Below are 539,401 nucleotides of genomic sequence, written 5' to 3'. Positions count from 1 at the left end.
CCTGTGGACTGACAGAGAAAGGTTTCTTAATTTATATATAATGAAAGGAATGTGTTAACTGTATAAAGATGATTATAGTACTTTGCCCCGGCCGATATCACCATCCCCAACCCCCCGCCCGCCCCTCCATATGTGCAAGAGTTTAGAAGTTCTCTATGAAATAATATAAAATGTGAATTAAATGCGCTAAAAGAAAGTAAGATGGAATAGCATATAATAAAAGTGGTTATTTTATAGTGAAACATGTCGGTGTTTTACGTGAATTTTTTATAGAAGCGAAGAACTACCTGTAAAAAATATATAGTGTTGATTGTCTTAAAGCATAGACTCAGTAAGACTGAGGTTAATAATTATTTGTGTTGCTTTAATGTAAATTTTAAAGGGATATTTTTAGTTTTTGGAAAAAGAAAAGAAATTTATTGTATGTAAGATTGTTTTTAACTACTTTTCTTAATGTCTTTGTATATTAACAGGGAAGCGCTATTAAAATCGGAAGACATTTCTTTGCCGTGCATGTTTCGAATCTTGACTTTTTTTTTGCATGAATGATTGTAAGGAGATCATTATTTTATTTTGCATTTATGTGGCTAGGAGAGAAACGTATGCACTCTTCAACTTCCATGTAAACGTTAGCGAAACTACAACGCTATAGTGTAAGTCCAGCTCATTCTTAAAAAAAAATCCTTTTTTATTGCTCCTCCTCCGGAAAGCAAGTGTACTTTACAGTGTTGGTGTTGGCAAATCTGAACATTATTGTGAACAAATTGATGTCGAATCTTTGTCTCATAAGCTCTTTGTCTGTGTGCCTTGCAGTCGTCTGATTGCTTCAGTCCTTTAGCGTTCCGCTTGTCTGTACTGAATTTGGATAAATATTGTACAATTATACAAGCTTTTCCCCGTCCCCTGTCTGGTGTACTTTGTTATTCCATTCGTGCCTGGCTTCCTTATTCCCACGCCTAATCAGAGGTCTTTGTATTGTTTAGGGTTTTTTTTGTCCTGGTGTTTCTACCAAACCACTTGGGCTAAGCATTCACTGATGTTACGATGAATAATTCATTTCTGGAAATGCCTTCCCACTCGTCCGTCCTTGTTATCTAAAGTCAATTTGGAGCAGCTGAACACCCTTTATTTGATTTGAACTAAATAACATTTTTAACTGCATTTACTTGTTTTAATACATTAAATATTTTCTGTCGGATGATATTTTGAGAGGTACGAAACATGCGATGAAATGTTCAACCGTGAATTTATTCCATCGTAAATTTTAAGCCTCGTGTTAAAATCGTGTTTCTACATAGAAATACGATATTATATTGGTGTGTTTGATGTCTGGTGTCATGCCAATATGCAAACCCATTTCCAAAGCAACTGCATGAAAATTAAAAAGGTATACATGATACGAAAATATACAGATAGTAGCGTTGTTATATTACATTCTGAAAATTGATAAAAGCTACAGTCTATTTTATTCAATCATGCTGAAAATTATTAACGTAGCCGAATAGTGCAGATGCAATATTTTTGCAGACAATTCTAATTTGTATTTGCCATTAATGTCAACAAATAATGCCTCCAGCGGCGGGAATATAAAGCGACTACGTGGTATGCAAACATTGGCAATGTTGTGTATCGTGTGCTAACAAACTGTTGTACAGCCTACATGTCATTACTTCTGCAACAAAATTATAAAATGCGTTAGCTTACGTAATGTGTATTTAGATAAATACATTTGGAAACATTATTTTTTCAATTGCTGGCAGTTTTTGGAAAGGTCAACACTGGCATTTTCTGTAACCATTACAACGTATACGAATATGTGTAGTTGTCAAAACGTATGTTTACTGTATACAACGGCGATTGTGCCAATTCCATAATTAGCCTGCGTGCACTGTTATGAATACCGGCCGACGCTGTAGTTATTTTCTTTTGGGGGAGAATTCCGTCGGGTTTCAGGTAAAAGGTTAAGTGGGAGGCAGGTCAGTAATTAGGCCGGGGTTTTTTTTTATTCGCATTGCTGCAGATCATAATAAGCATTCTCGCAGGAGCTGCGTTGCCAGTCTGCCCTCGCTGCCAGGAAGAAGAAGCGGTGGGCGAGCCCGTTGGCGGAACGCGCTCTTATGTGATCCGACTGCGAAGCCATCGCACTCCAAGCCCATCCTTGGCGCCATCGCACAGTGCTGCCATTAATCACGTTGGCTTAATCGCTTGGGCACATCATAGCCTCCCTCACAACCGGCGGCCAAACCCCGCAAGCGTACAAAGGGGCGAAATAAATAAAAGCGGAAATTCACTTGCACCCTCAGTATATATATTCACACTCTATATCATCGCGTCTGTGTGTGTGTGTGCACACACGATGGTATATACACATCCACGCGTTTTTAGCATTGGCCACCGAGAGAGTTTGCAAACACATCATAGTATATAATTATATCCAGCTTGTTGTCCATTGTAAAGCGGACATTAAATAGCTTGACATATTCTTGGTTGTTTCGGTAAAGTCACGTAGAAGGGAAACAATAAAATAATAAAAATATAAAACAATAAAATTCTCACGACGTTTCCCTTCTACGTGATTTTACCGAAAGAACCAAGAATATGAATTCCTGCAGTCACGAAAGCTTTAAATCAAAGCTTGTGACATATTTACTACAAGGGTGTACCAGTGACATGGATCAGATTTTTTAAAATTATTAATTTGCCCACGATCAAATAAAAAAAACTTACCTTTGAGAGATGGACATTCATGAAAATAGATGCAACATATGTGTACTGTCTGGCACACATAAGGGTACCCATTTGAAATCATAGTACTATCGCACAAAATAAAGGCAACGGTTTAAAATAATGTGCTTTTGTGGTTTGCATGTTCCCATTTTGTTATGTATGGGTATTGTGTTATTGTTTTCGTGAAAATGGTTACATGCAGTAGACAGGCACATTTGATTTAATTTGCCTTGTTTTAGGATTTATAAATATGGCATCAGAGGAGGAGTGGTGCGTCAATGAGCGCACTGTGCTCTGAGCCCAGCGATCTCAGTTCGATATCAGCCCAAAAGGCAACATCAGTGGCGGGTGACATCAAAACTGAGTGGGGACTCAATCCGTATCTTGATGAAACGGTAAAGAAAAAATCCATCGCCGTTGATCATGTTGTCCTCGTTGTTGGTGATGGAGACATTTTCACCAGGAGCCTGATGAAAAGAAACACCTGCCAAATAGAGTTTTTGTACGCCGTATTCCACGCGCACATTTGATATGCATACCGGCAGGCATATGCTAATTAGGGTTATAGGCAGTGAATGCAGTGATGATGACCGTTTAAACTAGCACATTTGCTATAATGCATTAACATGTGCTCTAAGTTGCTGAAAAAACGTTTCCAATGCAATCTTAACATGGTAGAATTTTATTTTTGGTGAATGTATGCGGTACAATACGACACGTATGGAAATGTAGTTGAAACGAATATAAACTGCTTCTTTTCCTGGTGTAACACTTTTTTAACAGATTTATAGAAACTGTATTCTGGAAAATTCAATTTAACATATATAAATAAAAAAGTATAAGAAAGCAATTTAACTTTCAATTAAAACCCGCCCTTCAAGACCTTTAAAATTGATTTGGTGATGTAATAAATGTTGAAAAATTCAGGGAGAATTAAAGATGTTATCTGAGAATAGAACCATTTTATTTTTTGCATGTTTCAGTGTTCCACTCCTTTCAGGAAGGAAGTACATTTTGAGCCGACCTTATCCAAGCACAGTGATTCACAGCAATGCCATGACTCATGTCCTCCCCTCTGTTCTCTTTGGACTAGTGGCCGTGTTAAATTATTCAGCATCGAGATTATCCTCTTGTAGGCTGTGATATGATCCATTTGCTTTATTTACATCTCAAGGATGCCACCGATCTTGTCAGTGAACAGGTTAACTGGTGCTTGGGTTAATTATTCATCGCGATCAACAACAGACCGACGAAGAAATATACAGTGTGGTATTTGTGGATCGCTTATGTGGGCTGATGGTTGTCTATTTTATATGGCAATAAAGCACATGCGCTATGTTCTCATGTTGGAAAGAAGTAAATTAATACAATAACTTTCACGAGATTACGTTCATCAAATCAGCTTTTATCGTTTCTGGCATTGTACTTAAAATGTAGAGAACGGGGAGCAATATGCTTAAATTTATACAAGTGCAGCATACTAAATTCATCAATGTGCACATTAATGTAGCCTTCTAATTTTGAAAACAAAATTGGAGGTGAGCAGTTGAACATATTTAAGAAGATTTAAGAGTTAAAAAAACACGTAAAACTGGCATTGCTGTATGTATTTTGAGCTTCTTTCGCACGGTAAGTAGCCAACCGTGCAAATCGGAGATGCAGACCTCGCCAGAGTTCACAATGAGCCCTGTAGACAGAATCGCCGAATTACACAGCGCCTGTAATATAGCTTGGCAAGCACACACGTATGACCAACAGCTTGAAATATAAGTTCACGTGCAAAAACCACACCTCCAAGACGAACTCGGAGTCATAATGTAATGAACAACTAAAAAGTAGAAATACAATGAGCAATAAATGGCACCTTAACATTGAAAAGCCAGTGAATAGTGTATCATCTGATTGCAATTTTAACAATTACAACTCGAATACAGTACGTTTAGGTTACAGACCATAGCCTACACCGTGCTGTACTGTTTATTCACGTTCGCGGCGAGTTCAGGCGACCAGCAGCCGCTTCTATCACTAATAGAGCAGCAATCCTAGTAACTTTCTGATTGATTTACTGTCATTCTCCACGAATTACTTGGCTCGCTGGTCATGGTGAGCTTATATTGTTAAGTGTTTAGCAGGGCGGCTGAGAAGAATGTAGACTTTAGGCTGACCCTGGCCCAATGAGTGAAAGCAATCAAGCTCCATCTGGGCTGAAATCGCTTGAATCTTAAAATGCAACATTTGGGTTTGCAGATTTTTCTAATAATAATAATCAGCATAGACTCGGATACATTTGGGCCAAACCGCCAGCTTTTTATCGCTTCTGGAATATCATTAGGATTTGCAGAGGTCAGTCACAGTCACGATCGATGGGAATGTATCGATTTAATAAATAAGTAAGCGTATCTAAAGATAATGAATGTTTACAATTATATTTTATAGCCACTTGCCAATTGGCTGCAGGATGAAAGTCTCCCTGTGTTACGTTGGTCACTGGAGGTTGCTCTGACCATATGAGCACCTACGAAGTCCAACACCACAGCACACGAGGGCGTGGGTGGCCAGCACAGTGCCCTGGCTGCCTTTGTCTCCCCAGTGATATTTAAACAATGCACAATGTATACTAATAGGGGTTTTCCCCTTTTTTCTGGCAACAAAACTGACACCTTTTGCAAGGAATCATGCTTACATTAACCACAATACTTGCAGTCAAATACAAACAAAAATCAATACTCTGATAATTTATGCATTGTCTTTGAAACTGATTGGTCCACACGAGAGACAGCTTTCTTTAGAGCCTAGTCTCAGATGGTGTTCGACCAGATGACGCCAAAAGGCGCACGATACATGCACAAGGTACTCATCTAATGCTGAGTCGGCCTTGGGGAGGCCCAGAAAAATTCAGATATCCGTCACCGATGTTGGCCGTGAGTGGGAATCCAACTCAGGTTGAAGGGTCCGTAGCGCAGTCCGCTAACAACTACGCGACCTCTCACTAACAAAGCTTGCCGCAAGGCGACAGGGCAGTGGTTTTGATACCCTGGGGTGCACGCACCTGCTGGGGGTGCGAGATGCCCTCTCTAGGGGTGCGAGACATGCCACATTTGTTTAGAAGGTAAATAATCGAAACACAAACACGGTCGCGTAAGTACAACGACTTTGTTTCATCAAACCGATGTATTTGTTAACATTACACATTTTTTTTAATGATTGAAAACCAAAGCGGTTTCTAGGCTGGAGTAAAGGTTAAAAACCACTGCTATCGGGGGACTCTTTGTCTTTGACCAACGTATCCACGCTGGTCGGTGTGGTGTTGGTGAAGTTAGGCTACGCAGTGGTTTTATGCTAAAATGCTTGAATATTTAAAAAAAAATGTAAAAAAAATGTGGCATATATCTACCGTGTGGCCTATAACCCATGAACAAGTGTTGTATACGATACAAATGCTGTTCATGTGGAGCCTCAATATGACGATCATCCCTTTAACCCACTTCCTGCACCTTGGCCACGTACGGTGAGAAAGAAGTTCAGCATACATTCACTTACCCCGGTGGATGTTGTGCCTTCTCGAGCCAATTTGTGATCGTCGGTACATTTAAGACGACTGCAATCCCACCGACATAAACACAACTCATTCATTCCATGCAATATCGAACACTCACTCGGGTCTAATGAAAGGTCGGGGTGCCGCGACACGATTCGTGGTGTATGAGCTCACGTTCCTAGCCGCCCTGTGCGTGTACATCAGCTGTACACAACTTAACATCCCTTTGTTAATTCACTGCTGGATGGAAGGTCTACGAAGGTTGTTTCACAATACTTCACCAACATGGTGTCAATCAATGCCGGTGGGTGAAAAGGGAGTTTGGTGGGTTAGCTGTGGCCAGGGATTGATTTCAGGTAATCAGACTCAAGAGTGCAGTGTCCTAAACCACTTCGCCACCGCTCCAACCGCAGCATCAGTTGTATGAACACCGATTCAGTGAATGACTGCAGGTTGGTGAACGTGCGGATCGCTGTCACAGAGGAACCGGTTTGTCCGAGGCAGCCAATAAATATCATTGTCGTCACTGTACACGGACACGTGTTACCCTAACCGCGTGGTGTCAGATTAACAGCAGGCGCTTCAGTTAAATGTTGAATCTGGAAGCATTTCACGTGAACGTTAATTAGCATGTCCTTAACATGAATAGAATCAGTAACTTTCTTTTTTTTTATTGGAGAAAACACAGCCGGAAATCGAGCCCTTCTTTGGCCCATGTGCGTCCTGGGGTAAACCTGGGATAAACCTGGGATACACCTGGGATATTTAAATCAACGTTAGAGTTAAGATCCAGAGGCATAAAGTCTCGACATTTTCCGGAACACTGCCCAAGACTGGCTGGGAGAGGAGATTATCGGCGTAATGCACTACTACTACTACCGCGGAAGTACAAGGTACGCATAATGCATAATCTGATACATATATATTCCTATACGCCCGTGAACAGGTATTAATGGGCAAATAAGGCGCGATGGATGCTTGTGGTGTGGCCAAAATAATTCCGGGAACAGCGTTCCGAATTGTTCTGGCAAAAATTACGAGCTGATCAGACCTGACGTGTACGTGAAAGATCCCAAGCCAAACAAGGTCACCGTGACACGTTTCATTCGGATTTGTTCTCCAGATGATGAGGCACGTTTTGAATAACACCCCTTGCAACAACACAACGGTTCTACTTGCCAATGTGTTTCAAGAAACCTGGTGGCACAAACAAAAGTAAGTGTTTGCAGAGAAGACGAATTCTATTTTATATCGGATGCTTTGGAGCGAACAAAATACATAGGCTTTAGATTACAAGTCATGGAAGGTGGTTTGGATAGAGTTAGCAAGAGGGTTTAGTGTTAGGGTCGTTCCAAAACTATATCTACGGAGGGTTCCATATTTTTCTCCACATAATAGTAATAATTATTTTTCAAAAACGTTGTCTTCCTAACAATGCTATACAGCAGCACGTGATGAGTTTTATTTGTCGGCAATTTCGGCTCAAAAGGAAGTTATGTTGAACTTTGAACTTCTTTCGCACCGTACGTAGCCAGCCGTGCTAATCGGAGGTGAGGCCAGGAGACAGCCGACGCATCTCTGAGTGGGGCCTTGTGAAAACCGGAAGAAGAGAATGAAACAACGAGACAACGGAGAGAAGATGCGTAAACAAAGTTACGGAGACACAGATATTGCAGATACGCAGAGTGAGATAGATATTTGGAGTAAGACAAAGAAATGGGGACGAGGAAGAGAAAGACAGAATACGGGCAGCAAGACGGAGACGAGGACAAGGCATGCATCATGACACAAATAAACAGATGTGGAGAGAAACAGAAACGCAGATTTAGAACATTTTGAAACCGGGGACAATCCTCGTTTTCACAAAAGCTTCGAGGCACCAGGACAACCTTTTCCGAAACCGGGACTTTGCTAGCTTAAACCATAACGTCTGATAGTCTCATTTAAGTAACAACAGCAGTCTTCATTAAAAAAGAGAATCATAATAATAGTAATTTCAACACGTCATACTGTAATGACATTTTTTGTCACCGTTTCCCATTTAGCTCCCGCTGGTCTTGCCAGGCAAGAGGTTGCATTTCCACGGATTGTATTATGATAATAATTACAGCCTCTTTGTTAAATCACGACTGGATCAAGGTCTCCCAGTGCCGTATCGGTCCTGGTGGGTTGACCATATTTCACCACGCTGGTCACAGTGGGGGGGTTGCTAAAGATTGGTGGGAGGGCGGGGGGGTGCCGAGTACCGGATCAGATCTCTCACTCGCCACTAATGTTAGCAGTAGCAGGGAGTTGAACTCAAGTCGTGCGGGGTTGTTTGCGCAAGTGCGCGAACCACTGCGCCACCGATCCGCCCTAAGCCTGAATTTTTACAGGTGTATTACGAATTGAATCTTTAATGTGACACACATGGCAGTTTGTAAGCCACTAAATCATGGTGCAGTTGCTTTGTTGTGCCGTGCAAAATACAACCATAGTACTGTTACAATTCGGCTGTTGAGGAGGCACTGAAGTTTGTTTTTTGTCAAATCTTGCTTTAAAAAAAAAGAAAAGTCCGTGCGAACACACGCCGTGTGTGTGGTTTGTGTAATCAGAAATGGTGGGAGTGACCATAGGAAGTAAGACCCCCCCCCCCTAAAAAAAGCACAGAATCAACCAGTAGATTAAACAGTTGATATTTTAGTTCACACTGCCTGCTAGGGAAGCTTGTTAAATCTAGCCGGTAGCTAACGCACGCAGCAGAGTCTGCTAATGGGCCAGTTGTTCATCTTCATGCTCATTAACACTGGAACGGCGGTGTGCAGGCCAATTCCAGGGATTGGGCGCGTGCGGGGCTGGGGCCATCTGCCTGACAGCTTGATAAATTGGGAGAGACGCCTCTCGGAGTGGGGTCTCTTGCCTTGCCCCAGTCCACAAAAGCCCACTTCTCCCTCTACACCACCCCTATGCGCCCCCTCCTCCTCCGCCCCCCCTTCCCCCCCCCGTTGCCTGTGCTAATGAGAGCGTTGAGCCTTGCACACGGCCAGCCGTGATTGGACCGACATGTTAATAGCAGCTACGGGACGCCAAGGTGGTGGGCTGCGGTAACACTGCAAACACTTACCGAAATGACTAGCTGGCACGGTATCCCGCAAAAGGACAGGTGAAGGAGTCACGCAAGCTGATTCATTTATGGGATGCACTGGCAACTCGGCTGTAAAAAAAAAAGGCCGAGGACATTCCCCCCCCCTCCCCCTTCCCATAATGTATTGCGCTGCAAGTAAGCGAGCAGTGTGTACTTGCTTTTGAAGGCACAAGATAAATATGCAAGCAGCACTTTGTTCCTACAACGGTGTTCATCCTTCATGTGTCACACTCTGCACAAAGTTCCATTGTTCTGGCGTGCAATGTGCGCGCTTTCACTGGCTGTTTATGTTTGCGGTGCAGTTTTATAAACTTAATTTTATTGCGCAGTACCATATCGCATCGTTTGTGAAACGATTTAGCATTCAAGGTGTTATTCACGATGTACTTTAAATGCACAAATTTGCTTAAGATGTTTTCTTTTAAGAAGGGTGAATTTATAAAATGGTTAGAGGGACACAACTGGAAAATCTGCAGCTGTGTGTGGGTCTAGACATGATGGGAGGTGGTTCAACATGAAACTTGTGAAATACAGCCGAGTGAGAGCGAGGTGTGGTGTTTTTTGAAAAATGAAATGATGAATGAAAAGCAACATACAAAATGCAAATAAGGAAGTGTGTGCTACCTGCCTCGACACATCAAAGCCATGGGCTCTGACAAAGAACATTGAAGAAAAGCTTAAAAGAACTCAAAGAAGGTTGCGGAGATGCCTTCTTAGAATTGCAACGAAAGACAGGAAGAGGAACCAGTAAACAAATGGAAATATGATACATCACATCGTTTCCTGACAATAAAAACGTGTAATTTGTCTACTATTGCTGTACACGATCTTCAGAGGCACTTGTTGTAGTTAGGAAATGTAAGTGGGCCTGGGCTGCAAACATCGCTCTAAACTATTTAACCTAAACTATTAAAATGATAATTGGTTCTTTACCCTTCTATCTGGCAACAAAACTGACACCTTTTTTTTTTTGTTGCCAGATAGAAGGGTAAAGAACCAATTATCATATTTTTACTGGCAAATGAGGTTCCCATAGTCTAAACTATTAAACTTTTTTTTATTTTACCAGGTAAGGCCCATAGAGCTGTTATAGCTGTTATAGCTGTTTTTTCGGAGCGACCTGGCCACAAATGATGGCTAAACGAAGTGGCTTGTAGAAATGTATAGCAGCCAAACACTTTAAATGTGGAGGGGAAAAACTGGAGGACCTGGAGAAAAATCCACGCGACCACGGGGAAAACATGCAAACTCCGAATTTGCAGTAGGTGTCAGGGTCGGCATCGAACTCACGACCTCCTGTATACCAGGCGAAGTACTAAACACCTCGCCACCACGGCACCCCTCAGGGATATTATAGCTGATGGACGAGACTGGTAACAGAATGACACTCAAAGGAGTGAACACACCCAAGAGGTCAACCACCCTGGAGATGGATCAATGCGAGCGGTTCAAGTGCAGGAGCTACATGGATTGTGGCATCGCACGACCATGAGGGCTGGTGATGACGTGTAGAGAGACCTTAATAGATCATATGCCTCATCAGGATGAAACTGATGCCACATGATGTGTGAGACTACTTTTGGTTCAAGTAACGAGGGAAACTTTTTTAGCTTGTGCGTCAATACATCTCATTGCCTATCAGTTATGTGATCCGCAAAATAATTTCCAGTTTATGAGACGTTATAAATTCTGAGGACAAACTCGGTTGTTTTTCACCAGATGTAAGACTTTGTAATAACTCTTGCTAACACAACGTGTTGTTAGTTTCAAATTAGTAGGCTTTTAATTAGTGCATAATAAATAAAAGCCTGGACAAATATATAAAGCTACATCATGTGGTTATATATTGTAAGTTAATAATCATTGTAACGGTTGATTCTAAAACACAAGCACCAAAGGTCATGTTTGAACCGATGACTCAAACTACAACACCAAGAGATTGAAACGAACTATAATATTACGTCAACAAGAAAACCAGCAAATAAAACAACGCGTGTACAGCTCCGTGTGCTGCTCTGCAGCTCAATAAGCGGCTGCTTGTGGTTGTTATTGGTAGCCCACAGCACACAATGTGGAGTTCAATACCTTGTAAGACGAACAAATATGAAACCACACAATTGGCATCTTGCAGTTACACTTTGTTTCACCCTTGTTTTGAGTTGTTTACTACTGTGGAGGTCCCTTGCTTGCCTCCTCTAAAATGTGACTCATAACAATGACTATATATCTTTATAACTGGAGTTTCTGCCATCACTTGATCATGCCCGGAAACATTCATTGTGCGAGGTTGCTTAGCCTGATTGAGTGATAGCGCGGTTGATTGATCTTAGGAGCTGAGAGTCAAATTTAAATTCACTATAGCAATGCCTAAAAAGTTATTACCAATCCTGTGCCCTGCAGGGCCACGCGCTGACTAATTTCTCATTTCCACTTCAAAAGGGCCAACTTTGTGAGTGGAGTGTTTTTTATTAAGCACATCAATTAATGCAGTTGCATTTTTTTGTTTGAATTGTGTGATGCGAGTTTGTCAAACTGGCTCACCAAACGGTAGCAAACGTTCCCGTAAAAAGTGTCATATTTTATAATTAATACCTGCCCCACACCTGTGCAGCCTTTCCCAGCACAGGTGTGAGTTATTAATGAGAAGGACATTGCGGGAGTGTGCCGGGTTTTATAGGGATATTTTGCGCTCTGTCCCTTGAGATGAAACCTAGATTGAGCTTCAATCGATTCTCTTGATTGAGGAAGGCCTTAAATGGGCATATTTATTTATTTACTTGCTTCAGTCTTCCACGAATAAACATGGGGCAGAGGAGGGGATTACATGGCTATGCCAAGGCAGCGATCAGCACCGTGGATTTCCCTGTCACCCAGGCAGAATGGTGCCACATTTTTTCACATCACTCAAACAGCATAACCGTATTTTAAACTGTTTCACAAATTAGAATGTTGATGAAAATGTGGGGGGATTTTTTTTTTGCCATGGCAGTTGGGAAGAGTTGCAAGAGCACATGAATGTATTAAGTCCTGCGTTAATCACCGGTGCAATCAAATAATTGGACATGTCACTTTCCAGCGTTATTATTATTATTACACGCTATAATTTGCCCAGAGTTTGGTCCGAGTGGGCTTGGAAATCATACACCGCTTTGTAATGTGCGTCGTTTTTTGCAAATCCATTTGGCAGCATGATTTTATTACCACTGGAGGTTTTAACGACGTTGAATTAAAAAGCTTTGGCAGCAGCTGAAAAAAAAACTTGTGTAGCTTGTAAAATTGATGGGTGGCATGGGCTGAGGAGAGTTCGGCTACATCCATCATTTCACAGTCAGTCACACCATTATTCACACACTCGGGCTAACGCATTCATTTTAATAATTCTTGCAAACACACATTGTTTTCCTGATTAATTTCATTCATTTGTGAAATCATCAAAGTCAAATGAAGATCATCCGTTATGCAGCCCTCGAGCAATCATTGTAAAACAACTTCCTTAAGACTTGAATGCCTTCAGAAGCAATTTGACATTGCGTTGGGGGTCACCTGTACAGAGTGCATTGCATGATAGACCTTAGCACTGAATTCTTACGTATCAAAATAACACAACATAAATGGCTGACCCAAAAATATTGCTGTGCCTAAGCTATGGCATAATGGTGTAGATTATGCTGCAAAGATGTTATTGAAATTAACATAATACGCACCCTTGGAAAAAAACGAACACGATGCCATTTGTAGTCATTTGAAATGAAACTCGTGTTGCCACCGGAAAGTTGCTTTCAGGGAACTAACTTTGTTTACACCTGAACACGGTCCCAGCGAGTTTGGCGACAATCTGCAACCCCGCAATAAGATATTTGTCAGCGTCCAAAGCATGTAAAATATTTCGACTTGCGGTAGACACTTTATATTCATTTGCCTCTTTAAAAAGTGTGATACCATACTTTCTTCATTTATCTATTTATTTTCTTATGAATTGTGCCACATTTCTCACTCGGATGGCACCATGATCTGTCATGATATTGTCACCCCAATTTTGCAATATGGGGGGAAAGTCGTTTGGATCCACGGTTTTATGATTGTGTCACAGGCGCTTATAATTACACTGTGGCTGCTTGGTTTGGACCCTGGCTGCCATCCATCTAAGTAATGGTCAGGCCCACTGATGCCTGCATGGTGTAATGGGCTGTGAAAAAAGAACAAGTGGTAGATCTGCTATTACGTCTCGCCGGCCACAGGTAATATATTTCACTGTGTGCATCTCGGATGCTTGGACACTACATGGGTCAGTGAACACCTGCAGAACGATAAAGCAGGCACAATGCTGCATATGTAAGCCCATTGTACAGTGTACAGGCAAGGAATTGCCTGCTTTGCATTTGTTTTGCAATGGTTAAAATACGTTGAATAACCACTTGTATGTAACATTTGAAAGGTATATGAGGTAAAGATGCAGCCCAGCAATTGCTTGTTCATGCTACTGCTGGTGGCAGGGCCTCTGCTAGAGGGAGACCATCGAGAGCAGTGATTCTTAACCTTTACTGCAGCCTTGCACCCATTTGGTTCTAGTAAAAAAAAATACAATGTAAATAAGTACATAGGTTTGAAACACATTTCTCTTTGGTTATTTCGGTAAAGCCACGTAGAAAGAAATTACATTTAATAATAATAGAATACGACGTTTCGATTGCAACACAAGCAATCGTCATCATTAATTACATTTCTTTCTGCGTGACTTTACCGAAATAACCAACGAGTAATTCCTGCAGTCACGAAAGCTTTGAGTCTAGTTTGAAACAAATTAGTTGTACTTACGTGTCCGTGCTTAATTTGTATTTCGATAATTTACCTTCTAAAAAAATATCTGGCACGTCTCACATGCCCAGGGGGTGTGTGCACTCCAGGTTAAGAATCACTGCTCTATAGGGAGCTCTCAGAGAGCCCCTCCTAGAGGGTGTTGTCGCCTTCTGTTTCACGCCTGGAAGAGCTGGAAGTACCCACACTTTACCCCACCACACGGAATAATCCCATTGACTAACTATGGTTTACCCATTTATTCTGCTGGGTTGATGGAGGTTGAAGAAACTTGCACTATTGTTTCAACTCCTGTTCTGGGATATCGAATTGAACCGGTGACCTCTGTATTGGGTGCCGTGGTGGCGAGATGGTAACTACCGCGCCTCGTATACAGGAGGTCGTGGATTCAATACCGACCCTGACGCCTGTTGTATATTTGGAGTTTGCATGTTCTCCCCGTGGCCACGTGGATTTTTTTCTGGGTCCTCCGATTTTTCCCTCCACATTTAGCATCAGCATGCGTTCGAAGTATTTGGTAAGCCACTTCGTTGAGCTATTAATTACTTGTTTCCAGATCGCTTCTGAAAAAGCGATGTAGCTCAGTAGGGCCTTACCTGATAATAAAATAATGAAAGCTTTTAGTTTCATCTTGACTTAAAGCTTTCGTGACTGCAGGAATTCATATTGTCTGGGTCTTTCGGTAAATTCGCAATCACTTGTGTTGGGATCGAAACGTCGTAGCTTTTTGTTATTTTTTGGTAATTTTCTTTGGTCCTATCTACGTGGCTTTTAGTTTCGTTTATTGCAAATCCACTGTGATTACTATCACGAATTACACCATGGCAGCATCTCCTTGCAAGTATACATATGTGTGAATGAATATAATCCAGGACTAATGTTTGCATGTACAATTAATTGCAGGTTTAGTTCAGCGTGTCAGAAATCCTTCAGCATATTGTGCTCTGCCATGCAGTTGAATGAGGATATTTCATTCTTGTGCAACGTCTCCTGGAGTTTCTCCAAAAAACTTAGCACCGAAATATTATTTTTGAGTATTTCCTTTCAATGCTATATTGCAAGTTCCAACCTTTTAATGCTGTAAGAAAAATACAGCCACAACTTCATAATGTTTTTGTGTGGCTGATGTGAGTGACGGCAAGGAACGGGGGTTTATTTTCCTTTATTTTAGGGTTTGCATTTTATTTCAAAATGTAATTATTTTGAGGGATAGGCTGGTAAATTGCTTGTTTTCTTCTTTTCTATATTTATGCATTTATCTACATGTTTATTTAATAATTTAAGGCTCATTCCTACAAAGTGATGCCAGGATGAATGATCAGGCTTTGGCATGCAAATACCATTGATTCCTTTTTCTTTATTTCTTTTTGCATTATCCCAGGGCTCTAGCTTCATTCTTTCCCTTTAAAATGGCCCTGTCGTTCCTATTAGGCAGTCAGACAGATAGTTAGCGGAGGGTCCAGACAGCACAGACCTGTAGGGATGGCAAATCAGCGCCGCTAAACCGACTGTCACTCACCCATCGGCGACCGAAATAAAACTCAACAAACTTTGCGTTTGGTGCAGTGCGAGCTGGGTCAGAAAATAAATGAAATTTGCGTTGTGCGGAGGGGCGGCGTGGTGGATATATGCTGACAATGTAAGGATTACAGTGGGGGATTTATAGGCGCGCGCCTTTATCTTGCAGAGTTGGAAGTAAATCTGCGTCTCCTTGCCCACAATTTGGTTTGATGCATATGCACTTTATTTATAATGCCCAATTGCAGTTTTTGTGCTCTTCAGCACATTCAAGGATTTTAAGCCATTAGACCAATAGAGCTTATAAGTCATAGGCACAGAGCAGCTTTAATGTGTTTTGCAAATTGGATATGCATTTTGTGGACCTTAGAATAGGGCCAGTGATTCTTATGAAAGTAGTTCAAGAAAAAACTTGCACATTTGCTGCCTGGGCTGTCAAAATAGTCAATTGAATGGGAGGAACTATAAACGTGAATATTTTTTTTTATGTTCCACTTTTAAGTGTTAATTTTATTCTCTGTATAATTGCATTACATATTAACGGATGCATCTCTGATCTTTCAAAAGTGTTTCCGTTAGTGCCGCCAGTTGCGTTATGGCCAAGTTAACCTACAGGTCCTTGTAGGATGATTTAATACAGACAAGTATTGACTTATTGGAAAAGCCTAAATCAAATGAAATGGCCAACGATGACTTTTCACGAACTCGTGGAATTGGACCCGTAATGCACAAATGTGTGTTTCTTACACTTTTCAATTTTCAGGGCAAAAAAAAGGCAAGACCACATTTCCAACTGTCAAATAAAAATTTGATTTAGGGAAATGAGAAAAAAAGCATAATTCAGACCATCAAATCACTGTCTTGAACAGTTAAACAGAATTTGCTCAAAGTTGTTCATACAATCTTACACTCGTAGCCAGAGCCAGTTATACAGTTTCACAGTTGGCAGGGGTTATATATGCAACACTTTCTTGTTCCGCATGGCGTGTTGGAATTTATGTAGATGTAAAACAATATAATATTTCTATTTTCATTGATTCTATTTTATAGAATTTAGGCGAATAATTTTATTATTTTACTGGTTGGATGCATTGTGCTCTGGTTTAGAAAATGTGCAATATTTTACATGAATTATTTTATGTTTTTCCATTTGTAGTAGAAATAAGCAAATCGGTAGCAAAAATACACACACACACACAGACATTTTCAGTGCCGGTTTTATCAACCTAATCGGCAGCTTTTTTGCAGTCCTTTAACAAACAACCCTCATGCCTGTAAATGCATACAATAATGTGGTGTGGCAGTTAAGATTATGGTAATGCGTTACAAATTCCAAACCTAAACTGCTTTGAAATAAAACACTGATAATAATAGACGCTTACGGGAGCCTCCTCCTGAAGGTAGACTCTGTCATATTTATCTCAGAAGATGGAGAGAGAGAGAGTGTCTGGGGTGTTTCCTCGTCCATATGGGTTTCAGGTTGTGTATTTGACTATTCCCGCTTGGCGGAATGGCACGAGGAACACGGATTCACACAGAGAAGCATTCTCCGGATATGATTAATGAGGCCTAATTAATGGGGCCAGATGGTAGCAAGGCAATTGTATTAATTCTCTCCGGCTTTATAAGTAGGGTTAGATGAGCACTTGTGCCAGGGAGAGAAGCGGAATGCATGCGTATCACCCAGATGATAACTTCATTACGCATCTTCTAACCTGCCGCTCAAGCTTTTGTGTGGGGGTGATGCTCACCCTTGAATTGTTTACGCAATAACACTGGCCCAATTGGTAACTTTAAAAAAAAGAAATCGTCTGGTTTTTTGTGTGTGTGTCGTTTCAACTGAAGGGTTTGTAGTTTTCCCCAGCGAAGCGGAGTTACATTTTTAAACTCCGAGGTGTGTAGTAAAATGAATCGGCCTCGGGTTTCCAAAGTGCTTGTGTCAGGTATGTTCAATACACTTAACTGAATGATTGATAGTTTTGCATGTAATGCAAATTAAATCTATTGGCCATACCTGATATTGACACCGGGTAAACAGCTTTGCCTATTTTACTGCACCGTGTGAACATTAAATAGCTCTGGTATAGCACAGATTTCATAAGCAACTACGCATGTTTCTCATCAAGTAATTTTAAGTGGTTTGCGTCTTTCAATTTTAAGTTGAAAACATTTTAAAATGTTTTAAGTACAACTCTTCTTACTGAAATGAAAAAAAATGTAAGTGTATATATTTTACAAATGCCCACACGTTTATAGAGTGTAGCTTTATGCATTTTGGTTATTTATTATCTGCAATATTCTAAACAAATGTAGTACCCGTTTAACAAAAAAAATTGGTTTTAGCAATTCCTGGAAAACATTTATTTTGCTCGAGCGCAACGTGTCATTGGATGCGTTTAGGATGGGAAAATATGTCCGGGAAAGTAATTTTGAACGTAATTCGGACGTTATTTGATGTGATACTATTATAAAACTCTTTACATTGAAAACATTTATTGCAAAACATCAGACTCCAATATTATTATTCTGGCAGCATAAATACAAACATGTTGCACAAAAAAAGCATGGCAAGTATTTTTTTTTATGCAAGTCTTATAAACCAACGACGAAATGTATTTCTTTGGCTTTTTATCTCCCATGTTGAATATGAATTTTAGTTGGATTTACACAAAGAATAAGTTTTCCAATAACTCTAATCAGTGGGTCCATTGAATAACTCAAGTAGTAAGCACAAATGAAACAAACATTAAACCACTTTCTATTTTTTTTTACTTGGCCCACATAACACATTTACAGTTACTCTATCCACTGCCTTCAACTCACCTCAACACTGTGCAACTGGCTCTTTACTCCACTCAAATTGACACGCATCATACATGCGTGCACACACACACACAAATTAAATTGTATTCAGTATTTCAGACATTTAGCGAAGCAGCAACCTCTTAGCCTACTTAATTATTTCTAAATAGCGCTAAATGGGCGCCACTTGTCTGTTCCTTTGTGTGGCTGCCCGCTTATCTGAGAGAAGCCACCCATCATACCAGAGCTGTCTCCTTTCTCTAGAGCGACTGAGAGGCCCGCTGGCCGCTATCTCCTGCTCGTGATTTATAACGGCAATTTACAGTAACTGCACTGCAGTGTATGCATCACTCCTTTGCTGTTTCTGCTTCAGCTGACCCACGGTGGGCTCTGATTAACCCTTTGGTGACCACTCCATATGTGACAAAAAATGTTGGAGGGGGGGGTGGGGGGAGATTTTGTGGGAAGGGATTGTGGCCAGGGTTCAGCATTGGGTCTGTTCAGTAGTTCTATTCCATTTTTAAGGGCAGTCTTTCCGATGTATGGGGTACAGTGATAGACATGTACATCTTACTACGGGCCATGATAGATAATATGCATTTGTTTATTTGTAATTATTACATGTTGGCAAGCAAACAAAATGATGGTAGATCTAATACAAATTTAACGGGCTAAATTTACTTGTGTACCACTCTGTTTGTGTCGCTGTGAACTGTTCGAGGGAAGGACAAGTAGAATGTATATTACACGCAGGCACTGATGATCCCTTCTAGGCCAAGACTTAGGAATCAAATATAATTAATTGTTATGTTGGGCCATGTTAAAAATAATCGTAGCTATATTTAACCTGGAATGCTGCCATGGGGCAATGGTAACCACACTGGACTTGCAATCCAGGAGTCATTTGAAACAATTGTCAAGTTTAAATTTCGATTTAAAGCTTTCGTGACTGCAGGGATTCATCTTCTTGGTTCTTTTGGTAAAGTCACGTAGAAGGGAAATAATAAAATAATAAAAATAAAACATAATAAAATTATTCTCACGACGTTTCGGCCACAACGCAAGCAGCCGTCCTCAGGTGAAGAACAGGTCTGTCTTCTACGTGACTTTACCGAAAGAACCAAGACGAATTGTCAAGTTTCTTAATCCACTGTCCTGCAAGTAGTTTAAGTGGGTGTATACCAGTTGCTCGATTGGTAGAGCACGTGTGTTGGCGTAAAGTACGGTTTCTCCCACCTCTTCTTCCAAGATATCTGGTCCTTGCAGAAGAGTAAGCCCAAATATCCCCCCCGAGAGGGCTTCTCCTAGAAACTTCTTGAAGTTGTAGACCCTTTTGCCAGCAGTGACGTGAGCAAGCAAATTGAAAGGCTGCACCGCCTTCAGCAGTGGCAACTACAAAGCAAACTATTTGTGCTTCATCGGAGAAGGTAAAGGTTTGTGAGTTCAAAGAGGAGCTTTCTAAGACGGGCACATCGCAACAAAGTCTGGCAGTGCCTTATCAATTGATATTTTTTACAAAACTACTATATGGCAGGTACATACCTCTGCAGATGAGTGCATGAGTCACATGCCTCCAATCAATTACTGGGCATGTGATGATCCACTGCTTCTTCACTTCCCCATACCCCCGAACAGTACGAGTAATATATTTAAAAAAATTCGGGATTGTGATTTCATTGGATAATCGAGTTGGTTAGATTTTGCCATCTTGCTTTTTAGCTTTTTTCCAAACTCGTTTGTAGAGTTTGTTTGCCCAACCAGCCGAAATGTAACACGAGCATATAATTGCCACGTGACTTGTATGTTTTTTTAATGGCCGATTCCTAATTGCACAACTCGAATCGTGCATCATGAGTAACAGCAACCGACTTTCGTCAAATTGATTCACTGTTACATATCTATCACCTCAGGACTTGATCATCAGCCATGCTATTTTCACTGCTTAGATGGAGGCCTCCCAAGCCGTTTCCTTCTCTCGCGGTAGCTGGTTTCATCTCTTCATGTACGTGGTGGATGTACTCTCAGGCATGCTTTTCACCTTTTGGCTGGTAAGCCATCCATTAGTCTCGACCACTGGCATTCAAGGCTGTCCAGTGGCACGTCCTGCTCAAGCCCACTTCTATTTCTCAAGTCAAATATAATGTCTCTAACTAAACAATTGTATTATTTTACCAGGTACGGCGCACTGAGCCATACAGCTCTGTTTAAGAAGTGATTTGGCCGAAAATGAGAGCTAAACAAATTGGTTTATCACGTGGGAATTTATAGCAACCAAATACTATAAACGCGTGTTTATAAACGTAGAGGGGAAAACCGGAGGACCCGGAGTAAAATCCATCTGACCACGCGGAGAACATGCAAACTCCAAATATACTGGCATCAGGGTTGAGATCGAACCCACGACCTGTATATCAGGCGAGATGGTTAACATCTCGAAAGAGTGGCGCCCTTTATCTTGTGTGTTCTCCGATCCATGAGCTCCTTGCTCTGTCTCGGTATAATTCCACGTATGCACATTTCCATACCTCTTTGCACTCCTTTAAAAATGTTGGTCCATTTTCTTTGTCAGTGTCCACGTTTCTAGTCCATATGTCATTGCAGGTAATATACACCTATTTAAAAACATTCTTCATTGGGCACATTGGGGTGTTACTTTTTATCCGCAAGTTCTGATTGCTGTTCAAATAACTTAAATTAACAATTTCATTCCCTTTATCGTGACTGGCCTGAGACCTTCAAATTATCTATGCATGAGAACATGTTTAGTCTGAGTGATTGCTAAAATTTTGAAACCAAGAAAGAGTCTCAGAGGTGCTGCTCAGTCATCATAAGTAACTAAAATTCCCCGTTAGGTCTTCATTAGAAATTCAGCACTCGAGTGAGAGGCCTCCTTAGCAATATTGTGTGCTGTGCTAGTTATGAAGTTTGCAGAAAACATGCCGCCACTTGAAAATTGATACTGGAAACGTGGCAAAATAATTTTAGGCGATGAGGCTTAAATAACACCACGATTTTATTTTAAGATTGGGAAGCAATATATTTTAAATGTTAGTCATTCAATCGCAATCCAATCGCAGATCAGCTACAAGTTTGGAATTATCGCTTTCAAAAACCTCTAACCCCTTTAAACCTACAATTTCTCTTAATGACCTATGGAGGCTCAGCTGAAGAACACGACTTGAGCAGGAGGCTCGTGCATTGGGATGTTTGAACAATTCCATTCAAACGTGTTTGGCATGTGGGAGGAAACCAGAGTTCCAGGATAAAACTCGCACATATGAGCTCTGCACCGATATTATTGAAGAATCCACGACTGTGCTGTCATGTATGTATGTACGTTAAACCTCTTTTGCACCATAATCGGAGATGTGGGGAAGGACAACAAACTAAAGACTAAACAGTTCTTGAGAAATCATATTAAAATCTAGATTTAAAAGTTCATAGCTCCAGTGGTTTCCTGATATCAGAATGAAGGGAATTCCAGACGGCTGCGAAAAGCACATCAGAACGCGTGCGGTGCGGTGACCGTCTTAGTTCGATGACTAGCCAAAAACCATGTCCTTGCCACCTAACCTGAGCTTACAACACCTGGTATTCCTAGACAGTCTCCTATCTAAGGCATAATCTGACTCAACCTTGATTTGCTTCTGAGGTATGACACGTCTGACATGCAACCAAAGACTCCTGTCAAAACGTTGCTCAACTTCCACTCAATGGGAAGTTGCTCCTCTCCTGCTTCACCTGGACCAGATGACTGGCAAATGAGGTACCAATGGTGTAAATGCTTACCCCGAGCTCTTGTACTCTGATGGTGCATTGTCTTTGAGTTGTGCGCCTTTTGGCGTCATCTGGTCCAACCCATGTGAGACTTGGCTCTAAGGAAAGCTGTCTCGGGTGTGGACCAATCAACTTCAAGGACAGTGCATATATTATCAGAGTTATGTTTTTTGTTTGCATTATGGCTGCAGGTATTGTGGTCTATGCAAACATGACTCCTTGTAAAAAAAGGTGTCAGTTTTGTTGCCAGATAAAAGGGTAAAAAAACAATTATCATAGTTTTTTACTGCCAAATGAGGTTCCAATGAGGTAAGTTAATGTTACGGGGGGGGGGGGGGGGGGTTAAAAAACTGGTGGGCAACGGACAGTGCTGAAATGCCAACATTACAGCCAGTTATGACTTAAACTGGTTGATAATGTCCTTCCAGTGATTGTTCAGTTTGTACCCATCTTCTCGGTTGGAATTGTCTATGTCTGTATATTTGGATGGCTTCATGAACAAATATTTGTTGATAGCCAGTCGGTTTGCAAAGTACCTTCGTTTTAGAGAAATCAATTTCGTGTGAGCCAACCATATTAAAACAATGATCATCCACGGCCGAGGTATTGGTCCTACCATTTTTCAGATCTGCCTTATGTTCACGAACACGGTCCGAGACATGTCGCTTAGTTTCCCCAATGTAACTACTGCCGCAGACACAGCGTAGTTTGTAGACGCCGGGGTATTTTATGTCAGGGATCACATCCTTCACAGATGGGATCAGATCACAAATTTTATGTACTGTGTTAAATCTAACTTGGATCTTGTGTTTGCTCATGATTTTGGAAATCTTTTTGGTGACCCCTGCTATGTATGGCAAGGTGATGGTTTTGATTGGGTCTTCAGATGGTTCTTTCCAAACGGTTGGGGTGATATCTTTACGGATTGTGTAGTCTGAATATCCATTCTTCTTGAGAGTTCGGTGTACGTGTTCCAGTTCACTGGCTAGGTGATGAAGGTTGGAAATACATCGAGCTCTATGGTGTAGAGTTTTGATGAGGGAATTCTTCTGGGATGAATGGTGGTGGGAGTCAGGTGTTAGATAGGCATCCGTATGGGTGGCTTTCCTGTAGACAGAATGGCCCATTGAGCCATCTGGTCAATTTTCGATTAAAACATCCAAGAATGGTAGCTTGCCATCCTTTTGCACCTCCATGATGAACTTGATGGCTGGATGTATGGAATTGATGTGGTTGAGGAATTAGTTCAGAGCTGGTCAGCCATGTGGCCAGATGACGAACGTGTCATCTACGTACCGCTTCCACAAGGACGGACGTAGAGTGGATGCCTGGATGGCGTCTGTCTCAAAATTTTCTATGAAAACATTGGCTTCAACCAGAGATAAGGGAGTACCCATTGGGGTACTTGCAACTTGTTTAGAAAGTTCCATTCCAGGTGAAGTAAGTAATGGTGAGGCATTGTCTCACCAGGGTCGGTACATCAGCATTCAGTCCTGGTTGGACCAAATCTTCAATGATTGCAATGGTGTCAGGCACAGGAACTTTGGTAAACAAAGAGACTACATCGAAACTAACGGGCAAATCACCTGTAGATAGTGAGATGTGCTTAAATAGCTATACCAACCGAGCTAAATTAGGCACAGCTGAGGCGGTCTTACCAGTGAATGGTTGCAAGGTCTCAGACAGATATTGGGCCAGTTTGTAGGTGGGTAAGTCAATGGTGGAGATGATAGGAAGCAGGGGTGTACCTTCTTTATGGATTTTTGGTAAGCCATACAATCTGGGTGGTCTCCCCGTCGAGGTGGTTTTCTTTGAACCTATCTATGTGACTTTACCGAAAGACCCAAATAATATGTAGTGAGCCTCCTCCAAAGGATGTTGGGTCAATGCTTCCATGCTGGCCGATACACATTGGAAGAAGATGGGAATACCCAAACCTGTCCCCACCCCACACAACTTATTACAACTTTTATTTTGCCAGGTAATGCCCCCTGACCTATATAGATCTTTTTCAGAAGCGACCTGGCCACAAATGGAAGCCCAACGAAGTGACTTATCACGTGGAAATTCGTAGCGGAATCGACGCATGTTGATTATAAATGTGGAGGGAAAAAAACGGAGGACCCGGAGGAAAAAAAAATCACGCCACCAAGGGGAGAGACGTGCAAACTGCAAATATACAGACGTCAGGGTTGGGATCGAACCCCAGACCTCCTGCATACCATGCGAGGTAGTTAATATCTCGCCACTGTGGCGCCCTCTCTCCCACCTGCCGATCGACTAATTGTAGTATACCCATTAATACTTCTCGGTCGACGGAGGTAGAAAGTATTCAGAAACTTGTGTATTATAATGAACACTTTTTGACCATTTAAAAGATGCATTCATATATGAATAATGTGCTGTGGCTGTCATAATGATAATAATTTTATTTTATATAGCGTCATTTATGCAATTGCATCCCACAATGCTGCACATCAATTAGCCATTACCTTACACAGATAATACAAAAACAAACCGCATTACTTAGCAAATAAAAAAAAACTAAAAGATGAATACATAAATAACGAAAAAAATTTAACAACAATAAAATGATCATCACAGAGAAAATAAATTAAAATAAATAAATCCGTTCGGTCTCCATACCCCAGGCCACAATCTCATTCTTTTACCAAATTTAGGAGAACCTTCACAGAGGGGGGGGGGGGGGGGAGTGGTGTAGAGGCCTTGCTGCACAGTATTCAGGCCCTTCCAGGAGTAGGCACCCTTTGGATGAAACAACAGCCATGTGTAGTGTGCTGCCGAGCAGTAAGCCGAACATGAATGCGTGAATCTTTTGTTGATACGGTCTTACTCGGTGAATTTGTGGAATCTGCAATGGGCCCTGCTGTCATCATCATAGAAATGCTCGAAATGCGTATCCCTTTATTCATGCAATGTGGTCATATTTATATGCTTTATAAATTCTAATTGTATTTAGTTTTTGGAAGAAGTTAAATGTATGCATGTGCCGTTAGATAATATTGCGTTGATCATGGAAGCGCTGTATAACCCATTTTTAATATGGAGGAATTCCCAGTTGTAGGTAGATGTCTTATTATTATTAATTATACATGAGTGGAAGTGTGTAACTATAATCTGCACAAAGCCTTGCACTCCCATTGGTCAATTCAGAACGTCGTGGGGCCGGATCGGTTACATTACGAGAGAGGAGAAGGTGACGAGGCCTGGTGCAAATCATATCATCCCTTTGTATCTCTGACATTATGCCCTTAATAAGTGTTCTGCAACAATATTTGTTCAAGTCACCACTGCCTGAAAAATTATGGCGCTTTGTACTTGGCGAATTACATATTCATAGAATAATATGTCATCACGGACAATGCCACTGTTGCCACCAATCCTCTGCATTGCTTAATTTTTTCTGGCTGTTCACATAACTTCCAGATATATTGGTATGCACAATAATAATAATACATTACAGCCCTTTGTAAAATGTATTACTAGGTGAAAACTTTCCCAATTCGTGTTGATCATAAATATTGACATCATGTTGGCCGAAAAAACCAAGGTGTATCATAGTAATAGGCTTTTACCCTTTCAACTGGTACAAAAACTGACACCTTTATACAAGGCATCATGTGTGCAATAACCACAACACAAGCAGTCAAAATGCAAACAAAAAGGAACAACTCTGATGATGATAATGATATGCACTGTCCTTGAAGTTGATTGGTCCACACCCGAGACAGCTTTTCTTAGAGCCTAGTCTCCATTGGTGTTGGACCAGATGACGCCAAAAGGCGTACAACTCAAAGACAGCGCACTATCAGAGTATTGAGAGCTCGGGGTAAGCATTTACACTGAGATCTCCTTTACCAGTGGCAAAATATAGTAATAGGTTTTTACCCTTTCAACTGGTACAAGGAGTATCATGTTGGCTATTGTGGTTTGGCAAACGGTTGATGGCCAGGATCGGTTCTGATATCATTTGCCACTGATGATAGCTGTGGCCGGGGATTGAACTCTGAACTCTGGTGAATAGTGCAGAATGTGAACCTCAACACCCTATCCTACGTGTCTAAATGGTGCATAATTACATTTCGCTTCTGCATGTGTGTTTTATAAGAGAAAACTAGAACGTTTTCATACACATTTTCAGAGTTTTAAAATGGTTGCATACTAGATCTACAAGGTTGATAGAATACAATGGGTTTTTTTAATGTGCGCTCAGCACAATTTATGTTTTTTTTGTGTCGGAGTGGATAATGAAGCCCGTTAAAACATTTTAAACCCTAAACTGCGAAAGGTTATGAGCAAGTTCTCATTTGTTCTGTCTGTGGCAGAATTGAAAATGAGGAGCAGAAAGGTACGTAATTTAGCCCGTCTAGCATGTTATTACAAAATGTCAAATATATAACGTTCCACCATCAGATTTCAAGAAAAATCCTTGTTGATCGCTTGAGCAGCGATTCGAAAGAAGCCAAGAAAAACGCCCGCCAAGAATGTTTACATTTTTGGGGGAAATTGCTGCTGTGCGCTTTGATTAATATATATTCCAGTGATTCCAGAAAATTTACATCTACGTTTCAGCCGACATGAACGCAGCAATTTATGTCAGAGGCAGAATAAGTGCTCGGTCCACTTTAATTGTTCCTTTAAATTGAGCAAAGCATCAGTCACAAGCGTGCACCCATCGCTGACTGATGCTCCACCCAATATTGATCGCGCCAAAGAATGGAGCCCTTAATACAACTTTGTGTTCAATTCGAATGGCTTGCTGAGGATCATAGCAAAGCGAGAGGCCAATACGTTACCCGAGGAATGCAACACTCAATAGTCAATTGTCACATCTCCCTGGTTGCTTGCAAACCTGTCTTCCCACTTAGGACTTCATAAATCATTTTTTTTTCTCTCAAACAAACGAGGCTCCTCCTCCACATACCTTGATGGCTTCGGTCACCTTTGGAGCAAATCGATTGGTTTGAAATAGCGTTTAATTTAAATCTAGAGGGCAAGCTCTGCGGTTGCGTTTTTAGTTGGAGTTTGAGCTGTGCGGCGGGGATTTTGCGGGAGGGGAAGAGGGAAAGAAAGGGATGGACGTGATGAGAGAAGGGAAAATGTTGTGCTTTTCTGAGTAATGGCTAAATTGCGTGTTGCCCAATGCAAAGTTGTCGTGGCAATACGGAAGCTTTTGTTTACACGTGAATTTTAGACAAATCACAGTATTTCTGCAAAAGTATCATCCCAATTTTTATATATACGATTTTTTCTTTTTTTTTTCTTTTCCCGGGCACTTATAGTTCCAAAATCAAATCAATATACCAATTTCTATACGAAAAAAATTGTAATTTATTGTGAAGTTATTTTTTTCTCGTGCTTGCGCTGTAGAAGAAGAAGCCCATTTTGAAAATGCTGCGTATTTGATTACTCGTTTTAGGAATCCTGCCAGGATCACATTCACTCTGAGTCTTCCGTGCTGACAAATGTCATAAATGCAAAGTTGCTGCATACATCAGAAATGGAATGCAAAGAATCTGGACGTGACTGCTCCAGCTTGTTTTGCCTAATATGTAATTTCCTTGAATTTCACATCCAATTTCTCAACAACAAAAAACCTCGCATTTATTGACATTTGTCAGCATTCGTTATCGTCGGGAAATTGGAGATATTGATACCGACGTTTTGAAATGTTTTACTTATAACAGTGGCTGTTATAAAGCGGTTGTGATGTATATACTCTGGTGGTTACCCCCCCCCACCACTTTCACCCCCCCCGCCCCTCCCCAGAATAACGAATCAGTTTACCTTGTCCTTTCAGAAAATAATAGTTCACAGGTATTATTCTGTTGCCATCGTTTGCATATCTGACGCAAGTTTAACTGATCGTAGCAATAGTGCATTTCCCCATGTCCTTTATATACAAAGAAACGCTTATACTTTAATTATGTTTTTTAAAAACAATGCACACTGCTAATAAATGTTTTTTTACGTTATTATGCGGCATCACAACCGACCCTTGGTTGCGCTTTTGTTTTAAGGCAGGAGGTACACTATTGCTTCTGAAGTCTGATCAATTAATTGGCACATGCATTAGCTTAGCTAATTATTTAATTGACTTCATTAGCGAACACCACCTGGCAGCTGTTAATCCAATTGAGGAATCGCACTGAAAACACTACCCTTAATTAGTTTTGTAGTACCACTGAAGTTCACTGGCAATTCATTGATGACCTTGATTCAAGAAAATTAGACGTAAAAAAAATGTTCATCAGGATTTTTAAATTGCCAGAGCATAGATGAGCGAGCTAAACAATGGTTTCGGCATACGTCCCGACTGCACCGAGGAGCTGTATGCTGTATGTGTACTGATTAATTAAATTTGGTTTGGCATATGTCAGCACGCTGGTAAAGGTGGGGAGCATAGACGTACCGCATAACAATGGCCGTTACTGCACTTACCTCTGCTGCCCACAAGCACCTATAATACCTGCTCCATGCATCCATGGTGATGAACCATGCAAGTATTATTCAGGTTCAAAAAACGACGTATGGAATCGGTGACTTTTAAAGACAATGGTAATTGCCGAAAACGTCACAAATTTTCATTTCCAGACAGTCCTCGGCTTACGAACGGCTTACGTTCCTGAGACCTGTAAGTTAATTTGTTCGTATGTCGAAATGTTATTGAATTGTATATACAAAAAAGGGAAGCATTGTTAAACCCATAAATAAGACATTGTACATTTGCATGTAGTAATTGCATCTCCGTTTGGCTACATACGTTTCCAAAGAAGTTCCACATGCATAATACTATCATAAATACTGCACAGTAAATACATCCTGAAATAAAGTGACGTGAAAATAAATATGAAATTTTTTTTTTCACTTATGCTGAGTCCTGTTGCGGGTTTTCTTGTCGGAAGGAGCGTTTCTAGAAGAATGCTGGGACTTCTTGCAGCTCGCAGAGGATCGCTCCGCCGAACAAAAATAGCTCCAGTTCAGTTCGGTTCGTTCGGAAGTGCGGATGTTTGTAAGTCGGGTGTTCGTGTCTCGGGGACTGGCTGTATCTATTTCGTTTTATTTTAAGACGTTGATCTTGGCGATTGTGAATTGCTCTTGTTAATTGGGCTTGTGTACCACTACCAACGCTGCAGCAGCATCACCAACATCTTTATTTGGATTCAGCTTTGCCTGGCTTCTGAGATCTGATGAGATGGCACGCATTACGGGTGATTTGCTTGTAGGCATAGTTTCGATCATAACAAACATAATCATACTTTAATAACAAGAGTGAAATCAAAGCAGTCTGTAATAAGCTTAGATTTGTATGAACACAAACTGATATTAAATTTAAACATCCATGGTTATTTAATATATACCGGTGGATATGTCACTTGAAGGCTGACCACATGGACTATTGTCCATCGGCAATTCACTTCAAATGAACAATGCAATATTTAAATTCCCAAACTTTTTAAATCCATGTTTAATGCCATTTATAAATAATCCTCGTTATTATTTTCATGCTTGTTGAAGTTACACGTGCAAACAAGTACATCGTTTTTTATCATGGCAATGTGAACCTCTGTTCAACCAGCAACCTAATGTCTGCACAGAGTATGTCACCGTTACGCTAAGTGCTCATGCGGTGTTGGTTCTGGTGTGTGCAAGCCCAGGCATCTAGAATGCAAAACAGTGATTGTAATTTTAAAGTTATGGTTTTAGTCTACTCTTAGTTTGTAAAAAAACAACAACCCTTCATAAATCCACTGCTGGATGAAAACCTTCCCATGCCATCTCGGTCATAGCAGTTGTTCAACCGTACTTTACCACTCTGATTAGGTGGGGATTCGTGACGTTCTTTACTGGTCATCTGTGAAAAAATTACTTTATAGCACATCGAATTTCTCCAGTATAAATACATATTCTTATTCTTACCATCCTCTACAAAATAAAACGTAGAAATAGCAGTCGGACTCTACTGCAGTTGCAATCTAGAGGTTGACGGTTTGATCATCCGGAGCGGAAGTTTAAACAATGGGCAAGTTTATTTCATCCTACCGAGTCTTCGCAACCGTCATCGCACTGCGATTACTGTTTGGACCAGGACAATCCGCTCGTGGTGGTTGAATGGCCGGTGGTCGAGACTTAATAATGTAGTGGTGGCCAAAGGATGGAAAATGCCGACGGACTGAGCAACGCTAAATCGGCTCATGTGCAACTGCTCAATAGATTGTTGCATCGCAGGACAGTGCAATATTGTGACAGCAGCAGATAGATCATGGCCGATGATATTGAGAGGCAGAGAAGCACTGCAGCGTGCCCATAAAAAAACCCCCGATAATTCCGTTAACTTCGCTTTGTGCCATATGCACACAAAATAAAAGAATCCCGTCCTGCCTTTTGGAAGGGTAGGCTTTACCAAGCCCAGCCGCCCTTCATTCCCTGTGGATCCACACCTGTGCAAAACACATGCGTGCCAGGAAAACAGGCGGCCACGCTGCCCTGGTTGGTCAAGCCCAGATGACAGGCAGATGGATGAGTATGAGGTTGCTCTTGGAGTGCCATGTATGGTGGCAGGGCACTGGAGTCATGCTCCCAGAGATCTCTTTTGGCATTGCGAGCTGGCAAAGCAGCCATGCATGCATTAAAGCTATGAGGGGCTCGGTGAACGTTATGTACCCTGGAGCGTGGGGGTGGCACGCCTGCAATGGATATTCGCAAATGAACAACCACAATGCTGTTATGGGAGAGAAATTGGCGGAGAAGTTGTGTGCAGATATTGTTACCTGTCGGCATTGATTCGTGCGTGCGCGGGTGTGGGCGATGCGATGGTGTGGTGCGCTGCCATGAACCCTGTCTCACCTGAGTTCGATTCCCACCCGTGGTGTAACATCGGTGGTGAATATATTAACTTGTTTTTAATTCAGCGAATGCTATTTCACGCAACTTCCCACAGTCAAAGCCCAAAATACATTTACAAAAGAGATACATAAATTCATGCTATATATGAACTGCCTTTTCTAGCACCGGGGTGACAAAGGCGACCAAGCATTGTTCTTCAATCGGCGCCACTCGCATGCGATGTTGCCGGCCTTAATAGTTGCTCACAAACGGCACTTGCCCCCAGCAGTCTTTGTGGGCTATACTGGGTGATCTTTGTCTTTGTGTGTGCCCTGTAGACAACTTGAGCTGTCAAAAAATGAGCCTCCACTAACTCAGCAACGATGGCAGGGGCTGGCAGAGATTTGAGAAGGGTATGGTAATGTGGCACTGTGCATCAGAGATGGGGATTGTCAAATCTCAAAAATCCACACAAGCGGACTGACTTTTATGAACAAAATAAATAAAGACGATTGGCACAACTTTGTCATATGTAAGCTTTTTTTTATTGTAAATAGTAAAAAATGAAATCCACGCACATGGCCTCCAAATCATAGGATTGTAAGCATGTGCTGCAATACCCCAAATGGTATGCAAACGGGTTTCCCCTTGGCATAGTCCTAAAACTCTTCCACTGACTGCAGGAGTGAGTACAAGTTGGCTTGTTTGCCGTATCTTAATTGCTTCACCAAGCAATGCATATAAAGTTATGTTCCGAAATAGACTGCTGTATATCATTGTGCCCTCGTGCCTTTTTGTTTGCATTTGCCTATTGTGGACACTTTTATACACAAACAGCCACACTTGTTTTCTTTCATCTGAAGTGTGCACTCTCTCACAAAGACAAAACTACAATCCCCCGCATAGCCTGCACAGGCTGTTGGGGCAAGTGCTGCTCGTTCACAAGCACTTATATATAAATGCTGTCCGAGCGCATGGGGCATCATGTGGCCAACACCACACGTCTGGCTGCCTTTGTCTCTCTGATGCTGATGGTTGCACAGCACACACCAGATAAATATTTTAAGGCCGAGTCAACATAGCAGAGGCCCAAGACCAGTTCAGATATGTTGTACTGATGTTGGTATTGAACAGGAATCGAACTCCGTTCACCAGGTTCATAGCGCAGTGTTGCTAATCACAACGCTACGGCTCTCTCCACGTACACGCATACACACAGGCACAGACATACGTACAATCAAGATTGAAAACAAACTCTCTTTACATAGCAGGTCAGCAGAGAATAATGCACCTCATTAAGATAATTTATAAGCACTGTTTATCGAGAGCACTGGAACTTTCTCTGGTTCTGCAGTTGCCAATACAGTAAAGTTAATTTACATTGCATTAGTCTGACCAAAACAAATAAATACAAGATGCTTCAAGAACACGTTTTTGCAATACGTTTTTTTTTATGCAGCCTGCACATAATTTTGTTTGCACGCACCGTGCTCTGGAGTAACTATGCCTATGTTCTTAGGCATCGACAACTTGATATTCATGGTGTTGGAGCTCGGCATTGATCAGAGCAATGAAATAATGTCAACGGTGCTTGGGGCTTGCCTTACTGTCAAGAACTTCCATCAATACTGCCAATAGCCATGCACTCTAGCTAAATAGATGATACAAGCCGCGATCAATGAAGCCCTTGAAAGGGGAGCCACACATCTATAAATATACAAAGTAGATGCATTGTTTCTAAATCTTTTGCCGTATATTTACTGCGTTATAGGATATTTATTTCTAGAATTTTGTAGAAACCCAAAGCTTTTGTTTATTTTAAGAGCCATATAATTAATTTGAAGTTGGTGTTAATGAGTGCAAAGATTTCGCATTGTACACCAGAATACCAGTCTGCTGAAACACATCACATTTTATTCGCATATGTATACAACTAAAACTACAATGGTCTTACGATGGTAATACAATGGGCATTCATTGATACAATTTTCACTTGGTATGCCAAACACTCGTTACAATTAATTGACCAACCATCCCAAAGCAGGGCCTAAATTCAAAACAAGACTGTGGGGGTTTCCTTGCTAAGCTAAGCAAATGGCATTATTGCTTGCTAAGCTAAGCAAATGGCATTATTATGATGACATACAAAGGGACACTTTACCTAATTGACTCTTATTGGGGCAATGTGAATTGTGATGTAGTGTATTACGCATATTATGAAAAACAAGCAGCTATATTTCTAAATCAAAATGCACACTTTTAAATGCATTATCCAGGCTAGTCAGTATGGGTTGGTGAAGAGGGGGGGGGGGTGCCCTGGATCGGTTCGGATATCACTCGCCACTGATGTTAGGCACGGTCGGGAATCGAACTCGGGTCACCAGGTGTGTAGCACAGTGCTACACACCACTGCTCCACCGTATATTTCGTATTGCTCCATAATAGCCCTGCTGTCCCAAGGGTTTTAACACCGGTCTAGTCTGAGAGCATCTGCCCAATGCTTTGGTCATGGCCTCATTCGCTTCTATCTATCAGGCCACGGGTTCATTTGGCTTGGCGGAAGTTGGTGGTCTGAAATTTTCTGGATGTGGCCTCGCCACCACATACAAGCTCCGCCTTTCACGTCTCCAGGGAACCATGGGGGTCAACTGAGCATGCTCCTGTGGAATTAGAAAAAAAAACATTTTAAAATGTCACTAATTAGTTTCAGTTATGGACAAACTTGTGCAACCAACGCCACCCCCACAAAAAAAACCCAATGAGGTTGCATTCTTTATAATAAAACAAATAAACCAGTATTTCATATTTATTGATTTAAGAGTAAATTAGTGTTTCATACTATACTTTTTAAGTACTGTACAATAGAACCATTTTATGCTGGGACCATTTACTGTGCAATTACGGTATAAATTAGTGCCTGCTAATGATTGCCTATTAATCTTTTCAGACATTTTTTGTTGCAGATACGTTAGAATGTGCAAACACTGAAAAAAGTAAGACCTCAATTTATAAATGCAGTAATTATTCCAGCACCATGGCTCGACTGGTGGCGTCTTGAATGAATGGATGGATTCCCGCTTATCAGCTCCACTTGTGCAAAAACATGCTCACTAATGATTGCAAATTGGGGAATTTCTGTCACTGCCTGCACTTTTTGTTTTAGAATATTGCAGCCCGGAGTCTTTTTTGTATCTAAAAGTGCTCTCAAAAGCATCAATGTTTTTTTTATGATAATGATGATAACATTTAATGGATCAGCTCAAATGGTACGGTGCTGCATGTGACATTTTATGATGATAATTTTAAAACAAGAATAGCTCATTCCATGAAATAGTTTTTTTAAAGAAACGTCTTTAGCATCTATCTGTTAACACATTCTTTCTTCTTATACATGAGTAGTCACTGATACAATCTTGTAAACTAAATACATTTCTCTCTTCTAGTGTTATTCAATGTTACTCCCTGGTCAATGGGACTGTGAGTGAAATTTAATTGGTGACGGTATAAATTGATATACTGTATACTCTTTCACGTTTCTTTTTAGTTTGGATTCCTATATCGGCTAACCTCTTCATATAACACAATAAAAGTATAATATTCCTGCCTGTAAAAATAAAAATGCAGTCTTGTGTAGCATTATTGAATATGTTACTTTAAGCTTCAGTGCATTCATCCCATGTCTGCCAAAGTTGTCATCTAATGGGGCGGTGGTTTTTTGGGGCATTGCAAAACATGAACAAGGCTGCATGTTAAATTTCAGTAATGGGCAAGTGTTGGAACATAATGCATTTAAAGCCCGTGTCAGTTCCTGCAGATGTGGTGTCCTTTGGGGAAAATGGACAGATGCCACTCTCCGAGTTCCATTTATCCAGCTGACCTTGAGTGGCTCAAACATAAAGAGCTATTAATTACTGGGAACCACCCGTCTAATTGTGTTTCCTTGTTCATTGCGGAGTTTGTTTGAAAGGCATGCAAGGGCGGGTGACCAAAAGATTACACTTTCTATTTAGATTGCACATTTCTTATCACTTTTACATGAATAAGCACAGTGTGAGTCGCGAAATGAGTTTAATATGTGCGCTTAATACCGTACATAATTTAATATGTTTTGGAGCACCACCTGCTGGCCAAAGTAACCCAATACCTTAATCAAGAATTGGATTCGCAATAATGTAATTCACTGCACAGTGAATTGCATTTTTTCCCGTTCCCTATTGCTTTTTTATATAATGGAAATGATAAGTACAGTGAGACAATTATTTTTATTGAAGAGAACAAAAATGATTTTTTTTAAGTGTACTGCAAATGATGAATCTGTCGGGTTAGTAACGTGATGATATTGCATTATCAGTCCATTATCATTATACATAATACATTATCACGCGATTTTAACTGCTAACGTGTTCGTCACGTTGGCGATCAATGCAGAGCGGTCGTGTGAGTAAAAAAAATGTTCAAACAAAATCTACAAACATGCCAGTTATAAATAGCACGGGGATTAATATGTGAATTCATTGTGTTTTTAAGATTCTGTAACTTTGCAATGAAGGAGCAGTATGGTGCTCTATGTGATAAAGTGTTGCGTGTGGGTGGGATGTGGCATGCAGTGAAAAGAACCCTACAAGACATTCTGTGCTGCCTGGTTATCACCACCAAAAAAACGTTAACCTTCAATTTGAGCTCCTGACATAAGCCATATATAAATAATTTCTAAAGGGATTTGTCTAAAGCTTTACATGCGACTACATTATTCAATTAATTTTCAATCTTAGAAACAGGCAGATAAAGCCTGAACAAGCCTAATTACCAGTCTTCTGAAAGTCACCACAGGGCAGACAATCTTTGCAGTGTTTGAACAGTCTGATTAACTGAGGGCCAACCGAACTGACAGATAACAAATATTCGTCATGTTTAATTTATAAGATGGATTTTTCTCTGAGGAGCACTAAAATTATGAAAATAAGGCCCATGCCTCCAATTTGAATAACAATTTGGGCGCAAGAAAATGTCCTTGACCTTCGTCGGAAATATCAGAATTAGTCCTTTACCATGGGAAATGGGGAAACTAAACCCTTTTTTTTTGGGGGGGGGGGGGGATATTTTTGGTCGAGAAAGGAAACTTTTGTTTCACAAACAAGAATGTAATAATTACGGCAAAAAATTGCATGAAGCTATACATTGTCAAATCCACTAACCATTTCAGAACACATTAACAGTGTGTTATTAAAATGTCACGCTGCTCTGGCTATGGTGCATATTATCGGGGGGGAAATGATTACTGTAATGAAACATAACAACATACTCTCACATTCAAGGTGAGCTGCAAAGAGGTTTTTTTGGTAAATTTCCTCTCCTGCACTTTGTAATCCGCCTTTCTGTCTCTCAGACAATCCCTGGTAGGATTATGACCTTGGCCTTTCGCCCTTGGACTTGAAAAGCAATCCTTTGCGAGGTGTTATAGTCATGGGCCATCCAAGAAAATTCCGAAAAGATTGGTGGAACAGCTCGAGAAATATTGTAGTTGTGTACACACTGACAGACGTATGATTACTTTTTCTTTCACTGTCAGGAAGAGCACAGAAAGATAAACTTTTGCTGAGATAAAAAAAAAATGCAAATACTGTGTAATTACATTTTATTTTTTCCTTGGTTAGCATTTCATCAAGTCTCGCTTTGAATATTCTCAGCTTGCTTAGTGGTCTGAGCTTGCCTGTGTTTTGAGCTTCTCTTGAGCTTCGAGCAGGAGTTGATAAACAATGGAGGCTGTTGCTACTTTTTGACCATCTTGTTTTCCACAATTCGCCCATCTAAATGCAGTCTTATCTGGTAAAGAACTGGTTTAAAGGTCACAAGTACTGCATTCCTGCTTGGAAATAATCACAAAGGTGAGGAGGTCTGGCAACAACACTCTCCGTTAAATTGAATGGCAGTCTCTATTATTGCTTGTTATTTCTGCCCACCGAAGTGGGCCCTGCGATACTTTTATATTAACTTATATATTTTTAAAAATGTCGTGATAAATACATTCTGCCTCCATGAATGTTATATTTGGGTTGGAATATGAATGCTTTATTTCCATCTTCTTGGTTCTTTTGGTAAAGTCACGTAGAAGGGAAATAATAAAATAATAAAAATAAAACATTATATTATAATATAATATTATGTTATTATATTATTATGTTTTATTTTTATTATTTTATTATTTCCCTTCTACGTGACTTTACCGAAAGAACCAAGAAGATGAATCCCTGCAGTCACGAAAGCTTTAAATCGAAACTTTATTTCCATGTTTGCTGTCGCTTTTGCACTGCAAGGTAATAACCACGGAAATATTCAACTCTGGGGTTTTTTCCAATTGATTATCACTTTCAGTTGTTCACGTTCCCAACAAACTAAAAAACCCAAATCATGTTTCACTTATAGGTTTGTCATTTATTATTTGTATTAAGCATGCAATGTACTGCTTGGCCCCCAAGAACGACATTAGAAGTATTTCATTCGTCCAATAAATGAACAGATGAGGATCAATTTCTCTTACACGTTTATTGGGCACTTGTAGGCCATTTGGAAAAAAAATAGCTGCCGTTTGAGACAACTACTATTTGAGAAGAGTTGGGACATTTCCTGCTGAAGTGTTGGCAAGTGGTAACCTTGACAGAAATCCATTGGAAACTGTTGGAGAAGTCGCATAATTTGGACAGGAGGTAATTAAGCGTGTGTAATTGAGTTAGATAAGGAGACCTTGGGCATTTTCTTGGTTGATGAAATGTCTTGTCCGGATAATGAGGGATTATCTCTCCATGTGGTCAAGGCTTGATGTTGTAACAGCAGCGACAAATCAGTTTACATGTGCATATGAGGTAAGCCAGACGCTGCACTATTTCACGAGGCGAGAATGTGCAGTTTCTAATTGGTAACGTCCTTCAGAATTTCTTACAAAGCAAACTTAAAAAAAGGCCCCGCGTGATGGATGCGCAATGGGTCACACCATCGCACTGTTGAATAATTGTGTTTGTTATTGTTTTATTTCATCATGCACACTTCTACTGTGTGATATTCAGTATCGTATTAACATTTTTTTACCCAGCCGGTTTTTGCAAAACGTAAAGATGAAATTACGGTGTTTTATATCAAATTTCTCAAGTAATGATTGCTTTAACCCTCCGTTTCGTGTAAAATTAATAATTGTCGCCGATATAATATTACTTTCCAGTGTTTCAAATGGGGAAAGTTACAAGTAATAGGAAGTAGCTCTTCGGTTCATTAACTGCATAACTTTGTAGTTTATTTCTCATTTTCTTTCCTTAATGCCACAGAGAAAATAAAAAAGCATTCCTATAAATGCATAACAGCTGAAAACCTGAGTTTCCCAAAGAGACAACAATATTCCCATGCATGGTAGACCGTGATAGTGACAGCCTCACCTTGACGGTGACAGTGGCTGGTTAAGGCGCTGCATTCCCATGTTGATGTCTAATGAAACGACGCTCTGCTTTATTGCTATTTGCTGGACATTGCCTATGTAAACTAAACTAAAACAGTTTTATTTTACCAGGTAAGAAACACTGAGCTGTACAGCCCTTTTGTAGAAGCGACCTTGCCACAAATGATAGCTTAACGAAGTGGCTTATCATGTGTAAATTTAAGCAGCCAAATATTCTGAATGCAGGTTTCTAAATGTGGAGGGAAAGCCAGAGGACCTGGAGAAAAATCCACGTGACCACGGGGAGAGAGAGAAAGAGAACATGCACACTGCAAATATACAGGCATCAGGGTCGGGATCGAACCCACGACCTCCTGCATACCAGGTGAGGGAGTTAACATCTCGCCATCGTGACGCCCTGTAATTGCCTCTGTCCGCTACGCACCAGTCTGTCTCGCCGTCCCCACTCGCTGTGACCTCCTCGCCTATTGGGATGTTGCGTGCAGCTGCTGTGACAAGGCAGTGACCTGCATCAGCCAGAACGCAGCCTGACGATGACCCAACCCATCTCTCCTCGGGCTCCATCAGCTCCAGTGAGGAGTGGATAAAGACATTGGACCGTGTATCTCTCTGCATCTCGCACGTGACTCGCCGAGCCGGTGTTTCCATGCTAAGCTGCGGGGCCACCAAGCCTCGCGTTCGCTCGCACAAATAACAAAAAACTCCACGTTACAGCCACTGTCCTAAAGTGGATAACAAAACATGTATACAATAGGTGACGTTTCAGGCAACGGGCCCTTCTTTATGCTAGATAGAACAAATGTGCACTATACTCTGTACACATTTTAAGTTTACGGCAATGTTGAGGTACAGCACAGCACCCGTGGGAATGTTTTTCAGGATAGCTTTTGGTCTTAGCAAAATATGCGTGTTAGTGTTCGACTCGAAAATTAAAAACGAAGGTTGTCAGAGCCAATATAATGATTCATATTTGTTTTTGGGTTTGGCCACGTAGTAGTTTAATGGGCAAACTTTGTTCGCTAACTCTCCACCACCTGACAGGATTGTAACGTAATCAAAGATTTCACTCGATTCCCAGGTGAACTATCTAAAGAAGGTCAAAGCAGTTTCGGTGAAACGTTGTATTTTGCCGTAAAATTTCAGTCATAAAAAGTATTCAGCCACCGATGGGGATCATTAGAACTTGATCAATACTGTATATTGGAAGATATAAATAAAGTATTTGTATTAATGACAATATTTTGTAGTGGAGGGTTAATGACAAGGATTTTAACATAAAACTACCACGTGGCCTCACCCAAAAACAAATATGGATTATTGCTCAATGTTTCTAATTTAGTACTTCCCATTGAATAGAATAGTTTGCATGGGTCACCCAAGTAATTTAGTGTTGTATGAATATATATCGAGGCGCACTTCTTCAATACAGTATCGAGATGCTCACCCTCTCTCGTAAACATATCCCCTCACCCTTATAAAACAGCATCGAACCCCGCAACAACAAAACACGTCATGGTATTGTTGTTATTATTGTGGCGAGCATTTTGAATTGAGCCATGCCTCGTGATGTGGTGCTGTGTCGTGGCTCTCCGAGTCCTGAGGCATTTGCGCAGAATCCTAAGAGTCCTAAGAATGAATGATCATCATCTTCTCCTTCAACTCAAACCTCTTCCCATATCTAGCGCGCCATCTCCCCCCTCCTTTCTTCACCCCCGCTCTGACCCACTCACTCACAAGTGAGAATTGCCAGGCTAATTTTAACGATCAATTTTCTATCCTTTCTTGCCTGGCTGCAATTATGGCCATGGTTTATTGTTGCATATGAGCCAAGCCAAACGTTGCATTTTGTGTTGTTATTGTAAGCCCAGAAGAAATGTACACAATGTGTGGTGTTTGATAATGGGTGGGGATAATGTGATTTGAATTGGAGCATATTCAGCACATATATTTTTGAATGAATAACTGTCGGTTATGAGGAATGGAATGTGTCCAACGGCAAGGCCACTGAGGAAATGAAGTAACGCAAACAATGCGCTGGCTCTCGGTGGATTATTGTCACAGGATCACGAGAAGTGGCAGCAGCTTGTGTAGGGGATTAACTATGGCAGTTTATAATAATGGGTGATTATAATCAGTGTTTCTCTTGGTCGGTTCTTGGAGGACTAGCGTACATTAGTTGGTGAGCTGGCGCACTAATCAAAGGGCAGTACCAAACCATAAGACCTCGGCACTCAAATAACAATTAGCACATTTACTATTAATGGGACCCAAAGCTAGCCCACATCACATTCCCATGGATGGAGTTTTGTGACCGAGCACAGTGACTTTAAATTCAGTGTGCCACTGGAATTTGGTGGTCTTCGGATTTGTAATGTAAATGCCGATTTGAGGGGGGCGGGGGGGACATGCATTGCCTTGCCAGCAAGAGAAGAATGTTGTGGTCTTGTTTTTAAACTTGGACGACCTGTTCAATTTACAACATTGCTGGGTCACACCCAGACGAGGTGTGAGGAAGCACACTGTTTTAACACCCTATCACACTCTATTTGTACATCGCGGGAGTTATTCTGATTCAATAGCGTTTCTTGTAATGGATTTTGGTGTCACATTTTAAAATGCACACTCCGTAAGATTAGATCAATTCTGAAGGAAAATTGTTGTTTATTTATTATCATTTCATTTTCCGGCTTATTTATTTGCGGCGCGAATTCATTGTATTGAGGGTATTGTTTTGTGGGGGAGGGGGGGGACTCCGTGCAAAGCAATAAAGCACATGTCTGTAAGTGTCCTATTGCAGGGAATCTAAATAGAACTAAGAGGTGACAAGATCTATTTCCTGACAAATTTATCAAAATTGAGGTGCGCTGCAAGCCATAGTACAGTGTGCTATTTTTCTGGAGCAATCTGCAACACCCTAAAATGAGATTTTTTTTCTTTCTACACCGAAGTGGTTAGTGCGGGAAAAATACCCACCCCCCCTCCTGCCCTCCATGTTATCTAAAATCACATTGTGGCAGTTGGAAAACATACTGGAAAATTGTGCAAATATGTATATGTATAAACTTGTGCAGGGCAATAACAATAAATGCATGGCATAGCGTGTATCATTATTGATTGTGACTGAAGGGAGAGAGACTGTCTTGCTGGTCGTGTGCAGCTTTTAACCCTTTCTCTCATAAGTGTCTCTGCTTTGTAACTTCTCCTGTGCTGTGAAAGGCTTCAGGATATTACAAAAAGTTATTCTGCCATGATTAAAGATAACATCTGTAAATAAGCAGTGCAAAGAATATGAAAAAAAATCTTAGAACATTGCTTTCGGATGCTCGTCAATTTTTATTACTATTATTCCAACACGTGCATATTTGCTTCGCTACTGCCTGCATGTGTACACAAATTTCTTCCGAGCTCACGAGGAACTCTCTTTAAAGGTAATTTCGCACAAACGCTTGCGCACGCTCGTTATCGTTTTTGGATGCTCAACACAAGTAGCGCGCACGGCACGCGCACGGCACGCGCACTCAAACGACACCACGCAGACATCCTTCCTGGCCCGAAGCAAACGTGGGTCCAGCCATAGCCAACGTGTGTGACCGAATTTTGTGGCTGGTACCTAAATACAAAAAAAAACCGAATAAAATGTTGGGGGTCGTGGGGGAAAAAGGGGGGGGGCGTTGCAGGAAAGGGGGGGGGGCAGGGAAGGGGGGCATGGGGGGGGGGGCGTGAAAGAAACGAAAGCAATGTTTTATTTACATCCCCATTCCAAATAGGCTCCATTCTGTGCGTGCAGGTAGAAGGCTGTTGACCCATTCTAGCAAAGCAGATAATCAAAGATCTCGGCAGGGTGCGGAGTAAGCGGCTGCAAATTCATTCCTTTTATCGCGGTCGGGAACAAACTGCCCAGGGAGACGGGGATTGATTTAGCTGTCAGAGGGGCTTTGTTTGAAAATTACCTTCAAATGAAGCGGTGGCTCCGATCGCCCGTCGCCAGCCACTGATGGGAGGTCAATGCACGGCGCTCGCAGCGCGCTATCTTGGACACTACCTGCGGGGCCCCAGGATGATGATATTGGTAATCTGGGAGATCTTTCCCCATCCTCGCGTGACGGATATTGTGTTACCCGAGGCGGCGGCGGCGGCGCTGCGTGGGGTGAACTCGAGCGGTCTGCCAAATGATTGCGCGGCTGCACGATCTGATGCATGGCCGCAGTGCACGCGGACACGCGCGCAGCGGAACGACGAACGAGCGATGCGACAACGTTGTTTGCCATGAGATGCTTTCGGTTTGATGAGTCTTTGATAGTTTTTATATAGTTAGTTTTATTTTTTGAACTGCTTGTTGTGTTGCGTTTGTTGTCCTTCTCCCGGCACTTCCGATTTGGCACGGTTGGCTGCGTGCGGTGCGAAAGGAGTACCGCATACATCTTCTTGGTTCTTTCGGTAAAGTCACGTAGAAGGGAAATAATAAAATAATAAAAATAAAACATAATATAATAATTCGGCTACAATTATTGTATTACGTTTTATTTTTATTATTTTATTATTTCCTTTCTACGTGATTTTACCGAAAGAACCAAGAAGATGAATCCCTGCAGTTCACGAAAGCTTTAAATCGAAATTTTACCGCATACATGTTAGACTTTTTTCGCACCGTACGTTGCCAACCGTGCTAATCGGAGGTGCAGGAATCTTTCCTGATGGGTTAACCCCCCTCCTCCCCCCCCCCCCCCCGTGTGTGTTTTAATATTCATTGGTGATGTCTATCCCACCCAATTAACACGGGTTACCAGGGACGGGTGGAGGCTGACCTGGACTCGCACCATTTAATGCCGATCTCAGACATCGTAATCTCGGCAGCCTGCGCTCGGCGTGGTGTCTGCCACGCTGCAGGGTCGCCTGCCGATGTATCGTGAGGACTGCCATGGCACGGCCGGCGCCTGCGACTGATTGGTCAGCACAAACAGCTTAAAATTTGATGTAGCAAAAAAAAAAGTTTCCAGATTGTCATCTTTGTGAACATTGGACACGCTGCCTCCCGAATGTAAACTCAAATCTACGGTGTCCAGAACTAATGCGTGTCACTTGATCGTGGTTTACATTTGTTTGTTACCTTGAACTTTGTTTTAAAATCCCCAAAACCAAGTGCGTTACAACCCAGGCCACGTGTCAATTGCTCACTGGATTTGATTGTTTATTATCTGTTTTATTTTGCCCGTCCTTTGCATATGGACCCAGACACACGTGAAGCTTGGGTATACGGGTCTGCACGCAAGATCTGGCATTAGGTTTCGTCTGTAAACAAGAAGCTGAAATGCGTGCGTGCGTGCGTGTGCGCGTGTGCGGATTTCTTCGTTGTTGCATGGCAACATCGGAATCCCTCCATGTGCGTGTCAAATGTCTGTACATCTTGAAGGCCGAGCTCGTCTCGATGCAGGGCATTTTGCATTCCGTCGCGATGACGTGGCCGCATATTTCTGATTCAAACGCAGCTGCACTTTGAAATTGGCGTGGCGGGGTCGGGCTTTGTAATTTGCCTCCCGAGATGTTTTATTCCAGACGAGAACGTCCACAAAGCGATAGATGCCAACGCGTTATACATTCTCCATCTTGGGGTAAGCTCGTAATCCAAGGAGGGCAAGAACATTGCTTGCTGGCCCTAAACAGAAAAAGTTGGGGGGGGGCGGGGTAAACGAGAACTTAAATCCTTCATTTTGTATACAAAGCAGCGTGCGTCTGTGTGTTTTGGCTATATATATAGAATGGTGTGTTCACTCTCTTAACGGTGATTCGAAAAAAATTAAGCGCATCTTATATTCAAATAAGAGTTAACATCTAAAATGATAAACAAATATGTGCATAACAGAGTGCCGTACACCTTGTGGCTTACGGCTTCTCACTGGTTGGTGTATTATGTTGAACTTCTTTCGCACCGTACGTAGCCAACCGCGCTCACGGGAGGTGTTAACGAGTTGCATGCGGCTCGATTCCACAGTTGCTTTAGAACCCGGAGCCACTTGCACACCATTCAGTGGATACAATGCGAACGATCACCCAATCAAAATAGAGCTCACCATCGCTGTCGTTTGCCCTGGCTTTCGCATTGCAAACTGGTTTGAAAATAAAGTTGAAAATAATGGAGTTTCGGTTGCAAACAGGAGTTTGGGTAATATATACCGCTTCATTGTTTGGGTTTTGCTTCTGTACATGTATTGCAATAAATGTTGCCGTGGTATAATTGTTAGCACAATGGACTTGTAAATGCAGAGATCGCTGGCTAGATTCATACTCCCCGTGCAGAAGTTGAGTACTGGTGCAAGTTTCTTAGATCACATCTGCCTCTGTCCACAGCCAGCAGTATTAATGGGTACATTAAAGTTCGTCGATCAGTAGGTCGCGCGCACTGGGTTGAGTGTGGAGTACTGCCACCTCTTCCCAAGACGTGTGGCCAGCATGAAGAATCATCCATTTACCCTCTCGACGGGCTCGTTCTAGTGGAAGGCCTCCTTTTGTTAGCAGTGGCATGAACAAGCATATTTTTACGTTATTTTAATTGCAATATATGTCTGTGCGTATGTATGTCTATTTTCCTCCTAATGATAATGCTGCAAATCAGCTGCTCCACAAACAGGTGCAAAAAGGTCCTAAACAATTTATAGAAAACTATTTTATAGGGGAAAACAAATCCCTGCCACTTCCAACAAAGACATAATATGATTACTGTGTTTGATGAGGAATCCTGCTGCATCGTATTGGCTTGGAGTACAACAGCTGTCATCAGCACGTCTCTCAGTAGGTGGTGAGGTAGGACATTTTTTTGCAACAGAAGCAGTTGCACCCAATAATTGTCCAGACAATATTTCACGGTATCCGATTTTGCACTGGGAGAAGAGGCTAGATCTCATAAGGGTAAATGTGTAGATACGTTTTTAATGGTCCCATTTAATTTATTCTTCATGATCTGGCTCTCTCCCAACAAAGTGATTTCTTTCAACCATCCATTTTCTTCCATTCTCTTTCTTGTCTGTCTTATCTTCTCCTCATCCCTCTCTCTTTTAATCTTTTCTCTGCTTTTTTTTTGCTCCCTAGACCGGAGCTGGGGAGCACGACGAATTTGTGTGTACCTGTTGCAAATGTTGAGGACGGGTACCTTGCCTATTTGGATCTGTATTGTTTTAGAAAATATAAAGACTAAAAAAACGTTAACAAATGTATAACTGTTGGCACCGGAGTGAATACTTTTCTAAACGCAAGCCCACTGGTGGGAAATTCTGTCTCGATGGTTGCTAGAGGGATGAGCTTAAAATGTGACCCATTCAACAATGGCAATTGAGGAAATGACAAGAACCGTATCTTAAAAAACAAAACAAGAAATGCAATATGAGCAATTCTACAAGGCGGTTTTGGAGTTTAAATTATTTCATGAATATTTCTAAAGTATACCTTCGAAGGATTTACTATTTTCATTGCTATTGCTGTAATGTGGTAAAAACAAACGTATTGAATGTCATGCCAAGTGCAGAAGGGTGAGAAAAACAATACAATTTATTTGCAGAAACATATCTAGGATAAATTGTTTTTTTATGAAATGAAAAAAAAATTGTATATATCCTGAATGAATTACCTGTTTATTATCACAGTTAAAAATATAAGCCCGAAAATATTACCTCTTGAATCATCTTGTACTTCACACCTTGAACAATTACATCTGACGACTATCGAGGCAACATCTGTTTGCTTGTTCCGTCCTTTCTTCTGGATATTTTGTTTTCACATCAATCAAATCCCTCTCACATTCCCACTTTGTTTTCAAGTTGCGAGAGTGTGTGCAATCCTCTCGCTAATTGCTGGCCAGAGCAGCAAAGACATGGAAAAAGGTTTGCACCACAGCGGAGAGGTAATTATAGGGCTCTGGCAGAGATGATGATGATGATGATGAAACCCAGGAGGTGGCTTTGAGGTGTCGGCATGCCACGCGGGTGCTATCTTCAATTATCAATCTCTGTCGGCGTTCCACTGTAATCAGCCCATCACATTTTTTTGCCAGATGTCAACCTGCGGTGGTTGCGAATGCAATTAATAATCAGCTAAAAAAGCTGTCCATATGCCCCCTGAGTTTGTCATGTATTTAATTGTCTTGTGTAGTTTAATTTGTCAACGAAATGCCATTGTGCATCAACTTTTTTTTTTCAACGTGTGCTCACGAATGCCTGTTAAAGAAAATATTTAATGTTTTGCATGTATATTCTTTAAAAATTTAAGAGAGAAATAGTCTGACTTCTTGTATAAGCTGCTTTTTTGTACTTTTCTTGTTATTGTTTTTTAAGTGTTTTGCCAGAACAAATTGTGGTAGAGGGGGGGAAAAAGCCCCTGTCATGGTTGATCACTGCTATTCAGGATAAATTTTATGTTGCAGTATATATTTGAGATTATACCTTTCACAACAACCTGAAAACAATGTTTTAGACCAATTGGTCCACAAGTTGTGGCAGCATTTGATGGATACTGTTGACATTTTCAATTGCTCGAGCGTAAAGATGTACGGCAGCTCATGTTTGGAAAAGAATAAAATTTACTTTGAAATCAAGGAAACTATACACTATACATGTTACGCACACACGCACACCTGCACACACACACAGACTGAGCAGGCAATATGCTATATTTTTCGTGATTCAAGTGATTTCTGACTTTGAAAGTGATTGTATATTTTGGCTCACTCAATTTGTACATGACCATTAAGGCTTTGGTTCAGATCTCTTGTGGCATTGATTTTACACAACTTCTCATCACTGTCCACTCTCGCAGACGGAATACAAAAAGAAGCCAGTTTAGTGATTGACAGCTGAAAATTAAACTTAAATATCGAATTATGTCGGCTTTCAGCCTACCAAGTCTGAATGCTTTGTGTAATGCCTTGGCCTGATAAAGCATGCGTTGGTGCGCAATGTGACAGTTTAATTAAGCTGTCTTGGATGGAGGCTTCATGAACCTTTTATGCAAACATTTTTTTGGTAAAAATGTGACAAGCTTTAAAACTCAGTGTAATTGTTTATTAGTTAAACAATCATGGTATCATGTTATTGCCCACTGGGGTTTCTGGCAAGCAAATTGTTTTTAAATAGTGGAATTTTATCCAGTGTTTTCAAATTATGAGAAGTAAAAATTTCTGGAGAGAGGGAAAAAAAATCACATTTCAACGGACTGGAAAGATTCTATGTATATTTTACTATTTTTGATAAGTTGGAAAACCATTGTTTTTATCCATCTGGAAAGTTATGTTATTGTTCCAGCTGTCATGCGCTATATATTTTTTTCAGTGATGCAAACTGAGAGGTTTTTTTATGCAATTTACCCATTTGTTTGTGCAAATGGCAAAAGGCCTGATGTGCAGTGTTTTTTTCCTTACATTTCAGATAGGTAAATGCGGTAGAAATCGGGAGCAATATCTTAGCACGACTTTTTTTCCTCTGAATGATCGTGACATTTTGGGGGGGGGGGCAAAATGTCTCTGTTTTAAGCTTGATATGTGATGGATTAATTACATCTAAATCTACGAACAAGCAGTGGCAAGAGATAATAAATAAAAGGACACATCAGCAGTTTTCAAAATGAAGTTTCGTGGGAATGGTGGAAGGATCCTTCATAAATCACTGATGTTCATATGCCACTGAGTCAGTCATATGTGGAACTTACAGAGGCACGTAATGCATCAAGAATTTGTTATATATAAATACACAATGGTATTGTTTACAAAAACGGCAATTTTGAAATTATTGAAGTGTGACATGACCCTCCCCCTCCATAATAAAAATATACTCAACCCAAAAAAGAAATAGCTTTTCACAAATTCTTATTTTCACACAAATAATGCAATTTAGCTGACAATTCATGTTAGTATTCATGCTTATTTTGCTGCTATATGGCATCTCGCGTATATATCACAAACAATTTTTATTTTGTTACCGCAAATGCTTATTAACAAATATGTATTAATTTTAGATTATAAAATGAACGCTTATATGAACCTTTGCTTATGCATAAAATGCCTGCTAATTTGTGTACACGCACGCATGTACGTACAAAGAAAAAAAAAACCGTGTAGCCTTCAACAGACTATGGGGGCAAGTGCATTGAGCGAGCAGCTATGAAGGCTGGCACGGCACACGAGGGGGTGGCTGGCCAGCACCACGCCAGGGTCACCTTCGTCTCCCCAGTGGCGATGTTTACACACCAAACCAGGTTGTCATTTGAGGCCGAGTTGGCCTAGGGGGAGGCCCAGGACCGGTTCAGAAAATCGTCACTGGTGTTGGCCGTGAGCGGGAATCGAACTCGGGCCGCCGGGTTCCGAGCGCGAGGCGCTAACCACTGCGTCACTACTCGTACACAATACAAGTAATTGCTTTTCAAATATTATACTAATCTTATCCAAGATTCATCAGAAAGGTGTGTCGAACGTGACAGATGCGTATCCGCACGTGACGATGTCGTAAATACGTTTCGCATATTTAAAAGGATTGCTATCGATAATCTCGCAGGCAAACAGAGACCCTTGCCTGCTAGCTGCGCTTCAGCTCTGCCAGTTATGTGGCAAGAAATGTTTCATCTTGGTTAATTTGGTCGATTAGTCCTCGGCACACGGAGGTGCCGCATCGAGCCCTGTCGACGCCAATGTCGGCACTTCTGTCCGGTGGGCCAGCAGGAGGTTTAAATCAAGCCGGAAAGCAGATTGTCCGTGGCAGCATGCCGTGATCGATAGAGGAAGATTGACTGGGGAACACTGGGGTCAGTAGGCCATTGCCTCCGTCTCCTTCTTACCTTTTTTTTCTTTTTCCGGAGCCCTTGTCAGCTGCTACGAGTTGCCAATCTCGATCCGCCTGCTCACTTTGACAATCTCGCCGACAGAGTTCAGTGTTTTAGTTTGAGTTTTAAAGCGAGGGCATGTTTCCTATATGTCAGTGGTATTTGTAGGACTGACGCAGGGAATTATATCAATTCCTTTTTTCGGAGCCTCCTCCACAACACGATGTCTGTGTAACCGCTTGTTTAATTTATCGCTTCGTTCCTAATTAGCACTTTCGTTAAAACCACGTGGTTAAATACCTTGTTAACTACATTTGATGATATGTAAAAATATAATATATTATATATTACACTCGTGGCACTGCAACAAACATGTTTAATTTGCTTTTCAAGATTTTTATATTTGAACAAAAATAAACCATTCACCATATAATAATGCAGCTGCTAAGTCACGCTTTGGTAATAAAGTGTTGCATTTTGTAGGGTGTTTTTTTAATACCATGAAATATTATAATCGCATTATAGTCCTTTTTACAAAATAAGCAACAATGACGCCATAGAGAAAGACTGGTTCCTTTGAGATAAACTCTTTAAAAGGGTCATCCAACATGAAAACAAAATAAATCAGCTTATAAAATAACCTCTTTTTATGACAATAATTCGCCACCAACAATTCTAGGAAAGGCTATGCTTGGCTATTCTTTAAAATACCCAATAACTGTGGTCGAATTAAATATTGACCTCAATGTGGCTGCATGTGCTTTAACATTGCGCGTGACCTTTTGTGATTGGATAAATGAAAGTCCCCGTTTTGCGTTTTGCAGATGATGCTAGCTGAGCATATGACAAAAATGCTGACAGGACCTCACGCTGCCTTAATGCCAAACACTCAAAACTGAAATTGAACAAACATCCCAATTTCAAGACTCCTGAAACCGAGTCTTAGGACACGGTGAAGCTTTCCTGGATACACATGCCATTATCATTATTGTTGTTAACCTATCACGACCCAACACAAAACGTGCATTGTCTAGAGGCTCTATCATTTAACAAATAACAATTAATCTATTGAAGTATTTACGAATTATGATCCTCCACAATTGCTGGCATTGACACTCTGAAATATTTTGGCATAAATACATTATATTTTGATTGAAAGTAACCAATACATGGTGATAATGGGTCCACCTACATACAGTACCCATGGGTTCTTCTTTGTTGCCCAATAGATATCGCAACCGCTGACGCACGTGACTGGTGGTGCGGGCTACTGCTGCCGACTTACCTAGATCATATCTGCACAGTATGCAAAGGAGCTTATAGAGACGCATGGCTGGCATTACACGAAGATAGAGAGTAGCATATGCTTCAGAGAACGTATAACACATTTGAGACATCGTGGTGACTTTAGTGCTTGAATGGGATGGTGTAGCTGGAAGGGAATGACGGCATTATTGATGAGACTGGTGATGGAATGGCAGCTAAAGGATGGAACCTGCCCAGAAGAATTACCGCCGTGGAGCTTGAGCAATGAGATCAGTTTATGTTGCAGCTCGGTGGATTATTGAATCGTGAAGCCAAGAAGGATGTTGACAACTTAGGGAGAACTTCATCCAGCTGTGGATAAATCATGGGGAGGATGAGGAGTAGGATGATGATGATCAGATGCTTTTTTAGCAATAGAACAGATATAATGGAATGGATAGCTCATGCTGACAAAGTCGGAGCTGTATTCATCAATCGTCCATAGTACATTAACACCAAAAGTGTGGTTCCTAATGATAAGTCATGGCTTATGGAAAACCGCCACAGTAAGCCCTGCTGTTATTTGTTCTGTGTGTGTGGGCTCGTGCAGATATAGAGTACAATATATAGAAAGAGTTATTTTTGTAAATGCTTTTTTTTTTACCCAAAACTAATAACCCTGCAGTGTTCCCACATGCTTGAAATGAAGGCACCCTCTATTGATTAAGGAGGGAATTAAGGTTGTAGAGTGATTAGATGTGATTCATTGGTTTGGGCTGAGGGGACAGAAGAGGAATTTCAAGAGGAACCCCATGCAAGTCATTCGGTCCGAGCTCAGCCAACTAAGCAGGCAGCTTGCTCGCTCACTCACCCGTGACGGGAATCAAATGCGTGTGATAATGACAAAATAAATATTTAATTTAACTTTACTGCTTGCATTTCTTATATCAGCCTGTTGTATAGGGAGAGCTCTACGATCCTGTTGGCGTAGTAGGTAATTGTTACCGCAGCATTCTCCGTGATTATTTCATGCAGATAGCAAACGACGTGCGGTTTGCAAGAGTGATTTATCTTGGCAATATATACATGCGAAACAGAAATAATTGTGGTTTGGAGACGTTTCGTTTATTTAAGCAGTGCTTGAGCATGACAAACGAATGAAAATCGTTTTCAATTGTTTTACAGCAGTTGTGCAAATAACAGCTGGATGAAGGCATACCCACACCATGCTGGTTGAGGGTTATATGACCACACTTCTCCATGTTGGTGAAGAGGGAGGCACAGGACTGATTCAAGTATCACCCACGACTGATGTTAGCTGTGGTCGGGAATTTAATTTGGGTTCACCAGGTTGATAGCACTCTGCGCTAATCACTGTGCCACCGCTCCACCCATATGGATTTCATCATGGAAATTGAAAACAGCAAGCATGGTCTTCGCTCATAATACATATGGAAAGTTAAATCCGCAATGAAACGTATTGTGCATAATTCAGAATGCTCATCCATTCCCTTAGTTCAGGGGTCGGCAACCTACGGCTCCGGAGCCGCATGCGGCTCTTTACAGGCTGCTTCTTGACAATATGTACGTATGTACTCAGATGCATTGCGGCTCTTGAAATACTGAATTTTGTACCGAATTGGAAAGAAATGGCTCTTCTTGTTATTTTGGTTGCCGACCCCTGTCTTAGTTCATGGAATGTTCTCGCTGAATGCCTTCCAAAGTTAATTATCATAGTTAATGGTAACAGAAGTTTTTATTACAGAATGAATCGTGTGTTTTTTTTGCGTAGCACTAGAAGGCCACAACCTGTTTTTTTTTCCTCCAATTTCTCTGAAGACAGTGGTCACGGAGCCTCAAGATGCTCTCATTATCGTACCCCGACTGTTTTTATTATTTTGGAGGTGATTGGGGTAGTGGTGGGGAATTCTACGGATATTTTTTTTCTGCGTTTCGCAGTTGTGCGCTCATTACGCCAACTTTCAGACGTGACGCAAACGACAAACTAATGTTCACAAACATTTGAAGATGGAAAAAAAGTCGATGTGAAAGCAATGCAAATTATCTCTAATGGACCCGCTCATTGGCCTTGTCCATGGGAAGCTTTTGGTTAACCCTCCTTCAGCTAAATACGACATGAATTCTGGCAAACGATAAGGAAATTAGCATTTAGGGAGCTTCGCATTTATTTCCTCGCACTTAACACACGTGCCCGTATAAAGCCGGGCGCCGTAGAAAATAAAAATCTACTCGCGTTCAAACAAAAAAAGGACCCTTTTGCTGACCATTTGGTGTCACGTGAACAAACGGCTGCCCGTGCGTTGGCTTATCCTCCAGCTTTTGGGCGTTTGCAACCTTGCCGCTGTGAGATAAAAAAAAACCCGCCGAGGGCGATGACGTTAATGCGTGGAGTGAATGTTGCGCCGCTATTGTGTATGCAAATTGTCCTAACAAGGTGGTGCAGATTTTTTCCCCCATTATCGGGATAACTTTGTAAAGGGGGGGGGGGTGTGCAAACAAAAGTGGAGGCGTGTCCACCCCCCCCCCCCCCGTTTTTATCTGCTTGATTAATAACAGCAATTTAAAAAAAGAACGACTTCGCAATCATCAGCCTCCTACAGCTTTATTTTGCCCACACAAAGCCCCCGTGATTAAGGGAATGATAGCTGTAAAGAGAGCAATCAGTTATACAAATTAGTATTGATTGTGTTACAGTTCCACTTGTTTAACCCCCAAGAAGATCGGGGTCCATTCACTCATAATGTTAGTGAAAATATGGCTATTCATCATCATAAACGAGGTGTCCTTATTTCGTATTCTCCAAGAACAATAAAAATATGGATTTTTATAATACTCTGTATTGGAATAGATTTTGGTGTGGTGATGGTTATCTATTTCGTTTAATGAGTCACATTAAAGCAGTTTATTGATGAAAAAATTTGAGGGCATATTTTCAAGCCGTGCCTCAATTTCATTTAGATTTAATTAGTGTAGTAATGTATTTATAACAAACCTAAGCCGTTGTTCTAAACGGCAAACTAGAAATAAACTTAAATGCGATGTTGAAAATTAATTTTACTACGTGTTTTTAAAAGAAACATGTTCACATTTTTTTAAAACAATCATTCTGAGTACTGATTGAAAATTACCTTAATTTTTTCAGCTGATTCACTAATAATAACTTACAGGTTTATCATTACGGTCATTTAAATGTTCACATCATAATTCCCGTGTGTCACAGGAGTTCAGGAAGTGGCACGTTTCCCGAGTCGCTTTGAGAGCTGTTCTGATTACATTACAAATGAGCCGCCTTGAGAAAATTGTTTTAACAATTTGCGGGGAAGGCAATTACATACGAGTCCATTTGTGAACTGCTCACTAAAAAATTCTGCACCCTAATGGCATGCAATCAACTGCTATATATGTTCATGTAATTAAAAAAATATATATTTCCTAACAAAGCTAAAACATTAATGATTTCACACATTTTTGCTGATAGCAGTTCATAATTTAGCAGCCAATTGCTATTCTCAGTTGTGAGATGGAGTTTTGCATCGCAAGACCACGAGAGATGGCAACAGCTTAGGGAGGCCGCCATCCAGCAGTGGATAGATCATGGCTGAGGATAATGACTTTGGATGTGAGTAGATATAATAAGGAATATGTGGAGTGTCTAAAACCTACAATGCGCCATTCATGCTTCGTACAATATGCATGCGACTAAAGTTGCACCAGATACAAAACATAAATTGAAACAATTACATGTAGAAATTTTTTTATTTCCGTATCGTTTGTTAATCCTAAATCCCACAATTTGCACCATGCAATCCTGCTTCCATTCGTATAAAGCACATTCATGGAAAATTAACCAAACAAATGTATATTTTCCCAAACCAAACTTCCCACAAATTAATGTGTGTTTTTTTCCTTTTTTTTAAATGTGCCTGTACATCTGGTTTAGTATCCAACGTAAGACAGCATTAATAGATGCAGAATGGATGTGCGAAAGTCAATTTGTTACTCTACAGAGCATGCAACGAATCGTGCATGTTGGAACTGATGTTCAGATATGTACCGTGAGGCTCATGGAGCAAACGCGACGGGACACAAAATAGACCCAAAATAATATCAGGGCATGGGTTTTCACAGTTGTGCCGTATAGCTCTCTCCAAAGTGTTTTCAGATTGTACACGATGTCTGACGTTTTCGGCACGTGGAGGGAAATGTCAAACACCGGTGCCAGCACGCTGTCGTCGCGAATGACACGTGGCGCGACACACCGAAGAGTTGCACGGAACAAGTGAGACGGCATCGTTGCAAAAGGAGACGATGGCACAAAAAAAGAAGAAGCGATCCTAGAATAGAATCGTCGTCACCCCGGATTTGTGACGTTGCATCGAATCGCCATGGGGGTTGTTTGGTTACACACATCTAGTCGGGTTTTGTCCAGTGCGTGAGGGTAAGACGAGGAATGGCAGCATGTTGGCCAAGCAAGCAGTGCTATTGCCACTCGTTGTCGCGATTCAAATTCTATTTATATAGCGTCTACGTAGCAGCCGCGTCTCGAAACCTTTCACCAAAAGTGAGATGTGCGTCACAGGGCCAAAAATGAGGCCTTCGAGTATTAAGGGAAATCTGCGATTTGAAATTGGTTTGTAGATAGCAGACAGTGTCGTTGGCAGAGGAGCCGAATGCCATGAGCGGCTGTACCGATGGTTGGGTTGGTTGTGGGGAAGGAGTTCCTGACTTTGGGGGGGGGGCAGAAGCAGAGAAAGAGAAACCTCCCATTCATATGTTATTAGCCATTTATCGACGTCAACTTTACAACAAATTCCTATATATCTCAAAGCACACAACTGGTAGGAACAATGTTGTGACCAGCCTCTAAATTGTAAAGCGAGGCTTATTGAATTATGTTGGGTACTCTTAGCATGCAGCATACAACTAATTGTATGTCAATAAACACTGCGGGGAAATGTTGTTAAATTGTTGAATGAATGTTGTTCGATTGTGGCGGCAATTCCTATTAAGAAGCACGTGGTTTGCCTAGCATGAATGACATAATGGCAAAAGTTAACAGTTTCATCATCACCATCTGACCTTTGTTCTATTCGTAATAGTATTGGTTTACAGCTACATGCAAATTGTTTCCAACTGGGCTAATCTAAGTGAAGGCCCAACATAAGGGCTGATTCTCATTCCACCAATGAGGTGCATGGGTAAGAATTGAACTGAGTTTTCTGAGGCCCATGCAATGTATTCACAAGCATCTCACTTGAACATAGTGGGTTAAACCCTTTCCTAACAAATTGTGAGCACTGCTAAAATATATGACGACTGTTTTTTTGCTATTAAAACATGTTAATTCATATTGTCTGCCCATAACATCTAGAATCCAGTGGTATTCGTTTAACCAGCTTGACTGTGCTGATGAGACCCAAAAGGTCAAAACTAGCCCAGAGCTTGCTTGTTTAAACACAATGCTGGACTAAAATATATTTGCATTCATATAGGTAAATACATAATGGAGTTCTTCTTAGGTTTGCTTTTACCCCTCATGTTCTACGGCAGTGGTTATGAACCTGGAGTGCATGCACCCTTGGGGGTGAGAGATGCCCTTTTTGAGAAGCAAAGGTGTCCCGGCTGTATGCAGTCAAGGTTAAGAACCACTGTTCTACGATGACACACCATCAGTTGTATTGTACTTAAATCACCAGCGCAAAGACGGTCACTGCATCGCGTGCTCTCAGATGTGCTTCTGCGGCCGTCTGGAATGCTCTTCCCTCCGATGTTCAGAAGGCACTGAAGCTATGCACTTTTAAATCTAAATTTAAAACTTGTTTCTTTAGAACTGCTTTTTGTGTTCAGTTTGTCCTTCCCCCGCTCCTGCAATGAGCACGGTCAGTCATGTGCTGTGCGAAAGAAGTTCTACATACATACAAACCTGCCATAATGAGGCCTATGCAGTTTTTTTAATATGCTATGCTTTTCATGCACGTATGGAGAGCTGCAAAATACAAAATCCCAACCACTATATATCAGAGGTGGGACAAAGTCATTGTTATGCAAGTCCAAGTCGAGTCGCAAGTCATCAAATTCATGACTCGAGTCTGACTCGAGTCCAAGTCACATGACTCGAGTCCACATCTCATAGGTGGGACAAAGTCATTGTTATGCAAGTCCAAGTCGAGTCGCAAGTCATCAAATTCATGACTCGAGTCTGACTCGAGTCCAAGTCACATGACTCGAGTCCACATCTCATAGGTGGGACAAAGTCATTGTTATGCAAGTCCAAGTCGAGTCGCAAGTCATCAAATTCATGACTCGAGTCTGACTCGAGTCCAAGTCACATGACTCGAGTCCACATCTCATAGGTGGGACAAAGTCATTGTTATGCAAGTCCAAGTCGAGTCGCAAGTCATCAAATTCATGACTCGAGTCTGACTCGAGTCCAAGTCACATGACTCGAGTCCACACCTCTGCTATATATTCTATTAAATGTAAACACAGAATCTTAATCTGGGGTATAATTTGCTAAAATAAATGGCTACATCCAGCCTCAGTAAAAACTTATAGAGCTCCTGCAATAACAGGTGTTGTAGGTTTGAAAGTGTCCAAGAGATGGCAATATAATAGTGGATTGGATCTATCTGTGTGGAGCTTACCCCCTTGTATGTCTGGGTTTCTTCCCAGTACCCCAGCTTCCTCCCACATGTTAAACACAATGTCATGGAATATGCCAAACATCTCAATAGCATTAATTCTAGATTTGAAGCTTTCGTGACTGCAAGGATTCATATTCTTAGGTTTTTTTTTCGGTAAAGTCACGTAGGTAAAACATTAAAAAGTAAAATAAAATAAAAAAATCACGACGTTTCGGAGGCAACACAAGCTTCCGTCTTCAGGTGGAACCGTCACAGCCACGACAGCTGTATCAAGTTGCCTCCGAAACGTCGTGATATTTTATTTTATTTAACTTTTTTAATGTTTTATCTCAATAGCAGGACTCTGCTGGAGCAGTCTTACGACTTGGCAAGGATTCCTTTGAAAACGAAAGAACGTTAAACATGATAATTGGTTTTTTACCCTTCTATCTGGCAACAAAACTGACACCTTTTTACAAGGAGTCATGTTTGCATAGACCGCACTGTGCACATTATCAGAGTTATGTCTTTTGTTTGTATTTATGACTGCAGGTATTGCGGTCTATGCAAACATGACTCCTTGTAAAAAGGTGTCAGTTTTGTTGCCAGATAGAAGGGTAAAAAACCAATTATCATATTTTTACTGGCAAATGAGGTTCCCATAGTGTAAACGTTAAACATATTACTATTATCATCATTAATCCTACACATTGACCAGAAGAGCGACCCTCGCACCGTACAGCGGGGAACTGATACACAAGCGAGCGTCTTCACTTCCCTGACGCAGTCTCGTGGACTATTGGCGAGAAAGCCATCGTGTGCCGGTGTCACGAACAAATTAACCACCTGCTACACGTGATGTATCGCCCGCTACTTAAAAGGGCGCTCTTCAAGCAGACGCTGCACAGCGCAAGATTCACTATTTCTTTACCATCCTGCATCCAGTGTTAACTAAATGAACGCACCATGTAAAAAAAAAACTCTTGGCGATTTCCTTCTTAGGCTCATTATCACCGCCGACTTGAGCAGCTCTCCCGCTTTCGAAAATCTTTCTCCTGCAGGGTGACTTTGTAGGCACAAGAGAGCCACAAGCAGCAATGCTCTGGGCTCGGGGCGACACAGTTAAAAAGCCAACCGAGGATCCGGCCGTGAGATCTTGCGTGAATCCCAAGAAATCCTTAAACCTTTTGGTGACCTTTCCTAAGAAATTGAACCATCTGATCGCGTTATAAAACACCGAGCTGGATTGTATCTCCGTGACCTTTATTTAACCAGTTGACCAATTGTTATTTAAAGAACACCCGCCCTTGCGCTGGTGGAAATGTGCTTCTTACGGGGGCATTTGATGGTCGCGTTAAGAATGCATGATCATTTGCGGGTAAGGTGTGAACAATGCACATTAGTGGTGCAAACAGTTAAAGATCGATGCATTAGGGGTGAACTAAATCAAGTGTGCATAGCAAATCGCGTGTTTATGAACTTGCCACCTGCAGGGTGTGTTTATCTCTAGAGCTCAGCAGTTCGCAATGTGTGCGAGGAACACTTTTTTGGTCTTGTGTTCGTTGTTTGCTATTCTGCTCCTAAATATACAGATTTTATGTGGTTAATGGGGGACTCGTGGCGCAGTGGTTAGCACAATAGGCTATGAACAATGAGAACTGAGTGAAATGCGCTGCCACGGCTTTGACATCTGTGGTGAGTGCTCTCGGGCACCGCGGTGAGGAGATGCGAACTCCCTCGTCTGATATACAGGAGGTCGTGGGTTAGATCCTGACCCTGACGCCTGTTTATTTGGAGTTTGCAAGTTCTCCCCGAGGTCGTGTGGATTTTTCACCGGGTCCTCCCATTTTCCCCTCCACAATTTTTAGAATCAACATGCTTTCAGAGTGTTTGGCTGCTATGCATTTCCACGTGATAAGCCACTTCGTTGAGTAATCATTCATGGCCAGGTCGCTTCTGAAAAAGATCTATGGAGCTCAGTGGACCTTACCTGGTAAAATAAAAATTAATTTATTGTTTGAACCGTTATTTCTTACCCCTTTCCCACTTCACCAACGTGGACTGACCAGCATGGCAAAGTACGGTCAAGCAAACCCCAGGACCCATACAGCAAGTCGAGACCTTCATACAGCAGTGGATTGACAAGCGGCCCATACATTGTTACGTCACTATTGACTGATACAATTTAATTCAAAAATATTGTATCTGCAGTCATCCATCATTGCCATCCAGTGTATTATCTTCCATCATCTTATTATAGCCTTAAGCTGCTGAAGCCAACAAGTCCTTTTAAACCTGATCATTTTATTTGTGGATTTACTTTCAAGGTCATTTAAAGATGAGCTGCATTTTTTAAGCTTCTATTTTTTTTTAAGCAAGACCCTCCCATTCGCTAAGACGTTCTGCCTGTTTGAGCATGCACCTCCTAAACACTGGTATTTCATTGTCAAAGAGTGTACCAAACATTCCTAATTGTCATGTATCCTTAGCTCGCTCTGTCTTCCTGCCTAACGCGACTCTGCAGGGGCCTCAACGCTCCATACCTCCCACATCCAGACTCCAGCTTTCCCCACGAGACTACCGTTGGTCTCCATTCGCATCTTGACTACTTCAACTTTCTCCTCCTATGGCCACCCCAAATCCCTCATCTCAACCCCGGATGATCTAAAACTGCCAGACTTTGGACTTTCACCTGTAAATGTGACCACGACACCCAAAAAAACTGATACCTTCACTGACTCTTAATCCGGTCCTGGATCAACTGCAAGGTCACCCTCGCCATCTTCAAGATATTCCATGGATTCACCGCCACCCCCAAATATCTCTCTTTCCATTATTCTACTCCATGCACTCCACATCAAACAAGGCTTTCTGGTCAAGGTCCTAATTAACCTTCACTCAATGGGATGTCACTCATCCTCTTCTGCTGGCCCCATCCATCCCTTGCTCTTGACTTGCTGCCCTCTATGCAGCTCCAAACTCAAGAAGTTCTTAATTCTCCGCTGCCTATGACTATATTTTTCAAGCTCCCTTTGTTTTTAGGGGGCCTTCCCGTCGTGCCGCGCGTTGTTTCGTCACGATGCTTGCCGCTCAGCTCCGCGTGCTGTTTGAAGCTTCAGCAAACACGTGTTCAGGTGCGGAAGTTCCCAAAAGAGTTCTCGCGCTACTTTTGAGTGATACGTCAGCCGTGATCGCGAGCAACACACTGCGCAACCCGGAAGTGTGGTTGGAGAGGGTCGTAAGCACAACCGCGAGAACCCTACCCGGTCGTGTCGTCACTTGTCGTGCATTACATAAATAAACAATACAAATTTCGATTTAAAGCTTTCGTGACTGCAGGGATTCATCTTCTTGGTTCTTTCGGTAAAGTCACGTAGAAGGGAAGTAATAAAATAATTAAAATATAATAATAAAAAAATGTATGTTTTATTTTTCTTATTTTATTATTTCCCTTCTACGTGACTTTACCGAAAGAACCAAGAAGATAAACAATACAAGTAAATACTCCTCTCCTCCAGAAAGTCCACGCCCCACTGTTTTGTACAGCATCTTGAGATCCGGTTGCAATTTAGACACTAATAAATCAAAATTGTATTGTATTTCCCCCCGCTTCTATTTTCTGACCTGGGAGATCCATATAGGGCAGGCATATTCTTGAGTCATGATCAAGCCAACACAGTTATTCTTCTTGAGTTATTACGTTAAGTGGTGGCTGTTCAGATTTATCATCGAAGCCATTATTTGATACATGATCCTGTCATTGAAAGTTAAGAAACCTCCGATAACAGAAACCTTTAAATATGTCCAGTTTTTGCTCTGCCTCTTTATGAATTGTCCAGGTTTCTGCACTATATCTCACAGTCACGACCAATTAATTACATATCGTTAACGTAACTTGCACAGTGATAATATATATCTTTTTTAGATATTGCATAGTCTATTAAATTGCTCTGGGTAGAAGATTTAGCCATATGCATTGCTCGTCCTGCTGCTCAGTGCCTCCATGTGGCCCCGAGAATGAGACAACTGTTTTCAGCAGTTGAACACTTAAAGTCACATTTAACATCACCAACCCGCACTCACCAGCATGGTAAAGTATGGTCAAAGCAACCTCCACGACAGACACATCATGTGGAAGCCTTCAGCCATGGGTGGATTTACAAATGGCTGCATATTTTGAAATAATTATACGGCATTCACTTTGGATGCCACCACGTGTTTATTATGCTTAGCACACTAGACTTGCATTCCGATTACCAAGTTCCTCTGCCTCTGTCCATGAGCACGCCACTGTTGATCGGCAGCTCGCACGTTGGCGGAGCCAAGCGTGGGTGTGCTGCACCTCTTCCAATGCAACTAGCCAGCATGAAAGACAAATAGTTCACTGCTTTAGCCCACCGGTGTGTTGAAGCGTGAAACCACAACATTTACAAGTCTCACGGGAGACACAGCAGAGCCTCACCATTCTGGCGAATTGCCCGATGATGCTGGATGCAATTACCAGCGAAACGTCGTACTACTCAAACATTGTAAATGTTGTGGTTTCACGCTTCAACACACCGGTGGGCTAAAGCAGTGAACTATTTGTCTTTTGTCAACGTGACACTTTTTTTTACTGATTGGCCGTGTCGGGTGGTGGAGGGTTACGACACATTTATAAGTAACGCGATCTAAACCCAAAAATCGTTGATTATGAACAATATTGGTCGCGAAAGCCTACGTGTTAAACAGCATGAAAGAGTTGGGCCAAAACCCTTTCGACGAACTCTCTAAAGCTCACTTGAATCAAAGGGCCCCTTCCACCAGCAATGGCTTTAGCGAGCAATTACAGGGCAGCACCTGTACCTTGCATATATTCGCTCAACAATTCGTGATACAGAAAAAAAAGTTCTCAACCTGCAGTTTGTGTCTCGTGGAATATGAAATATCCAGTTGTAGCAACCGCTGTGAGTGTGGTGCTATTGCTTTACTGTATACATATCCAAAGAGGGCTGCTCCAGAAGTGGCCACATATCAAGTGCAAAATCAATATCGGTGTGAGCCAAGTCCTGCTCACGCTGTAAACTCTCCCGTGATGAGACCATTGCTGCGTGCATGACATAGTCCATTGCCATGTGAAAAATAAAGGGTGATAAAACACTCTGGCAGGGCTCCCATTGAAACTTTAAATGATTCAGCGAATATTCTGTCGAGCCTGCCACCGGATTGGGTGTTCAAGCACATCCCCTCGAATCGCTTATCGTGACTCGTGTCTTGAGCCGAGACGCCCCACACTTGTGTAAAAAAAAGTAATGAAAAGTCCTTTCAATTGATTGAAAAAAGCTTGTTGAAATTCAATAAAATTGAGTGCCTTTTGTCTGCAGAATTATAAACACTTTCTTCCCTCAATTTGTATTGGAGAACATTCCTTTTGGCAATCTATTTTTGCGTGTTTCCAATATATTTTTGACTACGTTCAAAGTGATCACGGGTCGTCACTGAATTGTTTTCATCCCAATTATACATTTATTTGCCAGTTGCCCAATGGCGATTTGGAATCGCATGTAAAACAAATGATATTTTTAACTGGAATTTTTCGACAATTAAAACAAAACACATGCAATTCAAAAGGGAAAAGAATCCAGCTACTCTGTCCAGATAAAGTTTTTTGTCCTCGATAGTTTGTCTGCACAGGAAAGCAAATATTCCAGATTAGCAGCCCCTGAAATGAAATAAACCGCAGTGTTTTGATGTAAGCGGAGCCAAGTGGAGACTGTGTGGCTTCTCAGCCATTAGCACGCACGGAGATGGGGCCTCACCGTGGGAGCAGATGGCGGGAAAATTTGCAGGATGATCAAGAGCTGGCACATTTCCATATTCACTGAAATCAGATAGCCGCAGGGCATGGCTCTTTGTACTGTCAAGGTTCGGAGAGTGGGAGAAAAAAAAGGCGAAGTTGCCTGTAACTAGTGATATCTGGGGTGGCGGGGGGTGCGAGGGGGTGTGAGAGGGTGGGAGAGGGTGGGAGGCAGTGGTGAGAAGGTCGGGCAGGAGGGCCACATGCCTCCCTAGCTGAAACCAGGGGCCTTTTCATGTGGTGTGAGTGACTGCTCTCTATGCCCAACCCCTGTGGGTAGAATAGAGAAGAGGTGACCATTGCTGCCTTTGTATTGGTCTTCTGAGGTTGTTTTTTTTTGTACAACTATGCGGTATGTCTTCATATCTTTTGTACCTACTGCACAGTATAATAATATATATAAGCAGACCTTTCTGTGTCTGTACATATAACTAAAAATGTTTTGGTCCATCAACCTATGAGCTTTGCTGACCATTTTTAAGAAGATTTTGTTTTAGCAAGTCAACTCTGGACTGTTTTTACTTTCGATTTTCTGGGTCTCATCAGCAGGATCTTGATAATTAAATATATGCTGCTTAGTTACGAGACATTATTGGCAAGATTACCCTATATAAACTATTGAACTGTTCAGTATAATAAAAACAACAACATTAAAGGGATTCCTTTATGTGGCTACTCCGGTCATTCTTATGAAAGCTATTTTGGTAATTTAATGGTGTTAAATATGTAAATATGGTTTACATAGATATAATAGTCACCAGTTTTCAATTTTAAAGGTAGTTGCCCCTATATTTCAAAGTGATACTGTAACCTGAAAGGCAAAATTGCTTTAACTAAATATACTTTGACAAGATTTTATAACCTACATAAAACATTCAATGATATGTTTTTCTCCGTAGTCTGTTTGGTGGGAGTATTATACATGTACACTTATAAGTCACATGATAAAATATTGTCTTTCGAATATTAAATTTACCTTTCTTTGGTATGTGTACATGTTAATATATATTTAAACATGCACATTGTTAGATTAATTCATGTAAATGGTCTACATGTTATTCTGAAGAGGTCTTAACGTGATCTCAATCGTTCAAAGTTGTCATCTAGAGACACTTGTCTGTGGCTATTGTCGCCTTATCGACATTCGTTAGCATTGGAAGTGAATCTGTGCTCTGTATTATTCAGATGGAGAAAAAATCTAAACAAATGCAAAACCCACTCTCGATAACAAGCACTTGGCTCCAGTTTACAATAAACAGTCGCATTTCAGAGATGCCCATTGTTTTTTCTGATCTTATATATTGGAGATGCTGGATACAGTGGCAGCTACCCTAATAGAGGCCATCTAAAGCCATCTTCTGTGTTGTGTTTTAAAAAGAAAAGCGAGTGATAATGGGCCCGATTACTTTGGACTATTACATGCCAAAAGCCAACTGAAATCCCACTGTCAGGCTGATGAAAGATTTGTATTAAAAAAAAACATTGTCCGACAAAGTTGCACATCTAACAAAGGTATGTAGTGTGTGTAGACAGATGTAAGAGTTCTTATAATTCAGTGGGAATTGCCTGTGGCTTGGAATACCAACCACAAACTGAGAGAGAGAGAGAGCATCTTAATGAGAGCACATGACAACCGTGGAATAGCGAACACGAATAGGCACACGGCTGTGACGTAAGCTCTGCAGTTCCCTTTAACCTTGTATCGCTTTATAGACTGCATATCATTATCATACATGATCTGTTCACTGCCGAAATGAAGGCCTTACGAATCCGCCGCCATCTCTAATGCTATCGCGATGTAACACGAGCCGAAGACGTAGTCCTGTCTCCGTGGTGAAGTCCTCTCGGGCTTGGCTGCCACTCCTTCTTCGTGAGTCTCAATCTTACTGAGCGTCCTCCCTTCTAGCCACCTGTTCTTCCCAAGTGCACCTAACTTTTCTCTGAACAGTCAATGCAATGTCTCGAACCTACATGTGCTCTCTGATCCATATAAGGGAAATTGAAAGCATTGCACCTCCCAGCGTTTGCTCGATTTATTTGCCATTGTTCACGTTCATTTCTAAGCAAAAAATAAGAATGGATAAATATATTTTACCTTTAAGCACATTCGTATGTTGCCTTTAATTATTGAGTTCAGTTTTCCCAAAGCACGCCAACTTGCTTGCTTCCAACTTGATTGTCATCCAAGCTCTCACGAACCAAAGCCTAAATCAATGCAACAATAATAACTGTTTATTAATGCAACACTGATACTCAATGAAGATGAGTAAATTAAATATACTAATTCTTACTGTTTTTATTTTACAAGGTAAGGCCCATTGAGCTATTTCGCTCTTTCTCAGAAGTGACCTGGCGGCAAATGAAAGCTCAACGAAGTGGCCAATCATGCTGAGTTGTATAGCAGCCAAATACTTTGAACGCACATTTCTAACTTTGGAGGCAAAAACCGGACGACCCGGAGAAAAATCCACGAGAAAATGCAAACTCCAAATATACAGCAGCAGCAGGCGTCAGGGTCGGGATCGAACCCACGACCTCCTGTATACCAGGCGAGGTAGTTAACATCTCATAGCCACCGTGGCACCCCATATTGGAAGGACAGTCAGACAGGGAAACATTCTTTTGCTAATTATTCACAGCAGCATCTCAGATTTGCCAATGACTTGGTCATAGCAAGAAATTTAAATGAAGTACAGGAATGTATTGAAGAACATATAAGCAAAAAACAAAAGTCTTGTACAACAGGTTTGATAAACAATTTAAAATGTATGTCAAAGGAACACACCTGGAAACCACATCAGAGTGTGTATACCTGGGGAAGAACTTGCTTTGTATGCAACAATACAACATCCCACAACCATACAAGTAGCAAGTCTAATGTTACGAGGCATATTAGGATTCAACACCACCACGAGGAATGGTCACATGTATGGGCTTCGCTGCAATCCCCAAAAATATAACTGTTATCTCATTTTTACTGTCATCTGTATTGTTTCTAATTTTGCTGTCTTGTTTGTACAGTTTTAGTTTGCTGCATTAGCCTTAACATAACTTTAGCATTCAGTTTCAGGAATATTGAATAATGGATCTCATACGTGTGGTGAAACAATGCATCTTTCGTGAGCATAAGAATCGATTTTTAATCAATCAATATTCACACGCCTGCGGTTTACATGGCCCGTTTTTTTGTGTGATGGATATCACAATGTCGTGAACATTCACTCCACAGCACTTTAGTAATTCCCTGGCAGCATCGTCCAAAATGCCACGTGGTAGCTGAGGGATGTGTGTCCATGTGTGTTGACTCCCCCCCCCACACACAGTTAGTTGTCCATATTTACGCAACACACAGCTTCACCATACCCACCAGGCTGTGCATTACGTGATAATTATCATACTATCCGCGAAATGCGTCACACTCATTGTTTACAACTATAAAGCTCCAACCTTGCGCGGTGAAGATAAAACAAAAGTTTGTTTTGGAACAACCTTGAACTTTTGTTTCGTCTTAACCTGCGTACTTAATAACTCGTGTGGCATGCCAGACGGTTGTTTTTTTGTTGTTGAGAATTTTATGTTGGTCCTTAGTCTGTAGTGTGTCTCATTGTCCACAAACATGCCGCAGAAATAATGTGTACGAGTTCAAATGCCGAAACAATTTAATTAAAGGACAGCTGCACCAATGAGAACATGGCTGTCATGTTTATCAAATAAGTATTAGCAGCGTGCTGTCTGGTTTTAGAGCATATGCTTTTTGCATTTCAGATGAAGGACTTTTGTTTAAGCAAAACGATAGTTTCTAAATTATCTTGACTAGCACGTATAAGTGGTATTATGAAGGTCAAACAATCACACTGGAGCAAAAGAAATGTAAGTGTGCCATTCGTAATTTGTTTTTCACGGTGCCGTCTTATCTTTTGGATAGATTTTGTTCTTTTCTCCTTAGAAAGGTTATGCAATTTTCATGGGATTATGTCATCCCCGACTTTAAACCAGCGTGCAGGCACTCGCTTTATACTTTTTATAAGGGGGTTTGAACGGAAATGGCCTGAAATGATAAATGGAACATTCAGTGAGACAAATGAGGTGCTCCCAGAGCACAGATGTATGGTAATGACTGCAGAAAATTGATTTTCAGGGAAGAATATCGTTTCCATGGCCTCTTCTTCCATCCGGGAATTAGCTCGGCACGAAACTGGGTAGGTGAGCGAATTGTGAACTTTCATGAACGAAACCAATTTTCACTTGCCTAAAGGTCAAGCGTTTGTCTGCGTGTAAAAAGGTTACATTTTCGCGTTAAAGCCTTCACCGGGTTTTTTTTAATAGCTGTTTTTTGTATTTTTTATGCATCTAAATCCAAATAAATAAATAATATCTAAGTCGCCGTGATAAATTTCCATTCTTTTAAACTTTTCAAGTATATGTCTGCTTTTTATTCTGAAATTGCAATGGGGATAACAATTGTGAGGGATTACGTTTCCCTGCAACCCTGTTTAATTGTCCACCACTGGCTGATGACAACGTGAATGTGCAATTTGCAATTTATAAGGTCTATTAAAATATGTTAATTGTGAACAGATTTTTTTTTTCAATGGCAAAACACATTACTATTTTGCGCTCAAATGGCTCAAAATTCAGCCTGTCTAACTAATTTACATATTTAAAATTATGAAAGCTTTACATTAAATTTTCTAATTAAATGTTTCTTTTTAAAATATTATACTGGACATTTTAATTTACGTAAGATTCCAATACCAAAGTAAACATTAATAACAATTGACCGTTTTTCGATTGTTGTGCATAATATTTTTTGTGGTAATTAAAATCCACTTTATTTATTAAATATTTGTCAAGACAATTGCAGTGGAGAGAATTTGAAATCAATTAACATTTGTGTGTGAACAGGCGAGGTTTTGCCCCCCCCCCCCCTTCCGTGTACCGTACCGGCTTTCATAGGTGCTCACAAACAACACTTTCCCCAACAAATATGCTTGGCCGATAGGGGTGAAGGGGGGGGTCTTTGTCGTTTCATGCATATGCATACACACAATAAATACATTTAGAAGAGTTGAGCTTGTCATAGACAGGAATATGTTACAACGCACATTGTTTGTCACCGTAGACGATATATTTCCATGCCGCATGTTAAGTTAAAGCCTGTGCAAGTCTCAACATAAAAGAGCGGCTAAACATATTTGGCATGCAAAAAAATAGAGTTTTAGCAGCCTTGTAAATGTACAGACCGGAGGGGCTTTGCTCTGCCGTTTGTCCGCACAACGGGATGGAGGGGGGGGGAGGTCTCCGTTTTCTGGGTAGACTCGGAAAGCGAGTGCATTTGCATCCCTTGGGGGTGTCTTCTTGCTCTGGAAGGTAACCAAATTAAAGCTGAAGGTCTTTGTGAAGAGCCTCGTGGACTATGCAACGGCACAAGCGAGCGAGAATTAAAAAAGGCAGCGAGATGCTGCGGTTTGGGTCAGGCTTCGGGGAGCGTCTGCGGTGTAAATGAATGATTTAGCAGTGTGATGAGAGTCGCCGAGACTGACGGGAAATTGATTTTTTTTTTGCATGTTCTCCCAAACACGTAATTAGGTTGCGGTGAAGGGCTAGGTTAGAAGATGAATGTCAGCTTATTTATTGCTATGTCCTGTTGCGTATGTGTCAGCAATATAAACACTGCCTTTAATGATTAGTGAAGGTGTTGCCCACACAAAAAGCTGACATGATAGGTCACTAGCAAATTGCTTCACGCTGGAACAATGTGCCATGTCACTTGCAAACACATTAGACTTTATTCTAAAATGGCATTTGCATTGGCAGGCTTTTGTGCAAAAATGACAAAAAATATATATATTGTTTAATTTGTCATTTATATATATATTTTTCTAAATCCCCGTGCTATTTGGTTAACCACTTGGCCCCTTTGCAGGTGCTAGGTAGATTCAAACATCGTGGAATTGCAACAGATGGCGGCTGCTTGGGGCGGCTTTCATCCAGCAGTTGATTGATCATGGCTGATGATGATTTTCTTCACAGCCAACTTGGGGAAATATTCTCACCTTACATATATATATAAAACGCGTTATACAAACATGTTGTATAGAAACTGTTGCAATAGTCACGGAGAAGCATAAGATTTATAGTCAGGCCTGTTGATGATGAAAGTGTGTTGAGCATGATGGAGGATATGAAGGTGACCGTATGAAAAGAGGCTACGTCAGCTTAACTGACTTAGGGAACAAACGGCATACTTAAGATAACAATGTCAGATTCTGTTCCATTTTTTCCCGTTGTTTTTGTTGTTTTGCTCGGCGAGCATAGCGCGAGCAGGTGATGCAAAGCAGTTTAAGAGCTGGCAGGAGTTTAGGGGGAGGTTGGCAGCAGCAGGACTCTCTGGAGAGGTTCCCATAAATTATTCTGTCAGGCCAGCCTGCCCAAGAGACCTTCTCCGCAGATCATCTTACTTCATCGCCAATTCAGCGGCAGACACTAAACAAATGTCACCACACGAGCTCACCGCTACCTCCCACACTGCCTGGATTAACCCTTTGAAGGGACCTCTTCCTGCCCAAGATGTGCCAACGTAAACAGGAGCTAATACTCCACCACCGTTACCCTCTGACCGTGCACCTGATGATGCGCTTTCATTAAAACAAAAATGTTTCGCAAGTGCAATGATAATAATACAACTAATGACGATACAGACTGGCGAAATAAGCACGGTGTAAATTGAGGCCTCTGTTGGTCGTGGGCTCGCTCGTTACAAAGACGTAATGTGGTTATTTCGTTAATTGAAATATATCGGGGGATAGCGCTATTGTGTCGATACCCTTAACATAATTCTCAGCGATGAGTGTGATGTTTGAATATTTCTGAATTAATAGTTAATGGATTGTAATGTTTTAAAGGCAATGTTTTAAGATATGCTCATATTTCAAGGTAGGCCAGGCCAGTAGAAATTAAAAATGTCTTGATTGGAATTTAGCAAAATAAATGTTTATTTTTTCTGAAAGTTATTTTTTTCAAATAAGCAAAACAAATCCCACATTTATAACAACAGCTAATAATGAACCGTTGTTGAATGCGAAATACATAAATACATACATACAACACGAACGCAATCAAAGGGACGGGTTGAAGAATGTTCGTAATCGACATGGCAAGGGCCAACACATTATTGCGATTAATAAATGAACAGAATGTACGCCAAAGGAAACATGACTGGCTGTTGTCAGATGACTACTATGTGAATGGGTCATCTTGAAAAATCTGTTTAATTTATTCTCCCGCGTGGGGTTTTCGCGGTTGTGCTGCGTGGCTCTTGGGCGTGTGGTTCGGGTCGTGCCACGTGGTGTTCTTCGGCATGATGTCCGACGGTTTTTTTTTTGACGGATGCTTCTTCGGGAACTACATTTTCAAGCTCCCGTTGCATGGAGCACGATGTCGCAAGGCAGGGGACATCGACAATGGATCATAGCAGATTATAATTCGGTTTCTGAAGAAGCGCCCAGCACGTGTCATGAAGTGTAGAGCATCATGCCGACGGACACGTGGTGCAATGCCGAAAACAAGTTGGACAATCTTCGTGGTTCTTTCGGTAAAGTCACGTAGAATGGAAATAATAAAATAAAGCATAATAAAATAATTCTCACGACGTCAGACGCTGTCTCCCCGACAGAGCTGGTCTTCACCTGAGGACGGCTGCTTGTGTTGTGGCCGAAACGTCGTGAGAATTATTTTATTATGTTTTATTTTATCATTTCATTATTTCCATTCTACGTGACTTTACCGAAAGAACCAAGAAGATGAATCCCTGCAGTCACGAAAGCTTTAAATCGAAATTTAAGTTGGACAAATTAAAAAAATTATATCCTCCCAACAGAGGTGAACTCAACCCGTCGTACCCCTGGAGTCGATCAAACCAGTTGTATCCCTTTGTTGTAAGTCAAATTAGTCATCCTGTAGAGACTCTATGATGTCGTCCTCCGGGAAAGCCTCGCCGTTTCTCAAGGCTCATTTTCAGCAGGATCCGTCATTCGGATGTTTGGCCAAATAACATAAGTGAGTTATTTGAGTGTCGAAGGAAACCGGGATATGTGGAGAAACCCGCACGTATGTGAGGTGATAGCACGCAACGTTACACGCAGCTCGGTTAATTAATACATTTGCTGTACTGTCATCTCCTCGCCACCTCATAACCCAATGGGTTTGGGAGTTCCACAAATCTGTCACCCAACAACTGTTACCTCCAACGAGCTGGATCACAGGTATGCACCACCAAATCCTGGCTGTGCCCTTGCATAGGAATGTGGAATGTCTACAACTTGATAGAGACCATCGCCAATGGAAGTGAGACTTGATATTGAATTTGGATAGAGTATGCCGGCTCACAGTCAGCAAGTTCGAATCGTCAATAAAAAAAGAACTGTTCTGTGTGACATCAATAATTTTTTTTTTTCAAAGGAATGTGGAAAATTCCACCACCATGCTCAGGACTGTAAACGGCAAATGGTGTTCACCCCACACTGGAGCAGGACTCAACTTGTACGCAGCATCTATTACCATATTCATACTTCTTTATTTATGTAAACATAGTATATCGCTGAACGGACACGGCAACTGTAAAGCAGTTGCACGTACAGCACTTTGTTTTATCAATCCAATGCTAGGTGAGGGCCTCCCAACGCTTCGTGGATCGTGTGGATGATTCCACCCGATCTCCCCACGCTGCTAAGTGCAGATGGCAGAGAGCATGTATGCTCGAGCAGAGTACAGTGCAACAAAGTAGTTTTTTTTCACAGTTACCCTCTTGATAACGTAGCCCCGCAGCAGCCTACAACACCTTAATGCACGGTGGCCACCCATCCAAACACTTTCCAGGCCTAAATCTGCTTGGCATCCGAGATTTGATGGGAGTGGGCACATTGCGGGTAATTTGGTCATAGGTAAAACTATATGAAAGCACATTTTAAATATCTATGGGTGGCATGTAAACAGCTTAGTATGTAGTATTGTAGTATATTGGACCTCTGGCGTTAGAATGCCTTTGTTACAATTAACGCATGCTTTTAGACAGAAATGTGTTTGAGAGTAGGAAAAAAACCTCCTGGGATTTAGTAATTAGGTTCCATTACAAGGCGTAGCCTTCATTGAGGTTAAATATTAATTTGACGTGCGTTACTGCTCTCTGAAGGCACCACACAGTGCAGTTTCGAGCTGCATGAAAAGTTAAATATCTGCTCAAGACAAGATGCGACGAAAAGGAACAACAGTAAAGTGACGATCTGTGCCGTGGCAGAGATTACTCTGGTATTCTGCAAGCTTCAAGGTCCCTACTAAAATATTGATGGTGGCACAACACTCCAGACAGCAGGTTGCATGTACATGTTCAAATAGAGCATGTGTCTTCATGCTTTGTTGTGTTTTCCTGTATGCTTTACGTATATATATCAGCATTTTTTTTATGTATGTCATATCTTAGGCAAACATTCCAACTGCTTTATATGGAGTTTTTTTTTCTGTCCCTTGTTTATTGCATGCAAGCTTTGTGAGCTTTTAAGCCCGATTGTCAAATAGATTTAGAGCACATAAATAGTTCGGATGTGGTATTTTTAAAGGTGACACGATATTTCTTCATAGGTAAAATGACAGCGTGACAGTGTGTGTTAGCCTCTACTGGGGACGTCTGTTTTAAGCCAAGACTGGGTCTCATTGCTCTGAAATAACTCGTGGCACGATTGGCGCATTCTGCACTCTTCACGACGATCCCTCGGCTCCAGTCTGCACCAGTTAATTCTCTCTCCTTTGCATGTTAACACATCAACATATATTTGTTTCGCTGCCCGTGACACCAGTGACATCTCAGAACTCGCACGTGATATGCGTTTGTTGGTCACTCGGTAATCGCATGAATGTAAAGACTGAACTGATACAATTCAATCGTGATGATCATACCACGTTCTCACAACCGCTTAAAATCCACGCTCCAGCCGTCTTCCCCCCACTCCTAAAACAGAGGTTCATAGAAAGAGGGGCACAAGAAATCCCACAGTGGGGAAATGTTATAATAAACGCGTACGTATGTTGTATGTATGTTTGTTTAACTTCTTTCGCACCGTACATAGCCAGCCGTGCTAATCGGAGGTGCGCGGGGCGGACAACAAACTAAACACAAAAAAGCTGCTCTTAAGAAATGAGTTTCGATCTAGATAATTTCAAAGTGCGTAGCTCCAGGAACTTTCTAATATCGGAAGGAAGAACGTTCCAGACGGCCGCAGAATGGCCAGCCAAAAGCCGCTGCTGCTGCTGCGAGGATGAGTTCGGTTGTAAAGGCACCGGGCTGGAAGCCCAGGCCCGAGTACGCTGCAACCCTCACCCCACCTTAGCCCTGGTAAAGCCATTGTCTAAAGGCAACCGTAAACACGTGAACATCTGCTGCTGCATAATGACCAGTCAACGTCATCAACACAATCTTGTACGATAGCTGTTATGGTTATCAGCCGAGTATTTGATTGTCATGTTCAGGGTACGGTTGGGTACACTGACTTGCATACTTGCCGTAATTTATTTTGTCCTTTGTCTCAATGCCTGAGCTCATTAATATCTTGTTCCAAATACAGAGGTTTGAGAATAGGGGAATAGAGACTTGGAGTCGTCGCATTGGCCAGGTAAGTTTTTGATGGACTATATAAGCTACTTTGGATTGGTCACATTTAGTTCTAAAACATGGATGTTTGAGGCAAGATATGTCTGTGTGGCTGTATTGGCAAGCAACGAGGCGATAAGCGGTTAGCCTTTGAATACAGGTGCATGCAAAGGACAGTATTGTTTTATTTTACATATAGTATAAGCAACTTGGAGGTTTGGAACAGATCATTGGAACGTTGAAGTATTTGTAGATGTAATCATAAAGAAGATAGTGCAATGGGTTGGGCACATTTACAGGGCGGATGAGGCCCAGTTATTGATACACGCATGTGAGTGGCACCCAGAGGTTAGTGGCCAAGGAGAAGACCTTAAGCCAGATGGTGGGATAAGGTATGAGCAGATCTTTGAGGTCTGGTGTCGATTTAGCAACAACTATGGGATCTAACAGAAGGATGCAATTGCGAGGTGTGGTTGGTAGCAATGACATTGCCTGTGGTGACCAATTCACCTTGTGTTGACGTAATTGGATAGTTGATAATCCAGCATTATGAGTCAAAAAGGAGACGTTTGTTCTACAACAGGCCTTCAGTGCCCTTCCGTGCTGCAAGATGTGAAGTGTTTCTGGCCCGTGTGTGTGTGTTACTGTGTCTAAAGTGACACAGTAATACACACATGGGGAGCGGTAGTGTAGCGGTTAGCGCGCTGCGCTATTAACCCGGCGACCCGAGTTCGATTCCCGCTCACGGCCAACACCAGTGACGATTATCTGAACCGGTCCCGGGCCTCCCCTAGGTCGACTCAGCCTCAAATGAGTACCTGGTGCGGTGTGTAAACATCACCACTAGGGAGACAAAGGCGGTCGGGCGTGGTGCTGGCCATCCACCCCCTCGTGTACCGTTGCGGCCTTCATAGGTGCTCGCTAACAGCACTTGCCCCTACAGTCTGTTAAGGCTATACGGGGGATATTTGTCTTTGAAAGTGAAGACCCAAAAGATGACACTGCACGGTTATCTCATAGCTTTACTTGTGTGACTAAGGCGACCCACGTAGAAGAGACTTGAATTCTCTGGTTTCTTACCTGGAGGAATAGAAATGATGATCTTGATGACCAATTGTTAGAAAAGATAATATTAAGACGCAACCAAATTCCAAATTGTATTACTTAAAAAAATTTCGATTTAAAGCTTTCGTGACTGCAGGGATTCAGCTTCTTGGTTCTTTCGGTAAAGGCATGTAGAAGGGAAATAATAAAATAATAAAAATAAAACTTAATATAATAATATAATATTTATAATGTTTTATTTTTATTATTTTATTATTTCCCTTCCACGTACCTTTACTTAAAACAAGTTTAACTAAATGTATGTATAACCCTAACCCTCACCTTTCATAGTTTGAAATTACTAGATTTGGCTAATTATTCCGTTTTGTATTAAACTTGCAAAGTTATTCTGTTAATGTCATGTTTTTTTCACTTGGAGCACCGAATAATTTAACTTTGTTGCCCATGTTGTGAAATATCTTGTCGTATTTTCCTTACAGGGGAGGTTTGTTAACGTTTTATCACGCTGGGATATTGTATGGGGGTATTAATTTATTTATTTACATGTATATCAAAATTAGCATGCATGGCTATGGAAGACAAAACTATGCTACATTAACACTTTAACATATTCAGTTGTTTATTATTTGATCCGCAGCACCACTTTTGTTTAGATATTCATACACGTATCGATAATGAGGCGGCACTAGATTGCACTTAATCATTTTTTTGCACAAACGATGAACATTTTACTAAGTCGCAGCCGATAGTTGCAGAAAGGCAGGTTTTAGTGAGCACAAAACTACCGTTCCTTAATGTTTAATCTGTCCTCATTTTGTGGACTTTTTCGATAGCAGGGTTAATGCCTGCTTCCCGGTGACCTTTGCAAAGGGCATAAATATTAGATCTGTGGCTCTCTGTGGATCCCTCTTCAGGTCTGTGTCTACCCACATGGCCAAGAGCAAATAAGCCCCAAAATGGTATGTAAAAAAAACCTCTCTTCCCTTGTAACACCATGTATTATTACCATACAGTGCTACACCGAGGTCATCAGTACATGATGTGCATACTGTTACACGTTTTTTTTCTTTTCTGGAACATCTTCAGGTATTTATTTGCACATTAGTGTTAATATGGAATATCATGTGACTGTAATTGTGTTGTGGTGTTGAATATTTAGTGTGGTTCTATTAATTATGTTTTTTTTATTTGTAGCGTTTTAATATGCATATACTGTGTGGAAGGTGCATCTGTTTGCTCCTGTTTTCACACTTCACATTTTTACGAATGTTTTCTTTTTGTTACACCAAGCGAGAAACAATGGAGAGTCATTTATTCTTGTACAAGAAGCCATATTTAATCCCACGCTAATTTCTTCAACCAATGTGATAGTGCATAGCTTTGGCATACGCGGCAGAAACGCGGGCGCAGACAAAGAATGTGAAACAAACGCCGAGCAGTACGCAAAGAAGCGTGAAAGATGCACGCTTTGGAAATAAACTGAAAACGAAAAACACATTGTTCAGGAACCGAACACAAATCAGAGACGCCACCAATGGCGAGTAAGAAACGAAAAGGGGCTGATGGGCTGATTGCTGATGAACAACACTGGCAACAGAATGGTAGCCAGATGAGAGAACATGTCCAAGAGGATGCCCACCATGGAGATGGGACTTTGAGCGCGATCAGTTTATGTGCGTAAATTAAATGGATGGTAAGAGTCCTGAAATAGCTTAATCACGCCACTGTTGTCATCAGGGCCTCCACTTGAGGCCACTGTAGAAGCACCTCCGAGAGGGTGTTTTTGGCCTACTCTTCGACACTGCCCAGACAACTTGGAGGAGGTGGGAGGACTCACACTTTACCCCACCACACACGACCTGCCGATACACCTCCACTTATATTTCTGGGAGGCAAGGGAGGATTTAAGAAAGTTGTGCCCGTGCTTCATCTGCCACGTGCTGTGTGCCAAAAGATTGAAGCAGCGACTTCTGGATTGCAGGACCAGTTTGCAAACCATTCTTTGTCGTTGTAATAATATATATGTTTAATGTTGATACAATGTTACTTTTATCCTGTTTTTTTGTTGTTTGTAGAATGTGGTTTATATGCTTTTGCTTTCATCCTGCGTTGCAATTCTCCTGTTCAATGTGGCCGGGCAGCTGGGATATCCCATATGGATAAATTGTCAACTCTGGCAGCTGTTGCTTGAGTTGTGCTCGGACCACGGGGCAGGTGTCCTCCTGTCCTTGCAGGGGCCTCCAGATGTGGCAGATGTCAACATTCCACATCCCAGGGCAACTCTCTCAACCCTTTACCCTGCCGTGCCCACATTTAACGTTGCAACAATTGGGCCTTATCTCATACTCTTCTGATATGCCTGTTTTAAGTTGAACACACGTGCTTACTTTGAATAATTGTCAGTTGTTCATACTGGTGACATGCCTTGAGTCTCTTTCAAGCAGCTTAATCATACTGAAACTGAAAGACAACAAATATATATGCTATGTATTATGTGCTGAATTCATGAGGTTTGGCAATGAGACAAAATGGATAATTCTGCCAAGTCAATGAAAAAATAGGTTAACTGGATTATTTATCACAATAGACGGCTCTTTTTTTAGCGGTAATCACTCTTGAAACTCATAAATGCCCTGAAATCTCATAAGCACCTGAAGGGATGGCGAGAGGCATAATAACGCAGACGCTTTTTAACGTCAGCGCATATCATTATACACACCGCCTCAGTGTGTAAATGGTTCTTATGCAAATATTGTAACGCCTCATCCATTAATTGGATGTTTACCTGTAACTCAAAAGCAAAGACTGCTTGTTAATCACCATATGTTGTTTCTGTGCACAGCACCATACAATTGCGATTGCAAAAAAAACCCACACGCACTCTTTTATCTCACAAACCTGCCTAATGACAGGGCACAATTTTGCATATGTTTAGTGCAGATAATTTGATGCTGGTAAGGGAGCAGATGCAATCAATACGCATGTGTTAGTTTTGGCTGCTTACAAGACCCCAGCGCTATCATCTCGGTTGTGTGGATGATAATTATAGAGCAGCAACTGAAATCTATCCCGAATTCCAGTTACCTATTCTAAGGCAGTGATGGATAGAACCTTCGACCCAAAAGCAGATCAGATAGCCAGGTAAAGAATGGCAGAAAAAGTGTGGTGTCTGTTGTAAATAGAGGAATTTATCACGGGTTGTGAGACTGGAAAGTGGATGCTGTACCGAAGTTAACTTTAAGAGAATGATTTAAAATGTATCGATCTATCAGTCGGTTATGGCTTTTAGCAGTGTTTTGCAGTCAAGTGCATCATTTATTGAGGCGAACGTTAAGCTTGTGTAATAAGCGCTGTCTGTTGGGTATAGGCAGTTCCAGATCAAATGTGCTTCAGATGCAGGGCGGCTCCAGTATAGGAGCTAGGAGGACCTAGGTCCATTCCCGGACAATCCACCTCCCAGAGAACCAACAACGAATGCATTCTGTTTTGATCGTGTGTGCGCCTTTACATTGTATTAAATTATCCTTTAATTTAGCACAATACGACGCATTATCTCTGAAGGTCTACAGTCCTCAGCTAAGACTGAGGCCTAATGCATCAAAACCGTATGATGCAAGGCTGCCCTCTACAGAGGAAATTAGTAGAATATAATACCTGCTTTATAAGCTGTCTGCCATAACGCATTTGAATGTTCAGCGCAGCAGCAGCCTGCTGTATAATTTAAAAGCAATTGCAGTTGAGTTTGAATTAAATCACTACAGAGACGTGACCTCTGTTGGTGTAGGTATATGTTTTAGATACCAGTATTAGTTTCACAGTACAATAATTTGCACGCTTCATCCTTTCCTGCCAAATCATATTAGTATAAAAATATACGTATGCTCACGGTATTGCAGAAACACGCTGCATTTGCAGAGTGCATAGCAATGTGTCAAAGGTACGAATTACCACCCACAAAAATGCTGATGGTATTTTTTGCCATGAATAACTTTGCAAACAATTTGTAGAGTGTGTACGCAACTCCAGTTTCGGCTGAGTGGTGCAGAAAGTAAAGTGCGCGGCTCACAGACAGAAGGCTGTGAGTTCAAATCTCAGGCGAGGATGGACCCCCACCATAGAAATGTGGAGTTTCTACCACCGGCTAATGGCCATGAACAAGGATGAACGGTGACCCACAATCAATTCAACTTTTGGTTTACAAATTTTATTTTAACAGGCAAGGCCCACTGAGCTCTATAGCTCTGTCTCAGAAGCGACCTGCAAACAAATGATAGCTCAACGAAGTGGCTTATCGTGTGGAAATTTGTATAACAGCCAAACTAGTTAAACGCATGCTTCTAAATGTGCAGGGAAAAACCGGAAGACCCGGAGATAAAATCACTTGACCACAAGGAGATCATGCAAACTCCAAATATACAGCAGGCGTCAGGGTCGGGATCAAACCCACAACCTCCTGTATATCAGGCGAGGTAGTTAACATCTCGCCACCGTGGCGCCGATATTAGATGGGCAGTCAGGAAAACATCGTAACAAGCAATGGAAATGAAGTACAGGAACTGATTGAAGAACATTGGTAAAGAAGGCTACAAAGCTCGCCACCGCAGAACGACTGAATAAGAGCCCAGTTTGGTGTGTTTTTATTGCCCGATTCCAGCTAAATAAACAGGAACCATGAATATACAGGTTAACTAATTTTGAGTAAGTTTTAGCCGCAGTGTAAAGATGTTAAATACCTCTCCTGGTATACAGGAGGGTCGTGGGTTTGATCCCGACCCTGATGCCTGTATACTTGGAGTTTGCATGTCTCTTTAACCCCTGGTCGTGTAGATTTTCTCCGGGTCCTCTGTTTTTTTTCCATCCACATTTAAAATCACGCGTATCTGGCTAATCTAAATTTACACACGATAAGCCAATTCGTTGAGCTATCATTTGTGGCCAGATCGCTTCTGCAGAAGAGCTATATAGCTCAGTGGGCCCTACCTGGTAACAAGAATGTACATTCTAGATTTGAAGCTTTCGTGACTGCAAGGATTCATACTGTTAGGTTTTTTTCGGTAAAGTCACATAGGTAAAAAATAAAATTAAAATTAATAAAAGTAATAATAGAAATAAAATAAAATAATAAATCACGACGTTTCGGAGGCAACACAAGTCTCCGTCATCAGGTGGGACCGTCACAGCAAAAATTACTGCATCAACTTACTGCATCAACTTGATGCAGTAATTTTAGCTGTGACGGTCTCACCTGATGACGGAGACTTGTGTTGCCTCCGAAACGTCGTGATGTATTATTTTATTTTATTTCTATTATTACTTTTATTAATTTTAAATTTTAATTATATTTTTCACCTACGTGACTTTACCGAAAAAATTAAGAGTAAGAATGTATATATTTCGTTTGTTTGCTCCGTTTAAATATTTGGAGCACGATAGGTCATCGGTTTGTTCTCCCGGCGTGGCAGTTGAAACAACGACAGCAACGCAAGGGTCCCAAATCCCTCCCCACCACCACCACCTCTGTCCAGCCGGCAGTATAATTGGGTTCACCCCAATCGATCGCCAGGCAGGTCGTGTGCGTTTGAGTAAAGTGTGGCTACTCCCACCGCTTACAAGACATCTGTCCAGCATGGAAGAGTAGGCCAAAGGCTCTCTGGATTCGGCTCCCAAGTGCAGCTTTTATTAACCAGTCGTCTCGTGAGCAAGGAATTGCAGGGCTGCATTTTTTTCCACCATGCGTATAAAACACCTTATAATTGGTTATTCTAGAAACATCATTCATAGCACATGGTTAATGTTTAATTAAGCATTGTTCCCATAAGAACTTTAAGAATAGCTCATTGTAGAATTCTAAGCACACATAAACAATTATTGTAGAGGTGACTGTTGACAAAGGCCCTCTCAGTTGCTGCTCGTATACTGAATAACATTTATCTTCTTGGTTCTTTCGGTAAAGTCACGTAGAAGGGAAATAATAAAATAATAAAAATAAAACATAATAAAATAATTCTCACGACGTTTCGGCCACAACGCAAGCAGCCATCCTCAGGTGAAGACCAGGTCTGTCGGGAAGACAGTGTCTGAATGGGCACCATCAGGCTTGGCAGCGTATATTTAAGCTGGGTTGGAGGGGGGAAGGGGCGCCTTGACAAAGCTTTAAATCGAAATTTGAATTAAATTTGTGACTGAAAGCGGTGGATCCTGGCCCTGCAATGCCTCTCTCTGGCATGATCATCTTTTATTGTACTCGCTGCTGGCTGTAAGCTGATACTGCAGTTCAGACTCTGTTGACATGCTCTCTCTCTCTCTCTCATGCATGCAAGTCCTGCCACGAGCAGACACACCACTCTTACAGGCAAACTGCCGCAGGGGACCAAAAGTTGGGCCCTTTAATAAATTAACCATAAAATCACATTCTGTAGAACATTCAGTCCCCTGGTAGAAGTTTCTATTTACAAAGGACAATTACTACAAGAAGGTTCTGGCTTTGAGCCAACTAAAAAAGCTGGTATTGTTAGGAAATGTATGGATTCAACTTGGCACTTGAATTATAAGGCTTGAAAAAGGTAATACCTTAAAATATATTAGATTCAGTGGTCAAATGATTACATTTTTAACCTGTTAGCTGCTTGGTATATTTGGTTGATGATTTTTGTTTGTTATCAGCTGGATAACAATAATAATTAAAAAGGGTACTCAGTTTTGAGTGTGGATAACCAGATTAAATAAATAGATTAAAATAAGCCACCATAAAAGAATAAAAACGTTACGATTCACGATGGAAATGTGTGCTGTGTTTTGACTTTTAAGAGAAAAAAAATCTATGGGACACAAATACGATCTAAAAAAAAATGCCGTTCAATAGGGGAGACGTCAATGTAATGGTTATTTTAAACAAAAAATCATGTTCAATATTCTTTTCTGGATTTATGTGCTCTTTAGAGAAAATGGTTTTCTGTAAAAACAAGACAAGCATGCCGCACCAAGACTTGTGAACGTATGAGGATATAAATTCCTTCAAACATTAAGGGGCTGCACTTATAATTTGGAGGAACCCATGCAGACAAGCTTAGGCCATTTTTACGAGTGCAGATCCAAAGGTAATTTGCATCGGGAAATAGAATTGGGACCTGGGATGTGGGTAATTTTCTCCAAGACTGCTGCCCAGGGCCTGCCGCATGGCGAATCATGTGGCATTAAATTCAGGGGCAGCATGGCATGGCATAATGCTTGGGTGCTCACAGGTCCCCATGGACTGTGTGAGGTCACAGAAATTCCATAAAGCTTTGTTAAGTCGCTAAATTTACTGGTGTGCTCATTGGTTACTGTACCTTTTTTCAAAGCCGAATGTTGTATGCCCACCTATAAAATCCCTGTTTTATGTATTATTTTTGCAGCAACGAGACAACAGTGGACTGCGAGCTGTATATACAGTCTAAAGCGACAAGGACAAAGATCCCCTAGTAGCGAGCACCTATGAAGGCCGGACCGGCACATGGGGGGGTGGGTGGCCAGCATCACGCCCAGCCGCCTTTGTCTCCCTAGTGGCGATGTTTTTACATATCGCACCAGGTACTCAGTTGAGGTTGAGTCGACCTAGCGAAGGTCCAGGACCGGTTCAGATAATCGTCTCTGGTGTTGGCTGTGAGCGGGAATCAAATTCGGGTCGCCGGCTTCGTACCAAAGCACACTAACCGCTAGACTACCACTCCCCACTTGTATAGACAGTCTAAAGCTACACTAACTGACACACACACGCAGATAGCACAGCGTACAAACTGAATGCAATAATGGTTTTAAAAAGTAATTAAATAGGTTAGTCTGCTGTAATGATGCGTTCATTACAGTGAACATTTTCTAGAGTTCTTACTTGCATGTACAGTAATTAAAATTGAAGCAAAAGTTGAGCCAACATAATGGCCCTTTGGGAAATGGAGAGGGCAGTTAACCTAGCACATTTCCAGTCTGTTGGCTGCGTTTAAGTGCCTCTCAAGTGTGCAATATTTAACGGGCTGTCTGCTGGCTATAAGGGATGGAGAGCCAAGGCCTGGGTAGAAGCCAGGTGCTTGAATCACAAGCCCACAAAGCAATTTTAGCGCAAATAGGTGATGGGATGGACACCGCAGTGTCGAGTAACTGTCCGTAGATTGCCTGGGTCATTTCTGATAATGGTCGCGTGTGGGCTTCGCCTTCATGAATTAGCTCCGCGGTGTTTGCAACATCTTGAATTGCTCAAGGAGAGGCATTTCACAAAACAATGCGGGATTGGTCGGGTGGGCTCCTGCTCTTGGCTCGGCATTGTTTCCGTTGCTAAACTGACCCCATTATAAATCGCATTCGTAGCCATGCCATACTTTTCAGCGTAACAAGACATCTACAAGTATTTGCCAAATGTTCCGAATTCCTGTGCGTTCAGATGAAAGGCAGTGCATTCATCTCCACTACGTCCGCTGCATTGAGTGCGGCCTATTGTCTGGCTCACCTTGCGACCTCAAGTTGGATGCACGACTCTTTTGATTGATCCACTGCTGGATGAAGGCCTATCTATGCTGTGGAACTTGTCAGGTTTGTTTGACGATACTTCCCCATGCTGGTCAGTGCAGGTTGATGAAGTTGGAGGGATCCCCCCCAGGGCCGGTTCAGATGCCACTCACCACTGGTGTTAGCCATTGGCTGGGAATCAAACTTATGTTTGCCAGGTTCATAGTTTAAATTGTTTTATATATGGAATATTTGCCTTTTTTGCTTTCAAAAAATTACATGGTGAATTGATTGAAATTCAACAATCATGCAATAGTACACTTTGAACCGAATGATTCGTCACATATAAATTTTATACTGCTATATCCGCGATGCTACATACATACAAGCACAGCGTGATTCTAATAATTCGAAATGCGATTCTAATCCCACACCTCCAATTAGCGTGGTTGGTTACCTACGGTGCGAACGAAGTTCTACATACATAGCAATTGTGTGTGCCTTTCTTGCTAGACTGCTTGCTTGAAAAGTCATAGTTCTTTTTTGTATGCATATATAAGCAGTACGCATCATATATTTAGTTCTGTACTTCTGCAAAATTTGTTCCATATTGGTGTCAAGTTTGTGGCTTATTTTACAGGGGACGGATCTTTTTAAAAAACAATGTTGTGTCTGTTTGGGGAGCAGTGGCACTATAGTCAGCAGACCGCTATAATACGATCACTCTACCATTTAAAGTCCAAATGTGACCAAAAGTGAAGAAGGCGACCTTGGGACTGGACTTGAACAGTGGCAGGGAGTCAACAGCACGGTGAGCTGGGGCAGAGGTTTTGCAGACGTTGGGAGGACAGCAGTGGAGAGAAGTGAGTGTCCTCTTGCTGAACTAAGGTTGACTGGGAGTTTCCAGAGAACACCTTGGTTGTTGGAGCAGAGTAGAGTGATGTGAGAAGAGAGAGGTGGACAGGGGTGAGTCCATGGATGATGTTGCAGTTTTTTGAGTGCGATCTTAAGATTGATCTCGATTGGATTGGGAGCTAGAGAGAGAGGCATTGGAGGATTTCAGTGAAAGGGCTTCTTTCAAGGGTGCAGGAGGGAATCTTCGCAGGCTGCATGTTGGATTTTGTGGCAAAGGCATTTGGGAGTTGAGGGATTTTGGAACGCCGTCGCAGGGAGGGTTGCAATAGTTCAGTTGCTACACGATGAAGGCATGGATGAGGATCTAAGTGGCAGCTGGAATAGCGAAATGGTGGATGTGGAAGATATTGGCCAACGAGGCATGGTTTACACTATCCATGGAAAACGAAGCGTGTGGTTTTGCCCATGCACTACCACAGGAATCCCAGCAATCATCGTATTGGGAAAGTGATGTGCATCAGCAATAAAGGCTTAATCAGATGCTCTTCAACAGCAAAGCTAATGACATGTATTGCCATGTTTCTGTTCTCGGCACATTTCCTTCATTCAGACAAGTATTATGATCGCAAACACTTTAGTCTGATTGGTCGCACAACTCCATCCACAGAGAGCCCAATGATTTACTCATGAATGACTAAGGTCAAGCAGCAGCTGAAATCAGGAACGTTTGATTTCATGGTTGAGAGTCAACAAGTTGACGAGCAGATTATGGGAAATTGTAAATAGTGGATATGGTTGATGTGTCAAAGGTGACATCCCAAAGTTTTGTGTAGACCCAGACTTCATGGTATAAAACGCTGAGATGATTATTTTTAAATCGCCATAATTATACTTAAGGTTAGCGGCAACCTGATTTTTTGTCCTGGCCATAGCTGACGTAAGCGTTGAGGTGATATCTGAACTGGTACAAAGTGTATTTATATATTTTATATAGAAGTTTAAATTCAATCACATTAATAGCAATACATAACTTATACTGTGTACTGATTATACTACTGTGCACTCATGATAACCTGGGTTATAAGAGTTGCATGTTTATAAATGTACTTACTTTGTAGTTGATGTATTTGGAAATCGTGTTAAGGTGTGCCTGGATTTTAAACATTTTACATATCTTGAGCAATGATTGTCAAAAGCATATTGCGAGTGATATTGGTTTGTGTTGCTGCGTTTCGAATTGGGTTCTGCTGGGCTGCATAGCTGTGGCTGGAGAAGAATCCGTGGCGTTCTCAAACTCTGGTCATTCAATTACAACTTCTCAATGGCTCAGCGAGAGAACGATATTTTTAATTTTCATGAATATCAGAGCGGAGTTGCGATTTCATGCCTGAAAACCACTCTCATTACTGTTACCCAAAATGTGATGATTCACTTCATAATTTTAATCCATGTGCAGTCACTGTAGCCTCTACTCCTTCCTTTTTCGAAGTGCTTGCATACAAATTTTATGCCCGGGCATTGCAAAGTTGTTTTTTTTTACATTTTCCACCACTGACTATGGAATGTTTTAACACCCTTTTGGATGGTTTTGTTTTTTTAGCAATGAAAATGAGGTTGTTTTTTGTCGTCTTCTCAGATTTACTTGGCTGGATGCTGCTAATGTAAAAATGTCCATGATTGCAGCCACACTCACACAACTGAAAATTAGTTCCAAATAGTCAAACAATTTGCAGAATGCACGTGTCAATATATTTTGCAGCACGATCGTGCAGACACTGTGATTTTACAAATACACTTATGTTGTCGTGTAATAATTTAAACATGCATTGGTTGAGTAAAATTCATTTCATTGTTCGGTTAATGTATTTACATAATAAGATAGAGTTAAAGTTGCGACTGAAAGCAGGGCTAGTACTTTAGCACTGAAGGATTCTGTAATTTTACAAGACAGAAAGAGTGACACATGGATCGGAGTAATCGATTGAAGTGAGAGTCATGGTGTTGACTGTGAAAGAAAGCAAGTGGGATTGGGAATGATACATTACTCGAAGGGATGATAGCAAGTGGATGAGACTGATGACAGACTGGCAGCCAAAGAAGGGAACACACCTGAGATCAATGACGACTGCAGAGATGAAGCCAATGAGCTCCGCTCATGCACAGGGGCAAGATGGATCGTGGCATTCGCAGGACCGTGAGGAATGGCGGAAACGTTTACCCACAAGTAGACAGATTAAGGCTGATGGTAAAAAAAAAAACTTTTACGTAATATAATTTGTACGTAATGTTTTGATGGGCTAATCCATCTTGCACAACTAAACATGATTGCATTTAATAAGCACAATTAATGAAATACAAACGTGCTTTAAAAAATACATTTTCTTAAATACATTTTTTTCCCTTGTGATTATGTTGTGTACAATGTTGACGTAAACAAGCAATAATGTTCCGTATCACAAACTGTCGGCAGACAAATCGTGGCTGTACCGAGTTGAAAAGCATAATGTTTTTTTTCCCATGCTTCCCTGGCGCTGTTGGAAAAGTTTTTAAATATTTTGAAGATCGTCATGAAATTCCGAGCACTTCAGGCGGTTGTTTAGCAGAGAATTAACAGCATCGTGCTGACACCCAGGTACCATGCAAAAATAAGATGGGTTATTTAAGTTACACAAGGGTTAAAGTCAGCAAAAAAAATCATAAAAAGGGACGCATGCTTTCTGTGCGACTGAGCAGTAATATGCACCGCAATAAACACCTCCTGATTAAAATTTTGCCAAAGTAGATTGCAATACACATGTTGAAGTCTCTCCTTCACTGGGAGAGCAGTTGTATCAGAACACGAGAAGCAATCACATTCGCCGTGCATTTTTAATGACTCTGGGATATTGAATCTTGGCATCATTAACTCACACGTAATAATGAATTAGATTAGATAATTTTACCCCACGTATAAATGTTACAATATACAGTACTCATGCATGTAATGTTCTCACTTTCTGATACAACACAAAAAAACTTTGCCAAATATAAAAATAGTCATTTGTTATAGTATGCGTAGCACGCACTATTAATACATTGTATATGCAAAAACGGTTAATGTTTTGAATATGAAAAAGTCTAAACTCTCGAATGTTGCTCAATTAATTTACTTCCACTGATTTTATTTTGCCGCCACTAAAAGTCTGATGTGTCCTAAAACCACGAACATGGAATTTAATCAAAAACACCTTCAGACCACGGCGGTCTTCCATCCTGTTACCGGCAAGAGTAAACCTCGAGTTTGCACGCACAACCCTCGGTTGGTAAGAGCCCATCGCCGATGCTGGAAGTTATCCCTGCCACATGAATATTTTATTAAAATGGTGCACTATCTTGTGTAAACAGGGGTCATGTGTGAGCAGACCTTTTCCTCGCAATACGTGCAGTCAGCATTTGCTTTTTGGACCTCGAAACCGAGGTGCCTGCCGTCATTAATATTTGAAGACGCTGGTGATAGAGAAAATAATAGAGGGCTGGTCGAGGCTTACAGTGACATTTACCCAACATGTCATCAGCCCCTGGGTCCTGTGTAATGCACACGGCACCCACTCCACTGACTGTTTGGTTAGAGACGTGCACTTGCGATCGCATTGTTTCGATGAACTTGTATTTCAAACTTGAAACATGGAGAGAAAAAAATATATCAAACAAAGAATAAACAAACAAACAAACATACAAAGATCCCCTGTATAGCCTTAACATGCTGTTGGGGAAAGTTCCGTTAGCGAGCACCTATGAAAGCCGGAACGACACACGAGGGGGTGGGTGGCCAGCACCACACCCAAACCTCCTTTGTCTCCCTCGTGGCGATGTTTGTACACACCGCACCAGGTACTAATTTGAGGCCGAGTCGATCTAGGGGAGGATCAGAACCGGTTCAGATAATCGTCACTGTTGACCGTTTTGCAGGAATCGAACTCGGGTCGCCAGGTCATAATGCAGCACGCTAACCGCTGCGCTAACAGCGACACTACCGCCCCACACACACACACTTCATTGGTCGCGACCTCAAAGCGAAATTAACATGCGCAGGCACAAAAATAAACATCTTTCCCTGCCATCGGACCAAGCTTTACATTGGAAACTAATGCGTGATGAAAATATATTTATTATGAAATGCGCACTTGTGTGTGTGTGTTATGCAGACGGGGACTTGTGAAGGTTACAACGTTGATCTGCTACAGCGGCGTGTCTCTAATGCGGTGATTTTGCGCTGCCAGCTCTGATTTGGGATGCTTGCGCATTGTGTTGGTGCCTTGGGGGAGCTGCGGGGACGGGGCACGTGGATATGTCATCATCTCACCAACCCACAGGTGGCTGCCAGCACCGGCGTGAATACCACGACGCTGGGCCAAACGGGGGGGGGGGTGAGATGAAGTTGCAAGGACGGGGAAAGGTCGTCGTCAGGACTCGAAATTGATTATCCCTTTTGCAGGCTTGGCAGAAAGCAAATTTCCTTCTTTTCTGCTTGAGGAGGGAGGACGGGACGGTGGTGGTGGGTGGGGTGGTGAAGAATGCGCAGGAAAATGTTTGTGGTATTCGATTTAAAAAAAAAAATGCTCATCATCTCTTTGAACTAAGAAATGAACAACACTGAATGCATTTACATTTCATTGTTCACTCTGTGTGCCGTGTTATGTTAACGTGTGCCCACGTGGTTTAGTATTATTAGAAATGTAGAAGCGCAAGAGAGATGAATACGGATGGCAGGTGAACTCGATGCGCCGTAAACATTTCACTAACTATGTTGACAGCCGTGGAGCGGCACTGACTGAAAATGATTTACCGTCATCGTCATTGACAATCGTCATTAGCCTTATTAACAAACAAAAATGGGACGTTTGTTTTTAACTTTTGAAGGTAAGGAGCACTACAAAGTGTGTTATTCTGTGAATTCAGCAGTTTCTAGAACAAAGCAAAACACAACTAATTAATAAGTAATTCTCGAAACTTGAATGCCTGTCGTCAAGAGCTAGATATGAACCAAGAGGACAGTACAACGATTGTTTGGTGGCAGTGCCCTGAATGTTTGAAGTTTAATGATTCGAGCTGTCCTCTAGTTTATTTAATAAGCGAAATTACCATTTTGTTTTGCTATGGCTTTTTGACAAATGTCACAGCAACACAGACTGATGTATATTCACTTTTGTGTTTAATGTTCATTAACCTACCGCCCTTTGTGCTTTGTGAATTCACTGCTGGAAAAAGGTCTCCCCATGCTTTGTTACGGGAGTTGTTTGGCAATACTTCACCACACTGGTCAGTCCACGTTGGTCATCACATTTGGAGCGGGGGCGGCGGGGCGGGTGAGAGGTGGGCACATCTGGTTCTCATACCACTCATTACTGATGCTAGCAGCTTACCAGCAATCAAACTTAGGTCACTAGGTTCAGAGCAAAGTTCGCAAACGACTCCGCTGCTACTCCTCCGTAATCCTCTTTTTATTTTTAAATAACCACTGAAAATTTTAAGATATTGTCGTTAATGTGGATGATCGTTTCCCTATGGTGGCATCACTGGCAAGGTATAGCAACCGCTCGCCACGGAATCGCGCGCTTTCAAAAGTGCCTCTCCGACCGTCTGTGAAATGCTCTTCTTACCGATATTAGGAATCCGAACGGAGCTACTGACTTTTAAATCTAGATGGAAAACTCTATTCGTTAGAACTGCGTTTTTGTGTTTAGTTCGTTGTCCCCCCCCCCATGCATCCCCCGGGTTATCATGGTTGACTACGTACGGTGCGAAAGAAGTTCTACACACATACGCAAGGATGTGGGAAAACAGTGGAATGAGGTGGGAGGGGAGCCTCGTGAAAGTCACCCGCTAGGTTCACATTGACCTTATCACAGCAGGCCGTTTCAGTGGGGGGAAGGAACATCGTGTTTCCAATGTATAAGAGAGCCCCGGCTATTGAGATGATGAGCACATTGGATTTCCTTTTCTTTTCAACTTGTGCCGTGTATCGAACAAGCCACGTGTAGCGTATTTGCCCATCACCAATAACAAGATCAATCATCGAGTGGAAATTACCACCGTGTCTCTTTGTGCAGCGTTACGTTGGAAATGTTGTGTTCACGTCTTTGAAGGTGACGAATATTGTTGTTGGTTTCGTTCTTTAAAGAAGACGAAGACAACAATCGGTGGGGGGCTGGAATGCTACATTTTGCAATAAGTGCCAGTCGGCTCTGCGCAGCCTCATCACGATAGCAAGAACGCCGAAGAGGCACGCGTCCTGATAATTGCAGAACCTCGTTCCGAACGAATTGTCGGGAATTGCACGGAGGAGAAATTGCTCTTGCAATATGTTGCAATCAAAAGCTCCACTTATAATCCTGCTATCCATAGTAAACATCTGATGCAATCGTGTTTAAAAATTGCAATATATTTCATGCCATCAATGGTGGGTCCCGAACAATGCAATTTCTCCCGTTTGTCCTTGCGGCTTTTTTTTATTGACTCTAAGAAAAAAAATATATGGGCATATATTTTTTCAGCCTGCCCAGATAAGGCAAGTGGCTTCCGATAAAACAGATGTACAGTACTGCTTGTGGTTGTGAATGGCCCTTTTATCTTTCCAGAGATTTTAAGAGATTGTGCCCTAGTTGCAGTTTTTTTTCAACACTTCAGTCATTCCCTTTACATTCTTCAAGCTCTCCATCCACCTCTTTGCAACAACACCAACAAAGTGGCCCTTTTGTTTAAACCGAACAACAATAAAATGCTTGCAAATAATTCTGGATAGCGGCTTTGTTCCGAAATATGCGGTGAAAGTATTTTGAAAATTAAAGTCGCTCTGCTCTGCGTCTCAGCAGAGCCCCAAAACACTATGGGCAAGCAACACAGTGTAATAGATGGCAGTACAGATTAATGTAATTCATTGTTCTTTGGGCTAAATGGTCATAGCAGGAACACAGCTGCCAGGTACATGATAGAGAGAGAGATGTGTGCACATAAAGGCATCGTGATTGCCATTCTAGAAAATCTCTTTAAGTGAAACATGCTGATTAAGTGCATGGAAGAACAATTTTTTCTCATGTCAAGCAATCAAGCTCAAGTCACCGAGTTCATAGCATAGTGCGCTACCGACTCTGCCACCACTCACACTTTGCTTGATTTTGTCATGAAAACTTGAAATAAAAATTGCAGTCTTGCCTTAAATTTCAGTGCAATATGGCCTGTGTGTGTGTCTTCATGATAATTATAATCCGTCGGTCATTTGTGGGAGGACCGATGGCTGGCTTTTGCTTCAGGAACAGCCTATTTACCCACGAGAGATGGGACATTACACAGCAAAAATGTAATTATCTTGGTGCTTTTCTTTATAAACAGACAATTGAGACTGAATGGTAGGGAGGTACTAAGAAAAAGAGGGAAGCTTATTGGTTTGGATTGTTTAGAAGAGGCTCTCATAATTGAATATGGATTTTTTTGGATGTACATAATAAGAGCAAATTTACTTTGGGCTGTTTTGATTTGGCTATTGACTAGCTGGGCCTCCCCGATGGGTGAACAATCAAAGCTTTGTTGGAGAAAACGGTCAAATATTCCATCAAGGACATATGATTACTCAGTAAATCAAAGCCCCCCCCCCCCCCTGCATGCTGCTTCAAAGTATAACATCCCTCTTTGGAACAGATAGCCTCATGATTCAATAGCTGTCCTGCCAAGAAGCAAAATTTCTGCCATTTTTTTTTTGAAAGCCGAAATCCTGCTGTGGCTGATATTGGGTAAAAACACAATTATTGACATTATCAAACATCACCGCTGCTTTCTGTGTTTATGAAATAAATAACAGCATCCCTCCTAGGTTCCCCCACAGCCACCGCCTTGAGCAGATTCCTTGCTTGTGTTCTTTCTGGCCTTTTTTGATTAGCTATTTGCCGTATACAAACAGAACATTGTTAAAAACGTTCCTTTTGGAGATTTTTGTTGTCAAAAACATGGAAATAAGTTTTTATGTATTTTTTTTTAACTCTGATTTCTGGACAAAGAAGTTGCACACGTGTTATTTTTTTTTTACGGTAAAAATATAAATGACCAACATATTTGCACGTGTTTCGTTTTCCTAAAGGATGGGCGTGCATTTTTATATTCAAAACCAAGATACAAGTCACGTGATGCGGCTCTTCTGGAGGCCTCAGTAGTCGCGTTAGTGAGAGCACCATTTGCTACCCTGCCATAGGAGACCGGCATATGTCGAGGTTGTAACCAATGTGGTAGACTGAGTCTTACTCGGGCCAGATTAGTTTTGATGGGCGACATTGTATCTGTTATTGTTTTTTTTAGGGGAGGGGTGGCTAGGCTCTTTGTAAATTTAATTTCTTCCCTTTTACTCTTTTATCATCACCCATTGCCCGATGGCCAACACCCCACCATTACTTATTCTGTCCCAGTTTTTTTCCCATGCGATGTACGAATTGCAATGTGTCAAATCAAAGTCAAAAACTAACTAAACTTGTTTTCATTTCGGCACGTAACTGACACAGCAATGCCACGGCTTTAATTACCAAACTACATACTGTACCGAATTTGGGTTCATCACGATAGTGGTGGATGTTAACCACATTATAAACCATTGCGTGTTGTTGGGGGTGGGGGGGGCTAGTGCCGGATTATCCTAGTAGCAAAAGTAGCATATGCTACGTGCCCCGCACTTTCAAGGGCCCCTCGCTAAATGCTTTCAAGCTCTTAATTCCGGTGCAGTGATTCTGCACTTGCTCTATTACTATAGTACTATACCGCCTTCAACTTTTACGAACGACTGGGTGTTTAAGGTTAGCGATTGGTCGTATCATCTGGCTGTATAGCAAATGAAACAATACAATAACTTTACTATGCAAGCTAAACATGTATGTGTTTTAATATTTGCGATTTTTTTAAAATATATATTTAGGGCCCCTTCATAACATATGCTACAGGCTCCGCACTAGCTTAATCTGGCACTGGGTGGCCCTAAAAATGGGAGGTCACGATATAAATGACCTGCGTCGTCTAGATAACCCGAGCGTGCACTCGGGTCGGGGGAGGGTGGGTCATTCCGCCGACGTCGCCCCTGCGATGATGTAAAGTTGTGCCCCCTTCTGCACGCCACTGAGTGCTGATACGCACATGCCCTAGAAACTTCAGCCGCAGTCAAACACATTTGTACATCTTAATTCGGAGCACTCAATTATGCCCTTTCATCCGATGAATAAGGGGGGCGGGCGGGGGGGGGGGGGCGGAGAGCAAAAAAAAAACATTTACATTATCACCAGGTGACATTATTTAATAATGTCAAGTAAAAAGGCATGCTGCATGCATTAGCATAGGATATGAGGCAGCCGCACAGAAACCACGGAGGAGGTGGAGGCCCCCGTGGTGGCATTGTCGTGAGTGGCGCGATTGCACCACACACCTCACCGCGCCACCTCCACTCTCCCCGCTGTGACATCTGCCAATTCCTTATACGGAGATGCTTTGTTAACAGAACACAGGGTATTAGTGTTTTTATATATCTCACTACATCTGATCTCACACCTCTTTCTTTTTTTTTTGGACAAATTATTCGTCCCTCGATGTTTGTTCTGAGACTGTTCGCGTGCTGAGCCCAACCATGTTAACGTGAATATCCATGCAGCTGAGCCGTCTTTCAGGAAGGCCTCATTGACCGCGTAATTGTGTTGCATATGTATGTGAATTTCATGATGACATTTTATATATAATGAGTTTTAAATTGATTGTTCATTTCATAATCGGTCCGATAGCTCAGCGGTAGAGCAAGCGGCTCGCAATCGGAACGTTGCGAGCTCAAATCCATCGGTCCATCATTCCTCGAGTAGATTCAATGTGTGTACGACTTTGTAGATAAGTCAACAATGGTTGTCTTGTTGAGAGACTCGTGCCGTGCCAAAGGAATGTCGAATTTCCACCACTTTAGCTCAAGCCTGTAAATAAGAGATGAGCGCTAAATGACATACATTTGAGAAATCAACGACAACTTTTTGTATTAATTTGATCATATATATTACTACTATGAAATAATTGCCACGTGTGGCACCGTCCTATTGTTAGATAACAATAATACGAATTTAAACAATTCGAGTCTCGCGCAGCATTGAATGTACGGCAAAATATGAAGAGGCGTTGCTGGAAATGTGCTAAAAGATTTTGAAACACAGCAGTGTAAATCTTGCTTGTTCCTTCGGGGAGTTTATAACACATTTGTATGGAACTTATTCTTGTCTATGCTGTTACAAATTCCTGACGGAATCCCTACTCTAAAATTAACAGTGACTTTATAAGTATGAAAAGGGGAACCCTTTGGAAATCTATCAAAGAGTGACAGCTTGCTCCTAAATTTACAGAAACGGTGCTACAATGTACACACGACATAGGCTGCTCAGTAGGGGGTGCTGCGGCGATGTAATAGTTCCAACTAATCTCGAGGTCTCTGGTTCGATCTGCCAGGAGGGCAGCTGAAACAATTGGCAAGTTTCTTAAATCCCTCCGCGTCTGTCCACCGAACAGTATAAATTTGTACACCACAGTTTATTCGACAAGCAGGTTGCATGTGGTCGGATAAAGTATGGGTACTCCTACGGTCGAGACTTCTGGCCCGGATGAAAGAGTAGGCCAACATTTCCTCTCCCTCGAGCAATACATTGTAGTGATGCAACCTGCTCAATGTCGAGTAAGTGTCATGTATGCGTGTATGTTGGGCTGCTTTCGCACCGTACGTAGCCAACCGTGATAATCGGAGGTCCTCGCATGTGCGGCCATTCACCAACCCTTCCGTCCACGTTCGTGCTCACAATCTAAACGAACGGACAACAAACAACACACCCAGCCGCTGCAAGCAGAGACGTCGCTTACTCAGGTGCCACCCAAGCCAGCTGCCACTCGATGCAGCGCTGCAGGCCTGGGCCACTGAGTGACAGGACTGAGCCAAATTAATATGTAACAAGGCCCCCTTCATAGGGGCTGTGCTGTCAACCTGTCTTGAGCCACCCACCTCGGCCCCCCTGCCATGAGGCAAACGCAGATCAACTGTCAACGGAGCCTTTGGTCACTGTTGTTGCCGCTGATTGAATGCATATTCATGCAGCCGAGGAGTGCCCTGTTTTTGTTGAAATGTTCTAAGAGGAGAATTTATAACACTGTTGTTGTGTTTGTTGTCAATATTGTAAACAGAATACTGGATGAATTTTGTTAAAACAGAATTACATTAATACAGTTTATATTTATTACAACATGAAGAAATAGAAGCACTGCTAGTGGTTTTTATTGTCATTGTTTTTCCCCCACGTAAAATATCGTATTTATGTGATGGATCGGTCGTGAAGGGGTTAGCAGACTGCGCTGTGAACCTCGCGATTTCAGCTAAATTCCCGACCATGGCTCACATCAGCGGTGAGTCTTACCTGAATCAGCAATCTGCCCTCACCAGCATGGTGAAGTATGGTCTAACATGCCTTCAGGGAGGCCTTCATCCAGAAGTGAATTGACTAAAAGCTGTGTATTAATTAACTTGCATTCTCTTTAGCACTATAGTATACACACTGGTAAATCATATTTCAAATTATGAATACAACTAAAACACATTCACTGTTTATATAACTACTCTTTGAATCAAAAATAGCATAGTACTTAAGTTTAACATTTACAATATAAACCCAAAGACAAATCGTTTTTTTTTTTCAGAGCCTGTGTTATAGCATCTAGACTTAAGTCTCAGATGTGCACTTTGCTCATTATTGAGGCACATGATGTGCTTTATGGTCATGTTCGTGTCATTCTTCTGTAATTCATGCTCTTCTCCCCGCATTGTGAAATGGTGAATCACATCTCTATCAGCCTAATTAATGCGTGGTTGCAGAGCGCTATGCTAAACGGCAGCTGCATTTTATTTTATTTGTCCAGTGACTGTGAAATTACTGTGTTATTCTTGCGATAACTCATAAATAAGCTGGGGCCAATCTTATTTTAATGCTAATGAACAATCCTGCTGCTAATTCGATCGAACAAATTACGCCATTAAATTAAAAACAGACTTAATTTCACACACTATATTTAAACACAAAATTTGCATAGATATAAAGCCTACTTTGAATGTGTTTCTTAGGATCCTTAGAGCGGTGTTGGTGTAAATCGGAGATCCGAGTAAAGATGAAGATGATCTTTATAAAAACAAAAGAGACGAAATATGTTTGCCATTAGCAAAGGTTAAACAGATACGCTCTCACCAGTAGGCTATTGACAATGATGCATATATGTATGTTAAACTTCTTTTGCATTGTACGTAGCCAACCATGTGAATCGATGTCAGAAAATATTTTCTGAAAATAAGATTTGAGACATTACTAATATGGATAGTATTAATCATCTCAGATGTGATAATGGCATAGTCATCATAGCGATTAATGGCAATTAAACTTAAAGAAGACTGCAAAGTTGGGTTAAAAGATAGATACGAGTGAAAACAAAAGTTGTACGCAAGTTTGCTGAACAAAAAGAATACATCTTCTTGGTTCTTTCGGTAAAGTCACGTAGAAGGGAAGTAATACGTGACTTTACCGAAAGAACCAAGAAGATGAATCCCTGCAGTCACGAAAGCTTTTAATCGAAAAAGAATACATCTCTTAGAGCAGGGGTCGGCAACCAAAATAACAAGAAGAGCCATTTCTTTCCAATTCGGTACAAAATTCAGTATTTCAAGAGCCGCAATGCATCTATGTACATACGTACATATCGTCAAGAAGCAGCCCGCAAAGAGCCGCATGCGGCTCCGGAGCCGTAGGTTGCCGACCCCTGTCTTAGAGGAACTCGGCTTGAAAAAACACAATGTACTGTGTATATATCGGATAACTATTCATGGCAGACCAGGATTGAAAACAAATTACGAATGAAAGTGGCAAAGTGAGCTAAGTTTTCAGTGCTTTTAGGAAACTGCATTTGATAATGAAACATATCTGCCGTTGTGCGTGACTCTGAAGGTTTTCACCACGTGCGTGTTCACCGCTGTAGCATGCGGATTGGAATCACGGACACTGACGAAAATTAAACAAGCTGAAACGTAAACAAAGATACACGGAGAGGTGTATGCCGGGCATCACATTGAGAAACGGAAAGAAGAACACATGGGTCAGAGAGTAAAATACAAATGAGAGGCATCACATTGTTAAGGGGAAAAAATAATTATTTAGCAGGGTGCATCGCTGGAGAGGTTGATGATTAACGGATGATGATAGCATGGGGACAAATAACGGTGGATAAAAGTGGCTCCTAGTTATGATGATGAGAACAGGCCACCCATTGATGGCAGACGAAGCCAATCGACAATTATCCCAGCGTTGTTTAGCAAAGTGCTACTGGGAGACATTGATATGAAAGGCACATTTGTTTTATTTGAATTAAATTATTTTACCTGTTTACATAAAAAAAAAATGTGTTTTTACCTCCCATATTGCGACGTAAACGCACTGCTGTGCTCAGCAAAAGTAAAGCTGCAGTCCTGCAAGGACTTGCTCATGCCACTGACGGCAGGAGAGCGCCCATTTAGATCCTCTCCCGTGCCGTCCAGACGTCTCGGAGGAGGTGGAGGTACCCACACTTGACCCCACCACACACTTGACCCCACCACACACTTGACCCCACCACACACCACGTGACCTGCCCATTGACTGACTGTGGTGTCCCCGTTTATACTGCTGGGTGGACGGGAGGTCGGCGGAGACGATTTGAAGAAACTTGCATTGTTGTTTCAACAATGCCACGCCTGGAGATTGAACAAAATCGGCAAACTTTGATTTGCAATTACCATGCACTAACCTTTCAAAACCACAGCAGAGTGTCCCTGTGTGCACAGTATTCCTGTCCAAATGCATTCGGTCGTATGCCGCACGGAATGGTTGAGGCTAGGGAGCTGGCATGCAGCATTGACTTTTTTCCCCCCATCAATATTCAGTCCCATTCCACAGAGCCTTGTCACTTCCTTGACGCCGAGTAAGTTGTCCACAGTTAAGGCCAGTGACCTGCTCGATGGTCTGGGCACATTTTTCATGTTTTCATGCCTCTGAGCTTTCTTGATTTTTGAGCAGGGCTATGGACAATCAACAAGCAGGGGTAGCCCGCTGTGAAGCATGCTGCTCAAATTCCCCCCACTGCCACCGACATGCGAGTGTTCACTCGCCAGCAAAGCACTTGGCATCCCGCGTAACCTTTGCAGGACACCTTCCGTCGTCCGTCGGTGCGCCAACAGCTTAAAGTTTTCTCCGGCAGTGGCTTGCAACAACGTGAAAGCGAGTGGCACGCGTACGTGCGTGTGTGCGTGTGAAGGTGAATCCGTCGAGCGGCGGTTGTTTTTCAATTGCTTTTGTTGAGCAACGTGACTCATGTGACAGAGTGTATCCTCCAATTTGAAACATAATTGATTTTGCCTTCCGATTAAATAGGGTTTACTAAGCATTTTATTTCATAACGTTGCCTAAAAGAACGGTACAGTATATCACAATACAACGTCAACTCGATGTTCCGGCGTTAACCAAAATTGTTCCAGCTATGTAATAACGCTAACTTAAACGATGCCATTCTTACAACAATTCCATATGAATAGATTTCAATGGTTTTACAGTAGCTTCTCATTTCACTGCGGGATTAAGGCCATGCCGTGTCATTCAGAGGGGGTTGTATGACCTTGCTTCACCACACCGGTTGGTGAATTGGGGAGCCAGAGGGGGCTGGAGCAGTCGAGATGTCACTCGTCACTGATGATACTTGTGGCCGGGAGTCACACTCGGGTTGCCAGGTTCATAGCAGAGTTTGCGTTAACTCACCATGCCACCGCTGTCCGCATATACAGTATTGAATCAGGAAAAAATAAATAGACATGAATACGGTTATTAACAAGTGTGGACCAGGTATATCACCTATGAGCCAGCTGGGGTCCAGACATGAGTGGTACTGTGAGATATCAACGGTGCCACAGACCAACATATGTTTTGTACCAAATGATGAACATTTTTTTTCCCATGCCCCATTGTTGGTCAATATTATCAACCAGAGAAATATTGATTCAACAATACTACTACTACGAATGAATGTGAACTCTATAGACGGTTCTTTATTTTTATTGAATGCAAATATTTGTGGTCACTGCACAAATAATTATTAGCCAAAAAGGGAGGTTGGGGGGGAGGTGGGCAGCGGTTGAAAGCGGGGGGGGGGGACGTATTAAATCTTTACATTCGTCTTTTATGTTTGGGTGAGCGAAGGCTCAGGTGTGTGGAAGCTTTGGGCTCTGACAGGCAAACACACATCTCACTGGCATTGACATAACCGGGTAGTCCTTCGTTATTGTCAGATGTTAAAACCGCGGGGAGACTGAGCAGTCAAGACGAGGGTGGGGGGGGGCAATGGTTTGGATGAAATGAAATGTTTGCATTGCCTCGGTGGCACGGTACGCCTCTAATCCAGTGTCGATCCATGCTCAGTGTCAAGCCAACCGCTTACCCTTGAAAAGTCTTTGCTGCGCTCCATCAACTTAGCGTAATGTTTGGATTCTGCGATGCTTTGCAAAAGGTCATTGTTGGAACAGCCCTTGAATCGAAATGGGAGGCTTGTCTAAAGCTCCCCAGCCAGATGGATTGAGACAGTGGTATTTTTAGTTCACTGGCTCAGAAAGGTTTTTTTGTGGCACACGCCAGCTGGACACTGGTACCCAAATGGAAATCGCCACATCATTTAATTTTGTGCTACAAAGGCTCAGGGAGCATTGTGCGTGCTGTTACCCCCCCCCCTGCCCTCGCCTTTGCATTTGCTAGCCAACCTGAGAAAATAAACTTTTGTCCACATGGCTTTGACTGTCCGTTGAATTCAAATGGAAATTCGGTACGTTTTAAATGATTTCGATTCATGTTTTTGCGAGGGATCGTAGAACTGTGAGAGAAATCACTTGCATGTCGGGGGGGGGGGGGGGGTGTTCATCCAGCGGTGGATGGATCGTGGCTGCTGATGACCAATATGATTCTTTTTAAAGGGAAGTTCTCTCAGTGAAGGTGACTTACTGCAAGTGCCCAGCGCACGCATCTGTCTTCATCTGTACATCAGTGGACAACTTGTACAACCATGAAGCACAGGCAATAATTTATGCACCAAATACAAGCAAGCGTTAAAATATAATAGGACTACGATTGAGATATATATTTATTGGACTTGGAGGCAAATGGGTTGGGCAAGTTTGCGTTTTGAATAGAACAAAAATAAGTCAAGTGTACAATTGTGCTCTTGTATTCAGACAAAGGTAAAGGTGCAGCTCTGTAATTTCCTGCTCATCCCGATGCTCATGGAAGAACCTCCACTGGAGGGAGCTCTACAGAGCCCGTCTGGAGGGTATATAGGGCGCCATGGTGGCAAGATGTTAACTACCTCGCCTGGTATACAGGAGGTCATGAGTTCGATCCCAACGCTGACGCCTGTTGTATATTTGGAGTTTGCATGTTCTCCCCATGGTCGCGTGGATTTTTCTCCGTGTCCTCCGGTTTTTCCCTACACATTTAGAATCAACGTGCGTTTAGAGTATTTGGCTGCTATAAATTTCCACGTGATAAGCCACTTCGTTGAGCTATCATTTGTGGCCAGGTCGCTTCTGAAAACACCGACAGAGATCAATGGGCCTTACCTGGTGACCTGCCAATCGACTAATTGTAGTGAACCCATTTATACTGCTGGGTGGATGGATGTGTGGGGATTAATAAAGGTTTCCATTGCTTCAACTGCCGCGCCGAGAGAATGAGCATTACATGCTACCGTGGTGCAATGGTTAGCACACTCGACTTTGAGAGGTCACCATTGTATTCATTACAGGTTAAATCCGAATACAGTTTACATGCAGCGTCACTTGCTTGCAAGCATACAGAACAAAATATAAAGTGACAACCCATGAATTCAATAACAGAGGCAATGTATTTGTGAATTGGTTTCAAATTACGTACACATTAAGCTTAATAATGGAGGTAATTATGTCCAAAGCGATGTTGTTTTATGGTTCATTAAGTTATACTTAGTACATTTTTTTCACGCCTAAGACACACAAACCACAAAAAGCAGAGGTTTAGAAGCACAAAAATACATACTATATACAATAAATATACATAAATGCATAATAAATATACATAAATACATTATGAATAATATTCTATTATGAAAGATTGACGGGACAATTTTGACGGTACATTTGTAAATGTAGACTCTGACATGCATGTGCTGTGTTTTAATTATACAACGTGAGAATCATTATAATAATGATCATCCCTTTGTCAAACCACTGCTGGGTGAAGGCCTCCAAACACGGCGTCGGTTATGGATGTTATGGATATTTCTTTGCACTTTACCGCATTAGTCAGTACGGGTTGGTGAAGGACCCGTTTAGATTTCGATGTAAAGCTTTCGTGACTGCAGGGATTCATCTTCTTGATTCTTTCGGTAAAGTCACGTACAAGGGAGATAATGAAATAATAAAAATAAAACATGATAAAATATTATGTTTTTTTAAATAAAATATTACGTGTTATTTTTATTATTTCATTATTTCCCTTCTACGTGACTTTACCGGAAGAACCAAGAAGATGGACCCGTTCAGATATCGCTCGCCACTGATGTTAGCTCATGGCTGGGAATTTAACTCAGAACACCAGGTCTCTAGCACAGCGCACATACCACCGCATCACCAATCCCCCCTTTAGTTATTGCCATTCTTGGTAATTAACATTTATAACCGCATTGAATTCGACTTTTTTAATCCCACATCCATACCCACACAAGACAAAGATTCTACTAATACTGTAGCCTCAACAAACTGTTGTGGCAAGTGCTGTAAATGAGCACCTCTGAAGGTCCACACGGCACAAGAGGGGGTGGGTGGACAGCACCACGCCCTACCGCCTTTGTCTCCCCTGTGACTATTTTACACAGAGAACCAGGTGCTCATGTGAGGCTGAGTCGACCTAGGAGAGGCCCATGACTGGTTCAGATAATCGTCACTGGTGTTGGCCGTGAGCGGGAATTGAACCCTGGTCACTGCGTTCGTAGCGCGGCGTAGCGCAAACTGTTATTCTACCAGTTCCAACCGACACACATACCCACTTACACACACACACTTACACACACATGCGCGTACACTCACACACACACACTTGGTCCTTTTCCAGGACAAACCCAGGGTTGAGGTTGAGTCTGTATTAAATGCAGATTAAGAATTGAATACATTGATCATTCGCGTGTGCGATCCTGATACATGGCGTGGCAGGCCAAGTGGTGAATATATCTTCATTTATCAAGCGCTGTAACCTTCAGCCGACCTTGTTGGAATATGTTATGAGAGTTTAATGGCAAATGGCTATAGGAAGCCCCTTTTAAATGCGGGTGCTGACCGGCAGACAGCTGCCTTCGATTAGGCTTCAAGCCTCTGATAAATGTGAGCATTTTTTTTATAGAAGAGGAAAAAAAAGCAACCGTATTTAAAGGGTAAATAGCATACGGGCACACAGGCATGCAAACATGTTCTCATAGTGTGAACGATAGTAAGAATTGTCATGACGGCATGAATGTGAACGCTTGTGGGTTTTTATTTTAACGGTTCAATGTGTTTTTTGTTTTGTATATATAATAGTTAATTTCAGTGTTCAGAATCGTGCAACAAATTGCATGTAAAGTTCATTGGGAAAACCTAATTAGACTCTTTTCTAAAAGGTAAATATGCAGCCATGTGGAGGGTAATTTGGTCTACTCTTCCACGCTGACCAGATGTCTTGGAAGAGGTGGGAGGACCCACACTTTACCCACCCATAGAGGACCTGCCATGTCGACTAACTAGTTGTCGTACAAGTTTAAATAATGTATTCCAAACAATGCTAGATTTTGGCGAACATTGTAAGTTAACAAAAAAAGTTTTCCAATGTGCTCCTGAGTTTTTTTTATTTTCATATGTGCATACACACTTGTGACAAATGTTATCCCCCCCCCCCCGGTTTGAGAACAATACATCCAACTAAGGGCTTCGTTTTGCTGTGAGATATTGAGTACAAAGGATATTTACAGAAGCATGTGTTGTGTGGGAGACAAATGAAAATGTGATGAAAAGAGACATTGAAATCGGACAGCTTACAAGGCGAGTGGTGCTTGGCTGTGTTTTTTGGCGATGAACAGGGGTCAGTCAGGGCGATATTCTAACAGAGAGACTAAATGTCATTGAGATTATTTCTCATCTATAGCAGGTTAATTTTATTCCTCGGCGTCATTTTAAGATTTTTTTTTACACGTACTGAACAACGTTATTATCCCTACCAAAATGCATAAACAAAGTCTCTAATAGCAAGTCGGTGAGAAATTTTATATATTTCCACTTCCCAGTTCATATCTCCAAACTATTTGGTGAGGTTCAGCCATCGAAACAACAATATGTGAAGTATAATTTACTCAAGGTAGCCTTACTGAGTCTCAACACTTTTTTTCAGGTTGCTGCTGCCACATTTGGATATGTTGACAATGATTGAAAGCCTGGCTCCATGTAGGACGACATCAGAGTACCCAGAGAAATCCCACAATGCACAGCAGAGGGAACACTCCTCTCTCTTGGCCACATCACAGCCTCGTGCCTATAACACCTGGACAACTTTGGTGACCAACCCTCCAAATTCTAACTAGGTTTAACCTTGCTTAGCTTCCAAGATGCAATAACATTGGAAGCAGTTACAGTGATATCATCTTAGGCATTGTTTTGTTAACTTATACATTTTTTTTATTTTACGCTGCCCCCTACATTCTGACTACTGACCATTGTTATGTTAGTTATGTTATTATTTTCTACCATTGGCCACATACATACGATCAATAAGATTGTATAAAGGACAAATAACGTCTAAAATTATGCAAAGCAATTGTCGACGATGAAAAGGCATTTACTTTGGTGGGAACGATGGTCTTCAGCAACCCAAGGTTTTAATGCAAAAATATAGAAATTACCTAAATTAATTGTGGAGATTGAACGGCTCCACTGAGATTACGTAAAGAATGAAACAACTTGTATATCAGAAGAGGATTTGGGCAAGGGAATACATTTTCACCAAGGCTATTCACAGCGACAATCGCACAATCTTTTCCTAAAATTGGATTGGAGAAATAAAGGCATAACGCAAATGGTAGATGTGTTAACCGTATCAGTCCCTAACAGTCATAACAACCAATGGACATTAAGTACATGAACTGATTGAAGAATGTAATACAGAAGGCTGCAACATGGAGCTTAAGATAAATAAAACATGAGCAAAATAAGTCACAAGTAACAAAGTCTTCATAACAAATTGACCTCATCGCTGGAGGGACACAACAGTGAACACACAAGAACCTGTATAATCATAATCAACCTTGCTCTGCCCACTGCTGGGTGAAGGCCTTTGTAAAGTCGCGTTGCCATCCCTCGTATTCTCGTGATGGAACAATCCACGCAGCTCTGAAGCGTGAGTTAATGTCATCGCTCCATCTCCGATGTGCGGAGCAAGAGGCTGAAAAGAGCGCGAAGAAGTACTGCGAGGGAAAAACATGCATGCTGGGAATTACAATGAGAGCAATAAGAACGTGACATGGATAAAAGAAAACGCGCCAACAACAGAGACCATGTTTACTCTTCGTGAAAGTTAGTGGGCCTGGGCAGGACGCGTCGTTAGAAAGAACGACAGCAGATGGGTATCACCGGTGATGGAATGGCCAAAGGAGGAAATGTGCTCAAGAGGATGACCACCACGAGAAACGAGATCGGTGAGTTGACTATTGCCTCGCATGACACGTGACGATGGCGACCAGGTGGGGAGGCCTTCAGGCAGAGGTCAAGGAACATGGTTGATGATGATGGCGGCAATATACATGTTTTAATTATCAATCGATATTGTCCTTGTGTCGATGTGTGTGTCAATTTTTTTGGTAATATATGCATCACAACTGTTGAAACTAATCAGTAATAATCTACGCGTGGGCCGAAATGTTAAAATATAAAAGTGCTGTAAAAATTCATAAACTTTAATGAGTACAGAAATATTCCAGTTAATGAATATAGTGATTGCGTTAGAAAAGAACATTGGTTTTTGCAATGGATACTGTAGATAATTCATTATATTATAATAACTAATTTTAAAATGTAATTGGAGTGGAAAGTCTAATTAAGCATGCATAAACTAGTTATCGTACAATGGTGTGAAAACATTTCATAAAAAAGGTCCATTTACTGTTATCTTACACATTTGGCTGAGCTGTAATAAGTGATATAAAATCAGTGCATCTTAAGCGCTGGATGTACATTTTGGCATCTATTGAAGACAAATGCTTTAACAAGAAGGTTAAGTTCGGTTGTAGCTTTCATATTGATGTTAAAGGGCACTGCAGAGGCGGGGGGGACTAAATAAAAAAAAGTGTGGACACCCGCTCTCCTGATGCAATTAAATGTCTATTCATAACTGCATAGACTGCACAACAATTGGGATGACTTTTTCATGAGTATTGGATATGCCAGAAATTGTATTAAACTCTTAATTGCCAGGCAGATTCTTGATAGGATTTACAGACATTGAGGATAAAGTGTCCTTTAAGTGGTGGGCTCTGCTGGCTATCTTCAGGGAGTGAGGGCTTGTGGAATTAAATTGGCATTTTCGAGATATTAAATTGATGTCGCGGTTACATGGCCTACTATTTGTTTATTATAAACCTCATTGCAGTGTTGTTTTGTTTGAACGAGACTTGCTGGCCATATATTGTGTATGAAATAAACTGTAGCTACAGTGATGGTAATGGAAATAACATCAGTGGGTGGCCGTGATGGACTTTGGTCATCGCAACTCCTTCCTATTACTGTGGCTTTAAAAGCGATGATATTTTTTTTTACGATAATTCTTCCTGAATATCGACAACTAGGTTAAATTGTAATAGCTTCGAGTAACATTTTCCATTTAGTAGAAGCTGTTCATACATTCTTCAGCGTTGAGTTTTCGGTGAGAGACCTAACAAGCCCAAATATCAATTTCAAACTAGAAAGTTTATTTGGCGCAGGTGTAGAGTGCCACAGATCATCATCATCATCATCAGATATGATCAATCCACTCCTGGATGATGGAATCCCCAAGAAGTTACTATCTCCGATTATCCAGCGACACAAAAAATCCACATAACACCTGCGCATAATACCTCAGATATAAGTTTCGGCTGGCCCTGACTTGATTTTAAGACCGTGTTTTCCGAGGCAATGGTTTTCTTGGCCAATCTCCGGTGCCCATAAGAAAGGCGCTTACTAAGTGTTCTAGCCATTGTAAATATTTAAATGTACGTCCATCGGAATGGTCACCGTCTCCCAATGCCCTGGTCGTTCCAGAGATTACATGTGCGTGTGTGTGTATTGGAGTAATGAAATAGCAGCTGCCCTGGCTGTATATAACCCATCAAAAGCGATGCCTCTTCTCAGATTCACCCCCATCATTTAACACGGTCAGCTGCATGTCTGGGTGCTCTATGGGGGGAAAAGCCAAGGAGTAATATTTTTCAACCAGTGTATTGGTTTGATCAAAGGGAACATTGCTGAGATTGGAGTGCTGAGCACTCACCTGGCACCTCACCTACACAATGCCTGCCACAAACTGCCCTCATTTTCCAAGGAAGCCACACTCCAGATGTTGCCCTATCAACCGCATTGATTGAAGACAAAGAGATCCAAACTTTGTCTGACACGTTTGACCAGCCGTTGTTTACTTCTCAGCTTTCATCTTTTTTCATTGTAGGGAACAGCTCCATGATACAAAGAAGAACAAAAAAAACGCATTTCAAATGGAGGGAATTAATGAAATATAAATTAAGAAGCGGAGCATAACTTGAAAGCTGTCAAGTTCTTTTTCTTGTTACTTGATAATAGCAATCGCTATTAGGAATTCCAAAATGAAGGCATGGTGTGGTGGCCGTGTTAATTAAATGTTTGGCTTAGATTCAGTTTTATTCTCTGAAGATTTATTTCAAAAGCAGAGTTTCCAATTGTTGCAAAGTGCTTGACTGGAACTATGTTCAAGGTAGCTTTCAAGGTGACTTTCAATAAGGTAGTGGTGGCATATGCTTTTACTGCTGTGATTTCACGGAAAATTACTTTAAAAGTATGACTTCTCAAGTGTAGTACATTTTTGAATAATGTTATTGTGCTGCATTTATTGAAACAGATAATTCAGTGTTTAAAAAAAAAACATGAAGAATGCAATAAACAATGTTTAAAAAAACATAAGAAAATTCCATCCAGTATCTTATGCTGCACCATTCAGGCAAACTTAATAAAATGATGCCCCCACCAGTTCAAATACATGCCCTGCATTAAATCCGCTTAACGATAATACAATGCAGCAAATGAAACGCACTCCGACAATCTCTTCCTATTATGCATTTAATTATTTAGTTTCTCTTTCAGTTTTTTTTTTTGCAAATCCAAAATTGTACGTGCACCTGGAAGGATACGAAGCCAAAACTGGGAGTGCGCAAATCGTTCTGCCCACCTTACCTCCCAGCGGTCTGGCACCGCTGGTGTGTGGCTGCCCCATTGTGCGACAGTTGTTTATTAAAGTGTCGCAACATCTACCTTTTGTCCCACTATTTTGCGTCGCTTGCCCCTTGCTATGTACTGTTCGGGCCCGCTGTAAAGGGCAATTGTGTCTGATGTTCGTCACGCACATCTGACATGTGGATCTGGCATTTTATGGACTGTATCTTGCCACAAAGACTGATCGCTCTTAAATGTCATGTGGAAAGAGCAGACATTTTAATGTTTTTTTTTAATATTGCTGTTTTATTGAGAAGCGAACCCTTGCCATCTCAGGCCATACACCTTTTACAAGGTCTTTCTAGGCATATGAATGTGATATATTAATATGTTGTATATATTAAATTTTATCAAAATTACTCAAGTAGATTACAAACTACGTTTGTCCTTAAATACTGTCTGGGTACTTGTCGTTGAAACATCATTAAAAAATTCTAAAAAAAATGTTTGCCAATAATTAATATTTAAATATTGTGCGTATCAATATTGGTGAATATTTCACATTCCCATGACTAAAACTAAATGATAACCACTCTGGACTTTCAACAAATAGGTATTTATTTTGTCCACTTCAGAGGAATAAATCGCTGAGTTGGCCCCCAACTGAAATGTAAACACATAACCTGAATGTAGCTTAAATGTGCAATTTACAGAAATCATATTTGATTGTTAAGACATAAAGTGGTATTGGGCGGAAAAGGTCACAAGAAGCCAGTGTTCAAGACTAATCTAAAACGAAAAACGTTGTATTTTACCAGGTTAGTCCCACTGAGCTTACAGAGCTCTTTTATAGCAGTCACAAACTCTAAACGCTTGTTTCTAAATGTGGAGGGGAAATGGGAGGACCTGGAGAAAAATCCACGTAACCACGGGGAGAAAGAACAGGCAAACTCCAAATATACAGCAGCAGGCGTCAGGGCCGGGATTGAACCCACGACCTCCTGCATACCAGGCGATGTATTGCCAGCCAAATGAGGAAAACGTGATCGAGCGAACGTCAACTTAGGAGATGGAGCAATGAACTCGGCAAATGTTTTTGCTTTATAAATCCCCGAGCAGATGATGACGTGAATCGTCTCCCGGCCAGATTTTACCTCGCAAACATCCGATCCTGAGTCCGGGAGCTTTGGCACAGTGACACCCAGCCAGATTTGCTGATGTGATACGTCACTGCAAGAGGCTATGGCTGAGACAGACTTTCAGAGTCATTAATAACGAACAATGTATCCAGTTATCTGCAACTGTGTGCGTGTGTGTGTATATATGTTTCTGCAGTATAAATGCACGTGCTGTAGCTAAATCTATTTGCAGTCTCGTAATCTCGGCTAAGGTGTCAATATTTAATATCGAGCTGATAGGTCAATATACAACTTCTGCAAACAGTGTGCGCACACGCACGAAGTGTCTCCCACTGAGAGAGAAAACATCGGCCCCTCAATTAACATTGCATTTTTTAAAGTAAATTTACATCCTCGCCAGGAGCTGAAAGTAATCCGGCGTAGTTGTGCCCGTTGGGAAATTAGAAATGATTTTATTAAGGCCAGAATAAAATGGGAGACTACGCATAAAATAATGGAAGTATTTATATATATACTTATCTAAGTTTGCATCTAATCGCCCATATGTCCCTTTATACTCTCTCGTTGCATACCAGGTGTTATAGGCACATGACCGCAGGGGCTGTGAGATGCTAGGAGAGGGCAGAAGAACAATGGGTGTTGTCCACCGAATAGATTTGCTCCGCGAAGATTAAATCCGGTGTCGGTGGCTTTAGTCTAGATGTTCATGTTGTCCTCTACAATCATGGCTTTGCTCTGGGTACTGCGATTTCCTTCATGCAAAATCACAAAATCAGAACAGTTGCAACATCCTAATGTAAGGTCCACGTGAATAAGTGTTAACAATCGGTGAAGCTTTTCTGGTGAAATACATTGGATGTTATGAGTTCTTTTATATCACGAACTGGCGGTCATGATAGTAATGTGTTGGAGCAAATTCGTATTCTTTAAAATAAGAAAATGCCGCTTTCTAGATAACACTTTGAACTTTTTAAAACACATTAGTATATATTTTATTGCTACAGTCTGTACAAAGTTCAATGCCTACGACAGGATTGTTGAAATATGGTTATTCCATTACTCTCAAAATCGTATATATGCACGTCCTAAGGCCTAAGCTGAAGGCGGTAACGTTAAGTCACATTGCCACATGGCAAATAATTAGTCTGCAGATGATGTTTATTGACAACGTATTTGTGGAATGTGTCTACAATAATAATATATGCAAGACAATATCATGTCCGTTTTAAGATTATGTGGTAACGGCTGTTTCATTTCTCTGAGACTCAATTCACGTAGTATTATATTCATCCAGCAGAGAGCAGCACAGACCAGCACAGACATCCAAAACTAACTAAATTTGGCTTCCAAAGAAAAACACATGATGCGGTTAAATTTCGATTTAAAGCTTTCGTGACTGCAGGGATTCATAATAAAAATAAAACATAATAAAATAATTCTCACGACGAGAATTATTTTATTATGTTTTATTTTTATTATTTTATTATTTCCCTTCTACGTGACTTTACCGAAAGAACCAAGAACACGATGCGGTTGTTTGTGTTTCCTATTTAAAAATATACATTTGTAATGTTGCGTACACATCTCCAACGTTCCCATTATAATTTTAGAGCTCTCATTGTTGTTGTTTTTTTAAGGATGAGAAACCCCATTTTCCATCCACTGCTGGATGAAGGTCAACTTACAATCGTTGCTCGACTTCACTCTCAAGCTGCCCCGTGCGAACAGTGTTCTCGTTCACAATGTGATGACGTTGATAGCTTCTCGTGATAAGAAGTAGCGATGGGACAGAGTTTAATGGATATTTAATACGATTCAAAATTAAACCGGTTCTGCATCCGAGCTAATCTGTGCGTGCTCCACAAGCCCTGCTTTCAAATGTTACATTACAGAACCAAACCCCTACCGCGCACGTGCATCGTGTCCGAGCCATAATGCATTATACCCCAACAAACAACATTCCACCCTTTCATCAATTGAGTAATGTGTTTATTTAAAATGGCGAGAGAGGAGGAGGAGAAACAAACGATTTCTAAAGAGAAAAATCTAAAAACGCTACTGCAATTTATCGTTTCATTTTTTAAACATTGCCATCAGCCCCTCCTCGCACGCCCGTCCTCTGAAATGCCATCATTAGCCCCTTTGTTTTTTATTTTCAGGGATTGTAATGCTCAGCATCCTTCCTGGAATTGAAGAAAGCTTGTTTCCGAGTAAATCCTTCGGCTATTTTCACCCCTCTATACAAGAGGTGCATCGCATGTGATTGCTATGCTTGTGTGTGTGTGTTAATCCATTCTTTGAATGATGCATTAATGGCTCGAGACAGATGGATAATGCATCATTCCATACATTCAATGTTCGTGTTATTTCTGCATACCTATTTTAAAGCATCCCTCTGATTCCTTTACTCGTTTCAACACGCCTTACACAAACACGAAAATGTGTAACTTATTTCACGTGCACAAAAATAACCATCGCAACCACATTTTACATTACACGGCGAGTCCTGTTTTACGTATGTAAGTATCATTATTCCACATCCTGACGTTTGCACACTTAGTACATTCCTTAAAGTGACCCCCCTTGGTTAAAAAAAACACCCAAAATTTCCTGAACTTATTATGCTAACATTAACTCAATTAGCTCCAGAGTGCCTCTCGACTTGTCTGAGTTCACGTGAGTTAACAAAGACGTTGCTTTTTTAAATCTCGCTGCTCTCTTCCCTTCTGGTCGGATGTTCATTCGGTGTGGATTTGAGCGGCCGTTCATTTCCACCGGTCCTCTTGGTCTTTGGGAATCGCCACAAGTGGCATGGGAATTTAAACAAATCGACTTTGTGATGCCACTGTAAGCGGCTCACGGCAGCTGTGTCTCGTTAGTTCATGACCGGAGCCCAGAGCCGGCCAGCCACTAAGCGACCCTTGCAATTGTAAAGGGCCCCGTGGCCAGCAGAGGGCCCCCTAGAGTCACTGCTAGCTAGTGGGTGAAAAAAATCATACATCAAAGGGGCCTCCAACCAAATTTTGCTTAGGGCCCCCAAAGGTCTAGGGCCGGTTCTGCCGGAGCCGATACCCAGCATGCTGCCTACTGCTTGGGAGACGAATCGTTGGCCACTCGGACGTAGAGTCAATTTCCTTATTCACACTCAGGATGCTCTCAAAACAACTCTTTAATGAATGTGAAACTTCGATTTAAAGCTTTCGTGACTGCAGGGATTCATCTTCTTGGTTCTTTCCGTAAAGTCACGTAGAAAGGAAATAATAAAATAATAAAAATAAAACATAATAAAATAATTCTCACGACTTCCCGACAGACCTGTTCTTCACCTGAGGACGTCTGCTTGCGTTGTGGCCGAAACGTCGTGAGAATTATTTTATTATGTTTTATTTTTATTATTTTATTATTTCCCTTCTACGTGACTTTACCGAAAGAACCAAGAAGATGAATGTAAAACTCTTTTAATCACGCTACACATCAGAAGAACAACTCTACAACCGTAAAGCTTTTCCGCAGAACCTCATGACGCGGCTCTGGAGCTCTGCTCCAACGAGCACGATGACGCGTGTTTTACCCTGGTGTGTGCCGCAGCCAGAACCGGCCCTAGACCTTTGGGGGCCCTAAGTAAAATTTGGTTGGAGGCCCCTTTGATGTATGATTTTTTTCACCCACTAGCTAGCGGTGACTCTAGGGGGCCCTCTGCTGGCCACGGGGCCCTTTGCAATTGCAAGGGTCGCTTAGTGGCTGGGCTGGCTCTGGCCGCAGCGAAGCCCCCCCCCACCCCCACATTGTCGCCGCATCTCCCCCAATTAGGGGAATAAGTTGCTAAAGAAATACGGTAACGCAAGGGTAGCAGATCGTTTGGCTGTTAAACGCGCAAGGTTGTAGGCACCAGGTGTCGTGAGCCTCCCTATTACGGATTTGAAAGAATATGTATGTTGGCGTAGGTCCAATTTTCCAAAGAAATATAAAAATGGGAATTTATCACCGTATGTGCAACGTTCTCATGTTCTGTGTGGGTGCTTTTTTAAGAGCAGAAATATTATCGTCAATTATAAACTTCTTTGCCAACTCTGTGACAACTATCCATTTCGATTTCCTAAATGCAGGGAAATCATGTTTCGGTATAAATAATGCAGGGATGTGGTGAATAGGCGTGGCACATGGGGAGGCTGAATAGGCGATGGCCCATGATGATTTAATGCTAATGTGATGTTTGCACCAAACACAAACATTGTGGGGTTTTTTACACACCATGCCACGTCGAAATACCCTTCACGAAGATGATGGTAGACCATTAACTTATCACGTGCAATGGTGCAGTTGTTTATGCAGCCTCGGCTAAAAATGTGATACTAAGCCAATTACATTTATATATATACGAAAGTGCGTGAGTTTTAATTATAATTATAGTCTAAAGGAGCTAGAAAGCATAATTTTTCACAAATGTAGTTGAGCTTATAATGAGACAAACTGAAAAACAACAGTTTAGATGTTGGGCCGCCTACACATTTGGGAGAGGAGAGTGAAGTGGAGGTGCAGTGGTGAGCACACTGTTCTGCGAAGCCAGCAACATGGGTTTGATCCCAAGCCACTGCCAACATCTATGGCGAGTGATGTCTGAACTGGTGCTGCCCTGCCTTCACCAACCCGCGCTGGCCAGCAAAGTGACCGCTATGGCATAGAGAAGCCGTCATCAGAAGTGGACTGACAAAGGGCAATAACATACTATCAAAGTGTTCAAGCTAGAGGGTAAAGGTGTTGAACATTTCCAATTCTGAACCTTCGTCTTGCAAAAGTTTGTAGCTGGTGGTTTTGAACGCTTCTAAATACAAATGTGACGTTTTGTTTTCGACAACTGCATTTTTAGCTCCGACGTGTTAGCGGGTCGTGCACCGCGTGTTGTTTGTCAAAAATGTCCTGAAGTTTCGCCCCACGTGCTCGGAAGTTTTCCCTTAAAGAAGCTCTCTTTCATGAAGAAGCTCCAAGCGCGTGGATTGCAAAAACCTCAGACATAAAGCCAAAACAACAGGTGGTACAACCCAAGAAACACCCCCAAGAGCTACAGCTGCTCAACCACGAAAGCCCTGCATAGGTAATGTAACCACATTTTTGTTGTACTCTTTTTTTTTTTAAGGATCATGTCACTGAAGCAAACCGAGAGTGGACAAGTCCCCACTACTAGTGACTGGTATTAGTACAAAGACAGAGGGCCCAGCGAGAGCTGTGTGCTGTCCAGGAGGGTATGCAATGGTCGTATGGTTTTTAGGGGTAATGCCTTTGGGGGACTGACCCTGTTTACTTGCCATAAATCTGCCGGGCCCTAACGAGGCACAGAAGCAAGTCTGTCGTGGTAGTGCCGACCCTGAACCATTTCCAGATGTGAGAATACCGCAGGGTCATCTTAAATCGTGTGCACAAACCTTGCGCACAAAAGCAATTCTGTTGTAATGACATTACATTATTTTCTTGCAGTTTCCCCGCCATTGTTCTTTGACTTTTGACCAAAAAAAACAAAAGTACGTGGGGTTTTTTTTTCTCTCTATTTTGTTTTGTTGTTGTGTTTTGTACAGGGGAGGTTTCTTCATTAGGGCGATTGGGTGACGCACCACCAATCTCAGCCGTTATTGTGCCTCTGGATATAGTCCAATCAGCGTCATGTCACGTTATGTGGAGTAACACCTCTTTTTGGGCGATTTCACTCCGGCTGAGAATCGCCCCGAGTGGCCCCATAGACTTACATTCAAAGATGTTTTTTTTCGAAGGGCGGGCGCTGCAATGCATTCTCTATGGCTTCCGGGAGGGCTCGCACTAACGTGCTTACGTCATCATACGTGCTTACGTCATCATACGTAAGCACGTTTCATCCAACAATATAATTTGTCGCCACCTAGTGGAATCTTTAATAAAAGAAACTGAGTGGATTGTAATAATAGTGAGATAGAAACAAACAAGATGTATTGTAAGAGTCACTTTATTTTTCATTAATATTAAAGAAGTGAAGTTGCCTTTACATGCTTAAGCTGTTAATTTATCCATTGCATGGGTGGACCTTATCCTTATCAATCATCCAGACATTTGCCCCCCCTGAGAGATTTTGCAGGAGCCGCCACTGGTTTTGTACTCTAAGATAACTACTCATTGATGTTCAGTCTAATGCTGGATGAACATTCCCCTTGTGCGTGACAGTCATGGGGGTTGTTTGACCATTTTTCGCCACGATAGTACAGGTTTGTGAAGTGGGAGGGTGAGCAGGACCGGTTCAGATATTACTTGACACAGATGTGAACCATTGTGTAGAGATAATACAGTGATAATAGACAATGTATATCACGCACATATTTTGTGACTCCAACTTGAAGGCGCAAAGTCAGAGCTCGAAGTCCCCCTTACGCCATCCTGGACAGGTGAAGGCCTGGACAAGTGAAGGCCTAGACAGGTGAAGGCCTGGATAGGTGAGGGCCTGGACAGGTGAGAGACTGAGCAGGTGAAACTTGAGCATGAGAGAGTTTCAGACAGTTGCTGAAGCAGTGATGGAGAAACGCCACTCCAATCAGGACAGTCCTGGTTCTGGGTGTGATGAGCAGATTGTGAGACGTCCTCTGTAGAACGTGCTGGCTTTCCGTGGTTATTGGTGTGAGAAGGGTGGAGCGGTGTGGCAGGAGACCTTGCACAATATCTCGGTGCCACAGGATAGAGATTTTGTAATGTATCATCCTCGATTGATGGGGAGCCAGTGCAAGGTTTTTAGTGAAACCATGAGCTTCGTGTTTCCACGAAGCTCATGGTCCATCCTAAATCGCATCCGCACAAACCATTGCAGATGTGGATACCTGATGCACAAATGGAAAATTAAAAACTCAAGTGTGCGACTGTGGTCATCCAGAAAAGACCGTACAAAATATAAACGACGCAATGCCCAATCCACAAATACAAAGGCGACATTACAGTGATACACTCCGCTGCTCCTGACGCCATTGTCTGGCGTGACCACCTGAATGTGAAATTGTAGCCGTACGACGAGAAGAAGAAGTGAAGCCACGGAAGCCAAGTGGCCACGCATAATGCCCAGGACAGCAGACCCGACAAGTTGTTTTGGAGCCGCTGTCGTTTTTTTAGGCGGTTTTCCAAAGTCCTAGTCAGCGGTTAACGCCACACATGAAGTTACTTAAAATCTTCTCATTGTACTGCATAGACATACTTGCCAAGCAATCACGAGTCCCCAAAACCTCACCCATATCTAAACTATTTTGCCAAAGAAATGAGACAGCCGTTAATAAAAAAAATAATTGTCTACATTAAAGGCATTGTTATTGACTAACGCGTATCTATCTAGTCTCGTCTATCCCCCGCATAGATTTAACTCATAATGAGTACCCCCTCTTGTTCTGTTATTTATTGGTTTCATAAAACTGACTGACCCATACGACTTATGTGTGTAATTCTTAATAGACTTCGTGCCAGTCTTTGTACCGTTCGTCAGGTATTATTTAGTACTTACGTGTGCTCTGCTCGCGTGTTCAAGCCACGGATCAACATTGACATCATTTGGCATTATTTTGCATGAAAAAAAATCCATCACCGATATAATTACGCACTGAATAATTGCACAAAACCGCCAGCTTGTGCTTGCAAGACCCAAAAAAAAACAAAATGTCTTTGTGCTCGGTTTCTAAAAGGAGGCTGTACAACAAAACACTGGTTGGCACATTTCCAATAAATACGTGAAGGAAAATAATACTTTGGCTGTCCGTGACAAAGTAAATATTACTAAAACGCTTCGGTACATTGTACGTACCATAACACAGGTCTGGGACGGAGTGGTGGCGTAATGTTTGGCCGCGTTAAATTACGAACCCGGTGACCCGAGTTCGATTCGAGGTCACAAGCTGCCATAAGTGAAGGGTGATATCTGCACCATTCCAGAGGAAGCCACCCACATCACTCGCGCTCACTGAACAGCGCGGTGGTGAAGCATGGTCAAACTGTCCCCGTCAAACCAACTCGACGGCCACTTCCAACGGTGAATTGACACAGGAGGGTGGTGGGTGGGTATGGGCGGCACGCTGTCAATAATTGACACGTGTATGCACAGCGTGCAATGTTACGCACAGATGTTTTTGCAGGTCAGAACTGAGAGCAGCGATGAGTACCATGTAAACTGTGCAGGACACAAAACAGTTACGTACAAATACGCCTTTGTGTGTAAGGCCCATCTTTTTGTAGGCTTTCGTGCCGTTATATATTTTTTTGTCAACGCTTTCTGATTTTTTTAGAGCGGGTTTTGACCGTTTGATTGTTACAGACCGCGCGCATTCTTTTCGCCTCGTTGAGAAAACCTGGAGTGTGTTTTTTTAAGGTGGTCACGCTGCGCGCCCATCACAAAGCAGGATACACGGGTGGATGCTGCAAGCTGCACGTGTGGAGAGCGGTTTAATTGCTGTTCCCATGGAAATGCGTTTTTTGTTTACGTGAAAAACACTCTGGGAAGTGAATCTGGCAAGACGCAGCTGGAGAATCCATTATGTAGAGGGCTTTTTGATAAAATAGAGGAAGTGGCCCCTGCTGCCATCCATAACACAAACTTCATCATCTTGCAGCTTAACCAAATTGAATTCCTGCGTGTTAAGGCTAAATGCTCGCGGATTCAAGACTGTAACTTTTGCGTGGCATGTGTCCGTTTTAATTCATTGCTGATGGGGTTAACTGTGATGCTGATGTCTGCTGTGGTCGTTACGGAAGGTTTGAGCGCGGTTGGATAGATGCCTCAAGTGTTGTTTTTCTCCAAAACCGAGGCTGTATTTCACATACATTTAAACTGTTTCGCAATGAATGTAAAAAAAAATAGTATAGTCAAACAGTAAATCTCGCGATGTTAGCGCGCTATTATGTGAGGGGTTGACTTTTAAACGTTTGTATATTTACAAATCACATTTCATATCCAAAGCAGAATTGTTTCATAACAACTCTTCTCACAATTAAAATACAACGAAGGGCGTTTCACGTAAAAAACACACAAAGTGCACTTTTTCCATCCCTCTTGCATTTGCTTTGTTTACGCAATGTGTCACGGGGCATATTCACGATGCGATCGGGTCAACTTGGGACATAGCTGCGGAGCACTTCACGCGTGTGTAAATATAGGAACCATTTTGTTGATGTTCATACATCGCCCGACAGAGAACTTTGCTGGCTGAAACAAAAGACCTGTATGCGTCCACGCACACACGCGGGCAGACATCCACGTGCACACGCACACATTCCATTTCCAGCAGCGTTTCGGTCTCGTTTGGCAACTTGACACACATTAGCCTCACTGAAAATCCTGCCAAGGGGTTCTCTTTATTCTTCATCAAACCTCCTACAGCCCAAGCTCATTCGCAATAACAATGGCCATAACCCAGGAAAGCCTAAAGTGCCTTGCCTGCATCGCGTTGCATTTAAAAGCAAGCTGAATCACACACAAAAGCAAATAGCGCCTAGCCTGGATGCGTGTTCCTTGGACGTGTGTGCTAGGCTGCCTGACATGGGTGAGTGTAGTTATTGGCGCACTGCACTCTTAACCCAGTCACCCGAATAAAATTCCTGCTCACGACAATAAGAGTGGGGAATATTTTCACCGGTCCTGGGCCTCCCCTAGGTCCAATCAATCTTAAATGAGTACCTGGTATTGTGTGTAAACATCGGTACTGGGAAGACGCGGGTGGCCGGGCATGGTGTTGGCCACCCACTCTCTGTCGTGCGCCATGCCCGCCTTCATAGGTGCTCGCTGACAGCGCTTCCCCAAAGTATGTTAAAGGCTACACGTGGAATATTTGTCTTTAATTTTGACACGGGTTAGAATATTTGTTAATGATGAAGACTTCCGCAGTCACTGTCAGGCACATCATAGTGCTTTAGTGATGCTATTTTGGAATGTACGTGACAGCCTGAGACAGAATTTAAACGCTCATGTCGTAGTGATGTTACGAGAAACGGATGGTTGGAAACGACCTTAACTTGTGGTATCTGCGGGCGTACCTGCATTCCCAGGATTAGACTGTGCTCCCACTTGGCTGACCCTGCAACTCGTTTGGCTCTGTTTCTGGCTTCATATGCCGCGGCTATACGAGACTCCTCGATGTTACCATGCGACGTAGAATTTGGCAGGAAAGGCAACAAAGTGATGTTATTAAAGCGACATTGCTTCTGATGATGTCATGTTTTCAGATTCATCTGGAACTATTTTTTTTTCGGATTGTATGACATTTCGTATATTGACTAAATTGTTTTCAGATTCCTACAAATAGTGGGAAAACATGCAGACTAGGTATTTTATATATATGCAATATAACTTATTTTTAACGGAATCTTCATTTAAGTGTGACAAAATGACGGTATCGTTTTCATAATAATAATGATGCCCTTCATTTACCCAGGAAAGCTTCACTTTGCTCAATTCAGATAACATAGAAGGGAATTCAGAGTATGTGCAGAAAGCCATGCTTATGATGAACTGGCACAGACAGCTCTGCCCATATAGATTTAACTATCAGTCGCTTCAATGCCATCTCTCGATCACTTCTACAATTGGCCAGGCTCATGCCTGCTGAGATCTGACAATACGAGGCAGATTCAAGATGATTTAGTCGTCAGCTATTTATGACAATTGCTGAAAGAGTGCAGCACTGGTGCTCACGTTGATCTGCATGAGGATTTCCTCAGACTGTAATTACAATGGAGGACATCTCACCAAGCACTCGAGTGGAGCATTCCATATCTGACACGAAATAAAAACCCTTCCCATATTTTCACGAAAATATATATTTTAGTCGATGGGCTCATTGGCCGACGTGTTTTTTTAAGCATGAAAACTCAGGACTGGTTTCACCCTCCTGGCAGTCAAACCAATATTTTCAGTTCTCAGAGATGACATTTTACCAAATTAAGTGAAAGCCCAAATGTAGTATAATGAGGGTTTTTTTGTAGTCATGGTGACCGGGCTGAGACCATCAATCAACTCCCTACACTTGAGGAATCCGGTTTTTATCACAGGCAGCTGGAAGCCAGATTCAAACCAAGCACCTCAGTAGTGCCAGCACAGTGAACTCTGACCTCTGAGGCCACCGACCTCCTTGCAGGATGTCTTTAATACCGCATTGCACCTTCAGATTGAGAGGGCGAAATTGAATGTTCTTAACCTTCATTGGTATTGACGCTATATTTATTTCAGCAATCTTCCATTGAAACAACACTGCGTCGAAGACGAATTGCTTCCTAATTTAATTTACAAACTTAAACAAAAAAGTAGTATTTCCTCAAAAGATAAGGCTGTCCTAAACTAACTTGCTTAAAACTGACGGGAGGAACCCTTTGCAGTGTCTGTGTGTGTGTAAGTAAAGGACAGCGCATCGGCATATTGTAAGAGTCTAAGGATATTATAGGTAACAGATGTGTGACTACTCCTTCCCGGGTAGGCATAGAGCCACAGCAAACAACCCTCAGGTGTTGTTCTGCAAGTTAGTATTTTCCGTAAGTGTATTATTCCTGAAAAGCGGTAATGTGATTAGCTAGCCGGAGCTACGGTTTGGAAATCTTACGCAAGAGAATTTAAGCAAAATATATTTTAGTTTTTTAAGTATGCCAACTGTTGTTTATTTGTATAAATATGGACAATTATTTTAATATATACACAATATTGTGCTTTAGAAAATTATTTAAAGCATGTCTTAAGAAGTAAACACAATGTGGAGCACTTTCAGGCCTTGTTTTGAAAAATCCATAGTTCATTTGAATGGACCAAAATGTTAGTTTTAATATAAAAAAGAGCACATATAACCTTTTTGTGCTATAAACGACGTTAAAATGAAAACAAAAAATTGTTTCTTAAACACTTTCGCGAAAACTCATTAACAACTATCAATCTGCTTGCCATCGTTCTTTTAAAGATGTGCCATTTCCTGAAGCGAAAAATTATCTCACAGGTTTGTTTTTTGTTTTTGTAGGGCAACTTTCTGGTTATTTTAAACCTTCACACTTAAAAAAAATGTGAAAAAATACAAACAAGAACTTACGCCAGTGGTAAGCGCCTTATTACGATACATTTTTTTTCAAAGAACGGCATCATATTTACCAATAGTCGAACATTATTACATCCCCATAAAATGTTCACACTGTAAAAGTTAACGTAAATAATTGAATGTCCACAACCGCTAAATCTGTAAATGTTTTCTTGAAAGTAAGTAGTTTATTAATCTTCTGCTGGCAAATTACAAGCAAATAACTAATAAGAACAACAACAACAACAATAAACAACAACACAACGAACCCCCTACCATGCACTGCTAAGTGCCAAGGAATACATTTCACAACTTTCCATGTCACAGAAGTAAAAGGAAATACATTGAAAATAAAAATTACAAAACAAACACTCCAAATAAGACAGCTTAAAATTACTTGGGGAAAAAAACAATAACTCTCAGAAATTGATGAAATAATGTCTGGTATAAACATTTCTTTTTGTAAAAAAACAAATCATTAATATTTGCAAGTAAGTGTAACAAAACAAGCCGAGTTTATGTGTGTATGTGTTTTTTTCTCAATGGGAACTTGTGTTATGTCATTTGCACCTACACTACAAATTTAGGAAATCGGAAAATGTTAATAAATTAAAGCAAAAAACTAAATAATTTATGCGAGCTAAAATTACAGAAAAAAAATATATCTACAAGAGCACTGCTTACGCCATTAACTTTAAAAAAAAACTAGCATCTTCTGAAGGTAGAAAATGCAAACTAATCAAAACAAAGTGCCAAAACAACTTTAAAGCATTATTAATATGTTTATACTGTACATGCAAAACACCGCAAGTTCCTTTCGGACTTTTCCCACATCCAGTATCAGATTCTCTGTCAAAAATAAACTCATACTTAAAAATAACTTACCACTCCACCTTTCTCACCCTACATTGGCTACATCGCAATCTCAAAATTCATCAATTGACTCTGCGGACTCAGGGGTTCGCATTCCGAGTTCATGTTTCATTATCCAATAACAGCGCAATCAAGAAACAAAGTCATACTTGTGTATTCTAGTAGTTAGTAGAAAAAATGTGGAATGCCAGAACAGATGAATTGACCACAACAGACTAAAAGACAATACATTCAATTCTTACTCTCTTATATTTTAAAAAGTTTTTTTTAATGAATATCACGTAAAAAAAAGAGTTGCTACACAGTGAATTTGTGGTTATAAAAATGGAGAAGAAATTCTGTAAATACCTTCAATTTGTACGTCAATTGTTACACACAGTGAAATGAGGCCAAGAAATGCTATTTCAAATGAACTTGTTTTTTGAAATAGAAAACCATTACCATATTACAATGTGTTGCAAAAAATTGTATGTTTCCTTATTTTATATATACACATTTTACACTCACTTTTTTACAAATTCTAAAACAATCCAAATATCTGGAGCATATTTATTCCATGTAGGAGTGCCGTTCATACGTAGCAAATCACAATAAAAGACTTGTCGCAAGAAAAAAGGTGCATTAAGGATGGCACCAAAGGGCCCTTAAACGATGCCGAATGAAATCAATTTCACGCCCACAAGTGATGCGGAGCATTCACCCGAATGCTTTTCAACACGTAAAATATAAATGTCCATTGCCCGTCAGGCTGATAACGACCGGAGCGTTTGCACGCCGAGACTTTTAAGTGACCGATACGTTTACCTCCCGAAACTGGGCTTAAAACGAATGACTAACTTGAGTCACACGTGGAATTATAATTCACAGACCATCCCTCGCATTCTGCTCGGCTTATCGCTGGGTTTTATTTCTTTCGTAGCTTAAGGTCTAACAATGTAACTTTCTCATGAGGGTACTTCTATAAGCAGCAGGCACTTTAAGGAATACGGTTAATATTAACTGCACGGTTTTGTGCCGTAGTAAAAATAATAATAATGAGCAGGTCAACCTTAAAGATTATTCCGACAAACTTAAAAAAATCACAATCCTAGAATCTGAAATGAAAATAAAGAGTATTTCGACTACCAGCGTGTCATTGCGGGGTAGCAACTTGCCATGCGCGTGTGCAAGTGCATCAGTTCATTGCTGCAAGTTCTGTGCCGAGTGCCGGGCCCGGACGCTGGTGGCTGGCGGTTTAGACGTGTGCTGCGTTCGTCGCGACGACGGCGGCAGCGTTGACCATGCTGTAATAGCCACTGCAGCGAGGGTCAGGGTCGGCCAGCCTCGGAACCTTGCTCATGTTGTTCAGCGGAACTTTGATGCCATTCGCATTCTTCTCCACCTCGTTGTGCAGGTACACCGTCTGCAACAGAGCACGGGCATTTTAATAAAGCCCCATGAATTTCGCCACCAGCTTCAAAGTAAGATGACAAGAATACAATTGCTTCAACTTGGAACGCGCACCTTATTCGCTCGCTCTCGTAGAGAGAGAGAGATCGACTCACGAGGTGCCAGGAGGAATTGCGGACAAGTAGGAAGTCAGCCCCGCAATGAGTCGGTGCCAACAATTGTCCGAGCTCTGCGGACCTCTAAAAGGACGCCATCGGACAATTCATGAGTGATTACACGTGGGGGGAAACCAATGCGTGCGAGGGAGAAACACTGTATTACGCGCAGTCGAAACAAGTAGAGCCTACATTTGTGTTGTACCGCATTCTCCTGGCAAGTCGGGGTATGGCACCTCGACGCCCACAGGAAGGGAGTTTGGCAACATTTGTGCAATCCACCAACCCTCATCTGCATGTCGTTGGATTATAGGCGTGCGCCACCCCAGCCTGACGAGATCACGACAGTGCCCTATGTTTAGCCGGAAAACTTGTGATGAGTCTCAGGATTCTATTTTCATGAGGGTCCTGCATCGGAATGTTTGGCTTATTTAATTAATCGGAGCTTAGCATGTTCGAGGAAACGGGAGTACCCCGCACATATGAAGGGTTTACACGAAATATTCTATGCATGTATTTTAGTAGTGGCCTTCATTATGTGCAGAAGACAGCAGTGCAACAATTGTTGGGCTGTATTATGCTTCCACATCTGTGCTTCACCACACAGCACGCACCAGCGTGGTGAAGTATGGTGAAATAACCCACACGACCCACATGGGTTGGGGAGGTCGTCATCTAGCAAAAAGATTGACAAAAGGGCTGTACATGTACACTTAGTACAAATTAACGATCGTACCTTCTTATTTGGATAAGGGAGTCGTTTTTTCGGTAAGCGCAGCTGATTAAAACCTGGTATTCTCAACCTCAAAATGGGAATGTACTCAGAATTATCATTATCATTTCAAAATCAAAATGATAAGTCTGAGGCAGTCTCCACTCCAAGCACTAGCCCATTGGTAGGCGCTCAGCTTAAATTTTTTTTTCTTCCTTTGAATGGCGAACGAGGCAGCCATGTGAGATTCGACAACATACAATAATTGCAAAAAGAAATTCTCTCTTAGATGTCTGTTGCACGTGCAATTACGCCAGCATTATTTACAGAACATGGGTTTAATAACATTGACCTATAACCTGTTTTGTTACTGTTCCAAAACCCCAGTTGTTTTTCTCTACGACACGCCATACCAAAGAATGTGAATTTACAGTGCAAAGCCAAGGCGCCCTATAGAGAAAACATCAACGAGCGATGAGCGATGATGATGATGATCATAATGATGCATTAAAGGGCAGGGAGGACATTTTAAACTAAAACTTTTAAACTTTTAAATTTTACTAGGTATGGCCCACTGAGCTATATATAGCTCTTTTTCACAAGTCACATGGCCACAAATGATAGCTCAACGAGAAGTGGCTTATCCTGTTGCAATTTATCGCAGCCAAATACTCCAAACTCACGTTTCTAAAATGAGGGAAAAACCAAAGGACTAAGAAAAAAATCCACACGACCACGGGAAGAACATGCAGACTCTAAATGCGCAGGCGTCAGGGTCGGGATCGAAACCACGACCCTCCCGTATTAAAAAGGGCTGAAAGGATGGGGGGGGGCGCAGAAGACGCACACGTACCTTGACAGGCGTCTTGTAGAGCTGCAGGGGGATCCATTGGCGCCGGCGAGACATGGTGAGCACGAGCAGCACGACGGCGAGGCCCAGCGACAGCAGTGCGATCACCACCCACGTGATCGGCTGCAACAGCCACAGGTCGCCGGCCTCGTTGCGCCCGCCGTCGAGCCCTGACTCGTCACGGCTCGCCCCCAAGATGGAGTTGTTATCCAGGTCACCTGCCGCGAGGGGGAGAGCCAAGGCCGGGCTAAAGACATGCCCGACGTGCGATGCCAAGGGACTCTGCAGGCTGGCGGGCGGGTAAGGGGTTACTTCGTTCTCGTGAGGTCTCGTCTATTGGCTTGGAAAGATGCTTTGATACATAGCGTCGGTGCTGATGCTCACCAGAGAAGCATAGCAACGTTATTTTTAATAGGTAGAACTTGTTCTTGATTTACAGCACTTTTCAATCCCAGTTGGGTGTAGGCCGCAACGTCAAATGGCAGGCGGTTAGCCGCTCCAAAGGGACAACCATTGTTAACGTTTTGCAAAATGTTACGAATTGTATCGACGCCAAAGGGATACAGGTCTGAGCTGACCCCCGGCTGAAATGTTTACTCTTAACCTGATTGTAACTTGCTAACAAGTTATCGACGTAATGTTGACCAAAATGGAGATTTTTGGGTGAGATCGTGTAAAATGTACGTAGATTTTACACGATCTAAACCAATACCTAACACAAAAAACCTCTTATGGATAATATTTTTCGTGAAAACCTACGTGTTAAACTGTTAAAATGTACCTTCTCAAAAGTCTGTGGGCTGAGGCAAAAACATGTGACCGAAAGTAACGATGGCCAATGGTTGAGACTAACGACGGAGCACCAAGCAACGTGGCCAAGAGTACATTCACCAAGGAGATGGAGTGTGACCATGAGAGTTGGCAATGCCATCGGGGACACCTTATGGATCATGGCTGATGATGATGATGACGACGATGCTAATGAACCTGATTGTGAGTGCCAAGCACTCACAACTTCACCACACACCTGTCTTTAGTGCGACATCTGGCCAGGAGTGTAACTGAATTCTAGAGCGGCAAAGCTTACCGGTTGTTAGATGTTGAATTCAAATTGTGGCCAGCCAACGCCACTCGAGGGTTGATAAAAAACGAGCACTGCTTCGTGAGGCTGCCCCACTTTGCAGTCACGAGAAATTGTACCGAATGGCCCCTGCCATATGAATATGGATCTGCTAACAAAAAAAACTGCAAAGATGAGCGATGCCCAATTCTGATTTTGAGAGCATGGGGACACTTCGACGAGCTATGCTGATCGTTTGATAACACCACGTGCGACCACCTATGAATACATCGCCCAAAATGTACCCAATCTCTTCAGAGCTCAGAAGCTAAGCTGGATGGAAGCTGGATGGTGCTTTGATAGGCGAGACCAGCATGAACAAATAGGTTTTCATGGAGCTGGTAGGACTACGGTGGTGGGCAGCAGAGGGGAGTGCAGCGAAATCCTTTGTTGTTCTCTACTTCGATGCTTCTGTGTCTATGCTACACACATTTAACTCGCATTGACCAGCCGTGAAAGATTCTCAGTGGTGACCTGGTCAATAAACTCTCATGACCGGCACACAGGCACAAGAAGGCCCTTAACCGTGGGCGCTGTGGTGGCTAGATGTGAACTACCTCGCCTGGTGTATAGGTCGTGGGTTCGATCCCGAACCTGACGCCTGGAGTGAGCTTTCATATTCTCCCAGTGATCATCTAGATTTTTTTTCCGGCTCCTCCCGTTTTTCCATCCACATTGAGCCATCATTTGTGGCCAGCCAATCGGCTTAATGCACTGTCGGTTGGCTGTGGCCAAGAAACAAAGTTTGCCGGGGGGCCGCGTGACAGCCCCAAAAACGAGGAAAGAGGCCTTGTGCCATCGTCCAGCCCTTACGAGGCAACATGTTTCGCCTTAATACGAGGAACGCCACGGCTCGGCAGCGTGAACAGAGCAGGGAAAAATAAATAGTGTCAGCGGCGCCGCGCGTGGGGCTTTCCCACGGGTATTGGAGCATGGGGGGGCGGGGGGGGGGGCTTGTGGCGTGGTGCCGCTACGAGAGAGGGTGTCTGTCCAACGCGAGTGGCTAAACATAGGCGCCTCGTCGTCGTCGCAGAGTCCTCGCGCGTCACGGGCCCTCGCTGTTTGACGAGCGCAGCTGTTCAGCGAGAGTGGTCGGTTGGGGCGAAAAATGTTTCGCTTTGGGGTGGGGGGGGGCGGGGTGCTCACCTCGTGCGCGCGGAGGAGGCACGGTGGTGAGCTGGGCAGGAGGCATCATTCTGACCCTGCCGTCGTCTTCGTGTTTTTCCACTGGAACATTGGTCGGCTCGCCCGACAGCTCGTCGTCTGAAGACAAAGACAAAGATGCCTCTTGTAGCCACAACAGAGGTTTGGGGTGAGTGCCGTTAGCGACCGCGTATGAAGGGCAGTAACGGCACACGAGGGGATGGGTGGCCAGCACCACGCCTGTCCGCCTTTGTCTCCCTAGCGGCGAGGTTTGCGCATTGCACCAGGTACTCATTTGAGGCTGAATTTGGCCTGGGGGAAGCCCAGCATCGGTCGAGATAATCATGAGCGGGAATCGAACTCAGGTCACCGGGTTCATAGCGCAGCGTGCTACCACTGCACTACTGCTCCCCACACGCGTGCACATGCATATACAAGTGCATCGACAAAGATCTCCCTCCACCCCCTTGTATAACCTTTAACAGCCCGTTGGGGAAAGTGCCGTGGAGACATTCGACCTTGTGGAGACATTCACAAACCGATACAAGCACGTACGCATTTACGAGAAACAAATGTAACACGCAAGTGGCGATGCCAGCGACATAAAATGTGACCTCGCCAGGTTTACATTTGTAAGTTCGATCCCTGGATTTAAATGCTTTACCTACAGGAACTGAGAACATTTCAAATAGATTTCATACATCGCGCTTAGGGTTCAGTGTTCTCTATCATCATCGTCATCATCGATGGATGCTGCTCCTCCGAAGCCCTCGCCGTGCACTGAAAACCTGGGAAGAGTTTATGGACTGAGTGGCCGCAGCTGATCGACAAACTGAACTACGCCCGGCGAGCCACCACGGCCAAATGCAGGGAGCCGTTCCGTCCATGTCCCACATCACACTATCCCCTCCCCCAGCCCCATACCTGCCAGGCGAGCTGGCACCTAGAAGCGAACCCAAAGAACCGTTCCAGGCTGCTCATTTGAAAAGGCTGCGCCCAAAGACACGGAGATGAGCGCTCGGCCCAGACTACGGGCATACCGGGCCCCACGCCAGCCTCGCGCTTTGGGCCAACCACCCCATACTGTACGCTTCCTTCAATGCCCCCCCCCCCCACTCTTGTTGAACCCAATGGGTTTGCGGACAACAGTTTTTAACAACATGACTCCGGTCAAACAGAGAGTATGCTGGGATTTTGTTTCTGCCTTGTCTTCGTTATGGCTTGGCAGGGGGCGGGGTGGAGAGATGGCAGGATGCTCAGTGCCGAAGGTTCTCCACCCCGCCCCTCGCCCCCCTGCAAAGCCTCCCATGCATGTTAGGAGGGACGGTTTCGTACAAGAGTGTGGTGTGGGTGCATAGGTTGAGTCTAATTGGATTCAATAGTGTGGCTTGGATTGTTTTTGAAATGCGATTCTGAAATTAGTGATATCCGATCAATGATTTGGCAAGGAAAACCTGCAAAGTGGATAACATTCAATATGTCCACATGGATGGATTGGTCCGATTCACCGAACAGATTGAGATTAAAAAAACACGTTGATCCAACAACTCCAAACCAAATCGACAATACGATGTTACACCCCTCATTTCTTTAGAATTGCTTTTTGCGTTTAGTTTGTTGTCCTTCCCCGCACCTCCGATTAGTACGGTTGGCTACATTTGGTGCGAAAGAAGTTCAACGTACATGCGCCCATTCACGAGAAATCGCGCGTGAGACCACAACTTTGTGATCCGGGGGATAGCGGGGCATTGAATCCCGGTGAGTTGTTCTGCGCTGGTGGTACCTGGGCAAACCGGGCAGCAGGAGCCCTCGTGCAGGAGTGGCTGGCTGCAGGCGGGGACCAGGCAGTCCTCCACCGTGCACACGGCCTCGCCGTTACGGCAGTGGCAGTGGGTGCACGGGTCCAGGCTCCAGCGCTCGCCCTCGCCGTATATTTCATCCACAAAGAAGCAAACCTTCAGCGGCACGACCACCTCTGTGCGTGTGTGTGCGTGTGTGTGCATGTGTGCGTGCGTGTGCATGTGTGCGGGCGTGTGCATGTGTGCGTGTGTGTGCATGTGTGCGGGCGTGTGCATGTGTGCGGGCGTGTGCATGTGTGCGTGTGTGTGCATGTGTGCGTGTGTGTGCATGTGTGCGTGCGTGTGAAAGGGGAACGAGAGTAGGAGCATAGTGGTTAGCGCGCCGCACTACAAACCCGACGACCCGATTTCGATTGCCGCTCACGGTTGATATCGGTGACAATTATCTGAACCACTCCTGGGCCTCCCCGAGGGCGACGCAGCCTAAAAATGAGTACCTTGTGCGGTATGTTAACATCACCACGAGGGAGACAAAGATGGCCAGGCACGGTGCTGCCACCCACCCCCTAATGTTCCGTGGTGGCGTTTATAGGTGCTATGTTGAGGCTATATGGGGGATCTTTGTCTTGTGTGTGTGTAAGGGGAGCGGGGGCGTAGCAGTTAGCGCGCTGCGGTACGAACTTGGTTCCCGCTCACGGTCACGAACACCAGTGACGATAACCTGAACCGGTGCTGGGCCTCCTTTAGGTCGACTGAGCTGTAAATGAGTACCTGGCGCGGTGTGTAAACATTGCCACTGAGGAGACAAAGGCAGCCGGCCGTGAGGCCGTGCCAGCTTGCTCATAGTATTTGTCCCAAAAGTCTGTAAGGCTATAGGGATGATCTTTCTATTGGTGTAAGCAATAAGGGGAGCAGTGGCATAGTGGTTAACGTTCTGCGTTACAAACTCGACGATCTGAGTTTATATTCCCGGCCATCAGTAGGGAGTGATATCCCCCCTTTACTGACCAGCGTGGTGAAATGTGGTCATACAACCCCCATTACCGACACGACATGGGGAGGCATTCATCCAGTAATGTATTGAGAAAACGATTCAAATCATTTCGGACAATATACATGAAAATACGTTACTTAATATACATGCGTACAGGGTACGAGAGAAAAAGATCCTGCCGGAGGTCTTCTTGGCAGGGGTTTGGCATAGCGACGGCACGCGCATTCTCCCCGGCGTCGCTATATTTACCCAGGCAGTAGGGGCAGCACTGCCCCTTGCGCAGCACCGGGCGCTTGCATGCGACGGGCGGGCACGACTCGGTGTAGCACTGGACGAAGCCCTCCTGGCACACGCAGCTCGTGCACAAGTCGGGCTTCCAGGCCTCGCCCGCCAGGAACACATCGCCCTCCTTCGACACGCAGTACACGCTCTCGCTGCCGTTCCCTGGTTGCTGGGGGCTCTCCGCCACATCTGTTATGATAAAAAATGCAGCAGCAGCGGTTAAAAGGTGAGGGATGGGTTACGGTCCCCGGATTTTGCCTCGTTTTAAGAGGGGGGGGGCGCCACTTTCGCCGGTAAGGCGACATCAGTGTGAGGGCCGCCACACATTTGAAACCATTGGGGGATTGACAGCACGATGGGAGATGTTTTCACTCGTTGTGTATTGTCGGGGGCCGCAATTCAGAGGCCGCACTACAGGTCACCAGGGGCTGCCAGTGGACCGTGGGCCTTGGAATAAAGAGCACTCATCTAAATGCACGTTTCTTAATGTGGAGGGAAAAACTGGAGAAAAGTCCACGCGACCGCAGAGAGAAAGAGAGACACGCAAACTCCAAATATACAGCAGGCGTACCTGGGCAGGAGGGGCAGCAGGAGCCTTTGTTGCGGAGGGGCTCGGCACAGAGCAGCGGGGGGCACACCGCAGTGTCGCAGAGCACGCGGCCCGCGTGGCACGCGCAGCGCGTGCACGAGTCGGCGCTCCAGCTCTCGCCCTCCACGTAGTACTCCCCCCCGGACGCCTGGCACACGGCATGCGGCGCGCGCGCCTCCACGCGCTCGCCCGGCGCCTCGCCTGTGCCGCACGCGCAAACGCGAGAGTTTACTCGTGCGTTCGCTTGTAAGCGCGTGTGCGTGTGTGTGTACGGGCAGCGGTAGGTAGGGAGCGGTGCCGACTAGACTTTGATTCCTGTTCACGACTACCAACACCGCTGACGTTTTATCAGATCTGGTCCTAGGCCTCTCCTAGGTCGACTCAGCCTTAAATGAGTATCTGTACTGGTGAGAAAAAGGTGGCCGGGCGTGGGCACAGTGCTGCCTATCAAAGGTGCTCGCTAACAGGACAGTCAGTGTGGGCTATGGGGGATATTTGTCTTTGGAAATCCACATATAGACCTCTCCATGTAATTTCTAGGTTTGAAAGCACAGTGCATGGACCAATTCACCACCACTCGTGTGCTTGCATTCATACAAGGACTGCTTATTTATAAATCTACATGTTTGGCCAAAATACACATCCTCAAACTAAATAGCACTCGATCATGGCTCTGTATGCCATGTGAACATTTAAAAAAATAAAACCCCAATTTACATTGAGCCACACAGTAAGCCGTGTCAGGTGTTTGACTTTAGTTTGATTCAACAACACAGCCAACATTAATCTTTAATGAAATTACTGAGTTCTTCCAGGCCAGGATATATTTAGCATTACAATGACTGCCGTAGGACGTTCGTAGATTATAATTGAATGCAGTAAAACGATTGTGAAAAATTGTAGAAAACCGTGAAAGCAATCTTAGACAGCTTAATGTGGTTATTCATCAATATGGTTTTCTTTGAAGTAAAAATGGCTTCGCTCAGTGTCGTGTGTCATTAAAAAGGAAAAATTGAGAAATGCTCTTCATTCCAAGCATTCAAAATTCCCAGAAACATTCTTAAGCAACAGGGTAACATTTTCGTTTACAAACACCATGCGACAAAGTACAGCAATTGTACGCAACAATAAAAATGAACAAATTAATATAGTGGAGCGGTGCCACAGTGGTTAGCGCACTGAGTTATGAACCCAAGTAGCTGGGTGAGCCTAATTCCCGGTCATAGCTAAACATCATCGGTGAGTGATATCCCAAACCAGACCTGACCCTTCATCTTCAGTCACCTGCACAAACCAACGTGGTAAAGTACGGTCAATCAACCCCATTCACTGACACGGCATGAGGAGGGCATTCATTCGGGCATTGGATTGACAAATGGCCGAAAATTCTCACCATCATAATTTGGTCTGTGCGGGATTTTGATTGATGGCGATGGGTTCGGGGGGAAGACTTCATATCTCGGTGGATTTGATCGTGGCTGCCGATGACGACGGCGAAATGAGTGTGGCCCCAATAAAGTTTATGTCAAGATTATTTTTTTGTCATGCCAATCACCGGGCATAAAAAAACGGGGGGGGGGGGGGGGAGGAGCCAAACAGTGACCCCCAATTCATTTTTCAGCTCTCTGAGGCTAATGCTCACATTTTTTCAGCACTGGGAAGACTTTCAGATTAGAAGCCTTACACCCAAGGCAGCAAAAGGCGCATAAAGGACCCTGTTGTTTGCATGCCAAGAAAGTGACAGGACCCTGCAGAATGCGGCAAAAAAAGCACAACATCCCAGGCCAAGAGAGCACACCCAAAACATTCCAAATGAATAACGGACGCTCTGTTCAGGGACAGTCACTCGCGAGTAAGAACCGCTGTCCTTTAAAAAAATGTTTTCATAGGCTTGTGGCAGATTGAAAAGAGAGGGATGGTTTTTGTAAGTCCTCTGTGCTAACAAACAAGCAACCACATTGCTTTTGAAAGCAGATTACAGGAAGTAACACAGAAAGAGAATGACAGACGTTGGTTTATCCTGAACATTAATAATATTTTTGAAAATACATTTTCGGTACTGCATGACTTTGGGCAAACGTTTAGAAAACTTAAGAGCAATCCTGGAACTTTGAAGGCGAAATCTTTTTTTTTTCCCAGAACGCAGGCAAATATGCGACAAGGGCATTCCGTTTATATTGAGCGTTTGCCCATTGCTTTGTCTAGGCCAGATCAAAGTTGTGCTGCGGGTCAAGGAATTTTGAGTTTCGAACACCGCCGCTGAAAAGGACGTCGCCATGCCTTTCGTAGAGACAGAAAGTGTAATGCGCGTCTGAACCACGCTTCACGAATTGAAAATGTGCTGAACAAATTAAGTCGCCTTGTCTCTTGAATCACTCCTTCGTAATAGAGGGCCGTCCCTCAGGAGAGGTGGCTGCCAAATTTGCACACTGTGTGTTGCGAGGCGTGCACAAGGGGTGGCCACTACCCAAGACCTTCTATATTTACGGCCGCGTTTTTTTGTTGTTGTTTAAAATCCGCACTGCCAACTTAACTTTGGATGTGCATTTGAGAGCATGCCCCGGTTAATTCGCTTGTTTACTTGTTATGAATAGGGGGAAGAGGTTTGTGTGATGAGGAATAATGGGGCGGGCGAAGGCGGCGGATTGAGTGGGGGAGCGACCTGTTTTGGGTGTGGGGCGACGTGGGGCTTGGCAAGAGATCGCAAGAGGACGGTGATGTGATGGAAAGACAATGAGGGTGGCACACTCGAAGGGCAAGCCGCCGTGGTAACATCGTTGTTTGACACCGAAAAAGCTAATTAAGCACTCTTGCGGAGTGTTGCGGGCGTGCGTAACTAAACCGCAACATATGTACACACTTTTGTTCGTCTCTCCACAAGGCCATGGGCCGGGCTGTTTTAATTCACTATGTTGTGCTTGCTACTGTATTATTGTGGAGTCATTCGACATTAACTTGGGACACTTTTTAAACTTTTCTGTGTGACCAGCAGCTGAGAATTAAATAAGTGTTTTAGTTCATTGGCCGATTGGCCTTTTGCAAACGTCAATGGGCTTATTTTCTGTTTATTGTTTTGCAGTGTGCTGTCAACCCCGTTCAATTTCCAGCCACAGCTTTTTTGTAATTTGCTGACGCGCCACTACTGGACGTCTGTGAAAAAGAGCTTCACAGCTCATCGGATTCCTCCTCCAGCTGAAATAAATATCCAGTGTCGAGCGATATCTGAATCTATGCTCGATGCCTCTTCTTCTCAAACCCGCACTGACAACGTTTTTTCTTAAATATGCCGCAGTGTACAAACACATTTAATCTCGGTCCTTGTTCACGTTCTCACGTTACCTCTGTCAGGTCAGCCTTTACAACGCGCCTAAAAAGGGAGTAGCAAGGGGCCTTCTGGAGCTGTTGACGTGATCCGAGGCGACCAGAATAACGTGCGACTATCCACTGTACCTTCCCCGCAGCCCGGGCAGCACTGGCCCTGGCGCAGCTCCAGGATCGCGCAGCGCGGCACGGGGCAGGCGATGAGGGTGCACATCTCGCGCCCACCGTGGCAGTAACACTCTCGGCAGCCGTCGTGCCAGCTCTCCCGGTCCGCGTAGCGCCGCCCGTCCATGGACAGGCACCATCCTCCCGCGGGCGCCGCCACCACCGGCGGCGACTGCGGCGACGGTGGCGCCGTGGTGGCGACCGCTCCAGGCTTGGCGGCCTCTGGCAGATCACGAAAAACGAAAAAAAAACGTTGATGGTGTGCAAACAAAGACAAAGACCCCCGTGTAGCCTTAACGGACTGCAGGGGCAAGTGCTGTTCGCGAGCACCTATGAAGGCCAGAACGGCACGCGAGGGGGTGGGTGGCTAGCACCACGCCCGACCACCTTTGTCTCCCCAGTGGCGATGTTTTTACACAACGCACCAGATACTCATTTGAGGCTGAGTAGACCTAGGGGAGGCCCAGGATCGGTTCAGATAATCGCCACTGGTGGCCGTGAGTGAGAATCAAACTCGGATCGCCGGGTTCGTAGTGCACCGCCGCTTCACTACTGCTCCCCACATGGCGTACACGCGCACACGCACACACAAACACACAAACACAAACAAGATAGCATAAGAGGTACATGCTCCCGCTTTTTTGGATTAATTGGGAAAATCTGGGAATCGGGCCAGTGTGTGAAATTTCGGGTTATCCAAAAAAGATATATCTCTCCGAAGACAAGAGGTCACAGTCCAAAAATCCCCCAGAAAATGTCAGAAATTGTCTTTACAAACCATAAAAAAAACTCATCCCTAACCCCAACCTATACATTCTGCTAGCATGTTGAAGACCTTATAACAGAGGAAGATATTGGTTGGCATTAATACAGCGCATGCAAAAACGACTGTGCAATGCTCCAGTACTGTGAGTACTGCGAGTGAACATCTATTATTAGGGCCGTTGTCAGGGCAGCACATTGTGGATTGTATAACTGCATCTTACTGGATTTGTCTTCTCATTTCTGACGTTCACAAACTGCAACAGGTAGACCGTATAGGGGTGAGGTTACCCAGGAGAAACCTAGATGGGGTTTGTGTTGTCAGTTGTCAATGATGTTGCGCACGCATCGAACCCAGGCCACGGAGACGTGGCAATTCGATTGTAACTTACATCCACGACCACTCTCGACTAAGTTTACATATCATGGTGATGCTATGGGGGGAGGGGGGAGGAGGGAATCACCAACTCATCAAAGCCCCAACAAAATGACAAGCGTAGATTGTTGTAAGTAATCTTCTTCAGTTGTCATATTGGCCTGAAAATATTTACACTTGCGGTATATGTACACGATTTGTGCGTGTTTAGTTTGTTGTCCTTTGCCTGCACAACGAATAAGCACAGTTGGCTAAGCACGCTGCGAAAGAAGTTCAACATACATGCACACTATAACAATAGGTGTTACCCGATCTGGCGATAAAACAGTTTGTGTTAAGATGTTAAAACACCAAACAGAAATCTTTTGCAAGGAATCATGTCACTGCATCAGCCACACATACGTGTGGTGAACATGTAAACAAAAACATGCTCTGGTAATTATATATGCATTGTCTTTGAAACTGAATGGTCCACATCAGAGACAGCTGAACAGGCTTTTTGTGGACCAGTTCGGCTTTTTGTGGACCAATCAGTTTCAAAGACAATGCATATACTACCAGTGAATGTTTTTTGTTTGCATGTTCACCAAAAGTACGTGTGGTTAATGCAGACGGGATTTCTTGCAAAAGGTTTCTGTTTGGTGTTTTAACATCTTAACGCCTGGCTTATCACCAGAAAGGGTAAAACCTCTTCTTATATTTTGATACTGGAAAGAAGGGCCCCATGTTATACATGCACACACTGCCAGGTCAGTGTTGCATCATGGGAGGTCCTCTAAGTGTGGGTTTTTCACATTTGTCCTGTCAGATGGGGTTTGAATGGATCCATTGGTGCTTTACTATTGATGGATGCTCACAGGTCAAAATGTTAACCATGCCCAGACCTAGACTAGCCAGGTCATGACCTCTGCAGTGGAGGGCTACCTTCCCACTCTGAGCAGTCACATATTAGTCTTAGCCATCAGCCACAAATTAATGATCTGTGTGCTGATCCATTTTGCGAAGAAGCGAGAAGACGATGACTAATGTGGGGAAGTCACAACAGCACGATGAAATAGATGTGTGAACTTGTCAATTGCACCCGTTCCTGTCATCGCTCCTTTTCAGAAGTGTTTTGGATTTTTGTTTCTCCCTCGCAAATTGTAATCCAATCCAAGTGTTATCCATGTAAAAGTTATTTTAAAATTTGCAGCAAGTAGTTTGAACCACCATGTGCAAGATCATGACCCCAGAAGAGTATCTTACAGAACGACTAATGAAGTCGCTTGAATGGGAACACATTTTGCAAGCACTGAAAATGCTGTGTGTCCCCTATAATGCACCAAATTATTTTACAATAAAATTGCAGTAAGCTGACATTGGATAAGAATGTTTACTTTGTTTGTAGAATGGAGTCGATGGTGATCGGCCTGGTGGCACCATTAACTCGCCACGCTTGAGAAAGCAGTTCAATCATTGGTGGCGGCTTGGATTTGAACCAGCCACCTCCAAATATGGGCAAATATTATCCACGATATATGAGAATGTATCTCTTCAGAATATGTAATCTATGGCACAAAAATAAAAGTTTAAAGTTATATTGCAAGGCGAAGCATTGAGTCAATAAGGTGAATATTATGGATATGTAATGTTTTACTTTATCTTTATTTCAAAAGTTTCATAACCTTGCATTTATATTTTACAAGTTCGCAATTGTAAGTTTTAATTCTGCTTTGCAATCAGATTTGTTATAATGCCCTTTGTGCCAACGTAAAAAAGCTGCCTGGGACGTAACTCTTTTATTTTTAAAGGTTCCGATGCTGGCCAATTCCACGAATGAGTATTTGGCATCATCATCAGTCACAATCTATCCACTGTTGGATGACGATCTCCCAAGCTATGGCTATGCCTCATGGCCTTGCAAGTATTTGGCATGTGAGAGGAACCTGGAGTACCCTGGGAAAAAAAAAAAACACATAGCTTCGCACAGATAGTTTTAAAAATACATTGCTGTATTTCCATTTCTCACGGTTGAAATGCATTTTCAACCGTAAATGCATTTTAATTATCCCACAATTGCCTGTGATAACATCTGAAGGTCGGAATCCAAGGGCAGAGATGAGCATGGTAGTAAATTCCAAAGCACAAAAAAACAGCAATCGTGGGCTGCAAACATTTAAAGTAGTAATTGCATGTCACTATGTGTGTAATGTAGCAGTTAGCGCACTGTGCCACAAACCCGGCGACCCAAGTTCAAATCCCGCTCACGGCCAACACCAGTGACTATTATCTGAACCGGTCCTGGGCCCCCCCTAGGTCGACTTAGCCTCAAATGAGTACCCGGTGTGGTGTGTAAACATCACCACTGGGGAGACGAAGGTGGCCGTGCGTGGTGTTGGCCACACACCCCAGTTGCGTGCCGTCCCAGCATTCATAGGTACTTGCTAACAGCACTTGCCCCAAAAGTCTGTTAAGGCTATACGGGGGATCTCTGTCTTTGTTGCAGTTGAATAAGTTTCGGCCACTTAAATTATTACAACCACTCCAAAAAAAATGCCCCAACTCAACACCTGCATACGGACAATAAAATGTTAAGTTACAAATTTACTATAAGTCACGATAACGGTTAAGGGCTCTCTCGCTCTGCACGGCTGCACCGTAATGTTGTCAAGCAAAAAAAGGTAGTGTTTTATTGTGGCACAAAGCGAGTGACATTGTTTTGGGTCGTTTTATTGAACCCACATGTAGTGGCGTGAAGCCCTCGCTTCTATTTTTTTTTCCCTTCTTGAATTGTGGCCAGACGGTTGAGAAATGTAGCCGTTGTTCTTTATGGCTCTCCTGACCAAAAGGCTTTCCCAGAAAAGGAAATTATGAGTTGGAAATGTAAAGCGCAAAATGTTAACAGATAACGGTGGCACGGGCAGCTTGGTGGTGGTTTTCCCGAATTTTCTGAAACGCATTGAGAGGTTTGCAGTCCAGGAATATTGCTCAGTTATTTTTAAAAGCAATATTTAATATCAATGTTGGCCTCTTGAGAACGGTTATCAATATAAATATAATTGGTGTCTGTTAAGCGCATGAAGAAAACCAAGAGCAATTTTTTTTCTCTTTTACCACCGTTCATATGTATTAATGTTGGAGAACATGAACGATGTCAGTCCTACAGTAATGGGCTGATAATACTAACCCAGAGATGGCTTGTGCTAACAGATTAATTGACAATTGCGCAAATAGAAAAATGTTCAATGGGATTATAGCCAAACTAAGGAATGCAATTCTACATTTTGTAAATCTCCATAGTGAAATTACACAGTCGCACCACTATTGCTGGAATAAATATGTATTTATAGGTTTGGACTATCTCCTCTTGACACATAATCATGATGCCCTTTGTTTATCTAGGAAAACCTTACCACTGCTTAAAGCTCATTTACAGGAGGGTCCTACAATGGAATGTTTGACCAAGTCCATATGTGATTGCTTGGCATGTGGTAGAAAATCTGAGTACTCCATGCATATGAGGAGATCACTTCCCATTTTCTACACAAATGGATTCAATCCACTTGCTGTACTAATGTCGCACGGCCACATGGTAGGATTGAGAGTTTGGGAGCTTGGCAAATGTGTGTGATTCGCCAAGCAAGCCTTGCCTACTCAGCACTGGATTGCAGGTGTGTGCCCCCACAGCCAGCTGCCATTCTCAGTCACGTCAGGTGCTGCCTCTTAACCAGAGCAAAAGGCCTTAATCGCAGATGTTTTTGTGTTTATAGAAGAAGAATTAAACACTAGCGGTCTCGCATATTGTACCATGCAGCTGCTTCCTCAGTTAAACACATACGTCGAAAAGCCAGCTAACGAACGGTGTCTCGGGGTGCCAACATATGCCCACAAGTTTACAGCTGTGTTTAGAATAACGTTCCGTCGTATTCGAAGCCATTAATATACGGGCACTCGTTAATTAGTCCACCATTCAAACAGCCACGCTTGCGGGCATGCAATAACTCACACAGCTGGGCGCTAATGTTTACAAGACAGCTTGCTAACATGCCACTAAACTATTGCTTTCCATCCTCCAGGAACATTAGAATTCACTTTATTTACTTTCCCTGTAGGTTATATAGGATAAACAGTAAGGTGTCTAAGATTGAAGATTTGTGTTGCCAAGGTAGCGGTGTACATGGCATAGTCTAAATTACATGCGGTTTCGGTTGTTACTCAGCCGACAAGCCAAGCGTTTCTATCCAGCCATTAGACGGTCCGACCGACCGTCCGAGGACAATGCAAACGTTTTCTTGACAGCTACAACGTAAAATTCCTCGACCAACCACAACAAAACTTTGCCGCACAACTGCACAGATCTGTACCTGTTTTTTGTTGTTGTGAGATTGATGAATAGATATTTTATTGTTTAACACGTTTTTTTTATTTCAATTGAAAATATATGTCTCTACCGGCATTACTAACGCACGTGCCTTAGAATTAGTGTCTGTGCACCTCCACGTGTGTTGTGGACCTGAACAAAATAGATGCTCGCTACATTTGCTGGCTTTGCCGGCTTGTATTAATGTTCCATATGCTTTTGCATGCATGTTGGTGTGATACTGAGTTTCGCTAGCTTTTGTTCATTGTGCAAGCCAAAGTTTGTTTTCAACCAATGAAAACTGTAATAATGATTAAAAAAGTGAAGGTGCTTTTCACATATTTGAAATGGGTGGGGGGGGGCAGTGGCGGGGTGGGTGTGAAAATAAAAACGTGTGCCTGCACAATTTACTTTTATTACCTGTCGAATGCAAGGAAAGGAACATTAATATTACATGAATACATCCTCGGTCTTAAATTATGCTCAACAATGAATTGGGTACTGCCTTAAAAAGAAAAAATATATATATATGATTTATATTTGATTCCCAGAATCACACAGGAATTTACATTTAAAAAAATATTTCTTAATTAGAATGAATTAGGCTACAACGTGAATGGTCTAAAGTAGCGGGGTAACCCAACCTGCGGTCTGCGTACTACGGATTGTGCACAAGGCCGCCGTGGTGTGAGGCGCTCTGTGGAACTGTTGCAGATACGATTTTTTCCCACAAGGCCCTTGCCAAAATGGAAAAAAAGAAAAACATATGAACGTCAAAGATTTATCAAAAAACGCAACCTCTCGGTCACAATATTCCAAACTTAAGCGGCCAGAGGGTTGACTGACGGTGGTCTAGAAAGGTTGGGAACCAATGGTCTAAGATGGGGGTCAGCAACCACAATAACAAGATGAGCAAATTTTTTTCGAATTTGGTTAAAAAAAAAACTCTTTCAAAGAGGCGCAGTGCATGAGAGTACAAGACGGTGGTCCGTAACAAACAACGTAACGAAGTCGTCCTTGGAACCTATCTACGTAAAGTCACGTAGATAGGTTTCAAGAAAACAACAAAAAACTACGACGTTTCGATCGCAACACAAGCTTTCCCACCTGATGATAGACGCTTGTGTTGTGCCCGAAACGTCGTGATTTATTTTATTTCTACCTACGTGACTTTACCGAAAGACCCAAAGAATATGAATTCCTGCAGTCACGAAAGCTTTAAGTCAAGATTTCTACACAGGCTTTGTAGAAATTCGGGCTTGGCGAAAATTCCTTGGACGTGTGCAGGCACTGTGTGACAACATATGCATGGGGAGTGACCGCAAATGAGAATGCTCTGAAGGAGGCACTGCAGTCACCTTTGCACCTGCAGAGGTGACAGCCCTTGCTGTTCTCCGCGTAGCCGAAGGGACACTCTTTGTCACAGGAGAAGTCCGGGCATTTGGCGCATCGGCACACCTCGCAGCCATGCTTGTTCTTCCTGGAAAATGCACGGAAAGGACAAAAAAACAGCTCCGTGGAACGTTCCTAAAAAAAAGGGGAGACCTTTCCAAAATGGAAAAACATACAGACGTCAAGATTTATCGCAAACTACAACCTGTCACGGGGTTCCAAGTTTCAGCGGCCGGTCTGTCCACAGACAAAGCTTGCCAGAATAAGCAGCTACATTCTCTAACAGAAACAAATATGATTCACTTTGTAGGAAATGTTACATTCTTACACCGTGTTTAGTACAGCTCGTCGGATGGAATTTCCATGAGCTCGATACGTGTTCCCATCTATTATGACTCGGTGACACGGTTAATAGCGCACTACCCTATAAACCTGGTCACATGGGATCAATTCCTGGCCACAGCTAACATCAGCGGCGAGCAATATTTGAACAGATCCTGTGCACCCGTCTTCACCAACCGACAGTCACCAGTGTGGTGAAACATATATAAGCAGGGTATGTTTTAGTCCATTCTGCCTATTGGCTTTCCAGACCATTATTGTCCAAGAACATTCGTTTAAGCAAGCAAACTCTAGCAGAGTCAGGCCTGGTAAACAAATGCTGCTGGATTACCAAATGTTATTGGCAAGAATACTCCATAAAAACAAAGGGGCACTCTTCAACGCAACAAGTAAATATCGCATACACACTCATTAACCGGTGATGTGGAGCATTGTGGGTAAAAAAAAAACATAGCATCAGTCAAATGATTCCCGTGACCGAACGGCATGGAGGGACATTCATGCAGCAGTGGATTGTCTGCACAGCGTGACTGTGTGTTGCGAGCATGCCCACATGTAGCCGTGTGGGCAGGTCTTGTAGCAGGCCACCGGGCGGCACTTCTTTGGCCGGGGACGGCACTCGCAGAGCTCGCAGCCGCGTGCGTTGAGCACGTGGCCGTGAGGACACTCGAGCGAGCAGCCCGTCATGAGCGCCCTGCAGTGCTCTGCCTCTGTGGGGCAGCACCAATAGCACAGGGCGGGGTGGGGGGGGGAACGCACGCACGGATAAGCAGGGGAGCAGATGGATGGAGATACATCGACAGGCATGCACCAATGCGTCATCAATTAATTTATGAAAATCAGTGGCACTGATCGAGAACCACAAGTTAACTTGTGCATGAGAGAAATTGATGAATTAGGATTTACAATTTAATTCAATCATGGCACAAATCATATTCGGTTAGGTTGATGGGAGCAGACAAAAGGAGATGGAAGCTAACATCTGACCAAGTGAATCTTGAGTAACGGACCCTGAACCATGACAATGAATTGAATTTCTCGGAAGGGACTGAGGGAGTGTGTGTGGGGGGGGGGGGTGGGTGTGGATCACGACATAAGGATGCTTCCAATCATTTGTTCAAAGTATTTTCACAGAACTGTGGGTGGGCATCAAGGGTGAGTGCTATCTAAAGGACGTTTCGAGAAGCTTGTTCCAGGGACGTGCGTTGGTTGGCAGCCGCAGAAACGCACACACACAAGGTCATGCGTTGTACATGTGCTCCAGATTACGCGGCTGTGGGAATACAAACAGATGCCCCGTCTGTGCATATTTCCACCCCTAATCCTTTACTGGTATTCTCCCAGGTTTCAGGGAAGAAGAGAGGGGATAAAATATAATAGAAAAAAAATGCACTTTAATCCTATTAGATTAACTATGGGATGCTCGTCGTGGTACAATGGGTGATGGACTTGCAAACCCAAGGCACCACCAGTTGGAGCTCTCTTGGTGTGGCAGTCAAAACAATGGGGCAAGTTTCTTAAATCCCAACCTCCCTCTGCCAGCCCGACCTCCATCGGCAGGTCGTGTATGGTGGGGTAACCGAGCATTAACATCCTTAAGAGTTATGGTGGGGGTAACGTGTGGGAACCTCTTGCAAGACGTCCGGCAGGCGTGGAAGCGTAGATTAAATACACTCTAGAGCAGTGGTTCTTAACCCGGGGTGCTCGCGAGATGCCCTCTCTGGGGGTGTGAGACGTGGCCAGATTGTTTTGAGAAGGTAAATCATCGAAACACAAATCAAGCACAGGCACGCAAGTACAACTACTTTGTTTCATCAAACCTACGTACTTATTAACATATTTTTTTCTACGATTGAGGACAACAGGGGTGCAAGGCTGCAGTAGAGATGACTTTCGAGGGACTCTCTAGAGCTGTGCTTTCTGCCAGCAGTGAAATAAGAAAGCAATATCGGGGCCGCACCTTTACCTAGATTAACTATTCCACGCCGTTCTTTTAAGCAAGATATTCTCATACGATGATTTTTGTTTTGTATTAGCCAACCGAGCATTAACATCCTTCAAAGTTGTACGAATTGTGCGTCTGCGTCTCTCTCTCTCCGCGTTAAGCGTGTCCCAGCTGTGCTCCCCCGTGGCGGGTGGGAGGGGGGCCCAGGGTGGGCATGCGGGGCTCGCTCACTCGACTTGCAGAGGCAGGTGCGGCAGCCGCCCTTGTCCAGCTTGAAGCCAAAGAGGCAGTCGTCCTCGGTGAGCTCGCAGTGCGGCACCGGCTTGCATACGGGTGGCTGAATCGTGAACACCGTCGGCTCTGAGCACGTGGCAGAGGGGGGGGGCAATGGAAACAAAGGCAGAGGGGGGAGGCGGGGCAACTAAGGTGTCAACACGCTCCCCTGCTGTGACGGTGCGTGCGCGTCACGCCGACGGCCCTTTTGTTGATCTGAAACTAAAATGTGACTAAATGTAGTTTCATTTGACCAGGCGAGGTCCACTTGGTCACTGGGCCTTGTGTCGTGTACGCAACTGAAATGTCAACGCATAACCTGAATGTGACTTAGATGTGCAAGCTAGAGAAATTACATTTGACTGTAAAGACAAAGAAAGTGCTATTGGGCAGAGAATGTCACAAGAAGGATCGCTAAAATATATAACCAGTGGTCAAGACTAAACTAAAACTAATAACTATATCAACTATCTTCTTGGTTCTTTCGGTAAAGTCACGTAGAATGAAAATAATAAAATAATAAAAATAAACATAATAAAATAATTCTCACGACGTTTCGGCCACAACGCAAGCAGCCCTCCTCAGGCGAAGAACAGGTCTGTCTCCCCAACAGACGCTGTCTCCCCGACAGACCTATTCTTCACCTGAGGACGGCTGCTTGCGTTGTGGCCGAAACGTCGTGAGAATTATTTTATTATGTTTATTTTTATTATTTCATTATTTCCATTCTACGTGACTTTACCGAAAGAACCAAGAAGATGAATCCCTGCAGTCATGAAAGCTTTAAATCGAAATATATCAACTATTTTTATTTTAACAATGTAAGGCCCACTGAGCTATGCAGCTCTTTTTTTCAAAAGCGACCTGGCCACAAATGATAGCTCAACGAAGTGGCTTATCGTGTAGAAATGCATTGCAGCCAAATACTCTGGACGCATGTTTCTAAATTTGGAGGGAAAAACTACGCTTCCACGGGGAGAGAGAATATGCAGACTCTAAATATACAGGCATCGGGTCGGGATCGAACCCACAACCTCCTACATACTAGGTGAGGGAGTTAACATCTCGCCACCATGGCGAGATGTTAACTGCTGCATGAGGGCCTCCCCCATGCCACGCATGTTAAGAGGGCTGGTTGACCATACTTCACCACACTAGTCAGTGCGGGTTGGTGGAAGCTAAGAGAACAGACATTGACTCATTGAAGAACAGTACTCTCTCTCTCACTCTACGTGCCATGTCCTTTCTCAAATACATCAGCGATCGTGGCATTCCACTTTGCTTTCTTCGTGACATTGCTCATTAACTTGATAGTCAGATGCATCCGATTGTTCAAATTGCGTATTCACTCAATTCGCTGTTTTTCCCCGGCATCTTGTACCACTAACTTTCCCAGTCAAACATATTCAGTACAAAAATGGATTTGCCACGTAACCGTCGAATGACAACATTGACTTGTAGGAGTCTTTAACACGTTGCTTTATGTATGGCAGTAGCCAATCCGAATACTAACCAGGCTCAAACCTGCTTAGCTTCTAAGAGCTGATGGAGATTGGCGGTGATTTGCTCAAAGGCAAAGTTTAATGCTATGATGTTGGTTGTGTTTTACAATGTGTCCTTGAGAGCAAGATTGTGTCTGAGCGTGCCCGATTGTATTGCCACAGGCAATAACATTACTTGAATGTGTAATTTGATCGAACGTGCACGCGTGTTTCTGATCATGTGTATAAGAGGCTACGGTCATGCAGCCACCCTTGTTAGAGACACAACATTGGTAGCGCCATATCTTAAGCAGTGTAATACAGCAGGGTAAAGCGCATCGACAAAAACAACGCGAATGTTTCTTACAAAAGAAGGTTTTTCATTTTAACTCCCCCCCCCCACCCCCGCCCTGATGTCAATCAAAACCGTGGATGCAGCTGAAGAAGATGAACCAAAAATGGAAGATTGCACAAGATATGGTAAGATGCAGGCTTGGAATTGCGCTGGCAGATGACGAGAAGAGCTCGTGCACACGGGGACTAAGACAAATCAGAGGCAACATCATAACTTACAAAAAAGACCCAACGCAACACATTTTTTTTCCTGCTTTGATCTTCGACGAAGCTCATGGTCCACCCTAAACCACATGGCAGATGTGGATACCTGATGCACAAATGTAAAATTCTCCAGCATGCGACTGTGGTCATCCAGAACAGACCGTGCAACGTAAAACGACGCAATGCCCGGTCCACAAATACAAAGTAAGCATCACAGTGATGCACTCCTCTGCTCCTGACACAGTTGTCTGGCTTGACCACCAGAATGCGAAATTGTAACTGTTGCTCTGCATCTACATCAGTCATACGAAAGAAAAAGCAGAGTAAACAAAAGTATGTGGGCATTGGCAATATGCATCATCGAATGGCCAATGGGTGAGACTGATGACAGAATGCCCCGCGAGGACAACTACTGTGGAGATGGAGCGATGAGATCAGCTCATTCACATGAGAGCGAAAGATTGGGCCATCACACAGACCAGACCATCACGAGAGGTGGTGTGGGTATAGGTCGAGGCATTCACGCAGCAGTGGATAGGTCACACTTGAAAATAATGATGATGATGAAGACTATATATATGTGCAAGGGAGCAGCGGCTTTCTTGATTGAAAATATTTGGCACGTTCTAATAGGCAGTGAAATAAGACATTGTCCTGGGAGACAAAAATAAGACGGCTCCCGATGCGATGACCTCCAAAAAGTTAAATAAAATTTGGGTGGTCGGACAATTCCCATTGGGGAAGGCAAATTATATCAGCTTGCGTTCTTAGCATCAAACAGGAGAGCCCAGAGCATGCGTCTGGCAATGTACTCGCCGTGCTGCAAATTTCGAGAATGTTTTCTTATCTTCTTCTCTTCTCTTTGTAATCCCTGGACGTTTTGCATACCGCAATTCATCATGCAGCAATTGTGCCTGTCAAGGTGCCAAGGCAAACAACTTATGGGACTGCAAAGGGTCGTCATGCAACGCAACAAGCCTTCACAGAGACCCGCAGCTGCAAGTGCAAAATCCCACTGACGTCCCCACCCGCCATGGTGACTGACTGCTGCATCTGAAGGTGTTTTAGGGTCACGGTTATGCAGCAAAATTGCATCTTACAGTGGCTCATTATTCCAATGGCGTTTCATGTCGGACAAGAATACTTTTAGGCCATTAATTTACACACAGTTAATGTTACTTAAAAAAAATCAAATCCTGCCTCCAAGATGTGATTCATCCCAGGTTTAATTGTATCCCCACACATGTATGGGTCCTTCATGTCTCTCCTGCTTCGTTATATCGATAACCATTTCTGATGTTGTTTGCATGAAATTACTCTCAGTATATATTTTTTTCCAGTGACCGGCACTTGTATGCCAGTGAACTGTGCTCAACCAAGTTCTTAAAAACACATGACAAAATAACGCTAAAGCTAAGCAGATGTTGAGCCTAGCTAGTACTTGGATAGGTGACCACCATGGCTTGCTAGGTGCTGTAGGCCCAGAGCTGGGACGTGTGGACAGGAAGTGGCAGTGTTGAGTGGAACCTTTCATCATGTGTGTCGTGGGTTTTCTCTGAGGATATCCCATTCCCTCCACATGACAAACACTCAGCAATGATACCAGTTAAACATCCAACTGCAAGACCATCCCCCTGAAAAAAGTCTCTTGAGAACTAGTGAGACTTTAACAGGTAGATATGTGGCATTTTATTATTATTGTTACAATAAAAATGTTAGTTTTTTTTACCCTTGAGCAATCCATTGCAGATGTGATTGTACATCAGTAATAGGGGGTTGTTTGGCCTTACTTCACCACTATGGTCACTGAAGATTTATTAAGTGGAGGCCCTAGAACTAGTTGAGGTATTACTCTTCACTGATCTGAGCCATGACCAGAAATTGAACTCGGATTACTATGATCAGAGGGCAGTATGCTAACCACTGCGCCACCACTCCATTATTATCTTAATTTCCTTATAAGCAGGACACAATAGAAGTTGCAACGCTACCTCTAACACCTTTATTTAAATGTTATCCACGTCCTAACGTCAAATATATAGCACGTGCACAAGCCATTAAAGTGTGTGCCGCTCCGTAACACAAATAGCGCTTCCAAACGTAAGCCCCGTCGTATGCAGTGCCATTTGCACCTTGTTTTTGTTACAGAATGCCTTTTCACAAATTCTCACCTGGATTTAGGCGAAGAATCGATTCAAATCTGCTGTTTATCAGATCCCACTGGCTCTCTTAAGGTGGCTGTGAGAGTGTCGGTGCTCGTGGCGCACAGATTGTTTGTTTGTTTCTTTCTTTCTTGCTGTTGCTCTCGCACGTGGACAGGGGATAAGGCCGTGGGTTCGAGGCGAGCACGTGCACAGCCGCAAAAATGCTCCGGCGGAATTCCACATCTGCATAAAATCAATTCAGCCGCTCACTTTATCCAGACTCGGGAGCAATTGTTTGGCACAGTACGCCATACCACAAAAATAAATAATTAAAGCAATCCTTTTGCTTCTTCTTCTCGAAATATGCTGTTCTACGCAGTGTGCCCTTTTTAATGCCATGCTGGTAGCATCCTGAGATCTCGTATATGTGCGATGGAAAGTCAGGTTTTTCTTTTTTGTAGATACAAATGTACAAAATCAACAGCGACTTTGTATGAAAACGAATTTCTGCAAGTGGGAGCCGGTGTCAAATTTAAAACTGACAAATAAAAGCTAGTTTAAAATCGTTTTTTTAGGAACAAAAGTTCAAAGCCAATAGCCACCTCTGTTGAAAAGAGAAAATGGCAGGGTGATTCAAATGGGCAGTGTGTTAAGCAACAATACCTTTTCGGAAAAAAACCCAATGTGAATTCGCACACACACACACACACAGGCTTTGCTTGTTGGTTTTCACACCTAACGTTTAGCCCAAATGCGGCACACCCCTGGGCAGCCCTCACCAGGAAACGTCACCCGGCCTCGGAATCCTTTCATCCACACGGCAGCACTAAATCACGTCACTCGGTTCACTCGCCCAAACATTTTTTCGTGTCGGAAAAAAACCACAACGGTTAAAAAAATGTGCTCTCTACTTTTTTTTGCACGAATATTTAAATGAATAACAAGCATAGCGCTCTATTTGTGTTTTTGTCCGCACCTCCGATTAGCACGGTTGGCCACGTACGGTGCGATATAAGTTCACCGCGCATGCGCACGCGACTACTGAAGCTTTGTCACAAGGAACATCTGCGGCGCTCGCCGTCGCAGCGTGGACGCGAAGTCGCCGTCGCTCCATTGCAGACGACGCTTTTGTTTCGTCGCTATTGTCACGGCGAGCCGCGAGGGACCAGCCAGCGAGAGCGCCCATCGCTCGCCACCGCCATTTACTCGCTCTCCGCCGCGATCCGTCCACCTCTGGGAGACCTGCTCGTCACATGAAGAGCCCCCCCCCGCCCCCCAAACCCCGGCTACCACCCCCGCGTCCAAATCCCAAAACAAAAGGACAAGGAGTTATAAAGAAAAAAAAATGTACGGTGTGCACTTGGGTGAAAGTAGGCCATTTGGCAGGGAGCCAGCGAACAATGTACACAACGTAGGCACCAACGGGGAGAGAGAACGCGCGCGCCCTACCAGACGGAGCAGAAACTCCCCCCCGAGCGATTAGGGTTAAGGCAGGACAGCGCCTGGGCATTTCTCCCTCGCGCCGCAGCACACAAATCGCGTGCGCTCCGATGCGTACACGTGTAAGACGTTCGCGCTTACGTTCGTGGAAACGAGCGAGCATTCCTGCGTGGAGTGGCGAGGTTGCGGCGGGGCACGGCTTCCATCAAAGGCGGGCCTCTCCGCCTCGGCAAGATCCGCGATCGCAAATTTTTAAACGGCCACGGATTCCTCGTGCGCTCCGCAGGCACCCGAAATCCCACGCCGCGTCGCAACGAGCGTGCGTTCCACTGCAAGTCCCCCAGGTCCTTCTCTTAATTTATTGAGGTCTCAATCACTCTATATTTTTATTTTTTGCCGACGTGCATACGAGCGTGCAACCGAACACCCTTGTTAAGCGGTGCCATTTGGGTGTCAGAACGATTCTTTGTCGGAAAAAATGGTAAAGCCGTCACGTCCAACCCCAAAAATGGTATTGACGTGGGGTTACACTCGGAGTGACAGACATGGGTAAGGTTGGCTTAGTGCTGGTGACTTTTTCGTTTTCCGTACAGAATGGTTTTGACGGGATGTCTTCGCAGGTGAACTCGATGTGCGTGCTTACATTTATCTGAGCAGACAAGGCACTTTGCAGCTAATACACTCGTAATATTTTGGCACTTTCTCAGTAATGTTCATGGTTTTTTACCTCTCCCTTCACTTCATACTAATTGACAATTTTGAAAATATATCTCTTCTTTATATTCAATTAAATTTCTACTCATGAGTACCGCAATCAAAGTTTCTTACGTAATAATAGTGATAATATATGCATGCAGGCTTTCATGCCCATTATTATTAATGATACAAATTTATGTGAGTGAGGTCGCGTCAATGTAAAAGTGTCATACCAGCATCATCTGACAAAATGCCACGTGGTGCAGGTTGTAATCACCAGCAAAACGTCGTACTCAGATGTAAACGTGGTATGGGTTTTGCTCTCTAACACACAACCGGTGGTGCTGAAGTAGTAACACATTGGCACGTTCTGTTCACGTAACAAACCATACTAATTGGCTGTGTCGGGTAGAGGTTTGGTGTACACCACTTTAACATTCACGTGACCTCACCCAAAAAGCCTGAGCACGGTTGGCTACGTACGATGCGAAAGAAGTTCAACATACATTCGTTTATACGGTGCTTGACTGCCTGTGCAACTCAAAGCACCTTTCATCTCATTTCAACCATTTGAATGGACATCCCCAGTGGCAGTTACCTCTGTGCGGTACAAGGTGACTCAGAACTGGCTAGCAATTGGGCATTATTCTGCCAGCAGGGAGTGATGATTGCTGTAACAATGCTTGCTCACAAGATCTTACACCATGGGTGGCCTGCCCTTTTCACAACTATGCCCTCATTCTCTGGAACTCCCTCCCCAAGCAACTCAATGTAATTTATTGTATTATTTAGCCTATTGGTCTCTATGCAAGTCCATGGGCCTGCATGTTAGTCTATGGGTCTCCATGCAAGTCCAGTGGTCTCTGCACTAGTCTATGGGTGTCCACGTGAGTCCATAGGTCCATGTATGCACCGCATGTGCTTAAGTAAATAGGCACGTATGTTAGACATCATAACCTTCGAATAACATGATCAAATAATGTTCATACTTTTTTAATGGGAAGTTCGATTTTGAGGTGAATGCTATCCAAAACAATTTTGTCAGGTAGAAGAGTTGGGCGGGGGGGGGAGGTGGGGGGGGGTGACGGGGGCAGGGGTTGGGGGGTTGGGGGGAGCGTGCAGGTGGGGGGGGGGGGCCTGATCGCTCACCCTCACAGACGGGGCAGCACTCTCCGGGCACGGAGATGGGCTTGAGGCAGGACACCTGGCAGGAGGCGGCCGTGCAGTGCTGCTCGCCACTCACGCACTGGCAGAACGTGCAGTCGTCCTCGCGCCAGCGGTCGCCATTGGCGCGGATCTGGCCGTTGGCGAAGCACATCATCTGCAGCGTCGACGGCCTCGGGACCATCTCGGGCTCTGCGGAGTGGCGGAGAGAGACGCCTTCGCTCAGAACGCAGAGGGGCCATTAGACGGCCGTCGTCGTTGTTGAACGTTGTTTGCGGTTACTAGGGTTTGTGTCATGCGGAAGGATTACGGTTCGTGGTTATTAGGTCTGTAATAAATGTTTCATAGTTTACGGTCGAAATCTATTTTTTTTTATCAATTCAAAGCTGTAAATGAACTGTAAATAAAACATTTTATGTTGCTAGCTAATGCCCACTGAGCTTTATAGCTTTTTTTCAGACATGACCTGGCCACAAATGAAAGCTCAACGAAGTGACTTTACATGTGCAAATGTACAGCAGCCAAATCCATGCAACCACGTGGAGAAGATGCAAACTAGAAATAATCAGGTGTCAGGATCTGGATCAAACCCACAACCTTCTGCATACCAGGCGAGGTAATTAACATCTCATAACCATTGCAATGAAGAGAGAACAAAAAAACTGAATGAATGCAGAACATTACGCAATAAATAAAATTGAGTTGTAGAAAGTCTAAAGTGTAACTTAATTCTAGTGAAGTACCTTTTAAATGAGCAATAAGCTATGATACAGCAAGCACTTGTGTTCATACTGTCCAAGGTGTGAGTTGAACTGTCAATTAAACACTGTGTGGAAGGGAATGGTTTTTACATGTAAGGGAATTTTTTTGCACGTAGGAGCATAATCTTGATATTAAAAAACAATTTCAAAATTTATACCGATATTATCATAATCAGTAGCAGCAGGAGTGTCAATTGTCATCATTGTTATCAGCATAATCAGCAGCATCATTTTCATCATTAGCATCAGTTGCATCATCATCGGCAGCAGTGTCGTTATCAGCATCAGAATCATGAGCAGCAGGAACAGGAGAATCAATGCCATCACCATTGTCGTCATTATCAACGTCATTAAAAGCAGCATCATCACCATCGGCGTGATCGGCAGCTCACCCTCGCACACGGGGCAGCACTCCCCGTCGGGCACGTAGTGGCGCTGGCACGCGAGCGCGCCGCACTGCGCCGAGAAGCAGAAGGAGACGCCGTTGCGGCAGCGGCAGAAGCGGCACGCGTCCATGCGGTACATCTCCCCGTCGCCGTACTCCACGCCGTTGAAGGTGCACGTGGCCTTCGTCTCTGCAAGTCAGCCGCTCCTCGGTTAAGCGGGTCACGCCGGCGGCGGGCCGTGATGCCGAGCCTAGCCCGGCACGGCAGAGGAAGCGCCAGTTTGCTTTTTCCACTGCAAGAGCTGAACCGTTGTTGGGCAATGAATGACTACAAATGGACGAGTTCGGGAAGCGCGTAGATTGCATGGAGACGCTGTAATTGAGTTGCATTCTGGCTGGCGTCACACACAAGGAACTTAGTATTAGCCCCATACCTGGCCCTGCTTGACCCAGAGCCTGATTCGGATGCCTAGTGAGGCCAGCGTATCAGGGTTTGGTTTTATGGCCCAGCATGGCAAACAGCCAGTGGAAAATCACCCGCACCACAAAGACGCCACGCTGGCTCGGCTCAGATGCGCCAATGGAAAAACGGCTCTAGGAAACCAGAAGACCTGGCAGTTAAGTGCTGTAATCTAGAACTTTGCAGGCAAAGGTTGTGGGTCACATAGAGCTCCCAAACCCAGATGTCACTACAACAACTAGATTGTGGATCCATCTGTATGAACCTTGGTGTGTTATCCCACTATATACTCTCTCTGAGTACTCAGAGTTTTCCTCCCAGATACCAAATACTCGTTTAATTCAGAATCAGAATCTTTATTTATCCTGGAGGAATCCGATGAGCTATGAAGCTCTTTTTCACAGATGTCCAGTAGGGGCGGGTCAAAAAGTTACAAAACAACAAACATTACGTAAACACGAGAGGAGTGCAAAGTACGGGAAAGGTAAGCAAGTCACTAAAAATAAATATATGAAAATAAATAAAGTATATAAGTACAAATTGTCTTGGATACCCTCTTTAAGACGAGTCTTGAGACTGTTGATGCAAAATAAAGAACATTATTACGATTATACCTCCAAGCAAACCTGCCCAGGCACACAGCCCGAGCATCATCGCACAATCATCCATCAGAGAATGTGTGGAACGAGCTTTGGGCCCTTTTCCCATCTGGCTCATTCATCGATACATCTGCTTATAACAACGCTATTGACTTCTCCCTCTCTCACTCTCTCACACACACAAAATAAATTACTTTCAAACTCATTTATGTAATCATGAATTAACATTGATATTTTTTATCAACCCAATGTATGCTTTAGCAACCAATCATTACACATCTTTGGCAAACTGTACTTGATTTTGAGTAATATTTATTGTTTAACTGCACTGTAAACCCGACCTGAGTCCCGGGTATGGCTAACATTATTTGCTCGCGATGTCTCAAATGGCTCTGTGAACCCACTGCTGCCCCTTCAGCAACTCGTACTTACTAACGTGGTGAAGTATGGATAAACAACCCCCATGGCCAATACAGTGTCGGGAGGGCTTCATCCAGCAGTGGATTGACAATGGTTTGTACATTATTTTTAAATTTTACTATTAACACGATGGTTTTCCGCAAAATTATATTATGATTCGAAATTGATTTTTTTCAATAATCGAGTTTCTATTGTGGGGCGTTTGGACCAGAATGAGCAGAAATGAAAGACTGCTATCCTCAGACAATACCATGTAAATAATGACTTACACTACTGGTAGAATGTCATCAGCGCAAAACATAGATAACAACATCTGCGGTGATCAGTGCAGCTGTATTCTCTTTTTGTCTTCCCATGTTCTCGCTGGACGCAATCATCCACAGACAAGAAGCGTCGTCCAGAGCGAAGAGTTGCGGCACAAATAAAAAAACAAACAAAAAGAGGTTTCCAAAACAAACTTGGAATAGCACCGCCGCTAATTCGAGGTCAACTGTTTCTAAAGTGGCCAATTCAACAAAAAAACGGCCTTCTCTTCCGTTTGTCCACTTTACTACCAAATCGTCCATTATTCCCAGGAGCCAATTTTCCTTTCTGATTGAAAAATGAAGCCCATTAGGTGGCCTCTAACTGCTGCAGGCATTTGGCACTGGTTAACAGTCCCGCCTCCCTCCTCCACAATTTAGGACGATGCCAAGACTGGATTCTTGCCACGGCATGCCGTTTAATACGCTACGTTACCCAGTAACTTTCTCTTCATTAAGCTGTCAAGCATTTGTCTTGCAGTTTCAAACAATGTCGTGCCACTAACAAAGAAGGCCAAAGAGTCTGTAAGCGATCACCAGTCTTGTAATTGTGATGATGCGAAAGGCTTCATACTCACCGTAAAGTTATTTATAGTTCAACATTAATTTGTGTTTGTTACATCAAAAACAATGCATACGATTTTGGCGTCAATGTGGCGTTTACACTATTTAAAAGCACGTTTCCAAGTGCCGTATTGATTATACAATACAAACAATTTACAGCCCTTCTGTTAAGCCACTGCTTGACGAAGGCCACCTCCATCCTGTGCCGGCTGTGGGGGTTGTTTGTTTGTTTGTACTTCACCATGCTGGTCAGTGTCGTGGGTTTGTGAAGGGTAAGGGGTCGAAAGCCACTGATGTTAACTGTGGTCGGGGATCGAAATCAGGAAAAGCAGGTTCATGGCACCGGACACTAACCATTGTGCTGCTATTCAAACCCTGGACCCTTTATTCAATAATGCGGAGACATTTTTTTTCAAAAATATATATTAATGTACCCTTTAATATGTATGTTATATATGTGCAGTTTTTTTTATTTATTAATCTCATTGTACAAGTACTGTAGAAAAATATTAGTATTTTTTTTTACGTGCCTTTTGTCTAATATTTTGCAAGCTCATACACAGACAGGCACTTTTCTGTGTGTGTTGAGACACATCTAAAGCTGTTGGTGCATTCACACACGTGAATGTTAAAATACATCCTTCTTATCTCATTCACACCTATAGGTGCGTGAGATCATGCCTGTTCTTCCCGTGCGTGCATAGACAAGTTAAGGCTCCGTGTCCAATAAATCTATTTGAGTGGATATGATAGATATTGTATAGGGGTGTAATGATTTCACCCCCCCCCCACCCAAACTCCCTCCATCCCCACCAAAAACCCCGATGGAAGCAATACATCAGTTGTTAAATTGTGGGGATTGTAGCAGCCATTAGTAGTCTCGATCATATTTAAGGAATTGGGGTTGTCTGACCATACTTCTTCATCCTAGCTAATGCAGGATGGAGAAGAGGAGACCCACCATGACCGGTGCAGACATCACTTGCCACGGATGTTAGCCGTGGCCAGAAATTTAATTCAGGTCACCAGGATCATCATGCATTACGCGAGCACTTGACGCCTCTCTATCGGGAATACAGCACGGGGAATAAACTGAGACACATCCCCTGTTTACATGCACAGTTCAATGCACGTCTTATCCACTTAAGAATCGATGTTAACTAAATCAGAGCACGGGTACAACCGTATGTATGCTGTTCTACGTAATTATCTTCGGATTTAATTCGTTGATCAACAAGCAGTAAATGTTGTCAAAATTCTGTTAGTTTCCACCTATTGATTGTACTTTCAACGACTGGGTAACTGATCAATAGCCAATTAGTATGAAATAACTTTTTTCGTTCCATAATTTCTTAAAAACAGTCCGTAAGATGTGAATAAATTAATGCGGTATGAGCATTTTCTGTAAGCCATCCACACACAAATTTAACGAGGCACTAAAGGTTCTCAATCATACTATTTTAATCGATTAGTAATGCATTCATAATGATTAGTAATATCTGAACCAATCACGGGCTCCCCCTTCACTAAGCTGCACTGAACGGCATGGCTGACGCAGTGTGGGAAAGCCTTCACCTTGGCAGTCTGTTGACTAATTATTTTGTTGTTTCCATCATCATTCTCATCATCGTGTTCAATCCACTGCTGGATAAAGGCCTCCCCAATAACGGTGCTCCCTCCTGATCTTGCGATGCTATGATCCCCTTAGTTCCTAGACGCATACCAATGTCGATGCTCCATCTCCTCGGCGGACGTGCTTTAATTATTACTTTAATGAATCAACACGCACAGTACGTGTCGCCCTTCTACTTTTGCAATTTGGCACGGAGAAGGAAAATGTTTTTGCAAGCGTTGGTAACAGAGGTGTGGACTCGAGTCATGTGACTTGGACTCGAGTCAGACTCGAGTCATGAATTTGATGACTTGTGACTCGACTTGGACTTGCATAACAATGACTTTGTCCCACCTATGAGATGTGGACTCGAGTCATGTGACTTGGACTCGAGTCAGACTCGAGTCATGAATTTGATGACTTGCGACTCGACTTGGACTTGCATAACAATGACTTTGTCCCACCTCTGGTTGGTAACACCACAGGCAAACATACTAAAGGAGCATAAACCATTACGCGAGCTCTGGTCATCATCACAGCGGCTTTTGGCGAGCCACCCAACAAAGATGGTGACTGCATCGCGCGCTTTCAGATGCGATTCGGTGGCTTTCCGGAACGCTCTTCCGATATTAGGAAGCCACTCGTAATTTTAGAACTGCTTTTGGTGTTTAGTTTGTTGTCCTTCCGCCACACCTCTGATGAGCACGGTTGGCTACGTATCATGCGAAAGAAGTTCAACATACATGCATATATCTATACATGAAGAAACACTATTTTGTTTTCATCGTGCCACAGAGGCAACCAATGTAAACGTTTTTTTTAGCATTCCAAGGCCGCATCAAGGTGTTTGCTCTCTGTCACAAGCATCTGTATTTGGCATGGCAGGAACAGGACAGCTTTGATGGTCCAAAGAAATCAAGGTTTTTTTTCTCTCTCTCTCTTTTGGTGTTTGGTTTGTAGCAATGAAGCCTTAAATCCGCAGTGTAGAGAATCAAGTGAAATACGACAACATACATTTGCACATGTGCCCCTGCGCCGGTCATGCACTATCTACAACTGTGACACACACGCACGTCTGTGTTTCTTGGCGTGGCTTAAACTCGAACTCCAAAATGCCACTAATTTTGCTCTCCAGCTAAAAATGTCATCAACAACACAGAAGGGGTGGCTTTGCGAAACTTAAATCCACACATGCACTTACAACGTTGAGACTTTGATTTTGAAAATCAGTGGGTAAGTATGGGGATTTTGAGGAAAGGTTACGCCAATGTAGACATGACCCCCATTCATACCAACACGGCATGCCCAAAAGAGTAGGTGATCCAGAATTCCTCTAAAACCTGAGTCCAGACAATGTAACCTTAGTGTGTTAAAGGTCAAGGCGCAGCCCTACAATTGCTTGCCCACGCCACTGCTGGTGGAAGGGCCTCCACTCGGGGGAGCTCTAGAGGGCTCTTCTCGTCGAGGGTATTTGGCGTACATTCCCACGCTGGCCGGACGACATGGAAGAGGTGGGGGGGTAACTCACACGTTACCACACGTTACCACACGCTACCGCACCATCGAGCACTTTCAGATGCGCTTCTGTGGCCGTCTAGAATGCCCCTCCTCTTCCAATATTGGGAAGCCACTGGATTTATGCACTTTGAAATCTAAATTGAAAACTAATTTATTTAGAACTGCTTTTTCTATTTGGTTTGTTGGCCGTCCCCCGCATATCCAATTAGCACGGTTGGCTACGTAGGGTGCGAAAGAAGTTCAACCTACATACATACACCGCGTGCAACCAGCTGTTCGATGAACTGCGGCGTAACCATTCATACTGCTGGGTGAACAGAGTTGGGGCTGGTGGGGGTGGGGGGGTGGAATTGAATAAACTTGCCCCATTGTTTCAACCACTGGGGAGAACTGGCGAACATAAAAAAAAAAGAAACACCCCTTGTGAAACGCTTAATGCCAGACAATCTGCAATGATTACTGGACGTATGTGTGCTTCCACTGGCGATGCTGTCCAAATAGACCCTTTGCCACAGCTGACCACTCCAATTATAATCCCTCTCGCTTCCAAGAAACGTACAGCTCAGCGAAACTGCCAGTCAGAAAGGTGTTACGTTCAACCCCTTGTTTTTATCCCACAGAGGGAAAAGAGTAGGAGTGGCATTGCAGTCAAGGTGCACAGGAAATCAAACAATTCCGCGAAGGTGAAAAGGTTGGTTCGTGTGTGATGCGTGTTTCCAGTAGTGGTGCAAGGCAACGTAAGCAAATATTAGATGGAATACAGATCCTAATAAACATTTGAAAAAAACTCACAATTCACAAAACACTTGAGGTGCATTTTATTGTCTTCTGTCAATTAATAATTTGCGATATAAGTTGTGTATCCTGACGAGCTCTATTTTATTCGTATGGCTTGTGTAGAGCAACCATGAGAGACCAAGTTATACGTGATTTAGCCATGCAATTACTTTGACATTTGCTGGACTGCGAATACACCGCTGTCAAATTTATATTTTGGGGTGGAAGGTGCCACTGCCGTCCCGCGGTTCACGTTGTTACGTTGGAAAACCACACAACGGATGTAATCAAAACGGCGACTGCATGTCGATCATCAGCCTCCCAGTCAATCATCACACCTCCATTTAGCAAAGTTTCTGCTTAGGGCCTCCATTGGGTTACAGCACTGCCATTGCGTACTTCCCAGAAGATTCCATGTTTGTGCTGCGTACGTGGTGGCCAATAGCTCCCATGTATGTATGTTGAACTTATTTCGCACCATACATAGTCAACCCATGCGAGCATATCCCGTGTGAGTGTGTGTGTGTGTACTGCGTGCTGGCCATTGGCACCCATGCTGAACAGTACCCACCGTTCGTGCACTCGTACACGTCGCAGCAACTGCCGGGGTTGCCGTCGCCGGCCGTGATGAGACGAGGCTCACTCTCCGCCTCGCACCGAGGCAGCTCACAGACCCCCGGGCACTCGCACCTAGAGGCCGGGCCAGACACAGCGTAGCAGCAGCAGAAGCAGCGGCAGCAGCAGCAGCAGCAGCAGCACATCAGAGAGGCCTTTGAAGATGAGATTGTTGACTTGTTTTTTTTATTCCCTCAAAGTTGTTTTGCCAAAGAAGGCAACTTACGTCGTACACGCCAAGATTCTTTATTTGTGTAGGACTGGCAACGGGGGGAATATATTGCCGACAAGTTGCATTCTCTCAACGCGTTAGCCGCGTTCCAACTGCACGCGTCACCATGCCCTTAAATTATCCTTTTGTTGTCAACGGAATATTGTTTAATTCTGTGCCACCTACTGAGATCTAAGGAGAATCTCTCTGGCAAGAATATTCACCCACGTTCCGCAAGAAAGCATCCCTCCGTCCGTTGTGGGTTTTTTTCTGCTGAATTAAGTTGCTATTCGTACGTCTTTATGTATACTTACTTGTTTATTTCTTCTTCTTTCTCTATACACAGTGGAATCTGGATATATGCACACCCCCAGGGAGCAAGTCCCAAATGTGCTTATATACCAAAGTGTTCTCTTATCAGAACTTTACTTATTTACTTCCTCCCCCACCAGTGCATTGCAGAAAATAATTTGGTGACTCTGCTGCTGTACTGGCGTCGGTGCACAAGCACGAACAACAGCAGAAACTCAAACACGTCCGTCATAAACACAAATAACCATTGTCCGCTCTCTCTATCTCTCCAGCATCTCGATTCAAGTTATCTAAAGAAGGGCCATTGCCTGTATACACATACAGGAAATATAACACATTTTCTCACTTGTGTTTTTAAACGATCAATTACATCCCCAACGCAATTAACGTGAAACAAATCATTAAATAATACTCGCTGTAGAAACACCTTCGGAAATAAAGTGTCAACCTGTGGAGGTGACCGATTTCAGGGTGCCTTTACAAGGCACACTGGTTAGCGCACTGCGCTACGAATTTGGTAAATCCGAGTTCAATTCCCGGTCATAGCTAACAAAATCAGCGGCAAATCCTCGCAGCAATGTTTCGCTTCTGTTACCCAGGGAAGCCTCGCGGAGTCTCAAGATGCTTTTCTTTCAGGAGGGTCCTGCCACGTGTTTTGCGGCAGGGGGCGATGTTGTCGTCATGCCAACTGAGTCGGTTGCAGGCAATGTTTCAGCATTTGGGATGTTTGGCCGATGCCAGTTGCATTGTTTGTTTGGTTTTTTAGCTATCGGAGGAAACCGGAGAATCCGGAGGAAACCCATGCAAAACAGGGGGGGGGGAGAGAACACACAAACTCCACACGCAACGGCGCCCGAGGAAGGAATCTCACCTAGGCCCTTTTTAGCCGCGAGGCGCGCATGTTACCACTGCGCCACCCTGCCGCCGATACGGTGTAGCCCCTCCGCCAATCAAACTTGACCGGCGTGATGGAGTGTGATCGAGCAACGCCCATGGCTGATGCGGCATGGAGGCGGAGTCCACTGTCTGCAGTGGATTGACGAAATGGCTGTACGGGAAAGCACTTTTAAGAAGCGGCGGGGACAACTTGATGAAAACAGCACCGCAAGGCGCCTCTGCAGTGGGATGCACCGGCAGTGGGAAAGGCCAACTCTTGACGAAGGGCAGATAAGCCTGCGTTTTGGCCACTGTCCGAAACGTTCAGAGCAACTTTTACCATCTTTTCTCACCTCGGGCCGGCGTCTCCTACAGCAGAGGCGTCGTGCAGTTCTATTTTCATCAAATGGCCGTGCAGTTGTTATTCTCATTATTATTCCGTCGCATTGTGTACGACGCGTGGCCACCGACTGTCACCTGGATGGCTGCGGGCAGCACCCGTCTCCGCTCATCCCGCCACCGAAAACGGCGAAGCTGTCCGGCGGACAGGCCGTGTCCTGCTCGAGGGAGCACGTCTCCTGGCTGCAGTCGAGTCCCACAGCGGCTGGGACGGCAACAGAGCAAACAGCCAAGGGTCAAAGCCGCGTCCCGTGTGACTCCCGTTGATGTACCGCCTCGCTGCCAATGAGAACACGGTGGCATGGCGGCACGAGTGAAAGCGGAGTGGGTGGCCGTGGGACTAAAAAAATATATATACATTTATTTGCTTTATTTTTTAAAAACCACGATTAATCTTACCGCGTATGATGTCAACCGTACAAGCAAAACAGTGATCTGGCAAAAACATTAATAACCATTTTACAATTATTTCGCTTAATTCTGAAGAAGAAGAAAAACCTCTGTCGCCAAAAATGTCATTCATCTAAACTCTATAGGCAGGGACCCTACGAACCATGGGCCAAAAAACTTCATTTAATACAGCCCATGGCCACATGAGGCCTACCACTTTCAAGCAGACCGCAAATGGTATTTATCCATCACCGCCAGCATCTTAGCTGCCTTCATTTAGTACCAGAGGGGATTGATTGTTATCTGCAAACACTAAAGAAAGAGTCAAAGTGATTTTCTGCTCAAATGAGCATCGAGGCGGGGTGCATATCTTCCATTTACAGCCCTGAGCCACTGGTGGAAATTCATCATACCTATAATGGAGGGTGGGGGTCTATCCAAAGGCCAACCACTGTTGAGCGGTACCTAATTTATCGACCATACAGGGATAATGGGCTGATTCAACACCCAATCAGGATATGAACTCACAAACCTCCGATTATGAGCCATTTGCTCAAATGGCTGAGCCACCTAGAAAAAACCGTTTACAGTTTTTTCTCACTCTGTCAGTTCTGCCACTGCAAGAGACCCTTGCAGCAATAGAAGTCACTGAAAATGCGTGTGCTAATGTGCGGCCTGTCAAATGTATTTATAAGGCTCTATGCGGCCCATGGCAAAGAATTGCTCCCCATGGCAAAAAATGTCCCCCCACCACTGATCTAAGATGTTTACCAAATATCTTATTATATCATTTTAAACAGATGCGGGAGCTAAACATTCATCAATTCATGAATATACAAAGGACAAAATCTGGACCAAATAAAAAGCAGGTGCCTGTCACCATCTCCGGCAGCGCACTGGCTGGATCTGCACGTAGACACTTGTACTGGCTATTGAAGACGCCCACCTCGTGCAATTTACGATTCACATCAAGATGCATGTGAAAACCATGAAGAAAAAGAAAAACAACTCGTGACATCAAAAGCACATGAGCGATGCCATAAAATCACGTGAAGAATTTCCTTCGGCTCGTAAATGAAGGTGTCTTTGGGCACCCTCCCGAGGGGGCCTCCGTAAATTTCGCTGGGTTTGACGCATGACGCCACAAACCCAGGCCTCTCACCAGTCCCCCAGGAACTCTCGAGAATTCACAGAAACGTGAACCAGCTGTGCGCAGTTCAGTTCGAGCTCCCAAAGTCAGGTTTCATGATGGTTTTATTTGTTCTCTTTCTCCCCCCCCCCACCACCACCACTCCCCCGCTGCGTGGCTTTTATATCGAGCTTGGTCAGACTGCCGCAAGCCGAATTGTTGCTCATGGACAATGAATGGAAATTAGTGATTAGTTTCAATGGTTTTTTTACGACCGCCGGTGGCGAGATGCGAGCCAGATTTGAGTAGAAGAAAACATAAAACACTGACTTTCTCAATGTTTTTTTTGTAACTGACAGGGGGGGGGCAGTTATATGATGCAACATGAATGGAGAAATAAAACTAGATGGCCTCAATTAGCAGGATGTCTCATCTGCAATTAAATATACTCTATCGCAATATGAATTGTGACATTGTATTGTATGTCTGATATGTAAGTTGTGTATCTTATTTGTAGTGTCTGTTTGTTCAGGATTGTCTGTCTCATCTGTATCGTCTCGCTCATTTATAACGTGCGCCCAGCAAATTAACCCCATATAAACAATTTGCATAATGTGCTAAGCAATCCATTCTTATGCGCGCGCACACACATATTCATGCACGCGTCACATGCCAAAGAATCTATTTCAATTAAGCCTGAGATAGTGGGCAGTGTCGGAGGGGTGGGGGGGCGCCTTTATTTTGCATCTCCCCGTTTAAACGAAGAACACCGCTTCCATCCGCAGAGAATCCAGCGCGGAGCGACGCGCACGCCTCTCACCGGCAGTGCAGCCGTACTGGGGGCAGCAGTCCCCGGGCTGTCCCGTGGCGTGCGACAGCAGCACGCGGCGGTGTCCAGGCTGGCACACGGTGGGCACGCAGCGCTCCCGCTCACACTCGCAGCGCGAGGGACGTGGGCAGCACTCTCCCTCCGCCTGCTCGCCGCCCCGCAGCGCCGAGTCGGGCGGGCACAGCGGGGGCTTGGCCTCGGCGCAGCGAACGCCGCTGCAGCTGGGTGGCACGACTGCAAACGTAACGGCGAAAATCACGATCACGGTGCGCTCGCCGTTGCAACTGGGCGCTCGCCGTTCCAACTGGGCGGCACGAATTGCAAACGTAACGGCGAAAATCACGATCACGGTGCGCTCGGGGTACTGATTGCAATAGGGTTCTTACGGTCGCGATGTGCGTGTGCAAGTGTGCGTGTGCAAGGTCCGTGATTGTTTACAATATGCACGTAAATTGTGTATATATGGTAGATTTATTGTCGCATCTCTGGTGGCTTGTGAGAGATGGCGATGGTGGCTTTGGCGAGGCCTGCAGCCAGCAGTGGATATAATTATGATGCTCAGTGACGTAGCTATCCAGTGTGTCGCTTTTCATTCCTCAAGCCAAGGCCCATTTCAACCACACTGATGATGATTAATATGATATGTTACGTTTAGGCTAACGGAACTAGACTAAACAAACGGGACAGAGCATGTGTAACAAACAATAAATACGGAAACAAAATAATCGTATCAAAATCATGACCCCCATATTAAAACCAAGGAATCATACGAAGTGGGGTTGGATTCTTACATGCCTGGTGCATGCACTCGATTGTGAACACTGGGGCCTCATTGTGATCGTTAAGGAACACTGATGATGATGAAGGTAATGCACAATCATGAATGATTTTAAAGTTAAACAATGTATCCCTGGGCGACTCCGGTTCACAGCAATGAGCCGAGATTCTGAGTTCAAATTTAGATTTCGACCACCCGTGGTTAAGCGAGCTTCTCAAGTGGAGAAAGTCAGTCTCAGCCCGTTGTCCTAACTGTTACCAGAACGACAGCACCGCTTTCAATAACCCCACTCTTTATCTCAACGACTATCATCTTATGTACGATTTTATGATTGCTGTTCAGCGCCTTGGAATAAGGCGCGATATTTATCTACATAAGATAACAACACATGTTTACTTAAATTAGCTAAATGCAAACTCTTGACAATTAAAAATGTCAGTTGTACTGCCACAGAGTAAACATTTTCCGATGTAACAAGGCATGAAGACATCGCAGAAGAAATTCTACAAATGCTGATTCTTTCGGCCGTTCTATGCTATACCACGGGGGATTGAGCATGGATTGTTGGGCGTAAAGAATGGATCCTTCGTCTCCTGACATGACTCCAATAGCACAACTGTGATGAAACTGGGAATGCGTCATGAACAGTATTCACAGCGCTCATCTTGTTATGCGTCCGTGGCTAGGGGAGTGGGACGTGTCTGAGAGGACGTTCACTCGAGGAGATGGAGCAATACAGTGAGGCACCAGATGGATTATTGCGTACACAGGATTGTGAGAGGAGTCAACTTTTGGTGACCTTCATCTAGCAGTGGATTTACCACGGCTGATGACGACAATGAGTAATTGGAGAACTGTTTCCAAAGGAAAACTACCACTGACTTCTCGCCGATATTTGTCATTCGGCGGTGGCTCTTTGATTAACCAGCAGGCATCGATCCGGGCCAGGATTTGAACTCACGATCGCACACTTGAGTGTCTGCTGCTCCGACAATAGAGCTACTATCTGGCTCTAGAAAGAAAGAAAAAAACACGATCGATGATTGTGATGGATGACAATAAATAGCGAGTGTTATTCTTCATAATTGGTTCAGAAATTCCCAAATCCCATGGTGCCAAAAGAAAATTGTGAAAACTTCTCCAAGGCACGAGATGTAACATCTGTTACAATTAATGAACGGGGATATATGAGGCTTGGCAAGCCACGTGGGTACGGAGGGTAAGAAATAGAGGGAATCGTTTACAAAGTTCCTGTGGGGCAAGGTGATGACGGTCTCCCTTTCAGTATAAATACTGCGGCAGGGAAAGACGATAAAAAAATACTAAAACGAGTGAGATATAATACGAGCAAGAAATAGAAACGTTTTAGAATGTGCAGAAACGTTAATGAGACCGTAAGATATCGTGCAGCTCAGCAATCATGCTGCTGTTATTAATAATGGTGTGTACAAAGTAAGTTCACATTCAAGTACCACAGTATATGTGTATTTACTCTTTTCCTACATTAAACAAATACATTTTGCTGTTATGTTCAGCTTACACAATACAGCACACATATACAAACAATGCAATGCTTAATTGTCTGCTTATGGTACGAATAAACAAGACGGTTTTATATATTTAGCACAAGTGATTGCGGAGTACAATACATCTGAGGTCTGTTAGTGAAGGACGTGTAACTTGGTAATTGCCAAAATATTGGTTAAATAAATGTACAACTACCTTGGCAGTAATGCACAAGAGCCTATATATTTTTCTTTAAATCACACTCTTCATGAACACACCGCCTTATAAGAGAAGATAATTATTAAACTATATAGAACATGCCGGGTCTGACCGGGGGGGTGGGGGGGGAAGGCACAATGGTTAGCACAATGCACTATGAACCCAGCGGACCCGAATCGGATTTCTCACTCGGGCTAACATCACTGGCAGGCGATATCTGAACTGGTGCTGCTGTGAAACATTTGTTTTTGGAAGGCCCCTTGAAGGGTTTTTCAGAAAAGTTGCTTTGAAAATCACTTACGCGGCCATTCTCAGGCAGATAGGGCTACACTGCTCCGTGAGTTTTCCAAATAGATTCTGTATCTCGTTTAAAAACGTCGACGGGCGTGCCAGGAAAGAGACCAAAATAAGAATTTAAATAATTTCACGTTCACAACTCTTCATGTTTTAACAGTTCCCATCCGTGGATGGTATCACAACACAAAAGGTTGTGCAAAAAATATATATATTATCACTCCTCCATTGGCCCAGAAAACTGCCTGCCCTCCTAAAGCTAAACTTGTATGGCGCACGGAAGCGGGGCATTTCATTTTCTCTAAGGGGGTCTGTTTATAACCCCACCCCCCACCCCCACAGGTATGCATGCCCGCTTAATGGGAACAGCCAGGCTTCTGCACAAGCCATCACTGTAGAGCACAACTGATTAACAACGGGATACGCACACGGCATCTCCCAAGGAACCCACGTCATTGAAAGAAGCACATTGTGCTTTTTTTGTTGTTTTGATTAATGCTCAGCAGAATCTCGGTTGCTTGTAGTCGTTTTGGTTTTTTCTCCCCGCGACTGCACTGCCACTGGGAAGAGCATCGGGCTGCATGCACCGGAGATGCGGTATCGCGCCTGTCACCGAACGGCTGGGCAGTCACGCAGCAGCAAATTAAATGCTTACGGGCACGAAACTGCAAAAATAGGTAGCGCCTTGTCCTTTGGTCATATACTTTAACAGCTCCAGAAAATAGCAGTGTGCCAGACAGACCCTGAAATAGCCGTGCCAAAGGCAGCAGCCAAGATGACAGCTGCTACATGAGCAACGGTGCCGAAACATCGAGAGGATGGACCGACCTCGCGTTCACTGAATATCGTAAAAATCTCACAAATGGGGGAACATGCAAACACATTCCGGTTGAAACGTGTTCACATTGGACTGATGTGGTTCTTCAGGATTCCGATTGCTATCTGTTCGGTTTGACCATCGTGCCGTGCCGAAAATCTAATTTGCAGCCGTTTGCCCATCTACATGTCTGGTTCAAGAACTCCCCACACTGTGGTGGTGATGTGTTGTTCAGTAGGTGGTAAGATGGCATGCCCTACTGTGAGAAGAAGACTTGGGGAAGTGAAGGTAAACTATTTCACTAAACTTTTTTGTTTTACCAGGTAAGGCCCACTGAGCTATATAGCTCTTTTTCAGAAGCGATCTGGCCACAAATGATAGCTCAACGAAGTGGCTTATCGCGTGCAAATTTATAGCCACAAAATACTCTACACGCATGTTTCCAAATGTGGAGGGAAAAACCGGAGGGCCCGGAGAAAAATCCAAACGACCATGGGGAGAGAGACGTGCAAACTCCAAATTTGTAAGGTTTTAGGGTCGGGATCGAACCCAAGACCTGTTAACCAGGCGACGTAGTTAACGTCTCTCCAACGTGGCACCCCAGTGATGCAGTGGTCAACGCAATTCCGCGACGAGCCCAGCAACCTCAGTTCGACTCCTCGCTACAGCTCACGTAAGCGGTGAGCGATATCCGGTCCGGTTGTGGCCCCTCATCTTAACCAAACGGCACTGACCAGCATGGAGAAGTAGAGTCAAACAACCCCCGTGACCAACACGGCGTAGGGAAGCATTCCTCTCGCAGTGAACGTGCTGGAAATCATTTTAATTTAGATGAAAGATGTTTAAGCCACATGGTCTAAATCAGTGGTTCGGGGACCAGCAGATGGTCTGCGACGGTCCTCCAGGTGGTCAGCGGGCCTGTGATGCAAACGCAGGTTGATCTGGACAATGATGATCAACTTTTGATTTAAAGCTTTCGTGACTGCAGGGATTCATCTTCTTGGTTCTTTCGGTAAAGTCACGTAGAAGGGAAGTAATACAATAATAAAAATAAAATAAAACATAATAAAATAATTCGGCCACAACGCAAGCAGCCGTCCTCAAGGCGTCAGACGCCTTGAGGACGGCTGCTTGCGTTGTGGCCGAAACGTCGTGAGAATTATTTTATTATGTTTTATTTTTATTATTTTATTACTTCCCTTCTACGTGACTTTACCAAAAGAACCAAGAAAATGATGATCAACATTCATACCTTTGTTTCAGACATTAATTTATATTTGACTTACTTATTTTATTTTATTTCTACCTACGTGACTTTACCGAAAGAACCAAAGAGAATGGATTCCTGCAGTCACGAAAGCTTCAAATCAAGATTCTATTTTACTTATGATATTTTATTTAAGTTAGGTTCGGCAAACTACCCTGATTATACTACCCTAACCCTAAAATCGAAATGCCCCACGTAAAAAATGTAAACCTTATAGCTGCATAAAAATGTTTTTACGTTCCGGTAATATGAATCACTTTGTGTCACTGGTATTTAGAGAGGTAAATGAACGTGTTTTTTCACTCGGAGTAGGGTGCTGTGTGGTCCGTGGGCCAAAAGAGTTTGAGAAACACCGCTCGAAATGGATGCCTGAAAGCAAATCCTAATCAGTGATATTCAGCTTATTAACAATGACTGTGCTCTTAGTTATCACAGCTGCGGTTACTCTGAAGCCGTGATCATTACCTGTGCACTTACCACAGTAAGAGTGACTCTCATACTTTTGAGTGCAGCGTGGGGGGGCGGGGGGGGCGCTAGGGGGTGTTACGTTGCAAGACATTTTGGCGCTTCAACTCGATACGTACGTCCTGTAAAAGCATGCGAGCCCTTTTTGAAAAGAGAATCTCTCGTCGTGAGGCCATGAGATAAGGCGACCCGCCCCAGGTAGGTGGTCTGAAAAACGCACGCGTATCAATGGATCGCCTTCATGAAATCTCCCCACGAAGTGCCCCTCTGAGTGGAAACGCGTTTCGGGGTGCCAATGTGATCGCGCGCGTCCCACGGGGCCCAGACGAGACGGCGCGTCATTCTTCCATCTCTTGCCAAGTGACGTCACTGGCAGCGATCCATTTCGCTGGAGAGAGGGAAAAAAACCCGCCGCACACACACACACGCACGCGCACACGCACACACACGCACACGCGCACACACACGCACACGCGCACACACACACGCACACGCCCCTCCGTCTCTGTGCACAATTATATCGAGCGGAGATGCCGTGCCAGCTATGATGGGGGGTATCACTTGGGTTACTGTTGCAAAGGGAATCGTGTGCAGTGTGCATACGCGAAGCTCCAGGCCTCGTTTTCCATATCCTTGCAACTCACTCGCAGGAGCGGCTCATTCGGTAATGTGGTGGCACAGCGGTTAACGATGCTGCAGAATGAACCAGGAGGCCTGAGTTCAATTCCCGGCCAAGATTGCCAATCGTAGCTCTCTGTACGAACCTACACTGACGAGTGTGGTGAAGCATTGTCAAGTCTAGATTTGAAGCTTTCGTGACTGCAAGGATTCATAGTCTTAGCTTTTTTCGGTAAAGTCACGTAGGTAAAAGCATAGTCAAAACAACCCGCGTAACTAAATGGTGTGCGGAGACTTTCATCCAGCATTGTACTGACTGTGGGCTAGTATTATTGCATTATTTAGTTATTTATTTGCAGTAATGGCAAAACTTTGTGTGGCCGTGCATCAAACATGAATGTCACGTGTCACAAGCCGTGACTGTATCACCAATGTCTGAGCGATTGGCTCAGCTCATGTCTAGCGGCGGTTTCTGAGCCAGTGGTGCAGAGTCCGCATTGCTATGGAAGGGAACAATCTCTCTCTCTATCTCTTGAACTTCCCAGAAATGTACTTCGCAGAAAACAACGCGACTATAATCTTTTCCCACCCGAGAGAGAAGATTCTACCTCTGCCTGGGATATGAACTCAGGACCTATGAGCATGAGTCAGGCTCTGTGCCATAATGCTGTCCAGCTAGCTGTAAGTATAGTTCTGCACTTACCGAGACCACTGTGGTGGTCTATTTGTGTAACGTTCCCCTTTCATACCGCGAGTAGGTTGGCTGTCTTATTTTAAACTTTTTGTCAACATTTTGGCCGCTAGCACAAATTTTTCGAACTAATTTATTTTTGGCACGTGAACGTACGTTGCATTAGATTCCTCTGCGAACAAACTGTGTCTCGATGGGGCAGAATGTTGTTGAGAACGTTTTTTCTGCCAATGTAAAGCCAAGATTGCAACCTTATCAGACGCTGCAGATGAGCAGTACAGTAACCCTGGCAGTGTTTGTTGAGACGAGCTCTATCAGCTAGCGGCAGAAAGTGAAAAATGTCTGAAAATTCAGCATGGGAAAACATCAGAGAAAGTCAATAGGTCGTACCCTGTACCGGCACGTGAAAATAAATAATACAAATGCACTTAAACTTTTAAACCCACACGGGTGTAGGAGATAGGCCAATGAAAACCCAGGCCAGACATTTGTATTTTTTTAATAAACCATTAATAATTAACCGTGTCATATTATGACTAATTAACAAATGCACTTAAAATATGAATTACAAACTTGCTTCAAATGTAATGCTCATTATGGTGAAAAAAAATGCCCGAGCTTGTTTTACTCAATTGCACTAATGCTGCACTTCTGCGAACATAGGAGTTAACATGGGCTATAATTAAGCTGAAGAGCACATTGACAAGATTGTTGGGGGGGTCAATAATATTCATGAGCAGACGAGATCACTGGATTCACGCCCCCCCCTCGGAAACACAATAGCACTGACGCGACAATGCCGCCAGCCACTCTCAGGGGCGCTACGTTGGCCCAGGAATGACCCTGAGCGATTTGAGCAGCGGCAGCGTGGCCACGCGGAAGCCCCGTGGGCTCCTGGCCTCCCGCTGCCTCCACCGCCACTCCTCGTCCCCCCCTCCCTGGCCTCCCTGGCCCATTTAACGCAGGCTCGAGTCAGAGTTGGCATTTTAGGATGTTTTTTTTTAATTGCTCAATTTCATTTCGATTTAAAGCTTTCGTGACTGCAGGGATTCATCTTCTTGGTTCCTTCGGTGAAGTCACGTAGAAGGGAAATAATAAAATAAAAAAAAATAAAACAATAAAATAATTGTATTATGTTGTATTTTTATTAAAATAATAAAAATAAAATATAATAAAATAATTTTATTACGTTGTATTTTTATTATTTTACTAAATATTTTTATTATGTTTTATTTTTTTTATTTTATTATTTCCCTTCTACGTGACTTTACCGAAAGAACCAAGAAGATGCTCAATTTCATTTAAACAATAACACCGACCTGAGGTTAAACTAATCAAGGGGTGCCATTGACCATGCATCCCGATTACACGCTGACCCTGTGACCTCACGATAGGTTCCGAGTGCAGCCCAAGCGTGGGCCCTCCTTGTGAAGGTAATCTCACAAGCCCACTTCATGGCGGGATTCTGTCAGGGCAGACCTCGGAGGTCACGCGTCTACCGCGCAGCAGCTACGGCATCTCGCGGAGGGTAGAAAGCAATGATAGCGAGGTGCGGTAGCAGCAGTGGCTTTGGCCATGTTGACATTTTGGTCTTTGACCTTGCCCTATTGAGGCCGCTCGATACCAGTTTAGTCCAGCAAAGCTGCCGTGGCAACGCAGACTCAGCCCACTTGCACCGGCTCGCTTCCCAGCGGTCATGGAAACGCGCCCGAAATTTCACAATACAGTCACATCTGTAATTCAGTAGCTAGTATCTACGCTTATCTCGTGCTGCAGTATAAATACGGACAACAGCTCCATGACAATTGAGCCAAGCTGCCTCTAATCGCAGGGCACAGTTTTGTACACATTGTGCCCCTGCTGTGGGCTACACAAACCTTGCAGGCAATGCCAGACGTCCCCCACATTGATCAGGGAGGGCTCATCCACTTGCAGCCGTAGCAGTAGGCAATGGTGGCTATACCGTACTGATGATTCCTACCGAAGATGACACCGGTATGCAACTGTTTCATTGTGCTGCTGCTCTCTAAAAATAATAAGGCCAAAGTGTTTTGACCCTCCTGAGTTGGTGTTCAAAAGCAAGGCTGTGTGCTTTGTACACACAGAAAGGTGCGGCGTCACGTGACGTGCAAGGCATGAAGGGAATACCGCGAGGTCACGATTTTGCCGTTCGGCATCTAAAAAAAAAGATCACCGCCTTGCTTTATATTACTCTTAAATCCTGATGATGCAACCTGTGCAGTATTGTGAAGTACGATACAGTAGCGATGCTCAGGGACGAGGCAAGGGCATCCCTGGGCAGGTTAAGGATGGCATGGCTAGCTAGGTTAGACAGCTCTCTAAATCGGTATTTAAACCCACGTTTGATTCCATTACCAAAAGGCGGGCCTTTGGAGGCAGGAGGGAGTGGGTTGGAGGGGGGGAGGCAGTGGTCAAAGGGCTGCAGGAGGCCAGAGATGAACACTGAACTTAGTCAACCTGAGAGTTGAAACCGTACACCGTTGGGCTAAAAACACTGCAGGTTTTGTGCCCCACGGTGCGGGGCGCTCTAACTCCCAGACTAAGTTTACACGGGGCCCCTCGCACACTGGCCCCTTTTCAAGGCGCCCCGTGCGTGTACCTCTCTCTCGACGTGGACCACGTGCGCAACATCGACACCGGCGGGCGACGGTCTGCAACTCAATGCGCGCGCGTGCTTACGCGACGCACTCGATGGTGTTTTGCAACCTTCTCGGAAAGGTTATTTTGTGCGCGGTCTTGTCCAAAGCTTTTAACAGTTTTGCAAGGTAATTGGTAAAGATTTGTTTTTTTTAAGTATACACAGGACCAGCAGATATTATATACGCACCTGCGAGATGGTTAGAATCGTTTCGGAACTGTGCATTAGCTTCACGCACCGAGTCACGCTAACAGCACGAATGGTATATTTATGGTACATGCCTGCGTGGGTCATGAGGGTTATTTGACCATACGTCTCACCACCACGCCGGTCAAAGAATGTGGTGCAGGTTGGGATGTAGTTTCGCTGCATTGCCCCCACAGTAACCCCGCCAAGTCCTGTGATGACCCATGTGGGTGCGGTGATCACCCATCAAAGCACTATCCAGGCTCAAAACCTGATGAGGTTTTATCCCGGATAATCCGGGCAGCTAATTTATTACAGCATTTTAAGAGAAAGCTATATATATGTATTTCAACTCTTAACACCAGCACAATAATTCTAGAACAATTAAATTATTAAAACGTGAAGACGGAGCTTGTCGAAAGTTTACAATTTGCAGTGTTGGCATTTGATCGGAGCACGTCAGCGATGTCACAAGATTACTTGTCAATCGTTTAAGAGTTACATATTATAAAGATAGAAATAATTCAAAGAAATGGATCCACAATCAGTTCACCGATTTGTATCCTCGCTCACTCATTCCGTCTCATGCACAAATGCATATCTGTCAAGCACCTGCCCACCCAATCACTCACCCTGTTTACCACCCTCCGATGAGTAAACACAGATAATGTTGGACTAACAGCGTTATCGGAGTTGGGCCTAGGGTGCAGGCCCATTCGCCAAGGTCGAACATCCAACTCACACCCTGCGTGACCCCTACTCCCAGCAGGGGACATGTGCAAACAGATGCTGATGTGCGGTGTGAGAGTAAAGCACTTGCCCCAACAGTCTGTAAAAGGCTATTTGTAGGAATCTTTGTCTTGGTTTAGGGGGAGGGGGGTATGGGTAAACTGAACAAAAACTCCTGCCTTTAGCCAGCAGTCCCGTATACACAAGTAATGTCTCCATTAATAAAAAATATTATGTGTCTTTGTCAATACAAAGCTGAATGAGGGCCTCCCCACGCAGTACGGAATCATGGGGATTATCTGACCATACTTTGCAATGCTGGTCAGTGCAGGTTGGATAAGCACAGCCATTATAGCATATAACTAGAGTACTGTGTGACAATTGATTTTTCTGCCCTGCCCACATTGTAGCCCTGCGGCCTGTAACACCCTGTAACAGGCATGGCGGTCACCCATCAAGGCACAATCCGGGCTCAGTCGATTCTCAGCTTCCGGGATCCGATGAGACAAATTTTCCAGAGATTTGGTCATCAGCCACTGAATGTAATGAATAATCCAAGCCAGCTCTCGCCACTGCCTCACCCAGTTTGTGGACTCTATTAACCATGCTCGTGACACTACTTGTACCAGGGAAGGGTGAGTCCGGCCTCATGGTTTGGACATAGTCCATCTTTCCATGTAAAAAAACAACAACTCCCAAATCCATCCGTGCTTAAGTTGGAAAACACGTGTTAGGGTCAGCAGTCGATCGGCTGCCATGGGAAGACGCACCGTGCATTGGCCCACATGCCGGAGCTGTTGCCCACCACACACGACCTGCCTATCAATGAACTGCGGTCTATCAATTTGTACTGCTGGTTGAACAGAGCTTGGGGTGAGGTGGTGGATTAAAAAGAATTGTGCCAGAATATCGCATCGTAGCAGCCACCTCTGGATTGTAAGTCTTGGGCGATAACGATAACATCACGGGCAGGATCCAAATCCAGAGAGAGAGAAAGAAAAAAACTACTGCAGTGCAAGAAGCCATGGTCATGTTGTGAGTAGTCAGGAAAGGCTTATGCAACAGCAGCACTCTCTCAGATGTATGTGAAAGACGTCACGCTCATCTCGCGAGCACGACGGGCGAGCTCGTGCTCCGGGAAGGGAGGAGGCCAATGCCTTCCCGTGCCGACAGGTGCATTTCCATTGCTGGTGGTGGCAGCCGTGGTGGTGGTGGCGGCGACTATTTTAAGGGGTGTTTTGTAAGAGTGCAGGTGCAAGTTCCATGCATCCCCAAGGGGTGAGAGGGCTGTGCGCTGGGGGGGGGTAAGAAAGCAGCACTTACTGTGCATGGGGTTTGCCAGCCCCCCTCCGACCGAGTGACATAACGGCACTGATTGGTGGGCTTCGTACGCCTGTGGCCATTATAGCTGCAATGTTCCGTTGGGCGCGCGCTTGATCAAGGAAAGTGCAGTCCAAATAACGGACGGCTATCGTAGATGTGCACTTGTGCATTGTAACGATGCCATTGATTTACACATCAACGTTGATTATTGTGCTCACGATGAACGCGTGGAATAATCGTCTGCATCGGCAGAATCGTGTTGTTGTTGTTGTTGTTTACTGCTTGTGAAAAACGTTGCGCGCACACACGTGCCATTGAGGATGATGTAGCGGACACAATTGCTACACACACAACAGGGTGGGATGGGGGTGGAATAAACACACAAACGAGGCGGTCAGAGCAAGACAAACGAGAATGGATGCTAGAAAATGTGAATTAGTAGTGGCGGTGAATTGTTACACGCTTAGTGCCTCGACTGTCCACCTAAATTGTCTGACCGAAGCTGTCTAACGACAACTCTGAAGCTTCGTTCATTTGAAAACAGACTTTAAAGTCACGGTTAAAGGGTGGTTATAGTGTGCTCGATTCCGCGTGTATGTGCAAGCACATTGACTTATTTCCATGAATAACCCATACGGTTTACAACAATACTTATGCTTAAAATGACATCACATATGCATTATCATGATTATTATTATTTTAAAGACTGGAATGCGGTCTGTGAGGTTGCCCGATTTGTGTCAAGTGCCTTCAATCAAACCGAACGGACGTACGGTTGATCACAGCACAAGCACAGGCACCCGTGCATAACAAAAACAACAACGTACAATTGTAATTGTACGGGCATTTTTAGGCGTAAGTCTGCAAGTGCCTGGCATCTGTTGGCTGTCGCTACCATTGATTTCTTTGGCACAATGTTACTCCTGGGCAGTTACCCTTCGGGGGCGGGGGGGGCACCTGTGTATAGTGGCAATACTCTTGCCTTAGATGGGAGCCAGTTCAAGCAGATGGTATTTTGTTTTTATCGTTAAAAAGCACAACCACATATGTGGGTTTCTTTGCATATTAAAAAAAAAAGATTCCGCGATTGAATTACAAGCCAAATGCAATATTAATATACCTGCGTACCCAGAAGGCTGTACATTGAAGTGATAAATGATGGTTGGGCAATGCACATTTGGACGGAGTTCTAAGGGAAAAACAGGCAAGGGCAGGTTGCTTAGGAAAAACGTAATTTGGAAATAGAATAGTGAAAGTATGATTTTGTGTTGATTACAGTTTTAATAATTATTTACCCCTCCCCCCCGTACTCTCCACAATGTCCCCTCCCTGGCGAGTTGATGAAATGCCTTGGAGTCACCGCTGCCATTCGATTCCAAAAATCTATTCCATTTGTAAAACAACGGCGGTGAATGTAGCAGCAGCCTCTCGTGGCTGCAGGGGTCATGTGGACCCATCACCTACAACACACATGTAAAAACTACATTTCGATTCTTCTGCTCTCCATATGGTTACATGTGTCCCTAGCATGAGAATCAATTGAATCGATGCATAATTACGCATCCGGTGTGTACAGCGTCTTTTTTCTGTTACCGCTGCAAATATCAAACAAATGCTCTTGTTTCTCTGTTCAAATGGCTGAAAACGTTTAGGGCGTCCATTTTACCTGCACTGGACTACACTTACTGTAGTAGTTTTTTTTTCTCCGTTGTATTCCAATTGTGCTGTCAGAAGCATGTCATTCCAATCCAAAGTCTCTCAGACATCAGCGCGCCCCATTATACGCGTGTATGTTGAACTTGTTTCACACCGTACGTAGCCAACCGTGTTAGAGCACGGCCCACGCACTATCCCACAAACCACCACATCGTCACGCGAAGTTGTTGTTCGATTCAATTCTTAGTGCCGTAATTCAACCAAATCAAGTGCAAAAAAAACCCACAGTCCATCGCCTCCATCCGCTTGAGAACGCAGTTTTGTTACTCACGGAGCGGCTGCTCGGATTGAACCCCCCCCCCTTCCCCCGAAATAAAATTGTGGCGGTGGCAGTCGCTCGGTGGAAAACAAAAACATTTTCACGGCGGCGACGACGACGACGACGACCGTCGTCGACGAATTTCGCGGCCGCTTGCCACGGCCGGTCACCACACCGGTGGCCCGGCCGCGTGTTTAGCCTCTGGCTCGCGCCGGCGCATTCTTGGCCCGCGGGGGGCCGATTCAACATCGGCAAGTGAGCGCACGCGGCCGGCGTGCATCTGTTAGAACTTGCCACTCAGCCGGCAGGCCAGAGGGAACCGGCCCTCCCTCAGACCACAAGCGAAACCCCGCGCGGCGAAAAAGGCAGCTGCACGCATCACAACACCGCGGCCGCGGCTCGGGGGTTGGTTGCCACCTGTCCTGGTTATCTCCATGATTGTCCTCTTGTTGTTTTGAGGTAGCTTTCCCCAGAGGGATAGAAAATAGATAAACTTGCGAGGGCTTCCCAGAACATTCAACATCAAAAGTCCGTGTTTTGTCGTCGTTTTCCCCTGTTCGCCGGTACTGTTGTGCAAGATATCCTTTAACCCATGATTTGCCCTGGTTTTTGTTTATTGTCACCACGGAGGTAGCGACCATAACCACAGCTCAGCGCCAGCAGTCACCTGGGGCTAACGCCTCAAGCGGGATGAGTTGTTACACAATGCCCATGTCCAGGTGTCAATGTCAAACTGCGGTGCATTGACGAGTCGTCTGGTTTTGGTGCCCTAATTGGAGTGTGATGTGCCGTCTACGTTGCTCACAAAGCAATGTAAATGCAATCCCCTTCGAGCTTATCGAGCAATGCATTGGGCCTGCGGAAATGTTTCCCGTACGTGCTATTGTGCGAAACACCACCAATGTATTAGATCTAAAATGAGCCTTGGAAACTACTGGTTGTGTTAATTGCACTTAACATTCTCCAATGCTGAAGTTTAGCGCGCGTTTCATCATATTGCTGCTGCGTTAATTCTGATTCAAAATTGCCCAGTTGCGTTCGGCTCGTAAATACTATTAAGTGTGTGAACCGCACGCAGCTACTGACCACTCGCATAACAATGATAATAGACATAAGTTGCACTGCTACGTGCCGTAGAGGACATCTGCGCCGAGTTAACGCGCTGCGCAGCACCAAACTACTCGCTGGCCCAATCTGCGGTGACCTTCACAAGACGAGGCATTGAATTAACGTTATTTATGTTTCTACTACCACACACCGAAACGTAATTGTTTAAAACAATAAACCGACGGAACACTGTTTATGAGGCGAAAGTCTGCGGAAACAAAAACACTCCCCTATCACAAACTGCATGAATGACTGCCTGCACTCCCTTTAGTTGCAGTAACTCACACCATACTTAACCCGCATTCGACAAACGTTTGTGAAGATATCGGATAGATAGCGAAGTCTAATATGAATAACAATAATTTCAACTTGTAGCATGTGCAGAATTCGCTCACCCTCGAAGAGAGAGAGAGAGAACGACTCAGAGATGAGATGTTCACTACCTCGCCTGGGTTCGATCGCGAACTTGATGCCTGTATATTTGGAGTTTGCACGTTCTTTCCGTGGTCGCGTGGATTTTTCTCTGGGTCCTCCGGTTTTTCCCTCCACATTTAGAAACGACAACAACACGCGTTTAGAGTATTTGGCTGCTATAAATTTCCAACCGAGAAGCCACTTCATTGGGCTATCATTTGTGGCCAGATCGCTTCTGAAAAAACCTCAATATAGCTCAATGGGCCTTACCTGTTAAAATAAAAAATAGTTTTAGTTTAAATAGTAAATAGTTTAAAACCACAGAGAAGCAACAGGGGAGTCACGTGATCAGTCTGTGCCAACAATAATCTAAGCTCTGCGGGCGTCTATGTGTAAGATGTTTTCAGCCATTTGTGGAGCGTTTATACATCTGGGAGAAACCCCAAGCACCTGGAGAAACCCCACACAAGCGAGGGGGAAACCCTCTATTCCGTACAGATGGAACAGTCCGCAATTGCTGTACTGCCTTCTGGAAAGCCCGGGCACAGCACCTCCATGCCAACAGAAAGGGACTTTCACAACATTTGTGTAATCCACCAACCCTCGCCTCGATAGTGCTCGAACGTAGACCTCGTGCATAGCCACCACCGTCCGGCAATATCGCCACTGGTCTGGATCGACCAACACCTTTGTTCTAATCGGATGAGATCCCGTTTTTACAAATACCTAACAATACGGAACTTATCTTTGCCACAGTGATGTTGGGGGACAAGTATTATTTGTGATAAAAAGAAGAAAAGGTGTCACGGATGGTGTCACGGATAGTACTCTATTTGCTTTTTGCAGACCCTACAGCTTCCGCAGATAATAGAGGTCACGGGTAATAGCGTCACGGATAAGAAGAGCTCTCCTGTAGGTCTGTTTAGCAAGAGAATCTTGACAGAAGAGAATATGAAGGGGACACCAACTCTACTGCAAAGTGTGGGTGGGAATGATGAATCGATTAATATAAACACTTAGGCTCACAATACAAGCGTGGAATCACATGTTCAAGCATCAATACTTTTCAACTCCTATATGTTGTAGATGGTGGTGATAGGTTATGGAAGCCTTCATCCAGCAGTGGATATATCACTGATATTGATGATGATATTTTGTTATATATAATGGGTTTACGTGACCCTTTTCAGCTACTAAAGATGCTACCAGTCACCACAATTTAAAATAATCGATGCTTGAATCAAGTCACAATCCTGAATGCTGTAGTGATAATTCACCAATTCTCTGGGGGAGTGGGTGGGGAGGAGGAGGTGTGGGGGTGGTGGCATTGGTGAATCTTTCCACACCTTCTGCGCAAGTATTTCTGTCACACACCAGTGGCAGACAAGTTTTATGTTTCCCTTATCGCATAGTCACTCGATGGCCAACGCTTCCGAATGACATCACACGGTGTTTTTCGACGTCCACTTTCCAGCAATCTGAGCCCTTGCAGGGCACGGCAGGAGAAGACCACGTGGCCCTCAGTCACGGGCGGGCCGGGCCGCCCCACCGAGGCTGTGGTGCCACAGCGACGGGGCCGCTCGGCCGAGCCAGGGAGCCGCCCGGCTTCCACCGCCGCACTGCCCCCCATCACCCCCCCCACATAAACACGCACCCGCACCCACGTAGGGCCTCGTGGTCGGGTCACCTACCCTGAGTTTTCACCCGAGGGCCCCCTAGGGGGGTTACCCCACGGTTTCTCAGGGCCAGGGAATTGGACAGGACCCTTCCCAGGCCAAGTAACACTGCGGCGCCGTGGGCGGATTTGAGATCGCACGACCACGGCGAGCTCAGAGAGCCCCGCAGTTAGAAACGCATACAAACACAAACACGGGTCAGCAAGGCAGATAGCTGGGATCAGGAACCGGGACGACTGATTGGTCGAAAGTTCAAAGGCCGGCGGGATCGCAAAAGAGCGGGAAATCCTAGGCTCAGGATTGGTCGAGAGACCAAGGCGGTCGGGACGGGGGCGCCTAGCCTTTGATGTGAATAGTTTAAAAGAAAACGCAGGGGCAGTAGGGAACTCTCTTCTTCTGGAGTTTGGACACGGGGTCAGCGACGAAGGAGTCATCGGGCGAGCCGCTAGATTGTCTGCAGGACGATCTGAGCGCCGCAAGGTCACCAAGGACTACAGACGGTATCGTGTTGCGCGCCTTACAACACCTCAGAGCGGAGGGTAGGATCCGTAGGAGAGGGTTAGTTCGGGGTAAGGACGAGTAGGAAAGCGGTTTAGCAGAGAGCGCAGCATAGAATAGGGCTACACGGCACCAGAGTGTGGGTTAGAAGCGCCTTGCTGTCCCGCACACACACACGGGTGGCTCGGTTGGTTAGCAAGGGCTAATAAAATCTCGAGCGTAGTAACAAAACCGTGTTGTTGGGTGTTTTTGGAACGTGGTATTAGCGTGCACTGCATTCGCGAGTGTGTGGTCGTTGTACGCATAAAGGCCGTGGTCTCTGTACGATTGTGCGGGTACGGAGGTGTGTGCGTTAACGCCCGGGGAGAGCACTTTTGGTGTGTTGGCGTGACTACGCAGCCGTGTGAGAGGAGAATCGTCCTTGTACGATATTTGTGTTGACGTGCACGCGCGAGTGGGGGAGGGGACGAGTCGTCGTGTCGGCGTGTGCCCCGCTTGCGTGCGCTCGTTACTTGCGTAAGCTCTCGGCGTGCGTAATCGGCGTGCCCAAGGTGCGCGATCGTAACGTGGGCGGCCAGCGCGGCGCAGAGCGGCGCAGGAGTGGGTATCGCGTGTGGAGCTGTATGCGTGTGTGCGCGCACGTTCACGACGTGTGTAACACAGGTGCGCGATCCTAACGTGAGTGGTCAGGGTCGGGTGAGTGCCGTGCAGAGCTGTGTGTGGGTGTGCGCGTGCGTGGTTATCCATGCCTGCTACGCGGACCCGCGGTGGAGGGGAACCCTCGGGTGACGGCTCCCACACCCTGGGTGAGGAGCCTAGCGGCGGTTCGCTTAGCAGCGGGGGGGCGATTGATGATGTTAGTCCGGCCGTTAGTATGATCGAGGGAGGGATCTCGGGGGCTAGCGACCCCCACAAATTGGTGTCGGAAGCGGTACGGACCCCCGCGTTACCTCACGCTAAAATAAGACTGATATTTACCGGCCGGGGGGCCCCTTCGTGGAAGGCATTCGCCCGCAATCTCTTAGGGGCCAAGGAAATTAATGGATGGACGGACGCGCAGGCAGTACGTCAACTTAATATGAATCTTGATGGGCGGGCAGCCGATTTTGTAGAAGCGTTACCCGCGAGCGCACAGACACAGCTAGAGGAGCTGATGCGCCGACTCGATCAGCGTTTTGGCACGCGTGACGAGGAGGAAGCAAAATCGGCCTTAGAGGCGCGCCGTCGCCAACCTGGCGAAGATCTCCGTGATTACGCCGAGGATGTGCGCGAGTTAACAAAGATCGCACGCCCGGGGTACGCAACTGAGGTTATTGAGGAACTGGCTGCCGAGAAAATCCAGCGGTACCTGTCTCGCACGGCGTGGTGGCAGCCAGACATGAGCTGCCCACGTCTTCCCTTTAACACCCTTGTCGAGCGCGCACGTAAGTGTGAAAGAATTCACAGCGAACGCGCGCAGCTCCGGGGGCTGGGACGAGAGCGCGCCATTGCGAGCCTGCTCTCGGAAGACGAGGAGGAGGAACAGGAGCTCGCGAGGACGGTAAGGGGCCGGGAAAGAGAACCTCCAGTGTCCCGCGAGACAACCCCGGGATGGGTTGCCGGTATACAAACGGGTATAAAGGATGTCTCCGGCCAGGTAACCCAGGTAGGTGACAGGGTAACCCAGGTAGGTGACAGGGTAACCCAAGTAGACAACAAGGTAACCCAAGTACGGGCACACATGACTGCGCTGGAGACAATGGTAGAGACGGTCCAGGCCGAGGTAGGAGGATTAACTGGGAGGATAGCCCGACTAGAAGCAGAGTATGAGCAACAGCGCACGGGGGGAGGAGGGAGTGGGCAGAAAGTTCGCCACAGAGCCGCCACTCCTCCCAGGACGTGTTATGTGTGCGACCGTCGAGGGCATCTCATGAGGGACTGCCCTCAGCGCGCCCGTGCGAGGCCGATGCATAGGTCAAACACTAAGCCCCCCCTAGAGAGGGGACCACCAGGGGATGAAATCGACGTGGACCCGACCCAAACCAGCTGTAATAATAATGGCGAGCGAGTGATCCATAAACAGGTTACAACGACAACACCCAAGGGCGCATGGACCTCGGGCGATTGGCTGCGGGAGCTGGTGGCAGGGATAACGGGAGCCACGTCGCTGGTGGAAGGCCAGGTGAACGGGCAGCGCACCCGGATCCTGTTGGACACGGGCGCCGTGGCCTCTCTCATGAGCGCCGCGCACTGCAGCATGCTCGGGGTGGACGTGGGCTGCCTGCAGGCCCCGGATCGCGCGCTGCACACGGCAAGCGGAGCCGGGATGGGGTTGCTGGGGAAGGTCTCCCTCGAGGTCCGTCTAGGAAACCAGGTGTGCACACAGGAATTCTACGTTTCGAGTGTGTTGTGCCACGAGTGCATTGCAGGAACGGACCTCCTGGAAAAGTTGGGACTTAACGTACAGCCCCGGCAACGATGCGCTACGGTGGAGGGCAGCGGGGAGCGGATTCCGTTCCTAGGACAGGAGCCGAATCGCCCACGCTTCACACCCGTGGCCGCTACGCTGGTGTCGGCCGTCACCATCGGGCCTCTCGCCGAGATGCTGGTGCCAGTGGCAACCCTCTCCACCGACCCAACCCACCGACCATCGGGCGAGGTAATGCTGACTCCTCACCCGGAGTTGGCATCGCGATACGGGGTGGTAGGGTCAGCCACACTGGTAAACGCAGATGGGGGCCGGCTGTTTATACGTGTGTTTAACCCACACAGTACCCCGGCAATGATACGACGACGCACCCCGGTAGCCACCGTACACCCCCTGCACGCTCGCCACTCGAACGACTCGGTGTTCGCACTCTGGGCGGAGGACCCTGGCCGCCCCGAGGACAGCCAGGATCTGGCCTGGCGAGTCGGCCCGACCCCCCGAGCCGAGATTGTTCCCCTGCAGGATGCGCTACATGTGCCTTGGGCAGCCTTACCTAAGGGGGAGGCCGATCAGCTGCGCGGGATATTGCGGGAGTACGCCGACGTGTTCAGTGAGCACGATTCGGACGTGGGCCGGACCGACCTGGTCAAGCACCAAATTGACACAGGTGCAGCCCGACCCATCAAACTCCCCGCATACCGAGTGGGCGCGCCTGAACGGACCCAGATCAAAGAGGCAGTCACGGATATGCTACGCGATAACATAATCCAGCCCTCCGCGAGCCCTTGGTCTGCCCCGGTGGTACTGGTAACGAAAAAGGACGGATCGACTCGGTTCTGCGTTGATTACCGAAAATTGAACGCAGTCACCCTCGGCGACGCTTTTCCCATCCCACGCATCGACGACACCTTCGACAGTCTCGCAGGAGCGCGGTATTTTTCCACCCTCGATCTGGCGTCCGGTTACTGGCAGGTGGAGATGACGGAGGAGGATCGGCCAAAAACAGCATTCACCACCCCGATGGGCCTGTTTGAGTTTCGAGTGTTGCCGTTCGGACTCACTAACGCGCCCGCGACGTTCCAGCGGTTGATGGAGTTGGTGATGCGGGGCTTGCAGTGGGAACAGTGCCTGATTTACCTGGACGACGTAATAGTGTTCAGTAGGTCGCTGTCCGAACACTGGTCCAGGCTGCGGGAAGTATTCCAGCGACTGCGAGCAGCCCATCTCAAGCTCAAGCCACGTAAGTGTTACATTGCGCAACGCGAGGTGGGGTACCTCGGACACCGAGTCAGCGAGGCAGGGGTGAGCACCGATCCCGAGAAGGTGCGTGCCGTAGTGGATTGGCCGCGGCCGAGGAACCTGACGGAGATCAGGTCATTCTTGGGACTCGCCACTTATTACCGTCGATTTGTAAAGGGATTCAGTGAGATTGCACGCCCCCTCACCCAACTCACCTCCCCTAAGAACCCCTATCAGTGGTCGGAGGCCTGCCAGACGGCTTTCACCACACTCAAAGACCACCTCACCCACACCCCCACCTTGGCTTTCCCAGATTTCACCACCGATTTTATTTTGGACACTGACGCCTGCAGCAGTGGGCTGGGCGCGGTGCTGTCGCAAGTGCAGGGTGGGACGGAGCGGGTCATCGCGTACGCCAGTCGGACCCTGAGCGGGGCCGAACTGAACTATTGTGTAACCCGTCAGGAACTGTATGCTGTAATTTTCGCGTGTAAACAGTTCCGACCGTACTTGTACGGCAGGAAATGTCGTGTGCGCACCGATCATTATGCACTGCAGTTCCTCCTTACATTCAAGGAACCGCGGGGGCAGATGGCTCGATGGCTGGCGCAGCTGCAGGAGTACAACCTGCAGATCGAGTACCGAGCGGGGCGGACACACGCGAACGCGGACGCCTTGTCAAGACGGCCCGCGGTGCGCGCTGAGACGAGGGAGGGAGACGCCTGCCCGTGCTTCACGGGGGGACGCTGCCGCCAGGCAGCAGAACCCAAGGAGCGCGCGGAAACTAAACTCCCCCCCCCGAGAGAGAGTGCAGTGTGCGCCACAGAGACCCTCGCAGGTGGCACTGAGGATCCCGTCGACCGCCCGGCAAGCGCGGGACCCGCGGCTCGGGACCCGATCGGACGGACCCAGGAGGACGTCGGCTGTGCCTTCCCGGGCCTAAACGACGAGCAGCTGAGACAGACCCAGCAGCGAGATCCGGATCTGGCGGCAGTGGAGGCGGCACTGCGGGAGGAAAAGAGCGCCCTACCAGGACCCTGGAGCGGTTTGTATGCCCGGTTGTGTGTACAGAACGGAGTGGTACGGGAGTTAACCGAGGCCGGCCAGCCGGGGTGTATCTGTGTTCCTGCCCAGGTGCGACCCCAGCTGCTACGACTGGTACACGACCACCCGCTCGGGGGCCATGATGGGGAACGGCGCACCCGGGAGACTCTGCGTCGCCAGTATCTCTGGCCTAAATTGGCGCAAGATGTGGCCGCCTGGGTGCAGGGCTGCCGGGCCTGTCAGCAGTGTGGGCAAAAGCCGGCGAGGTACCAGGTACCCCTGAGGCCGTTCCGAGTCAGTCGGACGAATCAGTTGGTCGGAATCGACCTGCAAGGGCCCTTTCCACGATCCCACCGGGGCAACCGATATATTCTTGTAGCGGTGGAGTACTTCACCCGCTACCCCGTGGCGGTGGCTATCCCGGATAAAACAGCCCTCGTAGTGGCCCGGGCCTTCGTGGAAAACTACGTACTTAAGTGCGGGATCCCCGAACGAGTCATTACCGACCAGGGTAGTGAATTCGAGGCCGAACTATTCCAGGCGCTGTGCCGAGAGTTCGGGATCCAGAAGGACCGAACCACGGCATATCACCCCCAGGCGAACGGGATGGTAGAGAGGATGAACCAGACTCTGGCCGGGAAGCTTAAACGCATGGCGGCCGCGAATCAACAGGACTGGGACGAACACCTCCCCTATGCCCTGTTCGCCTACACCACCGCCGTTCACACATCTACAGGACAGACCCCGTTCCTAATGATGTTTGGTCGCGAGTCTCGCCTGCCCGCAGATCTGCTGTTCGGTGTCCCTCCGCCGCAACGGGAGGAAGGGAGCCACCCCGTGGAGCACTTGCTGGAGACCCTGCGAGGGGCCAGGGGCCGAGCCTACCCGCACGGAGAGGCCGCGCACCAGCGGCAAGAGCAGGGCGCCCGACCCCGTATGGAGCCCCCCTTCTACACTGCGGGCTCCGAGGTGTGGCTGTACACTCCCCGCGTCGGTGCCGGACAGGTGGGGAAGCTGACCACCTACTGGCGAGGACCCTGGATTGTGAGACGGCAGATCTCACCATGGACGGTGCTGATTCAGGGAGGAGAGAGGGGCCGGGAGATGGTGGTCAACATCCGCCGACTGAAGCCGTGGCGAGCAGCCCCCGAGGGGGGGAGCCCCGCCGTCCAAGTACCCCGAAACCCCGGGGTCCCCCTACCCCCCGTGCCCGGGGGCCTCGCGCAGTATATGGGCCCCACGGAGCCCCGGGCTCCGAGGGGCCCCGGGCGGGGCCGGGGGCGACGAGGACGGCGACCCTTAAACCCCACCGCCTCTGAGTTTGTTCCCCAGCCCGCAGGTGCCAGAGACCGAGGGGAGCCGTTGGAATGGAGGAGGAGACCACCGCCGGAGCCCCAGGAGACGGAGCCGCCACCCCCGAGGCCAGCCACAAGGGCCGGGCGAATCCCGCGGACCCCGCGGCGATACCTCGTGGGGGCAACCCAGGCGAGGTGCTCCAGTCAACCCGGGACGGGGACTGGCACCCCGGGGGGCTATGTGGTGCCACAGCGACGGGGCCGCTCGGCCGAGCCAGGGAGCCGCCCGGCTTCCACCGCCGCACTGCCCCCCATCACCCCCCCCACATAAACACGCACCCGCACCCACGTAGGGCCTCGTGGTCGGGTCACCTACCCTGAGTTTTCACCCGAGGGCCCCCTAGGGGGGTTACCCCACGGTTTCTCAGGGCCAGGGAATTGGACAGGACCCTTCCCAGGCCAAGTAACACTGCGGCGCCGTGGGCGGATTTGAGATCGCACGACCACGGCGAGCTCAGAGAGCCCCGCAGTTAGAAACGCATACAAACACAAACACGGGTCAGCAAGGCAGATAGCTGGGATCAGGAACCGGGACGACTGATTGGTCGAAAGTTCAAAGGCCGGCGGGATCGCAAAAGAGCGGGAAATCCTAGGCTCAGGATTGGTCGAGAGACCAAGGCGGTCGGGACGGGGGCGCCTAGCCTTTGATGTGAATAGTTTAAAAGAAAACGCAGGGGCAGTAGGGAACTCTCTTCTTCTGGAGTTTGGACACGGGGTCAGCGACGAAGGAGTCATCGGGCGAGCCGCTAGATTGTCTGCAGGACGATCTGAGCGCCGCAAGGTCACCAAGGACTACAGACGGTATCGTGTTGCGCGCCTTACAACACCTCAGAGCGGAGGGTAGGATCCGTAGGAGAGGGTTAGTTCGGGGTAAGGACGAGTAGGAAAGCGGTTTAGCAGAGAGCGCAGCATAGAATAGGGCTACACGGCACCAGAGTGTGGGTTAGAAGCGCCTTGCTGTCCCGCACACACACACGGGTGGCTCGGTTGGTTAGCAAGGGCTAATAAAATCTCGAGCGTAGTAACAAAACCGTGTTGTTGGGTGTTTTTGGAACGTGGTATTAGCGTGCACTGCATTCGCGAGTGTGTGGTCGTTGTACGCATAAAGGCCGTGGTCTCTGTACGATTGTGCGGGTACGGAGGTGTGTGCGTTAACGCCCGGGGAGAGCACTTTTGGTGTGTTGGCGTGACTACGCAGCCGTGTGAGAGGAGAATCGTCCTTGTACGATATTTGTGTTGACGTGCACGCGCGAGTGGGGGAGGGGACGAGTCGTCGTGTCGGCGTGTGCCCCGCTTGCGTGCGCTCGTTACTTGCGTAAGCTCTCGGCGTGCGTAATCGGCGTGCCCAAGGTGCGCGATCGTAACGTGGGCGGCCAGCGCGGCGCAGAGCGGCGCAGGAGTGGGTATCGCGTGTGGAGCTGTATGCGTGTGTGCGCGCACGTTCACGACGTGTGTAACACAGGTGCGCGATCCTAACGTGAGTGGTCAGGGTCGGGTGAGTGCCGTGCAGAGCTGTGTGTGGGTGTGCGCGTGCGTGGTTATCCATGCCTGCTACGCGGACCCGCGGTGGAGGGGAACCCTCGGGTGACGGCTCCCACACCCTGGGTGAGGAGCCTAGCGGCGGTTCGCTTAGCAGCGGGGGGGCGATTGATGATGTTAGTCCGGCCGTTAGTATGATCGAGGGAGGGATCTCGGGGGCTAGCGACCCCCACAAGGCACAGGCGAAGCTTTTCACGTGCACTCGTCGATTGAACTCGTGTCGACACAGTTAATTTGACGCGAAAAATAAATAGCAATCTCCACCGACTCACGGGAGAAAACAACTTAATGCGACTCGTTATGTCGACACGGCCTTTGGGTGGACATAACTCGTGTTGGCACACCTGAGTCGACAAAAATATCGCTCATGTGAAAAGGCCCACTGTTGTGTTTGGCAGGGTGAGGGCCAATGTCTGATTAGGGATGGGTGCAGGGAAGACGATACCGAGGGCACCTATTTTTCTCTCTGACTTTCCATCTATTTTTGTTGCCTTGATCCATGGACAGAGAGGGACAATAATGTACCCACAGAAGGCAAAAGAAAGCAGAATAAGATAGCGGAAGAGATGGTAGCGAGACAAAATCAATGAGATGCAAGACCACTGAATAGTGATGGGGGAAACTCAGGAAAGGAAGAAAGGGAAGAGAATTGGGGAGGCCTTTGGCCAGCAGTGGGAAGTTACAAGCTGACAACGAAAACAGGGAAGTGTCTTCTGCGTAAAGTGTGTGTGTGTCAAAGTGTACAGGGTGTAGGGTCACCCCCGAGTTAAATGGAGCCTTTCTGCCCACTCCTCTCACTCTGCCCACTCTCTGTACAGCTGAATCGGTCTTCGTTTGACTGATAACACTGTGTGACAACAACATAATTGTGCCTGGGTAGTCTTATTTACTAATTGCTTATGCCTCAAAAGTACAGAAAATGGTTATTATTCCCCACAAACGTTGCTTTTGTGACCAGGACAGTGATATTTTGAAATGTACCTATTTTCAATGAGTAAACGTGTGCATTTGTGTCTTTTGTTCACATAAAGTCCTGGTCACAAAAGCAAAGTTTGTGGGGAATCATATCCATTTTCTATACTTTTTAGGCACAAGCAATGAAAAATATATAACACTTAGTACCCAGGAACAAAAATTTTTACGTAGTGTAATCCAATGAAGCCTCACCAAAGCGAAACCACATCCAGACTCACACGAAAACCGGTCAGATGACTCACCACTCGTGTTGGAATCCCTCCATTTCGCCTGCTACGAAAGAAAATGTCTTGGCCGGTTATTCTGTGCGACAGAACCGATAGCTGCCTTCGGCAATTCTGATGCAATGTGAGTAATATATTTATATTTTGATTGCCAATCATAGTTTTGTTGTATCTTTTAATCCGTTTAAAGCTACCCCCTGTCCGTATGTATTTTAAATGTATATGCTGTAATATATGCAGGAAGCGGTTGCATTGTGCGACGTTTACTAACCGAGTTACGATTCTCGGCTGTGGCTGACATCAATGGAAAAGGAAGTTTCATCATACTTCAGCCACGCTGCAGAAGTCTGATTAAACAACGTCCTTGCCCGACATGGCATGGGAAGGCCTTCTATCAGCAGCGGAAATTACAAAAGGGGCTGACAATTATTCCTATTCTTTCAATTGTTATCATCAGGTGGCGAGAAAGTCGAATCCGCCTGATCACATTGCATTATGCTCGCGGTATAAAGAATGCGGGGCACACCCAGTGGTGACTCGCTCCAGTAAATACATAACGTGGGGTGATGGGAATACATTGACTACGGTGAATACATTCGGCTAGTAGCCGTGTAAAAGGCACCGATTCACCAACGTCTTCCGTTGGTTATTCAAGTCTTGCGTTGGTCTTTTTTGTATCATAACGTTTTATTGAATGAATGCATTATCACACCCCAAGTAGCTAGAATGCCACTAAAATACATATACAGTAGGATCGTATACTGTGTGTCTGTATTTAAATGGCTCATCTGAAAAGTTAACTGCGATTAGCCAAAAATACTTGTTTCAAGAATGTTGTAATACTATATGTTTTTTTTATTGGAAACTAAAATGTAACTATTTGCCTGCCAACTCTCAAGACACTAACAGTGTGCAGTATTATGCATCAGGTCGTCTTAAAGTAGGCGAGAAGTTTCAACATATGGAAGTTTAGCTCCCAAAGAAATCACACGTTAATGCCCTGAAATCCACGCTACTGGTTCTCATTCCTCCCTCTGTACTGTGACTACCTCTTTGACCCAGTGCATTTTGCAGTGCAGCAAAGGGTCGCCTGTTTGAGAACATTTTTTTACGAATATAATCCAGCTTTGGTGCGAAACAGCTGATTTATTCTCCTTGAATAACACACACAGCCACATGGCAATTATTATTTAATTATTTTCTTTAGTTTTTGTTTTTTTCATCTAGCATTAGCTGGCGTTATTCATTAAGCCCTTTGCTTCCTGAAGTCTCAACATGGCAGCTTATGTAGGTGCACATCACAGAAACTTTGCAAATTATCTGCCCCATAAATTTATAAACCCAGATCTCCATTTAAAATAAGACTGCTAGTCTCGTTGCATTGTTAATAATACAAATTATATATATTATTTACCTGGTTATAAATAACTATCTACATTACTAAACGTGCAAAAGGCGCATGACATATCTTCAATGTTACTACAGCAAAGAACACGATGTATATTTCATCTTTGTTAATTCAAATAAATAATTTGGAGCACGGATTAATTTCAGCCAGCTCTGTCAAAGTCAGCAACCCAGAAAATATTTCTGTACCTGACACACCACATCCAGGAGACCTCTCGCCGTGGCTGTGGCTATTAAGTCACATGCCACCTCCAATCTGCCAATGACCTGGAACATATTCCGTGAGTAATTAAACCCGAGTTTGGAGGATGGTGATTCATAATTACATGGCACTGATGTACAAAGGAAGTAAGACTCGGTCCATATCCCAAGTCGTAACCGATGGGAGGCTTTGCCTCATTTCTAGCGGCGTTAGCCCCATACCCTATGGGAGGCAACTTACTTGGTTCACTGATGATGGGGGGAGTAAATACACCTGTTGGTGTTCAACAGAAGACTTGAAGCAAAATGGAATTTCAAGATGACCCCGATCTACGAGTTAAACCAATCCACAGCCTTTTTGCGCTGGCAAAAAAATCATCGAAACATTTAGGTTTTGAGATTCTTAAAATTATATAATCATAGACTTGCAGTGAATCAGTGGCAAAGGTGGTTTGCATACTGTCCTTTGAACTCAGCAACCTGAGTTTGATTCTGGCCAAATCACATCCACGAGAGTGATATCTCAACTGGTCCGTTGGCCAACTCGTGTTGCTCGACACGGCGTGGTGAAACATCCCCACATGAACCACAGCACGTGGAGAGTGGACTGACGTGGGATTTCAAATGAAAGATGACGTATGGAGTGTAGGCTTGGGCACATTTGTGCAAAATTTAAGCCTACTAGCCCATCTGTGACATTCGAATTTACATCAGTCACAATTTGTCTTCATGTATTAGGTGTGAAAAGTGGGTTTCATTTTACGCGTGCGTTAGAAATTGGGCTAAACGCACAGGGAAAAAAAGAGTCAGCACTGTGAAACTCTGACATATGTAGGTCAGTTACAGACACCTTGAAATCGTGAACGCTGCAAACTAACCGCTTTACCACGTGCGATGGGAAATTTCGTGGTTCAAATGATTGCGCATCTATTTTTAAAACAACAAAAAAACTGCCAATTCCATTTCGAGAGTGGAAAGCCGAACACTGCCAACTGCATTGTTAGCGCGGCTCAAAACAGCCACGGTGCAAAGACAGGCGGAGCGAGAATGCGGTCGGCGCTTGCCTGTCCAGGCCTCAGCTGCGGGAAAGGCTCTCCCGGGCTACGGGATGTGGTTCGCTGCCGAAACACCACTCAGGGAGGGAAAGAAGAATGTGAGGAGGAGGAGGAGGGGGGGCAGAATGGGATAGAGGTGGGGGTGGGGGTCTGTTGAAAGCATGCCAAGAATTTGGGAGCAAAGCCAGCGTTTGGTGCAATAGGGCGGCACGCACGCTGCTCACAAACGTCGGTGCCTCCTGCAAGCGGTCAAGCACAAGCAAACAGCGTGACCTCCACACTCCCCACTCCCCACTCCCCCCCAGTGTTCCTTCTCCCTGTGCCGCCTCGCCACCCGTGAACTCACTGGCCCATTACCTGCCTGCGTACTTGCCGCCCTCGTGATGTAAGCCATACGCCAATTATTGTGTGAAGTTAGACATCTTGCGAAGTGCAGCAACGCTGGGAGGAATATGGGGGATTTCTCATACAATACTTAACAAGCATATTCTCGATGATTTTCATAGTTTGATTCTTAGTAGTGTACATTGTTTAGCAAAAGAAAGTAATTTTCGTAATGTCCATCAATGTCTGCCACGTGGTAATGAAAATTTCAAATATTACAAATGTCACGTTGCATGATTGTGAGAGATGGCTTGTGAGAGCATTCCTCCAGTGACTGATGATGATGACTAGGTCATGAAAATATTACCACTTTTCAATTACAAGCATGTTGTTGAAAGGCCTCTTTTAACAGCTATTACACTCCATCAGAAGTATCATAGAGCATTTGTGAAGTTACCGACAGTGACGTTTCCATACTTCCGATGACACCATTTGAGTGCTGTGAACACTTGTCACCCAATTCAGATCATCATAGACCAACCTATTGCAGCATTAATCAATTAATTAACTGTTAAAACACATTAAGCACAAGAAAGATAAAAAAGCATATACAAGCGTTATGAGTTTGATTAATGTATTAGCAACACCAATGTGACGCTTGAAATTAATTGTTGCAAATTTTACATTTATTTCAGCCGGGTTTAATGTATATATGTGAGCGCATGTAATTGGAAACTGGCTGCGGGAGAGCATCATCTTCCCAGGAAATTAACGTTCTGGCTTGGAAATAGTGTAACTTCACATCAGCGGCCCAGCATCACTCAGGGAAAGTGGGAATCTGGACGCCTGCCAGGACTTTTCAACGGCAAGGGCACTCGCAGTTGATGCACCTCGACGGCCGTGTATCAGTTGTGGGATTCTTAGAAGTCTTAACTTCAAACCAAAATATGTCCTCCCCACTGGGATGGGTTACCTTACGTGGGGAGTGAAACGACGATGAAGCGTTGCCATTGTGGAGGGCAGGATATAAAAAAAAGTGCGCAAACGCAAACCGCTGCTTCATTGTTAAATATTCCGGGGTAAGTTTGACCGCAATGTGCTATGAGATGAATACACAAAGTGAGAATAGGGATGGGCAGACAATAATAGTAATATTTTGTCCATAGAATATTTTGCATTTCTCAAAATTGCGTGTGACTTGCCCCATGTCAAATATGTTCCTTAAGTCGTCCATTGTGTAGAAAATATCCAGCCCTTGTCAATCCACGGCTCGATCATATGGCCTCCCCCATGCTGTCAGTCACAGGAATTGCTGGACCATACTTCACCATGCTGGTCAGCATGGGCTGGTGAAGTTGTGATTGTCTAATGTATCTACCTGTGTAAATTCCATTGCCGGCCCCAGCTTCAGGCTGGATACACTGTGACAAAGAGCTTCATAGCTCATCGGGTTCTTCCAGCTCAAATCAAATGTCTGTGTCTAAGAGGGGGTCCCAGGACCGTCTCATCTATCACTCTCCCCAGTTAGCCATGGACGGGAAACACACTCAGGTATCCAGGGCACTGGGTTGGCTAGGATATGTTAACTACCTCTCCTGGTATACAAGAGGTTGTGGGTTCGATCTCGACCCTGACGCCTGCTGTATATTTGTAGTTTGAGTGTTCTCCCCGTGGTTGCGTGGATTTTTCTCCGGGTCCTCAGGTTTTTCCCTCAACATTTAGAAACATGTATTTAGCATATTGGTATGTATGCTATACATTCCCACATGATAAGGCACTCAGTTCGGATGCCATTTGTGGCCAGCTCGCTTCTAAAAAAGAGATATATAGATCAGTGGGCCTTACCTGCCAAAATAAAAAATATATAGTTTAGTTGAGTTTAAAAAGCAGCATACTTACCGCTGAGCTCAGCATTCCCCCTCACGTATTTATTTAACAATTTACGATTCCAAAAAAAAAACCTCAGCACTTATTAATAGGGTGGCATTTCAGGCACTGTAGATGTGCAACTGATTTAGAGATGTAGAGTTGACTGATAAACTGGGGACCATGGTGTTAAGTATGATCTCGAAATCTAAGTCAATATATCTCTGCACTCTAATGGCCATCTAAAGAAGGGCTACTACCTGAAATGTCAACCAACTACATCAGATTTTTTGTTTCAGTTTGCGATTACATTATCTGCTGTGTAGGAGCTGGATCGATACTATAAGAGATGACTATGGCTTGTGAATGTCGACATCAAGTAGGGGATAGACCATGGCTGACAATGATGCTTTTGTAGCGATGCCATGGCAGCCCCTTAATGTTTGTACGTTTTATTATTATTATTCGTGTATTCAGGTGCCACCGTTCTCATTGGAAGCACTTTGGTAAACGTATTTTAACTTTGGAAACCATTGGCGATTTAAACTGCATCAGCAACCTTTGTGGGACATGGTATTCCGGGCCCTAAAGAATGTGGATTAAATCAGAACTGGCAGTGAATTGTAATGTTGTCTGGAATTTGCGCTCAGAGCTTGTGGCCAACAGTAAGTTTTTGCCTCTCATTCTATCCCCAACAAATTAGATTTAAGTTATTTTCGATTGTATTATACCATATTTATCATTCCTACCAACACAGTGTTAAACTGAATATAGAAATAAAAATAATTACAATTCACAGCCCATTGTAAATCCACTGCCGGATGATGGTATCCACAAACGGTGTCAGCCAATGGGGATTTGCTCAGCCAAAATTCACCAGACTGGTGAGTGCAGAGGTTGGTGTGAAGGGGATTGCCCAGGACCAGCTCAGAAATCATTCGCCAGTGATGTTGACCGTGGCCAAGACACACAATGTCAGATGGTCACGGTGCAATGTGTGTACCACTACCACTCCATCCTGAACACGTCTGAGTATGATGGAAAACAACTGCATCCCCAGTGCTTCTAATTAAAATCACAGTAGCATTCATTGCAAGCCAATTTCTCAACTGATGTGGGGGGGGGGATCTGAAGACAGGTTCAAAAAGTTGACAACCCCTAGCTGCCAAAGAGTCCAAGTGCATGAAATTAGGCCAAAGGTACATTCAGTGCGCTAAAGAATTCCCTTTAAGGAACATTTTAGCTTTGCAACTGGGATTTGTCAAACAACTACCTGATCGTTTTACAAGCTGTGAGCTCAAATATTGAGAAATGCGGGTGAATAGTTTATTGGCGAAAACTGTTGTGTTTTATTAAGTGCACCCTGTCTAGAACATCTCGTGAGGTTCGGTGACATTTTAAACCAACTCCACTTCACTGCTCTCTCGCATACTCTCCCACCTGTTTTCTGCAGGTATATACACACTTACTTAGCATGACCTCCCATTAGGCTAATACAAATAAACAGCCACACAAAGCATCATCATTATCATCATCATAACCATTCATAGCCCTTTGCCCATCCACTGCCGGATGGAGACTTCCCCACGCTGTGTCAGTCATCGTGGTAGTTTCACCATACTTCACCATACTTCACCATACTTCACCACACTGGTAACTGTGGATTGGTGAAAATGGAGTTGGCAAACCAGGACCGGTGCAGATATCAACATCCACTGATGTTAGTCGTGGGCAGGAATTAAACTCGGGTGTTGCCTGGTTCCTAGCATAATGCACCAGCCACAGAGCAACTACTCTATCACCTTCCACAAATGACCCATAATATGGTAAGTTCATGGTCTCCTACTTGCGCAGTGGGAATATACTCATGAGACTGGTCTCATGAGTATGATATCAGTTCTCACGAGATCACGTACGTTAATAGATATGCTTGGTAAACTGAAAATGTGATTTTCGAATTGCATAAGCGACTACCAGTTTATCTGGATCCATGTAGTCATGTCGTGGCGTCTGTCTGTTTCTCAGGCCACGAGTGGAGGCGGAGTGAGCAATGCGTATCTGGTACGGTGTGCAGATTTGAACTGCGCTCATTTGTAAAAATTAACCTGCTCTGGCTTGCACTCACAAACACCGCGGGGGGTTCCCACATTTCGTAGACCACAGTTGACAAGCACTGCCCCCCAGACAGCAATCCAGAGCAGCTCAGACTGCCACTGCTCTCAAAGGACACTTGGCAGCACTTTTGTCTAAGCCACGATAAGAAATAAACCTACGAGTTGGCGCTTCTGTACTTAAGATGTTCCAAGCTCGATAACGACATCGGTGCATCAGGTTGCTCAAAACAAACACAACGAATTGTTAATACGAACAATGCTACCACAGTGTTTTGTGTGTGGGTGGCACAATTTGGGCGAAACTGAAAAACACCCTCCCCCAATAAAAGATAGAGCAAAACAAAACGTGGATTCAACAAAAGTAAATCGCCTTCAGTTCTGCATCTTCATGTATTGGTCTATTATCCATAATGCTACACAACATCACATCATCAGTTTTTTTTGTAATAGACTTGGCATGAGATAAACCAACTTTGAAGTCCCCACCAGAGAAAACTTTGGCCTTGAATAAACACAAGGACAGTAAATGTAGGAGTAAAATCATATTTAGTCTTTTTTCTCTCCCAGTGATGTTACAATTCTCCTCTTGGCCTAATCTCATGACACGATAGAAGTTCCATTCAGAACTCTGCAGCGAGCACGGCATCACTCCATGCTCGGGGACAGCCCCGGGTAGGTGACATAACAGAACTGCTTATCAAGCTATTTTATTTCGGCATCTTCAAACTGAAAATATTTAACCTCAGAGTTCGTATACGCCACATTAAGCGACAATTTATCATTTATGATGGATTTTTCATGCGACCACTGGTAACTGGGCTCAGGTCATCAACTCGCTACATTTGAGAATCTGAATTCATCACGGGTGGCTGATATCTGGATTAGATGCCAGGACCTGAATGGTGCCAACCCGGCCATCCAGTCACCTCCATGAGCCATTTATTTAATCAAACCACAACTGCCAATTTTACAGTACGCCAATAAAGATGAAGCATTCCTGGTGTCTGAAAGGAACGGTTGCTGTGCTTAAGTTTCTAATTGTAACGTCGTGATAATCTATACAGGCTCCAGGCAATACATTGTGAGCAATATGATGGTACCACTGATAAGCCAGGGCCTTTGAACATTGCGATTGTGGTTTCAAAGTTCAAACGTTGACACCCACCCAAGGCCCTGCTACATTCTTCAAGGGCCTGCAACATTCTTAAATTAGCAGGCACATGCTAAAGTATGTGCGTAGCATGACATCCGCATGAGTATTTCAGTATGTTAATGGGACAAAGTGCCTGACATGTTGCATTTATACGTAGGCTTTCACAACCAATATCATGATTCATAATTTGTTCATTTGGGGTGGATCGTGTCGGTATAATGTCAGTTATTTCATCTATAACTTTCTGCCACTCGACAGAGCCAATAAAATCAAGTTGTCACGTGGACAAATGTACCCAATGAGTTGGTTTTTCAGCAAACCGGAATGTTGAAAAGCAAGCAATATGTGGCTAATTTTATTAAGTAGTCAAACTTTTTGACAATCTTGTAAAATACCTGAAAACCCACATCAAATGGTGTATTGCCCCACGTGACAGCTTGATTTGATTGGCTCTGTCGTGGGGGGGGGTGAGAGTTATCATAAACCATTGACATTATACACGCCACGATCTAACCCTAAATAAATCAACGATGAATGGTATGGGGATTTCCAAACAAATAAGAGCATGTGTTTTCTTCAGATGTGTAGATGCACCGACGGCAGTGCATGAGCTTAGATGTGTATGAGATCTTTCCATGTGTGTGCAATGTACACTAGCAGCTGCATGCATGTGCAGTGACGTATAAGGCCATGCGTGCCGAAGGTGCTTCTAGGCAGGTGTATATTCACACATGTGAATCCTGACGCGTGGAGTAATGTCCATGTGCGTGCATACAGGTTATTGAGTGCATGCAAAGGTGTAAGCATCGGTGCACACATGTGTGTAAAGGTGTGTCAGTGGGTGTGTCAGTGCATTGCACGTGGTGGTGCACACAGGTGTGTAAAGGTGTGTCTGTGTGCGTATTTGCGTCTGCAGTTTTGTCCAGGTGCACGGTGCGTGGAGGTGCATAGAGGCTGCATGTCAAGGTGTGCCAAGATGGGTCGATTCGCATGCAGGTGTGATCAGCACCTGTAGACAGTGCCTACAGGTGGTGTGCGTGTGCATTGTGTGTGTGCGTGCGTGTCCCGTGCTCTAAACATCGGTCAAGTCAACGTTATGTTTGCTTAGACACGTGGTGCATTTCTGGCACAATATCTGCCCCTCAAAGCGCCATCATATTTAAACAATAATCAGCAGCTCGGAGACAAGGGGGTGGCCGCGCGTGGTGCTGGCCACCCACCTGTGTGCCCCAAATGTCTGTCAAAGGCTATAGGGGAGATGGAGAGGGTTGTGTATGGATCTGTGGCTTTGTGTCCCCAGGTGTGAGTGGAATGGTCGTGTAATAATCAGCACCTGGGAGACAAGGGGGTGGCCGGGCGTGGTGCTGGCCACCCGTGTGCCCCAACAGTCTGTCAAAAGCGACACAGGGGGGAGGGGGGGGGTTGGTGTGTGTGGGGGGAGGTTTGTGAATCGTCGTCACGTCGTGTTCGCCAGGTGCGAGTGGCGCAGGTCGTATCACCCTACCCTGGCAGTAGCCCGGCTCGAAGCCGAACACGGCGCTCGGGGTGGCGGGCGCCACGCAGCGCAGCCCGCCGTCGCACGTGCCGTGCAGCGCGAACGTCCCGCCGCACGTCTCGCCGGCTTGCCGAGCGCACACGAGGCAGCAGCGGCACACGTCGAGAACGGCGCTGCCGCGGCAACCTCGAGGCTCGACGCAGCTCGCCCGGTTGCAGACGCACGTCAGCGCCGCCGTGCTGCGCGGGCCCTCGGACGCGAGCAGCAGCAGCTGCAGCAGGCAGCAGCAGCAGTACCAGGAGGAGGACGAGAGGGATGAGTGGGAGGCAGCCCGGTTGCGCGATTGAGTTGCCATTTGGTTGGCGGAGGATGTATTCGATCCTCGGTTCTCGTTGCTCAAGCCCGCAGAGTTCGCGGCGTTCCACGAAGCTCGTGCTTTGGCGGCTTCTCGGCGAATGGGAATCCCGTCTGGAAGTGGCGCGCAGAGATCGCAGCGGGCTGACGAAGAGTCGCCGTCACGCGCAGACACGGCGGTGTTGTGCCACGCGCGATAAGCGAGAGAGACAATAGGGCGGAGAGAAACAATAGGTTGGCGAGTCGAGACAATAGCGTGTCACGTGTAGTGGCAGTACTGGATCAAGGGAGACTGCACGTGGCACGTGCAGTGCTGCGCGCGCGTGCGTTCGAGTGTGTCAAACACAGGGTGCGAAGGGAGAATGGCGATAGAAGTCGTAGATTGATGTGTCGAGAGTGAATAGCGTGTCACGTGCAGTGACAATATTGGTTGTGCCGAGCACGGAGAGAGGACAAAAGATAGACAGTGAAGACGAGAGAGCTTTCACGTGCCGAAGCAAGCCCCCAAAGAAGTCACATGAGCGACAATAGCGTCGTTAATTCTGCAATGGTTCAATACCGTATGTGTACAGAAAAGGCGTATCAGCGCTCTCGGCTGATAAAACTCACCACTCTTTTTTTTCTCGCCTAGATTTTGTTTCTGGGCTTCGAAATCAATTCGTGTATGAAGTCGCCTGTGTTTTCAGCTCCCCCGCCCGCCCGCCCCGAGCCGAACAGCTGCAGCAAGGAGGAGGAGGAGATGATGAGAGGCTCAGATGAGCAAGGAGGAGCAGGAGGTGACGACGTTTACGGAGCTCTGCATGCAAGCCACGCACGGACGAGCTGAGCGGCAGCAGCAGCAGCAGCGCACGCAATGCCCCTGGCTGCCCTGGCTTTTTTACTTGGTCGCCGCCGCTGCTTCAAGGAACCCGACTAAGCAGGTCTGGGAAGTTTTCAAACCTTCCCCCCACCCACCCTTTATCCCTATGAACCACCACGCATTACCACAACCACTTGCGACTTCTAACCACCACGACCACAACTACCCTACCACCTCCTCCGTCTCTTCCTCTTCAAGCCGCTTAACTTTTTCTGACAGGCGTAACCACCTCCTCGCTCCTAGAATAATTCCGCCCACCTACCCACCCACCCCATACATGCACTCACCCACCCACCCACTCACCCACCCACTCACCCACCCACCCACGGTTAGCACCCACCCAGCCAGCCAAGCCCAAAGCTCACTTTCGTGGCCCAACCTCGCCTCTTCACTCCCCGCTTGTCCCACCGCTCCTCCCGCCCGCCCTCCCTCCCTGCCTTTCATGGAGTGCGTGCAGACTTGCCCCTCTGATTGGGCACGGTTTGAGACGGGCTTGCTGCAGCGGAGAGAGGGAGGTGGAGGAGGGGGGTCGGAACGGGAAGGAGGGAGGGAGGGGGGAGGCGGGGAGCGGCAGCAGGAGGAAGAAAGAGAAGGAGGGGAAAATGGACAGCCGTGTTTCCAAACAGTCGCCGTTGTAACATCCGAGATGGAGTTACCCGTGCTCTAGTTTGCTCTAGTTACAGCCGAAACGTGCGTGTAAGACGGTTTCATTACAGCAGAGCCCCTGAGCCCGCTTTGTATTTAAGCGACCGGTCATCGCTGCCGCTGGAGTCGTCAGTGGCGCGTCTCGGCTCCACACCGCTCATCGCATCTTACCGTGGGACACCAAAACAATCATTGTCGCGCATGACAATGCTTCGGCCTTCATCGTATTTGCAACACACGGCATGATGCATTCACCGTGTCATCATCAGCAGCAGCAGCCGCAGCCATGATCATTCTGCTGCTGGATTAAGACTCTGGAATGTAGTCGCCTTTCACTCATGGTGTTGCGATGCAATAATCCAACTCGCGCCCTGAGATGATTCACGCTCTATGTAATCTTTTCATATCGTCTATCTGATACCGTTTCTGATCGTTGATTTTATTTCTGCTGGCTGTGTTAACTCACTTTGTTGGTGAACCTCTGTCTAAGTTACGTTATTTTACTTTCACATTTCATGAAATGTCTTACAATTGTATTATTACCGTATCTGAACCTTGTAACCCGGGTCCTGTTTGAAAGAAAAAAGACTTCTCGACTCGGTAGGATGTCACCTGGTACACTAATGAAGTATATTTGGTCAGCCTTTATTCAAGGCGATTTCGTAGACAATCGTTCAGGACGTGTTGTGTTTAGTTTGTTGTCTTTACCCCCGCATCTCCGATTCGCACGGCTGGCCACGCACAATGCCAAATAAGTTCAACATGCACCGCGTTATTAAACTTTAAATTTTCATGAAATGTTGTGTTCAATTGTGGTATTACTTTATCTGACCTTGAATCTCCAGGTCCCGTAGGTTCTCACCTGGTTCAGGAATGAAGAATAACTGTCTGCGTTTATTCAAGGTGATTTCATACACAATCGTTCAGGACATTCGCTAAAGACTGTCTCCCAACGCTTAAAAATCCTCTCCGCCCCATCTTGGCGATATGTTCAGAAGCTAAGTGCCAATGCCGAGGTCTGCTAGCCACGACGAGAGGGCTTCAGGCGTTAGAGTTCGTGTGGTGTTGCTGTTCCTCCTTCTCCATTGAAGGAACGCAGACGACAGTGGCCTTACTGTGTGGTCCATATTTTGGGTTGCATGGCCACAAGTCGTACTACTGTGGCTTGCGTCTCTAAGTTTCCATTCATGAAGGGGGATGTGCGCATCGGTCTGTAGATTTTCTGATGCCGTTAAGTCGGTTTCTTTAGTTTATTGTCCACCGCCGATTAGCACTGTTGACTATGTACGGTGCGAACGAAGTCCAACACGCGTACATACGTCTTTCCTGCACACATGCCACTTAACACAAGGTGCTCACATCTGCGTGCCTATGCGGGCCCTTTGATCAGTAGAGTCTGCAAGTAGTTTCTGCCACAGGGTCTCTTTCCAGGGCAACTCGGTCAAAATTGTTTGTTTATCCGCAGCGCAGAGGGGGAAGACGTTGAGGTTAAATGTCAGTGGAAAATTGCTCACAGCAACCTGCGCGCCACTGAGCTAAAAGAAGGAGCCGTATTTAAAGTGTGACTGTTTCCAAGGAAGATTGCTGTCCGGGGTCAGGGCAGTGCAGTTACCGCACAAATCGGGACCCATTAAATGTGAGATGATTTCGCAACGCACGTTAATTATAATGCATGCAAAGCAACGGCATTGTAATCGTGTTTTAATCCTAATGTTATCCTGGGGTGGAGCAGTAGCACAGCGGTTCACATACTGCGGCATGAACCACGTGACCTGAGTTTGATTCGCGGCCACAGTTAATATCAGCGGCATATGGTATCTGAACCGGTTTTTGGCACTCCGTGTTCATCAACCCATCCTGAACAACATCAAGTACCGTCTAACAACCCACCCACTACGGAGAAGCCTTCATCCAGCAGTGGATTGACCAAGTGGCAGCATATTATCATCATAATTTACTTTACAAAAATTACATAGTTAATCAAGTTGACTTTGGAGCGATATGAAACAGGGCGTGCAGTTTTGGAATTGCTCATGAGCGTGTGCTTTTGAGAGGTTCAATGGGGAAGTGCACCCTATTTATAAGAGAGCAGAGTAACTGCACATTCCTCTTTAATTTGTATAATAAATAGAGCAAGTTCGTTAAGCTTGCACGGCTCCATATTTAGTCAGGGACAGGAGGACTTGTGGTGGATGCTCCATCGGGCATCTTTCCACTACAGTACACTCAATTTCACGAACGCGATCCCACAGGAAATGCTGCTGTATTTTTAAATGTTAAGTATATTTTTTTTGTTTCCTTTGCTTTGAGTTGTCTGTAGGCACAAGCTTTTTGCAAGGGTGTGTGCACACGCGGTCTTGGCAAGAAAATAAAATAACATTATTGTACAGTGAGCAATTGCCTACATTTCTATGCTGGGTTGGGGTTTTTTTTCATTCCCCTCTCATCCTACCCCCCAACGCTTGCACTGATGCTTTGGTCCAGCTTTAAACAACCTGACGAGGTGGGCGGTATGCATGTATGTGTGTTCAACTTCTTTCGCACCGTACGTAGCCAACCGTGCTAATCGTAGGCTGGTAACTCACTGAGTCGGCAGAGCAATGAGCCGGCACTGATGAGACCCTGAGTGTTAATGCAGGCAACAAACCGCGCTTTACAAAACGGGGGGTCACCAATTAATTAGCGGACACACACAAAAAAACCCCGTATAATTGCGTTTGTCTTTTAAAATAATTTGGCTTATTTTCTTTAGCTCGGAGAATGAAAATATACTATTTGGCATGCAAAGAACAGTTTTCAGGGCATACACAAGGTGTGCCCCGAGTATAGGTCAAGAGGTTTGTTGCAATGATGTCAGTGACAGCTTACAGAACCGCGCTCGTTCACACAGTGGTGCACTGCTAGCTAAACATTTTCGGCAGTTAACTTTTTCTCACGACATGATGCTGACAGCGCAATTGGAATATAAGTTGCCTTATCTACAATATCATGGCCATCATATTCTTAGGTTGTTTCGGTAAAGTCACGTAGGTAAAACATTAAAATTAATAAAAGTAAAATAAAATAAAAATCACGACGTTTCGGAGGCAACACAAGCCTCCGTCTTCAGGTGGAACCGTCACAGCCACGACAGCTGTATCAAGTTGCCTCCGAAACGTCGTGATTTTTATTTTATTTTACTTTTATTAATTTTAATGTTTTACCTACGTGACTTTACCGAAAAAACCTACGAATATGAATCCTTGCAGTCACGAAAGCTTCAAATCTAGAATCATGGCCATCGCTATAAGATATATAGAATTCCACATTTTTATTTCAACATTGGGTTTTAAACAGCTCTTCGTCACTGCACTCTGCTGGATGACAGCTCCCCACACCATGTCACGTGGGCTGTTTGACCATACCTCGCCACGTTGCTCAGTGCAGGTCGCTGACGGGGGTGGTGGGGGAAGGGCTGGAGTGGGAGCCAGACCAGGAGTCGGCACGTGACTCACAGCCACAGCCACACCGAGGGGTATACTGATGTGGTGTGCTGGGTGTGAATAAGTCATGTTAAAAAATGCTCCTTTTTTTAAACACGCTGTAATGAAATGTACCCTACTCGTGATGGCAGAACTCCACGACTCCAGGAAGTGGCCGCAAAGCTTGCCATAAGAGGCCGTGGTGATTTACAGCCAACGTCAAATGAGCTTGGACAATTAGACCCAAGCCGAAACATAACATATAAAAATGAATGTTTAAAAATACTTGTTTTATTTATTTTTTATAGAATATAGTATTGTCATCAGCATGACATAAGTATACCAAGTTTGCAGTCGATACCACATTGGGAAGTGGGTTAAAATTGAGTTACAAGATTTGAGGATACGACAACAACAACAGAGTGAGTTAAATAAAAGCGTGTAAAAACAAAGCGTTCTGGGTCACAATACCAGACAGACCTGGCTGACATTAAGCCATTGATGTAACTTGCAACGTGTTAGCCGTGACCGATTATCTAACTCGGTTTGTCGTGTCCGTAGCACAGTGCGCTAACCAATGCGCCACCACTCCCTAGTATACTTAATATGCTAACATGTTAAACGCTGCCTCATAATATAAAACAGTCAAAGGAGAAATTAAATAACGTTTACTCTGCAGATTCATCACTCAGGGTAAACTGCTTTTGTTTAAACCCAATTCACTACCGGGCACTAAATTCGGGCACTAAATACAGTCTTCTATTCCATAAACAAAGATTTATTTGTCGAAGTATAAAAAGTGGCAACAATGATATGCAATTAAATGCGCATTACCAATTACAAACCCGAGGTTGTTTTACACGTGTTCTGGCATTGCTCCCGAGAATTAAACTTGCGTGGGCACAATTATTCAATTGCACGAATGATGTAATTCCGTATTGCTCAGGGATTTGGTAAAAAACACAACAACATCACTCCCGTTTCTTCAGCACAACAATGAAGCGTGTGCATTGCGTCGATTATTTTCTTGCGTATGGCAGCAATAAGTTTAGGAACTAATCGCCAATGTTGAGGTCTGCTCGCAACAACGACGAGGGGGCTTCAGCAGAGAAGAGTTTGTGCAGTTTTGCTATTCCTCCGTTGAAGGAACGCAGACTGCAGTTGTTTACTATATGGCCCATAGTTTGCATTGCATCAACCGGACTGGTTAACGTTTAGCGGTGGTGCTACAGTGTTGCACATGTCGCACCTAATATGTATATTTCTCGGTAGATTCCCCTGTTGGTCGCATGCAGCACATTTTTCTGTTGACAGGAGAAGAGAGGTCATCGCCACATTTAGAGGGAGTGACTCAACGTTGGCAAGACAGAGGTATGGGGCAACCTGAAACAACTTTACAGATTAGCACGCGGGCTGCCTTTGGAGTTCTGTTCGGTTCTTCATTTTTTTATTTTAAAAAAAATTTCTAGAGGGCAGCCCATCATCATCCTGCTCACGTGATGCTCACCATGACCATCGTCAGACATTCACCACTCCCCAGCCTGATCCTCACCAGTCAGCAAGTCGCCTGATCCTCACCACTCACCACTCACCAATCAGCTCACCAAATCCTCACCACTCAGCAGTTAAATCAATACAGCAGAAAGCTCGTTTCAACACCTCTACTCACACGCTCACGCTCCCAGATGCCACATGCCTATACATTTAAAGAGTTTGAAACACGGCATAGCATTTGCTGGGCTATTCTAAATCGTAGAAAGGATAAGCAGCCAATGTATCACATGGAATCGCAACGTACGGATTTTCCTCGCTCTACGCGCGTTCGTTTTGTGCAACTTCGCGAAAATATGCGGCTCGCCAATTTCTACCCAACATTTTCTAAATGTGCAGTTTGAATTCACTCAGATGCAGCTATGCGGTTGGACGTACCACATCAGCACAGTGTGTGTGTGTCTGCTGTACGTGTTACCCAGTGTGTGTGTGCTGTGCGTGTTACCCAGTGTGTGTGCTGTGCGTGTTACCCAGGTGACAGCTGTCTCGTGCGGCTTCCATTTGTGCACACGTTTTGTTGTTTTGGAGCGCATCTACCGCATACAGCGATGGAATTCCAACGTCGTTTACATAAACTAAATACCACATGAGCCTTAAGATTAATACTTAGAAACATACGCGCAGCTGCTTATTATATCGATATAAAATGAGCAATACATTCCCTTTAATGACAAAGAGAATGCCAATAAATGAAACAGCCCAATGTTAAGCAAAAGTGATCAATTATATAAATGAGAGTGCATCCTTTTAATTCCCATTTATTTAACGTGCTCACCCCATTACCCTAAATGTAACATTACCATTTCGTGTACATGTAATATGCATAATCAACGCAATGCATGGTGAGTCTAAAAATCAATTCAGTCGATGCAGAGCTGCATGTGTATTTGCCATCCATTTGCGTGCCTCCGCCGCTTTCGCGATTCAAACTCTGGTCACAATTGTTGTGAAAACCCCGAGCTCTGAAAATGGAAATAACTCGCCAATAGAGCGCAACATTTAAATGGCAAGTTTCGCGCCACACAGAGGGCCCGTGACCTATGGTTTCTTTACAGAGAGCGTGGGAACCACATTTCATTGGCTTCGTAAATATGTTTTCATTCATTGCGCCACCTCTCCCCTCATTGGCAACATTTTCCCAGAGCGGTAGGCGGTGGGGGGTGGTTGAGCGAACACGATCAGCGAGAGTCACTGTAGTTGAAATGAAGTGTCATTACATCTTTATAGTGGGGAAGTGGTGGCACAGTTGTCAGGGCGAGCTGCAGGTGTAAGGGTGCAATGATTAATTCGTTTACATCTATTCTCAAGCTCGCTGTACACCCGTGGGAATTGTATGTGTGTGTGTAAGAATGGCTGGGTTTTCAATTGATAATTGTCGAATTTGGGGTTGAGCAAAGGCACAGCGGTTAGCTGCACTAATGAACCCAGGCAAGCAGAGTTTGCGAATCCCAGCGATTAGCGGCGAGTGATCAGTCCCAGGCACCCCTTCAGCCAACATACACCCATCAGCGTGGTGAAGCATAATCAAACACGATCGACATGGCCTGGAGAGACATTCATTCAGCAGTGGATTGACCAACGACTGTGAATTATAGTCACGTATAGTTCAAGCTTGCTCGTTGTGTTCCGATGGCCTCTAGGCCAGGTAGAAGTTGAATGGATCCAGAATGAAATGTTTGTCCGTAAATCAATTCCATGTGGTTTAGCATGACAAAGCACTGTACACCATGGACTTAACTTGTTGTTAATACTTCCATTGAGATACAAAGGGCAACCATTATTTTAAGAATGCTGTGTGCCGGTTTAACAAAAGAAAACAAGGGTCAGAGCAACCTCTGTTCGTTATGTCTTGTCCGTCGTTTGTTTTCATGACGAGAAATAATAGCGCGGAGCTGTGAATATGTGGAGGATGTGTAAGAGCAAAGGTCGTTTCCTGCATTCAGTTAATCCTGGAAATGTAAGCAACAGTCGTGAATGATTCAAGTCACCATATTACCACCAAGAATCAAACCGCTTATATATTTACACTCGGTGTAGAACGTGACACTCGTGGTGTAATGTAGGGGTGACTGCTGAGATGCGAAAGAGCAGGGGGTGCTCAGAATGGCTGGGTACCACCAACCAAGATGCCATCCATTGCCGGATTATCCGAGTAGCAAAAAGTATCTACATGTGAAGCTACGGGCCCCGCACTTTCAAGGGCCCCGCGCTAAATGCTTTCAAGCTATCAATTCCGGTTCAGTGATTCTGCACTTGCTCTATTACTATACTGCCTTCAACTTTTATGAACGACTGGGTGTTTAAGGTTAGCGATTTGTCATTATCCGGCTGTATAGCAAATGAAAAAATACAATTACTTTACGATGCAAGTTAAACATTTAGGTGTTTTTATATTTACGTGTTTTTTTTATTGAGGCTCCTTTTATAACATGTGCTACACAGGCCCCGCACGAGCTTAATCGGCACCGATGCCATCTAATGCATTTGCAGGAGATGGCAACAGCTCTGGATCGTGACGGAAAGTGATGGGGTGACATGGGGAGGCCTTCATCCAGCATTAGATAGGCAATGGCTGCTGCTGATGGTTATGATGTCGTAGGCGTGCAGTAGTGGGTGCAGTAGTGGGTGCAGTGGTTTGCACAGTCTAACAATGGATGCCCTGACCTGAGTTAAACTCTGGCGACGGCCACCGTTAATGTTGAGTGACACCTGAACAACTGAGCCTGTTTGACACGTCGGTTTCACGACCAATGTTATCCACAATAGAGGTTTGTTTGTTGTTAGATTGCGGAACTGAACTTGTGTCGCTCCATCAATCCACACTGACCAGTATGGTGAAGAATGGACAAACAACCACCATGACCAATATGGCATATGGAAGCATTAATCAAGCAGTGGATTAAGGATTGGAATAACCTAATGCAACTGAAATTGTAAAAAAAATACATATTTGGGCCTTCAACAATACATATGTATAATAGTTTAGCATCTTATTCCCAAAATTGTATTCAATATTCGCATTCATTCATGCACAGTCTGCCCATCAGTTCCCTTAATTGGGCTCCCTTAATTAAAGTTCAATCGTGTCTCTCACACTCCAGCCACGAGCAATGTGTAATGTTCTACACTGCAAGAGGATGTTATGCTACCACTATACATTCGTTCGGGATGTTGCCATTGTGTTAATGGCTTTGCACACTTGACTTGCGATCCAGAGATCGCTGGTTTAATCTCCTGGGCAGTTGAAAACAATGAGGCAGCTTTTATACATCCCCGCCGGCCCCCGCCTCTGCCCACCCAGTCGTAAAACAAGGGTACGGCCCAGTTAAGGAATTGTTCGGTAGCGTGTGATGGGGGGTAAAGTGAGGGTACTCCAACCTCGTCCAAGTCGTCTGGCCAGCATGGACGGGTAGGCCAAAGACCCTGCAGAAGGCCTCTCTGTAGATCCATTTAATCGAGGCCCTTCAGCAGTGGCATGAACAAGGAAATTCCAGGTTGTATCTTTACCGTCATATTTCATAGATTGTTCCGACAATGATAGTGTCACAGTTATGCCTTTCACAATAACAAGCCACGTTCTACCGGGTCATGGCTAACTTAACCTGCCGGTGGTCCATACGTACATATAGTACAGTATATATCCTCTGCTTTTCTAAAAGCCCCCATTATGTTGACATTTCCTAGTGGGAGCAAAGAGTGCCAGCAACAGTTTCCCATTGCCAAACGCCAACGAACGAACCACCCCAAAAAACTTTTTTATTTCTTTTATATTCACATCGAAATGTCTCCTGTGGCCAGAATATTGACTTTTAATTTATTTGTTATTAATGTTAATGCGCTCAATTTCTGCCGTGGTGTAGTGGTTAGCACGCAGAGCTTTACAATCCACAGGTCGCCTGTTGAATTTCCATCACCCGGGGTGGATGTTGAATAAGCTATGTGGCTGGTTTCTTAAATTCACCCGCTTCGGTCCATCCAGCACTTTCGATGCGTTACACCACGGCTCGTCGATTGGTGGGTTCACGTGAAAATTTTAAAAGTTCAAGATGCATGCGGCCCGAACATTCGCTGGCTAACGCCAACGCTGGCAGAAGAGCCTCTACGCTTCCGCACTGGACAAACGTCTTGCAAGAGGGCGGTGTGTCCACACTTGACCCCATCACACACGACCTTCCGATAACCCACTTCTTCCAAGACGCCAGGCAAGCAAGCATGGAAGAGTCGGCCAAACGCACCCTCTGGAGGGGGCTTTCTACAGCTCCCTCCCGAAGAGACCCTTCCCCCAACATTACGGCAAGTGTGTGTGTGTGTGTGATAAGTGCAGCGGTTAGCGCACTGCGCAATGAATCCAGTGAGCCGAGTTCGATTCCTGCTCGTGGCCAACACCAGTTACGAATATTTGAATCGGTCCTGGGCCTCCCGTAGGTCGACTTATCCACAAAATGAGAACTTGGTGCGGTGTGTACACATCACCACTGGGGAGACAAAGGCGGTCGGGCGTGGTGCTAGCCACCGACCCTCATAGGTGCTCTCTAACAGCACTTGCCCCCACAGTCTGTGAAGGCTATACGGCGGGGATCTTTGTATTTTGTTGTAAGTATCGTGCACACACTCACTCATGGCAAGGAGCTTTTGGCTCTCGTTTGGCAAATATACAATGGCGCAGTTCAGTTTACAGTGGAGCGTGACCCTGGTTGTGTGTGGAGCAGCAGACACAATCCACACGCATTTCACGTGGAAAAATAAAGGTGAGCCCCCCCCCCCCCCCGTGCCTCTTGCCTCCCTCATTTGGGACCACTTCTTATTTGGTTTCCTGCTTGGCAAACTCACCCGATGTGCAGTCATCCACACAGGTGGATTAGCGCACAGTCAACTTCGCTGTAATGTACGGGCACATCGGAAACGACTGCACACAACAAACTCGTTATGCGCTGTGGTGGAGGATTCTGGGTAATTAAATAATAAATTTACTTCAATCAATATCGTTTTTATTATGTCTATTGGACTGTTTGGCCTTATCGACTCGTACACCTTATTCCTTAGTCCCCCTTAGTTCTGCCATGGTGGCTAAATGTGAACTTCCTCGACTGGTATGCAGGGGATTCGATCCTGACCCTGACGCCCGTATATTTGGGGTTTGCATATTCTCTCTCTCCCCGTGGTCGCGTAGACTTTTCTCCAGGTCTTCCGGTTTCCACCTCCGCATTTAGAATCAACGTGCGTTTAGAGTCTTCGGCTACTATAAATGTCCGCGTGATAAGCCACTTCGTTGAGCTATCATGTGTGGCCCAGGCCACTTCTGAAAAAGAGCTGTATAGACTCAATGCGCCTTACCTAGTAAATATGTTTTATATATATGGCAGGTCGTTCGTTCAAACTCATTCCCTTCTCTCCGTTCTTGAGCTAATTTCTTCATTTCACGGTGCCCCCCCCCCCCCCCGTCTTCCTCAAGTCGTCAAGCAGCATTTTTATTGATCTGCTTCTTAGCCTCTATCACAACCTCCGTCCTTCTAGAAATGTCTTCCTTCATCGAATATTCACCTCCGAGAGACTTATATTAATCCGCGGCATTTGGTTAAGCAAACAAACTCTGGACTGGGTTTCACCCATTCTGGGTCTCACCAGCGGAGTGAAGTTTGCGAAACAAGCACTCGCTCTTACCAAATGTAATTTGTTGGAGGACTACCATCCGAATGATGGGGCCCTGTCTTTGCAAGAAGCGTGGTTTTGTATCTTATTTCGTGCTGTAGAGGAGCATTGGGATAATTATTTTTTGTTAAATGCTTATTATGAATGTTATTTAACTATATAAATATAACACTCTCGACTCCTATTTCATCTAAATTTATGTAATTTAGGCTACTGAAGATATTTATTGATTTGTTTTTTTCTTCCAACTGTATCACAATCCCAACATCGACATCAAGAAATGCTCATTTTGAACTCTTGCAGAGCAGTGCATCGCCCCATGTTAGTGACCAGTCCGCAGAAGGTGATACCACAGAACTACTTCTGAGATCCTTCAAATTGACCTCTATCCACACTAAGGGGCACTGCACTGTCCCATGTTTCCTGCTATAGGGATGTTTGTCACATGGCAGTTAAACTCATTTTATTTTCGTTGCAGATTTTACATTTTGTCATATTAAATTAAACCCCGCGTGTATTATTATTGGATTTGCGTGCACCGTTGACTGTGCTAAGACCATCAACTCGATTAGACCTGAGAATCAAATTCCACCACCGGTCTCTTAAGCCCAGATTCAAACCCTTGGTCTCAGTGGTGCGAGCACTGTGCTCTCTGACCCCGGAGCGACCTGGCCACACGGCACCTGCCTCTGCCCCATTGCTCACGTCACCTGCCTCTGCCCCATTGCTCATGTCAGGCCAGACAACGAGGTGCACCGTCAGTGCGTGCAACTCACGAGCGGAATTGTACGAGTTCAAATCCCCAGTCCGTGGTCCACTCAGCTCATCGTCCCTCCGAGGTCGATGAGAACCACATTGTGGGAAGTCAACGGCGGTTGTGATGTGAGTAAATTTGCCCCATCATAGATACGTGGAATTTCCACCCCTGGCTCAAGGCTGTTGATAAGGATATTAGCTCCATCTCATGCTCATTTGAGTGTGGAAATCGCTATCGCTTTTTATTGTTAAAATAATGATACGCTTTTTCCAGTTGTTTGCCATATTTAGAATTTTCTTCCTAAGTTGGAGTTAGTGAGGTATATGTGCATGTGGCAGCCACATCCTTCCTTAACGCCGGAATGTGCCCATCAAACAAAGATGTCTACTCTCAGTGCCACCTGGCACACCCCTAAATCAGCATAACTCTTAAAACCCTCGCTAAATCTCACATGAATACCAAAGATATTGCCCTACTCTTAAATGATGGCACAATATTTACATACTCCATGCTGATCCCCTTAAAAAAACATGGCATTTTCTTTCCAAGCAGGCATATTCTGCGGCCTACTGCGTGTCTATCATTTTTCATTTCTCTTCTCATTTTGTCTCCATTTTATACCAATTTCGCAATCTTGGTAATGTGATGAGATCAAGTATCGAATAACGTTTGCTTGCAGAGCAGTGTAAACGTGTGTGGGAAACAGCGGATATCACAAAAACTACTTCTGAGATTGGAGATTCCTTCGAGTGGCTTTTGTTCAGCACAGTAGGGGGATGCACTCCCACACCCACTCTGCCACTGGGAGTCATGTTGAGCACGTGACAGTTCAATAAAATGTTACATTTTCATGAATAGAATCGAGCCCAGTTAATGCAGAATTAGTTTATTGATTATCATGTTTGCGTGTGTAGTCGTTGTGGGGAGCGGTGGCGCAGTGGTTAGCTCACTGCACTTCAAACCCGACAACCCGAGTTAGATTTCCGCTCACGACGTGTAAACATCGCCACGAGGGAGACAAAGGCGGGCTGACGTGGTGTTGGCCACCCTCTCGCGTGCCGTACCGGCCCGGCCATCATAGGTGCTCGCTAACAGCACTTGCCCAAACTAGTCTGTTAAATCTTGATTTGAAGCTTTCGTGACTGCAGGTATCCATACTCACTGGCTCTTTCGGTAAAGTCACACCGAAGCGTCGTGTTTTATTTTATTTTATTATTTTTCTATCTCCGTGACTTTACCGAAAGAAAGGCTATGCAAGGGATCTTTGTCTCTGTGTCGTCCTTGGTGACTGGAGTGAAACTGTCAACTCACTATACTTGAGGACGGGTGGCTGCCTGGATTTAAAACCTCTGGCTCTCGGTAGCACCTTCAAATGTAAACATCATCTCCACTGTCTGTGCACGTCTTCCTGCAGACACCGGGTATGCGCTGAGCGGACTGCTCGTTTCAGCGCGGTCTGCAATTTTTGTTCCAACTTAAGCAGCCGTTACACAGACAAATCATTCATCCCGTTAAAAAAAAATGTCAAGTTTGCTCCAAGACTCAGCTCAAGATTACCTTGAAATACCTCTGTGAAACCACAATTACTGTCAGCTGTGGAATGATCCTTTCCCGAAATGACAACATATACTTGTGGCCCCCAAAAAAAAAACATGCGGCTTAGCGCTGCGAAGCCCTCTTTTTATTTTTAAGACTGAGTTCATTTACCGAGAGTATCTGTAGCAGAAAGTGTACCACGTCAAACACAAATTTAGCCACAAACACACAGTAGGGGGCAGTTTTTTTAATTGTTAAAAGCTTGGAAACATGATCGTTTCGCGACGTTCGACTCTTGATTTAATCTGTCGTTTACAAATTGAACAAGTAACTATTTTTTTTGCTTTTTTTTTGTTCAGCCGAAACCAAAAAAAAATGAGCTCGCAAGCTGCACAATATTATTAACGACAGCGATTGTTTTGTAACTTTGTCATCGTTTGCTCAGGATTATCCCGCACTAGCTGCTAATAATGGGTACATACCTGGGAGTCGATGCATTATTGTTCCTTTTGTCTGTGATGTCTGACTCCGGAAAGAGGCTGTCACACGGCCAAGCACATTACCAGCAACACAGCAACACAGCGAATATTTTTGGAAAATTATAAAATCTTAAAGATAATAATAGTTCACAGCCCGTTGTCAATCTGTTGAAGGCCTCTCTCACGCCATGTCGACCGAGGGGGTTGTTTGACCATACTTCACCAATGTGGTCGGTGCGGGTTGAGGAGTGCAAGCCCTAGACCGGTGAAGGTATCACTCGCCACTGATGTTATCCGTGAGCGGAAAGCGAACTCAAGTCACCGGGGATATAATGCGGTGTGCAAACTGCTGCACCACTACTTTACCCGGATATATAAAATAAATACGGGTTAATTTTGTTTTACTACCTTATAAAGAGTGTTTGTAGTGTCATTGACAAATTAATAATATTGACAAAAATACTTCCAATTAAATTTTCAAACGTTTAATGATATATTAAATATCTACCAATACGTGTATGTTAAATATTGACCCGGACACTAATCTTCTTGGTTCTTTCTGTAAAGTCACGTAGAATGGAAATAATAAAATAAGAAAAAATAAAACATAATAAAATAATTCTCACGACGTTTCGGCCACAACGCAAGCAGCCGTCCTCAGGTGGAGAACAGGTCTGTCGAGGAGACGGACACTAATGTTTATATGATTGCCCTTGTTCATCCAGCAGTGCCTCACTGAGTCTCGTGAGTCGTCTTCAGGAGGATCCTGCCAAGATTTTGAACTAGGGAGGCGATGGTTGCTCGCCGTGGCATAATTTAAAGTTCGTCATTTGCGGGGATTCAAGAGCCGAATGGCTCACATGGCTTTACCAAATAAATGAAACTGAAATGAAATTCTACGTCAGCAAATGCGGACCAGAGACAGGCATACAGTGGCCTGCTATGAAAAAAACTTACTCATAACTTACAAATATAGCAGGAAAAATGTACATGGCAATGAATTATTCATAAGAACCTTGGTCCCAGCAAATCAAAGTGATTTGTAGATTATAATTTGTACTTAATTGTTACTTACTAAGAACCTAATTTACTGGAATCCAGCTGGACATCCCATTCGCAGCAGTAACAGCTGGAACAACCAAATATCTGAAAACCCCATGTGACTGCCACTGGACATCCCGTATCCTCAGAATCAATACAGAAGATGCCATTCCATGAGTCTGGCTGAGACACTGCATCTCTGATTTCAAACGGAAGGGCTGTACGCAAGACGAATTGGAGGGGGGGGGGGAGTGGCAGGATGTGACTAAACGATAGAATTACAGGGGGCTCGGAAACTGTGGTCACATGTTCTAGGGACCCTAATCCGTCCACATTTTTTTTGACTCCACCACATTTGGAGTAAATCCGGCAAAATGCCTCCGAGTTCACTGGAAAATGGCAACAGGAGTAAAAACCCACACCACACTGATGCCCGAACGACTTGTGGTACCCTTTTCGACATTTGTAATTGATCGTGTAAAATATCCTTCACGACAGCAGTCGTGTTTGCGATGTGTTTGCAAATAATCATTGAGGTTACTTCATTGAATGGCATAACACTTCTTGCTGTAATATTTGTTGTTGTGTAGGTAAGTATGTAATAAACAATTGATTTAAATAATTTGTCATCCTTGCTATGTGAGCTTAAAATAATTAAAGAGTGCATCGATGATCTTCTCGGTCCTGTAAATTCGATGTCTTTAAAGATTTGCTCCCTCTCGTCATCTGATTCCTTGTCATAATTCACGTTTGCAATTTAACTCCAGAGTGAATACTTTGTTTGACCTGGTAGGAATATGAGCGCCTGTCTGCACGAGTGTAAGAATCGATTTTAATTAAGAGAATCGGTGCATCATCACTACCCCATTGTGCATCCAGTACAGGTATTATCCCTCGATGTACGAACGTTCGGTTTCCGAAATCTCGCGTGAATGCAATTAACAAATCATGGGGACTTTTCGATTGATGGAATCGAATTTCCGCGTTTACGAAATTTCACTACGGCAACGCACCACGACATCAAAGAAGAATCACCCGGTAGGCTACGTCATCCATCCACGACAGCTGTGCAACAGGAACGCCTTCACGTCACCTTTCTATTCATTCCAACGTACAGTTCTTTTGGTGGCTTCCCTGAAAATGTTAATTATTTTCGTATTCAATTAATAGTTATGTAATCTTATTCTTGGGTCTTTCGGTAAAGTCACGGAAATAGTTTCAAAGAAAATTACAAAAAAAACTACGACATTTCGATCGCAACACAAGCGGTCGTCATCAGGAAAAGGGGGGTTAGCCTGCCAAGGCAAACTGTTTATAAAGGTTTGAAATGGGCGTAGCCCAAATGTCAGCAGCCATTTTCTTTGAACCTATCTACGTGACTTTAAAGAAAGACCCAAAAATATGAATTCCCGCAGTCACGAAATCTTGGAGTCAAGAGTTATTTAATCGTTTTAATATTCACGTTCTTTACTATTATTTTTGTACTGCGAAAAGTAATATGGGTGTATATTTTTAAGGTTAGGAGTAGAGTTGGCATGACTGTCCGAAACACATCCCTAATGTTTAGTCTTAAATTAACGGAAAAGGCCACTTCAATTAACGAAATTTCGTTTTACGTAAATCGAGAGATACCTGTACTAAACATTACATGTCGGATTCACGGAGTGTGTAATGTACAGCCAGTATCAGTATATATTCTACATGCTCCACATGTACTACAGTTACAGCCCCATTATCCAATCCACTGCGAGATGAGGGCCAAAGTTGTTGGGTTATTTCACGATAAATTACCACACTGGTTAAGGTGGGGGGCATACACATGGCACCAGAGCAGTGCAGTGCAACTGTGGATTGTTGCTGCATCGCCTTGTGCTGCTCAAAACGTAGCCCCGCAGCGCCAAGGGAAACCCAAAAATAATAATGAATTGTCCATCCTTTAAGCACATCGTGACACCGAATCGTAACATTGAATCGTGACATTGTGTTGGAGCTGAGTCATCATTACACGCTTGTTTTAATGGACTACGTCTTTTAAACTGTTTTGGACCAAGACCATGTTGTCAATGTTAGCATGCATTGGACATGCTTGCGTAGATGATTTGTCCAAACACAAGTAAAGAAATGAGTTTTCAATCAATATTTAAAAGTGCGTAGCTGCAGTGGCTTCCTAATATCGGAAGGCAGAGCGTTCCAGACGGCCGCAGAAGCGCATGTGAAAGCGCGCAATGTGGTGCCCCTCTTTGTTCGATGGCTAGAGAGCTTCGCAAGACGGATCCCAACCCAGTTGAGTACCCTTGCTTGCTTGAGCACGTGTTCTCATGGTTGCTTTTATAAACATTACAACATATCCTCCATGGACTCCCAGCTGCCTACCTCTCGCCTCTCATCTCACTGCACTCCCCTCCGCGCACCCTGCGCCACAGGCTTTCTGTTGAAGCCCTCAGGCAACCTTCGCACAGTGGGAGGTCGCTCCTTCTCCTCTGCTGCCCCCTCTACGTCAGAAACTCCCGTTCGCCCGTCATCTTTACCCCTGTCGAAGTCCTTTCTATCCATTGGCTGTGACTGAATGCCTCTTTTGTCTCCACAAAATAAATATGTCCACTGTTGTTTCTGTGCAGCCCCTTAAGATGCAGTCACATTTATAAGCTAAAATACATCCAAATTTAATTGTATAACCTGTCAGGCCGTATGTAGGGACAGAATGTTGAACTTCTTTCGCACCGTACGTAGCCAACCATGGTCATCGGAGGTGCAAACTTTGGAAAGATATGCAGGCACAATGTAACAACACTGGGCCAGTAAGAGCCATGGTGCACGTGCTGTTGTTGTTCAGACCCATCACATAGTGGCCTCACACAGCGCACCAGGCACAGAGTCTCATTCTCCTACAACTCTTTATATTACGTCATTAGGCCAATTATGCACAATGCGTTTGCCACAGGGCATACGCGCGTAAGCATACGGTAATTGGCACTCCAAATTTAACAAGGCTAAATAATGAATGCAAAATGTTAACACATTGACGAACTGAGCAGCCAAATCTAAATTCATTAACTGCAGACCGAAATTGGCAATATTGCAGCTCTGGTCTGGTGACATTCCAGACCAATGAACAGAAGCCTCGTTATTGAATGATTGTGTGCACACATTTGTGAGTTACTTGTTATGTTGTCTTCACTCAGAAAGGAAACATGCTGCCATAACCGGGAAGGCGGTGCAAACACGTGGTATCATTCCCATCGTTGGCATATGTTGCTATCACAAATTAACTAAACCGCAAATTTATTCAAATGTTCTTGCGATACACAACATTAACAATATACACGACACCGTATGCTTTTTTGCCTCAAACATAACGGTCATAAAAAGAGCGTTTGCGTGAATTATGACCGTTTCGTACCAAGTAAATTAACATTGGCGAGGTTTTCACTTTCTTGAATCTCGGTGAAATGAGTAATACTGGCCTCCAGAGAAAATCTAATTGTATAGCGGTACCCACGCAACCATGAGCAATGAGCAAGCATTGCACATTTGGAAAACATGCAACTTCAACAGCATGCTGACGTACTGAAAAGGAGTGTGTCAAAGTTTCAAGCACACAATGATCCAATTGTTCCTTCGCTCGTTCCATTTAAAGGCGTTGCAAATTATAATAAAGGGGGCAACTTTCAGCGCGATGAGATGCCTCTTGTGATTTATCAGAAAACATAATAACCACTGCCATGACTAACTGTGCGCCACTGTGCGAGATGTTAACTACCTCGCCTGGTATACAGGAGGTCGTGGGTTCGAGTCTGTAAATTTGGAGTTTGCATGTTCTCGCATGGATTTTTCTATCGGTCTTCCGGTCTTTCCCTCCACATTTAGAAAGGTGCGTTTAGAGTATTTGGCTGCGATACATTTCCACGTGACAAGTCACTTCGTTGAGCAATTATTTGTGGCCAGGTCGCTGCTGAAAAAGAGTTATATAGCTTAAATAGCTGAATGGGCCTTACCTGATCAAATAAAAATAGCTTAGTTTTAGTTTACTTTAGACTGCCTCCATATATAATGTAAATACATGCGAACTGTTTCTCTGCAACAACTCAATATCGGGTTACATTTAGGGAGCACCCCATGGGCCTGCCACTTCACGGGTAGTCACAACCATTGGCCACCAATCCCTTCTCCCGACGGCTCCTGCTCGAAGCCCCACTTACTCCTCTTATCGTTCAAAGATGAAGCGTCGCTTAAATGTCCACTCTCGTCGCTTATAATGCAAATACCAGAAAATAATTATTGTAAAGGAGATCTTCTTGGTTCTTTCGGTAAAGTCACGTAGAAGGGAAATAATAAAATAAAACATAATAAAATAATTCTCACGACGTTTCGGCCACAACGCAAGCAGCCGTCCTCAGGTGAAGACCAGGTCTGTCGGGGAGGTCTGTCGGGGGAGACGCTTTATTTTATTATTTCCCTTCTACGTGACTTTACCGAAAGAACCAAGAAGATGAATGAATCCCTGCAGTCACGAAAGCTTTAAATCGAAATGTAAAGGAGATGTTAACTTTTGGAAGAAGGCGATCTCCATGCGCCAGCTATTTTCCTGGGAGAGAAAGTTGTTGGCTAGGATCCAACCGTCACTTAAAACGGTGGCAGCTGCTGTGGCGGGTGTCTTTCTAAAGCCTCTGAACGATGATGCCACCACACGTCGGCAAGGGTGGCACTGGCTGCGCGCACAACTCCGCGGTGTGCGAACGTGCAGCGTGCGTGAGGCTGTGTTCAAATCCCACACCTGTTGACGTTCGCTTTTTCCCATTTAAATTGTTCACCTCTTCGTTATGAAAATTCGCCAATAATGCACGAAGATGAAAAGCTAAGGAGGTACATCTTTTAAAAAAAGTATTTTCTATAAAGTGGAAAACGACTTTAGTTTAACAATCAGAATACTTGCCACCATGCTCAGTCCGTGGTGGTGTAATGGCTCACACGGCTGCCTTTGAAGCGACCCGTCATGGTTCAAAACCCAGTTATAAGCTTTTACCAAGTTTTATTTATGCATGCCCATAACGACGTTACTTCAACGTGATGAAATCAAACACACACGCTTGTCACTTGCGAAAATACATTTATTCATTCAGTGATTCCATAATTACTCACACTCTTAACCTCCACTGACTGCGTTGTGCACCGTTCAAGTCACTCCGGTAGGCCCACGATATCGCATCTCCTCAGTGGCCAAGTGGCCAACGGCACGAGGCTGCAACTCATTGAAGTTCTGGGTTCAGATCCAACATTTTAGTTTCGTTTTTTTGTTGCTCGTTTGAATGACGAATAGAACTAAATTAGAAACGCTGACGAGTTTTTTGTTTCAAAATAATTTAGTAAAAAATATATATACGTGAAATGTTTCAAACAATAATAAGATAACCGGAACAGTTGCATGCATGCCTAGAACGTTATGGCGAGGTGGATAAACTTTTGCTACTGAAGCTGATGACCTGGGTTCAAATCCCACTATATTTTACATATTTTTTTGGCTCAATTACTAGAGATAGAGAAAGTTAAACGTTTCACTTTTTTTTATTACATTTTGAAAAAATACACCTGAACCAACTTCTTAAACGTCGATGATTTAATAACCGGAACACTACTAGCAACTAGAAAGCCACTGTGGTGTAATGGATCACTTTGCTGCTTTATAAGTTGGCGACCTGGGTTCAAATCCCAGGTTAAATAGTTGCTAATTTACAAGACATGCAGTAGGTTTGCAGTCACTGGGGGCGCGCAGAGATGATTGTGAACACCCATATGTGTGGAACTCCTCTGAATAATACAGGACAAGTCGGCATACGGCGAAGTTGGAGATCGACCCCCCCCCCCCCCTCGTGACACGACTTGACGAATGTTGTTCACAAGGCTGGCAGACAGAGACCTGCAACCAGACATGAGAGAGAGAGCCTCCTGATGGGTGCAGGTGGAGAGGCGAACACAGGAATGAGGCGACCTGGAAGAGAGAAGGAAAAGGTGACATCTTTTTTTTTTCTGCCACTGAACACTTTTTGGCCACTAGAGGGCGCTGTTTCACCACTAGGGGGCGCCATTTCTCCCTAGGGGGCGCTGTTTCATTACATTACCCATTGGAAATGTGATTTTCTTGCAATTACACGGAATAAACTGGTTTTTTTTGCAAATTAGGCTAGAAGCTACCCGTTTTGTGCAAAATCACGACGAAATATGCCCCTGAAACAAAAAAAAACGACAAACACACTTACAACGGTGATTTAAAGACACGATTTGCTCTGCTTTCCTGTAATTCGGCATGCAAACTTGCTGTTTTCCCGCCGATAACGTATATTTAAAGCAAAAGTAACATTTATCTTAAACATACAATACCGTGAAATATCCAATAAACTAAATGTAGGTGCTTAAATCTTTAAAGCCTGTAAACGGACTGAGCGGTGTAGTGACTAATAGCTCATTAATAACCCCAATGACCAGCACAGACTAGTAGACACTCATCCAGCAGTGGATTGATTTAAAAGTGGTCGCCTACATACAACAACCAGTAAAAGCGATTCGAGCGAAGTGGAACAATACCACACATACTATATCCACACTGTACTTTTTATTACTCTAAAAAAATGCAGATTAAAAAGTTAGTGCTAACATTTTCACGGAAAAAACAAGACTAAAACCCATGATTCATTAACAAAGATGTCTAAAATGCAAGACGTCACGTAAAATATCAAATCTCCATTACAAAATCAGAGTGAGAAAACCACTTGAATAAACATCCATAAACCATTCTCTACCCTCTCCCCATCTCTCTCCCCTGCCAATGCTCTCCCGTCTCTTCCACTCTCAATGCTGCCCTCTCAACTCCCTCCTCTCGCCATGCTCTCCCATCTATCTCACGTCTCATCATCCTCCCCCTCGCAATGCTCTCACCATCTCCCTCCCCTCTCCATTCTCTCCCATCTCGCTCGATCCTCTCACCTCGCTCCACTTCCCATGCCTCTCCCGCTCCTCTGCACCCTCTGCTCCTCCTCCTGTGCAAATAACAGAAGTACTTTCTACGTGACTTTACCGAAAAAACCTAAGAAGATGATTCCTTGCAGTCACGAAAGCTTCAAATCTAGAACAGAAGCACCCCTTCACGATGTCTCTTGATAACCCTGCCGCCCTCTGCTTGTTGTTGATCCACGCACCTTGCTCCGCCGAGGATGTCGCTGCGAGTTTCGCCCTCTGGCGGCACGGCAGACGGCGGCAGGCTGCTGCTGCTGCTACAGAGCCGAGATGGAATCCCCCGGGGGGGCTTGCATCTGGTTGGTGGCACACGGAGGATCGGAATATTTATGAATCCTGGAGGAATTCGATGAGCTCCAGAGCTCTTTTTCACAGATGTCCAGTAGGCGCGGGTCAGCAAGTTACAACAATAAGCAATACGAACACACGATATGAGTGCAAAGTATAGGAAAAGTACGCAAATCACTATTATATGTTTATTTTACCAGCTAAGGCACACTGATCTATTATGAGATGCTACCTTGGTGTAATGGTTGGCACACTGATTCAAAGGTTGCTGATTCAAGTATTTTTTTAAAAGTGTATTCATTACAATGTTTTTTTAGCAGGTTAGCTCCACTGAGCTATGTAGCTGTTTTTCATGAAGCGATAGCTGAACGAAGTGGGTGGGTTATCATGTGGACATTTTTATCAGCCAAATAATCTAAATGCATTGTTCAACCGCCCGTGTCTCCCCGCCTTGAGAGTGGAAATAACCCCCTTGGATGTGCTCACTAGGGTCCGTTCGCCGCTCTCGCCTCGTTTTAAATAAAGAGACTCATTCGCTACAGACTCCGATTCGGGCACTGGCAGATCCAAACAGAATTCAATAAGATATAGGGGCTGTGATGTGAGATTACTCGCTAACGTTATTATTGTTGTTTTTAAAATATATGTTTACGGTTACAATATTGCCCCTGAACGAAATCACACAATCTGATCAGATTTAAAAAAGCTAAGCAGGCTTTGAGTTTTAAAAGTACTTGAATGGATCACTACCACGCATAACATGCATTAGAGGCTGCTTGGCTCTGATGGGTAGCAGCAAAGTCAATTCTGCAACCATGATGCTGCAACACGTCCATGCTTCCTGCCATCACCAGCCAACACCGACCAGTGCGGTGAAGTATGGTCAAACAATGCCCATAACCAACACGGAGTGGTTATTGCCCTCTAATCACCAGTAAATTAACAAAAATATCTGTACACGTACTGTATATGTTTAGGGGTAATTGTCTACATATTATGAATGATTCAAATCTGATTTTCGTGTGTTTTTCCATTACTGTCTGTAGCTATGTGTGATTGTTTGGCAACTGCAGTAGTCTCATTTTTCAGGCCTAGTCGGTCCTGCAAGGGATGCCATCGTCTCTGTGCGTCTTCTACAGGAGAGGTGGAGGGAATTTAAACGAGGCCTATATATCTGCATTATTGACTTGGTTTAAGGCCTTTGATACAATCAATAGGCCAGGGCGCTGGGTTGTTTTTCGTGCTTTCAGGGTCCCTGACTCTATTCTCACAATCGTTAAGGACCTTCATGATGGTGGGCAGGCCTGGGTAAAGTTACGTGGCCAGAAGTCAGAGCCATTCCCTGCACACGTTGGGATACAAAAGGGTTGTTCTCTGGCTCGGACATTATTTATTATCTTCGACCACGTAGTACGAGACGCTTTTCAAGGCTGCACCAGAGGAATTAATATCTGGTACAGACACAATGGGAGGCTGATCTATGCCCGGGTGCAGTCAAGGGATGGCACCCTATTGGTCAACCATGGTATGTATGCTGATGGTCCGGCAATTGCTCCTCGCTCTGATGAGTTTGAGGCGCTGCTGCTGAACCTGGAGTGTGCCACTACGAGGTGGGGACTTACCATTAGCACCACCAAACTAAACACCTGCCTGGATATTTTGTGTCATCCAATACCGTTTCAACTCCATACGAGTGATGGGGCAGGTGTGGAGAGTGGAGAAGTTTACTTACCTAAATCGTGTGATTATGACTAATTACGGTTTGGCAGCAGAGGTTTCACTCCAAATCAGCCGAGCGGCATTATCTTTTCAACAACTGCGTAACGCTGTGTGGAAGCTATCTGGTCTGCCACTCCACAGGAAGCTCCGGGTCTTCTCGGCCACAGTCATGCCCTCTCTTCTCTATGCTTGCAAAACGTGGACCCCTCTAATGGAACATCTGCGTCGGTTTAAAACATTCAGGCTGGCCTGTCTACGATCCATCCTGCGTTTAACCAGGCTGGATTGTGTGAGGAGCTCACAAATCCTTGAAAGATCTAGGATACATTCCTATCAGTGAGCTCCTCCGGCAGGCGAGGCTGCGTTGGCTGGGTCATGTAGCCCGCATGCCCAGCCACCGCATGCCCAAGCAGCTTCTGTTTTGGCCGTATAGAGGGGCATAAACGGGCACGACGCGGGCTGGAGAAGACATGGACTGATGCGGTACAGGAGGATGTGGAGCTGAGTGGACTTGCCGAAGACCGATACCAGCGGTGTCAAGATCGCCCTCTATGGAGGAGGTTCATGAATTACGCTACTGGGCAGTCGGACGCAGTCGCCCTCCAACAACAACGGAGGGGCAGAGAAGCGACCCTCACAACGAGCAGACCGCCAGGCGGCTACAATGCAGCGAGTTGGCGCAGTAGGGGGCACAGGTGGTGCATCTGCCAGTCATCTCAGTCAACCCGTGACACCTGGGTCCGTCCCGTTACCTCCTGTCAGTCAGCGCGCCTTCGACACTTCACGTGGCCTCGGAGTGTACCTTGCCTGGCACAAGCGCCATGGAGACGTCACCGCCACTTAGTGGCGAATTGCGGGTGTTGTACGAGTTAAATGTATGGACGCGAAGGTACGTGTTTAAGCCAGACTGCTTTACGAAGCACACTCCTTGTGTGTGTGTATCTATGAAAGTGATCCGTGTACTGCTGGTACACACACTCGTGCATTTTGTCCGTCTTTAGTATGTGGTAATTTCAAAATTCATTTCTCCAAACTCGTTACCCAGATCTCAATGATGACACAACCTTGAACCTCCCACGAGTATATAGGCGTTTCACATGCGTCAACATAGACACGGAAACGCCTCTATTAGCCGTTCACTGGGTCTAACTAGATTCATGTACCCTGGAGCTTAATGAGCTTCCATGGACTCAGAGAGCGCATTAATTGGGCGTTAAGCGGTTAACATCTGCCTGAATGAAGATTAACACCCGCACTGCTAGAGGCACATCTAGAAATGTTTCAAAGAGGAGGGCACCCCCACAATTACATTGCACAGAGGGCCCTACATTAACAATAATACATTAAATCCACCTTCTATGATACATATATACGTGTTTGAAATGCAATTGTTTGGGGTCTCCAGGAGGGGTCATCACCCAGCCCCCTCTACCCCCCCCATCCCACCCGCACCACCCCCCGTTGTTGGACACGCCACTGTGCTCGAGTGACGGGGCTTGGTCTTGACCGACACACTGGAAAGTTAGCACGTGTGCCCTCACCGCAGATCACGTGCCCTTGCACACGTGGATGGCCATTCAAGTTGACTCTTGGGATGCAACCGAGATGCCCTTTAATCCCTACGCTAGTCCACGTATGTTTGACCACCGTAGTTCGAGAAGTCTTTCATGGCTGTAACCAGTGGAATTTGCATCTGGTGCAGATGCAAAGGGAGACAAATCGATACCTGCGTACATACAAGGGATGACTTCCTACTAATAATTGCTACGTATTGGTCCTTATTCTGGTGACTTGCTGCTCATTCTGAGTAGGTGGAAACTCCTGCTCAACGTGAGCTTGCCACGTAATAAGAAATAGGCGCTGACCATCACATCCACCAAAACAAAGCAACTGCACCGGTAATCTGCCTAATCACGCACTCCATCCCCTCAGCCATCCACGAGTTATGGAGTGGTTGTGGAGGACTTTACGTACCTGAGCAGTGTTCAACATTGCCAGTTCCGGCTTGGCAGTAGAGGTCTCGCTCAGAATCAGATCAGCAGCAGCAGGATCTCATTATCTGTTGCATAACACTGGAAGTTGCCTGGCCGGTCGCTTCACACGAAGCCCCGCCCTCTTATTCATGCCTGCAAAATTAAAATCCCGAACCAAAAACACTCGTGCCAGCTTGAAGCTGTCAGACTGGTCTGCATATGATCCTTCCGAGGTTTAACCAGACTGGATTGTTTTTTTGTAGAGCTCACAGATACTTGAAAGATCTGGACATAGGCCCAACGGTAGACTCCTACAGCAGGAAATAATGCATTGGCTCGAATGCCAGACACCAGATGCCCGAGCAGCTTCTGTTTGGCTGGTTAAGTCGACTGAATGGGCACAGCACAGGCTCCATAATAGATGGGTGGATCTGGTACAGGAGGACTTGGAGCGGAGTGGACTCACAGATGATGGGTATCCGCGGTGTTCAGATCAGCCTCTGTGGAGGGGGCTCATGAACTACGCTACTGGGCAGTTGGAGGAAATCACCCTCCGAAAACAAGGAGGTGGAAGCGATACGCACACAACAACGAGTAAAGCACCGGGCAGCTGAAACACGTCCAGTTATGCGCAGTGGGGAGCACAGGCGGTGGACCTGCCAGTCATAGTAGTCACGTGACCTTGATGCTTCAACACGTCTCATGATCTTCATCGAGGTGAGCTTTTGACACTTCGCGTAGCCTCAAGGAGGACCAAGCCTGACACGCGCACCAACGTGACATCACCGCTACTTAGTGGTGAACGGAAGTCATGTGTATGCGAGATGGATATACATTAAATTGGCTAAAATTGATTTGAAGTGCTGATAAAGCAACATCGGAGTGCATATGTAGAGCGTTTAGTTCAGTATACTGGACTTGTGTGCGGGATGGGTTATGGCGCAGTGGGTAATGTACTGCACTGTGAACCCAGAGAACTGAGCTTGATTCCTGGCCACGACTATCATCACTGGAAAATGAAATATGTTACCAGTCCTGGGCCCTATTATCCCACCAATCAGCACTTACCAAAATGTTCAAGTTTGGTCAAACAACTCCCACAATTGACACGGCATGAAGAGCAGTTCATCCCGCTGTGGATTAGCAGAGGCGTATAAACTATGACTGCTGTTATCATGGCCGATGGTGACAGCCAAGAAATGGAATGCATCCAAGGGACCATCCATCGAGGAGATGGAGCGATGAAATCAGATCGCGTGCAGGTGCTGGGTGGATTGTTAAAGAGTGCAGAATCGTGAGAATTGGCGACGGCTTGGGGATGCCTTCATCCCACCGTGGATTGATCATTGCGGACAATCATGATGTCCGTCGCTGAGCCAACTTCGTTCATGCCCTGCACCCCAACGGGCAAGACGCAATCTTCACTCAGAGCGCAGCGACTTCACGCACCGCGAGGAATTTGACGACAATGCCAATGGCATCATGGTGACAGCATCACTGTCATCCCATCGGGGCTGATTGTGGGAATACAAATTCCTGACCCACGAATTGCCGACGCTCCTCTGAAAAATGTTTTTTTATAAAAAAAAACGGGAACACGTGCTGAGGCTGAGAGGCAAGAGATCAAAGGGCGCAGTAATGGCATCAATATGAAATAGAACAAAAGCAGTCTTCCCGATTCTCTGTCTTGTGCATTCGGCACGGACTTGAGTGGTATTCTGTTATCAAAGGATCAGTTAAGTCATGCAGAATCCTGATAATTAGTAAGCCACACCTAAAATTGTAACCTCACCAGCTCTCATGGACTGTACGCTCAGAAGACACGCACATATGTTATAGAAAAACGTTGTAATATTCTAGCTAGACAAGCTATAATAAGTTAAATATGTAGAACAAGTTAAAACATATCTAAGCTCATAAAATTGCAGTTCTACGTACATAATTTTCTCTCAAGCAATAATTATACCATTTTTGGCTTGTCTGCTTATTCAAGGCAAAAATAATATGTTGTACTGATAGTTTGGATTCATTTTGGAGTAATCCACCCTGAGGCATGTTTAAACATTTAGAGTAGTTAAATCTTCCTCTGCACTCACGTGTTTTTCAAATACTACAGCATTGTAAAAGTGGCAATATTTCCAGTGAAACATCCAAAACTCGTAATTTTTAAATTAGTTCAGCACATTTGTAAAAAAAAGCTTTTAGGGCCCATTCAAATACTGTAGAAAAAACATGATGTTGACCGGTAAACATGTTTTTTAAAGCATATTTTTATATAGCATGTCGGATACAGTAATGCAGGATGATCATCATATTTACCATCGTCTTTATCAGGCACAATTTATACAATAAAACACACATTTACGGTTGCATTGGTCATAAGCCAGTGAATGTAATTTACAAAAGAAAAATGAATTGTTGAACATAAAACCACTGAAAGAAAACACTGTTAAAACAATTTATGCAAAAAAGTATAAATTTTATGCTTCACATGAAAACATAAAATAAATTAACGAATTCATATGTATATGCAAAGCCATAAGTTCCCCACTATTCAACATAAATGTTTGAATGCATTCATACACTCGTCGATTCAAATTGATTCTCACCTCCATGACATAAGCATCAAAGTGTTGTACTATTAGCGAGCACCGGGTGCTCATTTAAGGCTGAGTCGACCTATGAGAGGCCCATGACCGGTCCAGATACCACTCTTCACTGATGTTAGCTGTGGCTGGAAATCAAACTCAGATCGCAGGATTTGCTGTGCAGTGTGCTAACCACGATGCCGTACTGCTCCCCACAATTCACATTGCTTTCATGTATTGCCATTGCAGATATATTTTTTTGTTTGAATTATCAACGTTAAGTATGCTGTTTATAATGGGTTTCCATGACCCCTGCAGCCACGAGAAGCACTACACTCATCCCAATACGATATTTAGAGAAAATATTACTATATTGAATTGTGATCTCAAATCAAGCCAACTGTTCCAATCGCATGGGGACAAATCATTACACGACTCGTATCCAATCGTTGTTTTTATAGTCAAAATAAACATTGACATGTTTTACTCTCATCGAGGCCGAAGTGCGTCTGTGCTTACACGTGGCTTGATACCCATCTCTGTTGATGGTTCTTAGCCAGTGGTGGACATTCTCCATTCCTATGGCAGGGGCCAGTATACAGAGAGGACAACGGTTGCCAATACGTTGAATGTACTGTCCATCGTAACCTTACCATGATGAACCAAATCGACTCTAGACCTTCCATTTGCGAAATGGAATACTCTGCCAAGATAAACAACCGAACATGTCCACCACTCCAGCCTGAATCAAGTTTCTTACACCCCCCGCGCCAGCCGACCCCTCCCCTCCCCCGCCGCCTCTGTCCACCCTGCAGGAGAATTGCCTCGACCTCCGTTGTTCTATCGGCGTGTGATAGGATACAACATGCAAACCCATCCCTGTTCAGATCGAGAGTCTAACGGTGCTGTGTTTCGTCAGCTTTGTTGTATGGTGCGGACGCCTGGACATTGCTTCAAGGTGATTTCGATCGGCTGCAGTCCTTCGGCATGCGATGCCAAAGACGACTTCTTGGCATCCGACGGTTGGACTTGTTCAGAAATGTCACCGTTGCATCCGCGACCGGCCTCCTAGCGATTGCGAGCTTAGTACGACGATGAAGACGGCCGTCACTTTGTGTGAACACGTCGCACGGGCCGTCTTGATGCGCAAACTCCGTTTTGAAAAAATGCGCGCTTCAGTTTGGATGTCGCCGTTCGAAGCGGACTGCGACCCTCGAATGAACAGTGCCACCCACGTGATCCGTGCATCAAACAAATCACTCGAGACACGCCAGGGTATGGCAGCATGAATGCTGTCGAAAGAGGTCACGCTTTTTGCACAACGGCCCTTCGCTATACGTGATGAATACAATTGTAAGATGTCTGCGCAGTGTGGAAGAGTAGGCCAAATACCCTCGAGAGAAGCCTCTAGTGGAGGTCCTGATGCCAGTGGTGGCAAGAGCGAGCAATTGCAGTGCTGCACCTTTGTCGGTACAGTTGGTGGCATGAGCAGCCTAAATCAAAGTGTCAAGTGATACAAATCAAAGGCCGCTCATGTCTTTCAAGATGTTCCAATGTTTCGTTTGAATCCTCTTGCACGATAAAGATTATGGACAGTTGTAGAGAAACATACTGCAGTAGTTCAGTAAAAAAACAATTAAAGTTATGAGTGGACGATTTATGTATTTCAGCTGACAAAAAAAAATCGCCTTAAAATTGCTGAGGCAGTCTTAATGAGATTTACAACATCTGTTTGGTTTTTTAAAACGGCTATGCACGTGGTAAAGGTCAGTGAGTTATTGACAATTTCCGAAGTCAAGATGCCATTATATGCCCAATTGACGCAGGAATGTCTAATATCCTTGCATTCTGAAACGGGAAAATGGCTTTAACGTGGCGTGCCTTTGTTCGAAAAGCTGAATTTAATTGTTTGCTTTTCAAATTATATTTGTTTCAGCGTGGCTATTGCTATATAAACAACATTTGGAGAGTTACGTTAATAAAAGAGTAATCGGGTTTTAAACGCAATGTATTGTAATTAAAATTGTAGTCCTTTCCAAGTAATACGATTACTCATGAAATCGTATTAATCCCCTCTCGCCTCTGTCCACCCAACAGTAAAAATGGGTTAACCGCAGTTAGTCGATTAGCAGGCCGCATGTGGTGGGGTAAAGTTTGGTTATTTCAACTCCTCTTTCAGCATGGAAGAATCGGCCAAACACTCTCTAGGGGGCAGTATAGATGGTGATGCTGGACTGAAATGACAACTCCTCTAGCGCCGACACATGGCAAGGCATGACGAAATGGACACAACGTGGTTTGTTGATTTGGCAGGTCGTGTGTGGTGGGGTAAAATGTGGGAACTCCTACACCTTCCAAGACATCTGGCCAGCATGGGAAAAAATTGAACGTTATATTTGTAGAGCGTTCGGCTTAATTTTAGAACTTTCGTGACTGCAGGAATTATTATTTGGTTCTTTCGGTTAAGTCACGTCTAAAGATAAAATAATAAATTAAATTAAATAATAGAATACGACGTTTCGATTGCAACACAAGCAATCATCATCAGGTATAATGAAATAGCGACATAATATCTAACCAGAAAACTATAGACAGACATATTAGCAGACAGATATCACCAAGATACATACATAGCGAGAGCAACACAGGTAACAGAGAGGGGTGATCGTCTCTGTGGGGTGGCCTTAAATAGGCAGAGGGGGGGGCGGAGGCAGAGAGAGGGAGGGGGGTTAGAGAAAAAATTAGCATATCAATGAGTGGTCAACAAAACGTGGTGCTGCAAGTACGATGACACGGCAAGCAAGCCTGAAAATCAGGAGAAAGACACACTAAAATTAAATAACCTAGTAAAATATCGAAATGTAATGTAATACAACACAGAGGGTCGGTCAACACACGCGTTCGGCTGTCCAGAGGGTGGCTGTCCAAAGCTTGTATGTGTGTGTATTGAACGTCTTTCACACCGTAAATAGCCAACCGTGATAATCGGAGGTGCAGGGGAAGGACAACAATATAAACACAAAAAGCAGTTCTAAACAAATTAGTTTTCAATCTAGATTCTTTAAAAGTGTGTAACTCCAGTGGCTTCCTAATATTGGAAGGAAGAGCGTTCCAGACAGCCGCAGAAGTGCATCTGAAAGCCCGCGATGCGGTGATCCTCTTTGTTTGATCGCTAGAGGGCTTCGCATGACAGATCCCACCCAGTTGAGTACCCTTGCTTGCTTCAGCACGTGTTGCCATGGCTGCTTTCGACTTTTATCAACATGAAATGAGTTTTCAATTTATCTTCCACTGCACAACTTCTCAACGCCCGCCCCCCTTTAGAAGTAACGGTGAAGGTAAAGTCGCAGCCCTGCAATTGCTTGCTCACAACACGGCTGGCAGAAAAGCCTCCGCAAAAGGGAGCAGTTGACAGTCCCTCTGCGGCTGTATTGGCCTACTTCTCCACGCTGGCCTGGAAGCTGTGGGAGAAACCCACTTTCACACCACCCGCGCACGGGACCATCCCCATCGACAAACTGCGGTGTAACCATTTTGTGATGACTTGCCAATATTATGGCGCTGGATGAGTTGTCAATATTATCGATTGATTGTAGACTGCTGGGCAGACAAAGAGGCGGGGAGAATTTAAGGAGCGTGCCACCTGTTTAAGTGCCACGCACTGCAGCGTGCTGACCATTCCACCAGGCCAGAATCCGTTTAAGAAATCAACCTGTAACGTGTGCAATGTTTTTTAAGTGCAGAGACACAAACTAAACGATGCTTATTCCATTTCCTCTGCACGTGGTTGCTTTCACATCAAAACAATTCGCGTTGCTACTCAGTCCGCAGACTTCGTGGCGACTGTTTGCTTTGACTCTTCATTGTTTTGATTTTGATTCTTTATTTCAAATTTGAAGTCATCATGAGAGATTTTTTTTTTAAGTTAAATTACTTTCACCTGGAAAATCCATTGGCATGGAACATCGCGTTTTTTCCAGTCCATGTGAAGCAACGTCAATCTGATTACACACATGCAAACGGAGTAAAACTATCACTATTGGATAATTGGCACCTAACTTTAGCAATTTGTCTAGAGAAAAACGTTGTCACGCCTCCCTTTCATAAATGTCATATCATGTTATATACACCGATTAAAAAACTTATTTTGGCACATTGGAATGTTGAGTTTCGTTATTAATTTAAGCTTTCAAAAAGAACTCCAACCTGCTACCATCATCTTTTGTCCTCATAATTTAGATTCTGGTCCACCTCTCATCACTTCCAATCTACACTTGGCCTACTTGTCCACACTCCAAATCATTCTTTCTGAATCGGCAACAAAATTAATCCTGAACAGTGTGGAAAGAAACGCGGAGAGACGCAGATTCCACTTCGAATCACAACGAGAGACAGGAAAAATAAAGATATGGATTACAGAACGCAAGTTATTATAAATATTTTTTGACCGTTCAGAAACGTGAGTGGACTTGGGCAGAACATGTCACGAGAATGGATGGTGGCCGGTGTTTGCGAATAACGGTGGAGTGGCAGCCAAAAGTGAGAAAATAAATGTGTGAGGCAGTCCACCACGGAGATGGAGCAATCAAGTTGACTCAAGTGCATGCAGGCACTCGCAAGAAGGTTGCTGTATCAAAGGACCGTGAAAGATGGAAACAGCTTGGAGAGGCTTTCATCCAGCAGTGGATATGTCACGGGCAATGATCCTGACTTTCAATATAATTTTCACTTCGCGTGAACCTTTTTTTTGCCCATGTTGCAACCCCTGGTAGTAAAAATAAAATAAAATAAATCACAGTGAATTCCCTGTACTCTAGGAACAGAACTACTGCGCTTTATCAGTGAGCTTCTATGTAATATCCACGCTGTGCCCACGTACACGGTGGAGTTGGGGAGCCGCTTATCGTGAAGCGCACGGCATTGAGTTGTAGGACATCAGCACCGCCCGGGGGTTCGCTCGGATAATGATCAGCCGGTGTCCTGCCACCACCAGGCCGAGTAGCAGCAGCCTCACTGCTCCTACACGCGCACACGCACAGCCCTTGTGTCAATCCACTGTTGGACGAGGGCCTCCCCATGCCTTGCGGGTCGTGGAGGTTTTTTGACCGTACATCGCCATATTGGTAAGTGCGGATTGGTGAAAAGAGGGAATCATAAATGCGGGAGCATAGAAGGAGAGTACAGTACAATAATGTATTTAGATGCACTGTCCTCTGCTGCTCCCTAAAAAACACACCGCGGCCCTCCACTGGCTGACTAGCCAGGCTCAAGCTTAGCTTGCGAGATTTTATGTGATCGTGCGAATTTCAGACGATTTTTATCAACCTCTTCCTACATCTACCGCATGTGAAATCGGAACAAAAGTTAAACTTTTGTACCGATGTTTCAATTCGATAAGCAAGACTTTCAACGTCTGAGGAACGAGTTGTGTGTTTTCCCAGATCCACTGCACTTCAGCCTGACCTAACGAATGAGTTGCTTGCTTTTGCTAAATCAGTTCTGAAATAAAATAAAAAAACAAATCAAAGGATGGAAAATAAATTAATGTAAAGAAATGGGTGGTGCAAGGTCAGGTCGAGGTGTGGGCGTTGTAGTTTCCTTTCTTAAAATAGGTTTCCACTGGACTGGCAAATGTGTTTTAATATCAACAATGACTCTCGAAATGGGGAAATGAGCACATGTGCACGTAGCAGTTATACTGTCACCTCGAGAAGGCTTCAATTCAGCAGTGGATACATTGTGGATGATTATGGCACTATAATGTATAAAGTTACGTTAAACTAAGAGAATTACACGTTTCATTTGGGCCCTTTTTTTTACTAATTGATTTTTTTTACACATAAATGGATATATATTAACTGGACTTTTCGGAATTCACTTCCAGCGCCTCTCGTTATTCCCACGAGTGCCATAAATGTCGCAGACTGCAATTACTCACGCTCATTAAATTGACAATTAAAACTCGACAAGTGCCTCCGTCAATTATCTTGACAAGGCAACTCACCGATTCAATCATTTCGTGCCGCGCCCATTCAATTAATTATGATCAAACAGCTCCCACGGCACGGGGAGGCTCTCATCCACTAGCGGATTGTCTCTGGCGGTCAACCGTCTGTCGTCCATCACCTGGACAGAGGCATCTCGTTGAGGGCACTTTACCCGATACGTCCATCACTCCCTTCGTCTCACGTGCCGGCATGGTGTTGTGCTGTGGCCCGGTGTACATGTGATAGATGGTTTACGTAGCAGTGGCATTTTATTGACTAGTTTCTAAATCGATTACGATTACATGCTAGTGCTGGAAATCATCTTGTTTCCTTTGCTTCTTCTTCTTCCCAGCATTTCCCCCACTCGTGTGACATCTGCAATCCTGGAAGTCTTTCCCCAATCATTCCACTCCAAGACTCCAAGGCCATCTCCTTCACAATCCATGTAAATAATTAAACTTGTTAATTTAAAATTACTCTGATAATCATTTTTTTTAAATACTAACATAATTAATGGAATACCCATTTACACAAAAAATATGAAAATGCATTCTCACTAGACCTGGCTCCCATCACATGTTTTACATATTTCAAAGTTATAGGATCACATGCAGGAAAGCAATTCTATGCCAACAATTAAGTGGCGCGTGCTATTAATGAGTGTTTGAGTAGTAAGACAATGCGTCCTTCTGGGCCAGGGTTAAAGCCGTGGAACCTCCATGGACCATGTATTTTGCACCTCAGGAGGACCATGCAGAAATTAGTATTTTTTCCAGTCATTGCTCTCTATGTCAGGCTACGGACATGTAATTACCCCTCATTAGGCAACATTCCACCGTTGTGTTATTCTAACAACTAAGCTTCAGAAATATTGTGCAAACGTCATCAATTAAACCCCACAACCTGCACAGCATGCGGAGACTCTACATCCAGCAGTGGATTAACAAAAGGGTCCGCTACATGTACACAGAAACAACTTCTACATGATACAAATGTCAACGCACAACTACGTCGCTGCACTTACATTGATGTGCACGTGCGTTCATCGCAAGTGAAGTTCAGACATTAATATAATCCACGTTTTGGCTCTCATCCTGATACCCTAAAATAACCAGCACGTGCAATGGCAAGAGATTATTCAACACCCATTTATTCAACATTGAGACCTTGTCTCTAATGCCAGGGGTGAGGAGGCCACGGGGACGGGTAGGGGGGGGGGTCTTGTTCCAATCAGTGCATAAAAGCAGCAGCACACCCTCGCCGACTCATTGACAATAGGTCTCCCCTTGCCAGGAAACTGAGCTTGGGAGGGGTGCAAGGAACAGCCGGAAAGCAAACAGACGCCAGTGAGATCATGTTTGGACTTTTGCAATGCAGGCCAATCGCAAGAGCACAAGGAAGAGTTGTTTCCCATGCACTCTTCACCGTGTTTAACAAAACATCGACATCTACAACCCCATAATAATGGGCAATGATAATCGTGCTCGAGTAATCTAAACGTCTGCCTGTACGTTGAATAAGATCAACTAAATGAGGAGTTAACAAAGCACATTATGAAATTGACACACAAACCACAATGACCCTTTTCAATCATTCCAGTCTACCCTGTACAAGGGCACACATCACAAACCGTGGTGCCATTGATGCGTCTCATCATGGGCTCGTGGTTATTACCAGCACAGGATTATCACTGGCAGGCACAGATTATAATAACCAATTTGTACCAACCCGATCCAGTGTTTGCTTGTAATGAACCACTCACTACGTGTATGCACTCCCAATAGACCATTGTAATGATGGGTTGTGTAAGAAATAGTTTAATTTCGATACGTGAAGGATGCATATTGTCTGCTTTATTTATATTATGCGATGTATATTCTCCTCAACGAGGCGCGTGATTATCTTGCGCAAATGTGTACCAAAGATATGTGGGGTTTTTTTGCATATCAGTGAGCTTCGAAAGAACTCAACTGAAATTCCAACGCTAAACTCGGGTGCTCGATAAATTTGTCGCGTGGCGCGCCCTGGTGTCAACGTGGTGCAATGCACATTCAATCAGCCAGCCGCGTGCGTTCGGGGACGAGTGAGAGAGACGAGCAGGGCTTTACCGCCTCCAAGAATACCGTCGTCCCCAAGACCGCAGCTCAGCTTGGTCTTCACCAACCACCCGTCTCGTCTCGCACCCAGAGCTCGACAGGAGGGTCCGATTGTCACCGCAGGCGCCACCTTTGCTCGCTTGCTGCACCCAGGAGGCCTGTTGAGCAGCTGTTAAAAAGAGCTTTATGGCTCATCGGATTCCTCCTGTATGAATTCCATCTTATTCTGATCCTGAGCAGAGGGCCCTTGCATTATTTAATTATTAAAACGTAATAAAATATTATTTTATTATGTTTGATTTTTATTATTTTATGATTTCCCTTCTACGTGACTTTACCGAAAGAACCAAGAAGATTAATCCCTGCAGACACGAAAGCTTTAAACCAATATATACCTGTGACAGAGAGTTCAATTGGGGTTGCAAGTGCGTGGACCTCAACGCAGAGTGATTCGCGTCGCATAGGTGCCCCACGAACATACTGTGCCGTTGTCATCGGGAGAAATTATATCAAGAGAAGAGGCACAGTTGAATTCAAAGCCTCTCTACATGCCTCCTCCCACCAAAACCGACACACTCATTACATCTGTTACCGGTCTCCTCTGTGAGACATGAAGCCACCCCGCTCACGATATTCAATCACCTGCTGAGAAGCATCTCGAAAGAGGGTCACCAGAAATCAGTGGGCTCACTGCACACGTGCCACCCTGTGGTTTACAGTGAATTGGCGTGGCTCTGGAATACATGCAGTCGATTAAAAGGCAGATGACACACGGCCAATCTTGCAATGTAACAAAAAAGAATAAATCGAGTCAATTGCTGCGGCTACAATTGTCAGACGCAGATTTACAAACGTTGACGGACGAAGGCTTCCCCACGCCGTGTTGGTGCTGCTGATTTGTTTTGACCATACTTCACCGCCCTGGTCAGTGCGGGGTGGTGGCCGATCACTCGCCACTGAAGTGAGTTAGCCTGAGCCGCCACACTCGGGAAATAGAACTCAGGTTCGCTAACCACTGCGTCACCACTCGCTCATTAATATAATTACTTACAGTATTAAAACAACATATATATAACTTTAGCCAAATAATACCTAACCGAAGACATCCAATTGATGTTAAAACATTAACTAACAGTGGTTTACATTCCGCTGTTACTGTAGTGACGCATTAAGACAATCTGCCAATGAAATGGGTGATCCGTTTATAGATACCCCATTGGTTTCTTACGGCCCTCTTACTTGCTTCGCGACAGATGCTTCACGACTGTATTGTGAACGCAAGGGCTCCATATTTTACACGGAGTGTTCCAATATGTATCAAGTATACTGTGTGTGTGCATATAGGTGAGAAACAGATGGAGGCTTTGAAATAAAATGTAACAATGTCTGCGTGCAATCCCCGCTGCCACTGTTTTAGTGGGGTGTCTATAAATGGATCGCCTGTATTTTAGCCAGTTACACATTGAGAATAGGTTTTCCCCTTTTTTTCTGGCAACAAAACAGGTGTTAAGATGTTAAAACAGCAAACTGAAACCTTTTACGAGGAATCATGTCTGCATTTAACACCGTTTGAGACTATGCTCGAAAGAAAGCTATCTCTGGTGTGGACCAATCAATTTCTAAGCCAATGCATCATATTACCAGAGTATGCTTTTTGTTTGTATTTTGACCACAAGTATTGTGGTTAATGGTACTGATGTAAATTAGACATTGATTTTGAAATTCTGTTTCGTAATCGGGTCGGCAGATGGCAGTACTGCATAGGGTAATTTGACGAATTCACATTTAACATCAGAGATTTATCGCCCTGCGCGGTGTTGTGAGGCGTGTAACCCCACCTCCTCTCTCCACTCCAATGACTCGATTCAATGATGAATTCCTATTGTCTCGTTTCACTCGCTCATTTATATTTCCTCGGCTTTTGTTTCTGTCCTTGAGTTCAGTCTCGTTCCCTAAAACTCAACTTTTTATTTTACCAGCTAAGGCCCACTGAGCTATAAAACGTTTTGTTGGTCAAAAATGAAAGCTCAATTAAGTGGTTTATCGGGTAGAAGCTTATAGCAGCCAAATACTCTAAAAGCATGTTGATTATAAATGTAGGGGGGGGAACCAGAGGACCCAAAGACAAATCCACACGAGCCACGGGGAGAGAGAGAGAACATTCAAACTCCAAAAACACAGCAGGCAGGATCGGACCCACGACCTCCTGCACACCGGGTGAGGTAGTGAACATCTCGCCATCGTGACGCCCGACTTATGTCAGCCCGGTGACCCAGCACTGTGGAGGCAAGGGGTTGGTGGGTCGCAAAAATGTTGAGAAACTCTCTCTGCTCGCGGGCATCGAGGAAGTTGTCATAACCCTGGTCCGCCAGGAGACGGCGGTACAGCTACAATGTGGACTCCATCTGCTCCAGATTTGAAGCTTTCGTGACTGCAAGGATTCATATTCTTAGGTTTTTTTCGGTGAAGTCACGTAGGTAAAAAATTAAAATTAATAAAAGTAAAATAAAAAATAAAATAAAAATCACGACGTTTCGGAGGCAACACAAGCTTCCGTCTTCAGGTGGAACAGTCACAGCACGATAGCTGTATCAATACAGCTATCGTGCTGTGACTGTATCAATACAGCTATCGTGCTGTGACTGTATCAATACAGCTATCGTGCTGTGACTGTATCAATACAGCTATCGTGCTGTGACTGTATCAATACAGCTATCGTGCTGTGACTGTTCCACCTGAAGACGGAAGCTTGTGTTGCCTCCGAAACGTCGTGATTTTTATTTTTATTTTACTTTTATTAATTTTTATTTTTTACCTACGTGACTTTACGGAAAAAACCTAAGAATATCCACCTGCTCCGTCTGTATGGGCTCGAGTGTTTCCCTCTCGCACGCGTGTGTGTTCTCCAGATGCTCCAGTTTCCGCCCACATGTGAAACACCCATTAAATGGCCGACAAACACCTTGATATATAGAGAAACACAGAACTTGGGCAAGTTTGGCAGCCTGCTCAACGCGTGGCTGCGTTCCTGCTTGTCTGTGATTCCTCACGTCTCCGAGTCGGTATCTCTGCGAGCAGGTGGATACTGTGTTGCGTTACAGGTTGAATTTAGCATGAGTAACATTGACTTATGAATATAATTTGCTGAAATTAAGAGCACTATCAGAATCTGATGCGCAGAATTTCATGCATGTATCGTGTCCGTTATATCTGTTGTAATCGATTCGTTAATTGATAATTATTGTGCATATTCACATGACTCCATCAGAGGCAAAGCTCTTCATTGGACGTAAATGTTCACGAAAATTTTTTTTTGGGATAGCTTGTTTCATAGTGATGGGTTGGACATTAACAGCAGTGTGCCCTGAGTTCAGTACAGTCATCATGTATAAATGACCATCTCACACGACCTCGTGGTCACACAATCCGTCCATCTGTCACACACCAGAGATGATTTCGTCACCCCCTCTCTGCGGTGTACGTCCTCTGGGTCGTGCGTGCCCTCTGCTTCGGTTGCCACTCCGTTGTCAGTCCTGACTGTTGTCCATCACCCCGTCGAGTTACGTGTCCTGCCCGATCACACTTCTCTTAAGTCAACAAGAGACCTCAAAGTTGCATTTGTTCTCTCATCCACGTGTTCCTCGCCTGTCTAACAGTCTAAATCCAAGCATTGACATGCATCCTTGCGTATTTGTCAGCTTTTCTTCCATTATTCTTGTCGATGTCCGTATTTCCAGCTGATTGCAACCTTTATCCTGTAGGCACATTAAGGTCTTTTGTCATTATCAAGTTCTATTTTCCAAAAGCACTCAACCCTGTTCTCACTCCAGCTTCATTTCATCCTTTGAACCCAGTCCGCCAGTAATTGCCCGAGGTATAGATACTAGGATGTGGCTTCCAGTGGTGTCACCGTTAACAACATGTGCCCATTTGGTTAGCGAACTTCTTACACCTGATGTTAATTTTACTTGTGTTTATCTTGAGCTGAACTTGCAGTTTCTTCATTACGTGTTTCAGTTTCTATAATTATATTTTCATTTGTAATCATAACGACGATGTCACCAGCAAAACTGAGATGGTTGATCATTCATATTTACCGTATTTCTTTTTTTTCAATCTGATTCCTTTTTCCGGACTCTCGCTCTGATATGTAATGTTACTTTAGGCAATCTTCGTGTTCCATTATATAAATCCATTTTGTCAAGCCTTTATAAAATATATTTTCTTTAAGAATCGGTTTGTGACAGCTCTGATTACTTCATCAATTTATACTCAATCAAATAAAGTCTCATAGTCTGATTGATAGTATATATGTGGGAAACATAACTTCGGCTTACTCACGTGGCTCATTGGCCAGTAAATTGCCCATTCATTGTTCCCAAATGATCTCCGTGAACAATTTATATAGGAGACGAGTGATTCTGTAATTGTTCAAGTTAGTTTACCTCCATTGTTGAAGAAGAATGGGAGATTATTACATGATTGAGATATTGCATTTATATCCCAACGTCTAGTAAATATGTCCGCAATTTTTTTTATCAAAAAGCTGGTCAATTCTTTGTTGGTGTCCACAGTTATTCCAAAATAGTCCAGGAGCTTTCATTTCTTATTACTACAAGGGGCAGTGTTACATTTTTCAAGCATTATCCCTCTGGTACATGTTTCTCTTCATCTGAAATGTAATTTGGTTTATGATTTTAAAACAAGTAACTTTACATTTCTTTTAAAATTTTAACTTCGCTAAACATAAGACATGAACAGAAACCAATTAAGATGTGTTAATTATCAAATGGGTTATGTTTAAATGAGATTGGACAAGCATCGTACAAGCTGTTATCGGTTTTATAGATAATGCCATCCTAAAAACCGTGGCAAATGTATTTGATGCTATTTAATTTACCTGTTGAGGAAAATTTAACACAATGACAATATGACAAAAAGAGTATTAAACAGTTAATTATAATCGCAAGGCAAATCTTTCTGCCGTCAAACGAGAACTAATATCATGGGAGATATCTTTGTACAACAAACCAATTCGTTTTCTGTAGCTTACTATTAAAAGACGCAGGGATTAACAGAGTGAAACACAGTTGTGCACCTACACAGTGCTCAGTTATTTGCCACCCGTGGTATGCGGCGTTGTACACCCGGAAAAAAACCCAGCAATTCTTGCCGGAATGTAACCGCAATCTGAAACTGCGTGTTTATTTTAGCATCTCACAAGCTGAGGCGGAGAGGGATGGCGGAGAGGGATGGGGGAGCAGACCAGCCCTGAAACCTTCCCGTGGGAATTGCAGCAGCTGTTCAATGACAACCCACACCAACCACCACGACTGCCCAACTACTGTAATAAACTGGCTGCCACATTGCTGAAGCTGAAGCTGCTAGTGCAGCTGCAGCTGCTATGCGTGTTGGGGCGACGGCGGGAGGGGGGGGGACGAGTGCGCTTTCGTTACAATACTTACGGTAAGATATGGCAAGCGGTGACAAGAGGAAATTGCCAGCAAGGCGGCCCTGATGCTCGAGTCGCACTGTATCAGCTGCAGATTTCTTTCCAGCCGTTTCGGCCGCCCGTAGTCGTGCGTCACAACGCAACGGGGCTGGCTCCCGAATAAACGGGGCCCGTCCGACCTGCTCGGAGTCCCGCCCACAGATTCAGCACCCCGGACAGCAGGCGCAACGGTGCCAGCCCGGGCGGAGGTGCCCCTCATGTTGAACGACAATGCCGCTGCCTTGGCGGCGGTGGCCTGCGTCTCAACTTGACGAGGAGCTCAGCCAGTTGTGGAAGCTTCGCGGACCCAGCAGTCTCGTCTAAGGTCAAGATTCGCGGAAATGAAAGGCGAAATATCCCTTTGAAGGTAACAACAACAACAACAACAAAAACACAAGCGGTGGTATGTATGTGCTGTACGGTAAATAACGTGGACGTGCCATGTGGCTAGATAGCATGCCGGGTACGCGCACGTCTGTGTCAAATGGATTTGTATTGTCCATTTGTCTTCTGCTGTGGCTTACACTCATCTGTACTGTATGTATGCCGTGTGGATGGCGTAGCAAATAACTTGCACTGAGACCGCTCGGTCCAGCATTATTCAATTGACGCTCAATGCACGCCTTGGCTCTGTGCGGATATACATGAACAGTCTTTAGGAATGTAATTGTTTTGCATTCTCAGTTAACTGCTAAATCTATCCAACTTTTAAACAGCTCATGAATACAAGTTAATTTCAATGCTATAGTTTTTTTTTTTATATATCTGTATTTAAAGACGAATATGCAATACTGTATGTAAAGTGAACAAAAGTCAATCGTTGTACTGTACTTATATGTCCTCGCCTCAATCCTCGCTCGCTGCCTTCTCCGCACTGCACTGACCAGCGTGGAGAGGTATGGCCAATCGACCCCGATGACCCACGTGGCGTAGGGTGGCTATCCTATAGCAGTGGGTTGACAAAGGGCTGCACGTGGACTGTACATTACATCTATGCAATTAAGCAATCTGCATTATTATATCGGCAGTACTTCATCTAGCGTGAAATAATTCATAATTATGGGATACGGCCCGAACTGCCACATCTCAAAACTGTCAAAACAGGTGCTATTATACAGTCTCATGGGGGAGCAATGCTATTCAAAAGGCTGCCAGCCGTGTAATGTGCAGTGAAACCATGTCAAAGTTCACCAACAACAAAGTTTTTTCTTTCTTTAAATTCTCACTTGCACAGGAGAGAGAATTGTGTGCGCGGAGAGGTCATCGGTGCAGCCCAGTATAGGTGCGGCAGGGGGGCATAAACCCGTGGCGCAAAGGGAATCGAGACATCTCAGAGTGGCGCTGCGAAACCCACCGATGAACGAGCGCGACGCCATGGGCTCTCGGCCCGCCGGCGAGCGGCCAGGCAAGGCCCCCACCTACACGGGCGACAAGAAAGCCAAGCTCGCCGCCAAGACGAACCGCAAGTGGGTGCGGCTGGCGACGGTTTTCGCCTACGTCCTCTCCGTCTCGTCGGCTGCGATCGTGCTGGCCGTTTACTACTGCATCTTCTGGAAGCCCGTCAACGTCCCGGCGGACGGGGCGGTCATCCCCAAAGTCACCGCGGCGGCACCGGTCGGCGTCGCGAGCACCGTCTTGCCGAGCGCGTCGGTCATCGACGGTCGCGGGGAGACGTCCCGCGTCGCGCCGCCGGTAGTCGGCCCGCCCAGCGTCGCAGAGACGTCCGCCGGGACTCGAACGGAGCGCCGGCACTTGCACGGCGAGGACACGGAAGCAAGGTCTGATCACTTCGGAAAGAGCACCCTCTTGGATTACTACACGTCTCCGTTGCCCTTGGAGGACGCGGCCGCAGAGCAGCGTTACAGCACGGAGCCGCATTGGTCAAGTGGGAAGAAGAACGACTATAATTAACCAACACACCTGGGCTAACACAAAGACTACCATTTGGCTTCTATCTTGGTTTGGGCCCATGCTTCGCGTTGCCTGTAGCTCAACGACAAAGCTAGAAATTTCGGCATGGTGTGCGCTACATTTAACACGGTGTTACCCATAAAGTCAGCGTACAACGATGCTTCGCTTGATTTTTTTTCCTGGTAAGCAAAAGGGCCCCCATCACATGGCTTTGGTGAGCCCGTGATCTCATATGTCACAGGTACAAACACGGCGCAGACACACGCCAGAGTGCGGGGGCCATCTGCGGCAACCGGGTTGTGGATGTGCTCTAAGCGCATGTGGAAGTGCTTTCTCAAGTAGAAACCCATAATCTGGGAATGGGCGCGGCAAAATGCGTGATCATTAAAAAGGGCAAAATATTTACTGTTACTTTTTTAAAATGTGTATGTCTAGAAAACAACCTGAAGAAAACATTTTCAATAACTTTAGTAGATGAATGTCACTCGTTTGTCCTTGCTTCCTTTACCAAGTAACAACGTGTTTCCCCTGTCTGCGTTTCACAAGTTTACCAAACAACACAACACTTTGAATGTCGATCATCGTGTTCGAGTTCTCCTGCCTGTCTCACAAGCCTCTCCAGAAAGCGACCCATGATAAACAGTCAAATCAAGATGTCATTGGTCATTGGGATATGGGAGCAAACATCTCGAAAATAACGTAAGGTTTTCTTCAATAAAATGTATGTAACAAAGATACACTTAAAACGTTTGTCCAAATATAAATATATAGAGTTGTGGTTGTGTGCAGTATATGACCTGGAATTCATTGTTATGGGACCTGAATTTTGTCAGAAAGCCATTAAAACTAAAAATAGCTTCAAGCCACAAGGAAGTGTGTTGAAGACATCTAAGCAAAGACCCGACTGGATGACGTAATGTAGCAAAACAGTGTTAATGATGGTAACCGGGTATATCCTTCAATAACAGGAAATAAAAGATGAACCACAGTGCGATTGTGGCCATGCAACCAAAACTACGGGCCATATAGAAACCCACAGTATTTACACCATTGGAACCTCATTTGCCAGTTAAAAAAATGATAATTGTTTTTTTACCCTTTTATCTGGCAACAAAACTAACACCTTTTTTTTACAAGGAGTCATGTTTGCATAGACCACAATACCTGCAGTCATAATGCAAACAAAAAACATAACTCTGATAATGTATGCACTGTCCTTGAAGTTGATTGGTCCACACCCGAGACAGCTTTCCTTAGAGCCTAAAGGCGTATTGCGCCTAGTGAGACTAGGCTCTAAGGAAAGCTGTCTCGGGTGTGGACCAATCAACTTCAGGGACAGTGCAGACATTATCAGAGTTATGTTTTTTGTTTGCATTATGCAGGCATTGTGGTTTATGCAAACATGACTCCTTGTAAAAAAAAAGGTGTCAGTTTTGTTGCCAGATAAAAGGGTAAAAAAACAATTATCAAACCCACAGTAGTCTGCGCGACTTCAACGGAGGAATAGCAAAACGACACGAACTCTTTCCTGAAGCCTTCTTGTCGTGGCGAGCAGACTTCGACATTTGGCATTTAGCTCCCAAACACAATGCCATGCGCAAGAACAGAATGGTGACTGGGTATTGCCGACGTAGTGCTCATTTTAAATATTGCTGAACTCCATATCTACAGAATGGTTCCTAAGTATTGTCCAGTATTTTAGTTCCTTCAGAATGTATTCCAGGTTCTTACTAACCTAGTATAATCCATGACATATTGTAATACTGTATTTGATTTCTCCTAACTCCATTCAACATTCATTTTAAAAAGCAGAATATCTGCATGTACTGACGTAAGTAAAATTACCAAGAATGTTGCAAATGTAGTATTTTTGTTGCATTTACGGATGTTTAAGAAATTGTAGCTTATTTCCATAGGGTGTTAATAGATTAAAACATGGTAAACAACATACGTCCACATTGGTTTATAATAACATTACATTCCATCAAATTAATAACAGAGTACATTAATCTGAATGGTATAAGTAGTGGAAGTATTAACATCACAAAGTGGACCTTTTCTGAGAAAGTATCTGACATTTTCCGCCTTTATAACTGTATCATCTGTGACCAACTGCATACATGTGCAGCCTGTCAAATCTAGTGACTGTTTCACACTTCGACACACTTTGACCCAACCAGTCTCAATTAAACCCAAGTGTATTTTGACAAATGGCAAACAAAAACTTTAGCCAATTTAAAGTTTATTTGCCAAAATAGCCATTCAGAATATTCGTCGTAAACAACACTAGCTCTTGAAATGAATAAAGAGTGAAATCTTACTTGTGACTTAGAGACAACTAGCATTGTCTTGCAAGGCCCTGTTGGAGATACGCTGGATTTCCATAAAAATAATCCGTAGAAATATCTCAGTTTATTCGAATTTTAAACTTGCTGTTTTTATTCAAATATGTTTTGCAAGATGGATGGATGTTTCACAGTTTAACACGTAGGCTTTCGCGACCAATATCATCCTCTAACAGAGGTTTTTGGCACGTTCTGTTTACGTGCCAACCCTTACTAGTTGGCTGTGTCGGGTGGTGGCGGGTTTTAACGACACATATATTTACGCCTTATGGATGGATGGATGTGTTTCTCCCAATCAGCCACTGCTTGTCTCGTGTACTGTACTGCAATTAATGATTTCTGTTTACATTAGCACCCTGATTATAACTGTCTATTATTGAATGGAATTTTGTCAAGTGTAGCCTATTTAAACTTCGAACTTATTCACTGCATCCCGAATGCATTTATTCGTTCATATATCGAGCACGTGTCCATGTTGTTTCCCGTTTGTGAGCTGGGTGGGTCTCTTCGGAAGAACACAATGAAAGGCAACGTTTATCTATGTATTTTATCACCCAAATGCAACCACATCTCGAGGTGCTGGACAGAACAAGTGGGTGTGTTTATTGTGTCGAGATAAAGAGGAAGTCAGTCATAGGCAGAGACAAAAAGAGGATGATTTTGAGCCTGGACTTGAACAGGGGTAGGAGGGAATCGATAGAACGGACGGCCTGGGAAAGAGAGTTGCAGACTATGGGGTTAGCGGAGGACAGTGAGCAACTTCCCACTGAGTGATGGTTCACGGGGGGATTTGACGGAACACATTGGTGACTGGAGCAGTGCGTGTGTGGAGGAGAGGGGAGTGAGACGCAACGGTCGAGGTAGGTAGGGAGCGAGCCCACAGAGATGTTGAGTGTGACCTTGAAATTGATCCAGTACTGCTTTAGGAGCCGGTGGGGTGATTAGAATATACGTGTGACGTCTCACTTGCAGATTATAGCGAGGAGCCTGGCAGTAATATTGTAGATCGTGTGGAGTTTGGAGATCAGTCACGTGACGGGGGTCGGGTCTCGGCGCTAGCTGGGTTAAGGAAATAAATAGTGGGTGCCGGAGAGGTGACGCAAATGGATGCGTGAGATCCTGGAGAGTTGAGATATGTGGAATGAGAATAATAGCAGCTCAGGATCTATAACAACTCCAAGGCTGTGCACTCTTTGCCAATTTAATGTCAAGGATTTGAGAGGTGCACACTAAAACTGGAGTCCACTGAAAGTGAACATTTTTGTCCGATGAGGAGGACATCAATTCGGCAGCGTTTATTTGGAGAACGTTAGAACATATTCAACACGAGACCATGTCAAAGCAGAATGTGAGAGTGGACAGTGAAGTCCGATACGTGGAGTTAGATGTACAGATTACAATTACCAATGCAAGGGAGGGCCGACATTAAAACTGGATATGATCTTGCCTGAAATGAGCAGGGGGCCTAGGATGGAGTCTTGCGTGGATGCATAAGCACAGGGATTTTAGAGAGGAAGACAGTTGATTTGAAGCTTTCGTGACTGCAGGAATCCATACTCTTTGGTTCTTTCGGTAAAGTCACGTAGGTAGAAAAATAATAGATCACGACGTTTCGATCAAAACACAAGCAATCGCCTACTTCAGCAGTTTTTTCTTGCTGTGGTTGTCCCACCTGATGACGATTGCTTGTGTTGCGATCGAAACGTCGTGATCTATTATTTTTCTACCTACGTGACTTTACCGAAGAAACCAAAGAGTAGGAAGACAGTATTCGTATGAAAATGTAAAAGTAGCCGTTTGAGAGGCGAGAATGGACCCAGGAGACGAAGTGTGTCAGAGATGCCTGCATTGTTGTGTGAAGACACTCAAGGAGGATGGAGCAGTCCATGATGTAAAAAGCAGAATAAAAAGACTAGCAGAGAGAATGATCCACGGTCCGAGGAGAGAAGACGTCCGCTTACCACATGTAGGAGAACAGTCTCTAGAGAATCGCCTTGGTGAAAGCAGAGTTCCCTGAGTCGTGGAGACCTCGGGAGGAGAAGTGTTTGGAGAGATATGAAAGAAAACCCTATCTGACACTTTTTTAAGAAAAGGCGGGTTTTGAGACGGGGTGGAAATTGGCAATGATGTTGGCATCCAGTGTGGTTTTATTTCAGGTTGGGAATAGCAGCAGCAGCAGGCTTGGGAGCTGGGGGAATATACACAGATGAGATGGAGGCATTGACAAAGCTGGTGATATACGGGGCCAGGGTGGGTGAGGGATGCGTTTGGTAGACACATTACTGAGGATGGATGAAGTTTTTTGTTGGGTTGTGTTTTTTTGTGTGATATTTATGATGAAATGTTGACAGATGTCAAGGGTATGTGCTTTCGAGACGGGAAAGGCACTAGGAGGAGCAGAGGCAGACACCACGATGCCATTCGTGATTTTTCTGACTTTGCCATGGAAACAGGGCCAGAGTTTTTCGTACTTGGCCACTGATGGAGTAAATGAGGAAACTGAGTTCCATGAAAGCCAGAGGGAGTTGACTGGAAATGAAGAGGGATTTAGGGTTTCCAGGACCATTTGCGATGACAGTAGAAATAAATAAATAAAACTTGTTTATCCTTAATTCTATATTTGAAGCTTTCGTGACTGCAAGGATTCATACTCTTAGGTTTTTTCGGTAAAGTCACGTAGGTCAAAATAAATACATAATAAACATAAATAATGCAACTGATAGAAATAATAATATAAATTAATTATTCAAGCAAAAGCTGCTTTATTATTTATTTATTCCTACGTGACTTTACCGAAAACAACCTAAGAGTATGTTTATCCTTCCTTATTGATTTTCTGAACAAGGTTAAAAAAATTTTTTTATTAACCAGCACGATTCTAATGAAAAAAAAATACCTGCTAAAATGAGGATAGGCTTGCTGCATGTGGCACAGATTACTCCAAAGTGGCGGCAATGCTTTCCTACTGTAAGTGCTTTAAGTTGCAATCGCTGCGGTAATCTCTTCTCGATTGTCACGCTCGACATCTCTAGAGGCAGAGCTTCTGAACTTGTTGGTAAAAGCTGATCGGCAAGCCACGTGCGATGCGTTGCCCGTTTGGACCACGTGGCAATGAGAGAGCCCCCATCGAAAACCCGGCGTCTGTAAAGCAGCTCTGCGCGGTTTCAAAGACTGGAACACGTGGCCGATTTTACGATTGTAAACTCGCAGCGGCATCGGATCGACTTTCACAGTGGAACGAGCGAAGAGAAAAAAAACTCCCAGAATTAATCGATCATTAACACTGCCTTAAAATTGCAAACACAACGCAGGCTGATGTTTTGGGCAAAGAAAGTTGTCCTCTGGAGCTCTGAGACAACCGATAACTATTTAATTATTTTTACAAAATTGATCAAACGAATGGTTTTTTAATTTTGACGAGTAGTTTTTTTTTATATCAGTGGACATTCAGGATCTCATTTCCCAGTTATAGATATTCGTAGGTACATGTAGTAGCTCAGGGCAACGCATGGTAAAAGTGTGATCTCCAACTGGGAGAAAAAAACCTCTGCATACTGTGCGTCTTCATGCCCTCTCCACATGCTCCGAAGACAGCTTACTCTATATACAGGGTGCTTCGACAAAAAGTCAACACTGACATGGGACTATCGTTTTAACATGATAACAAATGTGATGTTAATAGCTTCAAAAAGTTTAAAAGTCTCCACTTGTTCGCCATCATTGTCAACACGTTGCCTGGAATCTTCTCCAGATGGTCTCCAGAGCCCGGAGGCGACACATGTCTTGTGGTATTGTTGCAAATTCTCAGACGTGTCAACATTTTTTTGAAGCACCTTGTATTTTTGTTCAAGGACAGACAGTGTTAATGACGAATGTTGTGAGGGTGTTTTTTTGGTTATACCGTGCTTGTGTTGCACTATCCACACTCTGCCCCGAAATGTTTTGATTTAATGTTGAAACCATGCTCAAGCACTGTACTGCCACAATAGATTAAAGAGTGTGTTTGTCCTTCACTCAATTGGTTTAACTAACATTACTCAGGCAAGTGTAATGAGAAGCCGAAAGGGTTCACGTGGGTGCGTGTATTATACATCTCATCCGTCAGGCATGCTTAAGCTGTAAGTTGTACGAAGTAAGAGCCTTTTAGAATCGACTTTTGAACGATGAAGAAATAAACTAAACTACACTACTGACTAATCTCTTACGCATTATACTTTGGTTCCATATAAACGTAGCTATTTTCTAAAACTTTTTTTAAATTGTACCTTGAAAGGTAATTAACGGTATAGAGTAAGCAAGCATTTTGGACAAAATGGCATTGCAAAGTGTTTATTCTAATAACAAGTGAGTGGAAATGTGTGCTGCTGCAATAATAATAAAACATAATCTAAACTTAAAAGAAGTGTGGCATCCATTTTATAGTTCCGTATGCAAGGAATATCCAATTCATTGCCCCAAAACCAAAAACGTCGCACACATGTCTGAAGACACAACATGTCCACGGCCACAAAGCTTCCACACAAAAGCTTTTATCAAGGCCATCTCTGGAGTCTGTTCTGGCCCCTATGGACACCGCAATCATTATGGCCAGCCCTGGGACAATAACACGGTCAATAAGCCTCTTCTCTGCTCTAAAGCGACTGGTAGAGCGAGCACGATTTCACAGCAAAACCACTCCAGGCTTCCAGGGGAAACGTGTAAACTCGAAGGTCACCACACTGAGTGTGATCAGGTGCGGGGGCCTCCTGCCACCCAGTGTCCTCTGCTCATGAAACAAACCAGTCTCTGTTGCTAAAACAGTCTCTGCTGCTAAGTCGGGGTTAAAATGCAGAGATGGAGGCGTTGAAGAGGTTGCTCTTGTCAAGCTCTCTGGTGTATTTTCGAGTTGTACCGCGTGTTGTACGGCACGATGTCCGACGTTTCAGCTCAACGTGCCTGGGGCTTCTTAAGGAACTGAATTGTTCAGTTATTTGACAACACGTGGTACAACCAAAAGACACATCCGAGAGCGTATGTGCCAATTGACACCGTGGACACCCATACAAACGAGACCTTCCATCTCAAGCGATAATAATCAGGGTGAAAAAATATGGGAATAATATAAGAGACATTGGAGAGCCATGTGTGTGCTGTTCGCGCATGGGGGTAACGTGTGCCGAATGCAGACGCACTGGGGCACACGAGAAGAAGCTCCCGCACCTCCGTTTAGCACGGTTGGCTACATACGGTGCAATAGAAGTTCGAAATACACACGTGGAGCCAAACGTCACAAACATCGTGCTGCACATCGCGCGGCACAACCAGAAATTACATCCGATGGTTTCGCTTATATTCGCCAGATTTAATAGGACCAGCACAAGACCTTGACAGCTGAGGCCAGTGTTTTTCGTTGCAAGGCCTGCTGGCCACTGACGCACCCTCGTGGCCTTTAGTGCGGCCCCTGACGTTTGGCCCCCGACAATACACAAAGAGTGACACCTCCCGTCCCCCCCATCATCGTCGTCGTGCCCCTGTCAAACCCCACAATGGTTTCAAACGTGTGGCGGCCCCCACACTGATGACGTTTTGTCGGCTAAAGTGTCCCCCCCCTCTGAAAATTAGTAAAGAAAACTGGCTTAGGCTGATTCAGCAACCTGATTATGTAATTCCTTGCAATACAGTCTCAGCGTGGCTCCTACGACCGCAGCCAAATCTCGCTCGGCCCTCATCGGGGCTAGAGAGTTGCGCAAGTTTCATCCGGGAAGATCGAGTATACAGAAAAAAACACCACAAAGCAACTGCGCACGAAATGAAAGGAAGTGTCAAACAGCACTCCGATGCTGATGATGATAATAATGAATCGCAACAACAAGCTTCAACATCTTATCTAGCATCTGTGTGTTTTAACGGCGGTTATACAAAAGAACTATTGTGAACGTGGAGCAAATCTTCGCCACCGTTTTGTGAAACCGGCTGAGGCTGGGAACTTTAGATGGTGACACTCTTCGGGGGAGGCATGATGTCGGGGGGGGGGGGGGGTGTTTGCGATGTTTACCGTGGCCAGCACCGTGGGGAGTAACTAATCAGACTCCCTATCGACAAACTCATCTTCTCTCCCTCCCAAAACATAGTTGTAAACGCTAATCCAGAGCGTATACATTTACAAACATGCTGCTTATATCATCAGCAGTAGCAGCAGTGAGGCTGTATCCACTGCCAGATGAAGGCCTTCTCAAGTCACCTGTATTCCTTACATAATCATGATCCAACAAACCATCTAGCTCCTGCACATGTTCTTATCGCTCCATCTCCTTGGCAGTCGTCTTCTCGGGCGTGCCGTCCCCTTTGGCTTCCACTCCTTAACAATCCCTTCCAGTGCTGTGTCCTGTCCAAGCGCCGCTCACTTTCATCAACGATCAGTAACGTCTCCGGTTTGCGCCATCTCTCTCAGCCCCGCACTGTCACAGTCTATTTCACTACTCCCGTTGCATGAACTCATCTCATTGCTCCACGTTCGGCAGTGCTCTCTTTTGTTTGCAATTCCATCACAAGACTCCTTCATTGGCCAAGGACAATGCCCAAACCGACTTTCCTGAACAGTCAATCTGTCTGCAATTGGCATGTTTCTTTCTGTAATCCATGTGTTCCTCATTCTCTCACTGTAATTCCAAGCAAGCGGCTCTCCGTGCCTCTGTCCTCACCATTCAGCATTTGTTCCATTTCATTTGTCAGTGTCCCATGTTGCCAAAAGGTTGAAGAAGACCTTCATTGAGAAGGCTGCAAATTTTGCGTTCAAGATAAACATGAGTAAGACAAAAGTAACATGTACAGGTTCGCTATATTTATATATTTAAACAATATATTATTGAAGATGCACTACTGGAAATCACATCAGAGTGTGTATATCTATGGCAGTTATGAAGGGTGACCCGAAAACACAACGATACAATTAAGAGGCAAGCGAGAGCAGGTTAGAGTGCTTTCTGAAAGCCTAACTTAATAATGTTACGTACTATCCACGAACCATCAGTAAGCCTGGCCACTGGGTTGATGCATGATCAAGACACCGCTGAAAGGACAGAGGGGGGATCAGACAAAATCTGGCACTCGGTGAGAATCCAGCTGAGATCCGTGTCCTTGGCCACATTAGTCTAATTTCTACCTCATTAGTCATCTCCAGCTCCTAAGCAGGCTGGCAGACATCGAGCAGCATCTCAATTAACTACAACAGCGAAAATTCAGTTGCTGGGCCCGCAACCGAAGCACAACCCCCGACCGAGAACAATGTTCAATATCAGTCACCAAAGTGATCGCCATATCCTGCTGCTAGCTTCAACGACGCACAACGACTTGCACTGCTCGTACAACAACAAAACCTCTCAGCCTTTTGCAGACCCCCCCCCAAAAAAAACACAGCTTGTTTTGAACATCGTGTTGTTTTACACCAGCAACTCAAAAACAATTGGGAATTGCAGACTCCACGGGGTTCAGAGCCGAGAGCTTTAGTCCTCAAGCGCTCTTGTACGCACACGACGCATATCTTTGTGCGTTGTTAACGCAATTCTTTTTTTCGGCCTCCGCTAATTTTTCCCGTTGCGATGTTTTTTTTTTGTCCTCTCTCGCCCATTTACAGAAGTGTACTGTACCGCAGCGAGAGCGCAGGAGAAGACAATAAACATCAAACGTGACATAAAATATGACGTTGTCACGGCAAGTTAGCTCAAGTGCCCTTTCGAGATCGTGTTTTATCATCATTATTATCTTGCAACGACGGCAGCTTTTATAGTAATTACACGCAGGGCGATGTTTTGGAACAACAATGTGGGTGACAGCCATTGGGGGAAAAAAACTGGATCCATTTTATTTACGAAGCGAGACGTTTTGACGACAGCGCGAGGAGCCCCCAGTCATCATCAGTTTGAAAATCCGCCACAATCTCATTGGCCAGAGACACAAAACCTTTCGAGAATAGTGAGAGGTTTAGTACAGAGCTGGAAAGTTACATTTAAGCCTGTCACAATTGTGCGGGAACTGTCTTTTTTTAATGTTGCTCTGGCCTCTGCCAGCGAAGATTAAACTGTGACGAGAAGTCCTGTTGAAATAAGCGAAGGATGAACCGAGTGTGTGACGTGGAGCCAATGCAAGGGCTTCCAACATGAAAACAATAAACACTTCCAGCCAAAATATTAAACCGTCCATATAATTATCACAAACACGATATGAAATATAGTAGAATAAAATTAACGATACAATTGTTTCGATTCCATGGGACATGTGTATCTAAAGTGGATCATTGTTCGACCGTAGCATCAGAATACAGACAAAACGTAATCTGATGTATTAAAAATGACACGTTTGTAAACATTGGCACAGTGGCAGTCATTGTTCCAAGTAATTGTGCATTTAATTTCGGAATAATCTCCAGCCCTTTGTCAATCCAAAGCTGGATGAAGGCCTCCCCACGTCTATCAGTCATGGTGGGTTTGTGATCATACTTCACCACCCTGGTGAGCATACGTTGTTGTAAAATGGAGGGGAATGGGGGGGCATTGCTGGTTTAGATATTACTCGCCATCGATGGGAGCTGGAGCCATGGCCAGGAATCAGACTCAGGTCACCAATTAAAAACTCTTTTAAAAATCCATTAGCCACTTTCCCAATCAATGATATGCATCAAATTTAGTGAGCGCATACAAAATTGCATCAGAATGAACTCAAATTGGACACACCACTACTACCGCCACTAAACACGCCAACTGATAAATAATGCTTTCAAACCGCATTCATAAATTTGATGGAATAGTTTACCGAGCATCATGAAATGCCCAACATGGTAACTATTGAGCCGAGGACAGTTTAAAGTTCACCATCTGGCTATCCAGCCTATTTTGCATTATTCATGCTCTAACAACGCTGTAATAAACAGCAGGGAAGGGGGGATCAACAGATTTAGTGATGACAGCGGATAATCCTGCACTCTTTTATTTTATTGATAGTTAAGCTCCTCTCGCTCACGTCGATGTTGAGGGTACTATTGGTGTATCCTATGATATGTACGTAAACATTTGCAGAAATAACTCCTCATATCCGAACAAATTATTGGCGGATAACGGGATACAACGGGATATATGTTGCTGCGTAATTCCTCTTGTGCATCCCTCTTGTGGTAAAATATACACTGACACTAGGATAAATCTAGCACGTCTGGGTGAATCCTTAATAGTATTACATTCAGCATCATTGGCAATCACTTTCAGATTCCCTCTTCTCCGTGAATACACAGCAAAGAGCACGAATTCCCTGCACAACCCCCTCCAATCCATAATGATGCCACATTTCTGGCAACTTCAACCAGGACACATGGAGAGGTGACGGCCCTTTCCTCCGGCAGCCCCGCCCACCTTTACTGAGGCGTGCCCACTGCCATCACGAGCCCCGTCCACACAGTGAGTGGTCTTGCTGCTCTAGAACATTGGCCTCACCTAACGCTTGCCGTATTGGTCGACTCCACTGACAAACTCACCTACAACTCGGGTAGGCCCGCCGGTTTCACATATTAACTAAAACTAACCTTTTTTGTTGCTAACAGGTAAGGCCCACTGAGCTATACAGCTCTTTTTCAGAGGCGACCTGGGAAAAGTGATAACTCAACGAAGTGGCTTATCACGTGGACATTTGTAGCAATCAAATATACTAAACGCATGTTCATTCTAAATGTGGAAGGAAACCCCGGAGGACCTGGAGGAAAATCCACGTGACCATGGAGAGAGAGACATGCAAACTCCAAATATACAGCAGGCATCAGGGTCCGGGTCGAACCCACGACCTCCTGTATAACAGGCGAGGTAGTTAACATCTCCTAGCCACCTTGGTGAGTCCAGCACGAGGCCAAACATTTAGGAAATGCAAATTTAGGAAATGCAACACTGGGACGGCCTTTGCGGAACCAACAATTCCGTTCTGGCCAAACCGGGACATTTGGCAGCTTGACTCTGGCGCAATTGCATGAAACTGTGGATCAAGCCAAAGGCACCGTTCCTAAATGCGCGACACACAACAGACCATAAATGAGGTCACCGCCCCAACCCCTGGCCAAGTCGAGCAGAGTTAAAAATAGCCACGAAAATAGAGTTTGATTTATCTATTTTACGGCATGATTCAAAGGGGGGGGGGGGGTATAACCATCATCATTACCAGAAACACGTAGGCGACAGAGGCCCGTTGCACCAACCACAGTGCCCAAGTTAATCATCACCATGAAGCAGTCCCAACGATCGTGGAAATATTCGTACGAAGGAAACGGTCCAGCCGCTCTGCCAATGCAGAATGCGTTGCTGCGAGGGGATGTCCGTGTGGGCCAGTCAACGACATGCCACGGCACTCTCGCAGCAGACACAAACAACGAGCAGCATGGGCCGCTCCATCGGCCTTCGTTGGCATCCATTTCCTTCCCTCTGTTAATGTTAACAGCAGGCAGCTCTTTCACAACGAATGCACCAAAGCACGTGCGCTCAATGTGGCCCCAACACACACATTTACGTCCGCTGACGGCAGCTCCCACGAGGCTGCGCCAAATGCACTGTCCCCATGATTGCGTGATTGAAAAAGTGTTTTCTGTCAACAGAGGTCATTTGTACATATGCATGCGGCATGAAGGTTATTGTATTGTTCTTCCTTGAAGAGCACCGGTTGTCATAAAAAAAATACAAATTCCCGGCTTAGCTATAAAGATTAATATAGAGCAGATTGTCAATTGATAAACTGCATTAGGATTGTCTGTTGTCATGCACAAATTACACTGTCAGCTAATACGATTCAGACATTGCTGTAGGCTGCCACTAATATATACAAAAACTATTCTATTCAGGGAGGATTTGGTGGTACAGTGGTTGGCTCGATACACTACGAACCCAGAGACCCAAGCTCAATTCCCAGCCACGGCTAACATCAGCGGCCAGTGATATATAAGAACTGGTCTTGCCCTCGCACCGTTCACCAACCCGCGCTGACCAGCATGGTGAAGTATGGTCAAAACCCTGATCGCTGACATGGTGTGAATAGACCTTCCGCTGGTGGATTCATAACAGCTAGGATTTTATTTATTTATTTGAATTTTCTGTATATTCATAGAAACACTTATGTTCCTTTAATCTACACTAAAAATTTGGAGATTTATTTCATGTTTTTTAAAAACCGATATATTTGGTGAAACTACAGAAATGTCGACAATACATTTTTTTGACGTCTGTATTTATTAGCATACAATTACGCATCTGTTTAAGTTCTCATGTGCAATATCCCGAACGCAGTCTATGTATAATATAAACATTTGTGATTTGGTAGCTGGTCAAAATGTGTTTTTTGCGGCACAACAAAATTAATTAACAAAATCATTACCGTGCCCAGTGAGGCATCTGACCGGTGATCGATACCCGCTGATGACCTCAGCTGCCACCAAGTGCCAATTGCCGATCTTCTATTGCCTTAGCGACGAAAATTGCTGGCTGCCCGCATGTGAAAAACACATTGCCTCTGCTGTGGAAATGGTGCTTTTAACAATTAGCAGCGAAAAAAAAATACCAAGCCATTAAATAGGGCCAAGCTAGCAAAGAACACACAACAAGACAACGCAACGTGATACGGCATTAGAAATCCATCAGGGCTGTCCGGACACATTATTGCAACGGCGATAAGATGGGTCTAAAGTTCACCACTCTGGGATCGTTTTTCCTTCCTTTTTCATTCGCTTTGTATTTCCTTAACAGACGTTGTGGAGGGAGAGGGGGGGTTAGGCAATTTCCCTGCAATAACAGTTGTCTAGCAAAGGATGCGTGTTTAAGAGCAGAGTATTGAAAGAAAAAAAACAACGCACGCGTTTCAAGGCGTTTATTCAAAAACATGGTCTGAACAAGGAGGATTTAATATTTCCAGCGTTGATCACTGTACAACGCTTTGGAATAATACACCCACACAGCAACACATCAGGTGGCAAAAGTAGGTTACTTTGTGGTGTTCGTTACTACGCACAGGCAGTGCAGGAAATTGAACCCTTTTAAGTGCAAACCCACCATCATCATCATCCGCAGCAGCCATGCTCTATCCACTGCTAGGTGAAGGCCTTCCCACGACGTCACCATCTCTGACAGACCTGCGATATTGCGTTCTGGCTCGCTGTCATGCCCTGTCCAATCACCGGGGTTGGCATCACCTCGGGCATGCTCTCGCCTTTGGCTGCAATTCTGTCATCAGTCGAGTCCATCTGCTGTCACCCCTTATAGCAATGTCTCCTTCCCAAGCCCACACATTTCTTAACAGTCCGTATTATTCTTGATTTGAAGCTTTCGTGACTGCAGGAATCCATACTCTTTGGTTCTTTCGGTAAAGTCACGTCGGTAGAAATAAAACACAATTCGCGAATTTCACCTGAAGACGGGCGCTTGTGTTGCGTCCGAAACGTCGTGATTTATTTTGTTTTATTTCTATCTACACTGTACGTGACTTTACCAAAAGAGCCAAAGAGTATGGAGTCCATATTATGGCTGTACTGCAATGTGTTTGTTCTCTGCTCCATGCGTTCCACGTTCTGTCTCTCGGTGTAATTCCCAAAGCATCTCCACGTGCTTCGTTACATACTGTTCTGCTTTCTGACAGTTTTTACGTACTGTCAGTCGGATTCTAATGAAGACAAATGCATATCAAACACCATTACGATTGGCTTGTGTGATTCAGTGGCACCTGATGCGAGTCATTCCGCGTCCTCTCGAACCGAGGTCTTGATACAAGCAAATATATCCACGAATTAAAACAGAACGGACGTGGGGTGAATGAGAGATGACTTGCCCTTGACCCACTTTTTCAGGTGCGCAATCGTGAAGGGCTCGCTCCCAGCAGTGACTGGCTTTGAGCCCTTGTTTTGTTAATGTTTTTCAGCAGTCACCAGGCAACAGCTGCCCGCTGCCAAACACCTTCGACGATTCATTCGGTCTCTGCGTGCAAATGCTAAAGCGAAATATGACGTCACGCCCGCGAAGTACATTTTTTCAAAGTTGTTAAAATAGTTTGAACAAAGGATGTGCCAAAAGTGGCCAAGGTGGCTCAAGGTGGCTTGGTTGCGAGTTCAAATCCTGGTTGGAGGTTTACTCAGCCAATCATCCCCCCAGGGTCGATACAATTTGTACCACTTAGTGGGGAAGTCCTATGTAGAGACTCGCACCTCCATAATGATGTCGTATATTCACTCACCCCTGGGCCTCAGGGCTGTAAACGGGAGATGAGAGATGCTTATTTGACCAAGAAATCACTTTGACTTATTAAAACAATTTGTACACAAATATAACAAACCCATATGCGCTGGAAATGTTATCATGTTGTAGACTGGAGCAAAATCTTCCACGTAAGGATGAATGGTCCCAATTTGACACATTTGAAAAAAAATCAGCAAATTACTAAATTGGAATATGCGTGGTAGAAATTATCTACCCCTACCGTGAAAACTTGGCAGGACCCTCCTGAAAAAAAGTCATGAGGCTCACTAAGGCTTTCCTGGGTAAACAAGCAGCAGCAAAATAATGATAAACTTTCTCATATGTATAGACTGCCTTTCAATGTACAATTACTTACCTTCAAGCGGAACAACAGATGTTGGTGAAATTGGGGAGGGGGGAGGGCGGGGGTGACGACAGTTCATTATGCCTAGTGGTGCCTTTCACTGACAGTGTTAATTAATTAAACAACGGTAGTTATTGTGACCGAGAATGCATTGAACAGTGTATTTTGCATGTTTAATAGGCAACATTTTAATATTGAAAGTGCATCAAAATACACACACGCGCGCGCGCGCGCACACCCCATGAATAGTGTGGTTAATGGAGTGTGCGTGTGTGTTGTACTCAGTGTGTGGTTCACGTGGTGCCTGTGTGTGTGTTCACATGCAGTGTGTGAGTGTTCACGCGCAGTGTGTGAGTGTTGTCCACATGGATTGTGTTATTCCCACACACACACACCATGAGTAGTGCGGTTCACCCAGTGTGCGTGTGTGTTCACGTGCAGTGTGTGTGTTCACGTGCAGTGTGTGAGTGTTCACGTGCAGTGTGTGTGTACGAGTGTTGTCCACATGGGGTGTGTGCTACTCTAATGCATCCAGACTACACGAGTCGGGCGGTTCATGCTGCCATCTAGAGAGCAACATGTGCAATAGCGATAACCATATACTGCGTGCACGTGTTCAGTGCCATCCCTTTGTAACTCCACTGCTGGATGAGTGTCTCCCCTGCGTGCCGTGGAGGTTATTTGACCATACTTCACCGTGCTGGTGAGTGCGGGTTAGTGAACGCAGGGACGTCGGTGCATTGTACAGAACAACCTAGTGGTGTATACTCTTAGTTCTTTCGGTAAAGTCACGTAGGTAAAAAATGAAATTAAAATTAATAAACCTAGTGGTGTTTGCTTCAATGTCCTCTGAAGTAGCCTCCAAAACATGTTGAATAGATGGTGGACATTCATCCAACCACTACGCTGGTATTATTATCCAGGCTCAAAACTCGCTTAGCTTCTGAGAGAGGACTAATCGAGCACGCTCTAGATAATGCGGTGGTCATAGGCATATCCTGTATAGGCTAATGCAAGATAGCACGTTACCATGCCATGTAAAATTGTACAAGAAAGGTAACGTTTATGATTTTTGGAAATTTGCTAATTAAAACAATAAACAGGATCAATAATTTAAATAGATGCAGGTGTACGTGCTTATGATAAAATTACCCTCCATGCACAGAATTATGGTTGTATGTATGAATGTTGAATTTCTTTCGCACCCTACGTTGCCAACCGTGCTTATCGGAGGTGCCACCTGTTTGGGTTTGGAGCATTTTTTTTTCGAATTAGGCAAACCAAAACAAACCTCGATATTTCAAGATCGGCAATGCACGCACGTGGTGAATGACGGTCACGAAGCTGTCCTCAAAGAGCCGCGTGCGGCTCTGGGGGTGTCACACGTTGTGACCCCTGGTCTCGACGGTCTGCTGGGAATTGCTGCCATAATGTTTGGATGGCAGCAATTGATTGGTACTGATGCACGGTGGAATTGTGCCGAACTTTTGATAGAATACCGCAGAGTTTTGACAGACCTTGGCTTAGGTCTGTGAAAAAAAAGATGGCAAACCTTTTTGCTCCATCTTGTCAGATTTCGGAAGCAAATCAGGGTTGAGTACAGTTCGTTCTCGTGTAGTAGGTGAGTGACCACCGGGGCTTGCGAGGTGTTGTAGGTGTGGGGCTATGAGGTGGCCAGGAGAAAACAACGTTTAGTATTTTGTGTGTCAAATACTCAAGTTTCCTTGCACGTGAAGCTAAACGTATTTAATAATAATCGGTAGCGTTGGCGAAACATTACAATCTGAGAACCTCTTGAAAAAGAGTCTTAAGACTAAGTGAAGCTTTCATCATGATCATCATAATATTTATTTATGCTGGAGGAATCCGTTGAACCATGAAGCTCTTTTTCACAGATGGCCATCAATATACAACAGAGACATTCAACATGTGATATAATTAGCCATTTCGTAACAATGACCATCCTTAAAAGTGTTCAACTTTGTAGTGTGTTAAACAAAACTGAACGATATTACGAATGGGTTTATGTTCAAAATACGACTACTGTACAGTTTGACACGCGTATAGCTGACATACGCACCCGTGTCCAACCACAGCTCCAGTGTTGCGTGGTACTGAAGTCGTGTTAACCACAAATTCGATCACAGCCAAGGCAGTGAACCTGATCAGTTGAGTTGTGTAACGTACTGACGTTATTAAGCATCACAGCTTCAGGCCAAAGGTGCAGCCATGCAATTACTTGCTCAGATAAGTTATTGCGGGAGAACCTCCTCTCGAGTTCCCTCTGTAAGGAATGTTGCATGTAAAAATAGGTCGTGATATTTGTAGAGAGTTCAGCTATCCAGAGCTTATATTCAGAATATATATTTATCATGGAGGAATCCGATGAGCTATTAAGCTCTTTTTCACAGATGTCCAGTAGTGGCACGGGGTAAGAACGCCACAACAACGAACAATACACAAACACGATGGAAGTGTAAAGTACAAGAAAGGTAAACAAATCACCCAAACACAATAAACTAAACCATCCCCATCCTACCTGGCAAAGCTCACGGAGGTATTAACTTGTTACTCAAAAGCGACCTGGTCACAATTGATAGCTGAACAAAGTGGCTTATCATTTGGACATTTATAGCAGCAAAACAATCTAAATAGTCAGTTGAACACGACGGCTTTCGCAACCAATATTATCCATAAGAGGTTTTTTTAGTTAATCGCTAACCGGAGGTGCGGGGGAAGCCCAACTGAACACAAAAACTAGTGATTAAAACTTTCGTTTTCAATGTAGCTTCTACAAGTACTGGGAATGTAAAAGGCCCAGCCCTGCAATTGCTTGTTCACACCACTGCTGGCAGAAGAGCCTCCGCAAAAAGCGAGCTCTTGACAGGCCCTCTACGGCCACATCGGCCCACTTTCACACGCTCTAGATTTGAAGCTTTCGTGACTGCAATGATTCATATTCTTAGGTTTTTTCGGTAAAGTCACGTAGGTAAAAAAATAAAATTGATAAAAGTATCACTTGATACAGCTGTCGTGCTGTGATGGTTCCACCTGAAGACGGAAGCTTGTGTTTCCTCCGAAACGTCGTGATTTTTATTTTATTTTACTTTTATCAATTTAATTTTTTTACCTACGTGATTTTACCGAAAAAACCTAAGAATATTTCACACGCTCACCAGATGTCTCGGAAGAGATGGGAGTACTTTACCCCGCCACAAACAACCTCCCGATCGACTGTGGTATTCCCATGTATCATCCTGCATGGTACAGGGTGTTAAGGTTCAGGGTGTTAACCAACTTTCCCACCAATGTTTTCGACTGCCTCGCCGAAAAATCGAATCAAACGAGCAGCCCTCTAGATTCCAAGTTCCAGCGTGCTGACCATTACACACCCGGCATAATGTGGCGAAAAAAAGACACGAGTACATAATGCAGAGACGTGAACCCGTGTTTAAATCCTGTATTCAAAAGTTGTTTAGTTTAATCCCATTTTTTATTTTTTTAACGAACACATTGCGGGGAGGCTTAAGGACAAATCTGACTCGCCCCCACTCCCTTCCGTGTCAACCTGCACCGATTCGGAGAACTCATTAACAGGGTCGTCCATGGCCTCGGGTGCAGCCGTGCCAGGAACAAAAGCTTGCTTCGGCACTCCCGTACACACGCCACTCTGCCGAGGAGGCGTCACTTGAGTTGCAGCTGATGCTATCTCGGGGTCCTCACAGACACACGCACGCACACGCCAGCCAGCCAGCCGTGGCCGCGCCCGTTGTTTACGAGTAGACCGCCACAATGATGTCACCTCCCCTACCACCCCCCTCCACAACGTCCTGATCCCCCTCCTCCCTCCGTAGCCTTCCCCGCCTCCTCCTCCTCAATAACTCCTGCGACCCACCACCAACAACCGCCCGCCGCTACCAACAACACAGCCACTTGGTCCACCATTACCACCATCAGGACATCATGCCCATCACCCTCCTCCGCCATAGCCCCCTGCCTTAATGAACAGTGCCATTGGCAAGGAGGCGAGTTTCGCCACGCAGACGAACGTGTCTCCTTCTCAGCGACAGGCAGGACGTGTGAACGGTTACGGCGAAAATTAGAGAATCGTCAAAAATAAAACACGAACGCCACAATAACAAGAACACGGCAGATCAGAATGCCTCCATTGTTATAACATGATGAACATTTGAGGTTAGGGGGGAATGATTATTGCCATTGGCTGTAGGCTACTTCGCAACTTTATGTAAATATATAATCTCGCCTTTTATATATTATCGCCTCTTGTTTTGAAGGCAACGTGTCCCGCTCAATTGTATCTGGTCTAAAAATAGCATCTTCTCCCTTATACAGCCCTTGTGGTCACAGATGACTCATTGCGTCTCTGATGGACGGACGGGCAGAGGGAGATTTGAAATAACAACTCAAGTTTGCGTCAGCCTCTTCTGGAGATGTTTTCTGATACGGTGACTCATTCATGGGCATTACGAGCTTGCTCGGGCGAGACAATTGTAATAGCTGGAATACACAACACCTATCCTATGACAACCGTGATCGTGTATCAATGGAAAAATAATTTGGAAAAAATAGTCATTGATATTGCTTCATGAATATGCGACACAAATAGCCCTCTAAAACAGAGACAATGTCTAAGAAACTGACGTAGTAAACGGTTGTTTTTTTCTCAATAGTTTACAAAAAGCCACAGTTTGACAATTTAAAAGTGGCCTCCAAAAAACATACTGTACAATAAAACTACACTTATTTGAGTCCCTAATAGCCAAAACTATTATGATCGGAGCCTCAATCTACGGTTAATCCTACGGATGTTTTCTGTTATTCACATTTTTCTGCAGGTAATACGTCACCATCAAGTGGCTGTAAATTCACCCTATTACCTGCTTCTACCTGTCAATGAATCGCATGTCACTTGTCTCTTGGAGGTGCGTCACCCGTTCAAGGAAGACTTTGCACTCACGAGAAGTCGCATGGAAGTGGCAACAGATCCATGTTATTTTCCACGTATATCTGCAGATAACCGAGTGAATAAAGGAAGATAATATGATCCACGAATCGTGTCCCCCCAACATCACTCAGACCAGAGGAGTTTCATGGTACTATGTATGTGCATTTGATTTTCACCTTAATAACATCCAATAAACACCCTTTTGTTAATCCACCGCTGGATGAAGGCCTCACCACGCTGTGTCACGAGGGTTGTTTGTACCACACATCTACCACGGGTTGGTGACAGGGGGCCCAGAAACGGTTCAAAATATCACTTTGCACCGATGTTAGCTGTTGGCCAGATTTGATCTCAGGTAACGGGGTTCATAGCACAGTGGCTAACCACTGTGCTACAACTCCCCCTGCATTCTGTCCGAGCCAGGACCTTAATTTTGTTGGATATGCTTTGTTATTCTTTACCACCACACACATTATTACGCGTCTTCTTTCGGATGGCTGATGTAGATGCAGAGCAACAACTGCAATTTTACAATTCAGGTGGTCAAGCCAGACGACTGTGTCAGGGGCAGTGGAGTGTGCCGCTGTGACGTCTCCTTCGTCTTTGTGGATCGGGCATTGCGTCTGTTCTGGATGGCCACAGTCGCACACTGGAGAGTTTTACATTTGTGTATCTGCCATGGGTTTTTTTTTACCCAGGAAAACCTCACCGAGTCTCAAGAATCGTTTTCAGGAGGCTCCTGCCAAGTTTTCACAGCAGGTGTCAATGCTGCTATGTGCAATCCCAACTGATGAATTTGTAGGTAAGTTTTTCGACATTGAGTCGCTTGTTTTTTTATATATATGTGGAGAAACCGGAGGATGCAGAAGATACCCACGCAAAATAGAGAGAGAGCATTCAAACTCCACGTGGAAAGGCACCCGAGTCGGGAATTAAACAGAACACAACCAGACCCTTCTTCCTGTGTGGCACAAGTGTTACCACAGTGGCACCCGGCCACTCACTAAAATATATATATTTGCCCAATGTTGGCAGAATTTACATAGTTTACTTACGTACTTTGTACGCTTGGGTACATTAAGATTCATTTTAGGTGATCAACAGGGAAATAATAAGTGTCTGGAGTGAGTGATTGGACAGTGCCAATTGCAAACATTGACATCTAGTCGTGCCAATTGTTGGCATAGAGAACTGTGGCAAGTGTACCCTGCTGACTTTTGGGGGTAAAGTTGTGGGTTTTCCCACCTTGGTGCCGTCTAGCAATGGCCACACCTCACCGCACCTTTGAAGCACCACATGCTGTTGCTAGGCATGAAGCGGTGGAGCTGTGGCAAACGCAAAGCGCAAAAAAACGTTCAACTCCTGCCACGGCGATGCCTGAAATGGTCTTGGGCCCCTCATTTACCAATCCACAATTGACTATTACGGTGAAATACGGTGAAATAAAAACCTGATAACTCACGCGACATGTGGATGCATTCATCACTCATGGCTAGGCTTGTTACCTCTGAGGTACAAAAAACTAAAAAATCTAAACACCGGAAAAGATGAGCACTACAGCACATGCGTTGTCTTGAGTGCTAAATTGTTCTGCAACTACCACAAACCGGGACTTTTAATGTTCCGGGAAGACTAACAGATTTCCCATAACAGCTCCTTAAACAAGAGGGCAATCCTGATAAAACAGGTGGCAATCCTAGTGACGGCAACCACTGACATCGGTAGACAGCCATCGAAATCAGTCCCACGTGGCAGGCCGTCATCCGGCAGTGGATTGACAAAGGCCTGCACACTGACATCACTCACGCTGCATATACTGCGTTGTACACCACAGGCATTTAAACAAAAATGTTGATGGAAAATAGGCACAAACAAAACATACTTAATAGCTGACACCAAAAGTGATTTAAAAAAAAACTCTATATTGATGCTATACCTTTTGGAAGAACTTTCACATCCTTGTCAAATTTAAATGATCGACAACGCAAACATAAACCCGAAAGAATCACAATCTGCAGTCATAATAACAGCACTGCAGTGATAGGTCCCGCATATAGCAATCATTTAAATGTAAGCCGTTGTATATGACCGTATCAGTTTAGCTTTCCACAGTAGTTAAGCCCTTAACATTTTGTTGAGCTCAAGGCAGGCAAGATATATCAACAACTTACAACCCAAGTGACATGATGGACAACACCCCCCCCCCACCCCCCAAAAAGACAACTCATCTTGTAGATGCATTACTGGTTCGTTTCCTGGGCAGCCCAACACAAGTTGAAGCGTTTGTTAATATGAAAATAAAGACTTCAGCGACTTTTAAGGCATGCATACATACATACAACTATCACACGGCAGTGACCTATCACTACAGCGATGTATTAAAAGGCACGGCAGACGCACTAAATAGGCATCACTAGGCTACAATAGTGACACGTCTAAAGTAAAAAACAACTTTAAGCAATTTACAGCCGTTATTCAATCCAATGCTGGATAAAGGCCTCCCCATGGAGTGTGCGTGGGTCATGGAGGTTATTTGATCACACTGCTACAACAACAACAACACCACACACTGCACCATGCTGGCCAGTGTGTGTTGGTACAGGCAGAGAGCGCACGCACACGGTGTATAGCGGTACAAGTGGATGAATGTTACATCGTGGCCATCTGCTGCCCACCCAGGAGCATCTGCAGTGCCTATAGCAACCTGCTGTGTATCTCGTGTCACCCATCCAAGCAATATCCAATGTCAAAACTCCCTGGCTTCGGAGATCTGATGAGATTGGGCGCATTTCCAAGTGGTGTGGTCATAGGGCATAGGCGTTTTCTTTACACACACACACCTATAATTAACGTGGCAATTCTGCAGTGTGTACAGCAGCACATAACTTCAATATGGCATGACCTGAACTCTCTGCCAACTCAATAAAAGCCCCTTTAAAACTCGATGTAATGTTCGTAAGTTGCTTACTACACAGCAATAACACCAATAAAAACGTGAGCAGATGTGGTTATCGATGCACACGTTCAATCAATATATGTTCACCATCAGCCATGGTCTATCCACTGGAGGATGAACACTCTCTACTGTGTCGCACCATCCCTCACAGGCTGGCGATGCCACAATTCAGTAGTTTAGTAAAACATCGTCAGAGTGATTAACGCGTGGTTAAACCCTTATATACACACACACACAACTCTCTATTTGTGTCTCTATTAAAATATAGCTGCGAAGTGGTCAATCGATTTCACGAGCACCAAAGGAAGTTCTTAAAGGACGCCGTTCAAACTCGATAAGAGTAAAGAATCGTCCAGGCTTGCAGTGGGCGTGTGTGTTAGCACCCTGTGATTAATGATCAGGCAGAATTCTCTCTCTAGAGTTCAAGTTCAAGTTCATTTATTTGGTATAGCCCTGTGAGCCATTCGGCTCTTGAATCGGGTGCAACCGCAACAAACAAAAAAACATGAACAAAAAACATCTTAAAGTGAATATGTGACTAAGTGCAAACAGAAATCCAAGAAAAGACAGCAAAATATTGCAGAAAAAAATCACCGCACACCAACGCTGTGTGCAAAAATCCCAGTGGGATGCAAGTCAAACAACCAACAACAACCACAAGACAACTTAGATTAAGGCCATCAGTCTAACTCTGTACGACAACAAACAAACATGGCTAAATCAATATACTTTTCGAAATCACCAAAATAAAGCCATGAAAGCAATGAACCCCAACAACCCGAGTTTCACTCCCAGCCACCGTGAACATCAAGCAGCGAGTTCCACCACAGCATTCAACGGCACGGAGAATGATCAAACAACCCGATGACCAACGCGGGAAAGTCAAATGATTGAGATGAAAAGTTAATATTTTTGGTATCGATATGTCCACCTCGTTCACAATGACTATATACTCTTTCAAGAGTATTGGTGAATCAGTCTATTAGATACTGTACAGTAAGCGACAAGCAGAAAATATGACCTTTTGAATGTTCGTCCATTCCTATGAATGCAGGCATGCCGTAATGTGTGTGCACGTTTACTGCATATATGGGCATCGTTTTGTGAGGAAATTGGCGTATGGAAAGGCTCGTTCATACCAAAGGAATGTGGAATTTCCACCACTGACTGCCACCCCACATGCATATAATTGGGACAGTGTCTGTACACGTAACAGTATTCAAACACTACTGTACTGTATACAATACACACCGCAGTAGAGTACAGCATGCACATACTTACGATTGCACGGTCACATAGAACAAATACTGGAGGTAAATTCTGTACAGTAAATTACGTAACAATGCCCACATGTGGTGCATTACAGCATTGACCCAATGCAGCCGGTAAAAAGCAGAGCTCTTGTCGGAACAGTTGATAAACATATCGGACAGTGCATTCCATTACTTTACACTTATCCTGATACAAGTCAGAAGCATTACAATACAGAATCTATAGTAATTAGTCAATCAAAACTGGTCTGTAAAAATCTGTTTGGCAAATTAAAATCAAAATACACAGTGCAGCCTTCCAAACATGTATCCCACTCACAAGCAGGAAAACATGTATCCAGTAGTCCCTCGATTATTTTGTCAAATAAATGCATGTAGGACGGAGAGGAAACAATTTCAGTTTAAAATAAGCTATACACTACTTAACTGATTTCACCAATCACAGTGATTAATCAGGAGCATACTGTAAAAAAACAATACATTAAAATAAACAATGGCAGGCGTGGCAGTTTAAAGGGAACGATTGTTTCTTTGTGGAAACCAAAAGTGACTCACCTTACACAATTCATTTCGATATGAATACGCCGAGTTATTTATCCTAATTCTTAATGGAAACTCTGCGAGATGACATTCATAACAGTGAATGTAATGTCGACGAATCGAAGGACGACAATACACCTGACAATTAACGAAATGGGTTGCACAGGTGTGGGTGAGGTCAACATATTACACGTTATTAGCGTGATGCCAATTACTGGCGACGGGGCCCACAGCCTCCTGTCATCATTCTGTAGTCAGGCCAGATGCAGACCAGCAGCTGTATTTGTCTTGAGACAAAAAAGAGACTTTGGTGTGCCGGGGATACTGAGGACAGGACGAGATTGAGCGCAGGTGTCAACATTGCCCATATGTAGCCTTGACTGCCAATCTGCTGCTCTACGCTGGCTAATAGTACTGAGATAACAAAAGGCACCCACAATTGGGAGTCTAATTATTTAGCGCTACCTACCCCGACTAATTAGACGGATTATGATGAAGGGCTGTGATTGGTTATACTATTTATTATTTTTGTTTTGTTTCCACCGTCTGGTTTGTATTGTTTCTCTCTCAATTGTAACTGTTGCTGAATCCATGAGCCTAAATACGTATAACAATAGCATTACATTTTCATAATTGAATACATGCATCTCAGACTTGAGACTTAATAATCAATGTTAATAATTTGATGGTGAAACGTGACACCACCAACTGTTGATATATTGTTTTAAAACTTTTTTTGGATTTCCACAAACTTGTAAACTTTGGGCAGCGGAGGATTTATGGTCGGCTCAACTTGGTCTACCCTCCCCTATCTGTGGGGTTAAGTAGTTATTCCCTTTAATATTGTGTGGTGGGGGTTTTCTGGAATCCCTCCAAACATACACTGCCATGTAATAAACCAAACATTCTGACTAGGCTCCTGAATACGTCTCGAGCCTCGGTGAGGGTTGTTTTTAGGTGATGAAAATTTTAAAAAACGATATTGTTACTCAAAAAGTTCAAGTGGTTTCCAGCTAAAACGCACGTGGGGAGGTGTTCATCTCTTGTTTACAGCCCTCAGTCAGTGGTGGAAATTCCACATTCCTCTGGGATGACATCCATATTGCAATAATGTACAGCGTGGTCCAGATGTATTGTGACCTCCACATTTTTTCCCCCTTGGCATATTAATTTCTGTTTGAAACCCTCAGGGCTTAACGGGATATTCAGATTGCTTTCAGCGAATAACAAGTTATTAAGTTATCCAAGAGTAGAGCACCTTCGATTAGCACGGCTACGTACGGTGCGAAAGAAGTTCAACATACGTACACACGGAGCAATGCCAATCAGAATATATTGCCTTTATCTGTGGATGGATACTCAAATGAAGTTATGTTGGTGCTCAAAGCAGACATGAAGATTGCCCAATCATGCCTCCATGGTCAATGAGAACACCTGCAGTGGCTAGGTAAGATAAGATCAACAAAACACGTGGGTAGAGGCCACGTGCACGCCGGGACAATCGTTGAACGCAAACTCAATTTAAACTAATCTCCCATAACACCCAGTTCTCGCACTGTACAGGGGGTTCCAGATGTCTTGTGACTCCCCCCCCTCCCCCCCAATTAATTTACCCCTAACATTGTTTTTTCTTTGCATATTCATTTCTGTTTTAAATAAACCTTTCTTTAAAAAAATTGGGTGTTAGATAATTAAATGGGTGGTCACAGGACCAAGATAATATCACAGTTCTGCTTTGTGAGACTTTTGACACTGCTATGATCAATGTTCACGTATTGTCTCGTCAAGTTCTTGCACAAGGAAAATAACGTATGTCAAAGAAATGATAACTCACGTTAAAACAACTGCCTTAACATGATTTGATATATATTATCGGCGACGTTTCGAACAACGGCCCTTCATCATAGCACTAGGGCCACTGGCAAGAAAAAAAGTCACCGAATTTTTTTGACGAGTGCGTTGATGTTTCGCGTTCGTTAACTGTGCACCACTGCCAACACGCCAACAGCACCGCCAAATATTTTATTACTTAATATGAAAACAGATTCAATGGCGTCGTATCTTTCAACCCTCGCCCTGTACGGGACCGTCCATAAATGACGTCACGCACCTAGCGCGGGGGGGGGGGGGTCAGACATTTGTGACGATGTGTGACGACGGGGGGGGGTGTTAGAGAAATGTGACGTCACATCAAAATATGCAACTTTACATAAATATAGACAACACGTTCTACTTAATTAAATAGACGTTTTAATAAATGTTTCTCCTACAACATCAGAGTTCAGTGCCACATTAAATACGCACTACAATGACAATAGTTTAAAGCGATTTGAAGCATGTTTTTTTTATTTTTTTGAGGGGGGCAGAGCTTTGTGACGTCATATTTGAGGGGGGTTCTGACTTTTTTTTTGTGACTAAGGGGGGGGGGGTCAAAAATCGTCCAAAATCGCGTGACGTCATTTATGGACGCCCCCTACTACTAATAATTAAAAACTCTTTGTCACTCCGCTGCTGGACGAAGGCCTCTCCTACACCTCGTCGATCATTTCTGTGTGTCTCTGTGTGTCTCTCTCTGCTTGTGTGTCTGTCTGTGTGACTCCGTGTCTGTGTTTTGTCTCTCTCTCAAGTTTAGTTCTACCTGACGACGGTTGCTTGTGCTGCAATCGAAACGTCGTTTTCTATTATTACATTTATTTTCTTTCTACGTGACTTTACCGAAAGAACCAAAGAGCATAGATGGGTTGTTTAACTACACAGTTCTCTACTGGTCGGCACGGGTTGGTATGGTTTGATTCCGGCCTCGTTAAGATGTTGGAGGGAGTGCACAGGGCCTCTGCAGATATCACTCGCCGCAGATTCCGGCCATGGGTCAAAACACAAAGCGCCACTGCTCCAGATCTCTCTCGCCCCCACTCTTACCCACTTATTGTTTTATATTCATCAGCATGAGAAACATCGCACCGTTTCCCACCTGTGTACAACCAATAACGCGTGTCGTCGGACGCACGGTCGACATTGCTTGGCTTTCAAACTTGCAACCTCAATTACGTCAAGGAATGTGACCTTGATGAGCGATTGCCGGAGGCATGTTAATGTTTGACTGCTTCTCGTCCATATTTGTTTACTTTTCACGAATAGGGTGCACACGCCCGGGTAGCAAGTCTGCAACATCATCCACTTATGTGAATAAGAAGAGAAGTGACAATAGCCCCGGTATTGTCTGTGTGCTTGATATTTCCACGAACATGTAGGTTGTGTAACAGCAGCAATGCGGTAGACGTAATATGGCTTATGCAGCCGACTAAGAAACGGGATTCGGCCAGACATTATTTACATAAGCACGGATCAGCTTTCAGGCGACATGTGCAACAACAACTAAAAACAACCCAAAGACGACTCAGATTTTCCGAAGGGACTTTGCCAGGTGCGTCCGATGCAAGGTGAATTTTGATTATTTTCTACGTTACACACAGCACTTGCAAATATATGTTATCGTTATACAAGAACTGTTCGAGAATATGGACATAGCAGGCCGTACATTAAACAGGGTGCAAAGGTTTGCTGCTCACAAACAGCAGAACAGAGGACAACCATGGCAATGTTTTGCATGTCATGTGACCGCCACGTTGCAGGTACCAATGATCGCAGCCTTGTCGAGACCACCATCTCAAAATAAGAAGAGCTGAACGTGTGCCTGTGTCATTCTTTAGACCACTATCAAATCAAAAGAGTTGATAAAGACACCGCAACTGCTTGAACCTACTACCAGGGCGAAAATATTGCTTAGTTAACACTTTCCAAACTTGGGATTGAAATGAAACATGTTACCCGACAAACATGCCTGCCAATGTCAATCGTGCGTTCTTTTGTGAGCACGCCATTGTTCAACAGATGCAAACATGAGCGATGTCATGAGTGGTTAACTGCTATTCAACACTGCTGTCAAGATAATCCGACGTGGCACTGTATATAATCCTAGGGTATTACATGGGGATTATATGAGACGACGCGAATGTGATACCAATTTTTTTTTCGTATATCTTTGCACTGCCCTGATCAGTGCCTCTGATGGATTGCATAACAAGTGTTATATTGGGTTGAGTGGCAACAGATAACCATCGTGTTATTCGTATTCTTGTAGCGTTCCATATCTTGTAAACCGTAGCACGTGCACTACATGATTATCTCTGTGGTGCGTGTCCACGAGCTGCAATGTGTGTTGCACGCATGTGACATACATACGTGAGATGCACCGGGGTTAGAGTTCATGCTGAAGCTCTCTAATAACAGCGTGCTGCTACTGTCACACGAACGTTGTAAAACTATGCATTGTTCACGATACAAATGCTTTCACCCACTGGCATAAATAGTTTATAATCATCTACAAATGTAGGGTGGCGTGCCAATGCTAAATGTATTACATCACTAAATGGACGATCATACGTTGTTTTTCCAAAACACCCATAAACACACTCACGTAAGTTAACCATCGTTATATTTTTTTTTATCACAATTGCTGTTATTAAAGTTATCATTCACCAGTATACATATAGACGTATATGTGTATGTGTACTTTGGAGTTCTGGCATAATGCCTCGCCGTTTTGCCACCTGCACAAATGTCACGCTTAATCAACTTGAACTTCCTGGAAAAGAGCAAACAATTTGAACGTCGCATTTATTAACCGTTATGCAAGTGATTGATCACTTCACAGAGCAACCACGTGCATTATATTGATGACGTGTCGTGTCTAGTTCTGTGCATGGAAGGATACCCTGGTGGTGCCCCCTCTTTAAGAGGAGGGGACCGCACAGATTGTAACAACTATAGAGGCATCTCTCTTCTAAGTGTGCCGGGAGAGGTCCTGGCAAGGATTATTCAACATTGCCTTGCCAGGCACGCTAAGGAGAGGCTTGCAGAGCCCCAATGTGGGTTCAGACCAGGGCGGTTCTCTCACAGATACCATATTCTCTGTCTGTCTTCTACAGCAGAGATGTAGGGAATTCCAACAAGCTACGTGGCTAGGAGTCGGAGCCATTCCCTCTTCACCTTGGGGTGCGACAGGAATGTCCTCTGGCGCCCACATTATTTCACATCATCTTTGACCACGTAGTTCGAGAAGCTTTCCATGGCTGCACCGGTACATATACAACGAGAGGCTGTTCGATGCCCGGGTGCAGTCGAGGGATTGGTCCCTATTGGTCAACCATGTTATGTATGCTGATGATCTGATGGTTGCTGCTTACTCAGAGTTGGAGGCGCTTCTGCTGAACCTGGAGCGTATACCACTAAGAGGTGGGGTCTTACCATCAGCCCCACCAAAACTAAGCACCTGCCTGGATATTTTGTGCCACCAAACACTCCACCCCCTCAGCTCCTCATTGGTGATAGAGTAGTTGTGGAGAGAGGGGAGTTTCCCATACCTGGGCAGTGTGCTTATGACCAGCTCCGGTTTTACAGCAGAGGTCTCACTCCGAATCAGTCGGGCGGCATTATCTTTTCATCGGTTGCGCAATGCTGTGTGGAAGCTACCTGGTCTGTCGCTCTGCACGAAGCTACGGGTCTAAGCGGGCACGACATGGGCTGTAAAAGAGACGGGAGGATGTGGAGCTGAGTGGACTTGCCGACGACTGGTACCAGCGGTGTCAAAATCAATCTCTATGGAGGGGGCTCGTGAAGGATGATACTGGGCAGTTGGAGGCAGTCGCCCTCCAGCAACAACTGAGGGCGGAGGAGCGACGCTCACAGCAACGAGTGGAGCGCCGGGTGGAAAAAATGAAGCAAGTTAGCACAGTAGGGGGTACAGCTGGTGCATCTACCAGTCATCTCAGTATGCCAACCTATAGCACCTGGGTCTGTTCCGAGACCTCCTGCCAGCGAGCCTTCGACACTTCGCGTGGCCTCAGTGCACCTAGCCTGGCACATGCACCGTCACCATCACTTCGTGGCGAATGGCGCGTATTCATATTTGCAACTCACTACTGCTCGCGTGCAAAGCAATGTCGAAACAAAGCGGCAGTATTAACCGCCGTTTGTTACCAACTTTAAAGGGGGCTTCCCCTTTTTACTTGAACACGTCTCTTTTTTTTACATCAACACGAGGGGATCCCCAACATTTTACGAAACAACGCAAAGTTTAAATCTGGAACATTGTGTTCCCACCGCATTACCACTGGGTGTGGTTAGGTGGTTGTGCAAGTTGCAAAATAACCATAACCAAATATATATAAATACACACATCGCGAAAAGACCCTCGAGATATATGTTTGATGCTGCATTGCACTGCAATTGGTAATTAAATCGAATCGTTAAGCGCTGTTACACAGGCGGTATTCTGTACTGCGTTTTATCCATCCGATAATAACAATGTAAAGGTTCAATACCTACAATTATTTGCTATCACCGATGCTGCCTGAAGGCCCTCCACTAGAAGGACCTCTCGACAGTCCCTCCAGAGAGAATTTGGTCTACTCTTCCGCATTGGCTATACGTCTATGAAGGGGTGGGAATACGCACACTGTACTCCACCACACACAGGACCTGCCGATCGAGAATCTGCGGTGTGCCCATTTGTGGTGCTGGGTGGACAGTCGTGGCGATTTAAGAAACCTGCCCATTGCCTGGAGATTTAATCCAGTGGCCACTGGATTGCATAACCAATGTTCTCACCATGACATCATGGCAGAATTCCCATATATGCGCAGTTCAGCGTGTAACACTGTCTCAATAACCCACTTCAAGACGCCATTAAGAAGTGAACATTACAGACCCTGTGACAAGAGTTTCAAGAGTACACCTTTGTGTAGCACTGGTGTCATAGCCCAACCGGTGGAGCTGAAGAATGCACACAGATACAATTGTACAAAGTAAAAAGGCTGTTATATAACTGTGCTATCCATTTCAAACCACAACAACAACAATAATTGCAATAACCTGGTTAATGAGGAAATCACTCGATGTCACTAGATTAAAATAGGCTTCCCGTTGACTCATTTACCAACTCATACCTGCATTGTTTGCCTAAATGGGACCTACTTGGCCATGTGTCTTGTCTGATAACAGCGAATCCCTTATCTCGGTCAGTGATCTCAAAGAGCGACGAGTCAACAATAACATTGGGCTGTGTTTGTGTGATATTTCTAGAACTTGGCGTGCAAATGAGATAGACGCTGAGGTTGCACGTCCAGTGTTTTCAGCATCGTCTTGGAAAAACAACGTCGGGGATGCCACGACACTATTGGAGAGAAAGAACATTACCTCACTTTTGGTATACACAGCAGTTTCATTTTAAATCAAGGGAGTTTGTTTTTGTGGGTTGTTTATGTATATAAGATATTCAACTTTACTTGAAAAGGAAACAACATTCGGGTGGATTTGTTATAAAGCACAGGAGAGCACATCAAGACGCAATATCGTATTGCCAAGGGAGAGCTCAAGCTTAATTGAAATGCATGGCAGTGTTCTTTACTAATTTTCAGAGGGGAGGGGGGTGACTTTCGCCGATAAGACATCCCCAGTGTGATGAAGGCCGCCACACATTTGAAACTATTGGGGGGTTTGACAGCAGCACGATGATGATGATGATGAGATGGTGTTTTCACTCGTTGTGTATTTCCAGGGGCCGCAATACAGGCCATCCAGGGGCCGCCAGTGGCCCATGGGCCTTGCAATGAAGAACACTGATGTATGGGGGTTTATGCGTCAACTAGCACACCTTGAATATCTCAAGTCAAAGTTGAAAACCAGACAATGTGTTTCTTTATACTCGCTGTACTCTCCGAACAGAGAATGCTGACATGGCGGAATGGCTCACACACTGGACTTGCACTCCCGCAGTTGCGGGTTTGATCCCGAGGCCTCTGAATGAGTACGCTGCAGTCGATGGGCACATCACGTGTGGTGGAGTCAAGTGAAAGTATTCCCACCTCTTCCGATAGGTCTGGTTTTCGGCATGAAAAATTCGGCCAAATATCCTCCAGTGGCATCAACAAGCAATTTCAGGGGTGCACCTTAAGCCTTTAACTGTCAAAGCATACACGTGTCCAAATGCACCTCAAGTCACCGTGGTAGAGTACCCAATAGAGGGATGCGAGTCTATGCCAGAGGTCGCAACCGGGTACCCGATACCCGTACCCTACCCGATACCCGGCTACCCGTACCCGGCCGGATACGGGTAAGGGTAGGCCGTGAGTCACTGGTGAGTAACCGTTTGTCACTCATTTCGGGTAGGGTACCGTGGTGCGGCCGGGTACGGGTACGGGTAAGGAATCAAAACCCGTTTGCGACCTCTGGTCTATGCACAGAGACACCCACCCCCCGCAGCGCCCCTCTTACTGTTTCGGCAAAAGGAAGCGCCAAGGTTCGGGCACAGAGCCAGCGAGGAGGCGAACACACAAACAAGAGGCGGCGGCGGTGGGGGCGGCGCAGACAGGCGTCCTCTCACGTGAGACAAAACAGTAGATGCTAATCCTATTATGTCTGAGCGAGACACGTGAGCCAGACGGCCCTCGGGGTATACGACTGGCCCGCACGCGACAAAGCACACAGCCACCGGAGCACATCAACACGCGCAGACGGCAGCGCGCCGCTCTATGCTATGCCGCAATGCAATGTGTACACAAGGTTGAATACGCTGGGGTTTCTTCTTCTTGTTTTTTACAAATACTGTGCGGTGGTTTGATTCGTCGCATACGCTTTGGCATGTTTTTGTTTTATTGACAGTGTTTTTTTTTATGCGTGAATACATTCAATTATGCATATTACAAAAAAAAACACCCAATGGATATCGTCATTATACACCTGCGTTGTAAAGTGAATGTCAAACTAACTTGGAAGGCAGATATATTTATTTCTGCACAAGGAAAGAAAAAAAAACTACGCACGTCTATTTCAGTTGTTCTTAATTTATATCGCACACTTATCAAAGTTTGGGGCAAGTCGCCTAAATTAGCCAGGGCTAATTTTAAAACCAACAGGTCCAGGCACCTGCCGCGCGTGGCGTAAGAGAGGTGAGGTGAGGTTTTTTTTTCCAGGTAGGCGTTATAACGACCTTCGCTTGCTAGGCAGCGGCTCCCAGCTGTTTTTACGCGGTGCGAATGTATGTTCCAGCGGCCCTGTGGATACTGCAGGTTTGACACGAATAGCGAACGCGTAGCCTCCGTCGATTTCTCCGTTCCTCATATAGCGCCCGTTGGAAGGCATTGTTTATGCGGACATTGTTTGTGTTCCTCTTTGCTGTGGATGCGGTTTCATTTGACCTTTACATTTAAATAAACCCGCCATTCCCGGACTTCCAACAGGAATGGGAGCTTGGAAAATAAACAAGAGTTTATCAGACGTCCAGCTACACACCGTGGGTGGAGACGCATAAATGCGCATTTATAATCACATTTTGTATTTATGTTATCATCTTTGTGGTCAATAAACCGTAGGCTAATTAAGTAAATAAAGCTCATAGACTTTCACAACAACAGTATTAGGTAAACATATGGAGTTTGTGTGATTACTTTATTCAATCAACACAAGCATTTATTGCACTTTTTTCCAGAATTTAAATCATGTTCTGCTTTTGAGAAACCTTTTGCACAAATGGAGTCCACAAACTATTGTATATTTATCACAACTATTCAAATGAATTAAATATGCCACTTAAAAAGGTTAATTCATAACAATGAAGGCTACTGTATATTTATCACAACTATTCAAATGAATTAAATATGTCACTTGAAAAGTACCTTGGACTTTGGAGTCATGCATTTAATAATCTAAGACTTGATCATGAAATAAATATTAGTGGGCTTGCGCAGGACACAGAGTTAGCAGGGATTATGGGATACCGGTCCAGAACAATAATAAAGTGGCAGCCAAGGAATGGAACGTGTCAGAAAGGACTTGGACCGGGTGGATATGAAGGGATGAAATCAGTTTGAGTGCAGGTGTATGGGTGGATTGTTGCATTTGCAGGATCCTGCGTGGTGGTGGCGGCTTGGAGAGGGGTCTTCCCCTTTCGCGTACGGCTGATGTTGATGCAGAGCAACAACTATCAACTATAACCTTACACCGAGGTGGTGGCCGCGCCAGACAATTGCGTCAGGAATAGCGGAGCGTGTCGCTCGGAGGTCTTCACGTAGCAGTGGATTGACCACGTCTGACGACGACGACGGCGGCAGTGGTGATTATAATCAAGGACCGAACGCGAGCCTTAAGGTCACAGCCGAATGCAGGGTTCCCACTGTTGCCTGGGACGGGGCGACCGTGGTTGTGGGCGATGGTCGACTGTGGACGATGGTCGACTGTGGGCGTTTTTGTGGAAAACTCTGTGGGCGTGCAAACGAGCCGCGCGCGCGCGCGCTCTATCCGCAGAAAAGCATCGCCTATCGCGCCCACCGCCTGACCACACTCGCCCCCCCGCCTCCCCAAACCTCTTGAGCTGCACCTGCAGCAAGGTCACGAAACGGGCTGCTGCCACCAACTCCACCTCTTCCTCCACCTCCTCCTCCTCCACGTGCCCACGTGCCCTCTCGTGCCACCGCATGTGCGGCGTGCGCTGGCAGCGGTCCCATCTCGGTGGGCGCTGGCCACACGAAACGCAGCGCCACTTCAGGTTTCGTTTTTTGTTGTTGTTGTCGTTGGTCCAGCCGGTTACGACGGGGGTTTAAACTGGGTGAAGGAAGGAGTCGGCAAAACGCTGCGCGAGTCTTAAGGTCGTATGTCTTCTTGCCACGCGTCTATTTTACGCACCAAGGTATTTATTCATCATCGGCGACATCATGTCTTGATTCATCGGAATATGTTTTTACACTGGAGGAATCCGAGGAACCGTAAAGCTATTTTCGCCGATGTCCAATCCACTGCTGGATGCAGGCCTCTCCACACCATAGTGTTGCCATCTGACACGATACTCCGATAAAATCCACATAAAACACGTGCCCACGAGCAGATTTCATCGCTGTCTCTTTCGCGGATGTACTCTCTCGCGTTCCATTCCTTGGCTGTCACTCAGTCATTAGCCTTGACCATCGGAACTCATATCCCTTCGAGCGAAATGTCCTGCCCAAGCCCACGTGCTCTTCTGAACAGTTTAAGTGACGGCATTAACCAGCACGCGCCCTCTAGTCCACGTGCTCATCTTGCTGTCTCTCAATGCGGTATTAAATAACGTCAATAAAAAAAACAGAACGATGAAACCAGAGCTGAAATGTTTTGCTTTTGAATGATAGACCGATGCTGATCAATTGATAAAATATGACGACGTTACGATGTAGTGACATTCACTTTATGGCACGAGAGGGGAGTAATGTGATTTTAAATTGAGCCATCGATTTAAAATCACCCCCGCCCAACCCCAACCCAACCTATAACATGAAGAAAACTGAATACATCATTTTTATGTAGTCTGAAAAAAGGTATGTCGACGAGACGATGGTCAATAAGAAGAATGATGGAGCGGTAGCCCAATACTGGGTCTCCTGCGAGGGTACGCCCACCGAGAAGTGTGAACAATGAAGTCAGTTTGTGTGCAGGCGCGAGGTTGATTTCTACATATGACACAGCAGGCACACACAGATCAGTGTGCATGCATTTGCACACAATGTGTTATTTTTCTCTCCACACTGTACGTGCTGGCATGTTGCGTTAGAATAAGCATCGCATCCATTGCGCACATTTGCATACCACAGGTGCATGCACGCACTAACGTGGGGTTTCATGCATCAGTGTCGTGTGCTCATTAGGCCCATGCTATGTAGCCAAAGGGTATCTATCATACTCTTAGGTTTTTTCGGTAAAGTCACGTAGGTAAAAATAAATAATAATAATAATAATAAATAAAATAATATAAATAATAATAGAAATAAAATAATAAATCACAACGTTTCGGGCGCAACACAAGCGTCCGTCATCAGGTGGGACAACCACAGCAAGAAACAAATGCTGAAGAAGGCATCTATCATCATCAGTCGTGGTATGTCCACTGCTGGATGAAGGTCTCCACACATCTCTATCTCCCACGGTCCCAAGATGCCAGAAGCCATCCCATCTCCTATGCACGAGCTGATCTCTTCACGCCATCATCTCTGCAGCGATTAGCCGCTCCGATCTTGTTCCATCCTTTGGCTGCCAGTCCATCACGAGTCACGTCGATTGGAAATCGTCACTTTCGGTGACGTGTCCTGCACAAGCCCACTCACTTTTCTTGAGCAAGTGAATGTGAGGTTTTCAATTAGGCCCCCCCCCCCCCTGAGAGCGAAGTGCTTCTCTTTCGATCTTGGCGTATTTCCCAGCATACATCTCTTCTCAATTATCGGTCCACTTTTTAAGTTTTATTCCACGTCATTTTTATGATCCATATTGTGTAATGTGCCATTAGTACATTTTCTTCTTTAAGCACGTTGGCTTGTTGCTTTTCACTTAAAAATATATCCACAAGTACTACACACTGCACTTGTTCTCCTCCACTTCATGGTTGTTATTTAGATCTGCCATTAGTGATGTAATTACCCTCAAAATACATATCCCTTTGTGTTTTCCAGTTGTGTCCCGCCACATTGATTTCCTTTGTTCAGTAAACATGTTGTAAACGACTCGTAAGGCTCAAATTTATCTTAAGCCACTTTGCAGCCTCCTTTGTTAAGTTCTAAATCATTCCCTGTATGCATGTTATCGGCCAAATGAGTAAGAAAACCATTATTAATGGACCGACAACACATTCATATCTAGAGGACCTCAGAGCTAAGGCAATTGTTGGTGCCAGCTCATCCTGTTCGTGGTTCCTCGTGCCTGCGAGTTGTTCACTCGCGATGTTAGCGAGTGAATAGTCCGTGTTATTATAAATGTTATTATAGTTCATTGCCATTTGTTGTTATTATGCGTTCGTTTCTCGAACCCATTCCCCCCCCTCCCTAAATATATCTTCAAGTGTCGCTGTGAAAATCCTTGCTGAGAGCATGACTCCTTGTCCCAACTACACTGCCAGACGAAGGACTCCCCACTCCGCTACCATATATTTCGATACCTCGTGGTTCTGTGCGACCACAATCTATCTCACAACGAGGCGTGAATCGACATCACTGCTGCATCTTCACAGTGCTCATTCTCTGTGGTGCATTCTATCCTTTGGCTGCCATTTCACCACAAGCCTCGTTGAATGGCCACCATCACCACCATCATCATCCCTTCTGGCAATGTTTAATGCCAAAGCCCATTTTCCCAAACAGTCAATAGGATGTCTCCGATTTGCGTTTGTTCCCTGATCCATACGTTCCCCTTTCTGTATCTTTACTCAATTCTAAAAATGAATCTCTCCATGCTTCGTCACGTACTTTTTTTAGCTTTTGTTCCATTTTTTTTTAAAACAAGCCATACACACACATCCCTTGCGCATGTGCAAAAAAACATCAGTATTTGCGATTTAAAGCTTTCGTGACTGCAGGGATTCATCTTCTTGGTTCTTTCGGTAAAGTCACGTAGAAGGGAAATAATAAAATAATAAAAGTAAAACATTATAAAATACAATTCTCACGACGTTTCGGCCACAACGCAAGCAGCCGTCCTCATGTGAAGAACAGGGCTGTCGGAAAGACAGCATCTGTCTTTGTGGCCGAAACGCCGTGATAATTGTATTTTATTATGTTTTATTTTTATTATTTTATTATTTCCCTTCTACGTGACTTTACAGAAAGAACCAAGAAGATCAGCATTTGCCTCAAGTCCGTGTTTACTTATGCACAGATGGTGTGCACCATTTCCACTTTTTTGCGTCGTATTCAAAACCTACAGCATTCCAGCTAACACTTATGTTGCCATAATTGTTTTTTCTCACGTTTTTACAGATAACGTTACATTCTGTTATTTGACAGTGTACATGTGTCTTATCCATGTCACAAACCGCAATATATACGCATCTGTCTACCCATTTATATTGTTGCTTTTTAAATCATGGAAAGTGTGGTCAAATAACAGCCTTAACAAGACACACATTAACATAATTTCCACTGCTGCCATTGCCATGTATGAGAGAAACATTGTATTATTACCATTATTAAATTAATTTACTAACTATAAATCAACCTTTATTAGCCTTAATAACAATTAAATAACCCATCGCAAAATACCTGATTTAAGCAACTTGCAAATGGAAATTGCGTCGACACTGCGTAGGGCTATGCTAATTAGGTGTCTGAAACGGATCAATTGGGGCCATAAAAACGACGGATCGAACGCCTAAATAAAGTCACTCAGGCGCCGCCTGTGCGCGCGTGGTCGATCAACCGAGAAAAGCCGACGAAGGGGGGCGGGGGAACCGACCACCCGAGCTGTGACGTTGTCACCGCAGTGTCACTCGTCATCACGTCCACGGCCAATGGCAATGGTGGCTGCTTACCTAATGCAAGGTGGAGGAGGGGGGGGGACGTCACGTGCTATAAATAGAATGATTATTAAGGGAGGTTGTTGCTGAGCGAGCTCCTAGAGCCGTACGTGCTTACGCCACAGAGTCCACGGGGCTTGCGTCCCAGCCGAGCGATGCGCTTGTTTCCGCGTTGGGGGCAAAACTGCGAGATTATCTTGAAGGCCCCCACCACCACCACTATCATCCTCTAACAGAGCACCTGGGTGTCGAGGCAATGCGTCTTGAAGCGACGTGGCGGTAACCGCTCGGCGTAGAGTTATCGCCGAATGTTTATGTCCAACAAAACCTCGACGTGAACTGCGTGGCATGTTCCCTGTTGGTAGTGTTAGGCGCTGTCAGTCATTAACTACCAGGCACCACAACACGTGGCTGTGGGTAGTGTTAGTCACTGACAGACATTAACCCCCTAGACACAACACGTGGCTGTGGGTAGTGTTAGTCACCGCCAGTCATTAACCCCCTAGACACAACACGTGGCTATGGGTAGTGTTAGGCACTGCCAGTCATTAACTACCAGGCACAACACGTGGCTGTGGGTAGTGTTAGCCACTACTAGACATTAACTACCAGACACCACAACAGGTGCCTGTTGGCAGTGTGAGGCACTGCTAGACATTAACTACCAGACAACACGTGGCTGTGGGTAGTGTTAGTCACCGCCAGTCATTAACTACCAGACACAACACGTGGCTGTGGGTAGTGTTAGTCACCGCCAGTCATTAACTACCAGACACAACACGTGGCTGTGGGTAGTGTTAGCCACTGATAGTCATTAACCCCCTAGACACAACACGTGCCTGTTGGTAGTGTTAGTCACCGCCAGTCATTAACTACCAGGCACTACATGTGCCTGTTGGTAGTGTTAGGCACTGCCAGACATTAACCCCCTAGACACAACACGTGGCTGTGGGTAGTGTTAGCCACTGCCAGTCATTAACTACCAGACACCACAACACCTGCCTGTGGGTAGTGTTAGGCACTACAGTACTAGACATTAACCCCCTAGACACAACACGTGCAGTGGTGTCAGGCATATAGTTTAGTATTCACCGTGTATCAAAAATGAGCTGATCAGGAAGCGTGTGGCTTTCACGTTTTGTAAAACGCAATACCACCGTAAAAACACGTGGACACACGTACATCTTAGACTTGTGTCAACGATGCCACGCGTTTGCTGTCATCGACGTAACCGTCTGTAAAGGGGTCGGGAGTCGTTCACGACTCCTGTAGACCATCACTGACAGTACACGGCAAATGAAGCGGGCACGTGGAAAATTAATAAAATGGCGTTGGAACACACGGCGTGAATGTGGAACGAGTAACAAATCACACTGAATGCAGCTCGCACAATGCAACACCACAAGGAAATGGTTTTTTTCGTGCTTTTCCTTCAGAATTAGATACAGGACTTGCAGGATTTTACACGAAACGCACAGCCATTGAAAAAGCATACGATTTATAAAAGGACAACCATCACAAACATCTCTTCCACAGTAGATGTTTAAACAATTTAAGCTATATTCAAATACAAGTACTGTACAGTACATAGAATACTTAAACTTAGGGACAATGTTTAATGCTAATTGCTTAAATACTCTACTTGCAAGTGTAACAATGTGTTGTTACCGTTAGCTTACAATGCATTTGGGTCTGCATGACAGAAAAACGCACACAAACTTTGCCAAGATGCGGTGAGCGCCCAAGCCAAATGTCGTGTCGACCTCCGCTCTTAATCGCCACTTATTTAGGCAGCGCAGCGTGCCACACACAACTCGTCACTTTTCGGGTGGAGTTTGTATTTATGTTGAACTTCTATCGCACCGTACGTAGCCATACATACTAATCAGAGGTGTGTGGATTAGTGGTGACGCAGCAGCAGCAGCAACAGCAGCTAGGACATAGGTTCATTAACCCAGCGACCTCGGTTCAACTCGCAGCCACAGTGAACATCAGTGACGAGTGATATCTATAAACATAAAACTGGTCTCCAACCTGCTCTGCGCTTCACCAACCCAGCGTGGTGAAGTATGGTCCAGTGTGGTGAAGTATGGTCCAGTGTGGTGAAGTATGGTCCAGTGTGGTGAAGTATGGTCCAGTGTGGTGACGTATGGTCAAGCAACTCCCCATGCCTGACACGGTGTGGGGAGGTCTATGTCTCGCAGGAGATTGACAAAGATCTGTCACGGTTTTATTTATTATTATTCTTGATCAGTCCACAGCTGCACCGAATGCCATCGTATCTCATCATCCTGCGATGAAACAAGGTTATTATTATTATCAGTGAACTAAACAAAATTTAACAAAATGTATGGAAACATGCAATAAATTACTCACTTGGTAAATAGGCAAAAACAAATTACTACAATAGCTGTAAGCCCCACTGGCAATCCATTGCTGGATATCGGCATCTTCCCAAACGCTGCCAGTCACGCAGGTTGTTTGACCATACTTCAGCACGCTGGTCAGTGAGAGTAGGTGGTGAAGTGGGGGCGGGGGAGCCACGCATCGATTTGAGATGTTACTCGCCAACGATGGAAGCCGTGGCCTGGAACCAAACTTGGGTCGGCGATCTTCTTGGTTCTTTCGGTAAAGTCACGTAGAATGGAAATAATAAAATAATAAAAATAAAACATAATAAAACAATTCTCACGACGTTTCGGCCACAACGCAAGCAGCCGTCCTCAGGTGGAGAACAGGTCTGTCGAGAAGACAGTCTGAACGATGCCACGCGTTTGCGTGACCTGCTCTCCACCTGAGGACGGCTGCTTGCGTTGTGGCCGAAACGTCGTGAGAATTATTTGATTATGTTTTATTTTTATTATTTTATTATTTCCATTCTACGTGACTTTACCGAAAGAACCAAGAAGATGAATCCCTGCAGTCACGAAAGCTTTAAATCGAAATTTGGGTCGTCGAGTTCAGAGCGTAACTATGTGGGACCCTTTTGCCGGTATCTTACCAGAACATGCATGTTTGCATGTTTCGCCACAAGTATGTATGATTAAAGAAGATGAGAGATAAAAGGCGGTGGGTGTGGTTCGGTCTATGTGAAAAGAGACAATAGGAAAATTACGGGGGTCAGAAGGTGGAAGTTGAAAGAAAGAGATCAAGAGGAGCGGGACGAGAGATGGTGCAGGACAAGGCAGCGTGGAGAAGATTGGCAAGGACATGAGTAGGACAAACACGTGCAAGAAGATGGGTGATTAATGCAGACTTGATGCCTCGGAAAAAGTGATCGATTTTGGTGTTTGAACGTCTTAACACCCGTTTTTATTGCCAGAAAGGGTAAAAACCTATTCTTGTTTTTCATTGCGTGAGTTGGCTAACCGCTGGTGCCACCTCTCCTCAAAATTATACAGTCAATCCTCTTTGGTTCTTTCGGTAAAGTCTCGATTATTTCGGTAAATGACAGAAAGGGAGGGCCGGTCGACGGGGCAAGGGGGGATAGTGAGGAGCTTGGCTTTTGATAGAACAACAAAAAAACCCATCGAGAATACAGAACACATGTCAATGAAGCGATAACAAACGTGGGCATTGCTCACCTAAGAGGGAATGATGGAGCACGAAGATGTCGAAACGCGTCATCTGTGTTGTCGTTTCTGGTAATCGGTTCACTTGACGACATAGTTCAAGGTCACGCGGCCACCCAGACAGTGACCATTAAGGAGGTAAGAGCAGCTAATGATTAAACCAGTGTACACACACACACACACGTTGTTATTTATTCTCACGCGTGGTTAATCCGCATCCTGGATCAGCAGGCATTAACTGCATACGGCAAGTTTTGCTTAATGCCACCAAATTATGAAAGCGAGATTTTCACTCATCAAGCTTCCAGTTTTCGGCGATTACGAGATAACATTTGGACCTGTTTTTGGGCAACTCTGAAACGGATTGTATTTTCGTAAGCAAACTTAATTACGCGTCGCGTACACAAACAAAGATCCCCCGTAAAGCCTTAACAGACTGTTGGGGCAAGTGCTGTTAGCGAGCACCTATGAAGGCTGGAACGGGACACGAGGGGGTGGGCGGCCAACACCACGCCCGACCGCCTTTGTCTCCCCAGTGGCGATGTTTACACACCGCACCGGGTCCTCATTTGAGGCTGAGTCGACCTAGGGGAGGCCCGGGACCGGTTCAGATAATCGTCACTGGTGTTGGCCGTGAGCGGGAATCGAACCCGGGTCGCCGGGTTCGACACACACACACACACGCGCGCGCACACACCACCCTCCCACCCACACGCACGTGCATAACATTGTGTACATCTGCAACATGCTTTCCTGGGACTTTAACTGCTCGTGGGCGTTTTAGCTAAAATCTATTGGCGTCAAAGGCGACTCTTGCTGCAGGCCGCCCTTGAATCTCACGGCTGATGTTTTGTTTGTATTCTTCGGAGGGCGATGGACACAAAAAAAAACGAGACAGCATGTAAACGAGACACGGGGATTTAAACGAATAGATATGACATTAACATCTCGCACCGTTTTGGTCTTGCACAAATATATTTTTAGATGACATTTCTTTTTACCAACGTGATTGATCTGAACGTTTTGTTAGAGTGGTCCACATAATAACTGTTTGTTGAAATGTTCTTGAATTACTTTTCATCGCTGCTAGTAGTGGAACAATGCATCGATTTAAATAGCTTAACGTGGATTTGTATTCATCTTCTTGGTTCTTTCGGTAAAGTCACGTAGAAGGGAAGTAATAAAATAATAAAAATAAAACATAATAAAATAATTCTCACGACGTTTCGGCCACAACGCAAGCAGCCGTCCTCAGGTGAAAACCAGGTCTGTCGAGGCGACAGCGTCTGAATGAAACAGCACCATGCTTGGAGCATATAATTAAGCTGGGTTGGAAGGGGGGAAAAGGGCGCCTTGACAAAATAATTTGCATATCAAGAGAAATTTAGCATATTTATGGATTTGTATTGATAAGCTCACAACACGTGCATCCAATCGTGTGTGCGCACGCGTACGAATCAACGTTGTTTGATTCATTCACGCTGTAATTAGTTCGTGTAACCCTCTGGAGCCATCAGCGTTAACACTCAACCATTGAATCCAATCTCTAGCCTGAATCGCATCAATGTATTGATTCGTAAGGGAACTATTTTTTTTTATTTTACCAGGTAAGGCCCGCTGAGTTCTATCTTTCTTTTTCAAAGCGACCGAGCCACAAGTGAGAGCTCAATAAAGTGGCTCATCGAGTGGAAAACGTATAGCAGCCAGATCCTCTACACGCACATCTTTAAACGTAGAGGTAAAAACCGGAAGACCTGGAGAAAAATCCACGTGGGATCGAATTCACGACCTCCTGTAAACCAGGCGAGGTAGTTAACATCTTGCCAGTGGAAAGCGTGGGTGTGGTGGCGGTGATCTTTCCACCCTGAATCGCTACCACGTACAATATTTCTTTCTCAACACATAAGCCCCAAAAGATGTGGATAGGTATCAACTCTCTAATAACCAGACAGAGTGGCTGTTATTCATTTGCTCTATATGGACACACACACACACAAACCACGGCGTGTATGCACAGGATTAGGAATCAATACACAACAAGCTGCATTGAACACTTGCATTCAGGTGGCTTTTAAAAAATCCAAATGTCCTAACCCAATGACACCTCAGCGCTTCACCTAAAAGCAAGGAAATTCATTACTCATCGCGGCACACGCACAATTTTCCATTTGCATGCAGCAAACAGTCCTTGAATGGCCATAAAAATTGGCCGTAAAATAAATATCTCCAAAAAGTTCATCCGTGGGTGAGCCTTTCTTTCATGAATGTGCATTTATTGTCCACAGCACAGCGGCAAGATTTTTTTTTTATTGTGTTTGACTCTTGTGCAAATAGTGGAAAAGCATTAAATTGATTTGTTTTGGTGCCTTGCACTCGGGAATTCCCCCTTCTCGTGTATGGGTCATCGTGAATATTGACCATTGGGGCACAGCGGAAAAATCTAGGTCAAAGTTACAACGTGTCAGCATGCAAATGCAAGCAGGTGTATAACGTATTCATATCAAACGGAGTGACAATGACTCACCTCGACTTAAAATAAATACGTTCGTCGATGAGAGTTTGCGTTTTATATATATATACTGCAACCCAGGTAAATTGTCAAATCAGTTGTGACACCAGCGATACGATGCGCACGAAGACTGTCTTGTTTGAAAATATAATGTCCGTTTCGCATCTCAAATGCGTGCAACCAAAACACTCAAATCGTCGAATCGGGAAGAGCATTCTAACGCAAGATCTCTTCTTTAAAAAACAGCAAACTTAATCTTCATTGACGTTTTCTTGGATAACTAAACATGGTTTTTACAAAGGTTGTTAAACATAAGTGACACTCATCTGCTGGACATCTGTGATAACTACTGGACATGTGGAGAAAAAAAGCGTCTTCGCTCATTGGCTTTCTCCAGGATACAAATTCTGCTAAAGATGATCATTCTGTTTGATGTATGCATGCACACATATATTACTTTGCTGATTACTCCTCTTATTGTAGCTGGTAAGCGTGTCGTTCTGGACGAACGCTGGCGAACAGAGTGGACAAGGCATACGTCCAGAATAAATACCTCGTTCGAGACCCAATCATCGCATCTCCTGGCTTTGACATTCCTCCTCGAAGGATACTCGTGGAACCATCAACGGCATCAGAACATCAACAAACCGATGTACACATCTTCATAGATGGAAATTGAAAGACACGTCGCAGTGCGATTGTGGCCATGCAACTCACACTATGGACATTATAGTAAACGACTGTAGTCTGCGTTCCTTCAACGGAGGGGAAAATAGCAAAACTACACGCACTATCTCCTTAAGTCCTCTCGTGGCTAGCAGACCTCAACATTGGCATTTAGCTGCCGAACAAATTGTGATACGCATGAATATAATGCAACCGCAAATAGCAGTGATGTTATCCACCTAAACAATACAAGGAAATCAGATTTAAATAAACGCATTTAACATCACGTGGTGTTATTTTGGTGGTATCACTCAAAATAACACAAATCATGTGATCAAAATTAATGTCATGAAGTGTATAAAAAGCCACAGCTTGTGTGAAGTTCAAGAATTTCTTTTAGAGAATTTGTATTGCAAGTAAGAAAAAGCCTTCTCTGTCATGTTACTTTATGATGGAAAATTAGGACTGCGCAAATGTTTGACGAGGATACTTTATCTTATTAAATTTAATCGCTTTCTTTACTTCAATTATGTGAAAAAGTTCAACGTATGAGAATAGGGGGCTTCCTATTAGTCAACTGCAGATTGTGACAGTTTTAAAAGTGCGACTTTCTTCCACACACACACGCACACACTGCATGTGACTGAAAATATAGAAACTATAATCGTTTGTGCCAACTCCAGAAGATGAAATAAAACACGCATATAATATAGCGACGGCTGCCAAAACTCGAACATATCTTGCTTTTATAAACACCACTCATAAAACAACCTTCCAAACAGCAATCATCAATACTCTCTGCGTCTTCGATAAAGTCACGTAGATAGCAAACATAATAACAGAAAACACGACGTTTCGATCGCAACACAAGCGGCCGTCTTCAGGTGAGTAATCATCCACACACACACTCCGAACACATCACAGGAATACTAATTATGATGTGGTTCGCACAATTACTCATTTCGCTTAGGCGCTATGTTTTATTATGTTGTGTATATTGAAGGCAGAAGTTAGGGCAGGAGTTAAGCGTCTAAAGTTTGAATAATTTTGCATTCTCAATTCACCGATTCACAATCCCTCATTTAACATCAGTCGGAGCTTGAATATCATGCAGAAGAGCAACACTCGCTAGAACCCCGAATCGTCAGACGACAAACCTCTATACTGCACGGGGCATGATGTCTCATTCGATATTGTCCAGAACTCTGATATAAGGCTGGGCTTGGGAGTACAGGATCATCGACAAGGACAAGGCACCTCTAGACCCATAACACTCCGATATTATTGTACACCCTATAATGCTCACCACCGCGCTATTACGACGACAAAATGGGACGAGATGGATGTGGCGTGCCAACATAGTTCCCAATCAAACGGTCCGAGCCGTTCTGCATACATGTACACACAAAAAGATCCCCCGTATAGCCTTAACAGACTGTAGGGGCAAGTGCTGTTAGCGAGCACCTATGAAGGCCGGAACGGTACACGAGGGGGTGGGTGGCCAGCACCACGCCCGACCGCCTTTGTCGCCCCAGTGGCGATGTTTACACACCGCACCAGGTACTCATTTAAGGCTGAGTCGACCTAGGGGAGGCCCAGGACCGGTTCAGATAATCGTCACTGGTGTTAGCCGTGAGCGGGAATCGAACCCGGGTCGCCAGGTTCATAGCGCAGCGCGCTAACCGCTACACTACCGCTCCCCACATGTACACACACACACATGTACACACACACACATGTACACACACACACATGTACACACACACACATGTACACACACACATGTACACACACACACACGCGCGTATTTATAATGTGTGTGTGTGTTGCAAGCGGCTCGGTTTAGTTTCAAGGTAAAACATTGCGATTTTTAACCGCAATTCTCGGTTAACACGACCCGATGCGTAGGTAGCGACGCCGATAATCGGGCACGCAAAAGTGCGGCGGGCACGGCGCAGATTTCGCTTTTGCGCGTGAGTCACCGTAACCACAGAGGCGCGATGCGCGCTCGCCTCGCGTGGCCCTCCCGATCGCTGTCTGCACGCGAGAGCGCTTTGTGTGCGCGTGGCGTAGGACTCGCACGCACACACACGCGCACACAACACACACACACACACGCGCAAGCAAACACACGCACACACACACACACGCGCGCGCACACAACACAGGCGCCCACACGGAACGCACGCGCGCGCGCGCGCGCGCACACACACACGCGCGCGCACAGGTGGACAAAAAAACACACACAACACGCACACAACACACACACACGTGCACACACACACACACGCGCGCACACCGAACGCACGCGCGCGCGCACAGGTGGACAAAAAAAACACACACAACACGCGCGCACGCACACAACACACACGCGCGCGCGCGCAAATGAACGCACACGTAGAAGATAAAAAATAATAATCCCACGTGTAGCCTGAACAGACTGCTAGGGCAAGTGCTGTTAGCGAGCACTTATGAAGGCCAGCACGGAACACGAGGGGGTGGGTGGCCAGCACCACGCCCGGCCGCATTTGTCTCCCAAGTGGCGATATTTACGACACACTGCACCAGATATTCATTTGAGGCTGAGTCGGTCTAGGGGAGGCCCAGGACCGGCTCAGATAATCGTCACTGGTGTTGGCCGTGAGCGGGAATCGAACTCGGGTCGCCAGCTTCGTAGCGCAGTGCGCTAACGGCTACACTATCGATCCCCACGTACAATCGCACCAATGACATATACATACATAGACACGTGAACACACACGTACCACAAACGCACAAAACGTAGGGACACGCGCGCGTAGAAACACGCACACACACGGTGCGCACGTGTTAAACACGCACACGCACGTGTTAAACACGCACACACACGGTGCACACGTGTTAAACACGCACACACACGGACACACACGTGTTAAACACGCACACACACGGTGCACACGTGTTAAACACGCACACACACACGGTGCACACGTGTTAAACACGCACACACACGGTGCACACGTGTTAAACACGCACACACACGGACACACACGTGTTAAACACGCACACACACGGACACACACGTGTTAAACACGCGCACACACTGTGCACACACGTGTTAAACACGCACACACACGGTGCACACGTGTTAAACACGGACACACAAACGAGTACAGAGACAAAGATCCCCCCCCACCCCCGTATCGCTTAAACAGACTTTTGAGACAAGTACGACCAGCGAGCACCTACGAATTGCCGGCACAGGAAACGAGGAGGGATGATGGCAAGAACCACCCCAGGCCGCTTTTGTCTTCCCAGTGACGATTTTCCCACTACACCCACACACACACACACCCACACACACACACCCACACCCACACACACACATACACCCACACACACACATATACATATATAGACCAGAGCCATGGAAGGTGTCTGCAGACACCACAACCACCAACCTTAATAATACACTGCACGTGTCAAGCATGGGGTTGTGAGATCAGCCCATGTGGACCCCTGCACAGGCAGATCGCACCTGCGATTATCAGCACGGTTGGCTACGTACGGTACGAAAGAAGTTCGCCATACGTGCACTATTATACGGCAGCATTTTGGTGGAGGGTGGGGGAGGGGGGGTTCTCAATAATGATGAACTAACACAGGTATTTTTTTTACGTGGAGTGGCGCGCATGTGAGTCCAATTATTTTAAATGGGCAAACTCATAACGCTCACATTGGCGCCAGTTGACTTCGTAATATAATTGACACCGTGGCGCATATCAGCCGTGGAACACACACGCTTCCGTGACGCGCAGACACAAAACACGCACACCTACCTCTCTACACCTGTGACGGAATCACTCGACAATGCACTCATGCATGCAGGCAAGGACAGGTCCTGCACCGAAATCACAGCGGCAGATAATACTGGCCCCAACCCCGGAGCGAAACATATTTGAGGATTCGTCACAACGCATTTGCGTCTCATGGTTACTTACTTTGTGTTTTTTACTACAATGGGAAAAAACCCCGCTGCCGAACGAGTGATTAACGTACACGCATAGATTAGCTATTAGCGGTGAGCCTATGAGCAACGAATCTGGAATGCGCGTGTCCGAACTCGTGAGCTCAGCTCAGCTTGAGTCTGGATAGTGAGTGTATGCGCAGGGGGTTGTTATAGCCTGCGGTGCGCTGCGAGACCCGGCGACCCGAGGAGTTCGATTCCCACTCACGGCCAACACCGGTAACGATTGTTATGTGGCATGCCTCAAATCAATACCTGGTGCGGTGTGTAAACATCGCCACTGGGGAGACAAAGGCGGTCGGGCGTGGTGCTGGCCACCCACCCCCTCGTGCGCCGTTTCGGCCTTCAATAGGTGCTCGCTAACAGCGCTTGCCCTAACAGCCTGTTTAGGCTATACGGGGGATCTTTGTCTTTGCCTTATAGCTTGCCGGGCTGGCTGTATGGTGAACCACCATGCAGTTGGCGGTGCAGCAATTTTCACTATTGTACCGTACTCTCTGTGCTCCCACCGTGTATGCTCCCCGCGCTGACCAGCGTGGTGACGCGTGGTGAAATAACCCCAGCGACCTGTACGGCGTGGATCGACAACACGATTGTGCGTGCACAAAGAGCTGCCGATATATTGGGACGCATTCAGCTGCATGGCGGTCACACCTTCAGTAAACGCAACGGCAACGATCAAACGTTCCTGACGATGCCTCTGCGGAGTGATGACTCTATACGGGGACGTGTTGTACAAGCTTACATATCATCACGGTGATGCAAGTGTTATCCGCTGGCTTATTGTTACAATGAAACAACGATTTTAAAGGGGAAAAGCAGAGTTTGCATAAAACGCACACTTGTCACGCACGGTGCACTCAACACGACGACGATGTTTGCTACAAAAACTCAACGAACTCTGTGTCCTCTTTGTGTGCATCATCAGTCAACCCAACAGCGCGTTGTGTTCAACAAGCCCGACCCTGCTGATGAGTCTGAGAAAGTCGAAACCGGTGCACACATGCCTTGCTGAAACGCATGCTGCTGGAAACATTGCGTTGCAAGTCCCATAAACCGCTGGAATAATGTGCTATTTAATCCTAATTCTAGCCAAGATTGTTTATTTTTAAAACAGTGTATTATATATACTTAGAGATGTTTTTTCTCTCTCGCTCGTAAATATGCACTGTTATTTGTTTAGCAAATAGTGAGTGCATGCGAAGCAGTTTACAATCGTGTGTAGGAATGCCTAGTATATAGCGATGCGCATACATTTAGATGATTTGTCCGCTATAGATTTCCACCTGATAAGCCACTTCGCTGAGCTTTAATTTGTGGCCAGGTCGCTTCTGAAAAATAAGCTAATAGCTCAGTGGACGTTACCTGGTAAAATACAATAAAAGTAATTTTTTTTATGTTTAGTGATGTGTTTACCTCTCCTATACTTTCCACTCCTCCCGTGTTTGTGTGTACTGTTTGTTGTTTTGCATCCTTCTGACCCGCCTCTACTGGACATCAGTGAAAAATAGCTTCATAGCTAATCGGATTATAATCCGCATAAGTATACTGTTATTCAGAATTCCCAAAAGAAGTGAAAATCAGCAAACATTGTGGGATTTAAGAGTTGCGTGTTTGTTCAGATAGCGGTTGACTCGGAATAATCAAGGGTGCAACTTGCTAGATTTTTACTAATCTTGATTTGAAGCTTTCGTGACTGCAGGAATCCATACTCTTTGGTTCTTTCGGTAAAGTCACGTAGTTAGAAATAAAATAAATACATAAAAGAGCATATACTCTTCAGTATTGTCCATACTGTATGATCTCTAGTTGTACATCAAAACACCCTACTGACTTTAAGCCTTACGCCAACTGGAGTATATACACTCAACGTTCTGAACAAATTACGTAAAGCGTCTTGCAAAACGCTTCCGACTTTAAGAACTTCACGTTTTACTCGTGCAAATCTACGTCGGTCAGACACCCACGTATCTTGTCCGCAATAATCACAGTTCAGAGTCGAGCGGATTTTGTCGAGAATTATCTTGACACATTAGCTCTTGCCCCCCCCCCCCCCGCACAAAAACCTACAAACCAAAATTAACCCATTCAGGATTACACAAATATCATATTACGTCTTCTTAGGTTTTTTTCGGTAAAGTCACGTAGAAAGTAAAATAAAATAAAAACAAAAATCACGACGTTTCGGAGGCAACACAAGTCTCCGTCAAGTCTCCGTCATCAGGTGGGACCGTCACAGCCAGATTAGCTGTATCTTGATACAGCTAATCACTTGATACAGCTAATCTGGCTGTGACGGTCCCACCTGATGACGGAGACTTGTGTTGCCTCCGAAACGTCGTGATTTTTGTTTTTATTTTATTTTACTTTCTACGTGACTTTACCGAAAAAACCTAAGAAGATGATTCCTTGCAGTCACGAAAGCTTCAAATCTAGAATCATATTACGTGCGCATTTATACATCCGAAAGGGCACGTGCTCTCTGAACACGAACTTGAGACAAAATTCGTTCGACGCATTAACACCGAACCAACACGATTTTCCAAACACGAGACGCAGAAAAATGTGGTCAGAACGATTTAGTGCACATCCCACCCCCGCGGTCAATGTTCTACGGCACAACGAGGCGATGCACGATTTCGTTTTTTTTGCTGAGGAAGTTGCCATCGCCTCACGTCCGCCCGTGTCGGCGTGCTCGCGAAGTTTCCACAGTCGTGCGTCCCCTGCTGACGTCGCTTCCTCAAAATAAACGCAGCCCGACTCGCGAATGTCGTTCGAAGCACGCCGTTCGTGAAATGTTCACACGAAACGAGGCACGCGACGGCTCACGGACATGCGTTCACACAAAGCACGTGACCTCTCATGGACAACGGTCACACAAAGCACGTGACCTCTCATGGACAACGGTCACACAAAGCACGTGACCTCTCATGGACAACGGTCACACAAAGCACGTGACCTCCCATGGACATGCGTTCACGCGAAGCACGTGACCTCTCATGGACAAACGTCACAAGTGGCGCATACTCTTTATTTTTACAAGGACCATGTTACGCATTCAGCTCATGAATAAGTACCCATAAGAACCACGCGATGCGGGCTGCTCACGAACAAACACACACACACGTTAACGCGAAACACCTGGATCCCGCGACGCTACGCAGTTCATGAACAGCATATTAACACACACACACACAACAAAACGTTCACACCCAAACGAAGCCACGCGGAACGTGACCCGAACACGGCTCGTGTTCATTCACATGACCCACGTGACGCGCGCGGTTCATGTAAATAACACTCGCAAACTCCCCCCTCCCCCCCAAACAAAATGTTCACTTGGATCACGCGAGAAACGGCTCAAGTCGTTCACACGTGGGATGCGTGCGGCGCAGGCAGCAGCGTGCGCGCGGGTTCATTGACCCACAGAGGGCAGGGCCCGTCCCGAGGTGGGATGGGGGGGTGGGTGACGTGGGTCTTGTCGTGTCCACAACGCGATTCCGAGAAAAGTTCCAAGCGCCCGTGCGCGGCGCGATGCGGAATGGGACGCTCTCTGCGCGTGGCTACGGGATGGGTCTCAGTGTTTATACTTTCAGGTGCGCTCCCCTATTGTTGTATCAAACGCTTCGGCAGCGAGTGTGACATTATATAACCGGGCGATTATGCAAGGGGGGTGGCGGCTGGCGAGATAGAGACTAGCTTGCTAGACAATTCCCAGAGTCATCTTGATATCGTATCACCTGTCAATATTACTAGAAAACAAAGATCCCCTGTACACGTTTCGCCTTAACAGACGCCTGGGGCAAGTGTTGTTAGCGAACACCTATGAAGGCCGGTAGGGCACACGAAGGGGTTGGGTGGCCAGCACCTTGCCCGGCCTCCTTTGTATCCCTAGTAACGATGTTTAAACACCGCGCCAGATACTCATTTGAGGCTGAGTCAACCTAGGGGAGGTCCAACACCGGTTCGGACAATCGTCACTTGTGTTGGCCGTAAATGAGAATCGAACTCGGGTCACGGGTTCATAGCGCAACGCGCTAACCGCTCGCTACTCTATCGCTCCCCTACACATATAAACTGTACATTAGATCCCCGTATAGCCTGAACAGACTGTAGGGGCAAGTGCTGTTAGCGAGCACCTATGAAGGCCGGAACGGTACACGAGGGGGTGAGTGGCCAGCACCATACTGTACATTACACACACACATACAGGTACACATACGTAAGGATGTGCGGTTTTGCGTAAACATCAAGCGCAACATTTTATGGTCAACAGTAACGTTACGAGTCGCTTAATATCCGAAAGAGTATGACCTATAGCACACGTTACTCCGTTTGTATATGATGATCACCACACCTTGTGAGAGAGATTCAGCCCTACAAGGCAATGTTGTGCATCTAAGCGACACAGAAATGTCACGGCTGAGATGGGGTTTCCCCTCGTTTACAAAGCCGAGGTCAGTGATGACAAGTCCACATTACTATCGCGGGTGCCGAGTCCATCCCGCAGGACAGCCGCTGTTGACTTTCCTACCAAGTGGGACTCAACAAACACTCGACTAAATTGGAGCCACGAGTCCAAGTGATCGCCAATTCTGACACAAACAATATTTTTCGAACCAGGTAAGAACCCATCGAGACCGGGTTGTTTTTCCTCTTTGATTGGAAACTCGGGATAACAATTGACGCAACAGGACCCACGGTGTGGTGGACATACACGAGGCAGAACTGTTTAAAGATTCTGGTTCAAGAGGACATCAGTGTCAAAATAACTTCTCAATTTGTGAGCAGGAATCTCGTCCACCATCTACAAAAACAGATCTCAAGCACTTTGAACTGTTCTCTCTCTCTCTGACGCTATCATCACCCAGTATACGTACACGTGTTTAAAACATCGTTAGGTAATACGCGTCAACAAGGACGTACCCTAATATTGTAAACACTCGAGGAGAGATAGCGGTAAGGTTACACTGCATGCGTTGTTCAAAGCCCCCTTCGTCAGCCCACGGCGATCGCGCAAACTACTTTAAACTACAAACGGGAACAGTTACACGCGCAACACGATGACACGGACGTGAATTCGGCACACAGACACAAACAAAACACCAAGACGACGGCTCAAACCATACAAAGACAAAGATCCCCCGTATAGCCTTGGGGCAAGTGCTGTTAGTGAGCACCTATGAAGGTCGGCGAGGCACACGAGGGGGTGGTGGGTGGCCAACACCACGCCCGGCCGCCTCTCTCACCAATGTTGATGTTTACACACCGCAGCGAGTCACTCATTTGAGGCCGAATCGACCTAGGGGTGGCCCAGGACTAGTTCAGATTGTCGTCGCTGTTTTTTTTTTTGGGTCGTGAGCGGGAAACGAACTCGTGTCACCGGGTTCTTCGCTCAGTACGCCAGTCACGAACACCACCGCTCCCCCAAACCACAATAGACCCCCCCCCGCACTGTTAAGAAGGTGCGACGTTTAATAATATCGGGCACAGGATGTCCCATTATTGTGCATACTTCTGAACTCGAGTTACCTGTCCAGGTACGGGGGCACGCGGGTGGGAGGGAAGAGTTGTGGGTGGGTTGGGGGGTCGAGGGGAGGAGCTGCTACGTTGGAAGTCAGAAGGCGATTGGCTGGTGGCGTCTTGTTGTTGGTGGTGGTGGGGGGGGAGCTGCGTGGGAGACGTCAACATCGTCGCGGACGCCGGGACAACCACAGCGAGGAGAGAGAGAGAGGAGTGGAGCGGCGTGGCGCGTGTGTGGGTGACAGCTCACGGTCTCGTCCGGCACCCACGCGTTCGGGGTAAGTGACCGGAGCCTCCTCCTCCACCTCCATCCCTACGCCTCTCACGCCGCCTCCTTCCGCGTCTCTCCCTCCCCTCCATCGCCCCCCCCCCACCACTGCCGCTCCATCCGCGATCAAAACTACAAAGAGCGGGGTCTGTCCCGCGCAGTGCCTCAATGACACGGCTGGCGAGAATGGAATAGGCAGTCGAGGTCTTTGCCTGCTGCGGACGTAAAGCGTTCATCCCTGGTAGCGGCGACGCCTGCCTGCAAACCGTGATCGCCTTACCACCACCACCACCACCACCACCCATCCACCACCACTTTTTCAAGAGCCGTGGAAGAGCGTAATCGCCCGAAACGTCGGCTTTTAACCGCGTCGTCGCTGCGTGTGCCGGCGCTTCGCGGCCACGGCTGAGGCCGCAACTCGCGAGCGCGGAGGGCGACGCGGGGTTCCTCTGCGCGGGGTTTCAGAGGGGACTGGGCGGTGCTGCTGTACCCACATCGACAGCTTCTGGTATGTGTGTGTGTGGTGTGGGGGGTATGTCTGTGTGTGTGTGGGGGTATTTATTTATACCCGAGAGCGCGCGCTTGTTGCTGAGACGAGCGAAGCGCTGTTCGTGATGCCGGCGACCTGGGGTCGCATCAGTAGCACGCGTTTGGCTTCAGCGTGTCCCTGGCGCTTCCCCGAGGTCGACTTGAATGAGAAGGCTTCCCGGGGTGTGTGAACAAGCTGTGAACCACTAGGGGAAGACAAAGGCCGCCGGGCGAGGTGCTGGCCATGCTGGCTCCCATTACATGCGCGCCGTTCCAGACTACGCGCTCGCAAACAGCAGTGAAGGGCAGCGTGCCTGTGTGTGTCTGTGTGTGTATCTGTGTGTCTGTGTGTGTGTGCCTGTGTGTATGCCTGTGTGTGTATGTGTGTGTCTGTGTGTGTGTCTGTGTGTGTCTGTGTGTCTGTCTGTGTGTGTCTGTATATCTCTGTGTGAGCTCACAAATCCTTGAAAGATCTGGGCAAAGTCCCATCGGTGAGCTCCTCCGGCAGGCAAGGCTGCGGTGGCTGGGTCATGTAGCCCGCATGCCCAGCCACCGCATGGCCAAGCAGCTTTTGTTCGGCCGGATCGAGGGGGCTAAACGGGCGCGGCACGGGCTAGAGAAGAGATGGAGTGATGTGGTACAGGAGGACGTGGAGCTGAGTGGACTTGCTGATGACTGGTACCAGCGGTGTCAAGATCGACCTCAGTGGAGGAGGCTCGTGAAGGACGCTACTGGGCAGTTGGAGGCAGTCGCCCTCCAGCAACAACGGAGCGCGGAGGAGCGACGCTCACAACAACGAGCGGAGTGCCGGGTGGCTAAAGCACAGAAAGTTGGCACAGTAGGGGGCACAGGTGGTGCATCAGCCAGTAATCTCAGTCATCTCAGTCAGTTGACCCGTGGCACCTGCTGGGTATGCCCCGTGACCTCCTGCCAGCGGGCGTTCGACACTTCACGTGGCCTCAAGGTGCACATGGCCTGGCACAAGCGTCGTGGTGACGTCACCGCCACTTAGTGGCGAATGGCGGTTGTTGTTGTTGTTTGTCTGTGTGGTTATTACAGCGCTCACAATGTTTGTGAAGTTTAGTTTCGTCATCATCATAATCAGCAGCAGTCATGGTAAATCCACTGCTGGATGAAGGCCTCCACGAGCCTGCGCCAACGATCCATGTTTTGTAAGAGTAGAAGTTTAGTTTCAAGTCTTCTCCGAAGCGCTCGACAGACATGTGGGTGGGTGGGGGTGGGGGGGCTTTCAGGCGATGCCCATCGGAGCCGGCGTGCTGAGTAACCGACTCGCGCACGGTGGCGCGCCGCCGTTGTGCTGTTGACAAAGTTCGTGGTGGTTTAAAAAACAAAACGTGGACCAGCGTTCCCATGCGGTGATACAATAGACGCGACAAGGATGAGTAAGTATGTGGGTCTCGCCGATATATATATTCACCGGCGGCGGCGCGGTTAGCGAACACTGCGCCATACACCCGGCGGAGCAGAGTTCGATTCCCGGCCACGGCTAACATCAGAAGCATTTTAACCGGTCCTGGAGAAGAACCGCTTTTCACCCAAACCGCATTGGCTACAGTGGTGAAGTATGGCCAACTCCCCCCACCCCCCATCCTCGTCTCCACAGGCCCAGGGCAGACACGGCATGGTTTCGGCTTTCATCCGGCATCGTTTGACATTTGCACAGGATGGATGTGCAATGTGCGCCCCTCCGATTAGCGCGGTGGACACGGCACGGCGCGCGCGAAAGACGTTGAACTCGTAACGAACGGAACGGGTTCGCTCCCATGCGGCGCCCATCCACGCGCACCTTTGACGCGCACTTTGACGCACCTTTGACGCACATTCAGACGCGATGCTGCTGCGGCCAGATAACGGCGAGCGATCTCGCAACACGTGGTGGACCCCTTCCACCTCTATGGCAGCACTCCCGTAAGCTGCCGACACGAATTTCTCACCGATAACGCCCACTTTCTGGTGGGGGTTGCGGCGTTGTGGTTTGCGCACCGCGTCATGAACTCGGCCACACACCGCTCAAGTTCGATTCCAGGCCACGGCGAACACTCAGCGGGCGAGCGGGTAATCGTGAACCAACACAGCGCCCCCACCCCACTCCCTTTCACCGATACGCACTGACCGGCGTGGTGAAGTATGGTCAAACAACTCCCTACGTCCGACGCGGCGTGGGGAAGGCCTTCGTGCGGCAGTAAATTGATGGGAGGACTGCACGGTGCCCTCTTGTGATGGCACGGCAGCTCCGCGCGTGTTATGAAGGTGCAGCGGCACGACACCACGGCGATGATCCGTTCTCGCTCCGGGGTAACGTCAGCGCATGACTCAACTACGACAGGATGCAGAACGTCAGTCTCTGCGTCAACGGGACCGCACCGCATCTATAAACCCAAGCACAGTGAAGCCGCTTGCTGTAAATCATTGCGCGGTGACGTCGGAGATTGTGTTTCCATAACCATTACAATGGGCAGCATACTTAAGCATGTGCGTAAATGTACAACTCATATAACGCCTCGGCCGGTCAACAGCAAGTCCCGCCGACCGCAACTCGGCCATGCTTATTGAAGATGCGAGTCCAGAGTCAATGAGAGTGGCTTCGCTACTCGCCACGTGCGCGCGTACACACACAGAGGGCGGCGGTGTTGCCGAGTGACTAACTCCTCCTCCTCCATCCTCCCGAGTCCAATGAGCCTCGGCCGCTTACAGTCGAGGACTTAACCTCGCTCGCCTCGCCGCATTTCAATCGCGCCCCAAGCGCCTCCCCCCGCCCTCTCCGCCAAATGCCTGAGTCTCTCGACTCTTCGAATGATCAGACACGGGATGGCCGAGTTTTATTGACGTCCTGTGGCGTTCTCCGAGTGTACATACAGGTGGTGGCCCGCGCGCGATGCTACATTGTGCCCCTCTCGCTGTTGTTCCAGTCACCCATCACGTTTCCTGAGTGTCGGGAGGACGCGAATCCGGGTCAAATAATCGTCGTCAGCGTCGTCGTCATCCTAATCAAGTGCGTGGCAGCGGTCACACGCAGCGCACCGAGCACGCCGGCCCTAATGACAGGTGAGTCACGATGCACTGGCTCGGGTCTTGGGCGTCTCGGCTTTCATCGCCTTCTGCGCCGAGTCAGCGGCTCGTGTCACGCGCGTTGCGCTGCGGGGAGGGCGTGCGCCCAAACCACCCCGGCGCAGAGCTCCGCCACCCTAACCCCGACTCACTCGGTGTTTCGCAATTCTAGGCAAGCGCCTATTTCGGAGACGCGCACACTGCCTAGACAGTACGTCTGTGCATATCTGTATATAATAGATATGCGTATATGATGTGTACCGGTGGCACTCACTGACGCGTCCCGAGAGGAGCCTTCCACCAAACGAGACGGAGCGATGAAATCCGCCGATCTGCGCGCAGGCGCGAGCTTGATCGTGAATATCGAACTATCGTGAGAGGTCGTAACGGATTGGCGATGTCTCCACATCCAGCGGTCAACTGATCATAGCGGACGGGGGATGATTATCTATACTCGCGCGCGAGGACACCCACGGACAGACGTATACAGACGGAGATGATGTTGGAGCGAGTCACCCACTCGGGATAGCACACCAACAAGTGGCGTTGTGGCCTGAAACCAGACTCGACTGCCGTTGTCTCCCGAGTGTTCGATTTGTGTACCGCACCAGATGTAGGCAACTCGTTTCTAAGGGCCGAGTTTACCTAGGGGGAAGCCCAGAGCAGGTTTATTATGATACCACTTGCCACACTGACGCGAGTGGTCGACGGATTCGTATCGCAAGAGCGGAGCGAACCAGCCAAGCGCTTACGTCTCTACAACAGGAAAGTCCCCGAGCGTGGGAGCCCAGCCAAACTGCGTCCACACACACGCGCGCACGTGAATATTCACTGCGCGCACACGATACACGCAAGCACATATGTATATATACAAAGTGCGCACACGTACACACACACACACGCCGGAGATGCGCGCCACTCACTTGCGCGTGGTCGGTGGGAGCTTTCAGTCCGGCGAGCACGTTTCATGTCGACACTGTAGGCTGCTTTAAAAAACAATGAGTTAATGATAACGAGCCGAAGCAAAGGAGCAAACACAAAACAGTGTCCCGTGGCAGCGAGCGAGGGAGGCTTTTTTAGCAAGTGAACGAACCGTTGCCGCGTTGGCGTGGGGCAGTTACACCACCACCTCCACACACGCACTCGCGCACACAAGCCTCGCTTGCGCATTCTAGTTTGGGCAAGTCGCGCGTTATCCAGCCGCCTTCAGGATTGCGCTTCCCTTGCGAAAACGCAACTCGCGGGGGCCCTTGCGCAAGTGTCGACGTCTCTGGGTCTCGTGCGCAGACGGGGAGGAAGTTCGCGGGGCACTGGAAACAAGGAGGCCGGGTGGGCGGCGAGTATCAGAACCCCCACTGCACGTTGGAACGCGCGCGCATTAAACAATTGACTGCAGACAATTACGCGCGCGCGCGTTCTCAAGCTGTGAAGTGGTGACACGTTCCGAACACGTGTGCGGAGGCTGAAGCGGCAGCATGAGCACAGCGCGTGTCTGTGTGCGTGTGCATCGACTCAGCCCGATATAATCAATACTCGTTATCACCACCGCGACGCAAGATCGACAATTCATCGTCGTCATGAGCACCAAATATCACATCAGCGCAGTTTATTTCTTCATATCTGTACCGACTCATCCACCATCACCGTGAAAATATCGACTCTAAAGTCACGATAAAGCGAGTACTCTATCACCACGTTGTGTGTGAGGAGCCATTCTAGTATCTGGACATACTTGCCCCTGTGAAATGAGCGTGAAATTACCACCATTGTTAGCGTTCATGCCCCAGCACCCCATGTGCGTGTGTGTTGGGGGGAGCGGTAGTGTAGCGGTTAGCACGCAGCGCTACAAACCCATTCGATTCAATTCTCGCTCACGGCCAACACCAGTGACAATTATCTGAACCGGTCCTGGGCCTCGCCTAGGTTGCCTCAGCTTCAAAATAGCACCTGGTTTGTAGTGTAAAATCATCGCCACTGGGGGAGACAAAGGCAGTCGGGCGTGGTGCTGGTCACCCACGTGTGCCGTGCCGGCCTTCATAGGTGCTCACTCACAGCACTTGCCCCAACAGTCTGTGAAGGCTACACGGGTAACCTGATCACATCGGTGAGTTCACTCAGGTGACGTGTGACGATTACAAGCTCTGCGTGTTTAGAGCCGCGTTATCGCAAGTTGCGCAAGGGGTTATCACGTTAAGTCAGGAGCGGTGACACGATCATTTAACTGGCACGTAGCACTCATTGCTGCATCGGGGCTGGCATTCATGAGCATTGTCAAGGCGTAATCGAGGCAGGATTTTAGGGCTCATTGCTTTGGTGTGGTGTGGTGTGAAAGTGCAAATACGTGGGAATGGCGTTCATCACATTTCTTAGAACTCAAACGCCACAACACCGCGCGCGCGCGTGTGTGTGTGTGTGCCTCAGGGATTGCCGCCGCGTGAGCGGTGTTGCCACTGCAGTGATGCGGTTCCCGACAGGTTTTGTGGCAATTGGCAATCCCCAGCAACGCGCTTCGCATTAACATAAACTACTCATGAGCACGCGCTCATTCATGCGAAGAGGTAACCGCGATTTTCTTGAAGTCAGGAACGCACACGGCCGAGGTTATGGCTGAAAACAAAAGAACACACACGCACGCACAAAACTCAACAAGACGACTGCGGAAAATGTGTAATCTTTCAGCCACGTTCAATCCATTGTTGTGCGAAGTTCTCCCAAAGTTGCCGACGCCACCATCGCTCACGATCTTTAAAATGTCAGAGAATCCACCAAGAGTGGGCAATCGGGTTTCGGCCACCACAATCTCCTTCAACAGGGTGGTCCAGATGGCTTGTGACTCCCTAATCGACCCCCCCCCCAACATTTCTCTTTTAACTAAACCTTACTTTAAAACAAATATACGTTTCAGAGGATCAAATGGAGTGGGGGGGGGTAACAAGACATCTGGACCATCCTGTGTAGACTTTGACGCGACCTGCCCAAGCCCCGCTTTATCCCAACAAGTTTTGCACGATGCCACGGACCCGCGTATGGCCACTTATAGTCCACGCGTGGCCACAAATCAAGTCTGTCCCTCGTCTGTCGTGGAACTGTCACCATCGGCGATACAAAACAAAAGTGCGTTGCGTGTTGCCAGCCACACGCGCTCTGCGGCAGGGGCCTCTTCTTTCCAGGCTCGATGGTAATTAACGAGACGCGCCTCGTCCGCCTCTCGGTACAAGTCCGGGCAAGCCCCCAGAACAATGCGAGCACTGTACACTCTGCGAGCCAACATCGGCGTTCTTGCGAGGGGGAAAACACACACACACGCGCGCGCGCGCGCGCGCAACACGACTTTTCCGATTATAAAACGAACTGCTACGCTACGACGGGCCGTGTTGACTTGCCTACTCCGACGCCCCCGTTTGGTGGAGGTTACACACGCGCACACACTCGCACACACACACACACTCGCGCACACACACACTCGCACACACACACTCGCATTATTAGAAAGGGCGATGGATCATTGTACATGATGGTCTCGAGGTGTCGTGACCCTCCTTTAATTTTCTAAAACTTAATATTTTTGTAATGTTTTTTTTTACATAAATGAATATGCAAAGGATAAACATGTTCGGGGTTAATTAATTGGGGGGGGTCACAAAACGTCTGGACCACCCTGTACAATCTTCATAACCAACGTGGAAGAGTAGGCCAAATACCCTGCCCTGTATTGAGGCAATGAGGTTCTATCCTGTCGAGGCCTTTCTGCTTGCAGTGTCGTGAGCAAGCAATTGCAGGGCCGCACCTTTACCAAAATGCTACCAACATCACCCAAAATGTTCGACAGATCTCGGAATCTTAAGCATTTTCACCCGAGTTAGGACTTCCATTGGTGATCAACAGGGCTTGCCAGGTGCTGTAGGTGCGGGGATGAGAGGTGTGGCCAGGTGATGGCAGTGCGAAGCGTCACCCCCCCTCCAAAGCGTGGTGGCTTTTCCTCCGGGTTTCTCTCGTACCAAGACAAACGAGACGTCCCAACGTTGCGGGGCCCTCGTGACGACGAGTCTTGTTGGTGCGCGGCGCAGGCTTTATACAATGGATAAACAATTATCACGGCTATTGCCATTACAGTCCAACCGTTACATTGAAATAAATGAAGGACACCCGTTTTGGGCCGTTGCACACTCGGGTTACGTTGGGAGCGCGTGGCGGCCCTGACTGGCAGTGTTGTTTTTGTGGGTTAACATTTAACTTTGTGGTCGGCGAGGTGGAGTGGAGGGGAGGGTGAACTTGTCACCGACACCTGCCCGGCTGCCTCTTGTGTGATACAAGGCCGCTTGCTGCTGCTGCTGCCAGAGCCGGGTGACACAGATGATAGCGCAGTTGACTTGTGTCGGATTCAGTAGATTAATCGCAGCCGCTCGAAGGCCAACGAGACACGCAGACATTACAGAGCGTGTAGATTGGAGAGCCCGTCGTTCTGAAAACACTTTTGAATGAAAGTCTCCCACACGCCAAATCGTCCAATGGGAGATTGTTCCGACCACACTTTACCACGCCGTTTGGCTGCGGATTGTAGAAAGGAGTAATTAAACTCAGGGTAGCCGTGTTGTTTTATGCAGCGTATGTACGTATACATGCATGTATGCTGAACTTCTTTCGCACCGTACGTAGCCAACCGTGCCAATCTGAGGTTCGGGGTTAACACTATTAACTCTAACCAGTGTGTCCACCTCTCCACCCCAAACCTAACAATAACACGCGTGCCCTATAGAATTGATTAAACGGTTATTAAGAATGCAGGTGTATGCAACATTTGGGCGGGGAGTTAATCCCGTCACGGCGAAGTGCGTGTCATGTAGACTTTTTGTCATGTAGTTCATCGCATTTTTAATGAGGGCCCCGTACACAATGCAGCTCAACCTTCTAGCGCTCCGTTTGGCTTGGGCGTGCACTGCGCAGTCGTTTAATGCCTGCGGATTTCTCAGCGTTCTGCTCGACAGAGCTGCGAAAACAAGTTTGAGTGTTCGATCCCGAAAAACGCGAACTGGATTCATCCATCCGTTCAAAGCACTCTTTTCTTTCTTGTTGTTGTTATTGATAAACGTAACGTCTTAACATCTCACAGGTCATACAAAAATCGCACCCATTTGTCAAACGCGGAACATTCAAAATGCGGCTTGAATGTATCTACACAGAGTAGATAACCCCACGAAATTGTGGGGTTTCTCCCCACAATTCGAAACACTTGTAAGAGTGGATTTGTTTCCTAGAGACATGAACTTAAGGAAATTTTTGCGTCTGTCAATATCAGTCACATTTGCGCATTTTGTTGAATTCTGTGGGAGCTTGTATAGCAGCATATATATATAAAACCCCACACCACACAAAATACAAAGACACACACACACAAACACGCGAGAGCCCAGGCTGTGTGCACGAGATGAGATTGTCTCTGCTTCCCAGCCTGTGTTCTCCGCGGTTTTGGGTGGGAGTGTTGGTATTTGACGCGTTTCATGATTTGGTCGCAGTCGTGCGCTCTCGGCTGCGAGATTTCATCAGCCACCTGCTCCGTGCTGCCAAACTCGAACCGCTTCCGTCTCGTGTAGCTCTGGGAACGGCTAACAATTCCAGTGTTTGTAAACAACCGTTCGTTCTTCCACCCCCCACCACCACCACCGCCACCAAAACCCAGTGCAGCCAGGCCGTTCCACTGTGCCAAACTTACTACTCCGGCCAAAACCTCACCCCGGGAAGGAGAGACCCCCCCCCCACCGCTGCCCCATACCACCAACTCCCTTGGAGCCCCAGGCCTCTCTCACCAACACGAACTTTACACAGAGGTCTGGCTGCTGGCCAGTCTATAACGTCCCTTCAACAGCATTGCCCCAGACCACATCGGCTAACGTGCAGAGACGTCGATTGTTTTCACAATAGGCTACCGCTGCGTGTACGCGCGGCGCGTAACACTCGCGCATGCAGCATGCCGACGCATTCAAAATAACATCTTGCATTTGTCCAGCTGTGTAAAACAAAATGCCTGCTTTAAATGTTGACATTAAAACGTATTCTTACAAAATAATAAGCATACCCTTGTGGGTTTCGGGTTTGGCAGGCTACCAGAGTGGAGAGGGACGTTCTCAAAAGGTTAGGATGACCTCGCTTCCAGTCTAATTATAAGCCTTTGCAGCTGGGATCGTGCCATTACTTTACGGAGTGTTTACATTTATTAAAATAAAGATTATGCCTTTATTTCTGTTTGTTCTAGACTTATATTGTTATTTCTGCAGGGCTCGAGCAGATCAAATGCAATGAAATTGCCACAGCTTCAATTGAAACGAATCAAATAAATTCCTGCCTTAATTGGCTGGCTCATGCTGGAAAGTTCTCTCAAATTGTGCCACCGTACAACGCATGCACTTCTCCAAACCGAGGAACACAGTGTGCCACCACAATCGCTCTGTGATCTCGGTGAACAATCCTGCTTGATAAGTTATGTGAAACGATGTCAGATTAAGAGGCCCCACCACCCACCCACTGCTGGTCTTAACCTCCCCCTTCCCCATTATGTAACCACAGGCCCCTCAAGGGACGCCCCTTGGTTAAGTGGGTTGTTGCTGATCAACACAATCGTAGACTTAACAAAAAAAAGGGGTCCAATACAGTCCAAGGGCTTTCCCCCCCCGCCGCCCCCCTTGAAGAACTGCAGTGTGGTCCTCTTGACCTAGGTCACCATCAAAATAAATGTAGGGAAATGAGACTCCCTGAAAGGTGGCACTAAGACAAACTGTAGACTTGATTCAACCTTATTAGGACTCATCATTAGTCACCAATGCTCAGGGTTGGACATTGGTGAATATAATTGAGGGTTTAACAAAAGTTATAGTTTGATAGCATCTACTTAGACGCACACACTGCATGTTGCTTTTCACATGGGGGGGGGGGGGGCCTCCAAGTCGCATTAAGCACGTTGCAGATAACGTGCAGCAACATTTACCCCACGTGGCATGTCAACCTGTAACACATTCACGTGCGTAGCTTGACACTCAGGTTCACCTTTTATTATCCTGGTGGATCACATTGGTTGCGAATCAATATCGATCCATGTGGAGAACCTTAATTATGCACAATGCCAACACACCTGGGGTTGCACACAAAAAGTGGCGCCAAGCAGTTCTTAGACAAATCCACACCAAAGTACAAAACTTCAATGGATCCCGCTTAGATTAACGGATCATATTAAACCCTTGCAGGTGGGGGTACACGTTAAAGAAAGATGTAATTTTAACCAGTATCTGTAAACCTGTTATATAGATATTCACTATCTAGGCTGTGTATTCTGAGCATTTGTACATGGTTTACAGCTTGATAAAGAACTTTTTTTTAAAACGATGGTCATTCACGCAGGCATGGTTATTTAAGTGATACCACTGCTTTAACTATCACGAGCGATACGATGGAATGACTGGTCTTAACTTTGAAATATATTTAAGATAAAAGCTATAATGGCATGTCAGACAACCTGTAACACATAGCGCAAGTACGTATCTACAAAGACTTTGTGTTTTGGGTTTCTGTATCACTGTATACATTGTTATATCACTATCCGTCAAACATTACAAAACAAGTTTGCATGGACATTTTATATCATTGCAAGTGGTTCCTGTGTGCAGCGTGGTTATCGCACTCCGCTATGAACTTGACCCGAGTTCTATTCGTAACTATGGCTAACATCAGTAGCAATTCATGTGAACAGATCCAGGGCCTGAACTGTAATCCTTGTCACCAACCCAATAACAAGTGCGGTAGTGCAGTCGGACAAAACCCCTTGACTGGCAGTGTGGAAGGCCTACATCCAGTAGCGGTTGATAAAAGGGCTGTTATGCTACACTTCATACAGTGATCTAAAACACGGTTCATCCAATGTTGCTTTGACACAACTACATGCATCCTTGTGTCCCCATGCCATAGTGCAGTGTTCTTCATTGCGAGGCCTAGGGGCCACTGGCAGCCAAAGGCAGCCCCTGGTGGGGCCTTTAATGCAGCCCCTGACGTGCAGCTCCCGACAGTACACAAATGTGAAAATGCCCCATCATGTTGTAAAACACAACGGTTTCAAATGTGTGGCGGCTCTCACACCGATACGATGTCTTATCGTTGAAAGTGCCCCCCCCCCCCCCACCTCTGAAAATTAGTGAAGAACGCTGCCACAGTGCAAAACCGAGTCTCCTGAAACAGAGTTTCAACGAAGACAAATCTGGCGAAACAAAGTTGGGGAAAAACATGCAGGCGGCTCCGCCAAGCGCTTATTATAGCTTCGACGACCCGTCACTTTTTCAGGGACACTCACACCGAGGTTGCGGCAATCTTCGGCAGGTCCAGGGCGGGAGGCGGCGGTGGTGGCGGCGGCGGCGGAGGCGGAGAGGCAGGGCGGTGCGGCGTGCCACTGGCCCGAGGCCGAGGCTCAGCCTCGCGAGCGCTCGCAATCGGACGCTTCCATGCTGGTGGGACGCGAGCTGCGCCGGCTTAGCGACCAGTTCCACATCGAGCATCAAGCTCAGGTGAAACCCGACTCTCTCTCTCTCTCTCCGGCTGCGCTCGTGTTGTTCCTCGTTGGGGGGTTGTTGCCGTGACGGTGGCGAGTGCGGCTACTGCTGTCAAAAACGTTTATCGTGAGCAACTGTCGGCGTCGTGCGAATGTCGAGGGCAGCGTAATGCTGTGTGTAAGAGTATGATGCACTTGCGTAAAGCAAATGGCTATTAAACCGACAAGTTTTATTGTCTGAATATTGTAAATGAAACTGCATCTCAAGAAAATGCAAGAACATATCAGCATTGAGATCATAGAAAAGAGGGATTTCTGCTTTTAAGAACAGGTAACTTAGTATACAGAGGAAAGATGACTTGTATTGAAGAAAACCTTTGGATATAAATGGAAATGCTCACTTGCAGATGACAAGGTCTTAATCCTGTACATGAAGAAGCTGTGGGTTGTTAAGGAGTATTGGTATAGAAATCCACTTTTCAGTGATATTCACTACCAATGACTTAACCTGGCACATTCTGAATGCTTGTAAGGATAAGACTCCTCTCGTCCAAAGTTCTGCAAGCAAATGCACAGATGACTATCTTCTGATGTGCATCAGATGGCATACAGCAGTGGCATATCTACTCTTAGGAGGCTATAAGCACAAAAATAATAGCACTACAAACTAAACTAAAAAACTAAACTATTTTAAAAAATTAAGGTAAGGCCCACTGAGCTATGTAGCTCTTTTTCAGAAGAGACCTTTGCCACAAATAATAGCTCAAAGAAGTGGCTTATCACGTGGACATTTATGGCAGCCAAATACTCTAAACGCATGTTGATGTTGATTCTAAACGTGGAGGGAAAATCCGGAGGACCCGGAGAAACATCCACACAACCACGGGAAGAGAGACATGCAAACTCCAAATAAACAGCAAGCGTTAGGGTCGGGATTGCATCCACAACCTTGTGTATACCAGGCGAGGTAGTTAACATCGCACCACCGTGGTGCCCACATGCACATCTGGATAAAACAGCCGAAATATGTCACTTTGGAAATTTTACCCACTGCTTGTTATGGAGACAAAGACGCATTTTCTCCAAAGCTCACAATGAACATTGAACAGCATGCGAATCAGGACCATCATGTTTTGAACAACAACGTCTCATTTCAAATTTGGACAATCGGGTGTTTTGTGGGCTCGGCAGTGTATCGTTCAGTTAAAGCGTGTGGGTAATCTCGTGAATTGTGCCCTTTCAACAATATATTTTTGTAAAATAGCTGTTGGCTCTGATTCGAAGAACTGACAGCTGATGAATGGGTCTGGAACTTGTAAGAAATAAATGGATATTAGCTGTGTTCTGCTTTCATTGGAAAGAGGCCAATGCAAAGATGCAACACGAAAAACAGGATGGGTCACCAGCGGAGTCCTGCAGTGCACGTTTCTGAAGAGACAAGATGATTAAAAAAAAACACAACAAATTATACATGCCGACACTTTGGTTATTAGCACCCCAATGTGACCATGCATCATCTCCTAATGTGCATGAAGTCATGTCAAAATCAGAGATCTGGCAGCAATAAGGCCAGTGGCTTTCGTTTATGGTTGTGGGGAGGGGGCAAAACTGGAACATGTGTGGGGTGGCGAAGACCATCAGATAGGTTTACACCACAGCTGGGAAAATTCCAACCATTACCGCTGTAAGCTGCTCCGATTTCAAGATGGTTTTTTTCCTATCAACCAATAATGAAAACATTTCCACGCATTTCACTTTTTTTAAAGTGCACATTTAATCAGAGATAATGTTCAATAACCAATTTTTGTCAAGACTTGCAGACCATTTTGAATAGGGCACTTTAAATGCCAGCCTTTATTAAGGCTGACAAAGTTGTTTATGCTACGTTTAGTTTCTCAAAACGCCACGCATATTCATTATGTATTTTGAACTTCTTTTGCACCGTACATAGCCAACCATGCTAATCGGAGGTGCTGGGGAAAGATAAGAGTGAACACGAGTAGATTAAGTACAAGGAATCATTTACTTACCCAGAAAAATAAGTGAAAAAGCACTTTATACTGTTATACTTGTGTAAGTTGTGTTGAACCCCCAGCAACAGAAGGTGCCAGCATCACACAATGGGCATTGTGAGAGCTCAAATATTACATCAGCGGTTAAGTGTATTCGACTGACATTGACCTGTGATCTTCTCTGCACATCACAGATTCTAAGAAATCAAAGGCGCCGCAGCAACTCGACAAGCAATGCACGAGAGAACGAGCGTGGCGTCGAGAGACGGAGTTGGATCCATCGGTCCCTGAGCTACTTGGGTCTAATTGACACCACCCCGGAAGAATACAGACCATGATGATCAGATGCCTGCTCACTCTTATCTTGTTGGTCAATGGCGAGGAACATTTAGCATTGCGTAAGATGTCTCTTCTAGAACACTGGCGAAAATGTTTAGCAAAAGGTTCAAGCCATTAACTGAGATCACCATTCCTTCATCGTTTTAAACTGAATTTATAATTCACCTACAGTACCTCAAGTCAGGCGAGTTACTCTGACGCCACAACAGCTATTTAACAATTGTATTACATTCCTAGGTTTCTTCCAATCAAATAAGGTTTGGTACACCAACCACGAAACTGTATATACTGTACATTGACCAAATAATACAATGAAATTCCTTTTGTAAGCACAATCGAGGCTAGTTGGGGACGGTATATGCTTTGAGAGGGGTTTGTCTTCAAAGTTTGTGCAGTGCACTAAATCTGAGCCAGCTAACATTACCTTGCTGCCTTACAAAGCATTAATTGAAGGCAAATGTGAATTGACTCTAATGGTGGCATGGGCGGAGTTTATATGTTCAAATTTGATACTTTTCTTTGCAAACTGTGCACTTTGTAGGTTAAAAAATATATATGAATCTGTTTTATATTGTCAGTCAGTGTACTATACATTCCTTAAACATGTTTGAAAATAGTTCTTGATGGTGGTATACTGTTTTCCTTGTAATTAAAAAAATGTAGCCTTTAGTTTAGACTGGGAAGTAATTATTTTTTTAATTAGGGTTTTCTTAAATTTGATGTCGTTTGAATTTTTTTTCCATCAGTAATGAAATGTCTCAGGACATTGATGTAAAACTTTTTTTGTAATTGCATTTTAAAGTAGCTGCCTGTAAATAAACTGTGTGCGCATGTACAGATTTAAATGATTTAGTCAGTGTTGGTAACAAATGGCGATAGCAGGAGGCGAGGCTCTCTTCAGGTTGCACGATTGTCGGCCGGTTTGCGTTGAGCGACTTTTCTTCCCCATCGATGTGTTATCCTGGGTCCAAAGTCCACTTTGCCAATGTTGCTGGTTACACAAGTGCAGCAGACCCAACATTGAGCACTTATCATCACCGCTAGTTGGCAATGCTCTTTTAGCTCACCAATCTGTGCAGTAATCAGTTGGCGAGGAGGAAGAGGTGGCAGGATAAAAAAAAAGACCTTTTACAAAATGACAAACAAAAGTTTGTAATATTACACTTGTTGGATTTTAAGTACAAACAAAATCAACCCGCAAAGACAATTTAATTGCTGAAATTAAATAATTATATCCACTGTCCAGTAGAATCTGCTGGTCGATGTATCTCAGCAATATTTTAAAGAGTAAGACAATGGGCTGGCTTTGAATTCAAAGGTTCATCGGCAGGGCATTTGTGAGTAACTGTGCAAGCTGGCACTTTGAATTTCATGGATTGTGGTTCAGTGTTGAAAATGTACCCGGAGTTATTTCAGAAAGCTTGGTTTTCATTGAAAGCTTGCGAAATATTTATTTTTTTGCAAAACTAAAAAAAAAGAGTGGATCAGAGAGAGGGATGCTTGAGCGAGTGAGAGGTATGTGGTTGTGTGCTAAAGTTTATTGATGTTGCATTTAATTGCAACATGCCCGTTTGTATGATACGTATTTAACTAACACCCGCCATTTCTTATGATCATGTCAGGAACACAATTGTTGTTCTAAATGCACTTTTTTAAATGTTAAAAAAGTACCTAACACGTTATTTAAGTAAAAAAAAGGTCTGATTAAATGTTAACAGACATTTACATAAGCAGGTAATGTTGAAATATTGTTGCATTGTCAACTAGTGGTGAATACCGTAAATATCCTTAGTCAAAATGCAGTTTTGGTTTACACTTTACAGAATAAAGCCGTACAAATATTTTTGGACTAGTTGTAGAAAAAAACGACTCAATGTTTCCCAGCAAACGAATAACCTGTCATAAAATTGCACTGTTTGTACCCAGATTGCATGTAGCATCTCTTCCAAACCCAAAATTTCTTGCACATCTTTTTTTGTAGTACATATGTGAAATGCTTATTTAATGTTTTTGCCAGTGGCAACTAGACATGCGGACATTTTCGATTGAGCGTTAATTTTTGTACTGAATGTGTAAATACTTTTTAAATAAACTTTTGAGTGCCTTGTGTTTCGTCGACTTGTGCGTTACTCTTGGTCAAGTGCCACTCGTCACTGCTGCCTGATAAGTCATCACCGCATGTGTGACTCAGTCAATGTCCGAGTTATTATCCGGAACTTAGCATGCAAGACTGCCTCCACACACCCACATTGTTGTAATCTCAAGAAAGGGAGCTTTAAAAAGAAATCCCTCGCAATCATCCGAACCTCAACCCAAGTTAGTGGAAAGGGATGAGGCAGCAGGAAATGTCAGCAAAGAAATAAAAAGAAATTAAATGACGCTACAAAAGAGAAATTAAAATGTGGTCAACACTTGCGTAGAAATTGTGTTTTGAAATCGAGATTGAAAACTCATTTGTTTGGAACTGCTTTTTTGTGTTTATTGTCCTTACCACACACCCCTGATTTGCACCGTTGGGTAAGTACGGTGTGAAAGAAGCTCAACATACATACCTACATTTGACAATACAATTTAAATAGTTTTCCCTACGATACAATATTTACTATCATCTGTAGGTATGGAATAATCCACCCAGCGATTGGATAAATTGTCGTGATGCGATGTCGCCATTCGATAAAAACAACAGTTTGTTTAACTCGTCGGGTCTCATGTTAATCATCACCGTTGTTTTGCTTGTTCCATTAACCTAATAAACAATTTGCATATGCTTTGTGTAAATCATGAGTACTAAATTCTGTCACATTATTTGATGTGTCACGTGCACCATAGACTTTCATGTTTTAAAATCAATGTTGTGGCCGGTAACAATCGGTAGAATTAAGATTGCAAGAAATAATAGTTTATACATCTCGTAAATTGAGCAAGTCCATAAGAACTGGGGTGGAAAAAAAGAAACAATGCAAAGCAATACAGTCGATCGCCGCGAGGGAATGAGCAAAATTAAACTTAAACCAAACATTTTATTTTACCAGGTCAGGCCCACTGAGTGATATAGCTGGTGGCTCATCGTGTGGAAAGTTTTTGCAGTCAAATACTCGAAACGCATGTTTCTAAATGTGTGGAGGGAAAACTCGGGAGGGCCCGGAGAAAAATCCTCACGACCACGGGGAGACCATGCACACTCCAAATATAAAAGGCGTCAGTCAGGGTCAGGATTGAACCCACGACGTGCATACGAGGCGAGGTATTTAAAATATCGCCACTGTGGCACCCCAGAATGAGAACGGTTGTGACCTGCAGTGTGGTAGTTGAGCATAGTATGGATGAGACGAAACAGTCCGGGTGCGGGAAGCTACGAGTTAAGTTCATGGGTATAGTAAGCAAGCTCATAACAAGAGTGATAAGGAGGTGATTGACGACCATGGAGGGAATGGCTGGATGACATCAGTAAGTACTGCGTTGACAGTTATGCATCCTCGCATGCCTAGTGCAGAACAATCAATCATATTGTAGCATATAGAAGAGGATGTCAATCAGTGTGCAGTTATTGGGCCTAAAACGTCACAAGGTTGCCCCTACCCGCCCCTTACCATCAGATTTAAATAACCTTTACAAAGACAAAGGGGGTGTTCATGCTGGAATACAACACACCATTCTACACCAATGGCAATGATCATCGTTGCATGGGCGAATTTACATCTATGCAATATTACTCAATGGGGGGTCCCCCCATGGGATTTAAAGAGCAAGGAAGAAAAATGATGCACACGAATTGCGAGATGACGTCATGCCCAATAACTTAACCGAGTGCTGAGGTGAGCGCATTACGTGTGACATCGTGACGTGATGTCCAATGCAACTGCGTCAATGGGGAACGCTTTGATCAATTTGGCCAGTTTTCTAAAGGGCGAATCCTCAATTGTAATGAGCCCATGTTACAGAAAGACGGACAGAGATCGTCCATTCACACGTTACACCCCAGTTGAAAGCGTTAAGGTTGAAAACCCGTGCTACTTCCACAAAACATGCGAATTGTTCTATCGATTTCCTACAACCTATATGTTTATGTTGGATGCATGTTGACCTTCTTTCGCACCGTACAAAGCCAACCGTGCTCATCGGAGGTTAGCCCAGAATGTTTTGAGCCAGCTGGCCAGGATTGAGCACTTCTCAACCAGAGAGCAGACTTGACCTATCGCTAAAACAATTACTTTTATTTAAGAACAAATAAAAAAAACATAACCATGAAGAATGAAATAAAAAAATTACACTTAAAATCTTATCAATGATTCTCATTATCTGGGGACACGAGCAGAACCTATCAGGTGTATGTATTTAATTTACAGGTCGACGTTTATTATGCAACCGACCACGTGCACGCATGTGTGCTTGGACGACAGCTCTGTTGTCTAAACTAAACAAGCTTTAACAAGGCTGTGATGGTAAACTGTCAAACGCAACATGCTAAAGGGCGTTATGCCAGACTTTATTTTTCCAGCCTGAGTGTAAAACTAATTTTAAAAGTCATATGACTTGTTTGCACACTGATAGACACGTACATGCAAACAATCCAGTTATCTTTTTTTGATAACCTTTGTTTTGTTATGTCCCATGAACGACGGGACTACTATCTTGCGAATACCACCGAGATTGTTTCACTTGGGACAACAGAACAAGAGGCAAAGGAGACGGGTACACACACGCACAGTAAATCTGTGTCCCTTTAAAGAATTATAGTTACTACAACAATGATCTTTCAGGAAAGCTGTGAGCTTTGGTTTGTGCTCTAGCATGCATTGTTTTATGAACGTTACAATATTCATTATTGCAAACTGCATTCTAAATAGTTTAACAAATGCTCTACTAAATGACCAGGAACTTTGGACATGCCAAACCTTGACTCTTGCATGTCAACCCATTACTTAATGCAAGCCTAAAAACGTACCCACTATGCCAGTATCAGTGGTAACATAAGCATCCATTTACCCTTGGGTGCAATATTCAATTCATACTTTGAAAGGGCTTGCGGAAATGGAAAGGAGACATTAAAAAGGTACAGCAGCAGCAGCAGCAGCAGAGAAAACAAGTTACGCGAGGTGTAAGTAAATGAGGCACAGACGGTGTTACTAACTTCAATTTGCCGACAGAAGCTTGGCAGCCCAAGTGAGAGGCAGATGTTGACGAGGTGGTTTAAGGGGAATTGGACGGGTATCCTTGTTGGATGGTGAACTTCTTTCGCACCGTGTGCAGTCAACCGCGCTAATCGGAGGTGCGGGGGAAGGGCGACAAAACTAAACACAAAAGCAATTCTGAAGAGACGAGTTGTCAATCCAGATGATTTAAAAAGCGCATCGCTCCAGGGGCTTCCTAATATCTGAAGGAAGAGCGTTCCAGATGGCCGCAGAAATGCACCTGAAAGTGCGCGATGAAGTGACCGTCTTTGTTCGATGGCAAGTCAAGAAAGTTGCACTGGCCAAGATAACGAATACACTCCAACAGTCACATTGGTCCTATATATACTTGAATTACTGGTGGTCAGACTTCCTTTGATATTGAATGAGCAATGATAATGACTTTCATACATGCATTGCTGATGGCACAATGAAAAAAAGAATGTCCAGACAGGACCTTTAAAGAAGATAGTTTAATGTAAGTACAAACAGTATAAATTGTTGCTGTCCAGCTGAATGCATTACAAAACACAAATTGATAACTGTCCATTATTTATATAACTCCAAGATTATCCAAACCGAACCCACTTTTCAAATATGAAATATTGAACTTCAAGTTAAGCACCACACAGACAAAACACATGTAAAATATCTCTTTAAAGCAGTTACTGCTGGTTTCGGTGACTGAATATTTTTCGATGTTGTTTAAACAACAGTTTACAAGCACGAATCCCCCAAGGCTGTTTGATGTTCACTACTTTGCACATCCTTTCAAAGTAACATTAAAAACATTACTTAGATATTATTGAAAAAATTTACAAATACTAACCATGGGAAATGGCTAAGACTGCAGTTAGTGAAACGCTTTTTTTCTTCTTAAAATATTCGTTTTTGAGGTATTAATGACACATCAATTAATAAAGAAGGCTTGCATAGTATGCAAATACCCTAGAGACATCATAAAACTCCACACCTGTGAGATCAAGAATTAGCTACTATAGCCAAAAATCGAAAGAAACTACTGGGAATGCAAATTACACCACTTCGATTTATATACAGGGAAAAAAAGTCTACATTACTGACAATTCCTAAAGACACACATGTTGTATATTACTTACCACTTAAATAGTATTTTTTCTTTAAATGGCAGTGAATACATCCCATGACATTTAGTCAGCAACAGTGGCATGTCTTAAGAGTGGAAATTTCGTTTCCATAGACAACGCAAGGATGGTCACTGTTTTATTAGGCTTTAGTATATTGAATCGATCAACTTCTCGATATAATGATGGCCCAAAGCTGTCGATGCCATCACACCTCGAAAAGGATATTATTCAACCTTCTGCCAGATGCCATGGATGCTGCACAGCTGACGCGTGGCCTTAAAGATTTGCCCTCGCAGTAACTGTCCTTATGAACAGGCTGAAAAAGAATGTTGTACACAAAATGGTGCTTTTCGTGGGTACAGCCACAGTGTGTGTGTGGGAAGATGACGTTTATCTCGAGCAAGGGTACTCGGGCTGCTTGAGCTGCGAGTGGGAGTGGAACCCAATTGCTGAAAATGTGGCCTTCCAAAATGTTTTCTCACGTAAACCAGCACATTTTTTTTGGTTGATCATTTACGTTTGTAAGGCAGCACACACAGAGGTCTAATTTAGTGAGTATAAACTCCCATACGTTATTTGTTTATTATTTTTTGCTTGCGTGTGCATGCGGTTGCGATTTTGCACGAAGCCACAATAAAGAACGCCAATTTTAGCATCTCCACACCCTTCCCCTGGGTTTAAATGTGCCGTTGGCTCCGCACTGCCATTAGTTGTGGAGGCATGGTAAACATAATTGCTTTTTAAAATATTTGTTAGGCATAGTTCACGTATTTATATATATAAACACACCCAGGATTAACACTTAAAGAAAAATTTACACTATGATTTACTTATACCATGAACGGTAATTAACTTGTCAATTTAATTTGAAAAAAGTATTTGACATCGCACCTACGATTAGCACGGTTGGTGACATGCGGTGCGCAAAAGAAGTTCAACATACACAAATCTAGATGGTAAAATTGATTCTAAAAACTATTTGGAAAAAAGTTTTCTATTTATATTTTAGTATCAATTAATATAAGCGATGTTTATAAGTGGTTTGGACATTACATTACAGTATATGAAAGGATTTAAATGAGCATTGAAAACTGAGAAGTAATATTCAAGTTCACCTAAAATGGGACAGTTCTTCTAAGGTGAAAAAAGGCAAAAAACAAAACAATTGTCGCAAACTTATTTAAACTCCTGTGGATGTTTTTGGACACTTTTAAACATAACCACAATACTTCATCAGTTAACTCAAAAGACAAAGAACACCAACGAAGTATCACAATCGAGACGAGTCATGATATTTTCAGAAAAGTGACCGCTCATTTTCCGATGCCGACGCACAGCGGCAAAATCTGTGGCAGGTACAAAACATAAATTAAAGTGTTTTTTTTGGAATAAACGACGTGACCAAGCCTTCTTCTGACACGTGCCTTACCACTTACTCCTTCCCAATACAATCCACCATTCCATTTCCAGCCAGTCCATCGAAGAAGAAAAAATTATTGCTTGGCTCATCCCTTCCAGAAAGTGCCTATGGAGTACAAAGACAACCACACAGCCATGTATAATACAGAGTATGCCAATATATTGAAGTGTAAAACATTCCAATGGTCAGATTACCACTGACCTGCTCACCAACCACTCAGAATGCACCCCCCATCCCATCAGATAACTTGGATAGTATATGGATGGGTGACTACCATGCATACAAAACAGATTATATAAGGATGTTGTGGGGTTACTTTGCGAGCAGCAGAGGACAAGGCAGCCAAATACATTGTTCTTGATTATGCTTCCAAGCATAGTCTGTTTTATTCCGGACCAACCAGTGTGGTGTAAAGATGTCAATTTAACCTCCACTAACCCCACAGCATGACGAGACTCACATCCAGGAGCGGATTCATAAAAGGGCTGTTCAAAAGGTGTACGAAAGTTTCTAAATTGCAAAAAATTCACAGAAATGTTACCGTTGACATAATAAACGTGCAAATGTTTTTCCTAATGGTAAAACAACAATCACAACCACCACCAGGACTCTTAATTTTTGAGTTGATTCCTGGTGCAGGAATCACATGCCCCCCCCTCGCCCCCCCCTGTACAAATTCCACCCTTTTACGCAACTCGACGTGGGCATGGGTCCCCCCCTGGCCTCTGGACCACCCCGTGCAATTGCAAATTCCGGCACACTTGATAGCCAAGCCACGAGGTGTTATCACCTTTGGCTGTTTGTTGTTTTTCCACTGCTGCGTATCTTTAAAACACTACATGTTAACACGTTAGTGAAGCTTAACATTTAATGTTTGACGAGTTATTGAAATCTTAAATTGTATTGTTAAGCTCTTCGTAAGAAAAAGTTCATGAAGTAATAACACGTAATAACACTCGTCTAAACGTGAAGAAAATTACAACAATGGATGGATAGCACTAACCTAATTATATGCACACACAACTGTACCCATTTGTTTTTATAGGCAACAAATACGATATGTATTGCAATTTTAACTACTTGCAATCCAGATTATTAACCATTTGGATTATAACCAGTGAAAAAAAAACTTTTAACAACTACATTTTCAAACAGCCTGCAACCCAGGCAAGCTAATTTTTCATCATTCCCTGTTGTTTACCTTAAGGGTGTGTGCTGTAACTAACATGCTACAGATAAAATCATGCCTGTTTGAACTGTGATAGAAGGCGCCCGAGCCATAGCCACCAACCTAACCATAACCATTAACACGTCACACACACACTGCTGTAGGACAACACAATTTCCAAAAAGGACCGTTATATATTGCAGTTGGAAAGACCCTCCATTTAGTTACTTTAGTATTATCATACAGCATGTGTAATAGGAAAAAGAAGCCAAACAGTGCTAACTGAAAATAAGAAACAATATATCACTGGTCTTTTTCGAAGCCCAATTTGTTCATAAATAAAGTCATAATGTTATAAACACAAATCATTATATTTACATGCATGAATGTATTTCAAGTTTAGGTGCGATTTCTTGAACACTTTAATTACCCTCTTTTCAGATCGTTTTGACGCCATATTGTGTGTTGATACATGGTACATGCTATGTTTTTTTTCTTTAAGTAAGAAACTTTAAAAACAACAAAAAATTTAACATTTGTCACCTTCACTATCTCTTGACCGAGGACACCACCCACCACTGCACAAATTGGGCTCAGCTCCGAGAAACAGGAACTATAAAAACAAAACCGCAAACATAATTAAATAATCACACATGGGGGATACACATTTACAATTCTATACTATTTTCATTACGACACAGATACCGTTTTTTTACGTTGCCTTTGAAGATGCACGCACAATTCAGCACATTATGCTATTTTGCTATCTCCTGGACGGAGACATCTGCAGAAAAACATCCCACGTCATCTCGAGATGCTGAGCTCCTCCACAGATGTCGAGTGCCTGCACCGGGCCGAATCTACGCTTGAGCAGCCTTCAAGCGACACATTAACTCGGCCAAATCTCTGCCGAAGCACCCACATGGCGGCACTCGGTTATTATGGTGCCTCTGCAAGCGTCTTGACCCCCGCCACAACAGCATGTGAACCCAGAAGCCACATTGTTTAAGCGACCACAAGGTTTGCTGGAACAATTTAAATCTGTTTAAAAACAGCACCGTTCACAATTGGCCAAAGACGCGACACAGACCATCCGAAATATTTTTTTTATCAGCTACTTTCACACACCAACATGTGTTTTGACTTAAGGGAAAGCGATTTGCTTCGATGCATACAGTGACAGCAAGGGGGGGGGGCACAGACAATAACGAGCAACGAGCGCAATTCAAAAATAACTTTTGTGCTGTGTACGATTACTCAGAAACAGCCCAAGGGAGTCAACATTTTGCGACGCTGCTCACTCGTGTGGGAAAATATCCCCCCAAGCTTAAAAAACAGGAAGAAGCCATTTCCAGCTTTTCACTGTTGAGGAATCCATCCCCGGCGATGAGAGCAGGGGGGGGGGCAACCGCTCTCCGCCACTCCCCGCCGCTCTCGGCTCACCTCGCGAATCCGTCGGGAATCATGTCGCCACCGGCGCCGCTCTCCTCAATCACGGCGTCGCGAAGCTGCCGCAGCAGCTCCGTGTCCTCCGTCTGGGTTTGTGGCGCCGGGTCACGGCCCTGCTCCATTCGGAACCGCAGCAACACTGCGGGACGAGGCGCAGTGGAGTGAAGATGTGATAACTTTGTAGAAATGTAACAATTCATCCCTCCCTCCCCCCCACCCACCCCCGATGACTCACAATGGATGAATTGTTGAGATTCAGGGCAGCGTTTTGATACAAAAAAATGCTTTGTTTTTTCGTCCTGTACCTTAAGGCCTTGTTCATATTATTTCCTGTTTTGTGTGTGTCTCGGCACACTAGCTCAATTTTAAGGCTGGGATATTGCCTGCACATAATTCATAAGCATTGAAAAACCAACATTAACACGTGATTTTATGCATGTATCGAGCCTTAAGAACCTATTAGTACACACACAATGCATGGAAGGGTATTCTCATTAAAATCTATTCTTACACTCACAATACCCGCATCAAAGTATGTGAGAACAGAGTTTTGCAATTAATTCGCTGCTACGTATATGCTAATGATGTCAACAAAACTGTACAAGACAAAAAACAATAACACCACAAACGAGACAGTTGAGGATACAACGCAAACAAAAAATAATATTCGTATGAAGAAGATCATAATGCTCAAATTTCTGGGAGGGGGGAATGAATCGTGGTATGATTTATGATTGATTCTATCGTGAAAATACATTGCTATTTCCATCATATATAAAACATGCTGGTAAGAGTCAAATGTGCAAGTCAATGATCCTTGAAATACATCTTAATCAGAGTTGGGAGGTGGCAGGCAGAAGGCTGCAACATACTGTAGCTAGAGACAAATTTATATTAAGTGAATTATTATTTATGTATTTTTCAGGCGCAACAGACTCACACACAAAGGGATTCAGAGCGCCGTACAGTAAAAAAACATACTTTATCTAACATACCATAGGAAATAACCAAGTTTTTAGCTTCTTTACAAATGGGAGAATCTCAGTGGTCATGTGCAGTTCTTCAGGCAGAGTTCCAAATCTGAGGGGCAAGGACATAAAAAGCCCGCGCTCCGAAACTTTTTTTTGCCGAAAGCGTGGCAGACAGAGAAACAACAATTTACATCCCGGGGCATCGATCCGTGCGGGGATTCTTGAGCAAGGTTTTCCCATCGGCATTTTATAAGGACAACTTTCTACATTCTTGAGTTCCATCGGTAAAGTGTTTGCTTTGTACCAATATTACACTTAATACAGTTTTAGATACTGTTTTGTATTTCCCTATTTTCTGTCTATAACTTTGACTGTTGTTATTGCTCATAATGCAATAATTTTGCATGTTAGTTTGAGAATATAGCAAGTCATGCTTTACTTGCAGTGTTCTGCAACATCATATTTATTGGTTAATAAATTGCTTTACTCCAAAGTAACATTATTTCCTAACATAGCAAAACGGACCATAATCGCGACAAATATCGGTATAATGATCCAAAACCGTTTTGATCTTTTTACTTGAAGGGATTAAAGAGCATAATTAAAACCGTGAATGTTTGGGGAAAACTCAGCTTTCTAAGAATCAAACGCAACTTAAATTTCACTTTTAAGTGCAATTGATGTTGTCACATTTTAAAGTGTAATATGAATAAACATTACCAAAACACGTACTTTAAAAGTAAGAATATCAGCGAGGGAGCATTATCATTTTCACAAGGTCTCGCTGCCTTTACAGCCTAAACAATGTATTTAAAACATTCATATAATCATAGATGGCTCCACACTTTTGAAGCCTGTACGATTATGCTAAGATAAAGTCGTAATGACTCAACATGTGTTCGAGTGGGCAATATTCACATAACAAGCTGGGAATGGCGGCACTGGAAGACATAATAACGCAACTCTTTGGTCTTGGTAATGAAACATAATAGATACGCGCTAACAAATTGTGCACTCCCACAGAAAGCTAGAACCAAATACATCCGCATCATTCATTAGCGTGCATAGGTTTTGTGCGGCCTTGTATAACTCACGAAAAACTTCTTTAAAATGGTAACACTTTTGATAGTGACACTTGAGTGTTTACTTAAACAAATTAACCACACACAATACCTTGCCGATCTCGTCGAGGAGCATAAACCAGTCATCCTCGCAGGGGCTTTTGGCTGGCCATAAAACAAAGACGGTGACTGCATCGTGCGCTTTTAGAAGCGCTTCTGCGGCTGTCTGGAACGCTCTTCCTTCTGATATTCGGAAGCCACTGGAGCAACGCACGTTTAAATAGAAATTGAAAACTCCTTTCTGTATAACTGCTTGTTTGTTGTCCTTCCCACGTACCTCCGATTAGCACGGTTGGCTAGATAAAGAGCGAAATAAGTTCAACATACATACGTGTCGCTCTGCAAGGGAAGCTAAATGAGCTCCATCCACTTCGCGATAATCAATCACAAAATAAACACGTTGTGAAATTGTGAGAGGCCCAATATTAATAATGAAAGCTCATGTAACGTCTTCTTTAATACATTTACTTTAAGCCGGAATAATGCATTACGCTGTCCAGACCACAAAAATTCACATGGCTGTTTATATTTTTTTTAAACAACAATAATGACGTGAAAACATTTATGAGTTTAAGTAATGCAGCGATACACAGCTTTAAAATGTTCACATTAACAACTCTTAGCAGTGCTGGTGAGAAATTTTATATTAACAATTGCACATTTGTTCAGGATGGTAAAACTTTGACAACAAACTAATTATTAATGTCCAACAGGAAACAATATATTATAAATCCATCACAAAATCGAAATTTTGATTGTGGAAATGACAAGCACAAACAAATTCAAAAAGTAACACATTTTATCCTACGATTTGAAAAACTACAAGGCTTAACCTGAACCATATCTTTCATCTTGCAGTGTAATATATGACTTCATGCAAATGATGTCCCAACAGGATATAGGATGAATCATCTATGAGTCATCTAGCCGGAGATGCAAGTGTGTGTGAAAGTTGTTCACAATTTCTGTATTCAAAAGAAACACACTGCATCATGCTTACGTAATGTTTGTGCTGGTGTACATAGCCCGAATAAAACAAAACACACAAATATGCCCTTACATGGATTTATGTACATTATAAGACACTTTCTTTGACAGTTTGTTAGTCAGTCCATAAGTGACAACACTTACTTGGATAGTTTGTTGTACAAAATCAGGGTTTTTTTTAACTGTATAAAAAACGCGACTGAAAGTGTGGATCTGTCCTAATTTTAGGATTTGGAATCTTCCAAAATCTTCCAAATGTTGTTTTTCAGTTGATTGTAACGGTTTTGTAAAAAAAAAAAATCCAAGGAACGAGTGGGGGAGAATTTGAGTATTTCGAGGTTGGAGGAGATACAATGTAAACCATGAAATTTCATCGGAATTTTCTAATTTAAAGAATGGCAACTTTCTTTCAATCCACCCGCCTGTCCATCCAGCAGAATAAGTGAGGACACCATGGTCAGACGATTGCGTATGGTGGTGCAATGTGTGGGTTCTCCCACCTCTTCCAAGATGTCAGGTCAGCATGGAAGAGTAGGACAATATTCATCTACAGGGGCTCTTCAGAGCTTTCCTCTAGTGAAGGACATTCCACCAGCAGAGCCATGAAAGAGTAATTGCAGGGCTGCACCATTACGTTTTCCAGTATTTAAATATTACAGTTCATTGCAGACAAGCTAAAAAAATATTTCCCACCACCTTTACACTGAAATAACTTGAACAAAAATATAATTACTGCTGCCCTGTATTTGCAGATGTAAATATACACTGGCGTTCCAAGGCTCAAAGGAAACAACAAATAGGCCACTGATTAAATGTGGCCCACTCAATACATAGGTAGACAGCTTCAAAGGCTATTTGTGACATCGATTGACACTAAAACGCAAAGGCCAATAAGCAAGCACGTAATGTGAAAACATTAGAACCCTTATCTAAAAGCAATAGAGTAGCACAACGGAATGATGTGACCAAGGCTACGGAAACATTTATCTTATTCAAGCATCCATCATCCTGCTACACTAAAATACCAAATAACGTTGTTTTTATCACTGCAGAGTTTAGGTCATAAAAATGCACAACTATTAACTACCCTGTGACGTCTTAACCCATTCATGACTAATTGTGCAATCATTGTTTTCATTCTCATTTATTTCATTCAGAGGGTTATTGTTCATGTTCATTACACTTCCATGTGTTTACACGTAGTCAAATGTTTCACTGGATTTGAGCATGTTGCATAGAAACTATATTATGCTTCACTGGATTTGAACATGTTGCACTGAACTAAAATTATCGATTGAGGCTAGGTTCCGCTTCATAAGATTATCCGGTTAAGAGAATCAAAACATCCTGAACTGAAACGACTTGGCTTTGTGTCAGGACCCAGTCGTGCAAATAATTTCAGAGCTCTATTTTTCCCATTCAATGACAGCGGTGTATAAGTCACATACACAAACACAGAACCAGCGCTGTAACATGGACAACTGTAGAAATGTTTCATTGCAGACGCATCGATGGGTTTATATGATATACCATTCTTTATTTTAAATGCTAATTTAGTTATCTCTATATTACAATACAGTTAATAAGTAAAATACTTGTTTACATAGGAAAGCTTCACTTAAGTCTCAAGACTCTTATTCAGAAGAGGGCTGTTAACGTTATACCATATGGCCAATTCCCTATAGTTATTTGTCTGTATACTAAAAGGAGCGGTGGTACAGTGATTTACAATACTCTGCTAAGAACCTGGCACAACCCAAGTTCGATTTGAGGCCACCAGGGCTAACATTAATGGCGAGTACAAGGCATGCCGGAACTGACCTTTGACACCTCCCTCCTGCATCCTTCACCAGCATGCACTGACAAGCTGGAAGGATGGTGTGGCATTAAACAACTCCCATGACTGGCAATGTGCAGGGCTTCAATTTATTAAAAACTACGAACGCTACATTATAACACTAACAATATTGCATTTCACTGACAAAGCAATTAAAATCATGTTATGACTAGACCAAACAGATCGTCCGATCACAAAAATCCAACTTGGTTTAATCTACAAAATGTGTGAAACGACTACAAAAACTAAACATTTAGGAATTAAAATAACTCCATGTCCGCATAGCGTCCCTCTCACCCTCCCCCTCCAAAAAAAAAATCTCGCACCACAAGACACACAGCGCGCGCATGCAGATACGGGGAAATCGTGGCACACATCTAACCAGCAACTGTTCCAGTGAGGCATGCAGCCCGCTACTCCAGCGGAGGTCAGCCACAGATGCCTCGATAATGCTCGTGGCCAAGTCACACGACACAACCGGAAGAGAAGGACAGGTGTATACCGAGAGAGTGCACGCAAGAGTGCGTCACACCACGGGCAGCCAGCTCCCTTCCCAGACATCGACTGATGACAACATGCAAATTAACTGGAATTCAGGCGAAACTATTACTTTCGTTTTTTTTATGTATTTCCCACAGGCCCTTTCCACCACCACCGCTCCTTACCGAGAGGCGTAGTAAACAAAGCGATGCATTGGTTTAACTTATTCTGGATTTGAAACTAACTCGCACATTTTGTCCTCACCTCATAGCAAGCCTAATTTAAAAACAATCCCAGAGATGTTACGTGTATGCAAATCAATTTAATTTATTTTTCAGTTTTCCAGGCAGGGGGGCAGGGCTTTTACTTCAAACGCTCAAACTAATGGAGGTGGTTTATAGAATAGAAAATGCTACGTGGCAGTGGAAGAAAGCACAGGAAGGGTGGCTTTCCATGGATAAAGAATTACAAGGCAGAGAAGAGATCGCAAGGAGGAAGAAGAAGAAACGTACAATGAGAGGGAAATTGAAAGGGCCTTGGAGAGGAAGCAACACGAGGCGGCACGTGTGGTCCCTGCATGTGGCCTTTATGAGTCCGAGTTATAAACAGCTCCCGTTACTGGTCAAACTGCAGCCCAATGCCCTTTACACAGTCTCCATCGTAGCAACATCTAACACTGTGGCTTTTCCACAATGGTATAGTGCCCGATCTGAGATCTATTGTGCAAAAACAAAATGTTTTTTTTTATATTCATATCGGGTAATAAAGAACTGGTGACTTGGTTGGTACAAATGGTTCCACAACAAGGTTAACTGGACAATAACCAATAAAAAAACGTGTGGATTGCTGCTACATATGAAACAGATTATTTACCTTATTTGTTAACTACGCTCCGGCACACAAATGTCAGTCAACAGGATGTGGTGTAAGAGAAAAATTCGACGGCAAGGTAAACAAAAAATGCTCATAAATTTAGAACATGACCATTTGAGTAAAATTTACCATATTGTTTACTCACGAACAGCCACAGTGAATAATCCACAATGAACTATTTTTATTTTACAAAACAGAGGCAGGCCTATTAAAGTGAAATATGCCTGTTTGTGATTCAGAACTTGAAGCAATAATTTGAAAAATACAACAAAGACATGCATATAATTTAACGCTGAGGCAGGAATAATACAACTAAAAGGCACTTCACTAATTAAACCCAGGCTGAATTACACCTGCCAGAAATTGGTTTACACACTACGGTATGCTTAACAATTGTGCATACGGCTTACTTCTCAGAAGCTTGAATCTGAGAGATTTTAAAAGGCGTGCAATCAGTAACGACGAAGAGCATTAACCTGTCACATCAGATCAACTAAAATAGATCAACTTAATCTAATTAAATACACACCCTGCAATCTCAAGAGCAGGAAATGTGGTGCATTTCTCTTAATCGTTTACAGTTTGACAATTATCACTTAAAACTCATTTCTCATAACTACTCTACAATGTGGTCTAACAAGTCTAATTACATAAAAAACCCAAGTACTATTTTCAGAATGCAACAATTAGTATAACTTCTGCGAGCTTCCAATAAAGATGTTACAACCTTTGTAACCAAAGCTATCGCAGCACGTGACGGTGCATGTGACGGTGCATGTGACAGTGCGAGTTCAAAAGGACGCTTGATTCATGAGGCCTCTTTTGCTTTATTTTTACGTCACGCATGACATTTTTTTCCACAAATGCTTGCTTTACTTTTGGCCAATGATGAATTTTGAGGTAAGAAGCAGTGTAGTTTGGACTAAAAGTCATTGTCATGAATAGCAAAATAACAACGATCATTTTCAGCACTGTCAATCTACTGCTGGATGATGACTTCCCATGCATGTTGTTTGACTGCAAGTCAATGGGGGGGCTCAGGTCCAGATCAGAAATTGTCACAGATGCTTGCCATTACCGGGAATTGAGCTTGCGACTCTGGGTTCATAGCGCAGTGCACGAACCACTACTCCACTCAACCATCTGTAGAGCGTCCACACCTAAATACATGTAAACATCACCCTACTGCCACCTATACCTGTTACAGAAGAGGTGTAACGACTGCAATGTTATAGCTGGAAAATGCCTTTAGCATAGATCATATACACATGCACATCGCGCCCAGCCGATGACCAAATCATGTGGAACGTGCCCAATCTCATCAGAACTCGGAAGATAAACGTGGTTGAGCTTGGATGGGTGACCAGTATTCAAGCTGCGGGTTTAAATTGTACATAGCAGAGGGCAGTGCAGCCCTGTCAATTGTTGTCATGTACTGTGCTCACCCACGTCTATGCTGTCTTCACCAACACGCACTGACCAGTGGTGAATTATGGCCAAATAATTCCTGTGACTTGCATGGTATGGGAAGGTCTTCATAAAGCAATGGAATAAGGAAGTGTGCGTATATATATGAACACTTACACCATTTCAAAGGACATCATCGTATTACTTCTAGGGACTGTGTACCATAATAAGCAGTTGTTTTAGGGAAAATATAGCACTCTTCATGCTACATTTAAATGTAAAAATAGTACCACGTTTTTTTAAGTTACATTATAATTACTGTACATGAGCAAATAACAAATGAACCACACAAAAAAAACAATGTGTTGATTGTGTTAAATTAACCATTCAATAATTATACGCAAGTGTTGTAAAAATCTATTTGTTTTATGAGCTGCAATTACACTGTTAACATGCACTACATAGCAAGTCTGACATTTTAAAGATCTTTTATAAAATGTTTTTAAATTGAATATACTTTTTAAACAAAAAAAATCCCACCATTAGGAAATGACATCATTAGAAAAGTATAAAAATAATTAAACTCATTAAACGTTTGGGGACTTTTTCTCGCCGTTCTTTAAGGTCATTTGTCACGTTATTGCTTTATACACGGGGTTTTTACGGGAAAATTAGGCTCAGCCTGCATCTCCCACTCTGGCGTGACCACAAACACCGGCTCCATGTGAATCAGCAAGGGCATGTTTTTAGATTTTTAAGCTCCATGACTGCGGTGGTCAGTGTCAGCAGTTTTTTTAAAGGCTCACTTCTGAGAATTTAGTCAATCATATGCCACGGCCACCCCTGTCCATTGCAGTCACTAATACAGCACAGTTAAAGGGGACTGCTGTGATTCTCGTTCTCTGCTTAGCCTGTGACAATACACATTGTTAACGAAACAGAAAAACGTTAGAAAAACGTTAAAACGTTTTCCAACGTTTTTCTAAGACAATGTTTCTTCTGCTAGCAAGCTATTTAACACTGAATTAATGTTTACAATAAGAAAATTAGCACGAACGTTCATGTAAAAACTAATAATACATTTCAATCAGCAGCTGCATTTGAGGTTGGCATCGGAGGTATGCTTATAATTTTAATTTCTCACGCAAAATTCTCGCTATGCGAGATGAGATGCATAATCAAATGAGGCCGACCCCAGGCAATGATCAGATGCACCGCTAATTTGGCCAGCTCGTTATCACAGAAAAGCAGTGGCAAGTGGAAATTCCCCAGTGCGGACGAGCGACACCCTAACACTCGCTCAGCGGCTCTCTTGCACAGCCCTCATGCGAGATAAGGAGAGAAGGCAACGGACGGAGTAAACAACACCGCCAACACGGCGGAAGGGAAGGAAGGTGAAATGCCACTAACTTGTCGTCTCGCAGACAGCCTGTACCGAATGCCCTGTTGTTGTTCCGACTAGTTTTAGCGCACACCTTGTTCCATTTGTAACTTTCCAAAATTATCAAACGCATGCAGGCAAACATTTTCAGTTGAAGGGCTTATTTCTACAAGTGAATTAGAAAAGTGAAAAAGGTCTGCCACGTCTCTTCTCTCGTGATATATTTTGTTCAAGGAAATTCATTTTTACTATTTGGTTCTTTCGGTTAAGTCACGTCTAAAGACGTGACTTAACCGAAAGAACCAAATAATAATTCCTGCAGTCACGAAAGTTCTAAAATTAAGATTCATTTTTACATTACAAAGCAGTTATAGGAAGTCCAGTAATAAAATAACAGCTAAATATTGTTTGTTTTAAATGTATGTTTTCTGTAGTCCATAATTACTATATCAGCCTAAAATATAATTGCTATGTAACCTTGATATAAACGAAAGAAAAAGATTTAAAGATATTGAAATAAACTATGAAAACGTTGAATTATAGTACTGTACAAATAAATGTTCAAACGATCATTTGAAATACGCCCAAAATTTAAGTTGCAAACACCTCGCATTTATTATGAAAAGTGACAACCAAGTGAATACAAGCGGCGCAAATGTATAAAATAAACGCGGAAAACGTTATTTCGTTGTCATATAAAAACTCCGAATCATGGTACGATTACTCAGTATTAACATTTGTACTTTCCTTGAAAAGTTGACGAAATAATTATACCACGTTTCCCCTAGACGTTAAATACGTTCCCACTGTTACAAACGCGCATGGGTGTATTTAAACAGACGGCATCATGTTAACTCATGGGGGTTTTATTTTTTACGGCCGAATTCCCAGAAAGGTTTGCATAAGCTCGGCCGCAGGCATGCGACACCGTATCGTAGTCCTCCCCGTCCCGGGTGACATCATGCCCATGAGGTCACCCGTGTTGCCGTACGAGGGCTCACCGTCTGAGTGAAAATGTCACCCGTTACTCAGCGGCAGTCCCCTCTAAAGATCACCACCCCTGATCATGTGCTCTACGCTGCACCGTCTAAAGCATGCTTATGTGAAAATCCGTATACGGTTTTCTCCATATGTAAGCTTTTAGAAATTTCGTTCAAAATACTTTAACTGCAACGTATAATACGTATCTAAAATGTATATATATACATATACGTATGTTTGTCAACTCGAAATATGTTCAACTACAGTGTATAATATAAAGGAATAATTACGTTACTGAATAATTGCTTTTGTATTTAATACTTAAAGAAATAACATTAGCAGGTCAAATAATGTGCAAGTTCAGAACTTGAAAAGAATTGCCCCATAAAATATATCAGCCTATCACACATCCCAATTATTAGTAAATACATAATTTTCTGAAACTATTTAAAAATGAAACATCAAAAATAAAAGGAGCATAACAAAGAAAAAAACCCCATCAAAAATCAACATCATATATTTCATACATTTGAACTCTTTTTTTTATAGTTTAGAACATTATTCTGCCTAACCACACTAATTTTGGGCCCTGCGTGGGACTGAGCCGTGGAAAGTTTGACTAACTGATGACTAATTGCCTACCGCACTATTGGTAACAAAAAAAAGAAGTCACCCCTCTCTTTTTGTACACTATCGCTGCTGCAAAGCCTACCCCACCATTTCCCCATTTCATTAGATCAGATTCCCAGTGCAATAAGTACCGATGTGCAAGACTTTCGCAACACATACAAACAGCATCCAAAATGTTGGCTTTCTCACACCGTTGCATGCTCTTTTGCAGGCCATCTTGGGGAAAATAATTGTTGGCAAAAACTATGGCACAACATTTGAGAAATTGATAAGTGTAAGGAGATTTTTTTTTTTTTAAAACACGTTCTTTGCAAAGCAAAAGAAAAACTTAGCACATGGATACGTTATTCTATTCATTTTGAAGAATGCAACAGATTAATTTGTAACAGTCCACTGTGTACTGTGATATTATATTGTATTTAATAACAATAATTTTATTACGAATTCAAACAAGTGCTATTTATGGTTTATTTTCTTAACTTAGCATCACTCACAATAGAATATCCCAGATAGCCAAAAGCCAAACACCTTGGACAAGCATACTACACACAGCCATAGAAAATGTCACCACATCTGGTACTATAAAAGAATGCCTGTTCTTGCATATGACAAAGGTAATATGATCCAAGCTTGTAAAGGTTCAACATTCTGTCCAGAATCACCCAGCTACAAAGTTTTTTAAGAAAACATAAATGTTTTTTTAAACTCCCAATTTGAAGTTTTTGCACTGCCTTGACCTAAATAACAATCGACCGCCGAGCCCCTGAACGCCTCTTTGTTGAAACCAAAAATAACAGGATAACAGCTCATGGGGGTATAACCCTGGCATGCGGCTGGGATGATGGCATTTAGAAAGGGGGGGGGGGGGAGCACACATTTTCACACAAATAGCAGACGCCCACCGACCTTGCGGTCGGCTGTGCGATCACAAAGCGGATACAGCAGCCTACCTTCTCCATCCTACAAGGTGCTCTCAGACCGCCACACACTGCGATCTTCAGTCCACAGCATAGGCGGCAAATGTCAAAAACTCCAGCCGTTTTTATCAAGGAAGCAATGAGCCCAATGAGTCACTCCCGCCTCAAAGTTGCTAAGTGCCCTTTATCGCCAAGGCTACTATTTCACTACATATTTGGGGCGACGATAAACCTACGCATAATGACATGACATGCCAGTAAACCACACAAGCCATGTCAGAGTACAAGCTGCTGGATGTTCGGGACAAGCTGGGGCATATTGGATACATTTCTCACGAATTAACTGCGATAGTTTTTGTTTCCTGGTAAAGTTATTGAATAAAGAAGTTGTCAATGCTCTACAGATACTAAAAAAACACGCACGTTAATTGTTCACTTAAAAAAAAAGATGCTATGAGGTACATACCTTTTGTAAGAAAGTAGCCAGCAGGTGTTTTTTTAATGATTTTCTTAGCTTGGTCCGTTGTCCAGTCTGCATCAAGTGCTTCCGCCAAGGTGCAAAACTCTACAGTCTAAAATTAAGAATATAATACATGATATGAAAATGACCTCAAAAGCAACTTTTTTTCTCTAAAAGAACATGCATCGAAAAAATAATGCTTATATTTTTAGGATTTGGCAAAAATAAGTGTTAACATTAAACCATAATACCACCTTTGCAAATAACATTATATACCAAACAAAATACATTATTTAAAACCAATTTTCCAGAATATAACGCAATAGATTGCAATTAATAATTACAACATATAACATTCTACATAAATATATTTAATTTAGGCAATGTATTTGAATGTTGTCCACAGATTAATACAAATTAATTGATTAGACTTTCCAAAACATTTTTACAGAAATTCCTAACACAAAAATTACACATCAAAGATTAAAGATTGCATACAAATAACTGTGCATGGTTATAAATTACACATTATTTTATAATACTTGTAACATATCTTAAATATTAATTAAAAAAAAACTACAATTCCAGATTTAAAAAAAATATACAAAAGCATTATCAATAATACACTTTATATACATTGAATGTTTAAAAAAATTGAAACAACATTTTAGGATTTGCCGAAAATAAGCGTTATCATTAATCTATACCACTTTTGAAAATAACATTATATACAAAGCACAATACATAATTTTAAACCAATTTTGCAGAATATAATGTAACAAATGACAATTACTGCTGAATAAAAACAAGAAAATAATAATCTCATGCTGTTAAATATTAGCTGTAAACACAAATCGTTCTATATAAAGCAGTATTATTACCGTGCACAAGATATTTTCCGTTAACTGCAGGCAAAGTCTCATTGTAAAGAAGCCATTCTTTCGCGTTAAACGGCAAGGGCTGCAGCTATTACTGAACTAAGGCAGTGCGACAAATGCACTCCTTGGGCTTTTACAAAAAATTGCTGATTAATGCTGATGCATAGTTACGTGATTTATAAAGCCACAATATTCAGGAACTCACACTTTTGTTAAGAACCAAACCGACCTCCCACTACTCATTCATGCTACATAAAACTCAAGTAATCTTTTATTACATCATTTAGCCAAGTATTACATTTGATGACATTGCCTTCTGAATATAATATACCAATTTAGGTCTCCACTATTATTATTAGACAATCATACCATAATATTAAACATAATTCTTATTTAAAACGTGTCCGCATGTAATGCATAGATTCCTCTCTGGACAGCAGGCACGGGGGAATCTATGACCTGGAGACACATGAGACTGGCCACTTCAACAAGGCCCACAGGCAATGTTGATCCATCATTGCAAGCACCTTACCCACACTAATCAAAGGGGAACACATTTTCCCTGCCAACACTGCTTCTAAGTTCAGCAAGCTCACTCACTTCTTTCACTGCATGGGTCTATTTGATACTTGGTCAACACCCACATTCTCTTTCGTGTTATTAATCATCACATCGCGCCAAGGTGCGTGTGCTAATGTGTAGCCCACAAAGTATTTTAAAGTCCAATTTAGTCATTAGTAAGGAAAAGGTTTCCCCCACTCCCTGATGTAGAGTATAAACCTATATTTACACAACCATTGATATTGAGTTAATATTTACAGTGACTAACAGATGGACACCATACCAATGCTCATTATAACACAAATACGTTACATTTTATTCTGACGATAATGTATACTGTATACAATCCAGTCCATTGCATTGCAAAAGTTTGCCAATAATCCTAAAACCGATGTATACATTAATGGGTTTTATCATATAATTCAGTAGTGCACATCATTTATGTTATTTAAACATATTCCAAACTATTACACTAAATTCCGTAAACTTTAAATCCTAATACGGTTAAGAATTAACAATATCTAGCAAGCAAATTGTAAGCATCCCAAAAGTAAATTTGAAGCATTGCTTTTTCAAATGGAATATTTTTTGTAAACTTTTTTGTTAGGACAACTGCAAACAGTGAACGGTAACTTACTGAAACACTAGTAATCCTGTTTTGTGCAGTTTAAATAACTGTATTTCAATATGCGCGCATCGTATATGATGCATTCGCCAGCACTGTGAAAGCACTTACATGGCTAAGATGACAACCCCTATAATTTAATATAAGGGAATTGTGTGCTTGCCAAGAAATGTGTGCCAACACGATGTGCCTAAATAAGGCAAATTAAGAAAATGTGGGGTTTTTTTTTTTAGCCCAAGGACATGGAGGGCTTACAATGCACAAGGGCGGTACACGATTGCAATGTAGGCGATACAGGATTTGACCGACTCAGCGACTGAGGTAATTCCTCCCGTTCACCTTCTTGACCATGGTCGATTCCGACGAGATTACTTTGCGCTTCTTTGCCGCAGGGCCGTCCTCCGCACTCTCCACCTCCACCTTCTTGGGTTTTTCCCTTCAAAAGCACAACGACAGCAAATAGCCGCACACGCTTTAGCCCGCAGAGCATGAGGCAAGCAACATGCCCGCCCACTCTTAACGGCAACATTTGGGACATTTTCATTAAGAAATAACTTGAGCATAAAAAAACTGAAAATTCTGCAAGTGCTTAAAATTGTGTTTCTCTAACAGGATGTAAAAGTTATTTTAATATTACAGTGCAGAACATCCAGATGTCATTCAGAATGTACATGCCCGTGTTTAAAGGCAATGCTGAATGATGGCCTCCCACATCGTACAGGTCCTTAAAGTTAACGGACCATTCGTCACCAAGCTGATGCGTGCGGATACATGAAGGGAGAGAGCATCCCTCTGCTGCCCAAAAAGTAGCACACCCCCAAAGTAGTCTACAACACCCTGGGTGTGCATGGTGATCGCACATCCAAGCACTATCTAGGCTCAACCATAGTTAGCTTCCAAGATGTGGCTCCATCGAGCTTATCTCAGCTCATTTGGTCATTATTATTGACTGTACTAAATGTGATTCTAGTACCTTTAATCTTGGTTCTTTCGGAAAAGTCACGAAAGAAACAAGAATATGAATCCCTGCAGTCACGAAAGCTTTAAATCGAAATCTAGTACCCTTGTTTAAAATGCAGACGAGTGTATAAACTATACCCACATGTTATAGAAACACAACTAACTACATCATAACCAATAAATATCCATTGCAAAATATTCCGTTCTTTAAATTATAGTATTTCTGAATGAACTTGTCATCTATTTTCTGAGAATATGTTCAAAAATATAGATTTTTTTAACCAATGCAAATATTATGAATCATAGAAGCATTTACACAATCAACAGGTTCACAGCGACTTACTCCACATAGTCATGAATCCCCAAATCGGCAAACATGTAGCCGTGATAACCAAACACATCTCCTGCAAAGAACTTGATCTTACGCTCGTGACAGATGCTATTAATCTTAATCATGACATCCTGAGGGCACCCGGTCAGGCATATCTGCACGGACAGAAACAAAAAAACAAGACAAATGTTAAATTACAGTACATCTAGCTTATGTCATGCAAAATGTAATTTCTATATTCTTTGGGTTTTTTGGTAAAGCAGCGTAGATAGAAAAAATAATCTAAATAATAACAATATCACGACGTTTCGATCGCAACACAAGCAATCGTCTTGTGTTACGTCTAATTTCATTTTATTATACTTGGAACATTTAGAAATTAGTTGTATAATTAAAAAAATTATGTTAAAAACATATTATACGCACGTTACTCTAACATTATCCTCAAGTCAGCTTATACAACAGCTTTCGGTCTAAGACTGGAAGGTTTTAATCAACAGTGTATACATGCTGCTGCCCTCCTGTGGTTACCATTAACATGGATAGCAACTGCACGGCATGTTCTATACTAAACACACTTCTTATTCCTCATATTCTTACCTGAAATGATATTTGGTAACTGAAATGGGCATCGGTGGCATTTACAGTGCTAATTATCTGAATATTTCTCAATGTATTGATGCAATGCAGATATAACAAGAGGATTACGGCTGTAAAAAATTTAGATAGCATGGCTAGCAATAATACTAAAGCACCTCCCCAGTAATATTCCCCATAAATAAAACAAATTACCAGTTTGGTTGTTTAAACATTGCTTGTTAAGTTTATTAATGTGATTTAACGTTACCTTTTTGGGGAGCAAATCAGACCGTTGTCTTATATTTGTACATCACTTTATTAATTCACCACTGAATTATGGCTTTCCACCATGCGAGTTGTGAGGATTATGGTGAGAAGAGGAGCATAAATATGATAGCGCTGCCCACCACATAGCATAACAGCAGCCTACACTAAGCTGGTGTGCATGGTGGTCAACGATCGATGCACGATCCAGACTCAACCGTGCTGAGCTTCCGAGATCTCGTGAGATCGGACACATTCCTGGTGACTTGGTCATTTAACATTTAACCCAGTTGCGCTTGTGATGACCAAAACAATACGAAACATCAACAAGCTCTGTTCGGTGACTTTTTTCTTTGAGTTAACAGGTAGGAACGTAGAAATCACCGAGTCAAACTGGGTGAAGAACTCTTCGGGCTTGCTAGCGATGTCACTCTTGTCCGTCCGCACATCAACCATTGGGTTGAGGTTCTGGGCCCGCTCCAACGAGGCTTCAGCCAAGTTCTCTCCAAGCCGGCTCTGTGGAACCAGAAACTGAGCGCGGGTGCTCTCTTCTGTTGCCTACACAGACAGTGGACACATAATTAAATTTTCAACATGCAAACAAGGAAACCTACTCCTAGGCAGTTCCACGATTTGGGATATAGTTTACTGATACTTTAAAGATTTAGGCAATTCTTATCATAACCATGAAGTAGCAATTTACTTGGGCATAGTATGTCAACCAATTAGTAGAGATCGATATTGTCTGTAACTTTCTTGGGAAGAGAGAAATGTTCCTAAAATACCGCACAGGATTGTGTACGTTTAAATTCCATGCTGAAATGGTGATGTTGCATTGAGTCTTGTGTATGTGTCATAACATTGACCTGTTAAATAATAAAGCCACTTTCATACCAATTTGCATGAATTTGAGAGAGGTTGCCGAATTTGTGGACTTGTCCATTTGTAAAGTGACAAACGATTCTAAAAACATTCAACCTCCAGTAATGCACTGGCAATGAATGCTTAGAAAAGGGCACAAAAACCTGTTTACATACAAAATAAGTCGCGTGTAATTTAATGCCGGTTCCACATATATGACCAACACAGCCAGAGTATTACACAAAGTGTGACTCCACAACATAACATTTAACAACACGTAAACGTGTGCATGTATTTTACAAAAGCTCCGAGGCCTTATCCAGACCACCGAGAAGAACTGAGTGTGTGCACATATAGCAGTTATAATGAAAAATATTTGTAAGTAGTGCTTGGAATAAAGCTTTATTTTGGTACCATACCTTGTTGTGATCTAAAAACGTCACGGACTTCACTCCAGCCAGAATGAGGTTCTTCGCAACCTCAGCTCCAAGCCCTTTCATCCCCACGATCAGCAGCTTGGAAGCCCTCAGCCTGCAGAAGACGATTTACTACTCTTGTATATATGCCTTCATGCATGACATTTTTGTGTATTTTCCTCTGCATGAAAGTTATTTGTAAACGGCTTAATGTACCATTAAGTGTTTTGCCAATGTAGTGACCAGTAAATAGTAAAACGTAACGCATGCATCACATGTGGCTGGCTGTAACTACTTTTGTGTGGTTGTGAACTAAGGCTGAATCACGTGGCAGACCAAAAAGGTCATTGTTGATGTAAAATTGAGTCACATAACTGGCACACAAACCGAAATAGGGACACCAAATAAATCTGACTAGAGCAGACTTCAAGGGCCTTAACACGAGTTATGTCAATTAAAAGTTTAAGCTGTATGTGTATATATAGATGCTGAAAGTTTATCTGAAATAATGCAAGTGTCTACCTGTTTAAACATGTGTTGTTTATACACCAGACTAATATAAACAAACATCAGCTAACGCCATCAACTAACTGGATATCCACCCATTCATTCATTCATTCCTCTGCGCACAGCAGTAGCAATGTTTGCAAAAGGCCCTTTAGATCAGGTCCAAGCAAAGATAGTCACAAACATCTCAAGGCCACCTAAAAAACCATGAGATGTTGGCACAATAAGTTGAATTTGGTCCTAAACCGTGGGATTTTGGCCGCAATCTGCAGAATTCTTTCAATGTGGTATTTTTGGTCAAAAGCTCTGGGCAAGCGAGACCAGAACCGTGATGTTTTGACGATCAGAATGTGGGACTTTGATAAAAGGGCATTGTATTTCGGCTCCAAGAATTGTGCTACATGCCCCCCCCCCACCCAAAAACGTGGCATTTTGCCAACAAGCCTCAGAAGTTGGTCACGAAACGTGGAATTTTCACCGTATGAATGAGAGCGCTGCCTCGAAGCGTGGAAAATCTAGCCACCACCAACACGCGTTGCTTGCGTTTCAGCCGCTCGCAAAGAAAAAAAGACGTGGGACTTTTGTGGCCAAACCCAGTGGAAGTCCTCGTCCTCGTCCCCCACCCCAGGCCCCTTGTGAGGTCCACCGCTCACCTCTTCTGGGCCTCGAGACCCCAAAGGCGAATCTGGCGGTCGTACTGAGCCGCCTCCTCCTCGCTGATGGCCGTCTCGTTCTCCACCATGGTCGCCGCGAGGTTGAGGGTTATCTCAACAAAAGACAAGAAGAGAATGAATGGTGGTGGTGGCCCGACGCGGCTTTATCACCGCTGCTTGTGCCACACAACAAGAAGATTTTTTTCCTCCTTTCCCGCCGGCGAACACGCGATCTCGCCACAAATTCCGTACAGCGCATAAGGCGGCGGCCGAGGGGGGGAGGGAGGGGGGGGGGTTGCCCGTGCCGCGGTGATCGCCGCGCGCGATTGGTCCGCCGGAGAGCACGTGGTGGACCGTTCCGATTTGGTGGTCCGTTTTGTCTCTTTTTGTGTTGCAGGCGTGGCGCGTCACGTCCGGCGTCGTCGTGACGTCGCCGGTTGGGGAGGGCGCGAGTTGTAATTGGGGCGGACATGTTGGGTAGGGAGTGATGTGTAGGTGGGGGGGGTGTAGGTGGGGGAGGTGTAGGTGGGGGTGTAGGTGGGAGGGTGTAGGTGGGGGGGTGTAGGTGGGGGGGGTGTTGGTGGGGGGGTGTTGGTGAGGGGGTGTAGGTGGGGGGGGTGTAGGTGGGGGGGGTGTTGGTGGGGGGGTGTTGGTGAGGGGGGTGTAGGTGGGGGGGGAGTCGCGAGCCCCGGCTCTGTGGGTTGGTGGTGGGGGCTGCGAGAACGCGTGACAATGACGTCATGAGGCGTTCACGTTTGCATGAAAGACGTGGGGGTGGGGAGAGAGGGGGTCACCCTTCACCTTAGTAAGATGGCCGCCGTGCGACTCACGTTCCACGCCGGATGTTGGGGATGCTAACTTACAGGCGGCGGTGCGTGTTGCGTTACTCGAATACGAACGACTCGAGGTGGTGGTCAACGTGGACTTGCCGCTGTTGTCACGCTAAAGCAGAAATAGCGAGCTCCGAGGGGGGAGAGAGTCCTTGCGTTCGTTTAGACAGTGCGTCAAGTCGCCGCGGGGACCATGGTTCTTCTGGAGAACGACGTGGTAAATGCGATCTGCTGTGACTGCTTACGTGGCCTTAGAATGGCTTAACTTGAGCGCGTGAAGCCGGCGATTCGTTGCAATGGACGACCTTTGTTTGGTTCCGTGTGGTGTGCTTACAACTCGGCCTCAGCAGCGGCCTTAAACAATCCACTGCTGGATGGAGCCCCCCCCCCCCGCCACACCAAAGCTGTTGCCATATCCGTTGTTAATCGCTTGTATTGTACCATACTGGACCACACGGGTCACTGGGAATTGAACCTGGGAAACATTTGGTTCCGTGTGCTTTTACCACCTTCGTTTTAAAACAAGAGTTAAACTGTGTAATGGCTCGCTCCGGACGTAACAGCGTGGATTTACCACCCACGTGTCTGGCGTGAAGAGGGATTTTAGCGCCGCTCGACGTGAGTTTAAAGAGGAAGCCACGAACTTTTTTGTTGCCTTTCGACGAAATGTCGTCCTCTCGTCAGATCTCCGAAACTAAGCAGAGTTGAGCCCGGATAGTCCTTCGATGGGAGACCGGCCATGCTTCAAAGATGTGCAATAGGTCGCACCAAAAGCAACATTGTTGTTGGGCAGCAAAGAGAAGTAGAGCCACATCGTTTGTTGCTGTGCTACGTGATAACATCTGTACTTGCCGCATTCACAAACCCCGCCCTTAGCAGTTTGGTGAAGTATGGTCAGTTCGGTGAAGTATGACCAGTTTGGTGAAGTATGACCAGTTTGGTGAAGTATGGTCAGTTTGGTGAAGTGTGACCAGTTTGGTGAGGTGTGGTCAGTTTGGTGAAGTGTGGCCTGTTTGGTGAAGTGTGGTCAGTGTGGTGAAGTATGACCAGTTTGGTGAAGTGTGGTCAGTTTGGTGAAGTGTGGTCAGTTTGGTGAAGTGTGGTCAGTTTGGTGAAGTATGGTCAGATATCCTCCCCTGCGTGGGCAAGCTATCGTCGAGCAGTGGATTGACATAAATGCCATAAATTGGGACAGAACGTAAAACGTGACATTAAAAATGCGAAGTAATCTGTCGACTGAAAATGCGTGTTCTCCTCTTTTTACATACTCCGTGCTTCTTTCGGCAAAGTCACATAGAAAAATAATCATAGATCACGACGTTTCGAGGTCCTCTCCCACCTGAGGACGGCCGCTTGTGTGGCGATCGAAACGTCGTGATCTATTATTCTTTTCTCCTCCGTGACTTTACCGAAAGAACCAAAGATTATGAATTCCTGCAGTGACGAAAACTTCAAATGCTCTTGTTACAGTTTCTTAACGAGCTCACCAGGCTGTTCCAAAAGTGCCGTTCGTCTGGCAGCGTCTACATGACCATGAAGAAATGTGAGTGGCTTTGTGATCTCCTTTGAAGTCCAAAATTAACGTGGCAATGGAGTTTGGGGCGCTGTCGGTCACCTTTGTTGGGATTTAACTCGGGTTGACAGAGCATTTGCACGTCTCGCTGGCTACAGCCACACTTTGCATCACGGGTCCCAGTACTGGCAACTGGCAAGTAACGTTTATGTTCTTTCTCCTGCAAAAGCGATACAAATTAGGCCAAAGTTGGAATACTATTGCCATATCTGGGGTAGAACACCCAGTTCCTACTTCACTGAAGAATCGAATTCAACCTAAAGCAGGTTTATCTTCTTTGTTCTTTCGGTAAAGTCACGTAGAAGGGAAGTAATAAAATAATAAAAATAAAACATAATAAAATTATTCTCACGACGTTTCGGCCACAACGCAAGTAGCCGTCCTCAGGTGAAAACCAGGTCTGTCGAGGCGACAGCGTCTGAATGAAAACTAAAGCAGGTTGGTTGATGAACCAGCACTTGTTGATTTATATGTCATTTACTGGTGGTCATTTGCCTCCTAAATAATATTCTGTTCCTTCTGCTCTGGTTACTGTTCCCATGAACCTCACTCCTGGATTCCATCAACTCTATTGAGGACTCGGGTTTTCTGCCTAAGTAGAGCATTGCAAAGTACTCCGTGCTGTTCACCACATATACGCCTCTATATAAGGAATGAAACAGTTAGACTTCTCCACAAATCTGGCTGTCGCCTGATGAAGCAAGTTGTAATGTACTGGCGAAACGTCGTACTCAGATTGTAAATATTGTGGTTTGGCTCTCCAACACAACCGGTGTGCTGTACTAGTGACGAATTGGCACGTTCTGTTTACGTGACAACCCTTACTAGTTGGCTGTGTCGGGTGGTGGCGGGTTGTAACGACACATTTATATATTGACGCGATCTAACCCAAAAAAAACGATTATGGATGATATTGGTCGTGAAAGTCTACGAGTTAAACTGTTCAATTTCATACTTTAATTTTGTGATATTGACCCTCTTCACCTCGGTAAACCGTGCCCCTTCATCTTCTTTACCTCTTTTCCTCAACGTCTTTCTTGAGCTTCCTTCTGCAAGCATTGATCTCTTACAATATGCCCCATCTAGATCGTTTTATTCTCCCAGTTTCAATTAAGACTTTTCTCCTCCTGGACTTCACCATTACTCTTGCGTTCCATACAACTGCTTAGGTTATTAGTAACTAAATTGGCAGCAACCAAGTAAGTCTTTGTCTCCAAAATCTTGTACTCGAGGACTTTGACGAGAGTGCATTTGATATATGTAATTTAAACAGCCACATATGCCCTATTACAACCAACTTCAAGCCGCTCAGTTTAGTGATGCTCTTGTGTTCACCGACCCAATGCAGTCACCCATTAATTATCATTCATTTTCTTCTTTGTCACTTGCTCATAGAAACTACCACAGTCATTGTTTCCATAAACTTCACAAATTGATTACTCTGGCCCTGTCGAGGACTTGTTAAACTAAATGTAATGTAATGTCATACCGTTTCGACCATTCCACTGCAGGATACATTCATATTTCTCCTTTCCTCACACTGCTTGAATTTGAAGCTCCCATCGCCTGTTTCCCAATTTGCAATAACCTTGCTCAATTCAAGAAACATATCCTCTTATACTATTATTTGTGCCCTTAGTCTTTGGCTACTTGGGTGGTTATATAGGCTGTTGGGCCTGTGCTCAGCATCTGTGATTTTTAAATGGAGTAGTTGCAAAGCATCACAAGTCCTTGTACTGGTAGCAATTGTGTTCTCTTGGTAAGTGCCAGTTGCTTTGCTTAAACACCACCATATCCTTTGTCCACAGATGACGGCAGGACCAAGCCCATTCCCAAAAAGGGCACACTCGATTCTGTACAAGAACCGGCAGAAAACAAGTGTCTCCTTCGAGCATCGGATGGAAAGAAGAAAATCAGCACAGTGGTGAGAAATGTGGTGCAGTATAAAATGTAATTTTAAAATGACTAGGAGTTGCTCCTAGGTCCGTTGCAAAGTAATCTTATGTAAAACTTATCCAGCCCACATTTGTAATGTCTTTGCAGCAAAGCGTCATACGGAGAATAATCCAGAGTGGTTTGAACTTGTAGCTTTGTGTACGAGTGTATAGTTTACCATGATGTGTTTGAAAAGAGCTGAAGTAGGTTGACTTAAATCTGTCAAATGTGTGGATTGTTTTTACCAAAAGCACATGGGAACATGTATGTCAAATGACAATTCAAACGGAGCCTTTGAGAAAAATTGGAGATTTTAAGAAAGTTGACAAATGAGTCAATCTTTCTACCACCTTCCCTGAAGGAGGACCAATACCTGAGAAGTTGGCTGGCTATGCAGTTGAAGGCAGTTATAGTGACATTCGTGATTTTATGTTAAAGTGAAAAATGAAGTAGTTAATATTTTCATTGAGATACACTGAGAATCTTAAGTAATCTCATTTCATTTGTTTCTAGATAAGCTCCAAAGAAGTCAACAAATTCCAAATGGTAAGTCAAGACTTTAATTGCTTTCAACAGAATTTCAGTCTTTGTAAAGCTTGTTCTGGTTGGTTGTATGTATGTGCTATTCAATTATAATTGTAGATCAACTATCAAGTCATTCACTGTAATTTTAGTATATGACAAAGACTTTCATTTACCAGATGCAAGATCAAATTGATGTCAGTTGTGATGCATATGGAACACTGCTCTGAATAAACAGTCCAGGGAATGCATATATTGCCTGATAAAGTGCTTTGAGTTTAATCTGTATTGATGTTATACTATTTCAGGCATACTCCAGCCTTCTACGTGCCAACATGGATGGACTCAAGAAGAAAGACAAAAAGAACAAAACCAAAAAGACGAAGGCAACTTAGTTGTATAAGTTTACAAACTCGACTGTTATCCGAACAATTATTTGCTTGTTTTCAAATCGGTTAAAGCTTTTGTTGGTGTCAATACAGTTTGAAGCTGTTTTATGCTCAACTTACAGCTTTTTCCATTAATCCCATGCATTGTATACATACAAACCTTTTGTTGGCAAACTTTTCCGTCTTACCTCTGCTCAATACTTTCATTTTAAAGTAGAGGTCTGAATTGGAAATGTGCCCCCTCTGATGCATCCATTGTATTAATTTTGCGTATACAATTAAGTTAACATTTTAAAAGCAATTTTAAGTTTAAAATTTTGTCTTGTTGTATAAAGTAATTATCACATGTACTGTCATTTGTATTTGTTTTCTTTGCCCCATGTTCACAAATACATTATAATCAAAAGTAGTACTTCGTGAATTGTGTTTTTATTCATGATGCTCAAAATTGCACCTGATATTGCCAAGAGGTTATTTATACTTATCGACCACAGAACTTTTGACACCAATCTTCAATTCTTTGCACCCACTCATCACGGATAAGCACTACAGTAATGTATTAACAAAGAGTAAAATAAGGTCAGCTTATAAAAGGCTATCGCGGTAAGGCAAAATGTTAAGGTTGTGTTTTGAGGGCCTGGTAAATTTGTGCATTTTTTGTATTTTGGAGACGAGATGTGAAAGGGAGACAGTTTCTGGACAACATGAAAGTGGTTTGGTTCGCACAGTGTTGCTGTATTACAAAACAAGGTATTGGAAGAGGATGGAGATGAAAAAGTTTTTTTCTCATTTGGGGATGAATGGAAACAAGATGAGTGAATCAACTAGATTAACATCACAGATACGACCTCCGGTAGCTCTAACTTATTTCAGTATGAAGACCCTATGCAAGGATGCATTTCATTGAACCGACGTCAAAGCCCAAACCCATACTGTGCATTCCTTGCGCTAAATATGTCGTCACATGTTTACAGACCAGCACTACTTGAATAAAATTGTCAGAAGCTGTTCCAAACATGCCTTGCAGTTGCTGTATCAGCATTGTCCCAATAACAGAAAAGGGGAATCAATATTTGCTGACAAACCGGAAGGTGAATGTTTTAATTCCTCTTTGTTATCTGGCATAACCATGCTGTTCCTGGAATGAGGATATCCACACGCCCTCTGGTGGTTACAAATGCAAGTTCTAACAACACGGCCCTTTGCAGTATAGTATCGTCTTTTATACGTGTTAATATATTCGTATTGGTCTTATTTTAATAACTTTCACAACCCTGTTTTGCCGCTGACTTGTGACGGGTATTCAGTGACACATTTGAAGGGTTTGCTTGTGTGCTAAAAGTACCTTATAATGGGCTACAGCATGATCACAATTCGATTTAACGTTGAAAGACAGGCTGGGAAACCCAGATAATTTCATGTTCTCTCCATGGCAGGGTAATTGCAGCAATTAGCTATTGCTTGGTTATATGCCTTGTATAAGCGAATGTCAAAAAGAACAAATGGTAAATGTTTGCAAGGGGATTGTTTTCTATTTTAAGAGCAAGCTCTGTACTTCAAGGACTTCAAGTGGTCATGACTGCATTTACTTATAGATTGTGTTAGAGGGTTTGGTTTATTTTTTTTTGTCCGAGCTGTGGGACGTTGAAATTGGAGAACACCAGCGGCAAGTGTGCCTGGTCATGAAGCACATGACATCTTGACGACTTTTTTCATTTTAGCAGGTAGGGCCCACTGAGCTGTTAAAGCTCTTTTTCAAAAGCGACCTAGCCACATGATAGCTCAACGAAGTGACGACTTATGGAAATTTATAGTAGCCATATACTCTAAACGCATGTTTATAATGTCTCTGCAGGTCTCGAATATTACTGTTTGACGTATTTGCTCCAACGTGATCTCACTCTCTGGGTTTAACAAGGTTTGATAAAATGAACAAAATGGTCGTCTTTTGTCTCGTGCCTCTCACCCTGTGCCAAGGTGAGACAATAACGGAGAGAAATGTGCTTTCATCATTAGAATAAAATGTGTAAGACCTTGAGTCGCTTTCCCTGAAAGTATGCATCTGTTCAAACAAAGCAGCTTGAAATTTCACTTGAATGATGTCTTGTAATATTGCAACAGTCTCAATGATAAGGACACCGTTATTAATGCGTTGGTATTGGTTGTGTTATCGCCAGATACATTCCCAGTCTGACTAGAAAAGCCGAGTTATGAATTTTGTCTAGATATTATGTTAATGGCTATAGCTTATTGAACTTGTTATTGTTTAAGTGAGGTTAAACTCATTAAATACATCCTTTATAGTCTTCACACTGTGATAAGGCATGACAAGTTAATATGCGTGCCTCCGGCAGACACTTAAAATCATATTGTGTCGTAGAGAAATTGGCACTTCCATAAGTGGCAGTGTGCACCCATTGAAAGGTTAATGTGTGACAAGATTAGAATACAGCACTGAAATTTTAAATGTAAGTCTGCATTGCAAACTGCTATGCTACAACTTTCAATTTTTATACAAATCACATTTAAAATTGGATTGTATAAATTTCAATTACGAGTGGTTTTGGGCAATTGTATTTACATTTTGTAACTGGACTTTGTGTACAACTACACGATCAGAAACATCATTAGCAAGACTTTTAAAATGTCACAATATTTAGGAGGTACTCTATAATGCCACAATAACACACCAAACATTTCTTTGGTAATTGTTCAACAAAATTAATCGTGCAAAAAATTCACTTGAATAAGCAGGGCAATCATTGCAAAAAGAACATTGCATTGATTAAACATCAGCAAGAAAAATAACAATGTCCTTATCTAGTGCACACACGGGCTTTTAAAATGTGTTCTCTTTGTGTGCACTGATGCATGTTCCTTTTGGTTTGACGTATAGCCTACTTGCGAATTTTAATAAGACATCCATTTTATCACACGTGACAGTAACTATAGAGGGAGCAAAACTCAATTGTGACCGTTTCCTTTGAAATAAATGTGAGTCGATTGTAATATTTCACGGTAATGTGAGGTTGTTCTCCAATGCACTCGAAGTTTGGCACTCCGAGAAGCTCCAGAAATCACATCGCACATCTAAGGGGCACTTGGTTGCTACAGCGGCAGCCTCTGCTATGGGAACTCTCACTTTTTCCAGAGAAGCCTTAATGTGTGGATTTATTGTGGCGGCCGGAGGTGCCATGCCTGTAGTCCAGTCATAAGGGAGCGAGGGTTGGGTGGATAGGACAAATTCCATGCCGTGCGAGACTCCCTATCTGTTGGTATCGAAGTACAATACCGTGGCTTGCCGGCAGAATGCAGCACAGCAAAATGTGGACTGATATCATCTGTGCCTTGTGTATGGGATAGAGTGTTGTCGCCCTTACATCAGTGCCGGATTATCCTCGTAGCAAAAGTAGCTACACATGCTTCGGGCCCCGCACTTTCAAGGGCCCAGCGCTAAATGCTTTCAAGCTCTCAATTCCGGTTCAGTGATTCTGCAATTGCTCTATTACTATAGTACTATACCGCCTTCAACTTGTATGAACGACTAGTGTTTAAGGTTAGCGATTTGTCGTATTATCTGGCTCTATAGCAAATTAAAAAATACAATTACTTTACTATGCAAGTAAACAATCTGTGTTTTAATGGGGTTTTTTTTTCATTTAGGGCCCCTTTATAACATATGCTACAGGCCCCGCACGAGCTTAACCCGCCACTGCCTTGCATGTGTGGGGTTTTTCCAGGTGCTCCGGTTTACGCCGACATTTATAATAGACAGTAATTGGCTACAAACATCTCAATATATAAAGAACTGCAGCGCACTTGTTGGGGCCGCCGAAGCAGATTTTCAGCTCGCATGTTGCTCCTTTGGCAATTATGATGACATTTTCACGAATGACGCCATAAAAAAATTAATCATTCAATGATAATTTTGTTTTCAAATGAGCATTGAGGCGGTGGTCATCACGTTCTCAGTCCTGCCCGAGCCAGCAGTGAACATTCCACATCCATATGGCAGAGGTATGTTTGTCCGTCGAATAAACAACTGTTGACTTCCCCACAAAATGGTACTCGTTTTATTGACCCCGGAGAGATGATGGACTCAAGTCAAGCCTCCTCCAGGATGTGCACTAGCCGCTCGCTTTACCAGAGCCACCTCCAGATATTTTGAATTTGGTGTGGCCTGATTTACCTACACTGGAACTCCAGTGTGGTGAATGCTTGGTTATCTGTCATGTCGGTGCAGGTGGACACAACCCATAACCTCGATATTCGCTTTTTAATAGAACTCGGAGAGAACCCATCGGTCTGCAATGGAAAATAAGAGACATCTGTCCTTTTTATACTCTTCTCACAACCCTGTACTTCGGAGCACTAAAAGTAATCTATGCAATAAAATGCCAACAATATATATTGTGAGGTTTTTCATACCGCACAAGAATTACATTAAGAGCAATTTTAAATGAGCCGTGTCAGTCTTCGGTATTTGTTACCAGAGGTGGGACAAAGTCATTGTTATGCAAGTCCAAGTCGAGTCGCAAGTCATCAAATTCATGACTCGAGTCTGACTCGAGTCCAAGTCACATGACTCGAGTCCACATCTCATAGGTGGGACAAAGTCATTGTTATGCAAGTCCAAGTCGAGTCGCAAGTCATCAAATTCATGACTCGAGTCTGACTCGAGTCCAAGTCACATGACTCGAGTCCACACCTCTGTTTGTTACTCTCACTTCTTCGGTGTCACTTTATTGTTTTCCAAACTTTTCTTACGTTTTGGTGGCAACGGCTGGCAGCCACTAACAGAGTTATTGGTGGGGTGGAGAGGAAACCAGCCAGCAGCCAGCCATGAAACTGGAGGCATACATAATTGTTTCATGTGTAATTTATTTTCTTTCTGTGACTTTACCGAAATAACCAAAGAGTAATTCCTGCAGTCACGAAAGCTTCAAATCTAGTTTGTTTCATATGTAGTCCGATGTATTTCCCCCAATTTCATTCCAGTTGTGTTTTCATTATAGTTTCACAAGGCAACGTATCCATTCAGAATTCTCTCGGGTTAGTGCATTACATCTTCCTATTATGTTACAGAAGGGCCCACAGGAAGATATACAACACAAGCACTTATCAGAAGTGACCTGTTTATTTTTAATCCGGACTCAGGGGGGAACACTTTCTCACACACTCATCAGAAATGGAACCACATTCAAAGAGCTAATGAGATGTTTGTTTCGTGTGCAGTCATCTGTGGCCGCACCGGGACCACCACTTTGCCTCACTCGAGAACCCAGTTCAACCGCTGGTGGCTAAAACCCATTGGGTGAAAAAAAAACGATTTTTCCAGCGGCAGGCATCGGGGTTTTTCTTTAATACAATTAAACCCGATTTCGGGGAATTAAAACCTGGTTTAATGAATACGAAACTCTGATCCAAGGCTTAGGCTGCTTCCTCGTCGGTGCTGCTATCATCGTACTCGGGGCCGTCGGGCACGGGGTAGTCGTAGAATGCGGCGGGCAGGTTGGTCGTGATGAACACGAGGAGCTTCTCCTCCACAATCGTGGGCGCCAGTGAGTTCCTTCGCTTGGAATGGATGAAGCCCATCGTTGAGAAGTGCGGTTCTGCAATTAGAACCAATTAAACCGGATTTCTCCCAATCTCAGATGATCGGGTTTAATATAAAAAGACAATTAAACCCGATTGTAAAAAACCCGACTGTGCCACCCCTTGCTAAAACCTGGATTTGTACCCAGGATCTCAGTGGTGGTGGCTCGGTGCAGCCACTCCCCGATGCATTGGCCTCTTCCGTGTCTTTTATTCTGAGAGCTCATTCTGTTCTTCATATCTTATGCATTACCAGTTTGCAGCCCTACCTACCGCAAGGGTGACATAAGACACACATGATGCCAACCACCAGTCAACTCACCTGTTCCTCACCAGTGTAGACAATGCTGTGTAGAGAGTTCGGCGCGCCAGTCGAGATGAAACGGCTCCCACCTCACCCACCGGCACATGCCTATCCATTGTGTTATTTTAAAATGAGGATGTGGGGTAGTGGGGGTATTATTTTAATTGATGGGTCAGATACGCCGCAACAGGGCCGATAAGCAGAATTATCGGGTAAAATGTAAAAAATCAGACGAAGATGCATATCAAACACACCTTGATACATTTCATCTGCTTATTATATTACGTATATGATTGTCTCATCCTATTTACAGTGTGATAAAACAAGACATCGCATGTAAAATACAACCTTCCATGCATTTCTGGAAGGTAGAACGTGGTTCGTACTTTTTTTTCGCTGCATTCGATAATAATGCAAATTCGAATGGAACTGCCACAAAGAGAGCGACCAATTTGTCAAACAAAAATGGGGTAGAGAGAATGAAATGGAGCGCGATAAGGGACGTCTAAATGATGTCGATTCTGGCCACTTAATGCCACCTAATTCATATGCAGGAATCGCTCTCATTTGATTGATCCTTTAAAAAGGGCTGGTTATGAACCAATGTGCCTTCGATCATGTGCAATAAAAGTTCGGTGAGCCTAGGCAAACAAAAAATAACGAGACAAAGGAGTTTGGCAATCGAGCAGCGAGGAATATTTTTTGAGTTGGGTTACGTCCCACAGCGAGTCAAACAGTAGAACAATAACGATAATAAAAGCCATAACCTTGATTTTATATTAAATAATTCATTCATATTGAGACGCTATTATTACAATGTAGCATTTAACCTGTATAGCCGTTTTGTTAATGTACTGCTGGTTGAGTGCCCCCCCCCCCCACACCTGCATGGATTGCGAAGGTTATTTGACCATACTTCACCACGCTGGTCAGTGCGGATTGAAAAATGTGGGGGAGCATATACAGTACCTGGATTTTTTTTATTGCACGGTGAAACAATGCATTGTGTTATTGCAGAGTTCAACAATTGCATTTGTTATTGCACAGTGCAACAATGGATTGTGTTATTGCACAGTGCAACAATGGATTGTGTTATTGCAAAGTTCAACAATTGTATTTGTTATTGCAGAGTGCAACAATGGATTTTGTTCTTGCAACAATGCATTGTGTTATTATATACATTGCAGCAATGGATTTTGTTATTGCACAGTGCAACAATGGATTGTGTTATTGCACAGTGCAACAATGGATTGTGTTATTGCAGAGTTCAACAATTGCATTTGTTATTGCACAGTGCAACAATGGATTTTGTTCTTGCAACAATGCATTGTGTTATTATATACATTGCAGCAATGGATTTTGTTATTGCACAGTTCAGCAATTGATTGTGTTATTGCACAGTGCAACAATGGATTTTGTTCTTGCAACAATGCATTGTGTTATTATATACATTGCAGCAATGGATTTTGTTATTGCACAGTTCAGCAATTGATTGTGTTATTGCACAGTGCAACAATGGAATTTGTTATTGCACAGTTCAACAACTGATTGTGTTATTGCACGGTGCAACAATGGAATTTGTTATTGCACAGTGTAACAATTGATTGTGTTATTGCACAGTTCAACAATGGATTTTGTTATTGCACGGTGCAACAATGGAATTTGTTATTGCACAGTTCAACAACTGATTGTGTTATTGCACGGTGCAACAATGGAATTTGTTATTGCACAGTGTAACAATTGATTGTGTTATTGCACAGTTCAACAATTGATTGTGTTATTGCACAGTTCAACAATGGATTTTGTTATTGCACGGTGCAACAATGGAATTTGTTATTGCACAGTTCAACAACTGATTGTGTTATTGCACGGTGCAACAATGGAATTTGTTATTGCACAGTGCAACAATTGATTGTGTTATTGCACAGTTCAACAATTGATTGTGTTATTGCACAGTTCAACAATTGATTGTGTTATTGCACGGTGTAACAATGGATTTTGTTATTGCACAGTGCAACAATGGGATTCATGTTTGCACAGTGGGCCTTACCTGGTAAACGTAAAAATAGTTTAGTTTAGTTTTACAATCGCAAGCTTGGTGACGTGTTTTATTTGGTGGATAAGCACTATCCAGGCTCAAGTCCTGCTTAGCTTCCAAGATCTGACGAAATCCGTTGAATTCTGGGTGATCTTGTCATTACACTATACATACATTAATATTTTACAGAGTATTTCATTTCCAGAATTTCAGAAATTTTGCAGGGACAGACGTAACTTAATTATTTTCTGCATGAAAGCTCAGCACAAATTCACTCGGCACAATGACGTTTTCCATTTAAAGGACATTGTATTACATCTAACATAAAAATACAAAGGCTCAAGGGTAAGTTTCAACAAATCACAGTCATTCTGAAGATGACATTCAGATTCTTAACATAAAAGCGAACACAAGAACAAATGTACACATCTGTTTTCAATTGAACTCAAGGGGAAAAAACATACACGTGCATGCACATATTACACATTTGACTTTGTACAATATTTGTATGTTTTTTTTACATTAGCATAGCACTAAAATAGGCCACCAAGAGTTTGTATCTATTGAAATCTGCTTACCGGTTCTCATTAAAGCTGAAACAATGCACGGAGTTTGTATTGGTGTAATGGCAGGAAAATAGGGTTAATCAACTAGCCCTCCCGTTAATGCTCCCTTATTAAAATCACACACGCGGTGGTGGAGTGTGTTAGTGTGCGCACTATTTACATTCTGCAACAGTAATACACTGGATACCACCACTCACCAATGTTAGAAAGTGTATATGATTACATGATTTATTTTCTTTCCCAAAATATAGTTTTGAATAATACCTTGTTTTTTACACGCAAATGTAACGATTAACTAAAAAGCAATTTGTTACATGACAACATTTCTATAATATATTTATAGAATGAAATTAGATCATTGGCTCATTTGCGCCTTTACTCTGAAACTAATGCCGTTTAGCAAATGACAAATTACTTAATAAACTCAGGAATGAAGGTTGTCCATTTAATATGTTGTATGCCCATAACTCAGTTGCCTGGTCAGGTCTTGGAATATCACGAAAGTAACCAAAGTTCAGACAGCAAGCCTAAATGTAAGGCACTTGAAAAATGGCAGGCATCCTAAGACAGCACAAATGGACGGCACCAAACAAAAGAAATAATTCTCCAAACATCACACGATTTTTTGCGAGTGTAATTTTTCATTGCTAGGGCAGTACTTGTTGACAGAGATTACATGCAACTTGAGGTTTGTATTTATTTATTCAGAGCATATTAGCTTTCCCAGCAACAATTAGCTTATAGTGATTTTATTTTTTATTTCAGAGCGACTCAAAGGCACGTTTCGCCCAAACGGGGCACCGACCCAAACACCATTGAGTCATGACCTCGAGTTCAGAGACTCACGCCGGGGTCACTAACCTTGAGGGGGGCCTGGGGGAATAGGGAGGCTGTGAGATTCCGCTGTTGTGAGCCAACAAAAAGACTACGTGGGCACCAGGTGTTGTGGTGGAGCGAGAGCAGATGCCTGCAGCAAAGTATGTGCAGTCACTCGAATCGGTGCGAACGATAAATAACGCGGACAGGGAAAATAGCAGCACAACAAAGTACACGTGCATGCATGAGTCGGCAGCCGTAACAACAAAACAACACCGATTTAGCAAAATACAAACCAAATGGTTAAATCGTTTTACCAAACCAAACAGAAAATGGAAAACTAATAAAGCAACGAATTCTAAACGCATTAATCGAGCTGAAATGTTAAAGAACTCAATAACCAAGAACGGCGTGCAGATGCGCGTTAAGAACACGCTCTCTTTACACGTGCAATTAGTCGCGCCTGAGATATTGACTTATTTCGCGCACAATGCACCAGCGCGGCTAATGTTACGGGAGGTATAATAGTGGCTTGTGGCACGAGCACCTCATCAGCGTCTCCCGGTGTCATGCGAGCAGCAGGAGATGAAAGTGGGTGGACACAATGGATTCACTTAGGCCAACTCAAAATGCTTTTGGAATGTACTATTATCGCAGGCTTGCACATCAAAGTGCATTTTTTTTGTTCCAAAAAAATTAATGGCATGAAGCTCTTTCATGCGCGTGCTCAGATTTCTGTTCAGTCATTAAAGCAATATGACTTGTTGCTCTTGCGTTTCAGATGAATCTCCCAACACTTTTATACAGATGAGACCCCCGCACCGAAGTGATTTACCAGCTCAGACCATCACAGGAACCGTACCAACAATATTGTGTTTTATTTACCACTTAATAAACTGACATTTAAGCCGGTAAAAAAACACAAGTGGTGTGTGTATTGTAACCAGACGTTTAAAGATGCATTGATTCGTAAAAAAAACAATCCGATTTGGAAGCTACGTGCATTCAATCGCGCCCATAGGAATGTCTATTTTTCAGTTTATATGTGTTGCATGTAATGGTTTCAAATGACCCCTGCAGCTACTAGTGGCGTTACCGTTCATTGCAAAACAATTATGGTTATTGAATAGAATTGCGAGCATGAATCGGGATAATTCAACAAATCACTGGGGGTAGAGGGTGAATCGTTACACCACTAATCGTTTACGACTGTGTGCAGATTTGTTGGAATAAACAAAAACTGTACACTGCAGTAGACAACACAAGGCAAAGCAATGCATAAAAACCAAAAATAGTATGCTAAAATATGTTTTTTTTCTATCCAATGGAAAACAGACGCTTTTATGAATTGGTAGCTTGATGTGTTGAAAAAACAATTATACAGCTATACATTCAATCTTAAGTAAAGAAAAGTTGTTTTATTTTTACAAAGCAGAAAAATTTAGCTATGACAGAGGGCGGCCGTGAAATGAAGCCAAACAGCTTATTGGGCCATTCCTGGTGAAATAAAAATAAAAAAGGAGCTTGTTACAGACACGTGCGGGGAAAAAAACACGAAAAACCATCATCTGGATCGTTTAACGGCTCCATTAAATACATTACGTTTGCTCAATTGCGAAAAAGAACGTGCCTTTTTTGTTTTTAATTAAACCCTAAACGCCCATGCGTTTAGGATTTAATTAAATATTAATATGACATTTGTAAAATCACATATCACAGATGTTGAATAAACTTTAGATGGAAGCATGGATACACACCATTTCATTTTGTACACCTTTATACTACATTAGAAGAAGAAAAAAAGTTTTGCTGGCTGGCGTGCTCACGGGCGGGCAAATTACGCGGTGGTGACCTCACCGTGCACATCGACGCGATGACGTCATCCGCATCCCACAGCGTTGGGCCAGGTTCGTGCGTCCCGACGTCACGCTTCCACCCCACCCACCCTCCACCCCGCTATCACACAAACTACGTTAGAATAACGTTGACTGGCGGGTGGGAGTTAGCGAGGGATGGGTGGACACGTCCGAAGGTCGTGCCGGCTGCTAGTTGTCTAAAAAAAAAACCCATAAATTGTGTTGAGTAGAGTTCTGCTGAGACCTAAGTAGAACTTAATGGAATGCAGGATTTCCCAGGGCACTTTCAACCCCCGGGTGGGTAGCTCCTGTAACAGTGGAAGTAAAGTGATTTGCAAACAGCAAGTGCAATACAAGTGTCCACACTTCAAAAGGGGACACATTGTTGCTTTGCATTTGCTCGCATGGCCCAATTCCACTGAAATGTAATTTACTGCTGACACACTGTGACACGTTGCAGTGGTAAACATGGGCATTGGGTGTCTGCTACGAGAGGCTGAGCGAAGTCGTCCATGCCCGAAACATTTCTTGGCGAAACACTTACGTTTGTCACCTGTCCAAATCATAGAAAATAATTGACATTCACAATTATGTAAGCTCGTCGATACACTCAATAGACATACAATGAGCTGGTTCATCATCCAGTAGACGGGTCTCTCACTTTATATTATATGTTAAAATAAGATGTTAACGAATGCCATTTCCCTACTATTGACCTCAATTGAACCTTCGCACAAGTGTATTAACGGTTTTCTGAAGGAAATCAATCGGCTACAATCCTGAAGAATTAATTTCGCCGCAAATAGGCACGAAAACAAGAAATCATTTGATAAACAACCACAGCATTCTCCAGAGGAGATCACTTTCAGGCCAATTTTCTCTTCTACATCAATCGCGTGAGAACGCTAATTATGTCTGTACAGCACACGTGAGTGGTATCGTAATCAGTCATGGGCCCTCCACCTTCACCAACCAGCACAGACCACGATGGTCAAATTTGCTGAAACAACCTCCACATGACGAGCACGGCACGTGGGTGGGTTTCATCGGGTGGTGCATCGACAAAGGGCCGACGTCACTATTATTCTTGGTTAACGTAAGCATCATTGTGCAGTTGACAAGAAAAAACAAAGGGTGGATATGCTTCGTTTCCATTCCATCCACTCGTGGACTGCACCCCTTTGCAAATTGCAAAGCTAATTAATTGTTAGATATGATCGAGTGCCGCTGGAGGTTGTCAACACCGGTTGTGATTAGCAAGAGGTGCGTGTTGCCAAACACACCTGAAGACTCGTGTTTAGCGCTGTGGATGGATTACATTTGTAGTGACATCAAGAAAGTCACTCTATGGTGCCAGCCCTAGAGGTGCATGGCGTGCGATGTACATCACGGATGCGGCAGCATCGTGCATGTCACCGAGTATTGCCGGCTCCAGCAAGGCACGGAGTGCGATGCACCGTCATCGCGGACACCCCGTGGGTGGGTGTCGTACCAGCCCTGGCGAGGGCTTGGTGAGCGCTGGGATACAGCAGTGGCACCACGCGTGACACGCAGTGCGGGCTCCCACCGGAGGGAGCGGGAGAGTGTCAGCCCAGGGACAGGGTTGTTACCCTGGGCCATGGCACTCTGGTTGACCCCGAAGGCACGTGACCGGTAAAGTCTACAGGGGGGCCCCCAGGTGGGGGCGAAGGGGTGGTCACGTGTCCGGGAAAGTTGTCTCAAGAAGAGTCGAGAGAGAGCGCCAGAGCTCTCTCTCGAAGGTGGGCGGGGCCAAGGGCGGGGCCAAGGGCGGGGCCAAGGGCGGGGCCAAGGGCGGGGCCGGCCCAGGAGCATATAAGCGGGGTCCCCAGCAGGGACTGGGGTTCTGCGTTGCTACCATCATCTGAAGATCTACGTTCTACGTAGAGAAGAGTCTCCAACACGTGGTCCCGGACCCGAGCCAGGGTCTGGTCCCAGTGTGTTGGTGTAGTGAGCCGGGTGGCCCACCACCCTAGGCTGTGATCTGGTAAAGGGGCAGCTACCCCTTTGTGTATTCGTGTTGGTGTAATAAATGTGTTGCCTCGAAGAAGTACGTCTGCGACTCGTCGGGCCCACTAAACATTGTTAGATGCATTTAGTACTCGTATACATAATCTCGCGATGCGCAATGATACACAACCGTGAGTGGGGATTCAGGACTAATATTTACAGCTTTGCTGCTGATAATAATAAAGTACATGTATAAAGCACCTTCCTACAAGATACACAAGGCGCTGTACATGACACATAAATAAATAACGTGTTGGCAAAGGGGGGAGAGCAAACTTAAGAAGTAGAGGAGCTAATTGTGAGAGCCGAAAGCAAAGAGAGAATAGAATTGCGTCTCGAGGTGGGCTTCCAAACACCGCGATTGACCACCCTGGGGCAATGTGCTCGTTCCACAGCCGGGGAGCATCGCAAGGGACAAGGCTCATGAAGCACCCGGTGTGCGGAGGAGCCGCGTCCGGGCAATGCTCCACTGGCACCGCTGGCCACCGAAGAGACGAACGAAGCCTTCGGGATGGCCACAGACACTGGGGTCAGCCAATCTGATGAGACTCAGAAAGTCAACGCTGGTAACACGTTTGTTGCTGTAACAACATTGCTGTTGGAAAACATTGGCGTGGAAAACCTATAGGCCACTGGAAGTGAGAAAAAAAATGTGTTTATTTGTACATGTAAATATTGGGGTGTTTTCTCCTTCTACTTAATGTTCTAGTACTTGTTTACATTAGACACACACCACATATATAGATACTGCAGCAGGTAGGACTCACCCAGTGTGGTAATTGAAAGCTCCAATACACATTCTGTGATCATTTATATTATCAGGACTGAAGATCATTATGCACTTTTAATCAGCGCCCTTTGTTCATGAGCCAATAACGATTGCAACCGTTTTGCCAGCTGAGCGGAGCAGCGTGGGGCTAGCACGTGGTAAAGGTCAATTATTGTTGTCGTCAGCGGCTGTGAGCACTTTTTAACTACGAGGGCTGCACTGGATGAAAATCCTTCACTGGAATGGTCGTTGTTCATGATGTTATAACTCACTAGAGCAGTGTTCTTCAATGCAAGGGCCGCAGGCCACCAATGGTTTCAAATGCGTGGCGGCCCTCACATGTCTTATCGGTGAAAGTGGCCTCCCCTCTGAAAATTAGTGATGAACTCCTGCGGTAGTTTCCTATACACGCGCGTGCACGATGTGGTATTGTACAAAATGCGCATTGAGCACACAAGATAATTTGTGGGCAAAGCTGTAATGAATGTGCTCGGGTGTATTCACACTTACAGTGAATGCTATCGGTTTCTTCTCATCCAAGTCTCACCAAACAAATGGAGTTATCTCAGCCTGGAAGCCAACTGAACTTAAACTTTGGTTGGAGTGTTTTTTGTTCTTCACATTCAGATATATGGCTAATTGATTTTTGGGTAGAGCAGTGGTACAGTGGTGAGCACACTGCTTTATAAACCCAGTAGACCTGGGTTGAATTCCTGACCACGGAGAGCATCAGTGGTGGGCGAGATCAGAACTGTTCTAGGCCTCTGCTCACCAAGACTTGACCTACATGCACTTACCAGCATGCTTCAGTCGAGTCGTACAATCCCCACGACCCACGTGGTATTGGAAAGCCTTCGTCCAGCAGTGGATTGACAAAAAACGATGTATTATTTTATTCGTAGGATTGAAATGATTCGTTTAGAGTTTATGCTGTATATACATAAGTGTACGTTTGATGCCCAACAAAACTAACTTTCACACAAGAGTACACTTGGCAGATCCCGTCGACGTATCGCGACGTTTAAATATGCAGGAAGGGCACAGTTGTAAGCGACGTTTTAAATGTCGCACAGCAGCAGTTCCTTCCTGCTGATCTCCACAACATCCGCCGGCATTGCAGAACGAGAGTCACACCGTGATTATTGTTAATTGATAAATGCAGAAACACAAGCCAGACCACCCACCCTGGGTTACATTTCATGACCAATAATGGAGGTGGTCAGGTAGCTTGGAGGTCAGAGCAACGAGACAGCATCACTAAGATCCTGGGTTGGAAATCAGGTTTCAGTCGCCCATGGTTGATTCAGGGTTTTTCTTTTTTGGGTTAGAGCACGTAAATATGAATGTGTCGTTCAACCCGCAATCACCCAGACACAGCCAATGAGTAAGATTTGTCACGTAAACAACACATTTACGTAAACAAAACTGCCTATGTGACAAAACCTTACAAATTGGCTGTGTCGGGTGGTGGCGGGTGTAACGAAACATTTATATTTAGGTGATATAACCCAAAATAATTATTTTAGATAATATTGATCGTGAAAGCCGATGTGTTAAACTGATCAAATCAGGTTCTCCAGTGTAATAAGGTTTGTAGGCTTACCCTGGTCACCAATCACTGCACAAGATGGAATCAAATTAAATCAGGTTCAAATATAATGTATCAAAATTTCAGCTGTGAAATAAAAACAATATATAGATTTGACTTCCACGTGACAAACAGGCCATGTGGGAAAGAGCAGCACCAACTCGCGTGTGGCGAAAACTAAACTATTTTATTTAGCAGGTACAACTCACCGAGATATTGTCAAAGGTGACCTGGCCTTACATGACAGTTCAGCTAAGTGGCTTATATCATCATCATAATCAAATGTGGAAATTTATAGAAACAGCCAAACAATCTAAGTACCTGTTTCTAAATGTGGAGTGAAAAACCGGAGAAAAATCCACGCAACTTCATGGAGAACATGAAAACTCCAAATATATTGTACAGGCATTGTCAGGGTCGGGGTCGAACCCACGGCCTCCTGCATAGCAGGCGATGGAGGTAATCATTTACATTTATAAGGCGCAATTCATCCAGGGATCTCAGTGTGCCAGTTAACATATCGCGTCTCGCCACCGCTTGATGGGATCTCATTTGCGAATCTCCTCCTGCATGCCGTTCTCTCGCACGCGGTGCCCTGCTCTGCGAGAATTCCAGAAGCAGGGGACATGACACCGATAACGCAATTGGGGGGGGGGGAGGGGGTGTAAAAACAAAACAACTTGGGAGAAAACGATCAAAATTTTTTAAATCTGAAACTCCACTCAATTGTTGATAGGAGGACGAATTGGAGTCTCATCACAGCGGCATCTTCAGCCGTCAAGAAGAAGAAGAAGCAGCAGCAGCTCACGAGTCACATTGCGGTGGCCCCATGGTTTCCCTGGCCACGGTCGTAGTTGGCGGTGTTCACTCCATTGCTGGCCGCCTCTTCCTCCAGGTAGCCTCGTTTCATTACGGCCGCAATGTAGCGGAAGAGACACTGACAAGGACCACATGGAGGCACACGCACACAAACACATAACTCATACCGTCCTCAAAGACGATAACTGCAACACCCGACTGTAAATCGGACAACATCTCGTTCGAAACCAATCCCCCTGTTTAATAAGTGGCCACAAAATAGGATTTCTCATAGCCTGTGGATTTTGACAATGTAAAAAAAACAGATTCACTTGTATGGATCCCTTTCCACGGAAATCCAATTGGAAACACTCTCCACTGTGGGAGGCTGTCAGGAGCCATGTGAAACACTCTCAACCCCAAGCTTTCGGGGGGAATCCCCTGCTAGGATTGGAAAACTGGATCATAAAACGAATCTCACGTCACTTTATATATAAATCCTTATTCTCTGGGGTGCCTATACAAATTAAAGGCCAAATACGCTTGTTGTTTTGTTGGTCTGGGATTTGCGGGTTCAAATCAGGCCTCAGCCCTCTTAGTTCCTGCTCCCACGGCGTGGCGTAAAGGGAACAACGACATTACGAGAGAACAGGACGGTGCTATCCACTGTTAAAGCTTAATGCTGCCTATATAATCAGAATTTGTATTTAAACTGAAGAAATCCGATGAGCTATGAAGCTCTTTTTCACAAATGTCCAGTCAGGACAACATCGACGGAAATTAATTAACTGGCTTTTTCATGGACGTTCACAACATCGTAGCACGATGGCAATTTCAGCCAAGGAATTCCAATGGTGAAACCAGGCATCTAACATGCGAAATATCAGGATAACCAAAATATAATCAAGAGATTTATTTTGGTTCATGAGAGAAATGTTTTAGGTTTTGTTCACTTGCACGAAAAAGACAAAGATCCTACGTTTAGCATGAATGACCACAGGGGAAGGTGATGTACATGAGTGCCTATTAAGGCCCTTTTAGAACAGTTGTACGTGGCTAGCACAACTGTTCCTAGCATTGTCTCCACAATGTTGATGTTTGCACATCACACCAGGCACACATTCTATGTTTGGTTGACATAGGGAAGGTCAAAGGCAGGTTCAGCTATTGATTGTTACTGATATGAGCCATGGTTAGTAATTGAACCCAGGTCACCAATTCTCCCCACTTTCTTACCCACACACTTATTTTCCCAACTTTATTCCAATTGCTCTCTCGGTATCATCTCATGAGACCAAGTATCCATTTGGAACTTTCACAGAGCAGTTGCAGCCTCATTAATTACATAATGGCCCACAGAATGACATTTCATAGAACTACTTCTGAAATCCTTTCAAGTGACCTTTTCTGCACACACACCCAGAGGTGCCACTTTCCCACATTCCCTGCTCCGGAGAAAAGCTCATCACAGCATGTAAATTAAAACATTTAAATCTCTGAGCTGGAACAAAAACATAATTTATTGCAAAAAAACTATTTCATGGGATATTTTGTTTTCCTATATTCTTTAGTGACCAAGCGGAGACAATTTTTTGTTTGATTATCACAATAGGCTGCCCAGACTCGAGCCGAGAATCTCAGCAGTGTTTGACCCAGTGGTCTGACCCCTTCACAGCCACACTTCTCTTGATCAGCAGGTGGGCAAAAAACAGCCTTACCTGCCAGGCATCTTCTACCTCATTAGTCCACTTCTCCTGCAGGAAAGGTTGAACCGTAGCGATGAACTCGATGCCCACAAACTGCAAGCGACATCACAATGAGTCATAGGCACGGCAGACACAAACGTCACACGCATAGCCGGCTGCCCAAGCGCACGCAACTGTGGATGTTGCAGTCCTTGGAAAATGCACAACTTCAATTCACCCATCAGAAATACTTGAGTAATTATTTTATAGCAGGAATCAACAAAAGGTAACACTGGCCACCTTTTACATTCTGTCCCTGCAGTCCAATTTGGGCAGTTATTGTGTGCTGTGAAGTGCACTTCGGAAAAAAATAATTGGGGAAAACAGCTCTAGTTGTTTGACATCATCATTGACATCCCGCAGTCTGGCATGGATGTTTGATTTTGACGCATTGTGGAGAATGCCCAATAGACAGCACGGCTGCACAATCATCGACTCCTTCAAGGCATTCAACATTTGAATTGCATGCGACATATATTATGTTGGCAGCAACATTTTTTATGTTCCTGCTTCAACAAATCTTCGACAGACTGCACCACAAAACGCCGCTGCGAGTGAGTTTTCTCCAAACCTTGTGCTTCAGTCAAATCAGACGTGACGTGCAAATTGCGTCGCGGAAGGTGACACTGCTGTAAAACGAACAAACACCAGTCGTCAATAATGGTGTCCTTTTACGTGCTGCTTGAAACGTTGCGTGTTACATATATTTATCTTTTTAAGGCCACAGTGTTATTGACAAACGAGTTGAGGTTTTTGCTATATTTCACCTGTGCACAACGGCCAATGCAGTTCTAGAAAATAGTTGGTTTAAACTTTGCTATGAAACGGCGCTGTGAGCCTGGATGTATGTGAACGATACACCACGAAAAATTATTGTCCCACTTTAGGCAATCTGCATTGGTGCATATGAACATTTTAACAAAATGTAACGACATTTTGTACTGTTTTTGGTTTCTATATTTCATCTTAATACGTTGCCTTCATAACTAATATTTGCAATGCCTAAATATAATAAATGTATTTGTTTGTGTGCAAAATTAATGTTGTTAAATTGTATTAATGTTTACGTGTAAGTGACGTATTGCTGCTATTTTCAGGACCCTCTTGCAAATTAGATGCAAATCTCAAGGTTTTTTTTCTGGTTGAATATAATACATCACTGTTTTTGAATATTTATCGCACGTGTATGTGCCTTTTTGTAATCTTACTGCTGAATGTGAGCCTCCCCATGCTGTGAGTGGTTGTCATTTGACCATACTTCACCACGCTGGTCAGTGCGGGTTGGTGAATGCGAAGAGCATAGACGTTCAAGCATAGTACAGTACAACAATGGATTTTTCTGGACTGCCCTCTGCTGACAACATAGCCTAACAGCGGCTTATAACTCCATGTTTTGCATATGATAATTGCCCATATGAGCACTATCCAGGCTAAATTCTGCTTAGCTTCTGAGATCCAATTAGGTCGAGTGCTCTCTGGGTAATTTGGTCATCGAGGTAAATATAGTGTGCCAGCGATACATTTACACAGGACGCCGACGAATGCGGTTGCTTTTGTAAAATTGCCAAGAAAAGCAAAGGGCGTCAGGTTTTTGAATACGCGTCAGGATTCACCGACAACGCACAGCGACTTGCTGCTGCGGGATGAGTGAGTTCCGTACCGAGTAGTATTTTGGGGACGCGTTGTACTTGTAGTGTTTCCTGCCCATCTCCACGATCAGCTGTTCCAACACGCACTCCTGCTCCAGCCGAGCCACGCTTTTCTCGATGAACGACATCACCCTGGAGATACAACGTTCAAAAGCATCAATGATGTTTGCCGTTGAAAATGTAACTGTTACTTTGTACACACACCCATTTGTGTTTCCCAGTGCATGTATAGATGTGTAGAATAACCCTTTGTCAATGCACTTCTAGATGAAGGTCTCACGTTATATCACCACCACACAGGTCAATGCTTATTGGTAAAGGAGGGCCGATAACTTGTTTAGATACCACTCACCATTTAACTTACCTATTGCCAGGAATCAAACTCATATAACAGGCTTCATGTATGTGTGTAATTCTAATGCGCATGTGGTTGCACATAAATTAGACATGCGACAATTTACATGCCCAACTAGTCGATGATTATCTTGATTGCAGGGTCATGATTTGATTCGAGACTATATTTGTTTTTGTGTTATTTTTGCCAACTCATTTCCACCATTTCTTGTTCGTCTTATTCCATTTGTGTAATCATATTCACTGTATCCTGAATGCAACTTTGGGATATCATACGGATATTGTCACCATAATCAATCGTGGTATATTCACTGCTTGATAAAGGCAAATCCAAAAATATCTCAATTGATCTTGCGAGGCAACAATCGATCCCAACTCTCCTCCTTTGGCTGCCACCCCATTATTAGTCTCGACTACCTGCCACCATCCTTTGAGCGACGCATCCTGCCCAAAGTCCACGCACATTTCACAACAGTCCATGCGATACCTCTAATTTGCACTACGTTCTCTAATCCACGCCATTCTCCCTTCGTGTCTCTCATTGCAATTCAAGGCATCTGCCCTTTCCATGCTGCTTTGTGCACCTTTTTCAGATTTTTGTTCCCCCTTTTTGTCAACGTCCACGCTTCTGCATGTCATTTCCTAAGTAATACGTAATACTTTTGATTTAAAGCTTTCGTGACTGCAGGGATTCATATTCTTGGTTCTTTCGGTAAAGTCACGTAGAAGGGAAATAATAAAATAATAAAAATATGAAACAATAAAATTCTCACGACGTTTCGACTGCAACACACGCAATCATCATAAGGTGTGAAATGCACAGCAAGAAAATTTAAATTTTTTAAAAAAAAATTCCAAAGCAAGAACATTTCAAATTTTCTTGCTGTGGAATTTTATTGTTTTATATTTGTATTATTTTATTATTTCGCTTCTACGTGACTTTACCGAAAGAACCAAGAATATGAATACGCAATACGTTTTCACGCACAATTCAACGCGTGTGTCGTGAGTGTAAGGATTCAAATGAATCGATTAATCAATGGCTTAATTACACAGCTAATAAATTGGCCGTTAAAAGCGCTCATCTGGCAACAGTATTATTATGGATCTTAAATCGACAAAAGTAGCCAACGAGATGCTTTAAAAAAGGTTCTCGTGTGCACATTTACATGAGTTAGCGTGTGTTAAAGTCCGTGGTGATTAGAGCTGCCACTTCCATTGAACGCATTTATTGATTGCGCATTTATTTCCCACCACAGCTTCCCCAGCAGTAATTTGTAACAGCGCAAACGAGAAATGTGCTTTCCCTGAAGTGAAAATGCTGAGAAGCACCAATCAGGTTGTTCTTTGGTAAGCGGAAGGTGACAATGGCGACCAACAGAATGTTAGGAGATGTTTCACTTTATCAGGATTTTTGCAATGGGCAAGTTAATTTTCAACCGGCCCAATAGAGAGCACAGCCTGGAATCTGGCTGCACAAGATGCTTGAGGGAAATGCTACACGGTGTTCTCGTTGATCCTCTGCAAGATAGGAAGTCTCAAGATAGCTCCTCTATCTGACCATGAACTTTCCTTGTTAATTTTGCTGTACGGGCAATCGGCATATTTAACCCGTCACTCGTTACACTAAATATGGTGATTCCACAAATGTTTATCTTACGTTGGGAACATTCATCACGTGGCAAGTGCTTCCTTGGCTAGACCAATAAGTATCTAATTGACTTTCCCCAAAGTTAATAACAATGGCAATTGTCCATTATGAATAATTTTGTTCATGTATGTTCATAAGATGCTACATCGGTGTAATGGTTGGCACACTAATCCAAAGGTCGCTGATTCAAGTATTTTTAAAAACTTTATTTATTCTAAACAAATTTTACCAGCGTAGGTCCACTGAGCTACATAACTGTTTTTCATAAGCGACCTGCCCACAAATGATAGCTAGTCGAAGCGGCTTTATCACGTGGAAATGTATAGCAGCCAAATAATCTGAACGCGTGTTTTTTTTTAATGTGGAAGGAAAAACCTGAGGACCCAGAGAAAAATCCACACGGCCACGGAGAAAGCATGCAAACTTCAAATATACAGGCATCAGGTTCGGGATCGAACCCACGACCTCCTTCATACCAGGCGAGATAGTTAACATCTCACCACGGCGGCACCCCACGTCTCCTGGTGCGGCAGTTGAAGCAATGGGCAAGTTTCTCAAATCTTCCCTGCCTCTGTCCACCCAGCAGTTATGAATGGGCGTGCCATTGTTAGTCAATCTGCAGATTGTGTGTGGTGGGGTAAAGTGTGGGTGCTTCCAATACGTTATCATGTGCACCAACAGGGGCTTGCGTACAAACACGTCCACGTCTACGCACACCTCTTTTAGCCCCGCCCCCCTCCCAGTACGTTCCATTCATTGGCTACCACATTCTGATAAGCTCCCCCCCCCTCCCCCTTAACTTGTATTTAAGAACTTGCATCTTGGAATCTCTGCCTCACTTGATACAGCAAATCTGGCTGTGACGGTCCCACCTGATGACGGAGACTTGTGTTGCCTCCGAAACGTCATGATTTTTATTATTTTATTTTTATCAATTTTAATTAAATTTTTTACCTACGTGACTTTACCGAAAAAACTAAGAGTATAGTGTGGGTGCTCCCACCTAGTCTGAGATGTCTGGCCAGCAGAGAAAACTTGGCCAAAATAGCCTCAACAGAAGGCCCTGCCGCCAGACGTATCATGAGAACGACATTGCTGGGTAGCTACCTTTACACAGGCATATGCAGAACGACATCAGTCCTTCGTGGCTACCGACATTTGTTCATGTTCTGGCAGAAGCAGTAGGTTCGCATGACTTCGAATACATTTTTTTGCAAACATTGCGGAACATCTGAGGATACCTTTACTATTTAATATTGGTGACCCTGGAATAGAGCGTAAGGTCGTGTGCACAGACACGAGGCGATAATGCATTCCGTTTGGACACCAAGGAAGATGGTGTTTGCCTTCATCAGAATAAACATCAAGGTGAGCAAAGGGTTGAATGCAAATTTCACGACCGAGCCGTACTCAAATTTCATTTAAATTCAATTATAAGGAGGATTTCCAATTTTCCACTGACGGGAATTAGCAAGGAAACCCGTGTGAAATCATAATTGCTACTTTTGTGTGTGTAACTAAGACAATCAATGGAGTTATCTATGCCATCAGATTTATTGTAGCCGTCATTGGGATAAATGTTTATAACAAATGTAAAATAAACTCCCCACACAATCTCAATCAACACCCAACAGAGAAATGGGCCATTACATTGACAAATGACACGTGACAATCACGGATAGGGTGCACACTTTACTGCCTCCTGACAGAGGTCGTTTGTCAATGTGATATAAACAGCATTCACGCTGCACCAAGCTTCATCGGCTTACACTTCAGACGGTGATTCGTACATAAATAAATAAAGAGAAATTACTTGGCTCACGAAACTAGGCAATTTAATATATGGCCTTTAATAAGCATTAAATATGAATGAATTATTCAAAGGCGAAAACAAAAGTGCAATTAATGTGGTGTAGAAATAAAGCGTGTTGAACATGAAAAAAACGGGTGAAAACAAATAGTCCAGGACGTTCTTTAGAAAATACTGAACGTACGCAAATGCAATTAATCTGTGCGTTTTACCAAAGTCTTTCCTAATTTCTGATCAAATGTTTTGCAAAAAAGCGTTGCCGCAAGCACTTTACCTCAGCCCATGTGCCTGCAGTTGCTTGTTCATCTTCAGTTTCTGGAGGTCCTCGCAATCTCGGAACTGATAAAACACATCCTTGCATTCTGGATGGGTTTCGAACAGCCTGCGTGGGGTGAAACGCCAGCGTCGAAACATCGCCAACATCGAAGACAGTAAATTAACAAAGCATCAACAACGTGCAAGACATTTTGGGTTAACGCTGTGTCAATGGAACGGGCAACACTTTCAATTTCCTCTTTTGAGTCGGGTGGTCCAAACAATAATATGCTATGAAAATGGACCACTGCCCAAAACGTCCTTTGAAGTCAAATGTTTTTTGATGAATGTGTTCAGGGGTGTTTTTGTTAATTATTATTTGTGCCTGTGCACTACTGCCGACGCAGGATCAGCAAACAATTTGTGTCAAATAATAATCCATAATACAGATTTTAATGCGTCGTTAAACCCGCCAACACCCGACACAGCCAACGCGATCTAACCCAAAAAACCTGCATTATGGATGATATTGGCCGCGAAAGCCCTACGTGCTAAACTGAAATAAAAATACGGACAAACTTTCAGTTCTCTTTAGAGGCGAGGCCGATAGCATTGTACTGTACCTGCAAAGCGGTCAACGAATGACATGCATGTCATGCTTGCAAGGCATGTTGAGATTCGTGCATTGCTGCATTCTGTGAGCACACTGTGACATGTCGTTGTTTCTGTTTGTGTCCCGCCTGCAAGCATTTCCCCCTCTTTATGGATTTTTTTAAGCGATGGATTTAAGAAAATGTAAACGACAAATTTTAAATGTCAAGAAGTGTCACGATTGCAATACAGCAGTACGTGGATCTATAGCGCATTAACACGTGATAACATTTCAAGACGCTTGTACGGGAACAGTGTGGATATGTATTTTGTAGAGGCAGTCAGTCATAGGCGGAGGCAGTGGAGCCTGGACTTGACCATTTAGGGAGTCGACAGCACACGTGACAAGAGGAAGCGAGTTCCAGACTGTGGGGGCATCAGAGGTGATGGAGGGAGAGAGAGAGAACGAATCTTGTTGTGGATTTTCTTGGTATTTCTATGGTATCTACGATTTGTGGTTGCCTATGTTATACAAACAGAACTGACCTTCTGTGAAGATGCATGCTACCTATGTGCGCAGGAGCGGCAACGCAGTGGTTGATGGACAGCATTCTGAAGATGGCTACTGATTTTAAATAGCGTCCATGGCTCACATCAGCCCAGAGTGATAACTGAACCAGAGCCCTTAGCGCCCTTTGCCAACCTGCACTGGCCAAATCCACCCCATGATTAACTCAGCATTGGGAGGTCTTTATCCAGCAGTGGATTGACATAGTGCCGCAAAATATAATTTCAATTTTATTTGTACCGATATGGAGCGATGAAACAGCTAGGGCGGAGGAACTCGATGAAGGGTCGGCAACCAAAATAACAAGAAGAGACATTTTTTGTTCGATTTTGGTAACAAAAAAACCCGTCAATATTTCAATAGCCACAATGCGCTGTGGTGAATACGAGATGATGGGGACCTTAATAATAATGAAAAAGTCACTAAGCGGTCCTTAAAGAGCCGCACGCCGCTGCGAAGCTACAGGTTGCAGATCCCTGAACTAGACAGCAGACCGCTCGCTCCATCACAAGACAGTGACTTGGGGAGGCCTTCATCCGGCAGTCGATAGATCATGCTCGATGATGACGATGATATGGGGAAGACAGATTATGCCTATAATAATACGTATGGAATATACTCTGGAAATGCCATTTATAAGGGAATTGCAGTCAGCTCTGTGAGAAGATATTGAGGCAATCTTGAGACATCGAATCAACATTCAACAGCAATGCAGTCGTCCGCAGGAATATACACACACATATATATATAACATTTACACCTGCAGCACTGTACAATTGACACATTAAAACAAACGGCAGGTGGTCACGCCAATTACAGCCATTTGGTTATTTTATAAAAAATAAGTTCGTGCAGTGTTTTGCGATTTAAAAAAAAATGAATTTTATTGCAAGATAGTAACGAATATGCTTAATTAAATGGTGTGTTCAGTGTTCTGTGTGGAACAAAGCCATCCTGCAACTCGACAGTACATTTTTCCAAGTACATTTATCACCCACACTGTCAATAACATAATCAGCATGGCCAGTCTGTTAATTTAGGTGACGTTAGTGTATTAAGTATAGTAAGCGAGTGCGCGTACGAGTGCACATGTTTGTACGGGTGTATATGTATGCATGCTGAACGTCTTTTGCACCGTACGTAGCCAACCGTGCTCATCGGAGGTGGGGCAGTGGTGGCCCCCACGGCACAATACACTCGGTAACCCCAGTTCGATTGCTGGCCACAGCTGACATCAATGGTAAGCGATATCAAAACCTGTCCCTGAGTTTGCCAAAGGCACTCTGGCATGCTCTTCACACAGCCCCACTCATGCACCATGCTCGCAAAATGGAACGCGCTCCAAAAGCCCATAAGGCTGTGTATGGGATACGTGGGATCTATGTCTGTGAGTGAATTTTCATGACCAACATATCTCACAAGGGAATGGGTTTTTTCTTTTAGGGAAAGGTCAGATCAGGACTAAAATCCTTTAGCGAACACGGAGATTGCCGGTGACAGCAGAGTCATATCCATTCTTGAGCATACGGTTAGGCCACGCGTGGTGTTTGTCTAACAAATATCACGATACTTTCAGAATTATGTTTACCAATTGCACCGTGCTGCTCACAGTGAAGCCCAAATCATATGCCATACAAATTCGATGCTTTCTCGAGCCCTTCAATTGTGTATTTGTGTCCTCACAATAGAATGCATCTTTGTCACTCAGCCAATTATTCACTTTCTTAACAAATAAGCAATTGTATATATATACACACACGAAATGTTTGACCAAAAATCCAATTATGGGCTTCCACAGGTTATTATGTGCAACAACAAAGACCAAACGATCTGATACAACAACCCATTCCTTCAATACAAAGACCTCCCGGGATATTGGGTGCCCTTGTAAACATAACAATAGTAAGCGAATGTTCAAACACAAAAAATTGCAATGCTGGATGAAGGCTTCCCCACTCCATATTTGGCCATGGGGTTGTTTTGCCATACATCACCAAGCTGGTACATCATGCGAGTTGGTCAAGTAGGGGAGTGGCGGAGGGAGTGGGGCATGCAACCTTCATCACTGACGTCAGCTCTGGCTGCAAATTGAACACAGGAAGCTGGGTCCATAGCACATTGCGTTAACCTGGTTTCCATCGCTACATCCCATTTTATTGTTAATTCATTTTTTTCTGCGTTTTTACGTGTTCCGCTAAGATCATTATACAAGATAATTCTAAACTTTATTCAGGACACATGAACCTGTTGGTGTGGAATCTTACAATACCCAAACATGTATTTGTGAGTCACCATGATCCACACGCGCACACACAACATAGACAGAAATAGCCGCGGTGTGAAAATGTTATTGTTTATGTCATAGCATGTGAATGTTGTTAATTGGAGGTTGTGTTGAGAATCACCCATTTGGAGATGACCGGGTGGCTCAGATAGCAAATGTGTGAGAGCTATGATATTTGATAATGCTGGATTTCCAAAATTGGTTTGGGATCAAACACACTTCTCGAGTGTGGTGAGTTTTATGGTCTCATTCCAGTCTCAACTGGTAGCACACGATAAAACATTATCATTGATTAGTTCTTCACTCGGATGGGCATATTCCAGCTTTGAGAATACACATTATTGGTGTGATTATTACATGAAGAACACTGTTTGTATGACATGTTAAATGTTTTACTGAATTAAAGTAGGGTGGCATCCACTTAATCAATTCGAGCCTCTAGATATTTGAACCCGTCACTCAGAGTCAGCCTACGATCAGGCACCTGCGAGCATCGTCTTTTGATGTTAACCATTTTGTTTTTTTCCGGCAATTAGTTTTGAAAATGTATTTAGCCGGCAATGTGTTTTTTTCTCTCATATCTTTGCCCGTGCTTAAGTACAGCATCGTTACAGTCTGCTGTCGCTTCCCGTGTTAAAGTTGTTCAAGACAAAGTGACGATATGGGGTTTGTCCATTAGAATCGAATCAATCTCATTCCCAAGTTCACCATGTGAAGCTTGTTGTGGACAAAGAGACCCCTTTGAGTAATTGTGACATCTTCCAGGGTCATTCTGTGGCACAATGAGATGCACTGCTTGCTACAATTGTTTAGAATGGATTGTTTTAAAAATCTCATGGCACGATATCAACAGCACAATTGAAACATTTATTTGTAAAGAAAATAAAAAAGGAATACTGTATTGGTCTGTTGCCCTCTACGAGTCATTTTCACACACGGAAGAAAGTATTATGGGGGCGAAAAACTGACAACAAAAACGATTTGGCGAGTGATCACGAGCAGCAAATCTTCGTCTCGACTGTGACCCACAATTGCGAGGGGACACACTGCTCGCTTTGGTGATCTTCCACAAGAATCGGCATTTTTTAAAAAAAATTTCGTTTAATCTACGACGGCTCCTGCATACATATTCTCTAGATTATATGACGCTCCGGAAAGTAAGACGCACCCAAAACGTTGTGCCCGGTGTTAATAAAGTGATACAAATCTTGTCACACAGACACACACAGCTACCGAATGACAAGATGCAATCTCACTTTTTGCTTTAAAACAGAGGCTAAAAAGTGAGTCTTATAATCTAGAAGATACAGTCATTATAATTGCCCAGGTATCTCTGGCCCAGCCATCGAACAAAGGTGGTCACTGCATCGCGCGCTTTCAGATGCGCTTCTGCGGTCATCAGATTTGCTCTTCTCTCCGATATTTGAAAGCCACTGGAGCTATGCACTTTTAAATCTAAATTGAATATTAATTTCTTGAGAACTGCTTTTCAGGTTTAGCTTGTTGTCCTTCTCCTGCACCTCCGATTAGCACGGTTGGTTAAGTACGGTGCGAAGGAAGTTAAACATACATGCAAATGGGTAATGCATTTTAATGGGGCCCTTGCCTGGATTGATAAAAAGGACAACGCTTGATAGATGAATTGATTGAAAGTAAATGGCACGCAATTTAAACTGCGCGCAGTCCAATGGGCCATGAGAACCGGGCTAATGTGCCCTCGGATCAATCACAATGGAAGGCAGCTTCATACTCGGTCAACCAACCACTGCGATAGCGATTACGGCTATTGGAGAGAGGGCTGTTGCCAGCCTCCTGTCGAGCACGATTCACAGTCAGCATGCACCGTAGACTGCGGGCACATCGGAGGACAACGTCAAAGGGTCTTGAGCAAAGCTGTACCACCAGCACGGCGCTCCGATCACTCCGCCAACTCCCGGTCCAACCGTGGATCAATTCCACGACCCTGCACTCCCCCGTCATCAAGAGCCCCCACGGCACCGCTCTTCATCGCAAGGCCCCCGCGGACACCGGCAGCCCTTGACGCGTGCAAACCCCCCCCCCCCCCCTGACAATACACCCCATGTCGTCGTTGTGCGGCTGTCAAATGTGTAGCGGCCCTTACACTGATGATGTCTCATCGGTGTGAGTGCCCCCCACCTCCCCCCCCTCTGATTTGTGTGAAGAACACTGCTCTATGGACTTGCCCCCTGTCGACCTCTCCCACTCACCTTCACTTGAATCCCCTCGACACACACAGCCCCTTCCGCTCCAGCGACCGGTCGACCTTTGTCTCGGCTGAAGGTCACTCGTCCCCCCCCCCCCCCCTGTTGGTCCCCATAGCTTGGAACTCCCTTCCCTCGGACGCCCATGCTGTGGGTTCCTTTGCCCCCCCCCCCACCCCCCATTCAAATACAGACTTAAGACCTTTCCTATTTCCCTCCGCTCGTGGGCAACCGCGTCTCTCTGCAAACATAAATGTGTGTGCGCTGCGGCCGTCTGGAACGCTCTTCCTTCCGATATTAGGGAGCCACTGGAGCTTTGCACTTGTAAATCTGCGAGGTTGAAAAGTAATTTCTTGAGAACTGCTTTCTGTGTTAAGTTTGTTGTGCTTCCCCCCGCACCTCTGATTGTTATCACAGTTGGCTACGTACGGTGCGACAAAAGGTCATACATACATTCTTGAGATGTGGTCGCACATAGACGCTATGTAAATCCAGGTTGTATTGTACACATAAAACGGAATTTCTTCTTTTAGTGGATACAAGTACGTGTCTATTCTGGGCATTGACCTTTGTGCTACTGGGTGGAAAATAGGGGCATGAAAATGTATTCTAAAACTCACAACAAATGCATTGAATTGTGTGGTGAGAATAGATGATTTGGCATGCACAATTGTATTCATTTGTGCATTTTACTCTGGCCAATAGAGGTACCAGATCGAACCTCTAGCGCAATATAGCAGCTCTTGCATGAGCAGTGCTCATACAAATCTTCAATTATGACAATAATTTGCATTTATAGGTGCTTAAATGCCTCGGTAACTCAAAGTGCCTTGCATCACATTTAACCTCAACCATTCCAATGCCCTGTTGCAGTCTAGCCAAGGGGACCCCCAATGGCAGCTGTCCCTGTGAGGCACAAGCAGTATGCGACATCAGACTGCATGTGGGAATTCGTCCCTCAGTAACACGCAACGTTACAATGTGATTTTTGGCAGTAATGTATAAAAATTTGAATATAACCATTTCATTTCGATTTAAAGCTTTCGTGACTGCAGGGATTAATCTTCTTGGTTCTTTCAGTAAAGTCACGTAGAAGGGAAATAATAAAATAATAAAAATATTTTATCATGTTTTATTTTTCTTATTTTATTATTTCCCTTCTACGTGACTTTACCGAAAGAACCAAGAAGATAAAACCATTTCAGTTTTTTTTTATCACGCATGTTAACGTATATTTCGTGGCATGTAACCAGCCGTCTATTTATAGGACTTTGACGAATTGAACGACTGGTTGAATGATCACGATTGAGGCTGGCGATTCAAATTCAAGAATCGAATCAGGTTTTTTTGTTTGTTAACATTGTGGCGAATGCAGCAGCCTCTACAGACGGCAAGGGTCACGTACACCCAATGCCGTACATGTTTGACACACGTGAATTGAAAAACGCCGGTTCTTACAACGTGCGCGTTACTCGATGCACACATCTTGAGCTGAAAAGCCGATATTAGACAATGAATGTGTTGCATCGTTAAACCCCTGCTCTGTTTAGCTCACCTCACGTGGTCATGCAATCAACGCAAGTCTCGCCCATCCGACGTCTGTGCGGTCTGCAGCGAACGAAGCGGAGTCCGTGAATTGGAATGACATTTTCAGGCAATTAAAACCACCCATGTGGACCATCACCCAAAACAGCCCTCCAAGCTGCTGCCCTGATGAATGAATAATGGGTAATTTAATAGAGCCTTCCAGCTGATTCAGGATCAGATCCTCACAGCGTACTGTGTGCAACGAAGCTACTGTTTCAAAAAGACAAGAGTTTCGCACGAAGAGCAGGACAACACTACTCGTGAAAACTTTGATGCCAATAAATGCCGCTGCGCACGGAGTATGATCAGTAATACACCGCGTGAGAATGAGAACTTGCAAGATAAAACAAATGAGATGTTGAAAAGATTAAGTGGCTATGTCATAATTTCCTAAATATGTGCTCACACAAAGGTCATTTGTGTATAAGACAATTTGCACCCTGCCTCATTGATTAACTATATTTCATAAGTATGTGGTTTTATTGGTCCATAATTTCTGCGAGGGCATTTTTTTTGCACCGACACACAATTTATCGTGTTAATTACCTGCTTACGATGCGCGGCTTCACGTGGCACCTCCCTAGGTGAATATTAGCTCTAGACATCAAATAAATAACGCTCAGAAATAAAAACAAAGCCAACGTCAATCTTTCTCGAGAGTTAAATTAACCCAAGTGATTAGCAGTTGCGGAACGTTTATGAATAAACCGGTTTATCCCCCCCCCGCCCACCTTCCAGAATTCAAACTATGTGTCACATGAAATATTAATAATAAAAATAATAACATAAATAAGGGAGACCATATTACAGTTGATGGATTTTATATTGCTGAGCGCGTGAGTGAGATTGATGAATCCATATAGCTGACATTTGCGACCTGATTTAAAGATCTTACTGACATTTATGCAATGAATAAACGCCTGGTAGCCAAGCCCTGCATCTTTTGTCATCGGCCGAGTTAAGTGACGAGCAGCTGGAACAAGACTGTTTGCCAACAATGGAACATTTCTGCAGGGCAGGTGAGACACGCGGTCATCAAATATAATTGCCGGAGCGGATAGCCGTAATCTTCGCTTGGAGAACAAGATAAGAGGTGCAGCTCTGCAACTGCCATCTCATACCACTGATGGCAGAAGGGCATTCCGCTAAAGGGAACTCTAAAGAGTCCCTCTAGATGGTATTTGCCATACTTTTCCATGCCGGAGAAAAATCTTGAAAGAGGTGGGGAGTAGACACAGACGGTGAGATTCAAGTAAACTTATACAAACGTTTAACCTGCTGTGCCAGGAAATCAAACTGATGACCTCCAGATGACAAGCCCAGTGTGCTAACCGCCACACAACGGCAGCAAGCCGACTTTTCAAGCTGTGCTCTCTGTATCCCTGTGCATGCGATGCGCTGACTTGACTAGTTATTTATTTAAGAACACTGCAGGATTCCCGAGAGGCCAGCTAATTGTCCACTTTTCCTAGTTTTCAGATGATTGTATTGTTGTACACAGGAAGTTTTGCACAATGACGGCTCAACGTGCCAAGCCCAACAAACCTCCACTTGATGGGTAAACGTCACCACGGTGGCGAGATGTTAACTACCACGCCTGGTCTACAGAAGGTCGTGGAGTTTGCCTGGTCTATCTCCCCGTGGTCGCGTGGGTTTTTCTCCGGGTCCTCCAGTTTTTCCCTCAACATTTAGGATCATGCGTTTGGAGAATTCGGCTGCGATAAATTCCCACGTGACAAGCCACTTCGTCAAGCTATTATTTGTGGCCAGGTCGCCTCTCAAAAATAGCTACATTGGCCAATGGAACTTACCTGGTAAAAGAAAAAAAAGTTCAGTTAAAGTTTCAGCTTTCAGTTTATTTATTAGGCATAGTCCTGTGCGCCATTCGGCTCTTGAATCGGGTGCAACCGCAACGAACAAAAACACGAGCAAGTTTTTTTTTTCTCGCGTGGCCCCTAGGCTGTGAAAATCACTTCCACCAGACATTCGGTGTGCGTGCCAAGTCTCTCGGCCTATTCAAATCCCACCTTCAGAAACATCCGTTCTTAAATGTATTTTTACTTCTTTCATATTTCCCATGGGGTGTTTTCTTTATTTGGTCTGCTGTTCTTATCACTCGTCTGCGTGTTTTCATTTGGTTGTTACTGCTCTTTCCTTAATACATTTTATTTATGTTTAACTCTATACAGCACTTTGTGACCTCTGGGTGAAAGGTGCGTTACAAGTGTGAATTATTATGAACACGGCTCAAGTCTCACATTTTGCTGATTTAAGGGTGTTTTTAATTAATTTCGGAGAGGAGCCGTTGACATCCCCAGTAATACATACCGTGATGGGGAGCGGTGGCACAGTGGTTTGTGTGCACTGCGCCATGAACCCGGTGACCTGAGTTACATTCCTGGTCATGGTTAACGTCTATGGCTGCAAGGTAGCACAGTGGTAACATTTGTGCCTCACAGCAAGGAGGTACTGGGTTCGATTCCTGACTTGGGGGCCTTTCTGTACGGAGCTTATATCTTCCCCTCTTGTTCTGCACGGATTTCCTCCTGGTTCTCCAGTTTCTTCACGTAGCTAAAACAAATATTACCTAACTGGGATTGCCTAAACGTCACATTGTTGAAATGTTACCTGCAAACGGCTCCATTGGGGTGACACATAGCCACATAGCATCTGACTGCAAAAACCTGGCAGGACCCTTTTGAAAAAAAAGTCTTGAGACTCAGTGCAGCTTTCCTGGATAAACATGCAAAATAATCACGACAAAAGACTGCTGTGTGATATCTGAACACGCGCTAACCAGCGAGCATAAAGCGTGGTCAACATCCCCATGACCGACAGGGCGTGGAAAAGCTTTCATTCAGCAGCGGATTAAAAGTGCTGCAGACAGACTTACGCTGGTCCTAAGAAAACCTAATTAGATGCCAACAGATTTTCTATTGGCCACAGTGATGTTAAAAAACGTAAGCATTGCTGGGGAGTGTTATGGTTAAATCAACATGTGTTAATTTCTCCGCATTACGTATTCATCCACCAGTGTATGGTATTTAAAAAACGAATATTTTCCAGCAACATATGTCCAAACAAGCAGATCTGCATTGGTTTCTACTTTCAGGGTCTCATCAGCAAAGTCTTGTTAAACTTGCGAATAAGGCCTGAACGGTTGAACAGGTTGAATTTGCTTGTTTTTGGCAAATGCGGCTGAATTATATTTGTCTGGAACGCCCATAGGATGATGCACCAAAATAATTTAAATTTGATGCGGTGAGATGAACGTAGGTCTAGTCATTGAAAACAAATATATAAACATTTGTTTAAAACATGACAGAATTATGTCCCATAAACGTTACCCCCATGGGGATCGGATGAATGGAAGGGGCCTTCAGAAGTGATGAGCAACGTTGGGCCAATTAGCATTCCTATTATGTCTGTGACTAAAATAAAATTGCCACGAGATTATTTATATTTTTCGCATAACAGTCGTGATTATCAATTACACACCCTCCTAATGTCAAACTAGCAGGACCATATTAACAAAACATTAAATAATTGTCAGCACACGCATGGCTTAAATTGCACACGCTGATCTAATTTTGAATGTGGACCCAAAGTCGCACAAGGCCCCTCATAAAATGTTGCCGTGTGTGCCCCCCTCCCCAAATATGTATATAATAAGCCAGGTCAATAAGAGGAATGGTTGGACATCAATTTGTTTCACTCGCAAATCGATGACTTGTCACAAAGTCAAGGTTGCGATTCGATTAAAAAACCCATCTTATTTTTCTATTCTCGTGATTGAAGCACCTCCAGTGGCTGCATGATTCACAATAAACACATCACACTATTCACAAATCAAATATAATCGATTCTCATCTGCACAATCTGATTTTGAGCTTAAAAAATCCATCTTATAATCAATTAATCAGTGCGTCACTACACGCTTAGATGCCACCATTCAAAACACACATCTATTATCACTTTCTGATGAAGACCTATGACCACCAAAGGTACGTCTGAACGCAGGGGTTTTCTCAGCCACTGGTACTTCAAAGTGTGGGTTTCTGGCTAGGGCCACGTATTGAACTTATCTCTTCTCCCAGGCTTTCGCCATACACTACTGCAGGTGACAAAGTGCTTCCCACAGTGTTACCGCAGTGTTACCACTGTGCCACTGCCCTGTATGACTGTATCTTACAATTCTAAAATCCGATGAGCAGCTTTATAGGAATAGAGGGTGCAATGAGGACAAAATAAGGCAAGATTGATGTGGAGTGCCAAAGTAATTCCCACAACAGTATTCTGGAATGTTCTGCATGACATTCAGCACCGCTTTAAAAAAAAGAAATAAACACCCGACATTATATCACTGCCACTATGGCTCCTACATCAGCCTGGTAATTTGAACTGCTGAGCAGGCCTGAGTTGACTTCGGAAGCTAAGGCACTTTATTATATAATTCCATCAATTGTGATTTTGAAGAGTGAGTTGTTGCCTATTCGAGGGAGGTAATTTTCTCCGTACATTGGATTCCTTACATTTTCATAAATAAGCTAACCGTTGCAACCCTTGGTATGCACAACAAGGGACACAAATGTTGAATGCAGTGTTCATAATAATTACCCATATGTCCTTCCTTGGCCTTGATCAAATTCACAAATTGCATTGTGCTTCTGCAAATTGCAGCAGTGATTTATTTTTTCGTTATCAGGGATAGCGCTTGTAACATTAATCAGTGGGAAGGAGGCCAAACAGACCTCAGGACAATTACCACAACAGTTTATTTAGGGGCCATCCATTTAGTAGGTACGAAAAAATCTGTCAAAACTTTACCCCTCCCTGTCCGCACGCGGACTTTTTACACCCCCCTCCCCCGATTCTTATAGAACGGCCGATGTTTAATCCACGCAGAAACGATCAAGGATTAATAATATTAACGTGTTTAAGCAAACAGATAGTCCACCGTCGGACTATCTAACTCATTTGAAGGCCAATGTAGACAAATTATTATCGAGGCTTCACCACCCCCCACCCCCAATTCCTATGCGTACATTGTCAGTAGACCCCCCATACGCAAGCGTACGCATTTGGGTTAACCCCCCCTCCCCCCTGCATGCGTGTGTACTAAACGAATGGCCCCTTAACAGTCAAGAGTGTCAGCACACATTTAGTGCTGACTTTGCAAACACAAGCTCCCTGATAGAGGAAATATTGCATTTTGTTTTAAAAATCTAGTTTGATAAACGCTGACTCAAAAGCTCTTTCATGCAATTCCCATGTCATATGTATCAGAAATATATTGCAATATAAGCGAATTAACGGCATACGTATTCAACTGGGTGTTGTGTTCAGCCCATATGTAAAAATGCATTGAATGCAAAGTCATTGTTTCAAACCTGTAAACGAGAGATAAGGAGGCGAGGGTGGTGGATCTATGCTGAGGTTAAGCACGTGAGACAATCATCAAAAGGTCAACAGTAGATGGCAGTACAGCAAGTGGGTTAATGACAAACGCTTTCAGAAGTTCCCCCACCCCCCTCCCCCCTCAATGCATGATGGGGCTTCTGGGTTATCGGGTAATTCTCCAGTTTCCTTCCACAGGCAAATACAAAAACTATCATCAAATACACAATTCCCAGCTGCAGGAGCCTGGATTGTGCCGTGATGACGAGATGGTGTCTCCCTCGCCTGGTACGCAGGAGGTCGTGGAGGTCAAACCCGACGCCTGCTGTATATTTGGTCGCGTGGATTTTTCTCTGGGTCCTCCAGTTTTTTCCCCACCACATTTAGAAATGTGAGTTTGGAGTATTTGGCTGCTATAGATTACCACGTGATAACCTACTTTGTTGAGCTATCATTTATGGCCAGGTCGCTTTTGATAAAGAGCTTTATAGCTCAATGCGTCTTACCTTGTAAAATAATATAAAATGTTTAGTTTATAAAAGCGAACCTTGAGACTCAATGGGTCTTCCTCAGCTAAACAAATTCCAGTAACATCACAGAGTGTCCATAAAAAAAGGTATCGAGCACTCTTAATAGATTATATTTAATATTTACAAAGCAGTTTGAGCCATGTTAATCACATAAACGTACACAAGCGTGTTGGTATTAAGATGTCCTCTTGTGAGTCTCATCCCTTTTAAGCATGGAGTCGTTTGAAGCTTGCGCAATTTTTGCAAAAAAAATACTTAAGTGATAACATTCAAAACAACAATAATGTATGATTCGTTTTATTCGGAGGGCTCTCACGATCACTATGATTAATAACTGGTTTCTTTGGGGTTAGATCGTGTGGGTATATAATTTTAAAATACTATAACTCTCAACCACACGACAGAGGCAATTAAATAAAGTTGTCACGTGGGCAAATATGCCAACTGATTTGGTTTTTCAACATATATTTTGACAAATTAAATTTCTGCATCAGAAATGCATTGCAATATAATGTCATAAAATGCACGGCATATTCATCCCACGGTTGATTTGAAGACCTCTCATAACGCCCTTTCGATCATGCGGGTTATTCGACCATACTTCACCACAAGTTTCAAGGTGACCACCCTGGCCAGCGCGACTTGGTTAGAGGGGAGAAGGACGGACCGGTTTGAGCTACCACTTTGCCACTGATGTTAGCCGGGCTCGTAAGGAGCGCAGTACACTACGCCACGTGTTTCCAAATGTTCAAAAAAATCCACAAAACACAAACGCAGGTCAACCTTGATGTCCAATCACAATTCCTAAACAACCGATTCGAGAACAACTCGAATATCGGGTCCCCGGTGCGCTTTCGTGTTTAATTTCCGAGTTCAGTTTCAGAAGAAGCTCTCAGCAACGTGAAGCGAAACGTTGGACATCATTCCGAACAAGGAACAGCGCGAACACCGCTCACAAAGCAATCCACAAACAAAAACCACCCAAGACAAACATCCTGACACACTTTTGTGGCAAATGCTGCTAGCGAGCACCTATGAAGTCCGGCACGGCACACGAGTGCTGACCAGCTCCACACATCACAGCCGGGAGACAAACAAACACCTCCACTGGGCAGCGATAACAACCCGAGACCATTCTCACCTCACGAACATGATGACCCCAACGCGCGCGATGTCACCCTGCAGAGCCATCCACGAGTCGCGAACCAGCCGCCTCTGGCTCTCGGATGGAGCTTGTGGTGGCCCAGGTGGCTGGTGGCCCTCTTCTCCTGCTGCTGCTGCATGCTGCTGCTGCTGCGGCTGCTGCTTGCGCGAAGGCTGCGACTGCCCCTCCGAGCTGCTCTGCGCTCCCGTGTGCTCATCCGTCGACACGGTGCAACCCATCTTCCTCCGACCCCACAGCCTCAAAAAGTTCATTCCTCTTATCCCGATAGCCCCGCTTGCCTCGTGCAAAACAATAATCAAACTCGATCCCGATCAAGTTTGGTCCGACGGCGCTTTAGTGAGAGTCTTCGCACGGGGTACGCGGTGTCACTTTAGTATGCCCGTGTGGATCTTGCACTGCCTCCCTCCCTCGCTCTCTCTCTCTCCACTCGCTCCCTCCGCTCCGTGTGTAACGCAGCGCGTTCTGTTTGCGTCTCAGCTCACCCAGTGCCTCCCTCCGCTCGTCCACCCACCCCCCACCCACCTCGTCGCCACCTTCTATACACAGCAACCCAGCGCAGCGTGCGTTGTTGCCCGTTGCGCAACAACGCAGATGCGGGATGATGCTGCTGCTGCTCTATAATGAAGGGACAAAGATCCCCCGTATAGCCCTTAACAGACTGTTGGGGCAAGTGCTGTTAGCGAGCCCCTCTGAAGGCCGGCACGGCACACGAGGGGGTGGGTGGCCAGCGCCACGCCCGGCCGCCTTTGTCTCCGCAACGGATAACCTTTTAAGGCTGAGTCGACCTAGCGGAGGTCCAGGACCGGTTCAGATAATAGTCACTGCTGTTGGCCGTGAGCGGAAATCCAACTCGGGTCGCCGGGTTCGTAGCGCAGCGTGGCGCTCACTGACAACAACATCGAGAACGCGCGCGGTAGCGAATCGTCAACACCAAGTCACCGCTGTGGGATGTAAATGAACACGCGCTTAAATCAACAGCGCCCAACAATTAAAGGCGAGAGACTCCGTGGAGCGAGCCGCGTGCCCGTTTTCCGCAGTGCGTGTGCCCCGTAAAACCCCTCCCCGCACGTCCCCCAAAGCGGAATGGATGATTCAGCCGAAATTTTCTCGCAACCAGCCATCATCCACCGATAAGTGAGATGTGATGTCCGGGCACCACACACAGCCTCATCCACCCCCTTCCACACTCCATCCACCGCCCATTGATCAACTATCTCGCCTCCTCCCCACCAGCACTACCTCTACCCAGCCGATCGACACCCAACCTATCACCCGCTCACTCACGAAAACGACCACCAATCACGAAATCAACAACGCTCACGAAATCAACGAAATCAACAACTGAACAAACTAATTACACATCTACCTAACCAGTCACACACCAACAACCAGCAAAGCCATCCATCAACCACGCACCCACGAAAGCACTCACCCAACCAAACAAACACCCACCCACACAATTAACCACACACCTACCCATCCACTCACCCAACCAACCAAACACCCACTCACACAACTAACCACACACCTACCCAGCCACTCACACAACTCACCACACACCTACCCAGCCACTCAGACAACCAACCCCTCATCAACCACCCCTTAGCATATCCACTCACAACCAACGAATCAGAACCCACACACCTAACCAAGCACGCTCCCAACTAACCTCCCGACCTCTAACTCGCTCAACAATCCACTCAACGACCTCCACCCACCCAAACGACGACTCACCGTCGATGCCAGGGTGTCGGCAAGCCTGCGGGTTCTTTAAGGACTGCTTCGTAACGTTGTTTATGAAGAGCCACCGTCTCGTATTCACGTGCATTGGGAGCTCTTGAAATATTGAGGTTGTTTTTTGTTACAGAGTTCCAAACACATCGCTCTTCTTGTTATTTCTGTTGCCGGCCCTTGTGGTCGAAACAGGGACTCCTCTACTTACGAACACGTTCGGTTCTAGAGGTTTCTGTTCGTCAACTGATTTGTCCGTAAGTCCCAACGTTACTCCTGTCGATTCCAAACACGTTGTGCGGCGTGTACACTAAACACGGGTAATGTTTTTTAAAGTTGTATCACCTTCTGCAGATGTAGATGCCGCTGGGTTCTTCATGGTCTGCAGACGTAGATGCCACCACCGCCATCTATTGCGCTGCAGTTGAACTTACGACTCTCGGTCCGAACGGGCGACTGTTACATACGGACTGGATTGTTCGTATCTCTGAAAGTTCGTAAGTCGAGTGTTCGTAAGTAGAGTAGTCCCTGTACACAACGAACCAACTAACCCACCCACCCAACCAGCAACCCCCTCCAGCCCCACACGGGGCGTGAGATAACCCAGCTGCTGGCCATTTCATTATTTCATTCGCACGACCCAAAGTAAACAAAAAACGGCACGGGTCTTCCTCGTCACGCCTATGCAAGTCTCTATTTGCACCAGGAATTGTCCTATTCTCTCCCTTCGGGGAAGGGTGTAAGATCGTTCAATTCAGGCCCTTTATATAATCAGGTGAGAGCCTATTTTCAGCTGTTCATCTTATTTCGGAAGGACGACTGATTCGCTAATTAAATTACAAGGAAGAATGCGATGCGCATCACGTGACGATGGTGATGATATTGCCAAATAATAACATGCATTGAGAAATATTAGCTTCAAGCTACAATGAATAATGCATACGAAACATTTGCAATAATGCGCTCGATTTACACAGGGAAGCCTCGTGCATTCTCAAGACTTGTTTTTCTTCAGGAGGTTCATACATTGGAATATTTGGCCAATTTCCACGAATGAGTATCTTGCACTCATGATACTGAAGGCGATAAATTTAGGGAATACACATTCGATTTAACACGGCTGTTTATCTTACAATGATGGGCAATGACAGTTCATAATTGAGCGCTATAACTACACAATATTTGGCTTCATGCCAATAGTTATTTAGCCGTCACAGTGGGGGCAAGGCTGATATTGCCATGCCTTTCCCTGAAACAAGTGCCCAAAGTGGTGATATTTCCCTGCGTGTCACGGATCACTGAGCCAGGCAACACGCAATACCCCACCCGCCAGCCTACACATCGACACGCACATTACAGCGTTGTTTCAAGTGGGCCATTTGACTCGGAGAGGTTAAGCCTCCGGTGACTTTAGCCACGCCGTATCCTAATCCAATTACCACTTTGCAGCACGCAATACGTGGGTCATTCAAAACGGACAACATATCACCATGTAGCAATTCACCACGCATAGTGTGACATCTGAGGTGTCTGAAAATTAGCGGGTCACCATGAACGCTGGCCAATGATGCTGAATAAAGTCACAAAGTAAATGTTTTTTTTTTAAAAGCGGTCTATAGTGGGTTACCGTGATTCCTCAGTTGGGCGAAAGCCACTTGAAGGCCAACCCTAGCAGTGATGAATCACCACAGAGACGCTGGGACTTGATCTATAGATTGCAGCTGCAATCTCGGCTGCACGCTTAAACAAAAGGACCACTGGCCATGCCTAGCGGCGTGACTGGCCCAGTGCAAAAAAAAAAATCAGTGGTCGTGCAGGAAAAAAGTATAGAATGTTTAAATCACCCATGTCTGCTCCTCAAAATCCATGGAGCCCTCCCTTTGACACAACGCATTGTAGTGCCCTGCCATGCACACGCTCTTAATTACTGTGCCATGCACGCGAAAGGTCTCCACCTAAGAGTCATTAAAAATATGTTAGGGGTTTGTGCAGGCAGGGTATTAGAGAAAAAGATAGAGACACTCATAAGCTGTTAAAAAAGCATTATTAATCAGAGGAAGTTAATTTGTGTCCTTGTATTCATAAAGGCTCGTGGGATGTTTATAAGGTGGTTATAATGTGTTGTTTTGGTGAGCGAAAATTCACGCTTTTACAAAAACCGTTAATTGTCATTGTATTCATTTATGAAGTGTTGCTCCTTCAGAGACGTTCTTGCTTCAAAAAGTACTAATTGTGCTGGGTTCCGCAAAATCTGAATACCTTTTTTCTGCAGCTGCAATGCACATTCCCCCCGCATTAAATCTTAGTTTACTGCATTGCTCACAAACTACAGTCATTAAGATGCATTCAGCGAGGCAGCATCCACCGGCCACTGCACACTTGCAATAAGATTAATTGACGTAGAATGCAATGCAGCATTTATAAATGATAAAAAAGACAATTCTAATCTGAATGCTAACAATGAACGAGACCACGTTTCCGAAAGACAGTCGTGATTTTAATGGTATTCATTGAACACGTTCACCAATGGTATTCATTGAAAACTACTATTGCTGTACATGTTACACCCCCAGTGTGATTAATAAAGGAAACAGCGTGCATTGCTCACGTAAATTGGATTGACCACATGCCACCTACGGTGTTTTTGATTGGAGGAACCTCAATTCAAAAGAGTTCACCGCTCCAGCTACTGCCGGATAAAGGTCTCACCGTGCCGTGTGCCATCCGTCATGGTCGTGCCATGCCATAATCCATCTCTACCCGTGCACATGAACTGATGGCACCACGATGGACGTCCTCTTGGGTACGCTCTTCTCTCCCCTGGGCTGCCATTCTGTCTCCCAGTCTGATCCGTAATGTCTCTCGCTGCTAGAAGGCCATCAACCTTTCGAGCAATGTGTACCTTCCAAGTCCAATTACTTCCCCCAGCAATGAATGCATACGATGTCTCTAATTTGCATTTGTCCCCCGATAAATGTGCTCCTTTCTTCGCCTCTCCGTGTTGTCACGAGCTAATTGCGTCTCTCAATACCTCTTCGGTGGACCTTTCAGCTTCGGTTACATTCTCTATGTTAGATTCCATGAGTCTGATCCATGTCATTGCAGGTAAGATGCGCCGATTGAAAACTGGAATTTTCAGGCATATTTTTGTGCTGCTCTCCGTGACCAAGTCCATTATCGCTCTACCCTACTCTCGTCCGCCCCTATATTTCATCATTTCAATCGCGATTCGCTCATCACCCACGGTACACACTCTGCGCTCCATCCTCCTGACAAGACTGATTGTCCAGGTGGATATCGTCGAAGGAAGATCCGACGTCGCAAACAAATTCCCGTCTTACTAAAGCGACGTTAGGCCACCTTGAAAAGCCATTTTGAGCGGCACAACAGATTGCCTTGTCGGGAAATTGCGACAAATGAGTTCTATTAAAGCGCCCGTGTGCCCTTCACTCATGCTGATGTCTATTTTCAGTCACTGTTACAAACGATGTCACTATGCATACATTACTTGTTTTCAGTCGATACATTTGGAGGCGCTTAACATTTTTATTAATGCACATGCGCCTCTATGTCTTATCTGAGCCCAACAATCTCTTTCTGTTTTCCCCGAGATAAAATGCCATTCACGGCGTAGCTTTAAATAAGAATAACAATGACAAGCATTCCGTGATAACACAGACACGCCCATCTCAAAGGAACATCTTCAGGATATTTCATCTATGCTAATTGCGTGACGGATTAACACACATTGCAGTTGACGTTTATCGTACTTAAATGACCAATGGGTCTTATTGACCGCGAATGCAAGGGTGTAAATGGCACGGCGGCTTTGAGTGCGCTGTGCAATGAACCTGTCAACTGGAGTTTTGATTGCTGGTCACGGCTAACATCAGTGGCCAGCGAGAGATCACATGGTCCAGGTCTGCACTTCCACCAACCTGCACGGATGATTGGGGTGAAGTATGGAACGGCCCCAAGACGAACACAGCCTTTTATCCAATAGTGGTTTGACAAAGGGCTTTTCGTTACATTCTTAGTATGCAGTACGCATAATTAAGTACTTGCATTTGATATTTTTCCATGCCACACATCATTAGTGTAATAAAAATATTAAATCTTACATTTATGTTTGCTGATATTCTGCCATTCATGTGTCCATGACATCACCCTGAATGTGCCTGACCTCACAAACCGAGCCTGGATAATATTTGCACGGGAGACCGCTAGAGCTTGCCAGGTGCTGTGGCTCGCGAGGTGACTAGGAGATTGTGGTTGCTGAGTGTTCACATCTCGTATGTGTGAATTTTCTTTGGGTGTTTCGGTTTTCTTTAACTGACAAAAAAAAAACCTCAAGTCTCAAGAGGCTTTTCTAAATTAATGAGAATGGCATCGTCACTAATTATAGATGGCCGGGATGCTCAGCGGAAGAGCGAGCCGCTTGCAATCGGAGGATTGCGTGTTCAAATCCTGGGGTGGAGGTTGACACGGCCCATCATCGCTCCAAGGTAGATCAAATCGAGTACCACTTTTAAAGGAAGCCAACACTGATTGTTGTCCTCTGGGATCAATCCACATCCGCCCGCCTCAGAAATGTCCACCACTGCCTCAGGACCACAAACAGGAGGCGAGCACCACCTCGATGCTCATTGGAGCAGGAATTCCTTTCACCCGACCATCGCGTTCGGCCACTTATGTTGAACTTCCTTTGCACAGTACGCAGCCGACTGTGCTCATCGCAGCAGCGTTGATATTTGCCTCAAACTAGTACTTTGCCCGCTGTACATAGTTGAAGATGGATTTTAAACTGACCTAATTAAACATGTCAAAGTCAGGCAACATAGCTGAACCTCGTGGTTGGATTGAAGCAATATTAATTCACATCCGAATTAACCAAACTGCTCATTGCTGTTTGCGAGCCATTTTATTACACAAGATCAAGAGAATGGTCAGCCGACACCATGCACCAACAGCATATGAAGTTATGAACCATTTTTTTTTTACAATTTATTCTTGGACATATCTGATGTTGACAGTGTACAGCATGCCTTTCTTTCCGACAAAAGCGACAGTCCCTGCAGCGTTAATATTAAAACACGATCCTGCAGGTATGCACTGCTGCACATACAATTCTCATTATTGCTTTTGACAACTTCCTCAATTGATTCCCCTCCGCTTGGTATAGAACTAATATGTAATGCTTACAGCTGTATGAACGCAACGGCGGAAGTTCGATCGCCTTATTATTGAGTCTGGGCCGGCATCTGCGTTCAAACGGGCCAACACAACGAGAGTGCGGCTGTCTCATTAGTGCTGGCTGTTACATCACCGTGCAATGGAATTATGAAGGAAACGCATTGCCACAATAAATGCAACAGTAGTATTTACAACTCAGGCCAATGCAGATAACAAAGCTCCCTCAGTGCATTGCAGTTTCATCTAAACTAAGACTATTTTTTATGACCCGGTAAGGCCCACTGAGCTATGTAGCTCTTTTTCAGAAGTGACCTGGCCACAAATGACAGCTCAACAAAGTGGCTTATCGCGTGGACATTTACAGCAGCCAAATACTCTAAACGCGTTTCTAAATGTGGAGGAGGAAAAAACCAGAGGACGCGGAGAAAAATCCACGCGCAACCACGGGGAGAGAGATACGCAAACTCCAAATATACAACAGGCGTTAGGGTCGGGATTAAACCCACGACCTCCTGTATACCAGGCGAGGTAGTTAACACCTCACCACCGCGGCACCCAGTTCACCTTGACCCGACTGCCAGGGTCAACGCGACAGCAGTGACGGTGTGACGCAGGCCAACAGGCAAACGCGAACGGCGTTATGTTTTTTCTTGCCGTTGTCGTAAAATTCCCGCGATAATTCTGGCGACACCACCAAATGGCGTGACGGTGGTCGTTGGCCCTCTCTCTTTATTTTGTAAAGCCCACTCTGTAATGGAATACAATTTGTGCCAGGAGAACATGTGGGAGGCAGTTTATTCTCCACGTCAGGTTCTCTGCTCTGCTTCACTAGGTTTGCTGTCCACCCCAAAAAAAATTTAATTGGTGGACGAGCGTTCACATGTGCAGCCCCACAGGCTGGGACATTCTTCCGCTACGCATCCGACAAATCAAATCAATTAACTGATTCAAACTGGCTCATAACTCCTTGGCCACTCCACCATCCCTCCTGTGAAGGTTCTCCTAAATCCGGAAAAATGTTGAGATTGTGATCTGGGGTAATGAGACCCAACGAATTTATTTATTTAAATACATTTTCTCTGTGATGATAATTTTCTTGTAATTCTTTCCTCGTTATTTACATATTCATTGTTTTTTAAGTAGTGGGGGTTTTTTTTGTATTATGTATGTAAGGGACTGGCGAATTGTTTTGCAGCGTTGTGGGATGTAATTGCATGAATGACGCTATTTAAAATTAACTTATTACGTAAATGCTCGCGAGCCACACCTAAACGATCCGTCCCAGAGTGCTAATTGGGCAAAGCAAGCAATGGCGGATGATTGCTTCCCTAAAACAAAAAGAAATAGGGCCCAATTATGTATTTAAACTGCACCTTCTCATCGTCAGGCTACAACCTCCACCTGACCATAATCTGTCGTATGTGTAAAGATATTAAATGATACCACAGACTTCAAACAGCTGCCTAGGTTCTGTTAAAAGTGACAGCGTACAAAAGAATTTACCCGAAAAGATCTTGTTTTATATTATACATGATTCTGTTATTATTGCACCATTTAGAGTAACGTATACAGATACCCCACAAATATTAAACTAGGAAAAACCAGCTGATAAGAAAATTCATTATTGCTTACATTTTTCATATGCTTCTTTCTAATTAAACATGATTATGTTCTGTTAATTTATGTTACACCAAAAAAAAAAACAACAGGTCGATTAAAAAAAAACAATTATGCAACCTAATATCTCTTGCACAACGTGGAAAACAGCGAACGAACGTACGCACAAACACACACCGACACCCGGCCCGGTGTGGTCGGCGCACGTATAGTGGTCATTTATAAACGCGTTGGCTAACGTCACGCGAACGCTCTTTTGGCCGAACATAACCATAATTTATCTCCTTTGACAGACGGGGCGGTTCTTCGATCGTACATTACACAGCTGGGCTAATACATTATTTTTTTTCGCACAGCGTAATTGACGTGAATGTTTCAAGAAGTAATCATGCTGGCGAGGCGGTAGCGCAGCTGCACCGATTGAAACATTCGAGCACAACAATGGCGATGGGAAGGTTTGGCAACCTTCAAGCAGCGGGCCAGAAAGCAGGTGGCCACGTTGTTATCTGGAGCTGGTGAACAGCTTGTTGTCGCGATGGAAATGGCAAACGATGGTCACGTTTAAACTTCCGTCTCGCTTATTTACCGTTCAATTCGCTTGCAATTGGCTGCCACACCCTGTGCAGGACATTTTTGTGACTGACAAACGCCATTTAATACCACACACACACACACACGCCATCCAACTGACGAGGCTGTGACATTTACCAGGACTTGCTCGCTCTAAAACTAAATTCCACTATCCCAGTGTTTTACTTGGAGCCTATTATTCAGAATCAGGCAAAATAAAAAAAAATCGCGCGCAGGTTAATCGCTGTGAACGAAATTGAGATTATTCTCTGTAAATAATAAAAAGTGACATTTTCTTTTCGCTGTGATTGAGCAAATTTGTGAGGGAGCTGTGTATTTTTCGTTAATGGACAAAAGCCGGATAATTTCAACCTCTTCTCTCCTTTTCTGCCTCATCTTGCATTGCTGTTTAAAAACAGAGGATAAGCGCCATTTTATTGGTAAATTGAGGTCTGCACTGGAGAAGACAAAACACAGTCCACGCGTTTGATAATCACCTGCCCTCACCTCTGCCAAAAAAAGCTGCTGCGTGTCGAACCATTTACGCGTCGTGCAGTGCAAAAAAAGAAAAAACCTGCCAATATATACCGCGTGTGGAATCACGAATGAGGCTGCTTTTTCATTGTGTGAGCAGCGTTAACAAGAGCGTATGTTTAAGAAATAAATATAAAACCCGGCGCTCTCCGTGGGATTCTGCAATAAAGGGCCCTGTAAGAATGACAGCAAAATGCCAACAGCATTGGGTGCGTGGCGGTGGGGCGGTGCTATTGACTGTGACGCTTGGACGTCACAGAATGGAAGAGCTTTCGCGCTCACAGAATCACCGGCTTTCGGTCTGAGACGTGTCAACCCATTTGGAAACTGCTGCCAACAGCGAAGACATCGCTTCCTCCGCCTCACAACAGCCATCTCGCTTTCCCCACCGTGCACAACCGCGTGGGCCAGAGGTTCTGCGGAGAAGAAGTCGCTCAAATGATGCGCAACTCGTGTGGACACTCGAGGCGACACTGACGCGCGTGATGCCGCCGTCGTCACGTGACTCGGAATCAACCCCAAGTCATTTGCATAGTGCAACACTTAATTATGACGATGCAGGTAAACGCGTAAAGAAGCCACGCTGCTTTACGATGGAGCTTGGAGCACAATACAAGCTTACTGCAATTGCTGCGATTAAAGCCAGCAGCGGCAAATCATTTCATGAAAGGCAATTTGGTCCTTAGTATGTTGATGAACAGTCTTTGGTTTGTTTCTTAATTAATGTAAATAAGTTAAGAACGTGTTTGTATGTTTAAGATGTAGCAATTATCACTGGCATATTGCTTTTTTGTTGCTTCGTTTACATATTGCTTCCTGATTGTGTAATAGTAGAAATGGGCATCTATATAATTTTGGCAAGACACCATTAAAGCATCTACAGTTGCGACCATTAATTTAAAGGAAACATACCACCACTCAAACTTTACAGAATTACACACCATACATGTAATGAAACTTATCGTTGCTAAATGTATTCCTTGCCCAAAAACGTGGGGTTTACTTTGATATTTTACATCTTAATATATTTGGCAGTTTATTTGTATAATGTTTTTTTTTGTCCCTCTCTGTAGGACTATTAAAAAAAACATCTAAAACAACCAGAACCTATAAAACAATAATGTGGAATTAAGTTCCAATATACAAAATCAATCCACTCATAGCAGGCATCTGCACCTCAGATTGGTACGGTTGGCTACGTACGGTGCGAAAGAACTTGAACATACATACATCCACCTGTACATTTTCGTTCACAACAACGGGCAGACAACATTTCCACGTCAGACCATCACGCCACCTTCCCTAGACGTGACTGGAAGTGCTCAATCTCTGGAACATATCCCTCAGCTGTTTGACGATGCCAATGCCCTCCCCGGCAGACAGTGCCCTGCTGCCTCCGAACGCGATGCCCCTCCGCTTGTTCCCATCGCGCTGCCACGCTGCCACTTCGGGGCCCAAGGCCCCTCCTTCGCGGGGGCCCCACCTCTCCGCTGCTGGCTTAATCGAGATCTGCTTGCGCTCCCTCGTGGAGGCACCGGCTGGAGAAGCGTTCTCTTCTCCCTCGTCCTCGTCGTCGTCGTCGCCGTCGTCTTCGACGCCGCAGAGGAGGAGGGGGGTCCCGGGACGCTCCGCGGGGCTGCTGGTCGGGCGACCGCCGACGCAGGACGTGCCGTTGACGACGACCACGCCGGGACTGTCCTGCAGCGTCACGTCAGAGTCGAAGACGGGGATGTCGTCGGTGACGATGTAAGGGAAGTTTTTGCCGAGGTGAATCGCCGCCATGTCGGCGCCGTTATTCTCCGACTCTGGGTGCGCCCTGCTGCCGGAGGAGTTGCCCCCGCGGCTCCGTGATTCGTCTTTGGTCTCATCCGCAAGGCCCAAGTCCTCTCTCGTCCGCGGGAGACGCTTGCTCTCCGACCTCGGCTCACCCGTGCCTGTGGAGGCCGTGCCGGTCTCGGAGCTGATTCTTCTTATCTGCTGACACCCGTGTCTTTGGCCGTCCGAATGACGCTCCAGCGTTTTGGCTCGAGCGCCACCGCTGTCGCCGCCGCCACCGTCGCTCGTCAGCAGCCGCAGATAGCGACACCGTAGCTCCTTGACGGTCGGCCAGTTGATCCCCCCTTTCGGGGAGAAGTAACTCGGTTCCGGAAAGAACCTGTTCGTCACGTAGGTGGGAGACAAACATCTGGGCGAGTAGCTCGTGAAGGAGCCTGGAGACGGGGGAAGCGATGCCGTGCTCGATCTGTCCGACCCGGCCTGCTCTGCAGCGGCCGTTATCGACGTGTCGCTCAACACGCTTGACCTTTTGTTGACGCCGCTGTCCCGGACCTTGGGATAGACGACATTTTCGGCGCTGACCGCTTTATCAAAGCCCAGCTTGTTTTCTGAAGCGGACAATAAATAAATTGGGGGGGGGGGGAAAGGAAGGACACACACACCACACGTGCTTTGTTACACATTTAAGGAAAGTCTTTTTTGCAGCACCGTGAACTCGGCAGCCTAAGTTTGGCTCCCGGGTATGGATAATAGCGGACACAACAACGATTAGCATGGTTGGCTACGTGCGGTGCGAAAGAAGATCAACATACACACGTACTATCTGTGGTGAGTGTTGTCTGAACTTGTCCTGGGCCCCCCTTCACCAACCCACACGAACTGGCATGGTGAAGTTTGGTTAAACAGCCGCCCATCACTGACATGGGGTGGGAAGGCCTTCATCCATGAGTAGATTAACCAATGCCTTAACGTTGTTATTATTAAGATTTTATACTATTCGGTAAAAGCAATCTGTCTTTGAAGATTAAAGGAAATATCTTGAAATATATTAACATGAGGTTATTATTTTGCAATTTACTATACATTAATTTGCCACCAAACGTTTCATAGGCATGAATAATTTTTCATAGCTCAGAAGTCACTGATAAATGAAAGAGTATGTTTTCAATTTCCTAGATTACCTGCACATGAACTATGGTTTAATATTTCAAACGCAGTCTCTTTGTAATCTCTTTCTCTGAAATATCGCTGGCCAAGGGTACCTTCATTATATTCATAAATGCATTTCATATTATGTTTAGTATCTGGTTGTAAATTAAGGATGGCATTCCTATTTTTCAGAAATAAATTTAAATAATGAGGCATAACCTCCAACATAAAAATCACGCAATATCCACACTATATTAAAAATACACATCAATATGCAAAGTACGGGGGCACGCTTATTCTAATTTTATGCACAAACCAGTCTGTATCCGAGTGTAGGTTAAATGAATACTGCAAAAAATACTTTCCAGGGCTCTTTCAACCATAAGTCATCAAAGCGTTCTCCAAGACACAACAACACTATTCAGTTTGATAATTGGTTCTTTACCCTTCTATCTGGCAACAAAACTGACACCTTTTTACAAGGAGTCATGTTTGCATAGACCGCAATACCTGCAGTCAAAATACAAACAAAAGAACATAACTCTGATAATGTGCACTGTCCTTAAAGTTGATTGATCCACACCCGAGACAGCTTTCCTTAGAGCCTAGTCTCATATGGCTAATATGAGACTAGGCTCTAGTCTCATATTAAGGACAGTGCACATTATCAGAGTTATGTTCTTTTGTTATGTTCTTTTGTTTGTATTATGACTGCAGGTATTGCGGTCTATGCAAACATGACTCCTTGTAAAAAGGTGTCAGTTTTGTTGCCAGATAGAAGGGTAAAGAACCAATTATCATATTTTTACTGGCAAATTAGGTTCCCATAGTGTAGACTATTCAGTTTCTCAAAACAGCCCTGTGGCAAAAAAAAGCAAAGAAAACAAAAACCTAAATACTTGCTGGGAGCATGCTGTTACAGATACAGTCTCATGAGCAACTGGTCACGTGGGCAGCTAATACTTTAGTTCGTGGGGTGAGACGAAATGAAGCCCATGAGCCCATGCCGCTTTACTTCATATCCTCATGTGGCAAATCCATATCAACGCAAAACTCCATGCGGCACACTTCGTGACAATTTCCTCTGATGCTGCCGCTGCTGCCTCTGCTGCTGCTGCTGTAGATCAGCCACTTTTCTTGCCTGCGACCGTTCTCTGTCACTTTTAAAAGGCAGGGAACAGCCCAAAAAGAGGCCGAACAAACAAACAAGCAACGGCGAACGAGCACAAAGCGCCTACCTTCGGCGTTCAACCACTTCAGCTTCTCCTCCAGCGCGTCACTCCTCTGCAGCTGCTCCAAGACCCCAGCAATAGGGTCGGTCGGGGACTTGGGTTTCTTAATCCTCATGCTGTACTGTCGCGCCATGTTGAACACCCGCGACTTGGACTTGTCATTCGACTCGCTGAAGTGGACGGAATGGGACATGGCGGTGAAGGTTACCCTCGGCCGGCTGGGCAAGGTCGTGGGCCGGGACAGGGTGGATGTCTTGGACGAGCGACCGGCAGATTGCATGCGCGACTCATCGCACGGCTCTTTGGACGGCGAACGCGGCTCTGTGCGCGAGGTCGCCCTGTCGTATTTGCCCGTGCCGCCGTGAGATTCCTCGTTGCCGAAAGGCACGACCGGCAAGAGAGGGCCTGGCGTTTTGGGCGGCTCCCGGTCTGAATTTCCCTCATCGAAGCTCGCGGCGTCGCTCAATGCGCTGGAGCTCGAGTTCAATGAGTCTTGGCTGGGTTCAGGGGACTGGTTGGCCGCTGCCAGCTTCACAACGCTTCCAGAAAACACGGTCACGCCGTAGGTTCGTTTGGCAACGTTTTCGGCGTGCGATTCACTCGCAGCTTCAGATGGATCGAAGTTTTTGGTCTCTTCTACAAATGTCTGATTTTTGTCAGATTTTTCTCTGGGATTCTCGGACTTGCGCCTACGGCTGAAACTGCCTGAGGCTCTCTCCACTGACGGAGATGAAACGCGTCGATCAAGCGATTCTGAAACTGACTTTTGAGTGGGGAAATTCTCAAAGTTGTGGCTTTCGGCTTTTCTTTTCGCAAAAACAGAATCCCGCACCAAACCTTGGGGTATGTTTGCCACACTGTCTCTTTTGTTAACGCCAGAGCCGACGCGGTCTTTCCACCTGTAATCATTCTTTGTTTCCTCTAAGGGAAAGCTGTCTTGCTTCGAGAAGGAAGATGCACGAGCAACTTTTGGTGAACTGGAACGCACCTTGTCTGTAATTTCACTCTCAGAGGTCAAGGGCTCTTCCTTGTTTGCAGCGGGAAAATCCAGACTAATTTCTGCACTCGGACCCTTTGACAAATGTTCAGCATTGCCTGGCAGCACCTTAGAATGAAGCTCCACATCGTTGCCGCTGCTGCCGCCACTGCTGCTACTGACCACCGAGGACGAGTTCTGACTTTCGACGCTGGTAGCTCTGCTGACGGTCACGCCGAGTTCACTCGTCGGAGAATTTAACGGCGCCGCATTCTCAACCCTGAAGCTGCTCTTCCTCCTGCTGACTCGCCTCGAGGGCGTGCGAATCAGAACGTTGAAGAACTCTTCGTCGTCTGTGCTGTTCTTCCTGCTTGGGGACCCGATGGGGAAAAAGCCCGGAGCGATGGCAGCGTCTTCCCTCGAGCACTCGGTCCTGCCGACCCGAGAGCTCACCAACACCGGGCTCGTGCAGACGGTGTCTTCCCCGGAGCTCCTGTCGACCGCGCCGTCAGCGAGCTGCCGAACTGGGCTGCTGCACACGGTCATCTCCTCGTCGGCGCTGCCGTCCTGGCTCTGGGTCGCGGAGGAGTTGGACACCAGCTCCTGCGTGCTGCGCCTCGCCGGCTTGCTCAGCATCGCCCGCACCTGGCACTCGGCGCGCTCCTGCTGCATGATGTCGGCGAACGACGAGCCGCGCCTCAAGTCGAGGCCGCCCGACGCCTTGGAGAGGCGGGGCGAGTCGCCGCTGCTGCACTCGGTCTGCGTGTCGTCGTCCAGCTCGTCGGCCGACGTGTCGATGGCCGGAGGATCGAGGTCCGAGAACTTGCTGGCCGTGTCGTCCAGCGTGCTCTCCGAGCAGAGCGACGGAGGCTGGCTTCGGATTCCTTCACCGCCGATGCCGCCCTCGCCCTTTTTGAGATCCCAAATGGAGACCTCGTAACGCGCCAGGTTCTCCGCGGACGACGCGCTCTCGTTCATCGGCTCCGGAGGCGGCTGAAATGGAAGCGAAGCAGAGAAAAGTAACGTCGCTTCGCTGCGGGCACGTACGCTTGCACGTAACCGCCTTTTTTTTTTTTTGTCGAGGCGCTTCCGTGATCCACGCAGGTTATTGAGACTTCAATTCACAATACAGGTTTTTTGGATTAGATCACGTAAATATGTGTCGTTAAACCCGCCATCACCCAACACAACCAATAAGTAAAGTTTGTCACGTAAACAGAACATACCAATTCGTCACTAGTACAGCACACCGGTGTGTTGGAGAGCAAGGCCACAACATTTACAATCTGAAGTACGACGTTTCACCAGCAATTACAACTAGCTTGATCAGGCGACAGCCAGATTTGTGAATAAATCCTCCTGTTTCGCTCCTATGACATCATTTTTGAGCCCTTCTTGAGCGAAGTGGGGAGGAGGATTCGTGATTTTAATTCACCGCGCGGGTCGTTGAGGGTTTGGCGAAGGGGTGAGGACCCCGGCACCAGTTCAGAAATCACCCACGAGCCGTGGCCGTGGATCAAACACAGGTTGTGGGAAGCATAGAAAGTACAACAGTGGATTTTGCTGTGGTGCCCTCTGCTGCTGCCCCCAGTGTTTACACTGCCTGCTTTATGCGTGGCAGTCCCCCTTCCAAGCACTTTCCATGCACTGAAAACATGCTTAGCTTCTGAGATTGGACAAATCCCGGTGCATTCTGGGTCAAGGCCCAATGAGTGTGATACTGCGAAAAATGTATACAATACAAATGCTACACTTTTTTTTTTGGTTTACTTACATCTTCTGAGAAATCTGAATAATTCGATTTTTTGGTCTTGTGTCCAACCGAGCCCCTGTTCACGCGTTTCCACGAGGGCTGCCGCTCAAACGGAATGGGGGCGTCAAAGTTCGGCCTCTCCCTCTGCAACGAAACAAAATGATCTTATTATAAAAACGTAATCAACAAAAAATGCTCAAGACACTGAACAAAAATTATTCGAAGTGCAAATAAATAAAATCATCAAAAAACCTTAATGGATCTAACTCCAGCAGGTCCATTTTCCACGTCGGAGTCCTTTCCGGCCACATTCTGAGCCTTGTCTGGGGTCAGGCTCGTGTCTGGGGTTGATGGGACCGAGCGGTCGCTGAATGACGACTCGCTGGGCTCCCCCCTCTCCTCATCCAACATCTCCACGCTGGGCGCCGGAGAGAGGGCTTCATCACCGTGGGCCTCCGTGGCTCGCGAACCTTCCTGTGGCACGCGCTGGGCATGCAGACAGAGAGAGAGGTCAGTTTAACACGGAGAGAAACAGGTATAGCCGCAGAAATTATCAGACGTGTTGGAAGTCTAACGGCTGCATCGATTCGTCGTGTTGATTCTTATAAGAGTGGCAGCGGTGGTGAATCGGCCATACTGTGCTACGAATGGAGAAGCGCGAGTGTAGCGGTGATTCAACATCTGGCCTACAAACAGACATTTTTCTCCCAGTAGGGGGAGATTATTGCTATGTGTAATCCCAATTGAGTAACTTGCGGTGTCATTTTCGATTGGACCCTCATGCCAGCACATAACGGCCTTACTCAGGCATTATTTAGTGTTTATTGTGAAGCAGATGGCACGTAGTAGCATTATTTTTATCTTTACTGCGGTTATTACACCAGCAGTAAAAACCAGGGCGAACGCGCTACCGCTGGGCCACGTCGCCGCCACAATGTTGTGTCGTTGCTTAATATCCTGCGCTCGTTGGGTGCACGAGCATTCAGCAAATGTGGACTCGGGGATAAGTGCATTGATTGGCTCTGTGGTTGGCACTTGTTTAACGTCAAGGGCCGTCATACATCACATTCATGTTCTCGCACTCCGCTAACAGCATCCGTTACGAATGCACGCGATGTGACGGCGGACTGGCTGCCAAGAAATCAGTTCTTTTTTTTTTACGTGCCATGCTATTGTGCCATGTGTCTTTTATAAAACAAAAGGAAAGATTCGTCTCAAGTAGCCATTACCTTGTTTCGCGTTGCATCATCTCCGGCTGGAAAAAAAACAGGCACATTTAATTAGTCAGTAACATAAGGAACTCAACAACTGGTTTCTTTTTTGGGTTAGGTCGTGTAAACAAACGTGTGAACCAAACGTGCCTAATCTCTTGCTGCTTCGGTGACCACAGCACCGGTGTTGTTGGAGAATAATCTCACAATACTTAAAGGGCACAAGGCTTTACTGGAGATTATTACATCCAGCAGTGTCATCAAGTTCACATGAACGTCGATCTCGAACGGAAGGAACTCCGTCACACAGCGATGTAACCATTTAAAGTATTCTACACACACGCCTGTATAAACGCAATGTGATTATGTAGTGAGAGAGTGTATAATTGCAAATAAAAATCCATACTAATGTAATTGTTGGATATTCAGTTGACACAATATCGAACGATGAAAATAGAATGAATATTTGCACACGCAATTAGCATCGTGTGTTCGCATGTTATTCTTAAAATAGATTGGCCATATCATTTAACGAAATAACCTACATCTACTTGTTTCATTATTTATCTCTTCTCTCGCACAGATGGATTAGCTTATAAAGAGGCAGAAAAATCCCATCTCCGGTCTTGACACCCGCGAGTTTCCTATAAAGAGTTGACGCAGGACTGACGGAGCATGACACTGACATTGTAAAGAGATGTGTTTAACAATTCACGAATACAGCACACTATGCCATTGCAACCAAATGCGAGACGAAGATGACAATTATAATTATTTAAGAAATAATTTCCATTGTGTTACCATAGGCATCACATGGCACAGTTGGAAATGCTCGGCCACCAAAGATTCCCTAAGGGACATTGCCACATTATATGTGACGGACATCTTTAAACAAAAAAACCTCAATCTTGATTTGAAGCTTTCGTGACTGCAGGAATCCATACTCTTTGGTTCTTTCGGTAAAGTCACGTAGGTATCAAATAAAATAAAATAAACCACGACGTTTCGGGCGCAACACAAGCGTCTGTCATCAGGCAAAGCTTTCCCACCTGATGACAGACGCTTGTGTTGTGCCCGAAACGTCGTGATTTATTTTATTTCATTTGATACCTACGTGACTTTACCAAAAGAACCAAAAAGTAATATAACCTCACTTAGTGCTCCATCGGTAACAGCTTGCCATGCGATGTCACTATAGAAACTGTCATTATTATCATGAACAGTTGTTTATAAAACGAGCGATTTAACGGAAATGACCGCGAGGCTCAGTGGCCAGAGTGGTAATAAGCTGGCGCAGGGCTGAGATGCGGGGATCAAATCCGAGCGCCCGGCAGAATCGTGACTCTAAAGTGTGATGGACTCATCGACTTTTTCGGTGGGCCTGGGGGGTGAATCTGGCCACCAAACGGAGTGTCGTGGGATTTTAAATACATATGTGTCTATAAATATAGACATTAACAAACCTTGCTGATCTCATCAAGGAGCGTAAACCATCATGCAAACTGCGGTCATCCTCGCAGCGGCTTTTGGCTAACCATCAAACACTGCATCGCGTGTCGCTTTCACATCGGCTTCTCCGGTCGTCTGGAACGCTCTTCCTTCCAATCTGAGGAAGCCACCGGAACTATGTTCCTTTAAATCTAGATTGTAAACGAATTCCTTGATAACCGATTGTTTTTTGTTTAATTTGTTGTCCTTGCAACACACCTCCGTTCAGCACGGTTGGCCAAGTACGGTGCAAAAGAAGTTCAACAGACATTCATACAATATGCCGTCCGCAAGTATACGGGTGACACCGCTGGCGTAACAATCTCCCCGTGGGCCACCGCGCTGCTGCGGCAGACAGGACTCAAGTTAACAGGGCGATGCACGACAGCGCATGGTGCCTGACGTCACCTCAGCAGCGGGGAGGCCATGGGTTTAAAGGTTGGGGCACATTTGAGCATGATGTCGACTTAAGTTGATGAAACAGTCCATAAAGCAGACCTAATTATGGCGTAGGGGAATGGGTTACACTCAGACGTACGGACACTCAATTAGTGAAAATGCCTGCTCTCTTCACACATGAACCCCAGAAGTCAAATATATGCCTAATTATACACCAAAGAGGGGTATGTATGTTGAACTTGTTTCGCACCATACGTAGCCAACTGTGCTAATCGGAGCGACTCGGAGTTCGGTTTTAGCATAAAGAATGACACTAATGAGGACAGTTTGGCCAAAAGGCCATAATTCACGTGCATAGTATGCACGTTTTAGCTACAAAGTACCAGCACAGGCAAATGTTGCTGTATTTCACAATTACACATAGCTTAGGCATGAACCAAAGGTTCTGTAGATGTGGGGGGTGGAGGGGTATGGTGGGGGGTGTTCAGTTAACCGTGTGGCAGACTATGTGAGCTTTTAGACAAATCAAATCTTGCTTATAACTTAACTGAAATCAATGCATAAACAGCCCGTAAAAAAATGTCTTGGAGCATTATGTGATGGCCAATGCCCGTTCAGCTACTTCTTGTCTCATTAATAGAAGATGGCTGAAAAAAAATGGCATTTGAGGCATCTGCTATTGCCTCTGCACATCATCCCACTGATGTCAATAAAACGAGTACCACGTTGTGGAGAAGTCAACAGTGGTTGTCATTTGATAAGACTTGCCCCCGTCATAGGAATGGGGAATTTTGCCATTGGCTCAGGGCCTTAAACAGGAGATGAGCACCGCCTCACAGTGCTCATTTGAGCAGGAAATCACTTTTGCTTTTGGTGGGGTAAAGTGTGGGAACTCCCACCATTTCTAAACCGTTTGGACAGCATGGAAGGGTGGGCCAGCATACAATGTATAGGGGTCTCCCGAGAGCTTTTTTGAGCGGAGGCCCTTCCGCCAGCAGTGGTATGATCCTGTAATTGCAGGGCTGCGCCTATGCCTCTGCCTTTCGTTCGTTTTCACGAGCCAGAAATCCGAGACTTTTCATATGAGTGATCAAACATAAGCCACCATTTCAAAGTAGAAAAATAACAAGCAAAAGAGTCCTGGCATTAGAAGCTAAAAGGAATATATAACCATTTTATATTTCCATTCTTCTTTTTATATTTATATAATCTCATCTAAAGCTCAATGTAAGCTGAGACTACAGTTTTCTTTTGAAATATTTAAGGAGTCACTTAAATAAATGCTAAAAATGTTCCTTAAATCACTTCCCATGAGCATCTTCCTTGAACTATTTCTCAAATTAGCCACGGGATTTGACACTCCTCGACTGAAAATGGAAATATCTTCAAGGGCACTGGACACATCACAACTTATTTGCAGTCTAATGTTATGTATATATACGTAGAAATATGCATTCACTCGGAACACTTCAGTGTGAATCTCATCCCATTGCTCGCTGTTGAGCTGCGGGCCAAGAATGCCTCGTGGAAATAAATGAAATCTACTCAAATCTAAAAACGTTAGCTGATTTTTTACATATATATGTTTTTTAATACCATAATTATAAACATATATTTATATGGCATGTATGTATGCAAATATAATATGCACTATACGCCGGCTATTAAAGATTATGAGGCAGAGGAAAGGTCAAAAAGTTGACCTGGATTTACCTATATTTGTGGTCCCGCTGCTATAGGACAAATCTGACTCCATATCCATTTAGTTACTCATTACGCGCACATAGAGCATATGTTTGTTTATATAGAGATATATGTTTTCTGTTTTCTAGCCATGACATAGATTGTACTTCGATTTAAAGTTTTCGTGACTGCAGGGATTCATCTTCTTGGTTCTTTCGGTAAAGTCACGTAGAAGGGAAATAATGAAATAATAAAAAATAAAACATAATAAAATTAAATTCTCACGACGTTTCGGCCACAGCGCAAACAGCCGTCCCTAAGGTGAAGAAACAGCTGTCGGAAAGACAGCGTCCTAATGAACACTGCTAAGCTTGGCAGCGTATTTTACGCTGGGTCGGAGGAGAGCGCCTTGACAAAGAAGTTAACATATCAACAGAGGAATTTAGCATATTGATGACAAATGCAGATATGGGGTTAGTCACTCTTTGTGGAATGTGTAGGCTTCCTCGCGCTCCCCGAAGCGGTGGTGTGAGCAGGTAATTGCAGCACGGCACCTTCACGAGGAGTTTGTCTACCATCCCATGATCCCACGACCAGAGGGCAACGGCGGTCCCTTTGTTGTCCCATTCCAATTAAGCTGTGACTGACAGCTTGCCTAGACGATGATGAAAGCCCATTCCGCAAAAAAAGTGTCAGATCCGGGTCATGCCTCTATTTGCTGCTGGGAATCACACTGGGAATGTAGAAGTGTAAATAAACACACAGAGGGGAGCGCTGCGGTGGCTTCATTAATGTGTGAAATCTTGCTTTGTGCATGTTCAAGGAAAAGGTGTTCTAAGGCCTCGGCATCCACAGTAAAACCCCCAAGAGAGCACTGTTTACATTGATCCAATGTTTTGGCAAGAGGTGGCTTGTCTTTTACAAAATTGAAGACAAATTATAACCTTCATGGCACCACAGCCTGTCATTTTTTGCAATTCACTCTGAAAATTGTTTTTTGCGTTATATATTTTTGTTTTTCCGCTTTTTATATCGATTTTTCGACGATCGCAGGATTGCAAAATATCATAATAATAATACGTTATTGGACATGAAATGCAATGTTTACCTAACTGCCGCTTTCATTACAATGAATGTAATCCTGATAAGATGTACAGGACATTCGCATGCACACAGGTGAACAAATATTCCAGGGGATGAAGCTATTTTCCACACATCTCCACCCACGGGGTTATTTACATAGTGTAGTAAACAATATAAAACCGATTTATTTTAGAACCGAAATATAGAACCGGCCAGCTGGGTCGGCGGGAGAGGGAGTGGCTCGCAATGAGAAGGTCACAAGTTGAAGCCCTGCTTGGGGGGTTGACATAGCCCATCACCACCCATAACCCCCACCCCCCAGTGTCAGTCAAATAAGTAAGACTTTGTGGGGACACATATAGGATGGACAACAACATTTCAAGTAAACATGGAAGGAACCGGAAATCGAGGAAGACTTAACAGAGAATGGCTTCACATAAGAGATTGTGGTGCCAGAAAGAAGTGCACTACTTGAGCATCTTGGCACGAGACAGAGGAAAGTTGAAATACATTACCTGAGGGCTATTTGCCCATGGATTGTAATTATGATGATAATTACTTTGTGGGGAGGTCAACAGTGGGGGGTTTTCTTTATTGACAGGCATGCCTCTGTCACAGGATTGTGTAGTTTTCACTACTCTCTCAGGGTCATTAGCATAAGATGATCACTGCCTCGATGCTCATTTGAGCAGGAAATCACGTTAACTTTTTAGCAGTACCAATAGCAGCATATCTAGTATGTATGCATGCTGAAATGAACCTAATTAATTCACAAATGTCACGATACAATATTGCATTTATGCAACAATTTACCTCCGTTAAACTGGATAGTTGGTTATTATACACGTCTAATACATTGTAATAATAGCACAATGTAACAGTATTAAAATGTTATTTCGACACCACACTGGCCCGGATGTATTCCACCGATGGTGCAGCGGGATGAGATGGGGAAAGTGCAGCCTTACGGATGGGCTTATTGTATTCCACCAGCCATTCAGAAAGCGCCGATTTCCTGCCGTAGCTTTGTATGGAGCTAATCAAGGTATCCCCAGAAGAAGATAAGAGATCCGGACACACCCACGCTCAGCCACACAATATCTCACCATGGTGGTGGGGGGGGGGTGAACAAGCAACCGCGAAAAAGTGTTCCAACGCAGCGAGTTTAACGACACAATTGAGCGCCCATGCTTCCATATTCACAGTTTGTTCCCAATATACCGGCCATGGCCATTCATTAAAACAAAATTGTATTAAGTATTTTTAAAATAAATTATGCCCCCATCCCTCCACCCCCCTTTTCCCACCTCTCAACTGTTTATTTTAAGAAATGATCACAGCAACAAACCCTGTAAAATCTCAACAATGAGCTCTGTAAAGATGGCCGCCAACGACTAGTAACGTCTGGCGGTGCATTTATTGTTGGAATGTACCACCCGTCGGTAATGCGAATTCAGAAAATCTTTTTTAAAAAAAACGCCTTCCTGGCCAATGCGTATGCGTAGTGATAACGTGTATCAGGGGACTGAAATATGTTATTTTTCCTCAGAATAGGCTTCATTTGAGTCTCAAAACTAATTTCCAGTGTTATCTCCCGCGCGCGTGTGGCTTTTCGCCATGTACTGTACTCGGTTTTCCTCCCAAATGCAAATACCTCATGATAAATGACACTGGCCAAGGCCCACCAATGCAGAACAATATTGTTCTTTTTCCATATTGTTATGTTATGCCTTAAAATATTTGGTCAATTCCTTCCGAGTATTTGTGCCTGCTGTATGAATAAACTGGAGTGCCCAGAGAAAAGCCCCCTCTGAGGGGTGAACTCTCAAAACAACAACAACCCACTGCCTCTAGTGCCTCCCACAGGTGCTGTCATTGAAGTTGAATGTCTTAAGGAGGCATACTCACCCTAAATGTGCTCGATTATATTGGACCTCAGAAGCTAAGCAAGTATGTACCGCCCATCGGAAATCTTAATATAATAAATTACGCCTTCCTGGCCACACTTGGATGGGTGACCACCAGAGCCCTACCAGGCGTTATAGGTGTGGGGCTTCGAGGTGGCCAGGCGACAGGAGTAGAACAATTCGTTGTAAAATCTATCTGTAAGGACCTTTGAGTGTTATTGCCTCTTTCGCATTGGTTTTCTCCAGGTACTAAAATGTATTCTTCGTGAAGCACAAACACTCACTATCGGAACTGGCCAAATATCCCAATGCACGACTCCAAAGTATCAAAAGTGTTGAGACTCAGTGAGGCTCTCCTATAGAATTAATTAGCATTGCTATTATTATGCTAGGATTTGTGATCCACCGACCTTGCGTAATTATTCCCCACTCCTGGCAGTTCAACACGTAGGCATTCGCGACCAATATTATTCATACTAAACGTTGCTGGATGTAATTACCAGCGAGACGTCGTTGTGGATTCACTCTTCAACACACCGGTTGGCTAAAGTAGTGAACTATTTGTCTTTTGTCAACGTGACACTTTGTTACTGATTGGACGTGTCGGGTGGTGAAGGGTTGCGACACATTTCTAAATAACGCGATCTAACCCAAAAATCTTTATTATGAATAACTTAGTGTGTTACCCATAAAGAAAGGAATATCCTTGGATGTTTGGAAAATAATATTCACCGGTGTCTCAAGTGGGAATTCGTTTTCTGCACTTTCTGTTCTCCATGTTGAACTAATAATAAGTGTTGACAACGTTGCAAACTAAAAAAAATCATAATCAAGTATTTTACAGCCCTCTTTTGTCAATGCACCGCTGCAGGAAGGCTTACCAATGCCATGTTGTTTGTTTGACCATACTTCACCATGCTGGTGTGTGCAGATTGGCAAATTGGTAAATAGGGAGGGCGGGGGGTGCCCAGGACCACCGATGTGAGCTGTGACCAAGCATCAAACTGGATGTCAACGGATTGATAGCGTAGAGTAGTGCACTAACCACTGCGCCACCGATCCCATCCCCTGATAATCACAATGACCGTATTTTCATATTTTTCACGTTTAGGATGTCTGACATCAAAGCCGTGGGACACAGGAAGCTAACTGTGTACACGCTCTTCTTGTTACCACGTCTAAGTGAATTAGCTGAAAGCGGAATGATGGACAAAAAACTACCAATACATCATTAGCAGTGCGATAATGAAGGAAACAAACACCTTTCACTAGTATAATAATAACGATGTTTTAAATATTGTAATTCGGCCATCTGAAAATGGATATCTCTCGCGAGCAATCGCAACCAAATGATTACTCGATTTAAAATGTTTCTCGCTCTGCGCGTCACGGCAACTGAGAACTTACGTTTTTTGTAAAGGGGATGATTTTTTGCGTGACGGATTTTTGGTTATTGCCGATCCCCTCTGCTACTCTTGATCCTTGTGTTCAAAAAAAACGCAATTGCAAATATGTTTCCAAAAAAAATCCAAGAATAGTTTTAGTATTTTCTGGGGGGTGGGGGGGGGAGTTAAAACTGACAATGCAAAGTAACGTAGAAATTAGCCAAAATAAAATTTCTCGTCGATGCATACTACCCGTCTGTGACGCGTAGTTCAGAAATATCGTCATTCATTACAAATATATATAACAGAGAACTGAAAAGTGAGCAAAGAATTTGCGTTAGGTGGCGGTGGCTTGGAGGGGCTTGCACCCAGCAGCGGATTGATCATGGCTGATGATGATGATGATGAAATGAAGAGCATAATATACTTGTAGAAGACATATGTGTAACACATTATGCACATTGTATAATATTCAGATGCTGGAAACAATTGCTAGCATTTTGCAATCTGAAAAACACCATAAGATCCTACCTATAAAAGTGATGCACTTTTGATCTGCTGTAGCCATCACGTAATTGGCTTTTGTCAATATTTCCATTGGTCCGAGTCGAGCACATAAAGCAGGATTTCCGGAGGAGCAACTGTGCGTGTGAGTGTGGTTGTGTTTGCCGTGTTACCTGCCTGCTACCACATCCCTGCCGAGCCAACCAAGCACACACACACACAAACACGCATGCGCCTTAGGCCACTGACCTTGGCAAGACTCAGGTTAGCATTTTAATTAGACGGCTTTCAATATTCTGATTGTGTGTGTGTGTCGCAGATTCCATGAAGATGAAACGGCGAATGCTCTCATTTGCAACCCAACAGTCAAACAGAGGCACGAACGAGCGGTCCCGATATTCAAAGCAGCATTAGAGATTCTCAAGCAGCCCCTCAAATGATCATACCTCCGGGAGGCCTAGTTGCATCATTGCTACTTAAAGCACACCATTTTCATAGACGCGAGTGAAGTTTGTGGACCTGTGCGATTTTTTAGGGCATAAATTGTTCAAATATATCATTTCTTGGCTCATAAAAATACATCCATTCAATTTTAGATCAAATAAGCAGGACATAAAAGAGGCCACACGCACACAGAGTATTTGTTTTGTTTAAAAGTGGCTTGTTCTGTAAAAAAAAAATCAGGCTTTTTTTGTATTCACCGCATTTATCACAATTTTTCCTGTAAGGATGTTTTTTTATCTTCTTTAGATAATGCAAGCAAGTGGCTCCCCTCTCTAAGTACATTAATCTAGAGAAACATTGATTCCGCAATACCTTCGCTGGTGAAGGCGGCCCACTCTAAATCATTAAGACGGCTGTTAATGCGAACAGCTACAATCTCACACCTTGCTGCTAAACAGTCGTCGGTGACTATTCAAGCCATCGGCAGTCCTGGTGATGCACTGCCCCATTGCTAAGCGCACTGCTCGTAAGAACATCACGACGATGGCTCTCACATTAACCAGAATGAGCACACCCAGAGTTTTTAAAATGTATTTATTGACCAGCTGCCTCGTCTCGTCGGGTGTTTTTAAACGTCGAGTGTGCTCACAGTTGCTAGGTGCAGGTCCATAGGCCCCCAACATGCCAAATGGCCAGTAACAAACAGCACTAATGAAGGCTTACTTGAAAAGAGTTAATGTTTCTTGAACTGAGCATGGTATAATAACTTTGCAAAAAGGGACGATAGGGGGCAAACGTCGTGGTACATGATTTTAAAAACCTGTATCAGATGAGTAAATGGGTATTTTCTCAAGCATTTCTAAAATAAAACATGAACAAATGACTCCTTTGGTATCTTGTGTTATATATATTAACAATAGTGTATGTAAAATAAATAGAACTGCAAGCCCTTTGAGCTGCTATGACTAAAACAGGTAAAGCACCAAACACCGACCTTCTGTGCCTAATCAGGGTGGGACGATTCACTCTGCCATGGCAATTCAGATTCGCGATTCGATTTTAGAATCAAAGCTTTTTTTAAACATTGCTGCAAACAGTAGCCCCCGCCACAGGCTGCAGGGGTGATGCAAACGAATTATATCCAGCAAGTACGAATCTAAGTAACATCACCTTTTACACATACGATTCGATATGTGCATCATCATCATCATGCGCTTACGAATCGGTAATGAGAAGCCAATATCTTGTTCCAACCCTATTCATAAGCTGCACTGTTTATAGCCTTCAAGTACTCTAAATAAATCATGCATTATGCTTATTAGTATCACGATTTTTTTTTATAATTCAAATCCATGCTAATGTGGCTATGTACGTGAGTTACACCGACTAACTATCAAAGCAAATTTATTTGGTAAGGACCCCCTTGAAGTTCTGGAGGCTTAACCCCTAAAATCCCACGACCCGGGTCACCCTGGCAAAAGAGGCAACGCTGCTTCACGCGTCTCAAATGGGATAGCGACTGACCAACCAAGCTGAACACTGCGGGTCTATTAATGCACGTACGTTGAACTTCTTTCGCACCGTACGTAGCGAACTATGTTCATCGGAGGTGCGGGGGAAGGGCAACAAACTAAACACGACGGGTGTGTATCAGCCGTGAACTATGGGTGATGTCCATTCCAAAATCAAACCTTACAGATCCTGTGACTTAATGTGATGCCGAGTCACTCTGTTCGAATTTAGCAGCACCATTCTGAAAAAAAGTTTTCGGGACTCAGTGAGGCTTCCTGGATAAACAAGTGGAATCATCATCATAAATAATACTAAATACAGACCAAAGGCCTCAAGCCTGTTTGGTCAAGGTCTGCATGTGCAGGCCACGGAGAAAATCTAATCAATGAGTACAACCACAATAACTGACCTATAGCGAGCGCCTGATCACATTAGCTAAATGCATGATGCATGAGAAGGGACACAAGGGGGGACAAGAGGCAAAGCTATTCCTGTAAACTCTTGTCAAATCAATTTATCCATTTTCCCGGAGACAAACAGCAGCCAAATTGATTTTGCAAAACAATTACGAGAACCCACGTGGGCCCTCTTGCTCCCCTGATTGAGCAGTTCACGTAACAAATTACAATCGGATACACTAGTGGCAACGTTTCAAAATTGCATTACATTTCCATTTAATAATAATTATTCTCATATTTCCCACAGTGTGTATATATATACTTAATACACTACCTCTGTACTCGACCTCGGAAGTTAAGCAGGCTGTAGCCTGGATAGCTCTTGGATGAGGTGACCACTACCGTGCAGAAAAAATGTGTCGTGGGCAGTGGAGGGCAGTGCAGGAAAATCCACTGATGTTGCTCTTCACCAACCCACCTTCACCAACCCAGGCCGACCGGCATGGTGAAGGATGATCAAGTAGACCTCGTGGCCTAAGGCACAGCGTCCAGCAGCGGATTGCCAAAAAAATTGGGCGTGCATGCACGTAAAAACGTGAATATTTTAACTGCACATCTATAACTGTTGGCAGACCCAGAGGGTTAGTTATCAATTTAGACTCGGCCTTAATGCAAAAATGTAATTGTTTGCCCTTGAGAAATGTCCCTGCATTTACTCTCGCTCTGTAACAGTGATATCGTCCCAGGAGTAGTGCTCAACAGATGACAATTTGTGCGCACGGATGTCAGGGGTTCTGCCTCGATGGGTCTCAGTTAAACAGGGAGTGTTTTATTCATTTACTGCATGGCTGGGATATTGGATATGAGTGTTTTGTATTTGTTTGTGTGTTCTGTATATATATTAATTTATTCTGAATATTTGTAATTACGGGGGCCCCGGTTCCATGCTAATGAAGAAGGATTTCCAAGAAAACATTTCCAGCAGTGGCCAAACGCCACATGGGAAGAGCAGGCAGTTAAGAGGCAGGCTCAGTAGTAAATATTGATTTTGTTGGCCGAAGGTTGGAACCTGTTTACTGTTGGCCATTTGAACAACATAAACTTAAATCCTGAATCCTGACACTGGCTTCAAGAAACAACCTAAAGTAACTCCCCAGATGCACGATGATTCATCGGTCATGAGATCGTTAAGAACACCTCTTAAAATGAATTTCACCGCCGAAAGCTCAATGTGCAATCTCAGAGGCCGATTCCAATCTGATGTATACACAACAACAACATCCCGTGCAAAGAAATGCTTGTGGGCCAAGGGAGTGCTCATTTTTCACATCTACCTCTAAATACGTGACATTCAGGGCATAGAGGCACCATAAGGTAAGGATCATAACCAAAAAACTGTCCATTATCAACATGCAGCCTTACAGGCACCCCCAAGGTTGACAGTTGAAAGTTATTACAATGTTCTCTAAAACCTGCTTTTAAACAACTCATATTTCGTTTAATTCAATAATAAAAGCCACAAAAGCCAATGTCTGGCTCACCAATGGCAAGAAAAAAGTTCCATAACTGTGATAACATTTTAACATTTAAGTGTCGTTTCTATTACAAGCCTTTTAGTTGTCTGGGAGTAAGTACTTGATGTGAGATATCTTTGTGCATGAAAAAAAAAGCCTCTAGTGTCATATTATACACAAATAGCATGGATCTTCTATTCACTGCCTTTTAGCACAGGCGTATATATATCATCTCTGGCAGAAATCTCAGCAGGAGATGAAATAAGACCCACACATTGTGCTCACAGCAACGCTTTTCTGTCACATTAAGTTGGGACCTGAGAAATAATCAGCTGGATAGATTACAGGTCGAAGATTCAACTCTGGGATACACCTGACAATCAGTTGATGAATCGGTTTGTGGAAAAATGTGAAGCCCAGAGGCAATGAGACAATGGGGCCAATGCTTCCACTGAACGGAAAACCGCATCAAGAATTCATTGTACAATTTCATTTTCGTACATTTAGCCTTTTCCTATAGACAACTTGAACGATGTGTCAATATAACATGGACACCTTGCAGAAACCATCTCTCTTTGAATGCGTTAAATAAACATGAATGTAAAAAAAATTTAACATAAGACAGAAATTGTGAAAATGTGAACTTTTTCCATAAAAATTGTCACATTTGAATTTTGGTCTAAATCATAAAATAATTTGTATCCTTAATAGGCTATTAAAACACACTAATAGTGTAGCAATGGTGGTAGATTTTTAGCAATCCCTTTCCCTGAGAGAATTGTGAATAATGACCCATTCATTCTACGTGGTCTATGAGCAACATCAAACATCCCTTAATTAAAGAATACTATGTGACCTCCATTACCACTCTGTGACCTTTCACCATAGGCGAGCCATACCAGTCAACAATGCATGAATAAGCGCCACATTAAAATTGGGCTACAGGAAAACCAGAGGCAAGCATGGCAAAAAGACACAGGTGCATTAAATGCGGTCAAAGGTGAGTGCCATAGCATCAACATCACATCATCGTACAGATGCACTGTACTGAATTACACCAAAAGTAACGTTCGTGCTTGTGAACAGCAAACCAAAGGAAAACACGGACATGTTCTCACTTTTATATAGAGCACCTGATTTATTGTGCTACAACCACAAATGACCATTGCCCAGGGATTACTGTTGTGCCTTTTCCATTTTATTTCAAGCATGCTTGACGTTTTAACGACCGTGCAGTGCTTGTGGTGTTTACCACGTATTTAAACACCTGCACATGGTGTGACAGAAGGCAAGTCATAAATGATCCCTTTGCTTACTTAACCATGCTCTGCAATCGTTACTGTTTATAACCAACACCTGCAGTTATATTATAACAATAATAATCACAAGATCCTTTAGCCAGGAAAGCCTCTCTGAGACTCAGAGCCCTGAATTTGATATGTTGGCCAATGCCATTAGCGAGTGCCTTGCACATGTGAAGGGAAACTTGCATACCAAGAGAAACCCCAAGAATCTACTGCTGTACCGCCATCTAAAGACAACCTTGCCAAGAGGTGGTCACCTTGTCTGCATGCTCTGTCAAAGTGTAATTTAGCAATACGAACGAGACATGACAAACGGTGGGTGATAATAACACATTCTCTGTTTGCACAGCAGCGTGACATGCTTGACACTGATCCCTCATTTGAGTCATTTCTGCAATGCTTGGACGCCTATGTTTGCTCATGCAAAGCTCTGGCTGCCACGCGTAACATTTACAAATGGCCTGCCCTGCCAAATTGTCACAGCACGTGTGTTCGAACCGTGACCATTAATCCCAACCTACATTTCTCCACCACTGAGCCCAAACGGTGAGAGAATTATCTACTACGCACTGTATTGTGGTTCAATATTGAGCCTTCAATCCAGCCTCAAACATTTATCAAAAACCATTTGATTTTTTTTTGTAGTAAAAGGATACACAGAGACCTTCTTTTTCACTTTTTTTTCTTCTTCTCCCGTTGGATTCTAATCTTACCTAACCGCATAATGCCATCTTGACATTTGGAAAATTGCATGACCTTCCCATGCATTATGTCAGAAATGCCAGTGTGGCACAAATGGGTTGCACAGAACTCCATTCCAACGAGAACATGGGATAATTTCCATTGAACATCAATCGCTTCTGCAATAAACAACTCTTTTTAATCTGCTGGGCAATGGGACCGTATTTTATTCCTTGAAATTGCCCGGTCCTGACTTTCTCACCAAATATATTTTGTGGAGCTGCCAAATGACGCTCTCTAAAGACAACGGCATTGATCACAAGTCTGCCGGTTTTGAAGGACCCAAAGGAACACATTTAAAGTGTTATATGTTTGGCTTGTTCTTCGAAATGCTGTCAGTCTGCGGTATTTCAGATGCGAGCTATCGATGGCTGCTTTTTCATCGACATTTTTTGTAAAAAAATCGAATTCAAAGTTGCGCGCATCTCTTTTAATTGATATTGCTGTATCGCGGAAGCCAAAGCAAATGTAAACAGAACCCCACTGTTTTTCCACGTATATATTTTAGTCTTTCAGCCTATTGTCGTTCCAGACCAATATTATTGAGCAGCATTCATCTAAGCCAATAAAATCTGGACTGGTTTTCACATTTTTTGGTCTCATCAGCAGAGTCAAAATAGAATAAAAATATTCTTTCGGTAAAGTCACGTAGATAGAAAGAAAAAAAAATCACGACGTTTCGATATCAACAGACGCAATCATCCTCAGGTGAATTCATTTTTTTCACCTGAGGACGATTGTTTGTGTTGTGATCGAAAAGTCGTGATTTTTTATTAATTATTTATAATTTTTCTATCTACGTGACTTTACCGAAAGACCCAAATAATAGGAATTCCTGCAGTCACGAAAGCTTAAAGTCAAGAATTATATATTTACTGTATTTATACTGGAGGAATCCGATCTGGTCAGAAAGCTTATAGCAGGGAGCTCAAGAAAAAGGACAATTTCTCAAAACGCCACGAAGATAGAAAAGAAATAAATAAATATATATAAAATTATAATAAAAGCAAAAAACCCACGACGTTTCGATCGCAACACAAGCGGTCTTCATCATGTGTCCTCTTTAAGGCAGTGTTATTGACGGACGTGTTGAGTTTTTGTTACTCCTGCCACATAAAAGGTTATTCATTCAGAAACGGTCAGCGGTCACTGTGCACAATCGCATCGTCTTGGCCATCAGTCTCCGACGGTACTCACCCTGCCCCCGACGTTTCCGCTCCTTGAGCTCGTGGTACTCGGGCCTCCTGTTCCGGTTGGGGCTATAGATACCGGAGGGATCTGTACAAATTACAAATACAACAGTCGGTTTAATGTCACTGGGATTGGTTAATCACGTTGATTGCTCTCTCGGCAAAGGGCTCAATTATGTATGATTACATTTGAAGGTAGTGGCAGAGGGTACATTTAGCAATGGGAAGGTTAAACCTCCAGCTATGAGGGACACTAAATATACTATCGGTCAGTTCACCAAGTTTCAGTTAAATAAACTAATTAAGAGACTGAATGGCAAAAATGGTCCAGAGTTTGATTGTATTCAACCAATGCCTCTGATACGATGGAATCCTAGAAGGTCAAGCGCCTCAGTGAATGTCTAAAAATACATTTATTTTTTAAGCCAAGAGGGAGGTCAATAACATGTATACCACTTTGTAGCAAGTCAACAGACAGGCCTCTGCCAAGAGAATGTGGAACTTCCACCACTGGTACGGCATTACTCGTTTGAAGAGAGAGACAATTCAACGTTAAGTTACGTAAAAAAGATTTTGATGAAAAGTAAGTTTCAAATTTTGAGTTAAGAGTTTATTTTATTTGCTACATGGATGATGCCGTTAAGCCAGTTGCCTCCCTATTTTACACGAGAAACCCGTGGTGCCGTGATCACTGCAGCAACGAAAACCAAAGACAAAAAACATCAACGTCGCAAAGAACGAGTTACAGGGTTCTTCAGCAATATTGCATAACTCACAGACGGGGGAGTTTCTGTAGTCAATGTTACATGACGAGCACGAAAAATAAAGTAAGCTGACAATATTCGCCGTGTGATTTATGTGGGGCGCATTTGCGCCTCAAAGTTAACGACACGGAACTCAGTATAATATCACGGAGCCAGGACCAGCCCAGAAAAATCAAGCTTTTAGTTTTGAAGCCCCGACGAAGCACTCAACCACTGATGAAAAAGTTTGATGTGTGTTTAATATAAACAAATGTGCCATTTCTGTAAGTGGGAATTAAACGTGGTGTTCTTTGCGTTTGCTTGAGAATGTCTCTGGCAAGGCTTGGCTAGTTACAAACGGGAAAATATAACCCCCCCCCCCCCCCCATTGTGTTTTTTTTTCCCCATCAATTATTCCGCTCTTTCTTCTGTGCCCTTTCGATCTCCTTCTAAACACTTTCTCTCATCCTCTGTCCCATCTCGCTCTCCCTCGCTTCTGAGATCTCGCCACGGTTATGCCACGGTTATGTCACGATTAGTCTGGGAAACACCGGGTCACTTGCAAGATGTGCACCTCAGTTCTTTACATCTCTTTGTACCGGTGTTTAAAAATGTACATTTACAAAAGGAAATATATAACAATGCTTGTTTACTCAAGAAGCACACCCTACAACTGGAGGTTCAGCATTTGCTTAGCGAGGCTTCACTGTCGTTATAACCCAGTCGTGGTCTCTTTTACGTTTTCTATCTCTACAGAGTAACCCACTTCAACGCATCGCGCGATAGAATGCTGTCTTAACGAAAAGTGAATGTCCCAACGCACACTCCTAAAACCACTCGAGCGCCGAACACTGTGCATTTAATAGTTATTAAAATGGTTTCTGTAAGTGAACACATATCGTTATCTTTTAATTGGATGACAATAGCAAAATGGAATGAAGTAGCTCAAATTTATATGTGAAACTAGCGTGTCCACCCCCACATTTGTTACGTATTTTAAATATAGATAGCGTACAATATCTGTAAAATAATTGTGGCGTATGACGTATATCATGGGTAGGCAAATAATGATTCACAACTGCATACATTCAATCATTCAATTAAAGAATCTGAAATAATTAAAAGTGTCATTTTCATTGCATCATTGGCACTGTTCCTTGCTTTATTTGCCTCATTGATGAACTTTCATTATCTTACTTACTCTAAATTTAACATGGGCAAATTATTTGCGTACGATTGCATACATTTTCATTAATCTAAACTCTACCGGACAACTCGATGCGGGTACTGCGAGCGTAAGAATCAATTCTAGATTTGAAGCTTTCGTGACTGCAAGGATTCATATTCTAAGGTTTTCGGTAAAGTCATGTAGGTAAAAAATTAAAATTAATAAAAGTAAAATAAAAATAAAATAAAAATCACGATGTTTCTGAGGCAACACAAGCTTCCGTCTTCAGGTGGAACCGTCACAGCACGATAGCTGTATCACTTGATTGCTGTATCACTTGATAGCTGTATTATTTGATACAGCTATCGTGCTGTGACGGTTCCACCTGAAGACGGAAGCTTGTGTTGCCTCCGAAACGTCGTGATTTTTTTTATTAATTTAAATTGAAATATTTTACCTACGTGACTTTACCGAAAACCTTAGAATACGTAAGAATCAATTTTAATCGATAAATCAATGCTTCATTTCAGGGCCCAGTTTCTCCTCAGGACCACCACCACTGTGGACTTGCTCATTCTCCTTCATCGTCTGGATCTTCCCTCCCACCAGTCACCGACAATGCGCGGGGCTTGAGTCAAGTCACACATCCATGTTCCGCCTGGTACGAGCGAGAGTGTCCGAGCCAAGACATGTCCCGACAAGAAAGAACGCCACGAAAAAGCATTTTCCAGATATCTTAGTGCGGCGTGTACGACGGGGTTTGTGATGAGGCAGATAGAGATGGCAACGGTAGCTCTGTATCCGCCCTGACAGATGTACATCCAGTTATTGATTTGGCAGTAAGCCACATCCTTAATTATGCACCACCGCCACTTAGGAGCCAGCCGCTTCCCTCTTGACATCAATGGAATTGAGCGCGGCGAGCATTGAAGTTAGTCAGACAGACAGAGGTTTGCCTTGTCCCGCAAATGACTGCTATCAACAACCCACTGAGCTTAAAAGGTATTTTAAAATCAGAAAGGTTAACGTCTGATCAGAAAAAAAAGATCCTTTCATGTATCATGAATTAATTTAAACTGCTTTGGAAGGCCAAGATAATTAATGAGGTCCTATTCAGCACAGTCTGAACAAAAAATAATGATTAATGTTTGAACTGCTAATACACTCTCAAGAGCCAGGATTGTGGTTATATTTTTAAAAAGTTGGCTTTATCGAGCCTGTGTACACTGCTGTGCAAACTGTAGGTAATTAATGAGTCATTTGTTAATTTAATTCAAACCTAAAAATCGATTCTTGCATCGAATTGTGCATATAGAAATTAATCGCTTGAAATGTATGCCAACCATATGCAAATACTACATAAATTTGCAAAGATTTGTAAATGGTAGGTTTGTAAGAATGCGTTAATTCATCTGTTAAAATCGATTAGAAACTAATCAATTTAGAATTAACTCACCGCTGTTATATTCTGGCATATATCAAAGAGTTCAGGGGATAAATGCCAATGTCGAGGTCTGTTAGCTACAAGAGGTCTATAAATGTGTCGTAACCCTCCACCACCCGACACGGTCAATCAGTAAAAAAGTGTCACGTTGACAAAAGACAAATAGTTCACTGCTTTAGCCCACCGGTGTGTTGAAGCGTGAAACCACAACATTTACAATTTGAGTACGACTTATATACACATACTAGCAGAAGTACCCGGCGTTGCCCGGGTGAAAAATATATTTCTTAATAACCTTACATATATACACAGATGGGCTGCTACCCCTGCCCCCCCCCCCCCAGCCACGATCTCCTCGGCCGCTGTGCAGTAATATGTACGGCCTATAGTGTGGTGGGGTGTCGAGGCCTAGTACCGTGCAGAGCCTCCGGCCTCGCCTAAATTGCCCACCCGGCTGAGGCTGGGTACTGGGGCCGTTACCCCCCCCCCCGCGCTACAATAATACTGTTTAATCGCTATAATTTTATTATCTACCGACCCTATAATAGTAATTGCACACATTGGGGTGGGGGGGGAGTGAAGAGGATGTGAAACTTTGATGAATTTACCTCAGAGTCGCGTGTTAATGCGTGCGCATATTTTTAACGGGAATTAAAAATGGCGTCCACCCCGCAGCGAATGCGTCGCTACCCGTTGCCAGGGGCAACCGCCGTGGAAAACCAAACGGACCAATCGTGTCTCGCAAATCCCTCACATTTCGTCCAATGAAACTGCGTATGGTCCGGCGACACACAGACACACACACAGACAGACAGACAGATTTGCGATTTTATATATATAGATGTATTTAAAATCCCACGACACTCCGTTTGGTGGCCAGATTCATATATCAGTGTGTACAGCCTCACAGTGAAACGTCGTACTCAAAGAAAATTGTAAATGTTGTGGTTTCACGCTTCAACACACCGGTGGGCTAAAGCAGTGAACTATTTGTCTTTTGTCAACGTGACACTTTTTTACTGATTGGCCGTGTCGGGTGGTGGAGGGTTACGACACATTTATAAATAACGCGATCTAAACCCAAAAACGGTGATTATGAATATTGGTCGCGAAAGCCTACGTGTTAAACTACAAGAGGTCTGTTAGCCAAGAGAGGGCTTCAGGAGAGATCTGATGTAGTTTTGCGATTCCTCCTCCGTTTGAAGGAGCGCAGACGGAAGTGGTTTACTATCAGGTCCATAGTTTGGGTTGCATGGCCACAGTTGCACTACTGTGGCCGTGTCTCTAAGGAGATGTGCGCATCGGCCTGTTGATGTTCCAATGCCGTGATGGTCACACTATTGGTGTCCTCGAGGAATATCAGAGCCAGGAGGTGTTTATTCTGGACCTCTGCGTTGTTCCATTCTCTTCGACAGCGCTCTTCTCTGGATCTGGGAGAGATTCTAGGACAGTGACAGCATCAGTGCGATCACAGAAGGGAAATCGGGACTTTCGTTAGCGGTGAGGTACATTGCAGAGGTCTCGATTGATGGGTACGCTGTCGTTGGTCAGAAAACGTGTATACTCCCTTGCAGTTTGCAAGTCTCCGCTGATATTTGGTGGCCCAATGATCACCAGGACAAGGAGCCAGAGAATTGGTGTCGGGTTCATTGTTCTGGTTGTGATGCGCATCACATTATTTATTGCGCATCTAAAAGTTTCGTGTGAGATTTCCAGGACCAGGCTGGAGCGCCGTACTCTGCCACTGAGTAGACTGGACAGACGTCTGCTGTGCACTGGGCTACCACTGAAGGACACATCAAGGGTGGCATCTGCTGCATGATTATTCAGGTGGAAAGTGCTTGCGGTGGATTTAGAGACATTTGGTTGGAGTCTCCAGTGACGCAAATATGCTTCCAGTTACATGAAATCAGCTCTTCGCGTAAAGGTTTGTGCCCTGTACAGCAAGGACTATGTCATCTGCACATATGAACTTGCCTGATGATGTACACAGCAGGTCACATATATATATATATATCTACGTTACATTGTAACGAGTAACAAGCCTTGGGAGGCCATTGTTCACAATTTTCTTGCGGCTGTGTTCACCAGCGAGGTGTTCAACCTGAGTGTACAGTTGCCGAGGATCGTGTCGATGAGGTATACAGGAGAATGGCATCTGATGATGTTGGCCATCTTCAGCAGTAGCCCATGATGCCAAACAGTATGAGAGGCAGCAGAGAGATCAACCATTGCTGTGCCGGTTTTCTGTTGATGTTGGAAACGAGCTTCTATGGAGGGTGGTGAAGGCAATGATGTGTTCGCAGCAGCAGCTACAGGCAGTTCGAAATCTGGATTGTTCGGGAGGCAGTTGAGGATCGATCATGGGGGAATGTCTGGGAAGCATGGAGGGATATTGGCCTGTAGCTGGAAGGTGATTATCATGGCTTTCAGGGTTTCAGAATGGCAATGACTTTGGTTTGATACAATGGTTATGGGATTTTACCTGCCTTGTGTATGATGGTGAAGAGGTTTTGAAAGCCATTTTTTGCACGTGTTCCCAAGTTCTTTAGGAACTCAGGAGACACAGGTCATCATATCACAGTGCCTTGTTGGATGTTGTGGTCCTGAGAGGGCCACGTCAGCGATGGTGGACAGTCTCATTAATTATGTTGCTTGCGGTAGTTGGCTCAAGGTGATGGCGAGTTGTTTCTGGACAGCTAGTTTGGTGAGCTAATCCATCAGTTCCTTTGAGTAGGACAGCATCATTCTAACTCAGCCCCAAGTACTGTACTGAAGAAGCTTGACTCAATGTATCACTCGGCCTTAAGATTTGCATTGAACTGCCCATATAGGACTCACCACTGTGATCTCTACATTGGGTCAAACTTAACATCTCTGAATGTTCGACGGCTTGTGCACCAGATCTTATTTATTCATGATGTACTTGCAAAAAAATCCGCAGATTACCTGCTGGATCTCATCTCTGTTTCAAAGAACAAATTTGACCTAAGGTCTACACTCATTTACCAGCTTAACATTCCCTATTGCCGTACATATACTGGAGGAAGGGCCTTTGCTATTGATGCCCCCAGGGTCTGGAATGCTGTTGCCAATAAATTTAAACTTGAGTCACTACCTATGAGATCTTCACTCAAAATTGCTCTAGAGGAGTTGTACACCCATAGCTGCCAGTGCTATTCAGTGGCCTAAAATAAAATGTTTCGCTCCGGATGATCGCAGCAAAGTATGACCTGTGTTTTGATTTAGTGTGCTGATCTTAAAGGTGCATTGACAAATTATAATACTCCTATTCATGCTCCTGCTGTTGTGGAGTGGCTCATGCAGCCAGCTATGGCTGCAAGGTTTTGGTAGTACATGTTTATGCCATTTATTGTGAAAATTCCGTCACAGTTCCTACGATTGCTTTTTCATTGCTTTCATGGCTTTATTTTGGTGATTTCAAAAAGTGTATTGGTTTAGCCATGTTTGTTTGTTGTAGTACAGAGTTAAAATGATGGCCTTAATCTAAGTTGTCTTATGGTTGTTGTTGTTGTTGTTTGACTTGCATCCCACTGGGATTTTTGCACACAGCGTTGGTGTACAGTGTTTTTTTCTGCAATATTTTGCTGTCTTTTCTTGGATTTTCTGTTTGCACTTAGTCACATATTCACTTTAAGATGTTTTCTTGTTCATGTTTTTGTTTTTTGTTTGTTGCGGTTGCACCCAATTCAAGAGCCGAATGGCTCACAGGGCTATACCTAATAAATGAACTTGAACTTGAACTAACTGCATATATTACATAATGTGTAACTGTGTGGTATGCAATAAGCATGTATATGTTGGACGTGTATAGATTTTGCATGCAGATGTATTTAATCCAAATAGAAACAAAAATCAATAGTAAACAATTTAGTTTGGCTCACTGCTCATTTTCTTTAACCTTTCAGATCTCACCACTCCATTTTAAGGAAACAAGAATTGCCATTAGGAATACCCATTTGCACTCCTATAGAACAATTACTTGACAAGCGAAATGGGCAATTATTGGTTCACTGCTATTAAAGGCAATGGGTCCAATTTCAATTTATGGCCATACCGATGTCAAAATGATGGATGGCAATACACTTTAACCTCACATTCACATTTGCATCCCCTTTATATTTAGAAAACTGGTTAAAATGTATTCTTAAAAATGTAACATCACAAATGCGGTAGAACATTTGTATGCACTCAGCAGTCGACAGCGGTTATTCAGATAATGTTTAGTCACTTTAAAATGTGGACACCAAGTGAGATCAAAGGCCCGATGCGCATGTCTGCAGGAAAGTTCTTGCGATTCGATGGACAAAATCCACACGTTATCCCCAGTGCCAATTCCTATCATCCCCTATAAATATACAGTTAAGAACTCTTCATTCTCTCGTCTGCCACTTACTCGTTGCTTCCCTTCCATTTACAAGCTACCGATACCGCCCCCCGGTTCTTCTCCAGGCTGAATGAATTAGAGATGTTGCTGCCTCAACCGACACGCATTACGGGACGATTCACCGCCTGCGCAGGGGTCACTAGTGGTGGAGACGGCTTGCGCACGTTGTGTTTTTCCACCGATCAATCTGCCCAACTCGTGTTTTGTTTTTATTTGGTTTGGCGTTCATCATTTATTTATTGCTCCCTTAAGCGTTTTTCGGGTTGGACTGTGTGTCCTACTGGACACCTATAAACCTACTGGACATCTGTGAAAGATAGCTTCTTAGCTCATCGGATTCTTCCAAGTCTAAATACAAATTCTGATTCGGTGTCGTTCGTCATGATGTCCGACATTTCACATCGCGCGCTGAAAGTTTCTTTAGGAACTGGAAAAGCTCTAAAACGTCGGACATCTTGGGGAACAACGTGCAGGGGAGCTGTAAAGCACAACTGCAAAAAACCTAGGACAGAGCATTTATTGTTTATTTACTATTTACTTAGTTTTAATGTCCTTTGTATGCTTCGTACTGGACAGCATTTTGAGATGCTTGTGATATTTAGACACTACAGTACATACATTTGGGCGTACAGTCGTGATAGCACTGCACTACGCGAAGCTTGGCCACCCGAGTTTGATTCCCGCCCATGGCTATCATCAGTAGCAAGTGACATTTGAACCATTGCTTGGCCTCCCCCCCTATTCACCGGCCTGCATTGACGAGTGTGGTGATGCATGGCCAAACAACCCCCATGAATCTCGCCGTGTTGGGGAGCTCTTCGTCAAGCAATGGATTGACAAATGCTTGAAAAGTATTTTTCCTAGAAATTGAAATGTGACGCAATTTTTTTTTTATTCAAAACGCATGATGCGGCATGTGCCCTCTGAAAAAAAACACATCGTGCACAAATTATATCAGGTGCTGCAGTGTGTGGATACTTACACGCCGGATCCATTTCAAGAATGATGTTCTTTGCCTGTGAACAAAACACAACGCAGGCTTTATTGGCAAAATAAACCAGTGGAAGTGCATCAATAACATTTCAATTAGCACGTGTCTTTTTACGTCGCGTCGTAAGGAGGTGATTGTTAAGGATGTGTATTTTGTACACTTAACTTCAAAAGCTCCCGCAATGTGCAACAAAGTACCTTCAAAGGTTATCTCAGCCTACGGGTTTGTGATAACATCATTGGGATTTTCCATAATTGTATTTTTGTTAAAATCTCAGATGGAATAATAAACAACATTTTTAAAAAGACGTGAATTTTAAACGTAAAAGAGCTTCTCACCATGAATTGGCTGTGGGCCTAAATCCAAAATGCCTTTTGGGGCTTAAATTATTCATCGATAAAACAGAACACGGGGTACTCATTCCACCTTATTTATAGCACAGGTCTGTTCATGTTTAATGCTTTGAATAGGTAATCCCTTTTCTCCATAACATCAGAGAATAATAATAATACGTGGCAGCAATATTGGCTGCTATAAAAGTAAGTGGTTCATTAAGACTGTGATTGCTGCAACAAGTTCAAATCGAGCTGTGCTAGGCCTATAGTCCAGCACTTTTGAGACAAGGGATGGTGATCTGCGAGTGGGTTGTAAGCTTGCGTTTGACCTTTTAGTGATTACCCCTCATATGCGTGAGTTTTTCTCCGGTTACTTTGAATACTAATCTCGCACGTGCCAAATTAACTTTTTTTTATTTTGTAAAAAAAAAAAATCCCCGCCAATTTTATCCCAGTTCCACGAGTGATGTCATTATGCCTTCTGGCAGTGTCCATTCAAAACTCGTACAGGATAGTCAATTACCCACATGCAAGAGAATGGCTTGTGGAAGGTGAGATCTCAGATCTACTTCTGAAAGCCCCTCAAAGTGATACTCTTTACCCACACAGAACTTAGATGAAGATATTTTTGTGAAACTGATATTTAAAAAAAAAGCTATTCGTTGCAATCTTGTCAAAGTACAGTCATTAAAAAAAAAAACTAGATTTTGTGATGTCATTGGTGACTGGAATGAGACCATGAACTCACAACTATGGGTGGCTGTAACCCAGATTAACATTCAGTATTTCAGCACTGCTGGTTCAGTGCTCCAACCTCTGAGCCACCTTTCCACTTCACGCAAAACACTCCTTAAAATACATTTTCCAAGGTTTCCAATGTGGGATGAACGAAACAAATCCCATATAATCAAATCACTAAATTCTTAACGAATCCCAGTGAGGACCAACTCAACCATCATCCTTCCAGATGACTGCCAACTGTACGGAAGCCAAACAAGTTCCCCTACGAATAAACTAGCCCCCCACCAGAGAACATTTCTATATTTGGCTCGTAACTGCCCAAAGGTCATGGGGACAATAATATTTGTTCGAGTAGCAGGCAGCAAGTTGACAGACAGCCGGCTGCACTCACCTTGTCTGGCACAGTGGATGGATGGTTCTCGAGAATCAGCCTCTTGATGTGGTGAATCCACTGACTCTTCTCCTCTTGAGTCTTCGCCTGTCAAGTGAAAGGGGCACACCGTGATATGATACTGAAGGGCACCATCTACTGGCAGGTCTCTACAGACCGTGGCACAAACCCCCAACTGGATAGGATGTCCATAATAGAGGCTTTTGGGTTAGGTCGCGTAAACATAAATGTGTCGTTAAACCTGCCACCACCCGACACAGCCAATTAGTAGGGTTTGTTACGTAAACAACTAGAATTGGAAACGTTGTGGGTTTACTCTCCAACACACCGGTGTGCTGAACTAGCAACGAATTGGCACGTTTTGTTTCCGTGACAAACCTTACTAATTGGCTGTCGGGTGGTGGCGGGTTTAACGACACGCTTATATTTATGCGAACTAACCCACAAAACCTTTATTTTGGATAATATTGGTCGCGAAAGCCTACGTGTGAAACTGGATAGAATGTCATCGCATAGATGTGTTCAGTCGTACTGCGCAGCGAGTCTACTTTAGAGTGGAACTTTTAGGGAAAACAGAAGGGGCGGTTAAAATGCAATACATTAAGAGGTGGTGGTTGGTGTATCACACAAACATTATCGGATTAAGGGCCACTGGCCAAGATATCCGACAACCCAGTACATATATATGCAGTGTTATTTATGAATGTTGAAAATTATATTTTTTATTTGTCACATGAATGAGGACCCCATCTGCATGGTTACAAGGCGACATATAAGCAGTACAGCAAGTAGATGTTTGCCTATCTATATAATTTGTGTATTAGAGTTTCTTCCCACACAAAAAGTACTAAAATTAGAAATATGTCAAACATCTGAAAAGTTGGAACACTCCTGAAAGAGAAACTCATAACTCAGTTGATATTATCCCAGAAATACACAGGACGTGATCATTATTATTATAATTAGAAACTGACCTGAAACGTGTACCGTGGCTTTTCATTTTTGTAATGCCACACACAGAACTCAAGCTCCCTGGGTTGTTCCAAAATCATGAGGTTTCGGCACTGAAATGATATGAATTGAGAATGTCAACACAATGCATTTAACTTCAATGATTTGTATTTATTACACAATGAAATATGCAACTGCATGATTTTAGGCAAATACCATGATAGATTTATTACAAACACAGGTTCACACCTTAAAAACCACTGGTGTATAAATATACATTCTTTACCTAATCAACGGTGAAATGTTCCTTTACAAAAGAATGAATTAACAGAACTATGTTATAAAAGTGATTTTAGAAAAATATATAAGCACAGAATTGTAATATTAATTCCGAAAAAACAATATTAAGGCTGATATTATTGACACAATATTAATTAATAATAGATATTCGAATGCATGCATATATACACATTCATGCATATATAATATGCGTTAATAATGTATGTTGAACTTTTTTCGAACCGTAGGTAGTCAACCGTGCTAATTGGTGGTGCGATAATTGAGTACATCACAATGAAATGGGAGGGGAAATACATCTTGGTGTTTTAAATTTGTTTTTAATGTAGCGGTCCTTGTCATTCGAACTGCCCGTCGTCGCGCTTCTTGGTGATAAAGCGTGGGTATTCACATCTCTTCCAAGACGTCTACCCAGTATGTAAAAGTAGGCCACATATCCCCTAGAGGGAGCTCTATAGAGCATCACAGAGCTCCCTCTCGTTCAGTGTTCTTCACTAATTTTCAGTGAGGCCACTTTCCCCGATAAGACATCACTAGTGTGAGGGCCGCCACACATTTGAAACCATTGGGGGGGTTGACAGCAGCACGATGATGATGATGATGATGGGGTGGTGTTTTAATCTTCTCGCGCAGTCCAACCTTGATCTCGGTCTTGAACACGAACTGCCCGTCGTCGCGCTTCTTGGCGATGAGCAGAGAGCTGTCGAAGAGGAAGAGGGCTCGCTCCTTGCGCGTCCGGTGCAAGCGGAAAGACCCCTCCAGCGCCAGATCTCCCAGCATGCTCAGGTCCTGCTTGAGGTTGATGAGCAATCCACGCAACTCCTGGCCACGAAACACCACAAAGACAAAGGTCCTCTGTGTAGCCTTTGGAGCAAGAGCTGTTTAAAGGCGATGAGCATCTGTTAAGGCTGTCACCGGCACATGGGAGCGCAGTGTGACCGTTCCTGTCCATCGTTGTCTTCTGCCCAGTGCTGATGTTTGTTTAATGCCCATTCGCAGATCCACTTAAGGACTCGCTTGTTTTGTTCCCGAGTCAATCAGGTGACGGGCTTTCCGGACAAATGTTTCATAAATATTACAATCAGTCCAGGCAATCACGAAACATTTATCTGAAAGGCCCATTGGCTTGACTGACAAGATGTTTGTATTTACATATGCAGTTATGCAGAGAAACCCACTTGCATCTGCCATTTCATCTGTTTGCTGTACTGCGCCACAATGGAGCATAATGAGGTTGTCTGCTGCATTTAACGATGTGTTTATAGAATTGGTTTAGAGGACAATGTTCAACAATTCCAGTTGACTCACTGCGTACGTTTTTCAAAAACGTGTGCACATTAACCCAGCCTGTAAAGCAATTACATCAGTGTCTGTTTACATTCACGTGTACCACCATCTTGTCAATCCACTGCTGGATGAAGGCCTCCCCACACCTTGTGGTTCACAGGGGTTTTTTGACAAAAATCACCACGCTGGTCAGTGCTGGGTTGATGAAGGTGGGCAGTGTAGAATTTTGGAGGCCATAAAATACAGCACAACCGTGGATTCATTCCAAAAATCCAAACAGTGGGCAAAAAGACAATATTTTGGCCCATCTTAGTTTTTTTCATCTTTGTTTCAGATCGGTCCGAAAAAATGTATATCACGACCATGACGTCATCCCTGCACTTCTTTACGGATGCATGTTCAACCATTGTGACTATAGCAAATAAACCCGAACGCCTAAACACAAATCTGCCATTGTCTATGTTAAATACCAAAATGAGCTTGATTATTTTTGTTTATATACATCTGAAACTCATCCCTAATGCATACTGCGATGTGCATCCACAAGCCCTCACGGGCATACTCGTAATAAAACGGCACGTGCGCGCGTGTGCGTGTGCGCACCTGGATCCTGATGGCGTGCTCGTGCTTGCGTTTCATCTCATTGATGTGCCAGGCGACGCCGTGCATTGCCGACAGAGCATCCTGCACCACCTCGTAGCCGTCCGTGCTCTTGTCCAGCCGCTTCTCGATTTCCTGCAACGGGGGAGACACGGTCGCATCACCGGTGAGGATTCACGGTTATGGGACTGAGGGGTGGCGGCGGGATGTTATCTTCATATTCTTAGGTTTTTTCGGTAAAGTCACGTAGGTAAAAAATTTAAATTAATAAAAGTAAAATAAAAATAAAATAAAAATCACGACGTTTCGGAGGCAACACAAGCTTCCATCTTCAGGTGGAACAGTCACAGCACGATAGCTGTATCAAGTGAGATGTTATCTCCCTCGCCTGGTATGCAGGAGGTCGCGGGTTCGACCCCAACCCTGGCGCTGGTTGTATATTTGGAGTTTGCGTGTCTCTCGCTCTCTCCCCGTGGTCGTGTGGATTTTTCTCCGGGTCCTCTGGTTTTTCCCTCCACATTTAGAATGAACATTCATTTAGAGTATTTGGCTGCTACTATAAATTCCCACGTGATAAGCCACTTCGTTGAGCTACCATTTGTGGCCCGGTCGCTTCTGAAAAAAAGAGCTATATGACTCAGTGGGCCTTACCTGGTAAAATAAATAAAAATAGTTTCGTTTAGAGTGTCAGAGCTCACGACGGGAGTAGCGTGACTTGCAGCACACACGCCCACTCCACTTCGTCTCCCCAGGGAGGCCAAGGGTTGGTTCACATATATTACACAGCCACTGATGTTCGCCGTGCCTGGCAATCGAACCCAGGTTGTCGGGTTCAAGGCGCAGCGCGCCAACCGCTGGCGCCACCGATTTCAGGTACCAAACGAGGCACGCACGTGCAGACACATGTAGCCCGCTCAGCCCGGGTGCCTGGCAGGAAGACTCTGTGGGTCTTTCGGCAGCACCAGTGTATTGGACTTGTACTGCCGATTCATTCCGTAGCAATCAAGGTGGGTGGGAGGGGGAGGCTGGGAGGGGGCCGTACCTTTCTGTTCCCGGAGGGCAGAAGAAATGACCCAACTTACTCCACCCTCTCCGGGGCAGCACAAATAACTAGGTGTGTTTTATTAATTTAATGAATTCTGGCTGTTGGTAGAGCCTACCTGAATTCACTGACCACGCCTACAATGTGAGCACCTTGAACAAGAGCAAGACGACTCATTTCAGCTCATCAGGGTGCAACGAAATTACTTCAAAGAATGCTTTCAGCCAAATCTCCATGCGTGCAGCACTCTCCTACAACACCTTTGCTCATTTGCAGCAAACGCTGTCTCATCTATTTCTGCAAAGGGTCACTCGAATCTCGGGCTGGCCTCTTGATGTCGGCAACAAAAGACACGTGGAGGAAAACAAATTTTGCTCGTGTGCCACACGAGGCAACGACCCAAGACCATAAAACATGATTCATGATTTTAATGCTTTACACCCAGTGACCTGTGAGAGGAGGGAAGGAACAGCGCAACGAGCCGGCTTTCTATGCTGTAAATACACACTCGAGACGTAAAAAAAGAAAACAGATTGCATTATAATTATTGACTGCGGAGTCACTGACGCACAAGTGAGCAGCCCGCATGAAAAGGTTACACAGTAATGCAATGATATAGACAGTCCCTCATGGCCTTGCTCTTAAGCAGCTCTTTGAACCCATTTCCCCCTCTTCTTATGTCCTCTCCCTCTGCCCCGGCAAACGCCATCTACTCCATCAACCTCTCATCGCCCTCCGCATGACGAGTCAAGCGTTTGCTCCGGTATCCCGGCACGGGCTTCGTTTACTTGGCTCAAGCATCCAGCCGTCTTCTACTACGGCGTCGGTGCAAATGTGCTGGCGGTGGCACGGGAGGCTCGGAGGTTCAGGGCACTGAGCTTGGCACCGCTGAGACCCCCTGGGTTTGAGAATCCTGGCGGCTGCCTGTGATTAAACCGGGTCCTCAAGTATAGTGAGTCGATGGTCTCCCCACAACAAAACAGATCCGTCACATTAAATTTGGTGCTGCCCTTCCTTTGGCTAAATGCCAGCTCTGCATAAAATGTTTTGAAAAATATGGGTTTGACTGTCACGCAACAAACCTCACTCTCCTCTAATATGCAACGCGAGTGGGACAGTGCAGACCAGAGGTGACTTTAAAGAGATCTCAGAGGTTGCTCTGTGGTGTCCGCTTCTGCGTGTTGTTCTCCGCCAAGTGTTGCACTGCTCTACGAGATGTCCGAAAGGATGCTTCGTCTCGTGATACGATGCCGAGAGGACAATCAGGACACATTTTGGGGGGTAAATTACAAAAATATAGAAGCAAATGTTATAATATTCTCCCCCCCTCCTCCTTCTCCCCTCCTTCTCCTCTCCTCCCTCACAAACCCCTTCATCCTCCCTCCAATGTTTCCCCATTCCCTTTAAAATAAAGAAATCATCCTCAATGACCTAATAATGCTAATGCCCTGCTCTATGTACATCATATTGATTATTTACATATGCAAATTAAATGTATATATGTAAAAAAAACTACCCATTCTCAATCCACTGCCAGATGAACCTCTGCCCAAGGTGGACTAGTCACAGGGATGTTTGACCATACTTCACCACGTTGGTGGGGGCTGGACCAGTTCAGATAACATTTTCTCACCACCAAATGTCATCCACGGCCAGGAATCGAACTCAAGTTGACCGGGTTCAGAGCACATTGTGCTAACCCTCTGCACCCATTACTCCCCACTGATGATTATTTCATTTATCCAGGAAAGCCTCTCCAAGCGCCAAGATTTCCAGGAGGGTCCTTAAGTGACATTCTCACGCGTAATCCCTCCTCGCTACATACCACATAGCCTTATGCCCATGCCACGCATAATCTCAGCTCTCTACAGACGCGCAAACAACCACATTTATAACCCTCACGTACATTCTCTCTGCTGGGTATAATAACCTTAACGATCGTGCTATGTATAATCCCTCCTCTGTATACATTTCTCATGTTACCCTACTGTACATTTTCTTTCCAGACCAATCCACTTTCCATCCCCACCATGTATTTTTTTTTCCATTAAAAGGTAGAGTTTATGACAGATGTGGTAGTTTTTGTTTTGTGCCTGAGAAGCACTGCCAACAAGGATTCTATTTTTTTAACTCAAATTTGATGTCTGTTTTCTTCTTGTACAGAAAGGGCATTCGGACAGGGAGAAATCGTTATCCAACTCTTCTTAAACTTCCGGGCAATATTCACAATTGCCTTATTCATAAATAACTGTGAACTGAACTACATGTAATCATCAACATACACTCAATAAACCCCTTTTTAAATCACCAGGATTGTATCTGACATGCACGAGACTTTAACAAAAGGAGCTTATAGCCTCAAAGTAAATCTAAACAAACAAATGTGAGTTTAAATGAAACATGCCAGAAATTAAGTCGTAAAAAAGCACAAATATGCTTTGGGATGCTACCGTGGTGTAATGGTGAGCAAACTGGACTTGCAATCCAGAAGCCACCAGTTCAATCTCCCCGGGACGGCAGCCGTAGAGACAATGGTACGAGTTTTTTTTAAAACTCCCTTCCGCTGTCCACCGACCAGTAGAATGGCCACATCATAGATGCATGTGGTGGGGTAAAGCGTGGGTATTCGCATCTCTTCCAAGACGTCTATCCAGCATGTAGAAGCAGGCCACATATCCCCTAGAGGGAGCTCTATAGAGCATTGTAGAGCTCCCTCTCGTTCACTGTTCTTCACTAATTTTCAGTGAGGCCACTTTCCCCGATAAGGCATCAGTGTGAGGGCCGCCACACATTTGAAACCATTGGGGGGTTTGACAGCAGCACGATGATGATGATGATGATGGGGTGGTGTTTTCACTCGTTGTGTGTTTCCAGGGGTCTCACGTCAGGGGCCTTGCAAAGAAGAACACTGCTCTATAAAGCCAACTAGTAAGGGTTGTCACGTAAACAGAACATGCCAATTCATCACTAGTACATGACACTGATGTGTTGGAGAGCCAAGCCACAACATTTACAATCTGAGTACGACGTTTCGCCAGTAATTACAACTTGCTTCATCAGGCGACAGCCAGATTGGTGGCGGGTTTTAACGACACATTAATATATTTACACGATCTAACCCAAAAAACCTCTATTATGGATGATATTGGTCGCGAAAGCCTACGTGTTAAACACTGCTCCAGTTGAACGCTCTTATGCTAGCAGTGGCATGAACAAAAGCTGCACCTTTCCTGTAAAAAAACATTCCTTAAACCTTTTAAATAACTCCAGGTAAAGAGCCCACACTGTCACGGATGGGAAGTCGCATCCATAACACTGCGGAATGTCTCAAAAGCAGCTGCATTGCGACGCTTTATAAACACAACTGCAACCGTTATTACATCGCGTGCACTGAACGCACACAACACACACGCATCTTGAGAGCAGTTACCGTAGTGTGAAGGGCCCCTGGACTCACTGACCTGCAGCAGCAAGTGGTACTTGAGTATTCTCTGCACAGGCTTGAGCAGGAAGGAGCCAAGCGGGAGGTTGTGCTTCAGGGCCGCTTGGTGGTCGCGGAAGAATTTGGCTGTGCTCTTTGTCCGCATGCACTTGGTCAGGAGCTCCATGGAGCTGCGTGCGCACATCCCGCGAGCGGAGCGGGGGGGGGGGCATCGACGCAGAGGTGAGGGACGTTGGGCCAGGCGCTGGAACGGCGGCTCAACGTGGGCACTTCAGCGCAGTACGAATTTGTTGACTAAATGTTCTAAATGGGACCAATTGAACGGATGACACCCGCCGGCGAGAGAAGTTTGCAAACAAATGTTAAAAGTCCTCAATGTGGTAATGGTGATCTGTCATCGCCTAGTTCTTCGGAGTGATGTGCTGCCCAAATGAGCATTGAGGTGGTGGAAATTACACATTCCTACGGCTGTGGTGTGTCTATCGATAGGACCACAGCTGTGGACTTCTCCACAATCCCGGCTGACTTGTGTTTTGTGGCCTTAGTTAATCTAGGAGAGAAGTGGGGGGAGGGGGGCGGGATACCAGCGGTATTGATTGACGGACCTCCATATGAGTACGAGTGGAGCAGACCACCCCCGTCACAAGAATATGAAATTTTAGCCGCTAGTTCAAGCTGTAAACAGATTGTAAATATTGTGGATTTGCTTTCCAACACACCGGTGTGTGACAAACCTTGCTGATTGGCTATGTCGGGTGGTGGTGGGTTTACAAACACGTTTATATTTAAGCGATCTACCTAAAAAAAACTATATTATGGCTGTAAACAGAAGATGAGTGGAATGCTTCAGGATGGTCCTGTGTGTTGGGACAATTCACCGCATGTGTTTACGTATGATTTGAGCATACTTCTCCAAAAAGGGTTGGTCAGTGCAGATCGGTGAAGCCCAGGACTGTGTCAGATACCGGGAATTGAACTTAGATTGCCAAACTTATAGCACTGTAAGAAATGCACCACTGCTCTCCCCAGATCATTGTCAGGCAAATATGGCATTGGCTCTTTGTAGAGAACTCTGCGCAAGAAAAATATTTTTCATATTCCTGTCCTGTGTGTGGAAACCGTGTCCATCGTGTGCTCAATGCACCACAGAACACATCGGTGGCATGCGTCAAGGGCTACAAATGAATGAAAAACAAAGGCTTACAGACTTTGCGGCAATATTTCCCTCAGCTGACACATGTAAATATCAGTATATAACCCTCATCGACTGCTGTAGCTGAGCATTCTGTGTGATAAATAATACAAACATAAATCAAGAAAATGAATTCCGTGTTCCAGCGTGGAAATGTATTATCTATCAACCTTTTGGGCCTTAGAAACTTAGAGTAACCTGCAGCATGTGTTCAAGCATGCAAACTGTGACCCGGTTTCGCCATCCTTGGGTGCGTCAGCAGAGTCAGTCGCGTTACATTCTGCAGGGTTTAACAGACGTTATCTTCGAGTTTCCCCCCCTATCTCGTGCGCAATGTTCTGCATGGACACTCTTACAAACTTCCACAGTGTGGCAGCATTGCACAGACTACTCAATCAGCACTCGCAACAGCGCGTGGTTTTGTGATAGTAATCAAGGTGTATTGATTTTATCGCTGGGATAGATCTGTTTTTTTTCTTTCATATTAATACCTGGGAAAGTTTGTGCAGTACTGTGTATATATCTCAAATCCTCCGCTCTGCAAAACAAAAAAACATCACCACAATGTAAAGCAACTCTACAGCATGAAATATGAAATTGGAAGCATTTGATTTGAATTAATCTGTTATTACAATGTATTGTCACAGCGTAAAATGATTGGCACCAAAGATAAGTGGAATATCCATGAAAGATTCACGACCTATTTGGACTATCTTAAATTTCGATTTAAAGCTTTCGTGACTGCAGGGATTCATCTTCTTGGTTCTTTCGGTAAAGTCACGCCTGGGGCTTGTCATTCAGACTCTGTCTCCTCGACATGCCTGTTCTCCACCTGAGGACGGCTGCTTGCATTGTGGCCGAAACGTCGTGAGAATTATTTTATTATGTTTTATTTTTATTATTTTATTATTTCCATTCTACGTGACTTTCCCGAAAGAACCAAGAAGATGGACTATCTTACTTTATAATTTACGATCGTGTTTCTATTGTAATTAACTTCACGTTGATTCAAGAGGAAGCCACATCAGATTCAGAATCTGTATTTATCCTGGGAGAATCAAGGGAGGGTCAGCAAGTTACATCAATAAATAAATACAAGAATGGATACAAGAGTAGGATAGAGAAAAGTTAAGCAAGTCAATAATGAATAAATATATAGCATGAAAGTACAAATTGCCCTTGAGCATTTATTATTGCAGATTTGTTAAGACCAAATGCAAGCTTGGGCAAGGCAGCAAACCCACAGCAATCCAACACAACACCAAGACAATACAGTCTCTCGATTACAACGCACTCCATAACTGCACTTTCGATACCAGGGGTGAGCAAGGTTCATAGTTTCAAATCGCATGGCAGGAAAGAAACTCGTGCAGAGCAGACAACTTGGCAGACACAATCGGACTCGCCACCAGGTTTAAAACGGAGTGGTGTCTGAACCTGCCTTTTCGACAAAGCATTCCGCTATGGCGACGGGATCACTGCCACAATCCTCCAACTCTCCCAGCAGCTCACTGCAACCAACACACACGCACACACACACGCACATAATCAGCATATTTACAGAGATTGTAGCACGCTAAGTTTACGCTTAGTTTGTGCTTCGCTTTGCCTCTGTGGTGGTGGCGGCAGTCATCACACGGCCACACCAACTGTGATCTCCATGAGAGGTTTGTGGCAGCCAGCCAATTGTGTTGCTTTATGATGGTGGCTTCCAGAAACCAACAATATGGAAGCAAGTGACATCATCAGCAAAAGCAAAAATAAACGTGAGAAAAATAATAGGATTTTACCCTCTCTGGCATTAAACAGGTGTTTGCTTACATGTGCACACCCAAATTGCTTGCCATAAATCAACCACAACACCTTGCTGATGTCGTTGAGGTGCATAAACCATCTTGCAAACTCCGGTCATCCTCGCAGCAGTTTTTGACCTATCATCCAACACAGACGGTCACTGCATCGCACGCTTCTGCTGCTGTCTGGAATGCTCTTCCTTCCGATATGTTTACTACCAGCGAAGTAATGTTAACTACCTGTTAACTACCTCGCCTGGTATACAGGAAGTCGTTCAAACTTAATTTGGAGCTTTCGTGACTGCAGGAATTACTCTTTGGTTCTTTCGGTAAAGTCACGTATAAAGATAAAATAATAAATTAAATGTTGTATTACATTACATTTGGAAGTCGTCTGTTAGATTCCGACCCTAGTGCATGTATATTTCGAGTTTGAATGTTCTCCCCATGGTTGCGTGGATTTTTCTCCAGGTCCTTGGGTTTTCCCTTCACATTTAGAAACATGCGTTTTAAGTATTTGACTGCAATACACTTTCACGCGATGAGCCACTTTGTTGAGCTATAATTTGTGTCCGGGTCGCTTCTAAAAAAAGAGCTATATAGCTCAGTGGGCCTTACCTGGTAAAATAAAAAATAGTTTAGAATAGTTTAGATATTAGGAAGCCACTGGAGCCGTGCACTTTAACATCTAGATTGATTCAGACTCAACTAGACTGACAGAAGCCTACTTCTCCTGACCACCAGGTGCATTCTGGAGGAGCAAACCAGTGCGATATATAAAGATCGAGATAAATCTACACTGCCTGTGGTTTGTGAAGGAAGTGAGGCCTTGTCGTGTGCGGTGAAGTCTATTCCTTGCAGTCAGAATCAAAATGTTTTTTTTTTATATATACTGGAGGAATTCGATGAGCTATAAAGCTCTTTTTAACAGATGTCCAGTCAGGGTAGGTCAGTTGCGTGTCCAATCCAACACCGAGTCAATCAAAGCCACAGGACCCAATCACTGTTCAGCTATACAACAACGTGAGTGACATAACGTGCGCGTCTAAACGAGCGTAGAAGGAATTACACCATTGCTATAAGCGTATTCATGGCTCTCAACAAAGATCATGGGTTGATTTATGGACTGAATTGGTATGTCAAGACATGTCTCACATGTGTGATAATTTTGAAATATTAATTTAAAAAAATAACAGGTAAGTAATAATGCCATGCACGCACGTACCTGTTAAACTTGAATATCTCCTTGATGTTTCCAAACAGGGTGTTGACGTCATCATTTGGGAGCTTTTGGCTGATGGCTGTCAGGTAATCCTGTTCAATTAAATTGAAAAGCACAGTCAATTATGCTTTGGTATTGCATGGCCTGCAACAACCGAGTTGTAATTAACAATCGACCAGATACAATTTTTTACATTTACACGAATTAAGATTTTGTTTTAGAGAAAATAAAACAATTGGCTTTGCTGTTGTTATTTTTTTTCTCATTCATAGATGAAATTCTTAAATGTTAACGTCATGATACAATTACGGCGTACAGTGCATTGTATTTTCGTTTTATATGAGCAATTCTAAACAATCGCAACAGATCGTAGTGCCTAGGAATTGCAAAAAAGCTGCGAGTACGACCAATAACTGCATTCAGGCGCACATATCAAGGTGCGTGTACATACACCCCCTCTGCCAGTCCACTGCTGGATGACGGCCTGCCCATACTCTGAGTCATGGGGCTGTATGACCATTACTCCTCATGCTGGTCAGCCCTTGTTGGTGACAGCGGGAAGTGCAAGCAAGGGAACATCGCACAGCACAACCAAGGATTGTATTAAAATGTGATCTTTTGTCGACAACGAGGACCCGAAGCAGTCGATAACACCTTGTTTTTGCATTGTCGTCACCCATCCATAAACACTAACCAGGTTCATCTTCCTTACTTGAGACTGCACCCATTATGCGTGATTTGGTCAAAGGCATTCTTCATTATACACAACTTAGAATGAAATAAAAATAGGTCCAAATTTCAAAAGTTGTGGATTCTGGCAGATCAACTGTACTTTTTAAGCCGAGGGCCCGGCTATTTTTGTCTTTTAAAAAAAACATTCTTAAAAATGTTTTATAATAGCAAGCTCTGAAATAAAACCGGACAAGCAAGATACACGTAATGAAGAATGTCCGGGTCAGGTCACACTGTGAAGGCACACCCTGCTGTACAGCGGTTGACACCGAAATCATACCTTCGTGTCTCTGCACGTACATTAGGTTCTTTTCTTATCAGAAGAAATGACGATAATGTTTGTGTCACAAAGACCGGTCACATTTCAAAAGCATACATTACGTATTTGTAAATCTTTGTGCAGGAATAAAACGTATCACATATTGCAGGCAATGCAGAGCATGCTTGAAACTAAAGACTGCACGTGTAGCCTAGATGATTATTGAAAAGTAAATTGTTTTGTACATTCATTTATGTAGTAAAAGTTGACTCATGTCTTTTTGAAAATTCTAATAAAATTGTACTCTCAAAGTAGATTTAACAATGACTGTGCTGGACCGATTCATTTTTTCACCATTCATTATCAGCAGTCATGGTCTGTGGTCATTTCGCGCAGTCCTGCAATGTAACAATCCATCTAGCTCCCCCAAACGAGCTGATTTCATCGTCAGCCTTGACCACCGGTGATCATACCTGTCCAAAGTCAATATCATGTCTTCCAAATTGTCCATATTCTCTAATGAATCCATGTGTCCCTCCTTATGTCTGTGCAATTCCAAGTATGTGTCTCTCCATGCTTCTTGCGCACTTTTCAACTTCCGTGTCATGTCTGTATTTGTCATTAATATTACCACTTTCATTCGTAAAACATTGATAAGTAAATGTTACCATTAATGTCATTTACAGAAACCTGTTGTTCAGCTTTATTGTTTCATATCATATCTGACAGTAACACATTTTAATTATTTTTTTTACTTGAATCCAATTAAGGAAAATGATGAAAACCTTTTCTCCATTAATAACGTATTGGGTGGAGTGGTGGTTGCAGTGGTTAGCATGATGTGCTATGAACCCAGCAATCCAAGTTTGCTTCCCAGCCACAGCGAACATCAGTGGCAAGTGATATCAGAACCTGTCCTGTTCCCCAACCCCCCTCGCTAACCCACGCTGGCCAGCAATGGTGAAGTATGTATTAAAAATAAACACATGACTGGCATGGCGTGAGCAGGCCTTCATCTACGGGTGGGTTGAAAATCGCTGGATTGAAAAAAAATGTGCATTTAAATCTGTGAAATTCACCTCCCCTAGAGATCTGTGCATTTAGCCCCGTGAAATTCTTTTGCAGACTGTAGCATACTTCACATAGCTGTGTAAAAAAAAAACCCCTCTTGGACAAAGCTAATGCAAGAAGTTGCTAAAAGCATGCGGGTCACATAGTACTGTATTGACTGGGGGAAGCCAGGGTATCCTTGGACGTTCACTGTGCAAGATGAAACACTGCTCCATTGTTTTAGCTCGATTTCACCTCCAGGGAAGACAAAGGATGTAACGATCATCACCCCAAGCCCGATATAGAATGTACTGAGTCGTGACCCTTCATCACACTCACGAACACACGGACTTAACACAGAGGACTACCAAAAGTAATACAGTATCTTTAAATATCATTCCTAATAAAATGCTGGACTTTTGGGCCTTTTGACAAATAAAACTCTTATTTAAAAATATTGTATTTTAGATCATGGGAATGTATAGTGTTGGTTTATTTCAGATACAGTACTATGTTTAAGTTTGAAAAAAAACACTCAGTAAATCCTAAAAAAACTAAAAAGAACGTATACAAACACGAGTAATTTATTTTTGGTGAATTTAAACATAAGCGTTAAGCAGTTGCACGGCCATCAAGTGTGCAGGCCCATTGGCCTGAGTGGAGCTTGAGTGGAGCTTGAGTGGGGCTTGAAGAGGGCCCAGGTGCCTTAGGGGGGCCTAGGCGCCTGAGGGGGGCCTGAGGGAAGGCCCAGGTGCCTGAGGGGGGCCTGAGGGAAGGCCCAGGTGCCTGAGGGGGGCCTGAGGGGGGCCTGAGGGGGGCCTGAGGGGGGCCTGAGGAAAGGCCCAGGTGCCTGAGGGGGGCCTGAGGGGGGCCTGAGGGGGGCCTGAGGGAAGGCCCAGGTGCCTGAGGGGGGCCTGAGGGAAGGCCCAGGTGCCTGAGGGGGGCCTGAGGAGGGCCTGAGGGGGGCCTGAGGGAAGGCCCAGGTGCCTGAGGGGGGCCTGAGGGAAGGCCCAGGTGCCTGAGGGGGGCCTGAAGGGGGCCTGAGGGGGGCCTGAGGGAAGGCCCAGGTGCCTGAGGGGGGCCTGAGGGAAGGCCCAGGTGCCTGAGGGGGCCCAAGTGGCTGAGGGGGGCCCACGTGCTGGGCTATGACGAGGGGGGAGGGGAAGGCAGAGAGAGGCTGCCTCATGACATTCCATTCTTCATGGCCCATGACAAATGCGCTATGCCACTGGTGTTACGTTTAAGAAACACATCAATTATCATTCGACACTCTTTGTTAATCAACTACTGGACGACGGGGCTCCCCATGCCGTGTATTTTCATGAGTATTGTTTCCCGAGACTGTACTTCACCACGCTAGTCAGTGCGTGTTCGTGCAGTTTTAATGCATTCTGGGTAAAATACCCCACTGTGAATTAAAAAAATGTGAATCATTGAAGCGTGGATTGGCTCTTTTGTGGAAACACTGCACACAAAAGAGGCAACGTATACGGAAACAACTTCTAAATGTTATTTTTTTGTCAAGAGATTGGCATACCATATATGTCGTTACAGTTATAGACAAAACTCCAAATGGCAAGTTAAAATAACAACAGCTAGTCGAAGAGCAGGTTGAGTGTTGTGGGGTAAGGTGTTGATACGCCCTTATCTTTCAAGATGTCTGGAGAGCCTAAAAGAGGAGGCCAAATACTGTCTGAATGGGCCTGAGAGCTTCCTCTAGCGGAGGTCCATCCACTAGCAGTGGCCTCAACAAATCATTGCAGGGCTGCATCCTTACCTTTAGCACAATATTAAGACAACATATATATATAAAACAGGTTTATATTTAAGTCAGAGTATTGAATAGAGTTGGTAAAAACCTACACATTGATCTTCTTGGTTCTTTCGGTAAAGTCACGTAGAAGGGAAGTAATAAGATAATAAAAATAAAACATAATAAAATAATTCTCACGATGTTTCGGCCACAACGCAAGCAGCCGTCCTCAGGTGAAGAACAGGTCTGTCAGAAAGACAGACATTCAGACATTCAGACACTGTCTTTCCAACAGACCTGTTCTTCACCTGAGGACGGCTGCTTGCGTTGTGGCCGCAACGTTGTGAGAATTATTTTATTATGTTTTATTTTAATTATTTTATTATTTCCCTTCTACGTGACTTTCCCAAAAGAACCAAGAAGATGAATCCCTGCAGTCACGAAAGCTTTAAATCGAAACTTACACATTGAGTTAGAGCTTCAAAAGGAGTTTTGGGAGGGCATCCAGCTCAAACAGCGGATAACAGATGGGCACACGTAACAATGGAGTGGAGCCTGTTGCAGTGAAAGCGAAAGACAGGCCACCAGAGAATGAGATGACCGGACAAGATTAAAAGAATTGGAGGAGTCCACTGGATGGGAGGTGGCAAGAGAGAGTGAAGAAAGACATAGGGAGAGGCCACAACCCGAAAGTGGTGGGATGTTAACAGCGAACAGAGAGAAAAGACAGTAAATTGATCAAAGTAATAAGTTAACAAAAACAAGATAATTGTATCTGCAATACGTATGACCCACGCCTATTGTTATCGGTGTAAATGTTGTATGACACAGCATCACAGGGGAAATGGCAAACCACCTCAAGACAACTAGATGCAGGTCTATAGAGGTCCCGCAGTGGAGAGATGTTAACTACCTCGCCTGGTGTGCAGGAGGTCATGGGTTCGATCCCGACCCTGACGACGCCTGCTGTATATTTGGAGTTTGCGTCTCTCTCTCTCATGTCATCATCACGGTGGCTAGGAGATGGTAACTACCTCGCCTAGTGTGCAGGAGGTCGTGGGTTCGATCCCGAGCCTGACGACGCCTGCTGTATATTTAGAGTTTGCGTCTCTCTCTCTTGTCATCATCATCACGGTGGCTAGGAGATGTTAACTACCTCGCCTGGTATGCAGGAGGTCTTGGGTTCGATCCCAACCCTGACACCTGTATATTTGGAGATTGCGTGTTCTCCCCGTGGTCACGTGGATTTTTCTCTGGGTCCTCCAGTTTCCCCCTCAATATTTAGAAACGTGCGTTTAGAGTATTTGGCTGCTATAAATTTGCAATTGATAAGCCACTTCGATAAGCATTCATTTGCGGTCAAGTCGCTTTTGAAAAAGAGCTATCTAGCTCAGTGGGCCTCTTATTGTAAAATTAAAAATAGTATAGTTTCTGATAGGGATGGGAGTGTACCAATAATAACAGGGCACTGTTCAAAGCAACACAACACAATGCGTCACTGTCAAAATGATTGAGGCAATGTCCCATAGTAGCTTTGTTCTACAGCCTTCATATTCTTTAGTTGCTTTGCTTGTTGCCTCTCTTTCACCTGGACTCTCACCCCACGTTGCTTTATAACGTCACCATCGCACGAGCTCACGGTTTCCTGCTTCTGCTCTATGCCCAGCGCCATTATTTTCTCGCACTACCATTTTTGGTTCTCGTTTTTTTCTCATTTCCTTTCAATCTTTTTTTTTGCGTGGCCTCGGAACCAGGCTTTAAAATGTCAGCTGACGGCATTGTACTTCACAGAATCTGTTTGTTTTCAAAAGTCAGAGTAAAAAAAATGCGCGCAGCTGACGAGCTTGGCACAATTGTACACAGCTGCAGATCCCACTTTGTGTTTTACATGGGCATTTCTTGGAGTTTGCCTTTCGCAAAATAAAGAAAGCTTTTTTTTTTAAATAGCACGTAAATTAAACCTCGAAAATATTGCACGATGTTTTAGGGCTGTGTTCCCACACCGCATAACTTTCTAAGAACATGGTCTTGTATGGTTCCGTTGTTACAATTGTCTTTTACCAATTATATATCCATGCACGTACAAATTCCAAATGATCTTGATCATCAAAACATTGTCCATGTGATGTAGATGTTGGTAGAATATAAGTAATCACAAACCACTCTTATGTGTTCTGTATAATCCTAGTGTGATGCATGTCACTATATTTACGCTCAAGAGCTTTCAAGTGAGGTAATCATTCTTTATAAACTTGACAGCACAGCAGTGGTAAGCGAAAACTGTATGCAAATGACATAGCTTAACTGTCATAAAGAGTGCTTTTAATGGTTAAATATTTGACTGATGCGACTGGAAAATATGAAAACAAATGGATAAATAAATGAGGACAATTCTGGGCGACAAAATTGCGTTTCCAAGGTGCTTCTTTATAATGGAGAATTTATGTAAACCATGAATGAAATACACAGGCCACCGCTGTGCTATGTTTCATCGGGCCACACACACACACACAAGAATATGCCTTCAAACGGGGACAAGATATTCACACAGGCCTGACACGGTGTGTCTTCCACATCAATCAATTGTCACTTGTCCTCAAGAGTTTGTGTAAAATGTACACAAAGTATTCGGTCCACGCGAAGAGGGCAGTCGCATGAACCGGTGAGATACCAGTCGAGATCTGGTCACGTAATCTGCAGTTAAGGTTCTTCTGAAAAATGTTGCTGCCACGTGTTAGATATTGCACAATAACAAATGGTTTTCTTTGCTCATCTAGTTACGCTAACCACTCACCAGACACTCACCACCAACCTAATACCTGAGATTCACCACACACTCGCATAACACTCACTCTCCCCACACTGACAACTCCCACTCACCAGTTGCTGACCACTCACATCACACCACGCATGTTACACCACTCACGTGACACCACTTTCCAGACACCGACACTCACTACCCACAGTGCACCACACACTCAATGATGATGGCTTAAGACCAACCCCTTTACATTTCACACTTCACATAAGCATTTGTCAAATCAAACATCATTGAAATTTCCAGCATTACAAAAAGTACTGAGATCCTGGGTTCAAATCTGGGTTTGAACTGCTTGTGATTAAATTAGGTTCTCAAGCGCAGCGAGTTCATGGATTTAAGCCTAGTCACCAAAGACCTTATAACAAATGTCGTAATATTAAACATTGGTATTCATACATTGTGCGAACATTTCAGCTTTCAGAATAAATACCAAAAATATGTACTTGCGGGGCTTTGCTCCGACATTGGCGCTGGCTGCCCTGCCCGTGCCGTTTACACCGCACGGCTTTGCTCAACCTCTGAAAGCCCCGAGAAGCAGTCGCATTTGGAGGCTTGCCCCCCCCTCTTTTCTCTCCAGCTGATGAAGACCGCTTGTTTTTCCGATCGAAACGTAGTGGTTTTTTGCTTTTACTTTTTATTTTAATTTATTTGTATTTTCTATCTACGTGACTTTACCGAAAGAACCAAGAATATGATTTCCATGAACTCACGAAATGTTTAAGTAAAAAAAAGTAGGTTTTATCGCCATGTGATGAACATCTCTACAACACACGTAGAAAAGTCCAGTGCCTCCATTGCAGACAGGAGGTCACTTGATGGAATTTCAGAAGTGCTGTGGTTTTGCGATATCACCTATGCCGTTCTCTCACGGGGGTTGGGGGGGGTTGGTTTTGCACCTTGCTCTAGGAGAGTTCCAAATGGATGCTTAGTCTCATGATCGGAAACTGACAGCACAAGTTAGAATGAATTGGGGTAATAAGGCAAAAAACATTTAAACAGGTGGTATGCCAGTGTGAAGTATATACACACATTTAATGGTTTTATTTTGGAATGAAATTAGCTGCAGGAGTAGGGTACTTATTTATCTTGTTACGTGAGGTTAGAGTTAGTTGTGCCTCCCCCTTCCACAGATGATTGCGCTCATGTGGTCCTTACACAGTGGTCTTCTCGTGTGTTAAGTCTAAATTCATGAGACACTCAACGAAACCTAATTCCAATTCACGTGAAATGGTAAGCAGCACTGTACCACCAAGTTACGAGGATTCAATTCTCAACATCAATTCGTGGCTCCTGGCCAAGCAGCACAGAGAAATGTCAACAAGACAAGTTCCATTTGCTCACTGGATTACGTTTCCTTCCTCCACATGCAGCGTTTAACTTCGTGAACTTATACTTCAACAATATAAAACTACAATCATTACATCAGTGTTTCATTAACTAAAGAAACCAACTCAGATTTCACAACGGCACTTTCTCTGCAAATAAGGAATTAGTTATTATTCTTTGACCTTTGTCAATCCACTGCTGGATGACGGCCACCCCACACCGCTTTGGTCGTGAGGGCTTTTTGACCATACTTCACCACACCGATGTCAGCCATGGCCAGGAAACAAACCCAGGTCACGATTTTTTACAGCAAAGTGTGCCAAGCACTGCACCACCTTTCTAGACCCATTCATTTGTATACATTTCTTTTATGAAACGTGGAGACACTGTCATGCAGCACGATAGGTAAATGAAGCGTAACAGCAGAACAAGCCTGTGCATGTTACCTGCTTTAAGAAACACAAGGTAATTCGGAGAATTGATTAATGGGGTGATACTAGGTTTGGAAACATCCACAAGGCACGGGACTTGGGATGGGAACAGCGTTCTTTCCAGCATTACTCATGAAGGAAAGGTGCTCGTAAGGCTTTTAAAAGCAGCACAGGGAAACCAGGAGTCGATTGTCCAAGCCCTTGAACCGTGCACTCCAGAAGTGGAGTTGTTCACTGGGCAATGTTGGAAGGTTACCCGGCCGCTCTGACCACCCTTCACCCTTCACCCTCGAACGACCAAGACGTCCCTCCGCAACTAGAGAGCGGCAAGGCACGTGCCCCCCCCCTTCCCTCCACCTCCCCGCACCCCCAACCTGCATCTCACCTCCACGATGCTCTTCAGGTGCCTGACGTACATACGCTCCGTCTCCAAGATCTCCAGCACCACGCGGTCCACGTACGACAGCTTTGGGTTGGCTGACGTGAGCACCTTGGCGGCAATGGGAGACGTCCCCGAATCACGCACGTCGCTCCGCTCTGCGGCGCCCGCGCGCCGGTGGCTGACCCGCCGCGGCGTGAGCCACTCGGCTCCGGCGGCCGCGCCGTCACCGCCGCCGCTGTCGGGAACCCGGCCCACCGGCGACTTTGGGCCGCCGTTGCTGGAAGGCATTTTGCCACCATCCCGGTCGGAGGAGGAGGGCCGGGCGACGGGGGGGTTCGTGGTCGTCCGTGGGTTGGTCCGCCTACCGCCACCGCCGCCACCCGGGTTATTACGGGACAGCATGCTCTCCCGCGCCAGTCAAACCATCACGTCCACGTGCCGACCATGTGACCCTGCCGATGTGTGAAAGGGCATGACGGAGAGGGGGCGGGGAAAGGAAAAATATTAATTGTCATGTAAAAGCAACACCGTTGTTTGCACACAAGACTCCTTACTGCTTGTTGATAGAAATACGTTTTTAAATGTGATCAGTCGTTAAATTCTAAAAACAATCGGTGGCATCATATGTACGATTAGATATCATGCACAAAAGCGTAGGACCTTCCTGAAAAAGCTTAGGAGACTTTCGTTTATTTTTCCCTCTCTGAATAAATAACGACATTATTTTAGGAAAGCATATTTGTCATCGCGCAACTCTCACAACCCAGGTTATCACGAGTGTGCGATGTCTGTGCCTTTATTACAGTGTACACACATCGCAGCAGATCCACGGGTGCACAATCTCAATATTTTCACAACAAACGCTTGTTGTTTCTTATCAAACGGCCTTGTGAAAAAACGACAGCAAGCAAAAAAAAACCCAGGCCGTCATTGTAGGAAACAAAGCAGCAGCAACCACAACAATGACGCTATACAGGCATCTGTGAATAAACACACACAAACAAACAGAATGCCAAGGCGGGTGCAGCTTTTGACAATAAGGTTGTCTCAGGAAGTATTCCCATAAATCACTGCCTCCTGCTCTCATCAATGTCCCCACTGTTAATGGCAGGCATGTCGAAACACACACACACACGAAGGCAGATTCAAACCGACTCTTTAAATTAAAATGCCGGTACGTGTAAATACAGGCAGTGAACGTAAACTTGCTAACGTGTGCAAAAATACAGGCCGTTGCTGTGGCAACGTAAGCATCATTAAACTTAACCTTTGTAGCACACGTTGGTCACACCTATTGGTAAACCTCTCCGCTAAGTGCCTTGTCAAACATGTCCTGGCGCCATTGTTGATGCCAACCTCACGCTCTCCACCGAACGTGTGATAGCAGGGCCTAGCGTTGAACTTGCATGAAACGGGAACGACAGTCATGTTAAGACTGTTACAAAAATCCACAGGTAGAATTTACAGCCCTTTTGCCAATCCACTACTGGATAAAGCCCCCCCCACCCCCCATGCCGTGTTTAGTCATGTTGGGTTTGTTTTTACTAAACTTCGCCATGCCAGTCCGTGTGGGTTTGTGGAGGTGGACACAAGATCGGAACGGATATCATTCGCCACTGACGTTCGCCACGGTCAGGTATCGAACTTGGGCCATGGTACCTAACTAAACACCCTACCTACCGACCCACCATCCAATCTCACATTAGAGGTTAAGTATAACAGTTGAGTGGGTAATGATACTAAATAATTACACAACCATCTTTAACACGGTGATCACCCTCCAGAATGCTAACCACTGTGTCACTCTTCCTCCCAAGAGAGAGTTCTGTAAGATGATTATTAAACATGGATCAATTAACCCTTCCCACATCACCCCTCACCAGCTTCCCCAATGAAATCAAAGATTAGATTCAAGAAGAATCGATTTGTGTTTGTCTCGTTTTATCATCTCGTTAGTATGGTTTGTCATTTCTTGAGTCTTCATTTGCCCAGATTTAGTTTGCTCCATTGGCATTGCATTAGCTTAAAAACAAACATCATAAACAGAACAATGCATTCTCACGTACTGAATGCAACGTATGTTATATATCTTGAATGTGGTTGGCATATGGCATTTGGACGCTATATACTTAATACTGTACATTCAAATTGTAATGTATAAGCGGTGATGTTCACTTTTTACATCCTTAGCCACCCGGTGATTACACAAACAGATAACAAAACATGAAAAGACGGTGCCACATACCAAACAATACGTGACGTGTGTTTGGGACAAGGTAGTATTATGAACCATACATGTTTCGTTCCTTGAAAGATCCCACACGATAGATAGCAAAAGAGAAGACATTCTTTGCATATTTTAGATTTCTGTACGACACAAGTCACGCAAATTCACGCCTATCATCTCGAGACTCCGTACGAGGCTATTTTTGTTAAGCTCCCGCCTGACCGGCCAGAGGGGGCATTGATTTTGCAATCGAACAAAGACGTCAGAGCTCGACATGACAGGCCAGACCCGGGTCAAAACGGCTGTTTCACAAGAGGCTTTGTACTCAGCAGGATGAAGGGGAGGGGGTCTCTCTGCACACCTCTCTCAACCTCCGTGGAACCCGGGCGCGCGTATATATATTTTAAATCGTGTTCGTTCTCTGCCAGCGCCGACCAACCAATCGTGCCCACAGATCTCTGACCTTTGCAGTGCTCCAGCATCTGCCCGCAGTCACGGCAGGCTTGGCCGCCTTTTCAAAGCATCGCCCCACGCTGACACGGTCAAGAACCATTTCCCCACAATCTCGTCTTCAAAGGGCACCTCGCGAAAAATAAATGTTGCCCACATATAGAATGCTAGGGACGCTGCCTGTGGTGTGATGGTTAGCACGCCGGACCTGCAAATCCAGAGGTCTCCAGTTCGATTCCATCTCTCGGACATGACCGTTTCAAAAGATGGGCACACGCTTTTGGTTTTTTAAGCCCCCCCCCTTCCCCCCGCCTGTTTCCGCACAGCGGTACGAGTTACACGACAGTTCGTCGATGGGCATGTGACGTGTGGTGGGGTAAATTGTGGATGCTGCCAACCCTTTCGACATGTCTGGCCATCGTGGAAGAAGAGGTCAAATACCCTCAAGAGGGCCTCTCTAGAGCTCCCTCGAATGGAAGCGCTTCAGTTAGCAGTGGCGCGATGAAGCAATTGCGGGGCTGTACCTTTACAGTATGTTGCCTACACACGCACAAAGACGGTGTTTTAAGCTGCTATGGGGGGGGGCTAATGTTGTGAGCAGCAGAGGGTAGTGCAGTAGAATAACATTGTACTGTGCTATCCTCCCATGTATTTTTACCTCTGCTTCACCATCCTGCATGAATCTGCCCGAGCCAACTTGCGCTACAGGGAATTTATTATTTAACAATGATTTACATTTGTACCAACATTTTCGATTTCTTACGCGACACAGCTGTTTTAGATCAAATTGCGAGTTGCTTTGTTGATGTGCCTCATTTGTTTTGCTTTTCTCATTTTTGTGACCCAGGTGACTGACAAATGAGACTCACCTGGTCTGTTGAGTTCTCACCTGGCTAAAGAAAATATACTTGGTCTGACGAGCGTGGCAAAGTAGGGTTAAATATCCTCGACAGTGAGACACCTCATCGAGCAGTGGAGTGACGAAAGCGATGTTTGTACTCAATACACGTAAATTATGAAACTGAGTCCTGTATACAGTTAGATATTTGAGCTGGCTGTTTGAAACTGAAAGCCAGTGTTAGCTCACTGTGAAATGTACACTTGACTTTAAGTGAGCATGGCCTACACATGACAGAGCACTGAGAGTCTATTCTGCTCATGTAGTTCAATAGGCTGCAGTAAACATCTGTTATGCTCCATGGCATGGCAACATAACACTGCACAAAACGTGATTACCTGTGGTGGAGACGGACGGATAATTATCTGCTTTTGATTATTATTTATTTCCCAAATCACAGTTGTTGAGCACAGGCCCAAATGCCAAGGCGCCAACAGCACCATTCAAAGTTGTAATATGGTAAACAAGAGTTGAAATATTAATTAGTGGAGGAACTATTACCAAGACAATTCATTTTACCTTGAGCACACATTTGCACCGAAATCCCCAACAAATAAAACTGTGCGTCATAATGGCAGAAGAATGAAATGTGGGAGCACCACATTAACTGGCCTGAACGTTGTACGACTGAAACCAGGGAACGACAAAAATAACATGCAAGTAAGTAAGAACATTTGTTATTGCGCACTCGTATGAGTCCAGTCCATCACATATGTGCATGTGTACTATCTGAGAAATCTCTCCATCAAGGTGGTTCACGCGTGCATTCTAAAGCTGCCAGGGTGCCTTTTCTGTGCCAAGAGAAGCCTTTGGCCAGCAACAATCGTTGGGTCACCTTCCATCCCAGCATTTTATGCGCTGCCACAGTGCAGGACTTCATATGAAGTGAATGAAAAAAACGAAAACTAGGACATGCCGAAAAGGTTGGCCATCCCTACTATAATGTCACCTTCAGGGATGATGACATTAATGTTTTTTGGAGTTGGGAGATTGATGCAGGAATCAGATTCAGTTTATATAATTCCACCGTAGATGATATTTGTAGGAATAACAAACATTCTATGAATGATTCCCATGTAAAAATAAACAATCCAATCAATGGGAATTTCAAAGGGATTGTGTAATGGAAGATGCGTGCAATGCAATGGGATTCTATTGGAATTCTATTGGGAATCTTATGTTGTGAAGTTTCGCTTAGAGCGTCGTTGCAACTGGAGTCCCACTGTAACGTTATTCAACGGGGCCGCAGCAGTGGCAAGATGTTGACTACCTCGCCTGGTATACAGGAGGTTGTGGGTTTGATCCAGACCCTGATGCCTGTTGTATATTTGTAGTTTACGTGTTCTCCCCCATGGTCGTGTGGATTTTTCACCGGATCCTCCGGTTTTTCCATCCACATTTAGAATCAACATTCGTTCAGAGTATTTGGCTGCTATAAATTACCACATGATAAGCCACTTCGTCGAGCTATCATGTGGCCAGGTCACTTCTGAAAAAGAGCTAAATAGCTCGGTGAGCCTTACTTGGTAAAACATTTTTATGTCTTTAGGCTTAGCTAATCCGCATTCTGTCCACACAGTGGCACAGGTAAGGGCTGTGCTCATGCTGGCCTCCCCAATGGGCCATCCCAACCCCACGGGGCCTTCCCCCCTTGCCTGAAACACCACAATGGAATCGGGGTATGGTGAGGACAATTCCTCGCACTCGGAATTGGCAATGCAGCTCAACGGTAATTCCACGCGGTTGGTCGAAGTCCCCGTGAATCTACCCTTCACAAATGAATGCACAATCTCACGATTCTACCACCATCACGATCCTTTAGAAATTGTATTTGATTCTAAGAACTGAATCACGGCTTGAGGCTTAGGGATGCTGAGAATCGCTCAGCTGTAACATGCACACAACTACCGCATATGTGGAGCACAGACAAGAAACAATGGTACATTATTAACCTACGCAGGCTAAAATACGTTGTTCTTTTGTAAGCCGTGAAACATGTCCATTTTGCACAATCTAACCTTTGCTCCTTCACTTCACGCTGCACACACATTACTGCGGTGGGGTTCTGCATTGTTGCACTGTAAATAGATGCCTCTGTTTGCTTCTATTGGACAAGCAAGTTGAGTGTTGTAAAACAAATATGGCGTCGCGTATTCTCGATTTTGTCATGTCCAAGATTTGGCAGGCTCAGCATCTTCAATGGGACGCTTATTCATTCAATGTTTGCACGTTAAACATAACACGTAGCGTCACAGTAGCTCGCTATTAATTTAATACCAATCTGTCCTTTAGCGCGGGCTTGTAGTGCTCACACTTGAATTAAGCTAAACAGCTAATGCAATCAAATGCGGAAAGTTATATACACCGGGTACAGTATTGGATAATATTGGACAAAGTCTAGATGTTTAATAACTTACATCGAACTATAGTATTATATCAAGTCTACCTCAAACACAGCTCTCATTAAAAGCTTTGGGATTATCGTCCTGGAAGCAAAATGGTTTCAAAATAACACGTAGTTACTGACAAAATAAAGCCTGTAAAAACCCATCCAGCCCTAAAAATAACTCTTTTTGCTCAGGGCATTCATGTACAATAAACGCAGAGTAGTACCTTTTTACCTTCTAATTAAAAACAGTTGAGAGTCAATGAATTGCTGCTTGAGCCTTTCTTTACTGAGAAATAAATGTTCACCACTTAGCCGTGGTGGGTTGTTTGGAGAGATCAAGGGCGAGATTGCTTTGTGTTTTCTATCTGGATACTTCAAACAAACGTTGGGGAAACGTTTAACTATTACGGGCGATAAACTATGTTAGACCTGCAATGGTATTCACAAGGTCTACTTTGCACTTTATCATGGAATATCCTCAACGGAGCACTGCATCAGGGGGTGTATGTGACGAAACTATGTTTTTTTATTTTTCCAGGTAAAGCCCACTGAGCTATAAAGCTCTTTTTCGGAAGCGACCTGGCCACAAAAGACGGCCCAATAAAGTGGCTTATCGCGTGGAAATTTATAGCAGCCAAATACTCTAAACACATGCGTTTTTTTAACGTGGAGGAATCAACCGGAGGACCTGGAGAAAAATCCACGCGACCACGGGGAGAGAGACATTCAAACTCCAAATATACAACAGGCGTCAGGATCGGGATCGAACCCAAGCCCTCCTGTATACCAGGCGAGGGAGTTAACATCTTGCCACCATCTTAACTCAGTACGCAGGTGCCGAATGGTATCCAGGAACAATTTGTCTCATTCCACATCTCGAGGAAAAACCAACTGTATAGCACATCCTACAGCAGTAGATTAGGGAGCACACCAAAGTTGCGACACTCGCAGTCTGTCAAGTTGACTTGCCTCACTTACGGCAGATGTACTCGAGCAAAGGGATACAACACTACGAAACAGTCTATCAGGTCAGTCTGGTATTTTTATAAAATAATTACCACACAGCAGAGGTGTTTGGGTGACTCTAAAAGGCCATTATGCTGGCATCAGAATACTTAATGTGGCTGACAGCACTTATGGGTTTATTTTCTAGATTCTCGCTTGAGATAACACTAGTCAACACACTTTTCTGGCATAAGGTATTCCAACGGTTTTAAGGTAATTTTGGGGTGCTGATTCCAAATCTGGCATCAGTTTTTGTCTATCACATCAGGTTTTTGAGACATCAAATATTGCATTTTCAATTAAAACTGCAGAAGAAAAATATTAAATAAATGTGGATATCTACATAAAATGATATTATAAACACACTATCCTAAAAATACAGCACCATATTTTAACACTAAAGCAGTCACTGACTCGCAACAACTTGCAATCATAAGTGACAGAGTCAATTTCGGGTAAAATCAATGAAAATGGGGTATGCCGATAGCATAAAAATGAGATGTGATAGAGCAAATCTGAGATCAGATTTGGAATCAGCACCCTTAAATTAGTCTAAAACAGCTGCACAAGTCCAGGCCAGAAAAAAGTGTGTTTTTTTGTTGACCAGTGTAATTAAATATAATTTCTCGTATTGGGTGAAATTGCCACTCACATCTGGCTGTGAGCACTCCAGGTTTAAGTGGACGTGTGTTTGTTTGGTTGTAACAAATTCTCTCACCTTGTTAAATCTGGCCTGACATAACGACTTGGGGAAGGAGACGATGCGATTGATTTTACAAAGTCTAGCTATCAGTGCGAAGAAAGGAGCAGAAAGAGAAATGTTGTGACCTGCCGTGTGGTGGTCGAGCAAGGTATGGATGAAACGAAGCGGTCAATGTTTGGCAGACCGAATCTTCTACATGGGTGGAGGAATCAAAGAGTGAAATTTGAGTGAACATTAATCAGGACAGTAGCAAAACAAGGGCGATAAGAGGGCTATAATCAGATGCGTTCGGATTATTTAGATGATTTGCCTACTCTCAATTTCCACATGATAAACCACTTCGTTGAGTTATCATTTGTGGCCAGGTCGCTTCTGAAAAAATAATCTGTTCAGTGGGCTTTACCTAGTAAAATAAAACAATGTTTTTCGTGTGAATTGCTTACCATTCCTATACTTTGGACCCCAATGCTATTTTTGTATCGTTTGTTTTTGTAACGTTCTGACCCACCCCGACTGTACATCTGTGAAAAAGAGCTTTTAGAACTCATCGGATTCCTCCAATATAAATACATATTCTGAACCTGAATACGGTGAGTCCTGGATCATTGATCATTTATCAGAATGACGGCATCCAGGAGAATAATGTTCTGCATTGTTGTATTACTGCATTGCTCAGCTGCGTGGGTAACACCAAAATGTTTACCTCCTGAATATCCATACAACTCCTATGACATGGACATTTGTCGTATTAACTCATTAGCGTCTTACATTACGTAGATCATAATTGCAGTAATTAACACGTTATTACTTGAGAAATGGAAATACCTGTTAATTTAGATACTGTGTATACACTGCAGTTCTTCCTCTATTGATAAAAAAAAATGCATTCGTAATTTATTCCTATCTCTCGATGTCATTTAAAGCATGCACCTCTTCAAAATTGCTTTCAGGGTCAGATCGTGTAGATATTGTCACTTGCACGTTTTGTTTTACTTACGCGATCTGACCCTAAAACTAGGCTTGGAGAGGTGGATGCTTTCAATGACACTGAGAGACAGGAAGAGCAACACATGGATTGCATAATACAGGAAAACCTTGCCCAACGTGTCTTTACAGAACGCGTGTTTCGGCTACACACGGTTCACCTAATGAGGTCCGTTTTCCGGGGAGTGGAGGGGGGTGATGGATGTTTCGGCTGTACGCGATTTGACGCTGCTAATATTCTCATCTCAGCGTTGAAAAGTCGTGCCGTGAGAGAGGGATGCATCCGGAGGAATCTGTGAATCAATCGACTGTGAGAACGATTTATTTATATATAAAGGTTTTTTGTGTGACAATGTATCACACTCTCCACGCGCAGCCGCACAACGCAAATGTTCACACAACGCCGCATGCATCTCGTCGTCCGGTCGTTGAGCACGTTAGACGGATGCCTAGATGACGGATGCCTAGATGGCGAATCATTGACATTGAAGGGACAGCGTCAGTTGGCGAGCATTGGGTGTGAGTGGCACGGTGTGTGAAAATAATAATAATAATAATGGAGACGGGGGTTTTGTGTTGAGCTTAAATTGAAAAATAAAGTGTACACACACACAAACAAGAAATGGAGAGCGAGTCAGCAATAACAAGGGCAGAAAACCTTGTAGAATTAGTTAAACAAATAGTGAGGGGATTATCATTTCGGACCCAGGAATGCAACCCCATGTTTCCGATTAGGTAAATTATTTGTCCAAAACCAGAATATTCCAGGAACATAACCGGCAAGGTCTGCCTGTATACGCAAATTAGTGACATTATAACGACTGATGGAAAACATGTACATGGCTTGGGGCAGGACAGAGAGCAACCACACGGAGTGGAAGCCAGGGGAGGGAACACACCCAAGAGGATGACATCAGCTCGTATGCAGGCGGGAGATACATCGTTACATTGCAAGACCATGAGATCGTAAGGAGGCCTTCATCCAGCAGTGGAGAGGTTATGGCTGATGATTATTATGATCATGATCTTAGGAAGCGAGAACCCATTCAGGCAACACGAAGCTATTCTACTCACGTGACCTGGATAAACAAGTGACAACACGAACCAAAAAAGGTTTTATTTATGAAGACAGGCTGCCTAACATCCCAAACATAAACCAAAATAATCAAACTTAAAGGTTAAGGTGCGGCCCTGGTGGCAGAAGGGTCTCAACTAGAGGGAGAATGTATGTATGTTTGTTCAACTTTTTCGCAACGTACATAGCCAACCATGCTAATCGGACGTGCGGGGGAACGATATCGGAGGGCGCTCTAAAATATATCTTCTAGAAAGCATTTGGCCTACTCTTCCACGTTGGCCAGACAACTGTGAAGAGGTGGTAGTACCCACACTTTACCCCACCACACACGACCTTCCAATCGACTGACTGGTGAACCCATTTATACTGCTGGGGGAAGAGAGGCGGGAGGGGGTTTAGGAACTCTGCGATCATTCCAACTGCCACACCGAGAGATCGAATTGAAGTGGCGGCCTGCTGAGTGCGAGTCCAGTGTGTAACCGATCACATCACGGCAGTGAAGATGGCATACAAGAGGAATGTCTTTAAACAGATACAGTAATCCCTCGCCACTTCGCGGTTCAAGTTTCGCGGCCTCAGTGCATCGCGGATTTTTCGAACTGATTTAAAGGCCTCATTATACCTGTGCAGTAACACCATCATCATCACCATTCATCATCACATTCATGGAACTGCACAGGTCTGTCATCGTCGTCATTGTCATCGTCATTGTCATCGTCGTCGTCGTCATTACTGGAGTCAAGTCTCAAGATGCTACTGTCATTGGTGAGTGTAGAACACCATGATACGTATCGTATGAGAGAGAGAGAGAGTGAATGTATAATATTAAGGTTTTATAATTAAATAGATTTAAATAAAATATATATATAAAGTATAAATATACATGTTTTAAACATTCTGGTACCCACACACACATATACGGAAATTCCTAGGGGGCCAATCCTACTTCGCGGATTTTCACCTATCGCGAGGGGTTCCGGTCCCCATTAACCGCGATAAACGAGGGATCACTGTACATCAGAATATCCGAGACCGGCTAACCAGCAGAGTGATGCATCGTGTAACCAGAACTTTGTTTGCTTTACACGTCTGGTTCTGCGTCTTATCGCTGCATTCACCTGGTCTTACATCTCTCTGCTCGATGTCTTGTCCTGCACGTTGTCAATTGATGACGTCTTCCCTTTCGCTGCTCTTCATCTTCATTATCTCAGTGCCCAGACTCCTTTCAGCTCCTTAAGCTTCAATTTACTATTCACGTACGAAAAAAGTCCAACAAGTGTTCCAGAGGTTTTTTTTTTTTAAACGTCCAGCATGCCAATCCAATGACATCAAAAGTCTAAACTGCTAAAGTGGGGAGGGAATCACTGGTGTGGGTGGAGTGGCGGTGCCGTGGTTCAAGCATCGCATGATGAACCCCGCGAGCTGGCTTGCATGTCCAGCCACGGCTAGCGTCAGTGACGAGTGAAATCCGAGTTGGTTCAGCGCTCCCCTTCACCAACCCGCATTGGTGAATTGGTGGAACAACCCCCATCGCTGCAATAGCGTGTGGTGATGCCATCCTCCAGCAGTGGATTCGTAACGGGCTGTCGATTAACTTCAACGTATGAGCAGGCGTATACGGAACTGGACATGGAAACTCAACATCAAGTGCAGTGAAACGCCCGGTGCTTTCTGTGTGACCCTTTATTCGTAATTCTGAATTGGATGGATTCTCCCTATTATTCATATTTTTCTGCAGATAAGAGGATTCATGCAGCGGTGGTCACCACGTGCATTCAAAAAAATCCCATTGTGTGCATTTCATACGGAAAAGGGAAGTCACTGAAAAGTGGTTTCCAGTGGTGCTAAACCCCTCCTATTATCCGCAAATATTCGTACATAAGAGCAGTTACACGACAAGTTCGCCTTCCTATCCGCATTGGGGTGCCCCGGTGGCGAGATGTTAACTATCTCGCCTGATACACAGGAGGTCGCGGGTTCCATCCCGACCCTGTATATTTGGAGTTTGCATGTTCTCCCCGTGGTCGCGTTGATATTTCTCCGGATTTCTCCGGTTTCTCCCCCCCCCCCCCCACTTTTAGAATCAACATGCGTTGAGAGTATTTTACTGCTATAAATTTCCACGCGATAAGCCACTTCGTTGAGCTATCATTTGTGGTCAGGTAGCTTCTGTAAAAGAGCTATGTAACTCAGTGGGCCTTAAAAGAAAAAAAGTTTAGTTTTCATTTATTCACGTATTATTATTTTTTTAAGATAAGTAGTTATTTTCACGGATAATAGGATAAGAGCAATTCTCATTCGTGAAATTGCTTATCCGCCAACAGCATTATCTATTTCACAGCCGATGACATGTCTTGCACTGTATGCTCACCATGCCTGGACTTGTAGAGGCCATTTGATAGATTTGGTCACCGTAAAAAGTTGAAATCAACTTGTGAATTCGGTTGTGTGGCATTTTACGGAAATCCTGCTGCATTTTCAAACACAAAAGTCAATCAGTGTAGAAGTGAAACGACTATCGGCCAATATCACTTGAGGTAAATGTCCAAAGATTTGAGCTGTAACGCTCCAAAAAAAAACTAACCTTTGTTCAAGTCAACTGCGCTGTTAAAACACCACCGGTAAAACCACATCCAAATCAAAGCGGTGGTTTCCATTATCCACTCAATTGAAGTTAAAGTACTGTCCTACGGCTTCAGTCGAAGAGTTGGTAAAGCCCTTGTTTTCCCCCCAATAGTTTGACCATAAAAAAATGAATCTAGATTTATTTTTCTCAAGAAAATAAAATGGAGATATGTCATTCGAACGCAACATACAAAGGTCATAGGTCAAAGCTGTAAACTCTGTCGCCACTAAATTACCACCTGACAGAACATTGCAGATAGCAAGATTGATAATGGCAATGGCATACAAGTATACAGGATGTTAATCATTGTTACATTCATGCACTTTGAAGCATGCCAAATGCTGTTACATATTACAGTCTTTTCAGCCACAGAGAGACTCGTTAATATTTTGCGGAGATATTCACGCTCAACTCTGAAATGAAAAGAAATAGGCGAGGCTTACATCATTCTGAGATGTATGCTTCGTACGCTCATGCATAAATGTAGGGCCTTGTGCGTGATGCCATCTCCGTGTTCAATTATAAAGTTTAGCAAGAAGCAACTTTTTTATTTAAACATGACTCAATGTGTACACCGCCGCTGCCTAGCTACTATAAACAAATTAAATGCTACTGCTGTATCTTAATACCGAATACCAATGACCACAATTGCATCTTGTACGGATGTCTCACATCTAACCATGAATTATTAAATCAGCTCACATCAAACTTATAACGATGTAACCGTCAAATCTCAACAACCCGCTTAACTTTTGAGCTACACATTTTTTTCTTGGTGTCAGCTGAGAATGTGAAAATCTGACAGATTTGAAAAAAATAATAGCAGTGTTCGGTATCACGTATTACATGATTCAAGTTAAACCGTGACCACAGGAACGCTTTGTGGTGCAACACGGCACCTGTACCAGCAAAGGACGATTTTGTCGATTTTGTCACCATCAGTTTTAGCGAAATTCTCGAACAAGGTAAGGCAGGAAAAAAGCCGGAAATCCCTTTCAAGGTCACAGACTCAGATGGGGTGGCACACCCTTCCCCCTCCACCCCACCTTTGCCCAACGCATGGCATTTAATAAGTAATAAATCGCTGTGCTTCTTTTTCGTGTCTCCATATGTGCATCTCTGTATCTGTGTGTGTGCATGTGTATCTGTCTCTCTACATGTATCACCATGTGTGTGTCGCCATGTCTTTATATGTATTACCGTTTTGCTGCATGTGTGTGTGTCTATTAGGATGTCTGCTGGTATCTGTGTATCTCTCTCTCTGCATCTCCATTACTCTCTCTCTCCGTACCCCTCCCTCTCGGTGTTTTATACTATCTGTAGTTCTATGGGCAGATTGCTCGTGGTAGCCATGGCTGATATTTTTCCCACTGTATGACCCTGGAAGCACCTACTCCAGGCGTGGCCAACCTGTAACAGACCAAGAGCCAAACAGTACCCGTGAGTTCTGCAAAGAACCAAGTTTATATATTGACAGTTTTCAGCACAGCACGGAAGACATTCATTATTATTAAAGAAACTCGTGTGGCTCAGGAGACACCAGTTGGCCACTGGTTACCTAATCTAATGTGTTTCAACAGCAATTCCCATTTACAGACCATACCTGAATTCACGATTTCCATGACGATTGTGATCTCCATGACATAATCATATTGTTACTTATAACCCTGTCAATTGAAATTAAATCTGTTTCTCTTAATTGAATATCAGGATATCTCCAAATTCGTGGTTTGGGTGGATGGCTTGGCCGACAAATCCTTTACTCTTGTCAATGAGAGATGTAAACATACTTTTTTTTACAGCAGTCAACATGTTTTGGCAATGTGAAATACATTAAGGCTGAACAGCTGTAAATATGCTCAGGGATTTGTGTGATACACAATGCAGAATTTGTTTGGAAGTCCAACTTTACTCCTGTCGATTCCAAACGTGTTGTACAGAATGTACACTAAACACGGGAAATGGCTCTACAAGTTGAATAATCTCCTATAGATGCCACTGATTCTTCATGTTCTGCAGATGTAGATGCCGCCACCACCGCCATCTATTGCGCAGCGGTTAAACTTACGACTCTCGGTCCGAACGGGCAACTGGACACACAGACAGATTTGTTCGTATCTCTGAAAGTTCGTAAGTCGAATGTTCGTAAGTAGAGGAGTCTATGTTTATGCGAATGTCGCAAAATGTAATTCATTACTATCTTCTGAAGACACTAGTTACCACCCCAGCCTGGTTATGTTTGAGAACATGAAGGTCATGTCCCTAGCTAAGATAAGACGGATCTGTATTGCACCTGGGGAAACGAGTCATCGCTCCACATCCATATTTATGGCTGTGAGGTTGAGTCACCCAGTTTGGACGCCTGGTGCCATTGGGAATATATCTACAAACCACGGCTGCTACTTTATTTATTTTCTGGGCACTCGCGATCAATTCAGTTTATTTTGAAGTACCCTGTGAGCCAAAAATCTCTTAAATCGGGTTTCATCAACAAAAACAACACGGTCGCTTCTCCAACAAATGCAACAAGTCACGATTAAATAAATCGATAATAAAAACAATAACAGATAAGAGAAATAAACAAATTGCTAGCAAATCGTAATCGCAATAAAAAAAAGTTTTTATTAAGAAAAATGAAGTTAAATATAGGTTATCATAAAATACCACACTGTATCTAAAAGAAATACTAATTTTGATCTGCCATAGTAATTATAATGCAGATACAGCCTCAAACACGGTGGCATTTTAGTGAAAAATTAAAAAACACAGCATCCATAAAAAACAGTGTAAACAACACACAAAAAGTGGCCGCTAACAGGCAAATAATAGTTCGTCTAATTCTTTATACATTGGCAGCTAGGCAGGTAACGGCTGCAGACCAAGTTTTGTGGCAATATTGTTCTAGAGAATAGGGGCACAGCCACTGAAAACGCTCGTTCACCAAAACTTCTTTATATCTAGGAAAGTTCAACAGAAGGAATTATGAACTCCTCAGGTTAGGTCTGCCTCCCGTCTTGTCAACAGATCCAACACGTGTCCTCACGTGTGGCCATATCACCTGATCTCATCAGATCTCGAACTATAAGCAGGCTTGATCGTGGATAGCGCTTCAACTGACAACCGCCACGTTGCTGCTGTGGGGCGATGAGGGCAGCACAGCAACATCTATTGTTGTTCCGTGCTCGCTATGCTTACACATATGTGCTTCCCACCTTCACCAGCGCACACTGACCAGCGTGGTGAAGTATGGTTGAAGATAACGCCCCACAACCCACACAGTGTCGGAAGACCCTCATCTAGCAGTGGACTGACCAAAGGACTTCTACGGTGAAATGTGGCGTCATGAATGGGAATTGTAGCAAACTCGACGTTGCTTGTCTTGTTCAAACCATGGTGAGATGCGCACACACTTGTCACGAAGGACAGGAACATCTGCAGACTAATGCGATGGGCTGACATTTTTAGACAGGGCTGTACTGTGCTTTGTGCATTGCTTTTCACGAAAGACGATTTTTCTCAACTCGAATATTGACTTAAGCCCATGCACACTGCACATCGGAGCATAATATTAAACAAATGTCAGAGTAATACTAATATTGTAAGGCAACACATACGTATTGTACACTTCTGTTTAAATAAAAGCAACATTCAGAATCACCGAACTGCCCAATATCCTCCCAAATACATTACAGTAATTATTAGGAATGTACCAATTCAATAGTTTATTCGATTAAAATCAATTCACATGCTCACACAATACATGCATATAATCGAACGTTTAGGAATTCATGCTTTTTTTATTAATTTGGTGTAAGCCATGAGTCCACACAACCCCACCAGCCACTTAAAGCCGATGCTTTTCACCTGCATGTAAAATAAAATCAATTCATGAATTCGATTACCATCCTGCAATTGTTACAATTCAATGACTAACAAGTGGGGTGAATCATTAAACCTCGAGTAGAGAGTCCTGTTCTGTTTATACTCACGTTATTATACAGGGCTGGTCCAGATGTCTTGTGACCACCCATTTAATTCTCAAAGAGTACATATTTTTTTTAAGTAAGGTTTAATTCAAACAGTAATGAATTTGCAAAGGAAAAAAACATTTTCATGGTCAATTAATTGGGGTCACAAGACATCTGGACCACCAAAAAGTTAAACATGGTAAAGGTGAGGCTCTAAAATGTCCTGTTCATGCCACCGCTGGCAGAAACTCTGCGCAAGGGACCCGAAAGCGAGCTCATCTATAGAGTACAGCGGTGAGAGTATTTAGAGTAACAAAACATTATACAAGCTAGACCACTACCAGGTCCTTCCTCAACAATATAAATACGAAACTCTCTACAGTAAAACACTGAACATCAACAATGTGCTTTACCCAATGCTTACTCTGGGCCTATAGTTTGCGACCTAAAATTAACTTTGCAAACTTTCTCTCCGATAGTACGGAGTACACCTGGACATGTTTTGTTAATATTCTGTAGTGGTATGAATCACCCACAAATGCACGCATGATACACACCTACCACACAAACCACAGGGCACTACACACTGTGTGTTACAGTATGTGTAAGGGTGTGTCTCCTAGAAAATCAAGTTCCGAATACAAACCGCCACAAGTCAAATACTGTACTGCAATGCTACGAAAGATCTGCCATGGTGCCATGATCAGCACATGGCCTTGCAATCCGGAGGTCCGATCTTTGAGCGTTGAAATAATGAACAAGTTTCTTGAGTCCACCCGGCAGTATAAATGGGCTACGCCACAGCAGGATTGCCTGTGGTGGGATATCTGGCCAATGTTGAAGAGTAGGCCAACGATCCTTCTAGATGAGTGCTCTCTCTCTCGAAGCTGCTTCCAGAGCTGCCAGCAGTGGTGCGTTAACAGGTAATTGCAGGGCTATGTAACCTTAACCTTCTTACTGCGATGAACGCCTATGAGCTGTCATGCCCACGCTATGACGAGGGTGTCCCCCCCCCACCCCCGTTAGAGTGTCGGTGAACACAGCTCTCGCTCTCGCTGGTCCATCTGGTTGAGTCATGGATGTTAAGGGTGCCACCCGTGATTTCCACAAAACGCAGACGGAGATAGCACTAAAAGTTGCTGACCAACACTTCAAGGGTCATATATTCTGGCACACTGTCGTGTTTGGGGCAACGCCATGAACTCCACGAAAGTTTTTTTACAAGTCAAAAAAGGAGTGCTTTAGCAGGCCCATTTGAATACGTGCCGCGTCGGAACACCGATGCGACAAAGCACTCACCTCCAATCCTTCGGCTCACCAGTCTGGATAACCACTGTAATAATCCCTATCTCAGCCACCCTAATGCCACACAGTACAATAATGTGCGGCGTAAACATGACCTTTGTGTGGGCCGTCCTCTCTGTGAAGTTGTAGAAGTAAAAGAGCCCATGTTGTATTTGTATATATTTCTATATAAGAGCAAGCCATTGTGTGCGCGGCAGTGTTAGGCAAAATCTTCAACGGAAAACTAAAAATAAGACTGAAAAACTCACACAATGCTCGTAGAATCCAGAACGTGGACTATCGCTCTTTGCAAGTGAGCTTAATACATCGCTCAACGGAGTTGGTTTTCATGGTTTAAGAAAATGAACACTGCGGAAACACCTATTACCAGTGGCGATGGCAGGGCACAGTATTGGAGGACCCATTTCAGTATCTGTTTTCATCCGCAGAAATTACTCCCACGCCGACACGTGTGTTGAAATGCAAATAAACACAGAAAAAAAGGATGTTTTTCTGCCACATCAGGGTTGACTGCTTATCTGCGCAAAGCCTCGGATAATAGGAATTGAGCTCTTCCAGAAGACCACTTAAGGGCGAATCCTCGGTGGAGAAATGTGGATTACGGGATGAATGTGCCACTGCTTCCAGGTCACTCCCATTATTTGAAGACATTTTCAGGTAACAGGAAGAATCCAGCCTCACATAACAGGGGTGTAACAATTGTCTTCCCTTGCGGTCCAATAAATTGTCATCATTCAAGTGTACGTATCGATTAAAGAATCAGTTTTTGAAACACTGTGGTAAATCTGTCGGCCTCTAGTGGCTAGAGGAATCAGGAACCCATTACGTAGACCACGTACAAATCGTAAAGAATCGATTCTTACATACACAGTTCCATGCATGCATCGTGAACCGAAGGATCCATATTAATTGTTGATTCTTGACGCCTGCAGAAGTTACTAGGATGTCCCAAGGATCGTTTGGGGGCACGAATAACAAAAGTAGCAGATGCTATGTCCTCACATGAACATGTTCCACTCCGTATGTTACGGTCCTTTTGTGGAACAAGAAAACCAACGTCAGAATTCGTGGCATGCGAGCAGAAAGATAGAAATAATAGCAAAACAACATTGCAAGCAGCCCATTTCAGCTTGGGCTGGTTTTCATAACAATAAGAATACGTTCTCGTCACCAATGTCACCTTACACACGTTCCAGCTACGAAGTTAAAGATAGCATCTAGAGATACCATCATGAGTCACTAAAATTTACTGGTAATGTTTAGCCATAACAGCAAGTTCAACACCTAAGTCCTAATACCAGGTTGCATGACTCACAGATTGAATCGCTGGAACTGGGGCTTTCTTTGAAGAATATAAAATAAAAATGTTTTACACTTTATAGCCCTGTGCCCATCTACGCAGGGCTGTGTCGGTCATGACAGTTCGACCATACGCGGACCTATAACCCGTAACTCGGGATATAGGTAATAGGTCGCACTCAATACATACACAAGTGCTTCTCACAAGTGAACCACAGTACCTTGTTGATCTCGCCGAGGTGCATAAACCATTACGCGAACTCCGGTCATCCTCGCACCGACTTTTGGGCTAACAGTTGAGCAAAGACGATCACTGTCTCGTGTGCGCTTCTGTGGCCGTTAGGAATGCTTTTCCTCCCGATATTAGGATCGCACTGGAGCTAAGCTCTTTTAAACATAGATTGAAAACTAATTTCTTTCGAACTGCTTTTCACGTTTAGTTTGTTGTCCTTCCCCTGCACCTCTTATTAGGGCGGTTGGCTATGTATGGTACAAAAGAAGTCCAACCTACATATAAGTCCTCTTGTCCGCGGCAATGGGGCCGCAAAAAGTCCTATTTCCTGAAGCCTTATTACTTCCTAGTATCTGCAAATTTACCCATAATGCATCGCAAAGCGGCTTCCTAATACTCGTGGTTTTTCTGCCGCAAAGAGGCGCAAACTTGTGGATAATACGATCTGCAATAGTGGCTCATCACATCACTGCAGATGAAGAGTTCTTCTCTTGTACTTTACAATGGCGAGGGTTGTCTGAACCGGTCCTGAGACCCTGTGTTCACCAACCACCAACCCGCACTGTGGCTAACGTGGTGAAGAATGTATGCATGTTGAACTTCTTTTGCGCCATACATAGGCAACCGTGCTAAATGGAGGTGCGAATGGCCACACAGCAACCATGACTGACACGGTATGAGGAAGAAGTCTTCATCCGGAAATCTTTCCCATACCTCCGATAAGCACTGTTGGCTAAGTACGGTGCAAAACAAGTTCAACATACATACACACATCCAGCAGTAGATTAGTCGTGATATTGTTATTATTTTTTATATCTACGTGGCTTTACCGAAAGACCCAAAGAATACGTTTTCTAGTTGTTCACGAGCAGTTTTATTTAGCGACGTAGTTCTGCGCCGACTTGTTACGTTTCAGCTGAAGTGCATTTCAATCGCCTCTTGGAAAATGAAGTCACACGACTGCAAAACGGATATTAATTATGGCTACCACTTGCGTCTGGCTTTCAGAGCTGCATCGCAACCAAGACAAGTTCCGCCACCCACATTTGCCCTGACAATGGCTCACTCCCGAAAATGTGGTTTCCATGGTTTATTGACGTTCCACAATGTCAAGGTATGCAACGAGCGCGTGCACACACACACGTCTCATTGGTGGGGCCAGAGTCAACACGACGAGATTTAACAGTCACACATTAACCGCCCACCAAGAGATTTTATCATGGAAAAGAATCCGCAAAAAAGAGTCGATTATGCCTCGTAAAGTGCCAATAACCCTCGTGCAGACCACCTCCCTCGTGACGCTCCTCCATACATTATTAGGGCTGCTTATAAGGGGTTAAAGGGTAAAAGACCAAATGTTAAATCATTCCAGTGACGTGGGGCTAAGAACGCCAGACGCGTTTAACGTGTAAACGATGTGGTTGTCTCGTGTCAAGAGCAGCGATGATCGCCTCGCCGCTGCTCTTACTGAAAGCTGTCAGTTTTGCGTTCCTGTGGCCGTCTGGAACGCTCTTGCTTCCGATATTAGGAAGCCAATGGAGCTATGGCACTTTTAAATCTAGATTTAAAACTCATTTCGTTAGAACTGCTTTTTGTGTTAAGTTTGATGTCCTTCCCACCGTACCTCCGATGAGCATGGTTGGTTACGTACGGTGTGAAAGATGTTCAGGATACTTATGTACATTGCTGTGAAAGTCAATGCCAAAGCAAACTCACAACTCTATAGGAACTGGACTATACAAACGCGATACATTCTATCAACGAGCAAGTTTCATTTACATCTATTAGGAGTACTTTCAGTAACTTCTTCCAATTGAGTTCCAGTTTACCGTTTCTACCTACCGAAATACTGTACGATGCACACACACTACGTGCATGGGTGTGGGAATACAGTTTAGGGGGCATTTGGGGAAGTTTTTCACTCAACGTCAGGACAGAGGGCATATTCTTTACCCACCCCCCTCTCGCCTTCATGAACCCCCTTGGCTACCAAATACAGGGCCCCATGGCTACTTATCCCAACTTAAAAATCATGCTATCCACCAACAAACATGTATGTGCTGTATGTATGTAGAACTTGCTTTGCACCGTGCGTAGCCAGCCGTGCTAATCGGAGGTGAGGGGGTGGGAAGGACAATGTGCTCATTCATATATTTTTTTTTTATAGCAGTTTGTAAACCCACCGCTGGATGAAGATGTCTCCAGATAGTGCGAGTCATGGCAGTTGTTACTGGTAGGAACCTCCTGGTTACACCAGCCCACAGGGGATTATTGTGTCCGTCGTGTAGGGAAGGGCTGGGTGGGGAGGGTGGGGAGGGTGGGGAGGGGCTGGTCACCCCGTGGTGCCCTTATAAAACTCAACGTTTAACCTACTCACGCCGGCTTGTGCCCGCCCTCACAGTCGGGCATATTTGCGGAATACACCACGCCGCCGTTGACCCTGCAGGCCATTGACCGAGCAACCCAACGTTCCTACCAGCTCCCTCCGCAGGAATGTGTTTTCCTATTCTTCACGACACTGGTCAGTGCTGGTTGGTGCAGGGGTTGGCCCAGGACCAGTTATCACTCACAATTGATGTTGACCGTGGCCCGCAATGGAACTTAGGTTACCAGTTTCATAGTGGAGTGTTCCAAGTCCTACCTAATGAGCCACCACAACCCCCTGCTAATTCATATGTTATCTTCGAAAACAACTATGTTATCTTCAAAATACAGCGCTTTACATTGTGACATCAATGAACACATTGTCACATGGCTAAAGATAGCAACAGCATTAGCATTTCTTAAAACAGATGAGGGTACAACACAGTGAACCAAGAAAAAACTGAAGATAAAATGCCAAGTTGAAATACATCTCAAATGGAATTCGCAAAAAACTGGATGGGGAAATCTTAACACAAGTTATTGGGCAAAATGTTTTGTTTCATTTTAAACAGGATATGATCTCACCAAACGATTTTATTTTTAACTAACCAACAACACTGCCCTCCTTCCTATGATAATAATAGCTTTCAGCCCTTCATCAACCCACTCCGGGAGGAAGGCCTACCCCATACGATTTCAGTCATGGGGAGCATTTATTTACCACACTTCAACATGCTAGTAGGTGCATGTTGGTGGAGGTTCACGGGTACCGAGGAATGATGAAGATTGTACCCGCTACTGATGTCAGCCTTGGCCACGAATCGAACTTAGGTTGCCAGTTTTGAAGTGCAGCATGAAACCGCTGCACAAGAGCTCCACTTCACGTTGTATATACCAGGCATGTAACAATGCATTGATTTATCAATTAAAACTGGTCCTAGCGTGCACAATACATGCATAGAATCATGCGACATGCTTGACTAGATGTGTATGCCTTGTATGTAATGGATTCACGTGATGCCTACTGCCACTGGAGGCTGCTACATTCACAATAATAAAAAGAAACATATTCTTGAATCTAACCGTATGTATGTTTAACTTATTTTGCACCGGAATCTATACAATTAATTTGATTGCAAGGGGTGGTGTAGGGGTACATTGTTAAATGCCGAGTATGTACCTAAGAACATATATACCAACATTCAATATAAGCTACGGATTATCTATTTAATTACACATTTAAGAAACTACAAATGCGTCCGAGGGGACATTAATCTAGGAGACGGAGCAAAGAACTCGGTATGTGAGCAGGTACTAGATGGATTATTAATTCGCAGGATCGCGAGATATTGCTTGGTGTGGCCTTCATTCAGCAGGGAAGTGACCATGGCTTGTGATGATGATGATGAGAACGATGAATTAATTCTTGTTACGCTCATCTCTTAAAAGTAAACATCCATTGTGTCAGGCACACGTATGACGACCACCCTGACGACTCTAGGCTCCTTCGCTTTGATGCTGTCGAGCGAGCAAAACGGACATGATTTAACCAAAAATGAGATCGACGTTTGACCCCTGGGGCAATGCCGAGGATGAGAAACGATTGGGTCAGGCGCCTGCTCGGGCAAAGAGCAGCAACAGCGAGGCCGACGTGCGGAGACTCGTGGGTACGCAAAGAATGTGCAAGCAAGAAGAACGCAGGAAGAATTCCCCTTCACAGTTGAAACCGAACCCCCCGCCAATAACTTGTGCTTTACACATTATTATTATTATTTACCAGCCACAGTTTGAATGCAATTGCATAGCCTATAACGTGCAGTTGAATATGTATTACAAATTCTAGATTTGAAGCTTTCGTGACTGCAAGGATTCATACTCTTAGGTTTTTTCGGTAAAGTCACGTAGGTAAAACATTACAATTAAAAGTTAATGAAAGTAATAATGGAAATAAAATAATAAATCACGACGTTTCGGAGGCAACACAAGTCTCCGTCATCAGGTGGGACCGTAACAGCTAAAATTACTGCATCAATATTACAAATCTGTATAACTAACAATCCTCTATTTACCCACGAAAGTGTCGATTAACTTACGTCTGTTTATACTTTCTATGGCATTGTTTGTTGGTTTGGTGAAAAAGGTGATTATAATACTGTACTGTGCAGTCAAATATATCCAAGGCGAAGTTAAGTTTTGAAGATTATGGGTATTTTTATTTGTATGTGGGGGTCACACCAGTGGTCCTGGAAAAAGGCAAAACATGTGATGGGATGCCACTCAAAAATATAGCAGTGTCCATGGAGGTACAATTCATTATTAATGAATGGTAAATAGAGGTTTGAAAAACATGGTTAACGTTTGGCAACCTATTCCTTATACAAGTATTGTATACTTAAGGGTTTTTTTATTTACTGAAAAGCTTCAGGGGTCTTAAACAGCATATGAAAAAAATATAATTTGAAACAATCACAATTGAGATGTTTGCAAACACCCGGGCCTCTGAGGTCTCAATATTATGTGTCCCCAACATCATAGCGGATATGTGGATGTTTCCAGTGATGACAAAAAAATTACAATAAAACCCTCATACCACCAAGTGAGTGTGCGTGGTGTTGTTGAACCCAACTCAAACCGTTGTCAGATCACAATGATTTAATTCTGACAATATCTCGACAGTGAACCATAATATCTTGCCGATCTGGTCTCGCAGCGACTTTTGGCTCAGCCAACGAACAAAGACGGTCCCTGCATCGTGCACTTTCAGATGCGCTTCTGCGGCCGTCTGGAATGCTCTTCCTTCGGATATTATGAAGCCACTGGAGCTATGCACTTTTAAGCCATGTAGTGTAAAACTAATTTCTTTAGAACTGCGGTTTGTGTTTAGTTTGTTGTCCTTTGCCCGCACCGCCGATTAGCGCGGTTGTATATGTACAGTGCGAAAGAAGTTCAACATACATACATTGACACCGTGTGTATGAGAAGTGTAAAAGTGCATCCCTAAAATCGCTTTACTCATGGCCACTGCTGGCAGAAGTCCCTCCACTCAGAGAGCTCGAGAGGGCCCCTCCAGAGGACAGCCTACCGTACTCGTCCACACTATACAGCTAATAGCTTCAGTTCTCTGAAAGGATTGGTTTTTCCCCACTTAAGTAATGCTGAGGCGATGGAATATAGCCAACAGGTGAAGGGACCTTAATTAACCCAGAATTTTTTGTCCGGACAACTAACGCATGAATACTTTACGCACTCACGTCTTACCTGTGGCAATGCGCGCGTAGGTGGTGTATGGAATTTAAGCACAGGTGGTACCGCTCTATTAAACTTGATGCCAAAGGGCAAAACGGCCCGTCATGGAACAGAACGCAATTTTGGGGATAAAGCAAACACTGTATAAAAATCAAAAAAATTTGTATTTTCCTTGACAACAAAAAACGTAATATCCGCTACATTTGGTAAGGTGCCGCGCTGGCGTTTAGAGAAGTGAGCACAGATGCCCCTTGTGGTACTGCATCATTTAAATTGTTCCGTGTCCCTGATGCACCCCTTCACACGCCATCTCTCCGATGCGTTCTCAGGTCGTCGGCGCAGTGTCCGACGTTTCGTTCCACGTGCTGGGAGCTTCTTCAGGAAAGGGGCCGTCCATAAATTACGTCACGCGATTTTGGACGATTTTTGACCCCCCCTCCCTCGTCACACGGCGTCACAAAAAGTCAGACCCGCCCCCCTAAAATATGACGTCACAAAGCTCTGCCCCCCCAAAAAAAATAAAACATGCTTCAAATCGCTTTAAATGATTGTCATTGTAGTGCGTATTTAATGTGGCGCTTCACTCTGATGTTGTAGGAGAAAACATTTATTAAAAAAGTCTATTTAATTAAGTAGAACGTGTTTGTCTTTATTCATTTAAAGTTGCGCATTTTGATGTAACGTCACATTTCTCAAACCCCCCCCCCCCTCGTCACACATCGTCACAAATGTCTGACCCCCTTCCCCCAGGTGCGTGACGTCATTTATGTACGGCCCCAAAACGCGAAATCCGCAACATGCCAGCTGCTTTTACTAGCGGCCACATTTACAAGCGAACCTCTCCGTTAAACAAGCTGAAGAAACAGATCTCTCCCAACAACGGCAGGCGGCTTGTACAAACGCGACGGTTTACAACGTGTGCATGCGCGCGTGTGTGTATATAGGTCTGTGAGAGTGACACTTTAAAGCGAGTTCAGTGAGTAATGAACAACCAATGAGATCGATGGCGCGGCACTCAACACTCAACGGACAGAAAGTGTAAGAAGGAAAGGAAATGAAATGCCCTAAGAGGGAAAACAAAAACAAATATTCTTGGTTCTTTCAGTAAAGTCACGTAGATAGAAAATACTAATAATACAATAAAACATAATTTATTATTTTAAATTTATTATTTATATTTAGACTTTTCAACTTTTATTTTAATATTTGTATTTTCTATCTCCGTGACTTTTCCGAAAGAACCAAGGATACGAATTCCTGCAGTCACGAAATTTTTCAGTCAATATTTAAACCATAAACAAGTCTTCGACTTTGGCCCATTGCCGAGTATTGTTCTCATTGAGTACAGAGTCGCGTCCAATCTACTCGGGTGAGCCACGAGAAGCGAGCTCATTGTGGACAACGTGGAGGAAAGTTGTCACCCGTCAACCCCGAGCCTCACCTGACGACAGCAGCAGCAGCGCCTCCCCGTCAACTTCAACACGACCAGACGATCTTCTTCTTCCTCCTCCTCCTCTCTCCGCCGCCGCCGCCCAAGCTCTCTGGGCTCCCCCACCCCTAGCTCTGGACCATGGCTCTCGGGCAAAAGTGACGGCGGGAGGGAGAAATCCGTCGACCCTCGGCTTCTGGCGCGTTTCGTTTCCCCTCTCGCGAGCCGAGCCGAGCAGGGCCCCCCCTCCTCCTCCTCTCTCTCCTTAAATCCTCGGGCGCTGCCAAAACTGAGACGAAGAAGCCGACGACGCTGCTGCCGCTGCTGCTGCTGCCTGAGAGGAGACGACCACGGTACAGCAACAACACACACACCGGAGCGAGAGAGAGAGAGCAGTGGCTGGGTTGCAGTCTCCACCACCACCACCCCCACACACACACAAACTCCGCTACGTCACAGACGATTGAAGTCGGGTGGAGTGGGTGGGGACCCCAAACAACTCGCTTGGGCCTCTGACTTGCACGGCTTGTTTCAGCACAGGTGGGGCGCCCTTAAGTCAATTCTCTCTCTCTCCCTTGCACACCCCACAACTCTCCTCCCCCACCCCACACGCCCCTTCCTTCGTCCTCCATCCCCTTCTCTCGCCACGACACTTCCCGGCCAAGTCTCTCTCCATTCTCTCTCGGGCATGTAACAAAGACAAAGTCACAGCTCCCCGCGTATAGCCTGCACAGACTTTCGGGGCAAGTGCTGTTAGCGAGCACCTACGAAGGCCGGAACGGTACACGAGGGGGTGGGTGGCCAGCACACCACGCCCGACCGCCTTTGTCTCCCCAGTGGCGATGTTTACTACACACCGCACCGGGTATTAATTTGAGGCTGAGTCGACCTAGGGGAGGCCCTGGACCGGTTCAGATAATCGTCACCGGTGTTGGCCGTGAGCGGGAATCGAGCACTGGTCGCCGGGTTCGTAGCGCAGCGTAGCGCTAACCACTACACCACCGCTCCCCATGCATCTAACACACACACGCGCGCACTCTGTCTCTTACTGGCCTACTTCTCTGTGTGCTTCTGGGCCACGCTCAGCAGGCACCAGTTAGCAGTGCTGCGCTGTGGATGCTGAGCCGTGCGTGCACAGGGCATTCTTGTGTCAATGCCAAGGCAAAGCGCAGGCTGGGTCAGCTTGCAAGCCAGCAACATCAAGAGCTCAAGAGGTGCCTTTCACACTCACACAGTCAGAGCCGAGAGCGGTTATTAAGTCAAGGCTGTCGTCCCGTGCACAGAAAGGCCCGTTTCACTTCTGAGTGCCTTTTGCGCTCAACAGTAATTAAGTGTACGCGGCTAACAAAATATAACCTGGCAGAAACAACACCAACAAAATACACGTACGGCCAAGTTATCCATACAGTAACAAGATTTTTTTTTTAAGAAAACATCTATCAAGACCATTGATCGAAGGCAGCCCGGTAAACATGCTCGGCCGACATTGGCATGTGGCTGCAACTGTTGGTCCAATGTTGGCTCAACGTTGGGTTGGACCAATGTTCCGTGTTTACTGGGACCAAGTCATTAATTCATCAACTTAAAAGCAACGCCGTTGAAAGGTTAATGGACCTGTAGACATTGATTCAGAACATCGGGTTGCTGTTCCAAAAATCAGTTGCCCATCTCCGCAACAAGCCACACGAAAGAAGAAGTCATCTGTAAGAAATTGCTTCGCGGACCTTTTTAGACGCCGTTTGTTAAACTTTACAAAGTCACTTACGAACCGTTGGTCTGAAATTGGACGCCGCCACCACCACCTCTGGTTTTAATTACCGCTGTGAGAAAGAGGGGGGAGGAAGAGACTCAGAAATTCCAGCTGCCCGTGGAAGCTGCTTAGTGCCTGTGGCTGAGTGACAAGACACAGTCCTGCCAAGGCTTCCACCCAACCCGAAAGCCGCTCTGAATCCTTTGCAATGTTTACATTTTCACCGGCGGCTCCTATTCCCCACGCATCGTGCATCAATTCATTGGAAACAAGTATAACCCGTAAAAACAAAGTTTTTCACTATAAATCCTTTATATGCGTGGCGGCTAGAGTCCTCTCGTCCTCTGGCTTGAGATGGCTGCGACCTATGGATCAGATGATTGTCTGGCAGCATTAAACAATTGGTAATTAAATATTTTTAAAAAATTCCCTAAACAGCGTAAAATTTTGGAATTTTTTTTCGCGAAAATGCGTTGCCACGTACAACGAGTCTGTGTGCAAAATGTCAGCTCGATTGGATCACGGGAAGTGGGTTAAAAAACGACCGAAAGATTTGCACGGTCCTAAGCAAGCAAGCGAACTTAATATAAAGGATTTAAAAAAAGAGGTAAATAAACAGAAACAACAATCGCAACCAAATTTCCACTCCCACACAGCAGCCGTTTCAGCCAAGTTCATTGATTTAATGGCTTTCATTACTTGGATTAAAAAAAAAGGTATAGTACTTATAAAATTAGACACATGTTTAGACCCCAAGACTTATACAACATATAAAAAATTTAAGTAAAAATGTATGTCGTATATTTAATAAAGTATGCCGATTTTAGCTATCAAACTGGGTCTTCTGAATGTATCTTTATCATTTGATGGAAATGGTTGGACGCTGGGTTTGAGTCTGGGTCTCAGGCCATTTAGCTTTAAACTGGATTTTCAAGCAAAGCTATATCCTGGGACCTCCTTTGCTATTATCAAAATATAAGAATAGGTTTTACCCTTTCTAGTAATAAAACAGGTGTTAGGATGTTGAAACATCAAACAGAAACCGTTTGCAAGGAATCATGTCTGCATTAACCACATATACTTGTGGTGAACATGCAAAGTATTCTTATATTTTGATAATGGCAAGGGAGGTTCCGTGATGTAGCTGCTTACCCCTCGCTCTCAATGTCCTGAGAGTGGCATTGTCTTTGTACTGTTCGCCTTTTGGCGTCCTCTGGTCTGACACTGTTTGAGACTAGGCTCTAACGATAGCTGTCTCTGGTGTGGACCAATCAGTTTCGAAGACAATGCATAGAATATCAGAGCACGGATTTTTTTGCATGTTCACAAGTATATGTGGTTAATGCAGACATGATTCCTTGAAACAAGTTTCAGTTTGGTGTTTTAACATCTTAACACAGCTGTTTTATTTCCAGAAAGGGTAAAACCTATTCTTATATGGTCTCAGCTATGTCACCAAAAAAATGTTCACGTAAAATCTGAAAAAAAATTTAGTTATAATTCAAATCATGAAAATGACAGTCTCATGTCAACTGGACAACTCGACGCCAATAGCCCAATTTGAATAAAAATGTATAAAACTATTACGGGGCCGTCCATAAATGACGTCACGCAACTAGGGGGGAGGGGGGGTCAGACATTTGTGACGATGTGTGACGAGGGGGTTTTGAGAAATGTGACGTCACATCAAAATGCGCAACTTTTAATAAATATAGACAACACGTTCTACTTAATTAAATATACTTTTTAATAAATGTTTTCTCCTACAACATCAGAGTGCAGCGCCGCATTAAATACGCACTACAATGACAATAGTCTAAAGCGATTTGAAGCATGTTTTTGTGGGGGGGGGGGGGTGCAGAGCTTTGTGACGTCATATTTGAGGGGGGGGGTCTGAATTTTTGTGACGTCGTGTGACAAGGGGGGGGGGGGGTCAAAAATCGTCCACAATCGCGTGACGTCATTCATGGACGGCCCCTAAAACAAATTTAAAAGCATCTCATTTGCCTTCCCCGCATTAAATGGTGGTCGTCAGCATTTGGGGTGCACGCGGAGTTCGTGATACGACATTCCGACTCGGGGTGCAGTTCGGAAGCGAATCAATGCCCCTGCAGGCGGACGGTCACTCGCCGTGCTGTGCGGTGTGGCGTCACGCTCGATATTCTGTTGGTCAAATGCGCCGCTTTGTCTGACACAGCTCAACCACAGGCCCTGAACAGGGCTCAAGCACCCAGCCGCAAAACCAATTGCGAATTGCAAGTTCCCCGCCTCTGCATGCGGAAACTGCAGCCTAGAACGCTGCGTGTTGGCTCTTCTGTGCCTATTGTGGTACAATCAAGCGAGCGTGGGCAATCCGGGTCAAGCTGACCCCATTTCAGGTTTACGTGGGATGCTATTTTGACACTTGGGATTGTGTTTCACTTCGCCCGAATAGGCTGTGCAGGGGGGCTCTCTCCAAACAAATGAGTGGCGTGCTCACTCGCAATTCATTGTGTCCGTGCATCGATTCCGGAGTCGATTTTTGTTTTTTTCCTTAAGTCTCAAATATTGTTGTTTTCTTTCATTTACACCGTGGTAATTTCCTAGCGACTGCACGTGTCAAAGTAACTGATTACATGCAACGTATGCACATTTAAAATGCTATATTTTATTGTGGCCGAGTTGCTCAGAAGTCAGAGGGCCGATATGGCACTGCCAAGATCCAGGGTTCCAATCTGGCAGTGTTAATTGGGTCAGCATTTCAGTTATTTTAGCCATAAGTCGAGTTAATGACAACCTGTGGAAGCTGAGCCTAGTCTTAATCTGTGGATTTCATTTATAAACTCACATTACAGCTAAAACATGTTTATTTTAAATCTTGACTTAAAGCTTTCGTGACTGCAGGAATTCATATTATTGGGTCTTTCGGTAAAGTCATGTAGATGTAATTGTATTTTAACCTATCTACGTGACTTTACCGAAAGACCCAAGAATATGTTTATTTTAATGACAAAATATATTCAACGGACTAAGACTTGGCTAGAATTCCATATGTTCTCGTCAAATACACTAAGATTAAGGTGACTAAGGTAATGACTAAGTTAGGATTAAAATATTAAGAGTTGCCCGTGATTAAAGCAATCTGTCAAGTGTAGCAAGTTGATTGTCTCACATTAATATTTACACAATCAAACCCAATAAAAACTTCTATTATGGATAATATTGTCCCCGAAAGCCTACGTGTTCGTTAAACTAACGGTCTCAGCCCGTGTGACAATTTTTCAAAAGATAGTCATCTCATATTTAATTCGTATGTTTTTTTTTAATATCGGTTTGACCCACATGTGGAAAACACCAATCGCAGAGCAGATGGTGTGGAAAAGTTATTCCCCGAGCATGTAATGTACTTGGGTGAGTTGAACGTATTTCACACCGTACGTAGTCAACCGTGTTAATCGGAGGTGCGGAGATGTCGGGGAAGGACATCAAACCAAACACAAAAAGCAGTGGATAAACAGGCCACTTGGAGGGTTTGTTAGAAAGAGTTTTGTGAGTATCTCTGGTGCAGCTGTTCTCATACACATGAGTTCACAATGATGTGCACTTTTTTTTTCTCCAAATATATTCTACACCTCATGACACGAAGCAAATATTGCACCAAATCTGGCTGTCGCCTAATGAAGTTAGTTGTAATTACTGGCGAAACGTCGTACTCAGATTGTAAATTTGTGGCTTTGCTCTCCAACACACCGGTGTGCTGTACTAGTGACGAATTGGCATGTTCTGTTTACGTGACAAACCTTACTAATTGGCTGTGTTGGGTGGTGGCGGGTTTAACGACACATATTTACGCGATCTAACCCAAAAAAACTCCATTATGGATTGCAACATGAATAACAAAATCCCAAAAAGATCAACAAATGTATACATTTTTTTACGTAGATTCTTACACGTGAATTTCAAAGCATGCATCTGTGAACTTAAAAACGGATGTTAATCGATTAATGGATGAATCTTCTCACTCCTAGAGGTCACCTCTGCATTGCAACTGAAGGCTGCAGCAACATCTGCATTCAGGAACAGACGACACTGTCGCCTGACTGCGCAGGCTTTCCGCGGCCATGCCGCATAGTAGCCCTCCGATGTGTCGTCGGGGTCGTACCATCCGTGCCGTTGTTTCGCCGTGATGTTCGTCTGACATTTCGCTCCACGTTTTGCTGCGAGCTTCGTCAGGAACTAAAAAATACACGGTCCAACGCCGAAAGACGTTGTGGAAAGCAACCCACGAACCATAATGGCCGAGCTAAGTGGTCAAATGTGTGCTTACTTCATAGTGCAACATACAATGGCAAGCTATCACCTGCAAAGTGAGCATGATGAGCGTGCGTTTCTTTCTCTCAGGGGGCAATTGATGTAATGTATAATAAAATTGTACCTTTACACACAATGCAACGCGATGCATTGTAACAGCAGCAGTGAAGAGCATCCCCTGTGTTGTTTCCCATCATTACCTCGAATGCCTTTGATTTTCTCACAGCATCTCAGCGTGCATTGGTTACGCGCGTCAGCATGTCTATGACGCTCTCAGGTATCACGCAGTGAGATGTCCACCTTCGACAGCGCGATATACGTTCATTTCAAGCGAACAAAATAAATCACAGCTCGTGTTCACTTACAATTGCGCCGAACCACAGAACAACCACAACTGTGTGGCTGCAGCCACTGCGCACAGACAACTTCGTCTGAAGGGCCAGACATCAGAATGGATTTATGAGCCAATCCCTCTGGCCGAGAGGCGCATTCCTGGCCATTCACAAAGCACCTTATCTATGAGACTCAACAGGAGTCGTTCACGCTTGTTATTTCGCAGCGTGCGGCAAGCCGGCTCGCACTTCCACCCTTCAGAACGAATAAATGTCCCTGCTCTCAGACCCGGCATGTGGGAGGCAGCTGCCATTTCAAACTCTGAAGAATTCCTAATAATGTAGGGAAAGGTTTGTTGGAGACACATGACTTCACCGTGTCTACTGCTGAAAGAAAAGACGATCAAGATGCCTCCGGAGTACTTGTTTAGTTACGAACTTTTGATGCTTATTTGATTATAAACAAAAACTACGTGTTTGGGAGATTGGCAGTGTGAAACACAAACTGCTGCGTTCTTCCAAATTAATGTATCAGCTTGTGAATGGAATATACGTGAACAAAGCAAAAGCATGATTATTTTGTTGAATAAATGTACTGAAGACACAGCGCATATACGTTTTATGTATAAGTAAACATGACAAATCAACCCAATTAATAGATGGACATCATGAGAAACTCGTGTAAAAATACAACAGAGTAGCGGATGTTAAAGATACACAAATCTTATACTGGTAGGAACCTCCTGGTTACACCAGCCCACAGGGGATTATTGTGTCCGTCCGTCGTGCATCCAAAAATGGGAGGGGTGGGCTGGGTGGAGAGGGGAGGGTGGTGAGGGGCTGGGTGGGGAGGGTGGGGAGGGGCTGGGTGGGGAGGGGAGGGTGGGGAGGGGCTGGGTGGGGAGGGTGGGGCTGGGTGGGGAGGGTGGGGCTGGGTGGGGGGTGGGAGGGGTGGGGCTGGGTGGGGAGGGGCTGGTCACCCCGTGCATATCTTAGCCTGCCAAGTGTATTCGACCACAAAACAAGAAGTCCATTACAATTTTCTGTCAATACAATTAACCCTCCCAGTTATATACATTTCCCAATGCTAGTGATCATTGTAGCTGGGTATGGCTTCACATAGTGCACAGCTCATTTGTGTTCATTCATTCTGATATAGTTCTTAATGCACATAATTTGACACATCTCGTTATATATGTGGCTACATCAATTTATACACGTGTTCTTGATTTCATAAGGGTTTCATTCTCATCGCCTACTAGTAGAAAAATAAGCATAAATCAAGTCACAAAAACACTCTTAACGCTTGTTAATCATGTGGACTTAAAGCACTTTTTTAGAATAGGTGCCATTTGGGGCAAGAGTCCTTATTCACATAGCACGTAAAAGAGTGTTGTTGACGACTGTGTTGAGTTTTTTTTGTTAATTGTGCGTGTGCACCACTGCCAACGCGGATCTCGTCAAGGAGCGTAAACCATCACGCGACATTCCGTCATCCTCGCAGCAGATTTTGGTGACCCATCGAACAAAGACGGTCACTGCATCGCACGCTTTCTGATGTGCTTCTGCGGCCGTCTGGAATGCTCTTCTTTCCGACATTAGGAAGCCACTTTTAAATATAGATTTAAAACTCATTTCTTTCGAACTTATTTTTGGTTTAGTTTGTTGTCCTTCCCCCACTCCTCCGATTGTCACAGTTGGCTACAAATGGTGCGAAAGAAGTTCAATATACATACATACAATGCAGCAGCATCGCCAAACGATTTCTGAAAGTCAATACAAAACTGTCTGTGAACTTCCTTAAAATTTCCCACATTTCTCAAAGCCTCCACATTGTAAAGTGACATCTTCAACTCCAAGTCAGCCAATCGCTTTACCCTCTCACTCTGAAGAAGGGGTATTGCCTGAAACATAACCCTGCTATATATTGTTTTCGTTTGTAAGGGAGTAGGAATGGCGAATGTGGTCGTGTGTTTTATAAGTTGGCCAAGCACATTTGTAAGCTGTGTGTCATTTCATTGAGCCGGACAGACTTATGCTGGCAAGACGAACGTAAGCAGCTAAAGACGAACATGCGTAGCCGAATCAATCACTAGCCTCGACTGCTCAATACAATGGAATGAAGGTAAGGCCCATGTGAATAAGTCCACTAATTATCATGGTATAATGAATGTATGTGCTAATCGGATGTGCGGGAGAAAGACAACAAACTAAACACAAGAAGCAGTTCTAAAGAAATTCGTTTTCAATCTAGATTTAAAAGTGCCACAGCTCTAGTGGCTTTCTAATAATACTGATCAGTCCTTAAAACAACCTTTATTAGAGATCTCAATGATGCATTGTTTCCGCAATATCGATTCGTAATCTCACGATATGTGCGGTGAATTTGCGTTTTTCTGAAGTTGTGTTTTTCAAATCGTCTGTGTTCTATTTTATGGATATTACAGAATCACTGCCGGCGATAAGAGGTTGCTATTATTCCTCATTTGAATCACAACCAAATTGCACACCAAATCGGCGGGTGAGCATGGGGTGGATCATTACACAGATACCTTTAATCAATTTGAAAACCAACGATCAGTATAAATAATTACTTTGATGCGTAGTTCTTCCATCTATGAAACTTTCTATACTCATTAGTCTTTGGAAATTTCGAATTATAAAAAAAGTATATAAAGGTGTTCTTTTCATACTCTTTGGTTCCTTCGGTAAAGTCAAGTAGGTATAAAATAAAATAAATTAAATCACGACGTTTCGGGCGCAACACAAGCGTCCGTCATCAGGTGGGACAACCAACAGCAAGAAACAATTGCTGAAGTGGGCAAAAGGGCTGCTGCAACAAGAGGCCATATAGGCAAGAGACGGGGCGAGTGGGGAGCAAGGGAGGAGAGACAGGGAGGGTGGCGGTGTGGGGTAGGGGGTGTGGGGTACAAAACCAGAAAATGATCTCCACAGCCGTCAACGCCTCTGTGGCCCTTCCCTGCAGCTTTTTTTTTCTTATGAAAATAATCATTATACAATATTTATAATCAGAAAATAATTTACAGCCATTAACCCATTGCTGGACGAAGAGCCCCCCCCCCCCACACCGTTCATCATAAAGGTTCTGTTGGGTTATATCGCGTAAATATAATGTGTCGATAACCCACCACCACAGGATACAGAAAATTAGTAAGATTTGTCACGTAAACAAAACGTGTCAATTCGTTACGAGTTCGCACACACACCGTGTCAGTTCCCACACCGTGTCAGTCGTGGGAGTTGTTGAGGTCATACTTCCCCACGCCGGTCAGTGCGGATGGGCGAAAGGCAGCGCCCATGAACAGTTGAGATATCACACGCCACTGATGTTTGCTGTGGCCGGGAATCCAACGCAGGTCATCGGGGGTTGAGAGCAAAGTGTGCCACTCAAAATAACACCTCCGATTAGCACGTTTGGCTACGTACGGTGCGAAATTATTTCAACATACATCGTACAGTATTTACAACGGAATAATTCGCATATGCTCTGCATTGACCGCTGCATTCGGCGTGATCACAATGCAGAACAGTGCTGTGTTCTGTAAGCATTTTAGTATTAAATTTATGTGAGGGCGTGTTATTTTGACTCGCCAAGCGCCGTGGATTTCCTTTGCATTGTTCGAATTTTGAAAACCCGACCCGTTCAAAATTTGGGTGTAGTTTTTTTTTCCAGTCTCACTTTTAATACGTCCCTTGAACGTTAAAAACCGATCTGTACGCATTCTACTCAAGGCATTTTGCTCCCACGTGGTTCAAATTTTAAGTCACGGTGAAGACCTGCTGCTGCTGCTGGACCACCATCTGCTCGCCACTTGTAATGCGGCGTTAAATTTGATGAGAATCCCAGGCGACACATTTCCATCTCGGGGTTTTCACCGTGATTACATTTACAACATATCACAACGGGAAGTGATTCATGGTGACAAGGATCACAACACATTTATGCCTGGCTGCCTACTGGATTCTTAAAAATGCAACGCACATACGCATCACATTTTACAAATAATAATCTTCATTGCATGAGAGCAGATCAGCCCAGTGAGTGAAGCTAAATATTCCTCTGCCTATGACTGACTCTTGTGATATGTAAATAAAGAATATGCCTTCTACTCCCTGGATGTCCATGTCCCATTGCTCTGTAGAGTGTCTTTAGATGTGGTTGGATTTATCAATCCAAATTGTGTTATCTTTCTTATCCAACAACATGGCTCAGAATCAAGTCTGCGCACTTTCAATTCACAACAAACATTTAAATTCTCTTTTTGATGGCAAATAACACGGTTTAACGTCACACGAGCCTAATTAATATTGGCACGAACACATGTTTTACACTCTTATGTTATGTTCATAGCATGACAGTAATTATTACACCTGGAATGTAGACAAATTAAATGCCAAACCAAATTTCACGTGAATTTTTTTTTTGTCTGCAGTCGTTCGCGACTGTGCGGAGACCACAACACCTCACAGACAATCGAGAGCCCGGATTGATTGCAGTTGGCTATCCAGATTCCAACCCCAGATTCTCAGCCGAGCTAATTCAACACTCCAACCTCCCTGTGAAACGTGTTTATCTGCGAAAAATTACTGAACATTTCTTTTTTTTTATCCGAGTGCGAACACGTGAAATAAACCATAGCATTCATTTGCACCCATTTCTCGGGTCACTCGTTTACGGTTTACCCAAGCAAAAACACGAATATTACAGTACTGTGAAACTTGAAGTCACACATCTTGGATAGTGGGTTTGCTTTCAAAATGCTGTCACAGATGACAATATTAAGAAGACGGATAAACGTGGAGTTTCGTTGCCCTGTACTGCGACATGAGTTTAACGTTAAATACGATCTAGAGCTGGGACGGGAAACCCCCTTGAACCCACGCCCAGAGCAATCATGCAAATTAGTCTCCAAGCCCCGCCTATCACCGCCTTTCCAGCGGCACCCGAGGCTTTTGTGTTATTTTCCGATTTTTCGAGTACCTGTAGAAAGGAAGAGCTAAATAGTAGAGTGTATTTTCTCCTTGTTTACCCAGTAAAGCCTCACTAAGTCCATCAAGTTATCACAGGTGTGTGTGTGGGGGGGGGACAATGATTGACATGTAAATTCCAATTGAATTATGTTTGACTCTGATGCCGATACACCTTGGCCTACTCTTTTGAATTATGTCAGAGGATCTTAAACGTTCACAAACGGCATGTTGCTGTGCTTCTTACACCCCCGCAGTATTCACCAGGGCCGCCGCTGGATGCAAACCGCGAACATCTGCAGCAAGCGGCGGACGCGCTGCCGTTGGGCCGCGTCACCAAAATCAATTAGAGAGCCCAGCTCGAATAGAATCTACTATTTAAAGGCAGTGCCGGATTATCCTAGTAGCAAAAGTAGCTACATATGCTATGGGCCCCGCACTTTCAAGGGCCCCGCGCTAAATGCTTTCAAGCTATCAATTCCGGTTCAGTGATTCTGCACTTGCTCTAGTAATTACTATAGTACTATACTGCCTTCAACTTGTATGAACGACTGGGTGTTTAAGGTTAGCGATTTGTCGTATTATCTGGCTGTATAGCAAATAAAAAAATACAATTACTTTACTATGCAAGTTCAAGTTTGTGTTGTAACATTTATGCTTTTTTTGGAGCCCCTTTATAAAATTTGCGTACAGGCCCCGCACTAGCTTAATCTGACACTGTTTAAAGGCCGGTAACATTGTTCACCTAGTGTCTCAACGAGTTCGTGTAGGGAATGCTCGGAAAATTCCTGTTGGAGTTTTTTGTAAGAAAATCAGTGCATGTGTCCAGACAACTGACACATGGAAGTGAATACAGAACACTAAAAACATCGACAGGAGTTTATAAGGGATCTATGTTTTTGTATTGCTACGTACTGGCCACCAAAATACAGGTTTTTTTTGGGTTAAATCGCGTAAATATAAGAATGTGTCGTTAAACCCGCCACCACCCGACACAGCCAACTAGTAAGGGTCGTCACATAAACAGAAAATGCCAATTCGTCACTAGTACAGCACACCGGTGTGTTGGAGAGCCAAGCCTCACTGGCCACTTTATAGCCCTGGAAATTGTGTTAAAATGTTGTTCTTCGGGGTCCATTATCACAACAAATGATGGTTCTTAGAGCTACAGTATTCTTCTTAGGAGTGGGACCGGTCATTATGCAAACACATTTCACACACAACTGCAAAGCATTCATTCAATCGAGCCAAAAACAATGCCAGAGTATGGCATGCCTTATCATTGCCATCAATAAACTAGTTCTTATTTCTCGAACATAGTGGCAGCTCACCGAGCCTGCGCAGCCCCACCTCAATCAATTGCGTCACGTTACGGCGGCTGCACCCACAATAAGCCATTAAGTGCAACGGGGTAAGATAATTTTGTGTTTAAAATGTACGCACCATTTGTGACCCTCCCCTCTCCTAAGCACGGTGGCAATTACGGTACGTGCAGCAAAAAAAAAGTTGGCACGTTCATGCGTGCAGCCCTGGCTGGGGTGGCACTGTTCGTTTACACACAAAGTTTGTGGGGCCCAAATCCTGGTCAGCTCATCATCTGTCTATGACCAATAAAATGACTACCACTTTGTGGGAAAATCTAACTTTTTTCGTGATACTACATTGAGTGCCACCGCATTGCTCATGTGAGTAGGGGTGGGGGGGTTGACTTGACCAGGTACAGTGATGACAGAAGTACTGCTTGCATACAATACGGTGCGTAGCGTACTTTTACTCCTGACTGCTTGAGTTCTAGAGCTCTCACTAAAACGCAGGTGGCTGTTGTTGGCGAATTTTCCATGCACATTGACGCAGCATTGAGAAACAACGATGTCAAACGCTGCGGCAAGATGTTGGTCCTACTTGAAATGTAAACAGGTTATTGGAACATACGCTGAAAGAGCCCACTGCTTATGCCAATGCAAAGGGTTTGCCACAATCTCACACTTGAGTTTCCTTCCCAATTCCTCGCTCTTGTGAGCAGCTGTCAATCCGCTGCAGCCAGGAGGTCAATGCCTATGGCCTCCTTCACTCACAAGGAGGTCGAGCACAGAAGGTTGCGCAAGTCACAAGACTTCGTAGGTTTTTGCTGTTGTGCTGTGTAGCTCCCGAGGGCACGTGTTGTACGGCGTATTGTTTGGAATGTGGTCAGAAAAAAAATCTTACAACGTAGTTCGTATGCTTAACATTAAATGAATCACTTTAAACTAATTCAAGTTAAAATGTATTATTATTTTCATTAATTTCGCCTCTTATTAGAGTCATTGTTGGACCAATCAAAGCTGTAATTTGTTTAAGGACACGCTATTTAGGAACCAATAACAAATGCGCTGCTTTTTTTTTTTAAAGAAAACACAATGCACAAATGAATTAGACTAAACTCTTGAACTAAATTTAGCCGAAATGTGTTGGTTATGCAATTCACGAGTGCGCTCTTAAAACAAGCACAGCTGAGAAGTCAGGCTGAGCGAGTTGCGTTCCGAACACGCTCATCAGTCACTCCCTTGTTGACCCCGTGATGTCACAACTGGTTACGTGGGGTCGGCCCAGTTGTAAGAGCGTGGCACAGGTCACGAAGGGAGCCCATGGCATGCGGTGTCGTGACGTGCCTCCATGCGATTGGTTCCGCCCAGTCCGGTTCCTGTGGTGAACGTAAACTCTTGGGTCCAGCACTGAGCCAGGCCAGTTAACACTTCCCGAGGAAACCAGGCATCAGAGATCTCATAGCACTGAGTTCTTGCGTTTGAGTGTGGGTAGTTACTGAGGATAATGAATGTTACCCTGGTGTAAATGTGAGGACTCTGGACTTGAGATCAATAGGTCGCTGTGCCTGGCGTGGCTGCTGAAACAATTGGGAAAGTTTCTGAAATTCACCTGCATCTGTACAGGTCATGTATTGTGGGGTAAAGTGTGGGTACGCCCACCACTTTTAAGACATCTGGCCAGCATGGCAGAGGGGGCTAATTTCTACCTCTCGGGAGGCTCTTTTGAGCTTTCTCTAGCGGCGGCACTTCCACCATGAGCAAGTAATGTCAGCATGGTTATTTCGGTAAAGTCACGTGACTTTACCGAAAGAACCATAGAATATGAATTCCCGCAGTCACAAAAGTTTGAAGTCAAAAGATAACTTGTAATTTGCGCAATATACAAGTGACTAATATTTTCCCACTAGCACCCCCACATTAAATAAAGCATCTCACTGTAGTCAAGCACTCACGTCACCCTACACACCTACACAATAAATAGTTGTTTCTGACAGACCCTTTAAGAATGTTAGTCGTCAAATGCCCAAGACTCCATTCTAGCTCTCTGGGCTCTCTATATGTCCCAAACATTGCCTAGTATCTACTTTTGTATTTTTTGAGGCCACAGTGTTACTGACCAATGTGTTGAGTTTTTGTTACATACATGCCTAGGATGTCACATCGAGGTCAAATACGGCATGCGGAAAATACCGGAAAAGAAAATGCTTTGCTCATGATCTATATTATAATAGCACATAATCTGGTGTCGTTAAAGGGATACAATTATTACAAATGAATGTAAAGGTTGCAGACATAGGAGCCAACAAAACAGTCATTCAAACGTGGCTCCGCTAACTTTGGGGCAAAGCAATCTGCCATTGAAACGATTCCACGGGCACAGTTTTCAGCCCCCCGTTCATGGAACCCACTCGGCAGGTTTAGTGTACAAGGTTTGGTGTTTGGCCAACGCAGTGCCAGTCCCACCCACACACAACCCTGGCATTCCATCCGGAACCAGGCAAGCAGCTAAAACACTCTCCATATGTGCACCAGAATCACGACCAAGTATGGTAAAAGTACTCCTGCAGATGTCCGCTGAAATTTCATGGGCGTATATGATATATTTTTTTTAAATACGAAAAAAAAATGTCCCGCGAATTTAATTCGCATTTCTCGGTGTTTGTGCCCAATTCAGTGCAGTGTTTTCACCCGTCTAGCCGCAACAACGTAAAGCAATAACGGACAATCCCCACTCTATGTTGTTTTGGTGCCTCACTTCCAATATGCCATTGCATCAATCTCCGTTTAATTTACGAACATTCTCATGTGAATTTGTTTTTTTTATCTGTGAAATACAGCTTCAAATAATATACCAGAATACAGTACAGTATACAGCAATCCTGTAAGCGTCACCGTTTTTGTTGTTGTTGTTGTAGACGGGAGGCATGAACAGAAACCCAGGGGGGCACTTGACACAGTCAACATTAAACAACAAACGTCGACAAGAAGAATGAATGATGGGTGGCCTGCAGCCTTCATCAGTGGGGGAGGGGGAGGGCCCCCCTCACTCTATAAGATAGATATCTGTGAAAAAGATATCTACTGGACATCTGCGAAAAAGGAGCTTTTGTGCTCATCGGATTCCTCCAGTGAGAATAAATATTCTGATTCTGATATTTTCAGGCACGTTTTGTAATTTTTTAATACAGCGCTGCGATGGGGCAGGACAATAATCCAGAGCTCATTCTAAAAGGTTCAAGGCAACTGGCAAGTGTAGTTGTGTCTGAGCCATGCAACACACGTGCTAAGAAAATACCACAGTGGTGGTAATAATGTGGCAAAGCGGTATTTAAAGATCCAAGATGAAGCACTGGGTTTTAATGTTCCACTACAAGCGGCAACACTTACCAGCCACCCAAAAGTGAATAAAACAACAACACACCAATGACAAGTTGCAGCCAATCCACCGATGGATGAAGACCACTCACTGCCCGTCGTGTGTCATGGGAGGTCGTTTGACCATTCAGGTCAAACAATATAGGTCGACTCAGTCTCAAATGAGTACCTGGTGTGGTGCGTAAACATCGCCACAAAGGCGGTCGGGCGTGGTGCTGGCCACCCACCCACCTCCTTGTCTGCCGTGCCAGCCTTCATAAGATGCTCGCTAACAGCACTTGCCCCAACAGTCTGTGAGGGCTATACGGGGGATCTTTGTATTTGTTTGACCGTACATCACCATGTCGGTTAGTGCGAGTTGTTAGCCGTAATCAAACTGAGGTTGCAGCATTCACAGTGAAGTGCGCTCACCATTGCTCCCCTGCTCTCTCTCTCTCACCAAACACCAATAAACGTAATGCAAAATGTTTTGCCTTTCCCAGAAAGAGAATTTCAGCATGAAACCTATAAAACACGGGATGTAAACAAGACATTCAATAGCCCCAGGACAGTACTAGAATTTCATCCCACCCCGTATCCTTAAGTGGCAGCCAGTGAAACAAAAAAAAACACTAACCCTAAGCAGAATTGGATGTAAAATAAATGTCCCTTGTGTACAATGGTTAAAGGTTGTGCTAACAATAGCGCTCAAGTTATTCTTTCCAACAAAGGGACAATGCTCGGGCGCCTGTGCCCCTGGAAGACAGCCCCCCCCCCCCCCAAGGAGAATGGACAAAACACTGCAGACATTTCCTGGGGAAATCTTGTCCCAGCAACAATGCACAAAACGGCCTTCAGGATCAGCCGTTAGTTAAGGTAGCACGCGTAGATCTACAGCACCCGTGGCGTCAATCCACTGCTGGATGACGGCCTGACCTTACCTTGTGGTTATGGGACGTGACTGACCATACTTCACCACGCTGGTCAGTGCGGGTTTAAGGTGGCGGGGGAGGGGGGGGTGCAGAACATCAGTGGATTTTGTTGCACCACCCTCGGCTGCCCGCGTCGCCTATTACTCGTTTCTAATCGAGGTCTCCTCTAAAAACAAAAGCTTTCAGTCTCAATGGACTTTTATTCGTTTTTTACAATGATTTATTTAGACTGATAACACAAGATGTGAGTGGCTAAGTGGCAGTGACTGTGTGTGGCAAGACTCAAGAGTAACCACACACACGCGCACGCACGCGCCTTGTAACGAGGTGGAGAAAGAGAGGGAAGGAAAGTCTGGCCGTCTGGTTTACTGCCATCGTTGGGGAGAGCGTGACGAGTCCGTGCAAGGGGCAGCACAGCATGAGCAGGGGGCAGCACAGCATGAGCAGGGCCCTCTCTTCGAGTGGAGTTCAATAACGAGAGTGGCAGCACGGAGTGCACGCGCGTCGCAGGGATGGCGTTGGCAAGCGACGAACGTACCGCGCGCACACACCTGTCCCATCCACTCCGCTCTCGGGCAGGTGGGGTTACTCAGTTAGCCAGATCTAGCGACAAACATCTTACAACCGGATTGTTTTGACGTAAAATAAGTATAACCCGTAAAAACAAAGTTTTTCACTATAAATCCTTTATATGCGTGGCAGCGAACTTAATATAAAGGATTTAAAATATATTCGCCTGTGGAGGACGCGGGGATCGATCCCACGACCTTTGGCATGGGAAGCGAGGGCGCTACCAACTGCGCTACTCCACCACGGCCTGTGGAGGGGTTACGCTCTGGGCTCTTACACTGTGACGTTCAGCCAAAGCCATGAATGAGCTCTATTTGAATATATGTAAAATAAAAAAAATTTGCCTAAAAAGTGTAAAATTTTGGGAATTTTTTTTCACGAACATTAATTGTCTCGCACAACGAGTCTGTGTGGAAAATGTCAGCTCGATTGGATCACGGAAAGTGGGTTAAAAAACGACCGAAAGATTGCACGGTCGTAAGCAAGCAAGCACGCAAGCATGCAAGCAAGCAAGCGAACTTTATTTAAAGGATTTAAAAATAGGTTACAACGCACACATATGGCTGCTCCAAAAGCCAGGCGAGTTATTGGCAGGTCTAGTGCATTGGCGTTATATAACCCGTAAACGATTGTTACTGACATACCAATACACGCAGTACCAGTCTATATGTATGCACGTCGCACATGAGCATCGCAAGAGCTAATAAAGCAATGTCAATTAACATGCACGTACATCAAAACACATTCAACAGCGAAACGTGCACTACAACCATAGTAGAGATAGCGTCGTGAACGCTAAACTATGCGAGCATGCTGCACATCACGAGTTACACAAACAGCACCACGAACGCACTTTGTACAGATGCTTACCGGCACACGGCGCCGTTCCTGGATGTATCACCTGAGAAAGTGATAAATATATATGACTAAGCCGGCCATAACAATAAACTTACACTCCGATTATCAAGTTCCCCATTTCTAAAGTTCAAACTCAGTTACGCTCTCCACAATCCTGCCATTGAATATTCCCGCCAGTATATAGTGCCACGCGGACAGCAAGCGGCTATGTATTATTAACAACTTCGTAGTGGCCTGTGTGTGTGTTGATATGCGTGTGTGTGTGCTCCCCTTACCAGCAGCAATCCAAACTTGCCTCTGCACTGTCCCAAAAGCCCTACCCTGCAAAGTGGAAACCAGTTGCCAATTATCCCAGAGGCAGACCCGCCCAGCACACACGGCTCGCAGCCACTCACCCCCACAGCCAGACACTCACATTTAGAGATGCACAAGAGAGCTTCCCCATATAGACCACACAGGCTGTTGGGGCAAGTGCCGGTTAGCGAGCACCTATTGAGGGCTTGAACTGGCCCGAATAATCGGGTGCTGTGTGTGTGTGTGTCACCGTGTGTGTGAGGCCAGCCCCACACACATAGACACGGTGACACGGTGACACACACACACAAGGACACAAGGACACAAAGACAAAGATCCCCCATATAGCCTTGACAGAATGTAGGAACAAGTGCTGTTAGCGAGCACCTATTGAGGGCTTGAACTGGCCCGAATAATCGGGTGCTGTGTGTGTGTGTCACCGTGTGTGTGTGGCCAGCCCCACGCACATAGACACGGTGACACGGTGACACGCACACACAAGGACACAAGGACACAAGGACAAAGATCCCCCATATAGCCTTAACAGACTGTAGGGGCAAGTGCTGTTAGCGAGCACCTATGAAGACCGGAACGGTACACGAGGGGGTGGGTGGCCAGCACCACGCCCGACCGCCTTTGTCTCCCCAGTAGCGATGTTTACACACCGCACCAGGTACTCATTTGAGGCTGAGTCGACCTAGGGGAGGCCCAGGACCGGTTCAGATAATCGTCACTGATGTTGGCCGTGAGCGGGAATCGAACCCGTGTCGCCGGGTTCGTAGCGCAGCGCGCTAACCGCTACACCACCGCTCCCCACAGACACGGTGACACACACACACACACGGGTTGGCACACACACGGTGACACACACACAGGCACGGTGACACACACACACACGGCGACACACGCTAACCCAGGGGTCGGCAACCTGCACGCGGCTCTTCAAGGACCGCTTCGTGACCGTCCTTTAGGAAGGACCCCGCCGTCTCGTATTCGCCACGTGCATTGAAGTACAGGGGACTTTTCATCTTGTTCTTTTGAATGCCGACCATGGGGTCCAGTTCACCATGGAAGTCCAGTTTACCTTCGAAGTCTAGTTCACCATGGAAGTCCAGCTCACCATGGAATCCCAGTTTACCATGGGATTCCAGTTTACCATGGAAGCCCAGTTCACCATGGGATTCCAGTTTACCATGTGAGTCCAAAGATCCGCCATATTACCTGGCAGGGTGTTCGGTGGCCAACAACACGCCCGGCCGCCTTTGGTTCCCTAGTGGCGATGTTTACACACCACACCAGGTACTCATTTGAGGTTGAGTCGACCTAGGGTGAGGCTCAGGACCGGTTCAGGTAATCGTCACTGGTGTTGGCCGAGTGCGGCAATCCAACTCGGTTACTGGGTTCGCAAACCACTACCCTACCGCTCCCCACACGTAGACACATGCACACGAACCCACACACAGGCAGGCAAACACACAAATCCACACACACACAGGCCACCCGACCCCAGCTTGTGATCAAATTACTCTGCATCCACCACGCGCTTATGGCTGCTTGTAGAGGAGACAGTTCAAACACTAAACAACTCTTTGCAGCTGTAGAGTGTCTCAGTTGTAGGGTTGTAGAGCAGCCTTATGAAGCCCATGGGGCACAGGAAGACAATTCAACAAAAACAACCCCATTCGCCGCCCACAGACGGCATCCTCTGAAATCATTAACACGATGTGAGGCAAAGGTGCAGCCCGACAATTGCTTGCTCACACCACTGCTGGGAGAAGGGTCTTCACTGGCGAAAGCTCCAGAGAGCCCCGAAAGAGGGTCTTCGGCCTTCTCTTCCATGCTGGCCGGACGTCCTTTGAAGAGGAGGGCGTACCCACACTTTACCCCACCGCACGCAAGCTGCTGATTGGTTGTGGTGCACCACCCATTTATACTGCTGGGTGGACAGAGGCGGCGGGGGAGGTTTCAGGAACTAGCATCGCTGTCTTAGCCGCGCGGTGGTGGCTACGCGCGCCTGCAGCCATGGTTGGTGGATCACACGAATGTTGTGAAACTCCCTGAATTCGAGAAATTTGGCTCAGTATGACGTACTCTTAGGTTTTTTTCGGTAAAGTCACGTAGGTAAAAATAAGTAATAAAAATAATAGAAATAATAATAGAAATAAAATAAATCATTATTTATAGAAATAATAATAGAAATAAAACAATTTATTATTTTATTTGTTTTATTATTTATATAATTTTTATTATTTATTTTTACTTACGTGACTTTACCGAAAAAAACCTAAGAGTATGAATCCTTGCAGTCACGAAAGCTTAAAATGTAAAATCAGTATGACGTTCCTGGATAGATAAGTAATTATTATTTCAATTTCAAAGCGATGACCTCCGGACTGCAAGTCCGAGGTGTATGCTCACCATCACACCACGGAAGCACCCACTGTAGGGGTTTGCTTAAGTTAATATCGGTGTGGATGTTTGTTCATCTCTACAATAATACAGCCCCCCCCCCCTTTTCCTTCTGTTGCATGTTTAGTCCGCTAAACAAGATTTAATGTTCACTGCTGTTCAAACTCTGGAAAATTTGGAGACATTGCACGGATAATAATCCCTACAAATTCGACATTTGTATTGATTTAACACGTTTTCTGACGTAATCCCGGTTGCACATGTCCACACCTGCTGGCTATTTAGTGCAGGACTCAGGTAATTGTCAACCATTTAACATTCGCTGACAAATTTAGCCATTGCCACTTTTTGGGTAATTGCAATGGCAATGCGTTATTGCCACTTACCGTTAGCTATCAAACACATTTTCATAAACGGCTTGCATCATCGCAAAAAATATTGGTGAATTTAGAATGTGATTTAGTGTACAGCAGCCACCCTTTGTTAATCCATGAGCAGATGGAAGGTCTCCCCATGTTGTTTATCGGTCACAGTGGTTGTTTGGCCATACTTCGGCATGCTGGTCAATGTGGGTTGGTGAAGGGGAGGCAGAGGAACAGTTCAGATATGTTGAACTTCTTTCACACCGTACGTTGCTAACCGTGCCAATCGGAGATGCAGAAGGACAACAAACTAAACACAACATCAGTGATCATTGGCTAAATGTTATTCGTGGGAGGGGAAAGAAATCTGTCGCGGAGTTCAAAGGGCAATGTGCTCGTCACGGCACCTATGATAGGATCAACAGGTATACATTAATTTACACATTTAACGGCAGCTCTTGAGTAAACCGCGTCATTCTGTTTTCCGATGGTGTCATGAGGCATGCACACGCCCAACAACTTTCATGTTCGGTAATGACTCTACGTCGAAATGACCGGCTATGCAATTCAAGTGCCGTTTATTTGAATTTAAAACAATTGCGAGGAAGGATTAAACTAAATGTATGCGTCCTCCCCCCAAAAAAACTCATCCTGCTCACAAACAGGATGGGAATGTATATACATCCTGTGGAATCAATGCACTTAGAATGCCATCATTAAGTTTTAAGTCGTATTTCGCAAACAACACGTGACGAATTCCATCCAATCACAGACGTTTTTTTTCTAAATCCACTGCTGGATGAAGCGGACTGGTAAAGACAATGAATGATGACAAAGTGGTTTAGCCATTGCACTATGAACCCGACCACCTGAGTTCAATACTTGGCCAAGGATAACGTCATTGGAGGGTGATGTCTGAAACATTTCTGTGATATTTGTGTTGGCCTACACCACACCCCGCCCCTACCCCTCCACAAACCCCACACTGACAAACGTGGTGAAGTATGGCCCAACCCCCCCCCCACGATCGACACGGCATGGGGAGACTTTGATCTGGCAGTGTATTGGAAAAGACTGCAAATGATTACTTACATAATTACACACAGTTCTCATCGAGTACACAGCACGTGAGGAGGGTAGGAAAAGGACGCGATTGGAGAATCACATAATGTGTACACCTTGCACAGCTATTGGCAGGCAAATCAGAACCATAAAGGGTGGAATAAAGTGGCGGGTGACCATGGATGGGTTGGAGAGCGACTGAGAAGCTGGAGTTGATGAGGTGAAGTGTTGACAGCTCGCTGACAAGTCACGGGACAGACCCAGGTGCCATGGGTTGACTGACTGAGATGACCGATAGATGTCCCGGCGTGTGCCCCCTATTGTGCCAAATTGCTGGATTTTAACCGCCCGGCGCTCCGCTCGTTGTTGTGAGCTTTCCTCCTCCGCCCTCCGTTGTTGTTGGAGGGCGACTGCCCCCAACTGCCCAGCAACGTCCTTCACGAGCCTCCTCCACAGAGGTAGATCTTGACACCGCTGGTTACCGGTCATCGCCAAATCCACACGAAGGGAACAACCCCTTAAACACACACACACACAACGAAGCGTGGAGAGATGCCATCCTCGGGATTACACTGTGAGACAGAGAGAAGAGCACGTGCTTGATTGGCGAATATACACAGTTGATACACATTTAAATGTTAGCAAAAGTTGAGCTGAGGTAGGGCACGTCGCTCGAAAAGGACAGCGAGCGGTGGAGAATAGACGGAGCTCTAAGATCGTAACCATCCCGTGGGGTGGCTTCTGGGTGATTTGTTGCATCTCGGCTACCGTGATGCACTGCGACAGCTCGGATGAGTCATTTATCCAGCAGTGGATTAAGCATGGCCGATGACTATAATGATGAAATTGAGTCGTGTCTCTGACCTTTTCATTAAACAAAACTCAACGTTTTTACCTACGCTGCGACATCACTCATCTGCTGGTTATTAGCCATTTCCTGCGTGTCGCTACACGACGTCTTGTGGCAGCAGCAGCAATACTGCACTGTAACATTAAACGCGGGTTTGTTAAATATTTTATCGAGAGGATGAGTTACACCCATGACCAGGTGCGTGTGTGTTAGCGGAGCTCATCATCACATGTTGACAGCAGGCACACTGACTTGTTCTGATGTAGTTGCGCCCTCTCCTGGACCATGACTCTCATAGCTGTTCTGTGGCCAAGTCTGCTTTTCAACCGCAGCGATATTCGTTCAACGACCCCCGAGTTCCATTCCCGGCCACGGCTAACATCAGTGGCAAGTAATAGCTGAACCAATCACGTCACACCCCCTTACTCTTTGCCAACCCTTCACTGCTCATAGTGAAGTGTGCAACAGCAACAAAAACCCCTTCCAAGATCGATACGGAGAGGAGATAATCCTTTGTTGACCAGCAGTGGAGTGAGAAAGGCCCGTTTTTTTATCTTGTTATCAACTACAACCCATTTTATTTACTACGTTCCATGAATGCGTCCAAAGTTTTCACGTAAACTACAACCTCCTCCTACCCCCCTCTAGATCGAATCGCTCCGAAACTTCACCAACAAGAATGTCCATATCTGGATAGTTATTGGTAACGACAGAATTATACCGAGGGATTATACTTTTTTTTGAAGTGTTTAAAAATGTTCACATTTATATTCTTGGTTCTTTCGGTAAAGTTACGTAGAAGGGAAATAATAAAATAATAAAAATAAAAACAATAAAAATTCTCACGACGTTTCGATTGCAACACAAGCAATTTTGAGGTAACATTTTCTTGCTGTAGTTTTCACACCTGATGATGATTGCTTATGTTGCGATTTAAAGCTTTCGTGACTGCAGGGATTCATCTTCTTCGTGACTTTACCGAAAGAACCAAGAAGATTGCTTATGTTGCAATCGAAACGTCGTGACAATTTTTATCATGTTTTATTTTTATTTTTTATTTCCCTTCTACGTGAATTTTACCGAAAGAACCAAGAATATGAATCCCTGCAGTCACGAAAGCTTTAAATCGAAAACATGTTCACATGCTCGAACCTAGCGTGGCATAAGGAAGGACACGTGGGTTAAACCAACACACGCGTGAATAATAACGCTCCCGTTTTGTGAAAAATAATAATAATAATACAGTAGATCGCGTTCATGAAGTATCCAATGCCTTCATTCAGCAGTGCACCGTCTCTTTCTTGAAAGATAAGCGATTGTGGCCATGCAACTCAAACGATGGAACGCAGTGCTGTGTAGCGTGAGCTCCTTCAGCAGAGGAGGGCGAGGAGGAATGGCAAAACTCCACAAACGTTCGTACGCAAGTATCTAACAGAATCCAGCAGTGACGAAATCATAGCTGACTCAAGACCATGCGCAATGTGGAGAATCAGCCTCGATTTCACGTCCACTGCAAAGTCGCGCAGTGCCCTCGACTCTCATTCGACGCCAGAGGGCATCAACAACGCCGGTATCAACACCACCACTCGACCTGCTCGCGATTGTTTTCACCCCTGCATCCATGTGTCGTGTGCCCAATGCGGTTCCTAATTGCCCCAGGAATCCTCCAACAGAATCGAGTGCTCCCTTAATGTGTTGGATTTGGCAGCTTGTAGTTTGCGTGTGAACCTATTGTTGACGACCGGTACAAATAATCAGGAGGGGAAAAAAAACGTATGCGTGAATGTTTGCGGACCGTACACTCACAGCACTTTCGTGTAAAATTAGAAACACATAGACCCGTATAGCCTCAATAGACGGTTGGGGCAAGTGCTGTTAGCGAGCACCTATGAAGCCCATCAAAGCACACGAGGGGATGGGTCGCCAGTACCACGGCCGGCCGCCTTTATCTCCCCAATACCGATGTTTACACACCTCAGCAGGTGCCGCATACTTGGCGTGTTCCCATTGACGTCATTGCACACGTGGAATCGTTTGGGGCCGTCCATAAATGACGTCACGCGATTTTGGACGATTTTTGACCCCCCCCCCCCTTTGTCACACGGCTTTACGAAAAGTCAGACCCCCCCTCAAATATGACGTCACAAAGCTCTTGCCACCCCCAAAAAAAACATGCTTCAAATCGCTTTAAACTATTATCGTTGTAGTGCGTATTTAATGTGGCGCTGCACTCTGATGTTGTAGGAGAAAACATTTGTTAAAAAGTTTATTTAATTAAGTAGAACGTGTTGTCTATAAATTTTGATTTAAAGCTTTCGTGACTGCAGGGATTCATATTCTTGGTTCTTTCGGTAAAGTCACGTAGAAGGTAAACAATAAAATAATAAATAAATAAAATATAAAACAATAAAATTGTTGTGGGGGATTTGAAGACCTGTGACATTTTTTCAACGATTCGAAAAATAATTTTCCACAATTTTATCCCAATTGTGCAAATTGGCGTCATGAAATGAGGCGAAAATTTCATTGGGATTTCTAGCAGAGCAGTGCAACCATTCGTGTTGGAGAAATGCCCACATAAGTGGATATCACAGAGCGACTGCTGAAATCCCTTCAAGGTACTTCTGGTCCATACGGCAGGGGGCAGCACTTTCTCATCCGCTCCGCCACATGACAGTAATGTTCGTCGCATGATAGTCAAACTTATGTTTTTAAATCTCAAAGTTTGAATGTTGGCAAATTAAGTGCAGCGTTGCTGACCAAAACTTTTTGTCAGATTTTGAGTAAAAAGCAGGAGAAATTGGCTACCATTTACTCATGTGTAAAAGGATAAAGGTGCAGGTCTGCAATCGCTTGCTGACACCAATGCTGGCACAATAGTCTTCACTGAAGAAAGCTCCATAGAGCCCCTCGAGAGTGTATGTAGCCTTCTCTTCCATCCTGGCCAGATGCTTTTGAAGAGCAGAGCGCGCACACACTTTACCCCACAACACGCTACCTGCCGATTGATTGTGGTGCGCCACTCATCGACACTGCTGGGTGGACAGAGGTGGTGGGAGAGATTTAACAAACTTGCAGCATTGTGTTAGCCGGGCGATGGTGGCGGTACGCTGGAAGAAGGCCCTCTATCTATAGGGAGCTCTCGATAGCCTCTTTAAGAGGGCGTTTTGGTCTGCTCATCCACACATTTTGAAACAAGTGGGAGTACCCACACTTTATCCCACCGCACGCGACCTGCCAGTCGCTAATTGTAGTGAACCCATTTGTGCTGCTGGGTGGACAGAGGTGGGGTGATTTAAGAAACCTGCCCCATTGTTTCAACTGCCGCGCCGGGACATCGAATTGAATTGGCGACCTCTGCATTCCAAGTCCATTGTGCTGACCGTCACTCCACTGTAGCATCACGTTTAATAGTACTGGACTGTATGGTTTGTGCAACACTTTAAAACACACGAAACTAAATACAATAAATATTAGAACATTTATTGAATGGGGTCAATTCTCCAAATAAATACAAACGATGAAATATAACTTACATCTTTCAATAACCGTTACACCTTCTGTTTAGAACTCATAAGCTGCTAAGTAAGTACCATATATACAAATCCAGTAAGCAGTCGTGGCATCATTTAAAAATCAAATATACAGCATAATTCACCACCACCACGCAAGTAAAAGATATGTTCATTGACCATTTTTCAAAATATGTTTTCGATTTTTTCTTTCCAAACATGTTTTAAATTACACCCACACCATTAAAAAAGACAGACACGACATAATCGTGCAACAAAGCATTTTCAGTGAAAACGTTGGAATGCACACATAGTTAAAGTGTAAGTAGATCATCACCGTCGTCTCTGTGGTAGTAGTTACATTGGAGAAACCAAACGCACAGTTACTTGAGTAATTGAATGCAATTAGGTGAAATAATAAGCCTACCCATCCACCACCATTAAGAACCGAACCATAAAAATAAGTTATCTTGGTTTTGACATTAATCTGCATCGGATGATGGTGCCACCTACATTCTGTCCTGTACGGAGATGTGCGACCAACGATTGGATGAGATGGAGGGAACTTGATGCAGGGGCCTGCCATTTGAGCAGTCAACTCAAAGAGGAATAAGAGTACAGTGTATTCAGAACATGTAACAGACAGTGTTTCTTGCTCAATGTCATTTGTGCCGTCGGGCAGTCGTCACGCCTTGCCGTACGTGCTGAAATCCAGGTGCACCACCTGATCCACCTTTGCAAAATCGTCCGTGAACACGGGATTCTGGGCGCTGACCAGGTCCTCGCTGTTGTAGCGCGTAATGAGCACGCGGTTCTTCTCCCTGTACCTCCTGCGGCACAGGCAGGCGGCCAGCACGGCGATGACCACGAGCAGCGCGAAGAAAGCGGCGAGGGCGCAGGCCATGACCACCTCCCGGTACGCCCGCGGCATCTCGAACGGCACCCGCACGCACTCGCTCTCCCCGACGGCGTTGACCGCCACCACGCACACGTTGTACCGGCTTGAGGGCACCAGGTCGCGCAGCGTGAAGCGCCGCCACGTCGGGTGGATCTGGTGCGTGCGGTGATCCCTCACGTCGCCTTCCTCGTGGTACCGCAGGTAATAGTCGAGGACCTGCGACTCCGGCGCGCACCACTGCACCTCCACGGTCAGGTCGTCCGCAAAGTCCACCTTGCGGAGTCGCGGCGCCTGGGGCTTCTTGTTCTCGACGACGCCGGCGCAGCGGCAGCCGGTCTCCTGCTGCAGGACGTGGCAGGGCTTCTGGCCGTGCCGGCACGGGTCGTAGTCGCAAATCGCGTCGCCTCGGCGCGGTGGGACGAGAGGCGCTTTCTTTCCGTCGCCGGTGGCTCCGCCGTCGACGTCGTCTCCGTCGTCGTCGGGGTCGTCGACCGTTTCGATGACGATCGGCGTTTTCGGCGGACGGGGCGGCTCCGGCTTCACCCGGGGCGGTTTCTCCGTCGCCACGACGGGGGGCGGGCTTCTCGCCGGGATTGGAGTAGCATCTTCTTGGTCGTCTTCATCGTCTTCGAGCTCGAACAAGACCAGCTTGGGCTTGTTGCTGCGCCCTCGCGAGCTCAACCTGGCGCTGCCCGGCGGCGGTGGCGGTGGCCGAGAAGCCGGAGGAGCGTCCTCCGCACGCGGACCGCCGCTCAGAGGGAGGAGACGGCTCGAGCGATGGGTGCCCGTGATCCGAGTCGCTCCCAAGGTCCGGGGTGGCGGCTGTTCTGACGCTCCGTGCAGGGCTCCCCTCTGGCCGACGCTGGAGAGAGAGGTCGTGGGGCTGCCCGACGCAGTCCCGGACGTGCCCACCAGGAGGCAGAAGGTCGCCAGCAGAAGAGGAGTGGGCAGCAGCAGCAGCATCGTCGCTTCGGGACTTTTAGATCTGCGGGGATCAAGTCGGACATGCGGAGACGTTTTACAGGCTGCCGATACTCAAAGTACTCGCATGCACGCGCGGGGGCCTCCTCGCACCGTGTGGATTGCGGGGGCTTATTTGACCATACTTCACCACACTGGGCAGTGCAAGTTGGTCAAGGCGATTAACATGGATAAGGAGGTGCACGACAATAGTGCATTTTACTGCACCGCTCTCTGCTTTCAACAGCCGATAGCACCTGTTACGCATGGTGGTCGCCCATCCAAGCACTGAGCAGGCTCAAGCCTTGATACCCGTAGGAGGTCTGACGAGGTCTGTGTCACGTAGTCATGGGCACTCAAAGCGTGTTTCATACCCAAGCGCTTGACTGTGTGTCTCCGATTGGAAACATACCGCACTCATTTACAGGAGCATATATATGTTAAATTAAATTTAGCAGTATCGTAAAATGACCAAACAACATTTAAAAAAAAGTAAATGGTCAACTTGTACTGACAGCAAAATATTACTGAGCAGTAATCGTTCAATGTGTGGACAGTTTTTTTTATGAGCTTAAATATGTGTTCCATTGCAGATGTACAATATTGTAAGGAGCATTCAGTATGTTCAATGATTGTTTTATCAACAACGTAGCAAATTAACCCAAAGTTTAATTACACATGGCTCGCTCTCTTGTATTTGTAGCGGCCGGGTGATTCCGCGTTCGTTAGTTTAACAAATATCCGCTGGTCTTGTGTGCATTTGATGTACGAGTGTGCCTTTCCTGTCGTAAATAACACCTGCAAAAGTCATAAACTGTGAACTATTTATGACAAGACGCTTATGACATTAAAAAAACACTCGTACTCCAGTTGTCAATTATATTATCGGTCAACTCTAAGAATTTCAATTCGGCTACACATACAGAATTAAACGTTTATTTTTTGTTAACGTATTTTTCTTAAAGGATACTCAATAAATGAAAGAGTAATCGAGAATGTTTAAACATGTATTTCTGCAAAGTTTAATGTCAGCAACATAGTTGGTCTGAGTGACGTTTTGTAACAAGCACCGCTTTCTTACCTGTGTGTATGACAGCTCAAGATATAGAAAATAAAACAACGTTCAATAGTTGTGTTGAGTTGGATGAGACGAATGTAGACCGGCGTTGTTCAATATCACAGATGTCTCTCTCCTTCTCTCCGGAGCCCCGTCTCAGAGGCCGTAATCGCAAACGTAACTCTCATCGCCTGAGCGAGCACGGCTCTGCCATCATTATATAGCGCCGGGCAAAGGTGGGGGTGGCTGTCACACGAGCATCCGGAGGAGCGTCTGGATGGAGGAGGCTTCGGGGGAGAGTTGTGGGAGTCGTAGATGGGGGAGGTTCAAGGATGACGGAGAGAGAGAGGGGGGGGGCAGCAGCAACAGAGGCACGGCCCGGACCCAAAAAAAACCCATGCCGCTAATTCCACTGCTCGTGGCCACCCACTCGCTCCGCCCGCCCGCCCGCCGGGCAGCATGACACCACCACCCACTCGTCTGGCCACGGACACTCGGAGTCGTCTGGCCAGGTGCATGAGTCACCGGCGGCACCTCGCGGCTCTCAAAGAGCGGTAAAACAAAACCGTACGATGCGGGCATAGGCTTGCAGCGTGTGTTTGAAGAATGTATCGTGCACTGTGATTTTGACATTGACGCGTTCGATTGTGTTTCGAATCTTCTTGTCGTATTTTGCGTGAATTTTATAAAGATGCTTATCAGCTTAACTTGAATTAAAAACACAAAAGGCCACCACCGCTGCAAATAAGTTACAAGTTACGCTTGGTTAGTTATTTTGCGAGCCTTCACACTAGCTCGGCAAATGCAGTATAATCTATCCGGGTCACGTATCAAAACTGGTGCAAATATGTTTTTACCGTACTGTGATCTGAATAAACGACTAACGAAGACACGGATAAACATTTTTTTTTTACCAAGCACGAGAAAAACAAACAAGGCTACAGATTCGGTGGTTTACCAACATGTGCTGATCCACATACTAATTTAAAGTAGTCGACTAAGCTACTTTCTACGTGACTGGAGAGCTAATGGGTCGGACGTGTTTTCATCTGTGCCCCAGCCACAGATCTGTTCTTCCGGTGGCTTAACTGGATGCCAACCAAACATAAGTTGGAGCTTTCGTGACTGCAGGAATTACTCTTTGGTTCTTTCGGTAAAGTCACGTATAAAGATAAAATAATACATTAAATACTAGCATAGTATTACTAGCATAGTAATACTATGCTAGTATTTAATTGGCATCCATTACGCTTTGGTTCTTTCGGTAAAGTCACGTATAAAGATAAAATAATAAATTAAATACTAGCATAGTATTACTAGCATAGTATTTAATTTATGATTTTATCTTTATACGTGCCTTTACCGAAAGAACCAAAGCGTAATGGATGCCAACCATCTGGCAAGAGGGCTCCGTTATTGCAACACGCGCTTCAGAGAGCCACCGATGCCTCCTCCCCTGCGCTACAAACGCATGTAAACATTCACAACTATTAAAGGTTTGTGGGTTGTGTCCACTGCATTACTCAAAACCCACGATGCCTAATTTTAGCAAGAGAAAAAAATAACTGTCCGGAATGCTGTGCCGCAATTATTTTGAACATGCCACATCCGTTATTGCCTCGCTTTGTACTCGTGATACTCATTCAGTGTTTCGTTAACACCACATTGACAACGACGGTGAGTTCATGTGTGAATATATATTGACGAGCCGTTTGCCCGTCCAAGGACGGGTGTATTGCAGCAAATCTTAAACTTGCAAGCGAAAAGCAGACCGCGACGTGATATTCATTGCATAGATCAGTGTGCAATTTGTAAGGGCGCGGTGACACAGACCTGTTTCATTTAAAGGTTATAATCCCTTGTTCATCACGACGTCCTATTTACTTTGATGTCTCCATAGCGTCACGGAGATCACGTGACGTGAGGGTTCTGCCTTTGTGGTGAGGGTTGTAAGTTGACGCCGAGGAGGGGGGGGGGCGCCTCGGCCCCCCATGTGGAGTGACGTCAGCCACTAATTATTATGATTGGGTGTCCATTTGGAGGACGTCACCTGTTCATGATTATTAATGAGGGCAGCTGGTCGACTTGGAGTGACGTCACGCACGATACACTGACATTCTTGGGTACGTATAGTAGTCAATAAACGTGTTAATATGATTACAAGTTTTTTTTTTCTAGGTCTACCTTTCGCTCTAGGGATAGTGCAAGTTTCCGGAAAATATATAGTTAGAAATTAGATATAATGAGCAAAGATATGGTGAGCAAGTGAACTCTGCTTTACCGCTAATTTTCAAAGACAAGGAATTCGTCCCAATTGTCTTGAACATGACAATAGGCACCTGTTGTGAAATGAATGTCTCTGAAAACAATTGCCCCTCTTTGTCAATCAGATGCATTGCAGGCATTGACCTCGACAATGAACATGGGATGAGTAGCTCAATGGGAGGTACTGTAGGTAGGATCGTGGCGCAGTGGTTAACGCACTGCCCTTTAAACTGATACATCTGAGTTGTTGTGCCGGCCATGGCTAACATTTATAGCGCGTGATCTATGAACCATGACTGGGCACCCTCCCCCACCCCGGATTATATAAATGTACAGTATGTCAACGGGTGTCAGCAAAGTTGTGTTTTGAAACAATACTCATTTCCTTAAGAGATAAATACAATCATGGGGGTAATCTGTTCTTATTTGTTTAAGCAAATTACATGTGCTCATCCACTGGCCATTGAAGCAAATCCGATGTATTGTTTGGTGTGCGTCTGATTTGAGTCACTGCCACGGGTGAGAGCTGTGCAGACAGACACTCTAAATCGGTGCTTCCTTTTGGTCTCGATTACTCATTCACTTTCTATATATATTCAAAGAATAATATGCTCATTTTGCCAAGAAAAACCATCCCATGCACACAAGGTCAACCCTGCCGGCATTATCTTTATTTCAGTTTACAATGCATTGATGCCATATATAACAAAAGCAATTGTGAGCTGAAACAAATACAAGGTAACCCTGCGGTCAAAACAACACAGACAGACGGGGTATTTAGGCTGGATTGAAGTCATCGTAAATGTACCAGGAAATGTCCCACACTTGGGGTAAGATATTTCAGACGATGAAGCGATGGATAAGAGAGATATTGAGCTTTGAGCAAAGAAAACAATCTCCGCGATGAGGGCGAGTATCGATGGCGCCAGACTTAACGCCGCAGGCCACTGCAGTAAGTGTTCGGGAATTTCCTCAATCTATTACAGCAGTTTGTCTGCTCGGTGGCGATGACAGCTATAAGTTGTAATTAATTACTTCCTTAAAAAACACACACAATGGCATTGAAAAGTTACTCTATTCATATTTTAGCACTTGCCTCCAGCATGGCCATGAACTCCGCTATAAGCATATGATACAATTCAGCGGTGCATTAAATTAATGAAATTAATAAAAATAATGAAATGTATTTAACGTGCTTAGTAGGATACCGAAAACGGCTTTGGTATAGTGCATTACATTTACCCTGTTCACAAGAACCGGTACTGAGTTAGGTTCCATTGTATGAACATATATCTACAATTAACCCGGAGAGCGTTTGTCTAAATTGACCAAAGGCAAACACAAATAATGAATTGTAGCTAAAGCTAAATAATCTATTAAAAAAATGGATCCAACACTTATTTGAAAAATTGCAGACTCATTCCTTTCTAATAATAAATAATAAAGTAAGTTTTCTATCTATAGGACCTTTTTTCCCAGTACCAAAGTATGTAGAATAAGAATCGGTTTTCACCCTTTCTGGCAATAAAACATGTGCTAAAGGTGTCTATTTGGTGTTTGAACATCTTAACACCTATTTTATTGCCAGAAAGGGTAAAACCTATGGTTAGTTTTCAGTTTTTCTCTTTCGCAATTTGTACAGGGCCTCAACGTGCTTCACATGAAGCTTATGTGACAGAGACATCCTGGAAGAACAGGTGAGTTTTAAGACGATATTAAAAAAGTGCAACCGACTCAGATTCCCCTAATGGACCAAGGATGGGAAATCCACAATGACACACATATATCAACTTCTCACCACGATTACAGAGAAAAAAATAAGTTTGGAGCCTGACTCACCATTTGAAGAAGATGGTTTTAGCAGAGGGTTTTCAACCATAATAAACATACTGGACTATTGGATCAGATTATAGAAACGACGAAGGTATTTCAAATACAAAGTTATGCATAGCCTTTGCAGATTTGGAAAATGTATGTGATTCTGTGTAATAGTATCGTCAATATAACTCTAACAAACCAAGGCCTTCATGAAGCGTGTAGAAATTATGAAAGTGGAACAGCTACCCTGAGATTATATAAAGGAGCAAAATAGAAACTGCAAGAGAAAACAGGCAAAAAGATATTCTCTCTCAAAAGGCGATCCACAGCTAAACTAGAAAAACTATTTCTGAAAACTTGGATTGAAGACATAAAGGCATTAATAATAAATCGTAAAAATATGAACCAATCCAGATATGTCGAAGACGAAGCCATGAAAACACAACATTGTAATAAACCACGGGGAGGATAAGCATGCGTACGAGCAACATACAACACCTTGTACAGTACAACGGGTTTGCTGAAAACACGGATATTCATGCAAGAGGGGTTGGAAACAACACAGGGTCTAAAAACAGGGTGTGTATATCTATGGCAATTCTTGAAAGTGAACCAGGATCAAAACGATTAAATGAAGATACAGTAGACTTAATTATCCACATGCAGTTGATCCGATTTGCAGATTAATCGTGCACCTGAAATATTGACATACATTAATAATGACTAGATTTCCCATTAAGCTCAAATTAATCATCTAAAACAGTTATACATTGCTGTTCTTGGAAATGTGTATAACAAGTCACGTGCTTAAATCCGAAATCCACGTGATCGCCTCTACAGTACAGTGGTTGCATATCTTAACAACAGTGGGCGGAGTTTGATTGATGTTGATTGGCGTGGCTCTGCGATCCACTTCGAGGGCCGAGTCTTCTATTCGGGAGCAGGAAATTGTTCTCACTGAGCACGTACTCAGTGATAAAAACAAGATCAATACATTCCTTGTTATATTTTTAGTTTTGTTCATTAACAAACTAATTTTTTTTTAACTCAAACATACTTTTTCCCTATATTTGTGGGTTTTAGCACAGAGATCAGCGAAAATGGTATATTTTTTGGGATTATCCGTGATTTTGAATTATTCACGGCCGTCCTCCCCGTCATTAGTGCGGATAAACGAGTCTCCTGTATAAGGAAGAGTATGACGAAGTGGTTTTAGAAGATTGCATTTGAATATTGAAAGAAAGATATCAATGGCCATTAAGAAGGTATTCAACTAGTACACATTACCTGCTTTGACAAATTGATCTGAAAACATTGAACTAAAGATTCAAATACGCATCAATACGTATTGGGAGAGAGATGCACTGACCTACATCAGCGAACAAATGAAAATTAGGGATGTTATGTTGACTGATGGAGAAATGTAAGTGGACCTATGCAGTATTGTATGATAATTAATGGAGGAAACTGGTAACAAATGGCCAGCGAAAGGAGAGAACATACCTTAGACAACTATCACAATGGAGAGGATTAATGAAATGAGTTCATATGCAAGATTGAGATGGATTTTGGCATCACAGAACCAGGAATTGCAACAACATCGGGAGCCTTTCATCCAACTGTCGGAAGAACATGGCTACAGCTGCTATTGATTATATAATTGTTGGCCACTTGCTTTTCCTCCTATTTTCTAAATCACGGAACTTGAAAAACACCTTATAAATGTTCAGCAAACTCCAAGTTTAACAACGTATTCATGAGCGGCAATATTTCAACACTTGCACACGCTAATCCTTGCTAAATATTGCCACTGTCTCCAAAGCACGATGTCCACATTTTTTTTACATCCGAATACTTAAAAGCTGAAGCCATTTTGTCTCGTGTCCTTGGTAAAATGGTGAAAGCAAATAAACACAAGCTGCGCTCTCAACAGAGGCTGTTGTCCCCAGTGCCGAATTTCAAAAGGGCAGTGATATTTTTGGAGCGCTCCACTGTTGAATGGCGCGCTTCTAACAAGCGCGCGGGTCCTCGACTGCTTACACTGGTCAACAAAAAAAAAAATTGTGGCCTCGACTTTTGCAGCTGTTTTAGACTAATTTCAGGGTACTGATTCCAAATCTGATCTCAGATTTTCTCTATCACATCTCATTTTTATGCTATCGGCATACCCCCTTTTCATTGATTTTACCGGAAATTAACTCTGTCACTTATGATTGTAAGTTGTTGCGAGTCAGTGACTGCTTTAGTGTTAAAATATGGTGCTGTATTTTTAGGATAGTGTGTTTATAATATCATTTTATGTAGATATCCACAATTATTTAATATTTTTCTTCTGCAGTTTTTATTGAAAATGCAATATTTGATATCTCAAAAACCTGATGCAATAGACAAAAACGGATGCCAAATTTGGAATCAGCACCACAAAATTACATTTAAACCGTTGGAATACCTTATGCCAGAAAAAGTGTGTTGACCAGTGTTATTGATGCTAAGGGTGCATCGACGGCGGTGCAACTGCACGAGAATGCGCCCTGTTTAACTCAATGTCACAGGTACGTCGTGACAATTGCTTCAGCTCCTAGCTCTCAGTTGCGCGCTGACATACGCACCTACCGTTGTGTCATTCAGCGTTTCATATGTTCGTAATTTACTTTTGGATTAATTTCGCAAATAAAAATTCGAATTCTTTTTTTACATTGTTTTAGGTTTGTCCTTGTGCAGCACTTGCAGCTGCTCTAAAGAACGAAACAGGATATTGTCCATATCCAAATTCTCCTGCTGTGTGGAAATTCTTCATCAATTGCTTTTCTTTGGGGACATAAGCACACACTCCCACACATGTATAATTCTGCTGCCACTGCCGGCAGAAGGGCCTCAACTACAGGGGCTCTACTAAAGCTCCCTCGAGTGGAGGGTATTTTGGCCAAACCTTTCACGCTGGCCAGATGTCTTGGAAGAGGTGGAAGTACCCACACATCGCCCCACCACACTTGACCTGCCAATGGACTAATTGTGGTGAACCCATTTATGCTGCAGGGGAAAAAGACGTGGGATTGAAAAACAACTTGGAGACCAAACCGGTGACCTCTGGATTGAGAGTAATGCGAACCATTACTCCACGGCAGGTTCCCTGGCATAACCTATCGACACGACCAATGGAACTATTGGCAGCTGATTTTATTTTCTAACGCTTGCAGCAGTGGTTTCATCTCAAACACCAGGACACAGCGTAGTTGTCTCATCGCTGCCTCGAGTTTCACTCAGCGGGCTCTTCCTGTGGCCACGTGGCTCGCTCGCGCTCTGGATGGCCATGCCAAAATGAGCCCTCTGGGAACAACCACGCAGCTTGCCTTTCGGAAAACGAGGCCAAGTTAAATAACGTCATCACAGTTAGTCTGCACTTTCTCCAGCTGTAGTAGGAAGGAAGACTCATGGCTAAAGCAGTTTATTGCATGAAAAAAAAAATATATATATTAGTTTACGTACAATTAATCGTCTTTTTTTCGTATGATTTATGCGATTCAGTGGTTTGTTCACTGCACCTGCAAGCAATAATGTACAACTTTTGGCACACTGATTGCAGTCCGAAAGCATAATCAAGGCGATGTGGCACACTATCCGAAGTTTAATTGTGAATAGATGTTTCAAATATTCAGCCAAATTAAACTGTCAGCTAGTTTTAAATGCTCTATTAATCAGAGCTCTATCTATAAGATCTAGCAGATGAGCCAGATCGACGAAGGAGTAGCTAACAATTCGGTAGGGCTTATGTGAGAAAAGTTTAATAACAATAAAATGTTGGTCAGTGTACCATTTCCCCAAAAGAAGTAGTTAAACTAATCAATAAATATATTAATATCTGCCTCTAGTTAATTTGCGGCACCACCAATGTTATCTTAAACGTGCTTTATACGAATGTTATTACTATTTTTAACAACGGAAACGTAGAAAATCAGAAAGAGCATTCGGAGGATGACCACTTCCAGTGAAAACGATTGGATCTGAAGGCAATCCGAGGTGCGCTCGCAGTCAGGCAAAGAAAAGCAGAAGAAATGGGAATGCAACGAGAAGCAGAAGAAATGGCAATGCAACGAGAAGAGAGGTGAAAAGGCCATAGAAAATAAAAACGAAATCCTACATTCACTCTTTAAAAAATACAACGTAACAAAGTATCCACGTGTATACCGTTGCCGCCAGATACACTCGAGGACATTGTAAGATACAATTTTTACGTAACGTGATTCAGCAAAACACCCACAAAAAAAAACCCACCACTGGTACCGTATTTCCACACTCATGGAAACTGCCGGGTGGTTTTCAGAATGCGTCAGCGTGTAACGACGCCTTTCACCCCCGCAAGTCGCTTGGTGCACGGCACAATCCCAGCGCACTCACAACCTGTGCATACCTGTCTCCCCGCAGATCCGTCAAGCGTGGCCGCCTGCACACCGAGCCTTCGGGTGTGGCTTGTGTCTGTCTGATATGACATTCGTGGGCTTGGCAACAGAGGAGAGGAAAATAATGGAAGGGGTAGGGGTGATGGAGAGAAGCACAACGCTTCAAGCATAAATACAATTTTGACCAAGTTACTTCGGAAATTTTTAATTGATATGACATTCGTGGGTTTGGCAACAGAGGAGAGGAAAATCATGGAAGGGGTAGGGGTGATGGAGAGAAGCACAACGCTTCAAGCATAAATACAATATTGACCAAGTTACTTCGGAAATTTTTAATTGATATGACATTCGTGGGCTTGGCAACAGAGGAGAGGGAAATAATGGAAGGGGTAGGTGTGATGGAGAGAAGCACAACGCTTCAAGCATGAATACAATAATGACCAAGTTACTTCGGAAAATGTTACTAAATATCAAGACGTGAGTGTACTTTGGCTCAGTCAAAGAAAAACCACAGGTGTCTAACAGGGGTGTGAATCTACTCTATGCCGACGATCAAGTTATTTAATTTGTACAAAGTGCGGTTTTCCAGGCTTAAGCTGCGTGCCGAGCATTGATTTTGCACACTATTTTCACCACGCACTACTGCGGGAATCTACAGCAGTTGATGTCATCTTCCTGATGATGCCCGTAGACATGGGTGGCAATCACCTGCGAGAAGAAATGTTCAACACGCAGCTCACGCCCGACAAATTGCACTTGGATTATAAAACAGGCTGCAAAACAAACTTGCGTGCGCTATCCGTTTCAATTGTCAATGAGCTTAAATTTATATTTTTTACAATGACAAAATTAACTCTAAAGAGATCATTTTAAAAGATAGATGTTTTTTTTTCTATATAAACTTTAAGAAACACAAAACCGCAGCAGCTACGCGTATGAGTTTTTAATTCCGAATTAAAAAAACACCACGCGCACACACTCATGGAAACTGATTTTTTTTTTCTACAAAACATTTGTTGCAGTGGGTGGTTGGCTTTTGAAAGCAGTGGGGCCATAGTTGCCTCTGTAGGCGTAATTGTTAACAGAAGCTGTGCTTCGTGCCCCTCTCAGGATTAGTCAGCATAATCCACTGCCCTTATATGGTAACAGTACCCGCATTGTATGCCGAGTGCGTTCCTGGCCGTTTAGCACAATTGTAATAAAGGAGCTTTTATGATGTCAATCCATAGGCTTTAACATTCCAGCCACGAACGCCACAAACATGGAACACATCCAAAACCAACGCTAACGCGATACACAAACCAAATAAAGTCACGTTTAAAATGTATAATCAAACTTTGCGCGTGTGTAGACAGATTTGCATATGCACTTTGATCCATGCTTTTTTAAATGCGTGAACACACAATATGAAGAGTATATCCATCATGATGTTCCAATGCAGCCACTCCGCCTACGCATGGAACTTTGTCAATGCACACGGAGGGACAAAGACCTTCACACACTCGTGTCAGTAAATGTGGATTAATTCTACATTTGATGGGGATTGTTTTGAGCAGAGTCTACCTCGCTGGTCAGTGTGGTTGGTTTGTAGTTGATGCTCTGCGTCGACATCATCCATACGAAAGAAGAAGTGCGGTTTGGTGAATGGGTGAAGAGTACGGGAAGCAAGACCATTTCATATTTCACTCGCCCCCAATGTTAGCCGTGGCCTGGAATTTAACTACGGGTCATCAGGTTCATAGCACAGTGCGCTAACCACTTTGCCACCGCTCAACCTCGATGGTTGCAAATATATCCCATTCTTAACACTGTCAAACGTATATGACATTGTATAAACAAATACTCAATATGTAGTACATTTTACGTGTTTGCTATGTGTGGGTTACTTGACACTCTGGACAACTTGGACCCACCTGCAAACGAGATGTTCCATCTCAAGGGATAATCCAAGCGAAAATTTTATTTTGGAGCAAAAAAAAAACGGTTAATGTTAGAAAACAAATTGCGCATATTTTTTCAAGTTTTTTTGTGCACACTGGCAGTTGTGCCACTAAGAAGCCCAGTAATAACCCACCTCTTACGTCTTACAGAGGTGAGTTAACTCACTTCTGGATGAAATCCTCCCCAATCAGCAGCAAAATTATCATAGTCAACACCATCACCATTCATGTGTTCACTTTTTGGATCAAAGCTTTCTCTACTCCACTCAAAATGCAGCGATGGTCTCTGGACCTGTGCACCCTTTACTCGCCTAAATTGTCCCAGTTCCCCGATTTAAGGCTGAATTCATGAAACGTTATACATGTGTTATTCCGCACGCCCCTACGCAGTGGAAAAAAAAACACTTCGAAGAGACAAAGATTGTTATCCACACACATGCTTTCAAATGCGCTTCTGCGGCCGTCTGGAATGTTCTTCCTTCTGATATTAGGAAACCACTGAAGTTATGCACTTTTCAATCATCTATATTGCAAACTCATTTCTTTAGAACTACTTTTTTTGTGTGTGTTTAGTCTACCGTCCTTCACCCGCACCTCCGTACGGTGCGAAAGAGGTTCAACACACGGCACATACATTTCAGCCACCGATTTGCTTTGCGATGGCCAATGACACACACGCACGCGCTTCAGTGGAGACCAACCTGCTTCGTGTCCTTACATGGGCAGTCGCAGCCGGTGGCGCCGTTGGAATGCAGGGACGGACCACTCCCTCTGGGCTGCGAGCAGCAGGTGAAGCACCCGCATCCCTCCCGACCGCAGAGGCGCGGAAGCGCCCGGGCAGTGTCCGAGCAGACTGCACCCAGGTGCACAGTCTAATCTGGTGGGGGGGGGGGGGAGATGACAACGATTGCGTGATTGCGCAATTTGCACGATGAATCAAACGCAACATTACGAGACCAAGGCGCGCTCTCATGCGCCTACTCAGGCACGCGGTGTGAATTCACTGCTATGATAATTGCAAAAAAATACTTAATTAATTATATAACTATATTTTGATTGAAAGCTTTCGTGACTGCAGGGATTCATATTCTTGGTTCTTTCGGTAAAGTCACGTAGAAGGGAAATAATAAAATAAAAAATATATAAAACAATGAAAAAAATCTAAAGAACCAAGAATATATAACTATATATAATTATTTAACAGCAATAATGTTTCTTAGCCGTTGAAATGTTGAAAACTTTTTTAAAAATCTATTTTTGAGATTCACTTCTGACTCACCTCTTGCACGATTTGAGTTTTACTAAGAAAGTCACAGTAAGATGTTCCAAATCCGACCGTCGCATATCCACGTTGACCAACTGACCTACCACGCCAAGGGCCCGATTGTGTAAACTTTCCTTTCCTGAGCGAGTTCACAAATCACACATTTTCACGCGCAGTTATTGTTTTTCTTAATCTCGTCGACATTCACCCACTTCTAAATTGCAAAAAGGCATTCTGTCCAAGTTTAAATCAGTTTTGCGTTTGCTTATTTTTTTTTCCCGGTAAAATTTTTTGTGCATGGTGGTGTAACCGGCATTCTCTCGAGACGATCACACATCCAACCTTTTCACGTATTCGCCGATACCTCCCCAGCGAGTCGGGTATGCGATGTTGTGCTGCGGTTTGGTGTTTACACTACAGCTGGCACCGTGCTATAACTCGAGCGACTTGACTTTGATTCCCCTTGGCCATGACTCCCTCGGCCCTGCCCACGACAGCCAGTTTTTGAATGTTATCTGAAAACTGCATGCAGTTTGCACTTTGTCCAGGCGACGGATAATCAAAAATATATAACTACAGCAATGAACTTGGAGTTATAAGTAACATTTCAAGTAAAGTTGAGTAAAAAAAAATTGTACATTCTTAAGTAAAAATGTCAAAATTATATTTATCCGCAATGAATAACGTGATTAACTATGGTCGAACAACCTCTTAACTGACACGATATGGGAAGGTTTTCCTCTTGTAATAGCTTAACACAGGATTGTGAATTATATATCGCAGGATATGTATCACACAATTGTTTTACTAGGATATCTTAGGTATCATCATCATCATTTGGATGGGTCGTGGGTGGGAGAGAGAGAGGGGGCCCGAGTGGTGGCGTGAGCCCGGCAACAACGAATAAAGAGGGCAGAGCGGAGCCCCCCTGTGACCACCTCGTCTCCGGCTGACTGTGTGGCCGACGCACGCCACCCGCACGAACAGACGGCACTACACGTTCTTTGAATCCACGCAGAACCGGCCCTAGACCTTTGGGGGCCCTAAGCAAAATTTGGTTGGAGGCCCCTTTGATGTATGATTTTTTTTCACCCACTAGCTAGCAGTGACTCTAGGGGGGCCCTCTGCTGGCCACGGGGCCCTTTGCAATTGCAAGGGTCGCTTAGTGGCTGGGCCGGCTCTGAATCCACGTTCCCCTTTTTCGAGTTATCTCCGAGCGTTCATCTCTCCACGCCCCTTTGCACGAAACGAACAGCTTGCTGGGAAATTAATGGTACGCGGATAAGCGATCACTGTGCATTCCTGCACATTAGCGAGCGTATGGATGGCAAGCAGGGTGGAATTCGTCTTGGAATGTGAGACATATCTGTGGGCTTCTTGAGACGCGTGCATGTGGCAGGGTGGAGGAAGGAGGGCACGGCAGACTGCGGTCTCCGTATCGATAACTGCAGACATGCACGCATTGCCAAACTGGTGAAAATTACTGCGGTGGAAGGAAATCCTTTGAAATGACCCCGGCTTACAAAATGAGATTGCGTAAAGCATCGTCAATGTTTAGTGAGTGAGGCTCATATAACAAGTGCTGATGCTGACCACCTCGTACAGATGTGCTTCTGTGTTGAAGGGGAATGGATGAGGATACACAACGGGACTTCACAAAGCGAGTTATGTAATAAATAAATGTTGTCGACAACAGGGAACACGCTGCTTAAATAATCTATAGGAATTATTCCTTTTCCATGTCGGCGCATTCTATCGGCTTTCCCCACTTACTCAGGGATATTACCATGCCAATTACCGAACACCCCTTTCACAGAACCATCCTTTCAACTCTTAGAGCGCTTATGTTTTACATAGTCTTCATGGCTATTGTTACACAATTGTTTATTCAGTCAGAATATATAATATTATTATTTATGTTTCCCCCGTCACCATTTCTCGGCACCCTGCGTCTCCGCAGCCGCGTGCGGCTCTTTGAGGGACTGCTTTGTGACGTTTATTTATTAAGGGACCACCATCCCGTATTCGCCACGTGCATTGTGGGCTGGGTGACCACCGGGGCTTGCCAGGTGTTGTAGGCGTGGGGCTGTGGTGAGTGTCACCCTCCTCGTTCTCCTGGTGCTCAAAGTTCCCTCCTACTACTTGAAGCAAAATACTCATGAATAGGATCGACCAGACATCCCAACGCAGGGTGCTCCTGACGCCGATTGCTAGACTCACCGAGTCTCAAGCTCACTGAGTGTGGAGACTCTGCGAGGCTCAGTGAGACTTCCCTTATATAAATGATTGGCATTATTTATATAATCCCAAAACAACACCATAACAAAGCATTTCTCAACAGACATTTACTTGGTCACCCTCATTGCAATATGAAAACACGTGTTTGACTCTTGTGCGTGCGTGTTGTTGTATTATTTACATCACTGCTTGGTGATCTGTTTTTTTCCCAACTTTCTGTTAAACAATTTGAGCTGCTGCAGATGTCGAAATTTGCCTGCTAAATATGTTCCCATAACGCTTCGTTTTTGGTTCAGTGTTTTAATTCCTCGCCTGGTAGCATTGGCCCGCCGGGAATGTTCCCCAGCAGATTTATTACTGCGTGCCGAGCCGGGGAGTTCGCTCCAGTGATGGAGGGGGCGCGAGAGCATGCCATGTTTCCACGCTGGGATATCGCGGCCTGGTATGTCGGCCTCTCTGGAATGCCTCACCCCTGCACAACCTGCGATTACACCACACGGGAGGTGCTATGTGACGGCAACTGAAACGTTTTTAGTTGTTTTTTTGTATAGCGGTGGCTTGGCGGTCACCGCACGGCACTACGGAGGCCCACCGTCCTGAGTTTCAATCCTGGCTGTGACACTTAACGTAAGTGGCAAGTAATGAATTATCATTCGAGAGCCAAACAACGGCGCCTCCTGGATTTAACATTTCTCGGAGACACTGGTGGAACGATCAACCGCATCAGAGCATCAACAGGAAACTGTGGCCTTGTAACACGGAGTGCGGACCGTATAGTAAAGCACTGAAGTCTTCGCTCCTTCAACGCAGGAATAGAATACTGATATCTGAACCAGTCCTGGGACTTACCAACTTCGTCAACCCGCACTATATGGCCAGCGTAGTGAGGTAGGGTTAAGCAACTCCCATGACCAATTGAACACGCACGTGCTTTCATTTCAACTCGTGAAAGTACAATTATTTGCAACAGTTTTTTGTGTTAAGTGTTGTTGTCCTTCCCCTGCACCTCCGAATAGCACGGTTGGCTACGTACGGTGCGAAAGAAGTTCAACATACATACATGTGTAGTGACATAGCGCTGACTGTTGTACAGCAGCTGCAACTGCAGGTAGATACTTAGTGCACACGCCGCTGAGCATATACACGGTGTGTGTGTGTGTGCCGGCAGGGTGGAGGAACTGGGGCAAAGGTCAAGGTAGACCTCGTGGGGAAGCCCCTGGAACCCTCTGGAGGGTTCGAGAAGGGAGGCGCGGCTAGGGCGGAGCCAAGCCGCGCCGAGGGGAATAAAAGCAGCGGAGAGCGGGGAGCTCCGGGCTGTCGGTTCTGGGAGTGGACTCGCTTCGTCGCCACCGCCGCCTTCGCCCGATCGTCGCGTGGCCGGACAGCTGTTGGCTGTCCCGGTCGACGCCGTCGATGCAACGCGGGCAGGGTCGTGTCTAGGCCGGGCCGGGCCATGTGGCAGCGTGGTCGAGAGAGAGAGGGGGCCCGAGTGGTGGCGTGAACTCAACAACATTATAAGGGGAGGACGGTGCCTCCTGTGACTACCTCGTCTCCGACTGAGTGTGTGTGCGATGCACGCCACCCGCACACACACACACAAGCCTCGAGCAAAAGGAAGAAGAGACCTACGACACTACACATACATACATATAAGATGCCCGCAAGCAGTGCGCACTGAAAGCTTGAGAGAAGAAATGCCCAACACGCAGCCGAACCCAACCCAAATAATAATTTCCGTAAAAAAAATCCCTCAATATTTAAAGAGCCATCAATGCAATGTGAATACGAAACGGTGGTCCTTAGTAAAACAAACGTCACGAAGCGGTACTTAAAGAGCCAACCCCTGCCCATGACAGACACAACATGGGAAGCTCTTCATGCAGCAGTGGATAGACCAAGAGTTTTACATTATCATTCTTAGTTAGCATAGTACACAGGAACGTCGGGCAACACATACTTGGGATGTGAATTATAAACGCATTCTGAAGCTACTGAAAACAATTCCACTGCGATGAAAATGTAGAATGACAGTTTGCATGTGCAACAACAATGGGGACACCAAATTGCAGTGTCTACAAGGGTAAATTGTGGGACGGTCATCATTGACGAAAGAAACGATGGCCATGACAATAGCCTAACACAGCGTGCATCTCATTCAAGTCCATGTTAATTATCGACTGGCAGCGTTAGCACTGGGAATGAATAGCGGCATATGCACAACAAGAACGCCACGCGCGTTGCCCGTCAAACATACGGCAATGCGATCGTTTCAAAAGAAGCTGACATGTCAGATTATGATAAAAAAAAAATCGAACGACAATGTAGTTCTCACGGATGATGCTGAGTAATTATTTCATCACAGTACCGTGAATCATCCTTGTGGGGTTGCATTGCCTTAGCCGAACGGCTTTTCAATGAGCCCAAATTTTTCAACATACAGTCGTTTTCTTTTCTCTTGCCATTTTCCATTACCTGTTATTTTTGTGTCTGCGTTACCTACTATGGCACGTGCATTGTAAACATGGCACATACGTTGAGCGAGGCTGGGAATGTGATAAGTGCACAAAGCAGCATGTATCTAGGTCCCTCCTTCAAATTACACTGAGAAACAGAAAAAGACACACGCAGATTAGTCAGCGCGTGCAGGTTAGAGACATTGTGTTCAAACTGTTGAGAAAAGTAATTGGGCAGGGCATGCCATCTTTGCTAAATTAGTACGAGAAACCAATGCCAAATGGCTCAGTAACAATAAAAAACGATTGTACCAACATTTCGTTCCATGCCATTGGCTCTTAGTTAAATGTCGATCACGTCGGCGCTTAAATTGAAACTTTATTTCAACCCTGGCCAATTCAATGTCATGAGTCAGCATAACTGACCACACCCGTGTTCCATTTCTCAAGTGACTGAGTGGGTTTAGAACAAAATGCAAGGGGCTCTGCAGAGTCATGTTGAATAAATGTTGGTAGGAAGTGAGACATATTTAATCAAGCTCAACAACGGCTTTAACATCAAAGCCCTCCATTCAAGCACCTCCACAAATATATGTTTGTCATCACTGTCTAAGCCACCAGGCGAACTCCAGTCATCCTCGCAGCAGCGGCTTTTGGCTGCTGCCATTGAACAAAGATGGTCACCGCATCACGCGCTTTCAGATGCGCTTCTGCGGTCGTCTGGAACGCTCTTATTTCCAAGATTCGGAAGCTACTGGAGGTATGCACTTTTAAATATAGATGGGAAACTCATTTCTTCAGAACTGATTATTGTTCAGTTTATTGTCCTTACCCCGCACGGTTGGCTACATATGGTGCAAAAGCAATTCTACATACAGTACACACGGGGCTGGTGAATGACTTTAGAGGAAGCCCTGGGAAACATCAACGTTCAGAGGTGGTGACAGTGCTAAATTAGCACATAGGCAAGCAGGAATGTGTGCTGGGCCTTTTGAGAGGGGAGCCCAAAAACAATAAAACTGGTGCCCAGAAAACTATTCGTTCAGACATGGGTGACAAGCAGGGCTGTTGCATTAACACTGCCAGAATGGCATGATCTTACATGCGTTCTTGTGACTAAATCAACCTAAATCCGATCTCACCAGATCTCCAAAGCTAAGTAGCGTTAAGCCTGGCTATTTCTTGGATGGCAGACTGCCCGGTGTTGTAGGCTTAGGCTACGGGGTGGACATGCGTTTGTGGTGCAGCGCTGAATTCTTGATTAATTTGCGTGGGGCTTTTGAGTGTTATCCCCTTTTTTTAATTGAGGTCGGATTTCACACTTCAAGTCTATTTTGTTCAATTAGGTGAGATCCCAAGAGACCAAGGAAGGTCTCATTTGCAAGAGTGAACCGGGTCACCAAAAATGACAAACGCGACCACGTAAAATGTACGGCAATTAAGCCACCAAAAATCGGAGAAAAACCAAGCGGCTATGAATCAATGTAGAAACAAGCAAATATAAATCACGAGCCAACACAAGCAAAAAGAAATCGGAGCAAAAACAAGCGTATAGAAATCAGAACCCCCCAAAAATGTTGTTACTGAAACAATTCAATAAAGAAAACAACTCCTGTAATGAAAGCTGGTTCACGAAATTGCTTTTTTAAACCACTCACGGTAAAATGACATTACAGGTGGTCGGTCTCTGGTTCACCTGATTTCGCCCCACATGAAGCCAGACACTCAGTATTCCCACTTACTGAACAACCCTCCCGTAAAATAGTCACACTGGGTCCATACATGTACAGATATCTTCTTCTTAGGTTTTTTCGGTAAAGTCACGTAGAAAGTAAAATAAAATAAAAACAAAAATCACGACGTTTCGGAGGCAACACAAGTCTCCGTCATCAGGTGGGACCGTCACAGCCAGATTAGCTGTATCAAGTGAGGCAATGATTCAAGATGTAATCCCTTAAAAGCGAGTTGAGGGGACGGAGACTTGTGTTGCCTCCGAAACGTCGTGATTTTTGTTTTTATTTTATTTTACTTTCTACGTGACTTTACCGAAAAAACCTAAGAAGATGATTCCTTGCAGTCACGAAAGCTTCAAATCTAGAATAAATGTACAGATATATTCTGTCGGCTGTGAAATTAACCTGATCGTTATACATTCCTTGGAATCAAGTCACTGGTCGTTTGGGCTCGGGTCTACGGGTAGCTTAACATTTCCGTGGACCGGACCTGGTCAAAGTATAAAGGTGGCAGTTGCACCTGCAAGCAGTCAAAATAAAACTCGCATCTACACCGTGCTCATTCGTGGGCCTACATCTTACACAGCGGCTCAACGTCATTCTGTTGCCGCTTATACAATGCGCCAGAACATATCGACATGTTCACGACCCCCCCCCCGCCCATACTCGTAAAGCTTGAATTGCTTTGCAATTATACATCTCGACTGCCATGCACATTAGTCATGGAAAATGTGTCTGGGGCGCCGTGCCATTGCCACCACAGAGCAGGGATCAGCAACGCTTGGCACGCAAGGCTCTGCCACCCCAACAAGGAACAGATCTGGGTGCGCCAGTTCTGCAGAGATGGTGTGAGTCGAGTGGACACGGCGTGAAGTTGTCTGTGGCTCCAGTAACATTCAAAACGAATGCAGACTCTTCTCCATGTGGATGTTCGTGCACGTAATGTATGCCGATGACTGGTACCAGCGGTGTTAAGATCGATCTCTGTAGAGGAGGCTCACGAAGGATGCTACTGGACAGTTGGAGGTTGCCATCTAACAACGACGAAGTGAGGAGGAGTAACGCTCACAACAACGAGTGGACCAACACGTGGTTAAAGCACAGCGAGGTGGCACAGCGGGGGAAACAGGCGTTGCATCTGTCATTTCAGTCAGTTGACCCAAAACGCATGCGTTTCTCAGGTCACTTCATGCCATCAAACCTTCCACATTTCACGTCGCCTCAAAATGCACCTAGCCTGGCACAAGTCCTGCGGTGATGTCACCACTACTTCGTGACGAGTGGCGGTTATTGTTGTTGTCTAGAGAGTAGCAGCGGAGTGATCAGCACACACTGCTACGGACCTGGAGACCGGCCTTCTATTCTGGCTCATGTAAGTGGCAAAAGATGCAACTGGTTCTGGGCCTTCCCTAGGTCGACTCAGCCTTAAATGAGTACCTGGTACAGTGTGCAAACATTAGCACTGGGGAGACAAAGGTGGTCAGGTGTGGCCACAGTCACACCACCCCCTCGTGTACCGTGGTAGCCTTGGTAGACATGTGCTCACTAACAGCACTTGCCCCAACATCTTACGTAGGCTAAGCAGGGGATCTTTATCTCTGTTGTTGACCACTACAAGGTGTTAGGTAAGAATTTGCCCACAAGCGCACTGCCACGCTGCCGTGCTAGACGGCCAGCAGGAAGGGATGAATTAGAGACAGTGTCAACGGGAAGCATCAGGATAAGGAAGTAAAGTAGGGGGGGGGGTTAAACTAGGCACCTCAATGTGCCTCGGGCTTCTTGCCCAATGTCCCAGAGCAGTTCAACGCTCAAGTTCCATTCAGACGAACAAGGTTAGCCACTGAAATGTAATGCTTGGGCGCGTAAACAACAGTTGGTGTCTGGGAGTCTACAAGAGGGCGCTCAGTGTGATTTGCTATGGAGCTGTGCACGCATTTCTTGGTGTTAACGTTCAGCAAATGCTCTACGCTTTAATTTAAAGAATGTTAATAGTTGGACGAATTGCACCTCGTGTCGTGAGATTAATGTAGCAGGTCAACGAGGTTCAGAATTTTTAGGCCCTATTTTTTGAAATTACAGATGATAAAAGCGGTACTTTGTACAGGGAACATTTACATTTATACGTGTATATAAATACCGCTGTGGAAATTGGGCCTCCCTATACCATGGTCGGTGTGGGTTGGTGAAGGTGGACGAGTATCAATGCAGAAGCACAGATACTCATAAATAACTCGATTAATTCTGCATTGATCTCTATCGTATCTATGTTGGATTTCTTTTGCACCATACGAAGCCAACCGCGCTATTCGGAGGTGCGGGGGAGAACAATAAACTAAGCACAAAAATCAGTGCTAAATAAATTAGTTTTTAACCGAGACGTTTTAAAAGTGCATAGCTTCAGTGGCTTCCTAATATCGAAAGAAAGAGCATTCCAGACGGCCGCAGAAGAGCATCTGAAAGCGCACGATGCACTGGCCGTCTTTGTTTGATGGCTAGACAAAAGCCCGCTGGGATAAAGTAGCACCAGCCAGGCTCGTACCTGCTTTGCTTCTGAGATCTGACGAGATCGAGTGCATTCCGGGGAATTTGAGCAATGGCTGTTAATATTTCTGGTATAACAATCAGACTTAATTCATGATTTCGTGGAAAATTACATCTGCCTGTCATAACAAATACATTATGAAATACAATCAATTAGAGTATTCTTAACAAATGTTTTTTTTTGTACGTATGATGATGAATTACATCAAGTTGCAAAACATCTAACGTTCCAGCCACCAAGCTGCCTTTCACTTCACGGCATGTTACGAGAACGTATATTCATTCCAACGTTCGTCTTGTCGCCTAGGTTTCGAATTGAGCCCTTTCCAACATTAATATAAACATTCACGAAACCCCTACGGGCATGTCCCGGGACCACCAGCGCTTTCGGCTGCTTGCTAATAAATTCGTGGATTATGCTGCGGTCAGCCGTGATCAAGGGGAAAGGATGACTGCGCCCATGAGCTGTCTCATTCGCCAATTTTTTCAGTGCCAGGCTTGAGAGAATGGCTTACTGTGCCGCTCTGCAACGTTTGAATCGCGCTGTCAATCAGCTTTGAAGAAAAAAAATGCCAGCGAGTGCGACCGGGGGCTTTGCTGAACCCTCCCCAGCCCCCCCGGACAGGACTCTGCAAGTCGGCATACTTCCTCGGTGAGGTCTGCCGCAGGCGTCATCCAGCGCTACAGGCGGCAGGGTCTGTGTGGACAACACAACAACAAGGCTCGATTGATTCACTGTTGTTCGGCGTTGCGAAGGCGCGCGACGGGGATTGAGGAAGGAGGGCGCACCGTACCCACGGCACACAGAGAGAGCCTTGGACGCAGGGCATTCGCAACTGTTCGGGGACACCGTATCGTGCGGCAAGGGCGGTGGGGCTGTGCTATAAAGTTGAGCACAATGCGCTTATACAACCTTCATGTCCCGTGCTCAACACCTGCAATGCACAGTTTTTTGTGCTTTTTATGTTTCTGACAAAAAAAGGAACCATGCCTTATACCAGAAAGAAAACCATCGGAATTCAAACTCTCCGGGAAGTCTACAGCGGTTGTCCAATGAGAAAACAAACTTAACTTGCCTCCACCATAAGAACGTGGAATTTCCACCACGGGTTCAGGGCCTTAAAGATGTGATGAGTGTTCACCCATCGCTTCATTGACTGAAACACGACTTTGGCATTTTTTGTTCGTGGAAGTTGATACATGAACCTGGCCTGGGCTTCTCTTACATGAACTCAGTCCGAAATTAATAAACGTCAGCAGGAAACAGCAGTGGCCAGACTTGATGTTGGCACATCATGCCCTCATCTTCTGTTCCGCCTTAGACATACACTTGTCAACAGCACCTTTCCGCGTGGTCTACAATGCTAAAGTTGCGTCTTTATATTTGACTTTGGCAAATCAAGTGGTCGGCACATTATACACATACAACCCTTTCGGCAAATCCACTGCTGGATGAGCACCTCCTGGTTCGTGGGTATGATTTGACCATACTTCATCACGCTAGTCAGTGTTGGTTGGTGACAACAGGGAGCATAGCAGTTGAGAAACATAATTTTGTATGCACTGCCCTTTACTGCTCACCACTTTTCCCTGTGACCCTAAGACAATCTGTTTGTGGATGGTGGTCACCCATTCAAGCACTATGCACGCTAAATCTTGCTTAGCTTCTGATATAGGGTGCATTCTGATGGACACATTAGACTTAAATAATAAGTCAAATGTATATATAGGGCATTTCAAAACTATTGGTAACTCAAAAACGAAATTGAGGTCATTGAAGCATTTCGCGGCGAATGCTGAGCAATGCGTGGGTCAAATGTATGCCAGTGACTAAAGCCCGACCCAGTTTTATGCTGATGGATACCACAGTGTGCTCTCATCGTGTCAATAAGGGGCATTAGGATGGCCGTCTCCAAGACTGAACGTCTAAACTGTTTAAATTAGCATTCAGGGCATCCCTTGCTTGACTCATTCGCCAGTGAATGGCTTGCGGTAATGTGATCTCAGGGTGGAAAAACGTGGCCCCATGAGATGTCCGATGGATCCTACCCACCATACGCTTGCATCCTGAAAATGTGCTGTTCTCATCTTTTGGGACGACTCATTTCAAAATAGAGAAATCGAAGACCTGTTGAGAGAAGAGTTAAATATATTAAAGATAAAATAATAACTTCTTATATTTAGAGATATAATTTGGTGCATGCTGACATATACTTGAAACAACACAACGTCTTCATTGATAGCACGCCCGTTGTGGTAAAAAGATAATAGGCTATGCATTTGGCAATGGCTCTTCTTCATAGCACATAGATGTTCCATGTGCTACGAAGAAGCTGCTGTTGATTAATAGAGTTTTTTTATCATTTGTTCGATGTATCCACTGCCAATGCAGTTTCGCAAACAAAAAGTTAAATGATAATGACATGATTCCATTCCTATTTGGAAGCATAAATTAAATAATTGTAATGTTGTCAAACCAAGCATAACAATTTCACTAGTATACAAGCATTTCCCTAACACTAAATCGTGCCTGAATATGTTGGCTATTTAAAAATAAAAGTTGATACAAATAATTAAATCAATTATGGAATGCACTGGACCACTGCAACCTTTGGTATGCTGAATCAGGATAAATATTTATTTTATAATGTCTTTTATATAATTTGATAGCATATGTTTACTTTAATTGTTTTACGTAACTTGCATTTCATCGATGTAACGTCATGTTAACTTGAGAAGCGCTCTGTGACAATTTAACTGTGAAGGGCGCTATATTATATAAAATTTGATTGGTTGATCGAAAGCTTGTCTTTACACGTTTAAAGTAATGTTATCTTAAAGCCAAGGAGGCTACCACAACAGGAACCATTACTCGTGACATCGCTCTGCATTCGTTGGACTGTCGCCTTGCAAGTAAAGTAGCTCTGTACATTGTAACCCATGATATTTGTTCGGTCTGTAACCTGCAGGAGCGCGTACAAAATAAAAAATGTTAGTAAAAAAAAAGGGATCTAATTTTTCCACTGTCTAAAATATGTGAAACCTTCTGCATTACATTGGAAGTGACTTTGTACGAAAATGGAAAAAAATGACTTGTGATTTCCTCATAAAAAACCACGTCGTCTTCTTCTTTGTACCGTTAAAAAAAACCAATCCGATGTTTCCACTACCAACTGCGAAGAGTAACTCCGAGGTGACGCGTCTCGCCCATGGTCAGATCTCCGGAAAAGCATTGCATGTGTTTGTGTGTGTGTGTGTTGAAACTTTTTTGCCCCGTACGTAGATGCGGGGAAGGACAACAAACGAAACACAAAAAGCAGTTCTGAAGAAATACGTTTTCAATCAATCAGCCTGCACCCTGCTCTTGGTAACCCCACCCCTTGCACAACACGTCGTGAGAGGTTGTTTCCCTTTTTAGTGGGGAGCAGCAGCAACATCCATTGCCGTGCTCGACTTCTATGCTTCACGATCTCTACGCCTGCCACCTTCACTAACCTGCACCGGCCAGCGGTGTGAAGTTCGGTCACAATCCCTTGTGACCCGCACGGCATGGAGGAAGACCTCATTAAGCAATGGACTGACATGTACTTTACACGATTTGTCTAATAGATCTATATTTTTAAAATCCGGAATGTGTAGATTTTAGAAAACGCACATTGTTAATAATGTAATAGAAACTAACTACAGTATTCGAAAACAAATTGGCCATAATGCTTTTTGTTTACACCGGTTTGGTCACATGTAATCTGGGAATGTACTGAGACATGCAAACGCAAATGATTAATAATGTAATTTGGAGCTTTCGTGACTGCAGGAATTATTCTTTGGTTCTTTCGGTAAAGTCACGTATAAGGATAAAATAATGATATCTGTCTGCTTATATGGCTGTCTATGTTTCTGGTTCTGTGTTTAATCTCTCTCTCAAATGTAGCATTCTCAGGAAGAACGTAATCGACCAGATAGGGTGTTGACTGTTATGTTATCCGACTCTCTGTTGTATTACATTAAATTTCTAAGTATACTAGATTTGTGTTTCTATTTAATTTATACCTGATGATGATTGCTTGTGTTGCAATCGAAACGTCGTATGCTAGTATTTAATTTAATTTATTATTTTATCTTTATACGTGACTTTACCGAAAGAACCAAAGAATAGTAATAATGTAATAGCAACTAAGTGCAGTAATGGAAACCAAATTGTCCATAATGTATTTTTTTTAACACCGGCTTGGTCACATGTAATCTGGGAATGTACTGAGACATGCAATTTACGTACATTTCCCAGACGCTGTTCCTCCTTCTCAAATAAGAACTGGACCCGCCAGGTACCTTGTCGAGCCGACGGGGCAACGTTGTGTTACACACGTAGGCGAAGCGTCACTCGCGTGAAAATCTCAGATTTCTCACATCCTGCGATGAGACATTGACACACACACACACGCGCATGGCTGTTGTCTCTTCCGAATGCGTTTCCCTTTCAATTAACCGTTACAGTCTTAATAGGGTTTTTGTTGTTGTCAGTTATAATAACATTATTGTAATTGCTGTGTACTTGACCGCATTGTGCCACAGTTATAGAGTATCCAATTCATCTGTTTATTCCAACAAGTGCCGTTTATTTCAATGAGAGTTATTGGGGAAATGTTGTTAAGGATGAAAACACATTTAAAACACGAAACGGAATGAAACGGAATTTGATCAAATATATGTTTTAAGGACAGGTTTTAGGTCAAAATGAGCTACATGTGACTGAATCCATCCAATTGCAGACAGTTATAATAAGGATGCCACTGCAAAAACAAATGGGACTCATTAATCACAGACCACGTCGACAGCTGTGGCTGGTAAACAGAAGCAATTTTTTTTTTTTGGAAAATAGTAAAAGTTACAAAATGTATTTGAATTAAACAGGATGACCGATTCAAATTAGTACTGATGTGTTTTTCTCCTTCTTAAAGGAAGCCCAGTGGACGATAGCCAATATGTATAACGTGTTAATAATAACTCATCTTTGTTCTTGGATCTCTACAGGAACTACTGTAAATACTCCTGTTGTGCACTGGGATTTTTCTGTGCCAATCTGCCAGGAAACACTGATGATGATGATGAAGAAAATGTAAATTTGTGGAAATCGACTGATATAATCATCTTTACGGTCTACTACCAAACATACATGTGGCAATCTTGATGTGAAGCTTTCGTGACTGCAGGAATCCATACTCTTTGGCTCTTTCGGTAAAGTCACGTAGGTAGAAATAAATTAAAATAAAACAAATCACGACGTTTAGATTGCAACACAAGCAATCATAATCAGGTGGGAAAACCACAGCAAGAAAATGTTTTGTGACTTTACCGAAAGAACCAAAGAGCACCCATGTGGCATTTTAGATTTGAATTTCAAGTCGTGCTGATTATTTTTATGATATTAAACCCAAAGGGGACGATTCATTTCCCTTGCAAGCTCACACATCACACACACTCGTGAGACAACGAACGGACATGCGACGGCTTGCTTCGTGTGCAGTCTGTGTGCAAGCGAATTTCGTGTTCACCTGTGCTTTTTCTTCAGGTGTGCAGTCCGTGTATAAACTTTCGTTCACCCGATGTTGTACCTATGGGGGCAGTATTTAAAATACAGAACCCACACCCTCTGTAATCACAGCCACCGACCACAGTTCATGTCGACACATTTGCCAAACATTGCCCATCACTTACCGTTTCCACGTGAACACTCAGGTCATTTAAATAAAAAATGTAATTAAATAGAAATGTACTGATGCAACGTGAGGAGGTAAAATCTGGTACTTTTTTGCACCCACTGCTTCAGTGAAATGGCCGGTTGCACATGTCTGTCAAAAAAATATAACTTAGAGGGGCGTTGGTGAATCACTTATAGATGTGTAATGACCGAAATTTTACCCCAAGCCAATATGCAGCCTAACGGATATTTAAAAATAAACTAAGGTCTCCGATTGGAAGAAAGAGGCCTCCACGGCGATTGGTCGGGAGGGCAGACTTTTAAAGAGATTTGAGAATAAGGGTTGAACGATAAAACGGGAAAACAGAAAATATCCATTAGAGGGAACGGCCAGGGGCTGGCTAAAGGTAAAAAAACAAGGACAAGAAGGTTCGAGAAAGGGGGCTGAGGGAGATATAAGGGAAGAGCACGAAGAGTGGGGACGCTCGGAGGAAGATACAAGCAGGAAGCGTAGGGTCCCTTATTGTGGAAGTCTTTAGTCGGGTCCCTTATGGTGAAAGTCTTTAAATAAAAGTGGCTCTTTTCATTACTTTGTCGTCGGAGTCGTTACAGATGGATAGCACCGTGTGTGGCAAGAGGACCGGGCACAGGACGATACGATGTCCAGTGTTACCCCTTGAGTGCTATCCCTAGCACCCGTGGGTTTGAAATATGTCTCAACACTTAATGCGGGGCTTTCCTGAATAAATCGATTGTTTCAAAAGTAAAGGTTAAACCCTGCAATTGCTTGCCCACTCCACTGCTGGAGGAAAGGCCTCAATTACGGGATAACTGGGCAACTCTTGCACGCTGGCCAGACATCTCAGAAGAGGTGGGGGGGGGGGGGAGTACCCCCACTATGGAAGAGGCCCCGCTTTACCCCAATACACACGACCTGTTGATCGACTTAACTTGAAATACGACTCAAGATGCAATGGGGCTTGAACCAATCACCCTGCTTTATCTTGACACGCTTGCAAACCACAGCCCTATTTTAAACATTTCCATTCTTATCGCAGGTCATCGGACTTGTCATATACAGCCATCGAATTAATCATCTTGTTCAACGTAACCTCTATGACCACCAATCTGTTTTTTGGAAAAATCACTCAACTGGAACTGCTTTCTGAATCAGAATAAGTATTTTGACTGCAGGAGGAATCCAATGGGTTATGAAGCTATTTTTCACAGATGCCCAGTAAGGGCGGGTCAGAGCGTGACAACAAACGATACACATTCTAGATTTGAAGCTTTCGTGACTGCAAGGATTCATATTCTTAGGTTTTTTCGGTAAAGTCACGTAGGTAACAAATTAAAATTAATAAAAGTAAAATAAAAATAAAATAAAAAGTAAAGTAAAAATCACGACGTTTCGGATGCAACACAAGCTTCAAGCGTCGTGATTTTTATTTTTTATTTATTTTACTTTTATTAATTTTAATTTTTTACCTACGTGAATTTACCGAAAAAACCTAAGAATATAAAGAAACGATACACAAACACACGACAGGAGTGTAAAGTGTAGGAAAGGTAAGCACATCACAAAACAAACAACACTCATTCTCTCCAACGGTCTTCTTCTCTTATCTACTAATTCGGGATCTCTTTCTTGCTTGGTTCCCCTGGCAGTATTCTCTGCGTTTGACACGATTGATCATTTACATTCTCACAGCCATGTCGGCCGCTCCGGTACCTTTCTAACTTGATTCTCTTCTTATCTCTGTGACCGGGGGGGGGGGGTTACGTTACTAGAAACGGTGTCGCATCCTCCCACAAGCTTCTGCTTTGTGGTGTTCCCCAAAGGTGGTCCTCTTATAGTCACCATTCATATTCTTCCTCTTAGCAAACTCATTTCGAAGCTTTGATATGAAACACCATTTCTATGCCGATGATACACACATTCATATTAGTTTCAATACATTTGATTTGAATCAACTTTCCACTCGGTCTTTGCGTCTTACTGCAGTTTCTGACGGGCTCGCAGCAAATGTCCTTCAAGTAATTAACGAGGGTGAGAATGTGGGATTGTGGTTTTGGATGGGAGACCCCATGGCCTCATTTCTCTGTTGTCATAACGTTTTTAGTTATTCGTGCCTTTAGTTTTTGTGCCATTCCTTTATTTATTGGTTCATTTTTATTTTCCATTTGCTTAGTATTAGCTGTATATAATGAATGTAAAGCGTTGTGGGATGCAATTAGAATGAATGACCACTATATAAATTTAAGTTATCATTATTTGTTTTTATTTACTGTGGTGTACCTATTTATACCGCTGGTTGGATATGGGCAGGTGGGGGGATTTCAGGAACGTGTGGTTTGGATGTTGAACTTATTTGTGCACCATTGCTGCAACCGCCAGCAGATGGATTCGAACCGGATTCGAACCGAATCCATCTGAGGAATTGCGCCACGGCCGAAGCCCAAATAGATCACGGAGTATTATTATTATCGCCGTCGCTAGGGCCACAAGCTTCACGGTACCAAAAACAGGCGCACCCTCACACATCCACCACAGCTGTGCCGCGTCAAGAACTCAAAACGTGTCTCTGACGACAGCGCGCTGGAAGCTGCCTGAAATAGAACGTGCTTCCACACACGGCAGGGAGAGCCAACACCGTAGCTGCCCTGGCTGCACCCGGCGGTGGCAAGTGTTTATTTAACTGAGTGCAAAGCGAGGACTCAACCAACGACGATGAATTTACACGGGCCGAAGTCGCCGTGTTAAGCAAGCAGTCGTGGTGTCATTTTGTGAAATACGGAACTTTTCAATTTAGGCGATGGGTCAACCACACTTGGCTGAAGGAAATGCTTTAGTTTAATGTGTTGGAGATGTATTCATTAGCTTGTGATCAATTAACATGATGAGACGTCTCATTTGCCCTGTCTGCGTGTCAGTCCGCCTGTCACAGCACGAGCTTGAGTACATCTTTATGCATACAGCAGAGGTTGCAGCCGGGTACCCGATACCCGTACCCTACCCGATACCCGGCTACCCGTACCCGGCCAGGTACGGGTACGGGTACCCGTTTGCGACCCTGGTGCGGCCGGGTACGGGTAGGCCGTGAGTCACTGGTGAGTAACCGTTTGTCACTCATTTCGGGTAGGGTATGGGTAGGGAACGGGTACCCGTACCCGGCCGGGTACGAGTACGGGTACCCATTTGCGACCCTGGTGCGGCCGGATACGGGTACGGGTAAGGAATCAAAACCCGTTTGCGACCTCTGGCATACGGGGAAGCCTACGTGCTCACTATGACTATGAGGAAGCAGGAAGTAGTAATGATGTGAAATCCATGATTTTATTTGCTGAAGTACTGTGAACAAAAACACCTGTGGCCAATCTTGTTCACCGTCCCAAACTCGTGGGTAGTAGTTTATTTATTTCTGAGTTGTAGAGTTGGGAAACAGTTTCGTCAACTGAAGAAACATTCCTCGTCACGTAGTCCAAATCTTTGTTTGTATCCACATTCGTCTCTTGCAAATGTCAGGTTGGAGTCTGTCTCTCTCTCTCCCTCGATGTGCCACATTCTCAGAGACGTTGGTAATCATGAACCTTCCATTTAGCTCTGTCCATGACACTACTCAAGAACGCGTCAATACATACTCCCAGTTGCATCTATTTGTTAAAACTACTTATGTATTTAATTAGATGTCTTCCCCAGCTTATTGTACCTATAATGTGGAGTACTGGATACGTAATTTTCTAAAATTAAAATTAAATATCTTAATAACATGAACAAATGGGCAAAAAAGAAATGCACATTTATATTTGAGGGCAATATCAACATTGTTCATAATGTGGGCTGATATTACCTCTGTATCTGATTAACAAACACAATGAGATGAGAAAGGCACACTCAAATACTGTACCATTCATTGTGTAACACTCATACTTGCATAACCCTCAAAGAGGAACAGCATAACCTGCACATAATGATACCTAGCCCTGAACCCACGACAGAGGGCGCCACGGTGGCGAGATGTTAACTACGTCGCCTGCTATGCAGGAGGTCGTGGGTTTGATACCGACCATGACGCCTGCTCCATATTTGGAGTTTCAATGTTCTCCCCGTGATTGCATGGATTTTTCTCCAGGTCCTTTGGTTTTTCCCAACCGCGCTAATCGGAGGAGTGTGGGAAGGATAACAAACTAAACACAAAAAGCAGTTCTGAGGAAATGAGTTTTCAATCTAGATTTAAAAGTGCATAGCTCCAGTGGCTTCCGAATATCGGAAGGAAGAGCGTTCCAGACGGCCCAGCAGAAGCGCACCTGAAAGTTCGCGATGCGGTGACCGCCTTTGTTCGATGGGCAGCCAAAAACCGATGCTGCGAGAATGACCGCAGTTCGAGTGATGATGGTTTCATTGCTCATTGACGTGATCAGCGAGGTGTTGTGGTGCATTTTGTGGCAAGCACTTTGTGTGCATAACCAGTGCGACCCATTATATTCGAGTCTGCCTCCTGACTGCCACCTTGCGTGAGCGCACAGGCAAAGCAATCACTTGAACACGTTCTCTCAGTGAGAGTTTACGCAAACACTGCCGGGCAAGCGATAGATGTCGTGCGTGGGAGTTTGATGTTTGGATGTGGAGAAGGAATGCAAGTGGTCTCACACTCCCGTTTATAAGCAGCACATTCCTAAATTGTACACCACGGATCAGCGTTATAACCCCTTGCTTTGCTGTGGAACAGCAGGTGCTCCTGATCCAGAAGACTGACCGATTTCACAGACGAACTGTTTTTATTTTTATATTTTAAAAAGTAGAAGTGATTTTTTTTTTGCTAAAATGGACCCTGAGCAAGTGGTGTAAATTCCTCATTCCTATGACGGGGGTCGAATCAACACAGTGCGACCACTGTTGACTTCCCCACAAAGTGGTTTTCATTTTGTCGACCCAGGCTGAGTTAGCCCCCCCCCAACCAGGATTTGAATTTGCAAATTTTCGAATGCAAACCACTCGCGCTACCACTGGGCCATCAGGCCAGTTTTTTTATGTTTGGCTTAAATTGAACATAAACCTCTGACCAAATAACCCCGAATGCGCCCGATCTCATCGTAACTCGGAAACGAAGTGGATTTCAGCGTGGTGATGACCTGTATTGGGGG

At 44.3% G+C, this 539,401-nt stretch overlaps 8 protein-coding genes and 1 long non-coding RNA gene across 13 annotated transcripts; 3 read left to right on the top strand and 6 right to left on the bottom strand.

Annotated features, from left to right (window-relative positions):
• Positions 1-121,060: 121,060 nt before the first annotated feature.
• LOC144937089 (cysteine-rich motor neuron 1 protein-like) lies at positions 121,061-200,649 on the bottom strand. 2 transcript variants are annotated; one of them, XM_078864340.1, is made up of 17 exons: positions 200,556-200,649; positions 198,987-199,445; positions 163,349-163,591; positions 161,088-161,214; positions 159,168-159,286; positions 152,352-152,534; positions 151,184-151,390; positions 143,674-143,802; positions 142,051-142,207; positions 141,122-141,243; positions 134,251-134,508; positions 130,783-131,001; positions 130,179-130,400; positions 128,920-129,111; positions 127,140-127,256; positions 124,877-125,091; positions 121,061-123,169 (listed from the first exon to the last, which is right to left on the bottom strand). In XM_078864340.1, the coding sequence occupies exons 1-17, from the start codon at positions 200,632-200,634 to the stop codon at positions 123,002-123,004; spliced, it is 3,216 nt and encodes a 1,071-aa protein (XP_078720466.1). In that variant the 5' UTR covers positions 200,635-200,649; the 3' UTR covers positions 121,061-123,001. The 2 variants fall into 2 exon arrangements, with proteins under 2 accessions (XP_078720466.1, XP_078720467.1); XM_078864341.1 differs by lacking the exon at positions 200,556-200,649 and adding an exon at positions 199,941-200,452.
• A 20,513-nt stretch (positions 200,650-221,162) lies between these two features.
• LOC144937088 (uncharacterized) lies at positions 221,163-305,701 on the bottom strand. The gene is made up of 3 exons (XR_013637567.1): positions 305,465-305,701; positions 222,500-222,613; positions 221,163-221,295 (listed from the first exon to the last, which is right to left on the bottom strand). It is a non-coding gene; the product is annotated as an uncharacterized LOC144937088 (long non-coding RNA).
• INAFM2 (InaF motif containing 2) lies at positions 242,631-245,521 on the top strand. Its single transcript, XM_078864336.1, has 2 exons — positions 242,631-242,826; positions 243,694-245,521. The coding sequence occupies exon 2, from the start codon at positions 243,816-243,818 to the stop codon at positions 244,368-244,370; it is 555 nt and encodes a 184-aa protein (XP_078720462.1). The 5' UTR covers positions 242,631-242,826; positions 243,694-243,815; the 3' UTR covers positions 244,371-245,521.
• Positions 300,842-317,528, top strand: LOC144937087 (uncharacterized). 3 transcript variants are annotated; one of them, XM_078864338.1, is made up of 4 exons: positions 300,842-300,954; positions 304,403-304,538; positions 312,900-313,084; positions 315,275-317,528. In XM_078864338.1, exons 2-4 carry the CDS (start codon positions 304,532-304,534, stop codon positions 315,416-315,418), a joined length of 336 nt encoding a protein of 111 aa, XP_078720464.1. In that variant the 5' UTR covers positions 300,842-300,954; positions 304,403-304,531; the 3' UTR covers positions 315,419-317,528. The 3 variants fall into 3 exon arrangements, with proteins under 3 accessions (XP_078720464.1, XP_078720465.1, XP_078720463.1); XM_078864339.1 differs by lacking the exon at positions 300,842-300,954 and adding an exon at positions 301,100-301,452; XM_078864337.1 differs by lacking the exon at positions 300,842-300,954 and having other exon boundaries at positions 303,950-304,538.
• A 3,529-nt stretch (positions 317,529-321,057) lies between these two features.
• Positions 321,058-344,647, bottom strand: SAE1 (SUMO1 activating enzyme subunit 1). 2 transcript variants are annotated; one of them, XM_078864334.1, is made up of 9 exons: positions 344,414-344,647; positions 343,257-343,368; positions 342,361-342,534; positions 341,146-341,288; positions 340,182-340,278; positions 337,785-337,890; positions 325,728-325,872; positions 324,828-324,897; positions 321,058-323,221 (listed from the first exon to the last, which is right to left on the bottom strand). In XM_078864334.1, the coding sequence occupies exons 1-9, from the start codon at positions 344,500-344,502 to the stop codon at positions 323,129-323,131; spliced, it is 1,029 nt and encodes a 342-aa protein (XP_078720460.1). In that variant the 5' UTR covers positions 344,503-344,647; the 3' UTR covers positions 321,058-323,128. The 2 variants fall into 2 exon arrangements, with proteins under 2 accessions (XP_078720460.1, XP_078720461.1); XM_078864335.1 differs by lacking the exons at positions 321,058-323,221; positions 324,828-324,897; positions 325,728-325,872 and adding an exon at positions 335,649-335,794.
• A 600-nt stretch (positions 344,648-345,247) lies between these two features.
• On the top strand, positions 345,248-351,700 carry SRP14 (signal recognition particle 14). The gene is made up of 5 exons (XM_078864243.1): positions 345,248-345,460; positions 346,714-346,786; positions 348,625-348,740; positions 349,265-349,297; positions 349,582-351,700. The coding sequence occupies exons 1-5, from the start codon at positions 345,437-345,439 to the stop codon at positions 349,666-349,668; spliced, it is 333 nt and encodes a 110-aa protein (XP_078720369.1). The 5' UTR covers positions 345,248-345,436; the 3' UTR covers positions 349,669-351,700.
• Positions 351,701-357,879: 6,179 nt separating this feature from the next.
• Positions 357,880-389,002, bottom strand: LOC144937083 (neuroglobin-like). Its single transcript, XM_078864333.1, has 5 exons — positions 387,805-389,002; positions 373,504-373,611; positions 369,426-369,546; positions 367,739-367,819; positions 357,880-366,159 (listed from the first exon to the last, which is right to left on the bottom strand). Exons 1-5 carry the CDS (start codon positions 388,077-388,079, stop codon positions 366,034-366,036), a joined length of 711 nt encoding a protein of 236 aa, XP_078720459.1. The 5' UTR covers positions 388,080-389,002; the 3' UTR covers positions 357,880-366,033.
• A 5,475-nt stretch (positions 389,003-394,477) lies between these two features.
• LOC144937082 (uncharacterized) lies at positions 394,478-478,515 on the bottom strand. Its single transcript, XM_078864332.1, has 17 exons — positions 478,139-478,515; positions 451,927-452,375; positions 443,173-443,261; positions 441,596-441,665; positions 440,646-440,692; positions 438,982-439,132; positions 434,482-434,613; positions 433,231-433,413; positions 432,318-432,407; positions 431,344-431,430; positions 429,868-429,901; positions 421,130-421,210; positions 405,589-405,614; positions 404,612-404,845; positions 404,381-404,503; positions 401,637-403,599; positions 394,478-399,857 (listed from the first exon to the last, which is right to left on the bottom strand). The coding sequence occupies exons 2-17, from the start codon at positions 452,323-452,325 to the stop codon at positions 398,776-398,778; spliced, it is 4,791 nt and encodes a 1,596-aa protein (XP_078720458.1). The 5' UTR covers positions 452,326-452,375; positions 478,139-478,515; the 3' UTR covers positions 394,478-398,775.
• Positions 478,516-504,944: 26,429 nt separating this feature from the next.
• LOC144937081 (uncharacterized) lies at positions 504,945-508,188 on the bottom strand. The gene is made up of 2 exons (XM_078864331.1): positions 507,934-508,188; positions 504,945-506,877 (listed from the first exon to the last, which is right to left on the bottom strand). Exon 2 carries the CDS (start codon positions 506,853-506,855, stop codon positions 505,680-505,682), a length of 1,176 nt encoding a protein of 391 aa, XP_078720457.1. The 5' UTR covers positions 506,856-506,877; positions 507,934-508,188; the 3' UTR covers positions 504,945-505,679.
• Positions 508,189-539,401: the final 31,213 nt, after the last annotated feature.

The sequence above is a fragment of the Lampetra fluviatilis genome, chromosome 18 (genome assembly GCF_964198595.1).
Source record: "Lampetra fluviatilis chromosome 18, kcLamFluv1.1, whole genome shotgun sequence".
Taxonomy (NCBI): domain Eukaryota; kingdom Metazoa; phylum Chordata; class Hyperoartia; order Petromyzontiformes; family Petromyzontidae; genus Lampetra; species Lampetra fluviatilis.
The sequence above is the reverse complement of the archived record's forward strand: the minus strand, read 5'-3'. Positions and strand labels throughout refer to the sequence as shown.

Excerpts from the sequence above, each read along its gene's own strand:
- SAE1 (XM_078864334.1), bottom strand. The coding sequence starts at position 344,502 with ATGGTGGAGAACGAGACGGCCATCAGCGAGGAGGAGGCGGCTCAGTAC. Across the intron at positions 342,535-343,256 it reads CGTTTTTAGATCACAACAAG|GCAACAGAAGAGAGCACCCG; the intron begins GTATGGTACCAA and ends CTGTCTGTGTAG. Across the intron at positions 323,222-324,827 it reads TCGGTCAAGAGATAGTGAAG|GCACTTTCTGGAAGGGATGA; the intron begins GTGACAAATGTT and ends TGTACTCCATAG.
- LOC144937082 (XM_078864332.1), bottom strand. The coding sequence starts at position 452,325 with ATGCTGTCCCGTAATAACCCGGGTGGCGGCGGTGGCGGTAGGCGGACC. Across the intron at positions 443,262-451,926 it reads ACCTGAAGAGCATCGTGGAG|GATTACCTGACAGCCATCAG; the intron begins GTGAGATGCAGG and ends TTAATTGAACAG. Across the intron at positions 439,133-440,645 it reads TACTGCACAAACTTTCCCAG|CTCCATGGAGCTCCTGACCA; the intron begins GTATTAATATGA and ends GTGCGCACGCAG.
- LOC144937089 (XM_078864340.1), bottom strand. The coding sequence starts at position 200,634 with ATGAAAGGCAGGGAGGGAGGGCGGGCGGGAGGAGCGGTGGGACAAGCG. Across the intron at positions 199,446-200,555 it reads GGCGAGGTTGGGCCACGAAA|ACGGGATTCCCATTCGCCGA; the intron begins GTGAGCTTTGGG and ends CGCCACTTCCAG. Across the intron at positions 142,208-143,673 it reads CACCTGCCTCTGCAAGTCGA|AGGCAGAGCACTGCAGGGCG; the intron begins GTGAGCGAGCCC and ends GCTGCCCCACAG.
- SRP14 (XM_078864243.1), top strand. The coding sequence starts at position 345,437 with ATGGTTCTTCTGGAGAACGACGTG. Across the intron at positions 346,787-348,624 it reads CTACATGACCATGAAGAAAT|ATGACGGCAGGACCAAGCCC; the intron begins GTGAGTGGCTTT and ends CTTTGTCCACAG. Across the intron at positions 349,298-349,581 it reads AAGTCAACAAATTCCAAATG|GCATACTCCAGCCTTCTACG; the intron begins GTAAGTCAAGAC and ends ATACTATTTCAG.
- INAFM2 (XM_078864336.1), top strand. The coding sequence starts at position 243,816 with ATGAACGAGCGCGACGCCATGGGCTCTCGGCCCGCCGGCGAGCGGCCA.
- LOC144937083 (XM_078864333.1), bottom strand. The coding sequence starts at position 388,079 with ATGAACTTTTTGAGGCTGTGGGGTCGGAGGAAGATGGGTTGCACCGTG. Across the intron at positions 367,820-369,425 it reads CGTCCCCAAAATACTACTCG|TTTGTGGGCATCGAGTTCAT; the intron begins GTACGGAACTCA and ends TGTCGCTTGCAG. Across the intron at positions 366,160-367,738 it reads AGGTAGAAGATGCCTGGCAG|TGTCTCTTCCGCTACATTGC; the intron begins GTAAGGCTGTTT and ends GGTCCTTGTCAG.
- LOC144937087 (XM_078864337.1), top strand. The coding sequence starts at position 304,262 with ATGCCTGAGTCTCTCGACTCTTCGAATGATCAGACACGGGATGGCCGA. Across the intron at positions 304,539-312,899 it reads CACGCCGGCCCTAATGACAG|GTCCAGGGCGGGAGGCGGCG; the intron begins GTGAGTCACGAT and ends AATCTTCGGCAG. Across the intron at positions 313,085-315,274 it reads ACATCGAGCATCAAGCTCAG|ATTCTAAGAAATCAAAGGCG; the intron begins GTGAAACCCGAC and ends TGCACATCACAG.
- LOC144937081 (XM_078864331.1), bottom strand. The coding sequence starts at position 506,855 with ATGCTGCTGCTGCTGCCCACTCCTCTTCTGCTGGCGACCTTCTGCCTC.